Genomic DNA, 576716 nt, shown 5'->3' on the forward strand with positions numbered 1-576716 from the left:
GTAGACTATATCTCTCTTCAATTCTGTCACGTTTTGTTTCATAAATTTTGAGGGTCTATTATTAGGTGTGTAAATATTTATAATTATTATATCTTTTTGCTATATTGACTATTTTATTAATATATAATATAATGTTTCTGTTTGTCTTTGGAAACTTTTTTGATTTAAAGTCTATTTTTTCAGATATTAGTACAGCCGCTCCAGTTCTCTTTTGGTTACTATTTGCATAGAATATCTTTTTCTGTTCTTTCCCTTTTGATCTATTTGTGTCTGATCTAAAGTCAGTCTTTCATAGATAGCATATAGTTGGATTCTAGAGTTTGGGTTTTTTGTCAATCTGCCTTTTCTTTGGACAGTTTAGTCTATTTATATTTAAAGTATTACTGATAAAGAGGAATTTCTATTTTGCTATTTGTTTTCTATATGCTTTATAGTTTTTTGTACCTCATTTCCTCTATTACTGCCATCTTTTGCGTTTAGCTTATTTTTTGTAGTAAATGTTTTGATTCCCTGATCATTTCCATTTACATATATTTTACAGGTATTTTTGTGTTTACCATGAGAATTACATTTAACATCCTAACGTTATAACAATTTCATTTTAATTTATACCAATGTAACTTCAATAGCATACAAAAACTCTGCTCCTATATTGCTCCACCCCCACCCTTTCTATTGATGCCACAAATTACATCTTTATACATTGTGTGCCCAGTAATATACTAATCTTGTAAAAAGTTCTTTCTTAGCTGTCCTAAGAGGAACCAAGGGAGGAAGTGTTCACCCCTGGACCAGTGCTTTAAAGGATCAGCAGAATGTTCCTTACATCAGAGTAATGTGGCAGTGGGCAAACCCTAAAGAACATGAAGCAAACCCTAAAGAATGTGGATAATCAGAAGGATAAAATTTAGGCTATTTGCACAACCACATTGTCTCATTTGAAGATATTCCTTCCAGAACTGAATTCCTGATGTCTCTGGGCTTTGTTTTACTAAAGATAAGTCCCTCTTTCCCAGGGGATAGTCTCTGTTTTGGTCTGTCTTCAACTGTATGCAGACTGCAATTTGGGGCTAGCACACAGAAGGCAACATGCTCCTGATCCTTGGGAGTGTGTTCTTGCCGAGTGCACTCAAAGGAATACAAAGATGAATTATAGGCGATTCCAGTTCCAGAGGGACTGTAAGTTTGTGCAGCTGCTCACGACTAACTTACCTTAAAGTGGAATATATGGCTCTCTCTTATTGGTGACTGGGATATTCTGCCTTGTCCCTCCAGAGCAGCATTTTATGTGATTCCTTTCTGCTTCTCTAGTGCATCTGTGTCTAACACATGTTTGCTGAATTAATGCATTTGTTGGGACATCTGTAGGTTCCCTACAACAATTTACTGCTAGGAGGATTATTTGAACCTAACAAATACATATGCAAATATATATATTTACACTTTTGCAAACATGATATGTATAAGTAGTTCCTAGATCAGCGATTTTCAGACCTTGCTACTCATCAGAATCACCCGAGGAACGTTCCCAAAACCCTGATTCCTACGTTCCAACCACAAAGATTATTTCTACGTTCCAACCACAAAGATTATTTTAATGAGTCTGAGGTGGAAACCAGGAATCTACATTTTCAAAACCTACCCAGGTAATTCTGATATGCAGTCAGCATAGAGAACCACAGCCCTTTGACTACCTAAGAAAATTTAGTAGTCAAAAAAGGTATATGAACTGCCTTCTATTCTTGAGATTCTGTTAGTATAGCATACAGTCAAGAACACTACCAATGCAGTCACTTCCTAGCTGTTATCTTTAGACAAATTACCTAATCGTTCACAGCTTCAGTTTCTTGATGTGTAAAATAGAGGATATAGGTTTACCATGAGGATTTATGTAAAGCTTCAGCGCAGAAGCTGTACTATATAGCACACGGTAAATGTTGGCCAGATTTATTTGGCTGTACACATAAGCCACTGGATTTGTCTGGATGCAGAAGTCTACTGCGGTACACCTTCTTCAGCCAGCTCTTGGGAAAGCGGGGGAGGTTTCCTGGTACCCCAGGAAGTGGAGGATACTAAAGCCATGTCACAGGGAGGGGGGACTATTCTTGGTGCGCGCTTGCTCACCGGCGTCTAGTTGCTGCTCCGCACGCGTCCACCAGGGGCCGCTCGAGCTACCTAAGCTCCGTGGGCTACCCGGCGGCGCCCCCGCGCGTGCTCACTCGGAGCAGCGCGCGCCCCGCAATCGCCGCAGCCGTCTCCGCCTCCGGCCGCTGCTCCGAAGTGATTGCCCAAACCAAGCTTCTGTGGCTGGGTACGGAAGCGCTTTCGGGACAAAAAGTCTCCCTCAACTGTGGTCTGCATTCCTTCGGCCGGTGGGCTGATCTGGGGCGGGAAGTATTAGAGTCTCAGTTGCGCTGCAGCCGGGGAGGAAGGAGGAGGCCGAGCCCGGGGTGGAGTTCTGGCAGACGGGCTAGACCGGGCGAGACGCCGCCACTGCCCGGATGTTGCGATGGCTGATCGGGGGAGGCCGAGAACCGCAGGGACTGGCCGAGGTAAACCCCGGGCGGGCGTGCCCTGCGCCCTCCGAGCTTGCTGGAGGGGCGGCTTCGTTCCGGTTCGGCCTCCCGGGTTTCCGACCGCGGGGACCCGGGCGGAGGCGTGGCTGGGTGCTGAGTTAGTTCAGTTCGCAGTCCTCACGCCGGTGGGGGCGGAGGGCGCGCGAGCCGGGGCTCCTGGGACCGGACCTGGCGGGCCCCCAAACGCACCCTGGAGTTGCAGACCCCCGGCTCCGTTCCACGGCTAGCCGAATCGTGAGACCCTGGCTCAGGGTCTGCAGTCCTATTGGGACCTGTGACAACTTAGGGCTTCTGGCTACCGAAACTATCTTCATTTCCACTTAAAAAGTATCCAATTTAGCTAGAAACGAACGAGTTGTGACCGCAGCTTTCCACTTTTGGTTTGAATTGGTGCCTCTTCCTGGTGTCAGCTGATCCTAGCTCAGGGAATATAAAATTAATTTACTTATCCAAGAACCAAAAAAGGATATAATTATTTTTAAAAAGTAATAATTTGCTTCAAGGTCAAGAACATGATTTTCTAATTAACTGCTGTTTTTGGTTTCATAGTCACACACTCTTCATGGGCCCTTATTTGAACAGACCGTGTGTAATGAGATTTACATTTGAAATGTGAATACAATAATTTTTGCAGTCTTGAAAATTTTGAGGTCCGGAATTTATTTCCTATGCCACACAAGAACAGATTTGTGAATTCCATTTTATTTCTCATAGGAAGTATTTGTTTAGATTGTTAAAAGTAAGAAATTGGATTGTTGAGAGTAGGCAGTCAACTGTTTTAACTTCCTCATGCAGTTGACGGAATTGTCTGTTTTTAAAAATTTCTTGTTTCAGATTAATCCTAAATCCTTGAGATTGTGGAAGAATTGTGGATTACTAAATAGCCACATATTGTATATACGACATTTTGGATAATTCTGTTTTAACCTGGTTCTTTGGTGAATCGTGTAATTTGATTAACCAGATCTCCCATTCCTGGCAAGTTTTCATTGGAGGGGAAGCAGTTTATACAGTTTTCAAATTTCTCACCACAACCTCTGCTAGAAGGAAGACAGAATAAATACAAAATTAATGCTTTGTGGTGATTTTTTTTTTTTGGAAGACATTTATGCATGTTTTAAATTTATATATTTCTTCATATGAAGGTAAATTCAGTTGTATAACTGCTGTGAATTTGTACATTATCAGAACCTATGATTTTCCCTAATTTATGCAAGAACTTTGTATCCAGGCTTCTCGTTTAAGCAGTGGTTCTCAACTGGGGTGATTTTTGCCCCGCAGGAGACATTTGGCAATGTCTGGAGACATTTTTGATTGTCATGCCTTGCAGAGCGGCAGTTCTACTGCCATCTAATGTGTATAGACCAGGAATGTTGCTAAATATCCTACAATGCACAGGACAGCGCTCAACAACAAAGAATTATCTGGGCCGGGAGCGGTGGCTCACTCCTGTATTCCCAGCACTTTGGAAGGCCGAGGGGAGCGGATCACTTGAGGTCAGGAGTTCAAGACCAGCCTGGCCGACATGGCGAAACCCTGTCTCTACTAAAAATACAAAAATTAGCTGGGCGTGGTGGTGCGAAAAAAAAAAAATTATCTGGCCCAAAAATATCAGCATCAAGTTTGAGAAGTCCAGAGTCAATTTCATGCCTTCCTTTATTCATTTAGCAAACACGTATTGAGTGCTTGTAATGGATGAGGCACTGTTTCACTATTTTATGTCTTTGATGTGCAGTTTAGTTTCTGCCGCATTTTAACTGAGAAACACGCTTTCTGAAATGCTGAGTTGGATTGGCCCATTAATTTTTTTAAAGTGAGGTTTAATAGGATGCAATTTACATAAAATAAAATTCACCCTTTTGTAAATTTATTGTAATTTGAAAATACTGAAATTCATGATTCGAATTTGTGGTAGGAGAAGTGTTTTATGTGGAATTGGTAGTTATTTAGTTGATATAAGGAGAAATAATATTTATTATTAGAACATGATATCTTAAAGCTTTTAAAAATCTTGTGTTCTCAGATGTATACCATGCAGTTGTATTCCAATATGGTCTTACAGATCATTTTATCTCTTTTTTTGTCTTTTGTTTTTTGCTTTTTTTTTTTTTTTCAATACAAGAAATCTCCTTTACAGACAATAGGTGAAGAACAAACCCAGAATCCCTACACTGAACTGCTTGTACTAAAAGCTCATCATGATATTGTACGATTTCTGGTACAGTTAGATGACTACAGGTAAGAAACTATAGTGATCTAATTGACTATTGTGTGGGAAGAGGTTTTAGGAAATTTTATGTTAAACACCTTTAAAATTAATACATCTTTTCTAAAAATTTTAAAACTGATCATTAGTAACATTTAGTAGATATTAAAATTGGCCTCTGATGAAATACGTATCTGGAGTCTTTTTTTGCCCAAAGTCACGGTGTCATGTCTGGTGATTTGAGAGTTTGTTTGTTTGCATTCTCAGAAATATTCTTAATAGTTTAAAAGAAGTGTATGACTTTAAAATTTGGGTGGGAGTTATAACAGTATATCAAGGAGAACCTGTCTTTGAGAAACAAATATGATAAATGTTTAAGTATCAGGTACCTACTAGGAATGTTTTATTTTTAGTGGAAGGTAAGGATTTAATCCAAAGTTTTTGTTATTGGTGAAACCACTTGAAAATGTACATTATTCTGTACTTCCTTGCTAACATGTATAATAGTTGTGTTTAATATATTTGCAAATAAAGGTGAAGGTATATAGGTTTTAGGACTGTAGACTATTATTGATCTGTATATATGTATATTAAACCCATATTCAACTATATATTTATCCTTTATAGCATGTTTCACCATAACAATTACATAATTAGTGGTGTAACTCAGTATTTTCATCCTCTCTAAAATGTAAGCTTCATGAGAATGAGGCTGTTTTTCTTATTCACCATGTTTTCTTAGTACCTAGTACAGTGCCTTACATGTAGCAGATAATTCATAGATGGTGGCTGAGTGAATGAATAACTCTCTAGACTACTAAGCATCTACATTGTGTGCCATCCTAATCCCCCAACTTCATTTCTGTTGTCTCTACAAGTTTTTCTGCTTTCATCTCTAATTTTCTCTTTTGCCTTTGCTGTTTTTTTTCTTTCATTTTTCAGTCCGTGGATGAGTGTTACTGTGATTATTCCTAACTCTGACCACCACTTCTGCTATTAACCTTGTCTTTCCTCTTCTTTCTTTTTTTTTTAAATTTAATTTTTTAAAATAGAGACAGGGTCTCACTATGTTGCCCAGGCTGGTCTCGAACTCCTGGGCTCAAGCTGTCTTCCTACCTCGGCCTCCCAAAGTGTTGGGATTACAGGCGTGAGCCACCGTGCTCAGCCTTCTCTCCGCTTTTTAAATGTTACTGGTATTTAGTTGCTTTTACCATGTGCAGTGCAGTTCTGACATTACCTGGAGTTAGGTCAAATTCCACAGGTGAAGGGCATAGTCTATACAACACCCCTTACCGGAGACACTAGCTGCAAGGCATGTATGGGTTTGTAGGCCACCTGCATGTCCACCTGCTGGCTACAAGTTCCCACTGTTCCCTCAGGTCTGATAATTCACTAGAAGGACTCACAGAACTGAGAAAAGCACTATACACAGGATTACAGTTTTATTATAAAAGATACAAATCAGGACCTGCCAAATGAAAGGATGGATATAGGGCAAGGCCTAGGGGGTCCCACATGCAAAGCTTCCATGTCTCAAGACTCCTCGCCCTCTTGGCACATCAGTGTGTATCACCAATGAGTGAGCACACTTGAACTTTGGGTGTCCAGAGCTTTCATTCGTAGGCATGATTGTTTGAATCACTGGTCACATAACTGAACTCAATCTTCAGTCCCCACCCTCCCCACCATGGCTGGTAGCACAAAGCCCATACCTTTAAATCACGTGGTTCATTTTTCCAGCTTGGCCAGCCTCTTTCCTGATGTTATCTCAGGGCCCACTGTGAGTTGTTCCATTAGCATAAACGTAGGTGTGGTCCAAGGGACCCACCATGAATATGAAGACATTTTTACCACTTGGAAAATTCCAAGGGTTTAGAGACTCCCTTCTAGGAACCAGAGACAAAGTCCAGCAAAGTTATTAAACAGTACTGTGTTTCTTAACTTTTGCTTGAAAAGATTTGTCTCATGTATATTACTGGCCTGTCAGCACTGTTTTCCTATTGTGGTGCAAGTCAACCAAATCATGACATGTTAATCATCTGGAGCCTTTTTTTTTGGCAGTATTACTTGTTGCTGTGTCCTGAGAGACACTCCATTTATTTAAGTGGTCATTTTTGTGGGGAACTGATTATTTCTGGAAAGGTAAGATTTTGGACAGCTAAAGTTTTCTTGTGCTATATTTTACCCGAGTAAGTTGCTAGATTAAAGAAAATCTGGGGCCGGGCGCAGCGGCTCACGCCTGTAATCCCAGCACTTTGGGAGGCCGAGGTGGGCAGATCACGAGGGCAGGAGATTGAGACCATCCTGGCTAACACGGTGAAACCCCGTCTGTACTAAAAATGCAAAAAATTAGCCGGGCGTGGTGGCGGGCGCCTGTAGTCCCAGCTACTTGGGAGGCTGAAGCAGGCGAATGGCGGGAACCTGGGAGGCGGAGCTTGCAGTGAGCTGAGATTGTGCCACTGCACTCTAGCCTGGGCGACTGAGCAAGACTCTGTCTCAAAAAAAAAAAAAGAAAGAAAATCTGATAATTTCTTATAATCACAAATACTTGGATGTTAAGGAATCCTAAAGTTATTTTGTCCAGGAAAGTTAAATAATAAATACACAGAATGTGATCAGGTTGTGGACTTTAAATGTTTATATAAATTGTTAAGAGTCCATGTTCATTGTTGTCTTTCCTCTGTGAAATACCCTCTTGGCTATTCCTATCCCATAGTGAGAAGATGACTCTGTAGAAGAAGCCAGCCTATAGAATAATGGTTAGTGTACAAACGCTGACATGTATTTGGTTCTGTTTTCCCCACGGTGGTGCTCACATACACTTTAGCTGTTTAATGATAGAGTAAATATTCTGTAAAGAGTAAAAAGCCATATGTGAGTATGTTAGTTATCTATTGCTCTATCAGCTATCACGCCAAACTTGCTGGCTTAACACATCCCCATCTATTTAGCTCATTATTCTGCAGGATGGCAATTTGGGCTAGGCTCAGCTGGGTGAGTCTGTCTTTGCACCAGGAACAGCTGATCTGGGCTAGGTTCACTTATGCCTCTGTCAGCTGGTAGATTGGCGGGGGCTGGCTGGTTCATGTCAGCTGAAGGTCTTAGCTGAAATGACTGTGGTCTCCCTCCATGTGATTTCTCAGGTGCTTGTTCACATAATGATCATGGAGTTCTAATAGCAGCAGAAGGGCAAGCCCCAAAGTAAGACGCTTTTCAAGTCTCAGCTTGCATCATGTTTGCTGCTGTTTCATCAGCCAAAGCAAGTTAGGAGCTGGCACAAATTCAGTGAGTGGGTAAATAAACTTGACCTCTCACGGTAGAAGTAACTAAGTTCTATTGCTAATGGTGGTGGGAATATTGGGCAGGGGAATAATTTGTGGCCAGTTTCTGATCTACCACAGTGAATCTGAGATAGACGAAGAAGCCTGCTTTTTGGCTTTTGTAATGCAATGATGATACGACTTCATGATTCACATTTAATTCTTTGAAAAGTCATGATCAAATTTACATATCAAGTATGAAGTTTTTCAGTCATTTGCTGACCTGTAGAACTTTCAGTCTGTATGTTGTTTTTAAAAATTTAATTCTGTAGTGTACTAAAAAAAAAAAAAAAAAGAGTCATTCTTGGTAAGGACACAGGAAAATCTACGAAGTATAAACATATTATGAACAGAATTAAGAACTGAATGTTTTTACTCTTAATAGTTTAGAATTATCTTTACCACTGCATATGTACATTATGCATTGTCAAATTAGAGAAATACCTTTCCAGTTTTTAAGTTTTATATCGTTACACTTTTTTTGTTTCTTAGTTTTTGAAGACATTACACTTTGTTTTTTTTTGGTCAGCTGTTATAATCCAGGTTTCACGCTTCAAGTCTTTAGATAATATCATCTTATTGAAAATTTTGCAGAAGGATTTTCTTGTTTTCTCGGTGGCTCAGCTAAAATCAGTGAGTGGAAAATTTTCTCAGATTGGTTTTTGAAGATACCCAATAAATCCTGTATCACCTAACAGACAGCTGCCTTTTCTTTTTTTCTTTAGTATTTTTTGAACATGAAGTGAGGGTCATATTGATTGGGAGATCACTAAAGAAGGCTAAGCCTCAGCAACAGTCTTCCAAAAAATGGACTGTGCTAAAATTGCATGTAATACTCTAGCATTTGACACATTAAACTAAACTGAGTTCATAACACATTTTAAGAAGAGTTTTCTCTGTTGCTCATTTGACCATTGCTCTTTCAGGAAACAGACAAGGTTGTGTAGGATGGTGATCATGACTGGAAAAGAATCAGATGACCCATGAAGTGCCAGACTGGAGAACAAAATGTGCCTCTAGGATGGTTGGTGAAGCTGTACATTCACAAGAAAGTAAATAAACTCAGTATAGCTTGATCCACTAAAAGTGAACAATATGCTGATTTTTAAGGAAATATTCTCAAGCTAAACATACTCTTTCTTATACACTAACCTTCAGAGAGTAGAAATCAGTATAGTTCAGATCCTAGGATCTGGGTCCCCTGGGAAACAGTCAGTATAGTTTAGATCCTTCTAGTACCTGGGTTCCCTGGGAAGGAGACACTAAAACGGGGTTAAGCATGCAATAGGTTTATTAGAGAGAAAGCCAATGAAAGGAGAAGGGAGGAAGCAGAATTGGACAAGAGGAGCTGTCTCAGACTCTGATGCAGATGTGACAAAGTCTCTGCCAGCCCAATGGAGACCGCTGGAGGAAAGGTTGCTCTTTAGAGTTCTCTGCTGGATGTAAATAACTAGGGCTTTGTACTTCTGCCTTACTTGGTTATTTGCCGAGGGTCCTTCATGAAGAACATGCACGTGGCTTCTATCTTGCTTAAATCCCAGTGACTAGGAGCCAACTGAGCTAGTATAACTGGCTTGAAAGCAGAAATGGATCCTGAAGTCAACAGCTGGAGGCAGTCAGATAACTAGATTCCTCACAGCTGGGCAGTGAGTCCTCTCTTGAAAGGGGATCTGGGAGGCAGGTGTTGGTGTTTGCTACGCTTCCATAGTTGCAAGGTGGTCTATTTTATTTTTAACTTCCATGAACATACTCATTGGCTATGTCTTTGGGCAGCTTTTTCAGAAACCGTAATTATGCCATTGGTTAATATTTGATGGCTTGAAAAAGTTAATACTATTTTTAGAGCTATTCACGTACTTATGCCTGGAAAAAAGGGTATAAGCAGAATCCTTTTTATCACAAATTCTGACAGCTACAATATTAATAACAGACTCCATATCTGGCAGTTTTTTATAAAGCACTTACATCCAGTGTGACATTGACTTTAGACAACTTTATTATAGTAAATTTTACTGAAATCTGTTAACCAAATAACTTTTCTATTTCTAAAACCCCTAATCCGCCATGTGTGGTGAACGTGTTGACTGAATTTCTGTTGTTTTGGATCGTGCCCTGAATCAAGTTAGGGAATTATGGCAGTGTCATCACACAGATGCATGTGCCACCCTTGCTACTTTTCTCCTTGTTTCTAGTAATTTTGTCCTTTTGGCTTGTGTTTTGGAGCTGTAGCTGAATTTTGTTTAGTTGGATAAGATGTTGCAGGGTTTGGGAGGATGACAGGAGTGAGTGAAAAGGTAATTGCTGCTTCATGCAGTAGCATAGAATCAAATGTTGGGATAAGGACAGCAAGTGTCTAACAGTATTTCAGTTTCAAATTCGTCACCTTAGCAGTAAAACTCTATAATTTCTAGAAAAAATCAGTCTCTCTCAACTACAAAATACCCTTACTAGGCATTTGAAAATTATTTTCTTGATCTAAAGATCTACATCTTTAGAATGTAGCTTAAAAAATCCATCTGGCAACTTGAGCATGGATACGGGAAATAACTGCAATGAATTGCAACATATCACATATGTTTAAATCCATGTGTTCATAATGATACTTCACAAAGAGAACTCACCTTTGGAGAATGCTGGGGAACTAACTCATTATTTTGAAAACTGGTAGATAAAGGGGCAGAGTCAAGATCTATACTGCCTTTCTTATATAAACTGTGTCTTGGGATCAGTAATAATTGAGAAGAAATTTCTCTTTATAGAAGAATTCAGGCTAGGAAGAATGATAGAATATTGTAATTTTGCAACCTCTAATGTGTAGGGGAGGAAAACACTTTTCTTTTACCTATCTTAGATTCATTGACCAGGACTCTACAACATAGACATACAAAAGACAGGTTAATGAGAGAAAAAGAAGTATATCGATGCATACATTGTATACACACACACACAAACGCACGAGTACTCAAGTTTAATTCATAGGGGTGGTTAAAACTTGGGCTTAGGCTGGGCATGATGACTCAGCCCTGTAATCCCAACACTTTGAGAGGCCGAGGTGGAAGGATTCCTTGAGCTCAGGAGTTTGAGGCTGGCCTAGGCAACATGGCAAAACTGTATTTCTATTAAGAAATACAAAAATTAGCTGGGTGTGTTGGTGCACACCTGTGGTCCCAGCTACTTGGGAGGCGGAGGTAGGAGGATCACTTTAGCTCAGGAGGTTGAGGCTGCAGTGAGCTGTGATTGGGGCCACTGACTGTAGCCTGAATGACCGAGTAAGACCCTGTCTCAAAAAAGAAAAATAAAACTTTGGCTTATATAGTATCTTAGCAGAGCAAGAAATTTGTTGAGTGACAAGACAAAGGAAATGGACTTTGAGTTTCTTGGGGTGGCAAATTGTGAGAAGGCAAATATATGATGGAAACTGATGGTAGAGAAGGGCTCATTAATGAGGTTGGTTTGTATAAACTCTTGGTGTCATCTAATCTGTGATAAAGGTTTTTATCCCCCTCCTGGTATGGGAAGTGGGGTAGAGGTTTTAGGGGGGTACTTTCACAAGGGTGATTTGTGGTTTTTTTTCCCAGGTAGATGTGGGGAGGACAGAGCTCATTCTGTGCCTGCATTTTCTCAGTTGCCTTAAGCCAAAGATGATAATGTCAGAGTGGCATAGTTTGGGGTTACATGCTCTGAACCCCTTCAAATGAAGTAATCAATTTAGGCAATGATTATTGATGGCCTAAATCATAACATATACACATATACACACAAGACAGCCAGAAATTATATTTCCTGATGGAGTATACAATCTGCCTCTGGGGTAGTCTTACCAAAAGTCAGATTTGGATCTATTTAGTCTCTAGATTTAACTATCAATTAACAAAAAATACAGAGGACAGAGGTGCATGTTGGATAACAACACAGGAAAGGTAGCCAGCAAAATCCAGACTGTGAGAACTCCACAAGACAGGTGACCTTTTTTTCAACAAATAAATTGCAAGGAAAAATAGATGGAGAAAAAAATCATTAGAATAAAAGAGATATTAGAGATATATCAACCAAGTATACTATATAAGCCTTATTTGGATCCTGCTTCTAAGTGTTTAAAAAAATGTGATCAGGGCCGGGCGCGGTGGCTCACGCCTGTAATCCCAGCACTTTGGAAGGCCGAGGCGGGCGGATCACAAGGTCAGCAGATCGAGACCATGGTGAAACCCCGTCTCTACTAAAAATAGAAAAAAATTAGCCGGGCGCAGTGGCGGGCGCCTGTAGTCCCAGCTACTCGGGAAGCTGAGGCCGGAGAATGGCGTGAACCCGGGAGGCGGAGCTTTCAGTGAGCCGAGATTGCGCCACTGCACTCCAGCCTGGGCGACAGAGCAAGACTCCGTCTCAAAAAAAAAAAAAAAAAAAAAATGTGATCAGGTAAATTTGATCCTTGACTGGGTATTTGATGACGTTAAGGAAGTAAATGTCAAGTAAGGAAGTAAATGTTAACTTAGGTGTGATGTAAAAGAGTTCTTAGAGATGCATTCTGAAATACGAAATGAAATACAGTGACTAGGATTTGCTTCAAAATAATTTACAGAGGGATTGGATTGGGTACAGATAAGACATTATTGGCCATAAGTTGATAATTACTAGAGACAGGCAGTGAGTACATGTGGCTTTTTATTATGCTCTTCTCTCCACTTTTGTATATATTTAAATTCTCCATAATGAAAAGTTAAAGATCTATATTTGAAATAGAGGAAATAAAAATGTCAATTTAAAAGGTATTTATGCCTCTGTATGAAATAAAATGTTTTCTTAGATATTACTAGTGTTTTGAGTGTTCAATGGAGAACCACCCTTGTTTCTCTTTGAGAACAGAATTTATTGAGAATAGATGCAGGAATCATACAGATGAACATGAACATATCAGCTTCATAAAGTAATAACCGATACAAAGCTGGATTACAGGATATGGCTCTTTGTTGTTTTTTTTTTTTTTTGAGACGGAGTCTCGTCCTGTCGCCTAGGCTGGAGTGCAGTAGTGTGATCTCCGCTCACTGCAACCACTACTTCCCGGGTTCAAGCGATTCTTCTGCCTCAGCCTCCCTAGTAGCTGGGACTGCAGGTGTGTGCCACCACACTGAGCTAATTTTTGTATATTTAATAGAGACGGGGTTTCACCATATTGGCCAGGCTGGTCTCGAACTCCTGACCTCGTGGTTTGCCTGCCTTGGCCTCCCAAAGTGCTGGGATTACAGGTGTGAGCCACTGTGCCTGGCCAGGATGTAGCTTTAATATGCACCCACAGTGGGTTTCCTTACACTTCAACCTGAGTCACGTAGACTTTTTTAATGAATCCCTGGGGCAACTGAACAGTTGCTGGCCTCCCATTCAGATACGGGCTTACCTCAAAAATAAGAGCAGACTAGTATGTTCTCTGTGAACAGATGAATCTTCAGAAAACCCACAAGGGGCTGGGCGCGATGGCTCGTGCCTGAACTTTGGGGGGCCAAGGCGGGCGGATCATAAGGTAAGGAGTTTGAGACCAGCCTGCCCAACATTGTGAAACTCCATCTCTACTAAAAATACAAAAATTAGCCATGTGTGGTGGCAGGTGCCGGTAATCCCAGCTACTCGGGAGGCTGAGGCAGGAGAATCGTTAGAACCCGAGAGGTAGAAGTTGCAGTGAGCTGAGATCGTGCCATTGCACTCCAGCCTGGGCAACAGGTCAAGACTTCATCTCCAAAAAAAAGGGCAACAGGGCAAGACTTCGTCTCCAAAAAAAAAAAAAAAACAGAAAACCCACAAGGGTCTGAACTGAGCATGCCTAATTCATTGTCTCAAGCAAGTGGGGCAGAGAGAGACCAAGAATGTTTCTCTAATAATAGGAGTCCTCCATGGAAACTTGAGTGCAGGGGAATGGAGGTTCACCTAACAGAAGTCACAGAGATTTTTTTGGTATTCTAATACTGTAATCTTGATGTGCAGTTTAGCTTTCTATTTGTGATTTGGGGAGGGAAGAACTTACCAAATGTTTTACCTTTGCAAATAACCATGGGAACTATGAAATCTTTATTTGTGAGCTAAAAGACCTTAGACTTTTAGATGTTAGAGTTGTGTTAATATAATACATTCTTTTTTAAGGAAAAGAAATTAATGTTGAAGTAGATCTAATTAAGGAATTAGTTGTGTCAGCATCTATGGCTCCTGAAAATGCTTTGAAATTTCCTTCAGCTGCTTTACAAGTCTCTCTCTGGATGCTTCTCTAATTTTCTTCAAGTAGTTCTAGCATACAAACATATACTTTAAATGAAAATTGTGCTATTTTTTAGTTTTGTCTCATTTCTAGCATTGTAGCAGCATTTTTTCAGTGTTATTTTATTGTAAATAAATGTAATAATGACTTCAGGCAATGATTATTGATGGGTATTAACATCACACCCACAAAAATGACTGCCAGAAATTATGTTTCCTAATGGAGTATACAAACTTTATTTTTTACAAATCTTTATTAAGCTTTGCTGTCGTCTCAGCCACTGTTGGAAGGAACGAGAGAACACTTTCTCAGAGATGTTCAAAGAAAAGGTGTTTAGAGGGAATTATTTTTATACATTAAGATGGTTGTAAGTGAGAGTTCTCTAAGGATTCATGATCTAGACCCTATAGCATCACTTAGTAATGTTGGACTGTGAGTTCTTGAAGGGCAAGAACAATCTCTTGATCTTAATTCTCAGAGTTAAGCATCTATATAGTTAGTGCTTAGTAAGTATTTCTTGAATGACCGAGTAACTTATGGGCTATCATAATAAATTTAGTTCTCATAATTAGGGGATGAGAGGATGGAACATTCTAGAAGGTCTGCCATAGGTCTTTGTTAAACCATGTTTCACCTTGTTGAACTTGTTTTTCATGAATATAATTTTTGCTTAGTCATTTAATTTTGTAGTCTCAAGGAGTATTTTTAAAGACTTGGGTTTTTTTTTTTTTTTTTTTTTTTTTTTGAGATGGAGTCTTGCTCTGTTGCCCAGGCTGGAGTGCAGTGGCGTGATCTTGGACTTGGTTTTAAGTTAAAAAAAAAAAAAAAAAAAAATGAAGTATATGGATAAGAATTGGACAGGAATATGAAAAAATACAGAAATGTACTTTTGTGTGGCAGGTTTCTGGGTTTTAAATTTTTTAAATTTCTATTTTTCATGGTAGTATATTTACATTAATTATGATGAAAGGAAAATATGGGGTTACATTACTGTCATTAACGAATCTATTTCACAGAGCCCTTGAACACTTAAATGTTTGCTTATGCATTCATTTATTCATTCAACAAGCATTTCTTTAGCACTTAAAACCTGCCAGAGGTAATCAGAGATTCATTAGACTGGCAAGTGCCATGTTATAAAGATAAAGATCAATAAATATGGTAATTCTTATAGTTCATGATTCTAACAAGCATATTTTTTTCTATTTTAACATTTCTAAAATTTGGACACATCATATAATTGTGTCTTTCAATTGTAATTGGCAGTATGTTTTCCTTAATGATAAATAAGAGTGTCTTACAATTGATGTCTTAGATTTGATGAAATACGGTATATTTCTAAACATTCATTAAGTTTTAAGATCTCAAAGCAAGAATCACATGTCAGGTGTCTTGACATTTCCCTAACTCCTAGCACGGAATCACACTAAATACATTTTTTGCTGATCGGTAAAGAAACGTTTCTGTCAAAATCTTATTTTTAGGCTTAAGTTTTTGCCCTCTATTAGAGTGTTTTTAAAAATTAGTATGTAAAATGTTTTCTGGCAATATTATTATTCTTCCATTGGATAGAATAGCTTAAAACTTATTGACATTTTAATCCTTTTTTATTTTATAGTTCATTACTTCTTTTCAGCAGTTACAATTAGGAATTCTTGGGTTGTATTTCCATTTCTGATATGCAGATGGTTGAAGTGTATGCTTGACTGACTAGGATTTAGTTTAAGATAAACTGATATAGTATAGCTAGTTTTTCATTATCCATCATAGTAGGATGGATAATTGTAATTTGTGAATGATATCTCAACCCTTTATTCGTTTTTTTATGACAGGTACTAATATGTATCAAAGTTATACTGGTTTGTATTTTAAAGCTTAACGTTTCCTCTTTAGGGGAGGTAGTAATAAATATTGAAATGGCAAAAAAAAAAAAAAAATGGTAGCAATAGAATATATATAAGAATAGAAGGCCTGAATAATCTACCAACCAGGTAATTGACCTTGGAGCAATAAAAAAATTGGCTGTGATTTCATGCATTACTGTTGAGCCTTATTTAGATTTAACTTTTGTTCTCTACTGATTGAATTAAAGTTTGAGGTGAAATGCTCTGTATCCCATTTCTAAACTCTCAGCTGTTCTCAGTCATCTCTCATTGTGAACTCATGAAAGTCAAACATGATAAAACAATCATAAGAAGTTAAAAATTAGGGTTAGAAAAAAAGCATGTATTTTAAACTTGCAATCTTCTAAATGGCAGAAAAGCAATTATAAGAGTTTAAAGAATCAATAGAAATTGATGTTTTATACCAAAGAACACTTAAGACCTTGAGTCCTGCCCTCCCCACTGTCACTATATGAATAAAAAGAAATCAATAGGCCCAGAAACATAAGCTGCTAAAGATTTATTTCCAGCAACTATTTTTGATATTCAGGGTACTATTTACTAATCTGATTGAGAAAATGTAGATTATTAAGCATAGGAAATCTATTTTTATTTTTAAAATGATCATTTTCTTTTTAATCTCTAGATCTTTTATATCTCACATTTTAAAATAAGAATAAATGATAGGCGTGAATTTAAAAATAACTATGTGATTTTTAGCCAGTTACCTAAATTTAAAAGGTCCTTTCCATTAAAAAGATAGGTAGTTCTGTATTTAAAAATTATTAAAAGACTTTGTCAGACTGTATTTGATCAATTTCATATCTCCTGAATAATCTTAGTTCTACCAGTAATAGATGTACTCAAAGGGTTTTGAAATAAGAACTGAGTATGGGAATTGTCTGAGCCAGTGAAGGCACTGAACTTTGAAACTGAAGTTAAGAAATTTGAACATGAAACTCAGTTTGGAGTGTTAAGGAAAGTATTTCATGACTGAAGTAGTGGGATTTTGTTATAAAGGGATAAAATTCATTAGAACAGATGCTCACATAGCATCTGTTAATTATCGGGGGACAGTTATATGTCATTCATAGCTGGCTCTCTTTAATACCACTTCTTTCTCTTTTACTAAAAAAAAGAAAAAACCTCGATTTGAGTGAAAGCGATATTATGGGGATAGCTTTAAATTGATTCTGAATCATTAAAAATTATTTACAAACTTGTGTACAACATTAACAATAAATTATTTGACATGCTTACAATGTGATTATTGTATCCTGTTTTGTTGGGTTAGTATAATATGATGATGGTGAATTTTAGTATAATATGATGAATAATCCTGTATGACAGGTTATTCCTCTTGATAGTGTTTGTGTTAAGGGTATCTTCTACTCTACAGAATTTGGTTGTTGTCCCTGTGTATATGGTGAATGGGATGTAAAAAGGAGAGAGAAGCTATAGTAGAGTGTCACAGCTCATTTTTCATGCCATGAGACAAACTTTACCTGTGCATTTCAAGCATCTTCACTAAAAAACAACAAAAAACCCTAAAAAAGTCCTCAAACCTTCCAAACCAAGAACAAAGCATTTATGTGGAAAGACTAAGGAGTTGAACTGAGCAAAGGATAGATCTTGACTTTAAATACAATTATTTACAGACAGAATAATAAAGTAATGAATTTATCTAACGTTGTGATCAGTTCCACCCCTGGAATATCACTTCCTATCACTGAAGCCACTTCTCAGCTTGGTTTCATTTCACTTAAGTCAAGGGTTTCTTAAAATCATAGAATTTGAAAGCAAAGAAGGACTTTAAAGATTATTTTTACATTTCTAGCAGGTTATTCTGTGTAAACCTATAAATGTCTTATTTATCTTTTGATCTTTCATACCTGGCACAGTACCTGGAATGTGTTTCATAAATATTTTTAAAATTAGCTCAAAGAACTTGATGTTCGTTAATATTAGTAAGTTAAAGTACCACTAATAAGGTTTGATAGTTCTTAATCTTAGTAATTAAAAGTCAACAGTTATTTTTTTTTTCTTGACCCTTTTTCCCTAACCAGATTTGCATCTGCTGGTGATGATGGAATTGTAGTTGTGTGGAATGCTCAGGTGTGTATTGATTGTGTGTGCATTGTGTAATAAAGATATGATTATATAGTTGAGTATGTATTCATATAAATACTATCTGGGGATACATTTGCATATCATTATCATTAATTGACACATTAATATTTGAAAAGAGCTACTTAGGATAAATCCATATACAGTGGGGACCAGTATTTCATAATGAAGAGGGAGAGTTTTTTAAATTAAGATTTTTTTTCCAGCTGGGTGTAGTGGCTCGTGCCTGTAATCCCAGCACGTTGGGAGGCCAAGGCGAACAGGTAACTTGGGGCCAGGAGTTTGAGAACAGCTTGGCCAACATAGCAAGACCCTGTCTCTACCAAAAATACTAGAAATCAGCTGGGCATAGTGGCACACACCTGTAATCCCAGTTACTCAGGCGACTGAGGTTGCAGTGAGAGGAGATCATGCCACTGCATTCCAGCCTGGGTGACACAGCAAGACCATCTCGGGGAAAAAAAAAAAGTTTTTTCCTAAGAAATGCCAAAGTATGAAAATTCAAAAAATACAAAATTTTAATCTTATTTAACAAAATTTAGGTTATCAGTAGCTATGCCCAGACTTCCAAAATGAATAAATGAATTGTGTTGATTTTTGTGAGACACACAAGTTTTCTTTCAACATTGCTTAATAGCATAATGTGACATTTTTCTCATGTTTGACTTAATGTTAAAAAAGACTTTTTAAAAAATAAATACTTAAGGCTTCATCAGTTTCTTCAGAGCCTCCCTTCCTGATCATTTGTTACTCAAATTGTTCTTTTTTGAAGTGTTTATCTTCCTCTCACCTTTATTTTGGATTGTTACCTAGTCTGACTGTGTTAGATCTTTATTTTTCAATGGCTTTGCCTGTGATAAAAGCAGTTCTTTAACATTATTTTCACCACATTCATGAAGTCCTGCAATCTTGGAAAGATTTGCCATTTACATTGTATTTTTGCATGTATACTACTTGGTAAATTAGTGAGAGACTGATAGATGAAGACATTGGATGGATAGGAATAGATGTCAGTGTTAAATAGCGATGGAGTGGAGACTAACTTTCTAAGTGGTTAATAAATGAGTGGATATATATACTTACGTGTATGTAGATACATATACAGTTGTTATGCTGACTTTTATCTTCTATGACCTTATAACTGTGGAGACTTCAATAACAAATACTTGGACAATGGGGACTCCATATTTTTTTTCTGCAAACTAAGTTACTGATGTTTTTATGCTTAATTTACACAATTACATTTTTAAATTTATAGAAAAGAATACTCCTTAAAATTTTCTACAAAAATATACTAAAAATTAGCATTTTGTATTAGAAAATCATCAAAATTATTTATGGCTATACTTTCAGCAGTTGTTTAGATTCTGTGTGATTGCTTAAGTTAAATTCTAAGTAATTTTAAATGGAATGTATATGTATATTCTATATGGCAGTTCTACTTAATGTTGTCATTTGTGATTATCTAAATTGTGAAAGCTAGGCCTATTAACATTTTTATTGGTATTTCAGACAGGGGAAAAACTTTTAGAACTGAATGGACACACTCAAAAGATAACAGCTATTATTACATTTCCTTCCTTGGAATCTTGTGAAGAAAAAAATCAACTCATCTTGACAGCCTCTGCTGATAGAACAGTTATTGTATCCTTTAATCTGGAAGAAATGAACAAGCTATAGTGGCCCAACGAGCCACTACATACATTATTAGTCTTTAGCTGATAGGGTCTTGTATGTATATTCTTGTTACAGCAAAAATGATTTTTGTTCTATTATGAGATACCATTTATTAGGTATCTGATAAGTATTAGACTGGAAATAGGAGGTTAAGGCTTGTTATTGATGGAAACTCCACGACTCTTGCTGTTCTTTCCAGAGTTACTCTCTCACATTGTATAAAATTGATAAAATGGAAGAATGTGGACTTAAAAATAATTCATTTTATTATCTCAATTTACTTTTCAATTTAGGGAAACAACGATGAGTTGGACTGGAGAATAATTTACTTTTTTTTCCTCACTACAGAGCAGAAGAAACCAAATAGTCCCAACCCATAAAAATCTTTTGAGCATCTTGAGTCTGACAGAAAAGTGAATTACCATTTGTTGAGTGTTTAATATTTAATAATTAACAATTTTATAAAAGGAAAATTACTTTTTCTTTACCTACACTTTTAGGTAAAAAGTTAAGATGGAATAGCAGTAGTAAAGTGCTTATGTGTAACAGGCATTGTTCTAATTGTTTTACATATGTGAACTCATCTTTAAAATTAGCCCTTTGACATAGGTATTTTTAATTATTCCTTTTTTTTTTTGAGACAGAGTTTTGCTGTTATTGCCCAGGCTGGAGTGCAATGGCGCGATCTTCACTCACAGCAGCCTGTGCCTCCCGGGTTCAAGTGATTCTCCTGCTTCAGCCTACCGAGTAGCTGGGATTACAGGCCTGTGCCACCATGCCCAGCTAATTTTGTATTTTTAGTAGAGATGGGGTTTCACTATGTTGGTCAGGCTGGTCTCAAACTCCTGACCTCTGGTGATCCACTCACCTTGGCCTCCCAAAATGCTGGGATTATAGGCGTGAGCCACCACGCCTGGCCTTATTTTTAATTATCCTTATTTACAGATGAAAAAATAGAGTCACATAGAGGCTAAGTAACTTCCCCATAGCACACAGCCAGTGTAGGGCAGAACTGGCAAGTCTGACTGCAGAGTCAGAGCCCCAAACCACTGTACTTCATAAAATGTTTTCTGTAAACAAACTCAGCCCTTTAATATCTGTATGTGGAACTGGCTTTGTGAAGTCCAGAGTCAAGTGCTTATGGATTACTATTGTCTCTCATTACTTTTATTTTTTAAAAAAAAGGTGTCAGATTTTTTTTTTTTTTTTTTTTGAGATGGAATCTCTCTCTGTTGCCCAGGCTGGAGTGGAGTGGCACAGTCTCAGCTCACTGCAGCCTCTACTTCCTGGGTTCAAGTGATTCTTCTGCCTCAGCCTCCCAAGTAGCTGGGACTACAGGCGTGCGCCACCGCACTTGGCAAATTTTTTGTATTTTTAGTAGTAGAGATGGGGTTTCACCATATTGGCAAGGCTGGCCTCAAACTCCTGACTTTGTGATCTGCCCACCTTGGCATCCCAAAGTGCTGGGATTACAGGCATGAGCCACTGTACCCGGTCAGATTAATTTTTAAAAGTATATGCTTATCTGAAAGTTCTGTTTAAACAGTTTCAAGCATTGCTGAAGTTTTGGAGTAAGCCCAAAGGTATAGGTATTTCTTAGGCTCTTATAGAACCAAGATACAGACTTTAACGTGCTTTAAATGAATTCATCAGCTGAAGTGCTTTCTAGACAGATTGTTTATAGCTGAAAAAATGTCAAGAAAAGGTTTAAATGGGGGATAAACTCTCTACATACATACATATATACACGTATGTTTGTGATTACGATACAACATAAACAAGGGCATAAAATTCACTCAGATGGTTAGGTCAGAGTTGCTTTATTGCTACTCTGTAGAGGCAAATATTATGAAATAAAGCTCTCTTTTTTTGATATCAGTGTAATCTTTGCAGAAATAGAATTTAAAATACTTTGTTAGACCACTCCTAAGACACTATAACAATATTTTAAGGCAGTGATTAAAATTACGTACGGAAGTTAGTAGCTGGGACAGTGTCACTATGAATTTTACCTGTAAATGATAGTATGAACTCATTTCCTTTGCTGAATGATTTTTGTTGTTAGAAAAAAATTCTAGGCCACTTATTTGGCAATCTCTCTTACCCAGATGAATTCTAAATTTACTCTGCTTGCGTTTTTACTACAGGTTGAGCATCCCTAATCTGAAAATCCAAAATCTGAAATGCTCCAAAATCCAAAACTTTTTAAGCACTGACGTGATGCCACAAGTGGAAAATTTTATACCTGACATCATGTGACAGGTTGCAGTCAAAATTTTATTTAATGCACAAAATTGCCAAAAATATTGTATAAAACTACCTTAGGCTATATGTATAAGGTGTATATGAAAAATAAATGAATTTTGTGTTTAGACCTGGGTGCCATCCCCAAGATAGCTCATTAGATATATGCACATATTCCAAAATCCAAAAAAAATCAGAAACACTTCTGGTCTTCAGCATTTTGGATAAGGGATACTCAACCTGTAAAAACTAACTTCCTTAATTAAATACTGAAGGTAGATAATTTTTTAAAGCAATAGCCTTAAGAGCTCAAGTTACTGAATATTAAACGTTTTGCTTGCAAAAAGTGAAATAAGTGAAAAGGCTGTGAGACACTACTAGAATTGTGGTAAATACAAGGCCAGAAAACATTTCCTAATTACTGGGAGCACTTTTTGTATGCTAGCAGTTTGTTTCATGTGTTATATACATAAAACGTAATTCTCATGATAATCCAGCTCCATCTAAAACATGACACAGAATGTAGATGGCCCCAACCTAGGGTGGTCTGACTTAGAGTTTTTCAACTTTATGATGGTGTGAAAGGGAGGTGCATTAAGTAGAAGCTGTACTTTGAATTTTGAAGTTTGATATTTTCTCACACTAGTGATACATTGGACGATAGTCTTTGCCAGTGCTGGGCAGCAGCTGCCTGGAGCTGCAGCTCCTGGTCAGCTGTGAGATCACAAGGGTAAACAGCCTTACTCTACAGTGTACTGTGTTGCCAGATGCCTTTTTTTTTTTGCCCAACTATAAGTTTATGTATGTGTTCTAAGCACATATAAGTTAGGACAGGCTAAGCTATGATGTTTGATAGGTGTGTTAAATGCATTTCGACTTGGGATATTTTCCACTTAGAATGGGTTTATTGTGGGAGAAAACTGTACTTTAAGTCAAGGCACATCTGTATAATAAAAATATAACAAAAGGCATTGGCCATGATAAGGTTAACTAGTTGTGAAATTAGTTTCAATTTTTAATATGTGCATATACATTTGTATCCATAGTACATACATGTATGTAAATGTGTTTTCAGACATGGTGTGAAATGTATTTCTTACTATAGGAAATGGTATAAAAGTTTGAAAATCACTGTGCTTCTTAAGTCAAACTAAACTCAGATGTTTTGTGAGAGGCCCTCTGATTATGTTAAATGCATATACAGGTAATGGTAATACACTGTTAGTGTCTTCTCGAATCAAGATAACAGTAGTAAATCATGCTATCCACATTATAGGGAGCTTTCAGTAAATACTAATGGACATGATAGTTTTGGTATAAGTACTTTATGCTTATTAGATTATGGTAGACTATTCTGGAGAATAAACTTTAAACAGTTGCAATATTTAGTGCTTGTAAAGATTCAGTACTGCAGACCATTCATTATGTTGGCATTTTCAAATAATTTGATAGTAAAATTTACCTCAAACTTATTTTAGATCATAAGCCTGCTTTGCTAAGTTGATGACTCACTATATGAATTCATTTTTGTGGTGGTATAAACACTAAGTATTTTATGTTTTATTTAAAGAATTTCTAACTGCTTAACATTTGTGGTTTAATTGTTAATTAGAAAAGTTATAATTGAGATTTTAAAATTCTGTCTAGAAATTATTTCTTAACATAAATTTAGGTGTGGGATAGTGATACTGGCAGACAAGTTCAGAGAATATCATGCTTCCAGTCTACTGTAAAGGTAAAATCTTAAGTAAATATGAGTTTTTATGGCAATCTATTTTTGTCTGAGAAGACATGGTTTAAAAAGTTAGACGAAATTACTTTAGTGGGTCTTATGAATTATTTCTTTCCACACACTTGTAGTCATTTCATTCGTGTGACACCAGATTTTTGAGAGCATATGTATTAAGTGTTAGAATGTTTCCATTTGAAATTAGAGCAAGGGATAATCCCAATAGCAAGATAAGGAAAAAGGTAGTACCCAGTATGTTTTTTTGTAGGTAGTTCTAGGAAGAGATATTACTTGCAGAATGACCATAATAGTTGAAATTAGAGCAAGGGATAATCCCAATAGCAAGATAAGGAAAAAGGTAGTACCCAGTATGTTTTTTTGTAGGTAGTTCTAGGAAGAGATATTACTTGCAGAATGACCATAATAGTAGCTGGTCTGTTTTCTTTATACTTTGAATTTAAAATATAGAATTATTTGTCCCGTGACCCTGCCTTCACTAAGGTCACAAAGGCAAGACATGTCAGTTACTTAGTTTCAAAACTAAAAACTGACATGGCTAATTTGCTGCTACTGTTAGTTTTATTCATTTTACAAACAGTGATTGATTGGGGCTGATTATATGACAGAAGCTCTGCTACATTTTAGAGAAACAAACAGATAAGACTAGGTTGCTTGTAATACCTACAGAAATTAAGTGTTCAGAGAAAGTGCCACTGTTTTTTAGTAACGTAAGCAAGTTTTGGTAAAAGATAGTAGTAGTATTAGATGTTCTCTCATTTACTTTAAGGATAACTGATCTCCATATTGGAGCTCTTTTGTTTCTTTTTTTTCTTAATGTAAAAAGAATTGCTGTGTGCCACTAGTTAGGATAGTTCATTTTTTCCCAAAAAGGCAGGATCTCTGGTAGCCATCTCATGGCACTGTGCTGTTCAAAATATCAACTTAGTCAAGTTTCAGGGGAAGAAAGTGCCATGTACTATATATGCTTTTATCTAACTTAACAGTGGATTTTTAAAGAAGTCGTTAAAGTATTGATTTGATTAAAATCTCTATGTGGCCTGAAATGATGCCCCATTTACATTCCTTTAAAAATATTCTTGCTATCTGAAAAACTAAGGTCGTTAAGTTTCCAATGAAAATACATGGCTTGAAGGAACAAAGAAAGAAAAAAATTTAATGTATTTGGGGGAAATTCCTTTGGTAAACTGTGTTATGAACTGGTTATAGGAACTGGTCACTAAAAAAGTATCTTATTCCAATAAAGTGAAAGTAGTTTTAAAAGGGGTTTTACCGTGATGTAAATCAGCTAGATATTTGTGTTTGTTTTCTCCTGCTGTGATACTGTTTCACATAAAAATTGTTAAAAAATAGCATTGCACTCATTTAATTCAGTGGTCCAGTTGTTCTTGAATAGATAGCTTATCTAAGAAATTTATATCCCCAATATGAGAAATACTATCATTTATTTTTTGAACTAGCAACGTTTTTTATAAGGGTTGATGTTAGCAAGGAGATAGTGAAATTGGCATTTTATTGCATATTGAGACTATAAATTGATGTCTTCCTGGAAGGTAGTTTGGCATTATGAATGAATCTAAATAAATTATTATAGGTATTAATCCAGTGATCATTCTAGAAAACTCTTTAAAGGAAATAATCAGAAAATAGGGCAGAGATTTATGAACAGAAATGTGTACTACAAATACATTTTTATAAATGGATGTTTGGAAGTGCCCTAAATGTCTTATAAGAAAATAAATTATGGTAGATATATATACTAAAATTTATATTTCAGAAGAATATTAAAAGAGGAAAATGCTAGTGGTAAAATGTTAAGTAACAAAAGCGTATATTATCCTCAATAAAATATTATCAAACCAAATTCAGCAACATCTAAAAAGGATTATACACCATGACCAAGTGAGATTTATCCCTGGAATATGAGCTTAGTTTAACATCTGAAAATTAATCAATGAAATACACCCTAGTAAGAATAAAGGACCAAAACCACAGGATCATCTCAACAGAAAACAGAGAAGGCATTTGACAAACTCCAACACCTTTCATGATAAAAATACCCCACAGACTAGGAATAGATGAGAATTTCTTTAACTTAATAAAGGGCTTCTGTGAAAATCTCAAGGCTAATTTTGTATTAATGGTGAAAGGCTAGGCTGGTGTGGTGGCTCATGCCTGCAATCCTAGCACTTTGGGAGACCAAAGTGGGTGGATTACTTGAGCTCAGGAGTTCGAGACCAGCCTGAGCAACATGGTGAAACTTCTCTACCAAAAAAAAAAAAAAAAAAAAAAGAAAAATTAGCCAGCCTGGTGGCACATGTCTGTAATCCCAGTTATTACAGGAGGAAGTTATTACTGGAGGCTAAGGTGGAAGGATCGCTTGAGTCCAGGAGTTTGAGGCTGCAGCGAGTTGTAATTGTGCCACTGCACTGTAGCCTGGACGATAGAGCAAGATCCTGTCTCCCAAAAAAAAAAAAAAAAAAATTAAAAAAATGGTGAAAGACAAATAATTTCCCCCAGAGATCAGGCACAAGATAAGGATGTCTGCTCTCAGCACATCTGTTTAACATTGTACTGGAGGTTTTAGCCAGGGCAGTTGGGCAATTAAAAAAAGAAATAAATGACATCCATATTGGAAAGGAAGAGCTAAAACTATCTCTATTCCCAAATGACATGATCTTGTGTATATAGAAAATCCTAAGTCCACAACCAAACTATTGAGGCTAGTAAATGGATTTAGCAAGGTTTCAGGATATAATATCAACACACAGAAATCAATTGTATTTCTGTTCATTATCAATGAACATTCCAAAAATTAAGAAACAATTCCATTTACAGTAGCATCCAAAAGAATAAAATACTCAGAAATGGATGTAGGCTGGGCGGGGTGGCATATGCCTATAATCCTAGCACTTTGGGAGGCTGAGGTGGGAGGATTGCTTGAGACCAGGAGTTAAAGACTAACCTGGCCAACATAGCAATACCCCATCACTATTAAAAGAAATTTGAAGAAGTATGAGACTTACATACCAAAAACTATAAAACATTGTTGAAAGATATTAAAGATCTAAATAAATGGAAAGGCATCCTGAGTGCATGGGTCAAATTTTACTACTGTTATGATTACACCACCACCCACATTGATCTACAGATTGAACCCAATCTTTATCAGAATTGTAGCTGGCTTTTTTTTTTTTTGAGAAATTTACAAGCTGATCCTAAAATTCATATGGGAGTGCAAGGGACCTAGAATAGCCAAAACAGTCTTAAAATGGAAAAACAAAGTTCCAAGACACACTTCCCAATTTCAAAATTTAATATGAAGCTACAGTAGTCAAGACAGTGTGGTTTTGGCATAGTGATAGACATGCAGATCAATGGAATAGAATTAAAGGCCCAGAAGTAAAGCCTCACATAGCCAATTGATTTTTTGACAAGAGTGCCAAGAACCTTTAATGGAAGAAAGAATAGTCTCTTCAAAAAATGATGCTGTGTCAATTGGACATCCACATACAAAATAATGAAATTTTAATCCCTACTGCATGTCATATCCAAAAGTTAACTCAAATGGGTCAAAGACCCAAATGTAAGAGTTAAAACTACAAAAATCTTGGAAGAAATAAAGGAGTACGTCTTTGTGACCTTGGGCACATCTTAAATATGGGCATATCTTAAATATGACATCAAAAGCATATCAATAACAACAACCAAAAAAATAAATTGGACCTCATCAAAATGAAGAGTTTTTGTGCTTCAAAGTGGAAAGACAACACACAGAATTGGAGAAAATATTTTCAAATCGTATATCTGATAAGGCACTTGTGTATACAATCTATGAAGAATTCAGTAAAAAAGCAAATACTCCAATTAAAAATAGACAAGATTTGAAAGAAAGAAATTTCTCCAAAGAAGATAAACAAATGTCAAATAAGCACATGAAAAAGAGGGTTCAACATCATTAGTCACTAGAGAAATGCAAGTCAAAACCACAGTGAAATACTATTTCCTATATACTAAAGTGGCTAATATGTAAAAGACAAGTGTTGGTAAGAATGTGGAGCAATTATAACCTTCATACATTTCTGGTGGGATCTAGAATGATATAATACAGCCACCTTGGAAAACAGTTAAACAGAATTATCATTTGACCCAGCAGTCTCACTCCTTGCTATTATCCCCAAGAGATATGAAAATGTAAGTTCATATAAAAATGTATACATAATTGTTCATAGCAATATTATAATTGTCAAAATGGAAACAACCTATATGTCCATCAACTGATGAATAAACACAATGTATGTCCACACAGTGGAATACTATTTGGCAGTTAAAGAAATGAAACACTAGCATTAAAAATCCAGAGATTAGGCCGGGCGCGGTGGCTCAAGCCTGTAATCCCAGCACTTTGGGAGGCCGAGACGGGCGGATCATGAGGTCAGAAGATCGAGACCATCCTGGTTAACACGGTGAAACGTCGTCTCTACTAAAAAAATACAAAAAAACTAGCCGGGCGAGGTGGCGGGTGCCTGTAGTCCCAGCTACTTGGGAGGCTGAGGCAGGAGAATGGCATAAACCTGGGAGGCGGAGCTTGCAGTGAGCTGAGATCGCACCACTGCACTCCAGCCCGGGCAACAGAGCAAGACTCCGTCTCAAAAAAAAAAAAAAAAAAAAAATCCAGAGATTAGACAGAGTAGGAGCACTAGAAATATAAACTGCATTGGTTATTTTCAATTCTTTTTAATCCAACAGTTTTTTGTTTGTTTGTTTTTTGAGATGGAGTCTCGCTCTGTCGCCCAGGCTGGAGTGCAGTGGTGCGATCTTGGCTCACTACAAGCTCCGCCTCTCGGGTTTACGCCATTCTCCTGCCTCAGCCTCCCGAGTAGCTGGGACTACAGGTGCCCGCCAACTCACCCGGCTAGTTTTTTTTTTGGTATTTTTGTAGAGACGGGGTTTCACTGTGTTAGCCAGGCTGGTCTCGATCTCCTGACAGTTTTAAAAGCAGCCCTGCTCAGCCTAGGCAAGATTACCAGAACCTCTGCCTTTTATTTTCTGTTCTTCTCCCTTGCTCTTGGCCTTGTCTGACTCAGAGTCAGTGGACAAGGAGAGTACTATTAAAGGCTTATATGGTACTTGAAACACTCACTTTCCTGAGTCTACCAAATATATAGAATTGAGAAGACTTAGGCGTTATTTATTCTAAAGATACAGAGAAACTAAGGTCATAGTTTCAGTTTGATTTAAAAAGGAGTTCAGGCAGTTGTGTATTAGTAATTTATTACTGAGTAACAAATTACCTCAAAACGTAGTGTCTTAAAACAATAAACATTTGTCATCTCACAGTGTTTGTGATTAGGACTAGAGAGCATCTTCTCTGGGTGGTTCTGGCTCAGGGCCTCTCCTGAGGCTCCTGCTATCTGAAGGGCTGACTGTGGTGGAGGAGCTACCTCCCAGGAGGCTCACCTGTGTGGTTGGCAAGTTAGTGCTGGTTTTTGCCCAGAGGCCTCAGCTCTTTGCTACATGAACCTTTCTCCATGTGACCGCTTTAGTGTCTTCACCTTAGAGCATGTGATCCAAGAGAGAACAAGGAGGAGGCCACAGTGTATTTTATGACTTAGTCTTTTAAGTCACACATCATCCCTCTTGCCAGATTCTGTTTGGTAGAAGCTAGTCACTTAGTAGTGCCCACATGTTCTACTAAGGAGAAATAAGCTCCACCTATTGAAGGAAGGGGTTAAAGAACTTGGGGATATATTTTAAAACCACTGAACAATGACTGCTTGAGTTTCTAACCTGATACACATTTCAAATACATTTTGCAGTGTTTAACTGTTCTGCAGAGACTAGATGTTTGGCTTTCCGGTGGGAATGACCTGTGTGTGTGGAACCGAAAATTAGATCTCCTGTGTAAGACTAGCCACCTTTCTGATACAGGTAAAAAAACAAATCAAGGTAATTTTGAACTGTGATTGACAGACTCCAGAAGACACAGCAGATCTTCAGAGAGACTTCCCATAAGTAGAAAGGTCAATATAGGGGATTTTTCTTTTCAGTTCTGAAGATAACAGGTAGCCATATTCAATTCAGATCAGGGGTTGTGTAAAATACATTTTTATCCTGAATCAGAAGGAGAAGACTCCAATCCTTTTGACTTCCCCTTCCCTTCTAACAGAATTTCTCAAGAACAACCTTTTCCAATGCTCTTAGGCTGTTTTCTTGAACTGTGTTTGATGAGCACGCTGATACCTAGAAGCAGACCCTTACACCTTTATAGTAGCATTTGTGGGGTCATTAACTTTGAATAAATGCCTAAGGATGACCTCTTTTTACAATTGTCCTTACCAAAAAGTTCATACATGTGCAAGCTTACTGATAAAGTTTCATTTTCTCAGAATTCTGTGTGCATGTGCTTTTGGTTTCAACAGAAAAAAAATAAATCAGTTTTGACTTTTTGATACCAAGGATCTTAAAAAATAAAATCTATTTTTAGAGTAAAATATTTAAATATAAATGGGTAGATTTTAATAACAACCTTGAAGTCACAGTATTAACTATCGTTATTTCTAAAAATAATCAAATGAGCCTGGTTATCCTAAAAGGAACATTATCGTGCACGTTGTTGACATTTCAATGGTAGCAGGAGCCCTGTGAATTGAATTTGGTTACAAATAGGAGCTAGCTTAGTTCCACATAGATATTTTAAAGTATCAGAAAAATAATGACTTAGGAAAACTAAATCCATACATTGCTAGGGTTTACAATTTAACCACTCAGTTCAACATTTGATTACTAATAATCTTGCTCAAATCTAGAATATATTTCCCAGTGTACTATTACCATGAATTATACATCTTTATGTTCATTTTCCTCTCTCTTTCACTAGCCTGTGGTTTTCATGAATTTTATTTTGGTAAAGTTATATTGTAAAATGTTGAAATTGGAGCTGAAAAGAATCTTCTGTGTGTTCCTGGAAATAGCCACCTCTTATTGCAGTCTCCCTTTGTTTTGCAAGTTATCTTTAAGTACTATATATTAAGTAATCACAATACTGCCGTTCATCAGTGTCTCAAGAGTTAACAGAGGCTTTGAAGGTATCTGTGGGAAAGCCTTGAGAAGGCCGTGGGTTACCACTGGTGAGCTGTTCGTCATTTGGGTTTTCCGCATTACCGGAGGCCAGATTGTTAACAGTGTTATTAGACCCTTATGCCATGATGTCCTTTCATAAGCCCTGCTTGATTTATGGACTGGTGATGGAGCTTTTACAAGCAGTTATTCTGTGTTTGGATAAGCAAAGATAATCTTAGTCAATGTGATACAATGGAAGGAGCCCTGGACTAAAACACAGGGCATCCGTGTCCTTTCCAGCAATATGTTCTGTGATTCTGAGTATTAGGTTGCTACTTCTGGATTGTTGGGCTTCTAGAATTTTCACATACAAGTTAGTGAAATATTTTTAAACAAGCTGTTTTCTGCATTTAGTATTCTTCTCTTGCTACTCACCCTGCTGCTCTCCCATGTCCTCTGCCTTCTCTGTACCACTCCTTTGCCTTCCTTGCAGCACCATTTCCTCCTCCTTGTACATGGGAAAATACAAATCCTACTGTTAAAACACGCCTATGTGGAGAAAAATCTTGGCCAGAAATACTGTCCAAATCACAACAGTTAGTCCTTTGATGGATGGAAGGATAAGCAAATGAGTAGACCATTTTCCACACTTGCATATATATATCGTAAATTACATATATATCATAATGGAAAAATTAAACAGGTTTTTTTTTTCTTTTGCCAACATGTAGTGGTTCTAATATATCAACTTTTTTATTCATGCCCACAGAAGTAAAATTGTAACATGCCTTGTAGAAGTTATAGTTACCCTAAAATCATGATTTGGCTATGAAAAGATACTCAGACCTCTTTACTTAAATAAGTGAAGTGTGTTAGAATGTTGAATCTGATTCTTTCAATAATAGAAGAAAATTTGTACGTGTATTAATGGATCCACAGACATGCTATTTGAAGGCCGCTTTCTTAGCTGCTGACTGTTGGCTAGTTCGTTCAGCGCCAGGGAGCCTGCTCAATCTTCTTAAGTTTACAGGAAGGAAAACCCCAATTTTACATCACTTTTGAGCTAGCCATCTTGTAAATGGGTAATGGTGATTATCTTAAGGGATCCCTTGTAAATAAGTTTGAATGGCTGAATCTACCACTTTTATCACCACAGTAAAAAAAAAAAAAAAAAAAAAAAAAAAAAAAGTACAAAAAATAACAACTCCATATTCTGCTCTTAATAAATCAATAATGTCTTCCAAAAGTCTCAGAAACCTACATTTAACAAAATCATTTTCCATGAATAAGCAAGCGAGGAAGTGTGTGTGGAGCTAGTTCTGTGTGCTTTATCTTCTTTATGGAAAACGACTGACATAAAACTGAGAATGTTTTTGTTTTTGATCTAATCTGTGAGAAAAATAATTTGACCTTTGTTTTATATGTTTTTGGAGGTATTAGTGCTTTGGTTGAAATACCTAAGAACTGTGTTGTGGCAGCAGTTGGCAAAGAACTGAGTGAGTATGAATTTTTTTCTTTCTCTTTTTCTTCTTGTATATTTTCAATGAGAATTGTATACACATGCTGAAAGACTAATTTGTTTTTTATTTAAGGGACATCTCCCTGTGCCCCAGTCTTGGCTTCTTGGGATCGTTGAAGTGATACAGAGACTGAGACATTTTCAGGATGTTAGGCCAGGTTTCTTTTTCTTACCAGTCTTTTAATCAGTATGTTAGCTTGGTTAAACAGTATATTGCTTCTTATTCCAAAATTCCAGTCTCAAGATGACTTCATAATATTCCGACTAAAGTAGAATTTCCCATAAGTTCGATGTGTATCAGAAAGAGTTCTCTTTTCTGTTGACTGAAATCTTCTTTTGACAACCACAGTGGCTGTCAGGATTAAATAACCTTGTTAGAGATTTGTAGTTTGGTAAAATACTGTCGGAGACACAGAAAGAAGCATGGCATGACCTGTCTTCCAAGAGAAATGTGAGAAAGAAAAGATACTTTTCGTAATTTGAAAAGGACATGATCTCTGAGATTTGTCACTTCTCAGGTGGTAGTCATCCTAGTCTTTGAGCTTCCACAGCACTTGGTCCAGTGGCGTATTAAACACTCAGTATATTGACGGTAAGCCTGTTTATAAACAAGTCTCTCTCGCACTCTGGACTGAGCATTTGTGGCTGGCCCTCATTCACATTTGGTACCTAGAGTTCCCGGAACATAAATGTTTAGTAAATGCTGTTGATAGAATCATGTCAGTAGATTTTATTATGGGTTTTGTGCATTGATTAAAGTTAGGATTTATACTAGTTTAAATAAAACTGTATTTGTTAAAGTCGATAATGAGAAAAGCAACACATTGAACATTACTATAGTCAAAAGAACTGCATGACATATAAACATTATAAGACATACTCAGAGAATTTATAATTTAATGGTATATGCCTAGGAATCAAAAACTTTTTAAAAAAGAAGCTGCTTATGTCTTTACTGAGTTGAAGTTAAGCTTGGATTTGCAGCTTATTCTGTAGTAATGCTTATTGGCCTGGGGACATGAGTAGAGAAAGCTGATGGTGGAGGTGATTCAGGAATGTGGGCTAGTCACTGGCTAGGGAGTGAGTGAGTTGAGATAGCCAGACATCCATCGAAACCCTAGAGAGAATGGGAGCTTCAGTGTTTGGAAAAGTCAGTAAAGGAAGAGGGTTCTTCAGGACACATTCAGTATGGGTTTTAGTAGATCATCTCAAACATCTCAAGCATTTGAAAGAAATAGTTTAAAGTAGTATGAATATAGCTTTTTGTTTTTTGGAAATGGGTTTTTCAGTATGGTAGGTATTTTTCACTTAATGAAATGCTTTTTTTTAGAGAAGAAGTGGAATTTTATCCTCTGAACATTGTAATAAAATTTTATCTGTCTTTTTCATTTAGTAATTTTCAGGTTGGTAGCACCCACAGAAGGATCACTAGAATGGGATATTCTTGAAATTAAGCACCTTCTTGATCACCAGGATAATATTCTCTCATTGATTAATGTCAATGGTAAGCTCATTGTGTACATTTATTGTGTACAATTTTGTACCTGTTAACACAACCTGCTCTGAACCATGAGCCTTGCTTTGTTCTGGGATTCTAGCATAAGTCATTAAAATAATGCTTTAGATTAGTAGGGATTGTCATTTTCTTTTACTCTGAAGTTTTAGCCAGTGGAGCTGAGCAAGTTCCCTAGATTGCTAGGTCTAAGATTTAGGGACAAGGAAAATAGAGTAAGGCAGAGAAAAGAAAATAGAGGAGAACATAATCTCAGGCGCTGCTTGGTAGCTGTGGGATGACTGTCACAGGCTGTTTCAGCATTTTTGGCAGGTGGTTCTGGCTAGTTCCTCTTTTGTAAAGAGATTGGAAATATGCCCTTTTGTCTTGCCGTCCACACCATACAATATCACACAGCATATACACTTACACTAGAATGAGCAGGATTCAAGCCAGTTGTAATCCTGATTGAAGACTCTCAAACAATAACACCAAACTAAAGTAAAAGTCTGCAGAAAATGGGTCGTGTCTTCCCTTCCTTATGATGGGGGTTTTGTCTTGCTGTACATCCTATTTGGCTTCCTAAATGATTTTAATGAGTATCTCCTGTGAGCTAAATCTGACATCAGATGGCAAGATCACAAACCACTGATCTTGACATTCAGTTCACTTGCAAATAAGTGACAGCTTATATCATCAGAACTGTGCTGGGTGATCTGTGTATGAAGTCATGTGAGAGGACTCTTGGTGGCTTCAGTTTGATAGTCTGGTGGAGCCTGCAGGACGCTCCTGTAAGGATGCTGGGAATACGATGTAGTGGAAGGACTAGACAGCACCCCAGCAACATATCTCCCTGAGGCCTGGCTTGGCTTTGTTATTTTATTTTATTTTATTTTATTTTATTTTATTTTATTTTATTTTATTTTATTTTTGAGACGGAGGCTCCCTGTGTTACCCAGGCTGGAGTTCAGTGGCGCGGTCTTGACTCACTGCAACTTTTGCCTCCCAGGTTCAAGCAATTCTTCTGTCTTAGCCTCCCAAGTAGCTGGGACTACAGGCGCATGCCACCACGCCTGGCTAATTTTTGTACTTTTAGTGGAGACAGGGTTTCACCATATTGGCCAGGCTGGTCTCGAACTCCTGACCTCATGATCTGCCTGCCTCAGCCTCCCAAAGTGCTGGGATTACAAGCATGAGCCACCGAGCCTGGCCGGCTTTGTTTTTAAGCAGTATTTTGTGTAAGCGTGAGACAAAGGGGAGCAAGGGGCACAGAGAGTACCAAGCCTAGTCTCCATTTGTGTCCATTCAGTCATGTGTTCAGATATACCAGTAAGAATGTCCCTCCCAGCTCCAAAATCTTCCTCCCTAATAGCCATCTTACTGTAAAACCCAGCTGCAGGTCTTTCTAAGGACTAGATTGTCTGTGGTGATAGAACAGTGGTTGCTGGTGTCCCTTTAATGTTCTCTGGGGGCTCTTGTTCTCTAGCCGTGGATGGAGACATAGCACAAAAGGCAAGTTCTTACTTGGGAAGCCCTCTGAAGCCTCATTGGTGACACTGAGTCTTAAGTCTCAAGTTCCCAGGGCTGCTGAGAAAAGCCCAGCAGTATTTGGCCCATTACACTGGTCACGCGTAGTTACTTTGTTTTAGCAGCGAAGCACTGGTACTATTGAGCCAGCATGGTTACTGAAATGAAGACGATGGGATGGTACTAGATAGCCTGAACCTCATGGCACTTCTTTTACCATGTGAGACACAGAGGAACTTACAGCAGTTTCTGAAAACTTTCTTCAAGTATTCCTTTGCCAAATCCGTAAGGGGAAAAAAGGGAAAACTAAAGAAAAAATTGTTAATGAAAGTTACAGAAAGCATCATATACTTTTTACTGCCTTTTAAATGATCTTTTTAAAAAAATTCTTCTAAAAATAATGGGATACATGTGCAGAATGTGCAGGTTTGTTACATAGGTATACTTGTGCCATGGTGGTTTGCTGCCCCTATCAACCTGTCCTCTCAGTTTCCTCCCCTTCCCCCCAAGAGGTGCTGGTGTGTGTTGTTCCCCTCTCTGTGTCCATATGTTCTCATTGTTCAATTTCCACTTAGAGTGAGAACATGCGGCATTTGATTTTCTGTTCCTATGTTAGTTTGCTGAGGATGATGGCTTCTAGCTTCATGACCATGTGCCTGCAAAGGACATGATCTCATTCCTTTTTATGGCTGCATAGTATTCCATGGTGTGTATGTGCCACATTTTCTTTATCTAGTCTATCATTGATGGGCATTTGGGTTGGTTCCGTATCTTTGCTGTTGTAAATAGTGCTGCAGTAAACATACATGTGCATGTGCCTTTGTAGTAGAATGATTTATAGTCCTTTAGGTATATACCCAGTAATGGGATTGCTGGGTCAAGTGGTATTTCTGGTTCTAGATCCTTGAGGAATCGCCATACTGTCTTCCACAATGGTTGAACTAATGTACACTCCCACCAACAGTGTAAAAGTGTTCTTCCTATTCTCCACAGCCTCGTCAACATCTGTGGTTTCCTGACTTTTTAATTAATTGCCATTCTGACTGGTGTGAGATGGTATCTTGTGATTTTGATTTGCATTTCTCTAATGATCAGTGATGTTGAGCTTTTTTTTGTATGTTTGTTGGCCACATAAATGTCTTCAGAAGTGCCTGTTCATATCCTTTGCCCACTTTTTGATGGGGTTGTTTTTTTCTTGTAAATTAAAGTTCCTTATAAATTCTGGATATTAGCCCTTTGTTGGGTAGATTGCAAAAATTTTCTCCCATTTTGTAGATTGCCTTTTCACTCTGATGGTAGTTTCTTTTGCTATGCAGAAGCTCTTTTTAATTAGATCCCATTTGTCTGCTTTGGCTTTTGTTGCAGTTGCTTTTGGCATCTTTGTCATGAAGTCTTTGCCCATGCCTATGTCCTGAATGGTATTGCCTAGGTTTTCTTATAGGGTTTTTATGGTTTTAGGTCTTTCTTACGTTTAAGTCTTTAATTCATCTTGAGTTAATTTTTGTATAAAGTGTAAGGAAGGGGTCCAGTGTCTGTTTTCTGCATATGGCTAGCCAGTTTTCTTAGCACTATTTACTGAATAGGAGATCCTTTCCCCATTGCTTGTTTTTGTCAGGTTTATTGAAGATCAGATGGCTGTAGATGTGTGGTGTTATTTCTGAGGTCTCTGTTCTGCTCCATTGGTTTATATGTCTGTTTTGGTACCAGTTCCATGCTGTTTTGGTTACTGTAGCTTTGTAGTATAGTTTGAAGTCAGGTAACGTGATGTCTCCAGCTTTGTTCTTTTTGCTTAGGATTGTCTTGGCTATACGGGGTCTTCTTTGATTCTATATGAAATTTAAAATAGTTTTTTCTAATTTAATGTCAGTGGTAGTTTGATGGGAATAGCATTGAATCTATAAATTACTTTAGGCAGTCTGGCCATTTTCACGATATTGATTCTTCCTATCTATGAGGATGGAATGTTTTTCCATTTATTTGTGTCCTCTCTTATTTTCTTGACCAGTGGTTTATAGTTCTCTTTCACATCCCTTGTTAGCTGTATTCCTAGGTACTTTACTCTCTTTGTAGTGATTGTGAATGGGAGTTCATTCATGATTTGGCTCTCTGCTTGTCTATTGTTGGTATAAAGGAATTCTTGTGGTTTTTGCACATGGATTTTGTATCCTGAGACTTTGTTGAAGTTGGTTATCAGTTTAAGGAGTTTTTGGGCTGAGATAATGGGGTTTTCTAAATATACAATCATGTCATCTGCAAACAGAGACAATTTGACTTCCTCTCTTCCTATTTGAATACCCTTTATTTCTTTCTCCTTCCTGATTGCCCTGGCCAGAACTTCCAATACTATGTTGAATAGGAGTGGTGAGAGAGGGCATCCTTGTCCTGTACCAGGTTTTAAAGAGAATGCTTCCAGCTTTTGCCCATTCATACGATATTGGCTGTGGGTTTCTTATAAATAGCTCTTATTATTTTGAGATACCTTCCATCAATACCTAGTTTATTGAGAATTTTTAATATGAAGGGATGTTAAATGTTATCAAAGGCCTTTTCTGCATCTATTGAGATAATCATGTGGTTTTTGTCATTGGTTCTGTTTATGTGATGGATTATGTTTATTGATTTGCATATGTTGAACCATCCTTGCAACCCAGGGATGAAGCCTACTTGATTGTGGTGGGTAAGTTTTTTGATGTGCTGCTGGATTGTGTTTGCCAGTATTTTATTGAGAATTTTTGCATCGATGTTCATCAGCGATATTGGCCTGAAGTTTTCTTTTTTTGTTGTGTCTCTTCCCGGTTTTGGTATCAGGATGATGCTGGCCTCATAAAATGAATTAGGAAGTCCCTCCTTTTCAGTTGTTTGGAATAGTTTCGCAAGGAATGGTACCAGCTCCTCTTTGTACCTCTGGTAGAATTCAGCTGTGAATCCGTCTGGTCCTGGACTTTTTTTGGTTGGTAGACTATTAATTTCTGCCTCAATTTCAGAACTTGTTATTGGTCTATTCAGGGATTTGACTTCTTCTGGTTTAGTCTTGGGAGGGTGTATGTGTCCAGGAATTTATTCATTTCTTCTAGATTTTCTAGTTTATTTGTATAGAGGTGTTTATAGTATTAACTGACGGTAGTTTGTATTTCTGTGGGGTCAGTGGTGATATCCCCTTTATCATTTTTTATTGTGTCTATTTGATTCTTCTCTCTTTTCATCTTTATAAGTCTAGCTAGTGGTCAATTTTGTTAATTTTTTCAGAAAAAAAAATAGCTCCTGGATTCATTGATTTTTTTTTTGGAGAGTTTTTCATGTCTCTATCTCCTTCAATTCTTCTCTGATCTTAGTTATTTCTTGTCTTCTTCTAGCTTTTGGATTTTTTACTTTTAAAGTACTTTTTACTTTATAAACTCTATGACTATAAAATTATACTACAGATAATAAATAAGCCAAAAGTATATTTAGGAATCAAACATGACCAAGTAGTCTGTTAAAATTCGAAAATGATTTGCTGACAATCTCATCTTTCAGTACATAGGCATGTTAGCTGTGATGTGGGTGTCAGTGATCCTGAAATGTTTATGTTGTACGATACCCTGCTTCACTTGCAGCTCTGCTCCTTTCTCCTCACCCACTACCAATGAAAGATATGGCCAGTTGCTTGGGATTGTACATCACAGGGCAAGTCTTATTTTCAGAGGGGTGGCCCCAGGGCAACCTTAAACTTGTATGACAGAACACCAACAAGTGTGGATAATGAGTACCAGATTTGCTAAAAAGATTGGAATGCCCCAGGCAGAAGGTTTTCTAAGACAGACCAAAAATAACTGCTAATCTCTCTAGGCAGAAGGCTCTGGGTGCTCCTTTATTTTATTCCTTGTCTTGTATCATGTTGCCAGCATGCTTTGGTAATCATGAGGTGTTAGTACTTGTGAGGGATGGATAGACAGATAACAGGTGAGATTTTCATACTAAGTGGCTTTTGATACAGGATGAAAATCCATCTACTAATAATATATCATTGAGGTTGTTTGTCATGAAACATTTTGAATGACCTATTTGGGAATTAGTTTACCATGTGTAAACTGCTTAAAAATATGTGCCGATTGGCCAGGCACGGTGACTCACGCCTGTAATCCCAGCACTTTGGGAGCCTGAGGGGGTTGGATCACTTGAGGTCAGAAGTTCGAGATCAGCCTGGCCAACATGGCGAAACCTGTCTCTACTAAGAATACAATTAGCCAGGTTTGGTGTCACATGCCACATAGGAGGCTGAGACAGGAATCGCTTGAACTTGGGAGGTGGAGGTTACAGGGAGCCAAAATTGTGTTACTGCACTCCAGCCTGGGCGACAGAGGGGGGGGGGAATGCTGACTCAGCTGAATGCCAGTATTTTATTTTTAGGGAAAATTCCAACTGGTCGTTAATATTTTGTTTCTACTGCATGGAGGAATCACAGACAGTTGGAGGATTAAGTCAGAGCAGGCAGCTGCATGGTCTCAGTAGGTTAATTCTGTGTTATGAGTACAGATGCAGAGTGAGAGTCAAGGGGAATCTTCCCTCCTTAGCATCTCTGGTTCTTCTGTAGTTTGAATGAAATTGGAAAAAGGAGGGAAAGGAGTGGGAAAGAAGGTCCTGGGAAGATTAGGACTGCCTTAACTTTCCCACTACTAAAACTAGAAGCCCATTTTGCTCCACAGATGAGAAGTGATTTCTCCACAGAGTAAGTTCTATAGAGTCTGTTAATGAACTATAGAAATTAGATATTAATAATCTACCTATTATAGCCTTGGAGCCAAGACAAATAATGTTTACATGTAGGGTTGCTGGTAATTCTGTATCTCTTAAGAGATTGTTCGTGTGGTCATTAGAGATTTCTGTCTTGCTGGTTTATTTGATAAATGAAATAATTAAATCATAATTACTCATCTATGTATTCCTAAATTAACAAGTAATAGGATGTTTTAATACAGTTAATGTGGAATAATACCAGGGGCTCAAAATACTACCAGGGGCGCAAAGATAACATTTGATGTCTTTTTTAAATGGCTACCTGTTTATTATTCAATTTAATTTTTACAGTCATCTCATTTAATGCATGAGGAATCCAAGATAAAGGTTAAACTTCTTCCTAAAGACCACCTGGCTAGCAACAGGCAGAGCCAAAATCAGAACATGGATTTCTAGACTAAGTGCATTATACTCTTCTGTCTTACCCTAAATATGTAATAATTTAAATAAATTACATTTATTTGAAATAAGTCTAGCAGTTGTACATGTTCTATTAAATATGTTGTGTGTAAAGTATATAATATGTAAAATGGAAAAAATCCACTTTTAAAGGTTTTAAAAACTGGTACAACTTATACGTGATCATAGTAGAAAAATATGAAAATAGTGAAAAATATTAAAAATATAAGTTAAAATCTTTCCACTATCCAGTATTAAACACCAGTCCACATCTTTCTAGGTGATTTTCTGGGCATATGTATGTGTGTACATGTGTGTTCATATGGTTTACTGTTTTGTAACAATATGTCATAAGTATATTTCCATATCTAAGCTTATATTGATAAGCATACTTTTGTAACTTAATTTTTAATAACAGCATTGCTATTTCATTTTGTTGATGTCTTATTTATTCAATTCTCAATTCGATGTGTAGTTATCTTCAGATTTTTAAGAGTGTGTATTTGTACATATATGTATGTAACAACCTTGTACATTTATGTATTTCCTTCAGGATAAATTCCTAGAAGTGGAATTGTTGGATCAAGAGATTTACATTTTTTAGGTTTTGATACATATTAGCAAATTAATCTTTGAAAAAAAAAGCCAATGTATTAGGCAGTACATGAATGTGCTGATTTCTTATGCTTTTGCCAGTACTGTATTCGGTATTTTCCTGTTTTATAATATTTCCTGATTCATAAGTAAATAAATGATATCTCTCTTTTTTAAATTTCTTTGATTATTAAAGGAATTGAACATCTTTTCACATGTTTAATGACCATTTGTATTTGTTTTGCCTTTTCAGGTCCTTTTCCCATTTTTTTTTCTGCTGTATTTATCTTGTTCTTAATTTCCAAGAACTGCTTATGTATCAAGTATAATAAACCTGTTTTGTCATCCAAGTTGCAATTTTTTCCCAGCTTTTTGTCATTTAAGTGTATTTGTGTGTGTGTGTGGTTTTTTTTTTTTTTTTTAGACTGAGTCTCGCTCTGTTGCCCAGGCTGGAGTGCAATGGTGCGATCTCAGTTCACTGCAACCTCCGCCTCCCAGGTTTAAGCAGTTCTCCAGTCTCAGCCTCCCGAGTAGGTGGGACGAAGGCACACACCACCATGCCCAGCTGATTTTTGTATTTTTAGTAGAAATGGCGTTTCACCATATTGGCCAGGCTGGTCTCGAACTCCTGACCTCAGGTGATCCACCTGCCTCGTCCTCCCAGAGTGCTGGGATTACAGGCGTGAGCCACTGTGCCTGGTCTTTGTTTTTGTTTTGCCAAGCAGCTATTTACTAGGATCTCTTCCCCTGGCACCCCACTCTGCTTCCATGAGAGCCCTTTACCACTCCACACTCATAAAAGTATTCACTTTTATTTTCTTCCATCCTTTAAGTAACTTTCATGTTTTAATCTATTTGAAACTTATTTTGGTGGATGATCCAAGATGATGTTCTTTTACTTTTATTCCCCTTAAATGTAACCAGATATTCCAGCATGAGGTATTTCTTTACTGAAATGAAATGCAATCATTGTTACATACTAAATTACTAAGATAATTTGAGTCTATTTCTGGCCTTCTTATTCTTATATTAATCTTTCTGTTGGCTTGCCTAGGTACCTCACTGTTCTAATTACTGTGGTTTTATAGAGCATTACTACTAGACATTCCATTCAGTTTTACCTTTACCTAGATAAAATGATCAATAATGAGGCCTATGTGAACTTTTCCTAGATTTGAGTTTTGTCACCGGCTCCCACATCGGAGAGCTGATCATCTGGGATGCGCTGGACTGGACCATGCAGGCCTATGAACGCAACTTCTGGGACCCATCTCCACAACTGGACACCCAACAAGAAATAAAACTCTGTCAAAAATCAAATGACATTTCTATTCATCATTTCACGTGTGATGAAGAGGTAAAAAATCTATACACTATAAACTTGCCTTTTACATAAACCCAATCCTGATTTTAAAAATATAATCCCATGTTGGACATAAAAGGGTATCATCATGGTTTCAGGTTGTGCTTTAAAATGGTCTGATTTTTTTCTAAAATTGTATGATTTGTGTTAAAAAAGCATTTTAATCTTTGCTTCTAATCTCGAGGCAAGTAAATGATTAAATGGGCACAGATTTTAAAACTCTATTGAAATTTTGGGTTGGATTAAATAATCCCATTGGATTTGAGGTTAACGCTTAAAATTGTTTTAAGAAACAGTGAAAAAGAATTATTTTGAAGATCTGGTGCATTTAGTGAGGCAAAGGAAATTTAAAATTTTAGGAATGTTTCTCTCAGTCTGCTGGCATCTTGGGGCAAGATAAATTGAGTGAGAATTGTTGATTTCCATCCCATAGGGCTTGGGAGTGATGCCCTTGAAGCACTTGAGATCTGTTTTGCTGTAACAGATTAGTACCCGTGGACTACTGAATCTTATCTCTGATCTAAAAAACAAATCTCTTAGCATCAGGGGCTCAGAAAATGTGTTTAAAGGGCAATTAACTTTTCTAAATGTAATTACAAGAAATGTTTATGAGTTGTACCCTTCGAGGAGGAGGAGTTGGGGAGGCTTTTCTCTGTTTTGTGACTCTATACTGTTTAGATTTTCTAACAGCATGCCTGTTATTTTTATTAAAAATTTCAGTAGTATGTTCTGTGGCAGGGGGAGAATATGATCCATTTTTCTTTGCACCACTCTTTAAAAACAAAACGAGAGATTAGGATAGGAACAGGACTTAAAAATACTAATATATTCAAAGATTGTTTCTTTGTATCCCAACTTTATTTTGAAAAAAGTTAAATATACATGGTAAAAACAGTATGGTCTCAGAAAAGATGGAGACTAGATCACTTAGAGTTGTAGCCCTACAAATTATATATTTTAAGTGTTACATGTTTTTTTCTCACTTTTGTAAAAATTAATATTTAAAAGTTTTTTGTTTTGTATTTCTTTTAATCTTAAATTTTTTGATTGATGTTTATTTTCTACTATATATGCTGGATAAAGCATTGTATAGTTTTCCCTAATTTTTCTTTGTTGTGAGTTCTTTCCTTCTGTAAAGGACCATTAGTTATTGATAGCAGGGATAGTGTCTCCATTGAGTAAATGCTGCCTCCAAAACTCATGAATTCTCTAATTGTGTTTTTAATTTTTTTCCTGACCTTGGATAAATTACTTAAACTGTGCCCAGATTTCCTGGTCTGTAGAATAAGTTTCGTGGGATGTTGGCATTGAATACAATCCATAGGGCTTTCCATTTTAGCACATTGGCTAGCACTGTTCATTAATGCACCTGCATTGGGCATCAGCTGCATTGCTGATTGTGGAGTACTAATCCTGAGAGTCAAGGGGATCATTCCAGATTTAAGATTCCAGCAAGCTTTGGTTCAGTCACTATAGGTCTGAGTTGAGTTTGTAGTCTTGGAGGCTGTGTGAGAAAGGATGGAGGGCCCAGAATCTCTGGTCAAAACAAGCAGGCAATATGTAGGGATATTTGAAAGGTCTACCTCATGGGGATATCCATGGCTTAAGAATGAATGATTGTAGGACAAGTGCTTGCAAAAATTTCAAAGGCTACTACTGCATGTGAGTCTGTCATGCGAGGAACGAGCAAGGCACTGAGGGACTGGAGTAACACGACCTTGATTCTAATATTGACTCCATGTCTCATTTCTTGTGTGACTTTAATCTCTTTAATTTTAACTTCCTTATCTGGCAAATGGCAATGATGCTTGCCTTTCTTAACAAGATGTGAGGCTGAAGTGAGATAAGTATTGGTGGAAATGCTTTCAAAAGATTAAAGTTGTTTTAGTAAAAAGGTATTTTCTTCTAATAGTACATTTGGAAAAATGTTTTTGTGAAACCTTCAGAGGATTGCATGATGATAATGCCACTGTAGCCATGCTTTTTCATATCACTCGTAGGTCTCCTGATTGCTGAAGATGTGGAATGCAAGTAATTTTGCTTGCATTTTTCAGGCAGAAGAAGCTAGGTAATTTTCCCAAGGATATAGTGTTATTTAAATGAAAACTCAGATTATCCCTCAACAGCTTCCACTGCAGAGCCAGGCTGCCAGCTATAGCTTTTCTTTAGATCTATTTCAGTGAGGAAGAAAGTGGCGCAAAGGGATATACTATGCAGACCTTTCTCTCCATTAGTGGTTGTGTCCTACCTTCTAAATGCTTGGAGCTTTCCTTAGTGCTTTGACATTTTGGGGTTTCAGAGATTAGTACTGTAATTTGGGCTAAAGGCTAGGAATGGGGAAGGTAACAGTGGCTTTCTGATGTCACACGAGGGCTGGAAATCCATTACAGTAGGAAGGGTGAGTGCTAGTTTTACGCCCATTTCTGACTTCTCCCCTAGAATGTATTTGCTGCAGTTGGAAGGGGTTTATACGTGTATAACCTTCACATGAAGCGTGTGATTGCCTGCCAGAAAACTGCACATGACTCCAGCGTCCTGCACATTGCCAAACTTCCGAACAGGTACAAGTTCCCATCTGTTCTGCAGCAGATGAAAGCAAGTCACGGTTCCCAGGGCTTCCATTGTAATTTCTCAAGTGGCCAAGTTACCTGGCTTCATGGCTTGACCTGCTGTGTTCTTTTGGAAATGGAGAATGCCTGGGGGCTGTCTCAGGCATTTAAATTAAATTTAAATTCTGTAAATTACAGAATTTACAAGAAGAAAGGTTCAAATGAATTACGTCGAATTTCATTGTAAGAAGAGATGATTTAAAATTTGGTATTTCACAATGAAAATGACTTTGGGGCCACTTACAGTGTACCAATTTTTATGTTTCTCATAAACCTACCTTCTTTTTGTTTGTTTATGTCCAGAATCAAATGGCTGCTAGTCTCCTTGTTATATGAGGCTACTAAGAGAGTGGTTTCCTCTCAGGGTAGATTTGCTGCTGAGCTTCTAGGGACGAACATACGGACAGGGAATGTCGTTATTTTCTATGCAGGATATTTTTGGAGTGAGAGGCACCCAGAGAAGAGAGTAGCAAGAGGAGGGGAGGGGGCTGCTTAGGACATTGTGAAGTACAATTCACAGTTTTCCCAAGTGCATTTTTTTAAATGAAGAGAATAAATTTATAGCATTTGAGCTAATGTAATGTATAACATGTGGCTTTCCTAAAAGGTGCTTTTAGTTTGTGTTGTAACGTCATGTTAAATTGTGATTTTTGTCAGTTCCTGCTAAGAGCTGAATAAAAGCAGTTGAGGGCTCCACTGATTTCTTTCACTGCAAATTTAGCATTGGTCCTCAGTGGTGCGCTCTCTTTGTGTTACTGATTTTCTGTTCTGACAGGCAGTTAATCTCATGCTCAGAAGATGGCAGTGTACGCATTTGGGAGTTAAGAGAAAAACAGCAGCTTGCAGCTGAGCCTGTCCCAACAGGTGTGTCTTCTCTCAGAAAGGTAGTCTTTTTCTCTGTCCTTTCTTCTCACGTGAAAGGCAGGAGAAGGGCGATTATGTGAAACCACTAAAATAGTATAGAAATGCTCCAAATAGGCATCAGGTGTTTGTAGAAAGCATATGGTAATTGAGATCTAGGATTTACAGCTTAATGCTGCCCTAATGTAGAACTGCCACTTCATTTCAAGTAAGATAGAGACTTTATTGAGGGAAAATTTACTTTCTGGTCATCTGAATGACCAAATGGCCTAATGAAGTATTCATTTATATTGTCTTTAATTCTGACTGATACACAAAATTTGTACTGTCAGATGTCAAACTAAAGTGTTCTTTACCGTTGATGTTGAACTCAATTTATGGAAAAATACATTTTTCCTTGTGTGCTTACATCATAATTGCATGAGCTCTTGACTTCCAGGTGTTTAATTTGAAAAACAAAACTCTGAAGGGTTGAATAAATTAGTTACCAACCTTTGCACAAGAAATCAGATGCTGGTACCTAGTTGCTTCTGGTTCTTTTGAGTTCCTGAAGTCCTGGGGTGTTGCTTTTGCACATACACATACAGATTTTCCCCCGTGCCTTGTTTGTTGATCTGAGTTTTGCCCTTTTTTTCCCTTGACAGTTAGACACTGCCATTCAAGCTTTGTTTCTGTCCTGTTTTATTCCAAGTGTCTTTTTGTTAATATACCTTCACCAGTGGGTGACTAGGGGCAATAAAGAGATGAAGAACAGACCTGGTTAGCTAAGAAAGATGAGATAACATATTCCAAAAACTCAGTACTGTCCACTTAGCCCTTGACTAAAATAAGTCTGGAACCTCTTCACATTTAAATTTTCTGTTTTTCTGATCTCATGTTATTATTGTACGTATAGAGCACAGTCATTTTGGAAATGATTCTTTTTCTAGGTTTTTTTAACATGTGGGGATTTGGAAGAGTCAACAAACAAGCCAGCCAGCCTGTTAAAAAGCAGCAAGAAAACGCTACTTCATGTTCACTGGAGCTTATTGGAGATTTGATTGGACACTCGTCATCTGTGGAGGTATTGCTTTTCAGGCATAGAATGTCCAGGCAACTCCTGCTTTTCCTTTTCATTGCTCTTTTCATTCAGTCGGTCTCATAAAGGCATATACTTTTTCGTAGATCTGAATATAGAATGGGATAGGCTATAGTATGTGCAGTTAGGATTTCCCTTTCCGGAGATATGATTTGAGGAAACAAGGAATGCATTGCTTTTAAGAATGGGCTTAATCACCATTATTTATGAGCTGGAGATAGCTGACCATAAGGGCAGTGTGAATAATGCTGACTATAACACAACAGTCAACAGAGAATGCATGAAGGGTTGTGGTTATGTGTATACAGGTAAAGCCTTAACAGAATCAAATTCCAGGGGCCTTTATCAAATTTATGAACAGAGTCCTGTTTTCACCTGCCTTTGAAGGAAGAAACATTTCTTGCTGAATCTTGTAAATGGTTAGAGGATATGGGACTTGATACTTTAGTAGGATGAGTATATAGCCTTTTCACCATACGCTCCTTGATGTTGGGTACAGTGTCATAGTTATCTTTGCTTTCCTCTAACAAGTAGCTCAGTTTTTAACTTTGTTTCTGGTTGGGTGGCAAGCGGACTGTGGTAGACAGAAGGGCATAGATAGCATATATGTGGTGGCAAAGAGCACCTTGGCTAGGCTGGAGTGCTGAGTTCCTGTGAACAGACACCAGTAGGAGATAAAGCTTATGCCTGGGGATGTGGTTTGGGGTCAGATTATGAATGTCATTGAGGCTGAGGAGTTTGGACTTTATATTTTTAAATAGTAGGAACTCATAAAAAAGGTTTTTAGATGGTGGAGAAAACCCCATGTAAAACACATTCAAATGTATTTGAATGTGGCACATTTCTCATTATATAAGTGTCAGCTTCTTAGGAATTTTCCTGAGTGAAAGTGTTGAGACCTGAACATTTTTAAAAAGCATCTCTGGCTTTGCTGATAAAACCTAGGCTATCTCTGCAGTGTCACCTGAATTTCCTCATTTCTTTTTTTGAGACAGTATCTCTCTCTCTTGCCCAGGCTGGAGTGCAGTGGCACGATCTTGGCTCACTGCACCCGCCACCTTCCAGGTTTAAGCGATTCCCCTGCCTCAGGCTCCCGAGTAGCTGGGATTACAGGTGCCCGCCACCACACCCAGCTAATTTTTGTATTTTTAGTAGAGATGGGGTGTCGCCATGTTGGCCGGGCTGGTCCTCATTTCTTTTATATTTTCATCCTTGCTCTACTGGCTCAACCCCTCCACCTGTATATTGAATTTTGTGTTTTCCAGTTTCCCAAGGAATTCTGCTCCCATATTTCCTCCCTTCACTCCTGCATCCTCAGCTGAGTCTTCTCCTGTGGTCTTCAGAAATGTATAAGTCATTTTAGAGAAAACTCTTGTTCTCTTTTTTCCGAGAGGGAGTTTTGCTCTTGTTGCCCAGGCTGGAGTGCAATGGCGTGATCTCCGCTCACTGCAACCTTCGCCTCCTGGGTTCAAGCGATTCTCCTTCCTTGGCCTCCCGAGTAGCTGAGATTACAGATGGCCAGCTAATTTTTAGTATAGACAGGGTTTCACCATGTTTGGCCAGGCTGGTCTCGTGAACTCCTGACCTAGGCAGTCCACCCACCTTGGCCTCCCGAAGTGCTGAGATTACAGGCGTAAGCCACCACACCCAGCCCTGTTTCTCTTTTATTTCACCCTTTCCTTCGAGGACCTCATCCTTTTCATTGGTTCACTTCTCTCTGATACAACTCTTCACCCCATAGTATTCGTGTTGCCTTTTGTCAACACTGTTTTCCTATTCTTAGCTTCCAGCCTATTCCTTTACTGGACAAGCCCCTTCCCCTTACTTGGGGCATTTTCTCACTTTGAAGCTTTTTCTGAATTTCTGTGGCATGTCAGAGTCTGTACTGCATTATTTAGTGCCTGATTACATAATCTTTCATTGGTACCTTTATTGTTTCAATTATGATTTGCTTTTCAGAATCTTCTTGAGGGAGGAACCATAAACCTAGTTCTGACATTCAATACCTATGGATTGAGTATATCTACTTTTATAGAGAGAGCTGAAGCCAGTGATTATCTTGGGAAATTTAGAATTCAGGCATTTTATCCATAGCCATTATACATAAGTAATGGTTAAGTAAAACCAATACTTGAAAAATCAGATTATGAAAACATCTGGAAGAACTATGGGAATTCATGTACTTTACAAAAATAGCTATTCTGTAGTTGAACAGTATTAACAAAATTCTGATTAAAATATTAGATATTATTTGTATGTGACTGTTACCAATACTGAAAAATGAAGTTCTACACGCAGATCCAAAGGAGTCTTAAGGCATGTATCTCACACGCACATATGTTAATGTGGTATTAGCCACTTCTCTGCTTTTCAGGGTCACTATAATCAGTTTTAATTTTCTTTACAGATGTTTCTATACTTTGAAGATCACGGACTAGTGACATGCTCTGCTGATCATCTCATTATTTTGTGGAAAAATGGAGAGCGAGAATCTGGATTGCGCAGTTTAAGATTATTTCAAAAATTAGAGGAGAATGGTGACTTATACCTTGCTGTCTAGTTTAACGAATTAAAAATACACATGCATGAACCTTGAACATCAAATATCGGGTACTACTTTGAAAACTATTAATATATTGATCACTTAAATTGGTAATTTTTTTTGTCAGTCCATAAAATTCTACATATTTAAAGTTTTTGTGGACCTACCAACCAGGAACATGTTGCTTCTCAGGTCCTAGTATATTCTCCAAAGAATATACCACAAGTTTTCCATTTGACTTTCAGCTGCTGTTGAAGTGGTGAGTGCTGTGTTTTGAGCTTATTTTGAACCTAGACCCTTGTGAAAGGTACAAATAGAGGTAATAGTTAAGTTATGGCATTTATTATTTGGCTTCCTTTAGAATTATTGTGAAGTTTAAAAATAGCCTTTCTCCTGCAAATTTTCCTAGTCTTATAGTAACTGTTAGTGTTCTGTATAGCACAAACTTGAATCTCTCAGCCAAAAAAATGAACATATGTACTGCTAATGTATGGCAAGTTTTTGGGGTATCAATTTGTTTAGATAATTTAAAAATGTTTTTTAGTTCTAGCTACTAAAACCTATATGAACTCAAATGGATAGGAATCTTATGAGGGTGTATTTTTCCCAGTGCAAAGTGGCTTGAACAGCCATGGGCTAAATTGGTACTAGAACAACAACTGCCCCTCATGTACGCCAAAGATGAGCTCTAGATCATTTGAGAGGCACAGTGTTTCCAGAGTCAGACTGCAGCTGAGCGCAACTGCCCCATCTGACCACTGATTCAAACACGAATTGCTTGAGACAGACTTCATTTATGTAGTTCTTTGCAGTGCCCATTGAGACACTATAACCAGCCTTGTAACCATATGTTTTTTCCTTTTGGTGCTAAAAAATAAAAAAATGAGAAAGTAAAGTAGTCTACACATTAAAGACTGAAATTCTTAAACTACTGATTAAGAAAGGGCAATGTGACTGATGTTAGCAGACTGACCCTTCTTACGGAAAACTTTCTACAGATTTATGTGTTCATTATACAAATAACCCTAAAGGGAATCTTCAGAGTTCTTTTTACTAGTTTTAGCTTTGACAGTTGCTTCCACAACTACCTACTGTCAAAGACTGGAAGAGTTAAGGTCATCTAGGTAGATCAATGGCATAATGTTATAAATGAGGAAACTGAAGCCCAATGTGGTAAGGCCTTGCAATTAACTCTGTAGTGCCCAGTATCACTGAGCAGCTCTAAAAATAGGAATTGAAGACTGAATGAATGAGAGGCTTATATGACTACTTTAAATCCAAATAACATTGAGTCATGAAAATTTTTATGGAGAAATATTAAAACTTAAGCTACCTCCATTACAAAAGACTTTCTCCCATTACTCACATGCTTTTTCCTTTAGAAAATCTGTATTAGCCCATACATTTGTAAAGTTGTTTTCTTAAGTTGTATGACACACGGGAGTCATAGATTTTTAACTGTTTTACTTCCTAGCCTGTTCTAGGCTAGTGTTTTGTGATAGTAATCTATTCAAATGGAGTGGTAGAAATCACATGAATTTTGGAAGCAAATGGTACCATAAGTACCACAGCAAATTCCTTCCGTCATTATACAGGCATACCTCAGAGATATTACAGGTTAGATTTCAGACCACGTCAAAAAAGCAAGTATTGCAAATAGAGTGAGTCACATCGAGTTTTTGGTTTCCTGGTGCCTATAAAACTTTTGTTTATACTGCAGTCTTAAATTTCTAAAAAATGTACATACCTTAAGAATACTTTATTGCTAAAAAATGCTATCTGAGCCTTCAGTGAGTCATAATCTTTTTGCTGGTGGAGGGTCTTGACTAAGGTGCTTGCTGAAGGTTGGGGTGGCTGTGGCAGTTCCTTAAAATAAGACAGCAATGAAGTTTTCCAAATCAATTGACTTCCTTTCACAAAGGTACCTCTGTAACATGTAATACTTTCTAATAGCATTTTACCCACAATAGAACTTCTTTCAAAATTTAGAGTCTGTCATCTCCAACCCTGATGCTCCTTTATCAAGTAAGTTTATAGAATATTCTAAATCCTTTGTTGTCATTTCAACGGTGTTTAACAGCACCTTCACTGTGGAAATGACTGTCTCCAGAAACTACTTTCTATACACATTCTTAAGCAACTTCTCATCTATTACCTTCAGGCTCCACTTCTTCCAGACTCCTTTTAACGTTGAAATTTTAACCACCTCCCATGAATCAGAATGTTCTTAGCGGCATCTAGAATGATAAATGCTTCCCAGGTGGTTTTCAGTTGACTTTGGCCAGACCCATGAGAGGAATCACTAGTTAGGGCAGCTAAGGCTTTATGAAATGTATTTCTTAAATAAGACTTAAAAGTCAAAGTGAATCCTTGACCCATGGACTGCAGCATAGATGTTGTGGTAGCAGGCATGCAGACACCACCACGGACCTCCTTGTACATCTCCATCAGAATTCTTAGGTACCAGGTACATTGTCAATGAGCAGTAATATTTGGAAAGAAATTTGAGTTCTCAACCATAGGTTTAAATATTCAGTAAACCATGCTATAAACAGATGTGCTGTCATCCAGGCTTTGTTATTCCACTTCTAGAGCATGGGCAGAGTAGATTTAACATAATTCTTAAGGACCTTAAGATTTTTGGACTGGTAAATAAACTCTTGACTTCAGCTTAAAGGCATCAGCTACATTCGCAGGCATTGAACTTCTCCCTAGCTACGAAAGTCCTAGATGACATCTTCTAATAGAAGGCCATTTCATCTTCACAAACTCAGTTGTTCACTGTAGTCACCTTCAGTGATCTTAGCTAGATCATCTGGATAACGGCTTGCTGTTTCCCCTTGCACTTTGATGTTAATGGAGATAGCTTCATGAACCAACCTCTGCTTGCTTCCAACTTTTCTTCTGTAGCTTCCTCACCTCTCAGTCTTGAAAGAATTGAAGAATTAGGCTTTGGCTTAAGAGAATGTTGTGGCTGGTTTAGTCTTGTATATAGACCACTCAGACTTTCTCCATCTCAGTAATAAGGCTGTTTCACTTTCTTGTTTGCATGTTCACTGGAGTAACACTTTCAAGAACTCTTCCTTTGCATAACTTGGCTAACTGGTGTAAGAGGCATGGCTTTTTGACCTGCCTGGGCTTTCAGCATGCCTTCTTCAACTAAGCTTAATTATCTGTAGCTTTTGATTTACAGTGAGAGGCGTGACTCTTACTTGCACATTTAGAGGCTACTGTAAGTTATTAATTGACTTAATTTCAAAATTGTTGTATCTCAGGGAATAGGGAGGTCCAAGAAGAGGGAGAGATTGGAAACCGCTTGTTGGTGGAACAGTTAGAATATACACAAGATTTATCAATTAAGTTCACTGTCTTATATGGGCATGGTTTGCAGTACCCTAAAACAATTACAGTAGTAACAGAGATCACTGATCACCATGACAGATACAAGAATAAAAACATTTGAAATACTGTAAAAATTACCAAAATGTGACACTTACACAAAGTGAGCCCATGTTGTGAAAATGCCCCAATAGACTTACTCAATGCAGGGTGGCCACAAGCCCTTAATTTGTAGAAATGACAGTATCTTTGAAGCACAATGAAACAGAATGCAATAAAATGAGGTATACTTGTATTCTAATTTTCTGCCATGAAAAACTGTCTAGAGGGCAGTCTCCAGCCCTAGGGACTAGATTGCTTTTGTTTTCATGCATGCCCTAAAGTCAGAAAGATCGGGGATAACAGTATGATGGGAAATTCTCGTAGGGTCTCAAACCTGATGGTGTTCAGTAGTTGCAGGTAGACTGCTCCTAAAAGTTGGACTTTCGATTTAGAATAATGGATCAATGTATATTATGTACATTTTCTCCATTTCCTGCGTTTAGCTTTCAACACTTAATATACTTGCAATAGCAGAAGTAACACTACATAGTGTTACAATGTGTACAAATGCCTTGTCATTTTTATTTAAATATATTTATTACCTCAGTCTCTGGCTATATTCACAGAGCACAAGGGCACAGGATCATCCCTTCTGTTTCTCTCTCTATAGCTGAGTAGGTTCTGTGTGAACTGATAAGCTTGTTTTTTTGCCCCAGAATGCTAACCAGTCCTGACTTAGAGGGCAAGTAAATTTAAAAAACTTAAATTAGAAATAAAGAATGATCTTAGGAAATTATAGGGTCATTCTGGTCCAGCAATGTTTTATAACTAGCTTCCTCCTTCTCTTTAGTAGTCAACGGAAATTATTAAAGAGTGTTGCATTTTCCTAATACAGCCCCCTCAACACATGCCGTTTAAGTAAACAACTCCATGTAAGAGGCAGTTATAGTGGTTTTTATAATATAAACTATCTGATACAAACACCATCTGAAAGCCTGTATTTCTAACAAGTTGACTATATGGAAGAATAGACTAGTTCGCAGCTCAGAAGATTATAATGTAGATTACACTGGTAAAGAGCAGAAATTGTTAGTACTTAGCTGTCTTAAAGCATTTTTAAACATTTACACATTACTAATAAAAAGTTTGAAGTTAACATGAAATTTGACATAACACTGAGTAAGCTATAAATATTTCATGTAGAAGATGTCAGACACCTGATAAATGTTACTTACCAAATAGAACTGAAAGTGAGATGATCAGAAAAGGACTGTCCCTTGCCTCAAGCAAGCTTCTGAAGCCTAGGCAAGTTAGCTAGGTCCTTAATATGGGATTCTGGCATCTTGATTTTAATGTGCTCTGAAAACAAAGTGTGTGACTCATGAAATAAAGGACACTAAACCCCAAATTTGAAATTATGAAAAGTTTAGGCCAAAGAGGTAAAATAAAAACAGCTGTTGGGAATGAAAAATGGCTGTAGGAATTTAGTTACAAGTACTTCACAAAAACATTTTCATCACATTTACATCATACAGCATTACAATACAAAGCTGGCTGCTGTCCTGACCAAGCAAGTTCTCTTATCATCTAACAAAAATAATTTAGATACATTTCTTTGCATGGAATTGTCATATTTTTCCATTTTTGGTACAAAACATAGAAAAAAACATTGGCACATTATGTAGTGATAAGTCATTTTTTCCCCATGTACAAGTTCCAAGTATTCTGCATTCCAATTTGTATTGGAAAAAAGTAATTACTGATTCAATTAATTCAGTCTCTGTTTATACTTTTTAAAAATGCAGCATGAAGTACAGAGAAAGAAAAACGAAGTTTGTTTACGGGGTCTAATATAATACATAGGAAGGATCGGCTGGTAAAAGAGAAAAGAAAATCTCAAGTCTGACTTTATGTAGATCACAGAGTTGTGAAAAGAGCAGTATAAAAATATGCACTTGTGCTTTAGAAGCTTTTAGCATACAATTAATAGCTTAAAATAGTATTTACTGCCTCCCATATGCTTATTTTCTGATATATTTACACCGCACAATTTTAACATTGTTAAAGCTAATGGCATGATTTCAAATATAGATTGGTTAAAAATATCTGAACCTTGAAACTTCCCCTCCCTATCCCCTCCCAAAATATTACGTATATGTGGTGCATGGCACAATATACTCCATGGGCTTACACCCAGAAAATTTGGATTTTAATAAAAATTTTAAACATGTATATAAATTTTTTTTTTTTTAAGAAAAGCTTGTCCAAGGGCATTCAGATTTAATGGCTTTTATATAATACTTGTTATAGTGCCTCATGGCTGCCTCTGTGAGCCAGAAATAAGGGAAGCTCATGGATTCCCCAAAAATGAAATGCCACTTTTTCCCTCATCGTGGATGGCTGTTACCCCCTTTTACAGGAAAGGGGGTACAACACAGGCTGCTGATACCAGTCTAGAGAGGGCACCCACCAGCCAAGGCTGTGTTCTAACTTACGTGTCACACCATCGGCCAGAAGAACCATGTAGCCATAGAGGCTGTGAAGCTAACTAGTTTATCTGTAATTTGGTCCAAGTTATTTCACTTATTTTATGAATTTTTTTTTCCTTAGATATATCTGTTCAGATAAGCTTCTTATGAATCCTTCAGATCGATGCTCTTGAGGAAAATAGTCAAGCTAAACAGCAATGATGATTTTTATGGTAAAGGATGAGCTGAACACTAGCTAAGCCACTTAGTCACCATCCTGGGAGACTGAGCTCACAGGCACCAAGGCTTTGCTTCCTGTGGCCTGCTAGTTACAGTGAATCAGCTCCATGGATTGACAAGGGTACACCGTATGATAGCAGAGCAAAGGAGTTTGCCAAGTATTTGTTCTGTCATTAAGTATTCAAAAGGACATATATTTTTCTTCATGAAACATGACTTTCTAAAAATGAAATTTGGGGACTTGAATGATTCAAGGTCAAATATTAAACATTAGCTCCTTCACCAATACCTGTCATTATCATTAGAAAGGAAGGCCTCTTGTTTACGCTACTGCGATTCACAGTGTCCTTTGTAGGTCAAGAGGCCCCCTACTGTGGCTTGGCTTTAGCTGTCAGATGGAAGCCTCAGACTTTTGCACTTTAGGTCATCTAGTGTCTTCCAGTGTTTGTAGTTGTCAGCCAAATGTTGCATCAGGGCTGGCAGATGTGCAAAGGCTGCAAGGACAGAAAAGAATCAAAAGAAACCTGTGAAGTTAGACCCCAGGAGCGTTTATAAGCCTGGGGCTGTCTGGGACAAGTTTGGGATCAGAATTAGAGGAGGCATACCCTGGGTGAGGCCTGAGGCTGTTAAGTGAACACACTTAACATGAGGACAAGTCATTAAACACTAGTTGCTGAAATACAAACAGGTCCTTTTTGAAAAGCTGCTTATCAGAAGAACCTATGATTCAGAGTAAACTAAATACATTTTGCATTCTTCCTAGAGTTTCCTCCAATGATAGAATAAAACTGCAGTAGCTTCTGCAACATGTCCTTTGAAGAGGCAAAGACTCGTTTATCCAGTTAGCAAAAATCCATTGAGTCTTCTGCACACAAGCTTCTGTGCCAGCTGCTGGGGATGCAAAGAATGCACCCACCCAACTCGGCCACAAAAAGCTGACAGCCACATTTTAAAAAATATATTTTGTTTACCTTTAGGGTCACCCTATGTCACTAAAGATAATAAAGTATAACAAAATTTTCTTTGTGGGTGACAAAACAGTAACTGTCTTACCATCCCAAGCATCAAACATGTCTGTTATGAAGTAGTCAATGAAAGAGATCTGAGACTTGGGGATGCTGCAGGTATTCCGGTCAAACACTGGCATCACCACAGGTAGCCCCTGTCTCTTCTCTTCATCGGTCTGTAAGAAAAAAACACCATCACATAGGGCTGGAGGACATGCGAGACACTTTTACAGTAATATCCTGTTTCTCAGAACAACCCTGTGAAAATGGGTTATTATCCAGTTTTCTCAATGAAGACATAGGCTCAGCAAGGTCCTCAGACTTACGTAAGTCAGCTGAGCTACAGTGACTACACTCAGGCCTTCCCACTCTCAAGCCTCTTACTTTTCTTCTTTTGTTTTTGAGACAGAGTCTCATTCTGTCGCCCAAGCTGGAGTGCAGTGGTGCAGTCTCGGTTCACTGCAACCTCTGCCTCCCAGGTTCAAGCGATTCTTCTGCCTCAGCCTCCTGAGTAGCTGGGATTACAGGCACCTGTTACCATGCCCAGCTAATTTTTAGTAGAGATGGGGTTTCACCATGTTGGCCAGTTCACTGTCTTGAACTCCTGACCTCAGGTGATCTGCCTGCCTTGGCCTCCTAAAGTGCTGGGATTATAGGCACGAGCCCCAAGCCTCTTACTTTCTATGTGATACCATAGCATCTCCTGACATTTTGATCTCAGGGTACTTAGCCTCCTTGCTGTGATCTTTTATTATTGCAAAGTCAAAGCTATTTTCAATGTCATACAAACACAAATTCTCATACCAAAACTACTGACGTTTACACTGAGAAGAAGCAACAGTGGGTAAAACTGCTAACACCTTAGCATGACTCAATGAACTAGCACCAAACTGTATTAACAGCCATAGTCATTATATTATTCGCTGCCACATGTTTGCACTTTAAAAAGTTTCAGGCCGGGCCCACTGGCTCATGCCTGTAATCCCAGTAATATGAGAGGTCAAGGCAGGAGGATTGCTTGAGGTCTGGAGTTTTGAGGCTGCAGTGAGCCAGGACTGTGCCACTGCACTCTAGCATGGGTGACAGAGTGAGATCTTGTCTCAAATTAAAAAAACAAAACAGTTTCACTTAAGAATTACCTCTTTGAAGCAGTAAGAGTTATTGTATTGAATCTTGACCTTTGAAGTACATGTCTCTGTAATATTCTGTGTGATGAATGTGATGAAATGGGAGTACACGTGCACTTGCACTGCATACCAAAATCTGCTGGTCATCTTGTGGAAAAGCACTTATGCACTTGAATTGAGATGAACCAGCTGCTTTTATCCATGGAGCATTATTTTCACTCGAAAGAATGACTGTCAAACTATGATTGTTCAGATGTGGGTATTAGCCATGCAGCTTTTGAGGTGTGTGGAAATCTGAGTGTTATGCACATTAAAGTAAGGCCATCATTCATTGAGCTGAATATTAAGATCCATATTTCCTGGTGGTATATTGAGCCAGAGGCCAGCTCAAAGGCTTCATTTGTAACTTTCATTTTTAGGTCACCCTGGCTTATGAACATTAGTACATTCCTTTTTGGGAAAAGGACACCTAAATAGGAAGCTTATATCAAAAAACTTAAAAGCACATTTTTCTCATTCTCCATTCACACTGAGAATAACTAGGAGTAGTACTTCAGGTCCTCGCTCTGTGGGTCCAGGGAAGCCCACTGATGAGCAGCTTTTGGCTTGGCTTGCTCATTTCAGGTCAGTCGATCAAGCAGCCTTAAAATATCCACTGGTGTTCAAGGAGTCATTTGATCCCCACCCCCTTCCTGTTCTCTCTGGAAAGCTCAGAACTACCTGTCCTACTTTTCTTCAATTCAGGGGCTCTCTTCCCAGAAAGCTGCAGTTTACTTACTGGATTTCATGAACAGACACTTCTCTAAAGACGGACGACATACAAGCAGCCAACAGACGTTAAAAAAAAAAAGTCCAGGCTGGGCGCAGTGGCTCACGCCTGTAATCCTAGCACTTTGGGAGGCCGAGGCAGGCGGATTGCCTGAGCTCAGGAATTCGAGACCAGCCTGGGAAACACAGTGACACCATCTCTACTAAAATACAAAACATTAGCTGGGCGTGGCAGCGTGCATCTGTAATCCCAGCTACTTGGGAGGCTGAGGCAGGAGAATTGCTTGAACCTGGGAGGTGAGGGTTACAGTGAGCCGAGATCATGCCACTGCACTCCAGCCTGGGCAATGGAGCAAGACTGTCTCCAAAAAAAAAAAAAAAAATCCAGCATCACTAATCAGACATGCAAATCAAAATCACAATGAGATACCATCTCAAACTAGTCAGAATGGCTATTATTAAAAAGTCAGAAAATAACAGATGTTGGCAAGGTTGTGGAGAAAAGAATGCTTATACACTGTTGGTGAGAAATAAATTAGATCAGGTAGCCCCTGTGAAAAGCAGTTCGGAGATTTCTCAACTAGAAATAGAAATTGCTATTCAACCCAGCAGTCCCATTACTGGGTATATGCCCAAAGGAAAATAAATCTTTGTACTGAAGAAACACCTGTACTTGCATGTTTATGACAGCACAATTCATGGTAGCAACGACATGGAATCAACCCAGGTGCCCATCATTATTGGACTGGATGAAGAAAATGTGGTGCATATATACCATGGAATACTATGCAGCCATAAAAAAAGAATGAAATCATGTCATTTGCAGCAACATGGCTAGAGCTGGAGGCCATTATCCTAAAGTGAAGTGATATAGAAACAAAACCAGATACCACATGTTCTTTCTTAGAAGTGGGAACTAAACATTGGGTACACACAGTGGCAGAAACTGGAACAGTAAACACTGGAGACTTCAAAAGGAGGGAGGGAAGGGGGCAAGGGTTGAAAAACTCCTTATTGGGTACTATGTTTACTACTTGAGCCATGGATCATTAGAAGCTCAAACCTCAGCATCAGCAATATACCCTTTTAACAAACCTGCACATGTACCCCAAATCTTAAACATACTGGGTCCACTGCTGGCCACTCCCCTTCATGGTCTTCCTAGGTATCATCTATTCTTTATCTTGCCCTTATTTATACTGCCACCATAGTACATTTCAGCCATGCAGACCCCACAACATTCACTACTTGTGGCTACTTGTTTGTCACCCACACACCCATCGGTGCTTAGAGTCTTTTCTCTGGAAGTAGGGCTGTTTCACATGTTCATTTACAGTCCACTGCTTTCTAGATTTCTCTCCTTTAACGCCTCTTTACACTGTCACAGTAAAAGTGAACTACATATTGCTCCTCTTTATATAAAAATTGTTTTCCCTCCCCTTGTTAATTTTGCTCAGAATGCTTTGTTCTTCCAGAGTATTTTCCTATTCCCACATTTCTGTAGCCCCCCCCCCCCTTTTATCTAGGAAAAAAAGTCTGAACTCCTGTCGCACTTAACATAAACTTCCTTGAGATACACTTCATTTTTTACCAACATGTGGACCTATCTGCATCTCTTCCCCCACTGGACTGGGAACTTCCCGTGGCTGCGATGTCTTCACTAATGCTTGTGTTCCCATAACCCACCATGGAGACACCCAGGAATAACCTAATGAATGAATGGAAGATTTCTCAGTTTTTGTACAAGTTCTGGATCGAACAAATTGAAGATGAAAAGTTACTTCCAAAGGCTCAGTTTATCCTCCTCCTAGAGAGACTCTGGTTAGTGATCAGCCCATCGGTCAGTTTCTGAGGGAACCAGAAGTCTACCCCAGGAGGGGGTAAGCTGCTTTCTTCTAGGGAGGAGTGGTTAACTAATTGGTAAAAAGTTAACTGGAGAATCCCCCAGGATTTCCATGACCTGGGGCCCATTCCCAGAGGGGAAGTGGAGCTTCCCTGGAAAGATGGCGCACCTGTGCAAAATACTCCTCAGAGATCCTCCCAGCCCATTCAATGCACAGGTCCAAGGGGCGGCACGGGTTGGCCACGTCAGCACACTTAATCATCATGCGTTTGATCAGGATTTGGTTTTCAGGGAAGTTCTTCCCGGCAGGGTTGCATTCACAGTCGCTGCCCTCAATCTGGAAAACAGATGGTCGGATCAGGGTTGGTTCAAGATGATGGTGAAGCCCACGAGGGCTGACTCACCTGGCATTCGATGGTAATCACCGAGCACACAGGTGGGACTGGGACTCAGCGAAGGCAGCTTTTTTTAAAATTCCATATATAATATACCAATACATTCTTTAAAAAAAAAAAAAATGCTGATACAGTCTTAAAAGACACTCAACACCGAGTTTGAAAGCTGAAAGTCCCTATCACCATCTGTCTACCCCTCACATCCGTTTTCTTCCCTAGAGGTAACTGCTGTAGCAGTTTTGTTTTTATTTTGAGCAATTTGATACGTAATCTGAGAGGGAATTTCTCCCAGTTTATAAAAAAAAAAAAAAAAGTGTAAAAGCAGAGCTTTTAGCTACTTTAATCCATTTAAAGTAGGGCAATGGCACATGCATGTAACCTTCAATTATTTCTTGATTTCTACTACTTATGCCTACCAGCTCCCTCCCTCCTATGACCTGTCCCACCCCCAACTCACCCACTCCCTCACACTTTGGTTCTCCTAAGGCATGTGTCCACTCATGTTTTCTTGGCTGTTCTTCTGACTGGCTGGTAAGTGAGCAAGGTACGTGTGGGGTTCTTGGAGTAGAAAGTGGTCAGGAGCAGGTGTGTTCAGCCATGTTTAGAAAGACTGGTCCACACCTAGTGGTGATGTCAGTGTCCTCAGCCATGTGGCCAAGACACGAGTTGGTGCACACAGATGCAGTCACAGGCCATTTACATAGAACCTGAAAGATTGTTATTCTCCACTTTTAAAGACACCATCAAATTGATTGTGTGCAAACAGGTCTCCAGAGCTGTGCCAAGCCAAAAGGCTGCATGACATTTGGGGGATTTTAGACTGGACCTATTTATTAGACTATCAATGTGCAGAATATGTTCTGGAGGTTTTTGATTCCTTATCAAAGTAATACTGTTTACTATAAATACTGCAGTTAATAGTAAGTTTCAATGCAGAGTTGGGGGCTTACATGGGTGGATGACCTTCCCAGTTCTGAAGTTCTATGAATCTGTATACTTTTTCTTCTCTAAATCCCCAGATCCTTGCTCCCGTAAGTCCTCTGTGGAAGGAGAGGGCTCTGGTGTTGTGCTGTGGAATCCCTGGGGGAAGGGGCTTAATAGGTGAGGTGGACACTGTCCCTCCATCCAGACTGGTCATGGGATGGGTCCTACACAGATAGTCTCCTTACTGATCAAGTTACGATGATCATTCGCATCCATCCACTTTGCCAACCTCTGCTGCTCAACAGGAATGAGTGGAAAGCTTTTCTAGCTTTATGGAGTTATGAACAGCTTCATGGCTTCAGAGAACAGTGGATCTTATTAGGTGTGAACCTTCTGTTTCATGTTCCTAAAACCCAAATTGGTAAGGACCTTAAGGCAGGTCCTAGGTACATGAGTAGGTTTTAAAAAAGGAAAACAACAAATGCTTCTGCTTTCCAGTCACTCCCAGTTTTATGACAGTCTTCAGGTACTGGTATGCTTTTAATGTGAATCAGCAACATTCTTTGTTCTTGAAAACACCCTCCAACTTTGAGGTTTTCCAAGAGCTCAGTGAACAGAGAAGTAAAGGCTTTGGATTCTCTAAAATACCACCATTTATGCCAGTCTCTGCTCGTCTGCAGCTCCTTCCATATTCTTTGGGCCCAGCTTTTTCGGTCAGTACTGGCTTTTTCTCAGGGACTTTCTTTCAAGGAGCTCAGAGTTGCTGTGGACACAGTTTATTCTCATCCCCAAGGAAAGCAAGTGGCTAGTCCTTTCAGCCCTTTACCAACTCCAAGCAAATAACCACCTTGCATTTGAGTGGGAGAGAACATGCTTTGGGGCCAGAGCAGGCTCTCATGGGAACGTACTTGGATGTGCCTTACGGCATGGAAAGCAGCACTCACCTCAGCTGCCATTGGCTTGTTGATGCTGTTCACAAACTTATTCACATGTTCAAAATGTTTTGTCATCTCTGTTGCCAAAACCATGTCAATAATAGCCTGGCGCAGCGTTCGATAATGGTTCCTAAAATAACCAGAAGACAAAGGGGCTTGTTCACAGTGTGTCTCGAATTATAACTATTCTGCCACCATTTCACTACACTCCTCACAACCCAAGAGGAAGCTGCGGCACAGAGTTAAGAAATGTGTGCAGATCGCAAGAAGAGTTTACCTGCTCGTCCTCCCAATAACCAAGACCTGCAGATGCTACTCCATTTTCCCCAGTGATAGCTGACGCTTATGTGATTTACGAGTATTTTTAAAAAGACAGAAGGTACCTGTCACATGGTGGACATTTATCTGACAAGGTGATTCCCTTCTCCCTTCCCTTGAGAACATCAAAACAGTACGGTGGCAGGAAATGGTAGGCTGATACAGCAGCCACATAAGCTGGCGCACTGCACTCTGTGCAAACACAGTGATTGCCATTGCAGAATGGCCACGGCGTCCTTCAGTGATGGCAATGGAGGATTTTCCTGTTAATAAGTACTTCCCTAGATTGCAGCGGACAGAAGTTGTAATGAATGAAGCAACAACCGTGCCCTAAAGTAACCATCCAATTCTGTTGTCGTTTTCTAACTTCAAGAGCCAGAATGGCTCTTGAATAAAATTGGCTACTGGAAAGAATTTTCTGCAAAAGTTTAAAAACCCATCCTTGATACTCATGAAACTGAAGCCAAAGATGGAATAACTCACCTCCATGTTTTCCCAGTTTTCTGGAGACCAAACCAACAGGTTCACGTAGACCAGCGGTCCTGAGGCCTGAGGGCGCTCCATGTTCTCTGTACACTGCCCCCTCCCAGGCATCTGTGCACCAGCCTGGCTGGTGCTGTGTGGGAAATACCCACAGCCTGACCGCAAGGTGCTGGCAGGCAAGAGGACCTGCTCACATCTAACCCACTGTCATCAGCGGAGAATGCAGGGCTGGGGGAACCTGACTGACCCTTCATGCTCCTGCTCTGTGGGACCTACTCATAAGGGAGTATTTTAAGCAGCCGGAAATTGAGCTAGGGAAAGATGGGGGTGGATACATTTTCCTCAAGTTGCACAAAAGACAGGATGTCCTCGTAGGAGGGTAAAAATATCTGGTGTACTTAGTAATAATACAATCAATATTTATGTAGTGTTCTGCAGTGTATAAAACATTTTTATGAACTCACTGAAGACCAAATGTGATTTCAAAACATAAAGGCAGTCTGAAAAGTCAAATTGAGTTAAGGGCAAGGTTATTTTATCATCTGATACAGTGGGACAGCTATTATTTTCCCTTTCCCCTAAGAGGAAGCTAAGTATTTGGGAAAACTGAGTTTCCCACTTAAACTTCACAAACTTGAGCACAGGAGCCCAAGCATAACAAACCTGTCAATATTCTTGAAAATGTTGCATTTGGTGTCCTTGACGGTGAGCTGGAAGGCCAGGGCGGTGTGGTGACTCTCCAGAACAGCAGTGTCATTGTAGAGCACAGCAAGCTCACTGCCTGCATTGCAGAGGAAAGAGTTGGTCCTTCCCGGGTGATCCACATCATGGACCGTGGCGGCAATGAGGGCTGCCACCTCATCCAGCTGATCGAGGCTTCCCTGGGATACGGGGAGGCAAGGTTGAGCATTACCACTGGATCTTGGAGACCCACATCCATCCTTGTCTGTGCAGAGGGTCAGGTCAGGGGACGTGGGATTTTCAGAACGTTTTTAGCCGGTTGAGCCTTCTGACCTCCTAGATGCGGAGAGGCGGCCTCGGACATGCAGCATTGCTTTACTGTGCTGTCTGTTATCAGGAGGGAAACCTGAGCCACAGTTACAACAGACAGCTTAATTCTTTCTCCAGGGGCCATCAGTTGCTTCTGCAGGAAGAGGCCAAACAAGCCTTTTGAATTGCCCACTGTACGGTGTTTCTGCCACAGCAGAAAGTGGCCTATGTTCACAAATATTACCAATTTGCCTAGTTCTGAAAAGATTTTGAGTGTGCATGTAGCAAATGGCTCAGATACAACAAAACTATTCATACAATGGTGAAATGACTAGAGCTGTAAAAGAGTAAAAGAGTACCAAGTAAAAGAGGACCAAGCAGTAAAAGAGGACCAAGGGGAAGAAGAAGAACTTTGCCAGGAAAATTAAGGCTAAGGGGGTTCTTGCAACTAAGAACAAAATTCAGCTCTGGGCTAGCAGGCAGCAAAGGCAAAAAGGGAAACCCTATTTTGAAAGCTCTCATTATGTAATTAAAGAACACAAACCAGAGCATCCGGGGATACAAGTGTTTTCTGAGCCTGCAGCTTTAGGAGGGAGTTATCAGATGGGCTATGTTATATAAGAGATGCTGTACTAGGAATTTATTATTTATTGAGTGCCTACCACGTACCAATTATCGCTGCATAGTGCCAGAGCTGCAGCAATGATTTACACTGGCACAGCCTGCACAAGGAAGTTTGTAATGTAGAGGGAGAGAGACAAATACATTTAAAAACACAAACAGAAGTAACTTGCTGTGAGATGTGCTAAGAAAGAAAGTACAGATGCTTTGGGAGTATAACCATGGGGCCTGGTCTAGTTTAGGGCAGCACTGTCCAATGTACGTTTTGCGATGACAGAAATGTGTTGTATTTGTGCTATCCGATAGAGTAACTCCTAGTCACATGCAGCTACTGGACACTTGAAAGGTAGCCAGTGCAACCAAGGAACTGCATTTTAAATTTTATTTCATAGCCATGTGAGACTGATGGCTACATATCAGATAACATGAGTCTCGAGGGTGGTCACTTCCAAGGAAGTGATTTTTCTGCTGAGCCTGAAGGAGAGGTAGGAATTGTCCAGGCAACAAGCAACAAGAGGGGAATTCCAGGCAGAAAGAACAGCCTGCATGAAGCTCCTGAAGTCAAATGAAAAAAGGTCTGTTCAGGAAACGTAAGCAACATCATTGCGGCTGAAGGGACAGTGAGTGAGAAGGAAAGTGGTCCCCAGGATACGGGGGGTGGGGTGGGTCATCATTTTTGGTATTCCCAAAATTTGCTCTCCTAGGCCTGCAGGAGGATGAACGGCTGCTCAGGTGAGGAAGGTGAACCTGTAGCTCAGCCCTGTCCTGCAACGGCACCCTGATGGCCAAGGGGCTGCACATGTTTGTATTGGTTTAGCAGGCTTTCCCGAAAGCTCTGTCTCCACCAGAAGGGAGCCATTTCCATTCCTGACGCTGACCCCATGGAGCTGGTGAGCAACACTGGGGTGACCCCAATCAACACAACTAGGCTTCCTGAGTAGGGACAGCAGAAGTTACTCTTTTCAGCTCTTCTCAGAGATTGATTCTGCAGTGCCCAGGGCAAGCAAGCATGATTTGGCCATTTCACTGCTGGTGGAGAGAGGCCACGGTCACCTGCAGGCACGTTCAGCGATCTCCAAGCTCAGGACCCAGGACAGCCCCAACCTGGGCTCTGCCTTCACTGACTGTACCTGAGCAGTGAGAACCCACAGGGCCCAAACTCTGGGCCTCCAGCTAGTGCCCCTGTGGTATGTTCAATCCTGCTTGGAGTCTCAGGCCTGTTTATTTTTTAATTCTTCAATGAAAGAGATTCAAGTAACTGGGGTAGAAAACATAAACAGCACTAGATGAAACATGCCTTTTCTTCCAGCTAACACTGACTTAAACCATGCCCTCAGTGACTTTTACAAAGATACCAATAATGGGTCCTGCAGTTTAGGTGGGCACCAACAAGGCCTTGTCAGACCAGAAATGGCTGGGAGGTAGGGAAGGAAGACAGGCCAGCTCACTAGCAGACGACAGAAGCAAGGCTCTATGTCAGGGAGGGGCTATCCGTGGAAGAAAACCCCACCAAACCCGCAACTGGCGAAATTCCAGTCCCGTGCAGTTACCTCTGCATGGTTTTTTCCTTCCCTAACCAGTAGGAGTAGATTTGGATCACACTGAGGAAAATTGGCCAGAAGGGTTTCATTCTAGATCTGCTTTTCCAATAGTTGCTTAGTCAGGATAAATATTCATGTATGCCCAGACACTAATAAAGGAATGCTTGCTATCCTGGCCTCTCCACTTGCAATAGTTCCCTGGAATTGGGTAACGTGGGGAGAGGATGGGGTCTGTCACCAATTGAAGGGAGTGTTGGCTCTGGGCATGCTAGCTTTACAGCTGGGTTGGGCATGCTTTGTCATAGAATTAAGAATTTTAGCCTGGCCAGGAGCAGTGACTCACACCTGTAATCCCAGCAGTTTGGGAGGCTGAGGCTGGTGGATTATCTGAGGTCAGGAGTTCGAGATGAGGCTGACCAATATGGTGAAACCCTATCTCTACTAAACATACAAAAATTAGCCAGGCGTGGTGGTGCATGCCTGTACTCCCAGCTACTCGGGAAGCTGAGGCAGGAGAATCGCTTGAACCTGGGAGGTGGAGGTTGCAGTGAGCCAAGGTCGTGCCATTGCACTCCACCCTGGGTGACGACAGAGCGAGACTTCATCTCAATAAAAAAAAAAAAAAAAAAAAAATTTAGCTTATCACAAAGAAATTAGGGGTGACAGATGACACAAGAGAGGTGAGAAAATACTTCCTGACCCTCTTTGTCAGTGCCAGCAGATCTGGTAGAAGAGACCTCAAGAATAAATCTTTCTGGAAGCACCTCATGATGGACCCACCAGTGATCACAGGCAGGTAACCAAAGCTCTGAGCACAGAAGCCCCTTCCAGCTCAGTTCTCCAACGTTCCTAGCAGCTCTAAGTTTTCTGATTCTCTGGCAGGGGCTGCCAGCATGAGAAAATGTTTTCTGAATTGTAAACATATTCTGTCCAATCTTAAACTTGTTTCTATTGCTGTCATTTGAGAAATCTAATCAGGCTCCAAATATACTAGCAGAACTCACAATTTAAAGAAACATATTTTGGAAGAGGATAGTAAGATATGATCAAGCTACTAAGCATTCCCTAATTTATCAAAGATTTCATCAACGTTTTCCCAGAGTGGTTCTGCTTGAGTGAGGTTCACCTCTAACTCAAGACTGCAGAGGCTATTGATCACCTTGCTCTTGGCATTAATGAGTTGGGTGCTGTTTTCACCTGGTAGCATGTGGCTTCAGCTGTGAAATATCATGTGGTATAAAAGAGAGGAGCATGGGCCGGGCATGGTGGCTCATGCCTGTAATCCCAGCACTTTGGGAGGCCAAGGTGGGTGGATCACGAGGTCAGGAGATGGAGACCATCCTGGCCAACATGGTGAAACCCCACCTCTACTAAAAATACCAAAAAAAAAAAAAAAAAAAATGGGCGTGGTGGCACACGCCTGTAGTCCCAGCTATTCAGGAGGCTGAGGCAGGAGAACTGCTGGAACCCGGGAGGTGGAGTTCACAGTGAGCTGAGATCACGCCACTGCACTCCAGCCTGGGCAACAGTGCAAGACTTCGTCCCTCCGCCCCCCAAAAAAAGAGGAGCATGAACCTGTAATAGGAATCCAGGGTGTTTTCACTCCTCAAAGAAAGGTGTTATAGAAACATAGGTTGATATCACTATTAGTTTTTTAAAACCAAAATTCTTCAAAAGCATCATTCTTGGGCCACATTGTTTTCTTGTTGATGAAACTGAATAAATATCAGGATGCTGCTGGCAAAACTGAGAAGAAAACCTTACCCACACCCCTCTTCCTGTTTTCATGCCATTTCTGCTTCTACCTGTCTCACTATAGCTCCTAAATACCTAGGATATTAATCCTTCATCAACACCTGTTCTAAGAAAATGATCTAACGTCAGGCATTTACAGATTGACGTTAATTTCAATCCCTGTATGGCACTTCTCCCAGGGGTATCTAAACTTTAAGTTTTAGTTCTATTGTAGCAAAAGAATATATAAGCTTCGGTGTGCAAGTGGGGGTAGCTGGGGAGGAGGAGAGATGGGGATTACTTGCCGGCTTTAAATAGGGCTGCCCTTATGTAAAGGGCAGGGGTTCCTAGGACTGCCCTGCAAGTCAGCGGTGGTACATGACAGTACTGAACTCTAAGACCAGGGGATATGGAACTCGTTCAGAATTATGCAGAAGTCATTAATATACAAATAGGCACATTCGCACCTACACAAAACACAAACACAAATGTATGTAAATCAGTGTAGAATGCGGAATGGCTATTAATACCTGGATTGTAATCTACCAGTGGCCAAATCCTGATACTAAAATTTAACCTATAGATCTAGTAACCATTTGCTGTAATAATTAAGTTCTGTCCTGCAACCCAGTAACACAGCTCCTAGCTAACGTTTGGAAAATGGGTTCATTATCTGCCATGCATATAAAGGAGTCTCTGTGGTGATACAAATTATTATTTGGAGGAGGGGAGGGCTAGCAGAAAGGTCCGTGTCTTTACTACACCAAAGTGACTGGTCAATTTGGTAACAAAAAATTTTTTTTTAAAAAGCTGTCAACTTGGTTGCAAAATAGCGGTTTGCTTAATGTATTTACTAAGATTAAGTTCTTGGATCTCCAATCCAGGCAGGTAACTAGGTCATGGTATCAAAATCCTACCTTTACTCTTTCCTTTCCAAGGAAGAAAGCGGTGGCGTGCAGGACGTCGGCAGCATGGGTGGAGTTGTGGTAGGCATTGGAAGAGTGGTAGTTGGCTTCGATCACTTGGAACCAGGCCCGAAGAGTGGTTTCAGAACAGTTTAAAAATTCACATACTCCAAACCGAGAGAAGACCTTTAAGCCCAGGTAAACCAGTGGCCTGAAAAATAGGAAAACCCACCCGGGCTCATTGTATTCACTGGCCCAGAAACTGTTTTCTTTGATGATAGTGGGGGAAGGAAACATTTTTCTTCTGATGATAGCTTCACACACACAGGGGTTTAAAAGCATCTCCTCTAAAAATTAGGAGGTGGGATCTCTCCTCCTCACCAGCCACCTCTTTGGAACTAGATGCTTCATTGTAGTACATCCAAATTATTTCTGGATGATCTCTAAACCATAGGCCCCTCAGTGGCTCTGACAAGCAAGAAAGGAGCCTGGCAGTCCCTCTACACTTCCACTTCCACTTCCACATTAACCTTGCACTTTATTTCTGCTCCCTAAGGAAGTGACTAAGCCTAAGGGCGAAAGGAACAGCTTGGATGGTCCCAAGTCCTATCATTTAGAGTCCTGTTACTTATTTCCATTACAGGTGAGAATCATTCATATTCTACAGACCAATACCCCTGGGAAGAAACAGCCTTCTCCTAGTATAGAAAAAGAACTTTTAGTTATCTAATCTTTCCTCTGCCTACAGGATGGATCATGAAAAAAAAAAAAATCTATAGTGCTCTCAATTCCATTCTGTAGGGTAGAGCTTCAACAATTTTGAGACTGAGGATTCTTAGAACTCTTGGCTCACTAGCACAAAGGAGGGACCTGTGGATACTCAGGCGGATCCCACATCTTACTAATACTCTCCACAAAGGGGGTCACTCAAGGGTTCCAGTCTCTCTGCTCGTTCAACACTACTCTAACATGGCATGAGAGCCAGAACCCATGAGGCCTCTCATGGCAAAACATATCTCCCTCAAAGTTTCCAAATGTGAGAGTTTGAGCGTGGCCATCAATCCTGCTCTGCCTTCAGCCAGAGGAGTCACATACCTTTTATGCGTAACGGCTTCCAATTCAAAGATGTTGAAGTCCCAGCTCTCCTCATTATCAAGTAATTGAGAGATACAAGGGGGAACATCATTGATGGTTATTGGCATTGCAAGGTGACTGTGGCTCTGGTGCACATCTGAGCAAACAGATGGGATGGGGGAGGCTGGTTAATTGTGGAATCTTGAGCGCCTGGCTGTCTGTCATCATCTTCATGGTTACTACTAGAAAAGAAGTCTTATACCTGATTTTTCTGTTATTGAACTTCAAGACCCTCAAATAGAAAAATAATTCACTTTAACCCCGTTTTAAATGTATAGAGATTTGCAATTCTTACTCTAACTGTGCTCAGAGAAGTAATTTTAATGAGGAGACTAATTTTAAAGGTAGACCATATTGATGCTTAAACTCAAATGGGACTAGCTGGAAATAACACCTCCCAGAACAAGAATCACAACAGCGGGGACAGCACAGGCTGGAGACAGGTTACAGTAACAAGTAGATAGATGAAAACTTACTCTTAGTAAACACATACTCATTTCCTGACAGCCTTCTCAAGCCATCCTGGAATAAAGGAAGATCGTGTTAGAAGTATGCTTTATATCCATTATCATTTTCTCTTTTTTTTTTTTTTATTAGTGAAAGAGATTTGAATCCTGAATAACCCAACCAATCTGGAAGTCTAAGTTGAAGCAAAGCTCAAAATTAAATCAGAACAGTTATAAGACAGATGATACTCTCCCTTCTGTAACTATTAGCCCCAGAAAGTGGAGACCTGGGCTACAGTGGATGTGACTGCGTCAGGATGTGACTGTGACAGTCCTTGCTTCAGATCTTGACAGGATTGCCTCACCCTCAGAGGGACTGTGTTACTTGGGTTTTCAGACTTACATTTTGAGGAGCTGAAGCCATCAGCCATATTTAGGGGATTACCTTCGAATATAAAGTTTTAAAAAGATTGAGCTATTTTTTGACTAACATCCCAACTAATTTTTCCCCAACTGTATTTTATGTTTTAAAACATGAGCATTGCTGCTTGCCTTTTAAAGAAAAGTTTCTGGGTTTGAGGTCCTTGGAGTGCAGCATTAAGAGAGTGGATGAAATTCAAATGCTTGGCTATGTCCTGGCTCTAGAACTAGTCCCCAGGTGTTCCTGAATCTCAGTTTCCTTCCCTCCACCTTCGATCTCTGAGTACCTAAATTATCTAGATCTTTGCTTAAAAGTCATTTAGAAATGCTTGTCATTCCCAGATGATGTGTGCTAAGGTTTAAAGTAGTATTAATTAACGAAGGACTCCCCTGAAGTTACAACTTGGACCTTTAGGCCAAGAGCTGAGTAAATACGGAGGTAACAACAGCCACAACTGTCCTGCCTCTAAGGTGTGTATGGCAAGAGACTCTTGGTTTTCCTTGCTGTTCTCGCATTCCACTTCCCCAAAACCACATAAAATTGAGGTGGAATCATGCACTGGTTCCTCACAGCATCCTCTGGAGAGGAAATTCAGGATGGTAGGGCAGTGATGTAGGAGGAGGGACTTGGACATGGGGCCAAATTGAGGACTAGGTAAAACAGGTCCAGGGCAGAAGCACCTCCCCATAAGCTATGCCCACCAGCATGTCACTACAGCTTACAATGGCAACACCCAGACGTTTCCACCCCTTTCCGGGGCAACAACCCAGACGTTATCACCCTCATTCTAGAAATATCTGCCAAAACTGCCCCTTCATTTGCATGTAATTAAAAGTGCGTATAAAGATGAGTGCAGCACTGCCTCTGAGCTGCTACCAGGGGCGCACTGCCCATGGGGTAGCCCCACTGTGCACGGAGCAGTCCCTCTGCCGCTGCTGTACAACTGCTGCTTTAACAGAAGTTGCTGTTTAACACCACCGGCTTGCCCTTGATATATTTCCTCGGTGAAGCCAAGAACCCTCCCGGCTGGGCCCCAGTTTGAGGACTTGCCTTTCCTGCATCAGCAGCAGGGGAGGGAGGGAACATGGCTTGCTCCCAGAACTAGACCCTTCCCACTGCAGCTCTGTGGTGGCCACCTTCTTGCAGAGCCCTTGCCGGTGCTGCCTAGAAGCTGAGTTCTGCACTGCTTTAGATGGAGTTAACAGGCCAGCCCAGGGGCAAGAAAGAAACAAGGAGGCCCTCAAGTTCCAGGTGGAGAATGGAGGGGAAAGTCAGTCAACATTCAGCATTTGGTGGCAGGGATGGATAGAAACCTTCAGAGTCAAACTCATACATGACCTCTGGACTTTTTTTCTAAAGAATTCCAGCTTCTGATGGGGAACTCAAATAAATAATTTGAATTTTTTTCCTTGCTGATAGATGATTATGAAAGCCAAATAGATCACAGCAAAACACTAGAACAGGAGGAGTCCCTAGAAATCAGCTATTCTTTGTGGTGTAAATTGTGCTTTTTGGAATTTGGCAATGAGAGGTTCCTTCTTCCCTTCCCCTCCCTGAGCCAGAACAGCCCCATTCTGCTTTTACCTTATATATGGAACTTCTATACAAACTTTTATTTATATAAAGGATCCTATAGTTAAGATTAAATGCTATAGTCTAACTATAAACCCTTTCATTACATGAGGAGTCTGAGGTCCATGGAAATGAAATCCAGTACTACACCAGATCAAGGGAGAGCAGGAGTAATCAAGAGCCTGCAAAGCCCCATCTTGTACATTGAGCCCTCCACCAGTTGCCCACTGACTTGCTGCAGTCATAGGAATTCTGAAACACTGTCCCCATGGCTGTGGTAAGTCAGCCTCGTGGAAAGACAAATGCAACAGTCACTCAAATACCACTACACATGTAATACATAAATTCCGATGCCGTTGCTTCTGGTTATGCTAACGTTAGTCTATACAGCTGGTACTTCTGCAACCACAGGTAACGGTTTCCACATCGGCTGCACTCTAGGGGCCCCGGATACCTCTCTTGCTTTTCAGGTTTTGCCTCATCACTCACAGTCATCAGGCCTCCAACAAGATCACTGGTGTGGGGATCTTCATCTTTGGTACCCAGCTGAGGGGAGTACAGTTCTGTGGTCCGTAAAATCTCTAGAACTCTGTCCAAGGCTTCCGCTACTGTGACTGGACTGTTTTCTTGGGCTGCGTTGATTATATTTATAACCTAAGGGAGTGAAGAAAGAATACATCTGAGGACAACAGGTTCTATTTCCCAAAAGTCGTATGTATGCCCAGAATCCAAAAGAAATCAGTGGGTAACCATCTCTTATTCAAAATGACCAGTGCTTTGATAGCACCGCCCTTCTTCCTGAAGCCTGCTTTTTTCCCTGCAGGTTCCTGGTGAATATTCTCCCTACCTCAGTGGCTAGGCTTCCTCAGGCTCCCTTGCGGATTCGCCTCCCCGGCCTCCTCTACAGGTTGGAGTTGCTCAGAGATCTGTTCTGGGCCCCTCTCTCACTCTCTCACTTCCAGAAATGATATTTTGGTTCCATGACTTTGGACACCTATGATCCATAGCCAGGGACTTTTGATATACCTCCCAGCCCTCAACTTCCTTTGACCTCCAGGCTTGTATGTTCAATTCCCTGCCTGACATACCTACTGGAATATCTCACAGGTCTGACACTAAACTATGGTCTTGTTCCCCTCCCCCCACAGAAAGCACATACACACACACACAAAAAAAACCAAAGACAAAAGCTGTTCACCTTCTGTGGTTTCTACACTGCAATAGAAAGCACTTCTCTCTACCTCATGTTCACACCAAAAACCTGGGAGGCCGGGCCTGACATACTTTTCCTCATTCCTCTCCCACCCCTGGCAATATAATTCATCACCAAGTCCTACTGGTCTACCCCAAAATATGTATTGATCATTTCTCTCCACCTCCACTGCTATAATTCTAGCTCAGCTACTTCTAGAATAGCCCCCTAACTGACCTGTTCTCTTGCCACCTCCAATCCATTCTCTGCACAATAGCTGGGTGTTCTTTTCAACAGATAATCTGGTCACATCGCCCACCCCACACCTGAAACTCTTCAGTGGTTTCCAGTGCACATAAACTAAGATATAAACTCCTAACTATGTCCCTGTGGTCCAGAATGAGCTGAGCCCTGTACAACCTACATCTTCCTCCTCTCTCGCCTGCTTACCAAGCTCCGGCCACTCCACCTTTCTTTCACCTCCTTAAATGTTCCAATCCCTCTTTGCCCATCACAATGCTTTTTCCCTTGCTGTTCCTGCTACCTGGAGTCTTCTCTTCCTTCTTCTCCTGAGTAACATTGTATGCTTCAAGTCTTGCTTCAAACATGATTGAGAGTTTCCCTGACCACCCATCTCATCCAACCTACTTAAGGGCCCTACTCTAATTTTCTCTCACAGAATCCAGTTGTTTTCCTTCACTGCCCTGATTGTGACTTTTGTTACGTGTTTATTTGCCTGTTATTTGCTTTTTCCACTAGACTGAGCTCCATGATGTCAGTGCGATGTATTTTCAGAGCACAGCCCTGTGTGAGGGCCCCTGACTGCAGAGTGCGGGCAGCAGCCGCCACTCACCTTTGTGATGGGAGCCTCGATGGTCATGGAGTGGATCCTCGCCATGGATGGATAGCGACGATTCTGCAGGCTTGGTGCTGGAGAGAAGGCAAGAAAGCTGTGTCCAGTTCTGGTGGCTCAGTGTGGCTAAGTGCAGCAAAGGAGTCCCTTCATGGACCAGGGCCCACTTCTCACAGGACCACCCTCCCATCTAAAAAGCCATGAATTCACCCATCTCTTCTGCCAAGGCTGATAGCCCAACCTCTACTTGCCTGAGTCTGGAAAGGCGATCTGGTCTGGAACTTTGGAGGCAGGAGGGCTTGGTGAGCCCCAAGTCCAGAAGGGGAATTTCAGAGAAGGTTGATGGGGTCCAAAAAGGCTTCATCCCAACAGCCTAATGACCCCCACAGGGCTCACTTTCCCCCAGGCACCCAAACCCAACTTTTGCAGTTCCATGACTTTCAGTCCTAAGCCGCTGGCCGTGTAACCAGATGACTGTGCAGCCAGCTTGGGAGGGGACACAGTTCATGTTCAGGGTCAGTGTGGAGGATTGAGCCCATTCTCAGTCTGAATTAGGGCCAGTCACTCCCCTGCCCATGCCTTCAGGTTCTTAACTCCCAGAAACCCATGGAAGTTCTAGTTCAAATCTACAGAAACTTTAATTAAAAAAAAAAAACTTTTATTTTTCTGAATAGGTAATGTTTATACTTGGTTTAAGATGCCAAGGGTACAAGCTTGACTTGAAAAGCACTGTTCTCATCAGATCTTCCTACCACCCTCTCTGAGGCAGGCAGGAGGGGTAGAGTCCCATTTCATGGATGGGATCACTGAACCCAGCCCACATCAGAGCCTGCCTCCTGCTCAGCCACTCTGGGGTCCCCCCTGCTGCTGGTGCAGCAGCCATTGCAGACTTGCATGCTCTTCAGCCTCCACTGTGCCCACACTGGAGAGATGACAGTCCCCTTCAAGGTCTGCTCCAAAACCAGTGAGTCCAGTTCAAATTCCCTCAACCCCTATCGTCTCAGTCTAAAAGATTCTATCTATCCACTCAATCCATCGAAAATCTCTCGATTCATATTCTCTTTATATTATTGGTTTCCATCCCTCACATGCCCTGTGAATTATCACCTTGTCTCTAGCATCTTTGGTCCTTGCTATGTCAGCCACTTTTTTTTTTTTTTGGGACGGAGTTTCACTGTTGTTGCCCAGGCTGGAGGCAGGATCTAGCTCACCACAACCTCCGCCTCCCAGGTTCAACCGAATCCCATGCCTCAGCCTCCTGAGTAGCTAAGATTACAGACATGCGTCATCAAACCCAGCTAATTTTGTATTTTTAGTAGAGATGGGGTTTCACCATGTTGATCAGGCTGGCCTCGAACTCCCAATATCAGGTGATCGGCCTGCCTCAGCCTCACAAAGTGCTAGGATTACAGGCATGATCCACTGTATCTGGCCTATGTCAGCCACTTTAATACTCAGTCTTCCCACTGGGTACTGAAGGACTGGAAGGTCCCTCCCTTGTCCTTTCTGGTGACTCTCTTAAGTTACCAGCCTCATCTCTCTTCTATCACAGGCACTAACCATCCCCTCCTCACACCCAGAACCTGTCCTCCCATTTGCCAAATAAAAACCAAATGAGTGAGTGAAATGTACTAGTCTGTTGTCTGCTCTCGAGCTCTGATATCCATAGCATCTAACACTGCTGGCCACTTCCTTTCTCAGTCCTTTCTTGTTCTTGGTTCATGTGATACTGCACTCACATGGTCACCCCCAGCTCTTCTGTCCTCTTCACTGGCCCTATTTCCACTGCCCACCCCTTGGCTGAGACTGTGCCTTCATGCTCAGGCTTAGACCCTCTGTCCTTTCACTACATGCACATAAACACACACCCCTTAGAGACGTTCTTCTGCCCCTGGCTTCACCTGTCACCACTAGGACTGCCGAGTCCACATCTATAGCCCCGAGTACCAGGGTTGCAGGTCAGCTTCCTAGCCGTCTCCATTAAAATAAGATTCATCATCTTCTCCTTAACCCCCAACCTAGCAAAACCTGGAGACGTTCCCATTTCTGTAAATAAGACTTAAAATTTCCCAGACACTGAGCAATGAAATGTCAGAATCATCTTTGACTTTTCCATCTCCCTGCAAATCCAATAGTTTACTTAGGCCTGGCTGATGGAACTCAAAAAATGTTTTGCTAAATCCTGCTTTGCAGGACAGAAACATTTTTGCTAAATTCTGCCTCACAATTTCTCTGTGACATTTTATTACGAATTGAGTGCATATAGCTGGTACACTGAAAACTAGGTTTGTGTTGGCAGTTGGGAAGCCAGAAGAGTGACCGTGTTCAGCTACTAAAACTCTGAGTTGCCTGGGTGGTTATGGCTCAACATGCTTCAAGCCATCAAGGAACAAGCATGGAGTCCCTCCAAAGAGAGGACCAAGACTACAGCATAAGATTTTTAAAAATAATTAAAATAATTAAAAACCCTAAAACCTTTCAGCTTATTGAAAAAGAAGTCAGTGTTGTTGAACTCTTACTCTTTGGAGTTTATACACTGATGAATTTTTAAACATATTCTTCCATCATTTTCTACATTTTAAAAAGGTCAGAGGAATCTGAAAAATGTCTTACCATCACTGCCTCGAGATGATATCGATTTCACGTCAATGGACTCTTTCCTCCTGTTCTTATATCTGAATGAATGAGGCTCTAAGGATTTCAGATTAGAAAGGGAAGGTGATTAGTTTTCCGTGTATTCACAGAAGAGATTCAAATATGTTTTTTCTTTATTCTCTAAAGAAAACAAGGTTACTTTTTAAGCACTATAAAATAATTTTAAGAAATAATCAACCACTTTCTTTTCAAATCATGAAAGACACAAAAATTATAGTCATATTAGTTAAATGATGGTTTTTTTAAATGGTGCCATGTTACATCATAGTAATATAGCTTAGTATCAAGGGTTATTTAGTTCCATGAATGTAATTTTGAAAATAAACATTAGGCTGGGTGTGGTGGCTCACGCCTGTAATCCCAGCACTTTGGGAGGCCAAGGCGGGCGGGCAGATCACCTGAGGTTGAGACCAGCCTGACCAACATGGAGAAACCCTGTCTCTACTAAAAAAAAAAAAAAAAAAAAAAATACATAAAATTAGGCTGAGCACAGTGGCTCACGCCTATAATCCCAGCACTCTGGGAGGCTGAGGCGGGCAGATCACAAGGTCAGGAGTTCAGGAGACCAGCCTGACCAACATGGTGAAACCCCATCTCTACTAAAAATACAAAAATTAGCCAGGCATGGTTGAGCATGCCTGTAATCCCAGCTACTCATGGGGCTGAGGCAGCAGACTCGCTTGAACCCAGGAGGCGGAGGGGTTGCATGCAATGAGCCAAGATCATGCCACTGCACTCTAGCCTGGGCGACAGAGCGAGACTGTCTCAAAAAAACAAACAAAAATTAGCCAGGCGTGGTGGTGCATGCCTGTAATCCCAGTTACTTGGGAGGCTGAGGCAGGAGAAATGCTTGAACCTGGGAGGCGGAGGTTGCGGTGAGCCAAGATTGTGCCATTGCACTCCAGCCTGGGCAACAAGAGTGAAACTCTGTCTCAAAAAAAAAAAAAAAAAAAAAAACAATTTAAGAATATAAACATTAAAACTTAAGGGACATTCTCGAGGGAACTATTGAACTAGTAAAGGTGCAACTATTATAATCTGAACACCATAGCTATAGCGCCTTATCTTAAATAATCTAACTTAAAATATTTATTATACTATCTCCTTTCCTAATTTTTATCTTCCAAATTCCACCTTAGTAATTTTCCTATCATTGCATATAAGTTTCAATATATATTTTTAAAATTATAAATAATAGTACTTTAAATCTTTACTTGAAAGACAATATATTCAACTGGATAGGGAAGGCTGTTAAATGGGGATATTTGAGGAAATATAATACTAATGAAACCTATAAAGATTTAAATTAAGAAATTAATTCAGACCAATTTGGGCACCTCTGAAAAGTCTGACTTCTAGATGGTCTTCTAGATTCTCTTTAAGGATGGATTTCATCAAATGATGCATACTGCTGATCACAGGAAAGGAAGAAAACAGTTTCAGATTTCCCCAAAATTTCAACAACTCAAATCTCACCCTTGTCCCTATCTTCCAGGGCAGTGGGGGCGGGCCAACATTTAAATAATTTTGGCCTAAGTCTTTGCAGACTTGAATTTAACACTGAAAATGCACGGTCATGTTAATGTAAAAACTAACAAAAAGCATATGCCACCAGTGAGCGCCGAGATATAAAAAATGACAAGGCAGCAGTGTTGGCTTCAGAAACACACATTTTCAGCGCATTTGCTTCTTGTGAGAGTAACTCATAAGCGAGTAATTTAACCATAACACAGGATTACTCCTCGCTAGGCTAGGAGAGGAGGCAGACATGCAAATTTCAGCAGGAAGAATGCACTTCTCAGATGCCAATAAAATGATCCGATTCCAAGAAGAAAAAAAAGATGCAATAATTCTTCTTTAAGAATTGCCTAGTGTCACGAGGTGCAAGAAGCCTAGTAGTTAAGGAAACCAGCTCCAGAGCCAAATCGCCAAGATTCAGATTTCTACTGTGCCACTCAGTAGCTGTGTAATCTTGGGAATGTTACTTCTCTGGGTCTCATTATCCACGTCTATAAAGTGGGGGTAATGATAGCATCTCATTTATAGCTTGTTTTGAGAAATAAGTGAGTTAATATATGCCTAGCATTTAGAACAGTGTCTGCCACATAGTGAGCATGTAGTACTTGGGGGCTATTAATTACATCTGTTCATTTGCATATATGTCTTTAGACACGTGATCATGTTACATTGTTCCACTACTTACTGTTTTCACTTTATAATGTCTTAGACACTCTTCTAAGATCACCTTGTTAACCATTTATTTTGGTGTCCTAAAAACCTGATTCAACTAAAAAAATTATTAAATCAAAAATTAAAACTGAATTATTTTTATACAACATGAAGTGAAGGTGGAACTATTATAAAGTTAATCTGAACACCATAGCTATAACGCCTTACCTTAAATAATCTAACTTAAAATACCTATACTATCTCTTTTCCTAATTTTTATCTTCCAAATTCTACCTTAGTAATTTACCTATCCTTGCATATAAGTTTTAATATATATATTTTTACAATTATCTATAAACAATAGTACTTTAAATGATATTGTTGGGATCATGGCATTTCTGAAACCCTGAGAAACTAATACTGCTCACTTGTGAGACACTTGGTTTAGCCTATTCAGGGACTTCATAATTATGTACAGTCCTAGCATTTATGTGTTTACCAAGTAATAAATTAAGTCTAACTTAAAGATTTAAAATGAAATTCAAGATTCAAGAACCAAAAATTCCTCAAAATGTAGTTTCTAAACAAAACTAAAAGTAGAGAGGTTAGTTTCAAGGCTATGGCCCAGGCTGGTTGGTTGAATTCTAAGTCGTTCATTAGAAATTATTCAAAGATGGATGATGTTTATTCTTCCTGATTTTATCTCAGTTAAAATTAAGAGAGTCTAAGCAATAGAAGTGATTAAAAGTTTGGAGAAATTATTCTTCAATAAAGGTTAAAGTAAGGCCACATAATTAAAGAATTCATTGGTCATTCTTCCAACAGATATTTATATGAATTAGAAACTTAAGCCAGAGAAAGGATAAAGGACATTTAAATAGCTGTACTCTGTGGCAAAAAGGAATACTGTGCCACCAATTGAAAAACAAAAAACAAAAAACACCTCCACTTACTGAGTGCCTACTTTGTGCCAGGCATTGTGCTATGTACTTTAAATAATTATCTCATCCAATAATTACGACAATTCTCAAAACTACATAGGGCTATCCCCATTTTACTGATAACAAATTTAAGCATGGAGAGATTTTGTAGGTAGCCCAAGATCGAAGAGAGAATAAATGGTGGAAACTGTACTTCCAAGATTGAATGGTTTCAATTTACCAATGTTTGCTGGGTATTTGCAGAGGGTCTATTATGTACAAGGCAATGCTGGGTACTGAAAAGGACACGAAAATGCTTAGAACAGTTTCTGGCACCCAGAAGCTCCCAAGTTAGTTAAAATAATACCCCCGCTCAAGTGTTACAAGAAATTAACTAAAATGTATGTGTGTGAGTGAGGGAGAGAGAGAAAATGCACCGGTGTGTGAAGTGTCATTATGTTCTTCCAGACTGGTCATGTCTAGAAAGGTTTCAGAAAGGGGGAAGGAAGGTACCAGTTAAATGCCAGTTACTGCTAAGCATTATACATTTCCTTCTTTAATCCTCATTAACAATGAGATGGGCTTTTGTTAATTCATTTTACAATGACAAAAATTGAAACTTAGAACACGTGAAATCTTTCTAAGTATGCTAGATGTGATCCACCTCATCAAGAAGAGAGACTAAACACTTAGCCTAGGGTCTGGCGTTACGCATTAGTGGCTAGGAAAGCCATCAACAGGGCAAAGAATGTTGTAATTCTTGCAGGAACAAAAATCTTAAATTCTTGGTAGCAGACTGATTTTTTTTTTTTCCTCTAATGATCAGAGAATTCCAGATCTTTCCACTTGTAGAAGCCATCAGGTCCAGCTCCTCTTTTTAAGGAGGAAGCCAAGAACCAAGCAGAGTCTTGCCCAGCAAACGAAATGAGAGAGTAGGAAACTGAATAGGAACTTGGAGCTTCTGCCTCCCAGGCCAGGACCTAGTGACATTTTCCAACTATACAGTCACCAATTACTGCAAAGAAAAGGGAAACTGCACATGGTTGAGCAACCACCATATTGTCACCTGTGTCATATTCAACCAGTGTCTCCCCTAGACTTTTGGCCCACTCTCTTGGGTTTATGTGTCCTACATGGTATCTAGCCAAGAAAAGAAAAACAAGATGGGGAGGGCAATCAGTAGATAAGGTTGCCATAAAGGAAGATTCAAGGAAATTTTAAGGGATTTCTGCTTTTCTTCTGGCTTGCCAACCTTGTGATATGAGCACGTGGATTTTGGCACTCCACATTCTGGGGTGGCAGATGTCAACTTAGACTTCTTCAGAGAAATTTATACATTTGAACCCACAACTGCTTCCTAAGTATGTTAGAGTTCAATTGAAGTATTCTCACCTGTCTGAGAATTGTCTCCTGAATCACGATGAATCTTGTGAATCTAAAGTCGTTCAAAAGTTTGGTAAAACAAGAGAAAGATTTTAAATATGCCATTTGCTATATTTCTCATCAAACAATTTAGTTAAAAAGCTCTGAAGACTTGAAGAAAGCAAGAAGCTGCACATATAATATGAACAGATGAAAGACATACACCAAGTGGTACTACTCCAAAGGCTCTGTTACTGTCAGACACTTATAGAACGGTTGAGCCTGAGAGCAGGAAGGTACCCAAGGCATCTACTCTCTACACAGGACATCTACTTTTCCAGTCAGCTACTGTCTCATTTTGACAGCCTACAGAAATGCAGAAAGATAAAAGATATAATTAAATTTTGGTTTTTTATAAGGCTAACATATAACCTGTTTGTGTCAGATATGTTATAAAATTTTTCTGTGCTCCAGAAGTAATCTGAATTTAAGCCTAGGAGTGAATTTAAGCCAATTAGGAGTTAAAAAACTTTATTTCCTGCAAAGCTCCTCGGCTCACTGCAAGCTCCGCCTTCAAATGCTCAATTATAGACAGTCAATTTATAAAATGTTTTCTCAGGATGAGATCTGAACTTTAGATGCAGTTTTGCACCTAGTTCTTTCTCATTACCAATTTTTTTTGTTGTTAATGATTTTGTACTAATGCTCAATAAATGTCTGTCAAATGACAAAATGAAGTCATTAACACTAGAAATAATAAGTGTGCTTCCTTTGGGATCCTGCATTTCTTGTTTTATAACTGACCCCAACACTGTTAGTGGGGCACATTTAGTTCTATCAGACTTATAATCATGCTGCTTCACTGCTAAATCCACCTACTTTCAAGTGCTCAGACCATTACATCTTTGTAGCCACTCAATGAATGGGGTAGGTTAACTTGAAAAATAAGACAGATGAGCATGTAGGACATCTGCAGAGGCAGATTAATACGGCTTAGCAACATCAACTGTAATAGCCAGAAATCCTGTCTGTGGAGGCCAAAGCAACTCCATGTTGGATGCTAATCCGCCACGTTGACTTCTGATTAACCCCAGTTCCGGGATGGCCTCCAAGATTACTATTTTATCTACTGTTCCTTGTGTAAGAAGAGCATGTACTTACCGTAAATCCTGCCCTTACATCAGAACAACCTTGACCATAAATCCTGCCCTTAGGCAGATTCGCATAGCATTCTTGGCTTTCCCTACAAGTGTCCTACACACTCCTTTCCTCTGGTGTGTAAGTGCTGGCTCTATGGGTAATGGAACAGGGATCCATTATCTTGTCTTGCCACCACCCAATGCACAGACGTGGCTTCTGTTCATAAGTTCCTATTAGATGTTTCTTTCCGAGGAATAGGATTCATCAGCCTCTTTCTTTGGCCTCTCAGCTTCCTCGGACTTTGGGGTAGGTGTGCACAGGCCTGCCCACCCTGACATGTGTCGTAAGCCAGGCCAGGAGCTGAGAGACCAAGAAATGGAGGAAATCTTGTGGTGGGCATCCACTTTTATGTGGAATGCTGTGGCTCACATTTCAGATGATTGTGGACTACCCTGTGAGTGTGGGGATGACCCCAAATGCCAGTGGGTTTAACTGAGCGCCATCCATCACACTGTGGTCTGGAAGGGCGGCGGGCAGCCAATGTGGTAAGATGACTGCCTCTCAGCGGGAGCCAGCTGGCAGCAGACGCAAAAGTAAAACGGCCAGCCAGGCGCAGTGGCTCACTCCTGTAATCCCAGCACTTTGGGAGGCTGAGGCAGGTGGATCACTTCAGGTCAGGAGTTCGAGACCAGCCTAGCCAACATGGTGAAACCCCCTCTCTACTAAAAATACAGTATTAGCTGGGTGTGATGGCGGGCACCTGTAGTCCCAGCTACTCAGGAGGCTGAGGCAGGAGAATCGCTTGAACCTGGGAGGCAGAGGTTGCAGTGAGCGGAGATTGTGCCATCGCACTCCAGCCTGGGCAACAGAGCGAGACTCCGTGTCAAAAAAAAAAAAAGTAAAACAGCTTCAGTAGGAATTATAATTAGGAAAAAGTTTTTTTTTAAAGGGCCCTACAGTCAAAAGTAAACTTAGTTAAAACTGAAATTTGGGCTGCATATGTATACATATGTATTAAGGCCTGTGCACTCTGACAAACTTCTGAGTCTACCGAATTCTGTTTCTCTATTTACTTCTGTCTGTTCCTCCTTCCTCTTGCCACACAAGGGATCTAAAAAAAGGAATTTCCAACAGCCTGGGATCCCTTGGGGAAAACAGACGGCATCAAAGACGCCTCTTTTGGGGAAGAATCTCGTTTTCCTTATGAAACCCAAGAGTAGTAAGCAGACAGATTCTACTCAGGTCTAAAACTGCACTCTTTTGCATTGTGTTATCTGATCTCTGGTTAGTGTGTGGGGAGGTGGGGGGTGAGGTACAGAGATTACTTTGTACTGTGAGAGTTGCTGACCTTGTCTGTAATGGCTAGCAGTCACGGGCAACAGCTATATCGTTAGAGGTGGCTGACAGCAGTTGTTTACAGCAAGTGGTTATTACTCCAAGGGCTACTCGTTTCTTGGCATGTTTGGATAAAAAAAAGTGTGGTTTAGGCCCCAAAACTTCCATGCTTTCTTGGCCCTGTTCCTTAAAGCCAGTAATATAAGAATATACTGGCACCCTGAAGTCAGTAATATAAGAAACAAGCTAAGTTGAAGAGAAGACACTTTTCCTGGCAATGTTGTTTTCAGATAATGCTATTTAGGTCTAAGTTCTGTGCCTTTGAGATATAAATCTTCTCTACCTTGTTTCATCTGAGTCATGTCTTTGGGTGGGTTGTGTAAAGGTGGGAGAGAGCTATTTGAGAACTGGCAAATGAAGAATCTTGTAAATCTATAAGATCTGTTTCTGTTTGTGTGTATGTCTATATATATTTAGTGTGTTGTGTATGTGACAGATCATTACCAAAATATATGACAGAGCTCTAATTTGGCTTAAAGAAAAAGTAAGTTCTGGCTGAGCACAGTGGCTCACGCCTGTAATCCTAGCACTTTGGGAGGCCGAGGCAGGTGGATCACCTGAGGTCAGGAGTTTGAGATCAGCCTAACCAATATGGTGAAACCTCATCTCAACTAAAAATACAAAAATTAGCCAGGCAGGGTGGTGTGCGCCTGTAGTCCCAGCTACTCAGGAGGCTGAGACAGGAGAATTGCTTGAACACAGGAGGCGGAGGTTACAGTGAGCCGAGATCGTGCCACTGCACTCCAGCCTGGGTAACAGAGCAAGACTCTGTGTCAAAAAAAAAAAAGTTATTATCAGAAATATAGAAACTGACTCACATACCTTTTAGTTCACCTAACTTTAGTAATCTTTCAACTAAAACTAGTTTCAAAGTTCTTTTCAGTAATTTGAAATCTTAAAGTCTGTTATGTTAAATTAATCCTAGGTTTTTACATGGAAATTAGGGTTACTAAGAGTTAAAGCAGTAGTTAATATATGTAATTAAAACTACTAGATATAAGAGAAACAATTCTATATCAAAGTGAACAAAGAAAGATGTGTTTTGGTAGAGAAGTTTATTAAAAACATGAAGATGAGGTTTTTGCATAAAGGAAGAGTAACTACATAGTTTAGAGGCTACTTAAAGGTTGTTTTAAAATGAATGAAAACAGATAAAACTAGATGGATAGAAAGGGAAAGGATAAAAGGATAGAGAATGAGGAACTTTTGATTGATTCCTGGGTGGCCGCGTGGTCACCTATGGCATGGAGCTGTAGCTGTGCTGTGCTCAGTTACTAAAAGGTAAGAGTTACCAGTGGAACTCAGAGCCAACTCCTAAGGAGTTGGTTCACTGGATACATAAATAAATGCAAACCAATAAGGAAAAGTGAAATATTCAATCCCTTGGTTATTTTCTATAAAAGCTAAAATAAGAGTGCCAGATTGGGCCTTGAGGCTGGACCAAGCTCAAATGTGGGTCCATCTGAGCTCAGATCACTAGCCTCAAAGCTATCTACAAGGGGAAAATAATGACAGGGCAACAGAAAGTACCTCTGAGACCTGTGGTTGCCAAGAAGGTAGTCAATGTCGGGGAAGGGCAAAACCAAGTAACTGCTGAAATCAGAGGGTACTGTGTGAAGGAATTGTTCCCTTTTGTAGATAGGTATCATCAGCTCCCTGGGTAAACCTTTTGTTGAACTGTGAGAGTAACTAATTTGAGCAGTGTCTTTGGTTTTAAATGTGTTTGGGTTGATGCAGGATCCCCAGCTCACTACTGAACAATCACAGATGGCTATATGTGATCCAGACACATGGGAGATTATTCCTGAGGGAACAGCCAGCCTGGTGGACTGGATAAAAGCCTCTGTAAGATCTGTTTACCCTGAGAATGGGGTCAGCCTCAATGCTACGTGGAGTACCCCAGATGAAGCAGCTGATATGCTTTGTCTATAAGCCATGTGGGACTGGCTTTATGACAGGGATATTCACCCCATCAATGTGCCCACTACCCAGGTCATGGTAAATACTGTGGTTAAGCGTGTGTCTGGTGAGGGGGTGCGGGGGTGGAAGGGACTTTTGCATGCGCACTTCATTACTGATGCAAAATTAAAAGTTCAGGAAGCCTCAAATTTGCTGTCTCAACTTCCCCTCATGGTTCTTACAGATGCTAATAAAAACATTAGGCTAATTACAAGAGCATGGGGAATGGCAAACAGGAGAGTCAAAGGACTTATCCTAGGGAGGTGAAAATTTTAAAAGTTACTAAAAAAAGGTAAATTTAAAAAAAATTGATAGGGGTGAAACTAAGAGAAGAAAAGAAAGGGGGAGTCATGGAATTTGTCCCAGCAGGGTGGAAATCTTGGTTATTAAGAAATTGAATTGGCTGGGCATGGTGGCTCACACCTATAATCCCAGCACTTTGGGAGGCTGAGGCAGGTGGATCACAAGGTCAGGAGATGGAGACCATCCTGGCTAACACAATGAAACCCCGTCTCTACTAAAAATACAAAAATTAGCTGGGTGTGGTGGCGGGTGCCTGTAGTCCCAGCTACTTGGGAGGCTGAAGCAGGAGAATGGCATCGACCCAGGACGTGAAGCTTGCAGTGAGCCTAGATGGTGCCACTGCACTCTAGCCTGGGCAACAGGGTGAGACTCCATCTCTTAGGAAAAAAAAAAAAAAAGGAAATTGAATTAATTGAAATTGATAGGTTCAAACAAACTTCTTAATATAACACAACCAAAAGCTGGATGGACCATAATAAGCCCCTGCTTTTCTCCCAACATTACAGGAACCCAAACCAGTTTTCTGTATTTACCCTAGATTGGACAATACTTTTTTGAAAAATCAAAAGGTAAAGATTAAAATGAGAAAGGTGATCAACAATTGCCTGGGGCAATGTTGAGGTAATTAATCAAGACACACTGACCAAAGTGCCCAGGTCCCTTGGCTCAATCCCCTGCTGCAAACCCACAGCCTTTTTGACAAGACGGTAAAATGGTCTAGGGGTGAAAAAGAGAAGTTCCTGGAACCAGAACATAAAAATGTAAGGGTTGATAGAATTATGAAAGTTGAAATGTTTAAATAGGCTTTATGTAAAGTGGTTGTAATCTCCTTTCCCTAAATGTTTTATGAAAATGGATATTACATCTGACTGCTGAAACATTTCTCCCACCTAGTACTACAGAAGAGAAGGCATGCAAATCTGCCCTTTGAGCAATATTAATTGGACATGCTAAATGGGAATAAGACTGTGTGAGCCCATAGAATGTAGCCTGCCAGAGTGCTTGTAGGGATAAATTCTTCACTCGACAGCCCTTAGTGAATCATTTACTAGGGCGTATGGGGGTAATCCCAGAGAAACACTCTGATGGGGATTACAGTGCCCGAAAAGAGTCCCATGATAACATGGAAATGGTTTATATAGGATCTTGCTACCTGGAGAGTACAAGGAGGAGATACTCATGAGCAGAGAGCCTCTTTTTTCCCTAGGACTGACTCTGAAACTGTGTGAGGAGCGGCTGGATTCTACGGTGCCCGACAAACAGCGCCCTCATCTGACTAAGAGCTGGTTGGATTGTGGGTGACCGTTCCATGATGAACGGGCAACGTCCTGTTTGGAAGACTGCTACTCTGATTGTAAAGGATACTTTTGTGAGCAAAATTTACTTCTTCCCTCTACCTGAGTTCTCCAGAATTTGGAAACTTCATGAGTATTCGTATTTTATAGCAATGTAGTTATTTGCATAAATTTAGTAAGAATCTGTTTTGTTTTGTAACAGGACACAATTGGAAACACTGCTTATTTCACCAAGGCTTTGACTAGAATCACGTAGTTTCAGATATAACCAGACTGCTTTGAGGAATTGACACTGACTTTACAGAGCCGATAAAAAGTCCTTTGGAAAGACTAACTTGGTATGTTATCTAAATGGTTCCCTTACAAGGTTCCTGGCCTGTGGTAAGTAAATAATACCACTTTCTGACAGGCCCAGGAACCAAGATATTTTGGGAACTAAAGAAGAGAGGAATTTGTACAGGTATAGTACCTATGTATAGGTATTACAAGCATAGTCTAACGGGGAATCCTTAGTCTCAAGGCTTTTAAAATGTCAAATCCAAAATTCCTTATAAAGTTCCAGCAAAGCCAACTGAAAAGAAGCCTATATGACCAATAACTATTCTTGCTACACTTCAGGCAAATAATTAGGCCAAGTACAGTGAGACTAACATTTATTTTGCAAATAAAGCAAATAAATTGGTCCTAGAATTTTTTTATTTTTTATTTTTCATTATTCCTGAAATACCAAGGTACTATAATTTATCCTTGGTAGAAATGGGGAAACTGGAGAGAGAAAAACTTCGATTCTAGTCCTAACCACTATTTTTCTTTTCTTTTTCTTCTTCCTTTCTTTTTTTTTTTTTTTTTTTTTTTTTTTTTTTTTTGAGACCGTCTCATTCTGTTGTCCAGGCTGGAGTGCAGTGGTGCAAACTTGGCTCATTGCAGCTTCTGCCTCCCAGATCCAAACTATTCGCGGGTCTCAGCCTCCCAAGTAGCTGGGATTACAGGCATGCGCCACCACACCCAGCTAATTTTTGTATTTTTAGTAGAGACAGGGTTTTCCCATGTTGTTCAAGCTGGTCTCCAACTCCTGAGCTGAAGCAATCTGCTCTCCTCAGCCTCCAAAGTGCTGGGATTACAGGCATGAGCCACCGTACCTGGTCCTGAAATACTGTTCTTGAGTTTTTATTATTTGCCTACAATTTGGGCTAAACCTGAATTATTTCCTGGCTACAACAAGTCTCTAAAGAAGAACCAAGTTTTAATTTTCTTCATGATGCTTTTAGTTGGCTAACAGCCTTTTTTGTTGTTGTTGTTCTGGCACACGAATTCTCTTTCAATTGTCATTACATTTCTACTATTCAAATTATTAATGTTAAGTATCTCTCATTGTCTTACTACTTCTGAGAAAACTGAAGTCATGGTATTCCTAAGACTAGAGATGATCCAACAGACTGTGAACCTCCCCAATTGGTATTCCACTGGGACTGACCTGTTTTCCATTGCCAATGTACTGCTACTAAAGCTACAGCCACCCTCCCTACAGGCTAAGAGACCATCACAGAAGAGGAAGACTGCATGAGATTGTAAGAGCTGGCTTTGGGAGGCTGCAGTGTGGAGGCCAAAGCAACTCCGTCTTGGATGCTATTCTGCCATGTTGTCTTCTGATTAACCCCAGTTCTGAGAAGGCCTCCAGGATTCCCAAATTATCTATTGTTCCTTGGGTAAAAGCACATACATACTGTAAACACGACCATTAGGTCAAACAACCGTGATGTTATCATACTTCAATTGTCCTACACATCCCTCTGAATCACCCTTTCTGCATGGCATATAAGCCCTCGGTCGAGGGGTAATGGTGCAGGGATTCACCATCTTGTCTCACTGCTGCCAGAGACACAGACAGGGCTTCTGTTCTTAAGTTCGTATTAATGTTCCTTTGTAAGAAATTAGAGTTGTCAGTCTCTTTCTTTGGCCTCTCAGCTTCCTCAGACTTTGCGGGGTAGGTCTGCATAGGCCTGCCCACTGCAGAACACCATCTATGACAGATACGGGTAAAAGGTTTCAGCTTGACTGAACCACTGAAAAATCACATAAAACTGAAGTGTGAAAATAGGATTCTCTACCAACTCGTCTGCTCAGTCCATTCTACATAATTACAGAAACAATTACATGACCAACCTGTGTGATATCTTGGTCAAAATGTGACTAAGGGCTGTGACTCATTTATCCTATAATTATGGGACATTTTTATTTCTTCTGTGAAGAACTGTTTCATGCTTTCCTTCAGGGATAAAGACCATTTGCTCTACAGCCACTTACTGAGCTTGTGTGAAGTTTTTATATGATACCAAACGAATAAAACTTTTGCCTTGCAAATTGTTCTTTCAAATAGCTTTAACACAAAAACAAGTGATTTTGAAGTGCTTAGCTTTTCTTTCTGAATCAAGATGCATCTCTCCTTTAGAAGCTGTGTCCCATGGCTCCCTATGTTATTTAAAAACAAAACAAAAACAAACAAAACACAACAAAAAACCCTTTCTCACGTATCATCTGCCCCTTGGGCCAGCTGATTGGCTCGTGGCGCTCTTGCGATGTCAACATGGGTTTTGTGTTCTGTCTAGAGTGGAGCCAGATAAAGCACAAGGCCAGTAGGTGCGCATGCACATCCTGCTTTCAGGATGGAAATGTACCCCAGCCACTAGGTACAGGAAGAAGCAGGGATGACAGGTACCAATTCCATCTGCTGAGATGGCTCTGGTCCGTTCTTCTCCACATATAATGTGGCATTTGGCACTTTGAGCTGAACACCGCCCCCCCGCCCCGCCCAACACACACACACACAAACTAGCTCACCTGCCTCTGCTGGGCTCTCTGCATGCCTATGGCTAGCAACCCAGCATGGAGATAACTCCTTGCTCCATAAGCAGAGACTCTTCCTGGCTGCGGCAGCATCTGCCGTCAGGAACCCTATTTTGGGACCAACTTAATGATGCTCTGTGCCAAGAGCAGGGCCAGCAGACCTTTCCCTGTCACACCCCAGCAGTGTTGGGTTTTCACTGAAGCTGACTCCGATTATCCACGTACCTCTTCCAGATACCCGACTGTACAGCTAATGATTCACTTGGATGACAAAATTCTCCTAGAACCAGAATTTTATTGTGGACCCTACACTTACCAGTCATTTAAACTCAGTAGGAATTATTCTAATATTATTTCCTTCTTAACACTCAGTTGAGTTCATTGGGAGAATAGATATGGAATGAGTGGGTCTGTGGTTTGGCATTCTCTCTGGTAGGCAGCCAGGGGGATGAACTTTGTTCCACAACCATCTCTTATGTGTTTCCCACATGCTGGCAGCATGACATCTGCAGTCTAATGATGATGGCACTCTTGCACAAGGGGAGGTATCCTCATTGCTTGGAACAGGCAGGGAAGCTGAGGTTTAAGAGGTTAAGAAACTTGCCCAAGCCACACAGGTAGTACGCAGAGCCAATTTCAAACGCGTCCCTCTGGCTCTAAAACTATTTGCTGTGCCACACTGCTCTTTACAGTGAAGCCCCAGAAGGGACGTGCCAGGTCCGGGCTTGTTAAACTGGGGTCAAGGAAACACCCCTGCATTAGTGCAGGACATCTCTCTGAAACACAGTTTTCCTTGAAATTTGGGGGGGAAGTGAGTATCTCTTATCAAAAGATTTTGTCGTGTGCAGGCTAACTCAAAGCAAAGGGACAGGGATTCAATGGCATCAATGTCCCATGCCAGTCAGTTTCTCCGTAGTGTGGTGCATGTTTCTCCTCTTGTAAAAGCTTAAAATGTAGAATATTCTCATGTGCAGCAGTGACTGGGAAGTTTGATTTTGTGTGTTACTGGGGAAACTGAAGGCTTTAGTGCTCAGTTTGTGCAATGTGAATATTGCTGTCCTTGGCCTGTGAAACTCTTTGCCAGAGCTCAAAGCTGGGATTCCTCAGCAAGTCCTTGGAGGCTTACCGCTTGTTTCAGGGAGAAAAATAATTTCAAATCTTCAATTACTTAAAAATATTATAAGTTGCCACAAATTTTGCTGTCCTTGTGCTAAATACTTTGTTTACAAACATCTGATTTTGCTTCGTTCTAAAAAGCACTATGAATTCCGAGTTATGTATTTGTGTGTATGTGTGTATTTGTGCATGATTTCAGGGTCATTTGTCTCTTAAATAATCATTTAAAAATCCTATTTATCTACACACCCACCAGAATGTCTAAAATTAAAAAGAAGTTTTGTTAAGGCTATGGAACAACTGGAACTCTCATACATAGTTGGAGGGAGTATAAAATTGTACAACCACTTTGGAAAAAAGGCCTGCCAGTTTCTTTTAAAATTAGCCATCCACCTACTACACAGCCCAACAGTCCCACTCCTAAGTGTTTACTCAAGGCAAACAGAAGCATATAGTCACAAGAAAACTTGTCTAAGAATGTTCAAAGCAGCCAAAAGCTGGAAACAGCCCTGGAGTCCATCAGCAGAAGTAGATTCTCCACACTGTGATAGACTGATGCAAAGGAATATTCAGTAATAAAAAGGAAAAAAAAATGATACATATAGTGCAGATGAACCTCAAAAACATTATGAGTGAGAGAAGCCAACCACGACAGTATACACTCAAGCTCTAATCTATGGTTAAGTAATTCAGAAAAGTGGTCACCTCTAGGGGCGAGCAGGATGGGTGGGCAGAGATAGACTGTGAAGGGGCATGAGGGGACTTTTGGGATGGCGAGGTTTTGTATTGTGATGGGACTGAGGTTCCAGTATTATATGCTTTGTCAAAACTCAAGGAAGGGATTGCTGACAAGAGAGCTGAAGGGAACAGCTCTGGTCTGCAGCTTCCAGTGAGATCGATGCAGAAGGCAGGTGAATTCTGCATTTCCAACTGAGGTACCCGGTTCATCTCACTAGGACTGGCCAGGCCGTGGGTGCAGACCACAGAGGGCAAGCCGAAGCAGGGTGGGGCATCGCCTCACCTGGGAAACATAAGGGGTCAGGGAATTCCCCTCCCCTATCCAAGGGAAGCCATGAGGGACTGTGTCATGAGGAATGGTGCATTCTGGCCCAGATACTGCACTTTTCCCACAGTCTTTGCAACCCGCAGACCAGGAGATTCTCTCTGGTGCCTACGCTACCAGGGCCCTGGGTTTCAAGCACAAAACTGGGTGGCCGTTTGGATAGACACTGAGCTAGCTGCAGGAGTTTTTTTCACATCCCAGTGCTGTCTGTAACACCAGCGAGACAGAACCATTCACTCTCCTAGAAAGGAGACTGAAGCCAGGGAGCCAAGTGGTCTGGCTTGGTGGATCCCACCCCCACAGAGCCCAGCAAGCTTAGATCCACTGGCTTGAAATTCTTGCTGCCAGCACAGCAGTCTAAGGTCAACCTGCGATGCTTGAGCTTGGTGTGGGGAGGGGTATCTGCATTGCTGAAGCTTGAGGAGGTGCTTTTACCCTCATAGTGTAAACAAAGCCACCAGGAAGTTCGAACAGGGCAGAGCCCACCGCAGCTCAGCAAGGCCACTGTGGCCAGACTGCCTCTCTAGATTCCTCCTCTCTGGGCAAGGCATCTCTGAAAAAAAGGCAGCAGCCCCAGTCAGGGACTTATAGATAAAACCCCCATCTCCCTGGGACAGAGCACCTGGGGGAAGGAGTGGCTGTGGGCACAGTTTTGGCAGACTTAAACATCCCAGCCTGACAGCTCTGAGGAGAGCAGCAGATCTCCCAGCACAGCGTTCAAGCTCTGCTAAGGTCAGACTGCCTCCTCAAGTGTGTCCCTGACCCCATGTATCCTGACTGGGAGACACCTCCCAGTAGGGGCCAACAGACACCTCATACAGGAGAGCTCTGGCTGGCATCTGGCTGGTGCCCCTCTGGGCTAAAGCTTCCAGAGGAAGGATCAGGGAGCAATCTTTGCTGTTCTGCAGCCTCCACTGGTGATACCCAGGCAAACAGGGTCTGGAGTGGACCTCCAGCAAACTCCAGCAGACCTGCAGCAGAGGGGCCTGTTAGAAGGAAAACTAATAAACAGAAAGGAATAGCACCAACATCAACAAAAAGGATGTCTACTCAGAGACCCCATTCGAGGTCACCAACATGAAAGACAAACGTAGATAAATCCAGGAAGATGGGGAAAAACCAGGGCAAAAAGGCTGAAAATTCCAAAAACCAGAATGCCTCTTCTCCTCCAAAGGATCATAACTCCATGCCAGCAAGGGAACAAAACTGGACAGAGAATGAGTTTGACGAATTGACAGAAGCAAGCTTCAGAAGGTGGGTAATAACAAACTCTCTGAGCTAAAGGAGCATGTTCTAACCCAATTCAAAGAAACTAAGAACCTTGTAAAAAGGTTAGATGAATTGCTAACCAGTTTAGAGAAGAACATAAATGACTTGATGGAGCTGAAAAACACAGCAGGAACTTCGTGAAGCATACACAAGTATCAATAGCCGAATCGATCAAGCAGAAGAAAGGATATCAGAGATTGAAGATCAACGTAATGAAATAAAGCTAGAAGACAAGATTAGAGAAAAAAGAATGAAAAGGAACAAACAAGGCCTACAAGAAATATGGAATTATGTGAAAAGACGAAACCTACATTTGATTGGTGTACCTGAAAGTGACGGGGAGAATGGAACCAAGTTGGAAAACACTCTTTAGGATATTATCCAGGAGAACTTCCCCAACCTAGCAAGACAGGCCAACATTCAAAGTCAGGAAATAGACCACCACAAAGATACTCCTCAAGAAAAGCAACCCCAATACACCCCAAGACACTTAATCGTTGGATTCACCAAGGTTGAAATGAAGGAAAAAATGTTAAGGGCAGCCAGAGAGAAAGGTCAGGTTACCCACAAAGGGAAGCCCATTAGAGTAACTAACAGCTGATATCTCTGCAGAAACTCTATAAGCCAGAAGAGAGCAGGGGCCGATATTCAACATTCTTAAAGAAAAGAATTTTCAACCCAGAATTTCATATCCAGCTAAACTAAGCTTCTAAGTGAAGGAGAAATAAAATCCTTTACAGACAAGCAAATGCCAAGAGATTTTGTCACCACCAGGCCTGCCTTACAAGAGCTCCTGTAGGAAGCACTAAACATGGAAAGGAAAAACCGGTACTAGCCACTGCAAAAACATACCAAATTGCAAAGACCATCGACGCTATAAAGAAACTGCATCAACTAACGAGCAAAATAACCAGCTAGCATCATAATGACAGGACCAAATTCACACATAACAATACTAACCTTAAATGTAAATGGGCCAAATGCCCCAATTAAAAGACACAGACTGGCAAATTGGATGAAGAGTCAAGACCCATCAGTGTGCTGTATTCAGAAGACCCATCTCATGTGCAGAGACACACATAGGCTCAAAATAAAGGGATGGAGGAATATTGACCAAGCAAATGGAAAGCAAAAAAAAAAAAAAAAAAAAAAAAAAAAAAAAAAAAAAAAAAAAAAGTACGGTTGCAATCGTAGTCTCTGATATAACAATATAACAGACTCTTAACCAACAAAGATCAAAAGAGACCAAGATGGGCATTACATAATGGTAAAGGGATCAATGCAACAGGACGAGCTAACTATCCTAAATATATATGCACCCAACAATGGAGCACCCAGATTCATAAGGCAAGTTCTTAGAGACTTACAAAGAGACTTAGACTCCCACACAATAATAATGGGAGACTTCAACACCCCACTGTCAATATTACACAGATCAACAAGACAGAAAATTAACAAGGATATTCAGGACTTGAACTCAGCTCTGGCCCAAGTGAACCTAATAGACATCTACAGAACTCTCCACCCCAAATGAACAGAATATAAATTCTTAGCACCACATCCCACTTATTCTAAAATTGACCACATAATTGGAAGTAAAACATTCCTCAGCAAATGCAAAATAATGGAAATCAAAACAGTCTCTCAGGCCATAGTGCAATGAAATTAGAACTCAGGATTTAAAAACTCACTCAAGGCCGGGCTTGGTGGCTCACGCCTGTAATGCCAGTCCTTTGGGAGGCCAAGGCGGGGTGGATCACGAGGTCAGGAGTTTGAGACCAGCCTGGCCAACATAGTGAAACCCTGTCTCTACGAAAAACAAAAATTAACCAGGCATGTTGGTGCGCACCTGTAATCCCAGCTCCTCAGGAGGCTGAGGCAGGAGAATCACTTGAACCCGACAGGTGGAGGTTGCAGTGAGCTGAGATCGCACCATTGCACTGCGACAGTGCAAGATTCCATCTCAAAAAAAACAAAAAAAACAAAAAAAAACCTCACTCAAAACCACACAACCACATGAAAACTGAACAACCTGCTCCTGAATGACTACTGGGACTACTGGATAAATAACGAAATGAAGGCAGAAGTAAAGGTGTTCTTTGAAACCAATGAGAACAAAGATACAACGTAACAGAATCTCTGGGACACATTTAAAGCAGTGTTTAGAGGGAAATTTATAGCACTAAAAGCCCACAAGAAAAAGCTGGAAAGATCTAAAATTGACACCCTAACATCACAATTAAAAGAACTAGAGAAGCAAGAGCAAACAAATTCAAAAGAATTTGTCTAGCAGAAGACAAGGAATAATTAATATCAGAGCAGAACTGAAGGAGATAGAGACACAAAAAACCCTTAAAAAAAAAAAAAAAAAAAAGAAAAAAACAGGTCTGACATGGTGGCTCATGCCTGTAATCCCAGCACTTTGGGAGGCCGAGGCGGGCAGATCACGAGGTCAGGAGATCGAGACCATCCTGGCTAACACGGTGAAACCCTGTCTCTACTAAAAATACAAAAAATAAGCCAGGCGTGGTGGTAGGCACCTGTAGTCCCAGCTACTCGGGAGGCTGAGGCAGGAGAATGGCAGGAACCTGGGAGGCAGAGCTTGCAGTGAGCCGAGATCGCGCCACCACACTCCAGCCTAGGCCACAGAGCGAGACTGTCTCAAAAAAAAACAATGAATCCAGGAGCTGAATTTTTGAAAAGATCAAAATATACCACTAGCAAGACTAATAAAGAAGAAAAGAGGGAAGAATCAAATAGATGCAATAAAAACTGATAAAGGGGATATCATCACTGATCCCACAGAAATACAAACTACCATCAGAGAATACTATAAATACCTCTATGCAAATAAACCAGAAAATCTAGAAGAAATGGATAGATTCCTGGACACATATACCCTCCCAAGTCTAAACCAGGAAGAAGTTGAATCGCTGAATAGACCAATAACAAGTTTTGAAATTGAGGCAGTAATTACTAGCCTACCAACCAAAAAAAGTCCAGGATCAGATGGATTCAGTCAAATTTTACCAAAGGTACAAAGAGGAGCTGGTACCATTCCTTCCGAAACTATTCCAAACAATAGAAAAAGAGGCCTCATTTTATGAGGCCAGCATCAAGCTGATACCAAAACCTGGCAGAGACACAACAAAAAAATAATTTCAGGCCAATATTCCTGATGAACATTGATGTGAAAATCCTCAATAAAATACTGGCAAACCAAATCCAGCAGCACATCAAAAAGCTTAACCACCACGATCAGGTCAGCTTCATCCCTGTGATGCAAGGCTGGTTCAACATATGCGAATTAATAACTGTAACCCATCACATAAACAGAACCAATGACAAAAACCACATGATTACCTCAATAGATGCAGAAAAGGCCTTCAACAAAATTCAACATGCCTTCATGCTAAAATCTCTCAATAAATTAGGTATCAATTGAACGTATCTCAAAATAGTAAGAGCTATTTATGAAAAACCCACAGCCAATATCTTACTGAATGGGCAAAAACTGGAAACATTCCCTTTGAAAACCAGCACAAGACAAGGATACCCTCTCTACCACTCCTATTCAACATAGTATTGGAAGTTCTGGCAAGGGCAATCAGGCGAGAGAAAGAAATAAAGGGCATTCAAATAGGAAAAGAGGAAGTCAGATTGTCTCTGTTTGCAGATGACATGATTGTATATTTAGAAAACCCCATCGTCTCAGCCCCAAATCTCCTTAAGCTGATAAGCCACTTCAGCAAAGTCTCAGGATACAAAATCAAAGCGCAAAAATCACAAGCATTCCTATACACCAATAACAGACAGAGTCAAATCATGAGTGAACTCCCATTCACGATTGCTACAAAGAGAATAACATACCTAGAAATACAAGGGATGTGAAGGACCTCTTCAAGGAGAACTACAAACCACTGCCAAAGGAAATAAGAGAGGACACAAACAAATGGAAAAATATTCCATACTCATGGATAGGAAGAATCAATATCATGAAAACGGCCATACTGCCCACAGTAATTTAGAGATTCAGTGCTATCCCCATCAAGCTACCATTGACTTTCTTCACAGAATTGGGAAAAAAACTACTTTAAATTTCATATGGAACCAAAAAAGAGCCCACATAGCCAAGACAATCCTAAGCAAAAGTAACAAAGCTGGAGGCATCATGCTACCTGACTTCAAACTATACTACAAGGCTGCAGTAACCAAAACAGCATGATACTGACACCAAAACAGATATATAGACCAATAGAACAGAACAGAGGCCTCAGAAATAACACCACACATCTACAACCATCTGATATTTGACAAACCTGACAAAAACAAGCAATGGGGAGAAGATTTCCTATTTAATAAATGTTGTTGGGAAAACTGGCTAGCCATATGCAGAAAACTGAAACTGGGCTCCTTCCTTACACCTTATACAAAAATTAACTCAAGATGGATTAAAGACTTAAATGTAAGACCTAAAGCCATAAAAACCCTGGAAGAAAACCTAGGCAATACCATTCAGGACATAGGCATGGGCAAAGACTTCATGACTAAAACACTTGGTGTTTTAGTCAGACTAGTCAAAAGTGAAGTCATTTAGTCAAAAGCAATGGCAACAAAAACCAAAACTGACAAATGGGATCTAATTAAAGAGCTTCTGCACAGCAAAAGAAACTATCATCAGAATGAACAGGTAACCTACAGAATGGGAGAAAATTTTTGCAATCTATCCATCTGACAAAGGGCTAATATCCAGAATCTACAAAGAACGCAAACAAATTTACAAGAAAAAAAAACCTCATCAAAAAGTGGGCAAAGGATATGAACAGACACTTCTCAAAAGACATTTGTGCAGCCAACAAACATATGAAAGAACGCTCATCATCACTGGTCATTAGAGAAATGCAAATCAAAACCACAATGCGACACACCATATCATACCAGTTAGAGTGGCCATCATTAAAAAGTCAGGAAACAACAGATGCTGGAGAGGGTGTGGGGAAACAGCAATGCTTTTACACTGGCAGGTGGGAGTGTAAATTAGTTTAACCATTGTAGAAGACAGTATGGCAGCTCCTCAGGTATCTAGAACTAGAAATACCATTTGACCCAGCAATCCCATTACTGGGTATATACCCAAAGGATTATAAATCATTCTACTATAAAGACACATGCCTAAGTATGTTTATTGTGGCACTGCTCACAATAGCAAAGACTTGGAACCAACCCAAATACCCATCAATGATAGATAAAGAAAATGTGGCACATATACACCATGGAATACTATGCAGCCATAAACAAGGATGAGTTCATGTCCTTTGCAGGAACATGAAGCTGGAAAACATCAGTATCAGCAAACTAACACAAGAACAGAAAACCAAACACCACATGTTCTCACTCATAAGTGGGAGTTGAACAATGAGAACACATGGACACAGCGAGGGGAACATCACACATCACACACCAGGGCCTGATGGGGAATAGGGGAGGGATAGCATTAGGAGAAATACCTAATGTGGAGGGTTGATGGGTGCAGCAAACCACCATGGCACATGTATACTTACGTAACAAACCTGCACATTCTGCACATGTACCCCAGAACTTGAAGTATAATAAAAAAATTTTTTTAAACCTCAAGGAAGGCTATGCTTAAGATGTATACACTTCGCTGTATGTAACGTCTACCTTAGAATAGATGAAAACAAATATTAAACTCTAGTTAATAATGTGCATGCTGAAGTTACAAGAGGTGAAACATACTGATGTATGCAACTTTTTTTGATAGTTGGAAATCTATTAGAAATTAGATGGGCTGATGGATGTCTAGCGGGAGACACAGATAGTTATATGATCAAGCAACATGCTAATTACAGAATGTAGGTACTGGGTGCATGTGTATTCACTTACAGTCCTTCTAACTCTTCTATATGGTTAAAGATTTTCATAATAAAGTATTCAGAAAATTATATGTTCAACTGAGTATATGGATTAATGGCTGAAAATTGGAAGTCTGAATTGTAGTTTCAAAACCTATGAAAATAAACAAGACAAAGGAAATCGGGAACAGCCTGAAACAGAGTGAGGTTAATGTCATGTCACAGTCCCTGGGACACCCTACTATGAGCCTGGGCATGAGATGGTACACTGCTTCAAACGATAACTAGGGAATTGTGTATAACAGCTGCCAATCTACAAAGCGTAAGACCTACGTAGGTAACTATTTAAAACACTGATTTTTATTAAATTTATAGAATTATGATGGAGAGATTTTATGAACTAGCCTCCTTCTCCCATTCCCAAGTTCTCCCATGACCTTAAATGATAGATTTAAGTTGCAAATGAATTTAAATTCTATCTCTTGTAGGAGAAAACCCTAAAAACAGTATGAAAACATCCCTCTTAGTATGATGTGTTCATGTCAACCTTTTATTTAAAAACAAAAAAAAAATCATGAGACTTTTTAGCAACTAAAATGAGTCAAGGCCAGGATCAGTACAATAACAAACAAGTAAGCAAATAAATACTAGATGCCTCCTTCAACGCCCATTTCAGAATCACCGTGGGAAGGTAGATGGCATTTGGTAGAAATGTCTGAGTCATTACTAAAAGTCAAAGGCATCAGAACTCACAATTAAATCACCAGATATATCAGTATGCAAGCCAGGGGTCATCTTTGCCGCTTCCTTCTCTCTCCTCCCCAGAGCCAGTACATCATCCAATCCTGTAAAGTCACCTGCATCTCTCCACTACCAGAACACAGGTACCATCAGCTTTCATCTGAGCTTGGCAATACCTGCCCAACCCAGTCTATTCTCAACTCTTCAGCCAGCGTAACCTTGCAAACTATGTATTTAATCCTGTCATTCTCCTGCTTAAAACTCCCACTTCCCGTTGGTCTTAGGGTCATCTCCAGGCAGCAAGCTGGCTATGAGGCTCTGCTGCGTGGCCTGGTCCCTGCCACCTCTCCAGGTGCACCTCTGACCCCTACCACTCTACCCTGAGCACTCAACTTGCAGGCCATCCTGGCTTCCTTTTCATCCCTCTTGTTCTCCCATGCCCTTTCCCACCTCAGGGTCTGCATATGTGGCTCCTCTTCTTGGGAAGCTTCCCAGTCTGCCATCTTTCCTCTGTCTATTTGTCTTCCAGATCTTAGCTCAAACATGATTTCCAAGGGAACCCTTTCCGGATATTTCCTGCCTATCCTACTCCCTTATAACGTCAAGCCCTTCTGTTACATGCTATCAATAGACTTTCCCCTTACTGTATTTATAACAGTTCATAAATTAGTACTTATTTGAATAATGTCTACCTATAAGTTCTGTATAGGCAGGGGTTATGTTTCATTGGATTACCTTTGTATACCCAGTGCTAACACAGTACGTGGCATATAAAAGCTGATATAAAATGAATCCATAAGAGACTGCGATTGACCGGGCTGTTTTCCTTATAGCTCTGGTGAAAACACTGTTATTAATAATTTGGCCATTATATATTTTACTTAATACTTATGTCTCTAAAGACATTAATTTGCAGTGTTTCATGGTAAAATGCTGATAGAGAAATGTCCATTTAAAAATACATCCATGGGCTCTGATAGTGCCAAATCTGACAGGCAAAGAGTTGTTGTGATGGTGAGAAATGGAGGCCAAATATCTAAATGCACCCTTGTTCCTAACTTGGTTCCTTGAGCTTCTGACAGAGTCTGTTACTTTTCTTCTTGTATTCAATGGAATGGTAAAAATGGTAGATGTTATTTTAAAAACAAAAAGATTGTTCATAACCTTACACACAACTGCAATGAAACGGGAAGTGAGTTTTAAATATTTCTTGATTTTATATAGAAGAATGCAGATTTTGATGGAAGAAATTTTTGATCCACATTTTCAAACTCAGAATTATATGGTTTTGTTGTGTCATCCTCCACTTCCCTGAATGTTACGCAAAGGGGTAAAAACCTGGTTAAGATGAACAAAAGTACATTCACTTAAATAATCACTGTAGCTTTAAACGTTGACTTATTAAGCACTTTTAAGATTGAACATTCTTGATCCACAACTTCACGACAGAACTGAATGCTTTCATGTTTGTGACAAGACTGCTTTGATGAATTGGAGTCTGAATGCTGGATAAAGAGATGTGATCACAGGAACTGAGTCATTTGAGACCCTCCCTTCATTTACATGTAATGAAACGACAGTGTGAGTGGTATAGTGCAGAACGTCTTTGATCATCTTTACTCAAAATACTTTGATGAGTATGTTCTTGAAATTAAAAGAATCTGATGCATAGATCAAAGATCTTTTCTATTCTATTTTCAAAAACCACTTGAAGATTCACTTCTCAAAATTTCCACCCAAGCAGCTCCTAAACACCTGAACAAAACACCTCTTGCAACACTGAGCCCCTGTCCTCGGTGACTGCCTTTACATAGCTCTCAAAGCCACACACAAGCTGTTGCCATTTGTTTTCATGTATTCCAAGTTCTTCAAATACTGTGGCACCAAGACAGAAAAGAAATATGCACGGGTGCCGATTCTGATACTTGGTATCAGATCACTTCAGTACATTTTATGAGTCTAATACACTCAGTGCAACAGCATCTCTCCCCTTTTATCTTAATGGTAATTTAAAATGTTACTTATATCAAAGCAACATGTATTGGTTTGACATAGATGAAATTGCATATGAATTTCTAGGATTACACAAGATTAAAAAGAAAAATCCCAAGCTGTTTTTTTCCCCCCCAGATCATTTTCTGCATGCCAGACAAGCACAGATTTATCTTTTTCTGCTGTTAGATATATTTTCTTTGAAAAATTTTAAGCATCATTTTCTTGTGCAATGCCAGGTCTACATCTTCAGATATTATACTGTCCCTTGGTCATAACTTCTCTTAGCTCCTAGTACTTGTGGCCGCTGGCTCTACGTTCTACAAGCATTTGCAAGACCCTTTACAGAGAAGTACTCTCATTGTTTAGCCCAGTGATAATCATTTATGTGTCCTTATCTCATAGGAAAACACTTAATTCAAGCTACTATTCAGGCTTAAATGTTTGTTTTTTCTCTTGTCTAGTTTCTAATGTCTTTCAAATACCTACAGTGTAAGAACCACCACACTTCATAACCTGGCAAATACTGAGTTTTCTAATATGGAAAGATGATATATTCATAGTTTTCAAACTTATGCATGAATCAAAATCACCTGAAAGGTTAAAACCAGCTGCTGGGCCTCATCCCCAGAGTTGCTGACTCAGTAGGTCTGGGTGGGGCCAAGCATTTGGATCTAATAGTTCCCAGGTGAGGCTGAGACTTTAGGTCTGGGGCCCACTGCTTCACAGATTAAGCCTTCATATTCAAGGTGTGCTCAGTGTACCAGCAGCATTGGCAACACCTGAAGCTTGTTAGAACTACTCAAGCTCTCTGACTCACTGAATCAGAATCTACATTTTACCATTTAATCTCCAGGTGATTCAATTACACATTACAGTTTGAGAAACACTGATAAAGTGAAAAGACCACAGGTTTTGAGAAAAGATCTTTTGGTACCTACTTTTTATTTATTTTTATTTTATTTTATTTTATGTTTGAGATGGAGTCTTGCTCTGTCGCCAGGCTGGAGTGCAGTGGCCCGATCTCAGCTTACTACAACCTCTGCCTCCTGGGTTCAAGCGATTCTCCTGCCTCAGGCTCCCTAGTAGCTGGTACTACAGGTGTGCAGCATCACGCCCAGCTAATTTTTGTCGTTTTAGTAGAGACAGTGTTTCACCATGTTGGCCAGGATAGTCTTGATCTCTTGACCTCATGATCCACCCGCCTTGGCCTCCCAAAGTGCTGGGATTACAGGCGTGAGTTACTGTGCCCGGCCAGTACCTACATTTCTAGTTGTATAAACCTGGGGAACTTACAGAGCTTGACTAAGTCTCAGTTTTCTCATTGGTAAATGGTGACCAATACCTACTATATTAGCATTCTCTAGACAAAGAACCAATAGAGGATGTGTGTGTGTGTAGAGAGAGGGAGAGAGCAAGCAAGCGAGCTGAGTTTATTATATACATTGGCTCACGTGATTATGGTGGCTGAGTCGTCCCATGATACGCTGTCTGCAAGTCTGAGAACCAGGGAAGCCGGTGGCATAAGTCCCGAAGTCTGAAAGCCTGAGAGCCAGAAGCAGCGATGTCCAAGGGAAGAAGTTGAATGTCTCAGCTTAAGAAGCAAGGGCAGATTTGCACTTCTGCTGTCTTTTTATTCTATCCAAGCCCTTGGCTTATTGGCTGGTGCCTGCCCACAGTGGTGAGGGCAGATCTTCCTGTCTTCTGATTCAAATTCAGTCCACTGATTCCAATGCCAGTCTCTTTGGGAAACACCTTCCCATAAATAATGTTTTACTGTTTTAAAGGATCAGACGCATAGACCCTTTTTCTGGTTATCTTTTTTAAGACAGTCAACACCTAAAATTAAGCATCACACCTACTTTTTAGGATCTAAGAGGATCAAATGAGACAATCTTAGCCCATGGCTTTTAAGCCAGTCTTTTTATCAGAATCACCTGGAGGGCTTGTTAAGCCACATTGCTGGGCTCTGCAGCCATCACTTGTTTCAGCAGGTTTGGGTGGGAGACTGAGAATCTGCATGTCTAACAAGCTCCCAGGTGAGGCTGAAGCTGCAGGTCCAGCACCATCCTTTGAGAAGCACGGGCCTAGCCTACAGTGGGGCCCAGATCATGCTGGTTCCCTTTGCCTTCTCTTTCATAAGTGTATTCCATTTGTTGAGAATCTGGATTCAATGACATTTATTTCTATTGCTTGCTCTTTCACGATTGATTTTAGTTTCCTTTCCTCTGAAGCTCAATGTTGAGCATATGTGGGGTGCTCTGCTGAGCAGCTGACATACAAGCAGCACACTTGTCTCTTCACTTTTATGCTGTCAGTCCTCCAGTCTGTGTCCCCTCGCTGCTCAGTGACAGACACTTACATATAAACAGTTACAGAAAGAAATTTCATTTTGCTTAAAGTTTCTTGTTCTTAAAGAATTGTCAGTGACGGATGGCACTTTTCTGTGTAAACCCACATGCCTTCTAGATTATGGTCCAGAGAATGAGAGAAAGAGATCCAACATTTCCCCACCCCTGTTATACTAGCACTCAACAGAGAGTCATTAAACTACTTAATGACACCAGGCCTTCATTTGCACTTGATTAGCATAAGATAGAACTGATCCTCAGGCCCAGGGCTTAGTGAATCAGGTCCCTTGAGAGCTAGTGTGGCGGCGAGGGGACAGCACATGGAAAAATTAGTAATAACGAGAGGAATGTAAAACAGTTTTATCGCTGTGTGTCCTGAGGTTCTGAAAATGCTGTTCATTAGAATCTGTGTTTACATTTTGTAAACAACTACCCCCAGGAGAAAAAAGGGCATCTCTAATTAGAACCTCAACTTCTAATTCCACTCAAGAAATATGTATTGGGCTTGTGAGGCAAAGGTGGTTAGGTCCCAGTCCCTGCATTCATAGGATTTACTGTCTAATAAGGGACAAACACAGTGCTGTCATAATGAAATTATTCATTCAGCGGGTGTTTGTTGAGCATACACTATGTGCTAGGCAATGTTTTAGGCCTGGGAGGTGACCGAGAACAAGAGATAAAGCTCTGGCTCTCCGTGAACTAGTTCAGAAGTGCCCACAGACAGTATTTCCCAAAAGGTGGTGCCATGCGGTCGAGCAGTTGAAAGGTAAGTTTGGGGCATTCTCAAATTTGATACTAAATAACCTTGAATCACACATTCAAGCTACTTGCTACTTGAAACCTGCAGCCATCCCTAGTCCTAGGTAGCCCATCTGAGGACAGATGCCACCTGTGAAGAAATCCTAGGAAATCAGACCCTTCACCTAATTTGGTCTGGAAATGCTCCACTAGAAATGAAGGCACATGGAGAAACCCCGTCTCTACTAACAATACAAAATTAGCCAGGCGTGGTGGCGCATGCCTGCAATCCCAACTACGCAGGAGGCGGAGGCAGGAGAATCGCTTAACCTGGGAGGCGGAGGTTGCGGTGAGCCGAGATTGCACCATTGCACTCCAGCCTGGGCAACGAGGGCAAAACTCCATCTCAAAAAAAAAAAAAAAAAAAAAAAAAATCAAGGCACAAAGTGCGTATTAAACACACTCCTGTACCCTAAAGGGGTAACAAAATGGATGAACTAAGCAGCATTTATAATTTTTTTAAAGTATATGTATCTCATGTGACATGAACAGATTTTTTTCCTTCCAGACACAATAAAAATGCCACCCCAGCCCACGCTGAGAGCCACTTACTAGACTACCGCTGGAACTTTTCCTGAGTCCGTTAGTAATGGCTGTGAGTGGCATTTTGTGATGGCAGGCTAGCTGCAGGAGGTCATTAAGGAGGGATTTAACTTTCTGGGGTGACCTGGCTGATGGAGGGGAGATGGGCACAGATGGCAGCAAATGCAGCCATGGGACCCATTCTCACTTTAAACAAAGAGAAGTTTGATGTCCTCTCTTCTAGCTTTTCAATTTGGCAGATTCTGGTACTATTATGCTGAAAATGTGTCAGGAAAACATATCTGAAATTCATGTCTGAAAGCAGGAATTTAAATACTTTTTGCTAAAGTTTTGACTCTGTCCAGGTAACAGTTTATTTGGGATCACTTAGACTGGCCCAGCTGTCTAACCTGACCCTCCCTGCCTGGGGCGATTCATGTCGTGCCTCCATCAGCAGAGGTTCCCACAGTCTTGGGCCCTCAAGCTCCCTCAGGAGATAAAACTACTCCTTTTGATGCTGCAGGTGAGGCCTGTCTCAGAAGAGAAGGATGGGCAGGACGCACAAAAACTGCCACTAGAAGTCCTAGAAACACAGCTGAGAGCTTCATTAGTGTCCACATCAGGGGCGATGGCACAGTGACTACACCATCACATATACGGCAGCTATTGTAAAAGTTTCCTGGGAAAAACAGCTGTATCCTCTGGGAACGGTTTCAGTGTCTAAAATCCACATTAACAATGCAATTTCTCAAGAATTAGAGAACCTAGAGTTGAGGGGTGTGTGTGTGTGTGTGTGTGTGTGTGTGTGTGTGTGTGTGTGTGTGTGTGTGTATCTGGTTCTGTCTGTAGTCTATAGGCAACTAAGACACCTACTGACCTGCTACAGAGGAAGATGGCTGAGGCCAAGTCCTTAGGGGATTTGCCCAAAGGCACAGAACAAGCCAGAGACAGAGGGAAGGACAGAACAAGCATGTATGCTGCCTTCTCACCCATCTTCAGTGCTTCAGATTCAATGACAAATATTTGGGTAAATATTAGATTAAATTTTCTCTTAATTTCTTTAAAACACATGCATTTAAGGCAAAAGCAGTAACTGTCTTATGGGGTTTATAACGTAGGGGTGTATAACGTATAATGCATGAGAACTGCACCATAAAAGGTAAGAGGGAAGGTGGTAAATGGACTTCCAGTTTCAAAAGTTCCTGTGTTTCACATGAATTGGTACCACATTAGGCTAAATAGACTGTGTAATTAAAGATGTATATAGTAATCCCCAGGATGACCACTTAAAAATGCCAAGAGATTTAACTAAAAAGTCAATGGATAAATAAAATGGCTTTTAAAAATTGTTCAAATAATCTAAAATACCTGTATAAAAGAAGATAAGCAAAAATAAAACAAAAAACAAAAATCAGATGTTAAAATGGTAGACCTGAATCCAACCATATCAATAATTACATTAGCTGTCAGTGGACTAAACACTCCATACAAGAGGCAGATATTGTCAGAGTTGATTAAAAAATGAAAAGCCAGTTTTACAGTCTCCATAAAAAATACACCTTCAATAGACACAGATTGAAAAGTAAGTGGAAGGGAAAAGATACATCATGCAAACAAGCATAAGAAGGCTGGAATGGCTATATTACTATCAAATCAAATACATTATAAGATAGAGAGTATTGGCCGGGCACGGTGGGTCATGCCTATAATCCCAGCACTTTGGGAGGCCGAGGTGGACAGATCACCTGAAGTCAGGAGTTCAAGACCAGACGGACCAACATAGAGAAACCCCGTCTCTACTAAAAATACAAAATTAGCCAGGCGTGGTGGTGCATGCCTGTAATTCCAGCTACTCAGAAGGCTGAGGCAGGAGAATCGCTTGAACCTGGGAGGCGGAGGTCGTGATGAGCTGAGATCGCACCATTGCACTCCAGCCTGGGCAACAAAAGCAAAACTCTGTCTCAAAAAAAAAGAAAAAGAGTTTCACCAGCTAAAAGAAGAAAATTTTATAATGATAAAAAGGTCAACTTAGAAAGACATAACAATCTGAGATGTCTATTACTTAACAACAGAGCTTCAAAACAACATGGAAAAAAAACATATAGAATTAAAGGGAGAAATAGACAAGCCCACAATCATAGCTGAGGATCTTAACACTCTTCTTTCAGCATTTGATAAAATGAAAAAAAAAATTAAGGAAAACACACATGATATGAATAATATGATCAATATCCTTGACTTGATATTTATAGAACACTCCACCTAATGACAGAAGAATATACATTCTTTTCAAATGAACTTGAAACACTTAAGACAGATATTAATCTGGGACATAAAATAAGTCTCAATGCATTTAAATGAATTCAGATCACACAAAGTATGTTCTCTGACCCCAATGAAATTAAATTAGAAATTACTAACAGAAAAAATCTGTAAAATCCCCAAATATTTAGAAACTAAAAGAAATTAAAAGAAAAAGCAAAGCTTCTAAATAACCCAGGGACTGAATAAGAAGTCAATCAATCATCTGGTTCTAAATACATTATAATCTCGGGTATCTACCCAAGAAAAATAAAAGCACATGCGCATTTGAAGACTTCTACATGAATGTTCAAAGCGACTTTATTTGTAATAGCCAAACCTGAAAACAACTAAATGTCCATCACTAGATGAATGAATAAATAGACCGTGGGATAGCTAATGCACTGGAATAACATTGAGCAATAAAAGGAAGGGAACTACTAAAATCCACTGAATGGTACACTTTAAATGGATACATTGTATGGTATGTAAATTATATTTCAATAAAATTATTACAATAAAGAAATAAACTGATAAATGCAACAGCATGGGTGAATCTCAGAATTAGTATGCTTACTGAAAGATGCCACAAAAAGGAGTATATACTCTATAATTCTATTTACATAAAATTCGAGAAAATGGAAATTATTCTACAGTGATCAGTGATTGCTTGGAAATAAAGGAGGGCAAGGAGGGTCAGGAGGGAAAGAATACAAAGGGACCCAAGGAAACTCTTGGGGATATGTTGAGAGATATGTTCATTATCTTGATTGTGGTGATTGCTTCATGGGTGTGTACATATAACAAAGCTTATCAAACTGTATGCTTTAAATACGTGCAGTTTAATGTATGTCAGTTATTCCTCAATGAAATTGTCAGAAAATAATAATAATGACCTGAGGTTCTACCTAAGAAGCTAGAAAAAAAGGAGGAAACTAAACCAAGCTGAGTAAAAGAAATGCAGGAAATAATAAGGATAAGTACAGCAAGCAACAAAATAGAAAACAGATTAACAATAGAGAAAAGTAATAAAGCCTACAAGTTGGTTCTCCAAAAAGATCAACCAAGTTGATAAGTCTCACCTAGACAGAACAATAAAAAAGAGAGAGAGGACACAAACACAAATAAAGAAATGAAAGAGAGGTTACACTACAAATTCTTCTTCTTTTTTTTTTTTTTTTTTTTTTTTTTGAGATGAAGTCTCACTCTGTCACCCAGGCTGGAGTGCAATGATGCGATCTCAGCTCACTGCAACCTCTGCCTCCCAGGTTCAAGTGATTCTCCTGTCTCAGCCTCTTGAGTAGCTGGGATTACAGAGAAACACCATTACGCCCGGCTAATTTTTGTATTTTTAGTAGAGACGGTGTTTCACCATGTTGGTCAGGCTGATGTCAAACTCCCGACCCTCGTTATCTGCCCGCCTCGGCCTCCCAAAGTGCTAGGATTACAGGCATGAGCCACCACACTGGCCTTACACTACAAAGTCTACAGACATTACAAGAATGATGAGAGGATATTATGATCCACTTTTGCCAAAAAATTTGATAGCCTAGACGAAATGCACAAATTCTCTGAAAACTACAACTCACCTATATGGACATAAAAATAGAAAAGATTGAATTTTCCTGTATTTAGGGGAAAAAAGATCTTCTTATGAAAAATCTTTCCACATAAAAAATTCCAGGCCAAGATACCTTCACAGGTGAATTCTATCATACATTTAAGGAAGTGTAACACCAGTCTTATATAAACTTATTCAGAAAATAGAGGAGGAGGGAATATTTTCAAGATCATTTAATAGGCCAGCACAATCCTAATATGCAAACCCTGATGAAGACATTATTAAAAAAACAGGTAACTACAGACCAAGATTCCATCCTAAACAGATGTGAAAGACATGACGATTTGTGTATAACATCCTAAGCAATCTATAAAGCAGCTGCTAGAACTAATAAATCCATCAAGCAAGTTCACAGGTAGAAAGCTAATTTTAAAAATCAATTTTTTGTTGTTGCTTTTTTTTTTTTTTTTTTTTTGAGACAGACTCTCACTCTGTCACCCAGGTTGGAGTGCAGTGGCGCAATCTCAGCTCACTGTAACCTCTGCCTCCCAGGTTCAAGCAATTCTTGTGCCTCAGCCTCCTGAGTAGCTGGATTTACAGGTGTGTACCACTACACCCAGCTAATTTTTGTATTTTTAGTAGAGACGGGGTTTTGCCATGTTGGCCAGGCTGGTCTCAAACTCCTGACCTCAAGTGATATGCCAACCTCGGCCTCCCAAAGTGTTGGGATTACAGGTGTGAGCCACTGCACCTGGCCAAAAAATCAATTGTATTTTTATGTACTGGCAGCAAACATTTAGAAAATGAACTTAGAAATCAATTCCATTTGTCACAACATCAACAAACATAACGTACTTTGAAATAAATTTAACAAAGATATGCAAGACCTCTATACTGAAAACTACTTAACATTGTTGAGAGAAATTGAAGAAGATCTAAACAAACAGAAAACTACCCCATGTTCATGGACTGGAAGAATCAATATCCTGAAATATCAATGCTTTCCAATTGATCTACAGCATCAATGTAATCCTAATAAGAAACTCAGCAGGCTTTTGAGGGAAACATTATCAAGCTAATTCTAAAATGTATATAGAAATTGAAAGGACATAGCATACCAAACTATTCAATGTAAGTTGAAGAATTTACATTACCTGACTTTGAAACTTACTATAAAGTAATTAAGAAAGCATGCAATCTGTAGATTGACCAACAGGTCAATGCAAAGAGCAGAGTCCAGAAACAGATCTACACTACATACTCATTTGACTTTTGACAAAGATGTCAAAACAATCCAGTGAGGAAAAGAAAGTCTTTTCAACAAATGGTGCTTGAATAACAGATATCCAAATGGAAAAATATTAAGCTTGATCCCTTCTGACATCATATACAAAAACTAACTCTAGATGGATGATAGTCCTAAATGTAAAACCACTAAGTTTTTATAGGAAAATACAAAATATCTTTATGACTTGAGGGTAGGTAAAGTTGTCTTAGGTAGGTCACAGAAAACAATGAACATAAAATATTAACAAATTAAACGACCAAATTAAAAAACTTCGGTTCCTAAAATACACTGTTAAATGAATAGGAAACCCACAGAGTGAAAGTACATATTAGCAAAACATATACCTGGCAATAGACTGATGTATTCATCAGGATATATGCAGAACTAATACAACTCCATAATAAAACAACACAATTAAAATAGCAAAGGATTTGAGCAGACACTTTACAAAAGATAACATTTAAAAAAGAGCAACAGCACATGAAAAATTGTTCAACATTAGTCATCAGAGAAGTGCAATTTAAGACCTGCACCTAACAAAATGGCTACAATTGTAAAGACTGGCAAACCAACTGTTGGCGAGGATGTGCAGCAGCTGAATCCCTCAGACATTGTTCTTGGGAATGTAAATGCTAAAAACTATTGTAGGAGAACTGACAGTTTCTTATAAAAGTAAACATACATTTAATCCATGACTTAGCAAGTCTACTGCTAGGTATTTTCCCAAGAGAAATAAAAATATATATTCACAAAAAGACTTGTATAAGAATATTCACAGCAGCTTTATTCATAAGACTGGCACCAATGTAGGTGTCCATCAATGGGAGAATGGATAAACAAACTGTGGTATATCCATGCAATAGAATAGTGCTCAGCAATAAAAAGCAACCAAATCATATACTCAAAACCATAAACACATCTCAAAAACATTATATTGACTCAAAGAAGCCTTCCACGAATGAGTAAATACTGTATGACTCCATTTAGATGAAATTCTAGCACAGGCAAAACTAATCTATGGTAGATAAAATCAGATCAATGGTTTCTTCTGAGGATTGGGAAACAGATATTAATTGGGAATAGGAAGAAAGACCTTCTCTGGAGTGGCAGTGATGCTCTGCGTCTTCTTAAGGTTTAGGTTACAAAGGTGTATACATTTGTCAAAGGTCACGCAAAGGTACACTTACCATTTGTGCATTTCTTTGTATGTTAATTTTACATAAAAAGTAAGCAGATATAGAACTGTTGGTAATGATACATATGCTAAAGGCTTTAGGAGGAAAAGTACTAACAGATAAAAGTTATTTAAAAAACAAGATGGATTAAGAATGCACAGAGGGATGTATATTTAAAGAGATGTGATAATGCAAATATAGTAAAATGTTAATGGTGGAATCTAGGTGGTGGTTATTCAGGTGTTTACTGTAAAATTCTTTCAACTTTGCTGTATACCTGACAATTTTCACAAAAAATGCTTGAGAAAAATTGGCTGGAATGTGAACTGAGGGTGAGCTCTGGGTGTCTTTTTCACAATATTTGCTTCCCCCATGACTTACAAAAAGTGACTGAGTGTACTTCATGTTGTGAGTGGCCCATGCCAGTGAAAACATTTGTTCAAAGGCACCGCAGGGAAGGCCTGTGCAGTGGTCTTGAGGTATAATGCCAAGCTTGCACATTTGCTAGCTGTGTAACTGCGCTCTGAGTATCAGTTTATTCATCTGCTGAATAAGGACAATACTAACTTATGGGCTTGATAGGATGATTAATTGAGATGATGCCTTTAAAACAGTCCAGGGCCTGTCCCAAAATACTCAATAAATTATAAATATTACTGTATTACGCTTCGTTATTTTCAGATACAGCGTGCCATTTCAGATCTCCCTGGTTTCCTCTCTCTGCATATATAGCCAGCCGCTGGATCTTATGTCACCTTAGCCCAGCACACCCTCAACCTCCCTGCTTCTCTTGTCCAGCAGAAACCTCCATTCAGGGCTCTGTGATACTTTTTCCACCTTGGAATTCATGGAACAGTCAATGCCCTGCTACTCATATGGGGCCATTCTTTACTCCTCTTTCCATCACATCCTTCAACACCTCACTTCAAAAAAAAATCTGGTTACTGTTTTAATCAAAACATCTCTTATGTCCATCTCTTCTTTTTTTTTTCTTTTTTCTAAGACAGAGGACTCGCTCTCTCACCCAGGCTGGAGTGCAGCAGCATGATCTCAGCTCAGTGCAACCTCCGCCTCCTGGGGTCAAGTGATTCTCCTGCCTCAGTCTCTGGAGTAGCTGGGATTACAGGCCCGCACCACCATGCCCAGCTAATTTTTGTATTTTTAGTACAGACAGGGTTTTACCATGTTTGACCAGGCTGGTCTTGAACTCCTGACCTCTGGTGATCTACCTGCTTCAACCTCCCAAAGTGTTGGGATTACAGGCGTGAGCCACTGCGCCCAGCCTCTTCTTTTTCTTTTGTCTATAAGATGGGGTCTAACCACACCTCTTTGCTTTTCTTTCTGTTTCCATATATCTGACTATTGTCCACTTAACTTAATAAGACTAGAATAGAACAGGGGCTGTCTTATTCTTTCTGTGTATCTCATCAAATAAGTGCCTTTCTAGTGATTGGCTTGTAAGACACGATGCTGGTAACCTAATTATGAATATTTTCAGATAATCTAATTTAGTCTGAATGTATTAGTCACCTACCTAGCACTGTGTAAGGCCCTCGGGGGAAGGAGAGGTCAGGATGGAGAAGATTCTGAATGCTGCCTGGGATGACCTGTGTAGTGAGACAAAACCTGGCTGAGTGCTGGGCTCTGTGACGAAGCCAGCAAGTGCAGCAGGGCTCCGAAAAGACAGTAAGCTATTGTGAAGGGAACATGCCATGGGAGGGACCAGACTTCTAGATTGTGCTTTGAATATGCAGTATACCTGAGGATCGGGAGCCGGGAGTAACAGGGTGCAAGAAGCTGAGCCTTCTAGTGTGCAGGCTCCACAGGGGTCACGGGAAGGGTAAAGGACCAAGAGCTGGGACTTTAAGTCAGCAGGACAGATCTTATAAACAACAGGTAGCCAGTGTACGTTTTAAGAGAGAAATAAGAGATTCAAGTGTTATCTTGGGGAGATAAATCTGGAAGGGGGTGCCGGATGGATTGGGAGAGGAGGAATTGCTTTAATTCAGTGATGCTGGAGAAAGTGAAGATGATTCCGAAGGAATAAGAGAGATGGATTTGAAAGGCCAAACACAAAATTACACTTTATTCTCTAAATACTACCACTGAAAATGGGATGCCAAAGGTTAAGACTTCACCAGGGAATCAAAAGTTTTTCAATTTATCTCTTATTCTCACACGGGTACATATTAGTGACAAAGGGCACGCCAGCCTCATTGGCCCCAACAATGACATGCCAGAGGGATGGCCAGGGGAGCCAGTTCAGGACTGAGAACAAGTCGGGGGCTTTTGTGAAGAGCGCTGCAAGTGCAGATGACTCACCCAGGTCTGTGGCTCAGTATTGCTGGAAGCCTTAGAAAAAGGCAGAACTCTCCGGCCGGGCACGGTGCTCATGTGTATAATCCCAGCACTTTGGGAGGCCGAGGTGGGCAGATCACGAGGTCAGGAGATTGAGACCATCCTGGCCAACATGGTGAAACCCCATCTCCACTAAAAATACAAAAATTAGTTGGGCATGGTGGCGTGTGCCTATAATCCCAGCTACTTGGGAGGCTGAGGCAGGAGAATCGCTTGAACCTGGGAGGCGGAGGTTACAGTGAGCCGAGATTGCGCCACTCTGTCAAAAAAAAAAAAAAAGAACTCCCCAGGCTTCCAGTTGGTATTTCCAGATCAAAGGTCAAGGTCATTGCCAGGAAGACTAGCTGGAAAGTGTGCTTTGGGCCCCAGATTAGTTCAAACACAAGGGGAAGGGATAACTGCACCGGCCACTCCAAGAGGGACGATGCTCACTGGCTGCAGCATCTGCTTCTCCGCTCTGCACCACTGAACCAAGAGGAGCCAGAGCGCACCTGAGGAATTCATCAGAACACCGCTAACCTTCAGCAGCTGTGTAAGGAGGAACTGAATTCTGAAGACAGTGAGGCAAGTTTCTCTTCCCTTTCCTTTTTACGTGAAGACATTTGTGTGTGTGTGTGGTTTTTTTTTTTCTTTTTTTGAGAAAACAATGTTTTAGCATATCCTCCTCTTTGTAAGTTTACAAATAACAGTCCACATTGTCTAAAAAGAATTTTTGAAAGGTCCTTTTTCCCAACAGTTTTACCCTATTGGCCCCATAGAAGCTAATGAGTTGAGAGGCCCCAAGGGGCCTAGACCCCCTTGGTCATCATCAGCTTCTGCCTCTGGAGGGCCTACTTGGGCCTGACCTTGCACATTCTCTGCACAGATGCCCCAGGGGACATCTGCACCGAAGGGCCCTTGATGGCCACCGTGGGGCTGCTATCCAGGAGCAAGGCCTACAGCCCCAAGTCCCTAGAACCTTTGGTTGGATGTTTTAAAGATGTTGCAGTTTTTAATGTCACTTTAAATTCCTAATATAGAACATGTCTCTGGGGCCACTGTTCAGACAATTCCCTCTGAGGGACAACATTTATCAGAAGATGAAAGAACATACACAGGCCCCACTCTGGCCTCATGAAGCTGCTGCAGGCCAGGCAGACCCCTGCATACCCACGAGGCTGTTTCCACAGCAGTGAATTCCCCAAGCACAGGCACCGAGGTTCTTAGGCACAGAGGAAGAGCCCCTGACAGCGGTGGAGCAGTGGTGATCTGCCCTCTAATGCGAAAAGCTGCCCCTGCCTGAGCCTGGACCACTTGGCACAGCTGACCGACCCCAGGGCCTACTCAACAACTGCAGTCTCTGGACTCTCGCCCCACGGTGATACCCAGGCACGTGCTTTGGATCTCACCTCTCAACTGCTTACCCGGAATATTGTGCTTCTGTGGCTAAAGGGAGCAGCTGTTTGCTGCATCTGAGACTCCGGTAGTGACAGGCAGAGGAACAAGGCTTGGAGTTTTGGTGGTGCAGTGTCGCAGGGATGATGATCTATTGAAGATTTTTTTTTTTTTAAAAACCAAAGTTCTCATAGCCTAAAGGATGTTGGGTGAATTTTACTAATTTCAATTGAAGCAGGAAACTAAATAAATCCCATTCACACTATTACTTCCCCTATCAAATCTCAAACCATAAAGCATTAATGTGTAAGAGAAATGGAAAAAAAAAAAAACCCAAAAACCTGTCAGCTGAATCAGATAATGGGGTTTGGGATGCAGACTGTGGAATGAATTTTTGTTGCATTTGTCCCCAAATCTCACTGTGATCAGGAAGTAAACTGCCTTCAGGTCAGGCTCTGCAGATACAGGAGCTCCGCTGCCCGAAGCCAATTGCAGGAAGAGGGCTGACTGTCCGGCACATCATCCACCCCTTCAGAAGCACCTCCTGTGCGCCAGGCTTCGTGCTAAGTGCCAGAAACATGGCTGACAAGACAGTCAGAGCCACATCCTCACAGTGCTGAGTCCAGTCAGGAGAGCAGCTTTGCCCAGGTCAGCCTTCTGTTGGGCCAGTGCCTGCTCTGGAAGCCAAACTATGCTTCAAGCTCCCTGGCCCTGACAAAGCCTGAGGAAGGGTACACACAGGCCCGCCTCTCAGAAACCACTTCTGCTACCCAAACACTATGGCTTCTCTCTGCCTGGATGCAACATTTATTCAATAGATATTTCCTGTGTGCCAGGACCTAGGAGGCAGATAGATGATGATGATGATGATGATGATGATGATGATGAAGGCATGGTCCCTATCCCTGAAAGTTCCACAGTGGCCTGGTCTTCCCTGTGAGAATTATACAAAGGCCATCCTTCTATCAGCCTGCCCTAACATGAGTTTTTGGTCAAATCAGTCTTGTCCCCCTCCAAGACGTCCGGCAGGAAAGCTTCCTCAGCTAACATAACATGATCGCACCAGATCTAATTCACTCAGAAATTTGGTGGTTCTCAACCTCAGCAGTACATCGGATTCCCCTGGGGCGCTCTCAGAAATCCTCATGCCCAGACTGCACCCCAGACCCAATCTATCAGAGCCTGTTTTGTTTTTTCTTTGATAATTCTCCAGGTGATTCCAATGTGCAGCCAAGGTTGGGAGCCACTGTGTTAGCCCTTCCACACGCCTCCTCATTGAACACAGGTGCTGAAGGGGCTGCCGTTCCCTAGCACCAGTGGGTGAATGTGAAAGTTCCTCCTGTAGGGATTTCCGCCATCAGACAGGTCCCGTGTGCCCTATGGATTACAACTGGCTTCTTATGAATCTGCCTTTTGCTTCCTTTGTAACTTGTGGGCCAAAGCTCTGCGAATAGACAAACTCTTTTCAACAGTTCCAGTGATCTGAAACCTTCTCACAAACCTCTACTAGACCCAAAACAGCTTGAGAGCAGGCTTCCCCACGCTTTCTCTTTGTCGTGCCATAGTTGAGGGTTGTGTTTGCTATGAAAGTGCTCACTAGGCACTTGCAGAATGAATGGCACCCGCTGAGACCTGGCCCTTTTCTTCCTCCCCAGACCCTCAAGTACATACATTGCAGTTGTTCAGCCTCCCATCCTGCAGCCATCTTGTTTGACTAACAAATAATGAATGAGGAAAAGTACCATTAAAGCCACTTCTTTCATGGTGATTCTGGGTTTAGGGACAGCTGGTCAGGATGAGTAAATGCACACTTTCTTCAATTTCCTGGAGCTGGGCTCTGAAATCTCACCCAGGAAACCCAGTCTTCAGTAAACCAGGGTGAGAAGCGGACGGAAGAACACTCCAAATTCTTCCTCCTCCTCACTTCTTTTTCCAGCAATGGCACTGGAGGAAACCATACCTCTTGGAATTTTGTTCTTATAAATTATTTAAATGAGGCATCACATAAGCGAAGGTGCAGATGCTTGAGTCCGATCTTATGTGAGGAACACTGCTTTGACCATGGTAGAAATAAAGGGTCCTATAGACAAAGAAGCAGGTGGTACAATGGCTGGGTTTTAAGTGCAGTTGGCTGCATACCTCCGAAGTGTGGTGGCAAGCTGAACTGAAATGCTGCAGTCAGAGCTGACATTTACTACTCTATTTACATTACTGCATGCCCAACTATGCCCACTCCTGGATGAGGTGCTCTCATGGCCTTCAAGGAGCTATGCAGGTCTGGGCCTCCAGTTTTCCATAAAAGAGACCCAGGCTTCTCAGCAGTTAGCTATTGCACTCTCTCAGCTTTTCACTCATGCCTCCAAGCTGCCCACCTGCCACTCCCTTCCATGGCACATCACATAAACGGGCCCATCCACATGGCATGATCTACTTCACTCCAAACACCCGCCAGGGTGGCTGTGGACCCTGAAGCACCTGGAGGTAGGGTATGGACTGTGGATGAAGCCAGGCCAAGCCAGGTGGGCAGCTGAGCATCTGGGCACCAACTGTACCCTCAGCTCAAGCTCCCCTACTCTAAGCATCGAGGGGTCCAGTCACGCTTGATCATCTCCTCTCCTGCCTCTCGTTGCCTTTTCACTTTTGCAGAGGATTCCTCTCCCTACAATGACATATTCTTTTTTTTTTTTTTTTTCCGAGACAGAGTCTTGCTCTGTCACCCAGGCTGGAGTGTAATGGTGGGATCTCAGCTCACTGCAACCTCCGCCTCCTGGATTCAAGTGATTCTTCTGTCTCAGCCTCCTGAGTAGCTGGGATTACAGGAAACCGCCTCCACGCCTGGCTACTTTTTGTATTTTTTAGTAGAGATGGGGTTTCACCATGTTGGCCAGGCTGGTCTCAAACTCCTGACCTCGTGATCTGCCCACCTCGGCCTCCCAAAGTGCTGGGATTACAGGCATAAGCCACTGCACCTGGCCTACAATGACGTCTTCTATCCACTGCTGAAATCCATATCAGTCAACACCTCCTTCATGAAGTCATCCCCTCACTTCCCAAGCAAGGGAAACCTTTCTCTTAGGAATTCTCCAAAGATGCACTTGTGCTTCTTTTATTTACACATTGCTAACTACTTTAGGGTTAGAATCCTGGTTCTGCCACACGCATCCCATGTGAAGCCTGGACAGGTTTCTTGACCACTTCAAGCCTCAGTTTCCTCATCTGTAGACAGGGAAGCCTAGTATTTCCCTCCTGGAGTTGTGGTAAGGATTGCAGGAGTTAACGTATGAAATGCACTTGGAGAGTAATGGATACAAAATGTCAACACGGAAGACATCTCACTTGGATTATTAAAACATAGGCTTTTCCATAAGCTCCACTGATCGAATCTTTACTAAGTGCATTCAGCAGCATCAGTGGGAGATGGGGACATAGGGACCAAGACATGATGCTGCCCTGGATGGTCTGGTCAGGCTGAGCAGCGATAGTGTGGTCAGCGCCAAATCCACTCCACAGCGGGGAGAAGGAGAGAGGTGGCCGGGGGTAGTCACAGAGGGGACTCCTGACCTGGGTCAGGGGACCAAGAGTTGTTCAGGAGGACAGGAGGAAGGACGAGCATGCTAGACAAAGATGTGATACACAGAGGCATGGCCAAGCCTGGCATGTCCAGAGAACTACAAACAGCCTAGTGTGGCTTGGGAAGGTGGGGGGAAAGTGGGGCAGGAAGGCAGGAGTGTGCTCCTCAAAGATGCCTGATGATGGTTTAGTCAGTGATGAGGAACCACCACTCAGCCCTTCAGAATGAGGACTGGGGACCGGATAGGATAGCAGTCAACGGTGTGCTGCTAAGGGTTTAACCACCAGTTTGCTGAAAAAGCGAAGATAGCCGAACATAAGTTTATTATACATTTTACTGATATAAAGCAGAGGTCAGGAAATAACGGCCCAGGCCATAATTTAGCATATGGCCACATAGCACATTACTATAGCTTACTATCATGTATGCTCTTGACATTACTAACATGATAGTGAACTATAGTAATGTGCATGGGAAGGGATGGGCTGTTCTTATTACTTCTTAAATATAACATTTGCTTAATTGCATGTTTATGTAATTTAATTTTTAATAATGGCTGGTTTAACAACTAAATTACAAAATTCCAGAAAATTAAACAATCAATTTTCTCAAGTCAGTATGAACTGGCCACCTGTTTCTGTAAATACAATTTCATTAGAACATAGCTTTGCCCATCATTTATATATCATCTATGGCTGCTTTCCCACTACAATGGCAGAGTTGAGCTAACTAGTTCGACAGAGACCATATGGCCTAATGTTTACTATCTGGCCCTTTAAGAAAACAATTTCCCAATCCCTAATATAAAGAATGTATAGCACACAATTTCAAAACAATATTCAAATATAAGGCACTCTTGGTTGTAGAGTCTATATAGCCAATGGATTCCCACAAAATGCTTTTGCTGGGTTTTTTGACCTCTTGTATCAGCAGCCAATTTATGGTTACAGTTGATGAATGAGTGGAGTCTTGGCATAAATGTTAGTTGATATTTTCATTTACATCAAAAAGTAAGATGAAAGGCAAATAACAAAGACGTACATATGAATTTCACTCATTTGTCAGTGATGTGAAGAATTTTGTTGAATCAAATAATAGTTTGTAAATACTGGGGGAATCATTCTTGATATTTTTGTGTTATTCACAATGAAACTACTATAGACCTGATATATATTTAAGTTTATCTGGTATTATTAACATTTTCTTCATCATTTTTTTAAGTCTAGAAAAATCAATCAAAAAATAAGTCCTGATTTGTAGAGTTTGCCAGTTTTCTTGATCTAAAAATACTCCCTTCATGGCTGTTTAAAACTGCCAGAATGATGTCACTGAACGTGGAGTTGGGAAGACGTGTGCAGGGCACAGCTTTATCTGGCATTTCCGTAATACAGATAAAACAGATGTACAGAATGTCAAGAACACACATAATAGTAAAATATAGTTATGTGCTTGGGAAGGGATGGATTTTAAGTACTTATTACTTCTTACAAATAAAATTTGCTTAAATTCATGCTTATATAATTTAAGTTTTAATAATGGCTGGTTTAACACTAAATCACAAAATTCCAGAAAATTAAACAATCAGTTTTCATAAGTCGGTATGAACTGGCTCCAGCACATATTACAAGGAGGCAGAGGGAGCAGTCATGAGGCTCTGTAGGATGAGAGGTCATAATGGCTTGAAGGAAGTGGTGGTGGGGTGGGGAAGTGGGCATGGAGTCAAGAGTTGTTACGAAGACATCATCTTTGGAACTAAGTGGCTTCTAGGATGCAGGGGACTCAGGAAAGCAAGGATGCTAAAGGTGGTTCCCAGGTTAGGATAGGGGTGACTGGGTAAATGGGGGTCCCATTAGCCAAGCCAGGGATTCTGTTCTAGCAAGAGCAGATGCAAGGAGTGACTTCAGTCTCATCCATCCTGTATCTTCCACTGGGCCAAGCGCCAGCAGGCACTGCATGCTCACTGAATGGATGATTTAGGTTGAGCAAAATGCCAGAAACTGATTCCTTCATGTGAGGTGAAGAATTCCTTCTGAGAAGTCAGCCACCAACTGTTGCTTTGGAAAAAGAAAATTTTCCATAGAGTGCTAACACCCACAAGTGACCTAAAAATTGGTAAATAAGTAAAACTTTAACGGAAGTCAGGCCTAAGGTACCGTAAGTCTCTTGGGCTTAATTAGTACAAGCCTCCGGAGTGAGCAGCATCTTGTAATAGTCTGAATGACACAAGTCATGTAGAAGTGCAACCTTTGGAATTTTAGTTAAACTTATGGGGAAAAAATCCTCCTCCCAAAGGCCAACATAATACTCATCTTTAAATCCTAGTGGACTTCAATGCATTCGAGATAAATAGATAACATTCATTTTTCAGAAATAGCTCAGCTATGTCTGTTCATCATTCATTACCAAACCTAGCTTACTTTTCTTTTCTTTTTTTTTTTTTTGAGACGGAGTCTCGCTGCGTCACCCAGGCTGGAGTGTAGTGGCGTGATCTTGGCTCACTGCAACCTCCGCCTCCCGGGTTCAAGCAATTTTCCTGCCTCAGCCTCCTGAGTGGCTGGGATTACCAGTGCCCGCTACCATGCCCAGCTAATTTTTGTATTTTTCGTAGAGATGGGGTTTCACCATGTTGATCAGGCTGTTCTCGAATTCCTGACTTCATGATCTGCCCGCCTCAGCCTCCCAAAGTGGTGGGATTACAGGTGTGAGCCACGGCGCCTGGCAGTCTATCTCACTTTTCTTAAGTAAAATTATTTTTTCTCTATGTTTAGGCCTCTAGGAGGCTTAGCTAAGGGTGAGGTGAGGTGGGGTGTGGGTCGGGGGGTCCCTGCTGAAGCTGGTTATTACTGGTGAGCAGGCATTACTGGTCTCACACAGAGACACTTTATTTCCAGCTTCTTCCCTTCTGATTTTCCCATCCTCCACCTCCCACTTATGCCCACCATAGGGATACCTTATAAACAAACATCCATTGCCTTATAAACATCCTTGATGTAGCAGAGAGGACAGAATGAGAGAACAGATGGGTCAAACAAACCCTATCCATGCAGGGCAGACACCCCCCGGCCTGCTGTTCTGCAGGCCATGAGGGTAAGCTTCTCTGCCAGGGCAAAGGGCACCTGTGTCTACCTGAAACTAGGCAGCCTCCTCTCACATCATGCTCAGTGTAGGTGTACATGCCCAGAATGTTCTCGGCTTACCCTTTCCCTCACAAGCCAAGAGAGCCCCCTCTCAGCTTCAGATGCTCTGGAACTTCACAGAGCCTGGCATGGTCACCTTCAACAGCCACCATCACCACCAGGCATGAAGTTGTCTCTCTCTCCTCTAAGCCACGACTTCCCAAGCACACAATTCTACAGCTGGATTCTCAGTACCCCCGCCCCTGTCCCCTCCTCCCTGCTGCAAGCCCCTGCTTATCTTGTGCCCTCAGAGCCTCCCACAGTCCCTGATGTGTGACAGGTATTCCATTCATGTCTGCTCAGGGTTTGGCTGTTCCAAACGTGGTTTCTCAGGAAAAAAATCTGGTTTCGCAATATCGGAGGCCTTTCTTTAAATAGATTCTTGTAAATATGTACTAAAGCTAAGTGGAAATATTTGGATAATTTTGTTTATCTTGTGGCTTTACCAAATATGTCAATAAATATTTCAGGGCACACAAAGAAGGTACACGTGTACAAAGTCTGTATCATAGTAATATTCCAATTGCATAAAATACATTTCTAACTGTGACTAGCTGCTTTTAGAGAGAACTGCAGTCATGTTTTCAGTTGCGGTAGCCTTTTTCTCCAATTTTTTAAAAAAGAAGTCACACTTGGATGTGTGCCTTGGAAGAGTACAGAAACTATTCTTTGTAACACCATGTGAGACATATATTGGCTACATATAGATCAACTCTACATGGAATAAGAATTCGGGATAAGACAGAAGCTGCATCTTTAATTTCCTATGCCATCCAAAGGTTATTGTGTTAAGGAGTAAAAGCTAGTTTTCAAAATAATTTCCTGATGTCTATGGGATTCCTGATGTCTATGGGATATACACAGTAGGAAGGACGAAGAGGCATAATCCATAGTCCCCGCCCTAAGGCAAGAACTCACCCAAAGCAGCATAAGATTAATGATCCAGTTGGGTGGTGCAGACAAAAAGTGTCCCTGCTCCCTCTTTACAGGGTAGAGACATGGGCTGGAAGGTTTGGAAGATTTCTTGGAGGGAGGAGAAGCTGAGTTGAGTGCTAAAGGGCAGGGAAGCAACAAAAGGTCCACACCATTTAAAAGCATGTAAAAGAGCCAAATACTAGGAATTTAGGACAAATTTAAATTTTGTTTTTATCACTACTTAGCAATGAACAGAACCTAGTAAGTAAATCCATGTGCCTCTCTCTCCTCGTTCCTGCCCCCACCACCCTCTTCTCTCAGTTCTGCTGAGAATGTCATGAGATATTAGACTCTGTTAGTGCTAAGGATCATGGTTTGCCAGAAGCTGGAGGAGAAGGCCCCAAATCATGAACAGGCCCATCGGCCACACCACCCCTAGAAAGGTAAGGGGTGAGAGAAACAGAAATGGCCAAATGTGGGGACAGTAAAGGCATGGGGGCAGTGAAGGCCAAGGACACGCCCAAGAGAAGGCTGGCCTGGGGGTGGGAACGAGAATGGGCCACCAAGGGTCACAGGCAGCAGAAACCCATCGAGAGGATGGTCCAAGCAGGTGTAAGGACTGAATGGGAAAATCTGTGGACTGTCTGGAGGCCTACAGAAGGTGACTGAAGGTAGAGTGTGGATAAAAGAGCGAAGGCAAAAGAGGGAGGGAGAAAAGAAAGATGGCATGAGGCGGCCTCCTTCCTGGAGTACTGGGCACAGGCAACTACAGAGTCCTTGAGTCCTTGGGTCCTTGTGGGTTCAGGGGGCTGTGAGCACAGTCCTGCCAGGCAAGACATAAATCAACCAAGGGTGCTTAATGGAGCAGCCTGTCAGTCGCACTCAGACTGCACACATCTCAGACAAGGCCCATGTTCCAGGACCTGCTGGGCTTGGAGAGAAGGTCCTAGAGCCTGGTGAGAACTGTGGGGCAGTCTCTCTGTGACACGCTGGTGAGGCCAGGCTGTGCCAGGAAAAAACATCTTACTAGCTATCAACTGGTGGCCTTGCTCTGTTCCCACGAAAGGGCAGGAGGTCATTCTAATTAGGGGAGGATTACCATCTCCTTTAACCCACCATCTCAACCCATGGCTAAAGGGTTTCTAAGCATGTGTGGTCTCTTTGAGAATAAGCCTTCCCCACTTTGCTGCCCAGACAACTCAGGGATGATGACTGTGTCTAACTGTCCACTGGCCCTCACTGGCTCCCATGCATCCCACTTCTGCTCAGTTTTCTGAGGGCTGTGGTGTCCCCTTGCCTGAGTACACTCAGTAGGACATGGTACTCCCCACTGTCCACCAAAGAGCTCTAGGAAGTGAGGCCTAACTTTCTGCAGCAGTTTGAGAACGACTGAAAGGGGCCCTGCATCTCCCCGCAAAGACACTCTCTATAGGTTTGCTTAAGCACCCATCAGAATGTCCTCAGTGAGGGTAAAAGCCTCCTAGGGGCCTGGGAAACTGGTTACAGCATGGTTTCCTGGAGGCTCAGTGAGTCTGGAGCTGACTCATTGCTAGAAACGAGAGGATGTCTGTAGCTCATTAGCATCCCATCACCTGCACAAGGGCAAGTGAGGTGAATCTGTGATAGGATTTGGCATGGGAGGGAAAGTTCAGACCAGGTCTGTCCAATAAAAATATTGTGTGAGCCACACATGCAAACCACATATGTAATTTAAAACTTGTAGTAGCCACATTAAAATGTAAAAAGAATAAGAGCTGATGGCTGGGTGCAGTGGCTTATACCTGTAATCCCAGCACTTCGGGAGGCTGAGGCAGGTGGATCACTTGAGGTCAGGAGTTTAAGACCAGCCTGGCCAACATGGTGAAACCCTGTCTCCACAAAGTACAAAAATTAGCCGGGCACCGTGGTGCACACCTATAATCCCAGTTACTTGGGAGGCTGAGGCAGGAGAATCGCTTGAACCCAGGAGGCAGAGGTTGCAGTGAGCCGAGATCGTGCCACTGCACTCCAGCCTGGGCAACAGAGTGAGACTCTGTCCCAAACAAAACAAAACAAAACAAAACAAAACACAACACAAGAGCTGATATAATGTCAGGGCCCTAACTGCCTCCTTTTTTCCCTATGCAAGTATGACTCCTGGACCATGGTTGCAGATCCTTGAAATTCTGAAGTTTGAGCCACGAATTTGCATTTGGATTTTGTCCTTGTGAAAAGGAAAAAGCCTCAGGGGACCTAGGTTCTCGTGTCCACACCAGTATGGAGGGATTGAGATAGGTTTGAGACAGGACGCAGAGGCTGGCATGAAGGCAATAGGTGCCCCAAGAAGTGTATGAAGGGGAGAAGGGGTACTTCTGGGAGGTCAGGGCAGACTGTTGCTGGCCTAAGAAAATGGAACATCCAAGAAAGAAAATTATCTTCAAGAAATGAAGTCAGCAACCTTTTTCTGTGCAGGACCAGAGGGTAAATATTTAGGCTCTGCAGGTCACATGGCCTCAGCTCTGTAGCCATAGTATGAAAGCAGCCAGAGGCACAACACACAAGAGAGTGTGGCCGTGTTTCAATACAACTTTACTTACAGAGCAGGCCACATTTGGCCTGCAGGCTCTAGTTTGTTGGCCCATGTTTTAGACAATACCTAAAAATCCCAGACAGCCTCCTTAGGTCCTGGGTTTTGAGCTTCTCCAGTGCTTGGTTCACATTTCCTCTGTGCTGCATTGTATTTATTCTGTTTACCTGTCTGTGGCCTCCCTGACATTGGGGGCAGATGCATCGTGTCCCTGGTGCCAGCACAGAACAGGTGTTTAACACATATTTGGGGAGAAAGTATGTGTGCAGAGGAGAGGAAGACAACAGACAAACCTCACTGAGCATTTCCAGCCTCTTGGCAAAAAGCTAAAGGGCTCATGTAGGAAAAGAGATCTTTGCTGACAGCAAACCCTACCAGGAGGCAGCAGCCTGGCTTACCGCGTCACACCTTGTTAAAATGCAAACCCATGGGCCAATTTTGACATCAGGGCTAAACCCCAGAAAACTGCGCCACTGGAACTGCCGGCAGACAGGAGCCCTCCCCAGCACAGATCCCATTGCCATTCGCTGCAGCCTCCTTTGACGAGGAGGAAAAACACTGTAGCTAGCCAGAGGTATAAAAATGCTTTGTTATTAGAAAATCTAAATGTCTCTCTAGGCCTGTGCAGTACCATTAGGTGACGTCAATGGCTCAGGGTATCTAAGCTCTGCGTTTCCACTTTTCTAGGAGCAGCAGCTAATTCATGGTAGTAAAGGCGTTTCTATTTAGAGCGTCAGAAAAAAAGCAGGTGGCCCCCCACCCCTGCATGCTAGAGTCCTGTGCTAAGGACCTGCCTGCTCCCCCTGTGAGGCAGGAGGGCTTTACAGCTGGCAGGAGGCCAGGACTGAGACATTCAGTTTCATTAACGCTAGCCACCAGCTTGAGGGCCTACTACATGCCAGGCAGTGTGGGCACACAAGGACAGCACAGACCAGTGGCCCTGCTAGAGGGGAGAGGGCAGTTTAGCCCACAAATAGCTGTGAAGATGATGCTGGTGGTTGGGGGGTGACACAAAGAAAAGAGGGTACCTCAGGGGCCTTCAGGAAGAAGGTGGTACTTAATGTTTCTTACACTGGGCCATGAAGGACTGGTAGGACTTGAGCACATGGAGTTGCAGAGAGACTGGTGACAGGGAGAGTGGGGGTCCCCGTCATTAAGTGAGAAAGAGGGTGAGGAAGAGGAGCAAGGCTGAGTTGGTAGGGGAAAGGCATGAATTGTACTTGGTCAATTTCTGGCATGAGAATGAATGAGCCCCAGGGGACCTGTGTCCTCTACTATGGATCCACAGCCAAGAAATGCTGGTCTGCACTACTTGTGTTCAGAAGTTCGTCTTCAAAGAGACACCAGGTGTCCTGTCCCTCTCCTTCTGCCTGTGTCAGCTCTTAAGAAGAACTCATTCTTTCTCCTGGTATGTAGCAATAAGCCTGTTGGAACACTTTTTTTTCCTATGAAAGGCCATTATTTCCTTTACCAGAGGTCTCCAAGGACTTGGCTCTTGTATGACTTCACGGTATTACGTGAAAACGTCCTGATTTCAGATGAAATTCTCAGTACTGGAGGAAGGATTTTTATCTTGAACTATATCTTATAAAGGAGCACATGGACATGGACCCCTTTGATAGCCTGAGACAACCGACTGAAGACCCTCACGGGCTCACTGCGCTCTCCCCACTGTCTACTCACATCCTGCTGGTTCCAGTTGATCTCCAGGCCTGGCTGGGCTTCACCTTCTCATCCAGCACTTCACACATCTCTGCCATCCTCTACTAAAATGGATTATGCCACAGAAGCCCTTGAAATCCCTTAGAGATCCCTCTTTAAAATCTTCATAAAAATCAAAGACCACATGTTGTAAGTTTTCAAAAATAGATCACTGATAATTATGCTTGTTGTATAATTGTTAATCTATAAATTATAATGCATGAAGTGAAAATACACATAATCCAGTAGTAAAAGTACTAATAAAATAGAAAAAATACCTATACCAATGTTGCCCTCCATTACAAAATTACCCAGGCGCGGTGGCTCACGCCTGTAATCCCAGCACATTGGGAGGCCGAGGCAGGCGGATCACGAGGTCAGGAGATTGAGTCCATCCTGGCTAACACGGTGAAACCCTGTCTCTACTAAAAATACAAAAAAATTAGCCGGGCATGGTGGCGGGCACCTGTAGTCCCATCTACTTGGGAGGCTAGGCAGGAGAATGGTGTGAACCCGGGAGGTGGAGCCTGCAGTGAGCCGAGATTGTGCCACTGCACTGCAGCCTGGGTGACAGAGCGAGACTCTGTCTCAAAAAAAAAAAAAAAAAAAAAAAGGTTATTAAATACAGTGGCTTCTTAAAATTCTGTTATTGCAGATGATAACATTCAGATGTATTGCTCTGTATGATGTAAGGGTAAGAAAAAAATCGCAGTACTATTTTGGAATGATTCTTGTTTTTGATATGAATTTGTAGGGGTGAAATGCTCAAATCGATATAACTTTCCAACTGATTAAGAAATTAAGATAAAAAATAGGACTTTTTTTTATTTGGAGGAAGAATTTTGTGCCTTCATATATTAGTCTGGAGAGTTCCTCAGCCACAAGCTAAATCATAACCAATGTGCACTACAAATAAAGTGATATAGGCTTGCTGGGAAATAAAAAAAATTGTCAGAGGAACCTACTTTTTCCATAAATCTGCTTAATTGGCAGCTACAATTAGACATGGAGAAAGACAAGCAGAGAACAGTGGTGAGACAAGCAGAGAACAGAGGTGACGCACGGCCAAACGGACAGAGCAAACAAAGTGAGCTGATACCGTACCTGCTTATTATTGTCAGTGGTACAACACAGTTTCTTGAGGGAGACAAAATGCCTAATTTTCCTAATAACAAACAATCAGTTATTAGTGAGTCAGATACGAGATGATTCAACAAATTGCCAAATAAAAACGTCAACAGACATCTTAAAGCTAAACTCCAGGGTTCATCCTAGGGCAGCTTTAAAATTCAAGCAAGACTCAATCTACAGAAAACACAGTTTTCATACAGAGCCCACACATGCCTTTGGAAACTGGGCCTCCTTTATACATCACAGCGGGCTCAGAAACACTTCCCTAGTGGGTATCTCATTTTGTAACTGACTCCTAAAGTTAGGTTCCTAGATATCTTCAGTTGATAGGATAAAATGCTGCTACAAATTAGTTTTAATTCTGCTGACACTAACAATTGCATAGCTACAAAAGATTCATTTGGACAATGACCACATTTCATGGCTGCTGTTTCTACACTAAATATCCCATATTCTTTCACACTGTAATTGTCATAATAATGGCACTTTTCAGGCACATAAAAATCCTCTCATTTCAAGGTCATGGACTGGGTCCTGAAACTCAGTGGGTGGTCTCACTTTTTATCACTGTCACAAGGAAAACCGGGCAAAAGACTACAGGTGCCTCAGCCCCAGGCAAAAATCAGCTCACAGTCAATATTTTACTGAGAGTAAAGCCATGAAATCCAGAGAGTTACATTAGGCTTTCTGCCCCCAGAAGCCCGTGGGGTGCCCCACTTTCTTTCTCTTTTTACCTGATTCACTTTTCTCTGTAGGCCTCTGAAAAGAGGATAGAAAATACTGGTTACTCTGTAATAAACTTCACCCAACTAGGAAGAGGTAAAATTTCCCTACTTTTAGTAAGAATTGCCTCTGATAGCTCACTGCCTACAATTACAGGGAAAATAACACTGGAAATTGTGTCTGGACAAAAGAACTTCTTTTTCTTCTCTGTAAAATCAGAGAGATCAGAAAAATGTACTCTGATGGAAATTAACAGGCAATAGCACGTCTCCTCTGCTTTGGTTGCCTAATGATTCTGGTCACACACACAAAAAGGGATTCTTAGCTTTGATTTTCTGAGGAGATGGTATAAGGATGAGGATAAAAACAACACGACAGCCATGGGCATCATCTCCACCCCACGGCTCTCAGCACTGCCTGTGTGTGAGAATGGCTACGCTGAGGCCGGGCTGCTCAGGAGGAGGGCGGAGGGGCAGCCTCTCTCCAGCTCACAACCTCGGTCAGGGGCCTGTCAGTGCCCCCATCATCCAGAATGAAGCAAAAAGGGAGCTGCAAATTACAAAATGGCATGAAATACCAGGTGGTATTGACAGGAGGTAGCCTGCATTGATGGGAGAGCAATTTTGAAACTAACCAAAATTGGAGAGGAAACAAGCATTACAAATACCTGGCTACCTGGCTGATTTTACAAAACATCTTGTTTTCTATTCATGCAACAATTTGCAATGAACTCAGGTAGTCCTAAGAGTCACAGGTGGGGCTCCTGTTCCAGTTATTGGCAGGATGACTGTGGCCTCATCTTTTTCTGACATGTCACACAATGTTGTGCTCCTTATACACCCAAACTATGAACCTGGTGTTGACCTTCAGGCTGGCTTCCCAAGGCTTACCATGATGTATGGTTACGGGGTCTTGTTTGGCTTTGTAAATCTCACAAAATTTAACTGCAGGAAGGAAGAGGAACTGCATATTTTTCTTATCTCTCCACATAACAGAGAACCTTCTCTGGTAATCTGAGATTCAGTGGATTGAGATGCCCTCAGCTCCTGGTCAGACACACCTTTCTCTGCATAAACAGTGGGCCTCGGAGGAACAAGCCTAGAACTGGCCTGGAGGAACCAGCATGGGGTGAGGGTCTCAAGCAGGAGAAAAGGGTGGCTCCCTATGCACTGAGTGCAGAGGCCAGAGAGCACTGGCAGGAGATCATTGTTGTTATGGGGAAAGGGAAGCCCAGAAATCAAGCCCCTTTAGAGCACACTGGGAATGACAGAAGGCATAGGTGATCAGGTGGAGGTGGGAGGCTGGGGTGATGCTTCATAAAGACATGGAAAACCACGTATGGGGGTTGCTGCCAGCTGAGTGGAAGTGCCCTCGGTCGATACTACATTCAGCACAACCCTACTGCATTTGGGGATGTAAGGCTCATACTGGCATTGCAAGCCCAACGCCCATGAGGGCCTTGAGTCTTTATCTTCAGCTAAAAGAGTTGAACAATTTGCTCTCACCCTCCTTGGCCAATCACTGGGGTGATCTTCACGTGCTGTTGGATGCTGTCCCCGGATTTCCGTCTGGCATAGTAAACCCCCTGCCACTCCTACATGGACAAAGAGAGCTCTTAAAATCCTTCAGTCAAGGATGACAGCTGCTCCTGCAGAGGGTCTCAGCAGGCTGCGAAGGAACGTTCCCACATGCTTTCATTACATTTCACAATGCCTGCTGTATTGTTGTACTCAATTCAATGCTGATGTGGCCACATGTGTGAAGACAAGACCACAGATCCACATATCCACCAACAGGCTGTCTGTCCCAGCTTCCAGGACACTTGACCTGTGGCTGGAATTCTGCTCTCAGCCCTATGGCTGCTGTGGCACCAGGTCAAAGGATTCTTCAGAGGTCTCTCTCAAAATCTTCACAGCAATCTGTGAACTTGGCATTATCATACTAAATTTACAGATGGGTAAACTGAGGCTCAGAGAGTCTAGGTAACTTGCCCACATTAGGATGCAGAAAATCTGCTTATAAATTCATGTCTATTTAACATTCGCTGAAGCCCATCATCTTCCTAACATCCTATGGGCCCCCCAGCCAAGGCTTCTCAGGGGTTAGTCTGGCTCCTCATAGTTTCCATGAACGAGGCCAAAGGGAGAGTAAAGGTTCCTGTTCTCTGAACCTGGGAGGTTTGGCTAATCAGAAACTGAGATTCCCTGCAGCCATTTCTTGCCCCCTCTATCACATAAGGTGGCTAATTGGTATGCACCTTGGTATGTGTGGCTGTATTCTTTTGGCAACAATTTTTGGAATAGTTAACAACGTCTTGTTTCCTTTTTGGTCTCATTGCCCCAGTTAAAAAACATTTTTGATCATCATCTATAATCCAAATTTATCTTATCCCTCTAAAATGTTCCCTCTATTAAATGGATACAGTGCTTATCTAACTACTTCGCATCACAGAAAGGAAGATGAAATAAAGTGTATGTGAAGAAGCATTCTGAATGCTTAACAGAAAATGCACAGGCAGTTCCAGCGATGAGAGGCAGTGCTCCACAGGAGGAGAGGGCTTCAGGGAAAACTCCTCTCGGACTTCCATCATTACCTTCATCTACCCAGATGAAGGGGAAGCCACTGGAGGAACAGGTGCAGCTGGGAGGAGGAAGCTACAAATGTATGTTGAACAGTGATCAGAGAACAGAAAAGAAAAACTGGGGAAAAACCTGGTCTACCTATAAATACTGATATTAAATATGTCTAGTCCCCCAAACACTGGATAAACTGAAAAAACACAACAGCTCTCTGGGTGGAACTCTGCTCAGAGATACCCACAATATTCCAGCAATGGCAGATGGGATATACTCATGCACAGGATGAAATGTTTTTACACAAAATCCCCATATTCTGTAACATAATGATAAGCACCAGATTCACTTGAGTTCCAAAGTTAACTCAAAAATGAACTCATTTTGCAAAAATAAAAGATCTTTCACTTAATTATGACATTATTAAAGAAGCTAATCTTAAGGATGAAATTCTAAAACCCACAGAAAAAAAAGTGCATTGGGGAGAGGGTTTGTGGATTGGTTTTGCTGGTGTAACCCACCTTTCCCTTCTTGATGCATGTATTGATGGTGTCGAGAAGGTCTGCCCGGTTCTTATCGCTTTTGGGCAGATCAGCGAGTTCTTTTCCCAGGAGCTCACCTTTGTGGTAGCCCATCATCCTTTCGAAGGCTGGGTTGACATACTGTTAATGGGAGGTGGGTAGAGATCAGTGCGGGGACACAAGACAGAGTTCATGAAACGTCTGTGTGCCCCGTAGGAAGACTTGTTGGGACCCAGAGGAATATCAAGCAAGAAGTTCCCAGGGCAAACATCCTCTAATGCAGTTGGCTGGCCAGGTGCTGCGGCCCCGCTCCATCCCCAAACCCTTCCTGGAGGAGTTCCCTCCTTCCTGGCAGCAATGCATTCATTCAACTGCCATCCTGATCCTCTGTAGGAAATCAGAAGAAACTTCAGCAGGAAAAAAACAGGAAGCCCTCATCTAGCAGTACCAGCCTCTTGGAGAACTCATTCACCATCTACTACCCCATGAATAAGGAAAAACGCAGACAAAAAAAAAAAAAAAGAAAAAGGAAAGAAATAAAAATAAATTAGGACTGGGTCCATATGTCTGTAGTTAAAAAAAAACAAAAAACAGTTTCAGGCTGGGCACAGTGGCTCACGCCTGTAATTCAATTCCAGCCCTTTGGGAAGCTGAGGCAGGAGGATCAGCTGAGCCCAAGAGTTCAAGAACAGCCTGGAAAACACAAAATAAAAAATTAAAAAAAAACACCTCTACAAAAATAAAAAGAAATTAGCCAGTTGTTGTGGCACACACCTGTAGTCCCTACTATTCAGGAGGCTGAGGCAGAAGGATCACTGGAGCCTGGGAGTTTGAGGCTGCAGTGAGCTGTGATTGCACCGTTGCACTCCAGCCCAGGCAACACAGCAAGACCCTGCTTCTTATAAACAAACAAATGAACAAATAAGAACTCCGTTTAACAGTGGTGGCCTGTATTATACACATCTCTGCAACTGGATTTCTCATGTCTCCTTTCCAATTGCCACTACCTATCGATCAATATTTGCTACAGTTTGGGGCCACTACCAGTAGAATCAGAACAATAAATTCAGTTAAATGGCTTGGGCAGGAGGCAGCCCTTTCAGTGCTGGGCTCAGGCAGATGTGAAGCTCCCCTCGGCAGATTCTGGGGCCAGCAGACTCAGAGGTTTCTTTCCAAAATTCTGCCTGGGGTCCTGGAATTTAGAGCCATGACCTTAGCTAACTCCCAGGTCCTGTCCCACCCTCTGATTTCTTTTCAAAGATCACAGATGGGGGCTGAATGCAGAGAGACAAGCGGTAAAGAATGTGGGGAAAATGTAAACAGACTGCATCTGGGTCATGAATTTCTTTGGGCTTAAATTGCATCCATCTGCTACTTCGGAGATGTTCGAACCAACTGTAATCACTCTTGCCCTCAACTGCGATGGCAGCAGTCATGAACGGGGTGGCGTGGGGACAGTTAGGGAGCTGTTCCCTGGGAGACACAGCTTCCATTAACATGATCACCCCTGAGAGTTGAAGGGGTTTGGAAGATGCTCTGGTCATCAGGCCTTTGGTGGGTGACTGAAGAGGAGGCGGCCTGATATTGTCTTCACGGAACTCCAGACCCCCAACCCCTGGCCCCATCACTGACATGTAGTAGTCAGGGCTCTCCCTAGGCAGGGAAGGGCATCACTTACAGTGTGGCCCCTGCTCACAAAGCCAGTCTCACACCTCCCTGGGCCACCCCTGCAGGCTGCTGAGCTGTCTGCATGTCTCCCTCATCTCCCGGCCTTTCCCCCACGTGCTTTCTCTGCTTACAATTCCTTTCCCGGTCTCTTTCCCTCTCCAACTCCAATTTATCCCTCTTTTCTTCCAGGAAGCCTTCCCTGACTCCCCTAACCTAGTCCACTCCCAAGAGCTGCCACTGATGCCTGTGCAGACTTTCAGTGACTTATTACACCGAATTTAAATTTTTGTTTATCTCTCTTTCCCAGTGGACATTCAACTCCTCAAGAGCAAAGGCTATTTTGAATCGATCTTTGGATACTCAGGACTGTTTAGTAACTATTTGATGAATGAATAGAAAACATTAGAGAATATGTTATTTTCTTTATTTGTTAGCTATATTCTGACACCTTTTCATATGTGTTCCTTCTGCCTTCCCTATTAAGTTGTAAATTTGGGTAGAAGTCATGGCCCTTCTTTCACACCAGGGTTCCTGAAACCTCAGAATGCAGCAGGTACTCCCAGATATGGATTCTGGAGCCAAGACACCTAAGTTCAAATCCTGGCTCTGCCAATTACTAGCTACAAAACCATGGACAAATTACTTAACTTCCCTAGTTCTCAGTTTCCCCATCTGTAAAATGAGTACAATAGTGATATGTGATTCATAGGATTGCTTCAAGAAATAAATGAGTATATGTAAAATGCTTAGAACTGAGCCTCGTATATGGCAAGTACCATATTAAGTGTTTTAAAGAAAATATATAGTTTAGATAGATAGGGGCATGGAGGAAGAGAGGAAGGATAGGAGGGAGGGATGGATGGGTGGATAGATAATAGATGGATAGACACAGATAGATAGGTATTGCTTCTAAATTTTAAGTGCTGCTACTTGACCTCTGAAGATTTGTACTCAAAAAAGCATCTAACTATTTGATTGGAGTGCCCTGAAAAGGATGCTGATATCAAGTAAAATCATACATGAACTATCCCATCCAGTGATGACATCCTCAAAATTTATAGCACATAGGTAATTTCACCATACATATAACATCCTCTATCCAGCTCCTTCCTCCTTCTTCTCGTTTTAAGTTCCATACTACAGATTGCTGGTACATTTTCCTAAAGGAGGATGAAAAGGTTCCCAGAGAAAAAAGCTGTAAGGTCTTCTTTCAGAATCCAAGTTTCCCTTTAAAGGCAGTGACTCTCCTTCCACCTCTCCTTTACAGGCATCTGTTATACTGGCCTCATGCACCTGTTTCTTTCTGTTCATGGCAAAGGCTGGGAGATGATTAATATCATAATGTGACACCATCACAATAGTACCTCTCCCAGGGATACAGGTTTTCTAACCACCAATTGATAACTGGAGAATGAAAGACTGTTCCCTATTCTAGAAGTTGTTTGTTAGATTACAGGTGGAGGGGCAGGGAGCCCCTTCTCCTCATTTCTGAAATGAAATCCAGCTGCACACTGCAAAACAGGGAGGTGCCAAGAAAATGTGCTTCATGAATAGATTTGATTGTTCAAGTCTGGGTATAAGTAAGGGAGACGTGGGACTTTTGTGCTTGGTCTGTAACAGAAACATGTCGGACTCTCTCTGAGGTCCAAGAGGCAGACCTGTGGGCAGGTGGGCCACTAATAGCCAGCAACATGAAGAAGCCTTCAGATACACTTCAAGGGGGCAGCCAGAAAACATATTCTAACAATACAGCTAAACAGGAAACCAGGTAGGAAGGCTTTGGAGACATGACTACATATTTTAGTTCTGATGTTTAGTACTAAGGCTTTCCTTGGATAAGTTCCTTGACCTTGTTGGGACTCAGTTTCCTCATCTGCACTATAGGGCAATGATTTCTCTTTCCTACCCTTACTGAATAGAAACGAGACAACCTAATGAAAGTGCTGATGACAAGGCCTAGGCAGGGTGGGCTACTGATGTTATTGGTCTGGTATGAGAACAGGGTGTGTACGTGTGCACTGGGAGATGAGGGCAGACAAATGTGAGGCTTCTGCTGTGGGCTTCACTGTGTGTTGCCCACTGTCTTTGGTGCTCTACTGATGACAAGTGCTCCTCACACTCCATGCCACTCTGCAAACCAACTGCAGGCAAACAAGCACCAATTTGTGGAAAGTCTATATTTCAGAGTATTTTACAAATACAGATGTCTTACTTTCCAACAATTATAATAAGAATACCTCATTTCTTGAAAGGTTTCTCTGCTACACACATTTCCTTAGGAAGATGACATTCATGTAAGAATGCTTTATAATTAGAATACCCACTGCAGGTAAACAAATGAATGTCTTTGAAAATATTCTGTTCCATAGACATTTATAAGCATTTACTGTACCATTCTGACTTACTTCTATGTGAATAGTGTCTTCACAGATGGTCAAAAGAATTTACCCCGGTTCTAGCTGGGTGCAGTGACTCACGCCTATAATCCCAGCACTTTGGGAGGCCAAGGCAGGTGGATCACTTGAGGCCAGGAGTTTGAGACCAACCTGGCCAACATGGTAAAACCCCATCTCTACTAAAAATATAAAAATTAGCTGAGTGTATGCCTGTAATATGCCTGTAATCCTAGCTACTTAGAGGAACAAGAATCACTGGAACCTGAGAGGCAGAAATTATACTGAGCCAAGATGACCACTGCCTGGGCGACAGAATGAGAATCTGTCTCAAAAAATAAATTTTCTTAAACCCCATTTCTGTCAAAGAAATTGCAGGTTCTGATCTGAAGTAATCATTTTTTGTTCTTTATTGAATATCTAATTCTTAAGTCTATCAGTATTCTTTGCACAGCTTGATATTTATTTCTCCTAAGAAAATGTGCTGATATGTGAGGTTGATGGGAAAGTACTTGATAAAAAGTGTGGCTTAAACCTGAAAGGTTCATTTTGAATGTTAATGATAGAGATGGTTTCTTTCCATACCTGAATCACGTGGTCATCGCTTGTTATTTCTATGGCTTCATGACAGTGATCTAATGCTGTAAACACTGAATTACAGGCCCTGAAAGTTATAAAAGATTGAAGTTAGTTCTTCTATGAAAACCATTCACATTTCATCTGTTAATTTAACAAAGTAAACAGATACCAGGTTCATCAAATCTACGTACTTTTTGTTACTGCCATGGTCTGACTGCTGATGTCTCCCAAAAGTTCATATGTTGGAATCTAACATCCGATGTGATTGTATGAAGATGCAGAGCCTCTGGGAAGTGGCTAAGTCTGTGGGGCTTCGTCCTCATGAATGGGATTAGTGCCTTTATTAAAGAGGCTCCAGTGGGCTCCCTTGCACTTTCTGCCATGTGAGGGCATAGAGAGGGTCCTCTCTATGAGGAACGGGCCCTCACCAGACACAGAACCCGCTGGCACCTTGATCTTGGACTTCTCAACCTCCAGAACTGTGAGCAATACATTTCTGTTGCTTATTAATTACTCAGTTTAAGGTACAGCAATGCAACTCATAACGATGTTTCAACAATGGACTCAATATACAATGGTGGTCCTGTGAGATTATAATCCTAATTCCTATTGCCTAGTGGTGTTGTAGCAGACAGAACATCCTCACGTGTCTGTGATGATGTTGGTGTAAACAAGCTCACTGCACTATCAGCTGTATAAACATACAGCAATACAGTAATGATGTGCAGTACATAATGTTTGATAAGAGATGATTAGGATACTGGTTTATGTATTTACTATACTATTCATCATTGTTTTAGATAAAATACTCCTTCTACTACTAAGAAAAGTTAACTGTAAAGCAGCCTCAGGCAGGTCCTTCAGGAGGTATCACAGAAGATGGCATTGTTATCATAGAAGGTGTCACAGAAGATGGCATTGTTACCATAGAAGGTACCACAGAAGATGGCATTGTTACCATAGAAGGTATCACAGAAGAAGGCATTGTTATCATAGAAGGTGACAGCTCCATGTGTGTTATTGCCCCTGAAGACCTTCCAGTGAGACAAGATGTGGAGGGGAAGTCAGTGATACTGATGATCCTGACCCTGTGTAGGCACTGGCCAAAGTTGTCTTATTTTTAACAAAAAAGTTTAAAAAGTTAAAAAAAAAAAAAAGATTTAAAAATAGAAAAAAGCTGACAGAATAATGTCATAAAGAAACAAATTTTTTCTACAGCTGTGAAATGTGTTTGTGTTTTAAGCTAAATGTTCTTAAGAGTGAAAAAGTTTAAAAATATAAAGGTTTATAAAGTTAAAAAGTAGCAGTAAGCTAAGGCAAATTTACTATTGAAGAAAGGAAAATGTTTTAATGAATTTTGTGTAGCCTTAGAGTACAAAGCTGATAAAGTCTACAGTCATATATACATAATGCCCGGGGCCTTCGCCTTCCCTCTCCATTCACTCCCCAGCTCACCCAGAGCAACTCCCAATCCTGCAAGCTCCATTCATGCTAAGTGCCTTATACGAGTGCACCATTTTAAATCTTTCTGTGCTGCATTTTTACTGTGCCTTTCTATGTTTAAATTCACAAATACCATTGTGTTAAAACTGTCTACAGTATTCAGTACAGTAACATGCTCCACAGGTTTGTAACCTAGGAGCAACAGGCTAGACCATGTAGCCTAGATGTGTAGTAAGCTATACCATCTAGGTTTGTGTAAGTACACTCTACAATGTTTGCACAATGACAAAATCGTCCAACGACACATTTCTCAGAACATACCCCTATCATTAAATGATGCATGACTATATTTCATTATTGCAATCCTAACAGACTAAGAAGGTTAACAATATGCTTTTTTTTTTTTTTTTTTTTTTGAGGCGGAGTCTCGCTCTCTCGCCCAGGCTGGAGTGCAGTGGCGCGATCTCGGCTCACTGCAAGCTCCGCCTCCCGGGTTCCCGCCATTCTCCTGCCTCAGCCTCCCAAGTAGCTGGGACTACAGGCGCCACCACCACGCCCGGCTAATTTTTTTGTATTTTTAGTGGAGACGGGGTTTCATTGTGTTAGCCAGGATGGTCTCGATCTCCTGACCTCGTGATCCGCCCGCCTCGGCCTCCCAAAGTGCTGGGATTACAGGCTTGAGCCACCGCGCCCGGCCAACAATATGCTTTGAGGGGGAAAAAAGTCATCTTTCAAACTAAATGCATAAACAATATTTGGAATCAGACTCTCATTTTCTTTGTTACAGTTTTAACCAATTTCCTAATCTAGAGCAACTCCAAATACAGTAAGCTATTTACTGTCCAACACAGCAAGCATGTAGCTAGAGCTCTGTTATTTATACTGACTGTTTAAAGAATCCCAACAAAAAGCTTTCTTACACATTGCAAAAAGAAAAAAAAAAAACTGTTGATTTACTGGATTGATGTTTTTTCTTTAAAAGAAAAACTCTGAAAAATGTTATTTTTTCCACTCATAAAGGCATTCTAACTTTGTCATCCTATTTTGATCTGTTTAGAAGGAAGAAGGCAGAAAGAACTGGGTGAAATCTGGCTCTGTATTTTTCCAATTATGCGACCTGAGGCAACTTTTTGTCTTCAGTGGCCCTCAGTTTCCTCATCCATAAAATGAGGATAATAATATGTATTTCACTGGTTTTTGTAAAGATCAAAACAGATAGTTTATGTGAGGCATTTCTCGAAGTGCTTGGGACAATATGAGCATTCAACACACGATACCTGTTGTTACGTTTCAGATCACAGAGCAATACTTCTTTGTTCTTTAAGGCTTTCAAAAGGCTTTGGTTAAAAAAATGAATCATAGCCTATCTTTTCTCGTAAGTATACCTGAAATGTCAAACCAAGAACAGTATTCAATAATAGTGAGGTATGCGTACAGAGTGCAGTATTTTAGCCAACTGCAGGATGCCAATCCTATAGTTGCAGAAATGAAGATATCAGTGTGAGAGGGTAAGTAAAACAAGTAATCATGATACGGGTTAGCAGAGCAGAGGAGAATATCAACCTAACTCAACTGAAAAGGCTTACAGGTGCAGTAGTATATTTTCTTAGTTAAATTGCTCCAGTCTACCCAATTCGAACTGTATACTGTCTTAGTACCACCACTTGTAAATATGATAATTTAAAATAAGAGAAAAGAACAAAAGGGGGCTTTAAAACTGCTACCAAATTTGTCACTGCACTGCCTCATAAGAGACAAGCAAGAGCTAGTCTTATCAACAGTGTTTTCCAGGCACCTGGTCCAAAACTTGACAAAGCACCGTAGGGATTTCCTGGGCAACAGCTGTCTTTCAGAAGTCACTTGTGGAGAAACACACTCTATGTGGACTAATTTGTTAACTTTGAGAGCTGGATAATTAAGCTTTAATTAACACATTTTATCAAATGACAAATTCCTCTCTTGCTTAAGTATTTTCTCTAACTATGTACACAGGTTTCAACTAAATATATAAACAGGTACTTCAGACTATTATCATTTTCATCAATTCAAGAGGTTGCCTTTATACATGATCTTAGATCCAATCTCCAAAATTTATTAAACATTCATTTTATGATTATCCACAAAGCATGAAATTTTCAATAAGTATAAAGCCCCACAAGACAAAGTAAATGCTTATCAACAGTTGAAATGAAAGGATATTGGTAGAAAGAGCACACTATTTCCCACCCCCACCCCCCACGACAAACATGACCAGACTGCAATGTTTATTCAGGCTCTCAACCTCTTTGGTTGATGGTTCTATTTAAATAAACCTGCAGCAAAATGAGATAATCAATTTGAGTCATGTTTCTAGAGTTTTAGAACTTGATTGCTTGTATTAATTATTCATACTCTTCTGGCAGAAGAACCTTAGCTTTATTAATATCTGTTCTTGGGAACCATACAATTCTTTTGTCTCAGGTATCTTTATGTTTTACTCTTCAGGTTAAAAAGTTGGAAAACTAGAAAAAGGAAACACAAGGGAAAAGTAACCTAGGTGTGGAAACCCATGAAGTACAGGTGTCACCATTTTCCCCACACCTTCTTAAGAGCCCTTGAAGGTCCAGAGAGAAAAGGTAAATATTACAGAGGTCCAGGTATAAAGTCTATAAATAATGTAGTACTACGCTGAGTGGAAAGTGCACCAGACTGAAAAAGCAGGATGCCTGGATTCTACTCCACCACAGTCACCAACATGCTGAGTAGCTGTGAAGGTTCTCAGTGTTTTCCTCTGTCAGTCGGGGTGTTGGGTTACATTATCTCCTGTGTCTCTTCCAAAAGTGCTCTATCTAGACTCCACCAACACACACACACACACGTGCGCACACACACACACACACACTCTGAGGCTGCCTGGAACAAGGGTAGGACTGGGCAAGGTGGTGGCTTGTAGGGAAAAGATTCTGAACACAAGTCCACATCCCAGTAGGAGTCTGGGATGAGTTGGGAGCAGGGAGTGGAAGAGGTAAGAGGATCATGACTTAGCTACTTGTTAGCACTCATTACTGGGCAATAAAGCAATAGCGACTGGTTATTTTAAGCCTTCACAGCTCAGTTTCCACCCCTGTAACACAATAGCTATCACGCAGAGCTCATTTGAGAATAGAGTGCTCTATAAATGTCTGTTAATACTGAGAGATGTGGTGTTCCACAGAATACAGTTTTGTCCATCAAAAATTTTGATTCTTTCTAAAACTGAGGATTGCTACTGTCTTAAGATTTGGAGTGAAATAAACATAATGACTTGGATGTAACTTCTAGACTGACTAATGAATCAAACAATAGCTGGTACTGCATTAGTATGTATCGATCAGCCCAAACTCCTGCTAAGTATCTAAATAATTATCTTTATTTTAGATAAAATAGATCTTTTCATGATAAAGAGGTGTAAGAACATCAGAAGAGATAGTCATCATTTAATTTAGATTATCCTAGACACTCTCCATTTCATAAATTCTTCTATTCAACACAGTAATTAATCAAAGGCATACAGATACGTGATTTAGTTCTCATATCTTTAAAAGTTATTTTATAGAATAGAATCTTAAAATTAGACTACATTTTCTATTTGATCACATCAGGTGATCCTTTTTGTTTCCTGGTTAAGTAAATATGGTCACTAGACACGGGACCCGGACAGAGGTGTCTACCTTCAACATTCACCATCATCCTGCAGTACAGACTGTCCTTGCAGAATGACAGTAATGCTACATATTTAGCTGCAGCTGGGGGCGGAATTGTAGGGGAAAGTATTATATAATTAGACTATAATTATTCTAGCATTGTATAATAAAGAGCCTCATTTTCCCAGTCTGCAACAAATGATAGAGGTGCTTGCCTGCCTTGGAGTGCAGGTATATGTGCTAGACGTCCCTAAGTGCCCTAAGGAGCTGGGGAGGGGCCATGGCATGGGTCACTGCCTCCATCTGCTGGGCCTAGATATAGTATACCTGGGAATATGCACATAAAATCACGCACATGTTCACACACACACCCAAAAGGGCAATAACTTGAATAAGGTTGAGGCAGAACCCACCAAAAAGCAACAGCTGAAGCTTGTGCAGAAGGCAAGATAATCCATGTGCCAGGCAAACCTTCTTTCCTGGGGCCACTACCTTCCTGGGTCAGGTCCATTCACCAGTTTCACACTGATTTGTATTAAGAACTTGAGCCTTTTCATTATGACCTCAACAATGGGTCCAATGCCCCCAACCAGTTCCAGTAAGTGAGGGGTCAGAAGTATAGTACTTACATAATGGTAGGTACTTAGAAACCTGCAAAGTTCTGAATCTGATAAGATCTTAAAAAGTCTTTGGTGCCCTGGCTCTAAACAGATTTCATCAGTACAATAACCTGAAGGCTTTTCTTTATGCTCTTGTTGGCTGGGGATATTTACTTCAAATTTCCAGGCCTGCTTTTGCCCTGTTCATCATGGACAAGGTGCCCCTAACATTCCTGGGACAGCCCTCCAGTGCCCCATGTGCACTGCAGAATCTGTATTAGGGCATCTCCTGGCAACTCACATATGCCATCACATGTAATGTTGCCTAAAAAAACAGAAACTTATTTAAAATCAAATAATGGAATTGCGTATCAAAGCAATGAAGTGTTGCGCTGTTCATTTTTTATTGTGGGTAATACACAGCTGAAGAATTAAACCACAATAAAACCCCCCTCTTTCTAATTATATTTACTGTGTAAACATCTAAAATAAAAGTGCTGAGTCTTTTAACCTTCAATTAAAAACAGTAGAGATCACCAGGAATAATAACAATTAATCTACATTATTAAAAGGCATAAATTATGGAGTAGAGGCAACGTGGGTTTCTAGAAAAATTCTATGAAGTGCTCTGAAGCTAACATATACATAAAAATAAACCAAGGGATCTAGTTTACTTATACGTTCAAAAAGTCTTTGGCAATATTTCTTACCAAGGGCTGTTAAAAAATACCTGAATTCCCAAAATATCTGATTTCCCACTGGTTTGAGATTCTTTTTTTAATACTTTTCTATCTAAGGAAGTGACTGTTTATCCCACACTTTATTTCTTAGAGCACTCTACCCACCAAAAAGTGACTCCCCTGACCAGGGTGCACCCCAGGGGAAACTGCTTCTCTAGGTTTATGTCAATTCATTTTGCCTCCCCGGGACAGAGGATAATTAAGTTTGAAAAGGGTTTTGTCATCTTTGAATGACAATAAGTAATCAAGATAAGGCATATAATCACTATAATAGGATGCTCTCCTACTTATTTTGTATTGAGCCTCAAACTATCCATGACTTCTCAGTCAGCCAGAGAGAGAAGCCATGCTACAGACTTTTCTGGCATCCCACAGCCTGAATTTCCTGGGGACTGGGCCCCGCAGTGGCCCATGGGTGGAGAAGAGCCTCCTCCTTTCCCTGCTCCCTGACTGAGAAGGGAGGAAAACATCAGGGTCCAAAAACCCTGCCAGAGTGGAGCCAGAGCAAAACCAGGCAGGAGCTAGGACCCTGATATTCCTCAGAGGGTCCAGGAGCAGAACATCCCCCAGCCCAGCATTCTAGCCAGCAGCCAGACACCCAGAGAATCCCATCCCTGGAACTGAGCACCAGTGACAAGCCAGATCTTAAAACACTACATGCTTGTAAAGAGACTTAAAACTGGTTTCTTAAAGCTACTTCATGCATATTGACGCCACAAACAGACTTAATAAAATTGCTATTGTGGTTACTTAGCAATTATTATGGTTAGCATGATAAATATCGCCATTAGTTTACCCCTATGCGTAACAATCCAAGTAAAAATTTATAAATATTGAAAGTAGGATGTAGAAAATAATCCTCAAGGCTATTCCCAATCTCCATCTAATTGTGCAAAAATTAAACATTTTCCCAGGTTACAATTTTAAAATTCTGTAAATAGTGGAAAATACTGTCAAAAGAAGAAATGTTTCCAATTTATTTCTTTATATAACGGGCCTTCTGGCTAAGATACTGCTGTTGGCCAGCTGCCATTCATTGCCTGTTTAAAAGCTTCAAAATCCCTAGGATTCAGCTATGAACCCATGAACATCAGCCTGTTGACAGATAAGATTTTCTAAAGAATTGTTAACCTCATGTTACTGTCTCATTTTGCTACATACCGTAATTTGAACTGGGAGCGAACTTCCCCATGTTCTATTTGAATCAGTTCATTATAGCAAGCAATTATGCTGCTATTCTCCATAAATCTCTGAAAAGAAAGCAAAGACAATACATAAGACATATATAGTTACTTCTCTGAGAGCCAAACAGAGAAACTTAACAGTTGTTCCTACCCCCAGGTAACTCCGTTATATAAGACAATTAGTAAGTAAGATGAGATGAAACAGTTGTCAAGGTGTTCAAAGTGCTTGTTTAAATGTATGAGAAACAACAGAGCAAGTAATACTATACACTTCACTTCCTTCATAACAAAGGTAGAATAAACTATATTATGAACACTCTAGGGCACAGAATGCCTGCCCAGCCATGTAAATTACTGAAACATTTTGCTTCATATTGCACTAATAGAATCATCTAAAACCCAGCACTCAGCATGTTCAGTGTGCAGCACATTATCAATGATCTCTTTGGAAGGGAGAGCCTACTCTTTACTTCCTTCCTAATTTTCTGAGTGCCTAATGCAGGGGAAAAGTTAAACACAGAATTCTCATATGATCCAGCAATTCCACTTCCAGGTATATACTCAAAAGAACCGAAAACAAGTACTCAAATAAATACTTGCACATGTGTGTTCATAGCAGCATTATTCACCATAGCCAAAAGGCAGAAACTGCCCAAATGTTCAACATTTGAACAGATAAACAAATTGTGGTCTATACATAGAATGGATTATTACTTGACCATAAAATGGGAATAAAATACTGATACATGCAACAACATGTATGAACCTGAAAAAAGTATTAAGTGAAAGAATCCAGACAGAAAAATTCACATATGGTATGATTCCATGTATATGAAATATCGAGAATAGGTCAATTGATTGAGTCAGAATGCAGACTGGTGGTTGCCAGGGCTGTGGGGAGGAGGAATAGGAGTGACTGCTTAATGGGAACACATTTGGGGATGATGAAAATGGCTTTTTTTGTTTGTTTTGCAACAGGGTCTCTAGACAGAGGTGGTGATTGTACAATACTGTGTATGTGCTAAATGCCACTGAATTGTTCACTTTAAAATGGCTAATTTTAGTTTCATCTCAATGGAAAAAAAAGCTTTCATGTATTTATAAATAAACGTAGTGAATGAATGAACAGATAGATAAGCAAATAATAATGCAGAAGAAAATGCAGCACACATTGTCCTTCATCAAAGACCCACGAAGCACCCATTTATGCTAGGTATGAGCTGCTCAAATCCCACGTTGAAAGAGGAGTAGGCCCTTTTTCACTTAATCCCAAAGTAATTTGGTTTACATTTCTCATATATGCTACATGATTCAGTGTAGGGTATATAGGAAACTGAGCACTTCTCTGACATGATCACGTCAATACTTAATGAGAAATAATGAAATCAGAAAAAAAAAAGCAAGTAAAAAATAGTAAGGGAAGAGATTTAAGGACAATTCTACTTAGGAAAGGGGAAATGTTTTGCATTTTAATTGATTAAAAAAAAACACATCCTGCAAGCCTTTCCAAGCATATGGCTGGCAAACTAAGTAGAAAGATAAGCAGAATTCCAAAGTATTCCAAACTACCAGTCACATTCTTTTGCTTCTCAGGTAGCTATATAGGTGGAGAAGGAGAATACTAGATCCTGCTGAAAGATGTGTTTCTTAGATTTCCTTCACCCAAGTTGGCCAGAGAAAAAAATCAATCCCTCTCCTCACTCCTTCCTTTCTCTCTCTCTTCTCTCTCTCCCTCTCCCCCCGCCACCCCCGCTCTCCCTCTCTCTCTCACACACACCCCCACATATACACTGAAGTGGATGGCTCCACATATCTGGAGTGGTTGGCCTCTCTCTGGCTTTCCCTGGGCCTCTGGTCCTCCACTATTCTTACGTGGACACTGGGAAGGGCTAAGGAAAGAGAGGAAGCCATAAACATACACAGAAGGGAAACACTTTCTCTTTGATTTACAGAGCAAAGTTAAACATGGTTAGATTCCATTTGAGCTTTTAGATGGATAAAAGCTATATATCAGCCTATAACAGAACTCAGGGGGTTGTTAGCTGATGTTTTGTAAAAACATGAAAAAACCATGATAACACACGTTTGAAAATGCTGGCATAACATAGAAAGATATGTATGTATATCATGACACTGTTTTGTAAATAATACACAGTCATTTCTATTTCTGCCTAGGAATAAATCTGAAAGGCTAGTGGCATAAATAATTTTAATTTTTAGCTTATCTGTATTCTCTATAACAAACATGGATTCGTTTTTGCAAAAAATGGAAAGAAAATGTTGGGATACACAAAGTTAGCAGGTTTGTTTACTACAGGATATCTCAGAGCATTTAAAATGCTAATGTGCAATGTTGCAAAAGTGCTCTGTGAATTCTCAGGTGTGGGAGGAGGGGCAACTGAGTTTTCACTGATTCCCTAAACTTATTTGACCATAGAAGCCTTTTTTCACGGACCACCTATTAATAGCTTTTGGTACAGTAGTGTTCTGTGAAGCACTAGCTTGGGAAATCTAACTTTAGTGGACCCAATATAGAGTTTGGAGTTAAACAACATGCATTTGCTTCTGGACTTTGTCATGAGTGTGAGCTCTGGCAAGTTTAGTTGTTTTGAGCCTGTTTCCTCCTCTGCAAAAATGGAGAAAATATCAACTCCCTCATATGTACAGGAGGATTAAGTAAATCACTGGGAACTGGGCCTGACAATAAATCGTAGCTCCCCACTTCCTACTCCACAGAAGGCCTCTCCGCAGAGAACCGTGTCCCTACAGTTGTGCCCCCGGCATGCCTAGCACATTGCACAGAGGCAGAACTCCATAAACACTTGTTAAACTGAACAAACATTTTTGCAAATAGAAAAAGAGGCACATAAAGTTGATATAAAAACAGCTGCAACCGTCCTTTGCTAAGATGCTGGTTTCTAAAAGGCTCAGCGTGGACTGAGCATCTATATAGTTGACTGCTTACACACAGCTCCAGAGCCTTCAAGGGGAGTTGTTGTGGGATATGTGATGGCACAATTTGTTCCTAGATCCCCACTCAGGGACCGCAGACTGAAGCACCAGCCAATTAGCTAGCAACCCAGGGGTGAGTTAAAGCAGATGATCTAATACAATCAAAACAGCTTGGTGATGGGAAACAACCTCACAGAAGGCAAGGATAACCGGCATATTTGAAAAGGTGCTTGGGCAGAGAGTTGTGAAAGACAGGATTTTACCCAAAAAAGGAGAACCACCACCTGAAGATCAGTCTCAGCCAATGGTGTGCCACAGTAACGCCAGGAGAGCTGTTGGAGGTGCAGCGCGCTTCTCCTGGAATGAGCCCGAGCTACTGGGGGCACCCTGACCTAACCAGCAAATGGCCTCTATCAGGGTCAGCACTGAAGAACACCAGGTGGTCTCTGACAGCTACTGCCGTTAATGCCCCTTCGCCAAAGGCTTATTCACTGAGGCTGACTGCAAAACACAGTAACACGTCTGGATAGTGGGAAGTGAAGCCTTCCAGAGCACCATGGACAGGTTATAAAATGTGTAAGAAGGAAACAATGGAACTTTGGTTAAATGTTCTCAATAGCATTTGCACCCAAAGAGCGCCAGTTATTTCTCCAAACTGAGCAGATGTGCAACCTCAGCCTTCCAGACAAGATGCCATCGCTTCAAATGGCAGCAATTCTAAACCAGTTTGAGGGAGTATCACTGAACTAAAGGTAGAATTCCAAAAGGACACTCAACAGCATGTACATGGGTCCCTAATCGATAAAACTCACAGTGTGTCATCGCCATTCTCCAATCATCCCCCAGGTAATGAGGAAAATCTACGTCCTCACACTCCATGAGGTCCCAACTCAAACTTGAAAAGGACAACATTGGAATGGGGTGAAGTCAGGGGGTCAATATTTCACAGAAGTTCTATGAAGCCTGTGAATAATTTTAGAGCTATTTCTTAGAAAATGAGTAAAGAAAATCTGTCTCAACCACATGGCTTCTTTGCTGAGTTTTCTTTTGCAACTCTTCATTCCAAAACTCAGAAGCATTGTCTCATGCATTCTCATTAAGATATAGCACCTAAGAATAGCTTTCAGAACCAAACGCCAACCTTTGCGAGAAGAGATAACAGACAAGAGGAAAAAGTGTTAGGAGCGTGAAAAATATTGCTAGCTGGAAACATTCATTTCGATCACACATCGTGAGCCACTAGACTACCTTGAATCTTCTCTACAGCACTGTGACTTCCACACTGAAGCATACCAAAGCACAAAACAACTGCATCACAAAGGTAGTTTTTGCTTCTCTGTGGTCTACAACTAAGACAACTAAGAAGAATATATATATTTTTAAGCCCGGAGTAGCAAAGTACCATTACTTAAAGCACACAGAGGATTTTCATAATTCACAAGGCACAGGCAGTACCCTATTTTTTAAAGAATATATCACTCCATCTACTTGGGATTCAGATTACTTTTTTTTTTTTTTTTTTGAGACGGAGTTTCGCTGTTGTTGCCCAGGCTGGAGTGCAATGGCGCCATCTCGGCTCACTGCAACCTCCACCTCGCGGGTTCAAGCGATTCTCCTGCCTCAGCCTCCCGAATAGCTGGGATTATAGGCATGCGCCACCACGCCAGGCTAATTTTGTATTTTTAGTGGAGATGGGGTTTCTCCATGTTAGTCAGGCTGGTCTCGAACTCCCAACCTCAGGTGATCTGCCTGCCTTGGTCTCCCAAAGTGCTGGGATTACAGGCGTGAGCCACTGTGCCCGGCCGGGATTCAGATTACTCTTACCAAAAGATTTTGAGATATTGGGTATGCCTAATCACTTAGTTTGTTGGTAAGTCTCTTTGGAGTAACCAATCTCAATCTTCAAGTTGAATATCAGTGTTGTTCATGATGCTTATAGTTTAAGCCAGGAGGTCACAGGATGCTATAGGATTACTTGTGTTTAGATGATCAGCAAAAGCTGTATAAGTAAACCATGGTCTTCTATCCTATTATTCTCCTAAGGGAAACCTTTTATTCTTTACGTAGGAGTAATATATATATTTGTTATTTTAAAAAATTAAAATATGAAGTAAGGTCTTCTACAATTTCTCTATAAGGACTTGTTTTCTTTTAATATTAGGGAATATAGTTCTTTTAAACATTCATGTTTTGATGATCTTTTTCCTCTTCCCTTTCTTCCCTTTCTTCTAAGTCCATTCCATCAGTTCTTTTCCATTTGCATGCACACAGCCTTGCCTCCAATCTAATTTCTACCCTGAGATGCTGGGTGAGCTTGGTTATTTAGTTTGTTAGTGAGTTTCCTTGGAGAAATTCTTAATCTTCAAGTGGAATCTCAGTGTTATTTGTGTAGTTTGTCACTCAAAGAATTTTTCTTTGCTGATGCTAATGGTTTCAACCAGGAGTTTACAGGGTGCTACAGTCATCATGGGCTTGTCCCTAGGGTATAAACTCTGGCCAGCCCTGATGAACAGAGTCTTGGGTGCCAATTTGGTGGATGTATCTATATATAATCACACACATATTGAATCGAATTGACTGTACTGATTTAAATAAGATTACTTTGGGACGACAGAATTTTAATCTGATATAATAAGATGGGTTTTTATGTCATTGTATATCTATTGCTAAGATATATGGAGAAAATCCAGAGAGCAAAAAAGGCAAAGAGCTCGACTGGCAGCTGCTCGTTACTCTCCCATGAGAACACAGTCTCTTCCTTTCCCCAACAGTCCTGGGGCTTCATTTCCTTAACAGTTCTCCGTGGCGGCTTTGCCTTCCTGTTATGGGAGAGTCAGGGGTTAAGGTACCCGCACCTGAGAGAGATGCTGGACATCTTGTACATACCCTGTTGAAGCCTGCATGGAGAAGAGGAAGGACTGACGCCTCTTCATGGTCATCCGATCTGCAGCAAAGCAGAAAATGTGGTCACTCAGCAGATACAAACCAGGATTCCTCACACTGAAACATGGAGAGAGAGCAATGAGGCCACACAGCGTTAGCTCCAAAAGTGGCTTCCTGACGAGCACATGCCCACGGGGCACACCTGCCTTCAAGGATACAGACCCCACATCTACCTTCCAGATGCAAAAAGAACAAAAACAGTAGAGAAAGCTCCAGCAGCGTACCTGGAGGTATCACCCTCAGCATACATGAGTGGCCCTTTCCAATTCAGCTGCCCTTTGGGGTTGAGCCACATGTATGGGAGCAGTCCCATAAAGGGACGTTAGGTGCACTGTTCATTCTGAGACCATTGTCCCCAAACCATCTGGAAGTATGACTCCCACACCAAAACTGAGCTGGGTCCAACCCTCAACATGAGGAAGACAGTCAGCAGTCCAGGCTGTAGGACCCCCAAGCCAAATGGGAGAGAAGTATCAGCAGGAACACACAGTTAGAAGGGAAGGAGAGAAAACAAAAATGGATAATTGCCACTCATTTCACAAGAGGGTTTGCTATAGTGAGCCTACCGCTGAGTCTCAGGACTTCAGTTTGAGTACAAGGTGGGATATGGATTGCCTTGTCATGAAGACATGCCATCGCTGGGCTCCCTATCACCGAAATAGAGAAACAGGGTCTGAGACAGCCAGCAAGTAACATGGGGGACATACCCTAAGAACCAGGGAAGAAAAATGGAATAAAAGGGATTGGGTGGAAACGCAGATAGCAAACAGGAACAGAAGTCCCAGTGCTGACTTGTGGCATTACCCATAGTTGATTCCTGCCCTAAGGGAAAAGCTATTTTACCCACTTTGTTTTTCTTCTGGAACTCCAAGTTCTATCTTCTCTGACTGTTAAGAAGGCCACAAAATGGTTCCAAGGGTATTAATAATGTTTTATTTCTTAAGCTGGTGACATAGACACACACATTCATTTTATTACCACTCTCTCTATACGAAATATTTTACAATAAAACCAGGAAAAGTCGGTGACAATCATAACAAATAAGCCATAGTCAGTCAACCATTATTTTGTCAAGGACTAGCAAACCTTTTTGCCATACGAGTTGGAAAAACAAGAGTGTTTTGTTCTTGGACCCGCGTAATAAGCCAGGCTTGGGAAAAATGCTGTGTGGCCTTGAACATTTCTGGTATTGATGTCCAAGCCTCTATAACCTCATTCAGATCTCTGAGTGTCCAGAAGATAAATGTGAAAAGGAGGGTTGAAGGAGGCTCATCTTATGTCTCAGTTCCCCTCATTCATTCCCTGTGGAATCTTAATCTCCCACCAGGATGGAGAGGTGTAACAAACCAGTGAGGACAATGTCTTTACTTTCTCTGGACCACATCCCGTGGTGGGTATCAAACAAAGTGAGAAGACAGAGCTCCTAGGAAGACACTCAAGGAGTAGCAGGTAAGTAGGAGTCTTCAGTAAGGGTATGACTTTGAAGCCATGATTTCCTGCTGTATTCACATGGCTTTGGAATGAGGCATTTCAAGTCCCCTGGGCCAGACTTTCCTGGCCTTTGTCACAGAATTTGTGCCAAATGCCATAATGAGGCCAAGTCCAACAGGTCCTAGGCCCTAATGAAGTTCTTATTCTCTCCGAAGCTAAATACAGCCATTAAAAGACTACAACAGGCCGGGCGTGGTGGCTCACACCTGTAATCCCAGCACTTTGGGAGGCCAAGGCCAGCAGATCACGAGGTCAGGGGATCAAGACCGTCCTGGCTAACACGGTGAAACCCCATCTCTACTAAAAATACAAAAAAATTAGCCGGGCGTGGTGACGGGCACCTGTAGTCCCAGCTACTCGGGAGGCTGAGGCAGGAGAATGGCGTGAACCCGGGAGGCGGAGCTTGCAGTGAGCCGAGATCGCGCTGCTGCACTCCAGCCTGGGCGACAGAGTGAGACTCCGTCTCAAAAAAAAAAAAGACTACAACAAATTTTGTTACCTGCCAACATTCCCACCACTGTAGTTTGTACAGACAACTTTTCTTCCTGCTGGCTCTTTTACTTTGAGTGCTGGCCACATCAGACGATAAACCCAGCAGAGCAGTCGCTCATCCTACAGTTTCATTGTACCTACAGCACAATCCCTTTTCTTTGCCGCCCAGCATTGGATAAACTCTACTGTCCTGCCTCTAGCCACGTAACGGTCCCAGCATCAACTTTACAACCCTTGTCTTGTGGATTTAGTGCCCTTTTATTATCATGCTTGAACATGAAAAAAAAAAAAAAAAAAAAAAAAACGTGTTTCTTCTTAAATGAAAAACAAGCATATCCCCATCTCTTTTCTTCAAAGAAAAAAAGATAAACTGGAACAATGTTTTCTCCAGACCACCTCCTCCTCAAATTTTCCATTCATTTCTGGCATATAATGAGTAAACTTTCTCCCTGAGGTGTATGACTATGTGCTAAAGGCAATTACATAAGATACAGAGAAAAACCTAAATATTTCCAGGAACTTGTGAAACAAACAAAACCCCCAAAGCAAGATCAAGATCTAAGGCTGGTGTTCTAGGACCCAAGACGCGCCCATTGCTTAGACAGCTCAAAAACCAGATTACATCTGACAGACATTTCAGAACGAACAGTACTCCTTCCAGCTGGGAATGGGAGGTGCACTTACACTCGTGAAACCACTGCGAGGATCACCGTGTGCTCGGAGGGATTTGTGGCCCGGATCGACCTGCAATGAGAAGCCTCCAAGTCAAACAAGGTGATCTGGACTTTGTTACATTAAATGAATGCGGAACTTCTTCACATTGAAAATGACACAACATCAAATCTTTCTCTAAAGAAAACGTCTCAAAACACACAGAAGACAACAAAGAAAGATGCCCTTGTGGATTAGGACAATCTCTTCATTTCGTTAAAAAATTTTTTTTCTCTTAACTCCCAGGCAATTATCCAATAGGTCAGACCTGCCAATTTTCCACTTAAAAAAATTGGCAAATTCCACTTAAATTCCATTTTTTAAAATTGAAACTCCACTCTTCAAAATAAAAATAAATTGGCAGTCCTACAATCCTCTTCTTATCAGTATGTACCTGGGGGAGCCAATTGGGTTTAATCTTTTTTCTTTTAAAAGAGCAGATAGTTCAGAAAGTCGACCTTATGATAAAAATTAAAACACTCGCTGGCAGCGGGATGTACAAATGCCGGTTAAAGCCAATTAAAGATGGTACAAAGAGCCACCTCAATTTTTCAGTCCTACTGTAGTTTGTGCTTAAATACTTTAAACAACTTGATCATCAGCTGGAGCTGAGAAATGTTGCAATATGGTACCTGTCACTGTATAATGTTTGTTGTACTGGGACCACCTGGATATAGTTAGTTTATTCCCTAGGAGTTAAACAGGGCCAAAATAATCAGGACATAGAATTTTGAGGTCCATGAATCTTCTCTGCTGTGCCATGCTACAGCCCAGATTCTGCACTGTTCTGGTCAGGGGGTTGTAAATTGGACAAACTTTTAATAAAGGCCCACACACTTGAATCTCAGTGCGAACCAGCATGCTTCCTTTGACCTATTCTCCTGGTCTGGCCTCTGCTTATGCTGAGATATCTTGGAAGGGAACCATCATCTCCAAGAACAGAATTACTCCTGAGTAATTTGTGAAACAACATGCATTTGTTTTTCTCTCTGGCTGTGGGCATTTCTGCTCCCCTCTACTTTAATGTGTTTGAACTACCACTCCCCAAGGGACAGTCGGCTCGTATTGCTTCATCCTCTTCAACTCCAACATTTTCTGACCTTTCTCAAAAAATGCACCTTCTCCATGTCCTGTTCCTCGAGCCCTCACACTATGTGGGAGGAAGGCTACAGGAAATGATCGGCTGTCATATTCCCAGGAAGTGAAGTTTCCTCTGTGGATAAATGGTATTTTAAAGAGATCTTTTGAAGAAAATGCTATTAACTCACAATGGGGCAGGAGGCATAAGTCAATATCTCTCCAATGCCAGCACAGGCTACTTCCCACTCAGCCACCCTGTAGGGCAGGTCCTGCTAAGGTGAAGCTACACTTATTTTATACTCAAGAGCCTACTGGATGGATACTCAGTGGAAATACCAGTTAGCACCTAATGAAAAAATACATAGTGTTTTAGAGGCATGTTCCGATCTCTAGGGAAACTCTAAGTACTTCCCACCTTCATTCAGTCTTTCTCACCCCAGTAGGTGTCATGGGCACACTGCTGGGCTATATACTAAGGTGTGGGTTTTAGGCAAGAGGCTAAAACATGTAATAAGCATAACTGGGCTGGAGCACATACTCTCTTGGTTTCTTTTGGGACTGGCTTCCATCTTTTGGGTTGCTTCCTGCTGCTTGTCTCTTTTCTCTCGTCTCTCCAAAGGAACTGGTATGGTAAGAGAGACCTAGGCCTCTTCCTGGATGAGAGGACTAAGGGGAAGGTGGGGCTGAGGCTCAAGGACGCATGTTAGGCTAAGGTCCAATCCTAGCTCAAAGGTGAGGGATCTAGCGCCACAGATGACAACAAAGAATGCACATCTGCCAGGGGCATGTCACCTACCCATCCCCTTAGGGAATGTGTGTTGGGAGTCAAGCATTTGGAATCTGGCCACCCTCAACATGACCAATAATGGTCGGGAAACACACTGACAGATACGTCCATCTGACTTCTAAACTGTATAGACCTCTATTGGTTTTCTGAGCAGCTAACACAGAAATACATTTGGTAGGAAATAAAACTCTATTTCTTTATATTCAAAGAAAAATGTAAAGTTTATCTGCTAAACTGGGCCTTTGCCTGAATTAAAAGATTTCTTCCTGTTGATTTTTTCTTTATAAGTAAAGCTTCTCTTAAGTCATTGTATGTAGGAACAAAGAAGTGTGATATTTCTACCATAAAACTACCTAAGAAAAGTAAGTGAAGGCCAAGAAAAATCAGAAATACTTAGTTTTACAAGACCCAATTCTACTATAAAATCATCAAAAATATTTCCTAATACTAAAAATAGCATCCAGATATTTTATGATATACTCTATGTATATTTATATACACTATTAAATAGAAAAACATTTTTATGCAGAAAGATGAGATTATTTGAAGCCATTAAAACATTTCTAAAACAGATGCTTAAGAAAAATTCTTCTTTGGGAAACTGAAAATCATCAAAGAACAGCAAGATGATGTCTGTGATAAGAAACTTCTCTTAATCCACTAATTTCTTCTCAGGGTACCAAGGTTCTAAAAAGCCATTTTCCCACCTTTTATTTCACTTACTAACATTCAAGAAAATTCCAGCTCCCCATGCAATTGGACTCTGTCTTGGTCTAGCATTTAATTAGTGACCTCTTCCATCTAGCTTCAAAGCATTCCACTTCTGCTAAATGAATCAGTTCATCCAGAGCTAACTCTTATGACTGAGCATTTATTTATGAACAGGCCTGTGTTTCCTCCCCAGAGTGCAAGCATTTCTATAAACAAGCAGGGGGTTTGGGTCCCTGGAAGATTTTCTACTGCTGCAAAGTGGCTGCCTTCACTCCATGACTGGGAAGCCTGCTGTGGGATCTACCCATCTGTGTCAGGCAGGAAAAAATTTATATTTCACACATTTCCGATGTTCATTTTGGGAGAGAATAATGAAGATTAAAATAGCTAGTTTAAATCCAAACCGTATCTGTGTAATGAGAACTGTGTGAATTTTAATTTTTTTTATGAGCAATACACAGGGTGGGGGGAATACCCTGAAGTTATCAGGGTAGCCCAGCTCACACCTCTAAATTTAGTACCACTCAAATGTGGAAAAGTAGAAGAGGAGAGAGAAATCTACAGGAAGGAGCTATAGCTTTCACCACAGACATTTGTATACACTGCTTAAAAACATCAACACATATTTTAAAAATATTTGAAATAAATTAAAGATATCTGTAAATGAAATTAATTTTAAGCTGTTAAGCGAACATTTGCTCAGCATATTAAATTAGAGAAGGTACCTGCACACCGCTTCTGCATCGAAGTTCTGAGTTTGTCTATGATCAATTACAATAATTTCATGATGCTTATCAAGAAAGCATTCAAGGGCTGACTCTGGAGTCCGAGCAATATTGCATCTATAACCAGCTCTGTCACAGGCCCACCAGAAGCCGTCGCTCTGACTATCTTCCTTTGCAAAGATCAGCAAAACCTGAAAACAACAAAAAGAGCATCTTGAAATAAATCATCATCCATAGAGACTATTAAAAACAAGCCTATTGGCCAGGTGCAGTGGCTCATGCCTGTAATCCCAGCTCTTTGAGAGGCTGAGGCAGTGGACTACTTAAGCCCAGGTGTTTGAGACCAGTCAGGGCAACACGGCAAAACCCCGCCTCTACAAAAAATACAAAAAAAGTAGCCAGGCATAGTAGCACATTCCTGTGGTCTCCACTACTCAGGAGGCTGAGATGAAAAGATTGCTTGAGCCTGAGAGGTAGAGGCTGCAGTGAACCATGATTGCACCACTGCACTCCAGCCTGGGCAACAGAGTGAGACCCTGTCTAAAATAAAAGCAAAAACAATCCCCCCAAAACAACCAAAAGACCAGGCCTATGGTATACTGGTTTAAAATGGGGCCTCTGGAGGGAAGCTACCAGGGTTCAAATCCCAGCTCCTCCAGTTGGTTACAGTGGTCTTTGAACAAGGTATTTCACCTCTTTGGCCTATAGTTTCTTGGCTGTAAGAGTGAAAGAACAGTGCCACATAAGTTAGTTCTGAGAACTGAATAAGCACAGAGAAGGTGCCCATTCACTCTGGTGGTGATTGTGACTCACTGCAATTACAAGTATTTCTAATTTCCTAATTAGTTTGGTTTTAAATAAGAAGTAAAATTATTAATGAGATAGTTAACACAGGTTAGATTATGGTTTACATTTACAGTACATATATTTGATTCCAGTTGCAAGTGGTATTTGCCTTTAAGTCTCTGGAGGCCACCTCTTTGAACTTAGCACTAAAATACCTATCGACATAAGGAAGTAAGGGAACTCAAAACAACCTCAAAAATGAATTTTAACATCCAATCTTTGCCAAAATCTGGAAAGAATGATCATGAAATGTAAAGTTGATGGAGTTAAGTTGAGGGAAATGTGCTTCTATTGATGAACTGCCTCATTGAGAAGCAATTTTGCCCACAGGAAAGAAGGCAGCAACACTTTACACAGTTCCTCCCTCATCATCGCCTGGGTCCAGGAACACAGATTCCCTGCCAGCCAGAAAGACCCAGACTGCCCTACCACCACCTGAGCTCATTTATGTATTTATGGTCCATCTCTCTCACTAGAGAAGTAAGCTTCAGGAGAGTAAAGGCTCGGCCTGGCTTGTTCCCTGCTTGTACCCCCCATGCCCAGCACTAGCCTGGCACTTCCTAGCTGTTCAGTAAATATTTGAGAAATGAAAAAACAACTACTTGTGGGGTCTTCTGAGAAATGCGAGAGGGCTTTACTGTGAATAAGATGTAAGATCACCTCCCAGCAATAGATCTAATAAGAAAAACCTATAATAATCTCAAGATATTGTTAAGGCACTCAATACTCTTCTGCACCCACGTCTGGTTTAAACAATTAGAAACAGAAGGGTAGTTTCTCAACATGAAGAGCTTTTGAGTCAATAGTCAATATATTCATCATGGTGAAATATCAAACGTGTTTCATTTAAAATCAGAAACAAGCCAAATTGTCCAATCATTACATTTGAAAACTACTTTTTTTTTCTTTTTTTTGAGACAGAGTCTTGCTCTTGTCACCAAGGCTAGAGCGCAATGGCACGATCTCGGCTCACTGCAACCTCTGCCTTCCAGGGTCAAGTGATTCTCCTGCCTCAGCCTCCCGAGTAGCTGGGATTACAGGCGCCCACCACCACACCTGCCTAATTTTTGTATTTTTTTAGTAGAGACAGGGTTTCGCCATGTTGGCCAGACTGGTCTCGGACTCCTGACCTCATGATCTGCCCACCTCGACCTCCCAAAGTACTGGGATTACAGGCATGCACCACCGTGCCCAGCTGAAAAATACTTTTATTAATTGAAAATTGAAAGTATATAGAAAAGCAGAAACAATAATATAATGAAACTCATGTACTCCTTACCCGGCTTCAGCAATAACCAACTCCTAGCCAATGTGGGTTCATCTCTATCCCTACCCATTTTCCTAGCTCTTACAACAGATTGTGGCTAATCCAGCTATTTTATGTCATCCATATGCATTTGTGAAAGATAAAGATTTTTTAAAAAGAACAAAACCACAATATCATTTCATACCTAAACCTCCCCAATAATTTCTTAATATCAATAAGTATCTGGATATATTATATATGCCATTTTTTAAGAGCACTCTGGGCTGACCAGGGTCTGTCCTTCTGCAGCCCAGGAAGCTCCTAACATTTCCAGCCACAGAGTTCCTTCCAGGAAGAAACGGGAGGTGGCTCTCCCAAGAAAAATGAAGGACACAACCTTGTGGATTTTGATAACGAAAGCCTTCCTATCAAACTGTTAACAGGGGAACCTGAATGAGAAAAATCAGGTAGAATAAACTGGTTGGTGCAAAAAGTCAATAACCTTTTACTTGGTGTAGCTGTGGTATTAACACGAGAAACTCAATATGCCAAACCTAGAAGTCAAAAAAGGTGAAAAACTTCTTGTCTCTCACCTGTCTGGCCGAATTATGGATTTTTAAACAAGAATCTCAACAATCTATATTTCCTTGACACCATTATGCCTCAACCTTTGACTAATACAGTAAGAATAACAATTCTCTTGTTGGGCATTACAACAACTATCACTAATTTTCAGAAACACTGCTTTTAACTGCTTACGGTATGTTGATGAACAAAATAAAGACTCTGCATTACAGTGGTAGAGGCACACACAATAAATAGACCATTAAGTAAGTACATTATACAGAATGGTAATAAATGACAGGTGCTACGTGAAACCCAGCAGAGCAGAGTAGGGGGGGTCAGCAGTGGGTGCCGGCAGCAGAAGGAAGTAGGCAGTTAGGATAGGTCCCGCTGAGAAGGTGACGTGTGAGCACATGCCTGAAGGGAACAGAAAGGCAAGCCCAGTTTACGTTGGAAGGAAAAGCATTCCAGGCAGAGTTCTATAAGCCCCTGGTGTGTTCTAAGGACTGCAAGGGAGCCAGGGTGGTCGAAGGGAGGGTGTGAGGACAAAAGGGTGGGAGCAGGTCAAGTTCACAGCAGAGGGCTAGACCATGATAAGGCCTTCTAGGCCATTTGAAGGTCTTACAAAACTGGATTTCACATGGAAACTCACAAAACTGATTGAAGGTGGACAGCTGTATTAATTGTATATTTTTATTTTCTGTGTTTCCAATGCTTTGACTTCTGGCTCTTTGCTGACCCTGGAAGGACCGCCCTTCTCAGGGTTGCTAATCCCTAGAGATATCACACAATTCTCCTGTGAGCATGCCCTTCATATGCAAATCAACCAATCCAGAGCCCATCCCCAACCACCACCACCTCTGGTTCTTACCCTCCAGGCCACAATTCCCCAACCCTAATCACCCTAGGGCCAGGTACCAAACAACTAGAACCACCAATATGTCCCAGACCTTTTTGAAATTAATCAGACTAGCTTGGCCTAACCCTGCTCACCCTGCCTCACCCAAGCCTTCCCATGAAAACCACAGTGGAGGCTCTCGCGTGCGATCTCCTCCCACTCCCTCTGCCTCCTGACTGACTGTGGTGCTTCCCAGCGTGGCCCTGGGTGGCACACTGTGCCTCCTGCTCTGGGAACTGTAACTATTTTTTCAATGCCAATTGTTCCTAGATCTGTTGGCCTTACCATACCTGAATAATAAGATCTGTATCATGACACAGATCTTATTATTCAGGTATGGTAAGGCCAAAGGATCTTCTTATTTCGGTATGGTAAGGCACTCAGGAGAGAATTTCTTTGGCTAATATTTAAATATTTTCCTATTTATAAAAAAATTAGAAAGACTGCTTTTCAATTATTCAATTCCTAATCAAAGTGAAAATTTATGGGAATAAAGAATATATACCTTAGAGCAAAACACTATAGCAATCACCTTTCAAAAATATCTGCCTAGCTCTTGAAAATAATACCTTCTCCAGGAAAGTAGTAGATCCAAGTAGCCCAAATTGGACTCTTTGTCCCCATCTCCCAGGCTATAGCTGGGCTAATGATATTCTGATTCCAGGAATTTAGAATTTGAACAGAGAGACACAAAGGCTGGGAACCGGGACCTGTGGCCCATTAAGAATAGAGATATTGGCTGGGTGCGGTGGATCACGCCTGTAATCCCAGCACTTTGGGAGGCCGAGGTGGGCGGATCACCTGAGGTCAGGAGTTCCAGACTAGCCTGACCAAGATGGAGAAACCCTTTCTCTACTAAAAATACAAAATTGGCCAGGCATGGTGGTTCATGCCTGTAATTCCAGCTACTCAGGAGGCTGAAGCAGAATTGCTTGAATCTGGGAGGCGGAAGTTGCAGTGAGCTGAGATCGTGCCATTGCAGTCCAGCCTGGGCAATAACAGAGAAACTCCATTTCAAAAAAAAAAAAAAGATATTGATGGAAGAATGTTAAACTGCTGATGTCAAAGGGCTCAGAGATGGCCCATGGACACCCTTCCCAAGCTACCCACCCTTTTCAACTCTTTCTTGGAGTCTGAAAAAAAAATTGCACTATCCTTCTAATACATTTCTTATTTACTTATGTACTTTTTGGTATAAGGTATCCTTACAATCGAAAAATAAAAACCAAACAAAAACTTAAGTAATGTAATCCCTTTTCAGCTTTAATATTCTGTGTATCAGTATTTCTCATTTCTCTGACATGGCTGTTTGTTAAGATTTATTGACTATTAACTGAGGTCAATAAATGATTAACTCATATAAATGATTCTGCGAAACATATTTTTGAAAAATCATTACTAATGGTGTTATAACTGAACTTGATCTGTAAAGAGTAACAGTAAACTGACCTTGTGCTTGCTCAAAATAGTATGCTCAACATTCATTCAAAGAATATTTATTGATGACTTGTTATGCAAGATGTTAAGAACTGGGAATAAAAAGATGACAGAGATAGCCATAGGCCAGTCTCTTCCCATGGGCTCCAGTCAAGGAAGCAGATAATTATAATAAATGCACCAATGAGTGGTGACCACAGATAAACGAAGCATGGACAAGAATCCAAGCACAGGAGAACAAGCAGAAGGAAGTAGTTTTGTCACATCAATCTCACTGTACCCTTGTAAACACAGCAAAAGAGGAGAAGATGCAGAACTGATCTGGGCTGAAGCCTGGAACAATGAGGAAACCTCTTACTGGAGCAGAGCTCAGCCAACTTGTGTTCTGTCCATAGTCAGAACACAGCTATCGGCAATCCTCACTTGCATGGCAGAATCAGACTATAATAATGACCATGCACGAGGGTTGAAAACTTACGGAGTGTGTACATTTTTCACTTTTCAGGTGATGGGTACACTGAAAGCCAGTACACAATATATGCCTGCAAGAAATCTGCATTTTTATACTCTATAAAAACAAAAATGAAAAAAATGACCATGTAAAGCTATCTTAATAAATAATGGTAAAAATTATGATTGTTTTGTGACCTTTAAAGATTTGTGTCAACATACTGAAAATTTTCTTATTCTTGGTTATAAATATATAGGGAAATGAAAAAAATATAAAGCTAAAATTTATTTAATATATTGTAATTTAAAATATTAGAAACATTGAGAATTAAAATGTTTTATTTATTTAAAAAAATTATCAAGAGTAGTTTGGACAGTGCTTGCCACCTTCTTCTAGTTGTATAAGTTATGATATGAAGTGAGCATCTTTTCTATGCCTTGGCAAATTATCATACTCCTAACTTTGGATCAGCTGCTGACATTTTATCCTCTGTGCTTTCAGTATCATGCAATATCCCCAGAGCTCCTTTAATTACTGTGAAGCTTTTTGCTGGCCTCACTACCTCTATGACTTCTTCATCCTTTTTGTCACACCACTGTCCTCATTTATGTTGATGAACTTACATTCACTAACTTCTACCAGCTACAGTGTCGGCATTCCACAGTCAACTATTTCTCCTCTAAGTCCATTTACATTTGATTCAAATTTCACTCACAGCATTATCATTTTTCATCTCTTCATTGCACTTTCATCTTTGTTAGCTCATTCCCTCTTTCGACAATCTATTTTTGCATAATGTCATGTGGGTTTATCACGAAGAGATAGGAGGCAACACAACTACATGCTTTGCTGTCTGTACTTAGGCTGAATAACGGATAGGCAGAAACCAACCAGAGTCTTTGGCTAAAAAAAGTTATGGTTAAAAAAAGCGATAGGTTACTGATGATGCTGCACATTTGTTATTTACATAGTGATTTGTGGACTGAAGAACCAGCTGCAAAGTTTATGCTTTATGCATTTATTCACAGTTAAAACACTGATGTAACCGCAATCTGAAACATGTTGTTGGGAGTCTGGTGTTATTTAAGTAAACCATGAAATATGTGCACATTGGAACTGTACGAAGCAAGAGATACCTGCTTTTCAAAAGTAACTACAAATACCTCAAAGAAAGCTGAAACATATCTTTTGGAGGATAGCAATAATCTGTCTTTGACAGCTAAATTAGAATGAAACTACTTTATCCGGTGACGGCTAATTATAAAAAAAGATGAAAACAAAAACTAACTTTTCCTCATCTTGAATAAGGCAATATAGGTGTTATTACTAGTGTTATTTCTTAATGAGGGTATATCTATGTGTCTTCAATGGACTGTCAATGTCTACTATTAAACATCCAGTTTTTGGAATATTTAGTCTGGCTTTAAGCAAACACCTGGTAACAGGGAGCTTCTAAAGCAGACCACATATATAGATCACATAAGCTGTTTCTGCATAATACTAAACAAGTGGCCAATGTGATCAGGGGAGGGGTTAATTGAGTTTAAAAAAAATGGTCTGAGAACTTTCCTTAAATGTCCCTAGGAAAGTGATGCTGATTACAGCTATAGTTTGATGAGAATTTTCTAAGGGCCAGCCACTATACTGAATGTACTAGAAACATACTGTCTCACTCAATAACCAGTTACAGAAACTCTTTGGAGGTGGGAATTATTCCTATTTTATAGATATGGAAACCGAGGCTTAGATGGTTAAAAAACTTGTCCACAGCTGCACTGCCAGCAAGATGTGAACCGAGGCTGGCCTGACCCCAGGGCCTTTGCAATCACTATGTTAAGTAACTTACTGTCTCTCAGCTCCACAAATATTTTTTACCTATAATATTAGACGAAAATTCTTAGCAACTCTGTGGTTCTTTGAAACTGGCTGGATGAGGTAGAAAACGCAACCTGGTAGCAGCAGTAAGGACAGACAGCAAGAGAAATGCTGGCCACAGCAAGTTACTGAGTCTGAACGTCTCCATCCCTCAGTCATTTCACTTAATGTGTGAAGGTCACCTCCCTATGAGGCCATGTGATCTCCAGTATATAACATCCCCAAATATAATGGTTCCAGAAAACCTACGCCCTACAACATGGAAGAATAAGGTGGTTTTTGTTGTTGTTGTGTTTTTTTTTTTAGGGTTGGAGTCTCACTCTGTTGCCCAGGCTGGAGTGCAGTGGTGCTATCTTGGCTCACTGCAACCTCCACCTCCCAGGTTCAAGCAATTCTCTGCCTCAGCCTCCAAAGTAGCGGCGATTACAGGTGCGGCCACCACATCTGACTAATTTTTGTATTTTTAGTAAAGACGGGGTTTCACCATCTTGCCCAGGCTTTGAAAGGAGATGTGACCTTGCTAAGAAAAAGCTAGGTCACAGCTGTGGGGATCCATTTCCAAGTCCAGTTGGAAAGCCCAGCCTGAGGGGGAATGGGGACAGGACTCTCTAAGCAGAAACACACAAATTCTGCACACTGGGGAAGTAAATGTGTTCCAGGTATGGATGAAGAAAAGGCCACTTGATTTTTCAGACAGTCTCATGTTGATTTGGATCTCCTGCCTCATAATACTTCCTCTGCTTTTTATTTTCTAGCCAAGATTGGAAAATATGACTTTCACTGTGGGTCACACATCAACTCACCCAGGAGAGACGTGCTCCACAGCACCACTCTGCACTTCCAATCCATTCCACTCCTAACTGTGCTCCTGCCAGCTCTGTGTGGGGTGTGTGGAGCCCCATGGGAGTACATTTCCTGACATGGGAGTAAATTTCTCCTGATGAACTCAGAAATGCACCCTCAAAAGCAACTATATCCTGAAATATTCTTATCAAGCCAAACCCTAAGGGCTCTGGCTGATGTAGCTAATTAATATTTTTGGCACTGCAGTGAAGAAAAAAAAGGAGAAAAAAAAGTAAAATAAAAGCACTAGGACATAGCTTGATTTTTCTAAGTCAATTGCAATGTTAGTAGCAGAAGCAAAAAAACACTAGATATCAATGCACTGAAAGTTAGTGTGTTATGGACAATAAAACTGACCTTCCAGACCTCTCTCTGTGGTCAGGGAACATGGTGCCTTCTCTCTCTCCCCTGCAACACTTAGCATAGAGCCCCGAACATAGGAAGTACTCAGTAGATTCTTACTGCATAAATCATTGAGTCAAAACTCTATGTTTGAATGAGACCATCGTGAGGCCATCCTTGGTTCTAAGTTGAGTTTATTATCTTTTTTAAAAGAAACTCTTAATTATTGTGTCCCTCACTCAAAGAGAGACTCTTTACCACTTGCATTTGCTGTTATTTGGAGCCAAACTCATGTGAGGGAAATCAATGGGGTATACAGTAGCACTTGTAATGTTCCAGGTCTTGCACTGGGTGGCGGGCTTATGAGTTTATGGTATTCAATTTGTTATTATGTTTCATAGGTTATGAGCACATATCAAAAATATTTTTGTATGTTTTAATATGCCACATATAATAAATTCAAATTTATAGACAAGTGTTTTTCAGTTGTGGGAGGGTGGAGCTGTCAGGAGGTACTTAAATTCTGCAAAGGACTGTATCATGTTTGAGAGGACAGAAAGATAGTATGGCGAGATTTTGTTATAAAATTTGACTGCTAATCATGCATATTAAAAATAATTTCAGGCTGGGCACGGTGGCTCACCCTGTAATCCCAGCACTTTGGGAGGCCAAGGTGGGCGAATCACGAGGTCAAAAGTTCAAGATCAGCCTGGCCAATATGATGAAACGCTGTCTCTACTAAAAATACAAAAAGTTAGCTGGGCGTGGTGGCATGCACCTATAGTCCCAGCTACCTGGGAGGCTGAGGCAGAAGAATCGCTTGAACCTGGGAGGCGGAGGTTGCAGTGAGCCGAGATCGTGCCACTGCACTCCAGCCTGGGTGACAGAGCAAGACTTTGTCTCAAAAATAATAATAATAATAATTTCAGGGTAATCACTAAAAGAATAGCAGTATACCTATATTAGAGAAAAGAAAATGTAGCTTCAAAAACATACCCAACTTAATAAGCAGAAACAACAAACAAGAAAACAAAAGGAAAAGGTTAATAAATAGAAAACACAAAATAAAACAACTGTATCAGTATTCACACTCAATGTAAGCAGATTTAACTCACCTATTAAAAGACAAACATTATAGAAACAGATTTTAGCTCCCTTTTTTTTTTTTTTTTTTTTTTTTTTTTGAGGCGGAGTCTCACTCTGTCACCCAGGCTGGAGTGCAGTGGCGCAATCTCGGCTCACTGCAAGCTTCGCCTTCCGGGTTCACACCATTCTCCTGCCTCAGCCTCCCGAGTAGCTGGGACTACAGGCGCCCACCACTACGCCCGGCTAATTTTTTGTATTTTTAGTAGAGACGGGGTTTCACCATGTTAGCCAGGATGGTCTGGATCTCCTGACCTCGTGATCCGCTCGCCTCGGCCTCCCAAAGTGCTGGGATTACAGGTGTGAGCCACTGCGCCTGGCCAGCTCCCATACTTTTATTGAAAAAAACCCCGACATACTGCTTAAAAAAGGCTACTCAAAATAAAGTTATAAAGTATCTGCAGTCTTTTGTTTCTGAAAAAAAACCAACAAACAGAAAAAGATATACTAGGAAAATGTTAACCAAAGGTAGCAGGCCTGGCAATGTTATAAATAGATAAAACAGAATATAAGGGAAAAGGTTAAAGAAGGACACTACAAAATGATAAAAGGGACAGTCATCAAGAATATACAACAATCAAGAACTTGGATACACCTAACAACACAGACTCAAAATACCAGCAAATATTAACAGATATTGATGATTTTTCAACAAATCCACTGTAATTAGAAACTGACAGATCACACAGTCACAAAATTTAAGTCAAAAATTAATAGAGATGGTTTGAATAGCACGATTAATGAAGTTGAAGTAATTCATGTAAATAGGACCCTCTGTCCAACAAATAGAGAATACATCTTTTTATCACTTTTTGTGGAGTATTAATCTAAAAACTGACTACATACCTGGCCACCAAACAAGCTGCAACAAATATAAAAAAAATCAGTAGCAAAGGCATCAAAGCAATTCAATGGGGAAGAATAGTCTTTGTAATAAGTAGAGCTGGAAGCAACCAGACATCAATATGGTGGGGTGGGGGTATCAGCCTTGACACCCATATCACACTGTACACAAAAATTAACTTGAGATAGATTATAGATTTAAAATTAAAAGTTAAAACAATAGAGTCTCTAGAGGAAAACAGGAAATTATCTTCTTGACCTGGGAGTAAATAAAGAATTATACCACAGAAAGCAACAACCATTTTTTTAAAAAGTGATAGACTTTTTCAAAATGAAAAATTATTCAAAAGCCAGAGCTATGAAAACGAATAAAAGAGCCACAGATTGGGAGAAAATGTTCTCAAAATCTGACAAAGGAGTCGTAACAATAATATATAAAGAACTCATACAACTCAGTAAGTTTCCCAATTAAAAAATGAGGAGAAGACTTGACAAAACACTTCACAAAAGAAAATAGAGGAATGGCTAATAAACAAATAAAAAAGTGCTCATCATTAGTCATGGAGAAATGCAAATTTAAATCACGATAAGATAATACTACTCATTCACTAGAGTAGCGAAAATTTAAAAGACTCACAACATCAAATATTTTCAAGGATTTAGAGTAACCAGAAATCTCATATTGCTGGTATGAGTGTAAAATGGTACTTTGGGAAAAGGTCTAGAAGTATCTTAAAAAGCTAAACATACCATTGTTCTGGAGGTTTTAGCCAGGGCAATTAGGCAAGGGAAGAAAAAAAAAAAGCATCTAGATTGTGACATGATCTTGTACACAGAAAATCCTAAGGAATTTCTATGGGAATTCATTAGGCTTTCCTTAGGATTATAGGAATTTAAACCTATAATACATAATCCTGAGGATTATAGGAATTTCTATATTCACGAAAAACTAATACATGAGTTCAGCAAGGTTGCAAGATATAAGATCCTGTGAAATAGAAAGATATTTCATGGTCATAGACTGGAAAACAAAATTGTTAACATGGTAATACTCCTGAAATTGGTCTATAGATTCATTGCAATCCCTATCAAAATCCCAGCTGACTCTCCGAAGCCCCCACTGAAATTGACAAAATGGTCCTAAAATTCATACAAACATGCAAGAGACCCAGATAGCCAAAATAATCTTGAAAAATGAGACTAAAGTTGGAGGAGTCACACTTCACAACTTCAAAACTTACTACAAAGTTACAGTAATCAAGACAGTGTGGTACTAGATAAGGACAGACATATAAATCAATGGAATAGAACTGAGAGTCCAAAAGTAAATCCTCACATTTATGATTGATTTCTAACAAAGATGCCAAGACAAGTCAACAGGGGAAAGAAGAATATTTTTAAACAAATGCTGCTAGGACAACTAGATAAAAATAAAGCTGGACCCCCTACCTCACACCATAAACAAAAATTAACCCAAAATGGATCATAGAGCTAAATGTAAGATCTAAAACTATAAAACTCATAGAAGAAAACAAAGACGTAAATGTTTACAATCTTAGATTAGGCAATGAATTTTTAGATACGACACCAACTGATGAATGAAGAATGATGCTTACAGCACAACACCTTTCAAAGAGAGCTAAAAAGAATTCATAACAAGTGTACATATTATGAATGGATACACACATACAAAGAGTGAGTATACAAATATTTATCATAGTGGTTGCTTTCAGAGAGGAAAGAAAGGGGCAGCAAAGGGATAAATAAAGGGCTTAAACAGTATCTACAACCTTCTGTTTCTGAAACAAATAAGACATACCATTAATATATGACAGAAGTGGGTGTTGGTACACCCATGAACCTTTATAAATATTTGAAATATTTTAACATTTAACAACTTACATTTTTAAAGAATGAGACATCCTTATGAGCATTCATTGCCAGTGTAGCATAGGACAAAAATGAAGGTAAATGAAATTGATCTAAAACCATACTAATCCCAAACAGTATTCTGGAAATTGCTTTGGGAATAAGTCCTTGATATCAACTCCTTTATTTGTTATTGCCTTTATTCAAAATTGGAGTACAAAGGACATGGCTCAGAATGATTACTGAAATTTTCCATTTGTTTATATTCTATACAAATAGTTGTGGCTGGTGTTTATTTTTCTCTATCTCTCTGTTCCTAAATTTGTTTTCATCAAATTTTCCCAAGCTAAATCTCTTCCTTTTTTTTTTCTCCTTTCCCTAGATTTGCATTTCTTTTACCAAGCAACTATAAAACATTATTTTCTTTTTCCATTTGCTCATAAATCAAATAGCACATTTCCTTGCTTGGTTTTTCACTTTCATCTATATGTTGGTTGACTTGTTTATATCTTTTCTGCATCTTGACTTGTCCCAAGTATGGGACAAGATTCCAGGTGCTAATAAGCTACAGTTTTTACAAGGAGGAAGTTAACTTATTTAGGCCTAATGGGATGGCTTATATGCAGATAAGGATTTAGAAATTATTTAAAAGGGTACAAACTCCCTTTTCATACATGTTTCTCTCAAGGGGGCACAGGAACTTGGAAGGGCTGCAAGGAGGACACAGTTGCTGCCATGATTAGAGTGAAGTCAATCCTACAGGTGGCTGGGCGTTGTATCCTTGGATACCAGTTCCTGCTGTGTTACGGAGCCCAGTAGGCTGCTTGGCTTAAGTCACATGGAAGATATAGGGGAGCATTTTATCATCTTCTATTCCCACACAACAGCAACAGCTATCATTTATCAACCATCTTTTTCAATTAATGATAACTGCCAGATAAAGTTCTAGGCATCCTATGCTATCTCATTTAACTTATAATTCCCTGAGGCATAATCATCTCCATTTTGCAGACAGGACACTGGGTAAGAGGAGTGAAGCAATATACGCAAGGTCACACAGCTGATTAACGGCAGAGCTAAGATTCCCACCCAGTTGTGACTCATGACAAGGCCCAGCCCTTTACCATTTCATTGCTTCTTCCCTTTCTGGCTGCAGCAGGATGTGGAGCAGACTAGTTTTGGGGTAAAAGTTGTTCTTTCTCACAATCCACCATGCAATCTATCCATTATATTTATACTCAAAATGGGGAAACGTTTAGGTCTTCAAGAAAACAATTTGAGTCAGGCCGGGCACAGTGGTTCACACCTGCGTGGGAGGCCCAGGCAGGCAGGTCACCTGAGGTCAGGAGTTTGAGACCAGCCTGGCCAACATGGTGAAACCCCATCTCTATTAAAAATACAAACATTAGCCAGGTATGGTGGCGCACGCCTGTAATCCCAGCTACTTGGGTGGCTGAGGTAGGAGAATCGCTTGAACCCAGGAGCCAAAGGTTGCAGTGAGCTGAGATGGAGCCACTACACTCCAACCTGGGCAACAGAAGGAGGCTCTATGGCAAAAAACAAAAACAAAACAAAACAAAAAACAGAAAACAATCTGAGTTATGGGGCTGAGTAAAAGAGGCGTACCTGAATAGGGTCCTGCGTCAGTCTCATGGGCCCGATGCGCACCTCCGCAGAAGACACCTGCTAAATAAAGGACAGCACAAGAGAAGTGTCAAGTCTTAAACTACACAAATGGATACATCCTTCCTTACGCAATGCATTGCATCATGCCACTGTGTGCACTAAATTGAAGAATCCGGCTTACTGAACTGGAGATGGGTTACAAAGCATGATGTATATAGCACAGCCCTGTTTTTGTATAAAAAAATAAAGTATACATTTATATGCATTGAAAATGTCTTTGAGGATACATCCCCAAATGCTAAGTGGTTGGACTTTGAGTTATTTTTACTAGAAGTGCCTGTATTTTTATGATAAGCATGTACTATTTTATGGAAGGAAACAATTCAATAATTATTTACTGAGCACCTACTATGCGCTGGGCATCATGCTAAGACCATTATTATTCTGACATTTCAAAAGAGAATAAAAATTTCTCTCAAATCTCGAGGCTAAATCACATCTATGGTTTAAGAGCCTTTCCAACATTTAGATCCTTTTTTTCTTATCCTCATGTTTTACTATGAGGGGCAAACAGCTTAGTCTTACTCACATTTACCATGGATAAATTATTCATCTCAGTTGTATTTCCACAAATAAACTGAGCAATACCACACCATGATGACCACAAGAGGCTTGTCTCTGCCCCATGACTCCAGGAGTGAGCATAGGGCTCTTCGGTGTTCACTGGCCAACACCATCTGGCTGCCTTTGGCGAGCGGTTAGATGGAAGCAAGCATAAAGCAAATATTTGTCTTTATTTTTAATTACTTTACTGGGATTTCTAAAAATGACTGTTCTCTAGACTAATTTGGTTGACGGTCTTGACCTCACCTCCATGGATCCAATTTTGTTTTTCTCTAAGAGACTGCGGTCATTTGCCACTATTGGGAGCTTATCCTGCATGCCACCCTCTGTACTGGCCCCGTGTCAGTCTGAAGAAGTGCCTTCAGCTCGCAGCAGCATTTACACAACCAGAGACACCTGCAGTGACCCAAGGGCCATGGGAGGCTTTTCAATTACAAAAAACAAACAAGAAAAGCAAACTTTCTTTACATTATACTTCACAAGACTACAATAATTTCCCTTTCTCCTTTCTTCCTCTTTCCCCAAGTTTAACTCTTGGTGCTGGCGCTATGAACACTCTCCAAAGCACCAGTCAGTCTTCCTTTCCTCTGTAGGGCTGATTCTCTCACCCCACCCCAACACGGCAGTGTAAAGAACTGATGCAGGGCGCTTGGGCCTCTCACCAAACCAGCCAGCAGAAAACTCAAAGAGCCCTCTAATGACTGCTCATAGGCTCCTAGCCCTCCATGGAGGGTTCTCAGGAGGGCAAGGCTGCCTGTCCTGCTCCCCTTGGGGGAGACAGCCTCCTCAACCATGGGTCCACTCAGCAGGCCTGGCACAATGAAAACCAACTGGAGGCTTTGAGTCCCTGAGCCTGTGGACAAGTTCCTTCAGTGTTTCACTGCTGTGTTCAGGTCAAAGTGACAGGCTCATGTTGAGTGTCGACTTCTCTTACTCTTCTTTTGTCTAAGTCAGTCAGTATCCTGGAAGGTGTGGGTGCTGACACCAGTAGCCTACGTGCACAGCCCCAAGAGCAACTTCACTAGAAGAGGGCCAGCCCCAGGGCATCCTGCGTCGCTGGGCTGCCAGCCCTTCGCCCAGCTCCACTCCCAAGCCAGTTTTTGCTATTGAAATAAACACCCTCCTTCCAAAGCAGCACAACTGCCAGAACCCAGATTAAAAAACTAATGTAATCCCAGCACTTTGGGAGGCCAAGGCAGGCAGATCACCCTGAAGTCAGGAGTTCAATTCCAACCTAGCCAACATGGTGAAACCCAGTCTCTACTAAAAATACAGCAGGCGCCTGTAATCCCAGCTACTTGGGAGGCTGAGGCAGGAGAATCACTTGAACCTGGGAGGCAGAGGTTGTGGTGAGCCAAGATCACGGCATTGCACTCCAGCCTGGGCAATAAGAGCGAAACTCCATCTCCAAAAAAAAAAAAAAAAAAAAAAAAAGTTAATGATTAAAAAGGGAAACCAGCCGGGCGTGGTGGCTCATGCCCATGATCCCAGCACTTTGGGAGGCCGAGGCAGGTGGATCCCTTGAGGCCAGTTTGAGACCAGCCTGGCCAACATGGTGAAACCCCGTCTCTACTCAAAATACAAAAATTAGCCAGGCATGGCAGTGGGCACCTGTAATTCCAGCTACTCGGGAGGCTGAGGCAGGAGAATGGCTTGAACTCGGGAGGTGGAGGCTACAATGAGCCGAGATCACACCACTGTACTTCAGCCTGGGCAGCACAGCGAGACTCCAGAAAAAAAAAAAAAGTGAAACCAATTTAGTACGCTAAGATACATTTGATAAGCCAGGGTATCTTTTCATCTTTTCACTTGCCCTGTGATCTCTCTTGAGTTCACTGCCTCCACCACACACAGAAGGCCGTCCAACAAGCCCACCTGTGAATGATTTCGCCAGCAAAATTAGGCTCCTAAAGGAGTCATCCAGTGGCAGAAAAGAAAGTAATGAATGAAATCATAAATAAAAGTTTAAATGGAATAAAATAAAAAGTGACTCACATTGGAAGGCCAAGAGATAGGGAAGGACTCCTGCAAGAAGGGCACAGGCTGTACAAAAAATAATAATTCACCCCTAACCAATACATTGCCTGTCTCCCTCCCTCCCTCCCTCCCTCCCTCCTTGACTCCCTCCCTTCCTTCCTTTCTCTCTCTCTCTCTCTCTCTCCTTTCTTTCTTTCCTTTACTTTTTTTCTTTTGCTTTTTTTTTTTTTTTGGACAGAGTTTTACTCTGTCACCCAGGCTGGAGCGCAATGGCACCTTCTCGGCTCACTGCAACCTCCGCCTCCTGGGTTTAGGCGATTCTCCTGCCTCAGCCTCCCGAGTAGCTGGGATTACAGGTGCCCACCAACACTTCCAGCTAATTTTTGTATTTTTAGTAGAGATGGGGTTTCGCCATGTTGGCCAGGGTGGTTTCAAACTCCTGACCTCAGGTGATCTGCCCGCCTCGGCCTCCCGAAGTGCTGGGATTACAGGAGTGCACCATTGTGCCCTGCTGCCTATATATTTTTCTAAATAATCAATATGTGCATGAAGTGTTGGTACAGCTAACCTTATATAGTAGGCTGGCGGGGAGGGGCAGGCGATTTTCGACTCTGCCAGGAGAATATCTGATGACCGTGAACATTCCTGAAGTCCCTCTGACCCAGGCATTGTGCCAGGCACATTCACACCTGTAATCCTAGTGGCAGATAGGCAACGGCCACGGAGTCACAGCATGGAATTTTAAAAGCAACTCTCAAGCTAGAAGATGTATCATTTTTTTTTTTCCTAAAGGCAGGAAAGACCCTACAACTTTCTATCATAGCCACCACTGTTCTCTGCCTGCCATCCAGCATTCTAACTCCCATCTGACCCAGCCCAGCAGAAAGGTGAGCTGAGAGCTCGTGGGAGGACAGCAGAGTCGGGAAGAGGCGCTGTAAAGTTGCTGCTTAGGAACCTTCTCCAAACCCCTGCCTCTCGCATCTCTAACATTCCTTGCCTCTCTCCTCCCAGCCCCACTTCACTGTGCTCCCTCCCACGTGCTGTCACTCTACCTCCACTACCGGTGTGAGTGCCTCAGTTTACCAGCTCCTCTAGTCCTGACCCACACTTTGCTTTGTGTCTGTTTGCCTTTTCCTTCTTGGTCTGTGCTCCAAGTCATCTGGCCTTGGCTTCTGTGTCCCAAAGAGGTCAACTGTCCCAAAAGAACACTGGAACTTGTTCTTGCTGACTCTGAGGGCTGGCACTAGGTAGTGACCAGCAGAAAACACCCGTAGCAGGTATATTCACAGACGGCAGTTTGCAGAGTTCTGCTTCTGACACAGGCATCTAAGTGCCTGCATTTCACCAATTTATAAAACAGCAATTATGAACAGAAACAGGAGATCATTTACCGACATCTGTGTAGCCACGCCAAGATTCTCTACTTCAAAGAATGAACTTTGATCAACTGCAGATGCACAGAATCTTCAATTAGTGTATTAGCTCTGATTCCAGGAAGTGACCAAGTTTGCCAGCGTCAGAGAAACAAATGCAGGGGTGGGGGTATAGGTAACATAATTCCAACACCTGAGAAGAGGGTGGGACCAGAGTGTGAAGAGAAACACACTTCCTAGCCACATGGGTTTCCCCAGTAGCCTAATGAGGAAGGATTGCTGAACTACAGTGTAGTTTTAACTGTGCCGTACAACATTCGTAGTGTGTCAAATATTTGTGTGTACATGTGTGTGAATGGTAACATACACACCTATATACATGGAAGCAGGGTCACCAATCCACTTTCACATGGAAAAAATAAAAAATAAAAAACGAGTACTATTTTGTAGCATTTGCTGACTTCCATGGTATAAATACCATTGTTTATCTCAAGCTGGCAACACGGGTCCATGACTGCAAAATTAGGAATGCATCTTTTCATTCAGAGAAAGTCTACAAGTGGCAAAGTCATTCAGTCTTTGTTGCTCTGTAAACATCTATCACTCACTTTTGCTTGAAATTTGGCTGAATATAGAATTCTGGTTAAGAGACATTTTCTCTCCCACTCTGAAGTTGAGAAAGAGGAGATAATACTTCTGGTTTGGGGGGTGGGGAGATCAAGGAAGGCCTCATGAAGGCAGGCAGGTGGTGAGAAAAAGGGGGACGAAGAGGCTGGGTTGGGGAAAGAGATTCTAGGCATAGGGAACAGCACAGGCACCGGCATGGAGGCAGGAAAGCAAAGGTGCTGGGGGGGAGAAAACAAGTCTCCAGAGAGCTGGATTGCAGTATGTGAAAGGGTCGGCTGGGAAGGCTGGGGTCAGATCCTCAGAGGACACAGGAACGAGCTCTCTTTTTTAATCTCTAAGCACCAATCACATTGCAGGTGTTTGAGCAAAGGATCAACATAATCAGATCTGTGACTTGGGAAAATCAAACACTGGCTTGCCCACTTTCTGAACAACCAAGAACAGAGATTTCGCAAAAACTAAACAAAAACACTGCTATGAGTAGGAACTACAGCAACGAAAGCAAGTGGGAAAATACACTGCAATGATCAAGAAAAAAATTGCAGGAAAAAAACTCAGCTTGGCTTCACTTCAATAGAAAGGGAACTCCAAGATACAACCCAGCTGGTGCAGGGTAGGCAGATGGAAGGGACAAACTCGCGAGAGAAATCAAGGTAGTTCAGGTTGGTTAATTCACCTGTCATGCCACCACATTCTCTAGAGGCGACTGCTGCAGCTCTTAATAGTTTCAGCTTCAGGAATCTTGTTAAGTAACTTGGCATCGAGTTTTAGAGCCTTCCTCAGACAAGAGGGAAGCTAAGGATTCAGGAACGAAAGCAGTTGACCTGGAAAGCCCTTTTCTGTCTCAGCAGCTTACGCATACTTCAAGGGCCTGCTCCAATGCCCTTGCCCTCTGACAATGGTTCAAGTCTAGCTTCACCCAAAGAAGAACCAGTGATTTCTCTCCTCAGTACTCCTGTATTCATAGCACTAATTTTGTTAGTCATTTACATATCTCACTCCTTGGCAAGACTGTGAGTTTCTTGAGGACATAGTCTCTGCCTTTTTCACAATTCTATCCCCAGCATCTACAAGATGCTCAGCAAATGCTTTGTGGAATTGAATTAAACTGAAAAGATCAGACAGCTTTTAAGTAACAGAGTGAAGACTGAGACTTCATTCTTCCTAACCCCCAGTGCACTGCTCTTCCATTATGTTCCAAAATTGGAAGCATTAATTCTGCAGCACTCATATTTCTGGTGTGGCTTCTGGACTCCATTCAGACTCTGCAAAATAGATGATGCAGTGCCTGGCGATCCCTACTTGTGCCCTGGTAGTCTGTTAACAGGGCTGGCCCAGCACTAAGAAGGAAAAGGGTATGCATGCATATGCATGTGCGTGTGTGTCCAGGTGGGGATGGAGTGTCTGAGTTCCAAAACTCAGGGTCTGAATCTTCCCCACTTCAATGACTTCTCCTTTAGAATCCCTTCTTTCCCACCATCTACAGTACTGAGTGTTCACACACACACACACAAACACACACAGCTTAGGGCAAGCTTGACTCGCATTTTGTGACGGGTCCACGGTGAAGATCATTTTACACTGAAAAGACACCAGCTGTGGGCACAGAAATAGGCACTTTTAAATGCTCTTCATCAACTCTGTCTGCTGCCCTGTTGGCTCTGATTTAAAAATAGCATTTAATGATCTCAGTATGTGCCCTGTCCACCCTCCATTCTCAGGCAAAACTTAGTTCTTTATTCTTCTGAGCTCTGGGTAAACAAAGGTTGTGTCTGCCTTTTGTCTTTTGAACGGGTGCCTGTCTGTCCTCTGCCTTCCAGTCAGAAAGGGACGGGCCCTGCAGTCTCTAGGTGACCCCACGGTGAGGCTGGGCCTCCCTGCTCTATGCTGGGAAACTCTGGCCCATCCCAACCTCTCTTCCCTGCCAACCATGCTTAGCACACCCAGAACACTCTCTTCCTTCTGTCCCCTCTCAGTTGTAGGCCCTGCTGGCTGGTGCTGCCCTCACTCCAGCCTCCAACCTTACCTGGCTGTGGTCTGGCTGCCCTCCAGCACCACCTGGCAACTCTGACACCCTGGACCTTTCAGGGTCCAAGAGCTCACTGGGCAGCCCATGAGTTTCCCTTCTCCTTCCTGCTTCCAATCCTCCGGTCTAGAAGTTCTCAACCTGGGCTTCATATTAGAAGTACCTGAGGAACTTTAAAAATATATCAATGCCTGGGTCCTATTTGACACCAAGAGAATTGGAATCTCTAAAATCTCTAAGGATGGGGCCCAAGCATCTTCAATTTTTTATCTCCTTAGGTGCAGCCAGGGTTGACAACCACTAGTCTTGTTTTGAGCAGACTTGTCTGTTGCTGACTTCAATTCCTGCTTCTTTAATGGCTCCTCCTGCAGACTCTATTACATATTCATTTACTCAACAAACATCAATGGAACATTTACCTTGTGGAAGGTAACAACACCCACCCAAGACTCAGCTATCATGACTGAACCCAGACATTGACAGGTATCTGTGTTTATTTCCAGACACCTCCACTGGTTTTTTCCAGATAGCTCCACGAAAAACACAAGATTATAATCTTGGCATGAGGAAGATAAAGTCTTTTACATTTGGTGAATTATCCCCCCCAAACAATATCCCTACTTTACAATCAAAATCAATCAAAAATTTCTTTTATAGTTTTTTTTTGTTTTGTTTTGTTTTTTTTTTTTTTTTTTGAGGCGGAGTCTGGCACTCTTGCCCATACTGGAGTGCAGTGGCCCGATCTCGGCTCACTGCAAGCTCCGCCTCCTGGGTTCACGCCATTCTCCTGCCTCAGCCTCCCGAGTAGCTGGGACTACAGGTGCCCGCCACCTCGCCGCCCGCTAGTTTTTTTGTATTTTTTAGTAGAGACGGGGTTTCACCGTGTTAGCCAGGATGGTCTCGATCTCCTGACCTCGTGATCCGCCCGTCTCGGCCTCCCAAAGTGCTGGGATTACAGGCTTGAGCCACCGCGCCTGGCCTCTTTTATAGTTTTTTTGTTATATAATATAAATGGACGATTACTCATAGTTACAAGATACAGCCAGTGACATATTTCACTACTTTGTGTTTTATGCCCTATTATTTAGAATAGTACATTAATTTGGCAGCACGATGTTTTATCACATAAACATACAAATGTCTGCTCATCAAAATATACAACCATGAGATAAAAGATTAATCACTTTGACTTTAAAATTATAGCTTCTATTCACCAAAAACAAAAACAAAGGCAAAGAGCACTGTAATAAAAGAGAAAAAGGCCCAGAGCCTGAGAGATGAAATCTAAAACATTAAAAAAAAAAAGTTAGTAACCAGACATAAAACAAAAATTTTTTAAACATCAGTAAGAAGACAGCCAAAAACAAAGCTGGGGAAATGATTTGAAAAAGAAATTTACAGGAGAGGAAATATAAGTATGAATAGACGCTCATCGTCATTAGTAATCAGGAAGATAACAATTTTAAATTACAATGAGATGCTATCTTACATCCAACTATTTTTATCAACAGAATGGCAGAATTAAGTCAAACATTACCTAGAATAGGCAAGAAAGTGGCCCCTCAGAAACTCTTATACATTGTTGGTGGGCATGTAAATTGGTTTAGCAACTCTGAAAAACAGTTTTGGGATATCTAGTGAAGATGAAGAAGTATATATCCTACAATTCAGCCTCCTGTATGAGTGTACCTCTAGGGTATATAAGAGGCATTTACAAAAATATTCAGAGCAGTATTGTTTGTAACAAAAACTTAGAAAACTGAATCCATAGTCTATTAATACCTATCACTAGAAAAAACTGATATATAGCTCAAGGACTATCCATACAACAGAATATTATACAGCAATAAAAATGAATCAACTAGAGTCACTCATTTAAAATGTATGAATCTTACAAACATTGAGTTAAACAACAAAACAAAAAATTACAAGTTTTAGAATGATGCATACCTTAGGATATTACTTAAAGTTTAAAAATACTTAAAACAATACTGAATATACTTTAGGAATATATTATAACAGTACAAAGAAATGCTGACAAACTCCCAATTGAGGCAAGTGGTCCTGCTGGTGGAGGGGACAATGAATTTAGGGAGGGAGGTGCCAGGGCTTCAACTACATTGTGAATGACCTATTTTTTTTTTCTTTTTTGAGACAGAGTCTTGCTCTGTTGCCCAGCCTCGAGTGCAGTCTCCACCTCCCAGGTTCAAGTGATTCTCTTGTCTCAGCCTCTCAGGTAGCTGGGATTACAGGCACTCGTTGCCATGCCTGGCTAATTTTTTGTATTTTAGTAGAGACGGGGTTTCACCATGTTGCCCAGGCTGGTCTTGAATTCCTGAGCTCAGGCAATCCATCCACCTCGGCCTCCCAAAGTGCTGGGATTACAGGCGTGAGCCGCCACACTCAGCAAATGACCTATTTTTTTAAGCAGTGAGTAGTGAGCACATGGGTGTTTACTAAATTAACCTTTCTTATTGTATATGTAGATATATCAAAATAAATGTAAATTACGTTTAATTTTATTGGGAAAGTCTATTTCCTATCTTGGGGTTAACATTAATGGAGCATTAGCCACTACATAAATATTCTATATATATATATATATATTTTTTTTCTTTCCAGTAAAGTCTTTATTTGGTAGAATAAGGTGGTGTATTTAAAATTCCTCAGAATATAGACAGGGTTTCTCTGAAAGTTGGTAAAATAAAATTCTAGAAAATTGGGCTGGGACTCAGGGGACCTTGCTCAAGATGAGTAACTGCACTGTGCCTCAATAAGACAAAGGGACTGATGAATTCCCCATGTACATCATCTCACATAAAGGTCACGGCAATCCCGCAGGGCATCCTGGGCCCCTTTCTCCAGCTTAAGAAGTTATGCTGCAGAAAGGTTAAGCCACTTACCCCAGAGGATGAAGCTGAGATTGAAGCCCAGGTCTGCCTCACTGGGAAGGCCATGCTCTTATTATGTATTTACTTACATCTCAGACTGTTCCAGAAAGGCCTTAAGATGGTGTACACAGAGACTTTAAATGAGGTGAGGGTTTTTAAATGACTTATAAATAAGATGTGAAAGATCTGGCTGAGAAACAATGAGCATGGAAAGAAGCAGGTAGGGAGGTCAGTGTGCACAACATTTGGTACAAGGCACCTGCTCCTGCTGAGGTGGGCCACCCAGACAGTGAGGTCAGGCTGCAAAGAGGGAGGCGGTACCCTCAGTCTCCCACCGTGCACTAGACACAGTGATGCGCTTTCCAGCACAGCGTCTTACACTGCCCCCCACCCATGCCCTCTCTTTCCTTCCCCGCTGTCACTGTTCTTTCTTAAGAAGGGCTACTACTAGACTCAGCAAGCTTTGCTGTGGAGGGTGATGCTACATCCCACTGTGCCTGGAAAATATGGCAGTGAGAAAAGATAAAGAGGCCATCCTCTTGTAAACACTGAAATGGTAATGAAAAAAATAAACAGAGAAGTCATGCAGATGCCATCAGATCTAAACACAGAAAACTTGGCTGGCACAGTCTAATGGAGAAGCCACTTCCCCCTGACAAATATCAGATGAAACAGAAATTATTTATACAACCATAGTCATGTCATCTACAGTCATGAGAAAAAACACTCAGCCTGATATCGATTATGCATTAAAATGGAAAGAAAAAACATGGTCTAGAATATAATCCACAAAGTGACAAGTATCCAAAGGAGGCCAGCACAAGGACGCCTTAGAGAGATTTAACTACAGAGGAGGAAAACAAACAAACAAAAAACCCAAACTGCACTTCGATGCTACGATTATGTGAAAATTCTTTCTGTTGTACATGCAGTGCAAGAATCAAGGCATCAAGCTTTCATAATGTAATAATTCAGCCACAAATGACTAGGCGGAGTGTGTGTAAACACAGCTCCATTCCAAGATTCCAAAGATCATGCAGGGTCTGACTGGGAGAGCACAGGAATTTAAAGGCAATGGTCAAAACGTGACATCCCTCAACTGACTTCCTTCCTTTTATTACAGATACCACTGATAATAGACACTGCTGGATGACTTCAAGCATGTAAAATTACATTGTGTAATAGAGAACAAGCAAAGAACAGTCTAGCTCTGATTATTCAGGAGGCAATTATCCAGACTGTGGAAAAACCCAAGCACTCATTTCTGATCCACCTCCATCCTCCTGCATGCCTCTGATGCCTTCCCTTCTCCTGAACATTACATGAAGTTGGGAGAAAGTGGGGAGGGATGATATTCAAATCAGTAAATTTTGCTACATGGTCAGCAGTTCTGGTAAATAGATTTGATGGGCAAGGAAACAGGAACCACCTGCTAAAAATCAGTTTTAGAGATTTCCTGTGGATTTCAATTATACATGCTGCCTCTGTCCTCAATTTCATCATTGATTAAGCTAGAACTGCCTTAGAGGACCAAGAGCGAAATGTCTTCCCTGCTTGTCTCCATGTGAATCTCCCATTAGGGACATGTGACCCTGAAGCACCTGGATTTTTAGCCACAGCTGGTACCCCATCAAGAATCCAACCACACTCACTTTCCCAACTCTGGTGTGTCAGGACCACTCATGCTGGGATGAACCATGACCTTCAGTCACCAAGTCCAAAGACTAGATGGCCCCAGGGGTAATGAATCCTTGTCGGGCACTAATTCCCATTTAAAAACCAATCTCACTGAAATGAATTCCATTTAAAAGTAAGTAGCCCACGCAAAGTCAGCCACAAAATGCAAATGTCCACTTTTTTGAAAAGGAATTTTATTTATTTGGCAAGAACAATCATGATTTCCAAGCAGTTATTGATAAAAAGTACCATTAACATCCTAATGACATTCAACCTGAGTGAAACACTATACAATTAAAACCTCAACATTTTCAGAAGCTTAGCAAAGATGCCAGAAGCCTGAGACCGGAAAGGCTTCTCCTGGGAAGGTCCCCAAGGCCTCAGGCCCAGCCCTTGGCCCCTCCCCTTTGCTAACACATGTGGAAGACAAGCCCCACTGCACCTTGACCCTCTGGGGCCACTATGTCTTACATCAAAAGTCAATGATGCAACACCCAAGGAACCATACTTCTTTCTTGTATTATTTTTGAAGAATTAGAGAGGTAAGCACAGGAGCAGCACTGGAAGGAAGCAGCCTGTTTACAGGCAGGTGACTGAGCTGAAGATGGGCTCCCATGGTAATCCGCCTCACATCTCCCCAAACCCTAGAGAGTATGAAAGGGATACAGTTCTGTGTCCATTGGTGGAACAGAAAACAGAAAATGCCCAAAGCACAGCAAAGGATTAAGTAAGTTCCAAAAGACCATTTTGTGTTCAATCAAAGTATATTTCTTTTAAGTGGTTCAAACTCACAGGCTATCTTGGATCCACTGACATCTTCCTCTTCTCTTGGCTAGAGAAGAGGCTGAGTAACGTATACTCGTCTAAGAGAGGAATGAGAACAAGGGGCTCCCTTGTATTCTTGCTGTAAAACTCCAAAGCTCTGCCTACTTGCTCATTCTGATGAGCCTCAGGTTCTCACCTTCAGTGCTCAAGGCATTAAAATGCCTACACTGCAGAACACTGGGTACTTTATGCCCAGCACCAGGGTTCTCTGATCATGGTCTAGCATCACAGAACGTGGCTTCATGTCTCTTTGACCAGGCACTGGGAGCAATTCTGGCCTACTCCACTGCATACATGGGAGCCCCTGATCTTAGGAGATTGCCTCATAAGCTTTTCAGTTACAACTCTCATGTTCCCAATCTCGCTGTAATTCTGTAAGCAACAATGCAGATTCATGGGCTCCACTCTCCTGGAATTCTGTTTAAAATCACTACTATTTCTTATGGGCCTTGGGGCCTTTGTGTAAGAGAGGCAATGTGTTAGAAATAGCAATGGTGCAGAGATAGGGCCAGGAGACATACAAAGCTACTAGTGCATCCTAGTGGAGCATCCATTTTTATGCCAAGATGAAACAAGTTTAGCAATTTACAAAGTCCTTCAAAATAGTTTTATCTTAGTTGAGAAGATAGGACCAGAGTATAATGCAAAGTTCACATGAATTTTTAAGCTACAGAATGAAATTTCACAAAAATCTAGTGCTTGCAGCAGATCACTTTACCTGGCAGAGGTAGGCATCCACTTTCTCCACCCTCAGATTTGAAGAGGTTTGAGAAGCACCAATCTAAAGGAAGAAGACCAATTCACGGAGCTGAGGCCTTGGCATTTTAGTTCAAAGTCTCTAAAGCCCCATCATCACACGTAAGAATTCCCGGGGATCCCTGGATGGTCAGATGGCGAAAATAAAGCCCTGGGAACGGTGTCTGGTGAACCAAATGGCAGCTCTATGTGGACTTGGAGTTCTACTGGTGCAAGTCCAGCCTCTTTCTAAACAACCAGTGGACAACTCTATGCTCTCATTAGAAAGCTCTGCCTTCAGTTGCACTGAAATCTGCATCTTTGTAACAGAAAGACTTGCCCCGCCCCCTCCAGGGGTGCCCACATGCTAAAATTCATCAATGCTGTTTACTTGACCTTACTGGTCAAGGCTGCGCAGCCTGTCACATGGGTAACAACATCCTCTCCATCTCTTTCCACGCTGTCACAATTTCAAGAACAGGAAGAAACTTAGGGGAACAGAGGCCATGATGTTCTGTGGCTGAGTCCACAGCCCTCAATTTAAGTCTAACTACAGGAGGAAGATATATGATTGAGATGATGTCTAGAGGGTAACAAGTCCCAGTATCAGGAGGTCCAGGCCCTCTACTTTTCAGTAATGCCTAAAAGGCACTGTTTCCTTATGATGGGAGGCAGGTACTAGCATATGGGTGGCAGGGCCCCTGAGGGGAGATAGCTATACTCAAGAGTACCACCAATATTTAGTTTAGATCCACAAACTTTCATCAAGCATCTATTATGTGCCAGGCACTGCACAGAAAATGAGCCAAAAAAGATAAGCAAGACTGAGTGTTCATGCCTTCAAAGAGCCCACTGTCTGAAGACAGGAGTGGGGGGCAGGGTGGGAGTGAGATGACCATGAAGCAATCAACTCAATAACGGGTGGTGAGAGGTAAGCCAGAGAAACCTAAGGGCAACTCACCTCAATCTGGGGATGCCGGCAAATTTCCAGGAAACCACACTGGAGATCAAAGTTGAAGGATCAGTGAGAATGAGGCAAGTGAAGACCAATGGAAGGAGCATTTTTGGCAGATGGAATGGCACAAGGATAGCAAAGAACAGAGTTTATGTGAACAGTCCCAGGCAATGTGGAACAGACCATGTGGCTAGAGAGGGAGGAAGGAGCCAGGTCACAGAAGGTTGCTATGGTGAGAAGCCTGGGCTTTGCTAGGTGGACAAAGGTATAGCATAGTTGGATTGTAGCTGGCTGGATCACTATGGTTGAAATGTGCATAGACTAAGGGAGGAACAGAGATCAGAAAGGAGTTCCTGCAATGATCCCCGTGGTTCTCAAGGTGTGGTCCCTGAACCAGCAGCATCAGCATCACATGGAACTTATTAGAAGGGGAAACATTCAGGCCCCACCCGAGATCTACTGAATCAGAAACTCTAGGGGTGGGCCCAGTATGTATTGACTGACCTTCCAGATGATTGTGATGCTTGCTAAAGTTTGGGAACCACTGATGTTGACAAAAGATGATGAGTGTCTACATTAGGAGCAGTGGTGAGGGATGCTATGATTTGAATTTCCCCTCCAAAATTCATGTTGAAATTTAATTGCCATTTTGACTGTATTAAGAGGTGGGATCTTTAAGATGTGATTAGGTCATGGGGCTGTGCCCTCAGGAATGGATTAATGCTGTTACCTTGACAGTGGGTTAGTTATCACAGGAGAGTACTCTTGATAAAAGGATGAGTTCTGCCCGCTTTCTTTGTTCTGTCTCCCACATTCACTTGCCCTTTCTACTTTCTCCATGAGATGACACAGTACAAAGGCTCCTGCCTTTGTACTGAGTTTGAGATGTCTCTAGTCCCTTCAAAATGCAAAGTCAGGCTTTGGGATACATAAGTATGAAGCTCAGGGAAAGTGATACCAGCAGACAGGAAAGGCAGTTAAAACCTTGCCATCACTCACAGCAGAAGACCAAAAACAGAACTCTGGAGCACACCAGTATCAGAGGGTTGAGGAGAGACAGAGAAGTACACATAAGAGCTGGAAGAAGGAAAAAGAGAAGAAAAGGGGAAACAAGCAGATTCTCCCAGAACCTCAGTTACTCCTACAAAGCACAGCTAAGTAGGTTGCCTTCCCTAACTTAGAGTATCTATTTACATAACTCACCACAATCAACAAAAATCAATATATGATCATGTCAAGAAATGTCAAGATAGCATTTTGATAAAATTCAACACGTTTAAAATTTCTTTTTTTAGATAGCCTCCCCAACCATTCCTTCCTTTCTCCTTCCAGGCGTCACTGACTTCTGTTTGGAGATCTCTGTTTGGTTCTAAAGACACGTGGGCTGGGAGTGGTGGCTCACACTTACAATCCCAGCACTTTGGGGAGCCAAGAGTTCAAGACCAGCCTGGGCAACATGGTAAGACACTATTTCTACCAAAAATAAAAAAGATTAGCCAGGCATGATGGTGTGTACCTGTAGTCCCAGCTGTTAGGAGGCTGAAGTGGTAGAATTGCTTGAGCCCAGGAGATTGAAGCTGCAGTGAGCCGTGTTTATACCACAGCACTCCAGCCTGGGTGACAGAGTGAAACAAGAAGAAGAAGAAAGAAGAAAGAAGAAGAAGGAGAAGGAGAGAAAGAAGAAGAGGAAGAGGAGAAGGAGGAGGAGGAAAAGGAGGGGGAGAAAGAAGAAGAAAGGAGGAGAAGAAAAAAGAAGAAGATGAAGAAGAGGAGGAGGAGGAAGAGGAAGAGGAAGAAGAGGACAGGTGAATATAACTAAGCATTTCATTTTCCTAGCTATAGCAATTGGTTAGGAGTAGTCATGTAACTTGCACAGCTACAGCAATTGGTTACGGGTAGTCATGTGACTTGGGCTAGGCCAGGATTTTGCTAGCAATGCCGAGAAAAAGCTATTCTACTTTTAATAACTATTCTCACTGTTTATTAAAAATAAACATGTAGCGAGGTTGTTCCTCATAACACCTTGACACCACATGAGAACGAAAGCAACACCATGGAAAGCAGAGTGGAGAAATGGAAAGAAACAAGATTCTTTGTAATACTTCCAAATTACCAGATCAGGATTTCCCCAAAGCCATATCTAACTCTGGATTTTTCAGTTAGGTAAGCCAATAAATTGCCTTTTTTCTCCTTATTAAATAAGGTTGAATGAGCTTTCCTGTGTTTAAACAGAAAGAATCTCAATGGAAACAAACAACCTCCCCTTGTTGATATTAGAGAGATCTGATGATATGTATCCTTTGGGTAGGCAATAGGCCACACAAGCTATAGCTGCATTGGTGTGTGGCTTCTTAAAAGGAGGGATATGATATAATCACAAGCCAAATGACTGGAGTCAAAGCCAACACCTGAGCAGAGGAGAAATGGTATTCCAACCGAGGGATCATAGAACCGCTGTCTTTGGATCAAGAACACTTAAACTGAATTCTGGGAAAGCCAGGGGTCTCACCAGAAGCTAATGTACCCCAAAGTCTCACATGACAACCACCAGTCCTTATGCTAAAGCTTCTCCAGTCACAGTAATTGTCAGAAGGTTCCGCAAGAAGGGTTAATGGGAAATTCATTCCCCGAAGTCTGGCATGTTTGCATGGTTTGTCTGTGGTTCTTATATATGAGGGTCCAGTTTGGCTGAATGTAGAATAATTGGATCACTTTTTCTTTTTTTTTTTTTTTTTTTTTTTTTTTTTTTTTTTTGAGACAGAGTCTCGCTTAGTCGCCCAGGCTGGAGTGCAATGGCGTGATCTCGGCTCACTGCAAGTCCGCCTCCCGGGTTCACGCCATTCTCCTGCCTCAGCCTCCCGAGTAGCTGGGACTACAGGCGCCCGCCGCCTCGCCCGGCTAATTTTTTGCATTTTTAGTAGAGACGGGGTTTCACCGTGTTAGCCAGGATGGTCTCGATCTCCTGACCTCGTGTGGATCACTTTTTCTTTTCCAGATTATCTTTAACATATTTTCTCCAGTATCTCCTGGCTTAAAGCATTGCTCTCAGGGCCTGATGCCAATCTGATTTCTTTTCCTTATAAACAACTTTGTCTTTTTGCCTAGATGCCCCAAAAGACTTTTTTTCTTTATAGTGCAATTATGTTACTAGAATATGCATTGATGTTGTCCTTTTGGATTGATTTTCCCAGTACACAGTGGGATTTGGTTTTTGTTTTCAGAGGCTCCTATTATATAAAGGAGTTATATATGTATATGTATTATATATGTGGACCTATCTAGATCGATATAATATACATTATGTATGTCACATATATATTATATAATGAATCATCACATATTTGTGGTTCTCCTTTGCCTGTCTTGCATTCTATCACCTCTCAAATATTTTCTTATCTTCTTTGTTATTTCTGTGTTTTTCTTCTTCCTTTCCAATTTCTATACAGTGCTTTCTGCAGTGTTTATTCACTCTTATATTTCTTCCAGTTTGACCTTCCTTTCCTAGATTTTTTTGCTTTTATTTCTATTTCTTTTCTGAGTAACCAGTTCCCTTTCATATCTTTCTGTTGTCTAATTATGTAACCTGTGTTGTTTTTTTAATTTGCATTCGTCCTGTTCTTTCATAACTTTTAATCATTTTCTTAACTTCTTTTAGCTCATTTGAAATATTCGGTTGCAGTTTCTCCTCTGCTTTGTGGGCATATTTTTCTCGTTTGTCCTTACTGTTTTCCAGCTGGAGCCTGGGAAGCCCCCTCCACTTTAAGTGACTGTGCTACATCGACAGCAAGCCCTCCACTCCTGGGGGACTGTCCCCTTCTTGCGAAGAATATTGAGAGAAGTATCTGGGTCCCCACCCCTGGGATCCCCAGAAGCCTGTCTGTCTGCCAGCTGCTTCCTCCTGCAGACTTCCTTGTTACTGTCAGTGGTTTGGCCCTAACTGCTCATATTTTTGAGTTTATAGACATATACTCTAATCCTTAGTTTTATGAAAGATGCTGCTTATGGACTGTGTGCTCTGTCAATTTACATTATTGCTCTATCTGTTTTTATGAGGTGATATAAGAGGCTTAAAATTATACCACAGAGCAAGATCCATGAAAGAAAAAATATAGTAAATTGGATTTTATTAACATTAAAAACTTCTCCTTTCAAAATAAGCTGTAGGAAGAATAAAAACACAAACCACAGATGAGGAGAGAATATTTTCAAACATAAATGTGATAAGGGACTTACATCCAAAATATACAGAGAACACTGAAAATTCAACATTAAGGGAAAAAAAACACCCAATTAACGAATGGACAAAAGATCTGAACAGACACCTCACCAAAGAAGATGCTTGCCATCATCTGTCACTAGGGAATTACTAATTAAAACACACCTAGTAGAAGGGCTAAAATCTAAAAAACTGACAATGTTAATTGCTGGCAAGGATGCAGACTAAAACTCATTCACAACTGCAAAAACAAAAAACTTAGGAATACATTATTTCATTCAAACATTTCTTCAGCAAATGTTTACTGAGCAACACTATGTCCCACTCACTGGGGGGAAATCTTTCACTGCTTACAAGCTACTAAATGGTTAGACTTGGATTTGAACTGAGACTCTCTGACTCCAGAACCTGTGCCTTAACACATCGTATCAGAAAATATGATGGAAATAAATCAAATGAGATGCTGTTTTCCTGGGTGGAAAACCAGTACTAAAAAAATGCTAAGTCTCTCTTAAATTAACCTATATACTAATTGCTATCAATACATTGGCACAACTTTTTAAACCTGTGAAACAATTCTCAAATTCATATAGAGGAATAAATTCCAGCCACTAGCTAATAAAACTGTGAAGAGTTACAAGTATTTTGCTCTGCCAGTTGTGACAATAATACTTCAAAGATACAAGTATCAAAATAGTATGCTTTGAGCAGAGAGAGCAATGAAAAGATAAAATCTAAAACTGACCCAATTTTTACACATATTGATACATATATATAAAGTGATATATGTGATTTATTATATAATAAAATATCATTTTATATCAGTGAGGAAGAAATGGATAATTCAATAATGATATTGAGGTAACTGGTTAACTATATGGAGAAAAATTAAGTCAGGTCTATGCATCATGACATATACCCAAACTACTTCCAGTAGATTAAAATTTTAAATGAGAAAAAAAAATCCCATGAGAATATTGAAAAACAATTTAAGTGAACATTTCCAGCATTCAAGGGCCCAGAAGGCTTTTGTTAAAAATAACATCAAAGACATAAACCCAGAAAAGATTGTTAGGTTTTTACTAAGAAAAACATATTAAAAAGCATAATAAATATTTAAATACAAAACTAACTGAGAAAAAATATTAGTAACATATGACAGTAAAGGGATTGGCATCCTTATTAGAGTTTTTTGAACCTCTTAAGACAATAATAAAACAGACAAACATTCCGATTAAAAAGGGTCAAGAAAAGGACAAGCAATACTCAAAACAAATACACAAATGGGCTGTAAAACCAGGCAGCAATGCTCAGGCTCTCTGGCAATCCAAAAATGCAAATCAAAATAACCAGATTCCACTTTTGACTCATCAAATTCCAAAGATTTTACAGTGAATTTCACAGTGATGATGAGGGTCTGGGGCCATTAGTATTTTCATACCCTGCTAGAGGGAGAGGAACACTGACTCTGGATCCCTTAACACCCAACATACGCCTTCCTGAGCCTTGGTAACTGAAACAGTTAGAACCTTAACATGTGTTTGAGTCTTTCAATTGCTGTCCCCTTTCCTCTGTTTATACGTCTGCCATGATATTTACCACACAATAATTTTATCACCATAACCACAAACTGTTGGGGGCAGGAGGACCCTAGGAGACAGATGCCAACTCCATCCAACCACAGTCAGAGAACCAGTAAGTGATCAGCTGTGACAAGATGCATCCCAGCACCAAACACTCAAATCCATCTGCGCAACCAACACTCACAGATATTTGGTGAGTGGGTGTTTAATTTAATACATCATTAAAAAGCTGAAAAAGCTCTTGATAAATGGAAGATTACTTTGCTCCTTAGCACAAAATGCAGGCTGCTGGAGAACTAAAGCTGCCAATGTTGCTAAGTGGTAAATGGTTTTTAATATAAGACCAGATTGGAATTCATTTTCCACACGTGGAACTAGGGGTAATAATATTTACCCCTTGGAGAGGGCAGATGCCAAATCTGTATTACTCACGGATGTATCCTGGCACGGCAGGCAGTTGATAAGAGATAGATATTATGATGATAATCTCTCATTCATTCTTTTGGAAACTCCTTACTGAGCCCCACAGTGATAAGGAAATGAAATAGGTGCCTTACATTTGTTATATAACTTAATAAGCTGGGTCATCACAGCATAAGCTGTTTAGCTTGAAACAAAATGTAGTCCAGAACATTTGACTTGCTTACGTGAAAACACAAACGTCAACTTCTAGATTATCTAACGCTACCCACCCTCTTCCCACAAGATCACAGGAAATAAAAAATTGCTTTAAGTCCTCATTCGTATTACAAAATGCTGTTCCAGACACTGGCCTCATAGTAAAGGACAGTTTTCCAAAATTTTGAGAAATGAAAGGCTCCCAAGGAATATCTTGTCCAACCCTTTCATTTTACCTATTGCCAAATAAGGCCTAAATTGTATGTGATGTGTCCAGGGTCACACATAAGTGAGAGGTCACAATGGGATAAAATAGAGGTCTCCAGGCTGCCAGGCCAGTGACACTTTCATCCTGCCCCATTCTTTCCTCCTGGTAACCACCAAAATGCTTTCTCTTCAAAAACAGCAGCACGAAATATCACATTTTCAAGCCTTACAAAGATGAGATGTGGGAATTGATTTACTTCTGGTCAGCTTTATTCCCAGCATCTAACTCATGAGTCTGCCTAAAATTTAAGGTAAGAGCCTGTAAATATATACCATGTGCTTAAGAGAACAGCATATAAACCACAAAAGTTAAAAGCCTTTACTAGCAATTCTAGAAGATATTATTAATTACCTTCAAAGGAAGCAGCTAATCATGAGTTTAAAAATCTCAAATGCCTTATTTTATCATTTCCCTCTTCACCTTATGTTTCAAAACCTTTTGAAGAATCTGATATAATATACCCAGGCATAAAAGAGGACAAACTAATTATGCAGTCCTGAACCCACTCCACTAGAGCACACTTCTCTCAGTGTGGACGTGTCCATTAGCCACAAGCAAGATGTCAGTGGCAATATAAAAATCCAGAGATAAAAAGAGAAGTGAAGAAAGCGGGGGAAAAAGAAGATAAGAGGTGACACTCATATGTGGTTGTGGCTGCATAAATCAAGGACAATTTTCTACAAATGAGAAGAATCTTCTTGGACTGCTGAGAAGTCTTACTAAAGCTGGGATGTAGATCTGGGTACCTGAGTAACAAAAAAAAAAAAAAAAAAAAAGAGAGGGGCAGCAAGATTTAACAGGAAAAAAATCGAGCAGCATAGACGTAGATTTTGCCCTAACTCATATATTACCTCACTGTGTGGTCAGGGATAAATCACACCATCTCTATGGATATCAGTTTTGTAAAACAAGAGAGTTAAACACAGCGATTGTCAAACTTAATACCCAAACGACAAAGGATGGTGAAGGCTGGGTGTGCAGGCTGCTATAAGTCTCAGATTTCTCTGGTCTTGTGTCTCCTATCTAAATAGATTTCATAGAGATTCTACTTTCAGGGTCTGTGTGACCCCGGACAATTTATTTATTCTCTCTGAACCTTAGTTTTCTTGGGCCGACTCTCCTATAAGAATAACCAGAGAAATTGGAAAGAATTTTTAAAAATCTATTTGAAAGTGTCAGATAGATACCAGTGCAGTGAGACTTTGTCAGACCAAGATCTGTGAGAGAAAGGAAAAAATAAACAGAGACCTAGGGATCTGTGGGCAATATCAAAAGACCTAACATATTAGCAATTGAAGTCCCAGGTGGAGAAAAGTAAAAGAAGAGGAGATAAAAGTATTTGGGAAAAAATAGATGGGAAATGTCCAAATTTGCTGAATGGCATATATTTACAGATTTAAAAAGTCAACAAAGGACAGACAGGAAAAATACAAAGAAAACTATGTTTAGGCACATTGTAATTAATCTGCTGAAAGCCAAAGACAAAAGCGGCCCAAGAAAAACTACACAATACACACAGTGGGACAATGCTTCAGATGACTGCTAAATTTTCATGAGAAACTATGGAAACAGGAAACAGAGGAAAAACAGCTTTCAAGTTAAGACATTTCTGGACAAAGTAAAACTAAGGACAGTTCATTGCCCACAGATCTTCATTATAGGAAATGTGACAATAATTACTTCAGATTAAAGGAAATGATACCAGAAGGAAACATGACTGTTGAGGAGTGAATAAAGAGCATACTAGTAGTAAACATAAAAGGTTATTTTATCTGGGTTAACATAAAAGGATAACTGTAAAAACTAAAACAATAAGCCTTCTAAAAGATTATATAGGCAACTGTCTTCATGACTTTGGGGTAGGAAAAGATTTCTTGGACTAAGTGAAATTTCTATTCATCAAAAGACATAATTCATTTATTAGCCAAACTGAACACTTCTGAAAATGAAAGGGAGGAAAATTATTACTCTGGAAGTCTAGGCAGAAGCTGGGACAGTGGGGCACACAATGGAAATAGAGTGACACTCACTATCTATCTTAGGTAAGTACCCAATAGAAATGTGCCAGTGAGCACCAAAAGATATGTACAAGAATGTTTACAGTAGCATTATTCATGATAGCTCCAAATAGAAACATCTCAAATGTCCATTAACATTGGAAGACTATATGTCAATGAAAATGTATTAAATACTGCAACACCCAACAAGATAGATTATTTCTGAAATGTAACATTAAGCAAAAGAAGCCAGACATAAAATAGTATATGCTATATTACTTCATTTTACTTAAGGTTCAAAAACAGGCAACATTACCCTATGGTTTTACAAGTCGGAATAGAAAGGGAGGGAGTTATGATTGAGAAAGGGGACAAGAGAGGCTTCTGAGGTACCGGTTCTATTGCTTAACCTGTGTGATAGTTATGAATGTGTTGACTTTCTGATAATTCATCAACTTGTATACTTAGGACTTTTAAACTTTTGTTTGCATATTATTCTTCAATTAAAAAGTTTATGAAAAGGAAATCTAACCTAAATGTAATATGCAAAACTATAAAACTCCTAGAAGATAGCATAGGGGAAATCTAAATGATCTTGAGTTTGGCAATGACTTTTTAGGTAAGACACCAAAGGCATGACCATGAAAGAAATAATTGATAAGCTAGACTTAATTTAAAGTTAAAAATTTCTGCTCTGCAAAAGATACTGTCAAGAGAATGAGAAGACATCACAGACAGGAAGAAAATATTTGCAAAATGTATTTGGATAAATGACTGTTACCCAAAATGCACAAAGAACTCTTAAAACTCAATCATTAGGAAATGAACAACCTATTAATAAATGGGTAAAAGATATGAACAGACACCTCACCAAAGAAGATACATAGATGTCAAATAAGCATACGAAAAGATGCTCTGCATCATATTATTAGGGAAATGCAAATTAAAACAACAATGATATACCAGTACACACCTATTATAATGGAAAAATTGCAAGCACTGACACCACTAAATGCTGGCAAGGATGTGGAGCAACAGGAACTCTAATTCATTGTCAGTGAAAATGCAAAATGTAGTCACTTTGGAAGACTTGGTTTCCTACAAAACTAAACATGCTCTTGCCATATAATCCAGCAATTGCATTCCTTGATATTTACTCAGATGAGCTGAAAATTTATGTCCACACAAAACCTGCACACAGATGTTTACAGCAGCTTTATTCATAACTGCCCAAGCTTGGAGAAACTAAGTTGTCTCTCAGTAGGTGACTGGGATAACTCAACTGTGGTACATTCTAATGATGGAATATTATTCAGCACTAAAAAGAAATAGTTTGTCAACCCATGAAGAGACACAGAGGAACCTTAAATGCATATTATTAAGTGAAAGGTGTCAAGTCAATCTGAAAAGGCCACATACTATATGAGTCCAACCATATAACATTCAGGAAAAGGCAACACTGTGGAGATATTAAAAAGATCAGTGGTTGTCAGGAATTAGGGGGAAGGGAGGGATGAATAGGTGGAACACAGAGGATGTTTAGGGCAGTGAAACTTTACTGGATGATACTACAGTGGTGTATATTTGTCATTATACATTTGTCAAACTCCCCAGAATGTACATCAAGAGTGAACCCTTATGTAAACTATGGACTCTGGATGATTATGTTGTTGTCAGTGTTGGCTCATCAGTTGTAAGAAGTGTACCACTCTGGTGGGGGATGTTGATAGTGGAAGAGGCTGTGCATATGGCTGCGGGGGTTCAGGGGTGGGGCACGGTTGGGAATATATGGGAACTCTACTTTCTGCAAAATTATGCTGTGAATCTAAAACTGCTGTAAAAAACATTAAGTCTATTTTTTAAAAAAGAAATAACTTCAGTGCTTATTTACATCATGTAAAAGATGTAGAGCAATTTGTATCCTCATCAATAATATATCCATACTTTTATTATTAAAACACGTATATTACAGGGAATTTAATAAGATTGCTACTCTGGGAGAAAGTTCCTGGCTGCAGGCCCAGGTTAGACAGGTCTGGGCCAGGCACCTCCCAGCAAAGGTAGCCCCAGGGAGCGCTCCCTGAGGTTAGCGTAGGGCTTAGGTTCTAATTCTCATAACATCCTTCTGCTTGACATTTTATGCTTCCATGGATGGGGATCCAGAGCAGCTTATCCAGGACAACTTCTGAGGCAGCACAGCTCTACCAGCCATGTCTGACTATTGCCTCAGGCCACCACAGAGAGTTCTAGATTTCACACTTTCCTGAATCCGCCGGACACTGCTCCACCAGGGCTCACATTTGCTGTCGGAGGAAGGTGACTCACGGCCTAATAGTCTTTCCTCCACCTCCAGCTGCTGCAGGAGCCCAGCTGCTGCAGGCACTGCCTCCGAGCAGCAGATAGGAGGCTCTAGAGGGTACCAGGGCAGCCAGAAAAAAGGGAAGGCCTCCCCACAGCACAGGGGTGTGAGAACACCCTCCAGCGCTCTCACGTCTGACTTCCAGCCAGGAATGTTTAATGACATATTATGACAGGATCAGCAAACAAATCCAAACTCAGCCAGTGTCTGCTGACTGCCAACTCCCTGCCTGTCCAAGGGGCAGCACAGTGTGGTGGCTGAGAGCCAGATTGCCTGGAAACTCAGGGTTATTCACACAGTCTGCTGCTTGGGTTCCTGAGCTGTACGTGTCCTGCTGGGAGAGAGCTGAAGCAGCTCATCCTGGCTGTCCCCTCTTGGGAAGGTGCATCCTGCAGGCTATCTGGGAAAGAAAAGAAGCTGGGACCACAGGGTCAGGCTGGAGCACTAGGGCTGCCATGAGGCTGGTCCCTGTGGGGAAGAGACGTGCTTAAAGCCCAAATCACAGGGTCTGCCTCTGTCCATAGGGCAGTCAGCAGGTAAGGACTCTGGCTCTCAAGTCAGGCTGAACAGAATTGCATGTGGCTTCCCCAAGCCACAGTACTTGTTGGGTTGATGTGAGTTTTAAACAAGAGAGTATATAAAGTCCTTAGCAGATAATCTGAAACACACATTACTAAGTATTAGCTGCTACCAGCACCCCCAGACTCTGAAAACCTCAGATCGCCCCCACAAATGATCCCATATACCGGGTAGTCCAGTTGAAGTGGAATGGGGTTTGGAGTAATGCACAATAGAAGCAAAATTTACAGGGGGTGAAGTGATCATGATACAAATTCCCAACCATCATGTAGCAGGCTGAGTAATACCCTCCAAAGAGATCCAGGTCCTGATCCCTGGAACTTATGCATGCCACCTTGCAGGGCAAAAAGGACTTTGCAGGTGTGATTGTGTTAAGAACCTTAAGGTGGTAAGATCATTTTGGATTATTGGGGTGGGAGGCCTACCTGTAATCAAAAGTGTTCTCATGACAGGGAGGTGAATGGAGATTTGGCAACAGAAGAGGAAAAGGCAATGTGACAATGGAGGCAGAGACTGGGATAAGGTGGCCGTGGGCTGCAGAATGCTGGCAGCTACCAGAAGCTGGGAAGAGGCAAGAGTGAATTCTGCCCTAGAGCCTCCAGAAGGAGCCAGCTCTGCCAACACCTTGTTTTATCCCATAAGATTCATTTTGAATTTCTGGCCTCCGGAAGTACAAGAGAATAACGTTTTGTTGTTTTAAGTCATTAAATTTGTGGCAATTTGTTGCAGCAACAAGAGGAAACTAAAACATTGGATTAGAATCCTGGCCAACAGCTAGGCATCCAGACAACAGAATCTAGGCCTCGGGGAGGGACGCGGGAAGACCCTTTCAGTACCACAGCCACTAAACCAGTTAGTTTCAGGGATGAGCTCCAGCACCAGGCAAAACCAGAATGAAACTGGAGCTGAGGTAGAGGCCAAGTCACAAGGGTAGTGGTGTCATGAAGGGCAGCAGGGAACTGGCACTTCCACAGGCACTGTGGCCTGGGGCTTGTGCACACATTCCACAGAGCGAGTTTATGGCGGCAAGCACACCTCCAGCCCCTCGGCAGATGGACCTACATTCACACATGAAGTGCCCACCTCAGTCAGGGTGGGCTCTGGGCTGGCAGTCTGTGTGCTGGTGGTGGTCTGTGAACTGTTTTTTGTTTGTTTGTTTGTTTGTTTGTTCGTTCGTTTCTGAGACAGGAGTCTCTGTCACCCAGGCTGAAGTGCAGTGGTGTGATCTTGGCCCACTGCAACCTCCGCCTCCCTGGTTCAAGCGATTCTCCTGCCTCAGCCTCCTGAGTAGGTGGGATTACAGGCATGTGCCACCATGCCCAGCTAATTTTTTGTATTTTCAATAGAGATGGGGTTTCACCATGTTGGTCAGGCTGGTCTCAAACTCCTGACCTTGTGATCTGCCCGCCTTGGCCTCCCAAAGTGCTGGGATTACAGGCGTGAGCCACCACCCTTGGTCAGTCTGTGAACTGTTACCCAACAGTAAAGGGATTAGGGAAAAAATGGACAGTAAGTGCTTAGAAACTTCCAGCAATTTGGCACTGCCAGGGCATTTTTGCCATGTTATTTTCTTGCTGTTGAATCTTCTAATAAAATACGATGCTTACATTTTGAATACTGTTTTAAAAGCTATTTTCCAGAAATTTGTTTTCATTGTATTTTTTAAGGGCCTTGGTCCACAGTCAATTGGAAATTTAGAACGCACACACACTCTCCTGCAGGAGGACAGGGAGGAGACAGCAGCAGCGGCACAGGTGTGGTCTGACCGTCCTTCCAGGGGAGGGCTTGCACGTGACTGCCTGAAGACAGAAGGCTCTGGGAGCTCTTCAGTGTCCTGGTTGGCACCCGATCCCCTGCACTCTCACAGCCTTGGGAATGATCCTATCTGTCAGAAGATAAACAGCCCAGGCACGGCTCTCAAGTGCATGCATTTCCTCATGACTACTTTCCTGCTTCATGAGGCATATTCCACTTTATTTGCACTTTGTTGATGCACACCAACCCAGAGCTGGGGTGTATGCTGGGTGGCAGGAGAAAGCTGGCCCAGGTGAGAGACACTGCTCCCTATAATCCAGAAATAGGAAAAGGCATGCAATGAAAAGAAGATGACTATCCAGGCTGGACTACCTATATTGCTCAAGTGCAGCATAAGATAAGGATGCTGTGCCTCCTTCACCTCACTTATGTCCCTGGACAACCCCATGAGACTGAGATTGTCACTCTCACTTCACAGAAAACCCAAAGTTGGTTCAGAGAGGCACAAAGGTAGTACAGGTGGTACAGGAGGTAATTCAAGTGCAGGCTTTGGAAGTAAGACCTGTATTCAGATCCCACCTTTGTCACTAACCAGCTGGCTAACCTGGGAGTTATTCAATCTCTCTGGGCCTGAGTCTGCATATTTGTAAAATGTGGATACTAATACCTACATCATAGGCTTCTTGTGATAATTAAAAGAAGCAACATCTAGAAAACACGTGACATGCAGCATATAACCTTAAGTCCTCAATAAGTGTTGACTTTTAAAAAAAGAGGGTTGAGGGGGAGGAAAGTCACAGTTAAAGGGTGAAGGAACCAGTGCTTTCTGGCTCTAAGGACAGTGCTGTTTCCAATGCTTATGGCATCACCACATGGATGACAGTTGGAAGCTGGGAACTACAGAAGCATTACAGACTCTAGTGGGACTAAAAGGACATACCATCTAGAACATCAAGAAGGCAAGATACAGCATAAAATGAAAGTAATTGACTTAAGAATAGCAACTCTTGTTCAAGTCATGCCCACGTTTTGTAAATGTAATAAAAAACTATCCCGTTTACAATACAAATGATCAAAGAATTGGAAATTTGAAACTAAGCAAGTTTAATTTTTAGGTGGTAGCCCCACTAAATCTAAAATCCATTTTCTTAGTTTTATTATCTATACACACTCACTAGAACATCACATAATCACCAGTATTTTGTGAAATGTGATATAAAGATGTAATTATAGGAGAAACAAAACAGTTTAAGAAAATAACAAGTGATTTCATAAGGTGGTGTATATTCACTTTGTTTCAGTAGTGTATAGTAATTAAAGCACTAAATCAAGCACTCTAACAACAGGAAGTAACATGAGTCTCAAAGTTTCCCCGTTGTATATTTCATACCCTGAAGGAACTAGTTAGAAATAGCAACTTAAACTAGTATTTGTCAAGAAAAAGATAAAACGTGTAAAAATTGATTTTGTAGTATTTTCAGTGTTAGCATTAATATGCAAAACTAGCCACTCAAAAACTTGAAAAAAAAGTATCTCTCTTTGTGCTGGGCATGGTGGCTCATGCCTGTAATCCCAGCACTTTGGGAATCACGAGGTCAGGAGATCGAGACCATCCTGGCTAACACAGTGAAACCCCATCTCTACTAAAAAATACAAAAAACTAGCCGGCGCGGTGGCGGGCGCCTGTAGTCCCAGCTACTCAGGAGGCTGAGGCAGGAGAATGGCGTGAACCTGGGAGGCGGAGCTTGCAGTGAGCTGAGATCCGGCCACTGCACTTTGGCCTGGGCGACAGAGCAAGACTCCGTCTCAAAAAAAAAAAGTATCTCTCTTTAAAAAATAAAATGGAGTCTTGCTCTGAATCTCAAGTAGAATTCTTCAAAGACACTTGGCTCTACCATTTCCACCTCATGAGAACACGGTAGTTGAAAAACTAAAATGGATAGTCCTGAGCAAGGCTATCAGTAAGGCCGAAGGGATTTGTAATGACAACTTAGTATGACATCCCCTATTCCCTTTACTCAGAAGTCAGGTTCCTACCTACCAGAACCGAACAGGAGCATGGAATTGCAAGACAGCGGCTCTAGAGCACTGAACTTGGGAGACGTTTCTCTATAGAAGAGGTGGAGGTAAACTTGAACCTTAACTCAGCCAACTGTCATTACAATAAGGAAAAAATGAGAATTACAAAGACCCAGTGATGGTCCCAGGAAACGGCAGCTGAGAGTGGCAGGCAGAGGCAAAGACATAAGAGCATTTGGTGCCCAGGAAAACAGCTCTGATTAGCTCAACAACCTCCAAACCATCCCCTTCCAACCTTGGACAAAAGTGAAAGCTCACTAGGCTGGCTCTGACTCTGTGAAAGAGAGGCATACCTTCTATGTATATCTTATGCAAAGTTTATTTTGCAAATGAGGGAACTGTGAAATGTATTTCCAGAGTGGTTAAAATAATGTCTTTAAAGTTTTAGTGGTTGATGGAGTAAGTTTCACCTATGAAAAATTTGCTCACTGGGAAGTCTTTAGTGTCTTAACTGTGAATAAAAGAGACAGGAGAGGGCTGTGATGTGTGGGGAAACTACACTGATAAAATCTGAGCATCTCTGATCTCCCATTTCCTGTAAAATGAACAAAAGAGAAAGAAGAGAAATGGCAGGTAAAATGCAATATATAATAAGAACCAGATCAAAAACAGGACACAGATTTTAAAAATATAGCTACTTAAAAGTAAGCCTACATTTTTTATATGAAGCAGAGAATATATGTTTTTCATGTCAAGAGGAACAAATCCAGAAGTAAAATCCCCACCAAATAAGCCTATGATATTTTGCAGTTTGATGTTGCCACTGTCAGAAGATGCCTTCTGAAGACAGTTAAAAGGGAAACACCAAAATAATAAGCACAAACCCAGAACCCAGAAAAGAGCTTCCTATGTGGAAGATGATTTGAAGTTTTGCATTCTGACAACCCCCGTCATAGATAATAGGTGTTTCCTAAAATCCTTTGCTAAAGGCCATCTGAGCACTAACGTATTACATTAATATAAATTTCATCTTAGAAAGATCGCTTTATAAAAAGAATATACGCAGGTGATTTTATGACAAGATAAGAAACATCCATAGTATTTAACTCTGTGGATGCAATTTTCCAAAAATCTCTTTCTGTGTTCTACCATATCACCCCTTGGAGAATCAAGGTTATATGTGAACAACTTAAGACCTTCACACGCTGTGGGAAAACTGGAATGTCAAGGTTCATGGTGAGAACAACCACCATGAAAGCAACTGTCTTATCCTGCTTTTGAACCGAGATCAGTGACCAGCACCCCTGTGTCTAGAGGCAGGAAGGGGCCATTGTTGGAGCAACTAGTCAGAGTTAGGATAAAGGAAGTGGCATCCCTCTGGGCTCAGAGAAAAACCAAAATGTAAATTTAAAAAATTCACTGTAAGGACACTTCACGGTGAGGACCACACCATATCAATACTAGAGCTTCTATTTGAGATGTGCTGTAATGTATTCAAGGAATAGTCTCTCCAGTATTTTATAATTTACTTATTTATATCCAATTACTTTATCATCCTTTACTTATTTATATCCTTTACTTATTTATATCCAATATTTACTTTTAAGTAAATATCAGCATCTGAAGCGCTAAGCATTAATTACCTGAAAATTCCACTACAATCACTATTACTGAGTCCAGCACTGTGACTTAGACACATTAGACACTCAATGTGTGTCTGATGCTGAACAGATAAATGAAGGCATGAACGAATGAGGAAAAGAAGAACTAATAAAGCTCTTTATTCATCTACCAGGTATTTATTGAGGACTCCACTGTGTGCCAAGGCAGAGGCCTGACTCAAAAAGTAAGCAAACAAACATAAGAATGACAGATTATGACAAGTGGCATGAAGAAAATAAATCAGATAATAGGAAGTGATTGGAGGGAGAAGACACTCTAGATGAGGTGATCCTGGCAGGCTCTTGGAGGTAGAGGCCTTTGAGCTGAGCCAACCCTGAAAGATGAGGAGTGATTCTGCTTCTTCATACAGAGAAGAGCGTCAGCAACTGAGCGGAGGGAACAGCAGGTGCAAAGGCCCTGAGGCCAGAAAAGGCTTGGCTTATTTTAAGAAACAGGAAGGAGATCAGTGCAATGACATGTTTTAAATGCTGAGTACAATAATGCACACAGAAATGTTGTACCTTAGAGACACTTTCAGATAACCGTACTAAGTGCTTCTAAAGAACTCTACAAGCAAATGACGTAGAGGTTTGAGACAATCACTTGAGTAATTCAGGCAATTCGTCACACAGTAACTACACTCATATTTTGAACTTTATTTTTTACATAATTAATTCAGTATAAAGGATAACAAATATATACTACTTGCTTTAGTTCAGAGGATAATAGTATATATATTTATATCCCACTTTGTCATCTTTAAGTACCCTTTGGTGTGTCTGTAGGATAGGATAACAATTACTTTTAAGTTTTCCAACCTCATGTGGTTAGGTATCTTTTTCTTCATTTGAGATATTTAAATGAAATTCAACATTTAAAGAAATATCTTGGAAGCGCTTTGCACGTGGGACACAAAGAATTGTAATCCTCGTAACAATTTCTCACAACTTGTCAAATTCGACTTTTACTGTGGGTGGATTCTTACAAGTTCACAGAGTAACTAAGGAGAATTGTGCAGCAATTAAAGCAATTAAGAGCAAATCCATAACTTCTCGAGTCTTTGGTTGTATTTTAGTTGAGTCACAAGATAATTCCCTTCTCCCAGGCATCAGATCCACATTCATAGCCTTGCCCACACTTCGCTGATAATCCTACTGGTGTGTTGCACCCTCACGAGGAGCAATTTAAAACTGTTCTCTTAAAAGACAAAAATAAATTAATTAACGAGACCAAAAGGAAAATGGCAGAAAAATAAGAATTTTTAAATGGTCCTTTTTTTGGGAAGGAAAGAAAAGAAAGATCGTATGAGCAAACCTAAACAGATTTGTCACTATGAGTAACAAATTCAGACAGGATAAACTCCACATTGTTAACAGTGGTTACCTCTGGGGAAGGACTTTACATATACAGTATACATGTAAGTGTATACAGTATATGTATAAGTATATTTTTAAAAGATGGGGTCTCACTATTTTGTCCAGGCTGGTCACAAATCCTGAACTCAGGTGATCCTCCTGCTTCAGCCTCCCAAGTAGCTGGGACTACAGGTGGGCACCACTGTACTCAACTAGTGTCCCTGTCTCTCTCTCTCTCTCTCTCTGTGTGTGTGTGTGTGTGTGTGTGTGTGTGTGTGTGTGTGAGAGATACTCTGTGGTGTAAAGTGGTGATATTATGCTTGATTTTTACGTTATATTTTGCGTTTCTCAGTATCTTGAAATTTTTTTTTTTAGTGGGCCAGTAGATTAAATTTCTAACCACTTAATTTCATCTGGTTGTCAACAAAATCTCTTTCTCTTTCTCTCTCTGAAACATACACATGAACTTTTATCTAAAACTTTTATGACAATTTGCATGGCATGGGGGCAGTCTCCTCTTGGGCTCTCAGGTCTACAACTGCTAAAATTCCAAAGTACTGATGTTTTAATAAAATAGTTAAGTTGTAAATTTTCCAACTATGACATTGAAATATCCTGTATTTTCCCATCTGTTTTTCCTCAGTGAACACCGTGCCTTTATTAGTTATTTGATGAGGGTTATCCATAGGCTATTTGATGAGATCAATAAAGCATATTCATCTTCTAAATTTATACTTAATTGGAAATCTGTAGGTCTCAGAATACCAAGGTACTATTTGTGCCTCCATTTGTCCCCCACATGTAGCTAGGCTAGGTTGGCCATTACTGCATGTCCAGGACCTAGCACAGCACCTGGGACGTGTCAGATGCTCAATAAGTACTTGTGGAATGAATGAGTAAGTCAGTCTTATGAATGGGTCCACAGGAAGGCAGCAGGAAGCAGTGGAAAGCTTCGGAATCAGATAGATCTGTGTTGGATTTCCAGCCCTGACACAGATGACCTGTGTGGCCCTTGAGCAAAATGATTCACTTTCCTGAACTTCAGTTTATTTGCCTCTATAATACAAATAATAATACCTCCCTACCTCATAGGGGTTTTTTGAGGATTAACTGAGATAATATATACGTACCTAAACATTAGCATTCATTAAACAGCAGTTCCTCCTTCTTATGGATGCTTAAATGTTAGTCTAAAGATGGAACTAGCTCGGTGTGGTGGCTCACGCCTGTAATCCCATCACTTTGGGAGGCCGAGGCAGGTGGATCACCTGAGGTCAGGAGTTCGAGACCAGCCTGACCAACATGGAGAAACTCTGTCTCTACTAAAAATTCAAAATTAGCCAGGCACAGTGGCGCATGCCTGTAATCCCAGCTACTCAGGAGGCTGAGGCAAGAGAACTGCTTGAACCCAGGAGGTGGAGGTTGCGGTGAGCAGAGATTGCGCCATTGCGCTCCAGCCTGGGCAACAAGAGCGAACTCCATCTCAAAAGAAAAAAAAAAAAAGATGGAACTACCTGGCAGTTCTCTCTTTTCACCATTGTGTTAATAAAAATCAAACTTTATTTTTTATATACTATTTTGTCCACCTCAAATGGCTTTTGCCCTATTTCTTCCTGTCAAACCCAGACAAAATCTCAAGGTCAAGTTGAATCATCGCCTTTGCCTCAAAGCTTTTATCCTCTACTCCTCTTCCCAGCCCAAAAGCAAGTTATTCTTCCTCAGTAAGTGTACTACCCTGCCTCTCTTATAGCATCTCACATTGTTGTGGTTAAAGTCATCTCTACCTATGATATCTCCTGTCCTAGGCTGTCAGCTTCCTGAAGGACAAGGGTGATTGCTAGTTCATAACTGCATCTCTCAAAAGCATTTTCTATAGTGCTTTCTGGGTAATAGGTTTTTTGTAAATTTTAAAAAACTAAATTAATAAAGGATCATATTTTCCCATAGGAAAAATAATATAATAGGCTATTACCTGCCTCTTCAAGAAATTGATTTGAAATAAATTACAGATAGAATTAACAGGATAGAAGCAAAGTTTCAATAACTATAAAAAACTATAAATGTTAAAATTAGGCTTCAGATTCTATAGAAAGTACATAAGTGGGAGCTACGTACACTGCAGTGATGACAAGCGCTTCAGCGCAGCACAAAGACGCTCTAATAATCTAAAACACAAGTCTGGCCACATTATAAATTTGTCCTAACTCTTATAATCAGCTATAATGAATATAAGTCTTTCTTAAAAGAAGAATGATTCGGATAAGCAAGTTTCTTTAAATTCATGTCTTCTTTCTCCTCCATCTTGTAACTGACCTTGTAGCAATTAGAGCCATTCAAAATCATTCTGTGCACAGGTATATGAAAACATCACTTTCTCTCCTTAAATACATGCAATAAAAACACATTTAAAAAATAATGAACTTTCCACTGCCTCTCTCTTGCCTTCTCATCCACCCTTCCCAGCACAGAAACCTCCTAGTCGACCACTTCCATATGGCTCTTGCTAGGACCTTCAGTTATTTTTGCCCCCCTTATACTGTGCTACTCTCTGAACCGTATGTTCTACTCTCAACAATTTTTATTCCTACTTCTGGGCTAATAATAGAAGCTAGTGCTTATTGAGCACTTACTATGTACCAGGTACCATGCTAAGTTCTTTAAAGATCACGTACCAGCCACAGCCTTCCAGGGTGGCAAGTACTAGCTCAGAGAAGATAGCTCCAAACCAGACTGCAGCTGGAGGTGGTCAAGGAAGGCTTTCTGGAAGAGGCAGCTCTCAGACGGAGGTTTTAAAGGACAAGTAAGACAAAGAAGAAGGAAAAGGAACCATATGTACAAAGGGCACTGATTGTGAAATAACAGGACATGTTCAAGGCACCACAAGTCCTTTGATAACAGATCAGCCAGCTATGGTTTGACACTCCCAAGAGAATGGATAGCTAAGAATATTAGAACAACCAGAGCCAACCAAGGTTACTTGGCTGTTCTCTCTGCAAAGTACAATGATATCAACTTAAATGAAGTCATTACCAGGATAGCCATAACCTGTGAACTAATAGATATCATAACCTTCTAGAAGCTCTCTCTTAATACATTCCATCATATTCCTGTGATTTGCTGTTCCCTCCACCCTCAAGCCTCTGCCCTCAGCATGCTCCACTAACCTTACTCTAAGCAGGGAGCCAAGCCAACATCTAACACTTCAAGGAGAACAGGGGCAGAAGTTTAGACCAGGGTTTCCAGACCTCAACATATGTAAACGTCGCAGGTCTGTTTCAGTCGGTCTGAGGATTTGACTGAGAGTCAACATTTCTAATGGGATCCCAGGTGGTGCTGTTCTGAGGACCACACTTTGAGAAGTAAGACTCTGGTAGAGGAGACTCTGCAAGCTGCACTGACTACATTCACATCCCTCCCCAACATGTACCACCTGAAGAACCTGTTCTAAGCCTTGGTTTTCTCATCTGTAGAATGTGAAGTGGCTGCTGTGGAAATCAGATGAGAATGTATAAAGATTATCCAGCATCTAGTCAACTTTCAAGAAACAGTGGCTCCCATTGTTGAACAACTTTGGGGATGTCCAGCCAGAGCTTCCTCTGTGTCTTTCGTTTCACTTCCTTTCACCTGTTATTGATTCCACTTCTTCTGGCCTCCTCCTGGGCCATGACCTGTTGATTATTCCCTATTTTACTAATGTTTCCAATACTCCTTTGCCTTCAAAAAATGTTCTTCACATCAAAAACTAAATAAATAAACTTCCCCAGTGACCTTCAGTCACTACCTTCTTCATTCCACAGTCCAACCTGAAATTTGAAAGACATCAGCCTTGGCTGTCCCATCTACACCCCTATCCCCAACTCCTTAACCATTTGTCATCTAGATTCCACTCCCGCAAAGCTAGGGAACCACTTTTTCAAGATCACATACCAGCCACAGCCTTCCAGGGTGGCAAGTACTAGCTCAGAGAAGATAGCTCCAAACCAGACTGCAGCTGGAGGTGGTCAAGGAAAGCTTTCTGGAAGAGGCAGCTCTCAAATGGAGGTTTTAAAGGACAAGTAAGACAAAGAAGAAGGAAAAGGAACCATATGTACCATTGATCCTGGAATAGGGAGATCCTATGGTCTCTTATAAACTGCCATTCTTTTTTACTTCTTGATATTAGTGACTCGTCACCATAGTGACCTGGGAAGAGGCATGACAAGGGTGGGGCCTAGCCACTGAAATGCAGTTATAGCACATCCCCATGGGAGTTTAGCCAATGTCCACCACAATGTCATCATCGCATGGATTCCATAAATGGGGTTACCCCCAGAGCTGCCTTAATTCCTGAGTGAACAATGAAGGGTTAGCCTAGGATCTACACTGGAAAGGGTACTGTTTTCAGGAGATTTTTGGCTTTTTGTGTGACTCTGGAGTCTTCCTAACTCCCACCTGGCTGGTAAGATAAGCCTGATCAGGAGCTGCAGTAGCTTCCAGAGAAAGTCTGGGCTAGGATTCTCCCAGCCCTGCTGCTTCTTCCCAGAAGGAAGTGATATGTCTGGTTAGCTCTTCCTTCTGCCAAAGCAGTGTTCCATATTAAGAATGTGGGGCCAAGGTTTAATAATAAGAGCCCTGAAAAATCACTAACTTCTGTGCACATATATCCCCTTGGTATCTTGTTGAACAGAGTGGACAATTATAAGCAAGATCCAGAAGCAGAGGCAGAAGTGAACGGTAAGAGGGAACGTGGGGAAGTACTAGCTAGAGCAACCAGACAAGAGAAAGAAATAAAAGGCATCCAAATTGAAAAGGAAGTATCAAATTATTCTTGTTTGCAGATAATATGGTCTTATACTTGGAAAAACCTAAAGATTTCACCAAAAAACTATTAGAACGGATAAATATATTCAGTAAAGTTACAGGATACAAAATCAACATACAAAAATCAGTAGCATTTCTGCACGTAAACAGTGGACAGTGTAAAAATCAAAAAGTAATCCCATTTAAAATAGCTACAAATAAAATACATAGGAATTAACAAAATAAGTGAAAGATCTCTACAATTAAAACTGTAAAACACTGATGAAAGAAATTGAGGATACTAAGAATTGAAAAGATATTCCATGTCCATGGATTATAAGAATTAATACTATTAAGACGTCCATACTACCCAAAGCAATCTACAGATCCAATGCAACCCCTAGCAAAATACCAACGACATTCTTCACAGAAATAGAGATAAAATCCTAAAATTTAAGTGGAATTACAAAAGACCCAGAACAGCCAAAGTTATCCTGAACAAACAGAACAAAACTAGAGGAATCCCATTACCTGACTTCAAATCATACTACAGAGCTATAGTAACCAAAACAGCATGGTACTGGCATAAAAACAGACACATAGAGCAATGGAACAGGATAGAGAACCCAAAGATAAATCCATACATCTACAGTAAACTCATTTTCAACAAAGGTGCCAAGAATATATATTGAAGAAAGGACAGTCTCTTTAATGGGTGCTAGGAAAACTGGATATCCATATACAGAAGAATGGAACTAGAACCCTATCTCTCACCATATACAAAAATCAAATCAAAACGGATTAAAGGCTTATATCTAAGACCTCAAATGAAACCATTAAAAGAAAACACTGGGGAAACTCTCCAGAACATTGGACTGGGCAAAGATTTCTTGAGTAATACCCCACAAGCACAGGCAACAAAGCAAGAATGGATAAATGGGATCATATCAAGTTAAAAAGCTTCTGCACAGCAAAGGAAACAATCAACAAAGTGAAGAGACAACCCACGGAATGGGAGAAAATATTTGCAAACAAACTATCTGACAAGAGAGTAATAACCAAAATATATAAGGAGCTCAAACAACTCTATAGGAAAAATCTAATAATCCCATTTTAAATTGGGCAAAAGACCTAAATAGATAGTTCTCAAAAAAAGAAATACAAATGGCAAACAAGTATATGAAAAGGTGCTCAATATCATTGATCACCAGAGAAATGCAAATGAAAACTACAATGAGATATCATCTCACCCCAGTTAAAATGGCTTTAATCTAAAAGACAGGCAATAACAAATGCTGGCGAGGATGTGGAGCAAAGGGAACCCGCGTACACTGTTGGTAGGAATGTAAATTATTATAGTACAACCACTATGAAGAACAGTTAGGAGGTTTCTCAAAAAACTAAAAATAGAGTTACCATGTGATCCAGCAATCCCACTGCTGGGTATATACCCAAAAGAAAGGAAATCAGTATATTGAAGAGATAGCTGCACTGCCATGTTTATTGTAGCACTATTCACAAGAGCTAAGATTTGGAAACAACCTGTAACCATCCATCAACAGATGACTGGATCAAGGAAATGTGGTAACATTTTCAAGGTACCACATCAAGGAAATGTGGTAACATTTTCTTGATCCAGTCATCTGTTGATGGATAGTTAGGAATATTATTGAAGTACATAATGAAGTACATAATGAAGTACTATTCAGCTGTAAAAAAGAATGAGAGCCTGTCATTTGCAACAACATGGATGGAACTGGAAGTCATTATGTTAAGTGAAATAAGCCAAGCACTGAAAGACAAACATCACACATTCTCACTTATTTGTGGGAGCTAAAACTTAAATCAATTGAATTCATAGAGACAGAGAGTAGGACGATGGTTACCAGAAGCTTGGAAGGGTAGCTGGGGGGTGCAGGAACTGGGGATGGTTAATTAGCACAAAAATATAGTTAAATAGAATGAATAAGCTCTAGTATTTGATAGCACAACAGGGTGACTATAGTCAACAACAGTGTATTTACATTTAAAAATAACTAAAAGAACATAATTGGGTTGTTTGTGACATAAATAAAGGAGGTGATAGATACCCCATTTGCCCTGATGTGACTATTATGCATTGTATGCCTGTATCAAAATATCTCATGTACTCCATAATATACCTACCATATACCCACAAAAATTAAAAATTAAAAACAAAATAAAATAAAAAGGAGAAACATAGGAGGAAATGAGACACTGAAAATACAAAACAAATGAAGCTATTTTAGTGGTCAGTGGTGGTCACTATCCCTTCACCAAACCACCTCTTCCATTCCTGATGCCAAGTCACCCTTTCACCAGGTTTGGTATTCTTTTTTTTTTTTTAACCTGTTAATTAAAGATAATCACTAAGCTAATTTTCAACATGAAAAATACAAACTGTTCTGTAAGGAAATATCTTCAAGGAATCTGTTCATTGGTATGTGCTTCAAAAAACACCTTATTCTAATCTCAGACTAAACAATTTCCCAATCAACTTCTAGACAACTCATTGGCTCACTAAAGACACTGCCCTCACCTGAACTGTTTATTCTAACTGCTCTTGTAAGCAATCTCTTATAATCACTTCACATACCATAACCTTATGAAAGTTGACTTAACTACTACCCATTGTTTGGGGATTGGGTCAATATGATGACTGAATAGGCCTGTGAGAAACACGCACTGATTAGGATCAAGAGCAGGGAACAACCCGACAGAGCTGGTGAGAGCTGGGACAGAAGGCAGCAGCTTCAAAGCCAGACAGCACGCTGGAGCTTCAGCTCTGGAAGAGAAACTGGTTCCTGCTGACATCTGCAAGGGTGGGGCACTCACAATAGCCCCCTTCCAGCACAGGAAGGGAGCTACAAATCCCAAAAGAAGGCAGACCTCTCACTTGAACCCATTGTGCAACGTTCTCCTGCCTTTTTTTTTTTTTTTTTTTTTTTTTTTGAGACGGAGTCTCACTCTGTCACCCAGGCTGGAGTGCAGTGGCACCATCTTGGCTCATTGCAACTTCCACCTCCTGGGTTCAAGTGATTCTCCTGCCTCAACCTCTCGAGTAGCTGGGATTACAGGTGTGTGCCACCATGCCCAGCTAATTTCTTGTGTTTTTAGTAGAAATAGGATTTCCCTATGTTAGCCAGGATGGTCTTGATCTCCTGACCTCGTGATGCACCCACCTTGGCCTCCCAAAGTGCTGGGATTACAGGTGTGAGCCACCGTGCCTGGCCTCTTGCTATTTTTAAGAGTGGTACTAAACCTCCAGGAAGTAAGAAGTGGTGAATGAATCACTCAACTGAGCAACAAGTAAGTCTGAAGACAGGGAAATGCATCATGTGGGCTCAAAGGATACAGAATGAATCAAATTCTATTGTTAACATTCAAAAACTCACAATGAGTATATAAATTTGGATATTTGGAACAAAAATCTTGAAGATGAATCTGACTAAGTTTTCAAAAGCTCAGTTCAACACCTCATAATATTCATAATTTGTTGAATGAAATTATCCAGAAAAAAACCAGATTCAATAAATAATAAGCCCCATGCTGCATTCTCTGGGGCTGAAGGCAGGGGCCCACGAACATGAAGAATTATAAGGGCAGAAAAAGAGATACAATTGATTCTCTTTATTCAAGGTAGTTATGTTTTATCAAGTCACCCCAAACACTGAATTCATAAATATTGAATCATTGCTCTTAGGGGAAATCCAGGGTTAGATTCCTGTGAGCCTCTGGTCACAAGAGGTATTCTCTTCACCTGATCAATACATAACTGTGCTCTATGTTGGCTTCTGTTTAAAGATGCCACACTGAATATACATAGTGTTGATTAACCACCACAGGACTCCTGGCCAGCAGCATCATGACTCATGCCTGAATGAAGCTCATCTAACACATGTACTTTCTTCAAAAGGCACATCACAGCCTTCTTTCCCCTAGGAATAGACACTGCTTCAGCACTATGGTTGGGAGGCCATTTTAAGCAATGAAATCACCAATGAAAAGCACAAAAAATGGGAAAAACTTGGCACATTTTTGAGCCATGTGTGAGCAAAGAACACATTTATAGTATTAGAGCTGAAATGGGAAGGCAGAACATCCCCTTGTTCGATCTCAGCTGGGAACATTCACATAGGAGGATTCAAATTTTTTTACCACTCGCCCATGTCCACAAATGATCACAAAAGCCCTGCAAGTATTGATGTTGGGATTAGACATAAACGTTAGCAAGTAGGTAAATTCTCAAATACAGAATGTGCAAAAAGTGAGGATCAACTGTACCTCCCTTTCACCACAATACTGCTGAACAGCTGGGTGCCCCAAGGCGCTTGGCCTCTCAGAGGCCATCCCCACCATGCTAGGGTGAACACCCCTTACTTCCTGAGCTGCACCGTCAGGCAGCTCTCTGAAAGGTTTTAGGGTCAGGGCAGTTCTCTCTTCAGTTTCAGAGAAAGTACTCTCACCTGCTCACTAGAAAAGATGTGGAAATGAAGGAACTATTCTGCATCTACACATCTTGATCAAGGACAACTTGAAGAACTTGCAATTTAGACTTGAGTCCATTTTATATGAAGGATATTTAATATTGAAATAAATGTCTCTTTATCAAACATTTTGCCTTTTCTTATTTAATTCTGAAAGAATACCCAAAGAATATTCTTATGCTTCCCTAGCATGACAAACATAGGATAACCCCAGATGGTCAAGAGCCCAAAGAGGGAAGGTACTATGTAGTAGGGCCAATTACCTAAATCAAATCAAATCAAATTTCCAAGAGACTTGTTCTGGAGAGAAAAGACAGTTTACCTTTCATGTCTTTATAAATGGGAGTTTCAAAAAAATTATCTACACTCCAGCCTTTAAAAATAATTCAAAGGTGGCTAACAATGTTTTAAAAAACTTGTAAGATTAGGACAGTTAAGAAAAACAATTTAAAAACCATTGGAAAGAGCATAGAAATTGTTATATTAAAGACACTGATGAACGAGCGATTGTGGCTGAACAATAAAAAATCAGCTCTAAGCTTTCTGGCAGCAAATAAGAAAGGGAAACATTTTGATGTATAATTTCCATCGATAAATAAAAGCCAACACGTACCAGATCTAGAAAGGATACATTTTATGAGTATTAAAGTCCAGCAGATACTTATTGTGCAAACATCACCATTGATTATCTGTGATGCCTTGGTTTCTGGGTTAGCTGACATTTACGGTATAGCATCGCCCAACCATCCCATACCATGAGCTACTGCTAGCCAGTTGAGTTGCCTGCCACAGTGCTAGGGTGGAGGGCTAGAGACTCCCACTCAAGACATCTTATAAGAACACCATCAGTGGGTCAATAACAATGTAAAAAGACAGAATAAGGCGGCAAATATTTGTAAAACCTGAACATCTAGTAGTAGCCTGCACAAGCAGCTCAGGTGAGGCCTAGGAAAGAGATGCACTTAAATGTAAAAAGAATGTCCCTGGGAATAAATTAAGAGTACTTAAATTACCTGCTACAAATTTGCCTCTGGGAATCAATTTTAGATAAAATGGCTATGGTTCACCTGGGCAGTTATTTTACCCATTGAACAAAGCTGATCTACTATTGTATCTATTAAGAACAATAACATAATTGCCCCTATAAAAATGATTTTAAAAACTTGATTCCTTTCCAGATAAATATGTGCTTGATCCTTAGAAACAGTAATATCTACCCACAGGATATTACAATAAAATTGGATATGTCCTCTTTGTTGAATATATTCAACGAGCACTACTTTCTGGCACTTAGCTCCACTGCCCCCAAATCACCCCCTACTTTTTGCTACTGAGTAGGTCTCATTCCCAAGAGTTCTACTGGTTCATGCCATGCCTGGGATAATTAATAAGGGCTCACTTTCATTCTGAAAATTGTCCCCACTATTATAAAAAAGGCAGATAATAACAAGTGTTGACAAAAATGTGAAGCTACTGGAACTCTCATATATTGTTGATGGGAATATAAAATGGTACAACTGTTTTGGAAAACAGGCAGTTCCTCAAACAGCTAAACACAGAGTTACCATATGACCCAGCAATTTCACCCCTAGGTATATACCTGAAAGAAATGAAAACATATGTCCACATAAGTTGTACATGATTGTTCATATCAACATTATTCATAACAGTTGAAACTTGAAAATATCCCAAATGTGGATAAATAAAATGTGGTATATCCATTAAATGGAAAATAATTCAGAAATAAGAAGGATGAAGTACTGATACCTGCTACAACATGGATGAACCTTGGAAACACTATGCTAAATCTAAGAAGCCAGACACAAAAGACCCATATACTGCATGAGTTCATTTTATATGAAATGTCCAGAATTGGCAAATTATAGAGATAGAAACTAGGTTTGTGTTTTTCTGGGGCTGGGGCTGCTAGTGAGAGAAAATCGTAGAGACTGCTAATGTATATAGGCTTTCTCTTGAGAATGGTAAGAATGTTCTAAAATTGATTATGGTGATGGTTGCACAACTTCTAGGAGTATACTAAAAGTTAAATGCTTAAAGGGGTGAACTGTATGGTGATAAATTATTTCTCAATAAAGCTGCTATAAAAATAAACTGAATTAATAACAATAGCCTCCATTAGGAAATGAGCTATATAGTCACTCCACATAGTGCCAAATACCAGGTCCTCTGACATCAGGTGGCAAGGGGTCTTGGAAACCTTTAGCAATAACCTAATAAGATGTCTTTAACCTTCATAAACCAAATCCCATGAGATAATTACCATGTTTTCAAATCATCCTATTTTGATGGGTAGGGGAGGAAAACAGGAGGATGGGTTCCTGTAATTTAGTTTTTCAGTAGAGAAAAATCAACTTCATTCTCTATGAAAAAGTACTTACCAGATTATATAACAGCATATCAGAAACATGGTACTTAATATAAAGCTCTTAGTACTAAAGAATAAAAACATTTATTCACTTCGATGTGATCCAAGAAAAAAGGTTTTATTTACTTAACTGTTCTGAGAAAGTGCACTGCAACATCAGGATATGCTATTTAACCTGCTGCAAGATCAGCATTGGAATAAAAGTTCACATTGATCTTAATTCATTAAAGACAAAACATTTCCTATTCTCTTACAAAAATGTCTTCTGCCCTAAACTGTCATCCCCACTATTCTAGTTGCCCTGATCTCTCAAACACTCTCCTTGGTGGCCTCTGTATGATCCACTAATCTTTTCATTTTTTTTCCATCTTCCTTCTATTTTGGTGAAACCTTGTAACACTGTCTCCAAAGTATATGTAAGTCTTAGAGTCAATATTCAGTGTATTCCTATAAAGTGGCAACCATGCCCATTTCAGTCAGTTGCCAGGAAAGCATTTTAAAAATTACTATAATATCAGAAAAAAAGGAGGGAGCCCTCAGTTGAGGATATTATATCACAGGTCAAGCGAAGTGAAAATCTGATGCATACTTAGCCTTGTGAAATCAGTTGAGAGTGCATAAGTGGAAAGAGCAGGCTCCCAGTCCTAAACAAAGCAGATCCTCAGGTCATGTGATTCACAAAATAGACTTTAGGAGGGAAACCAAGTGTCTCCTTCAAGTCCAGCTGGCATCCTTGGTAGGACCTGTCATAATGGTTTCCAGACACTGGCATGTTACAAGTGCACTAAAGACAGAAGTAGAAAACCAGAGTCACAACCAATTCCAGCATGCAACAGGAAAGAGATTCAAGGTGCCAAGTCAAAGAGATTCAAGGTGTAATCAAAGAAGTTTATTTTGTGCACAAATGTCAAATGCAGACATGCAATATATGCACCTGATAATAAGGTACAACTATAAAGTATGGAAATCAATTTTTGTGAAAGCAGTATGTAATGAGGCCTGTCACTTTCTACACTGGCATTTTGCCTCCAGGAAATTAGTTCTTCAACATTTCAGTAGGGGTACAAAGCGAGAGGGACATTTGTTTTCCTCTCCTGGTTCTATTTTTGAAAAATAATACTGATTATGCTTGATAGCCACACAGGGAGATTGTGGATAAAGCTAACCCATGACCACTTTAGTACTAGAGGACATGTCAGAAGAAGCACAAGGGGGCTCTTCTGTCTTCCTTTTTCTGTGTGAGCTAATCATTCTGTCTGTCCCCTCTTTCTCTCCATTTTCTACCTTTTTGCCCTTTTTCTCTTACCAGGGATTCTCACTAGCGCTACCCCTGTTCCCATACACAGGATCTTTCCATTTTAACTGGTCACACTATATACATGAAGTATACTGTTACTAGTTATACTTTGTAAAGTGAATAAAGGCTTATGTTTCCTGCTACTATTTTTAAGTCTTAGTATTCTCATTTAAAAGAATTATGAACAAAAATGGAAGCCCAATTTATTTTACCCTGGACAAAGCTGCGGTGAGGAAAAATGGAAAACAGGAGGCTGTCGGTAACCTACAGAGGGATGGCCTCAAACGTTACATAAGAATAAAAACAGTTTCCCTGTGAATACAAGGCACTTCTCTGAATCCACACACAGAAATTCCCTTTGCTGCTGCAGGCACAGCTGGGGTAGCCTTCTAAAAGCCAGGAGTAAGACCCAGCAGCCATTGGGATTTAGAAGCACACCAGGACAATCCTTCTCCCACTGACAGCCTTAGAAGGGACATTACTGGAATCCTCTTAGGCACCTGCCAGTACTTCACAGGTCTAGTGTGGAGAGCAGGCCCTCTGGCCGGCAATCTAGGTAGCTGCCATGGGGCACAAAGTGTGTCTGGCAATAGCTGAATAGATAGATACTTTCTGATGTAGGGAGAAGACTGACAGTCTGGTTGATAGCTATCAATTACAGCATTTTGTTAAAATGCTAGTGATTAATTAGAAACAACACGGCATAACTGAGAGTCAAATGTAGAAAAGTTAAGTGTAGTTGCCATAGTCTTGCCAGTCTTCACTCTTCAACTGCTGTCAAGCAATGCTTAATTTCATCTTGGTTTACCTTGGTCTACATTAAAGAGAAATACTTAACCCTTTCACTTCCATCTCTCCAAAAGCCTGGGCTTCATGCAGATCCTAAGGGATAAGAGCTGCTCCTGGTGAGTGTCTTCTCCTGTCTCTGTGGAGGTGACATTCCTCACCATCACATCTGTATACATCATGTGGTGGGTTCCTTTAATAAAGAACTGCAGGCTGGGTCTACTACCTCCACTAGAGAATTCCGACAGAATGGCTTCTGGCATTTTTCTAAGCCACTGGCCTTTTTCTAAACTTTTTAAAGATACCAGACTATTTTTATTTCCAGACATTTAAAAGCAACAGAATGCAACCAGTTTTCAGGCAGACTTTATGTACAGTCTCACAGATCTGAAGCGTGGTCTTGATCAATAGTTCCCAATTTGTTCCTCCATCTTCAGCCAGTATTAGAACAGTCATAATTCTATATTTTCATCACTTTTCTGATAAAGAAACAGGGTACTTGGGGAAAATGGCCCAACAATTAAGAAGTGAGCCACAATGGCCGGGCGTGGTGATCCCAGCACTTTGGGTGGCTGAGACGGGTGGATCACTTGAGGCTAGGAGTTCAAGACCAGCCTGGTCAACACAGTGAAACTTCACCTCTACTACTAATAAAAATACAAAAATTAGCTGGGTGTGGTGCTATATGCCTGCAATCCCAGCTACTCAGGTGGCTGAGGCATGAGAAGTGATCGAACCCGGGAGGCAGAGGTTGCAGCGAGCTGAGATTGCACCACTGCACTCCAGCCTGGGCAACAGAGTGAGACTCTGTCTCAAAAAAAAAAAAAAAAAAAAAAAATGAGCCACAGTGAAAATTATCAATAAAATACCCAAGGATATACTCACTTTTTAATTATGATATTCAAGTCTATGAAACTGATGTCTATGGATATATGTACCATTTCCTAATTAGTCAAATCATTAAATCTGACATAAAAGTTTTCCAAAAGTATTTGCATACATGATAGCTAATTTTTAAATGTCCCTTTTAAAATGCTCCTTACAGGAAAAGGCCTCTTCCTTTCCCATCCAGATGGTAAACTGATGAACTGATTTCTGAAAAATATGTTTAATTGTGCGAAGTCTTAAATTTCTACTGCCATATTAGATATTTTCAAAAGAATCCTAAATGATCAAATTAGCTGGTCTTTTTCATTTCATCAGTACAATTAAGCATGATAGCTTTATTTCTTTTCTTTTCTTTTTTTTTTAAGATGGAGTTTTGCTCTTGTTGCCCAGGCTGGAGTACAATGGCATGATCTCAACTCACTGCAACCTCCGCCTCCTGAGTTCAAATGATTCTCCTGCCTTAGCTTCCCAAGTAGCTGGGATTACAGGCATGCACCACCACACCCAGCTAATTTTTTTTGTATTTTTAGTAGAGACGGGGGTTTCGCCATGTTGGCCAGGTTAGTCTCGAACTCCTGACCTCAGGTGATCCACCCGCCTGGGCCTCCCAAACTGCTGGGATTACAGGGGTGAGCCACCGCACCCAGTCGATAGCTTTATTTCTATACTCAAACTTTTTTCCACATGAAACAGGATATTAAATGGCTGAAAGCTGAAATAAAGATCCCACACTATAGAGACTCATCTAGAAAGACCTTGCCAGGATGTGGGAAACATACCCCCAGCACCTTGAGCTCACCTCCCATCTTCAGTGTCTTTAAGAGAAAGCTGGGGACTTGCTGGGTGAAGGGGATTTTTGAAAGAGTTGTTGGCTTAGTAGGAATTGCTGCGGAGTTCCCTCTCCTTCTCAGAGTAGAGAAGTGGGGAGGAATTCCCCCTCCAAGTGAGGGCAGCAGCAAGGGAACTTACTCAAGAGAGCAATGTGCTTGCTGGAGGAGAGGCTGGCAACTCCCTCCCAGGCAGAGCTTTTGCTGGGTTGTGGAAAGAAACTCCTAGACCTCCAAAAGCTGCCACCAGAGAAGCTGCAGAAGGGTTCTTAGGAGAGTCAGGGGCATATATCACAGAGATGGGAGATGCCTGGAGCTGCCCTTCAAGGGAGAGGGCAAGAAGATAGCGAGAGCAGCTTACATTCCAATGTCCCGTGGGGCAAAGATTTGTAACCTATTCTATGGGCCAAGTGGACAATGTCTTTAGAAGACAGGAGCAGACTTGAACTACCTGGAAGGGACCCTACCCAGGAGGGCTGCCTGCCACCGGAGTGAGCGGATTTTAGCAGGAAGAGGCTGGAGCTGTACCTGAAAAGCAGGAACCAGGAGAGGAGGGTATGCACATGGGTCAGCTGGAAAGCATAGTCCTCTGTCAAGGGACAGAAACATTTGTGTGTGTGCATGTGTGTGGTGTGTGTGTGTGTGTGTGTGTGTGTGTGTGGAGGCAGGGAATAGAAAAATAACCACCCAAGTATTCCATGAGAGAAGGTATTCAGTACCCAAAGAGTGAGAGTGTTAGAAGACCCCCAGAAAACCAATTTCTCCCTTTTTGCCTCTCACTGCCCCTGCCCAGACCCTGGGGAACCAAAAGCCCGTGCAGGAGGAGGAAAAGCCAGGGAGCTGAGACAAAGGCCACACAGCTAGCTCTTCCCTGCTGCAATTTCCAAGACAAGGGCAGTGCTGAGCTGAAGGAAACACAGGAGCACTGAACTGAATAATGGGAGATGGGAGTTTTGATTAAGACCAGACTGGGCTTTTTAATAACTGAAAATAAGACTCAAAAGCTGTGATAGATCCCTGAGATACAATTCAGAGACGCAGATCTGACAGAACAGGTTTGAAAGAAGGGATGGGAGGAATACATATCTGTTTCCTGATGGTATCCTATCAGGTCCAGCCTGTTTTTTAAAGTATGGGGTTCTTTGTCACCTACTGTTTTCAGTTTTAGGCTGTGGAGAAGTTCTAAGATACACCTAATGATTAAATATTAAATCAAAGTCACAGTATGAAGCAAACATGTTTAGTGCTTTTGCAAACTCCTTACAATGGTCCACAAGGTCTTATGCAATCTAGCCCCTGCCTATCTCCCTGGTCTACAATGGACCATGCTCCACCAGTTCACTCTGCTCTGGCTCTGGGTTCCTTTTTTTTTTGAGATGGAGTCTCACTCTTGTCACCCAAGCTGAACTGCAGTGGCATAATCTCGGCTCACTACAACCTCTGCCTCCCCAGTTCAAGCAATTCTCCTGCCTCAGTCTCCTGAGTAGCCGGGATTACAGGTGCCTGCCACACGCCCAGCTAATCTTTGTACTTTTAGTGGAGACGAGGTTTCACCATGTTGGCCAGGCTGGTCTCGAACTCCTGACCTCAGGTGATCTGTCTGCCTCGGCCTCCCAAAGTACTGGGAGTGATCTGTCCGCCTCGGCCTCCCAAACTGCACCCGGCTGCTCTGGGTTCCTCTAACACTCAAGCTCTTTCTGACCTCAGGATCCTTGCACTTTTCTTTTGCCCTGAATATTTTTCCCCAAATTATTATTAAGAAAAGGGTGTTGCATGTAGCTGAACAATGAGGGCACACAGACACAGGGAGGGGAACAATACACACTGGAGCCTGTCAGGGTCGGAGATTGGGGAGGGAGAGCATCAGGATAAATAGCTAATGCATGCCGGGCTTAATACCTAGGTGATGGGTTGATAGGTGCAGCAAACCACCATGGCACATGTTTACCTATGTAACAAACCTGCATATCCTGCACACGTATCCCAGAACTTTAAATCAAATTTTTTAAAAAAGAAAAGGGTGTTGAGAACTCTGGCTATAACTGTTGGTTTATTTATTTATTTCTCCTTCTAGTTCTATCAGTGTTTACATATTTTGAAGACCTATTACTAGATGCATAATATTTTAGTATTATTATATGCTCTTGACTCATGGCCTATTTTTAAATTATAAAATAATAATACTTATCACTGGTAACATTCTTAGTTGTAAAATTCATTTTGTTTAATATTGATGAAAATAGCCACTTCTGTTTTCTTTTGGTTAGCACGAGGTGGTATATCCTTTTCTATACTTTTAAGCTTTCTGTGTCTTTATATTAAAAGTGGATGTCTTGTTGACAGCATATAGTTGGGTCTTGCCTTTTCTTTTATTCTATCTGATAAGCTCTGCCTTTTAATTCAGACACTTAGACCACATACATTTAATACAACTATTGATGTGGTTGGGTTTAAATCTATCATCTTGCTTTTTGTTTCCTACTTGTCTTCTGTGTTCTTAGTTCCCCCCATTCCCCTTTTTCTGTCTTCTTTTGGATGTACTATTTCTGAAATATCTAATATATCTTATCTTCTATGTTAGTTTATTAGATATATCTACTTTTTTGTGATTGACATAATATTCTATCTATATTCACTACCATTCAATTCACTGCTATTACCCTAGCACCTGGAAAAATGCCTGGAAAAATGCCTGGAATTAAATAAATTGAATAACAGAGCTAAGCAAAATACCAGTTAAACAAAATAATCAAGAAAAAGAGCATTTGGTAAAGTAAATTTTTAGTCAATGAAGATTATTCAGAAAATCTATATGCTTCAACTCTTTTTTGGTTTCAGATTTTTTCCTAAAAGGTAATAGTTGGCTCTTGATGCCTTATAAGTTTAGTATATTATAAATAAGTTTGCAGTACCTCATTATCATTATTCTAAACACCAGTGATGCTGATGTCTGAATACAGAAAGAAGGTATAGAATAGAATAAACCAGTACAAAGCCCAGGACACACCATAGAAGTTATTTATTTAGTTTCTCTTCCTCATTTTTTTAGAGCCAAGGTCTCCCTCTGTCACCTAGGCTGTAGCACAGTGGCATGATCATAGCACTAAAAAACTGGAAACAACCTAAATGTTCATCATTACAAGATGCGCAAATGAATAATGGCAAATTTATGGATATAGAATATTATACTTTATTAAAAAGAATGAGTTGGATTCAGATGCATTGAAGTAGAGGGACTTTCAGGTTATCAAGATATAAGCATTTTTACCACACTCCCAAGTCCCCCACATGGCTTGTGTATATGTACATTTGCATATATAAATGTGTGTGAACATGTGTGTATGATATGATCATGAATAAAAGTGTGGCAAGACCTCATATATGTACCCAATGTAAACACCGGTCACTTTGAGAGGGAGGGGGGACAAGAACAAAATGTTGACTTTTTCTTTGTATATCTGTATATTGTTTGTTTTGCTGCAAAAAATATGAATTGATTTACAGTTTGAAAACATTTTGATAAAAGTAAATTAAAAGAAATAAGGAACTTCCAGTTCCCTGTGAGATAATGACAATTACCTAAATTCGAATGTCTCCAAAACCACAGAAATCAACCAGGAGAGCAAATAAAACCACCCAAAACTCACATCTACAGCCAGGGCACGCTACACAGTTGGCAGGGCTCATTTCGAAATGAAAATGAGGGCTCCAGCCCAGGGCAGAGAAATCAATTTCCCCTTCCCAGGGTCCACCCAAACCACAATGAACTGGCAGCCTCCAAGGAATCGAAACCTCTGTGCCAGGACACACCCTGTACCCGGATCTGTAGTAGACGAGAGGCCCCACTGAGTTGCTGGCTGAATGTACCATGACACTGTCAACCAGGAACCTCAACCTTCCCACACATGCCTCCAGGCCCCTGGTGGGTGTGGAAGGCTAAGACAGAGCACCGACCTCCACCTGCAATGCAGCCAGGTTGCTGCCTCAGTCAGAGGACCACAGTGGCTGCAAGGCAGACACGGAGGCAGGGGCTGAGAATTCAGCCAGGAGAGTTCAGGGCTGGGGAGGTGAGGAGTAAGGGTTGCTGGGGAAGGGGAGGCAGGCTCATGTGTGAGCCAAGGCTTCAAGGTCCTGGCACATGCTCCATTGTCCCATCAGATTTCACTTACAAAACACAAATTCAAATACTAAATTATTAAGGATTTTAAGACAGTGACTGCGGAGCATTAAACCCCAGGTGAGAGGCCCTTCTGAGAATGGGGCCCTGTGCAGCTGCATTGGTGGCATGCCTATGAAGCCAGCCCTGCCTGTAGCATAGCCAGGACATGAAGCATACTCTAAACTTCAATTAATGCACAGGGAAAAAAATGAACATCTGAAACCAGCAGAAATCTTTCCAGAAAAGAGAGTCAGGTGGCAGAGCCTGGTTGGGGAACAGATGAAAATCACCCCCAGAAAGAGTGTACCACCCTAAGTGTGGAAATACTGAGAACAAGTCTGATTCTTGTCTACAGAGGAAATGAAAGAAGGGGCTGAAAGGTTGCCAGGACCAAAGTCTTGGGAGGGTACCACTTTTGGGGGAGGGAGGCAACTTGGAGGGTTACATCCCCTGGACGCTTGATGGTGAAAGGAAGAAAAGAAAAAGCAAGCAACAGAAATTAAAGATTCTCTAGAAACGATAGAGACTCATAAAATCAGAAGACACATCCACCCTCCCTGTCTCCCCAAAAGGTACCATTTATTTAAAACAACTGTACTCCCCTAAGCCTACAGAGAGCATATACAAATGAAGAAATATAGTGAGCTCTCACCTCTACCCACACAGAAGCATCTGCTATTACTGGTCCATCCAGGAAAACACAAGACATTTCAAGAAGAACAGAAACAGTAGGCACAAAAGAAATCAGTTATTGCTGAAGAATTGATCAAATGATTAAAAAAATTAATTCCAATAATGATTCTTTTCATTTCAAGTTAATGTTCCAACCACTGTTCAACTGTATTTCACAAAATGGAAACTTGATAGAAAACAAAATGAAAAAAAGACAAAACAAACAAAGCCTGAAAGATCAGCCCCTTTGTGAGAAAGGCAGAAGGAAACTAAGTGCGTCACTACACATGTGGTTTTGGGAGTTCGGTAACAGCACAATGACTAGAGAAAAGAGGCAGCTAATAAACCCAGTAGAGATGGGAATCTTAGAAGACAGCACTAACCAATCACTCTTCAGTGCAATTGTTTCCATTTTTTTAATGACTGAATTTTCTAAATTGGAAAGCAGTTATTCAAATAGTTCTGAGATCATTTTTGTCTACTTTTGAGACAGTTTTTCACTGTAGTTCTTTTCCAAGCATAATGCATGTCTACTTTTAAAAGTAAGGGATTCACAATGTCTCAGACACCTCTCAATTTCTAAAGAGTTAACACTTAAGTTCTTTCAAGGAGTTCCATCATATATAATCTGGTTGCTTAGCAACCAGATTCTTTTTGTATCTGTGATCCACAATGGATAAGAAATAGATCTGAACAGAACATCATAAAATTTTTCAAGCAAGGATACAATCATAGAGATTATCTACTTATTAGTTCCACACAAAGTCTCAATGCATTACTTTTTAGTAATCTTTTAGGTCATATTAATGAAAAGAATGTGAAAGCATACTTCATATCAGTAATAACTATAAATACCCAATAAAATAGTTACATATTTATATATCATATATAAATACTAAATAAAATACAGAATACTCAAAATTCATTATAGTTCAGTCTACAACTATTTTGAATGAATCAACTTAGGAGCTAGATATATCAATTTGACTACGAGAAAACATTTTCTGTAATGCATTTGTGACCAATGATATCACCTAAGGTTGCCCTCTTTGTAAGGTTCAATGTCAAGTCTCACATCAAGATCCAGGGGTATACAACTACAAATTTCAGGTATCCCAAGCTTTTACCCAAAACTTTTGTCCCATTAACCTAAGCAATCTTTGGAGGATAACATCAAATGAAGACTTTTTGAAAGAGAATTATGTTCACTATAAGCTGACTCTATGCTGGTAAAATTTCAAATGAATAAAATAAATCCATAGGGGCAATCATCTTCAATTTCTTTTTCTCTCATATTTCAAAGGTTTCTTCTAAGAAGCAGAAAACAAATGTTAATATTTTGAGTGTTTTTTGTCAATCATTAGAAAACTTGATGCTTTGGAGACAGGAATTTGGAATCCAAAGACATGAAAGGGGAAAACTGCTAAGGAAAATACAACGGCAGCAAATAGCAACTCTCATAGTCAAATATTTTCCTCTCCAACCTCATTTATGTTAATCATTAGGTATCTCCAGGTGAGGAATTTTCAAGTGTGACTTGATTACTGCGATCCTTTATCCTTGAAAATTTATACTCATTTACAACAAGAAGGTAACACATATGGAACACTGTTTTCTTCATAATTACTTTGAACCAATATATTCATGTATTAAAGTACAAATTGCCCTCAGAGGAACACCTGATACTGCCCTAAAAACAGGTGTTTACCCAGCAAACCAGGAGATCAGTTCCTGCTCCTAGTATACCAATTAATTTTCTTGCTGCTTTTTCTTGAACTGTGTTTATTTTGGGGGAAAAAATCAGTTCTATCACTTAAATGATATTTGCCCTCTGAAAGTATGATGCTTTGCTCTACAACAAAACGTGATGTCATAATTGCAGAGATTAGACTTCATAAAAAGTGACCTCAATGGAAGGGTTGAAATAGAAAATTATCTACTTAAGCTCTGATGCTTTTAAGATGATAACAGAAAAATTAATGGAAAATATTGGTCATTAGTATTATTCTTTTCTATCAAACCACCAGTGTTCTACTTATCAAAAAAGTCTTACTCCTTAATGGCTACCTCTGCCAGGAGGAATGATAAGATGATTATATTTACCCCTTTCCAAATAAATGTAGTTCTTACATAGGAAAAAGGAGTATCAAAAAGGGAAATGGGCAGAAAAAGGTGGCACAAAAGTATCTTCCTCAAACAAACAGCAACAGACATAATAGGGCAACCAATCCTCCTGTATCAAAGTCAGAATGGGGAACTTCCACTTCTAGTAATGGCACACTAAGAAATTAAGACCGACGTGCCCAATAAGGACAACTAAAACTACTGAATAGTTTAAAACATCCTCTTAAAAGGCCTCAAAGAGTTATCAATGTAGTAAGCATTGGAAGGCCAAATTCTAGAAGATGAGAACCCACTTGGGTAAATTGAGTACCCATGAGTATTTGCTAATTTGGTAGAAAAAGTTGTAAAACTGAGCTTCTTATTTTAACAGCTTCAAGGGTAAAAGGAGGCTAAAGGAAAAGCCAGGGACACCAAAAGTGGAGAATGTAGTGAACCACCCAGATTCATCTGTGCCCCAAAGGCTGCAAGTCTGGGAAAGGGTGAACCCCAAGTGAACCAGCCCTGCGGTGGACTGGCAGCCTGCCTTGCAGCAACGAGTCATCTAGGACACCTCCAGCCTTGCGCTCAGAGTAAGTCAGTCACCAGACAACACCCCACACTCTGCAGAAGCCAAAGCTGTAATGGATAACCAGGTTTATGAGCACATGTGACCACACAGGCGAGAGCCAGCAGAAACAACAGAAATAGAGGCTGCCTTCGAATACTGAAATCACCAGCTACAGACTGTAAAACAACTATACGTATAGCACTCAAAGGCATTAAAAACAAAGGCTTAAATTTTAGAAAGGAATTGGAAACTATGAGAAGATGGTTTGGCAGATTTGAAAAAGAAACAAATTAAAATTCTAGAGCTGAAAAAAGTAATAATCGAAATTAATAAATCAGTGGAAGAAGTTAACAGCTGATAAGATACAACTGAACAGAGAAACCACAAAATATCAGAAACCCATCTGGAATATGACACAGAGACAAAAAAAGAAAGAGAGAGAGAGATGCGGTGGATACAGTGGGAAAGTCTAACATTTATTTACTTGGAGTTCAAGAAGGAGAAAGGGGAGAAAATGGGGAAGAAGCATCATGGGAAGAAGTCATAACTGAAAATAATTTACAGCCAATCAGAGACATCAATCCATGGACTCAGGAGAACCAACAATTCCCAAGCAATTGGGCAGGCAAAATGCAAAAGTCTTTCTCACGTGGGAAAGAGACCTTCTCTGCTTTAACTCAAGGAAAAATAAATCAATAAGGAAGAGGGGAGGATGCCCCAGAACTTCAAGAGGACTTGCTCTTTAAGTAGCAAAGATGGGCATTTTTACTCAGGAGCGTGGCACTTATATAAGAAGAAAGTCACACCTACACACATCACAGTGAAACTGCAGGGAACCAAAGACAAAGAAAATCCTAAAAACAGCCAGAGAAAAAAATACAGATGACCTTCAAATGGATCATCCTCAGAGTTGCCACTTCTCAGCAGCAATACTCCTGACAACATTGTAAGGTTGGTATTATCATTTTCATTTTACAGATAGAGACTGAAGCACATAAAGGTCCAACAACACTTGCCCAAGGTCACACAGCTAAGTGGCAGGGTTGAGATACAAAGCCAGACAGTCTGACTTCAAAGTCTATGCTCCTAGTTACTATTGTTAAACAGCCTCCCTAGCTATTGAAACTGTCTTTAAGAACCTATAATGTGGCTGAATTACACTACTACGGATGGTTATTTAGTTGAGTACCTATACTATGTGCTTTTATAACCTGACCTACAAAGAAAAATACATCTCATGATGTTCAGCCAAAATGCACTTGCAGAATCATGCTATGTCTCCTGGAGTAGCCTTCTGCATCTCCTCCCCACACCTGAGAAGAGGGACCTTGGTGGCCCAGAAAACACGTCTTGTTCTTCTGGACTTGTCAGCGAATCCCGAGGCCACCAATGACCCAGGCTGGAAAGTGAGTCCCAGACAATTACAGATCATCAAAGCTATAGAGAGACTGAGACTGCCCCCACACCTCACTCTGATTGTGGACCCTGCAAAGGGAGCTATCAGTGGGCAGGCAAAAATACAAATGTCATTGTGACATGAAAAAGAGATCTTCTCTGCTTTCACTGTGGGAGAAATAAGTTAATGAAGAAGAGGGGAAGGCACCCCAGAACCTCAAGAGGAACTTGCTCTTTAAATAGCAAAGATGGGCATTTTTACCTTGAAGCGTGGCACTTAGGAAAAGTGTCCCTGCCCCAGGTCCCTTGTCCTCATATATCCCAGGGGCAAGAGGGCCTCGCCCCTTCCTGAAATCATCATAGAGGGAGAATGGGAAGGGAGTAACTGGATTCCATTAGCAGCGAGGGCAAGGATTTCTGAATCATATGACCTTGTTTCAATCCCCAAGTTCCAAAGAGAAAAAGCTTGAAGAAGTTAACAACTCTATTTCTCAATTCGTAAAAATGGAAATGATACTCTCTACCTCACAGAGTTGCTGTGAAGATGAAAATGCAACATACCCATCCCAAGAGCCTAGCACAGAAACTGACATGGAGTAAGCATGCAATAAATGTTAATTTCTTATTCCTCTCCCAGTTTGATGAGAAAGAAGCATTGCAAGTTTTTCCTTTTAGATCTTGGTCTATTATGTTGTTTTTCTCTTTAAAATGGAAGCAATTAAGCAAAGCAGTAATTCAGTAATTGTATAACAGGGACGTGTGCATACAGCCTGACCAACTGAAGAAACTTCTGTATACATCTTCTTGTACGGGGCTTGCATCAACTTGTAATGGTTTTTGTTTTCACAAATCTCTGTTTCTTCCAAGAGATCAAATGCACACACTTCAGCCAAATGGTTTCTTTCATTCTGGAATGCTTGCCCAAAAAACTTAATTCCTCTAATTTTTATCAGTGGAAAATGAAGTGCTTCTTAAGTGGCATGCTTCAGGTAAACAAGAGCAAGTGGCCTTGACAGCTGATAAGGCAGAATGCTGCTAACACCTTCCCCAATTCTCCTTATTCTGCCTAGTAATTGCTGCAAATGTGGCATACTGCATCCCACACATTTCTGAGACATCCATTACTTCAGAAAATGCTGTCAGGTAAATTAAGGACAAAGACAAAATCTTCGTTCTAAATTTTCCTTGGGTTACAGTGCCTTATTTTGAGCTCTTTTTTGCCACTTGGTAGATATAGCTACGAAAGGTCAGAGAATCTAAACTATGTCCCTGAGTCTACACAGTCTAGTCCAAAAGTCAAACACTGAGGCTAGAATTCAGCTTTGCCACTTACAAGCTGTGTGGCTTCAGATAACTCATTCAGCCTCTCTCGAGCCTGAATTTTCTTGCCTCTCACAGTATCATAGCTCTACTCTGAGAATTAAAGTGGACAGTGCTTGTGGTGTGACTTTCGTAAACTAAAAATAGTTAAATGCTGCTTTTCCTATTGTAAAAATATGGATCATTATACCTGCTACTTACTTGGATAGAATCCATTAACTACTAGTGGCATCATTTGAAGAATTCTGCTTCTGTTGTCAAAAATTTAAAGGCCTTTCCAGCCAGATCTTGGTTATATAAATGGATTAATACTGGGAAACTATATTTACTAGTCCACTTGAGTGGCCATAACAAAATACCATAGACTGGGTGCCTTAAACAACAGAAATTTATCTTCTCAAACTTCCAAAGGCTAGGAAGTCCAAGGTCAAGGTCTGGCAGGATTGGTTCCTGGTGAGGGCTCTCTTGCTGGCTTGCAGATGGCTGCCTTCTTGCTGTGTCCTCACATGGCAGGGAGCGGGGAGTCGCTTTCTGGTGTCTCTTCTTATAAGGATACTAATCCTGTTGGATCAGTTCTCCAGCCTTGTGACCTCATCGAGCCTTAATCACCACCTTAAAGACCCAATCTCCAAAATACAGTCACATGAAGAGTTAGGGCTTCAACACATGAATTTGGAGGGACACAATTCAGTTCACAGCGCCACATATGATGTGTAAATTTCCAGAGGTTTTCTGGCATAAGTAGATTGTTCCTTTCCCCAGAAACAATCTGGATTCTGCAAGTGCATCTAATGTGTTGTTAGTGTGTCAGGTAACATCCTTGCTTCCTCACAGCAGGTGCACACGGACTTTTTCCCTGTAGTGATAAGGTATACTGGGGCAAGGAAGTTTCTGTCACCAATGCCAATGATCCGTGTTGTGGATACGGAGGAAACTGAAGCTCATTAGACAACAACAACAACAAAACTAATTTAATTGGGGGTTTCTTAATTCTTGAGGATAGAAGGTGTCCCTCTTAGTGCAGTTATACTCTCTCCTTTGCTTCCTGTCCAAATAGGAAGCTCCTGATTCAGCTGCACCTTGGCAACAATATTTGCTATGACTTCAACCCATATTAGTTGGGCACTTCCCATGAGCCAGGCAGCATTCTAGGCCCTTAGGTTCCAACAGTGAATAAAACAGGCAACCGCTCCTGCCCTCATCGAGCTTGCAGTCCAGTTAATACTCAGACCCCATTTGTCATTTCTACCCAGAACACTTTTCTGTTTCAGAGTCAGAGCTGGGTTTGTGACTGTAACTTTGCGATAATCACTTCACTTCTCTGCACCTACCTTTGTTTTCTCAACTGTCCTATGGGAGATGAGCAAGCCTGGCTTAGATGTGCTGTTATAATAGATCCAAACACCACCATGTGGGTGAAGTGCTGTGGGTTTTTCTGTTTACCTGCTTGTAACCTCAGACCTTCCTGCATGGGTCCCCTGGACAGCAAACATTTACAGAACACCTACTACACATGGTGCTTAGGAGAAACCAATGCAGCCTAAGGGTGAGAGGATGAGGCAGCCAAGGGTAAGAGGTAGAAAGGATTCACAGTTATCATACTAGGACATGATTTCCACCTCTCTTGTGGGAAACCAAATCTCTACAGAACACTGGCCCTCGGAGGGGGCGGGGAAGGAATACATTTAGCCCTAGATACAGGAGGGAGGCTTTGCCAACTGCTGTGGTGCCCTCTCCACTGTAAGACGGGTATGGCGCTGCTCTGCAGGGATCCCATGAGGATGAAGGGTGATGTGTGCAGAGCCCTAGAATGTGCTACCTGCTCCATAAAAGCGATATTGATGAACATGTAGAGCAGCCAGGCTCTCAGAAGTTCACACAGGGTCACCACAGGGCATGGCTTGACCCCTGCTCTGGACTAATGTTCATGGTTGTGGCCCCACAGGGCCATCAGGGATGCACTCATTGTGATATGACACGGAGGGAGGCTCGTTTGAGAATGACATGGCCCACGTTTGGGACCCCGAGGCACCCCGCGTGACAGCAGTGCCAGGACTGCATTGTGCCTCCTGCTGCAGAACAGAGGGCAGGAGCCTCTGAAAGGGCTGGCATTGGGAACTACTGGCCCGGAACAGTAAGGAGAAAAGTATACCTGTGAGACACCAGGGCCTGTGCTGGGGACAGAAGGGTCTCAGGAGGCCAACCAGAGGGTCTCATATTTCTAAGGGTGGGGTGCCATCCAGAGTGGCTGAGGTTTGGCGGCTACTAGGGCCCTGTTGTATGAAGCCTAGAGGAAATGCACATAGCACAACAATGAACCTTAATTAACTTATTTGTGTGCTACATTTATATTAAAGCACTGTTTACAAGATTAGCATATAAATATAATCCTTATAACAACCTATGAGGTAGGAACCATGATTATCACTACTTTATAAATATGAAATACGAGCATAGATAGGCAAAGTAACTTGCTGAAGGTCACACAGGTGGAGCCAAGGTCACACAGGTGGAGCCAAGATCAAAGCCAGAGTCTGAGGAACTCTTACCCAACAAAACAAGAACACCATGTTGCCTGCTGGCTCTTTTCCTTTGTAAAGCTTAATCACTTTCCAACGAGCTCACAGCTTCTCCAACCTGCTCCAATAGACCAGGGATTGGCAAACTTTTTCTGTAAAGGGCCCCAGACAGTAAATATTTTGGGGTTTGCAAGCCATTTGGTCTCTGTCACAACTATTCGACTCTGTCAGTGTGACAGCTATCATAGACAACAAGTAAATAAATGAGCACAGCTATGCTTCAATAAAACATTATTTATGTTCACCAACATTGGAATTTCAGATAATTTTCACCTGTCATAAAACGTTTTTTTTTCTTCTTTCTTTCAGCCATTTAAAAATGTAAAACCCTTTCTTAAGTCATGAGCCATATAAAAATAGGTAGTGAGCCAGACTGGTCCTCAGGTGGGAATTTCAGAACCCTGCAATAAATTGTACGTAAGTCAGGCTCTGCCCTTGTTTTCTCTTCCTGACCTCAGATGGCAGAGTCCCCACGAACCACCTAACTGTCCTGGGACCTCTCCTCTGAGGGAACCCCCTACGCCCACAAGCCAGGATAGCACAGTCATTTGTAGATCAATGGAGTCAACACAGCATGAATGCAATAAATCCATCAAATGACCTAAAATGCATTCTTTTTTAAAAAAAAATATTATGACCAATTGAGGAGGAAGATAAAAGACAATAGGGCAGGGCATGGTGGCTCATGCCCGTAATCCCAGCACTTTTGGAGGCTGAGACAGGAGGACAGCTTGAGCCCAAGAATTCAAGACCAGCCTGGGCAACATAATAAGTACCCATCTCTACAAAAAATTTAAAAAATTAACTGGGCGTGGTAGACCATACCTGTGGTCCCAGCTACTTAGAAGGCTGAGACAAGAGGATTGCTTGAGCTCAGGAGGTAAGGCTACAGTGAGCTGTGACTGTGCTACTGCACTCTAGCCTGGGCAACAGAACAAGCATCTATCTCAAAAATTGTGTGTGGGCGTGGTAGGGGGAGGAGGTTATAGGAGAGAGGAGGGGTACAAAATACATAGTAGTAAGAACACAGATTCTGATCAGAATGATCTCAGATAAGTTATCATATGTAAATACTAAACCTGAGTTTCCTTTTCTTTAAAATGAGGATAATAATATATCTATCTCACAGGGCTGCTGTGAAGATCAAAAAAGTGTACAGCCCTTAGTGAACATGCATACATGTGCACACACACAGGCTGCTCCATGAAATAAAGACCAAAGAGAAAGAGGAAATGAGACAGGCAGAGGAGGCCCAATAACAATCATCTCACTTCATTCTCTGAACTCTAAGTTCCTCAGGGTCTGGGCCTTGTCTTCTGTAGACACTGTCAGTGCTCAGTGATCAGAGACACTGTCAATGCTCAGAAAATAGTCATCGCTAATGATAATGATACTACCCATATGTCTCTTTTAAAAAAATCTAATTATCTTGCATATAAAGTCACTGAAAAGTTACAAAGCACTGATAATTTGGTTTCAATATATTCTTTTTATTTTAATGCTCCCCCTAAAAAACAAAAAGTTATTTTATTTTACTCAAGACACTCTTCATTTTTTAAACCGTTGTTAGCTTGTATAACATTTCGCTAATTTAGAGAGTAGGAGAGTATTTGATTCAAACCAATGGAAAGTAGCTAAAATCATGCAAAGCCTGTATGATAATGTTCTAGTTCATTACTTTTGGACCTATCTTAGATATAGCTCAAATATTAACTGCAGAGCTAGAGGGAGGAGATTTTTGGCTGTTTTTAAAAACACAGTGTAAGGAATATTTCACTTACGGTTTCCCTTAAGATACAGTATTTTCCCCTTGCCTACGATTACACATTCATTGGAATCTGTGGCCTATGTCTGTGTGATATTTTTGTATTAAACTTTCGACTAGGGTCTTGCCTCTCCTGTCTTGAGCTTCTCAGCACCCTTGCCCTGGATGATAAGTTTCTGAGTCCATTCAGGCAGAGGTGATAAGGATTACACCGAGGGGTGACTAGCTTAGTGATCAAGAGGATGGCCCCTGGAGCCAGCCAGTCTTGGTTGGAATCCTAGTTTACCCACTTACTAGCTGTGTGACCTTGGGCAGGTCACTCCATCTCTTGATGCTTAGTATCTTCGTTAATCAAATGAGATAACAGTATCTATCCTGTGGGGTTGCAGTGAGAATTAAATAAATTTAGATATATATATATAAAGCACTTAAAAAAGCACTTAGTATAAAGTGAGAACTACATACAGGTTGGTCATTATTATTATTATTATTATTTATTATTATTATATCAAAGTCTCTGCTTTCTATACAATATACCAAGGCCTGCTGGGCCACTCACAACAGATGTACTTCTGGTAAGAAGCTTGCCTCTATGGCAACTTCACTGCAAGTTGACCTAAGGCTGTCCCTGCAGCCTGTATGGTTTCCTAGACCCAGATCGTTTCTCTTTCCTTCCTGACCTGGTCCCATCTCTATACGTGACCCTGTGACTTTGGCTACACTGGGAGTATCCCAAGGCTGCAGCCCTGCCATGAACCCAAGGCAAGTGGCTGAAGGCCCTGTTGCTCTTTCTGTTTTCAGTCTTCCTCTCTGGAGCTGAGCCTACAGCTGGAGTCCTACTGTGCCATTTCAGATGTATGCTGCCACCGGTTTACCCCATCCCAAGCTAAGTCATTCTAAAACCCATCTGATTAGTTTGTAGGTCTGCTACAATCTTCAAGCCTGGGTTTCCTTCAGTCCTATCATCGCTTGGCTTGTGTTATCCAATCTGATTCCCCAGAGCCCTTCTTGTTGCAGTGGTGGTGGTGGTGGAGTGTCTTCTTCAACTCTCCCACATACCCTGCTTCCTGCTCTGAAGTTCAGACCAAACATTAACCATTTAATCAAGCAGAAAATGACGGTGGTGGTGGAAATGCAGCATGTTACAAGTACTTTGGAAAACATTTTGGCAATGACTTAAGGAGTCACTATACAACCCTGACTTCACTCTGATAGAGCTCCTCACGAGAAATAACAAAAACACAAATCCAAACAAAAACTTGTATGCAAATGTCCACAGCAGCATTACTTATAACAGCAAAAATGTAAAAATAACCAAAATGTCCATCAACTGATGAATGAACAAACAAAATGTGTCCTATCCATATAGTAGAACACCACTCAGCAATAAAATGGAACCAACTACTCACACAACTACTCACACATGCCACAACACAAATAACCTTGAAAGCATGTTAAGTGAAAGAACTCAGACAAAAAAGACTACATATTGTATGATTCCGTTTATATAAAATTTCCAGAAAAGTTAAAACCAACAGAAAGAGGATCTGTGGTTGTCTAGGTCTGGGAGTGGGAGCAGGCTCAACTGTAAACAGGTGCTAGGGATCTTTTAGGGGTAATGAAAATGTCCTAAAACTGGATTGTGGTGATGTTGCCATAACTATATACATTTATTAAAATTCATGAAACTATACACTTCAAATGGATGAAGTTTATGGTATATAAAGCATACTTCAATAAAGCTGGAGTGTTTTTTCAAAACAAAAAAAAATGCAATGCTAACTCCTAAATGGCTTACTTAAAATATAGATGATATTTTCTGGTAGTATAGTTGGCTCTGTCTAAAGGTATTACATTTTAATCTATGGACATACCATAGAAGACATCTTCTTAGACACTCCCCTTGTACTCCAAAAAAGTCAGGCTCAAGCTACTGAATTATATTTATAAAATTCACCATAAACTTCTCCCACCATAATCATTGCAAAGTCTTGATTAAAAGAGACCACTTTTTAAAAAAAAGAATAAACATGGTATAGTTGATATTAAAAAGTATAATTGATTGGTATTATAATTTTTATCTTTGGTATTTCTTAGAATGTTAAATCTAATAAGAAAAAGAAATTTGATATTTTGATATAAAACTTCTAACAGAAGGAATTGATGTCTTAAAGTCTCACTAATAAATTTTAACCACAATAAACTGGATCTCCAAATCATACTCATTATTTTACCAAATTAAAATATATCCAGCTTCTTTTAGTGGTTGACAAAGAGCCTAATTCCAGACAGCGCTGGATCTCCATTATTTTGCTTTTTTGTTCATTTGAGTCTAACATCCTGCACAACTATCGTCCTTTGAAACACACTTTAAAACATGCTGATGTAGATGAAATATGTTGAGCTAGTAACTGTTAACCTCTCTTTAAGCATGTTTGCTACTGATATTTGGCCACCTTCCTTTTCCTGAGCCTTGTGCCAGAACTAAGGACTCATGGAGGTCTCTTGGAGAGCACTGGATACAGGCTGAGGGATACCAGTGAGGGGAAAGTGGTAAACACCACCAGTTTGGCAGTTCTTCAATTTCTGGCTGCCCTCCCAATCTACCTGTTACTATTTACTTTTCAAGGTTCTTAAATAATAGCTCCATGCATTCGCGCCAGGTTTTATAATTGCATTCAGTTGGAGAGAGAGAATGGAGAGAGAATCTTACCCCAAATTAGAAGCTCTGGATGTTTTACAGGAGGCTTATTGGTATACACCTTGCATGAATTTGGTGTTGGGGCAAGTTAAGGAAGGATTTGCACCATGAGAAAGTGTTTTGTTGTTGTTTGTAGTGGTGGTGGGCACGGCAGTGGATTTTTGCTGCTATCTTTTCCAGAGGCATTATAGCAGCTACAGCAGCTGTTCTTAAAATGATAACTTTAAAACTTTAAAGCAAAATTTCAAATGCAAGTTAGCCAGACACTTGTGGTTTCTTTAGCAAATCAATGCAGCTTTAATATTTTCCCAGAGAAATAATCTAATGGCCAACATGAACTGTGCTTGAAGAACACATGATCTCATGAGAGAGGCAGGAATGGTGGCTGGGAACTGGCCTTGGCACTCAGACTTGGCCTCGTCACTTAGTAACAGTGTGACCTTGGTCAAGCTACTGAACCTCTCTAACCTCTAATCCTTCATGTGGGTAAAATGGAGATAAGGATCATAGTGCTTATAGGACAGGATTACTGCATGATTCGGTGAGGTAATGCACATCATGCTCTTCATGTGGTGCTCAATAAATATTAGTGATTATTCTTACTATGATTGTTTTTGTGTGGTAAATAAAATGATTATGCCTACTTACCTCCTCAAATTACTTTAAATCTGTTGAAATATATGGCATCTAATCATTCTTCTCTCAATATCTGAGTTCACATTAAACATCAATTAAGGTTCTTTCTTCAGACTCAAGAGCAGTACACTTTGAACTATGATATCTCCAGCAGTCAAAGCATTTGAATACATATTTGACTATAATGATGAGTTACTCCCAATACTTGCCAAAGAAAAGCAATGACATGCGCGTGCAGAACTCACGGTAAGTATATCAACCAGTTTTCTGGATGTTTTATTCAAGAGCCACTCTTCCAAAAATGCTATACTACTGAGTGCTCTAGAAAAAGAATTCTTTTCATTTGGCTGCTGTCTCCCCTGTTGATCGCAAATCCTGTTTGCAACTGTCTCATTTTTTCTCCTTTATCCTTCATTTTTGCACTAAAAAAATTTACTATGTGTTACTAAAATGAAGAGCAATCTGGTCACTTCCTAGGAAGTTTTGTAAACATGCTTATTTAGGAAAATGCTGCTTAGTTGCAACTACGTATTATTCAAAATGCTAATTCAACATTTTATCCCTCTGTATTTGGAAACCTGTATTTGAAAGACAAAATAATTTTATTTTATGGAAATGCAAATCAGAAAGCTTCCTGGAGGTAAGAGTTATGTATTTTTCTTTATTTCCTTTCACAACACCTATTGCATAAAATGGGTACTGAATAATTGTCAGCTTAGTTTTTTTTAATTTGAATGTGTTTGAATAATTTGTGTGGGTATAACACTTTATATAGAATATTTTACTGAAAAGATATTAATAGCTAGCCCCTAGGGATGGAGAAGATGCTGGCATAGTATTATCTGACTGGTGACAAGGCAGATATACACTAGGTTATGTTGTGGTTTATACTTTCTTTCTACATGAGTAGAATCCTGTCTATGAGACCTCCTGTGACCTCAGAGTTTTAATTAAAATTTAAATTGCCCTTTCAAAAAACTCTCAATTGAATGACTAAAACAAAATACAAAAAAATAGCTTCATTTTAACTTTTGTCTTGTGCTGTCACTGGAGAGCTTGTTGAAAAGGAAGGATCACAGAAAAAGTACTGATGAAGGAAGCAAAACACTTACACTTCGATGCACTTGGAGAGACTGACGTCGAAGGGTTAGGGTTGCTGCTGTGTTTCTCTGCTCAAGGACCCCCTATAAAACATTGTGTTCCCAGGGGATAATGGATCAGGAGCAGCTATAAACAAACATGCTTTAAAAGCCACCCAAGTAGAAGAGCATTCTGGAGAGACAAGCCTGGGTTATTACAAGAATGAGAGCTCTGAATAGGAACGCATTTAACCTCATCTAAGATCTTACAATACAGCTGAAGCTAGAGGAGCCCATGTTTGTTAGAAGGATGTGTGGAAAGTTTTAAAGTTACATAGGGATAAGAGATTGAATCATGTTCATCAAAAGTGTGGATTTCAATTTCAGAAAGGTCAGATGTTGTTTTCCACACTAAAATTACCCAGTAAAGGAGAGAAAAGATTGGTATTGTTTATTATATACAGAATTAGAGAAAAGAAAGGTGGCCAGATATCAGTAGCCCCAGGATACTTGAAAATACCAAGAGATTGCAAAGAAGGAAGAGCTTGGAAAATCGAAGTCACAGGCTGTTTATGTACTCTTAGAATCACCTCCAAGCTGCATATATATGGATCTCATACCAAAAAGCACGTCACAGAGAACTAAATTATGAGACAGATCACTTTTCAGGTCACAGACTGGCCACTGGGTGGCATACACATGGGACATATTCAAAGAACATTGAAAAGGCTTTAAAAATGTAACTGATATAACCACAAAAGAAGGCTGACTAGAAATTGTGGTCTGAACCCAACAGGGTTGATTCCCTACTAAAATGGAAATATCAAGATTCACCATAAGATTTAATCAAGATACAAAGTCTTATAATCAATCTAAAATTCCTGGACATGAGAACCAGGAAAACTACAACTTGCATGGGACAAGATAATTGACAGATGTTGTGATGATTAATTTTCTGTGTCAATTTTACTGGGCTAAGGGATGCCTAGATAGCGTGTAAAACATATCTGGGTGTATCTGTAAGGATGTTTCTGGAAAAGATTAGCATTCAAATTAGTAGACTGAATAAAGACATTCACCTTCACCAATGTGGGTGGACATCATTCAATCTGTTGAAGGCCTGAAAAGAACAAAAGGGCAGAAGAAGGGCAAATTCATTCTCTCTTCTCGAGCTGGCACATTCATCTCTCTTGCCCTTGGCCATCAGTGCTCCTGGTTCTCTGGCCTTTGGACTCATAGTAGAATTTACATATTGACTCTCCTGGTTCTCAGACCTTCAGATTTGAACTAGAACTGCACTTCCAGGTTTCTCAGGCCTCCAGGTTACAGATGTCAGATCATGAGAATTCTCTCCCTCCATAACTACATAAGCCAATTCCTTGTAATAAACTACATTCTGTATATCTATATATATCCTATTGGATATATATATTCTGTTTCTATGAAGAGCCCTGAGTAATATAGATGTCAACACAAAAATGACAAAGATGCAAGAATTATCTGACAAAGACTTTAAGCAATTATTATAAAAAATTCCACTAAGCAAGAGTGAACACTTGAACCAATTGGAAAGATTTAAAGTCTCAGGAAAGAATAGAAGATATAAAAAAGAATCAAATGAAAATCTGATGACTAAAGGATAGAATAACCAAAATAAAAAACCAACTGGATAGGCTCAATGTTAGAATGACTGAAGAAAAGAATCAGTGAACTTTGTACATGAATCAATACAAATTATCCAATCTGAACAAAAGAGAAAAGACTGAACTAAAAAAACAGAGTCTTAGAAACCTGAACAATAACAAAAGGTCTTAACATCACGTCGTGGAATTTCAGAAAGAGAAGATAAAGAAATACTTGAAGAAATAATGGTTGGAATTATTTCCAACTGTGGCAAAAGTCATAAACCTATATAATATTTAAGAAACTCAGCAAACTCCAAACAGGATAAACTCCAAGAAATCCATGTCCAGAAACATAATCAAACTACTGAAAGCTAAAGATAATGAAAAATTCTTGAAAGCACCCAAAGAAAATGGTACATTACTTATAAGGGGACAATAATTCAAATGACTAAAGATTTCTCACCAGAAACCATGGGAGACAGAAGGTAGTGAAATACAATCTTCAAAGTCCTGGGGTCGGGGGAACCTGTTCACTCAGGATTCTATATTTTATAAAAATATCCATAAGGAATTAAGGTGAAATAAAGACATTCTCAAATGCAGAAAAGACTTAAAAATCAGTTGTCAACAGACCTGCTCTAAAAGAATTCTAAAGAAAAGCTTTCAGACTAAAGGAAATTGATACTAGAAGAAAACTTGGAAGACCAGGAATGAAGGAAAAGCAATAGATTGTAAATATTTGGGTAACTATAGTAGACTATTCTTCTCCTCTTGAATTCTTTAAAGTATGTTTGACAGTGGAAAGGAAAATTTATGACATGGCCTAATGGAGTTTTCAATGTACATATAACTAGTGTATAAGACAATTATGAAGAGGATTGAATAAAAAAGACATACATGAAGATTTCTTCATATAATTTGAAGACACGGAATATTGTTTCTAAGTTCACTATGAAAAGTTAAGTGTGTGTGTGTATAATCCGTAGAGCAACCACTAAAAAAATGACACAAAGAGATATAGTAAAAAATATAATAGATAAATTAAAATTGAATACTAAAAACTGTTTGAATAAACCAGAAAAAGCAGAAAAAATGGAACAGAGGAATGGAAAACAGGGGAGGCAAACAGAAAACAAATAATAAAAGTATGGACATTAAATGTAAATGGTCTAAATAAATCAAAAGACAGAAATTGTTAGAATGAATTAAAAACACATGATCCAACTACATGCTATCTATGAGAAACTCACTTCGAACATAAATTATACAGGTAGAATCAAATGGAAAAGTATAAACCAGGTCAATACTAATCAAAAAAAGGGAATAACTGTCTAAGTAAACTTTGGATCAAAGAAAATTACTAAGGGTAAAAAGGGACACTATATAATCATAGAAAAGTCAATTCACCAAGCATATCTAAAAATACTAAATATATAATTAACAAACAACAGAGCTTCAAAATACATAAAGCAAAAACTGACAGAACTAAAGAAAAAATAGACAAATTCACAGTTACAGTTGGAAGTCTCTTTCAGTAATTAATAGAACTATTAGACAGAAAATATGCATGAATATAGAAAAACCGAACAATACCATCATCCAACTGAACTAAACTGACATTATAGAACACTTTCCCAGCCAACATCATTTCATTTTTTCCCTTTCCCTTGTGGAAAAACTCCTCAAAATAGTTATCTAAATTTACTCTCCCCCATTCTCTCTTTGAACCATTTGAGGCAAGATTTTGCCTCCATCACCGCACTGAAACTGTCCTGGTCAAGTTCACTGATGACCTCCATGTTGCTAAATCCAGTGGTCCAATATTGGTCCTCATCTTTTCTGAACTTTCAGCGGCATGTGACACAGTTAATCACTTCCTCCTCTTCAAAACACTTTTTCCACTTGGCTTTCAAGTGAAAGTCACTACACTTCTTCCTCCTATTCAGTGGCTACTCATTCTTAGAAACTGGATTTCTCTTCATCAACCCAGCCTCTGACTTCTGGGTGCCCCAGGTCTTAATCTAGTTCTCAGATCTCTTCTTCTACCCATACTCACTCCCTTGGTCATCCCATCCAGGTTCACAGCTGTAAGTGTCATCCATGCACTGATGACTCCCACATTTGCATCTATAGGTAGCTGGAACCTTGCCCTCTCACCTCTCTTCCCTCTCACTTATTCCATTCCAAAAACACTGGCCTGCTTGTGCTTCTTTCAAAATGCCAAATATATTCCTGACTTGGGACCTCCCACTATCTGGGATATTCCTCCTCCAGATAGTCACATGGCTCACTCCCTTGCTTCCTTCAAGTCTTATCTCAAAAGTTACCTTTCCAGAATATCCTCTCTGGCAACACAGCACAGCACAGCAGTTAAGAGTCCAGTCAGCCAGCCTAGGTTTCAATCCTGACTTTGCCACTTCCTGGTGGTGTGATCTTAAATAAATTTAATCTATCTAGGCTCCAGTTTCCTCATCTTTTAAATGGGGATAATTATAGTACCAACCAAATAAGGTTGTGAAATTTTTTTTCTTGGTCATCTCCCCCAATTAAAATGTAAGTTCTAAGAAAACAAGAACTTTTAGTTTGGAGGGTTTTTTTTTTCTGCTGTAACTCAGTGTCTCAAACATTGACTGACACAGATTAGGCTCCCACTTCAATCAATATTTGCCAAATAGACGAATGAAGGTGTAAGTGAAAAAAAGAGAAGGATATGAAGAAATATTCCTTATTGATCAAAAGATGAACACAGAATTTCAAGATTCATTGAATGAATGAATGGATGAATGAATGAAAATGGTGAATCAATTATAATGTAAGCACTGTGAGTGTAAGGACCTTGTTAGTATTCCCTGATTCAAGGTCACAGTAGGCACTCAACATTTACTTGTTGTATAGCTGAATGAATAAATGCCCTGTTTAGTCTCCTGGTCCTTGATCTGCAAGAATGAGACTCTAACAGGGAGAAACATGAGCATCGCCCAGAGAATCCTGTTCATATGCTGGTAGGCCCAGTGCTGAAATACCCACAGGAAATGGAGGTAAAATGCTGGACGTTTTACAGCAAAGGCCATTCTGAATATTTCAACAATTGAATAATACACTAAAAAGTTAGTAAATATGGTCAATTTTTAGTCTATGCTCCCATTTTCATGTTTCCCAACTTGGGGTTTCCTTAAGCATGGGCACACACACACAAGTCACAACCAATAGGTAAATACTAGAAGGAAGGTAGGGTAGGGCTATGGGATTATTCTGTGATACAAGAGGGGCCCAGGGCAGCTGTAGTACAAGGAGAAACAGAGTGTAGGCCTCTGTGGGGCTGCTCCGTGGGATGATGGCCATGATAACTGTACTTAGACCAGGAGGGAGCCCTAATGGGTTGGGGGTGAGAGACCACTGGAAGAGTGGTCTTTCCAATAATATGATGATGACAACGCATTTACGAAGTGTCAGGCATTACATTGAGCACTTTGCATGCATGCTCTCACTTAATCCTCACTGGTCCTAGATGAAATAGGAAATACTCTTACCCCATTAAATGAATGAGAAAACAGGCTAAATAATATTCATTTAGCGAGTGGTGGCAGCTGGAATTCTTAGCAAAAGTTCTCAACCACTTACTTCCAGAGATAACATTTACCCTGGGAGGGATTTAGAATCACCTGGTCTGGTCTAGGAATCTTGGGAAAGAATCTGGAGGAGAGAGGATAAAGGTCAAACTTCTATGGAAACGTACTACGTAGGGAAGGCCAGACTGGAGTCTGTGGTAGACTAGACAAGTATTGCCAGCACCCAAGGGCAAACCAGAGAGTCTAGTTTCAGAGTGCTTCCTCGGCCTGTTCTATTCTGTCATCTTTGAGGCTCAGTAAAGTCCTCTTGAACATGCCAGTCTTGACTCATCTCTGCTCTGGAACCAAATACAACCTCACGTGTATGAGTTGTCCAGGATATTAATGTGAGAAGAAGGGCCCCTTCTCTCACTCTGAAGCCCATGTGGGGTTGGGTGAGGGTGAGTAGGGAGATCAAAGCAGAGGACAAAATGCTGTAGATGGAGTCAAGAACTGCCCAGTCCTTCCAGGGCTAGGTTCTGGGGGCCATTTTATCAACAAAGGTGACATTCTCTACAGAAGGTCAATACTAGAAAATCATACAAAATGCTGGGTATGTGTACCACATTGTCATTAGGAGGTGTGGTCAAGATTCTGGAACTGGGAAAACAACCAAAGGCATAGGGCATAAACCACAGAAATGCAGGGACATCACCAACAAGATTCCAGTATGGCTGCCAGATGGAATCCTCCTGGTCTGAAACTGCTCTGGCCAGGTCACAAGCTCTGGCTGGCTTTTGCTCTCAGTCCCTTAAAGTTACCTCTAGGCTCCTTCTTTTATCCATAATAGGTGCATCAGAAGTACCCAGCACAAAGAAGGTACTCAGGAAATATATGCTGAATGAAAGTATGAAAACAGATTTGGGCTGTAAATGCCAGTCAGCGAAATACTGATTTAAATTGACTTGCTTCCATTATTTATCTTAGGATGCATGTCTAGAGTCAAACTTTTTAAAAAAAAAAAAAACACAAAAACCTCAAACATATCCTAAAGGTGGAAATATTAATAAAAGATATTTTGGAATGGTCTAAAACTGAAGAGCATATTTAATCTAATGCAACAAAAGTCTACTGCACATACATACATACACACACACACACACACACACACACACACACACGCACACACACAGCTTCAGGGGGTTAGGGGCTGTCAGACTGAAACGCCAGTAACTAAATCCTTATGGAGGCAGATAGACTACTAAATACAGAATCAAGTCTTCTTTCAGATCAGCTCTCCTATCCAGACAAAGTACTTTCATTGGAAAGCTTACCCTAGTAAGCTACTCATCAAGATATAAGCAGTATCCGTTGATATCTTACAATGCTCTAAGACTTTGTCGTCAATAAACAAAACAGGAGGTTTTCTCTCCTTGAGGGCCCTTTAACCACGAAAAGGAAGTCAAGGCAGATTCTGTGCTCCAGGGCCTGCTCCTGAGGAAGGGGGATGTAGGACTGCTTAGCCCAGAGAGCAAGCCTGTGGCACCATTTCCATATGACTGGCCTTCATCAATGGTAGGGCTTGCATTGTGTCACCCAGCCTTCTCTTAGGGAAGAGAGCAGAGCGGGAGGGCATAAAGGAGAAGTACAACTAAGCAACCACCCAAAAAACAAAACCCTGGCAAACTTGCTGAGCCTCACAGGGTGTGCTGCCTTCCACTTTACTTATAAGCTCAGGAGCCGAGGTCAGTAACAAAAGCCCACAGCACTAAGCCACAGGGTGAAATCATGGTTTCCCTACTCCAATGACAAGAAGGAAAACAAACTGATTAGCTCTCCACACAGCCAAGCCCTTACCAACACGAATCACCACACAATACTCCTGTGAAATCTTCCAATTCAAAGGATTTGCTACTTAACAGCAGTATTCCCTTTAACGTTATTGGTTTTTTATTGCATTTTTATTATTTATATCTGTTAACCCTGGATTACAATTTTTTATCATTAAAAGATAAATTAGTCAGACAAGGCAATGATGCACTTGGTTTCCATGACAACACTTCACAAAAAAAGTTCAACCTGCTGCATCACTACAGAGCACTTTGAAAATCATTTCCTAGCAACCCCACGGGTATCCAGAGACACAGACCTTCATCTCAGCCTTTTACTCCTAAGGGAATTACACACATGATGACAGAGAAAACAGGTCACTCGGTTAGCACAAACATTTCAAGTTGGTATATTTCACTAATGTGTGGAGCAAAATAATTCCCAGCTATGTCTGCAAGGAGATGATATATGCAGCTACATGAATGTCTCAAACACACGGCATCTTCCCCCTAAGCAATGAGCTATGAAAGACATTAAACTAAATTCCACTTTGATTAACTTGATTTAAAGGCAAGTGATCACCTTTGAATAATTCACAAATATCTAAGCACCTATTTAGAAAAGAGGAATTTTTAAAGCACCCTTTGCCAATCTGAAAGACAGTGCAGCCCTCTCTGCTTCAGGCTTATCACAGTACAGTGATATGCATCAATATATTGGGAAAATAAGAATGTACAAAGTTTAAGTGTACATAAAGTGAAGTGACTTCATAACAAAGTTTACAACCTAAAAGACAAGAAGCTTTTGCATAAGTAAATGTGAAATACTGAGGAATTTTTTTAAATATGAGAAATGGATGTTTTTCTATGCTTGCAAAATTTCTCAAAGTTCTCCAAAATAACACATTGTAAAATTAACAAAATATACAATGTGATCACTGTAAAACAGCTGATTACTGTGCAAGTTAGTCTCCAATTGCAAAAACCACTATGCCCATCCACATCCACTGTCTGCCCTGCTCTCTGTCTTGGGAGGCTGATCTGTGCAGCCTGCACAAGCCTCCCTTGTGGCTGGCTTCATGCTGTATGCGGCCAGTGGGAGGCACTGGCAGGGCACTGGAGGATGAGAGGAGAGAGAAGTCAGGTCACTTCCTCCCCACTCCTTCCCTGCTTCAGTGCCCTGTCCTGGCAATAGCATGTGCCTTCATGAGTACCGCTTATGCCAGGAGCCCCCCAGCCTACAGTCCTAGGGCCAGTAAGGGCTGAATACAGTTGCTAGTCTGGGCATCTCATTTTCCCTTGTCTTTCCTTATCTCTGCTCACACCTCTGTAAGTGGAACCTACACTGAAGTCTCTTCATCAGAACTGTCTGGGGTGAGCTGTTTCCCGTGGGACCGGGACTGATGCAACTTTGACAACTGCAATCAATTCTGAATTAACACGTAGCAAAACCTTTTGTCACACAGTTTCCTTTTGACATTGTTACCATTATCATCATTCCTACTTTCTCTGATTATCATACAAAAGAAGATAGAAATGAAGGTGATTTGGAATTCCCTCCCTTTAATCCTAAATCCAATTACTTCCACTGTAACCCGAGAAAAACGGCCTAAAGAGAAATAGAATTTTTCCTTAAGAACTTTAAGTCAATCTAAAAAGCAAGACTGTTTAATCCAAGCAAAAAGCAAGAAGAATTGAAAAGTAGAAAGGGGAAGTTCCCACAGACTTTCCCCTACTTCCTTTTAAGCTGGGTCTTTGTTTGTGTCCTTCCAATTTCCACACTTTCCGCTCTATCTGCCTTCATATGAGCAGGTAGAAAATGCATTCCAAAACAACTACGTGTGAATTTTGTTTCAGCCACCATTTGGAAATTATTTTAACCGCCATTTCTTCTAAATTACCAAAACAAATATCAAGTACCAACACACTGCGTGACTCCATGCACCCAAACCAGAAACCTGGCCCACATTTAATTCTAGTGCTTCCAATGATTTGGGGTTAATGCTAAACTTCTGAACCAAAGCTAAACCTTAGTTTCTGCACTTTACGGAAATGGTGAGCAACTCTCTCAGTTCTTATTAAGAGGTCTGAACAACATGTGTTCACTATCGCCTCCTGTGGTGGCAAAAAATGGTGCTGCCTGAAGATTCTTGAGACTAAGTCTCTTGCTTTTCCTCCAGGTACCATCAATTTCTTCTCCCAGACTGGAGTCAGGTAGTGATTCTTAACTCTTGACTTTGCATTGACAGTGAATGTGCAGCTTTTTAGAAATACACAGAATGGCCGGGTGTGTTGGCTCACGCCTGTAATCCCAGCACTTTGGGAAGCTGAGGTGAGCAAATCACTTGAGGTCAGAAGTTCGAGACCAGCCTGGCCAACATACAAAAAACACAAAAATCAGTGAGGTGTGGTGGTGGGCGCCTGTAATCCTAACTACTCGGGAGGCTGAGGCAGGAGAATTGTTTGAACCTTGGAGGCTGAGTTTGCAGTGAGCCAAAATTATGCCACTGCACTGTAGCCTAGGCAAGAGAGAGAGATTCCATCTCAAAATAAAATAGAATAAATTAAAAATGCACAGGCTGGGCAGACCCCATGAGATTGTGATTCCAGAGCTCTGGGATAGGGCTCCACAGGGGATTCTAGCATCCATCCCTGTAAAGCCAGTGTGGGAAGTAGTGCCTGTACTCTGGCTTCCTGAGCTAAAAAGTTGCAGTGTAAATTAAGTTGGCAAGGAACACTGATATAGTTTTTCTGAAGGCCCCTGGATCTAGCAGAGAACTGAAACCCAAGTCCATGTTGAGATTTCACCTATGGTATCTTATTTAATTCTTATAAACAATCTTGAATGAGCCATCAGGGAAATGCAAATGAAACCACGTGAGATACCACTTCACACCCACAAGAATGCAAGAATGGTTGTAATAAAAAAGACAGGCAATAACAAGTGTTGGTGAAAACATGGAGAAATAGAGACCCTCGTACATGCTGGCAGGAGGAGAAACTGGTACAGCCACTTTGGAGAACAGCTTAGTGGTTTCTCAGTTAAACACATAGTTACTATACAATGCAGCAGTTCTATTCCTAATATATATATACCCAAGAGAAATAAAACCATATGTCCACACCAAAACCTGTGCAAGAATGTTCATAGCAGCATTATTCCTAAGAGCCAAAAAGTCAAAACAACCCAAATATCCATCAATGGATGAAAGCATCAACAAAATGCAGTATATCCATATAATGACATATTATTTGACAGTCAAGAGGAATACAGTCTGATATATACTTCAACGAGAATGAACTGTGAAACATCATGCTAAATGAAAGAAGCTGGACACAAACACTACATATTGTATGAGTCCATCTATAGCAAATGTCCATAATAGGCAAATCTATAGTGCCTGAAAATACATTAATGGTTGCCAGGGGTTCCTGGGGCAGGAGTGCAGAGGGGTGGGGATTGGAACTGACTGCTAGTAAATTCAGGGTTTCTTTTGGGGGTGTTAGAAATTATTTAGAATTAGCAGTAATGGTTTTACAACATAGTGAATATACTGAAAGCACAGAACTGCGCACTTTAAAATGGTTAATTTTATGTTTTTCTAATTATATCTCAATTTTCAAGAAAAAGTCAGTTACATGACACTTTATAGCTTGTGAATGGTATTCTATAGCAGTATCTGCATGCCAGAGTACAATATTCCAAGCACTAGACATAACTGGTGGATGCGTGTCCCACCTTTGGTCTAGGTTTACTAAAATTCTGACACTAATTTTTCTTTTATCCAACTGTTTGCAAGAAAAATGAATTCCGTATTTGATTCTCTCTCCTACCAGTGGAACATATGGCTTAACTAGAAAGAAAATTTACACAGTTACATTGATTAAATTGAGAACATAAGCTCTGTAAAGAGTATTTTGAGTTGGGCTCTCCTATCGTCAGCCTCTTAATTTACAAACTTACATAAACTCTTACAGACCTCTCCCTTCCACCCTTTCCTTTCCCTCTATTAGCTTATCTTTCCCCTGCTTCCTAATAAGAATGTTCTGCCAAAACCTGGACATCATTCCAGACTGTTCTATCTCACACATCTGCCTTGCCCAAACATCAAATAACTTCCTAATTGTAAAATAAAAATGTATGCCCTCCTATTGCACTACTTTAATCCAGACCCTCTTCATCTACCACCCAAATCATTATAAATGCTGCTAAAACTGATCTCCCACACTAATGAAACCACAATTTGGACTGTGCCATTCCCCTGTTTAAAATCCTCCCTGTGATCACCTTGATAAAGTCTTTGTTCTTCAGCCTGACAAACCAGGAACTCCAAAATCTGACCCTCATCTTTCATTTTCTCCATTTCTGACACCTTCTATATGTCTTCCACACATGGTTTACACAGAACTACTTGGATGGTGGTCCTCAGGTATTCTACCCCCTCAATGATTGCTCATGTTGGTCCCTCTGCTTAGAATCTCTCCCTCCCTCCTCTCCCAGCTACACATCAAGTTAATCCCTATTTTTCTTTCAAGGTTACACTCAGACATCCAGACACTGCGTTATTGAAGAAGCGACGTCCATGCCAGGTGGGTTCCATGCTCTTCCTTCATGTTTCCATGGAACACCTCCTCTCTCAGGCATTACAGAACTGTAGCAGACACTTGTAGGGCAGGCAGCTTCCAACACAGCCCCCAATAATTCCCACCTCTTCGTACTCATGCCCTTGTGTAACGCTCTCCTCCACATCCATAATATGACTACCATCTTACTGATAAAAGAGACTGTCTCTCCTGCTGGCTTTGATAAAATATGCTGCTATATTGGGCAGGATGGCGTGGCTGTGGGCTGGTGGTCTCCAGCCAACAGCCAGGAAGGAGCTAAAGCTCTCAGCCTAACAGCCATCTAAAAAGTGAATCCTACTAACAACCATGTAGATAAGCTTAGAAGATTTTCTCCAGTCAAGCATTCAGATAAGACCCTGCCCTAGCCAACAACTTGATTGCAGCCTTGTAAGACACCCTGAAGTACACGTACGACCCAGATGGGCCATGCCTATACTCCTGACCCAGAGCAACTAATAATAAATGTGTGTGTCTCAAGACCCTAAGTCTGTGGTAATGTGTTATACAGAAGTAAACATCTGCTTTTGTGTTATCCCCTTCAATTACTCCAACTAAGTATAAAGTCACCTAGGGAAGCAACCATCCTGTTCAACTTTGTATTCCTAAGTCTCATGCATGTGCTTGATGCCCAGTTAGGCCCTCACTATATGTTTGTTGAACTGAACCAGTCTGCCCCAAAGTTTCTGCATATTTGACCCCAATCTTGCTTCCCCCTCCTAAACTGAGGCAGGTAACCAACTCTGTCTTCCATTCTGCGTGACTCATAGCATAGTTAAGATACTCCACTTCCAAGATTATCTCTTATGGACATGCACAGGCACACCTCCACTCTTTACATTACTTTCTCCATCTTTCAATTCCCATCTATACCTCCAAAATTTTGCTATGAATCTAATTCATATTTGCTCTGTCTCTCACTGGTGCCTTCGCTTCTGCCAGTCTTTCTTCTTCTGCCCCACCCAAACTTCATCACACTATCTCACTCATTCATGTACAACTTGTGAGCCAAGAAACCTCCTTGAGCACTGATAGTTGATAAAGTTGATACATTTATATAAGGAAAAAGAACAAGGTCAGTTTAAAAATTATATTGGACACAAGAAAGCACTACAGGAAAAGTATCATTATGGATCAGATATGCGATTCTATCACAAAGATAAAATCCAATTTCTGAAACATACAAAAGAATATACATCTATGCATCCCATTTCTAAAGTGGGAAAAAAAAACTTGATTTTAGGTCTTGGTGATTAATACCAAAATAAAGTACCATTATGCTCTAAGCTCTCATGAAGACTCAAGAAAGTTCTTTACAACAATCAGTGATACAGAGCCTTCTGTGGCATTCTGTGGGTGCTGACCGGGTTAATGCCAGTGTAAACGCATAGAACTTTAATGGAAGTGGAAAGGCAGAAGTGAAGTTGAAAATGCAGCCACTATTCTTCTCAAATCACTTTGCTGCCATAATAAGGGAGGAGAATTACAAGTCCAACAGATGCAAGACAAACCTCCTCTAGAAAATTTGTCTCAGAGATCTCACACCTCCATGAAAATGTAACTATAGCTGGGTTAAAAGCAGAAAAAGTACATTTTACTCAAAGAAAATTCTCTGAGATTAAGATCTAGAGATCTTAAGCTTAAGCTTGAGCTAAAACTGTATTACTATTTTGCAGTTACTAGACAACTAAAGAGTCCAAGGAAAGTCTTTGTATGATAGGCAGAAGTTAATGCTCTGGATAGATAAATATATTCTTTCTGGAAAACATTATGTCATTATTGTACTAAAAAATTAGACTGTATGATATGAAAATATATAGGCATAGGGCCATTCCCTATATCACCATTACAATAGCAAAAATCAGTGGAAATAATTCCCCCAAAAAACATCAATAGGGGACTGGCTGAATAAACCAAAGTACAGCCACGTAATGGTATACTATGCAGCTATGAGTAGGAATGATTTCTGTACTATGATGGAATGATCTCCAGGATATTTGCTAAGTGAAAAAAGGAAAATGCAGAAAAGTGACTTCTACAGAACATGTTAATGTGCATTTTAAACAATGGTATGAAATGCATAACATTTTAAAACATAATTACCAATAAGACAGAGGGCATAGAATGTAAGAGACAGAGATAAAATCTAAATGTCTCCGAATATACCGTATTTTATGTTGAAGCATATAAATAATTTACATTCCTATAACACTAAATTAAACACTAAAGAAGACCAAATCAAAAGTAAAATGAAATAAATAATCCTAACTGTATTGTGCTAATCACTAACTGGTCCATTGTTAGTAGAACAGTCACATAAAAAGGAACTGATTCAAACAAATTACAAACATAGTAATTTGCCTGCTCACCCCTAGTGGGATATACCCTAATATCAAAAATCACTGGAAAAAAATTAAACTGTTTTCAGTGTTCATATTGATCATGAAGTCGTGTTGATCACTGGTATTCTGAGACGTGTGGGGGGTGTGTGTGTGTGTGTGTGTGCGCGCACACGCATGTGGCATCTAACAAATGAGGAATTATCATAGTGATGTTAAGAACCAGGATTTGTGTCATGGGAAAGAGGAAATAGAAACGTAAGACTGATGAGGTTGAAGAAAAGCCTTGTAGTCCTAAATTTAAACTGGATGAATAAGTATACACTCACAGTACATTTTTATCTTTCAAAAGTATCTATTTCCTGGCTGTGTCCACTTAAAAAGCCCAGAAGCAATGACCAGTCCATTAGCAATGAACTCCCCAGATCATACCTCTAAATACCATTTTTCAATAAAAATAATTAGGTTCCTGGGAGAAAAGACTAATTCTAGATCAGAGACAGGGAATGGACGCAACAAACCTAGAACATCTTGTCAGTCCAACAGGCAGGAAATCTGTCAAACATTACTAGCAGACTATGAAAAGGACACAGGAGCCAACGTGGCTACTCCCAGTAGACAAAGTCAGGACAATTGAGCGTCAGTAAGGACAATCACTGCAATGGACTATGATACATCTAATATTTATAAACTGATAATTTTATAGGAATTCTGAAATCATCACTGGTTACCTTTGGAGGATGCTAGGAAATCAACTCGTTATTTTGAAAACTGGCAAATAGAAGAGTAGAATCAAGCATGTGCCCTGCCTTTCCCATATGAACTGACCAACTATTTGATGGAGGGAAGTTTCTCTTTATAGATGCATTCCAGAAGCATTGTAGAAAGAATGGTAGGCTTTTGCAACCCCTAAGGAATTAATTGATCTAGGCAACAATCATCAGTGGCTGCTAACGTCACCAAGAGACACAACCAGACATCATGTGCCTCCTGACGGAGGTCCATGACATTACCTATGAAGTAGTCTTCCCAAAAAGAAACAAGTGAATAAACCTGAATCCTATCAAGCCTCTAGATCTAACTACCAACATACAGGGAATACAAGGCCAGAAGAATGTGGTTAATGATACCACAGGAATGTAATCAGCAAAGTCCAGACTGTGGGAAACTCTGCTGGACAAATGACTCAGTTTCTTCAACAAACAAATTGTTAGAGAAAAAGAAAGAGAGGAACGGGAACCCACAGAGCAAAAGATTCTTAAGAAATGTATCAATTGATTGCAATAGGTGGATCTTATTTGAAAGATGATTCAAAAAAAATCTTTAAATGAAAATGTTTATGAGATAGGGAAACTTGAACACTGTCTTGGCACTTAATATTAAGAAATTATTTTAATTTAGAGATTTGCTAATAGTATTGTGGTTGTGTTTTCTAAACAATCCTTATCTTTCAGAGTTACATGCTGAAATAGTTACAGCTGAAATAAGAGGATGTTTCGGATTTGCTTTAAAAGAGTCCCAAAATATGGGGAAAAGTAGGAGGTATAAATAAAATAATAGTCTTAATTTGTTACTGTTGAAACTGGGGGATGTACTCATGAGGTTTCACTATCCTATTCTCTCTACTTTTGTGTACATTTGAACTTTACCATAACAAAAAATGTTCAATTATGAATTGGCTTGTATATTATTATCAATAATAAGCAATACTTACTGGGTGTTACATTCAAAGCTAGCAATGGTACACATATTGATTATATCATCCTCACAGCAACTCTATGAGGTCAGAACTTTCACTATCCTTATTTTTCTACCCTTAGACAGAAGAAATTGAAAATTAAAGAAGCTAAGCCATAGAACCAAGTAGATGGTACATATAAGACTACAGCATAGTTCTCTGACATCAGATCCCAAGTGTCCAATGAGAAAAGCAAGAACCATTTTATATACATTAAGATGAGATACCGCTGTAGAGAACTGTTTACAAAGGTGTTAGAAGGTATGGATGAACAAAGGAAAGATGGAGGTAGAGCTCGAGGAACTAAAAAGATAAAGCAGTAACATCCAGAGACAATAAACTGTTAATACCCTGGGCTGACACCCGCCAGCCCACACTCGTGCTGATCAGCGGGGGGTATTGGGGGGGGGGCTGGCACCATCACCACTCAGGTGGCACCACTGCCACTTAGCGGGGCCACTGCTATCACCTGTTCCTTTCTCTCACATTCCAATTTCCTGCCAGTATCTCCTACCTGTGGAATTTAAGAGGAAACCATCTGGCAAAGTAATCTGGAAGACGCAGCTTGCAGACTTCTAGCCTCATATAATACAAAGGAGAAAATGGGAAAGCAAAAATGGAGCTACAAACTAAGAGACAAAACCAACACCACTACTGTGCTATACATGTCAAGTTACAATGTCAAATTGTAATTGCTTGACTTAGAACCTTGATGTAAATTTCACTTTCTTCCTCCCTATTTCCATCATGGTAGCTACTTGTGTGGTCATTATGCACTTGAGATGTGGATAGTCCCTACTGAGACGCAGTGTAATCGCAAAATACATTCTAGACTTTAAGAACTTAGTTCTGAAAAAAGGAAAGAATGTAAACTATCTCATTAACAAATTTTATATTGAGTACATGTCAAAATAATATTTTTAATATATTGGTTAAATGAACACATATTAAAATTAATTTACCTGCTTATTTTGACGTTTAAAAATGTGATTCATAAAATATTTTAAAATTATATGTGCAGGTTATATCTGGGTCACATTTTATTTCTACTGGGTAATGCTGCTTTAGAGCTTCAACCCAAAGCAAGCCTTATCTGGCAGTCTCTGAACCATAACACCCAAGGGCATTCTCAGCCATCAACTCCACCAGACTTTAGAGTCCTTCTTAATCAGTTCTCTTGGATCCTATTTGTGTCTGGCAGCTTTGAGCTCCGGGCTTAGAAAGCCTGATCTTAATTCTATCTCTGGCCCCTGTCTGTGGCCGTACAATTGTCTGCTCCTTGGCTTTTCCTCAGAGTCTTCAGCTGATTACCCCTCAGGCTCACAGTTCTTCATGCTCTCCCAGTAGGAGTGTCTCACCTGGAAGAACCCAATTCCCAACCCCTAACTCCTGCCAGCCAGCCGGCACTCAGTCAATACACTGCCTTCCCACAGAAGACCACAATATAGGGCACAAACAATGGAAGCTCCTGAAAGGTGGAACTATGTCGTATTCTGTTTTTTGAGATGCAGTCTCACTCTGTCACCCAGGCTGGAGTGCAGTGGTGCAATCTCTGCTCACTGCAACCTCTGCCTGCCAGGTTCAAGCAATCCTCCTGCCTCTGCCTCCTGAGTAGCTGGGATTACAGGTACAAGCCACCATGCCCAGCCAATTTTTGTATTTTAGGAGAGATGGGGTTCATCATGTTGGTCAGGCTGGTCTCTAACTCCTGACCTCGTGATCCACCCACCTTGGCCTCCCAGAGTGCTGGGATTACAGATATGAGCCACCACGCCCGGCCGTCATATTCATTTTTCAATCACTCCAAACCTAGAGTAGTGCCTTAGTATAAGGCAGAAAATACACATACACACGTACTTGAGAACCTAGCAGGTTTACAGCCACTGTACCTCTGTCATAGTTGTACCAGTCCTTTTGGAGATGCATTATCCCTACAGAGCAAGGAGAAATCATGCAGCTTCTCCAAAGTCACAAAGTTTGTACAGGGCAGAGCTGACTCAAGCCGGAGTCAGTGAGTAACTTTCCTTCACACCAGGTTACCCTTTTGTAGCCACAAACATTATAGCAAAGGAGCTGCAAGGGGGCCTTGTGAAATGCCTCCTTTCAAAAGCTCCATGATGTCTGGGGCCTTGGCACGACTGGAGAGGGCTAGGTGGACACCAGGATGTGCCTCCACCCCCAGGGTGGTCAGTGGAGTCCTCATCTACAAACAATGAGTTTCGAATAAGGACACACTCAACTTAGCTGAAACGGCTTCTTCAAGGAAAGTGCCTCACCAGCTTGAATAAGTTCCCTTTAGTCCAAACTGGGCAGTCTGAGCACAAATAGGTTTAATAACTGCAATGCATCAACACATCCAATACACACAAACCCATAACGATTCATAATGATACTAAGCAAATTAACAGGCAAAGAACTCCTGTCGCCTTAGGAGAATGCTAGGGAATCAACTCTTGAAACAAGTTTCTTGAGGCATTCCAATGAATATATGAAGACAAAATGATAGCGTATCACCATTTTACAACCTCTAATGACTAATGGATATAAGCAATGATCATTAATGAGAGTTAGCATCACAGAAAAGAGACCACCAAACATCCTACAAAACTTAGCATACTCCGATTTTCTGTTAGCATCACAGAAAAGAGACAACCTCCACCCTACAAAACGTAGTATAATCCAATCAAACCTCTAAATCAAACTGCAGTTTCTAGCAAACACAGACGGCAGGGAAATATGTTAGATGCACCACGGGAATGCAATAAGTAAACTTTAGATTGGGGGAAAATCTACAGGACAAACAACCCAGGTTCCTCAACAAACAAATTGCAAGTATATAGAAAAGAGAGACGGGAAGGGGAAGCTACAGACTAAAAAAGACTTAAGAGGCATAGCAACCAACTGCAATGAGTGGAGTTACCGTTTGGATACCAATAAACAGTACAAGAATAAGCAGTAAGGCAATTAGAAAAGTGTGATTGATATTAAGTTGTCATATTTTTGGTGTATAATCGTTTTACGATTTATTTTTAAAAAACAGTTATAGTTAAAAGATACCAACTGAGCTATCTGTACATGAAACAGAAAAGAAGTGCCACAAAGAAGCTAGACACACCCCTTTTTACCTGCAGATAAAATAGGACAGTGAAAACAGGACGGTTGAGCAGATGTAGCTCTGGGTCCCTAGCTGTGTGATCTTGGTCAAGCCACTGGAGCCGCCTGGGCCTCCGCCTCCTCCCTAGCAATGTGAGGTTAATAACACCACCTGAGCCCCTCAGCGCCCCAGCACACCATGGATCACTAAAGATAACTACTCCCTAAAGGAACTTCACAAATTCTCCCTCATCTGCTTCATCAGCCTCTAATTAAACCCACTTCTCCCAAAGGACATCCATACAAAAGAAACGAGAGTTCTAACTCAATTTTATGTTTCTTTCACAGCAATATTGTTTCAACAGTGTAAATACATTCCAGCTACATAATGGACTAAAACTTTTTTGTGCTAACCTAGAAACCTAAATGCCACATATAACGTTGTTTCTACATGAAAGTCTTTCCCCAATAACAACTAGGTGCCTTACAAACTAATGTTCGTCATATAGTCTGCATATAAAAGTGAACACTGCCTTTCACATTCATCCAAATCACTTCCTGGTTGTGTTTTAGGATTCAAAGTTCTCACCTTTGATACAACAAGAGATTCCAATCTTTTGCCCCACCTCCTTGTCCGTTCTTGAAAATCTCAACTAAGTCTGCAAAACTCCCCTCTACCACTGCCCTTAGGGAGATCAGGCTAAGTGGATCACACTCCCCTGCCCTCACCTGTTCCTCCCAAGGGATGAAGGCTCCACAGTCAGTCAGCCAGTGCCAGGGCTTGACAGTCCTAATGGACCAGATCACTGCAGAGAACAGCCTGGGTGTCAGAGAGCTCACCCTGGGCTCCACATGTGACTGAGAAGAAGGGCAGGGCAGCAACCACAAGGACAGGAGGACCTGCAAGAGTCTACTAGGTGAGGAGGGTCCTGAAACTGGCTTTACAGACCCAGCATTATAGATGTGGGAGGGGGAGAGCAGGAAGTCTCCTGCAAACCTCCCCACCTAGGTATTCTGCCCCAGCAACACTTCCCAGAGCAGGTGTGTGTGCGTGCGTGCATGTGTGCGTCTGAGGCTGCACATGACAGATGGATCTGGGATGAAAGGTGGTATCCACCCAATGCTTGCACAGCCACAGACTACGCTGATCCTTGCTCCCTTCAGTCTTTATTTGGCCATCCTTCTTTTGAGTATCACACTCTCGATTGTGGGGGAAAGAGACTTCTAGTTCCAACTAAGGCTCAGCTCCAAACACTGTTGGTGGCTTTTGTTTCCTCGCAGAGACCCCATTTCGCTGCCAAGACTGTCGATCAGATTTTTAAGCTGAAAATGAGTATGTCCCACAAGGTCCCAGGACCACTAGTGGCTGAAGTGTGGATTGGTGGGTCATCACTGACCTTCATAAATGTATCTGTCTCTCCATTTGGTCACTGCTCTCATTTGAAGCTCCCTCAGCAGGAACTCTGGAGTGGACAAAAGCTCTGGCTATCCTGAACCCTTGTCATCACCTTCCAGTTCCGGAGCTTTAATGTTATTTGTGGTTCTGATGTCAGAACGGCACCTTTTTCTTCATATGGTACCCTGGGTGACAGATTGCTTTAAAATCTCTCATGCATCTTCCTATAAAAATTTCCAAAATTCAGGGTCTTGTCTCAGTTTTATGACTCACACAGACAACTGAGTCCCTGGAGTTAATCATTCCATCTTCCTATTTGAGAGAAAACAGGTTTTAGATGTACAGGGTATCATTTTCCCAACAATATAGTGTCTGACAGCACCCAAAACGCAGCAATACAAAAATCGACTGAGCTCATGCAAAATGCTTCAAAGAGCAATTAGAGACTGAGGCTTCAGGCTACACGTTTATACCAAAGAATTCCACAGGGAACCAACCACCTCAGGATAACACCAAGGCCTTGACCTTTAAATTCTGCTGAGTGTGGGCTCAACAGTCATGGAACCCAAACCCCACCTTGGGCCTTGGACTGGCAAGATTCTACTATGTCATCACCTCTGGAAATCCAACTGAAGCGGACAAAACCCACGTCTGTGGCAGCAGTTTCCAAGGCTTTGGGATAACATATCTCTCTATAAATTCAGTTAGTCATCTATCGGCCAAATCAACGTACTTGAAAGTGTGGGATACATTTTCCATAAAAAACAATTACATGTTTCAAAAATACCTAAATCTAAATAACCGAAATCTCATTTTAATTACCCAAAGAGTAATAATAGCAACCATAAAAATAAGAGCAGCTACTATTTGTACAGCACTTACAAAGTGTCAGGCACTGTGTTCAGTGAAAATAATGACAACATGTTGTGTCAGAGCTTCTCACATTTTGTGTGCATTTTTAAATTCTTCTCCAACTTCAAAACACTCTAGTTCAAGTTAATAGAAGGGGTGACAGTGGATATGTCAAAGGAAAAATCTCACTCATGAGGCTCCCTGCTCCCCTTCCCTCTGCCTGTTTATCATCCTTCTGCTCTAAATAACTGCAGTTCCAGGACCAGCCACACTTGGGGCTTCAGGCTGTGTGGCCACAGGCCTGAGTATGCAACACACTTAAGGGATGGGCTCACGGGGTGAGAGACCATTCGGACCCTCCTGCCTTCAAACTTCAGTCCTTGCCTTGGGAAATTTATCCCACCTCTTGCAGCCCCATTTTCCTCTTTTCTAAAGTGAAAATAATAAAGTGTAGCTCATAGCAGATCAGGCGAAACCATGCAGGTTTGGTGAAACAATGTATATAAAGTGCTCAGCAAATAGCAAGAACTTAAATAACAACTAATATTATTATAGCTATCCTGTTTACCTTGTTGCGAAGTGTACAAACTATGCTTGAAAACTTAAATTGCCTTGGAAAAAAGAGGCAACCATGAAATATTCTTATTTTCATTGATGGATTATCCAAAAGCAAAATGGTTCCTTGATTTTTATTACAGCAATCACAAGCTTCTTAAAGCAAATTTTCAGCAGAGTAGGATAATTCTACTTCAGGAACTACTTTTCTGTGCATTCTCCCTAAGGAGGTAGAAAGGAGGGGATGAAAGAAACCAATGGTAAAGAGTAAAGCAAAAAAATCCTAAATAAAAGCTGGCTATTATCTGCTGATGGGAGAAAAAAATAGACTGGGGAAGGAGTCATGAACAACTAATTCTAAACTAATATATACTACAACTTGTTGAGAAGTAGTGTTTTGGGCCAGGCATGGTGGCTCACGCCTGTAATCCCAGCACTTTGGGGGCCAAGGCAGGTGGATAGCTTGAGCTCAGGAGTTTGAGACCAGTCTGGGTAACATGGAGAAACACCGTCTCTACAGGAAAATACCAAAAAATTAACCAAGGGTGGTGGCACCACCTGTAGTCCCAGCTACTCAGGAGGCTGAGGTGGGATGATAGCTTGAGCCTGGGAGGCGGAGGTTGCAGTGAGCTGAGATCACACCATTGCACTCCAGCCTGGTGACACAGTGAGACCTTGTCTCAAAACAACAAAAAAAAGTGTTTTTTACTAAAATATAACTACCAAGAATTCCACTGTAGGGTAAAGGTAACACCTATCTTTAAAAATAAATTCCCGGACACATTTTAATATTTTTAAATATGTTCTAAATGTACACATTCTTTATTGAAAATATAACCTTATAAGCACATAGCAAAATTCACTTTTTTAAAACTTTTCGAGCCTGTGGAGAGAAGGTTATAGAAAGCGCAAAAGTAAAAACTGAGAAGAAAAATGGAATAAACTGATAAGGCTGGATCCTGAGTCTCTTATGAGGCTCAGGTCTTTCTCCCCCATTCCACCCTTGGGCTTTGAGTTCAGGATAGGGAGAAGGACAGCAGGCAGGGGCCAGAGGAAGTGATAAAACACATGTATCAGCAGTCACGGGACAGAATGAACTGAAGAGAAGGATATGTTTACAGCAATAACTTCGAGGTCTCCGACCAAGATAATTGGACATATTTTAATATCATTAGTCATCAAACAGGAACTGTAAACAGTGAATTAAGTGGCCATTTTAAAATGCCATTATTTTAGACAACCATCAAACTGCCCATCACAATTTGAGTTTATCTATACCAAGGTAGCTCCAGTGACACTGAACATCTCTTACTGCCTGTTACGAAGAGCCTTTGGGATATGCTCAGGATATTTTTCATTTGCCCCTCCAGACCCACTCTCCACCCTGCTCAGTACCCTGGAAAACCCCAATCAACAGATTCCCTTTCCCTCTGGTTTCCATATGTGGAAACCAGCAGGAGCTTGATGAAAGGGAGGACAATGTCATGAAGGGATTTACGGCTTTGGCTCCCTCCCTGCCCACTCCTCCTGAAGGCTACAGCTCCTGAGGGTTTCTCTGACCTACAGGTTTGGTTTCTCAGCTTCCCATAACCGCCCTGATATGGTTTGGCTGTGTCCCTACCCAAATCTCACCTTGAACTGTAGCCTCCATAATTCCCATGTGTTGTGGGAGGGACCCAGTGGAAGGTAATGGAATCATGGGGCAGTTTCCCCCTTACTGTTCTCATGATAGTGAACAAGTCTCACGAGGTCTGATGGTTTTATAAGGGGAACCTCTTTTGCTTGGTTCTCATTATCTCTTGTCTGCCACCATGTAAGACATGCCTTTTGCCTTCAGCCATGATTGTGAGGCTTCCCCAGCCACGTGGAAATGTAAGTCCATTAAATCTCTTTTTCTTTATAAATTACCCAGTCTCTGGTATGTCTTTATCAGCAGCGTGAAAACGAACGAATACACACCCCCTCCCCTTGACTCTTCTGGGGTAGTAACAGCTCCCTCTTTTTCCAGCCTAGGGTGCTTCAGCTTCATTTGTTGTCTTTCCTTCATTCTGCCAAAAAATTTGCAGTAATCCCTTCATTTGATTATTCTGAGTTACCCCTTTTGGATGTGCAGTCTGTTTCCTGCCCAGACTCTGTCTGATCAGGGTGCAAGGAAGGATTGCTTGGTTGGTCTTGTGTCATTTGGTACCGGGTTCACAAAGTTACCTACAGCCCTCTGATTGGTCACCACAGCCTCCTGAATAGAATAGAAAGTGAGAAGTTTCTATTCTGCCATCAGAAGTCTCAACCTGGTTCAACAGCTGTCACCCTTGCTGAACCACTAATTTCTAGATTTCCCTTGCCTGCCTGGCCCCAGCGTTCCCACCTGCTCCCTGCCCCTCTCCAACTTTGCTGGATGTCCAAACTCTGGACTCTTGTCTTCCCACCTGGTTCCACAGGGCTCACTCCCTTCTTCCTATTTTGATTACTGGTCTTAACTCATGACCAGTCTAGTGCCACACAATCTGCCCTGCCCTCACCAGCATGTCCTGTCCTGCTGGTGCCCAGGCCATACCTGGTGGTCAGCAAATCAGGATTTCAGTAGAAACTGTATCATCTCTGAACAGCTGGCAGCTTATACTATGTTACATCCTGGCTTGAGGACTTACTTTCCTTTAAAAGGAAAAATTACCTGATGGTCCTTAAAAATTCATGGAACTACTGAAGAAAGTCATGAAAATAAGGAAAATGTGCTCATTCATTCTAATTAATGTGTTGGGAAAAGGAGGAACTAAACTGTAATCATATATACAATGGCAGAAGGCAAACTTGAATCTTATGAAATCAGCTTGCAGGACTCACTTGAGCTTACTAAACTTTATATTCCATTTTAAAATGAAAAATGATGGTGAAAGGCATAGCAGGAATTCCAAGAGCTGAGAAGAGAATATGTGCCTGTATCATGTAACATCCAGTCTTGCTTTAGGCTTCTCTTGTGGTGGCAAAGCAAGACATTACGACCTGTACAAACCCAAAAGGATCCTGGGGAAAACTTACCTCAAGAAACCAGAGTTGGCTACAGGATCCAGCACTATCCTCACTTACAGACTTTTTAGCAAATCTCGGAGGCTCAGAGTTTGACTTCTTGTACAGCGATAGGTTTCCCATACAGAAGTGAACTAAGATGAAAGCAGTGCTATGACTAGTACCCCAGATAAAGACAGTGTGGTACTATGCACTCTGCTAGAGGTGGCCCCACCTCACTCACCTGGCCAACCAACAGATAATTTAATTCACTGAAAAGCAGTGGTTCTCAAAATGTGGTCCCCAGATCGGTAACACTAGCATCTTCTGGAAGCCTGCTAGAAATTCAAATTCTCAGGCCCCACCCAAGACCTACTAAATCAGAATCTCTGGGAGCGGAGTACAGCAATCTATATTTTAACAAGCTCTCTAGGCGATTCTGGCGTACACTAAAGTTTGACTCCAAAACACCTACTTAGAAAACAAAAATGACTTTTCTCCAATATAGCTCTACTCCTCCCCCAGATAAAATCGTATTATTATTTACCATAAGGTCAGTGGAATATCTATTTATTTTCCTTTTACATATAGTCAACTCAGGATTATCCTCACAAATTCTAGAATGCTATGGAACAGAAAACATAGAAGTCACTAATAACTGGTTTAGGCACACCATTTCACAGGAGATTTATCCTCCTCATTAGGCTTTGCTTACCAAATTTCATGGATATTTCCTGAATCGCTAGCACCTACAACACAGTCTGGCCACAAATACTGAATGAACAAATGAGCACATTCTGTATGAATGGAGGGAAAGCGGGGAGCTGGTGATGCTGCCATCTGGAAACTAACAACGTCCTGTGTCTAATCCACAAAAGAGTTAACCTACACCGCGGTCATAGCAAGTTGATGGTATTGTCAGTAAAGATTCCTTTCTACAACTGGTTGTCTAGTCCCAGATGCTCCCAAGTAGGAACAGCTGGTATGAGAAAACTTGTAAGAATCCCTGGTTCTTCCCAGAGAGAGGTTCAACCATCTCCTCTGAGGATTTCTGAACAAGAATTACAAAACTGGCACAATATCAAGAGTGAGCATCCTGCAGGATTCTCCTGTTGGAGTACTATTTTTGAAAAGGCAAGCAAAAAGGAAAGAAATTGCTAGGAAGTTGCATTTTTACAGCAATTGGGAGACAAATCTAACTTCTTACCAGAAATGGAAACCCATGTGATATCATTGTACTGCATATGAATTATTAATGCTTATAATCCTTTTTTTTTTTTTTTTTTGCAAATTAGGTATTCAGGAAGGTTCCTGTTGACATCATGTTTGACATCATAATGCCTCATCATTCTAAAAGCTTAATGAGATGAATTATTGCTAGAAAAGAGAGAGAGATCAAGCACACATTTTTGCACTCTGGGGAATACCAGAGGCCAAGCAGATAATGAGGATACACTTCATAATTGATGTAAAGTGGTGGGGGGAGGGGTGGAAACTATTACAACTTTCCACCATTGTAAACAGGACCAAATGGTAAAGATTTTACTTTATCCACCTGTGTGCTTCGGAAAGGCGTGGGGCACCACCACGTGCCTAGCAACTATCTCAAACTCTTAAGGCAAAAAAAGAATGCTTAGTCTACGAAACATGAAAGTAAAGTTTTTATAAAATTATCTCAGCAACAAAAGGGCACAGAACATGTGAACTTTAAGATTGAGAAAAGACAATACGACGCCCAGTCACAGGCCTAAAAGGATACTATTAAATATATTAGGGCAGTTCTGTGGTAACAATTCTGTAAGATTTGCATAAATAACTCTGGTCTCAAATTTCACTTCAAATATATACTTTCTGAGATCCACACAATGCAAAGCAGTGTTAAGTCACTGAACCAGCGGTTTCATTTCCAACATTCCTAGTAATGGGTTAGAGTGAATTAAGCTCTTATTTGGGAATCTTGTTGATAAAGCAAAATGAGTTCAATTCTAACCCAGGTCAAGCCTTTTAACACTTAAGCCAAGTAGCAATGAGATTTACACAAGTTTATACAAGCTACTAATAATTGGGACTCATTGTCCCTTCAGTTTTTACTTCATTTGGTCTCTAAGCAGCCTCTTGAGGGAAGTATTAAAAACGTACAGAATGGGTTCATTCAGTATTCTTTCTTCTACTGAACAAACATGGAGTAGCTAGAGTTGCCAAGCACTAAACTGAGATTCTTGATATTCTAGAAAACAAAAATTCACAATTTCTCTGGAGCAACCAAAAAAAGTATCACAAAGTTCATGAGCTGTCACCATTTTGAACTACTGCTTCAGGTCTTCAACCATCAGGCAATAGGATGGTCTTTACCGATAACAGCCCAACTTAATATTTTCACCAAATTTAACATTTTCATCCCTGAAAATTGCTACTAAAGCTAACTGTGTGTGAACAGAGAGGGGGAGAGAGAGAGAGCCTGACAAAAGCAAAGTATAGCTTTCAGCACATGCCTCTGTAACAAATGGACAACTGGTAGGTTTGTACTGTCATGAATCCTAGACTCTAGTCTTCAGATATGCTATGCTAAGATCACACTGTTAACATTCAATAGTTAAGAGAGAAAGCTTATTTCTGGCACATAGTAGGTGCTCAATAAATGGTGTTTTTATTATAATGGTGATTATGACTACTGCCAGAGAAACACTGCAACCACAAGCAAACATCAGTTAAGCTTCATGTTAAACAATCAGATGCTGTTAAAAAAAAAATAGGTTCATTAAAAAACTTCTGGACTTCCAGATTGAAGCCAAACTATGTTATCCTTCTCCTCACTGCTCCACTGTGGGCTGACTTCACCCTATGAAGACCAAGTTTTTAACTACTAAAAATACAAATGTGTCTTTGACAAAAATCCACGGAATGGTTCTTGGTAACCTGTTGGCCAGGTAAAGGCTGTGATTCTATCTGACATTAGGAGTCATAGAGATGTGTATTTCTTCTCTCTGTACAATGGGATATGCCATTGTCATCTTGTTTGCTGTAAGGAAAAAAGACCCAGTGCCCAGATTTACACAATGAAAAGCCTCTTACATTTAATAGTACTTTGAGAACATACAGGAGGACACTATTTAAATAATTATTTTTCTTCTGTCATGAAGAAATAAATATTTAGCGACTGCTTTAACCACCTAAACAATTTTTTCCACTTCCTCAAAATCCCACTTTCTGGAAAGACCATATGTATGTGCAGAATCATCCTCAGACAGCTGTACTGCACTGGAAACCATGTCCCCTCACGGTGGCTCTGCTGACACTCCGAACTCATGGCCCGATTCTCTCAATTCTGTCTAGGATGCAGCCAACCCAGAGAATCGCTACAGTGACAAACAACAGGTTCCACTCTGCTCCGTTCCCACATCTCTTCTCAAAACACGAACACTTATTCATTCACAAATCCCTGCGCTCGGTGCCTGTGGTGAGACTCCAGCCTGGCTGGTAATCCCAGGTAAAAATCGGAATATGGGGCACTATCTATCCTGGTGCTGCAACTGCACCAGTCACCTACAAGGCATGCAAATCCAGCTCGTGCTCAGATTTCATTCAACAGGACTGGCCACCGAATGCTCTCAATGGTCCCCACCCCTCTTCCTCCAAGCCACAGCCTTCCTGTCCTCAAGGAGGAACAGACCAGACCACCTGCTTCCCTCTGCGCTCCCTTCCCCGCCCCGTCCCCCAGGACCAGCTAAGGACGCTCCCAGGACCGCTCCAGGGGCCTTTTTCTGTCCACATTTCCTGGGCTCCCACCATCTCCACAAATGAAAAGTAAACTCCTCCTTAGTGACAACCTCTCCAAACCAACCGCGTCACGGTCACCCAACTCCGCCAGAGCCCCCAGCCCGTGCAAGCCCCGCCGACGGGGCGGGCGGCCCCCACACTGTGTGCCAGCGCGGGGCATTTACCTTCACGCTGGTGTAGCTGGTCTGAGTCTCGGCCTCGGCGCTGCTGCAGCAGTGGCGCCTCCGGCCCCTGCTGGTGGTCGCGGCGGGGGCTGCGGAACCCGCGCTGCTGCCGCTGCCCAGCTCTGTGCGGGCCCTGCGGACGCGGGCGGCGCTGGGGGGTCCCGACGCGCGGCTCGGGGGGATGGCGTCGGCGGCGTCGGTCTGGACGAAGAGGCCGGGCAGGGGTGCCGCGGGACCCTGCGACACGCTGGTGGTCTGGCGGGGCGAGTTGGACTCGTCCGAGTCCCGGCAGTAGATCACGCCGCTCTGCGAGACATGGATGCTGGGGGCGCAGCCCATCCCTCGGCCGGGCTCCCCCGCGCGCCCGCCCGCGCCCGCGGCCGCCGGGACCCAGCGCACCCGCTGCCACCTGCAGTGAGGGGGCGGTCGCGGCGGCGCCCGGACTGCGCGCCCCCCGGCCTGTGTGTCCGCCGCTCCGTCGGGCTGGCCGCGGTGCCCCCCGCCGAGCCTCCGGGTAACGCGCGCGTCACCCCAACTTTCCCTTTTGGGCCATCTTCCTCCCCGAGCTGGGGAGCGCGCACACACAGCGCCCCGCGCGCACCAGCGGCCGCCACCCTCGCCGCCGCGGCGCCCCAAACACGCTCCCCGCGCCTCCGCCTTCCCCTCCTCCCTCGGCGCGGCCCCCGCCGCCGCCCAGCTCGACCTCGCCGGGCTCCCGCACCCGCGGCCCTGGGCCAGGGCGCTCGCCCGCCTGCCCGCCTGCCTGCACCTTCTTTCCCCACTTTCGGTCTGCACCCGTCCCCTCCCTCCCTCGCTCCCACCCTCCTTCCTCCTCAGGTGCCCCGGCTCCGCGGCCGCAGCCGCCCGGGCCCCACTGCGCCCCTCCGCCCCTCCCGCCGCTCCCCGAGCTCTCCCGACTGGGCAGAGCGTGCCCGCGGCTCGGCTCCGCCGCGGGGCCCCTGTGCGCGGCAGCTGGCACCGCGTCTCGGCGCCCTCCCCTCCTCCTCCGCTGTCCAGAGGCCTCGTCTCTTCTGCACTCATCCCGACGCCGCCCCCAGCGCCCCAGCCCCTCTTCCCCTGAAGGGCTGTGTAAGCCTCTCGCTTTTCACCAACACATTTTCACACATCCCAGAGCTAAACACCAGGAGGCCCCTCCCGAAATGGCAGGGGCCCTACAGCCCAGGCCCATCCACTGCATTTGCTCGCCTGTCAACACACCCGGGGAGTGATGGAGAGACCTCATGGGTCCGTCCTCTTCCCGCAGCCCCACCGCCTACTCCGAAGGCTGAGTTGGATGGTGACCCAGTCTTTGGAAGAAGCCCATTCCATGTCTACTCATCATTTGGAAGTTCATGCCAAGGGATGGGAGGCCCTGCGGAGGAAGGCACCCTTGAACACATACGTTCCCCTAAGATCCAAGGAAAGAACAGAAAGAAGCTGTCTGATGGTTCTTGGCTTTCTCCCCCGTTTTCACCTCTTCCTTGGGTGCCACTAAATGTTCATGCTGATTTCTACCCCATCCAGCCGCCCATGTCAACTGCTCCTCCTCACATTCTGGGCTGGGCAGTCAACAAGGCCTTCCCTCATTCTCCTTGGTGAGGCATGCACAGACTGAGCTGTGCTGGAGGAGAGGAAGAATGCCTTTAGAAGGATGGCTGCTGTTCATCCTTCCCTTGTGAACTCCGAGTTAGAGCTGCAAGACGCCACTGCCCATTCAGTCACCGGTTCCCACAGTAATTCCTGCCCTATTGCCACAATGGTACGGGGAGATAATTAGATGGTCTAAGAAAGGATTTTATCTAGAGTTGCTTATACAGACAAGGGCAATAACACAGAGGCTTAATGCAAAGCACAAAGAAGTATTCAATTTTAAGGGTTTTTTTTTTTTTTTCATTCTTATTTTCCTTTTTCTTCCTGTACCACTCTTGGACGTGACTGGATGAAGACTTCAAAAGACAGTTTCTAAATTTCATAGAGAAGCAAGGTATCATTCCCAATCCCAAATTCAGATATACAGAGAAAGAGTCTAACCTTATTCTTCTACCTTTGCTTCTCTTCTCAGTTCAGCTCTCTCTTTTTTTGATACAAAAAACTCCATCTCCAGCTAACCTGGAAAAAGTCTATGCTATATTTTTTAATGGACAGGCAAATTGCTCATAAAATTTCTGCACAGGTTGGGTCCTCCTAGAAGCAGATTCTGAGATGGTGTTTAGCAGGCAGAGGGAGGCTTTTTAGGAAGTGCTCTGATAGTCATTTGTGGGAGGAAATAAAGGAAGGGATGGGAGGGAGGCAAGCTTGAGCAGGGGAGAAATTGACCAAGCCTCAGGCATCCCTGCAGGGAGGATTCTGAAGGTGGGATGATGCATCAGAGTTGTACTGAGTTGGGGCTGGGTTCTGAGCTGTTCTGATGGGCCTTTATACCCCAGCATGGACCAGTCTTTACATGCAGGCCACCTCAGTGACCTTGGGCAAGGTGGCTCTCTTCAGCTGAGGCACTGCCCCCAGGAGATGTCAGCCGAGCCAAGGGCTTTCTGCTGGCAGCACTCCCAGTAGCTGGAGGAGTAAGTCCTTTCCTGGCATCATAGCTTCCACCACAGTTCCCTTCCAGGCTGCTGAGGTCCATGCTTCCTTGTCCCATCCATGCCTATAAGAACACCACATTAAATGGCTGAGACTGAGATATGGGGACAGTCATTCATTTAAAACTAAGCCTCATAGCTACCATCTTCTCTGCGTCCAAAGGACAATTTAGGACCTGGGAAAACAACATCAGAGTTAAATTGCAAAAACACTACTCTCTACACTAGTCCCTGATGTAATGTTCAAGTCAGGGTTTAATCATTCCTAAAGCTTATCTGTGATAATGCATATAGCATTTCAGTCGTTACCTTTCATGGAGCTATCAATGACAGCCTTCACATATTGAAATTTAGAGCCATGCTAATTCTCATGACACATGTCTACTTTTTCAGAGTTTTCTCTAGGAATGCAATGAAACCACCCAGAAAAAAAGCACCAGTCACTCACTGAGGCTTTGAAAGGCAAGAAGATTGTGATAAAATAGAAATTACAACCAATCTTCTGGTGGAGAACATTAGGAGCTGAATCATGAAGCTACAAGTCACCCAGAAACAAATTTAGGTTGAACTTTCTACGTTAAAAAATAAGAATAATTAAGCCTTGAAAGAGTAGGTGACCTCAAGGTAGCTAGTGAAAAGGACTAGGCTGCTTTAGTGGGTTAACTGAACAGTTCATATTAGGACCAGTGCCTTTCATTGACTGCAAGTTCTTTGTTGGAATAGAAGATAGAAGGGGAAATGCACTAGATATACATTTTTCTTCCCATTCCCAAAGCAGCCAGTAGCTCAAACACATCTTCGACTGCCAATTCTGGCTTAGTGAAAGAAAAAAATAATGTGTCCCTATAATCTCCACCAAGTGTTCTCAGTGGGAATGTGCAACCTGCCCCCATTGCTGGAACAGATCTGGCTGCTGAAACCTGCAGAAGTGTGCAAGTGGAGGGGAAATGGTTTAACTGAAATTTCCACAGCTTAGTTGTGAGGCCTGAGTTCTGGCCCATAGAAGGGATTTCTGAATCAATTGCCACTGACCACTTTAATACATCCCAGATGACAGCAGAGACTACAGGCTCAGACATTGCTGATAAAATTTAGGCCCAAGTTACAGAATAAGGCCAGAAAGACCAACGTTATAAAAAAAAAATTAAGTGGAGAAAAATTTAGCAACAGAAAATATCCAAGAAGCAAATCAAAAGAAAGTAACCTAAATCAGAAACATACTGTAAAACAAAACCTCCAATATGTCCAGGGTCACCTGAATGGCTTGTGTGTTTTATAATAGGATTAAATAAGAGCTAACTTTAAAATTATGGCCCACAGGCACTGCAAGATGCTGAACAATTAAGGTCCCTTCCAATTCTAAGATGGCATGACTCTTCAGAATTCCTCTAGAGAAGCAGCAAATGTGATTAATACATTTTGAATGATTCTTAGCTGTAAAGGTTAAAACAATAGTAGCTATCTGATTGATTTTTAGATAATCAAACATTTAATCAACCAATCAACCTTATAGAGCTTCTGGATTCAAACTATGTTCCTAATGGTGGAGCTATTGGAAATCTAACCACCTGATAAGTGAAATGATACTGTTTATTAGGCAGCCCAGTACAGGGGAAGGCACATTGAATTCAGGGATAGACAAGTGAATCTGAAACCGAGGTCTGCCTCTTGTGGCTGTGTAAACTTGAGCAAGTCACTTAACCTCTGGGCTTCAATTTCCTAGATAATCTCCAGAGTCTGTAAATCACCAACATTTGAGAATGCTGTGAAATTTTTGCTTCCTTTTATTAAATTATTTTATATTTAGAATTGTGGGACTTTTGAACAGAAAGAGTAGTCCTGAATCCACATGCACAACAGAACCACCCTGAGGAATTTGCCAGAAATTCAACAGTTCCCTGGTTCTATCCCAGAGACTTGGTTCAGGGGTTAAGGACAGGTCCAGCATCTGTCCTTTCAAAGAAAGTGAATCCAGTATAACCTTTCCACAGCCTCCTTGAAGTTTAAGTCCTTATAAGTACCTCGAAGACCCTACCCGATGTGGGTCCTGGCGACCTTGCTGAGCCCCCCTTCACTGCTCCAGCCACACCAGCCTCCTTGCTCTCCAGGATATCCAACATTGTTAGCCAGTAGCTGTTCCCTCTGCCTGTTGTGCAGCTTCATCAGCACTTGCAAGGCTAACTTCCTCACTTCCTTCAAGTCTCTGCTCAAATGTCTCCTACTCAGTGATGCCTATTCCCAACCCTTGTTTGAAATTGCAACCCACATACCTCTATTGTTCCTCTACCACTCCTGATTCCCCTTAGCCTATTTTTCTTATTTCATAGCATATATCACCTTCCAACTTATTATATAATTAGCTCACTTACTATTATGTTTATTGTCTGCCTTCTCCCACTAGAATATTGGCTCTACAAAGGCAGGGGTTTGGGGCCTTCTTATTCACTGATGTATCCCATACTTTTGGAACAGTGCCTAGTATACAGAAGGTGCTCAAATATTTGTTGAATTTATGAATGAATAATTTTCTCCCATTTCTTTGTCTTCTGTCTTTCTCTTAACTGTTATAATCCAAAATGGAAGGGGTTGTTTTATTTGTTTGTTTAATAGAGTTTTATGCTCTGCGTTTTTAGTTTTTAAAGGCAGTGAATGCCTTTGATTAGATCATGGTAGTCTTTTGGTAATGTACATCAGAAAAAGCCAAAATAATAAAATATAATAATTTGTACAAAGTTGTTGGTAGCAATGTTTTCTATGATAATGAAACTGGAGATAATTCAACCATCAAACACTTAGGGAATGGCTCAACAAATCACATGTAAATATCACTATTTGTAGTAATATAAAACCTAACAAAGCAATGTTAGGTTAAAAATAGATATGTACATGGATTAATTACAAATATAGAAAATGTATGAACATGTGTTGAGGTTCATAAGTGAGTATAAAGTGGTGTAGACAAGAAACAGCAAATTCATTTTTCTGAAAACCAATTTCAGTGCGTAAAAAACCACGTAAATGAATAAGTATAATATTTCCTAATTCTGTCCACAGAAAGTATTTAGGTAACTCTATTTTCTTTTATGGATTTCCACTGATTTTTTTTTTTCTTTGGACAGAAGGTGAAAGATGGAAAATAAATTTAAAAGGGAGAGAATCAGAGATAGGTGGAGACAGAGAAACTAATGCATACACATTTACAAAGGAAACCTCACAGAACCAGACACACAGAGAGGAAAAAAGAAAATGAGAGACAAAGAAAGCCATGGGGAGCCACTTTCTTGGTGAAATATTCCTACCAAGTGAGTTTACAGAGACAGGTCTTTCAAGAGAGTAAAAATAAGTTGTATTTGTAACTATAGGTGCATCACTTATTGGACCTTTTGCCATAGGCCAAGTGAAACTAAGGAGAGGATTTGGCCCATAGGATGGTTTTCTCTTGCCAGTTGTAGCAAACAGAGAGTCAGCCAACATCTGACTTCCTTAAGTCAACATCATGAAACTTGGAGGCCACCAAATGCTGGGTCCTGAGTCTGCATAGTACAAAAGTGATCTGTCCTTCTTGTTAACAAGCACCCCACAGGGAGGGCTGGATTCGCCCTGCAAAGACTTCAGAATGCTACTCACCTCCAGAATTTTGGACCCCAATAGTCAGGCTAGGAGAGATGGAACATTCATTTCCTAAAGTCTTACAAATACATTTCACAAAAGCATCAGACACAAAAGGATATATGCATGAAACACAAGGTGCAGTCCTACTCCAAAGGAACTTACAGAGCAATCAGGCAGATGGGACTTACACATGAGAATGGAATAAAATCCATAAGTGTCAAGGGGCCAGAACGAAGATGTGTGGTATTGTCAATTCTTTTATAGTAGTTATGGTCATTGGGAAGGGAAGAAGGGGGCATGTCAGTTGGGCTTCAATAAGAACTTGTCAATCACAGGGAACAGCATGAACAAAGGCACAGAGGCAGAACTAACCTTGGTGGCGCCAGAAGGCAGTGAGCAGACAGGGTAACTAGACAATGTCTCCTAAGGCAGGGATGATAACATCGGAAGAAGAAAGAAATGAAGGGAGAAGACCCTGAAACAACTTCTCTATGTAATGGAAGTCACTGTAGGTTCTACCACCCTTAAGGAAACATCCTGTGTGAAAATCTAGATTTAGAAAACAAATCCATTGTCTTGCAAAAAATATTGTTGTTTGCCAAATAATTAACATGAATACTTTTCTTTCCTTCTTTCTTTCTTTTTTTTTTTTTTTTTTTTTTTTTTTGAGACAGAGTCTCATTCTGTCACCCAGGCTGGAGTACAGTGGTGTGACACCGGTTCACTGCAAGCTCTGCCTCCCGGGTTCAAGTGATTCTCTTGCCTCAGCCTCCCAAGTAGCTGGGACTACAGGTGCATGCCACCTCACCCAGCTAATTTTTTTATATTTTAGTAGAGATTGGTTTAACCATGTTGGCCAAGCTGTTCTCGAACTCCTGACCTCAGGTGATCTGCCTGCCTCAGCCTCCCAAAGTGCTAGGATTACAGGCGTGAGCCACTGCATCCAGCCTCCATGAATACTCTTACATAGTACTTTGAGGTTTTTAGGTATTCTAAGTCAGGGTACAAAAAAAAAAAAAAAAACTAAGGGTACAAATTATTAATTCATACCAATTTTTTAAACATTTACAATCTATAAAGCAAGGCACAAGGCACATCTGTTTCTAAATTAGTGTGAGATTTCCTAAATGTCTCATGGGCAATTTTTTAAAGTTCAGGTTTCTAAGCAGGTCCTCTCCTGCCCGCATGCACACCTTGCTAGGCATATCATCCATTCCAAAAGATTTCATTACACTAATGTGATGCTAAATTCATCCATCCATTCGTTCAGTGAGAAACAAGACAGAAACAGTCCCTATTTCTATGGAGTTTAGGATATTAGGGGGAGTTGGAAGGACAAACAAACAATAAAATTCTCTGATAGTGATGAAGGTTATATAGGGATTTAAAATATGTTGATGTGATAGCGTGAGACTGGGGTAGGATGATGAAATTTTTCTCAGAGGACATGACATTTAAGCTAAGATTCCCAGAAAACTTTATCAAAGGGAATATCATTCTTTTTCCATCCGTCCATCCATCCAGCCATCCATGATTCCATGAGAACATGGTTTGAGCACCACTACTGTGCCAGGTGCTGTGAGGGATACAAAGAAGTAAAAGACTTAGTATTTGCCCTCAGACAATTCAGTTAGGAACACAGACACACACACAAGAGAATTGTGTTAACATTTGCTTTGAAAAATTAATCCAAGCCCAGAGAGAAAGATCACTGTGGGTGGAAATTATCCGGGAGATGTCACTGAGGAGACAGAGTATAGCTCTTGGAAGAAAGGGCAGTATTTGAATAAGTGGAAAAGAGGACATTTCAGAGAGAATAATGTGCTTAAGGCCTAGAGGTGGGAACACTTGCTGAATGCTTGAAGAACAAAGAGGCAGATGAGTCAAAAGGTTTGTGGTACGGAAGAAGAGAATAACATTATTTTGGCTGACAGACCAGCGAGTCAAATGCCAGACTAAGCAGTCTGGCTAAATTCTAGTCATTAGAAATCAGTGATGTTTTCAAAAAGACTGTAACTTTAAAATACAGTTGACCCTTGAACAACACAGTGCTAGGGGCACCAACTGCCACACAGTCGAAAATCCACATATTACTTTTGACTCCTCAAAAACTTAACTACAGGCCAGGCACATTGGCTCTAACCTGTAATCCCAGCACTTTGGGAGGCCAAGGTGGGTGGATCACTTGAGGCCACTTTCACAAGGTGAAACCTCATCTCTACTAAAAATAAAAATTAGCCAGGGATGGTGGCATGCCGCTGTAGTCCCAGCTACATAGGAGCTGAGGCAGGAGAATCGCTTGAACCTGGGAGGCAGAGGTTACAGTGAGCCTAGATCACGCCACTGCACTCCAGCCTGGGCAAGAGAGCAAGACTCTGTCTCAAAAAAAAGAAAAAAAAAAAAAGGATTTACTAATAACCTACTATTGACCAGAAACCTTACAAATACCATAAACAGTCAGTTAACACATATTTTACATGTTATATGTAGTATATGCTATAGTCTTACAATAAGGTAAGCTAGAGAAAAGAAAATGTTATTAAGAAACTCAAGAGAAAGAGAAAATATATTTACTATTCATTAAGTGAAAGTGGATCATCATTAAGGTCTTCATTCTTTTCATCTTCATGTTAAGTAAGCTGAGGAGGAAGAGGAGGAGGGGTTCACCTTGCTGTTTCAAGATTGCAAAGGCAGAAGAAAATCCACATGAAAGTGAACCCACACAGTTCAAACTCTGGTGTTCAAGAGTCAACTGTGCTATTTTACTTATTGCATATTCCAGAAGGACTGGTGAAGGAAGTCAGGAATGAAGATCAGTAAGGACCTATAATAACCCAGGAATGGGATAATAGGGATTGTTATGGACTGAATTGTGACCTCCCAAAATTTATATTTTGAAGCCTAACCCCCAGTGTGGCTATATTTGGAGACAGGGCCTTTAAGGAGGTAATTAAGGTTACAAGGTCATAAGGGTGGGGCCCTAATCCAATAAGACTGGTGTCCCTATAAGAAAAAGAGGCAGCAGAGATTGCCCACGCTCTCCTGCATGCACACAGAGAAAAGACCACACAGAGAATGCACCACCTGCAAGCTGAGGAGGGAGGCCTCACTAGACACCTACCCTGCTGGCACCTTGACCTGAGACTTGTAGGCTCCAGAATCACGAGAAAATAAGTTTCTGTTGTTTAAGTCCCCCAGTCTGTGGTATTTTATTATGGTGGCCTAGCAAACAAATACAGAGATATTGAGTAGACGGAATTTGTAAAAACAGAAAAAAAGGGTGGAGAGGGGAATTCCATGGACCTTACTGAAAACGAATCCTTAGGATCCGGTGCCTGATTAGATAAGGAGCCAGGGAGCCAGTGATATCAAAACTGACTGCAAAATTTCCAGGTTAGATGTCTAGGACAAAGTGCAAGTGAGATTGGGGAGCACTCCCAGGAGAAATAAGCTTTGTCTATCAAGGGAATTCTTCACCTGGATTTGCACTTTCTGGGACCCAGAATCTTGAGTCTAGAAACCAGAAAGTGTCCACCCAAAGCCAGTGCTGACACTGAACTCTCCCTAGAACATGATTAGAATGTGAGGAACCTCTTTTGTGTTTGCTGCTGGAACTCTAGTACTTAGAACAAGAAATGGTACATGTTCAATATTTGCTGAACCAATCATGAGCCTTTATGAGGAGGACAGATAGATATGCCAGCCTCCAGGTCCTCTTTACTGACAAGAGCACCATTGCCCTTTTCCAGGGTTGCTAAGTAAACAGTTTCTGCCAAGACTTCCTTGGGCTTCCCCATAGTCAGACCTATGCAGTGATTTTAGTTTTTTGCTCCGTGTCTGGATCGCTAAAGTCAGCCTTTGATACTCTTGCTTCAAGAACTGTTTTTGAGCCCTGGGATCTTACTTCTTAACTAGCTTAAGGTGCCTCGAGGCTGCAACTCTGCCTGAAGGCCCTGCTTGCTTTAGTACCTTCTGCAGTTCTGGTGTCTTAATCCTCTTACACTGTGGCTGCTAGGGCAGTGAAAGGAGATGCTCTGGAAGCTTGCGGCAGAAAGTCTCTCCCTTCTTGGGGTTTGACATTTGCTCTGCAGCATGGCACTTCCCGTGTCACACCATTAAACATCTCCAAGGCAACAGTCACTGGGGGCATGACTGATTACTTCTTCATACCTCATATTTGAGGCTTATAATATCATAGACAGAAATAGATTCAGTCAGATGTGGGAGAGTTTTCTAGGGTACTCGACACTAGTGGCTATCAAACTTTAGCATGTACCAGAACTGCCTAAACACAGATTGTGAGGCCTGAGAATTTGCACTTCTAAGTAATTCTCAGGTGATGTTAATGCCACTTACTCAGGGATCACACTTTGAAAACTACTTCTGTACACGTAGTAAGATATTGCAAAGCGAAAACAATGATAAAGAACAAAAACAAAACAAAACAAAATTTTAAAAAAGCCCCTCACCTGTGATGTTTCATTTTCTGAAACAAAATGTAAGGTTGTAAATTTTAGGATGTCTGCAAGCCTCACAAAACCAAGGACTTCTAAGGACGGGTTTTCAATAGTCCCCTTTACCATTTCTGAGATGTGGGAGTGGGGGTAGAGGAAAGAGAGGCTTATCTGTGGAAGTAAACTTAATGTTTAAATACACACCAGCAGAATGATATAAATTTCCAGTACAGTACTTGATTTTTTCTTTCTTTTATTATTATTATTATCATTATTATTATTATTACTATATAGAGTTCAAACCAGAGAAGACAAAAGTCCATTATGTTTTAAGAACAATGAATAAAGTTCTAGGAAGCAGGGGTCTGGAGGACAGGGCAGGGGAAGATAGTGTAAATTCAATCCAGTGTAAGTACACAAAACAGATACAATTACTTTCAGAATACCGGCAGAATAATAATAACAATGGCTGCTACTTCGGAGGTAGCTTACTATGTAACAGTCTTATACTTTGTATGTTTTATCTCCATATATTTCTCTTGTGTTTCTACCCTTCAGATAAGAAATCTTTCAACATCTCCTTTCCGTTTACCATTAACTTGAACACCCACCTAGCTTGGCTAGGTAATTACTTGCTTTCTCCTGAACATGAAGTCATCAAACTTTTATAGGTTATAAATATCCTACATAAGCCTCTAAAAAAGAAATATAGCTAATGCTACATGTACTGCATTTCTCACTGAGATCTAAAAGACAAGGTTAAGATCCTTCATAACAGGGGATCTGATCTTTTTTAAAATCAACAACATAAACATCAATTTTAAAAGAAAAGAAATAAACCTCAACTCTTTAGACTTTTAAAGTGAAAGTGACATGTTAGGAGATACATGGTATGAGAATTGTTTTTTGCTGTTAAATTAAGAAATCAAGCTAGTATTTAAGATTTTCCTTCTCCTAAGGAGAGAGAAGTATATACATTTATAAGTCATTTTAAGTACTAAATTGCAGAAAATTCTGTAAGGAACTCAAATCCCTTACATACCCGTACAATTCAGATGGCATGAATTTTCACACTGATTACATTTTTAATAGCCTCTGTTTCCCACTGTATGTTCAAGTGAGTATAAAGCAACGATGTTAGAGATGCCACATCTACAAGTAATTCTCACTTTTAAGAAATGGTAGAAGCAAGCCTTGAGTGGCTGTTCTTAGAACTCCAGCTATAAGGGGCTTAGAAACTCCCCTGGAAAGGTCTGAGAGCCATTTCATAGCCTAAATACTGTATCAAAAGTCACATTAGCCCTATTTGAAGTGGGTGTGGGGAAAAACGAATAAGATGTAGGGATCTCTATGGGAAAACCAACAATTCTGCAACAAAAACCAGAAACAATGCAGTATAGTTCTCCCAAATTTATTTGGAATATCCATAGTTTTAAGTTGTAGAAGAAGAATGGAGAAAAAAAAACAAAAAATGTCCCAGAAGACATCTTCAAATAGAACGGCATTTTCAGATGGCAGCCTTTTGGATAGGATCATGAATAAAAATTTGCAACATGGACTTCTGATGAATAAGCAGGGACCAAATTTACCCTCCTTCCATTAACAACTAGAAAATCAGATAAAATGTGTGAAACAACTATTATCAGACATTGAAAAATCGGTGGCTCAGGACTAATTCATGAGAGAAGGGAAACAGATGGAATATACAATATGACTACCCCAGCTTTCACCGTGGAGGCAAATTCAATGTCTCACAGTGGGAAAGGAGTTCAAGGCAGAGCACAGTGGTTTTGTTGATGTGAGAAGACCAAAATCATGGTTCAGACAGACTTCTGTAGCTGGGATTTATGGGGCAGTATTTCAGAAAGAAGGAAATACTTATGAAAGAAACATAGAGAGGTACTTGAGAGTTTAGTAGGTACTAAGATATGCATGAGTAGGGTGAAATTCCTTAGACCAGAAAGACAGCAACTGAAAAGCTATAAGCAAACAGTTTACAGAGCTCACACAGAACTAGGAGCTATCCAAGTTCTACCAGCCAAAAAGGAGTGTCTTTGTCGATCACTCAGGGCATTCAGTAGAGAATCCAGTTGGGTCATACCTTAATACTAAGGTTAAAGAATCCCTAGAGAAAATACTGCAGACCTACCTTTAAAAGCTCAAAAACAAACCTTGAAAGAATTAAATGGAACCAAAATTAACTTGTGTACCAAACCAAAATCCAACACTCAATAAAGAAAGACAACAAAACTTAGACATTCACAATGTCTAGCATATAATCAAAACCATTAGATATCTCAAGAAGCAGGAAAATGTGACCAATAATCAAAAGAAAAATCAATAGAAACAGAAATGGCAGAAATTAGCAGACAAGAACATCAAAACAACTGTTATAATTATTGTCCAAGTATTGAGAAAACATAAGCATTGTGAGAAGAGAAATGGAAAATACAAAAAAAAGAGAATCAAATAGAACTTCCAGAAGTGAAAAATACAAGTTCTGAAATGAAATGGTCACTAGATAGAACTAAAAGTAGATTAGACACTACAGAAGAAAAGATCAGTGAACTCAAAGACATGCTAATTAATTAACCAGGAGCTGGTTTTTGAAAAGATTAACAAAATACATAGACCACTAGCCAGACTAATAAAGAAGAAAAGACAGAAGAATCAAAGAGACACAATAAAAAATGATAAAGGGGACAAAAGCTTATGTTAGAACAGAAAGTGGGTCCAAATCCCATAATCTAAGATTCTACCTTAAGAAACTAGGGAAAAAACAATTAAATCTAAACTAAAAAGACAGGAGGATATGATAAGTATAGAAACAGAAATTAATACATGGTAAACAGGTAAACAATACACAAATGCAATAAACAAAAATGCTGGGCAAGATGTGGTGACTCACACCTGTACTCCCAGCACTTTGGGAAGCCAAGGTGGGTTGATCACTTGAGGTCGGAAGTTCAGGACCAGCCTGTCCAACATGGTGAAACCCTGACTCTACTAAAAAAGAGTTTTAAAATTAGCCAGTCATGGTGGCAGATGCCTGTAATCCCAGCTACTTGGGAGGGTGAGGCAGGAGAATAACTTGAACCAAGAGATGAAAGTTGAAGTGAGCCAAGATCATGCCACTGCACTCCAGCTTGGGTGACAGAGTGAGACTCAGTCTCAAAAAAAAAAAAGATAAAAATAAAAAATGTTTTTTTAAAGTCAATACAATTGATAAACCTCTAGCAAGACTGGTCAAAATAAAAGATAAAAGACATCAATTACTAACATCAAGACCCTAAACTATTAATAGGAATAATAAGGGAATATTAGAAACAAATTTATGTCAACAGATTCACAATTTAAATAGACATTTCCCTAGAAATACTGAAAGAAATACTCAAGAAGAAATTTTGTAAAATCTAGATTCCCCTATATTTACAAAAGAAGTTGAATTTGTGTTTAATAGCCTGCTTACAAAGAAAACGCCAATCCCAGAAAATTCTCAGGTGAAGTCTATAAAATATATAAAGAAGAAATAATACTAACCCTACACAAACATGTCCATAAAATTGAGCAGTAGGAAGCCCTTCACAGCTCATGTTATAAGACCAGCATTATCCAAATACCAAAGCCAAGGAAAAAAAGATTTTACAAAAAAGGAAAAGTACAGATAAAAATACCCCTAAACATAGATGCAAAAATATTTAACACAATTGAGCAAACCAAACCTCCAGCAATAGAATAAAAAGGTAGTACACCATGACCAGGCAGTTTTTATCCCAATAACACAAAGTTAGTTTCATATTCAAAAATCAATCAATGCACAAAAGAATGAAGTTGTATTTTTACCTCATACCATGTACAAACTAACCATGAAACATGTTAAAACTAAAATTATAAAACTCTTAGAAGAAAACACAGGGACAAATTTTCATGACCTTGGATTTGACAATAGTTTCTTAAATATAATACCAAAAGCACAAACCACAAAAGAAAAACTAAATTGAGTCTTCATCAAAATTAAAAAGTTTTTGTACATCAAATGACAGTATCAAGAGAGTAATAAGACAATGCAAAGAATGGGAGAAAATATTTGCAAATTATATATTCGGTAAGGGTCAAGTATCTAGAATAAACTAAAAAGAAAACTCTTATAACTCAACTACAAAAAGATGAACAATCCAATTCAAAAAGAGACAAAGAACTTAAATAGACATTTGTACAAAGAAGATACACAAGTGGCCAAGGAGCACATGAAAAGATGCTCAACATCGTTTGTCACTAGAGAAATACAATTTAAAACTCCAATGAATTGAAAACTACAGTTGACCTTTGAACAACAGATTTGAACTTTGTGGGTCCACTTACGTGCAGATTTTCTTCTGCCTCTGCCACAGATAAGAAGATCACCTCTCTCCTCTTCCTTGTCCTCCTCAGTTTACTCAACATGAAGATGACAAGAATGAAGACCTTTATGATGATCCACTTTCACATAATGAATAGTAAATATATTTTCTCTCCCTTATGATTTTCTTAACAACATTTTCTTTTCTCTATGCTTTATCATAAGAATATAGTATATAATACATATAACATGCAAAATATGTGTTAATTGACTTTTTGTTATTGGGAAGGCTTCTGGTCAACAATAGGTGATTTGTCTCAAGTTTTTAGGAAGTTCAAAGTTATACATTGATTTCTTTTTTTACTGTGCAGGGGGTCAGAATCCCTAACCCCCACATTGTTCAAGGGTCAACTGTAAAATGAATGTAAATAAAGTCAAAACTACAGTGAAATGTCCCTTCCAATCTGCTAGGATGCCTATAATTGAAAAAAAAAAAAAAAAAAGTGTTGGCAATGATATGGGGAAACTGCAACCCTTAAACATGGCCGTTGGGAAAGTAAAATAGTAGAATGCTATGGCTTGAACTCATCCCCCCAAAATTCATGTGTTGGAAACTTGATGCTTAATGCAACTGTATTGGGGGGTGGGGCCTAATGGCAGGTATTTGCCCTCATGAATGGATTCATGCCATTATATAAAGGGCTTGAGGCTAAGTTCGATCTCTTTTGTCCTCTTGCCCTTCTGCCTTCTGCCATGTGAGGGCATGTGTTTCCTCTTCTCCAGAGTATGTAGTAAGAAGGCCCTCATTGGATGCAGGCACCTTGATCTTGGACTTCCCAGCCTCCTGAACTGAGAGAAAATAAATTTCTATTCTCTTAAGTTACTCAGCCTCAGGTGTTCTGTTACAGCAGCACAAACTAAAACATAACACCAGTGTGGAGAACAGTTTGGCAGTTCCTAAAAGGTAAAGAGAGTTACCATATGATTCAGCAATTCCATTCCCAGGCTTATACCCCAAAGAACTGACAACAGGTGTTCAAACAATAACTTGTACTTAAATGTTTAACAGCAGCACTATTTACAATAGTCAAAAGGTAGAAGTAGTTCAAATGTTCATCAATAGATGACTGAATAAACAAAATGTGGTATATCCATACAATGGAATATTATTCAGCCATTAAAAAAAAATGAAGCACAAAAATACATGCTATCACATGAATGAAACTTTTAAAAATGCTAAGTGAAAGAAGCCAGACACAAAGGTCACCATTATGATTCCATTTATATGAAATATCTAGAATAGGCCAATCCAGAGACAGAGCAGGTGCTTGCCAGGGGCTAGGGAATGTAAAGTGATTGTTGAATGGGCATGGGGTTTCTTTTTAGAGTGATTTTTTAAAAATTCTGGAACTTGATTGGGGTGATGGTTGCACAACATAGTGCACATACTTAATATACTTAATTGTACACTTTAAAATTGTTACAAATGTGAATCGTATGTTATGGGTATTTTACTACAATAAAAAGGTCAATGTGATTCACCACTGTAAAAGAACAAAGAAAAAAACAAACATCATTTTGACAGATGTAATAAAAGCTTTTGATAATTCACTACTTATTTACAATAAGAATTCTCAATAAGTAAGTCGAGAAAGGAAACTTTTTTTAACCTGATAAAAAGCATATGCAAAAACCCTACAGTAAGCATCATACTTAAAAGATTGAACGTCTTTCCCCTAAGCTCAGGAACAAGGCACAGATGTGCACTATCACCAAAGCTACACTGGGGGCTCTAGCCAATAAAATAAAGCAAGAAAAAGAAGTAAAAGATACACAAGTTGGGAAAGAAGAAGTAGAATTCTGTTTATTCACAGACAACATAATTGTACACATAGAAAATGCTAATGGCTACAAAAACAGCTGCTAGAACTAATATGTGAGTATAATAAAATCACAGGATACAAAGTCAATAAACAAAAGTCAGTTGTATTCTATATACTAGCAATGAGCAATTGGAAATTGAAATACAAAATACTGTTTACAATAATATTAAAAAGCATAAAATATTTCTGTAGACCTTCACACTGAAAGCTGTAAAACACTGATAGTGAAATTTAAAAGTCAATTAAATAGAGATATACAATGTTCTTGTATCAGAAACTCCATATTGCTGAGAGGTCAGTTTCCCCTAAATTGATCTATAGATTCAATACAATCCCAATCAAAACCCAGCAGGTTTATATCTGTAGAAATTGACAAAATGGTTATAAAAATTATGTAGAAATGCGATTGACCTAGAATAGTCAAACGAATTTTGAAAAAGAACAAAGAAGACAAACAGTGCTTGATTTTAAAATTTAATACAAAGCCACAGTAAACAATACAGAGTGGTATTGGCATAAGGACAAACAAATAGATCAACAGAATAAAATAGTGTCCAGATATCGACCCATGCATATAGGGTCAATTAATTTTCAATAAAAGTACCAAAGTAACTTAATTTGGAAAGTATAGCTTTACAACAAATGGTGGTGGAATGACTGAGTATCTAAATGCATAAACAAAACAAACAAAAAAACCTTCCACCCTTACTTCACACCATACATGAATATTAACTTGAAATGGATCACAGAATTTAAGAAGCAAGCTTCTAGAAGTAAACATAGGAAAAAATCTTTGTGAAATTGAGGTTGGCAAAGATTTCTTTAAAAGAATGTAAAAGGCATGAACTATAAAAGAAAAAAATGATAAATTGCAATTCATTGAAAATGTAAAAGTCTGCTCTTTTAAAGATACCTTCAAGAAAATAAAAAGGCAAGCCACAGACTGGGAGAAATACATATCCAACGACTTGTATGGGGAATATATTTTTAAAAGTCTTACAAGTCAATAATTAAAAGTCAAACAACCCAATTTTTAAAACTGGGCAAAATATTTAGAGCAGATACTTCATAATGCAAAAAATAAAAATGGTCAGTAATTATATAAAAAATGCTCATCATCAATTAGTCATCAGTGAATTGCAAATAAAACCACAATGAGATACCAGCATACAGCCACTAAAATGGCTAAAATGAAAAAGACTGACAATACCAAGGGTTAGCAAGATATGGAACAACTGGAATTCTCATACATTGCTGATGGGAATGTAAATTACTACAATATCTTTTAAGGACAGCAGTCTATAATATTTTCTTATTAAAAACATACACTTACCATGGAAAGGTGAAATTTCATTTCTAGGCACTTACCCAAGAGAAATAAGAACATAATGGAAAATGGCCAAAGGCTTATCTATGGACATTCATAGTAGCTTTTAAAATAATAGCCCCAAACTGGAAACAACCCAAATGTTCATTAGTAGGTGAATAAATACACAAATTGTGGTACACCCATAAAACAGACTACTCAAAGATGAAAAGTGACAAACTACTGATATACACAACAACACGTATAAATCAAAATCCTTATACTGGGTGAAACAAGACAGACACAAAAGGTTATGTGTATGATTTTATTGACATGAAACTCTAAAACAGACAACTCTAGTCTAGTGGAATGGAAGGAAGACACTGGTTACTTGGGGTCTCTGGTGGGGGTTGGGATTGGCTGGGAAGGAGCACATGACTCAGGCTGATGGAACTGGTCTATATCTAGACTGTGGTAGTGATTACATGGACACATTACACGATGACTTAGTTTGTCAAAATTCATCAAACTGTACACTTTAAAATAGGAGTCCCTGACCCCTGGGCCATGGACCCATACCAGTCCGTGGCCTGTTGGGAACTGGGCCATAGAGCAGGAGGTGAGCAGTAGGCCAAGCCAGCAAAGCTTCATCTCTATTTATAGCCACTGCCCCTCACTCACATTACCACTTGAACTCCGTCTCCTGTCAGATCAGTGGCAGCATTAGATTCTCATAGGAGTGCAAACCCTATTGTGAACTGCGTACGTGAAGGATCTAGGCTGCATGCTCCTTATGAGAATCTATGCCTGATGATCTGTCACTGTCTCCCATCACCCCCAGACAGGACCAAGTAATTGCAGAAAAACAAGCTCAGGGCTCCCACTGATTCTACATTATGGTGAGTTATATAATTATTTCATTATATATTACAATGTAATGATAATATAAATAAAGTGCACAGTAAATGTGATGTGCTTCAATCAACCCAAAACAATACCCACCTTGGATCTGTGGGAACACTGTCTTCCGTAAAATTGGTACCTGGTGCCAAAAAGGTTGGGGACCGCTGCTTTAAAAGGTATATGTTTTGGCCGGGCGCAGTGGCTCACACCTGTAATCGCAGCACTTTGGGAGGCCAAGGCAGGTGGATCACGAGGTCAGGAGATCGAGACCATCCTGGCTAACACAGTGAAACCCCATCTTTACTAAAAATACAGAAAAATTTAGCTGGGCGTGGTGGCAGGCACCTGTAGTCTCAGCTACTCGGGAGGCTGAGGCAGGACAATGGTGTGAACCTGGGAGGTGGAGCTTGCCGTGAGCCGAGATCGCGCCACTGCACTCCAGCCTGGGCAACAGAGCAAGACTCTGTCTCAAAAAAAAAAAAAAAAAAAAAAAAGCATATGCTTTATTGTACATAAATTATTATACTTCAATAAAATTCATTTTTTAAAAAGCTTACAACATTTACCTCATGTTATGGACTGAAGTCTGTCCCCCAAAATTCCTAAGTTGAAGTTCTAACTGTCAATATGACTATATTTGAAGACAGGGCCTTGAGAGAGGTAATTAAGGTTAAATGAGGATAAAGGTGGGGCCCTAATCCAATAGGACCGATATCCTTGTGGGAAGAGGAAGAGACACTATAGAACTCTCTCCATACACGCATGGAGGAAAAGCCATGTGAGGACACAGCAAGAAAGTGGCTGTGTGCCAGCTGGGAAGAGGGGCATCACCAGAAACCAACCCTGACAGCACCTTGATCTTGGACTTCCAACCTTCTGAACTGTGAGGAAATGAGTATCTGTTGTTTAAGCCACCCAGGGTGTGGTATTTTGTTATGGTAGCTGAAGCTGACTGATATACTGGGCCACCAAGCGTAAGATAATAAATTCACCATCCCTTATGAATCATATTATTCTTGGGCCTATTTTGTCTTCAGCCAATCAAAGCTTTCCTAGAGCATATACTGAGAGACCAGAGGTTGTTTCAGTTCTGCAAGGGAAGGTCTCGGCCAACAGTTCACACAACCAGTTGATGTGCTAGAGCCAAAGTGACGAGGAGAACACAACTTTTAGGTCTGTAAAAGCCATGATTGACACCAGTCAGACCTTACCAGGGCCAAGTGAAAGGTAGATGACAGGAGCACCTCCATCACACTCGCCTGTGTGTCAGATAAGATTTCAGTGAAGCAATTGCTTTCTCTTGGCTTCTCATTGAGCCTCACTTAGTACTGGCCCCTAAACTATAGACTGTAGACGTCTTTTTCTCTTCTATTATCTCATTTATCAAATAAATTCTGCAACAGATGACAGAATTGGTTCTCATCTTTCCACTAATTATGATTCACTTATTAACAGCAATATTTTTCAGCTAACAAATTAGACCCACCCCTCTCCTTTAAAGCCATCTTAGTGGCACTCCAAGTTTGGTAATGAAGAAAGGCTTCCAGAGGGAAAGCAGCCTTTATTTTGACATTGGCCTGTTAAGCTGTTGCAGTCAAGGACTGGCCTTAGAACTCCCTGGAAGGTTTACCCCTCCAGGGAAACCAAAGGGCATTTTGGCACTCAAAAACAAAGACCACAATCACCCTTGATAACAACAAGGTCAGTTGACTCAACTCATGGAGAAGACTTAATAAGAACATGGGCAAAGGACAGGGACCAGGTGTCAAGCCCAACGAACAGGTTGATGATAACTCACACCATGTTAGTGCTGGAAGGGGCCTTAGAGATATTCTAACGTCACCCTAGACTTTCTCTCACTCCATATTCCATCTGCCTGCAAATCCTGTTAGGTTCGCTTACAAAACTGATTCAGAATCTGACCATTTTTTGCCATCTTTACTGCTACCATTCTGGTCTAAGCTGCCAACACCTCTTGCCTGGATGACTGATGGCCTCCTAGTACGTCTCCTAGCTTCACCTGGCTCCCCTCAGGCTAGTCCCTGTAAGCAGCCAGGGTGAGCCTCCTACAACCTGTCAGATCCCCCACTTCCCATCTGACCTGGTCCTTATAGCAGACCACAGTTCCTGAGCAGCCTGGCTCTCCACAACCTCTCTGCCGTCAGCTCCTGCTGCGCCCCCTGCTCACTCCCTCCTGCCTCAGCAGCCTCCATGATGCACCATGAGCACACCGATACGCTCCTTCAGGGCCTTTGCACCCACTATTCCTCCCACTTGAAATATTCTTTCACAAATATCCACGTGGCTCACTCTCCACTTCCTTCAGGCTTTAGCTCAGATATTACCTTATCAGGGAGGCATTCTCTGACCACGCTATTTAATATGGCAATGTCCCCCACCCCATCCTGGACAGTTATATTGCTCTTTACTGCTTTATCTTTCTTTTTGGTGCTCAGCACATCTGATACTTGCATCCTTTCTACCCTCCCTCTTCTTCCCTTCCCTCTCCTTCTCCTTTTCCTCCTCTCCTTTCCTTCTTGACTTTATCCCCACACTTGAAGGTAAGCCTCAAGAGAAGAAGATCTTTGGCACATATTAGATGCTCACTAATTATGTGTTGCATGAATAATAGAAATATGTCCTTTAAGGATGACAAGTCAGAGGGGGGAAGCAAGGGTCCTAGGCCGCCTGTGTCCTCCCCTGCAGCTCACAGCTCTCATTGCCTTCCAGATTTCAAGCCTAGGGAAGAGGGGGTGTGAATGACAGCAGTGCTTGCTGTAGTGCAGAGAAAAACCCTGCAGACTGGGCAAATCCCTAGAAAGGCAGTGAGAAGGGCTTAGGGGAGAAAGAGAAGACTAACCACACCTGGGCCAAAGCAAGAGGCCATCTAGATGTTTGAGGCAGGCAGGAGCAGATAATGTGGTGGTCCCCAGACTCTTCTCCCTTCCCCCACTGAGGGCTATGCTTTACTCTCAGACTTCCTCATCAGGGTACCAGCTGAACTGGTACAGAAGCAAGATACTGATTCTCTAAGCCTTCAGGTCACCCATTCAGCATTTGGAGCAGACACAGAGCCTTGTCCACTGGCTCAAATGTCCTAGACAATATTACATTGTCCTCTGTGTGTTGTGATGCACAGGGTTGAAATACACTGCTTTATCCTTCCTCTAAGCAGCCTTCCTTCTACTCCCTTCACTATTTCCTCCCACTTCTACCTTCCTACTTATTTTCCTCTTGTGCAATCCTTGCAGCCGTGAGATATTTTCTGCAGTTGCAGAGATCAGTGGGTGAGCTGTGGTCTTTCCGACAGAAGTTATTCTCACGATATGAGTGACTGCACGTTGAGAAGCCCCAATGCACGCCATATTAAAATATCAAAAATGCCCTTCCTTAAAAAGAAAAACCTGCCCAAGAAAAGACAGGTTGTGAAAATATTTCAGTGGCCACTGTCCCCCTGAAAATGCTATTCTGGAATAAAACTGGGTGTTTCCTCTTCAAGATGTGAAAATGAGTATTGCAAAATGATGCACTTTAAACAGGAATGCTGTTCAATGGCTGTTTGACAAAGATGTTCATAGTAAGTCCTTTATCAATATTATTCATCTCAACCTTCCTAATATCATTCCATCTCAATCCAGGACAGGATCTAGAACTCCTCAACTTTCTAAAGTACTCTTAGGTTTCTAAGAGGGTCTTTTGTGCAGTTTTCAAACAAAGATTTAATTAAAAGCTCTCTGAGCAAGTCAATTTTCCTATTTCAATTGCATTCTATTCCAGCAAAGATGGTCTTGAATTTATTTTTTAACACTAACTGGAACTAGAAAACAGATGCTAAAACCCTAGAGAAGTCATGTTTTCCTGCTATTTAATCAACCATGGCCTCTTAAACGTGTACACAATGGTAAAGAACTTGTAATAAATACATTTATTAAGTCACTTACTTTCTTAGTGATGTCCTGACCTTAGTAACACCCTTCATAAGTTTCACTCAAAAGGAGTAATATTTACAATGGAGAATATTGGCTGGCCACGTGTGCTAGATGGTTGCTTTTTCATTTGTTTATGCTTCAGTGTAATTGTCTCAATCTTCTAGGGAAAAGTTTAAAAATTCTTTCGAGAAGAAAACCAGGGCTGGAGTCAGGCAACACCAGGGTCAGGGAATGCATACCTTGGTATGGGTAGGAGAAAGTAGACTGCTTGAGAGATAGAAGCTCTAGATTCTAGTCCCCTCTTTGCCATTTTTGCCATATTTCATCAAATCTAAAATACCACTAATTGTAGGGAATGCCATCACTTTATGTATCACTAAGAAAAGAATGCTGCCCATCAAACATCAACAGTCCTACAAGATATGAAAATTGCTCCCACTGGCCACTCACTGCTTTGATTTTTTTTCATCTATAGATTAGGCTATATCTCCTGGCTTCAGTTTAGTTACTTGACATATAAGAGGTAACCCCTTTGCACATCTCTCAATACCGAAACATAAACCTAGCTGTAGGTACTTGTGGGTATCTTTTCTTCCTTAAAAGCACTTGGCTGCTACCTTGCAAAACAAACAAGCAAAACAAAACTGAAATTGCATCATCCCTCCAATGCCAAATATTTGCCTCATCAATATCAAATTTATACCCATGCTCTATTTCCTTGACTGCCTGTATAAACAGTAACTTTTGTGTCAAGGTCAAATCATAGTGTAACCTTTGTGAAGTCATCTTAGCCAGCAATTAAACTCAACACATGTATTATCAACCATGCACCTACTTCAACAAATGTTGAAAACATAAAAAGCTGAAACTGTGTGCACCGTGTACACATTCATAGACAAATCCATTACAACCACTGCCTGGCTGACAGCAATTTATAAGAAGCTGTACCACCAGCAATAGTGGTCACAGATTCAGACTGGTAATCAATTCACAAGACACAATAGGTTTTAATCTATCACTGCCTTTATTTAGCTTTCTAGTAGGAAACAGAATGGGAAACACAGTTCGCATAATATCTGCTATCTCATAGGAAGGCCCAGCAACTACTCATAGTTGCAGAGTCTTGGCCTCCCCTATACACACTATGGTGCACATAGTTGCCAAAGATGAAGAGTGTGGTTCATCCTGCCCAGGAGAAACCACTGCTTTGGTTTCCTTCTGGATTCTTTCTTGCTCCAATCATGGAGGCCTAAGGCCACTGGGCAACTCATAGCTCTTCCAATCCTAATGCAGTCTCAGGAATCAATAGTTTTGCAATAATCAAGACAGATAATTCACCCCAGGTTCAGAGCAATCCAACTGCTGTGTTTCCAAGAAAAAGATGGCATGAGAAGGTGAGTCTGCAGTCATTTTCCCAGGCAGGTCAATGGGAAAAGGTTCCAAGCCTATCTCTCAGCTATTAACACATCCTGATTCTAGGGTCATTAAAACAGGAGAGGAAGAGGGTGCCTCTTAGAAAAACTGAAATGCTGCTTTTCCAAATCAATTTAACTGCCAACTCTCATTGTCTTAACTGTAACAAGGATAATAATTTTAAGGGGCTATTTAACGGGATAGTCTCTTGTGTTCCTTTTGGCTGTACAATCTAACTAGGAACCTATGACTTTAATATGTGTAGGCTGTTGGAGCTTTAAAGTGGTAATGAAGTTACTGCCATACTAACAAATACATGCTTCCTGGGCACACCAGGGAAGCCCTAGGAGCTTGTGTGGCAGAGCCTCTGGGTTGTCTGTGATGCTGGGACACAGGCTGGAATGCAGGACACTGGGTGTGAAGGGCTCCATGAGCTTCTGAAGATGCAAATAATAATAGTCACCATTTTTGATACCTAGTCTGTGCCAACCACTTTACATAGATTATCTCATTTAATCAGGACAACAACCCTGCAAGGGAAGTATTACTATTCCCATTTGACAGATGAGGAATACTACTGGCAAGCAATGGAGCTGGGATGAGCACCCAAACAGTCTGCTTCAGAGTTCGTGCTCCTAACCCCTAGGTTTCCCATCTCTGACCCACAGCCACCCTGCTTCACATTACAGCCAATGCCATCAATAAAAGTTTGCTCGAAGTAAGTAGTAACATTGGACCCCTTTAAATATTACCCAGGGAATTCAGAAAAATAACAGTTTTGGGTTAGGAAATAGCAGGGGGCGGGGGGGGGGGCGCGCAGGAGGAGATGGATGTGAGGTGATGTGGAAGATGACTCCATAACATGGCTCAGTAACCTACCAGCCCCTCCAATGACAACAACATGACTACACCTCAGGATGTGCTGTCCGACAGAGACAATGTGTTATGGGCTGAATTGTGTCCAACACAATTCTTAGGTTGAAGTCCTAACTCCCAGTACCTCAGAATGTAACTGTATTTGGAGATAGTCTTTAAAGATGAATTAATTTTAAATGAGGTCATTAACGTGGCTCCTAATCCAACATGACTGGTGTCTTTGTAAGAAGAGATTAGGACATGACACACAGAGGGAAGACCATATGAAGACAGAGGGCAAAGATGACTGTCTACAAGCCAAGAAGAGAGGTCCTCAGAATTAATCAATGCTGCTGATACCTTATAGTTTGGAGGCTTTTAGCCGCCAGAACTGTAAGGAAGTCAATCTCTGTTGTGTGAGCTATCAGTCTTTAGTACTTTATTATGGCAGCTCTAGCAAACTAATACAGAGTCCTATGTATCAACCTTTCCTCTTTCCAAAAAGCATTTCCTTGTCTCCATGCATCAGGTTGAGGTCTGTGTGACTAGTTCTTACCAAAAGACTGTAAATACAAGAAATATGCTTCATTTCTGAGCCAAGGCATTTACAAGCAGGTGTTGATTCTCCACTGTCTCTTGTTTCCTCCCCTGCCATAGGAACATCAAGACTGCATGTTCTAGACAGTGCAGTTACAAGACGGCAGAGCTCTGATAGCCTGGTGCCCTGAGTGCCTCTGTGGAGCAGGACACTCTGCTAACCTGCTTTGGACATAACATGTGAACGATAAATAAATCTTTATATTTTATTTTTTATTTTTATTTTATTTTATTATTTTATTTATTTATTTTTATTTTTATTTTTAAAAATTTAAAGAAGGGTCTCACTATGTTGCCTAAGCTGGTCTCAAACTTCTGGCCTCAAGCAATCCTCCTGCCTCAGCCCCCTAAAGTGCTGGGATTATAGGTGTGAGCCACCATGCCCAGCCTCTTTCTATTTTTTAAGCTACTGAGGTTTCAGGGTTGATTTGTGACTGCAACATAGCCTAGCCACTTCTCTCACACAAAGCTGCCTCAGAAAAGCCAGGGTACCAAAAACAGATATTTCAGGAATTCATGTGATATTAGATAAAATCATACTAAGTTGTTTTTGTAGGCAAAAAATGGTCAGATACGGACAGTTCATTTGTGTGACCTCTAACTGCACATATTTGCAGACTCTCACAGTTGGAACAGACTTTGGCAACCAAGAAGTCCTACCATCCATAGTTTATAGATAATACATCTTTCAGATTAAATGATTTATCAAAAGTCCAAAAACATGTTAGTGGAAGAATTGGACCCCAAATCAGAAATTACATTTCATTTGGGGAAGGCAAGTTAGTAGTATGTATTTAAAAGTATATATCTGGCCAGCACGGTGGCTCACACGTGTAATCCCAGCACTTTGGGAGGTTGAGGTAGAGGATTGCTTGAACTTAGGAGTTTGAGACCAGCTGGGGCAACACAATGAGACTCTCTCTCTACAATAATTAAAAAATTAGCTGGGCATGGTGGCGCATGCCTGTAGTCCCAGCTAATTGGGATGTTAAGGAGGGAGAACCGCTTGGTTGGGGAGGTCAAGCCTGCAGTGAGCCAACTCTCCTCCAGCCTGGGCAACAGAGGGAGATTCTGTTTTTTTTAAAAAAAAAAAAAAAAAAAGTATGTATTTAAATAGTAACCATGATCTTTCACATAATAATTCCACCCCTAGGAACAGATTCACCAGAAATATCTAAACAGGTATGCAGAAATATATAAACAAATGGATCCACTGTGTGATCTTTCACAAGTACTGTATGTGACTGTGAAAACTGAGAAATAATCCAAATGCCCATTCACAGGGATTGGCGAAATAAATTACGGTTTACCCATCTGCTCTCAAGCCCACATAGTTAAAAATAAAGGAGTCAATCTCTTTGCTGACATGAAAAGACACCCAGATCATATTGATAAAAGCAAGAAAGTCCAAGTAGAAAAAGAAAAGAAAATTACCACTCATAAAAGATTTTTTAATCTCCATGCACTGAGGTGTATAAAGTATCTGACACTTAGTAGGCACTTTTTGCCCTCCCCTTTTCTTATTTCTTGCATGTCACTTGGATCATTGTAAATACACCCAGCTGGCTGGTTCAGCTCCACCACCTACTAGCTGTGTCATCTCAGATGAGAAGCCTCAGTTCTCTCTTCTGTAAAACTGAAAGAAATAACAGTGCCCAGGCACGGTAGCTCATGCCTATAATCCCAGCACTTTGGGAGGCCTAGGCGGGCGGATCACGAGGTCAGGAGTTCGAGACCAGCCTGACCAACATGGTGAAACCCTGCCTCTACTAAAAATACAAAAATTAGCCAGGCATGGTGGTGCACACCTGTAGCCCCAACTACTCAGGAGGCTAAGGCAGGACAATCACTTGAACCTGGGAGGCAGAGGTTGCAGTGAGCCGAGATCATACCACTGCACTACAGCCTGGACAACGGAGCAAGATTCTGTCTCAAAATAATAATAATTATAATAATAATAATAATAGCACATCCCTCAGAAGGTGTTGATAGGATTACATGAGAGTGTTTACATAAAGTGCTTAGTCCAATGCCTAGTGCCTAAGTACTTAAAAAATATTCACCATTATGATGATATTCATCTCTGAAAACCTGAAGAAACAAGGTTCTTTGTGGCTTCTTAATCTCTTATAATTATCTAGTAAAAAAAAAATTGTCATCCTGCTTATTTCCCTTCCCAAAGCTAAATTAAAAAGCTAAAGAGCAGTGTTATTTAAAAAGCAAATACATAATATATTGAATTTAAAATGTGTTTATTAACTGATTCTCCATAAATAAAAATAAGATGTGCATATAAAGTAAAAAAGGCAGCGCTTATCTCAATAAGCTCTGGCAATATTAGGCATTCAATATCTAATACAGCTTTTAAAGACAATTTCACTATTTCATTACCAAGCTGATAAGCTGCTTTTCTGAGAAGTTGATATTAACTGAGTCTTTCCCAGGTAAGTCAATTGTTTATCAGATATAATGTAAGGGGCCTTGATGGGCTCTGCAAGACACTGGGCTGTCTTCTACTGAGGGGTCGGTCTAAGGCTTCCCCTCCACTCATGCCTGTAACAGGGAGATTGTGGCTGGAATCTTTCAAATGCACAGAAAGGATATCTTCCAGGATTATATAACCAAGTTCAAACGTTACCAGGACTTTCTATGTGAGATCCTTCCCAGTGCATTCTAAGCATTAACTAAACCAGTCAGGCTTACTTCCACTGATCTTTAAGCCTGAATGATTTGTGTAGCCCTATAAACAGATTGGAATTAAAATTCAATTCACCCACTGATCTAGTATCTCTTCTGTCCATAAATGCTCTTTGGAACCAAGTACAATCTGTAGCAAGACTGCAAAGAACTAGTGAGCATTCATAGGCTAAGTCTGGCAGATTACTGCCAGAATGGAATCAATCCAGAATTAAAGGCTCTGAGCCTTCCTGGCAGCTGAGGCCAGGACAGGTTGTACGGCTTGCCCAGAGTTTCACAACTGGTCAGTGGTACCGGTGGCGCTTGGAATCCAACTCCCTGGCCTCCCAATCCATGTTCTTGCCACTGCTGATGAATTGTCATTCTTCTGTTTTTGCTTCTTGGAAAACCGAACCTCTACAAAGTTAAAATAACTTATTCAAAGTCAAGAGGGCAGTCAAGTAGAACTGGTAATGCAAACTGCTGCGTTATAAAATCCAAGAGGGCGGGTCCTCTGGCCCTCGCCTCCCCCCGGGACCCTGTGTAAATGTTTTCCTTGATTGTCTCTCAACACACAGTTTAGAGGAAGTCTCTCTTCTAGGTTAGCACTGCACGTCCAACTTCAGGTTCAGACAGAAGCACCTGTAACTATCAGCCAGCACGCCTCCAGCTACCCTGACCTCCCGACCGTTCAGGGAAGGCAACCTGGGCAAATAACCACCGCTCAACTGCCGGGGTCTTACAGTCCTGGTAACTCACACCTCCCCGCCAGCAGTGTTTTTCTGGAGCTGGCAACCTGGGGACAGGTAAACTGGTGTCAGATTGAGCCAGAAGCAGAATGGATGGGCACAGTTAGTCTTGAGAGTATAGAGGAGTCTGTGGACGGTTCAAGGCTTCTAGCCAAGCCTTTGCAAAGGCAGCTGCAAGCCTCAACTCTACCAACAGTCCGCAGGAGCACAGTTACTTTGATCCTCGTAACTAGGTGCATTTCAGGGGACACTCTGAACGCCCAGCAGAACGCCCCCAAGTTCCGAGTGGCAGCGCCACCTGCGCACCTTCCCCCTTGCACTAAGCGCCCCTCCCTATCACAGACTGTTCTCCCGCGCCCTTTCCTGCGATCCCGCAGCGTGGGATCCTTCTTTGTACACACGTTCCATCTCTCCCTTTCCTTCTTTCCACCTCCAAACATCCCTTCCCACAGGGGATGAGGCGGGTGGTTTAGTCCACGCTCCGTCTATTCACCCAGCGAGCGTTGTCCCTAGAACTTAGTGCAAGGGGAGGGGTAGGGGTGGGCGTGGGGGTGGGGGTAGGGGTGGGTGCCCCATCGCAGAGTCCCGAGCGCTGGAGCTAGGCACTGAGGTGCGCGTGCAAACACACACACACACGTGTACACACACCCGAGGCTGGGGCTGCCGGCGACTCACTACTCGGAAGGGGAGGCAGCTTTGCAGCCACTAGAAGCATGAGGAGGAAAGTAGGGGCCCCACCGTCCACGCCGGGGAAGCGTGGAAAACACTAGGCGCAACAGGAGCCGGCGGAGCTGGCCCGACAGAGAAAACAGGTCCAGCTCCTGCTGAGAAGCACCAGGTAGACGCGAACAGCGGCTGTCTGTGGTCAATTATTATTAGGAATAATAAACCTGACGGTTACACTAGACGCTCGAGGTCCTTCCCGCCTGGAAAGGAAGGAGGTAGTTGGCACTAGGACACGGAGGGACTAAGGGCGAAAAGAAAAGGAAAAAAAAAAGCCAGTCTAACACCTGGATGTCTGAAAGGGGGCCCTGGAGCCAGCTCTGGGCTTGTGCCCAGTGGCCGGGTGCCCAGGTGCGAGGGGGCGGCCGAGGGCTGCGCGGTCCCCCGTGCCGGGGGGCTCACCTGGCGCGCGCTGGGTGGGCAGTGCAGCTGGTCCATACCGGAGGCTGGCGGCTGCTGGGCGCCCTGGTGGTGTCGGTGCCCGGCGCCTTAGCCCCGCACAGAGGGCACCGACCAGTGCACCCTGCACCCCACTCCCCGGGCCTCGTGCCCACGTGAAGGCTCTTGTTGCTCCGTGGGACTCTGGCCGCTAGCCTGAGCCTCTGCGCCGTGCCTTCACTTTCCAGACGCGTCCCCAGGCCGGCGGGTGCCTGGGTCCTAGCGCCCCTCCCGGGGTGTGGAGCCCAGACTTTGAGACCGCTGAGCTACTCCGCTCCGGGCAACACCTTCCCGGCCCCTCAAGAGAAGTCCAGCCTCGCTGGAGCTGCCAAACCTGGAGCCTTTCTGGGGACTCAGGATTCGGGTTCCCAATGCCCCCTCTACAGGTCTCCACTTTCCTCTCGTTGGGCCTTTACCCCCAAGAAAATGCTGAAAGATCAGATTTGCCTGCATCCCTCAACTCACAATCATATACACTATAATTTTAAAGAGACTTTCAAGTTAGAGATATTGGTGTGTGTGTGTGTGTGTGTATATGTGTGTGTGTATATATATATCTCACATCACATGTAAGAAAGACAGTTTTTCCTCCAAGTAAAAGAATGAATATGAAAATAACATCTCCTGGGTGCGGTGGCTCAGGCCTGTAATCCTCACACTTTGAAAGGCCAAGGCGGGAGGATCTCTTCAGGCCAGGAATTCAAGACCAGCCTGAGCAACATAAGGAGAAAAAACCTTGAAAAAAAATCTATTAGGGGCTGAAATTATCCCTCAGCCTTAATTGTAGGGACAATTTACAAACATGAGTCAAACACGGATCAAACCAAAGGTGCAGCTAAGCTTCTAGAGCTGCCCCCCACCCAGCTCCCCTCCAATCTGTGTAGGTAGCTGGTATCACTAAATGTCCAAGCAGATACTATGAAGCTTTCATACACTTTCAGGAAGTAATACATTGTACCTAATTAAATGCCTCAGCCTTAAATGGTCCTGGCATCTTGCTTGAGGCCATTATCACACCTGGCCCATACCTGGCTCCTCTGGGGTGGAGGGATTCCGAACAGAGGCCTCCAGAGCATTTGCAAGGCCTTTCCCTTGTCGGCTGCCCACAGTGCTGAATCAGCCCAGCCAAAACCAAGACCAACAACAATCTGTTCCTGCTGACTTTCTCATCCAGAGAGAAAGTCTCATTAGATGAGATTTCTAATGGCAGAAAAGAAAATCAAGTCATTTTTAGAAATAAAACAAGAGGAAAAATTATTATTTTTAACATTAGCCATAAAGGCCTACAAAAAGGCAGGAATTCAGTATGAACATGGCCTTCACCACCTTCTTCTAGGAACCCAAGCATTTTTTCACAAAAGCATTCCTCCATGTGTGGACAAACTTTAAGATGACTCCCAATGATCCCCATCACCTGGTGTCCATGCCCTTGTGTTGTCCCCCTCCCCTTGAGTATGGGTAGAACTTGTGACTTGACTTGCTGCCCACCTATGGAACAATGGCAAAGGGGACCAAATGTCACTTCATAGATTAGGTTATACAGTTTTGCTAGCAGAGGCTTTCTCTTGCTGGCTTTGATAAAGCATGCAGACATATTGGGGAGGCCCACCTGGCAGGGAACTGAGGGTGCCTTTGTTCAAGGGTCCTGGGTCCAACAAACTGAAAGGAGGTAAATTCTGCCAACAATCAGGAGAGCCTGAAAGTGAACCTTTCCCTAACTGAGCCTTGAGATGCAACTGCAGCTCCGGCTGAGATATTGATTGCCGCTTTCAGAGTAATCCTAAAACAGAGGATCTAGTAAAGACATGCCCAGGCTCTGACCCACAGAAACTGTGAAATAATAAATAAGTGTTGTTGTAAACCACTGAATTTGTACTTTGTTATGTAGCAATAGCAAACGAATATACTTTGTCCTTCCACAGAAAGAAAAGTGAGGCAAAGGGGGGTTAGGTAGAAGGGCCAAGGTGATTTAAATTAACGGCATGATCTATCATTCTTTCACATCATAGTATTTTTAGGCCTGGGTAGACAAGGAAAAGCAGAACAGCAAAGAAATCAGAAAGTAAAGCATCAAGTGCAGGTTGAGATTTGTGGAAGGTAAAGCAAGGCAAAAGAAAAACTTTAATAAAGTCTGATGCAAAAACAACCCAACAGGTTAAAGGACAGTTTGAAAAACTCAGGGTACACTGACCCAGGTTAAAAATAAATGTTTTCTGAAAGAAAAATAAGTAAGTTAAAAGGAAAACAAAAAAGACAAAAACAACAACAAAGAGATGATGAGGAAGGATAAAGGCACCAAATCCTCTGAATTCCTCTTCTCACTATGTATAAAAGAAAAAGGAAAGCCATACTATTCACTCCCAAGAGAGTGAGGATTTTCCAGAAGAGCCAGTTAAGAAGTACTAGGAGGATGTCTGCTTAGTACATGTCTGTGGCAACTGGGAGTTTGTCTATTTTTTCCCGAGATATTGCATAAAAATTGACAGTATCTTCAAACCACTAGCCTGAGTTCTGATGGTTTGCACATACAGTAGTCCCCACTTATCCACAGTTTAAGTTTCTGCAGTTCAGTGACCCACAGTCAACAGTGGTCCAAAAAGATTAAATAGAAAAATTCCAGAACAAACCATTGATAAGTTGTAAATTGCATGCCATTCTGATAACATCTAGAGGTGTCCTGCTTCCATCCTGCCCAGAATAGGAATCGTCCCTTTGTCCAGTGTCTCCATGCTATATCCCCTACCTCCACCACATCCCTGTGAGTCACTGAGTGGACACCTTGACTATCAGTTTTCCTGTTGTGGCATTCCAGTGCTGGTGTTCAAGGCACCCTTATTTTATTTAATAATGGCCCCAAAGTGCAAGAGCAGTGATGCTGGCCATTCTATATACCAAAGAGAAGCTGTAATGCACTTCCTTTAAGTGAAAAGGTAAAAGTTCTTGACTTAATAAGGCAATAAAAAAAAATTGTATGTTGAGGTTGCTAAGACCTACAGTACGCTAAGATATTTTGAGAGCTAGAGACCACATTCACGTAATTTTTATTACAGTCTATTGTTATAATTGTTTTATTTTGTTATTTGTTATATTGTCACTCTCTTACCGTGCCTAATTTACAAATTAAACTTTATCATAGGTATGTACGTATAGCAAAAAAACATAGTGTACACAGGGTTCAGTACTATCTGTGGTTCCAGGCAGCCACTGGGAGTCCTGGAACATATCCCTTGTGAATAAGGGGGAGATACCGTATTTGTTAGGTTTTAAGTGTCTTTGGATGCCTCATGTTTAAACATGGTTTTTTTTCCTCCACTCCTGCTATCATACAGCGAAACAGAGCCCAACACTTAACCCGCTGGATATTTATCACCTACCATGCACCTTGAAGAGACTATGGAGTGGTAGAAGATTTTAAAAGAGGAAACAAGAAGGGAGAGAGAAAGAGGAAGAAGAAAGAAAAAGAAGGGACAGGAGGAAGAAAGAGAAGGAAAGGGAACTGAAGCAAAGGGAAGGAAGAAAAGAAGGAAAAGAGAAAAGAAACCAAGGCACAGAATTCCAAGTCTAGCTGGGGGTGGGGCTGGGGTATCTAAAATTGCACACTGAAGCTCTGCTCTCACGATCCCCATGGCCTCCTGGATAACTCCAAGTATGAGTTCCATCAATATCACACAATGAAAGCTTCTGAACCATAAAGCATCATCTCCCTACCAAATCTGATTCCTAGTGGTTCATGCTACTAGCAACTCTCCAAATTCAAACCATGGCCATCTGTTCTTCTCCCTTGTTCTCCATATCAACCAGCCACCGCTTCCATTACTGCGTCACTGCTCTCTGTCCGTCCCTTTGCACCCCTACCACCAGGAGGGAAAGAGGCTCAGTGTGGGCCCCTGTCCTCTCCCTCTGGACCAACCCAGGCGAGTAGGTAGTAGCCAATATGACATCATCCAACTGAGATGTGCCAAAGAATCCACCCTCCTCCTGCTCATGCCCATGAATATCTCCTCCACCCACATTTGACAGGGCTTGAAATGTCCTTAAAATGTTTTTTTTTAATTGCTTCGGCATTGCTCTATCCTTAAGTTTAAAAACTGTAAATGTTTCTATTTTGCAGTAACTCTTTGTGCCTTTAAAACCTTCATAAGACTCTGTTGATCACTCTCTTCTTCCTACACTGCTTCCTTGGGAAGGGTAGACAGTGCTGGGGTGATGGAAAAGGGCAGCAAAAGCAACTTCACCCCATTCACAGCTTTGCCTATGGTGCTGCACGTCTAGTTGTTTGGAATACGAGTGGGAGTGAGGTGGCTTTCACGTGACTGGTGGCTAGTTGGTTTCTGGTCACCCTGGATGTGCAGTGGAATCTACCTGCTTCCAATGTATAACTCAACAAGCAAAGATATGGGAAAAGAAGAAAATAGTTTTCTAAGAGGAAACAAATAGAAGCCCAACCATTCAGGACTGCAAGAGCAGCAGTTATCTACTGATAACCCCATTCTGGTTTCACTGATGAGGTTAAAACAAATGGGATGCACCATTTAGGTTCTCTTGAACAGGTTTTCAGTTTTTCTTCTTCAAAGATTGAAGAGGTTGATGACGCTAACAAGCTAACATATATAGGTATGTGTGTATCTATATATATAGATACACACATTTATATACATGCATATATATAAATCAGTGGTGAGGTATTTTATCACAGAGGCAAATTTATGCAATTATATATTCATTCATTGACTCAACAAATATTTTTGAGCAACTACTATATGCCAAGAATTATTTTAGGTGCTGAGGATAGATCTGTAAGATAAATTTGTAAGATGAATCCACACTTGTCATGATGCTTACATTCTAGTGGAGGAAGAGAGACAATTAGCAAGAAAAGAAAATGATCATTGTATCATGATCTGAAGATAATAAAACAACTTACTGTAATAGAGAGAAGCTGAGGTAGAGTCCACTTTAGTTTGGAAAGCCAGAGAAGGCTTCCCTGGGAGGGGACATTTAAACTGGCACGTGAATTATCCCAAAGGAGCTGGAAATGCAAATATCTGGGGAGAATAGGATTCTAGGGAAGGGAATTGCAAATGCAAAATCCTTAAGGCAGGAAAAAGCTTGGTGAGTTCAAGGAAGCGACAAGAGTCCAGGCCAGGGAGGAGGCCTTGGGAGAATTTTAAGCAGAGAAGAAACACAACATAATTTGCTTTTTGAAAATTCCTCTGGTCCCTGTGTGGAGAATCAATTCTAGGGATGAAGGGTGGAAGCTGCTAGGGCAGGAAGATGTCAGAGCCATCCACATGAGAGATGGGGGTTACTAGGGAGAAGGCAGTGGAGATAGATAGAAAGGGTCAGGTTCAGGATGCATGAATTTTGAATGCAAGGTTGACAGGACCTGTGATGGGTTGGATGTGGGGAGTGGAGTACGGAGAAGGAAAAAACAAGATAACCTCTAGGTTTTTGACCTGAGCTAATGGGTGGGCAGTAGCACCATTCTCTGAGACATGGGACAGGATCAGAAAAAGAATGGGTGGGAAATCAAGAGTTCTGCCTTGGCCTTGTGAAATAAGAATCTCTATTAGAGTGAAGATGTCAAAGAGGCAGCTGGATCTATGTGTCTGAGCTCAGTAGACAGGTCAGGGCTAGAGCCATAAATTTGGGAATCATTAGTATATAGATGCTACTGTGAGCTGTGGGGCTGGATGGGGTCACCTAAGGTGGCGGGGAGGAGGGGTGCCATCAGAAAGGAGAAGAGGGTGGAGAACCATACTTTGGGCCTGCCAACTCTTCAAGGTCATGCAGCAGAGGAGATACCAGCAGAGCCCAGGGAGCTGAGGCCCATGCGATAGGAGGAAAACCTGCTCAGTGAGAATGAAGCTGTTTCAATGACTTGTTCACTGATATGAAGAGCTAGAAAACGGAGAGCTCCTGAAAGATTTGACACAAGGAATAGACATGGAGATGTGTGCAGTATAAATAAAAACCTGGTGGTTGAGGGAAGCATATAGTGAAGACCAGTGGAGGAGAGAGAGATAATAACAATAATAATCCAGAAAGAGCTGATGAGAGCAGTGGCTTTGAGGATGGAAAAAAAAGGAAAGAATAGGAAAGGTATTCAGGGGTACGGTAGGACTTGGTAAGGGATCACATACATGAATGTGAGTGGGTGACTCAGTGGCTGTGAGTGGGGATGCCGCTACCTCCCATAAAAACAGGGTGGGCAAGAACAAACACTGATGGGGAGAAGTTGTGAGTGTGTTGACACCCAGGAAGGATACCTAATAGGTAGGAAGAAACACAGGTCTACAAGTGAAGGGAAGTATTTGGGTGACAGTTAAAAATTCATGCAGCATCAATATATAGGTAAGAGAGGAAGCTCTGAGACGGAGACCTACAGACCAAGCTTCAAAACAGACTACTGACCTTCAAGGGCTAAACAGAGAGTAGGACAAAGGAGACTTAAGCAGATGGCCGGAAGGTAAGAGAATCAGCTCTCAGGCCAGTGGTTGGTCCCAGCATAACTTCTTCCAGGCCAAGGACAGAGTGTGCTAATAGTAAAGAAATTCATCAAAAGTCAAAATGCCTTAAAGACTGCAAAATGGAGAGTTATTCCCTAACAGAAGTAATGTTCTCATAGAAAATAAAATGCACGCCACCCACCCTACCCCCACAAACACATATACACTTAACTCTGCTACACTTTCTAGAGCTAGAAGCATTTTTCTTACCTTTGAAAAATGAGATGGGGGGAGAAAGGGAGTAAATTAAAAAGCACTTCAATTTCCCAAATGTAACTAACAGTTAAAATGTATTTTCAGCAAATTTTCACAACTCTAGTAGGCTTTACATTAAAAAAGAGGGCAATATAGATAAATTAGGAAATATTTGCCCTTCCATCTTGACTCACATGCTATTCTCTATCTTCCCCTCTGTTTCTTCTCCCCAAATTGCTTTTTCCCCCCATTACTAGTCATAATACTCAAGTTAAATACATGAATATCCTAATTAACAAAACCTCTGAGAATGAAGCAATTTTGTAACAAAATTGCCAATATTTAAAAATCAGCCAATAACCACCTTCATAAGTCAGATGAATCAGTGTTAATATAGACCATGCAGATCAGTAACTTTCTGAGATCTTGTACCCAACTGTTGCTAGAGGCCAAAAAAACCAAACAAGCACAAATAAACCTCCTCACGTACTTTCCATTTGTTTGCAAAGAGTTGAAGATAAATAGTACTAATCCTCCAAAATATTCTGCAGTCAGATTTGTCTACAGGATCTCCAGCCTCTATTCCTGTACCTGTTGTCTCCTCCTTCCAACCCAGACACCCACTTTTGCTTTCCTGACCTCTCGTTCTCTTTCTCTGCCGAAAACTCTGGAGGAAGGAGCATACCCTCCGTGTGTTCACTGATTGGCTGATGGGACCACCTCTACATGCATTCACTGATTAGCTGATGAGACTCTAACCTACATATGTGTTTATTGGCTGGGTTATGGCACTCTGGTGTAACATGCATCCAAATCAAAGAAATGTGCATTACAAACCATTTGCTTACATACTTTTTGGGTGATGATGGTGGAGGGGTGAATGGCTGGTGGAGGGATGGAAGCCAGAAACAAGTAAAGAAGTGGGAAAGTCCTTCCATGCTCAACTTACCTACTCCGACACCCACTGCCTGTCCCAGGTTTCCTGTTGCTCCCACAGCAGCCTGTGCTCCCCGCAGTCAGCACTGGTACTGGTATTTCCTAATGTCTTATCTTTAGTTCCGACCAGACTAAGCTCCTTGAGGGCTGAGCCTGTTTATGTCTTATTTCTGAATTTCCAAACACAAAATCAGCACTCAATAAATTTTCACTGGATAAATAAATGGATGAATTAATTGAGGTTGGGATGTGTTACAATGTTGCTCTTTTAAGTGACTAGTTATGATTGAGGGACAGACTATCCTTTATCTCTCCATCAACATCAAATGTTCTTTGTTTCCTGAGAAGTGCTTAGAAGCTTTGGTGTAAAAGTTACTAGAAGCAGAATAACAAACACCGTCACTGTATGCTTCTCCTAGGTCCAAGAACGTTAGCTCCTTACCCTAACTTTGCCTTCTCCTGTCCCAAGACTCCCAATTGCATATTTTATGTTGTTTGGTGCTCTTGATGTTTCATCAGTCAAGTTATTCAGACAAATGTTTATTATGGGTCTACTAAGGTTCAGGCTCAGTGCTGGCCAGTGAGGAGTCAACAATGAACAAACCCAGTCCAGTCCCTGGGTTCGCCAAGCTTGCAATCTAGTTGAGTTATTATCTTGTGAATTTTCTCAGTCAGAGGCTCCTTCACCATCCACGCATTCATCTATCCATCCAATCGATTCCCTTTCTTTTTTTAATAAATAAATTGCTGAGAACAAGTTGGGTGTTTAGGACACACTTGTCAAACGAAGGCTGACTGTAGTTCGGGTTGTTTTGGCATTATAGAAATATTAAAGCTAGAAAGGATTGTGCTGGAGAGGCTCTGTCTGCCCCTCCAGATCACCTCCATCCTTCCTCCCTCGTCCTGTGCCCTAGGAGTCTGACCTGTGGGGAATTCATCAGTGGGTCCCTGGCCCTCTGGCTTCCAGTCAGTCAGGTTCAGTCAATGAAAGGCACGAGCACAGGATGGCAAGCAGGGGCTGGAGCTGCATCCCTCCATGGCAACCCAGAAGTCTTTCCAAGTTCCAATGTCGTCTTCATCCCCTGCCCCATTACCACCTGCCTAGGGAGTGGAAACGGCTTCCTGGCTCTCACAAGTCCACAGACACTGCACCATTTTTTAACCCTGCCCACACCTGTGTAAATAAGCCCTCACCTGTTGTCTGAAGGGACTTGGACACAAAACCTATCTCTTGCAACCTCCAGATGTGGAATCATAAATTCCTGAAGAAAAGGGTCAACTTCCAATCTGTGGCTTTAGAGCCGCATCGTGATTTTACTACTCCCAGCATACACAGACTGATATTTTTTAAAATTTTCCTTGGCCCAGACAGAATTATGCCAGGATTAAGGTCAAGCCTGAGGTGCCAACTGAAACAAGTGTACAAGGAACCAAGTGACACATGCTTGGCATTTCAAATTCTGAGAAGCCACAGCCAGTGGAATGAAGTTCAAACTATGCTGTGAGACTGACATCCATCTATTTCAGTTCTTTCCCCAAGTCATACCCCTAAATAGGACAAAGTGCCATTTCCAAGTGACCTCAAGTTTCCCACCTGTTTTGTTCACAAACTTCCATCTGCCTGGAATACCTCCCCAACGCTTGTTTCTGTTAAGTCCAATCCCTTTCCACGCTACAAGGCCTATGCAAATGAATTCTCCTTCATAAATGACCAAGCTTTCTCCCATTATTTCAATCAGAAAATAGCTTGTTTTCCTCTAGATACTTGGAGCATTTTGTTTGTACTCACCCATATCATAGACTTCTGATTTGTGTTAGAATTATTTGTGTTCAGGTATTTTTCTCACTCCCAAGCTTTGAAGAGTCCTGAAGTCAAGACAATGTCTTACATCTTTTTGTTTACCCTGATGGACTATTACAGTGCTTCAAAAATTGAAATTCCTAACTAAATGTTTGTTGACTGACTAAATAAATGAATGAGTGAATTAGCAACCAAAGTTATTTTTTCTTGGGACAGTGATATAATTTCTTCTGAGTCTCAGAAGACCAAACCATATTTCACATATTTATCTAGAAATAGCAAATTCGTAAAAGCAAATGGCACTATATTTGAGGAGAAATATTTTCAGATTGTTTCCATATGTGTTTCTATATATATCAGCTTATGCAATATTTTAAATCAAATTTAACACCATGTGGCCATGTATCTCCTAGAAACTCATAACGATGATTTAGTTCAGAGCTTAAAACAATAACAAGAAAGTTCTTAAAGGAGATGTGTTCATTTATCCTCAGTCCTGCTTATTCTCTAGAAGTTTCCTTTCCAGGCTTGGCTCAGATGTCACTTTCTATCTGTGACCTTCTCTGACATCCCCAGGCAGAACGGCTCCCTCTCCCGAGTTTTTCTTGCCCTCTATGTAGATTTTTGTTGTGGCTTTTATCCCACTGCTCTGTGGTTAATTATGTGTCAAGCTCACAGTGAGACCATCAGCTCCTTAAGAGAAGGGACCCAGTCTTGTTCACTTTTGTCTTCCCAAACTTAACATTGTACCTGGCACAGAGTAAGCACTCAATAAATGCAGTCTGAAAGGAATTGATCTAATGCCAACTGTGCACTCTGGCTCCAAAAACCTAATCCATGCTTCCTTTGGTTTAAAAACCTGAGACATTTATCAGTTGGGTATGATGGAGGAAAACACATACATGTCCAAAACTGCTCTTAGGAAGTGGCATCCAGATTTCTTAGCTATAGCCATCTACTCAACAGGACCCCAGTTCAGGTCTCAGAGGTGACCTCCACATTAACCCTTTTTGCTTGCAGGTGCAGGATAGCACCTCAGCACCAATTCAGGAACATGTCTTCATATAGCTAAAACAGGGAACTTGAGATAGAGCCGTGTTTCAAGTCAGGGAGGAGAGAAAACTACAGTGCACTGAGCATTTACTCTGCGCTCAGCCCTTTGCCTACCTAATCCCTTTCAGCACTCACACTATCCACAGGGTCGGCACAGTTTGATTAGCCCATGCTGCAGTAGCACACCTCCGGGGCTCAGTGGAACTATTCTTCTTCGACACACTACAACTGGAGGTGGCTTCGTTGGAGTGATTTTCAGGATGGCGATGAGGGTCAGGTGTATCTCTCAGATTACCTCAAGCCACACGGCTGCCAATCCGCTGTCTTCCAGACACGCAGACCTTTCCATTCCCTGCGGCCACCAAACTCCTTCTCAGCTCGGGTATTTGCACATGCTTCTGCTGCTGCCTACTCTGACCTCCTCTCCCACTCTCTTTCCATGGCTACTTCCTATTTGCTCTTTAGGCCAGTAGTTCTCAAAGTGTGGTCTCCAAATAGCAGCCTCAGTGTCACCTGGAACTTGGAAACACAAATATTTGGGGTCCACCTCAGACGCTGGGAGTGAGCCCTTGAAACCTGTGTTTTAACAAACCTCCAGGTGATTGTGATGTACATTAAAATGTGAGAAGCACCATTCTAGGCTTTATGTGTACCTCCACAGAGGGGCTTCCTAGCCCCCACCTCTCGAAGCTGAACTATGCCATTATGCTGTCTCATCTTATCAATAAAACACAGGTCTGACTGTGTTGGTGCTATGGGAAACCCTTTGTTTACAAAAGCAAGCAAAAAAAACCCAAACACAACCACCAAGGTAAATGTAGTGAAAACTTACTGACACCCATGTCTAAATATCCTGGAAGATTTCAAGTGACAGGAGCTGGCACTGTGCCAACTCTCAGGGTGTGGCTGTCCTTGTGTTTCTGGGATTTTTTGAATCTCCAGACTGTCGGTTTTACTAACTTGGAAGGCCCGAGGCCTCTCTTATCAGACCTCTGCATCAGAATCCTGAACGACAAATGTCTTCTGAACTAAGTACAAGGAAGTCAAGATTTCTCTGGAGTTAGAGGCTGAAAAACATGATTGCAAACCTGGTGAAAAGAGGCCCTACTGAAATCATGGCAGGTCTGCAGGGGCCAGGTGGAGCTTCCATTTCAGAGTGGGAGGAGGGACCCACGTTAGAAAGGCTGTGTCTGGACCTGAAGCCATGGGGAGTAATGGAGGGAGGCTGTTGATGGAGCTGAGGCCACTAGTCTGCCAGCAAAGGAAGGAGCTGCGGTAAAGCCCACTCTGTCACTTGCTGAACACACACATCATTCTCTTCCCCATCACAGGCACATCCCTAAAGGCTGCTTCTGCAGAAGGGATATGACTTGCCTTCACCCCAACATCCCTGACTTGCCATTCCATCCAGATCCAGCTCTGTTCCTGAATCTGCCCTGCCTCAGAGGGGCAGGAGGAGTCGGGTCCCACCAGGGCACAAGTGGCAGAGCGGCCCCTGCACAGGCAGTTCTGGGTCAGGGAGCTGGAACCACGCTCCTGGTGCCAGAGCCCAGTTTCATCCCCAGACGGCAGCCGGGGCTCTGTGCCAGGGCTGCCGTGCAGGCTCGCTGCTCCCTGGCCTCCCTCCAGCCCCCGTGCCCGGAAGGAACAGCCTGACACAAGTGAAGAGCGGGTAACTGGATGCTTCCAGCTCTGACTTCTCAGGCTGCCACGCCCTGTCGGAGTGTTACTCCTTTGCTCTGTTCCACAGTTAATTTAGTAATTTGAGGGAAGAGGGGCAGAAGGAAGATAGATATAGACTCTTATATCATCCCTGTCTTCAAATTTAAAATACTGTTTTCCAGGCTCAGGCACAAAATTACTTGTCTTCACTTGGTTCCCAACAGAGGAAAAAATACAATGGAAAATTAGATCCTGTGTCACAGTGTCATGGGTATAAATAAAATGAAAGGCTAGCTTGACGTCAGCAGTGAGGATTCTCACATTCCACTTCACTTCCTCATCATCAAACATTTGGCTCATGTTACCCCCTTGTGTGGTGGAAGCCAACTAGTGTAAATGGGTGGGGGCTCTGTGCTGTGGGGACTGTGTTTCTCCCTCAAGACGCCCCGGGAGTCCTGGGCACACAGTCCCACAGGGTGGGCCTCACTCCCTGGGCTGGGTGTTTTCTGGGTTTGAGGTGACATTCCTAGCAAATGTCACAATCCATTCTACTCATCCCCTCGATTTCCCCAAGTCTCTATTTTTCCACTCAAATTTTCCTGCTCAGGAGCAGCCAGCTTGTCTCTTCCCCAGACTTCCTGAGCATACACTGAGGGGACATTTCTCTTCCTGGAGAGGAGAAAGGAGGATGCAGGAGGGAGGAGCCGCGTGCCCCCTTGCACAGGAAGGGGCAGGTGTGGAAAGACTCCACCGTGCCCTCAGCATCGACGTGCCCTGGAAAGTGCTGTGCACATTGGCCAGGGTGTGTTGATGCATATTCTATACACAATCGAAACTTGGAACTATTTAAACAAACCCTGTGGTAAATAATTTTGTAACGCAAACACTCCCCAACAGATTCTTTTTTTTTGTAAATCTAGCTATTCCTCTATTGGGTTTTTCTCAAAGTGTTAAGCACCCCTGTGCCCCAAAGCCAAAAATAGACATGGTCTGGTGTACAACCCAATGCATCTTTATCATTAAGAGGCATCTGACTTCAAAGAATGCTGAGGAGTGTTGACAAGCAGGGCCACACTTATGAATACACCAATAACTGTTAATGCAATACAGGAATTAGAGCCTGCCATGACCTGGTTTAATGTCTTGGCGCTTAGAGCCATGTCACTGGATCTAGGAGAGTTGTGGAGTCTCTTCCCAATTCATATGAAGCCAGGCAAACTTTCAGAGGTTAAATCTTTGTTTTGAAATCACTACATCCAACAAATATTTGTGGACCCTACTTTGTGCTAGGGACCAATGTGGTGCCGGGTATACAGGAATGGAGATGATCAACTTCTGTGGCCAACTCCAGTCCAGATAGGGAAGGATGTGATAGTAGTGTAGGGAAGACAGTAGTCTTTGGGGTCCAGTAGATAAGTTTAATACAGTTCTGTCTCTTCCTGGCTGTTTGACTTTGGGCTTGTTACTCAGCCTCTCTGTGTGACAAAGTTGCCTACCTGAGAGGTTTGCAAGCTTAGTGTGAGATAACCAACATGAGGTGCTTCGCAGGGTGCCCGGGCCCTGACAAGTCCTGGTAAGTGCTCAGCAGCGCAGGCTCTTTTCCTGCCCTCTTCTCCAGAGTTGCATCTGCTGCCTAGAAAAATATATAAAAATAGAAAAGAAAATGACTGTTGCATATACACACAAGGGAGTGTACATTCTCTCATCCTACCCTACACACACTTGCACACATGCACATGCTTTAGCCTGGCCTTAGATAGGCATGATTATTCCGGGCCAGAGATCACAATGTTATTTTTAGAACGAAATTTCTAACTCTGCTTCCACTCAAGGAGAAGTATATTGGGTTGAAAATGGATCGAAATGACATTTGGTCATTTTCCTCTGTGTGTGTACTCACTGGGGCAGGATTTAGTAATGCCTAGACCGCAGGCCCTTCTCATTTTGTATCTCATTATGGTACTGAAAATGACCCGGTGGCCTGAATTCTGGGAGACCTATTTTAGATGATGTGTTTGCATGACCACAGAAGGTTGTTTTGTTGTTGTTGTTGTTTAATCTTTATCAAAAGAATCTCATGAAGAAATGTTGTTCTTCAAGAATTGTGCCAGGACTGGCCCAGGGCACAATTGTGAAGTGCAGAGAGTTTCCATCATTTCTTCTGCTTCTCCTCTATCTAAGCACTGAGCATCCAAATGCCACAGCTGGCTTCCAGAACCTTCTATGATAATATCTTATCTATTCTGATATAATTCAAGCTCTTACTTTTTTTTTTTTTTTTTTTTTGAGACGGAGTCTTGCCCTGTTGCCCAGGCTAGAGTGCAGTGGCGTGATCTCGGCTCACTGCAAGCTCCACCTCCCAGGTTCACGCCATTCTCCTGCCTCAGCCTCCTGAGTACCTGGGATTACAGGCGCCCGCCACCATGCCCGGCTAATTTTTTGTATTGTTAGTAGAGATGGGGTTTCACCGTGTTAGCCAAGATGGTCTCGATCTCCTGACCTCATGAGCCGCCCACCTCGGCCTCCCAAAGTGCTGGGATTACAGGCATGAGCCACCGCACTCAGCCTCTTTTTTTTTGGAGGCAGTCTCACTCACGATCTCAGCTCACTGCAACCTCTGCCTCCTGGGTTTGTGATTCTCCTGCCTCGGCCTCCCAAGTAGATGGGATTACAGGCATGCACCACCACACCTGGCTAAGTTTTATATTTTTAGTAGAGATGGGGTTTTGCCATGTTGGCCAGGCTGGTCTTGAACTCCTGGCCTCAAGTGATCCAGCTGCCTTGGCCTCTCAAAGTGCTGGGATCACAGGCATGATCCACCATGCCTGGCTAAGTTCTTATCTTTCTTATACCTCAAAACTCGCCCTTCCTATAATCCTTCCAATATCTATCCGCAAGATGGATATAGTTTAGCCCATGAGTACAGTGGAATTTTTATGCCAGTAGGGAGAAGTTTTTTGTTTTTTTGTTTTTGTTTGGTTGTTGTTGTTGCAGTTGTTGGTTAGAGAAGCCCTATTTTCTGTCTTAGACCTATTTTAGGGCACTTATCGTGCTGGGGAGAGAATGAAATAGGCAGGAGACTTATAAATCCATAGAGGTTAGATGTTCCACCCACACACTCAGCACTTTCTTCTTTTCCTTTGGACCCAGTGCTATGCTCAAGCAGGCCTGTAGTGGTTCATGAGAGCTGAGTATGAAAATTTCAGGAATTTTTCAAAATGGTTGTTAGACACTGTCATTTTAAAAAATTAAATTATAGAGGCAAGTAATTAAATATATTATATTGAAAACAAAAGTAATCAATACTTAAACCCCATCACTGCCTAATTATTTTATTATACTTTCTCTTATCAGTGCACTTGAAGAGATTTGTCTCTGAGATTTGTATGGTGGGACTATTGTATATGGTGTGTGACTGCACATCTCTTTCCAACTCCATGTTCAGTGACATCACGCTGGTAGCTTGAACTCAGACATGGTGGGAGCATTTACACCAGAGAACTTGTCTAACACTGTAAATCAGGGCTTTATTTACTACCCTTTCTCCTACCAAGCCAGTTAAGCATGTATCAGTATACCACTATTTTCACCTGTTGTGGGCCCAGGAGCCTGGCTCGTAGTCAGTTACGAGTGCCAATATCGAACTTCATGAATGTGGAGAGAGAAATGCAGAACTTCCCCAAAGCTCTGCCTGTGTCTTCCCAGAGTCACTTTGCCTGGGTAATTTCTGACCCCCACAAGTCACTCCTGCTGCATCCCTTCCCCACCACAAAGATACAAGCTCCCCCTCCAACACACACGTACACAAACTCTTCGTAGACAACACCCTCTGTTCCAGGTGAATCCTGTTAACTCCAACGCAAGTCTGGGAAATCTGAGAGTCTTCCAGAGTCGGGGACGGGTTCTAAAGCAGGGCAAATGGGTTGTTTTGGATATGAAGCTAGTGTGCATACCTTCTCTTATCACCATTTGGTCCTATAAGGTGAGAGAAGAGTGGGTCTGTAGCTCTTGACAGACACATGCTGAACGAGTTGAGTAAAGGACTGAGCAAGTAGAAGTAAACCTCTAGCTTTGACCTCTGCTTTTGAAAACACTTGGCTTTTTTTTTCTTCTGCAGAGTGACTGGGTCAAAAGGTATAATCCTTAAAAGAATTCTTCGTGTTTTATATTTTTATAAAACCTCATCACATTTATTATCGCATACAATTTTTAGAATAACACCAAGAGATAGGTACAACACACACATTACTATCCCCATGATGAATGAAAGGAGCCCCCAATTCAGAAGCTACCTAATCTACCACTGCCCACTTGGCTAGTTTGTAAAAGAGCTGGGATAGGTTCCACAATGCCAACTGGTTTTTAAATATGCCATGCCTTACAAGGGCAGGAAGCATGCGATGCCAATTATTTTAACCTCTAGTCAACCAAGTCAACCCCTGTGCTATTCACTCCCTCTTCTTCCTCCAAGGACTCTCACATTAACTTGGCACTTGATTCCATAGCATTGAGCTATTTAGAATTTCATCCTGGTCATGTGCACCATTTATTTACCAGGAAGTAAGATTAGCGGTTGGCCTTCAATGTCCTTAACAGGGACAGCAGAGTACAAAGAAGAAGACAACAAGGCCATGGGGTCACAAGGCCACATTTAACTGATCAGTGGGGAAAGCTAGAAGTAGTGAAGAAACTCTGCTTGTAAGGAATATGGAGTTCTTAAACTGTGACTCTACATACCATCAACTCCTAAACATTTTTTATGAGACTTTACTTTGTTAATTTCCTACTAAAACACTGGATGACATGAAGCCTTACTAATTTGCTGGCCAATTGGGCAGAGACTATGAAAGGGGGAAGGAGAGTGGCCAGCTTTTGCAAAACAGCTGCCGACCCAGTCCTTGGGCCAGACCCAAAGAACTGGGGAAAAGAAACTCCTTATTATATCCCTGTAATGAGGGTTTTTGTTTTATAAGCTGTGATGGGAAAAATTTGTACCAAACTGTTCATAGTGGTTATTTGATGGGAAATGAAGATTTTTTTAAAGTCCTACTATCACCAAAGGATTTTCAGTAGATAATCACCTTTTTTCAGTCTTCATTATACCTTCAGAAGCACAATAATAACACCTTAAATTTATAAAGCATGTCAACCTTTGCAAAGTGTTCTTGTCTATTACTTCAACTGAGTCATGTGAACACCACATATAAGAATCCTACCCTTAAATAAATGAAAGCAAAATCTTCTGAAAGACAAAAGAAATGTGGAGGGAGACATTACTCGGAGAGGGCAGGGATTACCATGCAAGCCATTTCTCCAACTCCCTCTCATCCTGTATTGCTGTGTTCCCCAAAGGTTCTCATAATTTTATTTCTGACCCTCATTTCTATCACAAAATTGAGTTCAGAAGGTACTGTTTGTTCTTTCTTTTGGTGTTATATGCCTGCCTCATGGGTAAAATCAATGGCAAATGGCTACTTTGAGAAATAAGACACAAATCATTTTAATGTCACTTTCCCAAGAGTAAGATCAGTGCTCCCTTTTAACCTGTCTTCTATATTTGAAGTGAAGTATATTTAGTATTTAAGTCTGGTTAAAGCAAATATGGGAACCAATTGTTTGTTCAAATAAGTCAATTACTACTAAGAACTATTGTGAATAGTTAATAATTCTTTGGGGACCACCTACAGACTTGTACCCTGGGAAAGGCAATTTCCCAATTTACAAATTGGATCTCTGTGATTTGCAAAAGTGGTTCATTTTCTCTCTGCCCATTGGTAAATCAGGGCCACTGATTATTAGATTGTAATGGGCTAGCTTGCCATTAGCTTTAATACCACTATTTCTGCATTCTCTCACTAAGTTAACATGATTTCAATATTAAAATGAAGAATACTCTCATGAACACAAACATAACATCAAGATTATTTGGTCAAAAATCAACTGGTTGTGTATGTGCAGGTCTATTTTGTTCCATTTACCTATATGTCTATTTTTTCCCTAGTACTACATTTATTTAATTACTATAGCTTTATTCTAAGTCTTGAAATCAGTATGAGTGTTCCAACTCTGTTCTTCTTTTTCAATTTCTTTTTTCTAGCAATTCTAGGTGCTTTTTACTTCAATATAAATTTTAAAGTCAGCTTGTCAATTTCTATAAAATAGCCTGAAGGGGTTTCGATTGGGATTGGTCAAATCTACAGATGAACTTAGGGGAAATGGATATCTTATCAATATTAAATTCAATACATGGACATGATTTATTCTTCTATTGATGTATATATTTTAATTTCTCTCAGTAGCATTTTATACATTTTCAGTGTATAAGCCTTAGATATATTTTATTTAAATTTATCCCTAAGTAGCTTAGATTTTTAAAGATATAAATAATCATTTAACATTTTTTATTTTCCAATTTTTTTGTTGCTGATACATAGAAAAACAATTGATTCTCGTACATTGGCCTTGTATCCTCCAACCTTGCTAAATTTACTTATTAGTTCCAGGAGAGTTTATTTATTTATTTTTAGGGACTGTACTACATACATGATTGTATTTTCCAAAGATAAAAATATCTTGAAACTTAAAAAAAAAGAAAACAAAAAATTTTTAAACAAGATCAAAACATTTGAAAGGATACCTAACAAAAGAAGATCTAAAAATACCCAATAAGCACATAAAAAGATGTTTAACAACATTAGTCATCAGGGAAGACAAATTAAACTGACAAGAAAATACCAAAAAAAAAGGTCCACTAGAATGGCTAATATTAAACATACTATAGTACTAAATGTTGATAGAGCTTTGGAGCAACTGAAATGCTCATCAATGTTGGTGGGAGAACAAAATGATACCATTTGTTTTAAGAGTTCACCAGTGTCTTATAAAATTATATATATGCTTAGGTGTATATGTATACATACATATTTATGCATGACATAGCAATTCTGCTTCTAGATATTTACCCAAGAGAGATGAAAACATATGTCCACAAAAGGATTTGTACTCAGAAGTCCATATCAGCCTTACTCATGAGACCAAAACTGAAAAACCTCCTGTTCATCAATAGGGGAATCGATAATCAAATTGTGGGATAGTCATACAATGGAAAACTATACAAAAATAAAAAGGAACAAACTACTGATACAACAGCATGGATGAGCCTCAAAAATATGCTTTGTGGAAAAGCATGTATTATATTATTTCATTTATATGAAATCCAAGAATAGGAAAAAAGTAACCTAAAGTTATGGAAATTAGATTCATATAAAATGGCACAAGAGAACCTCTGGAGGTGACAGAAATATTCTATATCTTGCTTATGGTCATGGTAATGTTGTTATACATTTATCAAAACTCACTGAATTATATACTTTAAATGGATGCATTTTATTGTATGTAAATTATATAAATTACACTGCAATTACATTGAAAAAATTCATAATAAACATCCAAAGAAAATGACAAACTGAGATTTGCAACATATAAGGCAGATAAGTTTGTAATATGCAAAGAACTCTTAAAAAACAATAGAGCTAATATCCAGAATCTACAAAGAACTTAAACAAATTTACAAGAAAAAAACAACCCCATCAAAAAGTGGGCAAAGGATATGAACAGACACTTCTCAAAAGAAGACATTTATGCAGCCAACAGACACATGAAAAAATGCTTTGTATCCTCCAACCTTGCTAAATTTACTTATTAGTTCCAGGAGAGTTTATTTATTTATTTTTAGGGAAATACAAATCAAAACCACAATGAGATACCATCTCATACCAGTTAGAATGGCGATCACTAAAAAATCAGGAAACAACAGGTGCTGGAGAGGATGTGGAGAAATAGGAACACTTTTCCACTGTTGGTGGGACTGTAAACTGGTTCAATCATTGTGGGAGATAGTGTGGCGATTCCTCAAGGATCTAGAACTAGAAATACCATTTGACCCAGCCATCCCATTACTGGGTATATACCCAAAGGATTATAAATCATGCTGCTATAAAGACACATGCACACGTATGTTTATTGTGGCACTATTCACAATAGCAAAGACTTGGAACCAACCCAAGTGTCCATCAATGATAGACTGGATTAAGAAAATGTGGCACATATACACCATGGAATACTATGCAGCCATAAAAAAGGATGAGTTCATGTCCTTTGTAGGGACATGGATGAAGCTGGAAACCATCATTCTCAGCAAAGTATCACAGGGACAAAAAATCAAACACTGCATGTTCTCACTCATAAGTGGGAATTGAACAATGAGAACACTTGGATACAGGAAGGGGAATATCACACACTGGGGCCTGTCATGGGGTGGGGGAGGGGGAAGGGATAGCATTAGGAGATACACCTAATGTAAATGACGAGTTAATGGGTGCAACACACCAACATGGCACATGTATACATATGTAACAAACCTGCACGTTGTGCACACGTACCCTAGAACTTAAAGTATAATAAAAAAATAAAATAAATAAATAAAAATGAAAAACAATAAAAGGCCAGGCATGGTGGCTCATGCGTGTAATCCTAGCACTTTGGGTGGCTGAGGTGGTAGGATCACTTGAGACTAGAAGTTTGAGACCAGCCTGGGCAACATAGGGAGACCCCAGTCTCTATTTAAAAATAAGAAAAATATTCAGGCATGGTGGCCCACTTCTGTAGTCCCAGCTACTTGGGAGGCTGAGGTGGGCGGATCCCTTGAGCCCAGGAGGTTGAGGCTGCAGTGAGCTATAATCACACCACTGCACTCAGCCTGGGCAACAGAGCGAGATACTGTCTCAAAACTAAACTAAACTAAATCAAAAAGAAAAAGATGTACATACTAATAAATAATTGCAAAACACTGAAAGGAGTAATTCATAAAACAAGAAATATAAACAGACAATAAATATGAAAAAGACTCCAACTCTTTAGAAATCAAGGAAATGCAAATTAGTATACGACAATGTACAGTTGACCCTTGAACAGCATGGGTTTGGACTGTGCAGTTCCACTTATACGTGGATTTTCTTCAACCAAACACAGATTGAAAATACAGTATTCATGGGATGCAAAACCTAAGAGCCAACTTTTCCTGTCTGTGGGTTCTGCAGGGTCGACTGTGGGACTTGAGTACCTGCAGATTTTGGTACAGCAGGGATCCTGGAACCAATCCCCATGCATGCTGAGAGATTACTGTAATTTATTATTTATCAAATTGATTATTTTTTTAAACATAAACACCTGGGCTTGGTGTTTTGGGAAGGCGGAGAGTAAAAGGCGCTTTCAGCTCTTTAGTAGTAATGTAAATTGGTACAATATTCTTGGAAGAAAACTTGTCAGTATATATGCAAACTCCTTTTGCTTTAACAGGATGCCTAGATGTAGGGGCTAGGGGTGGGCATGCCTGCATTCCCTCTTCAAATCACCTCTGGTGCAAAGATCCATAGGTTTATGCCTCTGTTACGGGTTTGTGTTCCAGAAAGCAAAATATAACCTTAACTTTAAATGTAACCATTATGCGTTTCTGTCCTGGGAAGTAAAATTTAATCTTAATCAGGGTAAACCAGTCTAGCACTGAGAAGACCCCAAATCTCCAAAGCAACCAACTATCAACTGAGAGTCTCTGGATATGTACCCTTTAAAAGACCAGAGGAGATCAACCCTTCATATCTGAGGCAGGCTCCAGGCTAAATCCTGAACTACAGAGCATTAGCCAGTGTGGGCTCACATGGGGCCCTGCCATTGTTAAGTGGTGCTCTCCTGCAGCTCAAGACTAGCACGGCGGGAGAGCAGGGGCTACCTGTATTAGTCAAGGTTCTCTTAGAGGGGCAGAACTAATAGGATATATACAAATGCACCAATCCCCAACCCAAATACATATATGAAGGGGAGTTGATTACATATTAACTTACATGATTACAAGGTCCCATAATAAGCTGTCTGTAAGCTAATGAGCAAGGAGAGCCAGTCCGAGTCCCAAAACTGAAGAACTTGGAGTCCAGTGTTCAGACAGGAAGCACACAGCATGGGAGAAAGATGTAGGCCGGGAGGCTAGGCCTGTCTCTCGTTTTCACGTTTTTCTGCCTGCTTTATATCTGCTGGCAGCTGATTAGATTGTGCTCACCAGATTAAGGGTGGATCTGCCTTCCCCCAGCCCACTGACTCAAATTGTAATCTCTTTTGGCAACACCCTCATAGACACACCCAGATACCTGTATCCTTCAATCCAATGAAGTTGACACTCTAGTGTTAACCATCACACTATCTATCACCAGGCTTGGCTCAATCGCTATGGCCAGGAGAATGGAGTAGTCTGATTGGCCAGCTGGTTTATATCCTTGCCCCTGTGGTGGAGGGTGACATATTCAATCAAGTCCCATTTAGACCACATACAGTAGGGCAGGAGTCCCCACAAGGGAAGGAATGATGGATATGCTTAAAAGATACAGATGTTACCACAGGGGGCAAGTAGGCATTCTCTTACCTGCATGCTCAGGCTCCCTGACTCCCTCCTGGAGTCACCGGGCCATTTCCCTGTGTTACCTAAGGAGTATACCATCAAGCAAATACACCTGATGTTGAGTCTCATGTGTTGCTTGTCATTCTATTATCCCCAAGAACTGGAAGAGATGGTCCCTCTTTCTCAGGTGTAGTGGGATCTGTCTTCCCTGCTGTGGGATCACACGTGATGTGTGAAAAGAAAGACTGGGGACAGGTCACACCCAAAGGAAAACCTGGAGTCCTGGAAGGAGCCTATTTCAACCTAGGAATGTGCATGTGTGAAATGAGTCAGCTACAGGTGGTTGTGCAAAGTTGGTAGAAGGTATTCCACCCACAGGCAGTCCACCCAGGCTCCATCCACAGGCACTCAGAGCTCCAGAATCAACCAGATGTCCTTCTCCAGTTTATACAAATCTCTCCCTTCTTTAATTTCCTGCTGCAATTTGCATTGGCCTGCTAGTGACCTCCCAGCTGGTCTCGCATTGTTTTAGAAGAATTCAGCATGTCTCCTTAACTAGCAGGAAAGCCACAGGTTAAATCCTACCTACTTCCTTAAGCCTCCCTTGATTACCCCAGCCTAGGATGATCTCTCTTTCCTCTTAGCCCTACTGTTTATACTGGCAGTCATCATTCTGCTTTGTGGCAGCTTTTCGCTTGTTGAATTGAATCACTACATATTTTTAGCATCAAAGTTAATTCTTTGTGCATTCACACTTTCCCCACACGGAGTGGGGAGAGAAATGGAAGTTATCGTCCATTTCTTTATATCTCCAGCTACATACAGCACCCAGTACCAGGCAATCTAGCCTAGTGGCTCAGAACCTGGGCTTGAGAGTCATACACCTGGGTATGAGTTCCAGTTCTGCCACTTACTAGCTGCATAACCCAGGACAAGTTATCAGCCTCCATCTGTCTTCTTTGTCTATAAAATGAGGATGAAAGTAGCCCCTTCACTGGGCGGTTGCAAGGATGGAGATAAATGAGTGGGAAGTGTCCCACACGGTGCCAGCTATGAGTATATAAGTGTCTATAAATACCTGCTGATTGAATGGCTCTGATAGAGGAGGGGCAGTCAGTAACTAGAGAGAGGGATGCTCTAGAGCAGGGCTGGGAAGCCAGAGCACCCGTGTTGAGGACCCCATGCTGTCCTAAATGGGGAGGCAGAAACCTGGCGACCCTGGGCAACAGACTCCACGGGACAGGTCAGAGTTCTGGTTAATGGAAAGAAATGTGGGGAACTGAGGTTTCATAACACAAATTAAGTTATTAGAATGTTACTAATTCATTCAGCAAGCATTTATTGAGCACCTATTGTATGCCAGGAAAATAAGATATTTTCTCCTTGGATACAGTTAAGAGAATAATAGCAAGAGTGTGTCCCGTGTCCACATCTATCCATCACGCCTCTATGTGCACATATAATTTGAGCCTCATGACTTCTAGCCTGAATCGTTGTGATTGTCTCTTAAGTAGTCTTCACAGCCACTCTCATGTTTTCTTTGTTAATCTATACAGAGCAGAGCTGGCCAAATGAGTTTTCTAAAATACCTGAATAATATATTTCCTTTCTAATCTTTTAGTGGCTCTCCACTGCTGGGATGTCTGTCCCTTCTGGGTCCCCACGCTCCAGTGTTTCACACTTCCAAGTATATTGCAGACACAATCTTCCTGTGTCTCAACCTAGCAAATACCTTTTTATTCTTTAAAAACCAGTTCAAGTATGAGTTACCCTGGGAAGCCTTTCACATCCATCAGAGCCACCCACTGTATTTAAATAGAGTGAATTTAATGCAAGGGATTGATTTTCCAGAGGATGGAAACATGGAGTCACCAAACAGGAGACAGTTTTTTAGCACCAGTAAGAAACTGTTACCACCCACAGGCTGGAGGGGCAATTGAAGGAAGTCACCAGAGCTCAGAAGCCATGATCACTCTGCTGAAGCTGGACCCCAGTGGACCTGTCTAGTGGGAAATGGGCTCATGGGAGAGACCATATGCTTTTAAGATTTTGAAGATGCCACTCAAGGCAGAGGAAGGGGAGAGCTATCCTGACTTTCCCCTTTTCCCATCCTCCAGCCTGTCCCAGCACCTCCCACTGGCTGAAACAGCCAGAAGCCAGCTGACACTGAACCTGAAGGGGTTGCTACACCCCATCCCTTACCTCCCCACCCCATTCCTGCCTCCCCCAACTCCCCAGAAAGTGGGTGAACAGAGGAAGAGTGAGGGGCGGAGCTCCTTCCTTTCCTGCCTCTCCTATGGTGATAGCCACCCCCTCTTCTCTCTTCTCTGCTCTCACTGTGATCCTGTTTTCTAGATAGCACTGATTCCAATGGGCTGTGATCTCTCTGTTTATAAGCCTGTTCCTTACTAGATTGTGGAGTTCCACAGGGTAAGACAATGGCTTTATTCATCTTGGCATCCTCAGCTCCGGGCATAATTCACAGTACGAAATAGGCATTTAATCGTCCTTGGGTATCTATTGAAAGGAAATTCCTGGGGTCACCTCCAGCTAGCTCTCCTTCTCCATCTCCTTTTTCAATCTACCTACCTTGACAGTCTGAACCTTCCTCAGCACTGAAGAAGAAACAAGGAGCTTGGGGTTCATCCACCTCTCTGAGTCTGCAATCTAGGGCCTTATATTTAAATTCTCTCAACAACAAATCACAACAGTTAATTACACTCAGAGCACCATCAACCTATCAACCTTCTACCTTCCCAGAGCTACATGAAAATTATCCATGGAAATTCCCCTGAATCTCAAAATACCTTCCCTCTACCACCCAAGAAGTTTCTGGGCCACCTCTCTCTGCTGTTAATCAGTGTGTGCTCAGGGTAAACAAACTAATTTTAAAATCAGCTTAAGCAAAACATAATTAGGAAGATAAATTAGCTGCCCCCCAAATTGCATAATGAATGCCCAAGCAGAAATTATTTTTATTATCCACCATTTTTTATTATCTATGTAACATTTTCCCTTCCGTCATTACAGATGATACTTGGCTGACAGCAGAGAGAAATAACACAGGACTTAACTTCTGGCCTTGATAATCTATCTATACAATAATTACCAGAGGAAAAAAAACCTGGCTTTTGTTTTTCTTATCTTGAATTTATAACACCAGCCTAGTGGTATAGCAAGAAGGTACAGAGAAAAATACCCCTGTTACCAGAGTCAGACAGCCAGGGTTCAACTCTTGGTTCTGATTTATTGCTGTACCATCACCAGCAAGTTAGGTAACCTCTGAGAAATCAGTTTCTCCACATGTAAAATGAGGATGATGACAGTACCTACCTCAGTGATGATGAGAGTCAACATGCTTACTCCACGGTTCTAACTGCTTCGCACGAATTCATTCCTTTCATCTTTACCACAACCTCAGGAAATACACCCTATTATTCTTTGCACATAAGGAAACAGACAGAGAGAGATTAAGTAACTTGCTCAAAGGGATATTGTGAAAATTGGGTATAGTAACTGATCTTTATAGAAACGAGTCTTTTAACAAGCTCCCTGGTCAAGAGGCCTGGATCCTTCACTCCTACCTCTGCATTTACTGCTCTCTGTTTTAGTATCCCCCTATGTGAAATGCCAGACAACAGCAGCTGTCAATCAGTGGCCTATGGGGTGGACCTGCCTGCAGCTACATTGTGTTGCATTGCATAGTGTTTACATTTTAAAAAATAGTTGTAGCGTTAAAAATCAGATTTCCCTCTATTTCTCCCTTTCTCATTTTTCTCTCTCTCCACACATATTCGTGGGTGAACATGTGTGGGCACCGACAGAGAGAAGAGAGAAAAAGAGAGAGAAGGAGGAGGGAGAGAGGGGGAAGAGGGAGAGAGAGGGAGGAGGGAGAGAGAGGGAGATTTCAAGCTTTTCTTGAGAACAGGCCCATCTGGCCACATGGGCTCTTATTCCCATGGGCAACATTGAGCCAAGGCCACCTCCTTTTATGAGAGGCAAATATGCCCCAATTTGCCATAGTCCCCATTTCTCACACTTGTGCAGTCATTTAAGTCTGCGATATCCAGACTTAATGATCACTAAGGTCTCTCCCTGCCACCACTAACAGTCCATGATTCTTTGACAACTTAACAGAGTTTCCCAAAGGAAGAATCCACTGCAGGGCACCACAGATTTTTACTGAATGTTTCTGTCACATAGGGTGACCAGTTCATCCCAATTTAACTGGGACTTTCCCCTTTTCAGATGCAAAGTCCTGCGCCCCAGGAAATTCCTCAGTCGCAGGCAAACCGGGTTAGTTGACCTATGTGTCACGTCACAAGGTCACCTCTAAGGTGGCCCCTCCCATCTGGGAGATGATGATGCTATACTGCATCCTAGTTGTCCTGAGTCTCACTGGGCAACTCCTGTGGTACAAGGATGGCATGCCTACTATCCCCACCCCACAGTATATATGCAGGGGATGTGGGCAGGCCAAATGGAGAGGGCCTTAACCTGGTTCCCAGTTTCATGACCGATTCTCCTGATGGGGCTCTACATGATCTTAGGTAGGTCACTCAGGCTCTGGCCTCTCTGCCTTGCCATTCATTCATGCAACAAATATTTATTAAATGTCTTCCCTATACCAAGCGCCATTCTAGGCACTGAGGATACAGCAGTGAATGAGCAAGAACAAGGTATTTACCCTTAGAGAACTCACATCTAGAAAAGGAAAGACAGGAAAACAAGCTAATAATATCTGACAGCATTTCAGATAGTGATAATCCCATCAACCATATGAGAAATGCAGTCAATGTGGCTACAGGGCCATCAGCAATTTGGGTGAGAGGGAAGAAGTACCAGAAATGAGTCAGAATTTCACTTGGCCTCCTATTTTGAACAATAGGAAATTCTTCAGGTTTTGTAACTCAAGGGGTATATGTAACAATTCAATTTTTCAATTATGAAATGTTTCTTCCTCAGTGAAAAAAGCTTTATGGCTACAATCCATATCAATATCAAATGTGGTTCCTACACAGATGGGTTGGAAATTTATCAAGTCAAATCCACCCAAACAATAGCACAAGGATTGAGAAAAGAGAGAGGCCAAGCTTATTAGCAAATCGGACAACATTTTTTTAAAAGTACAGCTGGGCCGGGCACGGTGGCTCATGCCTGTAATCCCAATACTTTGGGAGGCTGAGGCGGGTGGATCACTTGAGGTCAGGAGTTCAAGACCAGCCTGGCCAACATGGTGAAACCCCGTCTCTACTAAAAACACAAAAATTAGCCAGGCATGGTAGCAGACACCTGTAATCCCAGCTACTGCAGAGGCTGAGGCAGGAGAATCAGTTGAATCTGGGAGGCGGAGGTTGTAGTAAGCTGAGATCGCGCCACTGCACTCCAGCCTGGGTGACAGAGTGAGACTCCGTCTCAAAAAAAAAAAAAAAAAGGTACAGCTGGGGTCAGGGGCCCATGTGCTAAAGCCACAAGCAGAAAAGTAAGTAAGTAAGTAAACTGTCCAATACCTACCCCCAGCCCTCCCCCTAGAGCCTGTGTACTGCTTCAGTGAAGGAAGTGACCATGTTATAACAAACTAAGTAAAAGACACTATTACAGTATGACATTCATTCATTGCACAGATAGGTATTGAGCACTTGCTGTGTGCCAAGACTGTTACCACAAATAATGAAAGAAGGGGATACTTGGGAAGTTCAGCATATTTGCCTATATTTAAAATCACCCTTTTTTATTATAAAACAATAAATTGCATTTTATAATTCTTAAGCTTAAAAGGTAACTAAAGCCCTCCTTTAAGCCAGGGTTTCTCCACCTTGGCACACTGACATCTGGGGTGAGTAATGCTTTGCCATGAGGGGATGTCCTGTGCTTTGTAGGATGCTCAGCAGCATCCCTGGCCTCCACTCACAAGATGCCCATAGCACCACCTCCCTTATTCCCCTGCCAAGTCATTGCCATGAAAAATCCCTCCAAGTGTTGCAAATATCCCTTAGGAGGGGAATCACCTCTGGTTGAGAACTGTAACTTTAATCAATTCATTTTCTCTCACAATTGGGAGTCAGACGTGTAGGCACTTGGAAAGGCTCCCTTCTTTCTCCATGCAAATAAGCAAGGGATTCTCTCCTGGAAGAGTCCTTACATTCCCCTTCCCATCCTCAATGCTAAGACTCAGCCATCTCAAGAAAAGCAGTGCTCTCCCAGGGCTGGCTGCGGAGGTGAGGGTGAGGGCAGTGTTGGGTGGGCAGGCTCAGCCTCTGTGAAGGGGATCAGTGAGCGTCTGGAGCTTACGTGGTATGTGCGTCACGCTGCCCATCCAGGCCATGCCCCAGACCTGCATTCCTCCAAATGAGCTTTGTTAACAATGCTGGAGAAAAAGCTGCTTCTGTGCGGGGCTTACACACCCACATGTAAGTCCTACAGTCTGTGGCTTCTCTAAGCCAAGTGGATTAAAACTGCTCCATCCTTCTTAAGCATTGTGGCAAGTGAGTCTCCAAAGCTGGGTGCAGGAGATGCCTGCCTGGCCACTCCCTGCCATAAGGACTTTACAAAGAGTCCATTGTGCACAGTGTAATCTAAGATAGAATCAATGCACCCTGCTGGGCTGCTTACCCCCAGCTTTGGCCGGTTGCATAGAAGTAAATATTTTCAGTTGATAAAAAAATGCCATTGTGAACTCAAGTCAGGCAGAGCATTTTTAGATACCTAGAACCTGGGTCCTGGCTGCTTGTAACAAAAAGAAAATTTGTGTTGTGAGTTATCATTAGTGACTCAGGTTCAGCTGTCCCCAGTCATAGAAAAGAGAGGTCAAGAGGATCCGAATTCCAACTGTATTCTTTCATTTGATAAATATCCATAGAGTCCTTATTGTATACCCAGCATTGGGCTCTACCCCTGGGGAGAACTTAGCTTTAGATGGACTCTTTCAGGGTTCACACATTCAGAAGCTTCCAGAGCCTCATAGTAACCTAAAAGGGGGGTTGGGGAGGGGAGCGGTGCTTATGCCCATCTGAAGGGGCCCTCTCCTCAGCTTCAGCGGCCCGTTACCATATGGTCTTCAAGCCCAGTTTTACCAGATCTTCTGAATTTTCAAGAGAAACTAGGGAACAGAATTTTTACGTGAAATCTTTTAAGCATAGGCTGAAATTTTAAAAAGAAAAACAAAACAAACTGCCCCACATGGATAACACCAAACCAGTCCCCAAACCAGTCCCCAAGCCTTCAAATGATAACTTTTGCTTTAGAGACAGCGGGCAGTGGTAGTGAAGTGAGTGTCTGGAAGGAGTGAGAAGGGTATCTTTGCTTCCCCTTGCTTCATGATCTTAGGCACGTTATCTAACCTCTCCGTGCCTTATGTTCCTCATGTATAAAATGAGTGTGATAAAGCACATTGTAGATTTAAATAAAAGAATATGTGCACATGCCTGATCCATAATAACTCAATAAATGTGAGCTGTGATTTTTGCTAGCCATCAGGTCCACTCTTCCAGGAACCTCTCTTTATAACATTCTTGACTGTTGAACATTCAACCACTGCTTGTGCACCTCCTGAGACAGGAAGCTCATGGCTTCTTAGGGAATGCCAGTTGTATAAAAATCCCCGAGTCTCAATAGCTTAATCTAAAATACATTTATTGATTGCCCATGCCCCAGTTCGCTGTGGTCAGTAGTGCTCCGTTCCACCCCATGCCTGGTGGATTCATACCCTCGCTCTGCTGGCTCTGCCATCCCCCAGGACCTTCCCAGAATCCTCTGCTGGGTTCTCTGCTTTCAGCTAGTTGAGAGGGGGAGAGAGAAAGAGACAGAATGAATGAATCAGGAGCATCACATATCACATCTGCACATTCCCATTTGCCAGAACCCTGTTACATGACCCCAATCTACTTATAAAGGAGGCTAGGACATGAAGTGTTCCTATGTGTCCAGAAACAGAACAGAGAAAACAGCATTGATGAACATCTAGACAATCTCTGCCACACACTGCATTCATATAAACACAATTCTATGGATTTAGAATGTCTGCCTGCTGGTCTCTGTTTTGCCCTTCAAAGCAACACACACAGCAGCAAGACACAGGTTAGGGGGCAGACAGGCTTGGATTTGAATCCTAGCTCCAATACTTGCTAGCTTTAGACCTTGGCAAATTCCTTAATCATCTGTGCCTCAGTTTTCTCATTTGAAAAATAACGGTAGTTCTAATTGCCTCCCTGGGTTGTTGTAAGGATGGAATAAACATACTGCATAGTAGCGAGTATGTAAACTGGAAGGTGCTCAGTTAATACCAGTGTCCCTCTGGACCTCTTATACCTGATTGTTTTGCAGGTATTTAAAGATGACTATTATTATTTCCATAAGTTTTCTCTTTTTCTAGTTTTCTCAGCTATTTTCACTGTTTTTGTATTACATCACTGCAGGTCCTCTCACTCTCCTAATGGCTGTTTCGGGGATGTACCCCAGTTTGTCCCTTCACAAACTGCCTTAGTTTGGGTTTCTCTATAAGACCTTGAGACAAGGACTTGAGTACAGATCATTTAGAGGGAAGTAGTCTTAGGAAACAGAAGTGAAGGAAAAGAGGAAGGGAGAAAAGTTAATAAATGAGTGGGTTACAATTGTATGCAGCTGGGATTCAATCCCATTGGGAACTCTGAGAAACCATGTTGCAAGCATCTTAGATTGTCACATATGCTATGTCCTGCAGGATGGGGGAACTGGGGCATTAATCCACGAAATCCTGTTCCCATCAACTGAGGGCTTCTATCAACTAAGGAGTATTAACTGCCTTGATAATATGGGTTGGGTCTACATATAGCTCAGCAGGCTTTCCTGACCTCCAAAAAGTAAAACAGAAAGACACTGTAATGTGAGCTTATATGGACACTGGTAAAGTGCAAGGCAAGGTTCACCACAGCTACCCTGGAATCTGGTGGCTGAAGGATGTGGCTCAGTGCATCATAAGCTCTGCTACACGGCCTCTAGCAAGAGTGTCTGGAAGAATTTACCCCACATGCTCATAAATATTGTGTCTGAATATAGGGATTATGGGAATAGTTACTTTATCTTTTTACTTTTTTTCATTTCCTCAAGGAAACTGTGATGGTCGGTAATAAATACTGTGATCCAGGTGAGGGTTTGACCAATGCAGAACAGAAGACATAATAGCTCATTAAAAGCAGACTGAGAGTAAAGGAAGAATTAAAACTGCTTCTATTTGCAGATGGCATAATCCTGTGTATAGAAAATACCAAGGAATCTATACACAAAATATCTAGAACTCATCGAACAGTTTAGCAAAGCTGCAGGATCTAAGATCAGTATTTTAAAAATCTATTGTATTTCTATATATTAGCAATGGCAAACCCAAAAAATAAAATTAAAAAAAAAATTCCATTCACAAAGCATCAAAAATAATAAACAGGAATAAATGTAATAAAAGTTTAAGACTTGTACACTAAAAATTGTGAAACATTACTAAGGAAAAGTAATGAAGATTCAAATAAATGGAGACATTCCCTATCCACGGAGTGGAAGACTCAAGCTTGTCAAGATGGCAATTCCCCCCTCAAATAGATCTATAGATCCAACATAATTCCTATCAAAATCCTAGCAAGCATTTTTGTAAAACTTCACACACAGATCCTAAAATTTATATCAAAATGCAAAGTATAGCCAAAACTATTCTGAAAAATAAGAACAAAATTGAAAGACCTCTATCACCCAGTTTCAAAATTTACTACAAAGCCCCATGAATCAATACACTGTGATACTGATGTAAGCATAGACATATCCTTAGAGATGAATGGAGAAGAACTGAGAGTTCAGATATAAACCCTTGCATTGATGGTCAATTGATTTTTGACAAAGGTGCCAAAAAAAAAAATCAATGGGGAAAGGATAGTCTTTTCTCAGCAAGTGATCCTGGGACTATTGCACATCCACATGTACGAATATGAACTTAGGCCCTTCTCTCACATCATAGACAAAAAATGAATTAAAAATGAATCACAGGCCTACATATGAGTTAAAACTACAAAACTTCTGGAAGAAAATACCTTGGTAACTTTGAGTTGGGTAAAGAGTTCTCAGATATGACACAAAAATCATGACAGTTAAAGGAGGAAATAATACATTAGACTTCATCAAAATGAAACTTTTGCACTTCAAAAGATCATTAAGAAAAAAATGTTTAAAGACAAGCTCTAGGCCGAGAAAATATTTAAAAATCATAGACCTGATAAAGAACTTTTGTACAGAATAAAGAAAAAAATCTTACAACTGACTAATAAGAAAAACAAGTCGATTTTTAAATGGGCAAAAGATTTGAATAGCCATTTCACTATAGAAGGTACATAAATGGCTAACAAGCATATGGAAAGATGCACAATATCATTAGTCATTAGGGAGACACAAATTAAATCCACAATAAGATATCACTACATCCCCACTAAAATAGTTATGATGTAAAAGAGAGACAACACCAAATGTTGGTGAGGATGTGGAAAAATAGAAACCCTCATATACTGTTGATAAGAATGTAAAATGGCCCGTTCATGTTAGAAAACGGTTTGACAGTTTCTTTAAAAGTTAAACATACATTTACCATACAATCTAGTGATTCCATTCATAGGAACCTACCCAAGAGAAGGAAAAGCATGTCCACACAAAACTGTACACAAATGTTTACAGCAACATTATTCATTACAGTCAAAATCAGGAAACAACCCAAATTTCCATTAACTGATGAATGAATAAGCACAATGTAGTATGAGCAGATAAGAGAATACTCCATACAGCAGCCAGGGTGAACTTTTGAGATTACAAACTTGACCTGTGATATTAAGATTAAAAGACAAATGAGACAATTGTAGCAAGTTTGTTAACAGTTTTAAAGTATTTGACTATATAAGTGTATATAATGTCTTGTCTTGGTACCTGTGTAAGTTATTTTGGAGCTGATACACATTGTTGCTGATCTGCTGACTTGCTTCTTTGGTATGAAGCAGCATCTGAGCTTGCAATTTCTCTACTTCCCTGAATTCTCCTTGAGTTTTTCTGACTCCTAAGCCAGGTGTGTGTGTTTAGCTCCATAATGAAGGACTCCAGCTTCTGTGGAGTCTGGCTCATATTCATGAGACAATAGCCTTTTTCTGGTCTTCATTTCCTGCCTGTGGACTTCAGAGATTTGGCTAGGGTCAGATCTGCTCCCAAGCTCATGTGGCTTTTACAGCATTCACTTTTCTTGCAGGTTGTCAGATTGAGGACCTCATTTTCTTGCTGTCAGTTGGAGGCTGCCTTCAGCTCCTATGCTATATGGCCCTCTTCACATGGCCACTTGCTTTTTCAAAGTCAGCAAGTGAGACAGAATCTTCTGGAAAGATGGATTAGAACATTTTTGTTTACTAATAAAAAAATTGTATTTATTTAGAAGCATTCAGAATTCAGAATGTCAACAAAACAGCTGCAATTTTTTTTTTTGCAATTACAGAGTGGTATTCACTTAAAAAAAAACAATTATTTCATATAAGCTGCATCAGAGACAAGTGAAAATAAAAAAATCTACCATCCTCATGTATACTAATTTGTGCTGTGCACCAAGAAGAACCTGCTTTAAATTTCCTTGCCAGTTTACAATCCCCATACTGTATCAGGCAAGGTTAGTGCCTATTGAAAATACACCAGGACAGTGCTATCTAAAGCCACATTCAGTAGTGTGTTAACTATACAAAAAAGACACTGCACAGTTTAAAAACAAATGTTACACAGCCTTACATCTCAATGTCTCTCTTTAAAAGGAGTTGTTAACAGGGGTTTAAATGTTTTCTAGACAAGAAAAAAAAAACTGTGCTAGAACCAACTTACTCATTATCATCATCATCATCATCACCTTCATCTTCCTCTTCTTCCTTTTCTTGCTTTTTTTCAGCCTTGACAACTCCCTTTTTTGCTGCATCAGGCTTTCCTTTAGCTCAGTATGCAGCAATATCCTTTTCATATTTTTCCTTCAGCTTCACAGCCTTCTTTTCATAAGGCTGCTTATTATCTGCGGCAGTGCCCTTCCACATCTCTCCCAATTTCTTTACAACTCACCAATGGATAGGCCAGGATGTTCTCCTTTGATTTTTGGGCAATACTCAGAACAGAACAAGAAAACGGCCAAAGAATGCCTCCTGGGTGCGTTGGGATCCTTGAACTACTTTTTTGTCCTAAAGGGGATCTTTAGCAGGGATATAGGTTTTCGTTTGTCTTTCGTAACGAGCCTTGTTCGCCTTTGCCATGTCTTCAAATTTCCCTTTCTCTTTAGCAGACATGGTCTTGCACCTCTCTGAGCACTTCCCAGAAAACTGAGAAGTTGACTGAACCATCTGGGTGCTTCTTCTTATGCGCCTCCTGACAAGTTTGCCAAATAATGCATATAATAACACTTTGCCTCTCAGGTTCCATGGATCTCTTTTGCCCTTGTTTAGTTATTTTTCCTCAGTGAGGCAGAGGGTTGTCCAGTGCCCACCTGGCTCTCACTTGCCCCCGTGCTCTCTCTATGCAGCTCAATGTACTCGGAATCTTATATAATATAATCATGTAAACATAATCACATATATCTCATCATTTTTGCCAAATTCTAATAGTTAGAAGCAAATTACAGGTTCCATCCACACTCATGGAGAGATCCCACAAGGGTGAAATCAGGAGGTGGGGATTGTGGGAGCTACCCTAGCATCTGTCCTCGGTTCACCCCTTTGGCCTCCAATGATTTGTGTCCCTCTCACATGCAAAATACATTTACTATTTCCCAAGGTCCCTGAGAACCTCATATCATGACAGCATCTGCTTGAAGTCCAGCATCTCACCATTTAAATCAGGTCCAGGTATGCATGAGGCTCCTTGAGCACAGTTCCTCTCAATCTATAAAACTAAAGACAAATCATCTTGCTCCTAATGCACAACGAAGGAATGAATATAGTAAAATAGTTATTGACATTTCTAGTTAAAAAGAGAAGGAGAGGTGGGCAATGGAAGATAAAAAGGAGTTACAGTCCAAAGTAGTTTTAAAATCCAACCTAGCAAACTTCAGTCAGAATTCTTTGATTAGATTTCAAGGGTTGGGAATAATTCACCATAGCTCTTAGTTCCACCCTCTGAGTCATCTTTCCTTTTTTCATGAAAAGTAGCACATGTTTGCAGCTGAGTAGTTTTATCATTCTGCTTCCTGCCAGTAGAATTTTGGAGATCTAACAGCCTCCTTTCATTTTGTACTCTTTCTGTCCCTTTCAGTTTAAGTTGGCAGTGTTTTTGCTGAAATACTTTTCTTAAATACTTTGTGGGTCTCCAGTAAATTTCCCTTTACACAAAGGCCACATCCAAGGTTCTTTTGGACTTAGGCCCTCCTCTACCTTGAGTTCCTGCTGAGAAGGTTGAAAGATAACTCAATTAAGCTTCCAAAAGGCCCTGTTATTTAAGAGGTTCCGTGAGATACACAGTTAATCTCTGGAGAGGGCCCTTTGTATGACTGCATGCTACTCTGATCCCTTAATCTTCCTGAGATTTTAACAAAAGCTTGTACAATCACTACTTAGCTTTTTCTCTAGGCCAGGACTTATCTCTATGCCACATGTTCAAAAGTAATTTCTTAATTTTAACATCTTTTGCCATCTGGAGAGACTGAGAATTTTCAGAATCATCAAGTCCTGATTCCTTTTTGTTTAAAAGTTCTTCCCTCAATTTATCACTCTCCTCTTGCATTTTACTATAAGCACCAAGAAGAAACCAGGTGGTACCTTCAACACTTTGCTTGGAAATCTTTTTAGCTATATTTCATCACTTTGTGTATGTATCACTTTGTATATGTATCATAGTGATTATTCATTTGTGTGGTTCTGCTTTTAAGGCATTTGTAGCATTTAAAATACTTAGATATAGGATATTTGTGATTTTAGAAGTATATATTATATACTATATATTACATATATTTAGGATAATTCATTTAGTTTATAAACTAATATTTAAACATTTGGAAAATGTCACATTTGTTAAATGCATAAGTTTTCATTTTTAGTCATTTAAGGAGTATTTGAATTTTAAGGAGAATACTGTTTATTATATAATTAATAAATAAAGATGTAAACAGACAACAAATAGCAGTGATTGTGCCTCTCTACACACAGAGGTCTCTCAGACATTAAAGAATTTAATCAGATGTAAACATTTCAGAAAGATTCATGGGGGTGATATTGAAATCAGGGGAACTTAGAACCGGAGAGCCAGGCCTGGGTATCAGTTGCTGCTTCGGTGAAGAGAATGGACGGCGGCCTTGCAACGCTGCTGCCCTGACTCCCTCTAGTGGTTCGGTCTGCAAAGACTGCCTTTCCCGATCACCAAGAGAAAAAATCTTTTGCTAGGTCATCTCTCTCCAAAAAGTTTCGTTTGCTTGGTGAGACAAAAAAAAAAAAGCTCAAAAATTCTTCCTCCAACATTTTTATATATATCTAGTCTTCATACCAACATTTTCTATATCACGAAGTACCACCATCTACTTTGAACATCTTTAATGATTATAAAATGCTTCCTTCTTTTCAGCGGACACCGTCCCTGTGACCTGTACTCATGGGTCCCGGGTTTACCGTTTGGAGCCACACAATTTTCACTGCTCTTCCACCTGACAGCACTTCAAATATTTGAAAACAGCTTCTCGTCCCCACTGCAACTTATCTTCCTCAGGCCAACACATGTGGTTCCTTCAACTGCTCCTTCTTTGACCCAGTTTCCAGATTCCTCTGTCCCCGTTGCTCCCCTCTGGAGGCACTCCAATTTCTCAACAGCCCCTGGAGACATCCTGACTGCCAAGACCTCGACCCAGTGCCTGAGATGTGGTCCAACTGCCCTCGGAGCAGTGGGGCTGGCACCACCCTCCTCCTGGACACTTCTCCTGTGAATCCATGCTCTTTTGAGCAGATTGACAAAATGATGGACCAAAGGCTGAGATTTCTCATGTCTGGATTCTCCTCGTATGAGGCAACTTCACGTTTTCTTTACCCTCCATGTAGCCATGAAACATTTTCTGTTCTTGGACAGAACTTAGTTTCGCAAACACTAATGTATGCAAACAACTTCAAGCAGACCAGGGCTGTGTGAACTTGGCCTGCCACTGATCAGAGCGCAAAAAAAAAAAAAAAAAAAAAAAAAAAAAAAAAAAAAAAATTCCTCAAGAAGGACCTACTCCCTTATGAGATTGAGGCTTGGGAGCTTGAGAATGCACCTCTCATCTTCAAGCTGGGGACACCTGACTAGCCTAAATCCCCTCTGCTGCAGTTTAAACTCATTTCCTCTCATATTGCCCTCTGTGGACAAGAAGAAAAAAAGACTTGATGTCAATAATGTAACATCCTTTTACAGTTTGAAGACTGATACTCACACCTCTCTCCTCGGAATAAATGTAGACATTTCCCTGAAGGGCTATTTTTCAAAACCTTTCATGAGTTACTTTGTCTCCCCTGGCTCCTTTCCAATGTCTTCACAACATCTTCCACCTATGGGCCCCAAGACTGAACAGTATGTTTTAATGACTGATATTGGCTATAGATTAAGAATTATATCTGTGAAAATATTTCCATTAGAACATAGTTCATTGTTACAAAGATTTACACATGTAAGAAATCCCTGGCGTATAACAGGTTATGTTTCAGAACTTTCTTTGTAGATCAATTATTTGGTATTTGGCACGTTTCTCCACAGAATCAATGTTATATCTTGTATTTGGACTCTAAGCCTAGCAAACAAGAGCCAGTTTAATCCACAGAGCAATAATGATATGAGGTGGAATTTCAAGAATAGGAGTTTTCTGATGTTGAGAATAGAAGATGCAAGAAGATGGGAATTTCTTCCTCCAGTTTCTCATCAGGGAGCCGCCCATAGGGAATATTAGGAAAGGGATGGCTATTAACTCTGGGTGTCTTCTCACATTCTTTTCTGGCCCTCCCTACCTCCTTGGGTCCTGCTTCCTGATATCCTATTGTCCCCCGAAGTCTCCTAGGGTGCTGCCTTCTCAGATCTTCCTACAGTCCCCAATTCTCCATGCCTCAATACATCTTAGCTCCTCTCGCTTATGATCCAAACACGCATTTCCTTAATGAAGCTAAGTTTGGGTGAGGGTTAGGATGACAAGCTTCTACTGGAACCAGCTGCCATGAGTAAATTCTGAGCAAAGCGTCTGTTTTTAAATGGGTAGCTTACTTATCCAAAAGACTCTCATCTGTGCAGTTTCAGACACTGTCACAAAATGGAAAAAAAAAAGATTACATGAAGGAAATAATTTGGGGAATGTGGAAGCCATTATAATAAGTGTGCTTATTCTTCCTGCTTGGCAATCTATCCCAAATGGTACCTACTTTCCACAGATCCCCTCCTTTCCCCCTTTCTGAAAGGGGGGAATATAATCACAGATTATATGCCCCAGATTGTTTTCAGCAGTTCTGAGATTTTTAAAATTGTTTTTATCTTGAGAAATTACTGAATTAAGGCAGATAGACATCCCCCCACAACCAGAAGAGTACCTACTATGGGATGCCATTTATATAAATGGGATTTATATAAATAGATGAGTTTATATAAAACTAATCTATAGTGATAGAAAACAAATCAGTGGTTGTCCAAGGAAAAAATGGATTACAAAAGGGCCTGAGAAAACTGTTGGAGGTAACGAATGTTCATTGTCTTGACTGTGGTAAAGGTTCCATGGGTATATACACTTGTCAAAACTTATCCCATGTGCACTTTAAATATGTGCAGTTTAGTGTACATCAATTATACTCAATAAAGTCATCAAAAAGAGAAATGCAACCAATATGCAAAAAGACTAATAGACATTTATTAACAGCTTCTCATTATTTGCCTCAAGGATTGTTTATAAAAAATGAACTAAATAAAACAGATAAAAGTGATGTCCCCAGCCACAGTTCCAGTTCTTTACTGCAACCTCCAGAAGCAAGTAGCATGAATTTAGTGTATATCCAAATCAGTCTACTGGTAATAATTTTACATACATATATGGTCTTAAACAATATAGTGTATTATTTCTGTGTTTTTAAAATTTATATAAATGACATGTATATTTTATTCCATGAATCTCTTTTCTTTACATGATGTTATGTGTTGGTATTGTATAGATACTTTATGCATGGATATATTATGTTATATATGGGAACAATCCATTGCTTCTAATGGCCATTATAACAATTCATATCCTAATAGAATATTACGGTAATTCATATCAAAATAGATGTGAATATGTTACATTTTATTTATAAATTCTCTCTTTGATAGGCATTTCAGTTGTTTCTAATGTTTCATAATTATAAGCAATATTGCAATAAGCTAAGGTTTTCAAAACAAATGTCATGGTATTGGTGGTAGGAGTTACTGGGTAGTAGCCACCTGGTAGGTATATATATAGGTCTTCTATGAGTCAGATATTGGTAAAGTAGAATGTCCTGTTTCAAGGATCCATGGACTGCACAAAAATAGCCAAAGTTGAATAAGACCCTGTCTTTAAATTCCAGAACAACAAAGTGGCTCTATTATGTATCCTGCAGAGTTGGAGATGATTCAGAGGACAATTCCAATGGCCCACAGAGTTTAAATCTGACTTGGATACAGTTGAGGTTCAAAGCAGATGACCTCCCACAAAGCAGGTGGGTTAGATGCCTTTAGCAATAGGCCAAAGCAACTCAACTCTATCTGTTGCTATTTAAAGCTTTCTTAAAAGTCGTTAATGTTAAGTGGGCATCAGAAAATGTATATTCATTGCTTCTAGGTTACTATGTTTGATACATATGTATTAAATCTACCTTGTTTATAGTATTAGATCCCTCTTTTGTGCTTAATTTTTACTTTCTTTATTTGGTACAGATTCAAGGTAGTATGTTAAAGCCTCCCATTGCTATTGGGATGCTTCTAACAATTTTTCTAAAAACAAACATATACCAATTCCCAAAATTTACAGCTTTGTTATAGTTTTATAATATTGAAAGGTAAAATTCGTATCTCAAAAGTATGGAGAAGAGAACTTCCAGCAATATAGTGGACTAAGATTATATAGAAGAATTCCCTCTTCAATTACTATTACAGAGAAACACAGAGAAAAGGTTTTTTATATATATATATACACACACACATGTATATAAGTACAAATATGTACACACATACATACATGTATGTGCATATATACGTACATGTATATGTATATATATGGTGGATGTACCTGACAGCAATAACTTAAGCATACTCTATACAGCAGCCTGAATGGCAAACACATCTGACAGCAATAACTCAGCCTAGGAAATGGGGGTTGCCACGTGGATGTTGCTGGAGAGAGGGTGCTAAGTGAAGGTGCTGTATGAACTACAGGCTGTTGGAAAGCAGTTGTGGTTCTCCTATCCAGCCCACTGCCACCAGTCCATCCCTGTACGTAAGTTCCCCCAAATCAAATCGTATGTCTCATTTTCTGGCTCCAGGTCTCTTCTTTGGCCTCTTGAACCTGGTGCATTCCTATTGGAGTCAATAGGGGTCCAGCACAATCATCTATAGACAGAGCGAAAGGGAAATCCCCAGATTCCAGAAACAAAGAGGGAGCTCAGAGGCTGGGCAGTAAGTAGGGGCTAATGTCACTGCAGCCTCTGCAGGGTTTGGACCAATGACAGGCCCTGGAGATCCAGGGATTTTAACACCCTTGGGAGTTTAACACCCTTGCAGGCCAATAAAATGTCATCTCTGGTGTGAGTAAGGAAGGCAACTGGAATTGAGCACTCTGCAAAATCTGAGTTCCTGAGGGCTGCAGTGTTGGCAAAAACAAATCAGGAAAAAAAGCTCCCATGTCCTCAGGCTATAGGTTTAAAATAATAATAATAATAATAAAGGTCATATAGAAAAAGCCCATGCCAAGCCCATGCCCTACATTGAAATAAGCTCTGAATTTTCACTGTGGGCAGAAATACCAAGAAACATTAGAGCTGGTTGAGAGTTGGTGATATCTGTAGGACTCCATCAGAAGCAAACTGGCGGGCACAGTGAAGTGACAATCACATAACCCAAGGCATACAGATCTTCACCAGAGGGGAGAAATCTCTGCTGAAAATAAGCTCATACTAAAAATGACAAACCACAGGAGGAACCCACCTTGAAGGTCAGATCATGAAATTAACAGAAAAAGTAATGCCCAAGAAGTATAGATCAAGCTATAGATGATTATAAAATAAGTACATTTTAAATGATTTACAAGGGCAAAGGAAAACACAAATTAAAAAACAGAAAAACATGTAAAATCAAAATGCAGATTTAGAAAATAACCAAATAGTTCTTTTATAAATGAAACTTACAGTCACTGAAACTCAAAACTAAATAGAAATATTTAATGGTTGAATAGAAAATAAGCAAACTGGAACTAAGGAAATGACTCAAAATGTAACACAGAAGTAAAAATGGAAAAAAAATGAATGAAAGTTTAAGATCACAAAAGACAGAACCAGAAATGACAGAAAAGACATCCACTAGGAGTTTTGGAATGAGTGACTAGAAAATGGGAAAAAAGTAATATTTGAAGTGATAATGACTGAGAATTTTCTCAGATTTGACAAGACAGGAATTCCTAGATCGACAAGTATACTGTATTGATTCCTACTGGTGTGTAACAAACCATCCCAGCATTTAGTGGATTAAAACAACCACCATTTATTTAACTGGCAGTTCAGCGGGTGAGCAACTTGGGCCTGGTTCAACTGAGAGGTTCTCTTGGTCTTGAGAATGGGTTTACTCACACATTTGTAGTCATCTGGCAGATGCAGTCAGCAGGCCACAGCCTGGCTCCTGCCAGCCTAGCAAGAAATAAAGGGGAAGAAAAGGAGCCTCAGCCCAGGAGGGCTCCCTACAGAGAAGGCTCTGTTTCACTTGGCAACTATCATGCCACAGACAAGTTACCCTGGCAGTGACCGAAGACCTCTGTGTTCTAACTTAATGTGCTGGGGTGTAGTGTGTTCTGCCCTTTTACACAGATTGTGACAGATGTTGACTAACTGGGAACGACTTGATTCCAGGAGGGGCAGTGGAAGTCATTTTAATTAATGGCTTGACATTTCTTTGCCATTGTTGCAAGCTTGAGGTAACTAATGGTTAGTTTTACCCATGACCACTTCGCCCTGCAAATTCAGCTCAAATAATCTAAATTAAAATAGAAATTGCTTTGGTCAGCGTTAAAATTTGTGTTGTTAGGACTATAGTCCTAAGACTTTTTTCTTTTTTGGATTATGGCTAATGTTTAAAAGAAGCAACAAGACTTATGTAAAGACACAATCTTTACATAGTGTTTTAGATCGTTGGATAGGCAAAGTAGAAAAGGCGAGTCTGGATTGTGGGAAATAAAAGCAAGTAGAAAAAATGGAAAATACAGATCAGTTAAGAGAAGAAAACAACAAGGTTTTCCCATCTGGGGCTTCCTAAAACATGAATTCCTCTCAGCCAAGTAGTGGAACCTAGAAAGTCATTTGTTTCTCCTAAATAAACTCCATGCTAGAGTCTTTCATAAACAAACTGATTTCACACGAGAAAACATATTAATATTCATACACCTCGCTCCAATTATTCTTCTATCTCTTAACCCCAACATCATTCTAGGGTTCACTTCCTGTAAATATAGTTTAATTAAAACATTAGATTGTGAATCTAACTATAGAAGCTTACCACTTCTTATTTACCGAGAAAACTCGCAAGGACTGCTAATCCACGTCTCCGTACTTAAAACTACGGTTTTCTCAACTTTTAAAGGATAACAGCTATCCATTGGCCTTAGGAGTCAAAAATATTGGTGCAACTCCAAATAAAAGTAATAATCATGTACACTCCCATCATAATAACAACCCTCATCTCCCTAACTCTTCCAATTTTTGCCACCCTTATCAACCCTAACAAAAAACGTCCATACCCAAACTACGTAAAAATAACCGTAATATATGCTTTTATTACCAGCCTTCCTTCAACAACTTTATACATCTTCTTAAACCAAGAAACAACCATTTGGAGTTGACATTGAATAATTACCCAAACATTAAACCTAACATTAAGCTTTAAACTAGATTACTTCTCCATAATATTTATTCCAATTGCACTATTCATTACCTGATCCATTATAGAATTCTCGCTATGGTACATAAGCTCAGACCCAAACATCAACCAATTCTTCAAATACCTCCTTATTTTCCTTACTGCCATACTAGTTCTAGTTACTGCTAACAACCTTTTCCAATTCTTTATCGGCTGAGAAGGCGTAGGGATTATATCCTTCCTCCTAATTAGCTGGTGACACGCTCGAACAGATGCCAATACAGCAGCCATCCAAGCAATCCTATATAACCGCATTGGCGACATTGGTCTTATCCTAGCTATAACATGATTTCTCCTACATTACAACTCATGAGACTTTCAACAAATATTAGCCCTAAATTCCAACTTAAGTCCCCTTCCACTAGTAGGCCTTCTCCTAGCAGCAGCAGGAAAATCAGCTCAATTTGGCCTTCACCCCTGATTACCCTCTGCTATAGAAGGCCCAACTCCAGTCTCAGCCCTACTTCACTCCAGCACCATAGTCGTTGCCGGGGTATTCTTGCTTATTCGCTTCCATCCTTTAATAGAAACCAATACATTAATTCAAAATCTTACATTATGCCTGGGGGCTATTACTACCCTATTTATAGCCATCTGTGCCCTCACACGAAACGACATTAAAAAAATTGTAGCCTTCTCCACCTCAAGCCAACTAGGTCTAATAATAGTCACCATTGGCATTAACCAACCATACTTAGCATTCCTACACATCTGCACCCATGCCTTCTTTAAAGCCATACTTTTTATATGCTCCGGATCCATTATCCACAACCTAAACAACGAACAAGACATTCGAAAAATAGGGGGCCTATTTAAAACAATACCCCTCACCTCAACTTCCCTAATCATTGGCAACCTAGCACTCACAGGAATGCCCTTCCTCACAGGCTTCTATTCCAAAGACCTTATTATCGAAGCCACAAATACGTCGTATACCAACGCCTGAGCCCTATTTATTACTCTCATCGCTACCTCCCTAACAAGCGCCTACAGTACTCGAACTATCCTCCTCACCCTAACGGGACAACCTCGCTTCCCGGCTCTAACAAACATTAACAAAAACAACCCCGCTCTACTAAACCCAATTAAACGCCTCGCAATAGGCAGCATAATCACAGGATTTCTTATCACCAATAGCATCCCCCCCACTTCACCCCCCCAGCCAACAATACCCCTCTATTTAAAACTCTCAGCCCTAGGCGCAACTGCCCTAGGTTTCCTAGCAGCCCTGGACCTCAACCTTATAACAAACAAACTAAAAATAAAAAACCCATCACAAATATTCAAATTTTCCAACATACTAGGGTATTTTCCCACCACAATTCACCGTACAATCCCCTATCAAAATCTACTTATAAGCCAAAACTTAGCCCTCCTCCTATTAGACTCAACATGACTAGAAAAATCCATACCTAAAATAATCTCACAAACACATATCACTGCTTCCATAACTGTAGCCACCCAAAAAGGCATAATCAAACTCTATTCCCTCTCTTTCCTTATCCCCCTTACCCTAGCCCTATTTCTAATGATATAATCTATTGCCCCGGACAATCTCAATCACAACGTACACACCAACAAATAGCGTTCAACCAGCAACTACCACTAATCAACGCCCATAATCATACAAGGCACCCGCACCAATAGAATCAACTCGAATTAATCCTGATCCCTCCCCCTCAAAAATCACCCAATCACCCGTATCACTAAGACTAACCACCACTACTACCACTTCATCCAAACTTAAAACCCATAAAACTAACACCACTTCCATCATCAACCCTACTAAAAGACCCCCTAGAACCTCAAATCCCGAACCTCATGTCTCAGGATACTCTTCAATAGCCATTGCTGTAGTATAACCAAAAACAACTATCATACCCCCTAGATAAACCAAAAACATTATTAAGCCCACATAAGCCCCTCCACAATTTAAAACGATCACACAACCAACCACACCACTAACAATTAACGCTAAACCCCCATAGATAGGAGAAGGCTTGGAAGAAAAACCCACAAATCCCATAACTAATAATACACTCAATGTACACAAAATATACGTCATTGCTTCCATATGGACTCTAACCATAACCAATGATATGAAAAACCATCGTTGTACTTCAACTATAAAAGCACTAATGATTCCAATACGCAAATCCAACCCAATCATAAAAATAATTAATCGTTCTCTCATTGATTTACCCACCCCATCTAACGTTTCCATATGATGAAACTTCGGCTCACTTCTTACAGCCTGCCTAATTCTACAAATCATCACAGGCCTATTCTTAGCAATACACTACTCACCAGACACCTCCTCTGCCTTCTCCTCAATCGCACATATTACCCGAGATGTAAACTACGGCTGAACCACTCGCTACCTCCACGCCAATGGCGCCTCTATACTCTTCATCTGCCTTTTCCTACACATGGGCCGAGGCCTCTACTATGGCTCATACCTCCTCCTAGAAACCTGAAATATTGGCATTATACTCCTTCTTATAACCATAACAACAGCTTTCATGGGCTATGTCCTCCCATGGGGCCAAATATCATTCTGGGGGGCAACGGTAATCACAAATTTACTATCGGCAATCCCATATATCGGAACCAATCTCGTTCAATGAATCTGAGGTGGATACGCCATTGATAGCCCCACTCTCACACGATTCTTCACCTTACACTTTATCCTACCTTTCATCATCGTCGCTCTCACAACCGTACACTTACTATTCCTACACGAAACAGGATCAAACAACCCCTGCAGAATCTCCTCCGACTCAGACAAAATCGCCTTTCACCCCTACTACACAGTTAAAGACATCCTAGGTCTAGTTCTCCTTCTCTTCATCCTAGCAATACTAACACTATTCTCACCTAACCTCCTAAACGACCCAGACAACTATATTCCAGCCGACCCACTAAACACCCCCCCACATATTAAGCCAGAGTGGTACTTCCTATTCGCATACGCAATCCTACGATCTGTCCCCAATAAACTGGGAGGCGTATTAGCACTCTTCCTATCAATTCTCATCCTAGCAGTTATCCCCATACTTCACAAATCCAAACAACAAAGCATAATATTCCGCCCACTCAGCGAGTTTCTATTCTGACTCCTAATCACGATCCTATTAACTCTCACCTGAATTGGAAGCGAACCAGTAACCCAACCCCTCATCATTATCGGCCAAGTAGCATCCGTAATATACTTTATCACAATTCTAATCCTAATACCACTGGTCTCCCTAATCGAAAACAACCTACTCAAATGAACTTGCCCTCGTAGTATAAATTAATACACTGGCCTTGTAAACCAGAAATGAAACATTCTTCCTAGGGCAATCAGAAAGAAAGTACCTAACTCCACCGCCAACACCCAAAGCTGGCATTCTAACTTAAACTACTTTCTGTATTCTTATGTTGCATGAGCTTCATAGTATAATTCTAGTACTAACTTACTTATAATACTACTATGTAATTCGTGCATTACTGCTAGCCAACATGTATAATATATAGTACTATATATGCTTAACTGTACATAACACATATCATTACATATCAACCCAACATCCTTGAAAAACATGCTTACAAGCAAGGACTCTGATAAGAACTTCAACAGTAACACATAGTATGACCCTTCCAAATCTAATCCACCTTCCCTACGGATATTAACTAGACCAGCCTATGTTAATCGTCCATAGTACATTAAGTCGTTCACTGGACATAGCACATACCTATTAAATAATCCTCCTCACCACGGATGCCCCCCCTCACTTAGGAGTCCCTTACTCACCATCCTCCGTGAAATCAATATCCCGCACAAGAGTGCTACTCTCCTCACTCCGGGCCCATAACTCGTGGGGGTAGCTATATCTGAACTGTATCCGGCATCTGGTTCTTACCTCAGGGCCATAGCAATCAAGATCGCCCACACGTTCCCCTTAAATAAGACATCTCGATGGATCACGGGTCTATCACCCTATTAACCAGTCACGGGAGCTCTCCATGCATTTGGTATCTTTTATCTCTGGTCCGCACGCAACCCCATCGCAGAATGCTGACTCCCACCACATCCCGTCCTGAATGCGCCTGTCTTTGATTCCTAGTACATGCAGTTGTTGATCGCACCTACGTTCAATATTTTAGCTCCACGCAAACTTCAGCAAGGTGTTATTTAATTCATGCTTGTAGGACATACCAATAACCAGTTCCGCGACACCACTCCCACCACACCACAAACCACAATAAAATTTCGCCAACCCCCCCCACCCCCATCTCCGACCTTCATCCAAAACCCACTCTTGCCAAACCCCAAAAACAAAAGTCTTAATATGTCCGATCAGAGCTTGTATTTTCATCTTTTAGGTGTGCACGACTCCAACTGCCATTCCCTCAATTAATAAGTATTTACTTCACTAAACACTCAACACCAACCCACGACAGGCTCTTCCCCCACAACCCGAAAGAAACTACCTCACAATTGTACTCACACCTCCGTTTATGTAGCTTAAACCCGCCCAAAGCAAGACACTGAAAATGCCTAGATGGGTTTGCACACCCCATAAACAAATAGGCTTGGTCCTGGCCTTTCTATTGGCTCTTAGCAAGATTACACATGCAAGCATCCTCGTCCCGGTGAAGACGCCCTATAAATCATCATGACCAAGAGGAGCAAGCATCAAGCACGCACACGCAGCTCAAAACGCTTTGCCTGGCCACACCCCCACGGGAGACAGCAGTGACAAATATTTAGCAATAAACGAAAGTTTAACTAAGCTATGCTATATTTAGGGTTGGTTAATTTCGTGCCAGCCACCGCGGTCACACGATTAACCCTAGCTAATAGAGATCGGCATAGAGGGTGTTTAAGATCTGACATAATAAAGCTAAACTCCATCTAAACTGTAAAACCCTAGCTGATGTAAAATAAACTACGAAAGTGGCTTTAAAGCTTCTGAACACACAATAGCCAGGACCCAAACTGGGATTAGACACCCCACTATGCTTGGCCCTAAACCTCAATAGTTAAATAACAAAACTACTCGCCAGAATACTACAAGCAACAGCTTGAAACTCAAAGGACTTGACGGTGCTTTACATCCCCCTAGAGGAGCCTGTTCCATAATCGATAAACCCCGATCCACCCCACCCTCTCTTGCTTAGCCTATATACCGCCATCTTCAGCAAACCCTGATGAAGGTTACAAAGTGAGCGCAAATGCCCCCCACCGCAAAAACGTTAGGTCAAGGTGTAGCCCATGAGACGGTAAAAAATGGGCTACATTTTCTATCTCAGAAAATTCCATGAAAACTCTTATGAAACCTAAGAGTCCAAGGAGGATTTAGCAGTAAATTAAGAATAGAGTGCTTAATTGAACCAGGCCATAAAGCGCGCACACACCGCCCGTCACTCCCCTCAAATATATTTAAGGAACATCTTAACTAAACGCCCTAATATTTACATAGAGGGGATAAGTCGTAACACGGTAAGTGTACTGGAAGGTGCACTTGGATAAATCAAGGCATAGCTTAATATAAAGCACCTGGCTTACACCCAGAAAATCTCAATACCACTTGATTGCCTTGAGCCAATACTAGCCCTAAGCATAGCCAACACTAATACCAAGCCAACACACACTAAACCATTCACCTACACAAAGTATAGGCGATAGAAATTTTAATCTGGCGCTATAGATATAGTACCGTAAGGGAAAGATAGAAAACCACCCAAGCACAAAACAGCAAGGACTAACTCCTGTACCTTTCACATAATGGATTAGCTAGAAACAATTTCACAAAGAGAACTACAAGCCAAATTCCCCGAAACCAGACGAGCTACCCAAAAACAGCTAAAAGAGCGCACCCATCTATGTGGCCCCAAAATAGTGGGAAGATTTCTGGGTAGAGGTGACAAGCCTACCGAGCCTGGTGATAGCTGGTTATCCAAGACAGAATCTTAGTTCGACCTTAAGCTTACCTGCAGAACTACCTAATCCCCCTGTAAGCTTAATTGCTAGTCTAAAGAGGGACAGCTCTTTAGACACTAGGAAAAAACCTTACGGAGAGAGTAAAACCCCCAATTACCATAGTTGGCCTAAAAGCAGCCATCAATTAAGAAAGCATTCAAGCTCAACATCAACCACCTCAAAAATACCAAACACATAACTGAACTCCTCACACCACATTGGATTAATCTATCACCCTATAGAAGCAATAATGCTAGTATAAGTAACATGAATATTTTCTCCACTGCATAAGCCTAAATCGGACCGAAAGCCTCACCGATACTTAACAGCCAGGCATAGCAAGCACAAACAAGCCCATGCTACCTTCACTGTTAATCCAACACAGGCATGCCTTAAGGAAAGGTTAAAAAAAGTAAAAGGAACTCGGCAAACTCAAACCCCGCCTGTTTACCAAAAACATCACCTCTAGCATTACTAGTATTAGAGGCACTACCTGCCCAGTGACACACATTTAACGGCCGTGGTACCCTGACCGTGCAAAGGTAGCATAATCACTTGTTCTTTAAATAGGGACTCGCATGAATGGCACCACGAGGGTTTAACTGTCTCTTACTTTTAACCAGTGAAATTGACCTGTCCGTGAAGAGACGGACATAAGATAATAAGACGAGAAGACCCTATGGAGCTTTAATTTATTAATGCAATCAAAAACCATACAAACCCACGGACCTTTAAACTACTACACCTGCATTAAAAATTTTGGTTGGGGTGACCTCGGAGCACAACGAAACCTCCGAACAACACATGCTAAGACCACACAAGTCAAAGCGAGCTAACATTCATAATTGATCCAATAATTTGATCAACGGAACAAGTTACCCTAGGGATAACAGCGCAATTCTATTCTAGAGTCCATATCGACAATAGAGCTTACGACCTCGATGTTGGATCAGGACATCCTAATGGTGCAGCAGCTATCAAGGGTTCGTTTGTTCAACGATTAAAGTCCTACGTGATCTGAGTTCAGACCGGAGCAATCCAGGTCGGTTTCTATCTATTGTACATTTCTCCCTGTACGAAAGGACAAGAGAAATAAGGCCCACTTCATAAAGCGCCTTCATTACATAAATGACCTAGTCTCAATTTAGCAAAGTATCACACATTCCACCCAAAAACAGGGTTTGTTAAGATGGCAGAGCCCGGTAATTGCATAAAACTTAAAACTTTATAACCAGAGGTTCAACTCCTCTTCTTAACATCATGACCATAGTAAACCTTCTACTTCTAGTTATACCTACATTAGCTGCCATAGCATTCCTCACACTCGTTGAACGAAAGTTACTAGGCTATATACAACTACGAAAGGGACCCAATGTTGTAGGTCCATATGGACTATTACAACCCTTTGCTGATGCAATAAAACTTTTCACTAAAGAACCTCTAAAACCCTCAACATCTACCACCACCCTCTATATTATCGCACCCGCTCTAGCCTTCTTCATTGCCCTTCTCCTATGAACTCCCCTCCCCATACCCAACGCTGTAATCAACTTCAATCTAGGACTCCTATTCATCCTAGCCATGTCTAGCCTAATCGTCTACTCCATCCTATGATCAGGATGAGCATCAAACTCAAACTATGCCCTAATCGGAGCCCTACGAGCCGTCGCTCAAACAATTTCATACGAAGTCACCCTCGCTATTATCCTACTATCAGTCCTACTAATAAGCGGCTCATTTAACCTTAATACACTCATTACAACGCAAGAACACCTATGACTTCTCCTACCATCATGACCCTTAGCCATAATATGATTTACTTCCACGCTAACAGAAACAAATCGAACCCCCTTTGATCTCATAGAGGGCGAATCAGAATTAGTATCAGGCTTTAACATTGAATACGCTGCAGGTCCATTCGCCCTGTTCTTCATAGCCGAATACATAAACATCATCATAATGAACGCCCTAACAACCACAATTTTCCTAGGCACATTCTACCCCATCCATTCACCAGAGCTATTCACAACATGCTTCACCACCAAAACACTCTTCCTAACTTCCCTATTCCTATGAATCCGAGCAGCATACCCCCGATTCCGTTACGACCAACTCATACACCTACTATGAAAAAGTTTCCTCCCACTCACACTGGCACTACTCATACGATGCACCTCAATACCCATCGCAATCTCCAGGATTCCCCCTCAAACCTAGAAATATGTCTGACAAAAGAGTTACTTTGATAGAGTAAATAATAGAGGCCTCAACCCTCTTATTTCTAGGATTGTAGGTATCGAACCTACCCCTGAGAATCCAAACTTCTCCGTGCTACCTCATACACTCTATCCTAAAGTAAGGTCAGCTAAACAAGCTATCGGGCCCATACCCCGAAAATGTTGGTCATATCCTTCCCGTACTAATTAACCCACTAGCTCAACTCATTATCTACACCACAATAATTACAGGTACACTTATCACAACACTATCAGGAACTATAGTGAACATCATATGTGTTCACTATAGTGAACACAACACTATAAGGAAATCCTGTTAAAAATCACAGTAGACTTTAGAATGAAAGAAGCCTGCTTACTTCTGTTCTGGAAATATTCAGCTCTGGAAAGCGCTTCCAGGCTGATCATCCTCACGTAATTGTTCTATTTGAAATATACAAGCCATGGGGGAAAACAAACGAAGACAACAGAAAAACCACCCTGAGGGACAAAAGGGAAAAGCATCACCTGTGCTGAAAATTTCATCCATTTAAGACCTAAAAGCAGGGCCAGAGGGAAGGTGTAGGGAAGGGTGGGGACAAGAAACCATCCATGTGGCTTCAGGATGAGAGGGGGTTGAAGAGAGGCCACCCCCAGGCTCCAGATTTCCAAGGACGATACCTATTTCAAATATTCAGTCATCTCCTTGTCCTCATAAATGCCCTCGGACTTGTATTACTAGATGTTCAGATAAATCGTTTTAAAAATTGTGTCACTATTACCATGGGAAGTCCAAGGGGAGTAGGGAAGTATTACTTTTCTTAAGTATTACTTTTAATAGCAAAAACCGCAATTACTTTTGTGCCAACCTAATAGAATGGGTCTTTCCAGCTACCTTGGCAACACGCTCATTTCCAATGCTTCTGTGTGGGCAGCATGCCTGTGCTTTTACTATGGTTAGTCTGTAGATTTGGTGTCCTCCTTGGCTTTCTCACACTTTGAAGTCTCCCCTTTGCTTGAATGAAAAAAGTCTCTCCTTGGCTTTAATGATGATCAATCTGTAGCCATTTTACCCCCACATAAACCACACCCTATTTTAATCCTTCAGGTGAAAAATGCTCAAGTTGGACAAGATCCACAAAATATGAGGGCAAAGTAGAGCTAGAGCAAAGGTGTGACTTTAACGTTTCCGTAGGGAGCCTTTTTCTGCAGGGTACACAGAGGGCCACTTGCTGACATTGGAATTCAACTGCTTGTGCTTCTTACTTTGCGTGAAGATACTGAGAACAGGTGGCATCAAGGCAGATCTGACATGGCCACTAGAATAGCTTGGACAGGAGTTCAAATAAGCTGCTTCCACCTTGACTCGGCCTCAGCCAGAGCATCTCACATCTGTTTCTTCCTCTATAGCTGACTGAGTGCACCTCAACCCAATTGCGGTTCCCATCCCATTTTTGAATAGGCCGTTTGGAAAAGAGCTCTTTCCCAGCTCAATCATGCTTTCTGCTCTTGTCTTTCAATCCAGCTGCATTTGTTCATCCCTGTGGGTTCTCCCAGCCCTGCTAGGCCAGGCTCTCCTGGCGTGTTCTGCACAAGCTAGCTATGAATTCGCATGCACTCCTTAAACATGAAAATCACCTGGAAGACTCTCAGCTTAAGGTGATGGAGAAAAGACCTTATCTCTCCTTTCCCCTGTCAGGAAAGAGATGAGAAATAGAAGCGCACATCACAATACATGATGACAGAAAGCAGCTAGAGGACTCTGGCCTTAGCAGAATAGAGAAAGGTGAAATGTAAAAACCTGCAGAGAATGTGAAATGTAAGAACCTGCAGAGAATGAAATCACCAAGAAGCAAACTGATTTTGCCCTGTATGAACTCTCAAACTAGTGCCCAGGCTTTGAGCACTAGTTGGGGTGAGGCAACTGATAAAAATAGAGAGATTCGTTTAAAATATATTTAATAAGCACTTAGTCCTCACCCATAGCCAAAAAAAAATGACAAAAACCCTTCTTTACAAATATTTTGGAGGAAAAACTGAACCAGAAGGTTTCTAATATATGATGGGGGTTAGAATCCAGAGTAAAAATATTGAATGATGCAAATGTTCTCCTCATCTCAGCTGCAAAAAAGCCAGCAGCCAGGCTTATACCCTTCAGGAGGGAGATTGTAAGATTCTTCTCTCCAGACATCAAGTCTCCAGAGAGAATTCTAACAGATATTGACATCTGATTTTCTCCCATTGACAAAGCCAGCTTACTGCCATATACAGTGCCGTGGAACCAAGGAGGGTGACAGATTTCAGGACAAGAGGAGACTGAGGAGAGGTCACCCCCAGACTCAAAATTTCCAAGGATGGTACCTATTTTAAATATTCAGTCTCCTTTTCTTCATAAATGTCCTGGGACCTGTATTACTAGATGTTTAGATAAGTGCTTTTAAAACCCTCCCAAGCCCACAGATTTGTCACTTAGCTGGCTAGTGCTTCACTCTTAAATAAGAACAGATAGTCAAGAATCAGTAGACATTTTTAAAAGTTTCCTTGCATGAAAGACAGACACAAAAGTCAAACCAAAAAAAACAAAAACAAAACAGAAAAGGCTACTTAGAGGCAGTAGAGACAAGGTAGGCAATAAATAAACACTTCAAAGACAAAACTAGAAATAACATCCTTAGATAAGAACAGAAAGTGCATTCATGAAAGGAAAACAGAATAATACAGAAAACAAGTAACTGTAAAATAAGAAAGAGCCCTTGGAAATTACGAGTAAGAAAGCTAAGTTTTAAAAGTTGAATGATAAAGTTGAGGAACTCTTTTAGGAAACAGAAATAAAAGACAAAGATATGGGCAACAGAGGAGAAAAAATAAGAAAATTAGAAGCTTGATCCTGGGGATCAACATTCAAAATAGGAGTTCCAGAGAGAGAAATTTGAGGCCAGGCACCTCAGATTTGCCAATGCTCATGCCTGTTATCCTAGCACTTTCAGAAGCTGAGGTGTGGGTGAGGGATCGCTGCAGGCCAGAAGTTCAAGACCAGCCTGTTCAACATAGCAAGATCCTGTCTCTATTTTTAAAAAAATCCAGCCAGGCGCGGTGGCTCATACCTGTAATCCCAACACTTTGGGAGGCCGAGACGGGGGGATCATGAGGTCAGGAGCTTGAGACCAGCCTGACCAACATCGTGAAAACCCATCTCTACTAAAAATACAAAAATTAGCTGGGCATGGTGGCGCATGCCTGTAATCCCAGCTACTCAGGACACTGAGCCAGGAGAATTGCTTGAACTCAGGAGGCGGAGGTTGCAATGAGCCGAGATCACACCACTGCACTCCAGCCTGGGTGACAGCGAGACTCAGTTTCAAAAAAAAAAAAAAAATTCCTCTGGCTGAAAGTCTTCAGTCCCTGAACTAAAAGGGTCTCCCAAGTGTCCAGCACAATGAATTCAAACCATGCTAAGTCACACTATTATTTCCAATAGAAATGCTTTTATGTCACGTTGGCAACGTGGCATTTATGTCACGTTGGATCCTCTGAGATGAGATTAGGTAGTCAAGAGATTTATTGGGAGAAACGCCTGTGAAGGTAAAGGAATGGAGAGCAGAAGAATATAATGCAGGTCTGCTACCTGGGAAAGAAGAGAGGAAAGAAAGTCCTGTCTAGGACTATGTAGCTGTCACTCAGCTATGCTTTCCATGGCCGACTATCTTAAAGGGACATCTAAGCAGTGTACCTTCAGCTACTGCCACAGTCCATTTCTTGTCCTCCACAGATCCAGTTTCCCATGGCTCCTGTGGGCCCTCTTCTTGAGGAAATACTTAGAAGAGAGAAGTTAATGGGAGGAATATAGTCCCTAGTGCCGCCATTTGTCTTGAGATGGCAACCCATAGTCATCTTCTCCTACCTGCACTATCCAATCTAAATTCCCCCTCTTTATTATCTTTATTATCTTTATTCCAGAAGGTCTTAGCTGTTGGCAATCACACCCTTGTCAGGAGGAATTTATTGCCCACGGCTAGTCAAGATAGGGCAAGACAACAGAAAAACGTGACCACAGGCATCACCTGGGATCCATATACATTCCTTCCTCCCTCTCCCATTGTATACAGGCAGCCTCATCTCTTCCTGCCGATGAAAGTCAATGATCTCTTCTTTTCACCTGCTGGTCTCTTCATAGAAAGAGTCCAAAATGCCCTGGTGGAAGCCATAGTATATAGTTCAATGGGACACTTGCTGTGTCTCCTGCCAAGCTACACTTCATTTGAGAACCAAGACCTCTAATCTCATAGAGCCCAGAGTTGTAGAGACAAGAAGCACAAAGTTCCCCAGGATGTCACTGGAAATGATAAGTGGGTCCACTCCTGCTTCCACTCCTTGGTTCTCAGACCTATGTATTCTTCCTGTTGAGGACACAGCACCATATGGCGAACCCCAGTTTAGTGTATACAGTGCATCCTGCAGGATGGTACCCTGTCCTTTCAGAGCATTGCCTCCAGCTGGAGCTTCAGCTATGCTTTTAGTAACCATTCCAATGCTTTATGAGGCTGGCTCCATCTAGATGATGTAGTATCTGATATGACCAGTGGATCCCATGGTCATTGTCCTATTCCCAAGCCTCCTTTGCTACGAAGTGATCCTCTGGTCAATATTATGCTGTGTGTGCTTCCAGGACTACACATCAGCCCCAGGTAGTGGGGCTTGCTGAAGCTCTGTGGCGAGGAAAGGCAAATCTAAAGCCAGGAGAGGTATCTAACCCTGTGAAGATGAACTGTGGAACCTTCCAGGACAGAAGGCCCGATGTAGCTGACTTGCCAACTACATTGGAGATGTAAAAGTTTATTTTCCAACTCAGCAAGTCCCAGAATTCTTGGGCTCTCTGTATTCCACCTACATGTTCCTTGAAACCTGGCTGGTTCTTTTCTGAACTCATCTGTAGTACCTATTATATGCAGCTAAATACAACTAGCTCACACTTTTATCATTGTGCCTGAAGACTTCTCAGCACAAATCCAAATATTTTTAGGTACATATGCTAACTTCCAAGTTACCAAAGGTGACAGTTTTAGAAAATGTCTCATCCCTGCAAAACACAGATTACCATTTTCTTTCCAGCCTCCTATAACAGTTTTCTCGTGCCCATCATTCAGTCTCCAAACCAATGCCACTTATTTTTTTGTGTTCTTGTGCCTATACCCCACTACAAATACCAATTTCTAATACCAATTAGATACTAATTTCTGAACCAAAAGCTATTGCCACAAAATGTTATATGACAAACATCCAAAAATTCAGTGGCTTAAAATAACAGTCGTTTATTGTCATTGATCTATGAATCAGCTGAGTGCTGGCAGATCCAAGCTGGGCTCCACTGTGCAGCTCTGCTGATTCAGGCTGAGCTTGGCTAGGAGAGTTTGGCTTTGCTCCATGTGTTACTCATCCTCCTCCTAGAACCAGTGGGCTAGTCATCAGCCTGTTCTGTGCTTCTGATGGCATAAGCCTAAGAAAACAAGCCCAACCACACAAGTGTTTTTCAAGCCCCTGCTTGCAACATACTTGCTAATATCCCACTAGCCAAAGTAAGTCGTGGGAGGGAGAAAAGTGAGTATTTTGAATAACAATCTAACCTACCACATGTTATTGTGGAATCATAGGTCACCTCTGAAGAGGAAAAGTCATCAGATACAAAGGATTGTGAATGAGAATGGCAGAACCTCTCTAGAGCAATATCAGAAGCTAGAAGACAATGAAATGCCTTCCAAATTTCGAGTGAAACTGTTTTAAACCTGGAATTCCATATCCATCTAAACTATCAGTCAATTATAAGGCTAAAATAAAGATATTTTGAGACATGCACGTGTAGAGTCTCAGTTAATGTACCTCCCAAAGACCTTTCCTTAGAAGCTACTGGAGAATAAGAGCCACCAAAAAGATGCAGCCAAAACAGAGGAAGATAGAAAACACAGGACGTCCAATTTAGGAGAGAGATGATGGAAATTTCCAGCATGATAGCACATGAAGTTCCATATTGTTGCACAGAAAACAGCAAGACTAGTCTGGAGCGGAGGGATGGAGGGCTCCATGGCTCTCTGCAGTGTGGGGAATTTGACTGGGTAGAAAGATATCTAAAATGCTATTGTAGACAGTGGAAAAACCCAAGTATAGGTACAATGGAAAACTAAGCAAATGAAAAATAACACAATTATTTAGAAGTATGTGGAAGGAAGTAAAATCCTAGTCCACTATTTTGTTCAGCCATAAACAATATTTCATATTGTAAGAAGAACTGTCCTATGACCATATTGAGAGAATGGGAAGAAGAAAGTGAATCATACCATAATAGAAAGTCACCAGACAATACTCAAGGTTGACAAATCAGGAAAAACAATACAGCACATAATAGTTAGCAATATGGAGGAAATGTATTGAGTCTGGAAAGTAGAATTAGAAAATATGAGGGTTGGGACATGGTTTTGTTATATTTGGTTGCAAATCTTTTACCAATATTGGACTGTTGTGTAAAAATATGTACATATGTTACTCTGATAAATTTTTTCAGGCCTAGGGAAATGTAATACAATTAGCTTGTATACTACTTTGGTGAGAGCAAATTTCATCTATTTTATCATTTATTGAATAAATATTTTTGCGTTGTTCTAGGTATAAATATTTTTGCTTAGTTGTAGGCATCAAAATAATTATGCACAGTGTTTGATGATTACAAAACATATTTGCATATATTTAATCTTGTGATTCAATTCTCACAACTCTGTGAGTTTGATACAGAAGCAAATTTACCTTGCTGTTAATGAATTCTAAGTTGCAGTACTGTTTGCTGAATGGACCCCTTTCTAACTCTGGAAAGGGGCCCTATCAATATGTTTAAATGGTCATATAATTTTGTAAATTATACCCAAAAAAAGCCTTTTGTTAAGATCACTTCAACTCCTAAAGCATCATCTTTCCCCTTATGTGAACATTTTCTAAATGTTCACATTTAGAAATGTTTCTAAATAAACATACACTTTTGTACCCAATTCATATCAAAAATGTTTATTCTTTTGCTTAAAGAAGGCTCCACCAAATAGTGAAAATGTCAGGCTCACCAAAACTTGAATTCATCCCGGGTAAGTATTATCTGTCCTATTTGACAAGTTGATGAATGAGGTTAAATGGCTTTGCCCAAGTTTGCACATCTGGACTTAAACTCAAGTATGTGAATGTCCAAACCCATTTTCTCAGGTGCCTTATAATCCATCTCTAGATGGTAGAAGAAAAGTTAAGAGTCGTTAGTCCTGCTCCTGGAAAAATCCATCCTGGAATGTGGGTAGAAGAAGGGCAAGCCTGAGCCACCGGGCTTGGGGTTCACGTGGTGGTGTTTTGAGGAACAGGTGGTGGTGAATGACACAAAAAGAAAGGTCATTGAAGACAAATTATGATGATACACAATGTTCTCTTTGTCTGCCTCTGCCTAGCCACTGGGGAACAGCAACACTAAAATGCCTCCTGTGAAACACAGTCCTGTTGGGATAGGAACAGGTCTCCTTTCTCCAGATGTCTCTCATTTATTCCAGTCTAGTGTCTGAGGACAGCTCTGAGTATCGCTCTGGAACCAGTGTGAGGCTGGCTGAAGTCAGAGATCAGGGAATCGAAGGCTCAAGGTTAGAGACGTTTCAGGTAACTAAGCCCAACCCCTCAAAGAGAGGAGGCAGAGCGCAGGGAGAGGCAGTCCACACAGTGCTTAAGAGCAGGGCTCAAACCCGGTTCCTGCCTGGGTGGAAGCCGTATGACTTCAAGCAAGCTACTCAATCTCTCTGCCTCAGTTTCTTCATGAGTAAACTGGGAATAGCAATATGCGTCCATAATCTCTTTTCTACAATTCAGAATGCAAAAATCTAAAATTATTTCAAAATTTTTTGGTGGGAAGAGATGATTTGAACTCATTTGGCAACAAAATGTAACCCAACTCATGTAAAAGTATTCCATTTAATGCAAAAATTCACATGCCTCACTGTATAAATATTAATGTATTTGATTATGGAGAACAGTCCCATGGGGGTATTTTCCATCATAAGGTGTATGTGCCATATACCTTTCTAAAATCCAGAAAATTAAGAATTTTGGTCCTAAGGTTTTCAGATAAAAGCTGTGGATCTGAAGTGTCTATTTCACAAGGTTGTCACGAGGGTTAAATAAATAATAAAGGAAAGGTGCTTAGAAGAGTACTTGGAAGAAACTAAGTGTTCTAGACATGTTTTCTATTATGGAGAACGCTCCCCCCACGAAGCATATTCCTGAGAGATGTTACCTGGCATTTATCTGACTCCTAGGAAGGAGAACTCACTTCTTTATGGGTCAGTCTAGTTTACCTATTGGATATTTCTGATCTAACCTTATAAAAAGCTGAAATTTGCTTTCTCTAACTTCCCCACACCGGTCATAGCTATATTTCAACACAACTTTTACAGAGAGCTACTCTGCCTCCCCTGGGTCTTCTTTTCTACATGGTTAATTGTTCATCAGATATTGCTCAGACCTATCTGTTAGTTCCCCTCCCTCACCCCCGCCCCACTCCAGTTTGCCATTATATCCTTTCAAATGCAGTGCCCAAAATAAAACTCAGAGGTCTATATAGGTTCTGATCAGCATAGAGTGCAGTCCACATTTTTTCTATGCTCCAGACTATGAAAAACAACTGCATCTCTGTGTGAAAACAGAAGCGAGATGAGAGGAGATCTGGAAACGCAATCAAGGCCATCTAGGAGTTTCATTAGAAAAACATACTTTAAAGATTCAATTTCAAACCAATTTTTTTCTGGTTTCCCAGAACTGAGATGGAAAACAGTGAGCAGCCTAGACTGATGGAAATGTGAGAGTCAAACAGTGTAGCGGTAGGGTGGGTGACGTTATACCAATTCATTTACTGCGAAACACTACAGACAGTAATGACAGAGCTAGTGTGAAGGTCATGGACCATATCCCACAGTCCAAGAAAAATGAATGATATTCCAACAGAAGGAGAAGAACAGAGCTAAATAAAACTCTGACAAGTAGCCGCGCCAATTCATAGCAAATTACTGTGAAACAGGAGGACACTGCTCCCTCCGGTGGGCACAGCTAGATCTTGCCTCATGTCTGGCCCCAGCCCTGATACCCTCTGGTTAAAGGGAACCTGAGCAAATAAACCCACCAGAGGGGAAGTAATCCGTTTCCAAGGTAGAAATGTGATCACTCATTCAAGACGTGATGGGAATGATGAGAAAAAAACGTTCTTCTCTTACAGTGACCATCCTGGCTACCTGCAAAGTATGCTTAGAATTCTAGATTCCTTTGGAGTCTTGGTAAAGATCTCCCAAGGGCTGGCTGATGGGTACATAGGGATTTATTATTTTATTCTTCCTACTTTGTGGATGTTTAAAATTTTTCATAATAAAATTTTTTGAAAAAATCCTCAGGTAACTATAACTTTTTAAAACAAGTAGAGACCCATGATGACAGTCTAATAATTGCATCTGTCCTCCTTTTCCCCACACTGAAGTTTTTTTTTTTTTTTTAAATTAGATGGTACTTTCATTACTAAACTGGTTGGGAAAATGTTGGTAATTTTTTATGTGGACACAGTAGATCATATAAAAGACGACAGACCTAATAACTGAACACACAAATAAACTATCCAGAAAGAATTTGGACACTGAAAACTATGTTCAAAGCTAGGTTGATGAATGAAATTGTCATCAGGCTAATGTCTGGGTAAAGGGAAGGATGTTAATAAGTTTGGGAATCTTAAGCCTGGTTTCTTGTTTAGTCTCCTGAGAAATGGACTGTGATCATGGTCCTCAGACTCAAACCAAACCCCGTACAACCACACAGACAAAAGGGTAGCCAGGACATTGATTAGGCTAATAGACTTTGACTTCGTTCAGGTCCAATGCATCTACGAATTGACTTCCAATTTATTTATTAATACTTGGGTTAAAGTGAATGCTCCAGAATGAGCTGATGATGTTTTGTGTGCTGACACTTGGCTCCAGGCAGGGCCTCCAGGGGACCAGAACTCTTGAGCACCATTTCCCATCCTTTTGGACCGGCCACCTACCCCAGTCACTAGTGTAGGCAAGCAGTTCCACATAGGCGTAACCTGACCTTGCCTCAGTCCAAACACTGGACCTGTAGCTTTTGCTCCAAGGCTTGTCTGACACCAAAGTCTGTGATGCCTGTGGAAAGCTGCTTGGCAGTAATGCATGTACAACCCACAAGGTGGGCAATTACTACTTTTGAGGCTCCCTTTGGATGGGATGTTGTAGGTGAAGAGGATTAAGAATCCCCATGTCCCCATCAGCCAGCCCTTGGGAGATCTTTACCAAGACTTCAAAGGAATCTAGAATTCTAACCATACTTTGCAAGTAGCCAGATGGTCACTGCAAGAGAAGAACGTTTTTCTCATCATTTCCGTCACAGCTTGAGTGGTAAGTGCAGATCCAGTGGCAACACAATTAAGGCTGTCACCTGTGGTGGATTGGGATGAGGTACAGGTGGAAGGGAGAGGCTCTGGGTCAAGTGGTAGCTATGGTACTTGAACAATATGGAGGCAATGATAATTGTAAAGGAATGTGGAGTTCATTGGCTTTTGTTAACTGCTTTGAAAGTCTCAAAATAAGAAAATGACAGGGTCATGTTAGCCAACTATCAACTCAAGCCCACAGTGAATAGAGCAATGGTTAAAAGAATTTGATCTCCTGCAGGCACAGGAAATACTGTCTTGAAGATTAAGATAACAGGTGACAGAGTCATAGAGGAGACAGAACGACAAGCCTTCACAGGTTTCCTATTTCAAAGTTAGAACCCTGATAGGAAAAGCTTAAGATCTTAAGAGCTGGGATAGGACAGACAAGTCTGAGAATACTGAGTCACTAGATTAATTTTCCTCCTCTAGGAGAGCAAAGTCGGCCTTCTCCTTGCTGGGGACATCGGCCTCATCACGCCAGGAGATCCTGAAAATACCTCATCTGAATCTTGCTGTGCAAAGTGATGTCTGTCTTCCTCAAGGTCTCCTTCCATCTCCAATTCACTGGGTCCATGATAACTGGAGTCGGTTTTGGCTCAAGCAGGTGGGGAAATGTATCCCTGCTGCAGTAGGAAATAGTTTACTAAAGAAACTGAAGGACCTGGTATATTACACTGTTCTCACACTGCTATAAAGAAATACCTAAGACTGGGTAATTTATAAAGGAAAAAGGTTTAACTCACAGTTCTGCATAGCTGGAGGGGCCTCAGGAAACTTACAATCGTGGTGGAAAGCAAAGAGGAAGCAAATCCTTCTTCACAGGGTGGCGGGAGCGAGAAGTGTAAGCAGGGGAAATGCTAGATGCTTATAAAATCATCAGATCTCATGAGAACCCACTCATCACAAGAACAACATGGGGGAAACCTCCCTCATGATCCAATCACCTCCCTCCCTCAACACGTGGGGATTACAGGCCCCACCCTCAGCACATGGGGATTATAATTCGAGATGAGATTTGGGTGGGGACACAGAGCCAAACCATTCACCTGGGTAATGTATACAGGCAGGAACCTGGATAAGCTTGTGAAAGTGGATCTTGAGGATGTTGGACTCGGGTGGGTGAGTGGAATAGAAAGCTGGATAACAGTGAATTTATTGACCTGGGAGCACCCTTCCTTGATTTAAACTCAGTGTCCTGGCAAGGATACCGGTAGCAATACACTGCAAGAGTGATTTCTTGAGGCTTGGACAAAATAGTGGCCTATAATAAATAAAGTCCAGAGGCTGGAACTTGCCTGGACTGGAGCTTGCCATAGCATTAAGGAAGGAGTCAGAAAGCTCAGGGATGTGAAAATATTAAAGATACTTACTTTTTCTTTTGATTATGTAGTTATGACAGATTTCAGAAAGTTTTCATCAGGAATTCACAGAGGCAAAATGTAATTAAATTTCTACAAGCATTTATGTTTTTAAAAGTTTGTAGGGCCAGGTGCTATGGCTCACGCCTGTAATCCCAACATTTTTGGAGGCCAAGGTGGGTAGGATTGCTCAAGCTCAGGAATTCAATACCACCTAGGTAACATGGAGAGTCCCTGTCAACAAATTTTAAAAGAGCCAGGCAGGGTGGCACACACCTGTAGTCCTCGCGACTCGGGAGGCTGAGGTGGGAGAATCACCTGAGCCCAGGAGATTAAGGTTGCAGTGAGCTGTGATTATGCCACTGCACTCCGGCCTGGGTGACAGAGCGAGACACTGTCTCAAAAAATATAAACTTGGTAGGAAACACACATAGATGCCACTTTACAAAACTGAATTCCATCAAGCTCTTCAATTTTTGTCATCCTCCTCAAATGACATAAATTGGCAAATAAGGCACAATTTATTCTTGAACAGTAGTAACTAAGGTTTTTTGTTTTTGTTTTTGTTTTTTTGAGGAGTCTCTCTCTGTCTCCCAAGCTCGAGTGTACTGGCACAATCTCAGTTCTCCGCCTCCCAGGTTCAAGCTATTCTCCTGCCTCAGCCTCCTGAGTAGCTGGGACTAAAGGCGTGTGCCACCATGCCCAGCTAATTTTTTGTAGTTTTAGTAGAGATGGGGTTTTACCGTGTTAGCTAGAATGGTCTCGATCTCCTTACCGCATGATCCGCCCACCTCGGCCTCCCAAAGTGCTAGGATTACAGGCATGAGCCACTGAGCCCGGCAGTAACTAACTTTTAAGAGATTTAATTTTATTGTGGTAAAATATACAGAACATACAACCTGCCATTTTAAGTGTACAGTTGAGTGGCACTAAGTGTACTCTCACTGTCATGTAACCATTCCCACCATCCATCTCCAGAACGTTTTTATCATCCTAAACTGAAACTCTGTTCGCATTAAACAATAACTTCCCAATCTACTATTCCCCCAGACCCTGGCAACCTCTATTTTACTTTCTGTTTCCATGAATTTGTGTGTTCTAAGTACTTCATATGAATGGAATCATACAATATTTTTCCTTTTGTGTTTAGTTAGCATAATGTTTTCAAAGTTCATCCTTGAAAGGATGATGTAGGAGACATCCAAATATCTTTCCTTTAAAAAGATGAATAATATTCTGTTGTATGTATATACATCCACTTGTCTGTTTTGACATTTGAATTGTTTATGCCTTTTGGCTTTTGCAAATTAACACTTCCATGGACATTGGTGTACAAGTATCTATTTGAGTCTCTGCTTTTAATTCTTTAATTCTTTGGGGCATATACTTAGGAGTGGAATTGCTAAATCATACGGTAATTCTCTGTTTAACTTTTTGAAGAACCACCAAACTGCTTTCCATTGCAGCTGCACAATTTTATATTCCCACCAGCAATGTACAGGAATTCCAATTTCTCTACATTCTTTCCAACAACTGATATTTTCCTTTTTAAAAAAACAGTGGTGCATGGTAGCTCACCCTTGTAATCCCAGCACTTTGGGAGGCCAAGGCGGAAGAATCATTTGAGGCCAGGAGTTGGAGACCAGCCTGGGCAACATAGAAAGAGTGTGTCTCTACAAAAACATTAAAATAAAAGAATTTAGCTGGCATGGTGGTACATGCCTGTAGTCCCAGCTACCCCAGAGACTGAGGCGGAAGAATCACTGAAGCCAGCCCAGGAGTTTGAGGCTGCAGTGAGCTATGCGTGCCACTGCATTCCAACCTGGGTGACAGAACAAGACCCCTGACAGAGCAAGACCTGGGTGACAGAGCAAGACCCTGTTTTAATCTTCAAGACAGTGAGCTGTAAGTGCCACTGCATTCCAGACTGGGTGACAGAGCAAGACCCTGTGTCTTTTTGCTCAAAAGCAAAACAAAACAACACAAAAATCCTAACAGGTGTGAAGAATTTAGAAATTTCTTTTTCTATTAATTCTTTAAACATTTTTATCCCTCCTCTTTTTCCTTTCCTTCTTTTACTTCAAATGCACATATGATATTGTTCCCCAGCTCACTGATGTGCCGTTTCTCCATCTTTTCTCTGTGCTTCACTTTGGGCAGTTTCTTTTCCTGTGTCATTATGTTCACTGTTCTTTTCTTCTACAATGTCTCACCTGCTATTATATCTATCCAGTGAATTTTCAATTTTGGGTGTCGTATATTTATCGCTAAAAGCTTCAGTTTAGTCCCTTATAAATCTTTTATTTCTTATAACTTTCACGTTCTTTCGTTTCTTTATACAAGAAACATATTTCTTTCTTTCTTTCTTTTTTTAAGACAGTGTCTCACTCTGTCGCCCAGGCTGGAGTGAGTGGCACAATCTCAGCTCACTACAGCCTCAACCTCCTGAGCTCAGGTGATCCTCCCATCTCAGCCTCCCAAGTAGCTGGGATACAGGTGTATACCACCACACCTGAATAATTTTTTGTATTTTGTGTAGTGATGGATTTTCACATTGCCCAGAATGGTCTCAAGCTCCTGGGCTCAAGCAATCCACCCACCTCAGCCTCCCAAAGCACTGGGATTACAGGTGTGAACCACCAGGCCTAGCCAACATATTTCCAATAGCTATATTAACCTTCTTGTCTGATAATCCCATAGTCTCTGCTGTTTCCGGGTCTGAGTCTTGTGACTAATTTTTCTCTTGACTATTCTTCATATTTTCTTTTTCTTCATATGTCTGTTAATTTCAGATTGGATTCTAGATATTGTGAAGTTTACATTGTTGGGTGCTGAAATTTTATATTTCTTAGAAGAGTGTTGAATCTTTTCTGTTGGGTTTTTACTTGAAGATTAGTTTGATCCTTTTGAGGTATGTTCTAGGATCCTTTAGTGTTTTCTAGAGTAGCATTTATTTGAGAAATAATTTAGCCCCACTTCAAACTGTTGCCTTTCCAGAATTTTTACTGAATGTCATGTGTATTCACCAAGGTCTCTTTACTCTCACTAGAGGGAACTCAAATGATTCCCAGCTCTGTGTGAACCCTGGTTATTGGTTATTTGTCTTACAGCTTACACAGAACTATTCTTTCCTTGAAAGTTGTTCTTGTCCAGCCCTATGGGATTTCATTCTATTCCTGACTAGTTTGGTGTTCAGGCAAAGAGTCAACCTCCCAAGTAGCTGGGACCACAGGTGTGCACCACCATACCCAGCTAATTTTTTGTATTTTTTGTAGAGACAGGATGTTGCCATGTTACTCAGGCTGGTCTCAAATTCCTGGGCTCAAGCAATCCATCCACCTCAGCCTCCCAAAGTGCTGGGATTACAGGTGTGAGCCACTGCACCCAGCCAGAGATTTCTTGAGAGCTCTCCTCTCAAGCAATGCTATGGTTTGAATGTTTGTCCCCTCTGAAACTCATGTTGAAACTTAATCCCCACTGTAACAATATTAAGAGCGTGGGAAATTCAACTATAGTATTTTGAGAAGCAGCATCTTTGGAGGTCATTCGAAAGAGATAAGGTCATGAGTGTGGGACGTGAGTGGCTTCATAGAGGAGAAAGAAACCTAAGCTAGCATGCTTAGCTCCCTCTCTATGCCCTATACCACCTTGGGACTCTGCAGAGAGCCCCTACCAATAGGAAGGCCCTCACCAAATGCACCCTCTCAACGTTGGACTTTTAGCCTTCAGAACTGTGAGAAATAGACTTCTCTTCATTATAAACTACGTAGTCTCAGGTACTTGGCTATAACAACAGAAAATGGACTTAGACAGGTTCTCTGCCTTATAAATCATAGCTACCTTGGTCTTCTTGAACTATAATCTCTGTTTAATTCAGTGGAAATGACCACACTCTGTACCATGTCATCTCCCTGAATCACAATCTTGGAGCTACCTACAGGAAGAAAGCCTACATGAGGGTGTATTTTGCCCCCTTTGTTTTCCTTTTCATGGGGATCATAATCTCATTGGACTCTTATCCAATGTCTTAAAATAATTTTTTCCTACATTTTGTTTAGTTTTCTAGTTGCTTACTTTCAAAATGTAACCACAGGCTGCCTTACTCCTTCGTGGTTGAAAGCAGAAGTTCTTGAAAAGGATTTTCAGTGCCACCTCAGGTTCAGGTAGAACGACCTGTCGGTAATTACACTGTCCTCCAGAATACTGTATATATGTGCTAAAACAATAGCTGATACATGGTGCTATGTACCCAATGTCTAGCAACATTGGTCCAGGAAACATGAGGTAGAAGTAGGATTGCCCCCCTCACCATCACTTCTCATGATCCACTTAAAAATGTTGTACAATTCCCATCAAATGAGCTTAGGTTCTGCTGAATTAATTGTCCCACTTTCAGGTAAGCAAATGTGTGCACTAAGAAATGATAGCATTTCCATTCACCTTAAAGTGTGATTATTGGTTTTGAATTTGGGGTTCCTCATGGCAGTAGACCAGCAAAAAAAAAGAAGTGTTCCTATGCTGAAAAGAGTAATCGACTCTGATTACCATGAGGAGCTAAGGCTGTTGTTACATTATGTGTGCAGGAAGGACTGTGTCTGGGACATAGAAGATTCACAGGGACATCTATTGATGATTCCATGACTGGTGATGGCGGATGGGCAATCGCAGTGATCATGACTTTACAAGGTCAACTAAAGGCTCAGATCTCTCAGAGATAAAGTTTTGAGTCAGACATCAGGAAAGCAACCTACATCAGCCAAAGAATTGGCTGAGGTTAAGGGAAATCTAGAGCAAATGGTGGAAAATGGAGATGACAAGTACTATTTATGGACTTGGAACCTATTGCATCAGCAGGGAATGTAAGTTGTTCTATTAACCTTCCTGTATTTAGTCTTTGTAGGATTTGGAGCTAGCCACAATCTAGAAGACTCTGGGCAGATTGGACTTAATGCAGAGCACAAAAGTCCTAAGAAGGGCAAAGGTGAAACGTAATGGAAATCTGTTGTGGTTTCAAAACATGTTCTTAACTTCTTTGATGTTCCTTCCTTCAAAAACTGAAGCCTAGGCTGGAAGCGGTAGCTCATGCCTGTAATCCCAGCATTTTGGGAGGCTGAGGTGGGTGGATCACGAGGTCAGTAGTTCAAGACCAGTCTGGCCAATACGGTGAAACCCCGTCTCTACTAAAAATACAAAAATTAGCCAGGTGTGGTGGCTCACGCCTGTAGTCCCAGCTACTCGGGAGGCTGAGGCAGAAGAATTGCTTGCACCCGGGAAGTGAAGGTTGCAGTGAGCCAAGATCACGTCACTGCACTCCAGCCTGGGCGACAGAGCGAGACTCTGTCTCAAAAAAAAAAAGCGAGTTGGGGGGAGGGGAATGCCTTATTCCCTTCTCCTGGAGTGTGGAATGTGCCCAGTGATTCACTTCTAAGTAATAAAAGGTGGTGGAAGTGACAGTGTGTGATTTCCAAGACTAGGTCATAAAAGACATTGTGACTTCCCCCTGCCAGTAATCACTCACTCTGGGGGATGCCATGTGCCATGTTATAAGGACATTCAGCACCCCTATTGTGAGGCCCATGTGGCAGGGACACTGGAGCCTCCTGCCAAGGGCCATGTAGTGCACCACTTTGAAAGTGGATCTTTCAGCCCCAATCAAGTTTTCAGATAAATGCAGCCCTGGCTTAAAATATTGAATATAATGTCATGGCAGACCCTGAGCTAGAATCAGCCAGCTAAGTGACTCCTGAATTTCTGACCCACAGGAATAGTGGAGAATAGCTGTTTGTTTGTTGTAAGACACTAAGTTTGGAGGGTAATCTGACTCTTGATTCTGCATAGGCTTTGACCAGCTATACACAGGTACAATCTGAAGCATCCCACGCCAATCCATGCATGCTGTGTACCTCTAGCTCCCTACCTTGGGAATTCTCTAAGATGCAGGGCACCTGCAAGAGGGCTTTAAGCACTGACACAAGGAGAAAGAAGCCAACAGATAAATATTTTCCCTTCCACCACTCAGGTGTTAGGTTCTGAAGTGGATTTCAGAAAACTCCTCAAAGGTCCTGATAGGCTTGTACAGCAGTTGCTCAGTTGCAGCCAATGTGATCCTGTGTTTTTCTTTTTACCTCACTTTTTATTATAAAAATGTTCAAGCATACAGAGAAGTTGAAAGAATTCTACAGTCAAAACTCATATATCCCTATCTAGATTGTACAACTAACATCTTATTCTATTTCTTTTGTCATATATATATCCATTTGTCTACTGTTCTATCCATCTACTAATCTATTTAATTTTTAATGCATTTCAAAGTACTTTTCAGGTAACGGTATAATTCACCTTTAACACTTCAGCATGCATCCCATTAACTAAACTTCGGTATTCATTTACGATGTTTTTCTTCTAAGGCAAAATTTATATTCAATAAAATGAACAACTGTAAGTGTACCATTCAGTAAGTTTTGAAAAGTACATTGACATGTGTAACCCAAACTCCTCTGAAGATGTATAAGAACATTCCCTCATGCCTGCTCTCTGTCAACTCCTACTTCTACGCCCACATCTGCGCAGATCACTGTTTTGATTTTTCTTCATTGCAGATTAGTTCTGCCTATTCTAGAACTTTAAATAGGAAAATACCATATTCTTTTGTGTAAGGCTTTTTTCACCCAGCATGCTTTAATATTTAGCCATATTATTATATCTATATTCCTTTTTATGGCTGGGCAATACTCCATTGCATGGACATACCATAGTTTGTTTATCCATTCTTCTGTCAATGGGCTGTTTCCAGTTTTTGTTTGTTTGTTTGTTTTTGGGTTTTGTTGTTGTTGTTTTTGAAACAAGGTCTTACTCTATCACCAGGCTGGGTGATCATGGCTCACTGCAGCCTTGAACTCCTGGACTCAAGTGAGCCTCCCACCTCAGCCTCCTGAGTAGCTAGGACTACAGATGTGTGCCACCATGCTGGCTAATGTTTGTTTTTTTGTTTGTTTGTTTGTTTGTTTAAGACAGGGTCTTGCTATATTCCCCAGGCTGGTCTCGAACTGGCCTCAAGCAATCCTCCTACCTGAGGTTCTCAAAGTGCTAGGATAACAGGCGTGAGCCACCATGCCTGGCCTGTTTCCAGTTTCTGACTGTAACACATAATGCTGCTGTGAACATTCTTAAACAAGTCTGTTTATATATACATATTTTCATTTCTCTGGGCAAATATCTAGGAATGAAATTGCTGGGTCATAGAAGGTGTGTGTTTAGTTTTTTAAGAAAGTGCCAGACCTTTCCAAAGCAGTTGTACCAATTTACACCCCTACCAACAATTTATGAGAGCTCTGATTGTTCCACACCCTCACCAACATTTGTTACTGCAGTATTATTAATGTAGCCATTCTAATAGGCATCTAGTAGGTATCTCGTGTGGTTTTCATTTGAATTCTGATGACTAGTAACACTGAGGCCTTTCACGTGCTTGTTGGTCACTCCTCTATTGACAGAGCATGCTTGCAATGGCTTTTCTGCCCCTGCTTTACTCTCTCATTCCTCACTCCTGATCCCCAGTATCATTTTGCAAATAAACTACCTGTCTATGACTCTTTGTCTTGGCTTAACTTTAGGCATATACAGGCTAAGAAATATAGAAGCAGCTGGGAGAGCAAAGAAGGTATAACCCCATCCCTAACCTCATCCCCACCCCTGTGAAAAGGGAAAAGAGGATGCTTCTTCATTCTGGTGAAATTTCACCCCTTATTGGTTAACAGGTGTGTTTCCACACAGTGTCTGTGGAAGGAATCCCGAAAACTGCACCTCTGGCTGGGAATATTCTACATTGACCACATGCAGATACATTTCTATATCCTTTACCACGAAAAAAGAATCTTATGTCATTTAACTCCCTATTGTCATTGCAGTAAGAATCACTAAGATGGTCATTCACACCAAGTTCAAACATAAAGGGCACTGATCTGAGAAATAAGCAGAGAAATGGCTTGGAAAGAAAAATTACTCCTTCGTACCTCACAGGTTTCATACAAGACCTAGGCTGGCCTCCATGTGGTGGGCACCATCTTTCCCTCCTCACCCAGAGTACTCTGAAGCACCTCATGACTCTCCAGCATCCAGGCCCAGGAGGATGCAGCTGAGAGAGAAGATCCCCTCCTTCTACTTTCTCCTTTGGTCTGTCCTGTCCTCATGTTCGGCACCAGGATCTATGTTTTCCTGCAACAACAACAACAATAAAACTTAAAATTTAGATGCTTCTAAACTTAGATACAGAACCAACACCTTAGGCCCAGGCACGGTGGCTCACGCATGTAGTACCAGCACTTTGGGAGGCCGAGGCAGGAGGATCAGTTGAGGTCAGGAGTTTGAGACCAGCCTGGCCAACATGGTGAAACCCTGTCTCTACTAAAAATAAAATAAAGTTTTAAAAAATTAGCCAGGTGTGGTAGTGCACACCTGTAATCCCAGCTACTCAGGAGGCTGAAGGAGAAGAATTGCTTGAACCTGGGAGGCGGAGTTTTCAGTGAGCCGAGACTGCACCACTGCACTCCAGTCAGGGCGACAGAGCAAAACTCCATCTCAAAAAGCAACCACCACCACCAAAAAAAAAAAAAAAAGAACTACCACCTTAAAAAGATGCATTGAATTCACATTCAATAATGTGAATACACAGGCATTCAATAACTGTTGGTTGAAAGAAAGTGAATGTATAAATGAATGGATGCACATTGCAATAGCAGCACAAGACAGTATGTGATTTATATGACTCCATTGCTCTTCCTGCCCCTCAGGTCACCTTTTCTTACGTCTGCCTCTGGTTCTGTCCACCCCTTTTGGCTGCTGGCTTCTGAATGAACATCTTCCAGATCATCATCAGCCTCACTGTCTGGTATATAGTAAACAAGGATCTCCGGAACTGGGGGACCCAGGTTTCCTGCCAGCACACAGAAGACTTCTAACCGCATTCCTCCCCCTAAACACCTCTCCACTCCTTACCCGTGTCCCCCAGCCTCCAGGAACCATATTATAAGGCAAGTGGTTGAGGTGACAGTGAGACCCGGTCCTCACAGTAAAGGTAAAGTGGTGTCCTTTCCAAGTACCAGGCGTTGTCAGTCTCAATCGGCGAGGTCACATAAAACCTAGGTTCCCTGTTTGTCTGCCTTCCTCATCCTGAACATGACTGAGTGCCAGGGGAAGTACACTTCCTCTTCTCTCGAATTGAAAAAAAAAAATGCATATATATAACAGAAACATCCACGAAAGCAAGCCCTTCTGTTTAACGTGGCTCTTGTTACCATTTCCAGAGACAGAGCGCTTGTCCTGAAAAACAGACTACCAGAACGTTTTGCCCCCTCTGCTCTCATTCCAACCTCTACCCGCCCCTTAACAAGGCCTAGAGGGTTCAAAGGCAAACAATCTAGATGAAAGGTGATTTCTATAATAGTTCAGAATCATGGAAGCACTAAAGGGAATGGGGTGGCTGCCCCAAGCAGGGAAAGCTGAACAAAAGGCCAGAGGCAGAAATGAGCCGGGCGGAAACCAGCCGTAGAAGTAAAGCTGCACTGGCTGAGAGCCTGGGGGGAGAGGGCACTTACTCTGGCAGTGGTGGTGGAAGGAGAAATGCTTTTCTCAGGATTGCAATGGGGGAATTGAAGGGGGTTGGAGTGTCAGATATGTTACTTAGAGAACGGTTCCATAAAGAAACACAAACAGTGCGACTTTGGGGGTTTTCTCATGTTTGCATGTGACCTTATTTACGTGGAAGATTAATACCGTGCTCTTTTTTTCACTAGTATTTGGTAAAATCCTATTACTTTCTTGGTTTCTGTTTTTGGAAAAATTGGGCTGTACAGGCTTACATTTGCTCTCAACTTGGAACTTTTAGGGAATATCAATTTTACTTTACTGTACAATATAGAGGCAGGTGAAATTTTCTAATAGTTTTAAGTTTGTTGTCTCTATTAAAACTGTGTCCTTAGAAATATAATTTGAGAAGCTGGGCATGGTGGCTCACATCTGTAATCCCAGCACTTTGGGAGGTCAAGGCGGGTGGATCACTTGAGGTCAGGAGTTCAAGGCCAGCCTGGACGACGTGGCGAAACTCTGTCTCTTTTGTATTTTTGTAAAAATACAAAAGTTAGCCGGGTGTGGTGGCACATGGTGGTAATCCCGGCTACTCGGGAGGCTGAGGCAGGAGAATCGTTTGAACCTGGGAGGCGGAGGTTGCGGTGAGCCGAGATTGTGCCACTGCACTCCAGCCTGGGTGAAAGAGTGAGACTCTGTCTCAAAAATATATATATATATATATACACATACATATAAAAATTGAAGAACTTGGTCTTCTCGGACTCTGAAGACTTTGGAAACTGCTGTCTTCCTGGAAACAGAACCTATGAAAATCTGTGGCTTTGATTGTCTTACTTGGTAGTTTGCCCAGGGAACAAGTTAGTCATTGATGTGTCTCTTTTTCTAAATAGCACAAGTTCTTGTGAGACTCTTCTATTGAATTAGAAGGGTATTATTGGCATATTTGTCTTCCTTTATATGCATGATAGTAAAATAAAAGCATGTCACTCTGCTAAATTTCTTATTTTTCATTCTACCCATAAACCTTCTTGAATGAAATTGTTCACGTTAATGAGAGATTATGGAATCATTAAGTTCTCAGATAGATACAATAGGCATTATCCCAAAGCTAAGAGAAGAGGATACAATACTGTACCTCCAGCGTCGAGAGGGTGGTTGCTGTTGTCTTGTTTTGCTTTAAAATGTTAACAATGGCAATGGCCAACTTGTGGCTGTCACTTTTTCCCATGTTCCTTCTGCTGTGCCACCACCCCTTCACTCTCTCCATTTCTAACTCCACAAAGTAGATCATCTTCAGGTCCTTCAGGTTCTTTCTTTTACCTATTTGTGTATTTATTAAGCAAATGTTCAGAGAGTACCCACCATAAGTGATGTACTTCTACTCCCTGACTTTCTCCTCTGAAAACTACTATTAATTCTTTTCCTCAAACTTCCTTCTTATCAGCTTCTTCAATTGTGTCAAGTCCTTCAAGGCCTGGACCATATGTCCCCTCTGCCTTATATTCCTTTCTATTCTCCATCAGGAAGATGACATGTTTCTTTATATTCCTAGTATACTTTGTAGGGACCTCTGTTCTAGAAAATAACACACATTTATTCATCCATTGCAGTGGATTCCACATGTATTTATTAAGGCATTCTCCTAGGTCCCAAGAAGATAAAAAGAATAAGAAGATAAAATCCATTCCTCTCACTCCAGCTAAAGAAATGAGGGTAAACTAATATTCAGACAAATAATTGACACAGAATGATAATTGTCAAATAAAACACAAAGATATGTTTTCACATATTTTTCACCCTCTTTCTCTTTATCACTACTTTCGAAGCTTTGTGAAAGCAGACATGGGGTATCTTTACAACCCTGCATCTGGCACATTTGGCCAGTAAGGTGTCAGCAGGTATTTAGTGAATGGCAGAATGAACAACTCTTTTTTTTTTCTTTATATAATTGTTAAATATACTAGAGACTTTAAGACAATTTTAATGTTATTTAAGAGACTATAAAAAACATTAATGAGTTAAGCGCCTCTTCATTATTGCAATTCAGGTTACCTGTAGGGACACTCAAACGCAAGTAGTTAGTTACCTGTGCTAAAATGGTACCATTGTTGGTCATCAACTTGCATTTTAAAGCAATAATTTAACAAAATTGCATTATGTTTATTGTTGTCATCAAAATATAACTGGCAACATTAATCTTCTAGAATTTAATTTCACTTGGATTTTTTTTCCTCTTGTCTACTATAGATTTTAAAATGTTTAAATCTTTTTATGTATATACTTTCATTTCTAGGTTACATAGGCACAACGTGTAGGTTTGATACATAGGTATACGTGTGCCATGTTGGTTTGCTGCACCCATTAACTCGTAATTTACATTAGGTATTTCTCCTAATGCTATCCCTCCCCCAGCCTCCCACCCCTTGACAGGCCCCTGTGTGTAATGTTCCCCACCCTGTGTCCATGTGTTCTCATTGTTCAATTCCCACCTATGAGTGAGAACATGCAGTGTTTGGTTTTCTGTCCTTGTGATAGTTTGCTTAGAATGATGGTTTCCAGCTTCATCCATGTCCCTGCAAAGGACATGAACTCATCCTTTTTTATAGCTGCATAGTATTCCATGGTGTATATGTGTCACATTTTCTTAATCCAATCTATCATTGATGGACATCTGGGTTGGTTTCAAGTCTTTGCTATTGTGAATAGTGCCACAATAAACATACGTGTGCATGTGTCTTCATAGTAGCATGATTTATAATCCTTTTGTTATGTACCCAGTAATGGGATCGCTGGGTCAAATGGTATTTCTAGTTCTAGATCCTTGAGGAATCGCCACACTATCTTCCACAATGGTTGAACTAATTTACACTCCCACCAACAGTGTAAAAGCATTCCTATTTCTCCACATCCTCTCCAGTATCTGTTGTTTCCTGACTTTTTAATGACCGCCATTCTAACTGGCATGAGATGGTATCGCATTGTGGTTTTAATTTGTATTTCTCTGATGAACAGTGATTATGATCATTTTTTCAAGTGTCTTTTGGCTGCATAAATGTCTTCTTTTGAGAAGTGTCTGTTCATATCATTTCCCCACTTTTTGGTGGGGTTCTTAGTTTTTCCCTTGTAAATGTGTTTAACTTCTTTGTAGATTCTGGATATTAGCCCTTTGGCAGATATGTAGATTGCAAAAATTTTCTCCCATTCTGTAGGTTGCTTGTTCACTCTGATGATAGTTTCTTTTGCTGTGCAGAAGCTCTTTAGTTTAATTAGATCCCATTTGTCTATTTTGGCTTTTGTTGCCATTGCTTTTGGTGTTGTAGTCATGAAGTCTTTGCCCATGCCTATGTCCTAAGTGGTATTGCCTAGGTTTTCTTCTAGGGTTTTTATGGTGTTAGGTCTTACATTAAGTCATTAATCCATCTTGAGTTAATTTTTGTATAAGGTGTAAGGAAGGGATCCAGTTTCAGCCTTCTACATATGGCTAGCCAGTTTTCCCAGCACCATTTATTAAATAGGGAATCCTTTCCCCATTTCTTGTTTTTGTCAGGTTTGTCAAAGGTCAGATGGTTGTAGATGTGTGGTGTTATTTCTGAGGCCTCTGTTCTGTTCCATTGGTCTAGATATCTGTTTTGGTACCAGTACCATGCTGTTTTGGTTACTGTAACCTTGTAGTATAGTCAGGTAGCACAATGCCTCCAGCTTTTTTTTTTTTTTTTTTTTTTGCTTAGGATTATCTTGGAAATGCGGGCTCTTTTTTGGTTCCATGTGAACTTTAAAGTAGTTTTTTCCAATTCTGTGAAGAAAGTCAGTGGTAGCTTGATGGGGATAGCATTGAATCTATAAATTACCTTGGGCGGTATGGCCATTTTCAAGATATTAATTCTTCCTATCCATGAGCATGGAATGTTCTTTCATTTGTGTCCTCTTTTATTTCATTGAACAGTTGTTTGTAGTTCTCCTTGAAGAGGCCCATCACATCCTTTTTAAGTTGGATTCCTAGGTATTTTATTCTCTTTGTAGCAATTGTGAATGGGATTTCACTCATGATTTGGCTCTCTGTTTGTCTATTATTGGTGTAGAGGAATGTTTGTGATTTTTGCATATTGATTTTGTATCCTGAGACTTTGCTGAAGTTGCTTATGAGCTTAAGGAGATTTTGGGCTGAGACGATGGGGTTTTCTAAATATACAATCATGCCATCTGCAAACAGAGACGATTTGACTTCCTCTTTTCCTAATTGAATACCTTTATTTATTTCTCTTGCCTGATTATCCTAGCCAGAACTTCCAACACTATGTTGGATAGGAGGGGTGAGAGAGGGCATCCTTGTCTTCCACTGGTTTTCAAAGGGAATGCTTCCAGTTTTTGCCCATTCAGTATGATATTGACTGTGGGTTTGTCATAAATAGCTTTTATTATTTTGAGATACATCAGAATGAACAACTGTTAAGTGGAGAAATAGAACAAAATAACTAGGTGCCCAGACAGACTTTCAATGAGGTAATGGAAAGAGAAAACCAGTCTGCAAAGTATTTGTAAAAATAATGTCAAAAAGATTTGCTTAGCCATTCTTCAATCACCGTAAAATGTCTCTTGGTAATCAGATAAGGTCCAAATGTTAAGATATTTTGTCTTTCACTTCCCCTTTTAACAGAGCATTATTTAATTTTGGATCAACTGTTATGCACCTCTTTTTGTACATTTTAAGGTGAGTATCACACTGAAGGTTAGAAGGGGTTAGACTGTAGACCTGTGCTGCCCAGTACAGAAGCCACTAGCCAGTAAGCACTGGAAATGAGACTACTTCCAATTATGATTCATTGTAAGTATAAAATACAGGCTGGGTTTCAAATATTTGGTACAGAAAAATGTGAAATATCATTTTTATATTGATAGCATGTTGAAATTATACTAGTTTAACATATTACATTAAATAACATATAATTTAAATTTTTTTAAAAAAGGAAGTAATCAGTAAGTAGGAATGGGTGCAAAAGATTTACAGGAGATGAACAATCAGAACAGAGTCTCAAAGGATGAGTAGGATTTAACTGGGTGGGAGAAAAGAGAAATAGCCTATTAGAGAGGACCCAGTCTGCAGACCTGAATTCCTTCCAATGACTCTCTTCTTAGCTGAAATTAACCTTTACTGTAGCACTGAAAAGATTAGGGACACTGCAATCAGGAGATTTACATTTAAAACCTTTCACCATTGAATAGTTTTGGACAAATCACTTAATAAATTGGGACTCCAATCCTCATCTAAAAACAGGTATCAGAAAAATTCTACCTCACATGGCTGTGGTAATACTTAAATCAGATAATATGTTAAAGAGCTTGTTGTAAAGCACCTTGAAATACATAATTCTCCCCTCTTCTCCAGTATTTCAGTATTGGCATGTCTCCCCAGTAATTTACTTCATAAGACCTGCTTTTTCCTTCAATTACTTTCTGCAGTCAGGGAGCCCTGTGTATGTAAACACAGTTTCATGTACTTGAAAATACCTCACCTCCATTCTGAATACAGATATCATCCACAGATATCAGACTCTTCTAATTGACTTTTAGGGGCCATGGTATAGAGAAAATCATCCTGATTTTTGTGCCCAATGAATGGCAGCACTATCCATCCAGCTGAGTAAGCTAATACCTAGCAGTTATATTTAGATCTCTCCCTCAATTTGTGAATAATCCCCAATCTGTGAATGAGCCCCATCTTCCTAAATACCTCTCATTTCTATTGCTGCCATGCAAGTCTAAGCTCTCATCTTCACCTGAACTATTGCCATAACTTCCTAGATGCAATTATATCATTGACTTTTACCCATCTCTCCACAAGCCATTCTTCATTCTGCAACCAAAGTGATTTTTCAACATTGGGGAAAAACATTGTCTTGTAGCATTAGGTACAATGTTACCTGTATATTTTTTGTAGATGTTCTTTCTCAAGTTGAGTCCTCTTCTATTCTAAGATTGATGATAACATTTTATCATGAAGGGGTGCTGAATTTTGCCAAATGCTTTCAATACAGTGAATTACAGGAACCCTGCCTGATATCTAACTACTAAAGGAAACTGGCTGAATAGGAGATGGGGTTGGAAGGAAAGGGGAAAATGGTATCGTCTGAAATAACTGGATGCATCAATGGCCTAGTGGAAGGGGATCAGCTAGAGGCCATCCAGTAGTCTCTCTGGTTCCATGATTCAAAGGCAATTGGGTGCATACCACATTACTTGAAACTGCTGACTTCGTGGCAGTCTGTGGTTGACAACTGGGACCTTTTCTCCAACTCTCAGAACAGCATCATGGAATGCCTCTGGAAAGCTGCAGCTTGTATCCATTTGCTCTGCCTTGCTGTCCCGTGATATACAGTAATTATGACATCTCCAACATGAAATTGGGGATGCAGATTACCCACTATTCGCTGGCAGTCCTTGCAATTAGCTATTAAGCTTCAGCTGCCAAACCCCCAGTGCACATCTATTCAGAGGATAATTAATTAAACTTGACTTTCTCATTAGAAACCCATAGTTTTCCTAACCTTTCATCCAGGCCATGGATTCCATGTGATGAATGTTACCTTATAATTTCATATCAGTCATATCTATCTCACAGCACTGGATGCAACTTAAAATGACATGTCCTGGTTTTGCAGAATGACAAGTTTGGAGAAAAAAAAGTGCTGGCCATTTAATAATTAAAGATATTGTGAGGCCACATGTGGTGGCTCACACCTGTAATCCCAGCAATTTGGGGAGGCAGATTACTTGAGGTCAGGAGTTCAAGACCAGCCTGGTGAACATGGTAAAACCCTATCTCTACTTAAAACAAAAACAAAACTTACTGGGGCATGGTGGTGCATGCTTATAATCCCAGCTATTTGGGAGGCTGAGGCAGGAGGATCACTTGAACCCGGGAGGCGGAAGTTGCAGTGAGTCGAGATCGCTCCACTCCACTCCAGCCTGGGTGACAGAGTGAGACTCCATCTCAAAAAAAATAAAAAATAAAAATAAATAAAACCAACAACAACAACAAAAACCCTGAAATAACAAAGGCCAGTAAAATATGTTTTAGTGATTCTTTTCTATTGTATCAGCTTTGAATCATTTTCAAATCCTCACTCTCTTGGCCATTCTTCTGTATGAATGGTGCTCAGACTTCAGAATGCATAATACTTATCATCATATAAAGATGCTTATGGCAGATTCCTGGGCCCTGCCTTTAGATTCAGTAGGTTTGGAAGCATTCCATGATTCTAATGCAAGTGATCCATGAACACAGAGCTCTCACCTCTGGTGTTGTACCTTGGCTTTGCCAGTAACAGGACAACATTGGGCATGGGTCTCCATCTCTGCTGTCTGAGCACACTGAAAATTCCCAGGTAGAGATGGGTTTGAGCTGAAGGGCAGATATATCATTGGTTAGCCACCACTGGAGTCTGCCCTCTGCAATTTAACTTAAGAAAGATCCCATAGCCTTGGGAATGAGGTATAAGATCACAGACAGTGATAGCCCAATTCAAATAGCTGAGGACAAGACTCGTGAATTTTCCTTTAGAACATTTTTAAATATTTAACTGTCTTGCTGTCCTTCTGCCCCATTGGTCAAAGTTTCCAGAGCCTCTTCTTTGTTCATTAATACAAACAACAAAAACAAGAGTAATAATAACCCTTTATATTCCATAGTGGGATAACAGACTCATTGAATTTCAGGACCAGAAGAAATCAAGATTGTCTCATTCAACTCCAAGGGGTAGAAAGCAGATAATGTCGTGACAGGGCAGAGTCCTGACTCTCAGTGCAGAGTTTTCTGATAGAACTTTGTCAAATTGTTTCATGGCTATGCATCATTAATCTATCTGTTTTATCTGTGCCACTGCCTCAGAACAAAACTCAAAATATTCCCTAGAAGACAAACAATCAGAGGCAACCAACCCAACTCCACTCTGTCTGACTTGTAGGATGGTCTGTGGCTGACAATCGCCTGGGGCTGGACCTGCACAGGCTCTGTCTTATGAATGGCAGAAGAAGCACACCCAACCCCTGGGGCGAATCTGTCTTCTCTACAGTAAAATTATTGTCACAAATAATCATGAACTGAAATGAATCATAACAATAACCACAAAAGCAATGCTGACGATAAAAGTTATCTTTTGTTTAATGTGGTGCAGATAAATATGTTTTACTTTACAGAATGTAAAAAATAAAAAAGATATTATAGCACAAATATGCAAAAATAACGACTGATATTTTTTCATTGCATTTACATATATGTATATTTTGAGACAGAGTCTCGCTTTGTCACCCAGGCTGAAGTGCAATGGCTCAATCTCAGCTCACTGCCACCTCCACCTCCAGGGTTTAAGTGATTCTCGTGCCTAAGCCTCCTAAGTAGCTGGGACTAGAGGTGCATGCCACCATGCCCAGATAATTTTTGTATTTTTAATAGAGATGGCGTTTCGCCATGTTGCCCAGGCTGGTCTCAAATCCTGGCCTTAAGTGATATGACTGCTTCGGCCTCCCAAAGAGCTGGGATTTAAGGGCATGAGCCACGTGCCTGGCCTGCATTAACATATTTTTAAAGGGAAAAAACCTTAGACCTATATAATGGCCTGTCAAAGAAATGAATAGTGTTACAATTAAATAATTAATAACAGGAATAGAATTTAAAATGAATGTCAATTTTAAGAATGTCACTCAAAATATTTCATATATGAATAAAAATTTGCCCTTACCAAACAAAAATATTATACCTCACAGTTTCACGGTTTTAAATTCTAAACACAAAACCAAAAACTCCAAGGAATCATACAGATGATAGAATTGAAGCAAGTGAGATTCTGTTTCTTCATCTTTGCAATCCCAGTGCTATGACTGTGTCTTTGGACTCCTCAGTGTCAATGCAGGAATATATGCATCCCAGGAGTAGAGGCACAAGCTAACCATGAAGGAAGCTGGAATGACTGCGATCTGTTACAAATTCTTCTCCAAAGAAAGCATGCTGCTGAGTCAGTGTGTGGGGTAGCGGTGGGAGGGGGAGGGGAATAAGAATTCCCTGTATAACTGGGAATTTTCTTAATTAACTTCCATAGAGAATACAATTACTAAACGATAATGGATACAAATATGTAAATTTGAAGGTTAGATATACATTAATCAAACTCAGAAGTAATTTCAGCAATTATTTGGAACTCAGACCAACAAAAGATATTTTAGGAGTGTTAAGTATTTTATCATTGGCTTTGTTCAGAATTGCCAGACCATGATAATAATTAAAAGCAGACTACATTTTAGGACATCTACAAAGAGCCTAGAGCTAACTCTCATACTTAATAGGGAAAGACTGAATACTTCTCCCTAAGATGGTGAACAGGCAAGGATACCCTCTCTCATAAGTTCTATTCGATATTGTACTAGAAGTTCTAACCATTGCAAAAAAGGCTTGAAAAAGAAAGAAAAGGTACACATATTGGACAAAAAAATAATAAAACTATCTTTTTCACACATAACATTTTTATGTTAGAAAATTCTAAGGAATCTACGGAGGAGAAAAAGCTACTAGAATGAAAAAGTTGAATTTAGCAAGGTCATAGGATACAAGGTGAATGTATAAACTCAATTATATTTCTGTATACCAGCAATGGACATTTGAAAAAAAAATAAAAAATACAATTTCATTTACAACACCATCAAAAAACATGACATAGTTTGAGGTAAATGTAACAAAATTTATGTAAGATCTGTACACTGAAAACTATAAAACATTGCTAAAAATGAAATAAGACCTAAATAAATGGAGGCACAAATCATGTTCATGGATCTGAAGATTCAGTATTGTTAAGATGGAGATTCTCCCCAAATTGGCTCATAGACTGAACACAATCCCTGCTAAAAATCCAGCAGATTTTTTTTTTAAAGCTTGGCAAGCTGATTCCAAACTCTATAAGGAAATTAAAATGATTTAGAAAACCAAAGCAATTTTAATACTTTCTATAAAACTATAGTAATCAAGATGTGATAATGGCAAAAAGATAGATATATGATCAGTGTGGCAGAGACAGTCCAGAAATAGACCCACACATGTATGGTCAAGTGAATTTTGTGCCAAGGCATTTCAATGGGGAAAAAGGGGTGCTTCAGCAAATGGTGCTAGGACATTCATGGCAAAATATGTAAGTATTGGCCCTTGCCTCACACCATACTCAACCATTAACTCAAATTGTATAATAGGCAACATGTAAAAGTGGAAACCACAAAACTCCTAGAAGAAAACCTAGGAGAAAATCTTGGCAACTTTAGTGTACGCAAATATTTCTTGAATAGAGCATTAAACCCACAAACTATTAAAAACATAATTTGTAAACTGAGCTTTTATAAAATTAATATTTTTGCTTATTGAAAAACACCACTAGGAAGATGAAAGAGAAACCACAGAATGGGAAAAAAAAATTTGGAAACACATATCTAACAAAGGACTTGTAGGTTGAATATAAAAAGACCTATTACAACTCAGCTATGAAGACAGACCAATTAAATATAAGCAAGATATTTGAAAAGACCCTTTGCTAAAGAAGATAAATGAATGACTAATAAGCACATGGAAAGACCTCAACTTCATTAGCCATTAGGCAAAGGAAAATTCCATAGGCATTAGGAAAATGCACATTAAAACTAAACCAAGATACTATTTCACACCCACTAGAACAACCAAAATTAAAGAGACAGGCAATACTAAGTGTCAGTGAGGATGTGGAGCGCCTGGAAGTCTCCTACAGTCCTGGTAGGAGTGTAAAATGTTACTATTACTTTGGAAAATACTTTGGCAGTTTCTCATAAATTTAAAGACATATTTACCATGTGATCTACCAATCCCACTCCAGGTATTTATCCAAAAGAAATGAGAACATGTATCTACAAAAAGACTTGTACGCAGATGTTCATAGCAGCTTCTTAATATACAGATGCTCCTTGGCTGACTTACAATGCAGTTATGTCCCAATAAAGCCATCATAAGTTGAAAACATCATAAATCAAAAGTGCATTTACTATACCTAACCTACCAGACATCATAGCTTAGCTTAGCCTACATTAAATGTGCTCAGAACACTTACGTTAGCTTAGGCTAGGCAAAATCATCTAACACAAGCCTACTTTAAAATAAAGTGTTGAATATCTCACATAATTTATTAAATAGTGTACTGAAAGTGAAAAATAGAATGGTTGAACGGGTACTTGAAGTATGAATTCTACTGAATGTGTATTGCTTTCACAATATCTGAAAGTTGAACCATCGTAAGTCAGGAACTGTCTGTTTATACAAAATACACCAAAACTAGAAACAATCCAAATGTCCATTAACAGAGAATTGATCAACAAATTGCAGTATATCTATATAATGGAATGAAGCTTAGCAAGGAAAAGGAAGAATCCACCGATACATGCAACAATATGGATGAATCTCAAAAGTATTATGATAAATGAAAGCCTGATCCATTCACTCTATACAAAATTCTAGAAAATGCAAACTTTTCTATAGTGATAGAAAGCAGATGAGGAATCACTTGGGGGTGGGGAGAAGGGGAGATTTATTGCAACAGGACACAAGGGAACTTTTGAGGGTTACAAAAACTTTCTGTGTCTTGATTAAAATGCTTACGTGGTTGTATACATTTTCTAAAGCCTACCCAAAAGCATATTTTAAATGGAAGCATTTTATTAGACATAAAATGTCTACAATGTGTTGCAAAAAGGTTCACTTAAACCAAAACCAAAAACCAAATAAACACCCAAATTCCCAAATCCTCAACTAGCTGCTTATCTCTCAGTCCATTCCTGCTGCTATAACAAAATACAACAGAGTGAGTACTTTGTAAACAATAGAAATTTATTTCTCAGAGTTCTGGACCCTGGGAAGTCCAAGATCAGGGAGCCAGCAGATTCAGTGTCTGGTGAGAGCAGGTCTCTACTTCCAAGACGGTGCCTTTTTGCTGCGTCCTGTGGAGTGGGTGATCATTGAGCTCTCATATGGCAGAAGCCAGAAGGGGAAAAAAAGATGAAGACTCCAAGAAGCCTCTTATATAAGGGCCTTAATCCCTTCACCAGGAAGGAGCCTTATGGCTTAATCAGCTTCTGAAGGTCCCACCTCTTAATACTATTATTGCATTGAGGATGTAGTTTCAGTATGAATTTTGGAGAGACACAAACATTCAAACCATAGCACTGCCCATTGTCACGCTGGGTGCAGGGTTATAAAGGGAACATCTACTATACTGAGCTCCCTCCCGGCAAATATGTACTTCAGCTCCCAAGCTTTTACATGGTTCCTTACTGTGTGGAGGAGCAATAGGCCCCACATAAACCTCTACAGGAAGCCTGGGATAGAGGTAGGCTTAAGGGGCCTGCTCTGTGCTCCCTTGACTCTTGGATCCCACTTAGCTTTCTGTGGGGAAGGAAGGATACCTCCTCCCAAGTAGACAACTTAGCTGGTCTCAGCCACCAGTCTTTCAAAGGGAAGGGGAAGAAGGGTGCAAGGAACAGAAGACACTTGTCCTGCTTTAGAACTCTCTGGAATGACAGGCTTTTTTTTGTTTGTTTGTTTGTTTGTTTGTTTAATTGATGACTCTCTCAACAAAAACACTAGCATGGAAGCTTTCCATGCATTACGTTATTCAAATCCTTATAATAACCCTAAATGTAACTCCTTCTGTTATGCCAGTTTACAGAGGAAAAAGCAAAAGGACCAAAAAGGCTAAGAAGCTGTCTCAAGCTTTCAGAGCTAGTACACAGCAGAACAGAATCCAAGATGCAGGATGTCCAAGCTATGTTCTTACCACCACATGACCTTTGATCCGGGTTGCTCATGCCCATCCTTCCCTCATCACCCTTCCCCAAGAGTACTCAGTTGGCAGTGGCAGGCTCATGTTCAGAACAGACAGTGCCTAGGCCTGGAACACAGAGTTCTGTTCCCCTCTCTGCTCCAGCTACATCAAGAGTGCCCAAAGTTCAGACTCCCATCAAGTCATTTTCTCTATAATTCAAATACAGAAGTACTTTTAAGAGACATACAGCATTCCTGCTATTCCCGTGTGCTATAAATATGTAATTTATGGGGAAAATGGGAACTCTGTGTCATATCCGAATTGAGAACTATTTGAAGAAAGGAAAAAAATATCCCGTCATATTGAGTCACGGAGAAAAATAACTACTGCATATCATACTAGTAAATAGGAATGTAAAAATAGCTTCTGGGAGGAAGTGTAAATTAAATGTTAATATGGCCTTGAATTTATTTCAAGTATTTTTCATCAAGCATTTGCATTTTTCATTTCCACAACCTGATCAATTTCTCCCTATTAAACCAAGGTCAAATAATTTTAGATGCGAACTTGGAAAGCTTTAAGATCAATGTGCTCGACTCCCTTTCAAAAGAAGAAACATAAGGCATCTTTTCTTTGCAAACAGATATCATGGCGCATAGGGCATTAGTCACTGAAGAGAGAGATGGTGGTGGGGCCATGGTTGCTTTTTCTCTGGCCTGCCCAGGGCATGCAGTTCAGTGTGGGGTGGATGCCTCATTTTTCTTTGCCCACCACTCCTCTTCACATGGAAAGCTGCCCGCCCTACTCTGACTACGTGGTCAAGTGAGTGCTGGCATCTTGGCCACGCAGGTGAGAAAGCCAGCCAAGCAGGTCTCTTCAAGTCCTTTCTCAAGATTTTTTTAATGTGAACTAGAGAAAGAAAGCACCGCAGGGAACACGGGAGCCCAGGCATGGCAGGCAGCTGGGTTTCTGACTGAGTGGGGAAAGTCGTACCGAAAAATCCCTGACGCTCCGGACCAGATTGTTTCCCCAGCCACCAACTTGGTGCCTCCCAAGGGTTTTGTTATGCATAGGATCACACATCATAGACAAGGCACTGTGTCAGGAGCACTGTGGGCTGCTTCTGTCCTTCTGGAACCCAAGCTGGAGTCACAGAATCCAAGAATTCTCAACTGTCGTTAAATAATGAACAACGCTTCCTAGCTCCTGCCCTGCCTCAGGCACTGTGGAAGGTATTTGATACAACTCACTTCATTTAATCCCCACAACAACCTGAGGAGGTAGGGACTATTGAAATCTTCATTTTACAGATGAAAAACAAAACCAAACTAAATTGGAGGCTGTGAGATGTCAAGAAATCTCACCATCACTAAGCTTTTCTCCATTACCACAGGGAAACTATAACCTTGCTTGCTCTAGATCTGGACTCTTTCCTCACCATCCTTGTGTAGACAGGAACTACAAAAACAAATCTAAACTAAAAGCCTGGTGCAAATGACCCCATTTTCAAAACAAAAATGGAGCTGCCAAGTGGGAAGCTGAGCCCAGTAGCTGGGGCCTGGCCAGCATGGCAATCCAACTGGACATTGCACTCACACATGATATGGATTCTGCACATGGGCACCAGGGAGGGCAGCTGAGGGTGGACTTAGGGGAGAGCCTCAAATTTCTACAGTATAGGTTTCTTAAAAAATTCAACCTTATTGTGGCAAAATATACATAAAATAAAATTTACCTTTTTAGGTGCACAATTTGGTGGCATTAAGTATGTTCATATTGTTGTGCAACCATCACCACCATGCATCTCCAGAACATTTTCATCTTCACAAGGAGAAAGTCTGTACCCCTTAAACCATGACTCCCCATGTCTCCTCCACCCCCCAGCCTCTGGCAGCTACCATTCTGCTTTCTATTTCTGTAAATGTGACTACTCTAAGCACCTCATGTAAGCACCTACACAGTATATGCTTTTAATGGCAAGTTTTCAATCACTCCAAGTATTCACCGAATACTTTGCCCAGCATTGCACTCGGCTTTATGGGGGAAATGTACGAGCTCTCATTCCTGCCACAGAGACCATTCTAGCTGAGCTGTGAAAGCAAGGCTAGCTTCTAAGAAACAACGTGTCAGATGCACAGTACTAGCCTGGAGGACAAGAGAAACTCGGGTGAGGGAGAGATCCTTCTAACATAGTGTAATCTAAGCGGTTTTCATAAGGGTGATGACTCAGTGAATGAGTAGGAGGTTTGGTTGGGCGGAGAGGAGGATTTCGGATTAACTGAATCATCCATCCAAGCAGGCAGGCTGGATCATCCTGAGTAGTGCCAGCCAACACCAAAAGCAACAGCATGCTGATAGTTTCTCTGAGGACAGAGCGATACACCCTACATCTGCTTGTGCCCCCAAGCCACACATACTCAGATAATGGTTTGCTTTTCTCCTATGGCAAAAGAAATGCAAAAGAAAAAAATTGAGCAGGTACAGTGGCTCACTCCTGTAATCCCATCACTTTGGGAGACTGAGGCAGGAGGATAGCTTGAGCCCAGGAGGATAAGGCTGCAATGAGCTACGATTATGCCATGGCACTCTGGCCTGGGCAACAGACTGAGACCCTGTCTCAAAAAAAAAAAAAGGAAAAAAATTTAAATGATTGAGAGTTGGGGCTTGCTATTATTTTTATAATTATCTCAGAAAACAGCTAAACCAGCTCTTCTGTGCAAGTTTATTTTTCCTTTGGCAAAAAGTTTGTAAACACTTCTGAAACTTGCGTGGATGTCTGAACACGAAGGTCAGGTCACATCAACCCTGACTACGGTTGCAGAGTGAGACCCCTGGAATCATGGTGGGATAAGCCTCCAGAGGTTCACTCTAACCAGTCATACCAGCCCTTTAAACAAGCAGGAGGGAGCCCGACCCCCAGCCTGCCAGTTCTTTGAACAAGTGTGCCAGTGGAGCAGTGCTCCGTGGAGACAAGGCTCTCTGTACGAGGGTTGCCTCCCAGGTCTTTTCCATATCCCCTCCCACCAGATCTGTCTTCTGCTTTTCCAAGTATAAGCCTCATTTAGGGACCCTGGTAGAGAGGTAAGAACAAAAAGGCCTGTACCACTGTTGGTCATATTGGTTTGCCTTTGCTTTCCTGTCTTTCTTTTTATTTCCTCTCCACCTTTCCTGTGTGATGTAGCAGTAAATAAAACTACTCCTGCCTTTACACAAAGCATTTCTCATTGTGTCTCACAGCAGATAGCTTCGATTCTGGCCGTCCATTCAACTGCATGCGTGTTAACAGAAATCGCCAATGTGGAGCTAAGTGAAGTAGACAGAAAGTACACTATGGGCCTTTATGAGGCATCCTAGAACCCTAGGAGAGGAAAAACGTGAGACGGCAGTGAGTGAGTCCTGCCTGGATCCCCTGCCAGCCTCCTCCATCCTTAGGCAGTAGTAGTAGTTTATGGTGAATAGATGTACATAAACCACAAAACAATACAGAGTGGTAGACTAATGAATCCTGAAAAGGAGTTGAAATTCTGGGATAAATCTCTGTACCAGTTCTTCCTAACAGTTCTGAGAAACAGAAATCAGTATCAAATGCCTTGCTGAGGATTTCCATAGGAAAAGAGCCATTTCTTTCTGCAACCAGTATTTTCCTCATTCCAGTGATGTAGAAAAGGTCACCCTGGGCCAGGTGTGTTGGTTCACGCCTGTAATCCCAGCACTTTGGGAGGCTGAGGCAGGTGGATCACCTGAGGTCAGGAGTTCAAGACCAGCCTGACCAATATGGTGAAACCCCGTCTCTACTAAAAATACAGAAATTAGCCAGGCATGGTAGCGGGCACCTATAGTCCCAGCTACGCAGGAGGCTGAGACAGGAATCGCTTGAACCCGGAAGGCAGAGGTTGCAGTGAGCTGAGATCGCACCACTGCACTCCAGCCTGGGTGACAGAGCGAGACTCCGTTTCAAAAAAAAAAGAAAAAGAAAATGTCACCCCAGGGAGCACTACTCCCTAGAGTCGCATGCCCCAGTGACGCTGGCCTCTGCACAGCAGCTCAGGCTCCTCAAATACACCGAGGCCAGTAACACACAGCAGTGAGACATGGGAACCGCAGACCACACTGGAGTTACTTCTTACCAACTCCATTTCCCATCTATTCTCTTGTTGATTACTTCCTGGTACATATTGAACAGGCTGAATCTTAAAAATATCTCAGTTCTGGCCTACAATATTCCAACAGTCCAACTGGTCTACTCAGCTCTAGTCTGTACTTTTTCCAAACACATCCCCCATACTTGCCTGAGGTGGTATATTTAAAACACAGCTCTCACCATGTAACTCTCTTGCCTAAAACTACCTCAGGATAAACTCCAAGCTTAGCGCACTATGTTTCAAGCAAAAAGAGACTTCACATATATAATTACAGTAAAAATTTCCAGTCTCAAAGATGTTTTAAAAATTTCCTAAGTATCCAAGCCAAAAGCCAACCAACAAAATAAACATAAAGTATACATTAACGTTTTTCTATTAATAAATGGCAGAAGATGATGGCTATGGTTTGAATGTGTCCCCAAACTTTATGTATTGGGAACTTAATTCCCCAATGCAACCGTGTTGACAGCTAAGAACTTTAAGAGGTGACTGCAGACTCTTCTTCAATGGATTAATTGTGGGAGTGGGTTTGCTCTAAAAGCAAGTTTAGTGCACTCTCCCTCGCTGTGTGTCTCTCTCTTTCCCTCTCTTTCTCCGCCCCCCACCACCCCATCTCCTTTTCCCTCTCCCTCTCCTTCTCCCTCTCCCTCTCCCTCTCTCTCTCTCTCATTCTTTCTTGCCCTTCCGCCTCTGCCATGGGATGATGCAAGAAGGCTCTCACTAGATGCAGCCCCTTGATCTCGGACTTCCAAGTTTCCAGAACTGTAGGCCAGATAAATTTCCTCTTTTCATTAATTACCCAGTCTCTGGTGTTCTGTTATAGCAGAACAAAACAGATTAAGACAATGTTAAGTTAAACAATGGGGTAGAAGTGACCCAGCACAGTGGTTCACACCTTTAATCCCAGCATTTTGGGAGGCTGAGGTAGAAGGATCACTTGACACCAGGAGTTTGAGACCAGCCTGGGAAACATAGTGAGACCCTGTCTCTACCTTCCAAAAAAAATAAATAAATAAATAAATAAATAAATTAGGTGGGCATAGTGGCATGTGCCTGTACCCCCAGCTGCTTGAGAGGCTGAGGTGGGAGAATCACTGGCATGCAGGAGTTTGAGGCTGAAGTGAGCCATGATTATGCCACTGCACCCCAGTCCGGGTGACAGAACAAGATCTTCTTTCTGGAAAAAAAAAAAAAAAAAAAGGAAGGTAGGTCTGAAAAAGTCTAAAGGTGAACATTAAAAATGGTTCACCATTTGGGAATGGGTTTTGTTATAATCATAATCAGTATAAAATGAGGACATTATTTGAAAGACACACAGTCATTTATAGTTAGAAAAGCAAAGCCTCTTTATTTTGACATGTTTCTTCCATTACTCTCCTTGCTCCCTTAGCCCTGCTTCCTGCAGTCAGCCCTCAGATTATCTGCATCCTAGTCCTTGTCTTAGTCGTTGCGTTTAGGGAAATCCAAACTAAGAAAGCATGTAGAGAGTGGCCCTAGAAAATAGAAGCTCCTTGTAGCTACTTGTAGGTCTGAACCTTCAAACCTCAGGATAGAATTCTGGTACTGGATCATTCACCCACCAAACAGTAACAAGGACCTCATTTCTAGTGGTAAGTGGGGTGATGGTAACCCTTGGTGTGCTATAGTATTAGGATTAAGACTCTTACCTGTGATGGGTTAAGATGAGAAACAGGTGGAAAGGGAAATGTTGGTTTATATAGTAGCTTTAGCTGGTCATATATGCATATAATCTCCACAAACAGCTAGTCTGATAGACAATTGGAATAGCCTATTAAAGTTTCAGCTAAAGTGCCATTTGGAGGATGATACCCTGTAAACATGAGATACTGTCCTCCAGAATAAATTGCATGCACGAAATCAATGATTTATGGGTCTGTGTCCACAACAGCTAGGATACGTTAGTCTTCAACACTGTATAAGCTTCCTATTACCACAAAACTTCAATCCATATTGTGTCTACTAACAGTCATATAAAAGTAGCTGGACCATACCTTTACTTTCCCAATTCCCAGTTCATCAAACTATCTTCCACTTTTTCCTAGATCAGCTAAGCTTCAAGAAGCTGCTAGCCACTGCATCCATCTCCTCAAAAAAAGTAATTCCGAGGTTCTGATGAAGCCCACAGCAAAAACATTTTCCCAGTCAGTCTTTCCCACCCTTGCTCTCCATTCCAGCCACTCTGTTCCCCTGGTCTCATGTCTAATTTTAGGGGGCAAGCTTTTCTTCCTCCTTCTCCTTCTCTCTTTTCCTCTCGCCTTCTCTTCCTCCTTCCCTTCATTTCTGTCTTCTTCCTTTCAAACCCAGCCAAAGATGTATATAATTAAGCAAAAACTAAGTAATCTAGGTAATTGGGACAAAAGGAAAATAGAGGGAGAAAAATAAAAGATGAAATAAGAAGGGTAATATTAGCATACAGAGAAGTTGACCACGTGGCACTTGTAGGTGCTTTGAGTTGAACTATGTCCCTGCAAAAGATGTGTTGAAGTCCTAACTCTGGGCATTTGTGAATGTGACCTTATCTGGAAATAAGGTGATTGCAGATGTAATCAATCATGTTAAGACACCCACTAGGGTGGGTCGTAATCCAATATAGCCAGCATCCTTATAAGAAGGGACAAATCTGGACACAGACACCCAGGGACAATGCCATGTGATGACAGAGGCAGCGATTGGAGGGATGCAACTGCAAGCCAAGGAACACAAGGTATTGCTACTGCTATGGTTTGAATGTTTCTGTCCCCTCCAAAACTCATGTTGAAACATAATCCCCAATGTGGTGGGGGGAAGAGCCCAGTGGGAAATGTTTCAGTCATGAGAGCCCTGCCCTCACAATAGATTAATGTAATTATAAAGGGCTTGATGAAGGGAGTTTCTTCTCCTACCTCTTGCCTTCTGCCATGTGATGATGAAACCAGAATGCTCTCACCCATTGCTGGCATCTTGATAGGGAACTTACCAGCCTCCAGAACTATGAGCTAATAAATGCCTGTTCATTATAAATTACCCAGTTTTAGGTGTTCTGTTATAGTAGGCATGAAATGGAGTAAGACAGCCAGCCACCACCAGAAGCTAGGGAAAGGTAAGGAAGTACAAAGGGTACTTCAATAAAGTTCATCAATAATGTGTATCATGCTCAGCGCGGTGGCTCATGCCTGTAATCCCAGCACTTTGGGAGGCCAAGGCAGGCAGATCACTTCAGGTCAGAAGTTCAAGACCAGCCTGGCCAACATAGCAAAACCCTAGCTCTAATAAAAATACAAAAATTAGCTGAGTGTGTTAGCATACACCTGTGGTCCCAGCTACTGGGGAGGCTGAGGTGGGAGAATTGCTTAAACCTGGAGGTTCAGGCTGCAGTGAGCAGAGATCACACCACCACACTCCAGCCTGGGCAACACAGTGAGACCCCATCTCAAAAAAAAAAAAAAGTGTATCATGAAAAAATTGTGCATGGATTTCAAAGTTTTTCCACACCAATAAACTGGTACTAACTTGTATAACATATCTGAATAGGGTCCTGTTTGAGGCATGAAGAAGGATATGACTTCAGTTTGAAGAGTCCACATCAGAGCAACATGAAGTCGGCTAATGCAAGAATCAACCTCAAATTTATGGTGAAGTGTGGGGACAAGAGTGGTAAAATCATCGATGCTTTACAGAAAGTTTATGGAGACAATGCCCCCAAAGAAATTAGATGCTTACAAATGGATAAGTTTACGAAGGGATGAGACAATGTTGAAGATGAAGCCCATCGCGGTAGACCATCTACATCGATTTGCAAGAAAAAAAATTCATCTTGTTTGAGCCCTAACTGAAGAGGACCAACGATGAAGAGCAGAAACAATGGCCAACACCACAGACATCTCACCTGGGTCAGCTCACACAATTCTCACTGAAAAATTTTAGTTGAGCAAAGTTTCTACTCAATGGGTGCCAAAACCACTGTGCTCAGATCAGCTGTGCAGAAGAGCAGAATAAACAATGGGATCATTTCTTTCAAGAATTGGAACAGAAGATGAAACATGGCTTCACCAGGATGATCCTGAAGACAAAGCACAATCAGAGCAATGGCTAACAAGAGAAGAGAAGAAAGTTACCGCGGCAAAGCAAAAGCAGACCAGTCAAGACCAAAGTTCTGGCAACAATTTCTGGGGATGTTCAAGGCATTTCACCTGTTGACTTTCTGAGGGGCCAAACAACAATACCATCTGCTTATTATGAGAGTGTCTTGAGAAAGTTAACCAAAGCTTTAGCAAAAAAACACCTGGGAAAGCTTCACCAGAGAGAGTATTTCTCTACCACAACAGTGCTCCTGCTTATTCCTCTCATCAGATAAGGGCAATTTTTTGAGAGTTCCCATAGAAAATCATTAGGCATCCACCTTACAGAGCTGACGTGGCTGTCTGACTTCTTTTTTTTCTAATTGATATAGTTTGAATATTTGTCCCCTCCAAGTCTCACGCTGAAGTTTGATTCCCAGTGTTGCAGGTGGGGCATAATAGGAGGTGTTTGAGTCATGGGGGCAGATTCCTCAAAAACAGATTAATGCCGTACCTGGGGGGTATGAGTTCTCACTCTTACTTCCCTCCAGATCTGGTTGTTAAAAAGAGTCTGGCGCCTCCCTCTACTCCCTCTTTCCTCTTCTCTTGCCATGATGTCTGCTCCCCTTCCCCTTTTGTCGTAAGTGGAAGTTTCCTGAGGTCCTCACCAGAAGCAGATGCTGACACCTTGCTACTTGTACAGCCTGCAGAACTGAGAGTCGAATGAGCCTCCTTTCAGGTATCCTTTTATAGCAATGCAAAATGGACTAACACACTAATATTAAAAAAAAAAAAAAAAAAAAATGGCAGGCATGGTGGCTCATGCTTATAATCCCAAGACTTTGAGAAGCCAAGATGAGAGGATCACTTGAGCCCAGGAGTTCAAGACCAGACTGGGCAACATGGTGAGACTCTGTCTCTACACAAAATGCAAACTTAACCAGGCATGGTGGTGTCTGCCTGTCTCTGCTACTTGGGAGACTGAGGTGGGAGGATTGCTTGAACCCAGGAGGTCGAGGTTGTAGTGAGCTATGATCACACAACTGCACCCCAGCCTGAGTGGCAGAGTGAGACTCAATCTCAAGAAAACAGATGTAAAGTGTACCCATTTTTCTTCAGTTAATGATGTAAGGAAGACTGCATTGACATGGCTAAATTCCCAGGATGCTGGGAATGGACTAGATGGCTGGTATCATTGCTTACAAAAGTCTCTTGAACTTAATGGAGTTTATGTTGAGAAATAAAATGTATATTTCTCATTTTTATCTTTTAATTCCATTTTTCCACAACCTTTTTGAAGTCCCCTCATATTCTTCCCTACAGGTTCCAAAGGTAACATAGCCCAGCGGACACCTTAATTTTGACTTCTAACCAAACCTCCAGGACTATGGAAGAATAAACACCTGTTGTTTTCAGCCAATCTGTTTGTGATACTTTGTTGTGGCAGCTCTAGGAAACTGATAGAGTAGATATTCAACATTGGACTCAGCCCTCCCAGCAGCCAAAGCAGGAGACATAATCCACAGTGGGATTAAAAGGTCTCATTTGTTCAGGGCATGCAGCGCTTTTCATGACACGGAGAGATCAGAGAAAGTTCTCCTCTAGATCCTGCAGAGAAAACACTGTGGGATGCAGTAGACAGCTGTAGCAGATGACATCATGACACTAAATCTGATAATGAAGTTTATGCATCTGTTTCCTACAAGGTGCCTCTCTGAAGGCAGATGGCATTATCCCAGGGACAGTTTAGTAAAAGCACATCCAGGAACCAGAAAGGAAAGAGGGGACATTACCATCAACCTTATAGAAATAAAAAAAAGTATAAAAAATACTATATTATGAAAAAGTATATACCAACACCTTAGATCATATTGATGAAATCAACAAATTCCTGGAAAAAATACAAACTACCAAAACTGACAAGAAGAAATAGATAATCTGAACAGACAGATAATAAATGAAGAGATTGAATTAGTAATCAACCACCTATGCATAAATCAAAGCTGGGGTCCAGATGTCTTCACTGTTAAATCTACCAAACATTTAAAGAAAAATTAATAGCAATTCTTCACAAACTCTTTCAAAAAATAGAAAAGAGCACTTGTTAACTCACTTTGTGAGGCTGGTATTACCCTTATACCAAAAACAAGATAAAAACAGCCCAAGAAAGAAACCTACAGACCAAAAGCACATCTGGGATGCACCACAACAGTGTGGTCCAAAGAACACAGCTCCATAATTACATGTCTTTGAGGCAATCTTGATAAATATTTTTCTCAAACTGGGTTTGGTTTTGAGACAGGATCTCACGCCATCACCCAGGCTGGGGTATAGTGGTGTGTGTGATCAGGGCTCACTACAGCCTTCACCTCCTGAGCTCAAACAACACTCCCACCTCAGCCTCCTGAGTAACTGGGACCACAGATGTATGCTACCATTCTGGGGGGTATTTTTGTATTTTCTTTTTTTTCTTTTTTAAGAGGTGATTTCGCCATGTTGTCCAAGCTGGTCTCAAACTCCTGGGCTCAACTAATTCGCCTGCTTTGGCCTCCCAAAGTGCCGGGATTACAGGCGTGAGTCACTGCACTGGGCCCAGCCTCAAACTGGGTTTCTGATAGCAGATTTCAAGGCTGTAATTTCTGAAGGGAATAGGGAGAGTAAATATTCTGTATTTCCAATGAAATGCAGGTCCTTACTTTTTGCCAACTTCCAGGGCAGGGGACAGAAATGAGATCCTCCTGTGAAAATTAAATGTTATTTATTTATGGTTAAATGTGTGATGAACGTTAGGGGAATTGCCACTACCAAGAAAGTAAGAACTGAAGGTTGTTTTTCTTGCTGAAACTTGAACAAAGTATGTAGGGCAAAGAAGAAAAGTTATTAGATATTGAGACATATTTTGTAGTTTGATTTTAAATGTAACACAAGAAGGAGATTTCTGATTACAAGAAAATTTAAGAATTTAGAAAAATATTAAATTTAAGCATTGACTCACAAAATTTAAGAAAATTTAAGCACTGACTCACAAATAAGATAAGCTCCTTTTATCTGACTTTAAAAATACATCTCGTTAAGATAATAAACATATAATGCCAGGAGTCCAATCCTACTCCTTTTCAAGCCATGATAAAATGCTGCCACTTTCAAAACTATGTAGCCGTTCTCAATTTATTATGGCACTTGAATATTTCCTCTTACATAATTTTTTACTTTCTTCTTGGAGTTGCATGTGTCTTACTGTCATACTGGAGTGTAATCCTCTTGAGGGCAGGAATAGTCTCCAGACTCCTGCTTAGGCTTAAGATAGTGCTTTGCCTATAACCAGCACTTACTAAAAACTCCTCTATGAACTAATGAAAAGATCATGTATCTCATTACATGGTCAGTTTAAAGTTAAATGGATTCTTTTAGACACTCAAAGTAATAAAGCTTCTTCTTAAAAGAACTGCCAAATACAGTAAACTGTAAAAATTTGTTCAAATATTTAAACATGAATTAGAGATGACTTTAACCTGATTCGTTTACACTAGTTACTTTTCTTTTTTATTTATTTTATTTTATTATTATTTTTTAGACAAGGTCTCACACTGTCACCCAGGCTGGAGTGCAGTTGCACGATCTTGGCTCGCTGCAACCTCCACCTCTGTGTTCAAGCAATTCTCCCACCTCAGGCTCCCAGGGAGCTGGGCTTACAGGGATCCACCACCACATCCGGCTAATTTTTGTATTTTTCTAGTAGAGATGGGGTTTCACCATGTTGGCCAGGCTGGTCTTGAACTCCTGACCTTAAGTGATCCACTCACCTGGGCCTCCCAAAGTGCTGGGATTACAGGCGTGAGCCACTGCACCTGGCCATTTATACTAGTTACTTTTCTTTTTCATGTTTTTATTGATACAAAATATTTGTACGTATTTATGGGGTACATGCGATATTTTGATGCATGCATACAATGTGTAATGATCGTCAGGGTTATCAGGATACCCATCACCTTGAACATTTATCATTTCTTTGTATTGGGAACATTTTAAATCTTCTCTTCTACTCGACATCACTAATTAGCAGAGAAATGCAAGTCAAAATGACATCACCTTACACCTGTTAGGATGGCTATTATCAAAAAGTCAAAAGACAGCAAGTGTTGGTGAGCATTCCAGAAAAGGGGACACTTTTACCCTGTTGGTGGAAACGTCAATTGGTGCAGCCATTATGAAAAATAGTATAGAGGTTCCTCAAAAAATTAAAAATAGAACTACCATATGATCCACTAATACTACTATTGGGTATATTTCCAAAAGAAATAAAAACCCTATCTCCAAGAAGTATCTGCAGTCCCATGTTAATTGCAGCATTATTTACAGAAGCCAAAAGATATGGTAACAATCTAAGTGTCCATCAACTGATGAATAAAAAAAGAAACTGTGGTGTATACACACACACACACACACACACACACGGATATTATTCAGCCTTAAAGAAAAAGGAACTCTTACCATTTGCAACAACATAGATGTCTTAGAGAAGAGTATGCTAAGTGAAATAAGGCAGACACAAAAAGACAAATACTGCATGATCTCAAGTATATGTGGAATCTTAGAAATTAAAGTCAAACTCATAGAAAAAAATCTTCTCTTCGGCCGGGTGCACTGGCTCACGCCTGTAATCCCAGCACTTTGGGAGGCAGAGGCGGGCGGATCATGAGGTCAGGAGATTGAGACCACCCTGGCTAACACGGTGAAACCCCATCTCTACTAAAAATACAAAAAAGTTAGCCGGGTGTGGTGGCAGGCGCCTGTAGTCCCAGCTACTTGGGAGGCTGAGGCAGGAGAATGGCGTGAACCCAGGAGGCGGAGCTTTCAGTGAGCCGAGATTGCACCACTGTACCCCAGCCTGGGCAACAGTGCAAGAGCCGTCTCAAAAAAAAAAAAAAAAAAGAAAGAAAAATATCTTCTCTTCTAGTTATTTGGAAATACAATGTATTGTTGCTAACTATAGTCACCCTTCTGTGTTATCAAAAACTAGAACTTATTCCATCTTATCCGTTTGCTTGTACCCATTCACCAACCTGTCTTCACTCCCCTACTCCTACACCCTTCTGCTCTCTACCTCCATGAGATCAACTTCTTTAGCTACCACATGAGTGTAAACATATGATTTTTGCCTTTCTGTGTCTGACTCATTTAACTTAACAAGATGGCCTTTAGTTCCCTGCATGTCGCTGCAAATGACAGGATTTCATTGCTTTTTATGGCTAAATAGTATTCCATTGTGTATATATATCACATTTTCTTTACTGATCTGTTTATAGACTTTGGTTGATTTCATATCTTGGCTATTGTGAATAGTGTGGCTATAAACGGGGGTACAAGGATCCCTTTGATACATTGATTTCCTTTCCTTTGGATAAATAACCAGTAGTGGGATTGACGGATCATATGACAGTTCTATCTTTAGTTTTCTGAGAAGCCTCCATACTGTTTTCCATAATGGGTGTCTGGATATACATTCCCACCAACAGTATACTCATTACTTTTCTTTTTATCAGATGTCCACAGCTATAAAGTGTCCTTTGGGCCTGAAGAACAGTAGTAACCTAATAGTTGGCCTTCACATTGCAAAATCATCCCTTTGAACAGCAATCCCCAACCTTTTTGGCAACAGGGACTGGTTTCATGGAAGACAATTTTTCCATGGACAGGGGTGGGGAATGGGTTTGGGATGATTCAAGCACATCACATTTATTGTGCACTTTATTTCTATTATTATTACACTGTAACATATAATGAAATAACTATACAACTCGCCATAATGTAGAATCAGTGGGAGCCCTGAGTTTGTTTTCCTGCAATTAGATGGGCCCATCTGGGCATGATAGGAGATAGTGACAGATCATCAGGCATTGGATTCTCATAAGGGGCACACAACCTAGATCCCTTGAATGCACATAGTTCACAATTGTGCTCCTATGAGAATCTAATGCCCCAGCTGATGTAACAGGAGGTGGAGCTCAGACGGCAATGCTAGTCATGGGGAGCGGCTGTAAATACAGATGAAGCTTCCCTCTTTTGCTTGCCCCTTACTCATCTCCTGCTGTGCCACCTGGTTCCTAACAGGGTACAAAGGGTACTGATACATGGCCCCGGGGTTGGGGACCCCTGCCTTTGAAGACACCCAACCAGTTTCTTCTTCCGAAACCATTATTGGAAAGGTGGATTGTATTATTCTACCCAGTTATTTCTCGCCCTCCTTTTAAGAGTATTATTCAGCTCACTTATTGTTGATAGGGACAGAAGACAGGGAACTACTGGGTAGAATAAGGCAGTTCCCTGGCAAAGGCCCCACCCTCAAGCCTGGAAACCCATGGCCCTAAATGAAGGGAGGCATTCCTGCCCTTGTGCCCAAAAGTTACCTTTTGGCCCTCCATGACCCCCTATCCTGTACGCAAATAAACTCCAGAAACCAGGCTCCAGCAGCAAAAGATGAGCAGATGAACAGAAGAGCAGAAGAGCGGCAGGTAAAGAGAAGGAATGTTAGGAGGAGTTCAGCTGGGGACAGTCAGAGAATCCACCACTGGACGGTCAAACTCCAGGGGAAGATCATCTTCCTACTCCATGCCCTTTCCAGTTCCCCATCCATCCCACTGACTGCCACCCCTACCACCTAATAACCCCCACCCCACTACTCTACTTCACCAGCATTCACTATCCTTCAAGTCCATGTGTGACCTGATTTTTCTGGGAGGGGGGACAAGAGCTCGAGATACAGAAAGCTGTCAGACTGACCCTCTGCGCTTGCAAAAATGCAGAGGGTCTATTGAGCTGGTTAACACTTAAGCCGTCCGCTGATGGTAAGGCTAAAAGAGCACACTGTAACACAAGCCCATTTGGGCTCCAGGAATCACAGGCTCCTGCCCCTGGACACTGCAATGGGGCTGGAAGCCTAGCGCCCCAGCTTTTGCACCCCAGCTCCTGCACCCGTCCGTCTGCATGCTCCACCTCCCATAAGGGGTTTCAGCAGGGCAGAGACCGAACACACCAGCCACAGCCCTGTTGCATGTCCTGCAAAGGGCGGGGAAAACGGGGAAATCAGGGAACTCTCCCGTTTCATTGTCACATGACTTGCAAGGCTTCCTTAAGAGAGGGGTATACTTCCCCACCCACTGACAGCAAGTTTTGACCAATAGAACCTGAGCAGAACTGAGGCATGCGGAATGTGAGTTTGAGGAGCAGCTTGTGCCAGTCACGTACAAGAGCTAATCGTTACATTTCCAGGAACTTGGCAAGCCACTTGTTAGACTGTTTGTAGCTTGAAATCGGCCATGGTGGGAGTATTAACATCACAGAAATAGCAAACACTACAAATCAGGACTTCCACCTTCTCCCTCAAAGTTGGTTTACCAGCCCAGCAGGGAGCACGACCCAGAAAAGTTGATCTTTCAGCCTGGAGCCGGGAGTGAAGAAAACTGGGGGAGTACTACGAAAGCTCCCTTCAGCCACAGTAATTCGCTTGAGAAACGGACCTTGAAGCTACTCAGTTGCAGGGGTTGTTCGTTACCTGAGTATAATCTAGCCAAAGCTGGTACACCATGCTGGTGTTTTGGTGAACACCAACAAGCGCCGCCTTCATCTGTCCAGACCTAGGTTGGAGAGATTTCTTCTAATAACTTGTGACATCATGTGCCTGCAGCCTGCAAGGATGCAAACCGCGCTCTGAGACTCAGGCCCGGGAATCCAGGTCTTGGAAGGTTAATGCAAAGTTATAAAACAATAGTTACATTTCAACCACACTCAGCTATTGCGTCATCTTTAAACCCTGGCCAACACAGTCTGTCGCTCGCGGACCTTGGTGGTTTCAGAGCGACTCCCCTACCACTTTCGGGTGAAGGCCACAAGTGACGGCCCCCCTTTCCCCGCAGACGTGTGAATGGAGCGCTGTGTCTTTAAGTGGGAAGCGCCGAGGTTTTCCGTCCGGGACAAAATGTCAGCGAGGCGCCTGGAGGGGGATCTACCATCCCCGACTCCCGACCAGCCGCCGGCTCCGGCAGCGTTTCGCGGGTAATGGGGTGAGTGTGGGCTTCGAGACTCGGTGGGCGAGGCGGGCCCGGCCGGGCAGCGGGGAGCGCAGGTGAGCAGCGACCGCGGACGCCCCCGCCGGCCTCCCTGGCACCCGCGCGGGGCGTGCCCTTCGCTGGGCTGCCCTTCTCCGGGCCGGCTGTCGCGATTGAGAAGGCAGGTGGGCCCGGGATTCTGCTGCAAGACCCCGCTCACCATCTTCCAGTACCTCATTCTTGCTCCTTCCCTACACTCCGCTTTCGACAGGCTTGTTCGGAATGTGGAAATTCGTTGCCACTCTCCTTCTCTCCCTTTATTAAAGTTGTCTGATTACAGTCTTTTTACTGGGCAAGCGGCTGGGCACCCTGCAGTGGGTTCTTTCTGTAATTGGGATTTACTTGGTGTCGCCCACTTTCGGAGGGAGAAAGTGAATGCAAGCCAAAAGCTTACACCAGAATCCCCACCCCTCCTCCACCCCTCGTGGCCCCCAAACAAAAGAATTTTCCGCTCCTTTCGGAGTCCGCTGGAGCAGTTTCTGTGATTTGTTGCACTAACCAAATGTCCGAGGTTTACCAAAGCAAAAATCCCCTTGAAGGAAAAAATAAATACTTACCACTAGTCGAATTTCTAATTAGCCAAGACTACAAAGATAAGGTGTTTAAGAGAAACTGCTGTAGAAACAACTTAATACATTAACCTAATTAGGGTAATTATTTTCTGCCGTTTTTATTCATATATTATGATGACAGCTTTTGGAGGCAAGAATAGCTTGAGGCAGCCAAGAATTTAAAAAAGTAGACAGCTATATATATTATAAAAAGACCAAAAGCCCAAGCCAGGTAGTTCTCAATCTAAAAATTAAATTAAAAAATCTTTGAGTCACAAAGGCCTTCAAAGTAGGGCGGCTTTAAATTCCTATAACTCAGATTAAATTATGCATTTTTACAAGATAAAATGGATCACCACCTTAATCTTTAGGACCATATCTATTAAGCAAAGTAATGCAGGCCTGAAATAAAGGTCCACTTTAAGGGCAGAACACGTCGCAATTTTCATTTTAAAAAGTGCATTAATAGAGTGCTTTTCTGCCTTTTAGCTAGTGGTAGAAATATCTAAGAGTTTGGCTTATGACATTTAAGAAACGTCTCTGATTCACCACATAATTACCTGTGAGTCCAGTGTGTTTTTTACAGTCCACATATAACCTTTTTCTAAACTTTTACACATTTTACCATTTATTCCCCAACTCAGGTTTTACAGTTTGGAGGCATTTTTACTTGTCTTTTAACTTCAGCTAAGCCTCCAGCCTGGTGATTCCAGACTAATTTTTCTAATTGTCTGGATCTGTTTATAAATAGATTAATATATGGCAGTAAATTAATATTTCAACAGAGATGGACGGATAACAGATGAACTGTGGTTTTCTTGACACTTCAGTTGTCAACTCTAATTACTTGTATTAATTATTTTGTTCTACTTTGATTAAAGTCACTGGTGGATGAAGTAAATGTTTTTAGTGTTTCCACATAAGTCTGTGTGAATTTCACATGAGTGTGAATTTCTCATCTAAGATCCAGGCTCAACCAACATATATTGGTTTAAATTCTGCCTGGTTAACCCAGCTACAGTGAGTAGCCTTGAGTATGAAAGGACAAATAGAAGTGTAATTAATTACTATGTCCTTTTGAGAACAGTGCCTGGTTCTTTGGCCTTTAGCCTGTCAAATATTTTTTTATGTGCACAAGCATAAGTATAAAATAATACAATTAACTTTTGTGGGTGCTTTATAGGATGACTGTCAATATTACAGTCATACCTTGTGTATATGCCCATATTTATACAGATTATTCATCCAGGTTTTGATTTCTTCCTTTATTCTTTATACTGGTATTCAGGGACATCATACCGAGGAATCTGGGATTGAATCTGATAGTTTATCAGGATAGAACCTCTTCAAAAATTGAGTCAAATGGAGAGATAATTAATGTGAATTTATTGTCTTCCACAGGCTTAGATTTAAGAACTCCTTCCAAATAATGGATACTCAAATGAAACTCAGCTACAGCAAGTGCAGAGGCATGGTACCAGCAACACTACTCTCTCTCCTTCCTTGAAATATCTAAAATCTGCATTTGTCTTTTCAGTTTTTTTCACCCTGAAATTGCACTCAGAGATTTCCACTGTTAATTTCATGTTAGTAGTGCTTTTATTTAGCTTCAAGAAACTTTCTTTTAAAATAGGAGCTTGGAAGCCTCATTATACAACTGAGGAACTGGAACTTTATTAGAGTCGAGTACTAAGGGTAATGTGTTTTGGTGGTGGATGACAATGCGGTTGTGCCCTGTGGGGCATGGGAGGGGAAGGGATGCTGAACTGCATGAACTTCTGTGTTAGGGTCCCTAAGACATCAGCTCCCAGGAGCTGCCCACGCCCACCCCTTCCCCAGTGGAGATGATGTAATGGAATTCACCCGAAGGAGCGAGCACTGATTTCACCTTTACCAGTCTGTTAGTAGTCTGTTTTCGCGCTGCTGATAAAGACATACCCAAGACTGGGCAATTTATAAAAGAAAGAGGTTTAATGGACTTAAAGTTCCACGTGGCTAGGGAGGCCTAACAGTCATGGCTGAAGGCGAAAGGCACTCCTTAGCTGACTGCGGCATGAGCTAGAATGAGGGTCAAGTGAAAAGGGCTTCTTGTTTATAAAACCATCCGATCTCATGAGATTTATTCACTAGCACGAGAACAGTATGGGAGAAACCGCGCCCATGTTTCAATTACCTCCCACCAGTTCCCTCCCACAACACGTGGAAATTACGGGAGTACAATTCAAGATGAGATTTGGGTGGGGACACAGCCAAACCGTATCACACAGGTATCAGAATTATTGTTGGAAGCATCTTTCCCAACCAGAGGATACGCTTCCTGAGGGCAGAGACTATGTGACATTCCTCTTGGAATGCTTGGCAGAAAGCACGCACCTGACCTTAGCAGGTGCACAATGAGCATTTGAATGAGAGTTGGATGGAGTGGATGGATGTAAGCAAAATACTCAAATTCATTGGCACCTTTGTGTTAGTTTAAAAAAAAATTTCAAGGAAAAATTAAGGGAGCTGTTACTTTTCATTTTCTTCTTGTTAGCTAACCACAGAATTAATGATATGCATTCTCATTGGGTATTTGATAAGGAAGAAATGCATATCACAGGGCTTTGGCTAATTAAACCTCCTCATTATCTTATTTTACCTTAGTGATAAGCAACCTATTTTGCATGAGGGTCAGTTTAGGAAGTGAAAATAAATTTAAGGGCTAAGGGTCTTGGATCTGTTACTCTTTTTTATTTGCTCTTTGTACTCAAACAACTCCCAAGGGGATTCCCCCAACTTAGACTACTTACTTTGTTCAATAACATAATGTCAGATGGAAAAATAACTGCCTTTTAACCACTAAAATCTTAACGTGGATGCGTCTGAGTAGTAAATATCGGTAGTTTCTTTTTTGTTCATGCCTTGAATTTATATAACACCAGAGAGTCCAACAGTGACATCATTTGCACTGTCTGATCTCAGCCACCTGTTTAGAGGCAAATAATCTTATTTCTCTTGACAGATGGGAAGATTGAGACTCGGGTGAGCTGGGGCTAAAGAAACAGAGTCAGGTTCATTTCATTTAATGCAGCATCCCCCAAGTGTCTACTCTGTGCCAGGGAGATGAATGGGATGAGCTCCTCTTCCATGACGTCCTGGGTGTGCATACAGAATCTCCTTCTGCAGAGCACAGCAAACCACGTGACAATGAGCTGCCCCACACGCTGGGTTTCCTCCTCCAGGCGGCACAGCAGTGGGCTTCCCCATGGGACTGTCCCACCAGCCTCCACAGTTAAGGCTGGGCTGGCCCTGCCTGAGCTCACACGCCTGAGGAGCCAAGGGTTGTTTTGTTTTTTTGGTTTTTGTTTTTCGTTTTTCTGAGATAGGGTTTCGCTCTTGTTGCCCAGGCTGGAGTGCAATGGTGCAATCTCAGCTCACTGCAACCTCCGCCTCCCAGGTTCAAGCGATTCTCCTGCCTCAGCCTCCAGAGTAGCTGGGATTACAGGCGCCCGCCACCACGCCCAGCTAATTTTTTCTATTTTTCATAGAGATGGGGTTTCACCATGTTGGCCAGGCTGGTCTTCTGAACTCCTGACCTCAAGTGATCCACCTGCCTCGGCCTCCCAAAGGGCTGGGATTACAGGTGTGAGCCACCGCACCCTGCTCCAGGGGTTGTTTTGTAAAATTATTTTTTATTTTTGTAGAGATCCTGTGATATACACACTTTCCCTAAATGTATACACGTGATCACATGCATGCTTTCTTAGCATCTTATTGCTTTTGCTTTTGTGTTTACCTCTTCCCCTTCTCCCTTCTTTCACATCAGTTACCATTGCCTCAACCCATAGTATCTCCTTTATTTTTCTTCATCTGTATCTGTATATTGCCTATACAGATATGTGTATTACTTAATAATAGTGGGATCATATTATACACTCTTCTGCATCTCTTTTCTCCCTGAGCAGTTCCTCCAGATATCCTTCTAAGACATTGAACAGAACTTCATGCTATTCCTCTTTAATTGCTATATAATATTCCCTGATATAAACATATGTTATATACTCAGCCATTTTCCTGGTGGCAGGCATTCCCTTGCTTCCAGTTTCTTGTCACCCTACATGATTCTGTAATGAACATCCTGACACAAGACTGTGTTTATTGGTGCTGTTAGTTCTATAGAAGAGATCTCCAGGAGTAGAATCTCAGGTTATATCTTTTTTTTTTTTTTTCCGAGACAGAGTTTCACTCTTGTCACCCAGACTGGAATGCAATGGTGCTATCTCGGCTCATTGCAACCTCCACCTCCCGGGTTCAAGCAATTCTCCTACCTTAGCCTCTCGAGTACCTGGGAATATAGGCACCCGCCACCACACCCAGCAAATTTTTGTATTTTTAGTAGAGAAAAGGTTTCACCATGTTGGCCAAGCTGCTCTTGAACTCCTGACCTCAGGTGATCCACCTGCTTGGGCCTTCCAAAGTGTTGGGATTATAGGCGTGAGCCACCGAGCCCAGCCTCTGTTTTTAATTAATATAGAAACTGCAGCCGGCCCTATCACACAGGTATCAGAATTATTGTTGGAAGCATCTCTTTCCCCACCAGATGGTACGCTTCCTGCGAGCAGAGACTTCGTGACATTCCTCTTGGAATGCTTGGCAGAAAGCACTCACCTGACCTTAGCAGGTGCACAATGAGCATTTGAATGAGAGTTGGATGGAGTGGATGGATGTAAGCAAAATACTCAAATTCATTGGCACCTTTGTGTTAGTTTAAAAAAAAAAATGTTCAAGGAAAAATTGAGGGAGCTCTTACTTTTCATTTTCTTCTTATTAGCTAACCACAGAATTAATGATACGTATTCTCATTGGATATGCTCATGACTGTAATCCCAGCACTTTGGGAGGCTGAGGCAGGTGGATCACTTGAGCCAGGAGTTCAAGAAAGACCAGCCTGGGTAACATAGACCCTGTCTCTACCAAAAAATACAAAAATTAGCCAAGCATGGTAGCATGCACCTGTAGTCCCAGCTACTTTGGATGCTGAGGTGGGAGGATCGCTTCTTGAGCCCGGGAAGCAGAGGTTTGCAGTGAGCCATGATTGTGCCACTGCACTCCAGCCTAGGTGACAGAGCAAGACCCTGGGAAGGAGGGAAGGAAGGAAGGAAGGGAGGGAGGGAGGGAAGAAATGGCCAGAATGCTTTCCTAAAATCCATCCCATCTTCACTAGTAATTGAGGAGTGTGTGCGTTTTCTCTACCTCCCTTGTAACTTTGGCTGTTAGACCTCTTAATGTTTCTTGGTGTGATGGATGTAAAATGATACCTTCCTACTACTTTAATAGCATTTCCATGAAAATAAGTGATGTTGTGCACCTTTTCACAAATTTCCTGGCTATTTGAGTTTGCTGTTAGGTCATTTGCCTACTCATATTTCTCGTCTGTTTTTCTATCGGGCTCTTTGTCTTTTTATTGTCAGTTTGAAGAGCCCTTTGTGTGTTATGGTTGTGGCTGAAGTGTCTGAAGAGCTTTCTCCCCCTCCACATTGCAGGGGCAGCTGAAATGCACTCGGGTTGTTTAGCAGAGCTAACCAGGCTGTTACGGTAGATACTGAGACTGAGGATTGTGTTGAGCTAGAATATAGCCGCATGGTGTGGAGGACTGAGAAGGTGAGGCAGTTCTGCCCCATGCTGCCTTCCACCGGTTACGACCTCCAAAATCGAAGGGCTGCCCAGGCAGAGGATGTCCCCCTGCCACCCTCGGAGGGGCAGCGCTGTGCTGGCCGACATTTGTGAGGCTTCTACTAGGTCAAAAGGATTAAGACGTCAAAGTCAGTGCTTCTCACCTTGTGCCCACTTTAACTCCTAACAGATGGCATTCACCTGTGCAACACTCCCTCTGGGCATTCCAGTTTTTAAAGAAACCCAGAGAGGTAAAAAGCATGACAATAATGGGTCACCTCTGGCTCTATTAGGGCCACATCAGTAAGGATGACTCTCAGACTTTGGCACAAGTAAGACAACCTGCGGGTTTATGTGCAGTTTCCAAGCTTTAGCTCAAGCATATCAGAATGCAAAGCAATACTCTTGATGTTATAAGAAATGTTTACATCCCTTTTAATACTCTGTCCACTTTTGTGTTTGTCCAGTAATAAAAAAGGACCTCGGGAAAGCTCAGATTCAATATAGAAGGAAATAGAAATTTTAAAAAAGAAAAAAGTATAGAAAAAATTCTAAGTCAAGTTAGATAATTAAAAAAATGTTTATAACCCTTACATCTTACTCTGTTTAGCAACCATAATGTTATATAACCATAATATTTACTGGCCACAAAAATACCATTCTTGAAGGTGGTCTGTAACTCCTCATCCTACTTTCCTCACTTTTGAGACTTTAGCAATGTAATAAATCTCTTGGGGGAAAATGTAGCCTTTAATTTCTAAAGATTTTTTATGCTAATTGGTCTTTATCGTGAGTGACCATATTTAAATCAATGCCTGTATATCAGAAGACATGTAAATAGCCATTTCCTTGTTAGAAGATGCATGGTACTTGTCTTTTTTGATGATTCTGGCAGATCTGTTATCTTTTTTAAAAAATGAGATATGTTAAATGTCATACCTGATCCGGAGTGGACTTGCTTGGTGGGAAAAATAATACTTAGGTTTAGAAAAGTACTGTGCATCTCTAACAAGACTATTAGCAACTGAATTCATAGTTGACACTAAATGCTTCTGTTACTATAGCAGCTTATTTTTCCTATTCTCATCTTTGTCTTCAGTTTTTTCCAGTTGTGTTTAACAAGAAGGATTCTGGAACTTTGTCATGTCCATGGCTGCTGGTTCAAAATCTGACAGCATGAGCAGCATTGATCTCACTGTGCCTGGGTCTCACCTTGCCCTTTTCTCCCTGAAATAAGTTCTCAGAAGAGCTCAAGAAGTCTGTCATGTGTTTTCTTCTCATTGTTTTTCAACTTTCAAAGCAAATTTATCTAGAATCACACATTTGGTCCTTTGTGAACTTATTTCCTAAGGAATAAACTTTGCCTTTTTTTGTATTCCCTTTTCTTTAATAGGTTATTGCAGTGGTGAATTATTTTCCTAATAAAAAAGACTGCGGTGACAGTCATTGCATTATGTTTGGATCCTTTTAACAGATTTTGTGTTGAACAAAGCAAGACATTACTTTTATTTCTTTTTCTTCCTTAATTAAAAGTATTGAGCAAACTTTGTATCTTGCAAATATGTAGAGGGGATCTTTTAGTTAGCACAAACAATAAAGAAAACTAATTTTATTTGTTTTATTCCTTGGGTATCTATGAAAGGGTTAGAAAAAGTGAACGAGGGCATGGCGCTGCTCATTATTTCTAGTATCTATCTTTAAGGTGGTTTGAATGCATTTCTTTCACTGGCCTGCCTGTCCTCTGAATTTACTCCTAGCACTGCTGATGGTTCTTCGGAACTCAGGAATCGTGTTGCATGCATTGTTTCTACCCGTGGAACCTGAGATGGTTGGAAACCCTGAGGCAATGACAGGGACCCCAGAGTCCTTGGGAAATGACCCACTGTCTAATTTAAAGGTAAAACTTTAGAGTGCTGCTTTGGACATTGCCATTTCCTAAATGTGCATATCTTAAAAGCATTGCTTTCAGTACTGCCGATTTTCTCATGGTAGATTGTTTTTATAATCACAAAAACATATTTTTATCTTGAAAAGCATACAGTCGTTGAAAGCTTTTTAAAAGGCTGTTCACCACTGGCTCTTCCACTCCTGAAGTTTAAGAAACAAAATTTTCATTCCCAAAGCTTTTTTTCTGGTCATTGCTGAAGTGTGCTGTGCAGCACCCAGAGAAGACTGCATAAGGAAGCCTCGCTGTTATTCTGAAGACAGTACCTTTTTTATTGTTGTTATTGTTAAGAAAGCAGAGACTAGTTAAAGCTAACACAGACACTGCACGGAGTTAGCTAGTTTTTTCCGTTCAAGCAGCTTAGCCTCCCGCTATTAGTAGAAATACTTGTTCACTAGGGATCCACTTGATTTCAAACAGGATTCCTAGTATAGGAAGGGCTAGACATTTTTAACAGTTTTTTTCCTGAGGAATCAACACTTAATACTGAAGATTAACTAGAAACCTAGACACCTACCCACACTATAGGATTTTTATCGGTAAGAAAATGGAGGGCGGCATGCTTTCTCAGACTAACTGTAGTCTAGGAGCTGTGTGCGTGATCCTAACACTCATTATTATTCTTCCCTTGCTCCCCAGCGTGCGGGCGCCACAGAATGAGGAGTGGCGAGCCGACCTGCACCATGGACGAGGCCAGCGGGCTAGACGACACGGCGGCACGGGGCGGTCAGTGTGCGGGACTGGGGCCAGCGCCGATGCCTCCCGGCCGCCTGGGGGCGCCGTACTCCGAGGCCTGGGGCTACTTCCACCTGGCCCCGGGGCGCCCCGGGCATCCGTCGGGCCACTGGGCCACCTGCCGTCTGTGCGGGGAGCAGGTGGGCCGCGGCCCGGGCTTCCACGCAGGGACCTCGGCGCTGTGGAGGCACCTGAAGAGCGCGCACCGGCGGGAGCTGGAGAGCAGCGGCACCCGGCGCTCACCACCTGCCGCGCCCTGCCCGCCGCCGCCCGTCCCCGCTGCGGTCCCCGAGGGCGACTGGGCGCGCCTGCTGGAACAGATGGGCGCACTGGCCGTGCGCGGCAGCCGGCGGGAGCGGGAGCTGGAACGGCGTGAGGCGGCCGTGGAGCAGGGTGAGCGCGCCCTGGAGCGGAGGAGGAGGGCGCTGCAGGAGGAGGAGCGCGCCGCGGCCCAGGCGCGCCGGGAGCTGCAGGCGGAGCGGGAGGCGCTGCAGGTGCGGCTGCGGGAAGTGAGCCGCCGTGAGGGCGCCTTGGGCTGGGCTCCCACTGCGCTGCCGCTCAAGGACGACCCCGAGGGGGACAGGGACAGCTGCGTCATCACAAAGGTCCTCCTGTAGAGGTGTGGCCACTTCCCCACCCCAGGCCAGCGCTTCTCCGACCAACGCCTTCAGCCCTCGCTGGCACCGAAGCCAGACCCGAAGCAGCCGCTACTCACTTGGAAGCTCCAGCTAACTGTAGGGCCTTCCGCGCCCGAAGGCTTCAGCTTGAGAAGCACTTCGAAGCCAGAGCAGAACCAAAACTCACTTCCATGGGGTCACCTGGGGTGCCTGGGCGGCCTTTCGTGGGCATGCATGCAAGGGATGGGGTGGCACACGGAACACCCGAGAGCTGCAGCAGCCCCGTGAACCCAGACCCCCTGGTGCCATGACCACTTAGGGCTGGGAACCCGAACCTGGTGACTTTGAAAGGATAGAGAGCTTCATTCCATACCAAAGACTTATCACACCATGTGCCTCCAACAGCCCAAGGTGGAGGGTGCTGGGAAATGAGAAAGCTTTTTACCCAAAAAAAGAGTTCCTAATGCATAATCTGCCCAACACCAAGTTCTGAAGGGTCGGAGGGATGTCCCCTCCAGTTTCCGTGACTGCTGTAGACCCGCATCATCTCTAGCCCTCATCGGGGCAGTCCCAAAGAGCCCCCTTTTTTACTCCCCGTATTATTCAACCAATACCAGGTGCACTCTGTCTTCCCTCGGCCATCTTTCCCTTGGTTCAGACCTAACGACAAGTGTGGCACATATGTCCACTTTCAGGCCTCACATCTGCCACCTTAGCAAGACATCACCTCATCCCCTTGTCACTAGGAAGAGGGTTTCTTCCCCACGTGTCGTCATAGTCCTCACCTCTGGGCTGAAGGGGAAAGCATCCCTTTGCATAAGGCCACATCTTCCTGTCATTTTCCATCCCATTCCTCTCCCATGTTTACTGGGTCTTTCCTCCTGTAGTATTCCCCCTTTCGCTGTCTCAGTCCCTCCCTTTCCCCCAGGATCTTCCTCATCAATACTCAGTCTCCCTTTCTTACTGAAAAGACAGACTTAACCCAGAAGGGCCAACAAGTCCTTGCTGCCTATACTTCCTCCCCAGTTTTTACTCCTTCACTCTGGTTCAGTTTTCTGTGCTACAGTGGACTATTTCCAAGCCGCCACAATCTCTCAGTGACCAAATATGATGATCTATTTGCAGCCTCCATTTTGCTTAATCTCTCCCTTCTTGAAATTGCTCTCTTGGTAGGTGGATCCTGTTTTTCCTCCAAAGAATTCCTTTTCCTGTTGTATACTGGTTCCCAGATTTTTCACAGGCCTCTTTTTTTTTCCTCTTTTTTTATATTGAAAAATTCCACACATCCAGAAAAAGTTGAAAGGCTAGCACAATGAATACTCAGATACGTACTCTCCACTTGGATTGAATAGTTAACATTTTGCCAGATTTACTGTTCTCCCCACCCCATGCATGTGTACATAAAATGACATTTCACCCCTGAGTATTTCCACATAGATTTCCTGAGAACAAAGACATTGTTCTACGTGATTACAATAAGATTATCATGCCTAAAAATATAAACAGTAACTTCTTTATAACCTCTAATATAGAGCCCTTAATCAGTATTCAACAATTGTCTCCAGAATGTTTGTCTTTAAAAAACAAAACAAAACAAACCCAGGTCCCATCAAGGTTCATACATTCTTTTGGTTTCAACTCTAGTCACTTTTAGTCTAGAACAATCCCGACATATTTTCCGATGACACTTTGTGAAGCAACCAGGCCAGCTGTCTTAGCAAATGTCCTTTATTCTGGAAGTGTCTGATTGCTTCCTTAGGCCTATACCTAATACTCCACTCGTGGCTCATCTCCCTGCAGAATTGTAATCTCTGGGCCAGGGACTCCTGAATATCTCCAGGCCAAGTGTTCTCCCCAGGCCTGATCCTTCATGCCCAATCCCTTGCTGCATGTCTCCACTCCTCCTTGCACATCCTGCCTCTGTGAGTGGAAGAGGCGAATCTATTCAACCCCACATCACACCCCTCACCTGATGACTAACATTTACTGGGCACTAACAATGTATCAGGCACATACGACACACTTAACATGCATTAATTATCTCACTTTACTCTCACACCAGCTCCATGGTAACACTGTGCTGAGCTAGAAGGGTTAAGTAGCCTGTAGAAGATCACAGCTGGCCAGCAGTAGAGGTGGGATCCCACTACAGACAGTCTCCCTCACAGATGCCATGCTCCCACCGAACCACCATGTACTGCTTCCTGAGATCTCTGCTTCCCTCAGTCGACCCAGCTGACACCTGTTTCCTTCCTAACTCCAACTAATTAATTCCAGTTAATGGAATTGACTGGAATTAGTGACATTAATATTTACTGAGCATTCACCATGTGTCGTCAGAGCTGTGCTAAATGCTTTACAAGAATAATTACCTGCCATGAAGCAACCCTATGACATAGGTGCTACTATGCCCATTTTGTAGATGAGACAGGTTCAGGGGAGTTACTAACAGCTTCAAGTCATACAGCAGCTAAGAGTCTGTATGGGGTTTGAACTGCGGTCTCACTGAATGCTGGGCGCCTGCTCTGCTAAGTCTATTTCTACAAAATATTGCACTGCCTTCCTGCCAAGCATAGGGCCCATTTATCATGCATCTTCCCATCCTTGTCTCCCCCAACCGTCCCTTACCTGAGTCACAATTTGGCCAAAGCCAAAGGGATTGTCCTAAGCCAGTATTGATTTATTATCCACTCTTCCTGCTCAAAAGTCCCCAAGATCACCTATCAATCACCTACTTATTAGAGTGCAAGCTTTGACTGTCACCTGACATTCAAGTCCCCTTCTGCCCCCGTGCCAGTCCTCTCCCTTCCCCTACATATGCCCTATGCTCCAGCCAAATTGGACTCTGTTCTTCCTGATAATACCTGGTATTGGCATCTTTATGCCACAGTTTGCCTTCCCTCCACTTTAAAAAGCCTCTTCAGTCTCTCGGTATAAAAAACATCCCACCCATTTTCTAGAACCATGCTTTCCTTGATTTCTCCTCACGTCGAGACATTTCTTTCTTCTCTGGTCTCCTAGCATCCTGTCTCACAACCCTCAGAACAGGCCAGCCAGTGTATGGCTATGGGTTTTTATCTCACCTCCCCTGCCAGACCCTGAGCCTTTGGGGGGAGTAGACTCACCCCACTCCCACAGTGCCTTGCATTCCATAGCTGCTCAGTACATTAACCCATTCAATGTCTTTAAGATTTTTACTAGTTTTCCTGTAATTACTAATATAATCATTTATCTTTAATTCTGAGTAAAATTCACAACAACAAATAAAGGAAATAGCAGTAATAATTTTTAAGCTGTTTAGTCAATAAAGATTTAATGCATCAGTTATTGGACTGTTTGGTTTGAAGCCAATCAACCAACTATTCTGGTATGTAAATCTTTTTTATTATACAAGTAACACAAAATGTATTGCCTCAATCGAGGAAGAACAGAAAAAGTAATACCTCAAAATCCTGTCACCTCTGTAAAACTGCTATTAACATTTTAATGTATTTTCTTTTGTCTTTTGCAATTTTTATATTACTCTAGTAATAGTATAAGTTATTTTCAAGTATTGGAACTTAACTTCTTCATATGGATTTATATGGGCTAGATGATCTGAATTTCCTTTTTAGAAGGAAAAAGACTTCCACAAATGTTACTCTTCCATCTCACCAACTGTAAGAACCATTAAAACATAGGAAAAGATTTAGAGTCTTAACTACTGCCTCAAAGATGGCTAGTGCGAGCCTGAATGTTCTGTTCAGGATATACAGAACAATAAACCTGAGTGCTGAGTTAAGGGAAGAGGTTTTTACTTTCTGTTTATACACTTCTGCAATGTTGTAATTTTTTACACAAAGTATGAATTACTTTTATGATAAAAAATTTTGTTTGTAGACAAAATTCCTCTCCTTCAGCATTCAGCTTCCTTAGTTAAAATACAATCTCCAACGAAAGCATGGATATGATCCCCGTTTCCAGAAAATCCTAGAAAGAAATGCAGCCCTTGTTCAGTCCAACTCCATCATTTGATAGATTAGGAAAATAGGTCCCAGAGAGTGACTTGTCCACTGTCAGGATATGGTGGCTGTGGCGCGTCACCTGACTCCAGCCTACTTAATGCATTTCAGCCTCTTCGGCCTTGAGGGCTCCTGCTGCTCACCTGAAACCATTCCCAAGGAACCCACAAAAGCAGGCTCCCCGGGAGGATTCCTGAGAACACCTACACACAAGCCTCAGAGATCTGCCAAGACATTCTCTTTCCGATAGAACTATTTAATATTTTTCTATCAAATAGTTGCCAAATGACCTGCGCCAGTCAAAACTCAATCTGACTTGTGACTAAAAGTAATCTGATGAATCCCAAAGGTATATACAAATCTATCTATCTAAGGCATTTTCTCTTCAAAGTAGAAGACCTGGAAGACTATACAGTTATTCCCAAAATGCTTCAACATTTCTGGAACTCCTCTTTTAGAGTGGCCATGAGTCCCCAGCACATTCTTTAAAACATCCTTGAGTTGGCAAATACCCCTCTTTCCAGGATACATTTGATTTTTTAAAAGAACTGCCAATTATTCAGAGTCTGGCGAATACGGTAGATTATTAACCAGGTTAATATTTCTGGTTAATAAGGTGAAATTATAATAAAACAATGATAATTATTTTAGTGTGGCTCATAAATTGGTCTTGATAGTGGTATATTAAGGTTAAGTAAAGGCAGCATGGTCACCGTAGAGATTAAAGCCCATTTTAGTTGGTTTATGATGTGAATGAATTCAGGTAGCACTGGGAGTCATTATATGTTTAAATAGTATTAAATGTTTCTTTTTATGAAAATCTTAATTATGACATTCTCTGAAATCTGGTTTCACAGTATTAAAATAAGGCTTTAAGGAAAAACATTAAATGGTAATGAAAGCTTTATTCTTTCAGTATATATTCTCGTGGGCTTTTGGTCAAGATAAGTAATGACCAGATGAATGAGCTGGCAACCTTCTGCCCTCTGAAGTCTACTAGTAATTGGAAGCTAAGTAAAACGTTGTCACATGTTTAAATACATTTGATAATATTCCACCAGCTTCTCCCTGTATTCTGCATGCTGGGCAATGAAATACCACAGCATTTTAACATAGATGAAGAGTGATTTTTTTTAAAGAAAGAATTTCCAAAAGTCATTCTTGGCTGGGCATGGTAGTTCATGCCTGTAATCCCAGCACACTGGGAGGGCCAAGGCGGGAGGATCGCTTGAGCCTAGGAGTTGAAGACCAGCCTAGGCAACACAGGGAGACCCCATATCCACAAAAAATTAAAATTTTTAGCCAGGTGTGCTAGTACACACTTGTCATCCTAGCTACTCAGGAAGCTGAGGTGGAAGGATTGCTTGAGCCTGGGAGGTGGAGACTGTAGTGAGCTATGACCATGCTACTGCATTCTGGCCTGGGCAATAGAGGAAGACTTTGTCTCAAAAAAAAAAAAAAAAAAAAAAAAAGACATTCTTACATAGCAGGCAGACATTGTTTGCCTCCATTCACATTAACTTTCCCATCTGTGTCTGCTCTTCACCCTCCAAAGACTTTTTGATTTACATGTTCTCCATCACTTCCAGTTCCAGTGACCTGATTCCTGTTGCATGTTTTTTTTTGTATAGTCATGAACTGCATAATGCAATTTCATTTTTGTTTTTTTGGTAGAGTCATACACCACCTAAAGTTTCAGTCTATGACATACCACACATACAGTGGTGGTCCTGTAAGATTACCACACTGTTATTTTTACTGTACCTTTTCTATGTTTAGATATGTTTTGATATATGAATACTTACTGTGTTAGACGACAGAATTCTGTACAGGTTTGTAGCCTAGAAGCAATCAGTATACCATATAGCCTAGGTGTACAGTAGGCTGTACCATCTAGGTTTGTGTGAGTACCTCTACCATGTTTGTACAGTGACGAAATCACCACCAAGGCATTTCTCAGAACATATCCCCGTCGTTAAGTGATACATAACTGTACTTAGTGCTCAGATTCAGAACCATAGAACCCAGATGTCTGAGCAAGCAGTTATTTTTCTCAAGTAGAGGAGATACATAATTGAACAAGGGGCTGCAGCCTCAATGAGGTCTGTTGTTGTCTACATACCCAGAACTCTCAAACACATGACTAAAAGATTTTGAAAGCACAGTTTGTAAGATTCCCCTAAATAGATCTGGTTTAGAAACAGTCTGAAAACATTAAGAAAAAAGCCCCAAATCCTTTCTGCATCAAACACTCCACCCAAATTTTTGCTTTAAAATTTTGGCTTTAACACTTTGGAATGAACAGAAACGATTTTGGATTAATACTTTCTGGAACTATCAAGGCCTGCATGTATTACTTGGCCCTTACATTCTGCCAAATCCTATGTAAAAATAAATGTAAGCTCCATGAAGGCAGGGAGCCTTGACTATTTTATTCACTGTTGTATCCCTAGTACCTAGAACAGTGCCTGGCCTGTGCTACGTGTTTCTTGGCTATTTGCTGAATTAATGTATGCTGTTGAAAGACTTTTACATATGGGGATCTGAAATCTTCTACTTCTTGGAATTCTCCCTGTAGCTCCCATGCTCCCATGGAGTACTGAGAGCCAGGGTTGTCTGGCTAGATCTCCCTATCATTCCTCCAGATGACTCCATTTCCAAAGTCATGTAGAATCCATTCCTCCTCCTTTGAGGATGATGAGAGTCACCTACAGTAACTTCTATCTTTTCTCACTATTGTCTACCAATCTCCTCCTCATTTTCCAATATTCACTTAGAAATCCACCTCCTGACTCAGTCTTCTTGTCCACACCTATCTCCTATTGCCTTGTGGAATGAGGATGACCCATCCACTACTTGCTAGCCTCATTCCTCATCCTACCTGACTTCAATAACCACCATCTCTACTCTGGGATTCTACTCCTACAACCATGTCCTTGGTATTGCTAGCATGGATAATAACAATGCTAATAATCACTGATATGTGGAGGTTTATTATGCATCAGACAGTGTGCTCAGTGCCACACAAACCTTATCTCCATTTAATCTTCACCAAAACTTGAAACCACCTTTGCAAAAATTATGACAGTGAAACAGATTTGACCTAACTGACTCCATCTTGCTTCGAACCTCCACACTGTACTTGTTCATTCTTGGGCAAAGACAAAACTAACTTTTAGAGGAACTTAGTTTATATTTCAACTTTGAAACAAAGATGATAATAACCCTTTCCTGAAACAAACTCCCTTCTTGCCTGGATTCCAGACTGCCTTTGTAGGACTAACAAAATAGCCACAAGATTAGAAATTACTGTTTAGGAGTTATGCAACCACAGGCCATAAGATTTGAACCTCTCCATTGCTCCTAGGGATAAAATCACTACTGTAAAACCTAAGATTGGTGGTTGAGATATCTTTCAGACCCTGCATTCTGATGCACCAGCTGGAGCCACCCAGACTGATAATCTAGCTCAACCAGTCCTGGCTCACCCAGGAACAGAAGACAGCAAGAACCCACTTTGACCCCCTATGATTTCAATTCCGACCAAACCCATTAGTACTCCCAACTATTCTAGCCACCTATCTGCCAAATTATCCTTAAAAAAAAAAACAAAAAACCAGTCTCCACATTTTCAGGGAGACCAATTTGAGTAATAAAACTTGTCTCCCACTTACCCAGCTCTGCATGAATTAAACTGTTTCTCTATTGCAATTCCCCTGTCTTGATAAATTGGCTTTATCTGGGCAGCAGGCAAGGTGATCCCAATGAGCGGTTACAAACTCCATAGAAGACACTTGGGTAGAGAGGTTCAAATAAATTTTTAAAGGTCACTCAGCTTGGAAGTGGTGGAATTTTAATTTAAACTCAGGTCAGTCAGACTCTTCAGCCTGTGCTCTTAATCATCCCTGTGGGATGGAAAGAATCAAGATAGAAACCTCAGCCCTGCCACTTCTGTCACACCGGCTTTTTGACTTTGAGCAAAATTAAAACCTCTTAAGCCTCAGTTTTCTAATTCATAAAATGGTGTCCAGAATAAAGAATGTATGTTAAGGGCCTAGCACAGTGCCAGACGCAACACAAATGTGCATTCCATCCATTCCACCAACAAATGCTTATTGAGGACCTCCCAAACATCCAATCCTATGAGCTGAAGATAGAGCAGTGATTAAGACAAAGAAGGTCCCTGCCTTCCAAGAGGTGCACAGCATTTGGTGGGTGCTCAATAAATATTTGAACAAACTCTCAAAGAGGTCAACCTACTCTCAAGATTTCCAGTCGCCACTCTGCCTCCTTTTAATCAACCAGTTATTCTGCTATAAAGCAATCTAATGAGGTTCCTTTCCTGCTTAAAATCCTTCAGTGGATTCCTCATTGTCTCAGAGATAAAATCCTTCATTTCTTAATTGTGTAAATTTCTTAACACAATATGCAGTTTTGGCTACAGGTAAGAGGCTCAGTTTTGTTCACCCCTTCTATGTTATGCAATCAAACCTATCTAGAAGCTTGAACTGCAAACCAGACCTATTGTAGTTAATGAGCCTGAGAACTGGAGTCACCAGTTTGGCATCTGAAACTCTCCCCACCTCATCACACAAACAGACTCACACAGCTGCACCTCCTAAAGCAACGCAGTGGGTTCTTTGAAAAGGTTTGAAAATCTAATTGTAGGACACAGCGCATTAGTGCGTTATGAAAGCAATTTAGTGGATGCAATCCATGATGTGGAAAACAAGAGTGTACTACATGAGCCTATGGCAAAGTACTGGTATACAAAATCTATGCTACATATGCTATGAACATGCTTGTGTACTGAATTGTAATACAAACTGTATTCATATTGTAGATCATCATCAAAATAGTTTGAAAGCCATTGTTGTAGATCCTCTATGTAGCCTCAGTTCCCATGTTTCTTCAGTCACAGCTTGATAAAACTCCATCAAGCCTCTTGCAGTTACCCATTGTTTGCTTCAGTGCCTATGGTTGTACAAACCAGATGTGGTGCTAGGCTCTAGGGATGCAACAGTAAGCATACCCAAGGTCCTGCTTACATGGCACTTAAGAATCTGGAGAAACAGACAAATATTACACTAACCACACTAATATATAACCGAGAACCAAGCTAAGTGGTCTAAATGAAAGAAATGGTTTTTCAAAACACGTATCAAAGGCAATTTATCTAGTCCAGGGCTTCAAAGGAGGCATTCCTGAAGATTCAATCAGCAGACCTAAAGACTATGTAAGAATTAACTCTGTAAAATGAGGGAGGAAGAGCATTCCACATATAATACAATGTTAAGAGCCTCTGTGATGACAGAAGGCAGCTGTGTTTGACAAACTTTTCAGGGCCAGCATGCTAGGACCCAACGAACAAGTAGGAAAGTGACACAAGATGAGACTAGGAAAGCTGGCAGTGGCCAGATCCTTTAGGGTCTTATGGGCCTGGAGTTTGTTTTATGGCCTCAAATTAATGGGAAGCCAAACAAGAGACGATGAGATGGAAGTTATCTGCAGTGTGGAAGATGGAGGAAAGAATGCCTGCAGGAAGACCAGTTAGGAAGCCCTCAGAATAATTTTGGTGAGTGGTGACGGTGAACTAATATACTGGAAACAGACAAAGGGGAGAAAAGCTGGTGGTTGTGAAACAGAGGCTGACTTAGGCTTCTGGCTCACGCAACTGGATGGATGGTGTTACCAGCTGGAGAGAGTAAACTAGAAGAGACTAGGTTTGGAGAAGATTATGGAGTTAGTCTTGGAGCTGCATTTAAAGTGACTCTGAGGTGGATATGTAAGTCATAAGCTCAGAATCAATATCCTAAGACAGAGAGAAGTCATGAGTTTATAGATGGTAAGTGAAACTGGGTATACATGTGAGAAAAATGCCTGGGTTTGAGCCATGAAGGCTTAACCACAAATTTACCCACTTCTGGGTAAATTCTTAGCACAAACGTGTATATACATACACATTAACCACACACCTGTTTACTTTTTTAAAGTTCAAATAAAGAAATAATAAAATGTGAAAGTTTGCTCACTCTGGGTAATCAACAACTCAATATGTACCTTTGTAATTTAAAAATAAACATGGGATTATGCCATATATACTTTGCTACAATCTGCTTTGTAAGATATTCTTCTATACTAGGGTATACACAGTTCTATCCTATTCATTTGAATGGCTAGAAAGTATTACATAGTAGGGATGCATCACAATTTAAGCAACCCCTAGTCCCCACTGATGGACAGGTACGTTATCTAGCACAGTTACCTACCTGCCCCATTCAACATCCACTGCCCCCTTCTGCTTGGTTCACTGAATGTATTTCATCCCAATGGCAACATTCTCAGCTGCAGGTGATGGTTCATGACTGGCTTAAGCCAAATGTGACCATCTTGTTGGCTACTTTTATAGCATCTCTTCTATGGGTAGCCATGCTATCCGGTTCTGGCTAATGACCCCAAGAAGTCAGCTTCTGAGTAAGCTATTGTTTTCCTAAAAAAAGAGAACTAACACTACACTCTGCTCTTTCCTCTTTCTTCTTGCTTTAGGTACAAATATGATGTCTAAAGTTTCAAAAGCCATTTTGCAACTACAAGGCTATAAGCCAACACTAAGATTAGTAAAACAGAAAAGCAGAAGAGACAGCCTGGGCCCTGAAACACACAGAAACATAAGTAACCACTGCCTCATTTTAAAGAATCAAAATGCATTTCCACTTTAAAGGCTGAAAAAGTAAAATGAAATGTTTGAATCAAAGATTCAGAGCAGAAATATAAGTTATACCCTACTAAAAGAAGCACACTTACAACAAGATGGTGGGGAAAACACTTTCAACTGTTCCTGAGACTGCCTTTGGGTTTGGGGTCCACAAGTGCTTTCTGGCCCCCTGCCAAGGACATCCCTCAGTCCTGCAACTTTACAGAATGGCCTTTGTATGCAATCTCCAATGTCTCTTGCTTTCCCTTGTTTGAGATTTCTATCTTCTTTGCCTGCTCTTTAAAAATATGTCAAATTAAGAAATAATCTTTTGGATAGGTATGGTGGCTCACACACGCCTGTAATCCCAGCACTTTGGGAGGCCGAGGCAGGGAGATCACCTGAGGTCAGGAGTTGGAGTCCAGCCTGGCCAACATGGTGAAACCCCATCTCTACTAAAAATACAAACATTAGCCAGGCATGTTGGCATGCACCTGTAATCCAGCTACCTGGGAGGCTGAGGCACGAAAATCGCTTGAACCCAGGAGGTTGAGGTTGCAGTGAACCAAGATAGAACCACTGCATTCTAGTCTGGGCAACAAAGCAAGACTCTGTCTCAAAAAAATAAATAAATAAAAATAAAAATCACAAAAAATAAAAAATAATCTTTCTATGAAAAGTCAGAAGGTTTTTGATTTGCGTAAACCATTACTTTCTATAAATTCAGGATAAAAATGAAACATCAGAAGTAATACTTGTTTCAAAAGCAGAAAAAAGTTTCTCTTTGACAATGAGAGTGCTTCCTCTATTTAATACTGGAAAAAATTTCTATTTTACTTTAATGTTGAAGGTTTCTTCTGTTTTCAACTTTGCCAGCTTCTCATGTTCTGGCAAAAATATTAGATGTTAGATTTCTCAACATTCAGGAACTTGCAGCTCCACTTAAAATACATACTTAAAAGCTACTCAGTTAGAAAATGTATTGTGTGATTAAACAAATATTTAAAATTAGACAAAAAATTTATGCATAATTCAAACTGTACATAATTCACATTTATGCTTCTAAACAAATAGAAGCTCACATCTGTACTACTTTTACAATTTACAAAGTGCTTTTATATACATTTTCTCATTTGCTATTCATGACAGACAAGTGAGACAAATATTCTTATTTTACAGATGGAAATAGACCCAGACATTATTCAATACTTTAACCACTAATAGTGGAACCGTGAGACTTTAGATCTGCAAAAGGGTTTAATAATGCAAATATCACATGTATTTCCATTTTCAACACCATATTTAAGTTTTCCATTTTCTTAATAGAAAATGATAAAAAATGTTTTCCCCAATATAATAATACAAATGGAAAACATTATAGACAGTCATATACTAACCCAATGACCAAGATTCACCAGAAGCAAAACCTATTTGGGGGTGTCCTATATTGTTATGTATAAACAGGGCACCAGCACCAGAACCACATTTAGACTAATACTTTTTATTTCTAATTAAAAGAAAACAATGCAGGGCACTCCTGCAGCCTGCAAGTCTAATTGTACATACATATGTGTCAGACTATGCACGTGGCCAAGAGGAATGCAAAGAGATATTTTATCCAAATTTGGAGTTTAGGGCCTGATTGTCCTAGCTTAAGCCCATAGGAACTTGACAACTCGTTCACACCTCTCATCTTTAGTCATAGTTTCTTTTTCTCCATCCCCCTTTCTCCCTAACTACCCTGTGCCATTTAGACTGGAAATTCTAACAGGTAGCTTTTTCTTTCTGAATTACCTTTACTACTGTATAATTTTTATTTTCAGAATATTCCTTATTTCTACATCTTGAAGACATTTCTTTATAGTAGATGGGGGAGCTAGAGCTTACATTCACTGCCAGAAAAGGGTCAGTTCCAGTGTTAACTTCCCAGCAAACACCCAAGAGAAAAACTGAACAGAACAGTGATAGGTGGCAGAGCAGTGACACCTGCACCCAGAAAGCCGCACTGCAATTGTCTAATATTTGAGGCTCCCCTTTGTTATAATTCTGCCAATTTAAACTAGAAAATTCTGGCAAAGCAGATCAATACATTTAAATCACTGGTTCAACAAACCACTCTTTTTCATGTTATAATGTTTTTATTGCAATTGAGGACGTTTTCAGTAAGTATCTTGAGCTTGAGGCCCTGGCTAAGTATTCCTTTTGTACTAGAAATCAGATTTCTCTGGCACAATTCCATTGCCTGCAATGGTCTTTATCAAAACTACAAATGCCAGCACACTATTTCAATATGTATTCAAATACCTCATTAGCTATGAAACAAACCAAATATAAATGCTGAATATATAGTACATAGCAACAGATTCTTCACAGAAGAAAACAATGAAAGGCTAATTTTCTACAACATGTTACCTGTTCATTAGTTCTTCAATAATATGACTTAGGCTATTTATTTCAAGGATAACAAAATGTATGCGCCACTACCCATGTCTTCTCAACATTTTTAATCTAGGTTCTAAAGGGCATAAATGAGGATGCATATAGTCAGATTTATTTTTATAAACTTTTGATGTTTCTTTTGTTGTGCATCTTACATGAATATATGGAGACAAGAACAGATAGATGTACATTTAAGTCAGTAGTTATATGAATTTTGCGTATATGGCTAGTTGCTTATATGGATGTTGTAAATGACAAGATAAAATAACGAAGTTGGATAAACTCATCCGTGCCCTGTGAACTTTAGTCTATTTACTGCATAAATTGGTTCAGTCACTATTTATTAGTTTTTAAAAAATGGTTTTTAAAAGCTGCAAACCATACACATTTCTGAATCAGGAAGAGGTAAACTGTGACACAGTTCCCCCGTGCTGCTGATTCTTTTGGGGAGAAAAAATAAGAGTTTCCAAATTCTATTTTTAAAAAAGCTAGAGTTTTCTTCTATGATTAACCTTCACTCTAAAGTCCCTTTTACCCAAGGCATGGTCCCTGGGTCATCTTTTTGAGGCTTAGTTTCTGGGAAGTTTTCAGTAAACCGCTCTCGTGCTTTGTCCCAGTTTTTTTTGTTCTTGTTTTGGAGAAGGTGAACATCTTCAATTGAGGATGGTTTGCCTGTCCCCAAGCCTGCATGTGTTCGCCGAAGCTGAAGCTGGATCTGTTACCAAAAGTTGAGCAGAGGACTTATTTTAGAGTCTAAACACATTGAAATCTGCTGTGTCCAACTTAGGACTCTATAATTTTTTGATTTATTACAGATTGATGCAAAAGAAAAACCTGTCAAATGCATCTAATACATGCAGGAATATATATACTTTTATACATGGAACTTACACTCATTTTTCTATGTTGTCTTGCCTGTCAATAAGTACAGCCTACTTTACAGAAAATAGAGTGCTCCTTAACTAGCAATCACCAAACTTCATTTAGATGCTGCAGAGTATGTCATTCCACCCTCAACAGAAATAAAGGCAATGGATATGTTTAAACCCACTGTCCTATCCTTACCTAAGTAAGTGGAACAAGCAGGTTAAACATTAATAACCATAAAAAGAATCTGATTGTTTATTTTCATAACAGGAGGGGAGCACTTCTCAATATTTTAAGAACATTCAAAGCTAACATTTACTGAGTGCCTAATGTAAGGTACAATGCTTAGGGGCTTTATCTTCAAGATAACCCTGAAAAAGAATTCTTATCCCCATTTTTTCATAAGAAAACTAAAGTCCAAACTTGCCCAAAGCCACATAGCTAGTAAATGACAGAGCACATATTCTAACCTAGGTCTGACTACAAAATCCTAGTTCTTTCCACTGTAACTCAAAAAAAATGAGAAAGCTGGAATATACTCACACTGATCCATCTATTATTTCTTTAGGTACTAAGTCATTATCCAGAAAGTTCTACAGTCAGGTTACTTCTTAAGGTTTGTGTGAAAGATAACCCAAACCTCCTATGAACAATGGGACCATTAATTAAACCACTATGTCGTTTTCCAGACATTATTCTCTATATTCCATGTTAACATGCTCTGATTCTTGAACCTAACAGACTTTTCAGCTCACACAGAATCCACCTGTTTGTAAACTAACACTGTGATTGTTCTTGAGTGCTCAGCACCAGGCACAGTATGACAGTTATTAAAAATGACTCTAAAACACAGAAGAACCTTTGGCTCAGGAAACAGCACTTTTTACCCTAGCTTTAATGTAGGAAAAAAAAAAACTCAAAAAGAGGCTTTCTAAAAATATAAAACACAAAACAAAGCACGTGTATATATCTGGTAATTGTGAATGCCACAAAGGCAGTAATCATGTCTGCTTTTGCTTTCTACTATATTCTTAACACTTAAGGCAATGTTTGGCACATTAATGTACACAGTAAATATCTGCTCTAGGAATAAATGAATACAAGAAAATGCAAGTCTTACCGGAGTTTTCATTCCTCCACCATCCTTCCCCAAGCCCTCTCCTTTCTTCCAACCCATCTTCTCCAACATCTTCCGACCTTTGTTGCTATCAGTAATTTCACTTTAAGGAATATTAAAATGATAGTTGATTGATAAAAGATCTTTTAGGTCACATTTATAACAAATTCATGAATTAAAAATAATTGGTACAACTACTTTAGAAAACCGCTTGGCATTACCTAACAAAGTTGAAGACACACAAATTCCACTGGTACATGTCCTACTTAGAAAAGCATGTGCACCAAAAGACACATACAACAATGTTCTTCCAGCAAATCTAATAGCAACAAATCAGAAACAATCCAGATGTCTGGCAATGATTAAAATGGATAAATTGTGGTATAGTCATACAGTAGAATATTATTCAGTAATAAAAATAAACCATACATAACAAAATAATGTGGAACAAAAAGAATATAGACACAAAATAAATATTGAATTGTTCCATTTCTTTAAAATTTTAAAATAAGTGAAATTAATCTATTGCTGTCAGGATGGTGATTACCTTTGAGGAGGAGAGCAGGACAGTGATTAGGCAAGGCACAGGGAGAATAAGCTTCTGGGGTTACTGATAATTTTCTATTTCTTGTCCAAGAAACGTGTATTCTGCAATACGTTAATTTTATGATGTATCACTGAGCTATATACTTATAATCTGTGTTCTTTTCTGTACATGTTATATATTAAGAAGTTCAAATGAAATAAAACTTCTTAATCACTGTTTGCATTTTGTCCTATGATTCTATACTCTGCTAATTCAAGGGTATTTTATGTTCTATTATATCTTTTCAGTTCCACAAAATATGCTGTTAGCCCTTCAATTAATAACCAAGCAATGTCAAACCAATGTGTTTTATTTTAAATTTATCTTAGTTAATTTGAATGCACTCTTTATATTCTCCAAGATTATATTTTAAATATTAAACTTAAAAAAAAAAGTGTCATGTTGCTTAGTGTACCTGTTTTGTAATCCTGTATTTCATTAAATAAAATGTTGGTAATGGATCAAACTCCATCAACTCTAAGGTACACCATTATTTTATGTACCATCAAGAGAAAATTGTTGCCATTTGTAACCATAAAACTCTTAGCGTCAATGCAATATGATACTGAATCAAAACTTTATAATTAGTTATTAGTTCTATATGAAAAATTTAAATTTTAACTAAACTCAAAATTTATATTCTGAGGAAAAAAATGTAGCTAATATTTGATTAAATGCAGAAATATGGTCATATTGTAGGCCTCAAAAATCACCTTTTTTCATTTTTATCCAAACTACTTTGCCAAGAGAAAACTGAATCAGAGAAAAATAAATAAGAAAAATTATATTTCACGGTCATTAAGAACAGAAGTATTTGAGTATTAAAATAATTATTAAAAAATACTAGTCCATACCAAGTTCTTACCAGTCTAGGCTTCTAGATATCTAGCATATAAAAGCATATACACTCAACTGTGTGGCTAGACTGTTAACATACATATACGTGTGTTTAAGTACAGGTACTCATATATATGCTCAGCAATTTTTTAGGGGATAATGGAATTCTAAGATTAGTGGAAAGTATAAATAGACTTAGTGTCTCCATTTTATTGTTAAAGCATTCATTTTAAGGCCACTTATCAGCCAGGCATGGTAGCTCACGCCTGTAATCTAAACACTTTGGGAGGCCAAGGCGGGTGGATCATGAGGTCAGGAGTTCAAGACCAGCCTGGCCAATAACATGGTGAAACCCTGCCTCTGCTAAAAACACAAAAATTAGCTGGGCGTGATGGCACGCAACTCTAATCCCAGCTACTCAGGAGGCTGAGGCAGGAGAACTGCTTGAACCCAGGAGACGGAGGTTGCAGTGAGCTGAGATCACACCACTGCACTCCAGCCTGGGCGACAGAGCAAGACTCCATCTCATAAATAAATAAATAGGCCACCTATCAGGATATATAGCCCTGAACATCAGACCACCCTATGAATGTGATTATGAACAAAGGATGTTTCGAGCCACTGTAATTCAAAACTTACGAATGAACAGATGCAGGAGCATCATCTCTTTGGAAAGTTCCTTCACTTCCAATCTGCTCCCTACGTTTTCCAGCTCTATCTTTATATTTTGGATTCTTCAATGTCTTTTCATCTTCGTATTCTGTATTCTTAATAAACACAAAATATTCATTGAGGAAGAGAAAGCTGATAAATAAGACAATTTCTGTACATGTGCCTTACTTAACGAATATGGTTCAATGTGGCCTCTATAAACAATAAAATAAAACAAGCTATGATATGAAGAAATTGCCGGGTATGGTGGCTCATGCCTATAATCCTAGCACTCTGGGAAGCTAAGGCAAGAGGAGAGCTAGAGGTCAGGAGTTTGAAACCAGTGTGAGCAATATAGCAAGACTCCCATCTCTACTTGATTTATATTAAAGTTATAAAAAAAAGATATGAATAAATTATCATATTAGATATGCTACTTTTATTCTATCCCCTTTAAAATGTTTATATTATTTCAAGTTATGCCACAACATACATATACATAAGAAGATGATACGGTGAAAATATAGTATATTCTGACTCAATGCTGCGTTCTCGTCATACGAACGACTAGTATTTGAAGAAAAATACAGAATCCCTGGGGTTTGGGAAAAAATCTATCTCCCCTTTTCTCTAAGAAACTGAAAGTTCCAAGGGACCTACAGTAGTTCGATACTGTTTCTTGGAAGGGAGAAATGTAGAGACTTTTAAAAAACCCATTTAACCTGGCAATAATAGTTTTTTACTTCAATAAAGCTCCATTTAAGTGACTAATTAGTCACTTAACAAACATTCACTGGATAAAGAGTATGTCAAGCTCCATGCTAGGTTATGAAATGCCAGAAGGAAGATGTGCATAACCTTTGGCCTATTACAGTATGAGTGGTTCGATAAAGGTATACACAAGGTGTGGTGGTGGCACAAAGAAGGGGTAGTCAATTCAGCATTCATAGAAGCCTTCCCTTTCCCTTTGTTATAACTTGCTGATCTTTATATAAAAAGTATGATACTCATCCAGAGAGATGCTAGGGACTGGAGAGCAACTCAACGAAGGTACAACAGAAGCTTTTAATTAATTTTGCTTTTAAAAAGAGAAGAAAAATATAGAACTACCTATCCTAGTAAGTTCTTCCCCCAGAAGACAATAAAGAAATTGAGCTAAAATTTTTGAGAAAACAATTTTATTCTCTCCTTAAATGTCTTCTACTTTCCCCCAAAATTGGCCTATCTTGTTTTTTTCTACGATTTCTCTACCTTAGTGAAACAGCAACAACAAAAAAAACACAATTTGACAGAAAAATATGTTATTTTGGCAGCAACTTCTTTTTCCATATCTTCATGAAGTGTAAAAATTCAGCACAAATATACTTAAGACCTAGATTCTACATCTAGCTCTACCATTTAATAGCTGGGCTACTAAGGTTTAGTTTCTCAAAAGTAAACTAGAAACATTAATTAATTGCCTCCCTGGTCTATTTACAGGATTAAGCGGTAACTTTTTTTAAAAAAACCTTTATTGAGGTATAATTAATATAAATAAATCATACATAGCTAGCGTACAATGAGATGCTTTTGAGATTTATGGACCTATGAAACTATCACCATAAGCAAGATAATAAACAAACCCATCTCTCCCAAAAGTGTCCTTGTCTCTCTTTGTAATCCAACTCTCCAGACCTTCCCTGTGTAGCATCAACCTTGTCTAAGCAATCACTCTTCTTCCTTCTGTCACAATACATTAGTTTGCTTTCCTAGAAGTTTATATAAATGGTGCAGAACAGTTCTTTCCACTTTCTTGTTGGTAGTTCTCAACACCAACCAGAATGTGCTGGGAATGCAACATCCTGAGGTAAGGAGGGATTGGCTGAAACAGTCCAGGCTGTTCCAGTCCCCACCTGGAAACAGGATATCCTTCAACATTGTAGCCCAGTGAGTCAAACGACCCTGAGGTACATAACCCAAGGTGGGCTGCTTTCCAGGGTCCCTCAACTGTTGTGCAAGTAGGACATACAAAGTTGAGGCTCCATTCACCCACAAGGCAGCTTTCTGACCTTTGGGGGGTGGTTTCACAATAAATCCCAGGCTTCTGTCGTCCCTTGCTGCCTATTTGTAAGTCATAAGTTTGCTTCATGTAACTTGTATGAGAGTGTGTTCTATCTCACTGACCTCAGACAAGCTGGAAATCAGTGAATAGTGAAACGGTTCTACAAGTGGCAGCACATATACGTGTTTTATTTGGCTTCACTCAACATAACTATTTTGAGATTCATCCAGGTAGGTTGTGGCCTATATTACTAGTTCCTGCTTTTTTATTGCTAAGTAGTATTTTCACCATATAGATACACCATAGTTTGCTTATCCATATATGATGGACATTTGAGTTTTTCTCAGTTTTTGGTTATTCAAAAAAAAAAAGCAATGAACATTTGCTTACTGGTCTTTTTATGCACATATGCTTGCATTTATCTTGGTTAAATGTCTTAGAGTAGAATAGCTGAATTGTAAAATAGGTGTATGTTAAATTTTTAGAAACTACCAAGCAACTGCACCATTTTACATTCCCACCAGCAGTGTATGAGATTTCTAGTTCCTCCACAACCCTTACAATACCTGTTACAGTCAGTTTTGAAAATTTTAGGCATTCTAACAGATTTGTAGTGGTATCTCATTGTGGTTTTAATTTTCATTTCCTTAAAGACTGATGACACTGAACATTTTTTCGGGTGTTTATTTGCCATCAGCATACCTTCTCTGGCGAAGTATCTATTCAAATCTTTGGCCCATTTTTTAACTGAGGTGTCTTCTTCTTATTAAGTTTTGAAAGTTTTTTGTATATTCTAGATATAGAAGTCTTTGACCAGATACATGATTTGCAAATATTTTCTCCAGTCTATGGCTTGTCTTTTCACTCTCTTAATAGTGTCTTTGGAAAAACATAAATTTTTAATTTTGAAGAAATACAGATTATCAAGTTGTTCTTAAGGATTGTGCTTTTGGTGTTAGAATCTTTGCCTTTAAAAAAAAAGTTTCTAGAAGTTTTAAAGTTTTTAGGTTTTATTTTTATATCTATGATCCATTTTTGGATCATTTTTATAGATTGTTCAAGGTATGGATCAATATTCTTTTTGTCTGCTGTTTTTTTTGGTAAGGCCATCCAATTATTCTACCACCATTTGTTGAAAAAGACCACTCTTGGCCGGGCACAGTGGTGCATGCCTTTAATCCCAGCACTTTGGGAGGCGAAGGTGCGCGGATCACCTGAGGTCAGGAGTTCGAGACCAGTCTGCCCAATGTGGTGAACCTCGTCTCTACTAAAAATACAAAAATTAGCCGGGCATGGTGGCAGGCACCTGCAATCACAGCTACTTGGGAGGCTGAGGCAGGAGAATTACTTGAATCCAGGAGACAGAGGTAGCAGTGAGCTGAGATTGTGCCACTGCACGCTTCCAGCCTGGGTGACAGAATAAGACTCTGTCTCAAAAAAAAAAAAAAAAAAAAAAAAAAGACCACTCTTTCTCCACCAAACTGCCTTCACGCCTTTATCAAAAATTAACTGTCCACACATATATACGGATCTACTCCTGGACTATTTTGTTCCATCCATCTATTTATCTTTATGCCAATATGATACTACCTTAATCACTGTAGTTTAATTATAATAAGTCTTTAAATCAGGTCGTATTAGTTCTCCAACTATGTTGTTCAATCAATGTCATCTTCTTTGCAGAGATAAGATCTTGCTATATTGCCCAGGCTGGAGTGCAAAGCCTATTCGTAAGTGCAATCACAGCTCACTGCAAGTGATCCTCTTGCCTCAGCCTCCCAAGTACCAGGGACTACAAACTACAGACACTACCATGTCTAGTTATGTCAAGGCATCTTAATGCAAGTTTTCTGAAAACCAGAAATGTATATTCAAATGTAGGCTATTATCATTTTTCTACTCCAACTTCAGTAGTTTTTAGATTATGAATACCAGAACACTAAACTAACAGAAATCACAAAATCATACTACACAACTATTTATATATAAAATGTACTCAGCATATTTAAAGACATTTTTACTGAAAACCAGATATACAGCTTAACAAATGAAACAATATTTAACATCCTCACCTGTAAACCATATTTTACTCGTATTTTCTTTAATTCTTTTCTTCTTTCCAACTCTTTTTCCTCCTTACTTAGTGTTGGACCAACTGAAAGAAAAAAAGTTTGGTTAAAAAAAGCCACTAAATCTGATTTTGTAGAAAATTAAAACTAATGTTATTTAATTAATAAAAAACTAATATAACCCGTTAGTAGCCATTCCGATTAACCAGAAGTTGAAATAAACATTAATATAAAGGATAAAAGGGTTGTGATGATGTCCTTTCAGCATTTTGGTAACTAAACCTACTTGAGACGTAAAGCAAAAACTACACATAATAGGAATCTTACAGTATAGATACCAAAATGAACAATGAACATTTTGATTTTTCAATATGATTATTGTAACACAATCTCAAATGCAGAAATACTAAGTAAATTTTGCAAAGGAACATAGCCATAAGCAAAATAAAAGTCAGAGAAACCAAAATTCATGTTACTGTGTAATGCAACATACTCATTTTCAAATTAGTATCAGAAAACAAAAAATAAACAATGAACACGCATACTTGGCATTTGGGGGAAAATTTATGTCAAAAAAGATGATCTCTTACTAGTTCAAAGCATCTATTTAAATTTTAAGAGCTTTAGATGGGTGGGATGAAAGCACAACAGTAATATCCTACAGTGCCATTATAAAAAATAATGGTACATAGACAATATACAGCATGAGCTATCAATAGGACAGAAAACATATCAATCAACAACCCTTAATGCCTTGGCCTATTATTTCCTATGTTAATATTACATGACAGAGTTCAACTGTGGATGACTTTTTTACATCAATACATACATGTCAAAAGGAAACCAATCTTTATTAAATTATTACTTTATTGTCATTACTTTTTAAATTATTTTAATTGATAAATTAAAAGTGTATATATGGTGTACAACATGATTTTTGATATATGTATACATTGTGAACTGGCTAAATCAACCTCATTAATATATCCATTACTACCTCGTGTACTTATCACTTTTTTGTGTATGATGAGAACACTTAAAATTTACTCTCTTACCAATTTTTCAATTACAACTGCTCCTAAGGACATTTGACTACCACTACAGTCTGACTCAAAAGCCTACTAAACTGGATTAGAAGAAACAGAGCTAATCAATCTCTTTCCTGGTCAGAAAGCAGACCAATGCTACATATCATGAAGCTAAATTATTACACAGAAAAATCAACTACAATTATAATCTATTAGCCTAGGTCTCAAATTCCAAATATATGTCATTTCTTAGTCTCATTTGGTAATATTTACTGAAATATCCCTCAATCTATTATTACATCAACTGGATACAAGACCAATAGCTTTGTATAAATATCTCTCAATGCAGTATCATATCAATTAGACACGTAGCCAGTAGCTGACTGGTATTTTTTAGAACACTTAGGTAATGAAAGAGAACGTTATCACAGCCACATTTAATCTGTTTCACATACCAAAAGATTCATCTTTCTTATCAAGGCGAAGGTGGGCTCTAACCTGCCCTGGTTCACAGCCATCACAGGTATCACTGCCAGGGTGAATGTGAAAGGATAAGACAGTTTCTCCAATTTTCACTTCATCTCCATGCTCAAGTACATAAGGGTCACATTTAGTTTTCGGCTAGAGGGGAAACATTTTACAAAACAGAAATCAAAACAATCACATATGGTTACCTTACATCTATTGTAAGTAATGTCTGATTACAATTTTAAAAATATATTTAAAATAGCTGTAAATGAAATAGACACAAACACACTTCCCCAACTTGATGACGCATAAAAAAAAGTTCTACTAGTGGAGATGAAGACAGCTGAACTGAGCAATTTGTCAAACCCACCAATCTCGCTATCCAATCAGAAATATCCAATTCTAGACTTCAATCTATTACCAAAACATATAATCATCATAGTAAAAAAAGATGAAGTGTTAAGAGAATGGGATAAATGCATCACATCTCCCTTTTCTTCTCTCTTGATAACTCAGTTTTATTTCCATTTTTACTCTTACAGACTAAGAATAAGGCCTCCCTCCTTCCCTATATTTTCTTTTTCTCTTTTTTGAGACAGAGTTTCACCTCATAGCCCAGGCTGGAGTGCAGTGGCATGATCTCGGCTCACTGCAACCTCCGCCTCCCTGGTGCAAACGATTCTCCTGCCTCAGCATCCCAAGTAGCTGGGATAACAGGCACACACCACCAAGCCCAGCTAATTTTTATATTTTTAGTAGAGATGGAGTTTCACCGTGTTGGCCAGGCTTGTCTTGAACTCCTAACCTCAGATGATCCACTGGCCTCAGGCTCCCAAAGTGCTGGGATTACAGGTATGAACCATCGCGTCCAGCCCCTATATTTTCTTATTATATGCCAAATAGTTTGTTACATGCTGAGGATGTAAGTGTTAACTGAATAGACATAGCTTTTGCCTTTAAGAAGTTTTCAATTTAGCAGCATTTCCATTAAGACAATAAAAAAAAAAGGAGGACCTTCAAAGTTGTTATTGAGACATTTACACACTTACTCTGAATAGCTTTACAATGGATTCATAACTGAAAATAAGGCACAGATACACAATTAGAAGTCAAAACTCAACAGCCAAGGAAGACCCACTGATTATATTCTTTTTTCAGCCTTTCTGGAAATTTCTTTCCGACTAACACATTTGGGCTTTACTCTGAACCAAATGATAAAGATTATGGCCTTCAGAAATAAAAAAAATTCAGTTTTAAAATAATGTGCAGGTAACTAATTAATACATATACACTCACCTGAAGAATCTGTTTTCCATTAACAACTGTGCCATTTTGACTGCCTTGATCCACAAGGACATAACTTTGTAAGTCATGGTCAAAATAAATTTCTGCATGAAACTTAGAAAATAAAATCAAGCAATTATTAATTACTACACTTTTCAAAACTATGGACAATTTCTGTATGATATGATGATGTTAACTTGAGTCTTTGATAATTTACATTTTATTATACTTAACACTTTTTTAGAAACACAAACTATTATATGCTTCTGGTAGAAACAGAGGCTATAGAAGAAAATGTCATCTATAATTCTACCTTTAACTACCATGAAAAATTTAGAATATGTCCTACTTTTTCTCTTTTTGTACTAGAGATAATTTGAAAAATTTTGACCTAATGTAAGTATTTGTCCATATCATTAAAAACTCCTTTTTTTTTTTTTTTTTTTGGAGACAGAGTCTCACTCTGTCACGCAGGCTACAGTGCAGTGGTGTGATCACGGCTTCCTGCAGCCCTGACCTCCTGGGCTTAGGCAATCCTCCCACCTCAGCTTCCTGAGTAGCTGGCACGACAGGTGTGTGCCACCATACCTGGTTATTTTTTGTATTTTTTGTAGAGACGGGGTTTCACCATGTTGCCCAGGTTGGTCTTGAACTCCTGAGTTCAAGTGATCCTCCTGCCTTGGCCTCCCAAAGTGCTGGGATTACAGGCATGAGCCACCACACCTGGCCAAAAATTTTTAATACAAAATGTGATTTGAAACACCCAAGGCCAACCTCTCAGAGAAGTTTCCAGGATCTTCAATAGTTAGGACTAATCTTTCCCTCCTTTTTCCATAGCACTTTATCTATTCCTCTTATTTTGCTTCTTTAACGTTAAGTCATGAGGTTCATCCAGTTGTTATACAGTTACAGAGCTGTCGTTCATTCATTTTGCTGAATGGTAATCCATTGTGTGGATATACCACAATCTATCCATCCATCCTTCTGAAAATGGACATTCAGGGGTTTTTTCCAAGGTTTTACTACTTTTTTTAAATATTACTATAAACCTTCTTGTACCTGCAATCTATTTGTGTGCAAAATGCAAGTGTTTCTCTGGAGTACGCACCTAGGAATGGAATTGCTAAATCATAATATAAGCAAATCTTAAACTTTACTAGATAACTGTTTTTCCAAAGTGGTTGTATCAATTCATACTCCCACCAGCAGTCTGTGAAAATCTTCGTTGCTCTATGTATACTAAACAAAAACTTGACATTGCCAAAATGTTTAATTTTTGCTAGCCTAAGAGGTGTGAAATTGCTTTATCATTGTGATTTTAACTTGCATTTCCCTGATTAGTACCAAAACTCTTTTCTGAGACGGAATCTCATTCTGTCACCCATGCTGGAGTGCAGTGGCGCCATCTTGACTCACTGCAAGCTCCACCTCCCAGGTTCACACCACTTTCCTGCCTCAGCCTCCTGAGTAGCTGGGACTACAGGCATCTGCCACCACACTTGGCTAACTTTTTGTATTTTTAGTAGAAATGGGGTTTCTCCATGTATGCCAGGATGGTCTCAATCTCCTGACCTCGTTATCTGCCCGCCTCAGCCTCCCAAAGTGCTGGGATTACAGGCGTAAGCCACCGTGCCCAACCCCCAAAACTCTTTTTAATATTTATTAGTCATTTGAGTTTCCTCTTCTGTAAATTTTCTTTTTAAGTCCTTTATACACTTTTTTCCAACTGGATTGTTTAGAATAAGTCTTTCCATACTGCAAAACCCTATTCCAAAAAGCTGTTCTAAATTACTTTTCCAATAGGAGTGATATTTAATAAATGATGAATGAAAATTGACACCTTGGCTTCATCTGTATTTCTCAGATTACTAGAAAGACTGAATGGCTTTTCATATATGAACCATGATATTTCCTTAACTGTGAATTGCCTGATGTATCTTTTGCTCACTTATCTACTGGTGTCACAGTGGGGTTTGAAAACAAAAATTCGCGTGAACTTTTCAAAAATAAATAATGTATATTGTGTCATATTTGTTGTGCCTGTCCGAGTCTGCCTTCTAAACTGGTTTCTTAACATACAAAGAGCAAAATTATTTTGTCCTTTGTAATTTTTACCATTTTCTAAACTCAGAAAGTCTTCTATCTAGTGGTCAAATACTTGTTTTTCCCCCTAACATTAAGTTTCTTTTTTAGAAGTTTCTATTTGGATACATGTTATATGTGCTATCAAACTGACTTCACCAACTAATTATCCACCCCACCAATGGATGTTAGTTTAAAAGAAAGAAAGAAAAAACAGAAATGCCACCAGAAGCCTGGTGTGGTGGTGTGTGCCTATAGTGCTAGCTACTCAGGAAACTGAGGCAGGAGGATCACTTAAGCCCAGGAGGTGTCAGGGGCTGTAGTGCGTGCCACTGCATCCCAGCCTGGGCAACACAGTTAAGAACCTGTCTCTATATCAAAAAAAAAAAAGAAAGCCACCATAGAACTATCTATAGTTTAGATGGAAAGTGGGGAAGGATCTCGGAACTCTTTGCTATTTAAGTTACAGATAAGGTGTTATTTTTTTGGAGGCAGGAGACCCAAGGTCATAGTAAAAAAGCAAATAAGCAAGATAATCTGGTTAGAATTAAAATTATGAGAACTTTTTCCTCTTGCTGAATGAGTCTCCAAAAAGTGAAAGTAAATGGTCTTTCAAATTAAAAATGAGAAATTATATTCCAAAAAGACAAAAATCACATAAAATCTATTTTAGGTCCACATTACGGTCCATTAAATAAAAGCAAAATGGGAACGATGGAAGGTTAAAAAAAGAGAAAAGCAAAAAAGGAAAAAAGATAACTATAAGAGAGGAGAGAAAACAGTACAGGAAAGAGAAATATAAAGAGCCTTGGCCAGACGTGGTGGCTCACGCCTGTAATCCCAACACTTTGGGAGGCCGAGGCAAGTGGATCACTTGAGCCCAGGGGTTCGAGACCAGCCTAGGGAACCTCCAGGCGAAACCGCATCTCTATGAAATACATAAAGATTAGCTGGGCATGGTGGAGTACACCTGTAGTCCCAGCTAGCCGTGGGGCTGAGGCGGGAGGATTGCTTGAACCTGGGAGGTCGAGGTTTCAGTGAGTCGTGATCACATCACTGTACTCCAGCCCGGGCGACAGTGAAATCCTATCTCAAAAAAAAAAAAAAAGTAAAAATATATAAAGAGCATCAGGAGCTAAACCTTTAGTTATTTTCTACTTATAACTTGAGTTGCAATTCTGTTCTATTTGTTTTGAAAACTCAATTGTTCTTTTTCCTGAAACCATTAGATGATCAATTGGGGGAAGTTTTAAACAAGATCCCTGAGCGGTATAGGATATATTCTTGGGTTGTAAAATCCTCTGGCTCAAAGTAACCACCTCCTAAAGTAGCCAGAAGCCAGGTAAGATTCAATTTTTAACTGTCATAAAATACAGCCTATTTATTTCACTCAATAAATATTCATTAAATGTGTACTACTTTAAGACGTAATATGTTTTCTACTCTTGTCCAGATTCTTAAAAATAAACATAATTTTGTTTATTCAAATTGTGATAAAAAATTTTATTTTCTCAAGCACTGAAATAAACAAATCTGCACTGCCTTCATTACCATTACTACACTGTATATTAACCTTCCTATTAAATGAGAAAAACCCCTAAGCTTTCTACTGTAATAATAATATAAAAATTTACATCTAGGGGACTATATTTGAGAAATCAAAGAGCTTACCTTACTGACACCAACTTCAGGGATTCGGAGAGTATGCTCCATATCCTTTTCTCTGCAGAATGAAGTAAAGTGTCTTTAATAATTTTTGAAGCATATTGTATAAATGCAGCACTTATAGAGTGACATGGAAAGGATTTTTAAGAATAGATAATGTTAAAATACATGTCTATCAACAGTAAATCTCCTGGTTATGGATTATCCAGTTTCCTTACTGCTACTCTAGACTTCCTGTGCTTTCACACAGTGATTATTTGCTCATGTCTTTTTCTCCCCCCAGACTGTGCTTCCTTTGGGTAGAGATTTGCATTAGTCCTCTTTATATCCACAGCACACAGAATAATGCTTAACTTATGGTGAGGCGTGGTGGCTTATGTGCCTGTAATCCTAGCACTTTGGGAGCCCAAGGTGGGTGGATCACTTGAGGCCAGGAGTTCGAGACCAGTCTGGCCAACATGGTGAAACCCCCGACTCCACTAAAAACACAAAAATCAGCTGGGCGTGGTGGTGCATGCCTGTAATCCCAGCTAATCAGGAGGCTGAGGCAGGAGAATTGATTGAACCCAGGATACGGAGGTTGCAATGAGCTGAGACCGTGCCACTGAACTCCAGCCTGGGCAAAAGAGCACAACTCTGTCTCAAAAACAAAAAACAAACAAACAAAAATACATGCTCTCAATAAAGCCTTTCTGAAATAATTGAAAGAATGATATAATAATATTAACTGTTTTACCTTCCAATTGTAGCAGGGTTTACAGCAGTAATGATAAAGAGTGATCCTGTCTGCAACACAGGTGATCTAATGACAATTACTCTAATACATGGGGGCCAAATTTTGTCTTCGTCTGCCAAGGAAAGAAGTGAGTAAATATTAATTTAACTACTATGAAAAAGAACTTCATAGGGATAACTAGGCGGCATCCATAAAATAAAAAAGTGTTGGTCAAAAATCTTAATTCTGACTAAAACAAACTTCTTAAATTCTGCTGTATAATACATAGCAATGGGTAAGGCTTAACACTGTTATTAAAGTGATCAACATAAAGGTTGCAGGATATGTACCATCTATCACAGTTATCAAATAATCAACTCTTTCTTTTTTAAGGTTTTGGAATCTGAAAAGATCCCAAATATTTTTATATTATTTTAAGTTACAAAAATTGAGTCCATTTAAAAAAAAAAAAAAGGCCGGGCGCGGTGGCTCAAGCCTGTAATCCCAGCACTTTGGGAGGCCGAGACGGGCGGATCATGAGGTCAGGAGATCGAGACCATCCTGGCTAATACGGTGAAACCCCGTCTCTACTAAAAAATACAAAAAACTAGCCGGGCGAAGTGGCGGGTGCCTGTAGTCCCAGCTACTCGGGAGGCTGAGGCAGGAGAATGGCATGAACCCGGGAGGAGGAGCTTGCAGTGAGCTGAGATCCGGCCACTGCACTCCAGCCTGGGTGACAGAGCAAGACTCCGTCTCAAAAAAAAAAAAAAAAAAAAAAAAGGCTAGGCACAGTGGCTCACACCTATAATCCCAGCACTTTGGGAGGCCGATGTGGGCGGATCACCTGAGGTCAGGAGTTGGAGATCAGCCTGGCCAACATGGTGAAACCCCGTCTCTGCTAAAAATACAAAAATTAGCTGGGCATGGTAGTGTGTGCCTGTAGTCCCAGCTACTCGGGAGGCTGAGGCAAGAGAATAACTTGAACCCAGGAGGCGGAGGTTACAGTGAGCCAAGATCGCACCACTGCACTCCAGCCTGGGCAACAGAGCAAGACTCTGTCTCAAAAAATAAAATAAAATAAAAAATAAATAAAATAAATTTAAAAATAAAAGCAAAAGAAATGACATTGAGAACCAAAGAACAAAATAAGCTCATACACTACACAGTTGGCCCTCAGTATCTGTGGGGGATTAGTTCCAAGATCCCTCCCCATATGCCAAAAAGCTATGGATGCTCAAGTCCTTATATAAATGGTATCATATTTGCATATAACCTATGTGCATCCTTCTGTATGATATAAATCATCTCTAGATTACTTATAGCTAATAGAACGTAAATGCTATATAGTTACACTGTATTTAGGGGATAATAACAAGAAAAAAAAGTTTGTACACGTTCAGTACAGATGCAGCTATCCATTTTTTTCCCTGAATATGTTTGATCTGAGGTTGCTTGAATCCACTAATCAGAACCCATGGATACAGAAGGCCAACTGTAACATGAAATCCTGTGTTTTAAAAGTATGTCTTTATATATTCAAGTAAAAAAAAATTAGATTTACCATAATATCCATGTAATTGAATTCATAATGTATACTTTTTAAAGACAACTTGTTTTTCTCTCTTAATTACAAAAGTAGACTACAAATATCTAACCCACTAAAACAGCCTTAATCTATATTTTAAGATTAGAATGCAGGTAACTTGGTTTTGTATTGTATTGACTACGCCATTCAATACAATGAAACTTTCTGAAGGTCCAAGTATTAGTCATGTATTCACATCCTACTCTCTAAAAACCAAGTAGCAACCCACATAATTTTCAATAACATCATTAAAATAATGTTTACTTTCCGGCAGGTATACGATGACTCACTAACATTTTTAACGGTTTTGCTCTTATATAGTTACCAGACTGGGGTATTTACTTAAATAATGATTATCTACTCACCTTCATCCTCACTATCTTCTGCAGTTACATTGCCTTCACTGGTAATGTCTTCATCATAACTATCCTCGGTCTGAGAGTCTGTAATTTCACCTTCCTCTGGTTCACTATCAGTCTCCATGATTTTCTCATCTTTAAATGATGTTGAATTAGAGATGTCTTCATGAAGAGGAGACTCTATAGTATTTCCACTAGCTGGAACAGTGAATTTGGGGAGACTATTTTTGTGATGAATGCCTATTTTCGCCTTCTTTTTCATATTCGCAATATTTTCTTCCTCATTGCAGCTTGTATGTTCAACACTGAAGGCTTTTTGATCCTCTGAGTTCAAATCCTGGAGAAGGGTGGGTAGATAGGTGGGAACAGGGGAGAACACTCTTAAACATCACTATCTGATAACATTACATCAAGTTTTAATGAATTCGTGAAGATATATGTCAGTAAAATAACAATGGTTACGATCTGTTCCCCCTCTCCTTCTCACATTTCCTTTCTTGGTTAATGATATTACCATCTTCTTATCATCCAAATTAAAAATCCTCTAGTTATGTCTGAGATCCCCTTAACCATATATAAAATTACCAAGTGCTACAGACTTTTCTCAAAATATATCCAAATCTGTCCCTCTATTCTCAATGTCTTAACATTCCTAGTTCAAGCCCTAATCACATATTGCCTGGACTATGGGATAGCATAGACCAATGGTGTCCAATAAAAATGTAACACAAGCTGTATTTGTACTTTTACATTTTCTAGCAGTCACATTTAAAAAGTAAAATTATTAATGAGATAGTTTACATGGTCTGCAAAATCCAGAGTGTATTTTACACTTAACAGCACATTTGAGTTTGGACTAGTAACAGTTTAAGTGCTCAACAGCCACATGGAGCTGGTGGCTACCTTACTGGACAGTGCAGGCCTAAAGAATACCTATTCTAAATTTTCTTTTTAAACTTGTAATCAATTAGCAAGTCAATACAAATAAAATACAGAATTAGCTTTACTTACAACATGAATTTAAAGATCCAAATGTACTCAATATGTAGCAAAATTGTAGTTTTGCTAAAATTGAGTACTTCAGATTTGGCTTGATAATACATAAAAGTTTAAAGTACAAATTAATGGTAACTATCTTATTCCAAAATCTTAACTTGCCTGGTATAAGTCTTTTATTATTTATTGTACATTTATAGCTGATATGCCTTATAATAAATGAACAAATCTATTTTTCAATTAACAAAAATTATGTATTTTTATCATGTACAATATGAAGTTCTGAAATATGTACACAATGTAGAGTGGTTAAATTGAGTTAATTAACATGTACATTGCCTCAAATACTTATTTTTCTGTGGTAAGAAACTTAAAATTTGCTCTCAGCAGTTTTCAATAATACAATACATTGTTATTAACAATAGTCACCATGTTATACAATGGTCAAATCTATTATTTTAGCCTTAGAAAAAGCAAATAATTATTTTCCGTTTTTTTCCCTTGGTTTCTGACACACTCTCACTTTTCTTTCTACCTTACAGCAACATGAGGCAAATTCATATGCTCTTCTGTTATTTTATTAAATATGAGAGCATCTCACACAGCTTTTTTTTTTTTTTTTTTTTTTTTGAGATGGAGTCTCATCCTGTCTCTCAGGCTGGAGTGCAGTGACACAATCTCGGCTCGCTCTAACCTCCACTTCCCAGGTTCAAGAGATTCTCCTGCCTCAATCTCCCGAGTACCTACAGGTGTGGCTACAGGCGTGAGCCACCACGTCCAGGTAATTTTTGTATTTTTAGTAGAGATGGGGTTTCATCATGTTGGCCAGGATGGTCTCGAGCTCTCGACCTCGTGATCCACCCACCTCACACACCTATCTTTAATAACAGCATAAATTCAGCTTGAAGACTGGCTAAACATTCACAGTGTGATAAATTATATACACTTTTAGCAATACAAATTCATCAAGAACAAGGGCAAGGAGCTGAAAAACCATGAGGAGCTTTTACATTATAAAATTATAGCAAAAAAGTTGCCTATCTGTATATACTCTTTTTTTTTTTTTTTTTTTTTTTTTTTGAGACGGAGTCTCGCTCTGTCGCCCAGGCTGGAGTGCAGTGGCCGGATCTCAGCTCACTGCAAGCTCCGCCTCCCGGGTTCACGCCATTCTCCTGCCTCAGCCTCCCGAGTAGCTGGGAGTACAGGCGCCCGCCACCTCGCCCGGCTAGTTTTTTTTTGTATTTTAGTAGAGACGGGGTTTCACTGTGTTAGCCAGGATGGTCTCGATCTCCTGACCTCATGATCCGCCCGTCTCGGCCTCCCAAAGTGCTAGGATTACAGGCTTGAGCCACCGCGCCCGGCCCAGAACGTTAGATAGTCATTAAGTGAAAAGAAAGGAGGGCTTATTTACGGGCACTGAGGCACATATGTGTATTTCAAATTATTTACTCCTATCTCCCCTACTGTCTTCCTTCCACATAACCTCCACCTACAAAAAGTGAGGCTCAAAAATATCTTTTAAAATAAAGAAAACAGATGAAGATACTCTCATGGCCTCACAGGTACCTTTTAGAATCCTCAGGAAATTCTCAAAATTCCAACAGAATTTTTCTTAAAGCTCGTCTTGAAATTCACATATTTTCAAAGAAGGATGGCTAAGATGAGTAGTTATGGGAGCGAAGCTGGACCACAATACCACAGAATGCTTTCCACCTCTATTCTCTAGTTTTTCAGGCAAGGCCATTTGAGGAGCCCTATATACTCTTCCTATTGTTAGTGAGAGGTGCTTTCACAAGCTAGCTTTTTTTTTTTTTTTTTTTTTTTTAAGATGGAGTCTGGCTCTGTTGCCCAGGCTGGAGTGCGGTGGCGCAATCTTGGCTCACTGCAACCCCCACCTCCCAGGTTCAAGTGATTCTCCTGTCTCAGCCTCCCAAGTAGCTCGGATTACAGGCATCTGCCACCACACTCAGCTAATTTTTGTATTTTTAGTAGAGACGGGGTTTCACCATGTTGGCCATGCTGGTCTTGAACTCCTGATCTCAGGTAATCTGCCTGCCTTGGCCTCCCAAACTGTTGGGATTACAGGCATGAGCCACTACACCCAGCCTACAACCTAGCCTTTCAAACAGTTAAACCACTAGTAACAAGCACTAGCCATTAAAACAGAGATCTTGAAAGCAAACAGAAAACTCATTTCTAGTATTTAAGTCACATACTCTTCTATTCCTAAGTATTGTCCACAAAAAAACAGAAGAACAAAAACAAATCAAATAGAGAACAGAAAAAAATCCAACAGAATCCTAATTCCTTATGTGAACTTTAGAATTTAGTATCAAGTAATTTTTCTTTTGTTAAGAAAAACTGGCTGGCACAGTGGCTCACGTCTACAATTCCAGCACTTGGGGAGGCCAAGGTAGGCAGATCACTTGAGCTCAGGAGGTCGGGGATGCAGTGAGCCATGATGGCACCACTGCACTCAACCTGGGTGACAGAGCAAGACCCTGTTAGGACAGGACAGAAGGATAGGATAGGACAGGACAGGACAGGGATAGGAAGGGATAGGAGAGGAAAGGACAGGACAGGAAACCATGAGATAAAATTTCAAGAGTAAGATACCAAATAGTTGCCACAGTTGATAAAATGTCAATAAAACAAACAAGCCTCCTTTCTTACCTATAAACCACCAAACTTATCTGTTTAGAGAGTAGAAATAAAGAACACTGATACCTTTTTATATTTTCCTTCTTTCAATTTAACATTGTATCATTGTAAGCATTTTTGGGGTTCCCCTTAGTCTTTACAAGTACCATCTGAAAGCCTACATAATACTTTTTTCAGTTAAATGTAATTATCACTTTCTTAACCATTGTCTTGCAGGCCATTTAAACTCTCACTCCATAGTTGTCAACAATGGATTTTTTTTTTTTTTTGTAATGTTTTCCTGGCTGGGTGCAGTGGCTCACGCCTCTAATCCCAGCACTTTCGGAGGCAGAGGTGGGTGGATCACCTGAGGTCAGGAGTTCAAGACCAGCCTGACCACATGGAGAAGCCCTGTGTCTACTAAAATTACAAAACAAAATTAGCTGAGCACGTTGGTGCATGCCTGTAATCCCAGCTACTTGGGAGACTAAGGCAGGAGAATCGCTCAAACCTGGGAGGTGGAGGTTGCGGTAAGCCAAGATCATGCCATTGTACTCCAGCCTGGGCAACAAGAAAGAAACTTCATCTCAAAAAAAAAAAAAAAGTTGAACCTGTATCTATGTCTACCTGTAAACTGTGTTTATCTTTTATTATGAATTGTGCATTGACATCAACTTATCAACTGAAGATTTGAATTCTTCTTCCAAACTATACAACACAAGATATTTTATCTGCCCTAAATCTGTCTCCTTCAAATTTTAAGAAATGCTTTCTATTTCTAGTGACAGAGTTTATGACAAAGTCCATGTTTGCTCCATCTAAACTTTCCTTAGATGTTATCTTAATGGGCATGTTTGAAATACAGAGTTATTGAATGATTTTCAGTTTCATAAAAAATTTTGTCTTAATTATCATGTTATCACCATTATGTAAAGTTTTAAAATTATAAAGACATTACCTTTTCCTCATTTGTTGCAGAAGAATCTGGATCTTTTCTTTTCTTCTTCAATTTTTTATCTTTACTTTGTTTTGTGCTAGAAGTCTGATAAGGTTGCAAATCTACTCGAGAATGAAACTGGTAACGACCACTTTCCACATCACAATAGTAATAAATTCCAGTGGAAGGATCATAATACAGTTGATTTTCCTTTGAAAGTCAAGGAAAAAAAAATTCTAAATTCATCTAAGATAAAATAAACTTAACGAAAATGCCAAATATATTCAAATATAGTAAATATTTCTTTGAACAACTATAGTATTTTCAGAAGACAATGAATTAAAGATAACAGAATAAAAAATGCTTTAATCTTCCAAAATACTTTACCATTCAAGAGCTGATCTAATTTTCCTAGTGTGAGAAACAAGTAAATCTAAATATTAAATTGAATCATATAAAACTGTCAATACTTGATCATTTTTATCTGAGAAACAGAAATTTTGTATGGTTCCACTTAATACATTAACAAAAATTGACAATACTTTTGAAGGCATGAAAACTAAAGCATGCATAAGAAAAAGCTGACCATATGAGAGCAGTTCTAGACTCTTTATTCTTAATGACTGCACAATAATGGTGTGGCAGTATAAACCCCTAAACCCTCCTCTTAATGTCATAAAACAAAGATTTGTCTTTTGATGTTCATTACTTAAAATCAGTGAAAAAAATTTTGAAAATAAAGTTCATGCATACCAAAAAATAACATTCTGTATAATGCAATCAATAAACAACTGTCTCCACCAATTAATTAATTCTATAGTAAATAGGACAAGCAACCATGCAAAAATGAATTTGGCAAATTACAGATTTAAAAGCCAGAAAGTTAAAATTAGGTAATCACCTGCATTTATGATATACTGGCCAGTACTCTAAAACCAGTATTTAATTGAACAGTCTATATTTTATTTACATCCTAAATCCATGCAGACCAGACCTGGAAACATCTTTGATGTACTGAGATTGAGCAACTAAAACTCCCTGAAAAAGAATAATTTATTTTTCTAACTATTGACACTTGCAATTTATTGTCTTTAATCCCTCCATTTTGCAGATCTCTTACAAAAATATTTAGATTTCTCACCATCTTTCTCTTAACTAAGAAACTGAATGGAGGCTTTCCAATCTTTATTTCTAGTAATAATGGAACTTTTATAATTCAAACCTTTTTAATCTGTTTGTCAGTCCCAAATATAGACATTTTCAAAATATTTAAAAAAAAATTTTACTAAAATAATAAAAATGGCAACACAATGAAGTTCCTAATTTACTCAGAAATATAACCTGCAGAATGTAACTAACCATTTACAGAACAACAGATATCAAGAGAAAAGATACAGAAATGAAGGCAGAAGATTGACAAAGACTAATGTCTACCTGAAACTGTTGTTTTCCTAGAAACTAAACAATAACTACTCCCTTTGGATAAGTGTTTAAACATTAATTTTCTGGTTATTTATTAGCATTGTCAATTAGCATCCTCCTTATGAAAGAAAACCCTCTCTGTATAAGGACTTACAGTTTACCATATGCAGATTGACAAACTAACGAAACCTCTTATGTTAATTGAGATATTTCGTATGACACTAGGTTCTCTAGATAAGTTAACAATAGTTGCAGTAACAGGAATGATGAACATCAACTCCACTTTTGTGCACCACATTCTATAATTCCTCAGAGAACCAGATTACATTACTAGATTCTTGAGTTTGAGGTATGTGACTGAGTTCTATCATTGTCATCAAATCTGGAATGAAATACAATTAAGTATTAGACTTCAACAGCTATAACACTGTATTGTAAATCAAGAACTTTATTTTCTGGTTCTATCCTAGTCAGTGGTCCATTATATTTTAGATCCCATATTAATTCCCTAGTTCTCACTGTTAACATATTGATTTTTGTTTGTTTTTGAGACAGGGTCTCACTCTGTCACCTAGGCTGGAGGGCAGTGGTACAATCATGGCTCACGGCAGCCTCCATCTTCCCAGCTCAAGCGATGCTCCCACATCAGCCTCCTGAGTAGCTGGGACTACAAGGTGAGCCACTACAGCCGGCTGACTTTAAAAATTTTTTATAGAAAGAGTCTCACTGTGTTGCCCAGGCTGGTCTTGCACTCTTGACTCAAGCAATTCTCCTGCCTCAGCCTCCTGAAGTGCTAGGATTACAAGGAGTGAGCCACCATGCCTAGCCAACAGATTGACTTTTTTAAAGTGAAACAGTTAAAAGACACAGAATATAAAACACTGGCTAATAATAAACACACTACTAAGAATTCAAGAAAGAAGTCTCCTTATGTGGCCTAAAATGAATTCATAAAGTATTTGAAATAATTTTTAAAATTCTTACCTCAAACCTAAAATTAACCTTACTTCTCTATTAATTCTATGAAAAAAAAAATTAGTTTAGGTTCTAAAATATTTACAATGTAGTTAACTATCTGCTTTTATTAACAAAAGCTCTAATACCTTAGATGTTATTTTTATACAAAAAGACTTCTCCAAAACATTATCTATAATAATCACAATAAACAACCTTATTTTAAAAACTTAGAAGTGTAGCACCATAAGCTATTTTAGAATTCTTCTGTCAAATAGTTTTGAGTCAAATATAATTTTTAAATGCAGCTTTTGGCTTTCTTACTTCGGCTTAGGGTTTAATATTTGATATCAGGCACTAAGTATGTATCATACAGTATTAAAGGTCTGAAATGGAATTTGAGACCAGCCTGGCCAACATGGTGAAACCCTGACTCTACTAAAAATACAAAAAATTAGCTGTGTGTGGTGGTGCACGCCTGTAATCCCAGCTACTTGGGATGCTGATGCATAAGAATCACTTGAACCTGGGAAGTGAAAGTTGCAGTGAGCTGAGATCGCACCACTGCACTCCAGCCAGGGTGACAGAGGAAGACTCTGCCTCAAAAAAAAAAAAAAAAAAAGGATCTGAGATACTTACAGAATCATAATAGAAACCAGTGCTGTGGTCAAAATACAGTCCAGTATTTTCATCATAACTAAATCCAGTCTGTGACACAGCCGCTTCTGCTGCAGCTCTCAAACTTTCAGCTAATGATGAACCTTCTAAGGATGTATCTTCTGTTGCTAATGCAGATGCTGGTTCCTATAAAAGATACAGTCACGCCAAATAAGACAAAAGCTTCTGTATATCAATTAAAAAGCTGGCTGAACTCAAGACTTGAGACTATGTTTAAGTAATGACTTCAATTACTACAATGGAAAAGGATGTCTATCAATTATGATTTGAACCACTTTTTAGAACATTTACTAGTGTGTCAGTAACTTCAACTTTGACCCAGTTTTGAAGGCAGTAAAAATGAGTGACAATTATTCGAGAATAAATGTATGATGCCACAGAGAAGCCATCCACAAAACACAGACTCTGAAATATTGACTAAGACAAAGATCTAGGTTCTTCAATAATTATATGTTCAATTGGAAAAAAAACTTCAAAAAGACAAATGAAGGAGAAAACCATAGATTAAATGAGGTATGTCAAACACAATAGGGATCCTGATTCAAACAAACTATAAAAACAAATTTACAGATTCAGGGAAATTTGAACAGTGGCAGGGTATCTGACATAAAGGAACATTAAAATTTTTTTAGGTGTAAATGTGGTATTGTTGTCCACAGTTCTTTCATTGAGTCAAAATATTTGGACAAATTTTGTTTTAGATTACGTATATCATACAATTTTGGAACACAATGTAGCAGGAAAACCACTACACATATGAACAAGTTCTACTTTTGGTTTTTGAAAAACTATAATATTCTTTGCACATAATATTCTTTACACATAAGAATGTTTACAATGCTTGTATATGCTGTGACGGACCAAAGAAGTCTATCTTTCCACATAACAACAAAGAAGGACAGGTTCTTGGGCACGAACAGTTTCATGTTTAGCATTTTATTACCTGTGAATTTGAGGCAAAATGGTCCACTTGTCTACATTTAACATTTTCTGTTTTATCAGTACCAGGGTAAGCATCATTTTCTATTTGTAAATGGTCTTTAGAATTCAAAGTAGAAGTTTCGATATCTTGATCTTGTTGATCTGACAGTTCAGTCACTTTACCTGGAAGACTAACATCATTGTAGTATGTCTGATAATAATAATCTGTAGCAAAAAAATTTAAGTAAAATCATATCATATTAGAATAATGTATATAAAAAGGACTTAATTACAAAATAATGGCATTTAAACACAAAAAGCAAATACTTCAAATAAATCATGATTTTTACAACTGTACAAATTTTAAAAGATTAAAACAGATGGTACAAATAAATCTGCAGAAGTGTGTATCTCTGACTCTAATGTCTCCTTCAGGACCCTAGCTGTCAGTTAAAAAGAAAAAAAAGGTAAGTTGGTTACATTTTCCACAGCAAGAGTAAAATAAAAATAGGTGGATAGGTTGTATTCTATTTAAAAAACTTAACTCTTAACTTCTAACCGGATACCTTAATATTGTTGCTTATCAATTTAACTTCTAACCAAATACCTTAATATTGTTGCTTATCAATTGATAAAGAAATAAAGGCAAGGAATTAGGGTTTTTTTCTTTTTTTTTTTTTTTTTTTTTTTTTTTTTTTGTCAAATTTATCTCCCCATGCAGACTTTTTAAAACATATCATACAGATAAGTAAGGTTAGCACTATTGCTGTGTTTAGCAATTTAGCCAAATTATGTCCTCAATGAAGTAAGGCAAAACTTAATAGGAAAGATGATTTCTTCTTGTGACGCACACATATTAAAACTCAGTATCTCAACTATTTTGCCTCATAACACTCATGAGGCCATGGTGGTAGGCCCACCATTCCCACAAGGGTGAGAGAACTGACACTATACACAATTCTAATTAGAACACATCAACAAGAAAACAAATGCCCCTGGTCACAAGGAAGGCAGATACGGAAGTAGATGGCTAACTGCGTGCCAAAAATTACTCAGTGAATGTGTCACTGAAAACATTAGCAACATTATAGAAATCACAGGAATGACAATACATTTCTACTTTTTCCTCCAGAAGAACAAACTGATTACCTGAAAATACCAGATCATATGGAGAGACGTCAAAAGCATTAACAATTCTCATTTACCTTGATCTTAGTTTATTTTAAATTTAAAGAAAACTAAACATTAGCATGATTTGAATGTAACAGCATTAGCATATCCTCACTATAAGCGAAATACCTGAGATTGACCAAGGAGCATGGTTCTCTGTTTGTACTTCTACATCAGACTTTTTATTATCTTCATTTCTCCCACGTTGGAGTATTTTACTGAGTTCTTCCACCTGAGAGAAAACAAGGCTTTAGGAAAAAGAAATCATGTAATGATCTAATAATATATACACCAATCTCCCGCTGTTACAAATAATTGTTTTTCTTGATAAAAGTTTTAGAGAAATGTCAAGAGCAGCAAGTTTACCTTTCAGAAAAGCTAAAATTACTATTTTACTTTTTACATTTAAAAGATGTTTTCATTCCTAATCTCTCTTATTAAATGTCCAAATATCTCCTCCAAAAATCAAATAATGACACTTTGTGAACAGGGTCCTTTATTTCTAACAAATAAGATTGTTTTTATGTTAATATTTTAAAGTCAGCAGTTCTTTCTAAATAATTCAAAAATCTAAAAATTACAAATTCTCATCCCTACTGAATTATCTAATATTCATTTGGTATTCTCCATTTGGAATTAACTATCCACTTGAATACGTTAATGCCACTTACAAGCTTTAATACACATTTTTTCATTAAACAGTAGTCCTATAATTAACTGTAGCACAAGACAACAGGGAAGATGACTGCCTGAGAGCGGCATCTGTCCTCCATGTATTTCACACACTAAAATACCCTTAAAAGGATGCTACTACATAGGACAGAGAAAGTGTGTGGAAGTGCCCAAAAGCAGGTAACATGCTGCCTCAGTCAATGTACCTCAGCCTGAGAGGACCTCAATGTGAGACAATGTCTACTACATACATGAAACCAAGTAAAAAACAAGCTTTTAAATACTTATTTAATGATACAAAGAGCTTAAACAGAGAAAGGCAATAAAACTGATTATATACAGATTATCCGTGCACTTCATGAGTTATCCAATCTGTTGCTAATGCTAGGGCAGGAACTACAGTGAGGGAAGCAAGACACTGATCATGAAAAATTTGACGCCCTCCTGTCATTCATGCAAGTACAGGCTCCATAGCTGGGAATTAGTGCCCCATTAAATTCCTTGCCCTAGGAGCCTGATTGCCTTGCCCTAAATCCTGGCTCTGGCTACTGTCTGTTACTATGAATTAGATTACTTAGTATCTACTACCTGCTGGGCACTATACTTGATGCTTTGGATAACATCTCATTAATTCACAAAACCACCTGAAATATTCGTTGCCCTAACCCCAATTTTACACATAAAATATCAGACGAGACAAAGTAATTTGCACAAGGCTATTCTGGGGTCTTGTACAAACCTTATATGTACTATGGTTCTCCAGTTATCATTAATTCTCAAGCAAAACTTTTTAACTGCTCCAGATAAGACATATTCAGTAATTTGGAACGACAGTTAATCAAATCCACCCTCTCTCCAACCAAGGGAGGCTGACCAGGAGAGTAAGGAGTTATCACTATCCAAAGTAGAGTCAAGACTTTGCACGAGATTAAATTTTTAATACTGAACTAAAATGGAGGCATGTGGAAGACAGATGCTCCTCTTAGGCAATTACCTGCAGAAGTTCGCTTCTGCTGCAGTTTAGTCAGAGAACTACTATTTTTTTAAGTGTATTAAAGCTTATAAGAGGCATTAACATATTTAATAATTAAATCCACGTGGAGAACACTGAATGATATTAGATAATATGAATGGGAATTAACAGTTTTTAAATTTTCTAATTCTTTAGGGAGAATTGCTGACCTCCCGAAATATTAGCATAAAAACATTATTTTCTGTAAGAAATAAAGGATCTGTTCACAAAGTCCCATTATTTAGTCTGATTTATCAAATTAACAGTTAACACCAAAATGCTGGCTCTTTGAAGATTAGCAAAAAATGTTTTAGAATCTCTAACACAAGCAGTACTTCAACAACTTAGAATTATAAAGCCCTTTTCAAAAGGCTGTCATTTTAAAAAGGCTGTCATATTTTGCTCCCCTCTCCTTTTTTTTTTTTTTTTTTTTTTGAGACGGAGTCTCGCTTTGTCGCCCAGGCTGGAATGCAGTGGCACGATCTCAGCTCACTGCAAGCTCCGCCTCCCGGGTTCACGCCATTCTCCTGCCTCAGCCTCCCGAGTAGCTGGGACTACAGGCGCCCGCCACCACGCCCAGCTAATTTTTTTTCTTGTAGTTTTAGTAGAGACGGGGTTTCACTGTGTTAGCCAGGATGGTCTCTATCTTCTGACCTCGTGATCCCCCGCCTCAGCCTCCCAAAGTGCTGGGATTACAAGCGTGAGCCACCGCGCCCTACCTTCTCCCCATATTTTTTTTTACCGTACTTGTATGCTCCTACACAGTTACACACCGTAGGTGTTCAAATTGACTAAACAAAAACTTTCCAATGTCATGATGTCAAAAACTCTATGTAACGGTCATACAAAGTCATTGCAACTCAGCAGTTATTTTCATAGTCCGTTTGGTAAAACATAAAGAAGTTTGATGACGTTTTAGTGTTCGGCCTATATACTGGTTTTAGGAAACGTACCAATAAATTATGAAGAACTAGACAACCGTCAAATTGAAACTAGTTACTATGTGGAAATAATGTGTTGGCAGAGAATGCCTGCCAACAAAGTGGAAAAAAAAATATTATGCTCTTGGTTTTTGAGATAGAGTCGCACTCTGTCGCCCTGGCTGGAGTGCAGTGGCACGATCTCGGCTCACTGCAAGCTCCACCTCCCAGGTTCAAGCAATTCTCCTGCCTCAGCCTCCCGAGTAGCTGGGATTCCAGGAGCCCGCCGCCAGGCCTGGCTAATTTTTGTACTTTAGTGGAGACGGGGTTTCACCACGTTGGCCAGACTGGTCTCAAACTCCTGACCTGGTGATCTGCCCGCCTCGGCCTCCCAGGGTGCTGGGATTACAGACGTGAACTACCGCGCCCAAACAAGGTTTTTTGTTTTTAATGCGACAGTTTAAGTATTAACATTTGTCCCTACTATCTTGAAAACGAAATAAGCTGCTTAACGTCTCCAACAAAAGCAGTTATACATCTTCCCTACTTCCACAAGAAAGCCCAAGTAAACGCCCCGAAGAGCAACCTTACACAGGTATAGCGTTCAAAAGTTTGTAAAATTGTTTACTCGTGTTTTACTCCACCTTCACAACTGTGAGCTATCATTCCCATTTAATGGGGAACTGAGGCTCGGTATAAGTTTACACATCCAGTGAATGGCAACGATGGGATTCTGACCCAAGTTCAACGTTTTAATAAACTCAAATGTGCTCTACAGTAAATGCGCCTACTGACAATGGGAAATGGGATGCTGGGGCAAGCGGGAATGAAGACTATGTAGCCACAGTACTTAAGTTCAATTCACGCCAGTCGCGAGACATAGATTTAAAAAGTAACCTGAACTCAGCTTTGCTCCTGATGTACTTGGAATTGTAACTGCGCTGAACTTTTACTTATTTATATTTCAAGTACTCTACAGTTCTGAGCCCCTGCCAAGGACCCCTTTCGAGGCCATCAGGGGCTTCGAAAGCCTCGCCTCGGGCTGGATGGGGCGCGGGGCTAAGGCGGACCGCGCACCTGCGTGCGGAGCTCCTGGTTGTTGCTTTCTGCGTTCTGGTACAGCCGTTCTGTGTGATGCAGCAGCTTCTCGATCTCCCGCACCTGCCGCTTGCAGCTCCGCAGTTCACGTTCCAACTTCTCCACCTTCCGCCTTAGCTGGGCCAGCTCAGGCTCAGGGGAGGTGGGCGGCGGCGGGGACGGCGCCTCCGAGGCCATGAGGTCCGGCGCGAGACTGCTCGTTGCCGCGGAGGGGCTGCGTTCAGGCCGAAACGGACGCCGGCGGACCCAGAGGCCACGGGAGCGCGCGGGCAGCGAAAGGTAGCCTCACACCCGGCCGGCCGCGGTGGCCCCTGGCCATGACGCCCTGAAACTCACTTGTAGCCGAACGGGGCTGCGGGCGACGAGCAAGGGACTGAGGATGGCCCCTGCCCGATGTGCGCGGCCTGGAAACCGGAAAACTTTCCTGGAAACTACCTTCTCCAGCTACAGAAACAGAGGGAGGAGCGTGGGATAAGGAACCCGGAAACCAGCGTCCAGAAAACCAGGGGCCAGAAGCGCTCCGGCAGCTCCCCAGTTGAGCCGGAAACTACGGCGCCAGCGGTAGGCGGGGCCAAGACGGAACAGGAAGCGACGGAAAGCAGTAAGGACCGATAGTGTTCGTGCGGACGTCTAGCCTGCGGTACCTGAGGGCGTGGAGAGCTGTTGGCAATGTGGCTACCGAAGCCTTAGAGTGATAGGGAGGCTTGCAGCCTCTGGTCTCAGACATTTGCACTTGCTGATGTTCTTTGAACAAACTTTTAGTATAGTATGCATTTCCTATCTCCTTGTTTTACAAATAAGAACAGAGTACCCCAGTAATGTTTTGTGGGGACTATAATGCTCTACTTACCTATGTCAACTGAAGAATGAGGAGGCTGATAAATTTAGAAAAGGGCTTTATTTCTCATGAAGGGTTACAGCCTGCAGGGTGGCCATCCTGACAGGTTTCGAGGCATAGCCTCTGGTCAGAAGCTGAGAACAAGACACTTGGAAGGAAGGGCAAAGGGAACAGAAATTTATGCTGAGCAGGGTGGCCAAATATATTCAATGAGCTGTAGGAGGATTCATGAATATTTATGAAAGGAGAAACATGCACATGCACAATTAAGCTTAAGCTTCCTGCCTCTCTGTGGGACCCATATTCAAAGAATGATGGTGTTAGCATGATCCCAGTGTGACGTTTTCATCCTCTGATGTCAAATGGCAAAGCAGAGGAGATGAAAACCCTCACTGTGAGTCCCTTGTAGATTGGCCAGAATTGCTCTGTGGTTGGTGGTCTCTTATCAGGAAGGAATGCTGGTTGGTGTGAAATCAGCCCAACTGTCCTATAGAACTGATGTTTATGGTTTCTTTTGAATAAACCTGGAAACTTACCCTCCCAGTCTTAAAACTTCAGAAAGTTACATTTGTCTTATCTGAGTTCCTTTCTTGGGAAACCAACCATGAGGCCTCCCAGATAGTATCAAGGAACTGAAACTTACCAGATCACTGCATCTGGACAATGAGGCACCATATCCCTCACCCATTATGATTCCCTAACCAGCCACATGCTGCCTGTTGAACAAGTCCTCATCCTTACTGCTTACTACTTCCTATTTTCCCACATGTAGTCACATTTCTCCCTTGCCATATAAACCCCTAATTTTAGTTGGTTGAGTAGATGAATTTGAGACTGATTTCCTATTCTCCTTGGCTGCAGCACCCAAATAGAGCCTTCTTCCCTGGCAATACTCCTTGTCTCAATGACTGGCTTTCTTTTTTTTTTTTTTAATGTAAAAGTTAAACTTTATTATTATTATTATTATTATTATTATTATACTTTAAGTTATAGGGTACATGGGCATAACGTGCAGGTTTGTTACCTATGTATACTTGTGCCATGTTGCTGTGCTGCACTCATCAACTCGTCAGCACCCATCAACTCGAATGACTGGCTTTCTATGTAGTGTGCAATGGATCTGTTCAGTCAGTTGAGGGGCTCAGAATTTTACTTTTATTTCTAATTTAGTCATTCTGCTGGTTCCTAAGTTTAGACCCCCTGGGAAAATAGAGCGAGTCCATTAGGTCTGAGCCGCAAAAAGGAGCATCCCTGGTGGGAAAATAAGAGAGAGACAATATTCTGTGGAACAGGGGAGAAAAATGCCCTGGTTTGGTGCATTTATTTGGTCTTTTGTCTGCATGACCCTGGCATTGGTTCGCCAATATTTAAACTGATGAGAGCTTCTTTGGAACACACTTCCTTCCTTTGCCAACGTCATTTAGAATTAGATCATGAGCTCAGAGTCCTGGGCCTGAGATTCATGGAGGTCAGCAGCTGTGTCATGCAGATGCTCCTCTCTCAGGGCTCAGCACAGTGCCTGTCACAGAGCAGTATCCATAAGTGCTGAACACAGCTGAACAAGATAATCCTGTTTGGTGTCTTAGATCAGTGGCCACTTCCATTAACTGTATTTTCTTATTTTTTGTATTATTGATGCTCTGGCATCTGGGGTCTCCATGACCAGGGAGATACCCCCTCCAAGGGTTAGCTAATTTCTAGACATAGCAAACAACTCACCCAGCATGCCACCCACTGATCATCTACCTTCTTTATCAGACTGTTACACTCCATGCCAATATTCCCCTGCCCTCATCACTCCAGGGCCAAGTACCAGACAACTAGGAAGAACTCCTACATCTCAGATCCCGCTGAAATTATGCAAACTAAACCTGCTTACCCTGACTTGTCCATTCCTTCCTGCAAAAATCACATAATGTTTTTTGCCATATTTCCTCCCACTCCTTCTGCCTCCTTTTGGACCTTGGTGCTTCTCCACATTGCCTTGTGTGGCTTGGTGTGCATCCTCCTCTTGGGCTGGGTGAATAATAAACTATCTTTTTAATAGCAGATCATCTCCTGATCTGTTGGCCTCACTATAACTAAATAATAATAAAATCTAAATTTTAAAACATGGCTCTGTATGTATTTTTGTCTTGTGCTCTGCCACTAGATCATTCGTAAACAGTGAGCTTTCCAGCAGAGACCTGCCCTCTGTAGGTCCTGTACACATTCCTCCTTAGGCCTGAAGAGCTCTTTACAAGGCATTGTATCTGGAAACATAGAGATTCTACCTTATTGTCATGTCAAGAGTAACCCTCAAGCCATCAAAGGAAATTTAGTGAGAAGACATGGTATGTCCCCTGTGATGTAGAAAAAAGATGTATTGAAAAAATTCTGACTTCCCTTTATGCATTATGACTCCACCAATGAACATATTGACATCTTTTTTAAAAGATGCTATTTTCTACTTTCTCCACCTTTGGGGGATAAGAAAATCCATAAATACCATTTGAAAGGTATCTTTAAGATGGTATTTCAGTTTTTAGTAATTAACTGGAGAATAAGTAAGCTTATTAACCGCTACTTCAAGCAGTGATCCTCTTATTTGTCTTAATCTATTCAAGGCTAAGTTATCTTTACCTTGTAATACCAGTCTGTACCTTACCTCTGACCATTAGAAAAGAATGACTTTTTTTTTTAGAAAAAGTCTTGAATATCAGGAATTGCATTAAGATACTAGTATCAGAGGTGGTCTATAGTGGCTTATTAAACAAATTAGGGTGTTATCCTGTTACAGAGCCTAAAGAGGGGCAGTCCACGGCCAGTGACTCCACAGTTCTTCAGGGACCCAGGCTCGGTATGTCTTTCTGCTCTGCTATTTTCGGAGCATGTTTCCAGAGCCTCCAGGTTGATCCATGGTGCAAGATGGCAGGGGGTGAAAGGAATTTCCCAAAGCCCCACCCAGTGGTTCCTGTCTATGTATCAATGGTCACCCCTTGCTGCAAGTGGGGCTGGAAATTATGTGTATATGTGTGTTTTTCTAAGCTAGACATGTTATTCTCCTAATAATATAGGGATTCTACAAGTGAGGAAGAAGGGCAAAATTCATGTTGAGTAGGTAAATAGCAGTATTTGCCACACCTAGTTTTCAGATCTAAGAGGTACTTAGTATAGTGGGCAGAGGCGCTGCCCTAAAGAAGCATTCAACTTGACACCCTTCACGATGTGATTTTGTTTTGTAATGTTTTTTTCCCACATCCTTTCCAATAAATTATATGAACCATTTTTGTACTTTTTGCCATTATGAATATAATGAGGTATTTCCTTGCTGTTTTAATTGATGCTCCTCTGATTACTAGAGAATCTCATGCATTTGTTGAAATATATGTATGTTGAAATGGCTATATGTCCTTTCCTTTCTGTGAATTGCCTATCCATATCTTTTTTCCCATTTCTTTCTTGTTATTTTGCAGTTCTTTATATAAGCAAGGTATTGCTTCTTTATGAGTTTTAGATATTACAGATATCTTCTCCCAGTTTGTCATATATCTGTTAGCTTTGTCCAGTGTTCTTTGTTAACCAGGAATTCTTAATTTGTATGTAGTGAAATCAGTCTTTATTTTATTTTACTTTTTAAAATTTTATTTGGCTTTACAGTTTAGGGTTTCATGAAGATTTTCCTTACCCCAAGTCATATTTTCTTCTATTGATCTTATAATTTAAACTTTCGCATTTGTTCTCTATTCCAACGGGGGAGTATTCAGACATGACCTAGTTTTCTCAAGACCATCCCCTTTGCATTGCTTTGTAGTACCACCATCATCTTCCATCAGGTTCCCATCTTTATATGTGGGTCTAGTTCTGAGCTTGCCATTCTTTTCCGTTTGTCTATTAGTCTGCTCCCATGCTGGAGCCATTCTGTTTTTATCACTTAGGTTCTTTAGTATGCCGTAACTGGTAGGGCAAGGCCCTATTTTGTTTTTCTTTTACAAAATCAGCTTATTCATAAACCTCTATTTTTCCATAACATTTTAGAATGAGTTCCTTGAGTTCCAATGGGATTTTTATTAAGATTACACTGAATGTATAGATTTATTTAGGGGAATTAACATAAAACTTTATTTAGATAGTCAATTCACATACTTTTTTTGCTTAATATTTTTCTTGGACTTTAGTACAATTTTAACACTTGTTTTGGGAAAGGTCTTGGGCGTTGTTTCTTAAGTTATTTCCTAGACACTCTGTAGTTTTATTGTGAATAAAATTTTATACTGTAGTATATTAAAGAGGGAAAGAAAAATCGAAGTGATGAATAGGTTTCTAGGTTGGACAAGGAAGGTAGGGACTATTGGAGAAGAGTATGTTGCATGAGGAGGAAGGGATGCTTTAGTTTTGATTTTGTTGATTATATTGAATTTGAGGTGTTCAGTAAATAGTGAGCACTGCAGAAGCCTATCTGAAGCTTGAGAAACAGATCTGGCTGTAGAACTAGTACTGTGTAAAGCAAACTCAAATGGCTCGAAGGGCTAGGGAGATAAAGCAAATGAATGGACAAGGCAGCTACTACTCAGCTCCTGAGAACTGTGGAGACATGTGGGAATGTGGACCCTGTGTTGCAAAGCTTCTGATTTTTCAAAAAAAAAAAAAATTCAATCAGGATTTTTATGTGAAATCTTTCTGTTTTAAAAAACTGGTTCAAATTAGAAAAGTAATTTCTGTAACTTCAGTGTCATATGATTTATTTTATTTTGTTTTGTTTTTTGAGATGGAGTCTTGCTCTGTCTTCCAGACTGGAGTGCAGTGGTGCGATCTCAGCTCACCGCAACCTCGGCCTCCCGGGTTCAAGCAATTCTCCCACCTCAGGCTCCCGAGTAGCTGGGACTACAGGCACCCATCACCACAACCAATTAATTTTGTATTTTTAGTAGAAACAGGATTTCACCATGTTGGTCAGGCTGGTCTCCAACTTCTGACCTCAGGTGATCCACCTGCCTTGGCCTCTCAAAGTGCTGGGATTACAGGCACAAGCCACCGTGCCCAGCTGTCATATGATTTATTATAAGGAATTGACTCATGTGGTTATAGAGGCTGAGAAGTGCCACAATCTGTTGTCTGCAAGCTGGATACCCAGGAAAGCCTATGGTGTCATTTGAAGGCATGAGAGCCAGGGAGCCAACGGTATAGATTCCAGTCCAAGTCTGAAGGTCTGAGAACCAGGAGTGCCAAGGGCAGGAGAAGATCAATGTTCCAGCTCAAGCAGTCAGGCAGAGCAAGAATTCAACTTTACTCTGTCTTTTTCTTCTATTCATACCTTCAGTGGGTTGGAGAATTCCCATCCACATTGGGGAGGGCCATCTGCTTTACCTAGTTTGCCAATTCAGATGCTAATCTCTTCTGGAAATAACCTCACACACACCCCAGAAATAATATTGAAGGAGATAAATGAGCATCTTGTGGCCCAATCAAGCTGACACATAAAATTAACCATCACACTTTGGAAATTGCATGAATGGCCCCAGTTCTTTATCTGTCTTGCTTCCTCATCCTTTGACATGTGATTTTGTGGTTTTCCTCACTAAAAGGGAAGAATCTCCCCTTCACCTTTGAGCTGGTTTGGCCATGTGATTTGCTTTGGCCAGTAGAATGAGGTGATGTGCCAGCAGAGTGGCACATCTAAGCCTAAGTCCCAAGGCCTTAGTGATTCTGTTTGCCCTCTGGAATTCCTGCCATTGCCACGAGAAGAACATACCCAGGCACGTGTGTTGGTCTCAGGAGAAAGGTGAATACAGGGAGCAGACCTCTCCTAACTTAGATGCTCCAGCTAAGACCAGCTTACAGCAGAGACTTCAGGAAACCCTCCGATAAATTAGCAATCCTGGTGGTAGTGATCGACCAGCCCACACATCACCCCTCGGCTTGTAAGAAATAACGAAGGATGGTTGTTTAAAGTCACTGAGGTTTGGGTGTTTAGTATGCAGCAATAGCTAACTCATACTCAATCTGATCTAGAGCCATTCCAGGAGCCTACGAATTTAATCAGGCTGGAGTTCAAATGCCTGAGATATTATAATATTCCACAACAGAGGAATATTGTCAATTCAATAAAAGCTGATTTATATCCAATTTCTTTTAGAGTGTCATCAATTTATATTTAATTAATATCCACCTGTCATAATTTATATTGGATACGGTGGGTAGCCAACATTTTCTTACCTGATTCAACTTTTTGATGCCACAGGAGAATATCTGGGGAGCCATAGCATTTTGATAGTTATGATTTATTGCCCCATATTACTTTTGGTCAATTGACCATTATCTGTTTCCTCCCCTGGAGGCCCAAGAAAAGAATGGGTGGGTATAACATTAAAACACTGGAGTGACGGTAAAGGAAGCCAGAGGAAGCTAGGTAAGACACTCTTCTCCACCCCCAGCTGAAATTCTTACATTTTGTACCTTCCTTTTATGATAGTATAATGAGTAAAAACATTACTGTGTTATGAATCTTCCCACATCCTCCTCCCTTCTACTCTCCCTTAATAATAAGAATTCAAACTCTCAAAGGACAGTCTGTCCCACTGGACCAATTCGAGGTCTTTAGAATGCAAAATCAATGGTTCATACTAGAGTAGTATTTAAGTTCTTTGTGGTGAGAATGTTTTTAAAAATTCTAGTTCATTATGGATTAACACTTTTGTAAGACACAACAAAATGCACGAGTGAATGGGAGAGGAGAGAATAAGGGATGCAAGAAAAGTTACTGGGCAGTGTGAAATGGTGCCCTTTTAATAGTTCTCAAGAAATGCCAAATCAGTTTGGATTTTTAATTTTAAAAAGATTTTTTGGCTATTTGAACTGTGCTTTTTTGAATGCAACTGGCCCATTCCAACAGGAATTTTTTAGTGTTAAAATTGGATACAAAATACAAAAATCAGCAACCATTGTTAAATTCTTCTGAGGATGTTCATTGCTTGCTAGTGCCTTTCAGGTATCCTACAGCATAAGCAGGAAGGTGCCTACCTAGTTCTTTACAAATCACTCAAGCTAGCTCTTGCTCAACTATGTCTAATTGCCTGCTGCATAGGTCATATCTTTTTCCTCAGCCTAAACCTGAACATAAGCCTGAGCCTGTAAATAATTTTTATTCAAAATATTAGATTCATTCATTTTCTCACTGTCTCCAAGGTCCCTGGGAGTTAAGCCCTTTCTGGCTGCAACTTTAAAAAGTGTTTTTGTGGCAGGCACTGCTAGTTGTCAACCCAATAGCCATATTTTCCCCTTTCTGACAAGAGAACCTGAATTTTCTTCTGGGTAGCAATGCATCTAGCTAAAGTGTACATTTCTCACTCTTGTTTGCAGCTAGGTGACCATGTGTCAAAGTTTTGGCCAATGAGGTATAAGTAGCAGACTACAGGCAAGGTTTCTGGAAAAGCTATAGTTTCCTGTTGTATTAGTCTGTTTTCACACTGCTGATAAGACATACCAGAGACTGGGCAATTTACAATAGAGGTTTAATTGGACTTATAGTTCCATGTGGCTGGGGAAGCCTCACAATCATGGCAGAAGGCAAGTAGTAACAAGTCACATCTTAACATGGATGGCAGCAGGCACAAGAGAGAAACTGTGCAGGAAAACTCCCATTTTTAAAACCATCAGATTCAATAATCTCCCACTGGGTCCCTCCCACAACACATGGGAATTACGGGAGCTACAAGATAAGATTTGGGTGGGGACGCAGAGTCAAACCATATCACCAGTTTAAAAAAGATCGCTTTGGTCTTTTGTTTTTGCCTTTCTCTTTCTTCTTCTCCCCCCTACCTGAAAGATGGACCTTATGCTCAAGGTGGAGAAGCCACAACATGACTGTGCGATGAACACCACACCCTAAGGAAAGCAAACCAGAAGGATGGGAGGATCCCAGGATGTTAATGTCACTGGAACCACCTGTCTCTGAACTTCCTCTTGATTAAGTTACCATAGTGGGGTTTTTATTTCATTCAGCCTAATGTAATGCCTAAATGACATAGTCTTTTTAAATGTGGTTTATCTACTTTGTTAAACATCTTAGTAATTTTTACTAACCTAACTTTTAGGCGAAGTATTTACTGTCCCGTTCTCTAGGAACACTTTAAGAGAATTCCAGCTCAAGGAATAATTGCTGGCAGTATGATAAGAGTAAGTTTAAGAACCTCTGGCCTTTGGGAGGCCGAGATGGGCGGATCATGAGGTCAGGAGATTGAGACCATCCTGGCTAATATATGGTGAAACCCGTCTCTACTAAAAAATACAAAAAACTAGCCGGGCGAGGTGGCGGGCACCTGTAGTCCCAGCTACTTGGGAGGCTGAGGCAGGAGAATGGTGTGAACCCGGGAGGCGGAGCTTGCAGTGAGCCGAGATCCGGCCACTGTGCCACAGCCTGGGCAACAGAGCAAGACTCCGTCTCAAAAAAAAAAAAAAAAAAAAAAAGAACCTCTGGCTTCCTGGTGCTTCCATTAGCAATGGAAGATTTGAGACTATGCAGGGTTCTTCTCTACCATCTTTTGTTCTTCCTCTGTGTGAATAACCTAGGAAAGCTTTCAGTTAAGAAATATATCAGTTGGCTCAGAAAGTTTTATGTCCTCCAACCTTTTCCCCAAAAGTCAAGTGCAGTCATACACCAAATAACATTGTAGCTGATGATGGACCATATATATGAGAGTGGTGCCCTAAGACTATAACGGAGCTGAAAAACTCCTATCATCTAGTGATGTTGTAGCCTCTATAACGTCATAGCACAAGACATTAACTTTTCTATGTTTATTATGTTTACACAGTATTCAGTACAGTCATAATGTACAGGCTTATAGCTTAGGAGCAACAGACGATACCATGTAGCCTAGGTGTGTAGTACTAGGCTACACCATCTAGATTTGTATAAGTCTTTGTGTAAGTACACGCTATAACGTTCACACAATGACAAAATCGCCTAAAATTGATGAATGTCTCAGTATCCCTATTATAAAGCCACACAAGACAGTTGTATTAATTGACAAGTCTCCAGCAATTAATACTTTAAAACTTTCCAGAAATTTGGTAAAGTAATGTTTGTGAGGCTGCACGCAGTGGCTCACGCCTGTAATCCCAGCACTTTGGGAGGCCGAGGAGCGTGGATCACGAGGTCAGGAGATCGAGACCATCCTGGCTAACACGGTGAAACCCCATCTCTACTAAAAATACAAAAAATTAGCTGGGCGTGGTGGCGAGAGCCTGTGGTCCCAGCTGCTCCGGAGACTGAGGTAGAAGAGTGGTGTGGGCCTGGGAGGTGGAGCTTGCAGTGAGCCGAGATCGCACCACTGCACTCCAGCCTGGGCGACAGAGCGAGACTCCATCTAAAAAAAAAACAAAATAGTGTGCAAAGCTCTAAATTTAGAACCTAGCACATAAGATGTTTGCAATGAATATTAATTATTGGTGTTCTGTTTTATGAATAGTGTTTGCTACATGCCAGGAGCTAGTCTAATTACTTTTCAAAAAATAATTATTTACGTGCTAGGCACTGTTTTAAGCACTGTATAGATATTAACACATTTAATTCTCATAACAGTCTTGTGGGATAGGTATCATCATCATCATCACCACCTCTATTTCACAGAGAACAAAAATGGAGTCCAGAGATTAGGTAACTTGCTTAATATAACACAGCCAGTAAGAGTCAGAGCTAGGATTCAAATTCAGACAATCTGCTTCCAGAGGCAGTGCTCTTAAATTCACGTTAGTGTCATCATCATCATCATCATGAACCATAAATTCAGGTTTATGCATCAGCATGAGACATTAATGTATACATGTTATTAATTGATTATTAAAGTTTTGTCTACACAATCTATGGATTAATATGATGTGTACATTATTCTTGTAAACTAAATTACATTTTAAGGGCAAAAGTGGGCTTGCTAATGAAAAAGTAGATATAGAACCATTATAGAAAGCTTAAAAAGATTAACAGGAACACAAATCTGCAAGGAAAGTTAGAGTTCATTGACAATTCCCTGTCTTTTTATAGGATGGCTGAAAGATCATTCTATTAATATATCCTACTTGTCTCTCAAGTTGGTATAATGACCAAATGTGAAAGCACTTTGTAAACTGTTTTTTTAAAAACAAAGCCCTATAGAAATGTAAGCTATAATTACCTTTTATACCCTACAAGATTCAGAACAGTATTCATTTATGTGACATATACATGCATTCACATCCTTGGGAAATTTCTCAAGGGATATATAACATTCTGTCCATGTTGGCTACCACTGGAGAAGTGGGATTTCTGCTCTGACAGGGACTTAATTTCTCTCAAATCCTTTTTACTGAGACCAAATGATGACTTCAAGAAGTAACACAAAACACAATTTGACCAGAAGGTGGCAATAAAGCATTGACATTTTCAAAAGGTTTCAGGCAAAAGTTTGACTAACACGGTATTGTCTATCTAAAGAGTCAAAATGTTGCCTGGAGCTTCTAATGGTCCAGATTCTGGGCCTGATGTCCTTCAGATGATTATGGAATTAGAGGCCTATGTTCAACTGTAAGGAGCAACTCCCCACCTTCCCACCGTCACCCCAGGTGTCCCTACCCTGGAGAGGCCAAGACAAGAGGTGACTGGAATGTGGTGAGATAAATGCCAGTACAAATGTGCAGGGAGCTCCAGGAATGCTCAGGGTGCACCAGGAACAGGGCTATTTATCTGAAGAGTATGTCCCCATCTTGGGGCATTATGGGAGGAAATTAACATGAAACTAAGAATCCCCACTTGAGTTAACTTTATTGTGTCAGTGGAATGATTTGTGGGATAGTGTAGTTATGTTATTTTTAATCCTTTGGTGAAGTTTTTCTATGTACCCATTTTACTGCATCTAGCAATGTGATGTCTTCTCTTTGTTCTTCATCTAAGGAAAGGGAAAGAATGTCGGGAGAAACTGATGTATGTACTCTTTGATTTGGTACCCCACACCTTCTACCTCAGGTAACCAAAGAAAAGGATCCTAAGAAGACTCCCTTACTTCTAGGAGGTGCACATTAGTGCTGGATAGAGTAGGCTGGGCCCAGGTTTGTTAAAGAAGAAATCATTCTGACCCTCGTTAACATGGTAAGAAGGATCCTAATCGGAACTATGGCAATAGGTAAAAGTGTCAAGACCATTGCAATAGAGTAGAGAGATTGGGTTCATCACTGAATATGGCAAGAACAAGTGGAGATTTACAGCGAAGGAGCAGGTTGGGAGTAATGATGGGTGGAAATTTTCTAAGAAGGGAAATCAAAGATTGGGGATTCTTGCTAAAGTAGCCAAAAAGGGCTCTTGCTGAGGGCAGGAAAGGCTGTTGATTAACAATCAACAGCGATCAAATATCAAGGGTGTGGGATTCTCTCTAAACTGACTTTGAGGGATGCTTGTGAAAACTGGGCACATTGAGGCCTAGTTGAGAAGAGGGCTCAGGAGAGACTGACTAAAGTTTGGTCAAGGAGAGAGTCTTTGTCGGGTTCAAATGTACAGAGAACATCAACACCTTAATTTATTTTATTATTATTATTTTTTGAGACAGGATCTTGCTCTGTCACCTACACTGGAGTGCAGTGGTGTGAATTTGGTTCACTGCAGCCTCGACCTCCCAGGCTCAAGCAATCCTTCCTCCTCAGCGTCCTGAGTAGCTGGGATCATAGGGAAGCACCACCACACCTGGCTAATTTTTGTATTTTTAGTAGAGATGGGTGTTTGCCCTGTTGCCCAGGACAGTACCTTAATTTAATGCAGAATCTGCCTCATAAACTGGCAGAGTTTTGATCTTCTGCCAAATGGCTAGACAGCCAGAGATTCAGTTGGAATACGAATGTTTGTATATTTTGCCATATATATTTTATTCCAATATAAAATTGTTAGAGAATGTATTTGCATAAACTTATAAGAACATGTGTTTGGGTACTTCTCTTTAACAGCACAATTCTTACTTCAATTAATCTGTATACGTTGATAAGCAATGTACCTCACCTGTGTTATGGCTGTGTTGCTTTTGCTGGGAACTTGAAGAACCAAGTGTGTTTACGGGAGACGTGTAGGCTGGCTTACACTCTGACTTTCAGAAACCAGGTTAAGCCTTAGCTCTTTAGCAGTCCTAACTAGGATGATACAATAGCTGGAAGATTAAAATATAATTAAATAGTAATCCATAGCCTTCTGAAGACCCTTATTTAAAAAAAAAAAAAACACACACAGAACAAAGACGTGCTAAGTATCTTCAAGTTTTTATGTGTTTAAGTAGGCACATGCTTATCAAACTCCTTCTGTATCATTAACTTTGCAGGTGCCATTCTCTTTTTTCTTTTTTTTTTTTTAGAGATGGGGTCTTACTTTGTTGCCCAGACTAGAGTGCAGTGGTGCGATCATGGCTTACTGCAGCCTCAACCTTCTGGGCTCAAGCAATCTTCCCACCTCAGCCTACCTAGTAGTTGGGACCACAAGTGCATGCCACCATGCCTGGCTAACTTTATTTTTTTATTTTTTATTTTATTAGAAATGGGGCCTTGCTATGTTGCCCAATCTGGCCTCAGACTCCTGGGCTCAAGCAATCCTCCCACCACAGCCTCCAAAAGTGCTGGGATTACAGGTGTGAGCCATCATGCCCAGCCTTGTAGGTGGCATTTTCAGTTGATGACTGATGTGAATGTAATATTGGATAATTCAGGAACAAACGCATATGGATGTAGAGAAAAGTGGTATGTGAAGCAGTGTCTGTGTCTTGTGCTCACTTGTCAAATTGAATCATGTTAGCTACAGCATTATATCCAGACAAAAAGACAATAATTACAAAACACTAGATGAAGCAGCTTTAAGTAATCACAGCAGATAATACCAGTGAACCAATTCATCTGAAAACAAGTAGCTTGTATAATTTATCCTCCCTTCCTATATGAACCATGCCATTGGCTCACCAAATGATAGATGAAGGGAAATTTCTCTTTATAGAAAGATTTTAGGTGATAAGTAAAGAAGGAATGATGGAATTAGAATATCAGCATTTCATAGCCCCTAATATATTAATGGACCTAAATATCAATCATCAATATCTGCAAACCAGATATTATGTATCTCTTGATAGAGGCCCATAACAATACCTGTGAATTTGTCCTGCCCCAGAATTCTAAACTGAATCTGCACACAAGCCTCTACCAATTTATAGGAAGTCAAATATTCTCACTTGAATGGGCATATCTCAGGTTTGATCATATAATTTGAGGACCCGGGGGTAGCCAAAGGGCCAAAGGCCAAGAAAATGAAGCTCCACCTTAGATGCTTACAGGAATCACTTGAGAATCTTTTAAAATGACCAATGTTTAGTTTCACCTTAGACCTATTGAAGCAGGACTTTGGGGATAGGGCCCAGTACATTTCAAAAGCTGCCCAGGCAATTCCAATGGGCAACCAGTGTAAAGAACATATTTGGAGACACACAAAAAAGCAGGATAAAATGATCATTCTACATATTTGCATAGTAAGTCGAATTTTCTAAAGCTCAACAACCTTTCCCATTGCTTCACTGACCCCCTGAAACCCATCTATGAACCCAGAATAGGAATGGTTAAGAGCTTAGAAAGCAAAGCTGAAATGGAGAGGTCATTCAGAAGGGAGATAAGGTAGGACAGGTCCAAGCTCTGAGATGGAATCACTCAAGAGCAGGAGTGAGATCTGGCAACACCATGTAGTGAAGTCTCAAACTGGTTAACAGACAGTGGAAGTCTAATAGGAGGATGAGAATGAGGCTCAGGAAGGTGCAGGCTGCAAGCTGAGTCAGACTGCAGGGTGCCCCGTAGCAGAGGCCAGGAACCTTGAGTCTGTTGCATCAGAGGACTGCCACGGGAAGAGGTCCAGTATGAGTTTCCTGTAAAACAGGTTGACTGTGAAGTCTTCTTTGCAGAAGCAAAGGCATCAGTGGGCCATGCATGAAGCTCTTTTGTTTCATGAGGGACACTTGCTGAAAAGAATTAGATTCTCTTTTACTCATGTAGACATTGGTGCTGTGGAATTTTGCTTTCTGAGTTAAGGTCAAAGAGGGAGAAGGTAAGTCAGGAACTGAGCATTTCCTGGGTACTTACCATGTGCCAAATTCTTTCACCTATTTCTTTGGTGAATTTTTTGCTCTAAACTGGCACCTCTCAGTCTGAGGGAAGGCACACATCCATGTTAGACAGATTTGGCTCACTTTGAATATTCTAGTTTATATCCTTCCAAAATAGAGAGTTAATTAGGGCTCGAAGGATATTTTTGAATGTACCGAGGATTTTGCTTTGGTTTAGTTAGGATGAGGCAAATAGATCAGAAGACTATTGCCATTGAAAATACAGCTTGTGGTGGGGTGCAGTGGCTCACACCTGTAATCCCAGCTCCTTGGGAGGCTGAGATGGGATGATTACTTGAGCCTAGGAGTTTGAGACCAGTCTGGGCAACTAGTGAGACACTATCTCTACATAAAATAATAATAATAATAATAATAATTTAGCTGGACATAGTGGTGCCTGCAGTTCCAGGTACTAGAAAGGCTGAGGCAGGAGGATCACTTGAGCCCAAGAATTCAAGACTACAGTGAAATATTATCGTGCCACTGCACTCCATCCTGAATCACAGAGGGAGACCCTGTCTTTTAAAAAAAATGAATAAATAAATAAAATTCACAGCTCCCAAGAATAGGGGGCGAGACACACAGGGAAGCACCAGAGTTGATCAGGAGACAGAAGGAAGGAGGGAAAAACTAGTGTTGTGTTTCCATGGAAGGAATGGGTGAGGCAGGGTGAGCAGCTGAACAGGCTGGGCATGCACTGGATACATTGAAGAATCTCAGCAGGCTCTAAACTACAGGGTGATCTCTGGTTGGCCAGTACCTGGGTCTGGGGTGGCTGAGGAGAAGGACATAGTGTCCCAGGCTGCAGAAGCCTGATATAAAGAGGTAGGTGGGGTATGGGCTAGGATTGGTTGGTTTGCATATCAAAGGTATGCTCTCACAGGCAAGTTGCTTGCCCTCTACAGGAATCAGCTGCCTCCTGTGAGGGGCAGTTCCTCCTCAGGTCGGCAAGGACCCAAGATATCAAAGCTTCATAAAATAAAATAATTAAAACATGATTAATACAAAAAAACCTTATTTCTAACTTCTAAAGTACTGTCTATGTCAACCAACAAAGTAACTCATATAATTGGGAAGCATTGAATAAGCAAGATCATCTGATTTAATCTAATTAATACTAGTAGGTAACATTTCACTAGTTTCTTCTATGTGCAACCTACTGTGCTAAGTACTTCAAATGCTTAATTGTATTTAAGACACATATTTGTATCTTGATTGTAACAGTAGTTACACGAATCTATACATGGGATAAAATGCCATAGAATTATGCAAAGCCTTACCCTTGCTCTCCCAAAGAAGACTGTGTGCAAAAACTGGTGAAATTTGAGTAAGAACTGAGTCTAGTTAATTGCATTGTGCCAATCAATTTCCTGGTTTTGACAGTGACCTGTAGTTATGGAAGATGTCACCATTGGGGTAAGTTGGGTGGTGGATACCTGGTACCTTACTATACTGTTCTTGCAACTTCTTATGAATCTACAATTATTTCCGAATAAAAAGTTAAAAGAAAACCCTTTGAGACCAATACTATTTTGCCCATGAGGAAACTGAGGCTTGGAGAGAGGTTAAGTAACCTGCCTAAGGTCACTCAGCTGGTAAGTGACAGTGTGATTCTAACCCAGAGCCTACCTCCCGTCAACACAAATTATATTATTCACTATAATCTTTAAATAAAATAGTGACTCCTATTAGTCATGGGATATGTCCAGGTTCCAATATGATCTGAAAAGTATGTAAATAAATTCAATTATACCATAGTGCTTGAAAGGTAAACTGCAGCATACTTAAAAGTTAGTATAGAAATTGTGACTCGTCTGTATCAAGGAACGATGAGATGATGGCAGTCCATTTTATAGGTTTCTTTCAGCAATGAATTGTAAAATGTCAACACTTTTTCCTTTTTATTGTTGAAAATACCAGAGATCAGATTAATGGTTATATAAAGAGTTTATTCATTTACCAAGAAAAATTTTAGATCTGAGTCATAAATAACAGACAATGCACTTATTTTGTACAATTTAATCCTCTCTAATGGCAAAAAAATTGGCAACATATTTCCAGAATTCTAATTCCATTGTAAGTAGATGAATCATAGCACTTTCTATGACATACTTGTTAAAAAGCGTTTTCACTTCATTTAGTCTTAATTACAGTCGCAATATGCAGTGATGAATCGATTGAGTACTCATATCTGATCTCAAGGTCTATAAAATGTCAGAAACACATAGTAGTCAGAGATCTAGTACTTTTTTTTTAACATATTATATGCCTATAAAATTAAATTCATAAATACAATCTGTACAGTTTTGTTATCCACTTCGTATCATTTTCCAAATGTTCTCAGTTACTTTCACCCTTGGTTATTTCTTTTATTTGGTTTAGTGTGACATGGTCTTATAGGACTTTTGATAATTTGGTATCATAGGCATAAATAATCCAGGAGGCCTGGAATACATTTTAGTGCGACTGTGGTCTGACTGGATTAATGGACAGGAAGATACTGAGGTGTCCTCAGCATGTGGTTGCCATATTTCTCATTTCCTACTCTTAACTGTCTTTACAGAGCAGGTTTTTCTGTAACAGGTAGGAAGATGGTGGCCCAGTGTGGGTAAGGGCACACTGATTGTAACTGACGGTAGCCCAATGTGGATAAGGGCACATTGCAGCTTCACCTTGGCCTGCAGTGATGAAACCCAGCAGAGTTTGGTTTCATCAACCAACAACCACAGGTATAGCTTCTAGAATTGGTTTTTAGTTTATCTATATAAAATGCTACACAGGTTAACTGATTATCATTTTCAAAGAGAAAAAAAGGAAAGAAAGGCTAGTCTGAACTCATTAATACTTTTGAGCATTCTAATGAACGAACTTCTGTGTTACAAGTTTACCTTCATTTTTGGTCTGATTCACTGTGATGATGGCAGGTTCATAAGTGTTTGTTTACAATGGACCTGGAGTTTGAAGGTACCAAGGAACTTCTATAGACGATGGATTCTACTCAAATACTAGGTGTCTTAGAATGTGCTTGGTCATTTAAAAGTTTCTAATATATTCTCAGTATATATTACTTATTAAGAGAATTAGGTAGATTTGATGAATAAGTAGAGTTTTAAAAATTATATTCCATATAATTTTATTAAGGATACAGTAGCCAGGCGCGGTGGCTCACGCCTGTAATCCCAGCACTTTGGAAGGCTGAGGCGGGCGGATCACAAGGTCAGGAGATCGAGACCATCCTGGCTAACACGGTTAAACCCCGTCTCTACTAAAAATACAAAAACTCAGCCCAGCATGGTGGCAGGCACCTGTAGTCCCAGCTACTCGGGAGGCTGAGGCAGGAGAATGGCGTGAACGGAGCTTGCAGTGAGCCGAGATCGCGCCACTGTACTCCAGCCTGGGTGACAGAGCGAGACTCTGTCTCAAAAAAAAAAAAAAAAAAGATACAGTACAGATTCTATGTCACCAGGTACCAGGTAACTCTTCCACATCATGATGAAATTAGGGGTTGCTATAACCACTTAGGATAGTGTACGTTCCTTTGATGAGTGGCCTCAAGCTAACAAGATAGTAGAAACCAAGAAACAAGACCTCAATTGGCTTTGTAAAGACAGATGTTGGGAAGTCATGCATGTGTGTATTAGTCTGCTTTCACACTGCTAATAAAGATATCCCGAGACCGGGAAGAAAAAGAGATTTAATGGACTTATGGTTCCGCATAGCTGGGGAGGCCTCACAATCATGGTGGAAGGCAAGGAGAAGCAAGTCACATCTTTTTTTTTTTTTGAGATGGAGTCGTGCTTTGTTGTCAGGCTGGAGTGCAATGGCATGATCTCGGCTTACTGCAACCTCCGCCTCCCAGGTTCAAGCGATTCTCCTGCCTCAGCCTCCCAAGTAGCTGAGATTACAGGCATGCACCACCAAGCCCAGCTAATTTTTGTATTTTTAGTACAGACGGGGTTTCACCATGTTGGCCAGGATGGTCTCGATCTCTTGACCTCGTGATCTGCCTGCCTCAGCCTCCCAAAGTGCTGGGATTACAGGCAAGTCACATCTTATGTGGATGGCAGCAAGCAAAGAGAGAGAGCTTTTGCAGGGGAACTCCTCTTTTTAAAACCATCAGATCTCATGAGATTTATTCAGTATCGCTAGAACAGCATGAGAAAGGTCTGCCCATGATTCAATTACCTGCCCCATGATTCAGTCACCTATCATTGGGTTCCTCCCACGACACATGGGAATTGTGGAAGTTACACTTCAAGATGAGATTCGGGCGGGGACACAGCCAAACCATATGAATGTAAAAAAAGAAGATCCCATGAGTTGCCACTATAGGAACCTGAAAGTTAACAATTCAGTTGCTGTTATTCACTCAAAAAATACTCAGCAAATATTTATTTTCTGTTTAATAGGTGCACAGATCTTTGCTGTGTCCTGAGGGAGATTCAAATATGAGCAACAAATTCTCTACTGTCAAGGAGCTTAATTTTTGTTGTCATAGAGGCACATGTCTAAACAATCAAAATTAACCCAAAGGCAAAATGACACAGGAAAAGCACAAACAAGGTGCTATGGGAAGAAGGAGGAAGAAGTCAGTGACTCCTGACAAGATGTTGACAATCACAAAACAGAGGACCAGAATGAGAAGGTGACCCAGTCACCAGTTAGGAGGCACTTGGAGGTGGCCTTCAGTGCCACACCCAAACCAAGCCAAGGGTCTCTGATGCCAGAGCTAAGTCCCATCTTCTACTTGTATCAATTACCAACTACATGCTGAGACTCTTGAACAGTCTTCAGTGTAAACAAGTTGAAACAAGCAAGAGTTCGTGCTGATGTCTGGTATTGTGTGTTCTTCAGGCAGTATATGTACATGTTGTCATTTGATGGATGAAATACATTTCTCTTCATTGGAACAAATATACCCAGGAGAATTCCCAGTGTACTGCAAGCAGCCAGGCAAGGCCAGCAGACAAGCTGAAAAGATGTGTGGAAGACAATTTAGGAGAAATAGAGCCTGGGCACCCATTTTGGGAAAGCAGAAAATGAAACTTTTTCTTTGTGTGGACTCCATATGGGCTGAGCTGTTTAGGTGTCCAATAGACATAGAGGCAGTGACAGTGAAAGACAGTGGCTATTACTGTGGACAAGGCATGGATCTCATCACCAAATTACACTGCAGACATCCAGCAGTGGACCAGTTGTTACTTAGCAGCACACTCTGCATTCTCTCCCCTGCTTATCGGTTTCATATAGAGATTAAACCTTTTCTGCTCAATTTCAGACCCTGTTGCAAATTTTCCTCTGTCCTGGAGCACAATCACATAGTTAAAAAGAGGATGCAAATGGATCAATAATTACCAAAATCATTAAAGTCCAAAGGATCTTGATAATGAATGTTCTCTTACAAATAAGCAGCTACAGGGATTAGCAGATGAATGTATCAGAATCTTAAGAATATTATAAGAACATCAAATAATCTCATCCTTGTCTCACCCCATGCTTACATTATTGTTTATCTTACTTTCCTTGATTAAGAGGCTCAAGAATGCTTTTTATCATTTTTCCAGTGCTAAATATATACCTATTTTGCAGCAAAACATAAGAACTGAAATCATTTTCTGATGTGTAATACTGAGTAGGTTGTCAGTTGTAGCAACTTATCAAAGGTTGAATTTTCCAGTTCCAAGGAATAAAATTAAATGTAATGAAGGTGTGAACAAAGGAGTAGATAAGCATTGTGAGTGCAGCACCTCTCAGGGTTTATCCCACTTTTCAAGCCCTCACAATAAACCTATCCATTCTGCTTAGCAAGCAGGCTGATCTCTTTCCCGAGCTGGTAAGAAAGTGTTATATTGCTATTCGTCTGTAGTCAAGTATGACTCTTTTGCAACTGGAGATAGCTCCTTCATTTCTATTACAGCTTACCTTCCCGCTAAAATATGCACAGAAATGACTTTATGCAGTGGTGTTTTCTTGGGGAAGGTTATTTGACAGTAGGATTATTTCCTCACTGAGTTTCATTATAATTTCATCAATGAGTTCAATGCTTTTTTCTAATGGCAATAATTTGATTTTTACATTTTTAACTTTTAAAATGTTCTAGCATTAAACTACTTATTTAGGGTGGATCATATGTGTGTATGCAATTTTCTGGTTATTAAGAAGTACACAAAAAAATGTAAAATGTGGTCTCTGTTCCTCCAATAGCCTGAAATCTAATAATGGAAGAAAGACATACAGACTTTAAACAATTGACAAAGTAGGAAAATAATGATTGAGTGCAGACAATACCCTGAAAGGAAGGGATGGGAGTAATCTGGAAGAAATAGGTTTTCAGCTGGACTTGACTGACAGAGAATATTTAAGTAAGTGAAAGGGAGTGAGGAGGGCATTTCAGGTGGTAGGCCAGCCTGGGAACATATCTGGAACCACTATTGGACCTGGCTTAGAGGTGGGAGGATTGTTTGGCAAATAGAAACACTGTGTATGTACACATGTAGTGATTTACATGTATGTTAGTTTTCTATTGTTGCTGTAACTAATTACCACAAATTTAATGGCTTAAAACAACACAAAGGTGTTCTCTTACAGTTGTGTAGGTTAGAAGTCTAACATGGGTCTCACTGGATTAAAGTCAAGGTGTTGATAGGGCTGTGTTCCTTTCTGAAGACTCTAGGGCACAATTTATTTCCTTGCCTTTTCCATTTATTTGCTTGTGGCCTCTTCCTTCATCTTCAAAGCTAGCAACGTTGCATCTCTCTGACCTTTCCTTCAAAGTCCCATCTCCTCTCTCCACAACCCAGAGACCTTCTCTGTTTTTAAGGACTCGTGTGATTACATGAGGCTTACCAGGATAATTCCAGAGACTCTCCCCATCCCAAGGTTCTTAACTTTAATTACATCTGAAACATTCTTTTTGCCATGTAAGGTATCATATTTAAGATTGCAGGGATTAGCATGTGGACTTTTTTTTGGAGGGAGAACATTATTCTGCCTACTACCCCATTTGCAAAATGTTTTTATAAGTGATATCATAGAGAGAATTAGGAAGTTGGTAAGAAAGGCGGATGATAAAAGGCTTTGAATGCTATGATGGGATTAAATTCCATCCACACTGACTGGACAGCATTTGAGTGTGAACAAGAAAGAGATATAATGATATCAGTGCTTTAAGATGATCTGTATGAAATTAATGCATGGGTTAGATTGAAGTGAAAGAGACAAGCTACTCCAAAGAGAGAAATTAGAAGGTTATTGCTATAATTCTAAGTTTGGGTGTAAGAACTCAGACTAAAGACATAATAGGAATTAGAGAAAAATCTGGGAAGAAGATTCAAGAAACTTGGAAACTAATTAACTTACAGGAGATGAAGAAAAGGAATGGACATTATATTAATTCTTTCTCTCCTCCTCTGTCAGGTAGACAGTGATCAGCAAACTGGTACTTTAGACTAGTAGAAAAGCCATTGCTTTAAAGGATCTTGCAGTGAAAATTTTTGCAAAGACAAAAAGCTTTTAAAAATCTCACATACTAGCATACTATGATATGAATAATATGCCAGTATATAAGTCAATTTCATGCACAAAACACACATACTTGAGAATAAGTAGCACATTAAAATAATACTTTTACTGTGTAGCCAGTGCAACTCTAAAAACAACCTTTTGTAAAAGTCAGTTGAGAAAGTTTGGGTTTCCATGAAAGAAAGGTTTAAAAAAGTTTCATTTTCCAGAAAGTTAAACCCTATCATAAGCTTCCTTGGAAAGTGTTTCCAGTGAAAAAGGGAGAGAAAGGAGAGGTTAATAACTTTGGGAAATGAGACTCCCTAATTGTCCACTTTCAGTTAACTCGCAGAGCAGTCTTCCTTTGCTGGGGCACATGGTTCAGGAAATATCTGTGTGACCTCAAATACAGGGGTCTGCCCAAGACCCAGGCAGCCCTGTTCATCAGGAGCCCCTACTGGAGCCAATCATCCTATCAAATTTGGCCCTACTGACTCAGGATTCAGGTTACTTCCATTTCATCTTCACCAACAGAAAAGCTAGAATTCAACCTAAGGATATAGAAGCCAAAAAGATGTGAACAGAGCAGAAAAGGGCCAGACAGGATGCAGATGCGTGTGTGTGTGTGTGTGTGTGTGATGCATATACACATATATGTATATGTGTGTGTAGTTGCATGTGATATTTATATGTATATATGTATGTGTGTATATTTACATGTATGTGTGCTTGTATCTTTGCACCATGTTTCTATTATAAAACACTGAATGATACTTGATTTTAACAACCCAATAGTTTAAATTGCTGCTTTCCTTAAAAGTCTACGACTACATTAGCATAAATTCAAAAAATTGGGGGATTTTTTTACATTATCTGCATTTTTGAAGTAGTTATCCATTCAGTAACTACGAATCACAGGCTTTATCAATTTGCTGTGGAACAACATAGGGAACATCATTTATTATCAGTTTATTTCTGGCAGGTAATATTAATGCCTCAGAAGACTTTCACAGACATTTAAGTCATCAACAAAATAGATTGAGGCCAGGTGCAGTGGCTTATGCTTGTAATCCCAGCACTTTGGGAGGCCAAGGAGGGAGGATGACTTGAGCCTAGGAGTTCCAAGCCAGCCTGGGCAATGTAGTGAGACTCTGTCTCTACAAAAAATACAAAATATCTATGTATATACAGAGAGAGAGAGTGAAAAAAGCAAGTTGTAAAATATGTAGAGTATGATTGTGTTTTTGTAAAATAAAAAAGCTATATAAATGAATGTGTGTGCATTGATCTCTGGAGAGTGAGAACTGACTCAGGCAGGGAGAGTATGGACGCTCCACTTTTTCTTTATTATGGTTTGTACCATTGAACTTACCTTCAGAGAGAGTGTGTGTATATGTGTGTTATTTTTCTAAATGATTTTTTAGTTTAAAAAGAGTTGTATTGTAAAAATTATTTTGCAATTGTTCAAAATAAACTTTTCTAGATATGTGTGATTAAGTAGTCAAGACAAACAGAGTGATGCTGTCTGTGTTATTGTTCAGTCAGGCTGACCACAAGAGTCAAGGCTTCATATCTGCCTCCTCATATCTAGTGTTCTATAAATAGTAGGCAACCCACAAAACTTCAAAACACTGCTTTATCAGAATATGCTCTCCACAAGTATCAGAGTACGCTCCTCAGGCGGTATGGCTCAATAATCACATGAATCTCACCCCACAAATCTGATCTTTGAATTAACTGTAAGTACTTCATATTAACTCAGCCCAAGAAATATGTTAAAACTAATTGTTCACCAGGAATATAAATGCTTAAAGTGTGTGTAATTTCCAAGAAGTCATACTAACCAAATCCAATAAATATGACTTGATCTGAAATTTAGCAAAATTCCTAAGTGAAGGTATACAAAGCTATGACTGATGATAGCATCTTTCTCCCAGTACCCAAACCTGTATCTTTGGACTGATTCAGTTCAGTTTAATGCAATAGGAATAAAGGCTCAGTTCTTTTTCTCTGAGAATCTTTGAATCTGGCCCATCCTTTGTTCTTCTTGACCCTAGTCTCCAACAGATCACTGAATTCTGCTGAAGGCAGGTCCTTTTCTCCCGTAAGCGTTTATCCCACCATGCCTGGGTGACTCAACTGCCTCCTCTCTTATTACCTCGCCTCCAGTGTCTTCCCCAATCCCCTCCACTTTGTGATCAACTAAATCTTTTCTTTTGTTTTGTTTTTGTGACGGAAACTTGCTCTGTCGTCCAGGCTGGAGAGCAATGGTGTGATCTCGGCTCACTGTAACCTCTGCCTCCCTACAACCTCTGCTGCCAGGGTTCAAGCGATTCTACTGCCTTAGCCTCCTGAGTAGCTAGGAATACATGCGTCCACCACCACACCTGGCTAATTTTTGTATTTTTAGCAGAGACAGGGTTTCACCATGTTGACCAGGCTGGTCTAAATCTTGTGAAAATACCATTGCATTTCTTATTATTAAAAATTTATTATAAAGATAGAGGAATTTTAAAAGTTTGGCACTTAAGCAGAAATAGCCCAGAAATAAATTCATGTTAAAGATGTCATTTTAAGTCCATGGGAGTAAAATATTGTTTACACAATAGATGGTATTGTGTTAATCGGCTGGTCATTTAGAAAAAAACAAGCTGGGCTGGATGTGGTGGCTGACGCCTGTAATTCTAACACTTTGGGGGGCTGAGGTGGGCAGATCACTCAAGCTCTGGAGTTCAGGACCTGCCTGAGCAACATGATGAAACCCGTCTCTATAAAAACTACAAAAATTAGTGGGGTGCAGTAGTACGTACCTGTAGTTCCAGCTTCTTGAGAGGCTGAGGTGAGAGGATTGCTTGAGCCCCAGATATCAAGGCTGCAATGAGCTGTGTTCGTGCCACTGCACTTCAGCCTGGATGACAAAATGAGACCCTGTCTCAAAAAAAGAAAAAAGAAAAAAAAGACAAAAAGAAGTCATATCTCACTCCTTATAGGAAAATCAATTCTGGATGAATGAAACATTTAAATATAAAAATGAAAACATAAAGTACTAGAAGAAAACATGAGTAAAACTTTTTAAAATGAAATATTGTATTGGAGAGGAACTTTCTCACATTAATATAAAATCTAAGTCATAAAAGAAAAATGTTTAATAAATGTTGCTACTTAAAACTATAAAATGTTGACATGGCATAAATACCTAAATAAAGTTAAAAGACAAATTACAAATTGAGAAAAATATTTGTCACATACATGACACAAAAGGGCTAATTATCTTACCAAAGAGTTCTTGTTAATGAGAAAAATATCAACGACCTAATAGCAAAATGGACAAAGAAATATAACCAGTTACAGAATTACAGTCAATTACTACCTGAAAAGCTCCTCGACCTCCTTCATAGTCAGGGTTCCACATTAAACAACAATGATATAGCACCGTTACTCGTCAAATTGGCAAATGCCCCTGAATATAACAGGAGTTTTTAAGTATTTAAAATTTTCAAATGTATTCATTGTTGTGATTGCAAAGGAGATTATGCCACAGTGGTTTTAGTAAGTCAGGATTATCTCATTAAAAGCTAACTCTTTTATTAAAACATCTTTTCTTGAATTGCAAATAAGATGCTTGAGAACATGGCCAAGGAGAAACGATACTAATATGATATTTGTAACAGGCAGACAGACAGACCCCCCATGGAGGTCAGTGGGAAGGAGGAAATACACAAGTAGCAAATCCTCAGACCACTATGGCTAGACACCTGCTTCTGCCCAACTCCAGGAAGCTACCTGCCACGTTTTACTTGGTTCATAGTCTTCAGGGGAAGAAGCTGTGGGAAGAGGGCTGTGAAGTCTGGAAATTGCTGCTGAGTGCATCTTCAGAATATAGCAGATTCTTGAACCTCCCTACCACAAACAGTCCCTCAGGCCAAAGGGAGCAGTAAAAGTGCTTCCAGTGCAAAGGATCCACAAGGGAAATCGGGCTGTTTAAACCAGTGCTTCTTAAAATGGGGTCCCTGGTCCAGCAGCATCAACATCACCTGGCAACTTGTTAGAAATGCAAATTTTCAGGTCTCCCTGAGGTCTACCGAAACAGAAACTCTGGGGGTGTGTTTTTAAAACAAGTTCTCCAAGTGATTCTGATGCAGGATATAGTTTGGGAACCACTAGTTTGTTTGTTTGTTTGTTTGTTTATTATTCATTCATTTTTTTCTGAGATGGAGTCTCACTCTGTCGCCCAGGCTTGAATGCAGTGGCACGATCTAGGCTCACTGCAATCTCCGCCTCCCAGGTTCAAGAGATTTTCCTGCATTGGCCTCTCCAGTAGCTGGGATTACAGATGCCCGCCACCATACCCAGCTAATTTTTGTACTTTTAGTAGAGATTGGGTTTCGCCATGTTGGCCAGGGTGGTCTCGAACTCCTGACCACAAGTGATCCACCTCCCAAAGTGCTGAGATTACAGGCATGAGCCACCCGGCCCGGCCTAGAAAGCCACTAGTTTAAATCAACATTTTGTCCATTTCCCTGATGATGACAATCACTTAGATGGGGTCAGGGAGACAGGAAGCCTGTGAAAAATGCATACTCCCAGGTCCCACCTCAGACCTACTCAGTCAGAATCTAAGGAGCAGCCTGGGAATCCAGAACAATAACGACTAACTCAGGTGAATCTATAACTAGGGATGTTTGGAAAACTGCTTAAGCAATTCCTATTACCAGATGCACAATGTTAGAAAAACACACTTGCCTTACGCTCCAAACACACCAACGTTTATTTTTCTTGTAAACAAACATCCAGGCTTGCATTACAGCTCAAATAAGATTCTTTCATATGACCTATTAAACAGCAGCCTTGGCCGGGCGTGGTGGCTCACTCCTGTAATCCCAGCTCTTTGGGAGGCAGAGGTGGGTGGATCACCTGAGGTCAGGAGCTCAAGACCAGCCTGGCCAACATGGTGAAACCCCATCTCTACTAAAAATACAAAAATTAGCCAGGTGTGGTGGTGGGTGCCTGTAATCCCAGCCACCCGGGAGGCTAAGGCAGAAGAATGGCTTGAACCCGGGAGGCGGGGGTTGCAGCGAGCCAAGATCGTGCCACTGCGCTCCAGTGACAGAGTGAGACTCCCTCTCAAAAAAAAGAAAACAAAGAAAACAGATAAATAAACAGCAGCCTCTTCAGGATGTGTTTGGCACCTCTAACCCACAACTTTCTTACGTGGTGATCTATATCTCAGAGATCCTAATTCGACAGTATTCACAATAGGAAACTGTAGATCATTTGGATGTTTGAAACCTGGTGGAATTTGGGAACATGGTGCTGCTTATTACCCTGAGTAACAGCAGGCAGCTCTAAGGGCCTGGGGTGAGAAGCATCTGGAGGGAAGAGTTACAATTGCCTCCATTGAGTCATACCCTGTAGACAATTGAGTGGTTGCTTTACTCCTTACTTGCTAAGAAGAGAACTTCCCCAGGCCCAACCTCCATTCCAAACTCCTTTGTCCCCTGCCTTAGGCTGTGGGGACAGGAAAATGGAAGTATGCTGGGTGAATATATTCTAGATCTTAGCACTGGGTAAGCACCACATTTTGAAAGCACTCTGAGGAGCTCCTGCCCTGGCAAAGCCCAAATGGCTCCCAACTTCTCTAGGAAAGCAGCCATAAGCTAATGAAGACTGAAAGGCAGCCCAGTCCAGAAGCTCAGAAGACAGTATATTCAGGAAAATAGAGGACAAAACTAATTTAACTTAAAGAATATCTTTACATCTGCTATTCATTATATATACTATAAAATAAGCAAAGTCTCCAGCAGTTTTCTTTCAGTTCAGCTGTGCTTCCAAGTTCAGATGGCTGGTCTGTAGTGTAGTATGTGACCAGAAAGATCACAGGTTCCAAAGGCAACATTGTTGTCTTAAAAAACATGAGCAGCTAAGAGCATCGCTGTTGTAGGAGAAGAGGCCACAAAAGTTAGAATCAACCAGTGTTTCTAAATAGCTTTGCCCCATGGATCACCCCAGGGAAGTCTGGGAGCCTATTTATTCTCTGCATAGTCTAGTGCCATCAGCTCTCTTCAACAGCAGAAAAAAACGTCATAATGGGAAGACAGGACAGGGCAGGGATGCAATGATTCTGGGAAATTCCTGGGGGTGGGGAGATAGAGGAGACAGCTGTTATACAGTTGCTTTAGAAGAAGAAACACCAAGAGGAACCTCTGCCTCCATTGCTGAGTGAGTTGGTGTTTTGCTTTTCATTCTAGGCCTATAAATATCTTAGATCTTTTTTTTATAGTTTCAACTTTTATTTTAGTTTCAGGGGGTGCATGTGCAGGTTTGTTACCTGGGTATATTGTATGATGCTGAGGTCTAGGGTATGAGTGATTCCATCACCCAGGTATTGAGCATGGTACACAATAATTAGATTTCCAACCCTTCCCCTCTCCTTCCCTCCCTCCTCTCATAGTCCTAGTGTCTATCGTTGCTATCTTCATGTCCATGAGTACCCATTGTTTAACTCCCACTTATGAGTGAGAACATGCGATATTTGGTTTTCTGTTCCTGCGTTAATTGACTTAGGATAATGGCCTCTAACTGCATCCATGTTTGCTGCAAAAAGCAGGATTTTATTCTATTTTATGGCTGTGTAGTATTCCATGGCGTAGATGTACCACATTTTCTTTATCTAATCCACCCCTGATGGGCACCTAGGTTGATTCTGTGTCTTTACCATTGTGAATAGTGCTGTGATGAACATACAGGTACATGTGTCTTTTTGGTAGAATGACTTTTCTTTTGGCTATATACCCAGTAATGGTATTGGTGGGTTAGACCACTTTTCAAAAGCCACTTTTCCAGGCCAATTTGTTCTAGGAGAAAAAAACTCAAGTTAAACATGGAGCTGTACCATTGCACAAATTCACATGGGGGATGCCTCAGAGCTGCACCTCAAACTCTCATCCCTTCCTGGGTTTCTCCAGTGCCATTCAATGGTCAGGAAATTTGAGATGTTTTTGGTGTAATATCTTTATTCCTGCCTAATTTTATGCAACTTGCTACATTTTACCCACTAAGATGACTAAAAATATAAAGAGGCATCTGAAATTAAAAGGACAAAGTGTGCCTCCATCCAAAATGAATATAAACTCCATGACGACAAGGATGTCAGTTTCATTACACAATCCCCAGTGCTTGCCACACAGCAGGTGCTCTATAGGCATTTACTATGTAAAAAAGATGACACCCTGGTCCAGAGTAGAAGCCAGCACTCCTCAAGGTCATTGAAAAACGACAATGGATTCTGCCCTCCATGTCGACACCTGTTTCATTTGCTATACTGAGGAGAATCAACACATGCCTACATTTGTTTGGGTTTCATGAAATTCCTTTGCATTATTTTTCATCAACTGAATATTGCTTTGTCACTACATATACTCGTTTCACTTTATTGGCACTTTTGTCCTTCACTTTCTCTTCAAGTGTCTCCCAGAATATCACGGAACCCTGGGTGTCAGGTGTCCACCCACATCCCTGGGAAATAGTGAAGCTGAGATCAGTAACACAGGCATGGAAGGAACCTTAGCCATCACGCAGTTCAAAATCCTTGGCATAAAGACACAGATATTGAGTTCCAGAAAGAAACCATCTGCCTGGGCATCCACAGACCATCTCACTTATTCAGATGCATCTTGGCCCACTAATATCATACTAATATCATAGTTACATTAGCATCACCCCTTTGGCTTTCCAGCCAAACACAATATGTTATTCAGGAAAGCTGACTGGCACTGGAATCTCTTAAAGCCTTTGCTTCCCATGCTGCTTTTAGAGTGGGATTTTTGATGATGGGTTTAGGAATAAGTTTAGAGTGGGATTTTAAATACGAATTTGGATTATGAATAGGTTTATCCAGTGAGGTTTATGAATGGAATGCAGAACAAATTAGTTCTAAGTAGGAATGGAAAGAGATAGAAAAAGTTTTAATTCACTTACAAGAAAAAGAAAAGTTTAACTATCACTTTGGAGAGGCAGCATAGCATAGACAGCAATGACGTGGGAGCCAGAGCCTGAGTTGAAAGCCTAGCTCTGCCACTCACTAGCTGTGTTACTCACTTGCTGTATGTCTCAGTTTCCTCATCTGTCCTTACCTGTAAATGGGAAACAATAACAGTGGGGCTTGTTATTTGCAAAGAACTCAGTACAGTAGCTGTTGGTCTGAGGATTCTAATGTGCAACCAAAGATGCAAACCCCTGCTGTATATAATCGATCCTATTGATCAAAGTCTAACAAGTTCTCTTTTCTTTTTCTTTCTTTTTTTTTTTTTTTTTGAAACTGAGTCTTGCTCTTGTCACCCAGGCTGGAGTTCAATGGTGTGATCCCAGCTCACTGCAACCTCTGCCTCCCAGGTTCAAGTTCTGCTGCCTCAGTCTCCCGAGTAGCTGGGATTACAGGCACCACCACCAACCCCGTCTAATTTTTGTATTTTTAGTAGAGACAGGGTTTCACCATGTTGGCCAGGCTGGTCGTGAGCTCCTGATCTCATGATCTGCCCACCTTGGCCTCCCAAAGTGCTGGGATTCCAGGCATGAGCCACCGCGCTCAGCCACAAGTTCTCAATATATGGAAGCATCTCACAAGTTCTCAATATACGGAAGCTATTTTTTTATTCTCTTCAGGTCCTTCAGGTAAAACCTTGCTTACATTGGTCACTCATTTCTAGAATAAAACATGTTCAGATCTTTGGTGCATAACCTACTAGTCTTTTCCAATTTTATTGTCCTTCTACTTTGACCCAGAGTGGATGCCATGTGTGGTGTTCCTGCTAAGGGCAGGCTTTGTAGAAGTTAAATTTACATTTTGAAAACAGTCATTTTAATCTGTTTTAGGATAGTTTTAGAATTCAGTTTAGTGTTTATTGTTATTACTTTAGAGTTTTGGGGGGGATTCATCCAGGGAATGTAAATATGGAGTCTCACAATGCAGCTGAGTAATTTAACTAAACAAATATTTGAACTGATATTGAATGCAAGACAGTGTCACATACAAAGGTCTGAGGGATATGATGATGACTAAGAAACAGTCCTCACTCTTGGGTTTAAACAAGAAAGTCTACTGAACAGATAGCTGAATCCGTCTAATGACATTCCTACATAAAAATAGGTGAGGAAAGAATAATTTATAAAAGGGTATTGGACTGGCATGAATTCCTTCCAAATGTCTCTTATCTATTTTGCTTCTAACGTCATAACATTATCCTAAACATCCATCTTTGAGGTTCACTGCCACAAATATCCTCTGGTGAATTGAGAAGAAAATTACATGATCAGAGATTATTCTGAGTGTCATCTAAAAGAAATGAAGGTTTATTTTCTGATTCAAAAAATAAAGCGACAGTTCCATAAAATAAAATGTGTTCTTTTCTCCAGCTCACAGGGATATAAAGTTCTAAAAGGAAGAGCATTTTCATGTTAGCTGTCTGAGGAATATCCAGTAAGATTTTATTTTAAAATTGATTTTTAAAAAATCTTTACATACCTGTAGTGCCAATGTTCATTTGGGAGTTTTATTATAGGCATTATTTGCTTACTCAGAGCAGGCACAGTATCTCATGCCTGAAACCTCAGCCACTGTGGAGGTTGAGGAGGCAGGCTAGCTTGAGGCCAGGGGTTCAAAACCATACTGGGCAACATAGCAATCTCCCCATCTCTATAAATAAATAAATAAATAAATAAATAAATAAATAAATAAATAAATTTAGTTACACAGAACTAGGGAAAAAACTATATATAAAACTAGAAAAATGTATCTTTAAATGAAAGCATTTTATTACCCATTATTATGCCTTTTTCATGTACATTCTATGGTAGTTTGAACTAGTTTATATATACCCTGCTAGTTTATATATGCAATATACAATGTGGAGTTCCAAATGCAAGCCTTCAGTGGTAAGTAACTAGAGAGTAGTCTAGCAACCCAGGCATTTTGAGTGCAAATTCTAGTGCGGCATTAACTCGCTATGAATCTTTCCACAAATCTCTTTTTTTTTTGAGACAGAGTTTCATTCTGTCACCAGGCTGGAATGCAGTGGCATGATCTCAGCTCACTATAACCTCTGCCTCCTGGGTTCAAGCGATTCTCCTGTCTCAGCCTCCCAAGTAGCTGGGATTACAGGCATGTACCACTACACTCGGCTAATTTTTGTATTTTTAGTAGAGAAGGGGTTTCACCATGTTGGCCAGGCTAGTCTCGAACTCCTGACTTTGTGATCCACCCACCTCGGCCTCCCAAAGTGCTGGGATTACAGGTGTGAGTCACCATGTCCAGCCCTCCACAAATCTCTTAATCCTGTGTTTTCCTGTGTAATTAGGCGAAGATACCCATATTCACCTGGTTCACAGACTTAAGTCTATGCACACTGTAGAGAGTACATAAAGTAAGATGCATGAACGTCCTTTATAAAGTGTTAATGCAAATAGAAGTAATTACTCGCTATACCTATTAGAGCACAGCATGTGTGCCAGGCAACCTAAATCATACTAATACAGTAGATACAAATATTATGCTATGTTGAGCAAATTATATACAGGATCTGATTCTGCCTATCATAGTGGCATCCAAAGAAAGCCTTGTTGACCCGTATTACATGACTCAATAAAACATTTAATTTTCTTTACTAATCAAATCCATTCATTCATTCAACCTATATTACTGCAAATCTTTCCTGTGACAGCACAACCGTGAATAAGATAGACAGGGTCCCTGCCTGCTATAGCTTACCTTCCGGAGGACAACTTCCTATAAACTTGTCTTTCTTTAGCTTTAGTGTGCATATGAATCATCTGAAAATTTTACTTAAATGTGGATTCTGACTCAGTCTAGAGTTGGGCCTGAGGGTCTGCTTTTCCTGAACTCCATTTTGAGCAGTAAAAAATGAGGTAAACGTTGTGTTAACCTTCCAGGTAACATGATGTCTTAACTAAATGAAAATATCCTGCTTCAGAAGAAAAGAGCCCTTAAGGACAGACAATAATATTGGAAATATCAGTAGGTGGCAGTGGAAGAGGAAGTGGAGACACATGGGCAAATGGACTTTCTGTGACCTCTCAATAAAAAGGCTGGCTCAGGCCAGGTGTGGTGGCTCACGCCTGTAATCCCAGCACTTTGGGAGGCCAAGACGGGTGGATCATGAGGTCAAGAGATTGAGATCATCATCCTGGCCAACATGGCAAAACCTCGCCTCTATTAAAAATACAAAAATTGGCTGGGCATGGTGGCACGCGGCTGTAGTCCCAGCTATTTGGGAGGCTGAGGCAGGAGAATCACTTAAACCCAGGAGGTGGAGATTGCCGTGAGCCGAGATCATGCCACTACACTCCAGCCTGGAGACAGAGTGAGACTCCGTCTCAAAAAAAAAAAAAAAAAGGCTGGCTTAGAGCCCAGGAAGTACAAGGCTCACAGGCAATGCTCTGCTCCAAGTTCTCCAGAAAGAAATCTTTGCCCATAGGAAGCCTGCTTTTTTTTGTTTTTGTTTTTGTTTTGAGACAGGGTTTCACTCTGTCACTCAGGCTGGAATGCAGTGGTGCTCTCAGCTCACTGCAACCTCTGCCTCCCAAGTTCAGGTGATCCTCCCACCTCAGCCTCCTGAGTAGCTGAGACTACAGGCATGTGCCACCACATTTGGCTAATTTTTGTATTTTTTTGTAGAGACAAGGTCTCACTATATTACCCAGGCTGGTCTCGAACTCCTAAGCTCAAGTGATCTGCCCACCTCGGCCTCCCAAAGTGCTGAGATTATGAGCATGAGCCACCACGCCCAGCCAGGAAGTCTACTTTGATCAATAGGATCAATTACATACAGCAGAGGTTTGCATCCCTGGTTGCACATTAGAATCCCATACCAAGCTTCGGTGAGGGCAGGTGCCGGGCGTCAGTACTTTGCAAGTTCTCTAAGTGATGTTCTCATGTTTTTTTTTTTTTTTTTTTTTTTTTTTTTTTTTTTTTTTTTTGCAGCTAGGTTGCCCACTGAGAAACACTATCTCGTAAGTATGGATGTTCAAGAATTATTTTTTGTATTTTTAGTAGAGACGGGGTTTCAGGATTTTTTCCTGAATCCCAAAGTGCTGGGATTATTTAAGGTTTTTAAATTTTTTTAAAGGTAAATTATAACTAAGTACAATTTGTTTTTATGAGTTTTTGTAAATCTTTTTATCTACATCAAGCTTGTCCAACCAGTGGCCCACAGGTCTTGTGGCCCAGGACTGGCCTGAATGAAATCCAGCACAAATTCATAAATTTTCTTAAAACATGAGTTTTTTGCAATTTTTTTTTTTTTTTTTTTAGCTCATCAGCTATCGTTAGTTTAGTGTATTTTATGTGTGGTCCAAGACAATTCTTCTTCTTCCAGTGTGGCCCAGGGAAACCAAAACATTGGACACCCCTGATCTACATACATTGGTAAACCAGATAAACATCCTTTTACACAGCATTTATCATAATTTTTAGTTTGGAAAATATGACAACTATATGGGAAAATAATATCTGTAATATATATGGCAAACATTTAGTATCATTAACATATAAAGAGTTCTTTGAAACCTTCAAGGAATAGACAAACACAATAGAAAAATGGGCAAAAGAAATGAACTGGTAGTTCAAAAAGGAAAAAATGCGTGTGACTAATAATCAGCTTTTAAAGGTTTAACTTTATTACTAATGAAATAGATGCAAACTAAAAGGATGAGACTCATAAAAGAGAGCGTAAACAAAAAATATTGGAAGAAAGAAACTATGGAAGGAGATGAAAACAAAAAAGGGAAAAAAAGGCATCAATATCCTTAGAGAAGGAAGAGAATATCACATTCTCGAAACAAAAAAACTCTCAGTCATTAAAGGTGCTGTCTTATTCACTAGGATTCACACTGTGAAAGTCTTAGGCCACCATATAAAGGGCCTCACTGCCCTGAGGCCACCAGGCTCTGAGGCAGCCCACGCAGAAAAAACACATGGAGAGGCCTTGGGACTATATGTAAAGAGAAGGATGCCTGGGCCAGGTGTGGTGGCTCATGCCTGTAATCGCGGCACTTTGGGAGGCTGAGGCTGGTGGATCTCTTGAGGCCAGGAGTTTGAGACCAGCCTGGCCAACATAGCGAAACCCTATCTCTACTGAAAATATAAAAATTAGCCGGGTGTGGTGGCAGGTGCCTGTAGTCCCAGCTACTCGGGAGGCTGAGGTACGAGAATCGCTTGAACCTGAGAGGCAAAGGTTGCATTGAGCCAAGATTGCACCACTGCTCTCCAGCCTGGGTAACAGAGCAAGACTCTGTCTCAAAAAAAAAAGAGAGAGAGAGAGATTGAGAGAAAGAGATGCCTGGCCAGCCTCAGCTGCTCCATACTCCTGCCATCCCAGCCCCAGCCACCTTCAGACTACAAACACGGGAAGACACCGAGCCAGAACCTGCCAGTTGAATCCTTTCCAAATCCCTCATACACAGAAACTCTGAGAGATAATAAAATAACTATTGTTGCTTTAGGGTGGTTTTTAGGCTGGTAATTGATTACCAGAAGAGAATTTGGTGCCTTAAGTGAGGTGCTGCCATAAGAGAAGCCTAAAGCAAATGGCATTGGCTTTAGGACCAGGTGGCAGAGGACACTAGAAGGGACCTGAGGCAACCGTTAGTGGAATCACCCCAGAGTCCTTCTCGAATACCCAACCCATAGTAACCATGAGAGTTAATAAAATGATGACTGCTGTTTTAAGCCAGTATATGTTGAGATGTTTTATTACATAGTAATAGATAACCAGAATACCCCACTTATGGCACCAAATTCTAGATTGGTTACACTGTTCAAAAGAAGAAGCAGAACCACGGTGAGTAAGTGACACATAGGGATAGATATGCAGATGTGGGAGGTTGTCAAGCCATCTATGTAAGAAGGCAGCTTCTGCTTCTGGTGTTGGGCTTGAAATCATCAGACCCAGCACTTGGGAAAGAAGGATGAATATGAAGCAAGGACAAACTGAAACCTGAGACAAGAATGTGGAACTCAGGATGTAACTAGTTCTATGGGTTCTAGAACATATTGCCAACCTTAATGATGTCAATAACCTGCAAGATAAGCTCGTGCCCTTCCCTGCAGAGCTGTACATATCTACAGAGGGAACTAGCAGATTAGCGACAACGTGCATGAGCTGCAACAGCAGCTAGCCCTGCATCACACTCTACTATCAACAAAATGGCTGCAGCTGCACTTCTACCTTCCATCAATTTCCACTCATCTATTTCTCCAACTGTAACCAAGAGCCACCCAGGGAAGGAAGTTCTAGGGAATACAGTTCCAGCCAAGTTGACACAGTAAAAATGCACCACAGGATTGACTAAATAAATATAGAGGCACATTTGTCAACAAGGCAAAGATACTCACAAAATATAGTTTAGGGAGATAAGCAGATCATAAAACAAAAAATATAATATAATTCCATCTTAAAAATAACATATTAATGATATTTATAAGTATAGAAAAATCCAGCCGGGTGTGGTGGTTCACGCCTGTAATCCCAGCACCTTGGGAGGCTGAGGGGGGCAGATCATGAGGTCAGGAGTTCAAGACCAGCCTGACCAACATAGTAAAACCCCGTCTCTACTAAATATACAAAAATTAGCCAGGCATGGTCGTGGGCTCCTGTAATCCCAGCTACTCAGGAGGCTGAGGCAGGAGAATCTCTTGAACCTGGGATGCAGAGGTTGCAGTGAGCAGAGATCGCACCATTGCACTCCAGCCTGGGTGACAGAGCGAGACTCCATCTCAAAAAAGAAAAGAAAAGAAAAATCCTGGAAGAGTGTTAGTAGTATTAGTAAAAATATGAGTTATTTTTCCATTGATGTTGCTATAAGCTTTTATTTTCTTTATTTTGCTTACCTATTATGATGGTTAATTTTATGTGTTAACTTGACTAGGCCATGAGGTGTCCAGATATTTCTGGGTGCATCTGTGAGGGTGTTTCCAAATGAGATTAGTATTTGAATCAGTGGGCTCAATAAGACTGATGGTCCTGGACCCCAATGTTGAGGTATGATCCAATCCATTGAGGACTTGAATAGAACAACAACAACAAAAAGGTGGAATTAGCCAGGCGTGGTGGTGCATGCCTGTAGTACCAGCTACTCAAGAGGCTGAGGCAGGAGAATCACTTGAAAATGGGAGGCCGAGGTTGCAGTGAGCCGAGATCGTACCACTGCACTCCAGCCTGGGCAACAGAGAGAGATTCCGTCTCAAAAACAAAAGCAAAAGAAGGTGGAAGAAGGAGGAATTTGCCCTTTTTCCTGCTTCACTGCTTGAGCTAGGACATCTCATCTTCTTCTGATATGGAGATATAAATTTATAAATAAGTATTATATCTCCTATGTCCTATTGGGTCTGTTTTTCTGGACAACCTTGATCAACAGAGCTGTCTGTAGTCAACCTGCAGTATTTATGCTAATTAAAAAAAGGTTTTTAAGTATTTAAGAGTAGCACAGCAAAAAGACACAAATTTAGGAATTTCTTTTTCAGAGCCACTTTAATCAACTGAAAACTTTGAAAGTGTATTTGAATGAATTTTGAGCTCAACCAACACAAAACACTCCTGATTATAAACGAGGAGAGGCAATCCACCTTAACACCAATGGCCAGGTTTCTCCCCAAGCCTGTCTTGTGGCAGAAGTCGTATCATTTTTTGTAAAGCAAGGACACTTATCTAAGGTGTTAGAAGTCCAAAGAAAAAGTGAGCAACTAGACTGTCTTTACTGTTTAGATGCAATCTCTGTGGCCCAGTTATAAGATGTCCACTTTTTCTTTCCATTCCTTTCTGTTCCATTCAAATATTTTTTTTTCCTTTCTTGCTTTATGATTTGCCAAAATTGGTGCTGGCTTTATTCTTCATGCCAGAACTCTTGTTTTTAATTGCTAGAAGATGAAAATATGATTTGAAGAAACAGAGAGTGGCCAAAAGGATTTTTTTGTCCCTTTTTTCAATGCCACAAAATATCCAAAGAGGATCATGTTTTTGTCCTCTTGTTTGAAGGTGAAAATCCTGTATTATCGACATCTGCATAGTAATAGTAAGTAAGAGTTACATTATATGATGTCCTAAGTCCATTACAAGTCCATTAAGTGCACAGGGTGCCTTTGCTAATTATTCCTCCACTGGATTGTGTTGTATCTGAGAGTGGATGTTTGTTCTAGAGAGATGTAGAGCTGTGTATGTGTGTGTGTGTGTGCGCGTGTGTGTGTGTGTGTGTGCACGCATGCACACTGGACCTTCAAAAGAATGACAGGGCGGATCTACAACTACAGGGTAGGAGACCCGGAATAAACCTAAGTTGCCATTGCTTGTTCTGGACATCCTGCTTGAGGTTCTTCCCTTGTGCTGTGATTCTAAACTGGATATTCAGAATTAGAGAAAAACACAGCTGGGGACTATTATCACAAATTGTAGGGGAAGGGAAATTAGCCCTAGGGTGAAACCAATCCCTAATGGTAGTGAGCGAGATTTCCCAAGAGTCCTAAATGAATAAAATCCCCTACTGGATGGAGATTTGAACTGTGGAGGTTTGAAAAAGATGCTCCTATAGAAAGCTCTGACTTGAGCCTTGAGTAAGGTGAGCAAATGAAGAGGACCTATTCATTCTTAGGGATTTCTTTTTCCTTAGACGGAAGGGGGAAAGTCATGATTTTCACATAGTTTTAAATTCTTTCCTGCACAACTTTTAATTCCTTTACTTTCCCTTACTCATTGTGTTAGTTTTCCAGGGCTGCTGCAACAAAGTACCACAAACTGGGTGGCTTCAAGCAACAGAAATTTATTTTCTCGGCCAGGCGCGGTGGCTCACGCCTGTAATCCCAGCACTTTGGGAGGCCGAGACGGGCGGATCACGAGGTCAGGAGATCGAGACCATCCTGGCTAACACGGTGAAACCCCGTCTCTACTAAAAAATACAAAAAACTAGCCGGGCGAGGTGGCGGGCGCCTATAGTCCCAGCTACTCGGGAGGCTGAGGCAGGAGAATGGCGTGAACCCGGGAGGCGGAGCTTGCAGTGAGCTGAGATCCGGCCACCGCACTCCAGCCTGGGTGACAGAGCGAGACTCCGTCTCAAAAAAAAAAAAAAAAAAAGAAATTTATTTTCTCACAGTTCTAGAGGACAGAAGTCCAGAACCAAGGTGTCGGCAGGGCCACACTCCCTCCAAAGACTCCAGGGGAGAGTCCCTCTGTGTTTTTCCCTAGCTTCTGCTAGCTGGCCATCCCTGGCATTCCTTGGCTTGTAGCTGCACCACTCTAGTCTCTGTACCCATCATTACTTGGGCTTCTCTGTGTATCTCCTCTGTCTCTTTGTGTCCTTTGCTCTTACAAGGATACCAGTGATTGGATTTCAGGTTCATCCTAGCTCAGTATGATCTCATCTTAACTAACCACATTTGCAAAGATTCTATTTCCAGATTAAGGTCACAATCTGAGGTTCTGGGTGGACATGAATATTGGGAGGACACTAAATACCCACTGCACTAATCAATAACATCTTCAACTCGATGTGGTGGTGCCATGGAGGGAAGTGAAAGAGAGAGCCATGAGGGGAACTGAGGGCTGCACTGCCCTCCCAAATGATATCTCACTGGGTGTCAGAAGGGACTGCTGTCCATGAGACCTCCAGGCCACACCCAAAAGTGAAGGGTCTTCCAGGGGTGGGGAGTGACAGGAAGCCACAGGCTTGAAACAACCTTCTTCCCTTCCCCAAGTTGAGGCCTTAGCCTCAAGCATAAAACATGTTGCTGAGAGGAACTTGTGTGCCCTTCTCAATTCTTCATCTAAAGGTAAAAGTCACCGAAGCATAATAAATAGTGAGGAGTTTCAAACCATTCACGATAGCTAAATGTAGACGTTTTTGTGTGTGATGTGGGTCAGGGCTTCTGCTGAGTAGAGATAGCTGAGAAGGTGATTTTCCTTCTCAGGAAAAGTACATCAAATGTTTGGCTATAAATGGTCAGGAAGCATACTCAACAAGACAGGGGTATCAATCAGAAAGTAATTGTTTGCTGGAAACAGGCTGTCTTTTCATTGGGTAATTAAGATGGTGTCACTTGATAAGGACTCCAGGGGAATCACTCTTTCAGCTCAGTGTGATTAGCCCAGCATCATGGCAACAGGCCAGCTTGAGTTCTCTCTCTGGAGCTTTCTTTCATTAATGTGTCTCCCGTTCACAAGTTACAGCTTGCTCCTTCCATTGTGTTGCTCCAAACACAAGTGACAAGGTGGAAAGAAAGTGAGGAACGTTTTATTATTTAGCACAAGCCTTCAAGATAAGCAAAAACAAATAAACCAACCGTGGCTAGCTCCATTGAAAGGCAATATTATTCCTCCATACAGATCCGTATATCCTTGTGGTTGAGAGACGAGTAGTGTCAGCATCACCCAGGAGCTTGTCAGAAATGCAGACTCTCCTCACAAACATAGGCACCTACTATGTACCCACGAAAATTTTAGAAATGTGAAAAAGACTCTAGCACACTAACATGGATTGACAGCTTCAGAATTTCAACAACAGTTTAATTAATGTATATCTAATGCTTTGCAGATGAATTGGCACAGGAAAATAAAAAGAAAAGAAAAGAAATACTGAATCTTAGACCCTACCCAGAATCAGAGTCTGACCTTTCACAGGATCCCCAGGTGATTCATAGTCACACTGAGGTTTAAGAAATATTGCCAAATATGGCTGGGCATGGTGGCTAACGCTTGTAATTCCAGCACTTTGGGAGGCTGAGGCGGGTGGATCACTTGAGTCCAGGAGTTTGAAACCAGCCTGGGCAACATAGCGAAACTCCGTTTCTACTAAAACTACAAAAATTAGCTGGGCATGGCGGCACATGCCTGTAGTCCCAGCTACTTGGGAGGCTGAGGTGGGAGAATCACTTGAGCCCAGGAGGCGGATTTTGCAGTAAGCTGAAGTTTGCAGTGAGCCGAGATTGCACCACTGCACCCCAGCCTGGGTGACAGAGCAAGACTCTGTTTCCAAAAAAAAGAAAAGCATTGTCAAGTATATACTTCCCTCTAAATGACACACCACCTGTAGGTGCCTACAAGTTTCTCTTCTGAAGCTTTTTTCATCAGCCTTGGTGGCCTGTTAAGATTTTACAAAAATTTGAAAAGAGTCACTGTTTATCCAGTAAGGGGAAGCCTTGACAATTTAGCTCCCCAGTCACCCCAGAGACACCCATCTGTGAATCAACAGCTATATTCCAGCAGCACCAAACAGAGGAGGATATTGTCCTAAAAATACCACCTAGAAACTTTGCCAAAAAGTAGCAAGCTTTGCTGCTCTAGCCAGGATGTAGGAGGATGCTGTTGCCTCTATACATCACAGCAATGAATCTCTCATCTAAACCTTGACCTGACGATCCTCATGAAGTGTCTTGAGGTCGGGTGCCGTGGCTTACGCCTGTAATTCCAGCACTTTGGGAGGCCGAGGAGGATGGATCACCTGAGGTCAGGAATTCAAGTCCAGCCTGGCAATTATGGTGAAACCCCATCTCCACTAAAAATACAAAATTAGCTGGGCGTGGTGGCACACCCCTATAATCCCAGCTACCCCGGGGGTGCTGAGGCATGAGAATCACTTGAACCCAGGAGGCAGAGGTTGCAGTGAGCCGAGATTGCAGAACTGCACTCCAGCCTGGGCAAAAAGAGTGAAACTCCATCTCAAAAAAAAAAAAAAAAAAAAGTATCTTGATATCCTAGAACACCAAATCTGAAGGATTTTCCTCAAGACCTAGTAAACATATGAAATACCATTAGCCAGGTCTTTATAATCATAATGAAATGAAAAATGAGAGAAATTATCCAGATACTTCTACTAAAAAGAAAATAATACTTTGGGAGGCTGAGGCAGGCGGATCACGAGGTCGGGAGATTGAGACCATCCTGGCTAACACAGTGAAACCCCGTCTCTACTAAAAAAAATACAAAAAATTAGCCGGGCGTGGTGGCTGGCACCTGTAGTCCCAGCTACTTGGGAGGCTGAGGCAAGAGAATGGCGTGAATCCTGGAGGCGGAGTTTGCAGTGAGACAAGATCGCGACAGTGCACTCCAGCCTGGGCGACAGAGTGAGACTCTGTCGAAAGAAAGAAAGAAAGAAAGAAAGAAAGAAAGAAAGAAAGAAAGAAAGAAAGAAAGAAAGAAAGAAAGAAAGAAAGAAAGAAAGAAAGAAAGAAAGAAAGAAAGAAAGAAAGAAAGAAAGAAAGAAAGAAAGAAAGAAAGAAAGAAAGAAAGAAAGAAAGAAAGAAAGAAAGAAAGAAAGAAAGAAAGAAAGAAAGAAAGAAAGAAAGAAAGAAAGAAAGAAAGAAAGAAAGAAAGAAAGAAAGAAAGAAAGAAAGAAAGAAAGAAAGAAAGAAAGAAAGAAAAAAGAAAGAAAGAAAGAAAGAAAGAAAGAAAGAGAAGAAAATAATAAAAGCAAAAACATTGAATCTTCTAGATATTTTTTCCCAGACTGTGAACATTTCTTATTTGGAGAAGGGAGGGTGGAATCAGATTAGTTGTAATGGAAGAGGAGAGGAAGGAGTGTAAAACGGGTTGTATAAAAGAGTGACTTATAATTAGGTATGAGATGAGTCACTCCTGCAATGAATAACCTTGACAAACACATGTAAATTGTTTTCCTTTATGAATGAGTAGCTGTATGACCTTGGGCAAGTATCTTAACCTATTTGGTTCTCCATTCCTTCCATGTAAAATGAAGAAAATAACACTACCTTCCACTTTTGCATGTTGTAAGATTAAATGAGATAATAAATGTAAACTGTTTTATAATGCTTAGTATAATAACAAACACTGAATACATGTTAGCTCATATAATTTTTTTTGAGACAGGGTCTCGCTCCGTCACCCAGGCTGGAGTGCAGTGGCACAATCACAGCCCACTAGAACCTTAACCTCCTGGGCTCAAGCAATCCTCCTACCTCAGCCTCCAGAGTAACTGGGACCACAGGTACACACCACCATGCTGGCTAATTTTTAAATTTTTGTAGAGATGGGGTCTCCCATCTCCCAGCCCAGGCTGGTCTCAAACTCCTGGGCTCAAGTGATTTTCGTGCGTTGGCCTCCCAAAGCACTGGGATTATAGGTGTGAGCCACTGCACCCAGCTAGATCATATTGTTTATTATATAGAAAGGCAGTCAGTACGTGAAGAAGTGAAATGAGGAATTGAGGTGCTTTACAAAATTATTTAAGAATAAGAAATAAAACAAAATGATTGCAAGGGAAATTAGCAGATAGATTATGCCTATAAGGGGTTACCTGGAATTAATAATTTTGTTTACCTGCATTCATCCAATTAATAAAAGTGACCAATTCTTCAGAGTATCTTTATCAATGTCACTTTTTAAGGTAGTAATTTTCAAGAGAACTATTATTTTCTTTTTTTTTTTTTTTTTTTTTTTTTTTTTTTTTTTTTTTTTTTTTTGAGACAGAGTCTCACTCTGTCGCCCAGGCTGGAGTGCAGTGGCGTGATCTTGGCTTATTGCAAGCTCTGCCTCCCAGGTTCACACCATTCTCCTGCCTCAGCCTCCCGAGTAGCTGGGACTATAGGCGCCCACCACCATGCCCAGCTAATTTTTTGTATTTTTAGTAGAGATGGGGTTTCACTTTGTTAGCCAGGATGGTCTCAATCTCCTGACCTGGTGATCCACTCGGCCTCCCAAAGTGCTGGGATTACAGGTGTGAGCCACCGCGCCCGGCCGCAAGAGAATTATTTTTAAAACCTGCAAAGTGTCCAAGAATACCTATCTTTATAGTGAGGAGAAACAAAATGCCTAATATCATAAACCACTGGCCCACTCAGATGTCTGCTGGTGCATCTCATTCTATCCTCCATATCTTCCAACTTTTCTTCCAGAACTCATTTTCTCATTAGCTATGTCCAATCTACTCTTGAGATTTATTAGGCTTTATATTTTAAGACTCTTTTATTCATTTCTTAAATTTATTTAATTTTTTGAAAAATTAGCCTTCTGTGTTTTCTTCCCCCATAATGTTCTGCTCTTGTTACATAGTAGCTAACATTCCAGATTTTTCTGCAGTCCAGAACAGAGCACCACCACCGTAGCGTTCTAAGCTCATTCTAAGCTCATCTTATCAATGACATGAGGAAACACATTATTCATTCATGTATGAGGGAGTGCTTTCCAATTGAAGACACTGCTTTGAAAGAGACTGCCAAATTGGTTTCATTGAGAAGGAATGAAAGAAGCTAAAAGGTTTTCACTTGAGATTTGACAATAGCCAGAAAACCTCTGTCAATAATGAATGTTAAGTGATAACATTTAATTAGCATGGGTTATAAATAGAAAGACTATTGCTTGGAATTAACGTAGGCACAATCTTAAATTTCTGTGTAGCTGTTGGCTGTTTCTTTTGCAGTTTCTCCTAAAAATGGGACAATTACATCTCACAACCATTTTTTCCTCTTTTCAGAGATATTTTATTTGGTTGAGAACTGGGTTTTATTTTGGCTCTTGCCATCTTCAACAGCTGTTTCTCAGTTAAGTGGACTGAGGTGATGTTGAGGAGGTGCTAATGAGTCTACTGGCATCCATTCCTGTGCCTTTTGGTGCTTCTGTATATGAAAGTCAGTTTGATTGTGAACAAGGGGTTATGCAGGACTGTGCAGAGAAAGAAAAAAAAAGGACATGATAATACCTCAGACCATTCATTGTAAACAAAGATTTTGCAACAGCTTTGCTTACAACACATTATAGCTGAATACAAGGGAAAGTTTTTCAGAGCCCTCCCCCCCCAAAATTAATAGTATTGGCACATTAGGAAGGTTCTCCAGAGAAGCAGAACCAATCAGATGTTCTCTTTTCCTTGGGGAACCTCTGTCTTTTTCCATATAAGGCCTTCAACTGATTGGTTGAGGCCCACGCACCTTATGGAAGTAATTTGCTTTACTCAAAATCTACTGATTTAAATGTTAATCTCATCTGAAAATTGTCTTCACAGCAACATCCAGATAAGTTTGACTAAATATCTTGGTTCTATGGCATCACCAAGGTGACCAAATATTCAATGAGCTATCCCACAGGGCCATTCTGAGAGCTGGAAATGGAATTGATTTGTTACAAAATCTTCAGACAAATACTCTAAAATAACTTTGAATGGTGTGTTTTGACAAAGAAATAAGGACCAAAATGCTTTCAGTGTCACTGCCATGCTGGTGGAAACCCTCCCTGAGAGTGAGCTTCATACTCTATTCCAGCCACAAGTCTCTAGCAGAGCAGTGCAGTAATAAAGCCAGCAAGCTTTGATGTCACATCACTGAAGTCTGAATCCTGGCCCCACTGCTTTCTAACTGTGTGATTTACTTCTCCATGCTTCAGCTTCCCTATCTGCAAAGTGAAGATAGGTTTCAATGCTTTCACGCATAGGAAGTTTGTAGAACATGGCAAAGAATATGCAGGCGTACTTTGAAGATATTACACTTTTGGTTCCAGACCATCTTAAAAAGGTGAATATTGCAATAAGGTGAGTCATACCAATTTTTTGATTTCCTAGTATATATAAAAGTTATGTTTACGTATAATGTAGTATACTAAGTGTGCAATAGCATTGTGTCTAAAACAATGTACATACCTTAATTTAAAATACTTTATTGGCCGGGTGCAGTGACTCACGCCTGTAATCCTAGCACTTTGGGAGGCTGAGACAGGCGGATCATGACATCAGGAGATCAAGACATCCTGGCCAACATGGTGAAACACCGTCTCTACTAAAAATACAAAAATTAGCTGGGTGCGGTGGCGCATGCCTATAATCCCAGCTACTCAGGAGGCTGAGGCAGGAGAATCACTTGAACCCAGGAGGTGGAGGTTGCAGAGAGCCAAGATCATACCACTGCGCTTCAGCCTGGAGAAAAAGTGAAACTCTGCCCCCCCCAAAAAAAAAAAAAAGGTGTTATTATTGGCTGGGCACAGTGGCTCATACCTATAAATGTAGCATTTTGGGAGGCTGAGACAGGCAGATTGCTTGAGGTGGCAGGACCACCTAAGCCTGGGGAGGTCAAGGCTGCAGTGAGCTGTGATTGCACACTGCACTCCAGCCTGGGCAACAGAGCAAGACCCCATCTCAAAAAAAAAAAAAAGAAAGAAAGAAAAGAAAAATACTTTATTGCGAAAAAATTGCCAAAGATCATCCAATCCTTCGGCAAGTCATAATCTTTTTGCTGGTGGTGGGTCTTGCCTTGATGTTGATGGGCTGCTGACTGATAAGGGCAGTGGCTACTGAAAGCTGGGACAGCTGTGGCAATTTCCTAAAATAAGACACCAGTGAGGTTTGCCACATTAATTGAGTCTTCTTTTTACAAAGGATTTCTCTATAGCATGTAAGGCTGTTTGATAGCATTCTACCTATAGTAGAACTTCCTTCAAAATTAGACTTAATCCTCTCAAACTCTGCTGCTGCATTATCAGCTAAGTTTATGAACCATTCTAAATTTGTTGTTATTTCAACAACGTTCACAGCGTCTTCACTAGGAGTAGATGCCATCTCAAGAAACCGCTTTCTTTGCTCGTTCAAAAGAAGTAACTCCTTATCCCTTAAAGTTTTATTGTGAGATTGTCCATGGGCTGCAGAATGGATGTTATGTTAGCAGGCATGAAAACATTAATCTTTTTGTATATTTCCCTCAGAGCTCTTGGATGACCAGATGCATTGTCAATGAGCAGTAATATTTTGAAAGAAATTATTTTTCTCAGCAGTAAGTCTCAACAGTAGGCTTCAAATATCCAGTAAACCATGTTGTAAACAGAGGTGCTATCATCCAGGCTTTGCTGTTCCTTTAGAGCCCAGACAGGGTAGACTCAGCATACTTCTTATGGGCCCTGGGATTTTCAGAATGGTACGTGAGCTTGGCTTCTTCTTAAAGTTACCAGCTGCATTAGCCCCTAACGAGTCATTCTGTCCTTTGAAGCTTTGAAACCAGGTATTGACTTCCCTTTAGTGAGAAAAGTCCTAGATGGCACCTCCTTCCAATAGAAGGCTTTTTTGTCTACATTGAAAATCAGTTGTTTGGAGTAGCCACCTTCATCAATGATCTTGCTGCAGCTTCTACATCAGCACTTGCTGCTTCACTTGCACCTTTTTGTTATGGAGATGGCTTCTTTCCTTAAACCTCATGAAGCAACCTGTGCTAGCTTCCAGCTTTTCTTCAGCAGATTCCCTCACCTCACTCAGCCTTCAAAGAATAAGAGAAAATTAGGGCCTTGCTCTGGATTAGGTTTTGGCTTAAGGGAATGCTGTGGCCGGTTTGATGTACCCAGAACACTCAAACTTTCTCCACATCAGCAATAAGGCTGTTTTGTTTTCTTATCATTTGTGTATTCACTGGAGTAGCACTTTTAATTTCCTTCGGTAACTTTTCCTTGGCATTCATAACTTGGCTGTTTGGAATAAGAAGCTTAGCTTTTAGCCTCTCTTGGCTTTCAACATGCCTTCTTCACTAAGCTTAATCATTTCTAGCATTTGACTTAAAGTGAGAAACCTGGGATTCTTCCTTTCACTGAACACTTAGAGGTCACTGTAGAATTATTAATTGGCCTAATTTTAATATTTTTGTGTCTTAGAGAATAAGGAGGCCCGAGGCAAGAGAAAGAGAGATAGAGGAACAGCCAGTAGGCGGAGAAGTCAGCACACACATTTATCCATAAGTTTGCTGTCTTGTATGGGCACAGTTTGTGGCACCCCAAAACAATTACAATAGTAACATCAAAGATCTCCGACCACAGATCACCATAACAGGTATGATCATAATGAAAAAGCTTGAAATATTATGAGAATTACCAACATGTGACACAGACACATGAAGTGAACACATGTTGTTGGAAAAATGGCACCAATAGACCTGCCCAGCCCAGTTGCCACAAACCTTCTACTTGTAAAAAACACAACGTCTGCAAAGTCCAATAAAGTGAAGTGCAATAAAACAAGGTATGCCTGTACTTCGTATTCAATAAATATTAGCTTTTACTATGATTCAAGAATAAAGCCAAACATTTTCTTATTGTTCATCAATCTTAGAGGTTTTTGAGTTTGTTTTGTTTTGTTTTTAAGCCTGCAGACTTACAGAAAATTACACCAGCCTCACCCTTCCTACCTTTACCTGACAGTTGGCGTGTCAGTGTCCCTTAAGGGGCACTCAATGTCAGCACTGGTTGTTTTTCACTGGAAATGCCAGGATACGGAGGGATCATAGAGGCCTCTGCTAATAAGCCCAGATGTGATAGGTGAAGGGATTGGCTTTTGCTGAGCAGATGGCAGAGTTGATCTACCATTTTCTTAGCTTTGCCAATGGACCACCAACATACATATATATAACACACATATATATTGTGTGTGTGTGTGTGTGTTCTCTGCCTCCCGAGTTCAAGCGATTCTTCTGCCTCAGCCTCCAGAGTAGCTGGGATTACAGGCATGCACCACCACACCCAGCTAATTTTTTGTATTTTTAGTAGAGATCAGGTTTCACTATGTTGGACAGGCTGGTCTCGAACTCCCGGCCTTAAGTAATCCGCCCACCTCAGCCTCCCAAAGTATTGGGATTATAGGTATGAGCCACTGTGCCCAGCCAGCACCTAATACTCTTAATTGCACTTGTCCGGAGCTGCACGCCCCGGCCATAGCGAATAATAACTGACGATTAAAAACGCCTGAGCTCTATTCATTTCCACCTTCTACCTCCTCCCTAGATTTACCTTTTTCCCTGTATTAATACCTCATAAAAGATGGCGCTCTTCCTGCTGCTTCTTCACCCATTTTTCCCGCGCCCGCGAAAATTACTACCTGACAGCGCAGGTGCAACATGACGTTCGACCAGAGAAACCAATACCTATCTGGCCACGCCTCCACTATGAGATCATTTTCGCCTTGGCCCAACCCCTTCCCCTCCAAGTGTATATAAGGCACTGCATTACCGCCATTAAACGAGACTTGATCAGAGCACTGTCTTGTCTCCATTTCTCGTATCTCTTGTTCCCCAAATTCCCACCCCCTCCTCCAGGGCCTGCTTCGACTATCCCACGGGCCGGGATAGCACTCACTACTCTCCCCTGTATTCGAGACTTTCCTGCCAATTCTTTTTGTGTCATAATGGTTAGCAAAAATATAGGGTCAAATTAATGACTGATTTATAAGTTAGTTCATTAACTAGTTACCACTATCTGGTTTGAATCTTTAAAGTAATAAGTTACTAATGAATTACTTGCTTAATTAAATATACATTTTGATAACAGAAGAAAAAGGGTTGTAAGGGTGGGCATTTCAATAAAAGGCAATATTTTCAGTTAAGTACTATCCCTGAAATCACACCTGCTTTGCTGGTGCCTTTGGCTGGCTTGATTCCATCTGAACCGTTAATAACACAAGACATGTTTTCTTATACTTTAAAAACCTGGAAAGGAGAGTCAATAGGGGGATTGCATTTTCGTACTAGGAACCCCCAATATCTGATAATTCTTCTGGTTACAAAGATCATGGTTATTTCTAGCTCATCCAACTTTATGCCTTAGTTTTGACATGAAATCTTTCCCCTAAAGCAAAAACACTTCCTGTTTTCAGTTTTTCAGCTGCAAAGGGATTGAGTACACGGTTGTTATCAAGACCAAAGCCCAGAATCCAATTTAGAGACCTCTATTTCATTATGTTTTCAAATCCTCTAATCAAGCCTCTTTCTCTCATCCCTATTTCCTCTCCCATATCTGTTTCTTTTCTCTTTGTGTAGTTTGTCTTAACAAATGAAGAAGAAAACTTTAAAATGCAAAGAGAAAAATGGATGATAATCATTACAAATGACCCATCAGAACTGAAGCCATTCAACCTACTTATTTGAAGATACAAAGGTGTTTCTCTTTTCTGAAATACTTCACTGCACAGATAAGAGTATATTCAGATATAATTTCATATGATTACTGTACAATAGGCGTTTCTTTCCACAACTCTCTTTTAGGTGCTTTTGAGCACATAAACAAACTGCCTACAAGTAAATCCTGTCCATCAAACCTTTGTTTTCCTTTCATGAAGATTCTACTTTGCAGACAAACTCTGGCAATGTTGCCTCCCAATTAAAATAGCAAGCAGCCGGGTGCAGTGGCCCATGCCTGTAATCCCAGCACTTTGGGAGGCTGAGGCCAGTGGATCACCTGAGATCAGGAGTTCGAGACCAGCCTGGCCAACAGAGTGAAACCCCCTCTCTACTAAAAATACAAAACTTGGCCGGGCACAGTGGCTCACGCCTGTAATCCCAGCACTTTGGGAAGCTAAGGCGGGTGGATCATTTGAAGTCAGGAGTTCAAGACCAGCCTGACTAACGTGGTGAAACCCCGTCTCTACTAAAAATACAAAAATTAGCCAGGCATAGTGACACATGCCTGTAATCCCAGCTACTTGGGAGGCTGAGGCAGGAGAATTGCTTTGAGCCTGGGAGGCAGAGGTTGCAGCAAGCCGAGATCGTGGCACTGCACTCCAGTCCGGTTGACCAAGTGAGACCCTGTCTAAAAATAAATAAATGAATAATAATGATTTAAAAAATTAGCCAGGTGTGGTGGCACATGCCTGTAATCCCAGCTACTCGAGAGGCTGAGGCAGGAGAATCGCTTGAACCCAGGAGGCGGAGATTGCAGTGAGCTGAGATCGCACCCTACACTCCAGGCTGGGTGACAGAGCAAGGTTCCGTCTCAAACAAAATAAAATAGCAAGCAAGAAAAGTTTGAAATTGGAAGAAATCTGGAAAAATCTGTGTCACAAAAATTTGTCCTGAGTCAAACATGTTTTCTCCCTAAAGAAAAACTACATAGCAGATGAAGAAAAACTCATCTGGTAAAAGGCAAAATTAACTAAATATAGAAGCAGAAAGACTAAGTTGTTATTATGGACTTATTTTGCAGCCAAATTCACTCACAAATATTTTTAACTAATATTGAAGAGAGGGCAATTCAGTGTAAGAAGACTGGTATAAAACTAACTTTTATCCATCACTGAATCCAATAGCAGGAGTTATCCTGAAATCCTTAGATGCTCTTTAGGAGTTTGTGAACTCTCAGGTATTTGCGTGGTATTTTTGTACCTATAGGAATTTTTTACTGGAAAACAATTTCCAGTTCCTGTCAGATTTTCAAAGAGGTCTAAGGATCACCGTTCTAAGATTATCTAAAGAGGCTGGGTGCGGTGGCTCGCGCCTGTAATCCCAGCACTTTGGGTGGATCACAAGGTCAGGAGATTGAGACCATCCTGGCTAACACAGTGAAACCCCGTCTCACTAAAAATACAAAAAATTAGCTGGCCATGGTGCCGGGCGCCTGTAGTCCGAGCTACCCAGGAGGCTGAGGCATGAGAATGGCGTGAACCTGGGAGGTGGAGCTTGCAGTGAGACAAGGTCGCACCACTGCACTCCAGCCTGGGCGACAGAACGAGACTCCATCTCAAAAAAAAAAAAAAAAAAGATTATTTAAAGAATGTGGAAAGATTGCATATGGTTATATCAGTTAAAGCTTAGCGTTCATAAGATCAAAGATGTGCATTTGAGGTATTTTTCTTCGGAAGAGTCAAGTCAGGCCTGTCTGGATAGTTGCAACAAAAACAGACAGAATAGCTAAGAATTGGATTTAGACAGGCCCGTTGTATGAAGTATGATAATACTCAGTGCTATATATATTTATCTCAGTGGCTCAACAAAATAAAAATCTATTTCTCATTCACACAAAGCCCAATGTGGATATGCATAGTCAATAGGAAGCCGTCCCTGTGATCATTCAGGGATCCAGGCTTCTTGCATCCTATGGCTCTGTTTTCCTGTATGGCCTTGGAGTCCTCTGTTAAAGCCTCTGTGTCTAACAGACAGTAGATATGGGAAGAGAGAGAAGGTATGGAGGATCACATGAAGGGGTGGATATCACATCTACCCACATTCTTTCTGTGATAATTCAGTCACGTGACCAAGCTTAACTGTAAGAGAGGTTGTAAAGTGAGTTCTGATGAACATACAGCATTTCTGCCCTACCCACTTAAATGAAGCAACAGTACCAGGGAGTAGTTGAAGGTAAAGAAGACACGCTGCTTTAGATATGAGAAGAAAGTCGCGTGTCATAGGCGGGTCAAGATATTCCATAGATGACAGGCTGGAAGACAGTGGCAGAAGAGGCAGGATTAGAGGAGGTAGAAAAGGATCCAGAAGACTGGGTGCAGTGGCTTATGCCTATAATCCTAACACTTTGGGAAGCAGAGGTGGGTGGATCGCTTGAGCCCAGAAGTTTGAGACCAACTTGGGCAACATTGTGAGACCCTGTCTCTACAATTTTTTTTTTTTTTTTTTTTTGAGATGGAGTCTCTCTCTATTGCCCAGGCTGGAGTGCAACGGCATGATCTCCGCTCACTGCAATCTCCGCCTCCAGGGTTCAGGTGATTCTCCTGCCTCAGCTTCCCAAGCAGCTGGGATTACAGGTGCCTGCCACTACGCCCGGCAAATTTTTGTATTTTTAGTAGAGACAGGTTTTCACCATGCTGACTAGGCTGGTCTCCAACTTCCAACCTCAGGTGATCCGCCCGCCTCGGCCTCCCAAAGTTCTGGGATTACAGGTGTGAGCCACTGCTCCCGGCCTATACACTTTAAAAAAAAAAAAATTAGCCACAGGTGGCATGCACCTGTGGCCCCAAATACTTGGGAGGCTGAGGTGGGAGATCGCTTGACCCCAGGAAGTCGAAGCTGCAGTTAGCTGTCACTGCACTTTAGCCTGCACAATAGAACAAGACCCTGTCTCAAAAGAAGAAAAAAGAGAAGCATCTAGAAAATTAGATGGTGACAGTGACATAAAATCTGTGAGCAAAAATGCTCGGAATTTTAGGCATGGAGGCAGGAGGAATTTGGGAAATCAGTTACTGGTTGTAGAAAGCAGAGCCCTAGACACCTAATTGGTATTTAGAAAGACCTATAGGTAGGAGTAAGAGATAAAAGTAGGGCCAGACAAAAACTAACTACAATGAAATAACCAAGATTGAGAAGATTACAGAGATGGATAATGGGGCAGAAGGGCAGATTGTCCAGACAATTTATGAGATGATTTCTTCACAATCAGAATGTCAGACAAGAGCTATTCAAATTCCTCTTACCCAAGGTCAGGATTGGTCCTGGAGCAATGCAGCACCTGCAGACAGGGGTGAGCTGTGAGAAGAGATGTGTGTGAATTAGATAAATCCTGACATGATCTATCCTCAAACATTAGGATTAGGGTGAGGATTAGGGCTGGGGTTACTACGCTTCTCAGTGACAGACAACAACCTTAACTAACCCTAGCTTCCTCACACATGTCCTGGAATGAAACAATATAATTGAATTAGTGCAAATCCTTCAGCGTACAAAGCAAAGATCTCAATAAGAGTACAGAGGACCCAGAATGGCATATTTGCTTAGAAGAGACAACAATAAAAATAACAGTCAATACATGTGAGACACAAGTCTTAAGCTTTAAATATATCTAACCATTTAATGTGGACAATAACCTTTTGAAGATGGCACCTTTATCCTTCTGTAAAGGTACTGTAAATTATCCAAATTTTACAGATTAAAAACTAAGGAATGGAGACTTACAAGTGACTTGCTCAAGTGAGTGGTAGAGCTGGGATTCCAAGAGGATTGGCTGCAGACTCAATGGCCTTAGCCACTACACTATACTTCCTTTCTTAGAAAGTCAAATAGTTTCATAGAAACTTTTACTCGCTTGACGGATATGCCAGTGAAGACACAACCTATAAATCTCCCCCAGAGATTTCATTTACCATTTTGTTTCCAGAAAGCTGCCCCATCCTTTTGGAACGTAGGCTAAGTAGTGGACAGTCCAAGAATAAGATGGGGACAGTTCACCAGGATGGCCATCCTCTCAAAGAATGTAAGCTTTTGTTCACCAACAAGCTTTGAAGTAAAGCATGTCACAAATGACCACAGAATGTCAGGGCTTAAGGACCACAGGAGCACCTGTCTTACTGCAGAGAGGCTAATGAGCTTGCAAAATATCCCTTAGGAACAAAAGCAAGTTTTCCTAACTTTCATGGTGAGGTGTAACGAAAAGTGCATTTTACTCAGCATGAGGGAGTCATGAAGGTTAAGAGCCAGAAACTTCTGATGGTGATAAAAGTAACTTCCTTAATTCTTGGGTTGCTAGAGGGACTGTCTTTTTTAAGAAAAGGGTTCAATCTCATACTTCATAGAATTTAGTTTCTATGAAATGAAGAATCCAATATTTTATATAACTAATCAAGAATTATAGTCATCCATCCATCCATCTATCCATCCATCCATCCATTCAAGCATTTATTCATTCATTTGCTAAAGTAGTCACTCATTCCAAAATACCTCCTGAGCCAAAACTTATGCAAAATCCTAGGTATTTGAAACACTTCCAATCAGTTGGGGTTTTTTTTTTGTTGTTTTTTTTTCTGCCTGGTTTTCAGATGTTGTGAACAAACCCAATGTATAGGGTCCCAGTATATTTCAATGAATTCCATATTAAATACGTTTCAGGAACCATAATAAGGCTATTAATTATGGCATAGTTTGAAGCTTTCATCTACTAATCCAAAGTAAAGAGTTCACTTAAAAGAATTTTCTAGCCAGGCACAATGGCTCATGCCTGTAATCCCAGCACTTTGGGAGACCAAGGCTGGTAGATCACTTGAGGTCAGGAGTTTGAGACCAGCTTGGCCAACATGGTGAAACCCTGCCTCTATCAAAAATACAAAAATTAGCCAGGCATGGTGGCATGTAACCACAGCTACTTGGGAGGCTAAGGCAGGAGAATTGCTTAAACCCGGGAGGCGGAGGTTGCAGTGAGGTGAGATTACACTACTGTACTCCAGCCTAGGTGACAAAGCAAGACTCTGTCTCAAAAAAAGAAAAAAAAAAAATTCTTTGTAGCTCTGAACCTTGCTTTTTGCTCCAAGATGTCTTTTATATACTACACGCTCAGTTTTAAGCCAAACAGGGAACAAGGCTCAGTCAACAGTAAACTGCCTTCAGTATCAAAGAAGTACTCAGATTTCTGCAAATTGTGTCTATGAGAGTTGTAAGGTCCTTGCTGTCTTTGTAGAAATGTATATCGTGACAAAAACATGTATTATGAGGAGAGTGGAAAATGAATCTCTGTACCCTGCTTCCCTGCCAGGGCCAGTTAGTGTTGCTTGTGCAAACGCTGCAATTCTACCTCTACTTTAAATCATTCTATTTCAATGGCCCAGAGTTCTTCTAGCTCTAAGAAGTCCAAAATGATTTAGTTCAGCATTTGGCTCTGCACCACATGATAACATTATTTTCTGATGGTAACAAGAAACAGGACTACTCAGGAAAGCAAATAAAGCCCAACATCAAGGTGCCAACATTCTGAATACATTTATTCATGTTTGTATTTGTGGATGGAAAATTTTTTCCATGCTACAAAGTTTTGTTAAAAACAAGTTGCTACAAATCAATAAATAACTGCTATAGCTATTGTAACAGAATAATAAATAGAAAATAAACAGATGCAACTACTTTGCTATATACAAGACTTTTTCCTGTTATAAAACTAATAAAAGTGCTGCCGCTTTTCTTTCTTTGAGTATTTTCCCTTGAGATACAATATTTTTATTGCACGTTGCTTTGTGCTTGTCTTACCAGTTTCAGGTTCGTAGCACATCAAAGAATTACAAACATTTCCATTTAGAACAATGATCCTACTAATCAGGTGCTTATTTTCTGCCATGTGTTCATTTACAGATTACAAACATAAAAGAAGCAAAGTACAAAAATTAATGCATATGTGTGTGTGTGCACGCGCACGCGCTCAAGGCTGGGAATACAGACTGGTATGAAAGGCTTTTAACTAGTTGTGCATCAAAATCATACACAATGGCCATTAAAAACTCACTTAGCTATCAGCATGTAAATCATTGGGTTGGTTATTCAAAGATCAGACAAACAGAATTCCCCGATACTGTTTCCATTTGGGTTTTCCAACTCGTATGGTTCCAGCTGACGATACTCAAAAGTCACACGATTTATGTGTTTTCCACTGGAGACCATGCGCACCACAGTGTTGTCACAGCCAACTTTCATTTGGGCTATAATGGATGGAAAAGATAAAAGTTTCCCAGCAGGTTAGAAACCACACAGTCATCATTTAAACGATGGGATCACTTAAACACAATGAAAGCAAGGAGACGTATCTTCCTCTCAGGTACTCAAACTACGCATCTACTATCAGTTGAAATGTTTTTGTTTCATTTTTATTATAACTTATAATTAGTTACAGAATAGTGTAATTGAATTCAGTCTTTCTACTCATGTGCAAGAACACTATTAGAAAAATAAAACTAGCTGGAAAGAGGAAAGATGTTTCCTCGGCCTTTTTTGCCTGCAAAGCCTGAGTGGTAAAGGCAGGCAAAGAAAATCAGTCTGGCGTGTGCACAGTTGCTTGGGTTCCGGGTTCGCGGTGGAAACAGTACTGCCCTCTAAGCACAGGTCGGAAATTTGCCGTGGCAATTTTTGGTTGTCACCAGATCTAGGGTTGCAAGGGGCATTTAGTGGGGGCTAGAGGATAGAATGTACTGCGGGACATTTATGTAGACCAAAAAAAAAAAAAATGACCTGTTTATCATTTTCTGAATTTAAACAAAAACTCTGTTTTATACATAAACAAAAAGATCATTTGCATGGTATAGATATACACTGCACATACTAGTTTTTGTTCTATTATCCACTTACAACTTTTCTCTGATTTTTTCTGTACCACTTATATGAAATGGCTTCTGATATCCTTGCTTCTCTTAACTCCAATCTTATTCGGCCGGGCGCGGTGGCTCATGCCTGTAATCCCAGCACTTTGGGAGGCCGAGGTGGGGAGATCAGGAGGTCAGGAGTTTGAGACCAGGCTGGCCAACATAGTGAAACCCCGTCTCTACCAAAAATACAAAAATTAGCCAGGCATGGTGGTGTGCGCCTGTAGTCCCAGCTACTCGGGAGGCTGAGGCAGGAGAATGGCTTGAACCTGGGAGGTGGAGGTCATGGTGGGCTGAGATCACACCACTGTACCCCAGCCTGGGGAACAGAGTGAGACTCCATCTCAAACAAACAAAAATCCAGTCTTATTCATTATTTGTATAAGATCTGACAACTTTTATATCTCTTCTGTATGGGTTATATACTGAAACTCATATTATTTTCATTAAGAATTCCTTTCCTGGCCGGGCGCGGTAGCTCAAGCCTGTAATCCCAGCACTTTAGGAGGCCGAGACGGGAGGATCACGAGGTCAGGAGTTCGAGACCATCCTGGCTAACATGGTGAAACCCCGTCTCTACTAAAAAATACAAAAAACTAGCCGGGCGAGGTGGCGGGCGCCTGTAGTCCCGGCTACTCGGGAGGCTGAGGCAGGAGAATGGCGTAAAAACCCGGGAGGCGGAGCTTGCAGTGAGATGAGATCCGGCCACTGCACTCCAGCCTGGGCGACACAGCGAGACTCCGTCTCAAAAAAAAAAAAAAAAAAAAAAAAAAAATTCCTTTCCTTTTATTTATGCAGCCTCAAGCTGGTTCCTGAGGCAAGATTTATCTGCCAGCAACAATTGTTTCTGCTGTTTTAGTTTTCTCAATCTTCCTTTTCCTCACTTTGTCTCTATAAGGTGTTTTCAAATTTTAAGAAATGCTATCATTGTCCTTGTGTAATGGGTACCACTCAAACACATACCTGGATTTAAATAAAGTAAACAGTTCAACAGAGTTATTGAGATAAAAGACAATTTGATGACATAATAAATAAAAGCCCTATAATTATTTTAATATAAGTACCAGGGAGTCTAGTTAAGCTTCTACCAGGAGGTCCAAATTTATTTCTCTTTTCCTTTCTTTTCTTTTTCAATTTCTTTTTTTTTTTTTTTTTTTTTTTTGTGGCAGGGTCTTGCTCTGTCATCCAGGCTGGAGTGCAGTGGTGCCATCTTGGCTCACTGCAACCTCTGCCTCCCAGGTTCAAGCGATTATTCTGCCTCAGCCTCCCCAGTAGCCAGGATTACAGTTGTGTGCCACCACACCGGACTAATTTTTGAATTTGAGTAGAGACGAGGTTTCACCATGTTAGCCAGGCTGGTCTCGAACTCCTGACCTCGAGTGATCTGCCTGCTTCAGCCTCCCAAAGTGTTAGGATTACAGGTATGAGCCACCACACCCAGCCAAATTTATTTTTCATTAAACAATTTGGAGGCCATTCTTTTTCTGATCTTACTCTGGACTTTAATCTTTATAACATGTCCTATTTTCTTTACTTGAGTATTATTTATTATTTTGAACTAATTCCTAACAAAATCCAATGTAAAGGGCAGGGTCCCTAATAGTTCAACACTGAACAGCTCGGGAGGGGCTCATGGAAACACGATAAAGAAAGAAAAGAATTAAGGCAGCAGAACAGGGTCTGGAAGCAGGAAACTTGAGGTAATTCGTGCTGAATCAAGGAAAACCACCAAGGCCTGGTGGCAGGGAAACTGAGACCAATTCGTGCTGACTCCCCAAAGCTGGAGCAAAAGGAAAACACCTGGGTCTGGGGGCCGAGAACCTAAGGCCAATTAGTGCAAACTTCCTAAACCTGAACCAAAAGGAAAAACTGCGTCTCCCCCAAGCCTGAGTAGTGAAGGATCAAAGGCTAGTCTCCCTACAACTCTCCCCTTCCACCACATCTCGCAAGGAAAGGGAGAGTACCTTGGACTGGCTGTGGGCCAAGCATGGGCTATCTCTTCATCTGCATAGGGTGCCAATTCACCTCAGCCTTTAGCCACAAACCAAATCCTTCATCCAGAAAAGGGGTAATTGATAAGAACCTCAAAAGGCCAGGCGCAGTAGCTGATGCCTGTAATCCCAGCACTTTGGGAGGCTGAGGTGGGCAGATCACCTGAGGTCAGGAGTTCGAGACCAGCCTGACCAACGTGGAGAAACCCCATCTCTACTAAAAATACAAAATTAGCCAGGCGTAGTGGCACATGCCTGTAATCCCAGCTACTTGGGAGGCCAAGGCAGGAGAATCGCTTGAACCCAAGAAACAGAGGTTGCAGTGAGCCGAGATCGCACCATTGCACTCCAGCCTGGGCAACAAGAGCGAAACTCCGTCTCAAAACAAAAGAAAGGAGTACTTGAAACCCAGAAAACTTTTGTAACTGGGCCCTTGAGCCACTTGCTAGGGTCCACTCCCACCCTGTGGAGTGCTTTGTCCCTTTAATAAATCCCTGCTTTGGCTACTTCATTCCTGTGTTTCATTCCTTTGTTACTTGGTGCGTTCTGTCCAATTCTTTGTTCAAAACACCAAGAACCTGGACAACTTACAATCAAGGCCCTCCTTCCAGTAATGGAATAAAGTCTGAAATGAACCAAACAGTGATATGATTAAAGCCTTAAAATATCTTAAAAGTGGTTTCAGTTACCTAGGTAATATAGGCAAAAGTGGTTTTCCAGCTTTAGAATCACCTTTTTTGCCAATTCAAGTTATATCACTCAAGCAGAAAAATTACTTTGGCTTCAATTATCTAAATTTAAAGGCCTGATTGTTTTTTAATCCTTGTCTTACCGTTTAACCCAGCTGAGGTATATCTCCTCAAAGGTGCTCTCCAATCATGAGCAGGGAAGTAATTCAGTACCTCAGATCGTTCACCCAAAAGGCTGGAGAGGCCGAATGCACTGACAGTTTAAACCAGGGCTCAAGTGTCAATTAGCATTAGAGAATCCTCTAGTTTTCAGCAAAGTGGGATTTGAGAAATCTTTTGCCTTTACCTTGCTTGGAAAGCTTGCTTTGAGCCCACTCCTGCCTTAAATCTCATCTGAAACTTTTAGAATACAGTATATCTGGGGGAGGGTAGACTGCATATCAGGCTTTAGTGCTGACTTTTGTATAATCCACCCTCTGGTATCCTCGGGAGATTGGTTCCAAGATGTTCCCCATCCCACAGATACCAAAATCCACAGATGTTCAAGTCCCTTATGTAAATGGCTACCTTTTACCTTTACCTATTTCCATGCAAACTACACACATCCTCCCATATACTTTAAATCATCTGTAGATTACCTATAATACCTAATACAATGTAAAAGCAATGTAAATAGTTGTTATACTCTATTTTTTTTGTGTTTTTTTTTTCCTGATTATTTCCTTTTTTATTTTATGGAGGTATGGTCTGTTGACCAGGCTGGTCTCAAACTGTTGGGTTCAAGCAATCCTCCTGCCTCAAACTCCCAAAGTTCAGGAATTACACTGAAAATTTTTTTTTTTTTTTTTTAAGACAGAATCTCTCTCTGTTACCCAGGCTGGAGTGCAGTGGCACAATCTCAGCTCACTGTAAGCACCACTGCCCTGGTTCAAGCAATTCTGCTGCTTCAGCCTCCTAAGTAACTGAGACTACAGGTGTGCACCACCATGCCTGGCTAATTTTTTTGTATTTTTAGTAGAGATAGGGTTTCACCATATTGGCCACGCTGGTCTCGAACTCCTGACCTCAGGTAATCCGCCCGCTTTGGCCTCCCAAAGTGCTGTGATTACAGGCGTGAGACACTGCACCCTGCCTACATTGAGTATTTTCTATTTGCAATTGGTTGAATCCATGTATGGGGAACCCACAGTTAAGGAGAGCTGACTCGATGTTAATTCTATTTTAGAAATGTTTTGTCCATCATCAACTCAGAGACAGAAAATACTGGTGGTGTGGCCTGGTTTTAATTATTACAGGTAACAGCTGATCAAGAGGACTGTCTGCTTTGCAGCATCATTGCCTAGCTGGTTAATGATCTGCTGTGACAGGAGAGGGAGGAGGCTACAGTCAGAATTAACCGAGATTAGAGACTGCTGTTCTTCTGTTTTGTCGCTTTAATGATAATCTAGGGCTCCTGTGTCGAAGTAAAGCTGTGGGAGTGACCTTTACAGTAATGTTTGATGACTCCTCTCCCCGCCTCCCCCAGACTTCATTGAGCTGTTTGGTCATGAGGTCATGAAGTCCCATCCATCCTCACCTGACATGAGCATAATAAAGTGAAAATCCTCACTTGTCTCTGACATAGATCTGGTTCTATCTGGCATATGCTGTGCCAAATAAACCAGTCTTCTATTACTGGTGACCGCTTTTAGATTTCAGAATTTACCTCTGTGTTACACTGGCCTTTGAGAGGCTAGTTTAGCTGTTAAGAAGTTATAGACTTTTAGCAGTTCTAAGAATTTCTAATAAAGCTTATCACTTTGTTGTTTATTTACTGTGAGTAACACACACACATACATACACATATATAAAAAACAGTTACTTCATTATTATCCTATCACTAACTGATGATACATCTACTATTTGAACCATAAGTGTTTCAGTTAGTAGATAAAATCTTTAGTCTCTAGAAAATGAAAGCAGGGACCCCCAAGAAAATGGAAAGAAAGCAGATTTTAAAAGCTTTGTCTTTTTCATAGTTTTACTTAAGGCCAACCTTTATTGCTTCATAGGTTTCTCTCCCGATGTCAGATATTTTGGTAAAGATACTGATGTTATACATAACCTCAAATCCTCATACTGGCTCAGTGTGAAAAGTTGAAGATTTTTTTGGTGAAACTCACCTTCCAATGTAGAAAATATTGGGGGATAGATTTTTTTTTTAATCTTAATAAGCACATACATAATAATCAAAGAAATACCTCACCCGGGCCATGAAAGGGGTAGCAGAGATCAGCTAAAGGTATCATCTTGGAAGGGTCCAATCCAGTTCCTCCCAGCAGCTCCACAAAGTCTCCTATTCCCTCACAACCTGCTGAGGATTTCTAAGGGAATAAAGCAGCAGAGAAAGACACATTTAAACCAATTACAGAAGTCAAACCATTTGACCAACAGCGGGTCCATGAATTCACTCAATCAGCCCTCAACATCCTGGCAATAACGTTTAATTTAACATCTGGGACTCCGGAAATTAAAAGACGTTTAAAAGAGAAAAAAATCATAAAAATTGCTTTTCTAAATCAGTTGAGTAATCATTTTTTTTAGAAATGTGTGTACATGTTTTTTTCATTTTTTTTTAAGCTCAAGGACTGGAATGATAAAATGGAAATCTGTAAACGCCATATAAGATGTACGGAAATTGAACCAAAAAAATACTTTACTTTTCAAATCATTTGGACATACATACTGAATCATTCGAATTTCTTAATGCACGCAGTCACAGTTAAGTGAAGTCAAATACCTACATTTTATAAATAGGGCTTTCACATCCGTTTTTCCTTCACCTCATCTCTTCTTCTTTGTAAAGGAACTTTGTGTGCTATTGGAACACATCATTTCTACCAATAAAAATTTTGATTAATTATAAGTATGTTAAAGAAATAATAAAACCCTGATTTGGGGCTCAAGTTAGCTACAGTTACCATGATCTTTCTCCTTTCAACTAAAACAAATTTATTTCAAGCTACTCAAAAGAATTCATTCTAAAGCTCTGTGTGGTCCACCATGATCACCTTCTCCTGCTTCCCTTCATTTTTTTTTTTTTTAATTTTGTAGAGATGGGTCCTTGATATGTTGCCCAGGCCAGTCTTGAACTCCTAACCTCAAGGGATCCTCCTGCCTCGGACTCCCAAAATACTGGGATTACAGGCACGAGCCACCTCACTCAGTCTTTTCAGCTTTTCCATACTGTCTTGTCCACAGCAATCCCCCTGCCTTACTTTCCAACACAAACAAAGCAACCACTCTCAGTCCCAAAAGTACTTTGAGCCCCCATCTCCCATGATCAGGGCAGTCTCACAAGTATGCCACCTGTGCAACCACATAAATTCAGTGCCTAGAAGGGCTCTATGCTTGGTTTAATGCTCTGCTGCATTTTAATAAAACTGTAATAAGGGCTCTCACATTTTCATTTGTACTGGTCCCCACAATTTTGCCTGTAATCCTCTTCTTCATTGAAGTGTGCTCATTAAGAGATCTAGTGGTATGTGACAAGGTGCTCAGTTCTTAACTAGATAGACCTTAACACATAGGAACCAAAATCTAAAATAGAGAACTTAAAACACACACACACACACATAAGCACACACACATTCAGGCATTTAGAAGGGCACTGACAGGCATGGTGGCTCATGCCTGTAATTCCAGCACTTTGGGAGGCCAAGGCAGGTGGATCATTTGAGGTCAGGAGTTCGAGACCAGCCTGGCCAACATGGTGAAACCCCATCTCCACTAAAAATACAAAAATTAGCCAAGTGCGGTGGCACACCTGTAGTCCCAGCTACTCGAGAAGCTGAGGTAGGAGAATCAGTTGAACCTGGGAGGCAGAGGTTGCAGCGAGCCAAGATCATGTGCCACTGCACTCCAGCCTGGGCGACAGAGTGAGACTCTGTCTCAGAAAAAAAAAAAAAAAAAGAAGGGCATTGAAATACAACTGGAACTAAACAGCAAATTGGAAAATAACATAATGGCAACTGCTTCACTAATGAGCAGGGGTAGGTGGGGATATCTATTTTTAAAGGGCCTACCTACTATGTGCTGGGTTTGATGCTTAGAGGCTTTATATATAATTGCATCAAATGATGAAATAGAGGTTTAATTAGCCCCACTGTATACAGGGCTTCATGTTCTTGTACTGAGAGTGGAATAAGCAATTTATCAGTAAAGGAAAAAAACCTTAATTGCCTTTCCCTTGAGTAGAGGACGTCCAGGAGGAACATCTCTTAAGACTAAATTTTCCACTTAGTTTTATAGGTTCCAAAATTCAGCAGGTGCTATTACAGGGAAAAGGGCAGACTCAGGGGAGAGAAGTGGGAAATAAAGAAGCTAGAAAGAAATAGAAACTAAAGTGAGGGGGACAAAACAAAGAAACAAGAAAGTTAGGTGCACTTATTCCTTGCTATTCAACGATTTTTCTCCCTTCTTTGCAAACCTCTCAGCTTTTCTTACAATGTTAGAAACTGAGTTATGTGGGGACCTCTGAAGTTCAGTTCCTCAACAGTGATTCCCTAAATTTCTTTGTTGAGGTTCTAGGCTACTGCTATCTTTTGCCTAGCCCACAATAATGTACCAAAAAAGTACTTGGCCAGGAGCAGTGGCTCATGCCTGTAATCCCATCACTTTGGGAGGCCGAGGCGGGCAGATCACAAGGTCAGGAGTTCGAGACCAGCCTGGCCGATATGGTGAAACTCTGTCTCTACTAAAAATACAAAACAAAACAAAACTAGCCAGTTGTGGTGGCTCATGCTTATAATCCCAGCTACTCGGGAGGCTGAGGCAGAAGAATTGCTTGAACCTGGGAGGTGGAGGTTGCAGTAAGTTGAGATTGCACCTCTGCACTCCAGCCTGGGTAACAGAGCAAGACTCCATCTCAAAAAAAAAAATAAAAAAAAGAAGTACTTATATTCCTTGTACCAAATGTAAGACCCTCACACCAACTCAATGTGCAAAATTGAAGGTGTTTGGTTTTGGTTTTGTTTATTTTGGTGGAACTCATCTTCCAATACATAGAAATCTGGGAGGTTTAAGAAAATAATCTTGATAGATACATTAATAATAACTAAAGAAACATCTCACCAGGGCCATGGAAAGGGTGGCATGGCCCGACAGCCCATTCATTGCATGGAAGGCACAGTGACATTTTAGACAGCGTACATCAGATCATGTTGCTTTCCTCCCTGAACCTCTTCAGTGGTTTACCACTGCACTTAAAATAAACTTAAACTCCCTAATGTGGCCTGCAGGGCTCACCACACTCTGGCCCTGCCCATCTCCCTGAAGCTGTCTTATGCCAATCCTCCTCTTCCTTCCATTTCTGGAATCCAGCAAGCCCATTCCTGCCTCTGAGCCTCTGCACTGTTCCCTCTGCTCCCTGTTCTCACAGCTGCTGGCTCCTTCTGATCACTCAGGTCTCACTTCTCAAAAGGTTTCTTTCCTGACCACTTTATCACAAGTAGCCCCCTGCCTCTCCATCCACCCCCATGCTCCCAGTTACTGTCTACCACACTATTCTGCTGCATTTTCTGTATAGCACTTACCACCATTTGAAATACATGGCAGTTTTGCCTGTCTCATCCCACTTGAATGCACAGTCCCTGTGAGCAGGACCTGTCTTGTTTATTGCTCATTTCCAGCATCTACAATAGTGCCTGGCACATGCTAAGCACTCAAAAAATATTTTGTGAAGAAGCAGATGCCTAAAACACTATAGGCTCTAAATTGTTTGGGAGGAAACACCAAGATTACCCCGATAGCCCCAATAACTAAAATTCAGATCTCCCAGTCTGTGCTCACACCTTTCATCTTCTATATTTTACATCAAAAATGACATACAAATATCGAGCCAGTAAGACTATACCAAAGATACCCAAAAGTGTCCTTATCAAAGGACTATTCTTCCACCAAGAAAAAAGCAGGCACTAATCCATGAATTTAGGGCTTAAAGGAAATTGGATATACTCCTTTTTTCAGTCCTAGTTCTATTTATTTGGTTGTCACTAAAATCTGTCTGATTAGGAATTATGACTGCCTTTGATAGCAGCAAATACATGAGTTATCTTAACCTAGTCATGTGAGAAAGTAAAAGGAAATGAGGATGACTCAGAGGGAAAATGCTGCCAGTGCAAGAAAATGCGGTCAAACTCAGCATGAATTTTAAGGTCCATACCAGAAGTTTATTCGAAAATAAGTTGATAGGGATTATCCGCTAATATTTTTTAGGCAAAATGTATTGAGTTAAATGTCATGCCAAATACTTTTCAAAGCTTTACCGTATTTTGCAATCTAAAAATCCAATTTTGTATTTTATGCTACAGTTAGCACTCCTTCACAACACAGTTCTGTCAATGAGATACTTCCTTATGTCAAAAGAAAATTCCAATAATCAGAAAAACAGCTGTGTAGATGACTCACACTACGTTCTGCTAGGAGAGAATTTTTGTAAAAGAGGCAAGCACAAGAGAGTTCAATTGTAATTATATACCACAACTTTACCAGTTGAAAACATTTCTTACATCACAAGGAAAGTATTCAAGTAGTCAGAAGGGGCACCTGAGTATGCAACTTGCCGCACAACTGAAATAGAAGAGGGGCTTAGTCAAAGCAGCTAGGGCAAACACGTGTGAAATTTAAGAGCTCATCAGAGCGACGTACTACGCCAATTTGCTAGTGTCCAGGTTTGCGCTGTATGATTGCTTCTGCTCTGATTAAAGCTCTGGCCTTATCAAATGGTTAGGAAACAAGTAAACAACTCACCTTTAACTGAAGACCATTTACGTGTCCCAGGGTGAGATCAGATATTTTGATCACCACAGGATAAATTATGGAGAAGCTGCAGTTTCGATGCTGGTGTGGAACGACCAGGGTAAACTTTCCATTTGGAGTCTGAGAAATGACATTGCAGGCTTTGTAGAAAGGAAAAAAAAAAAAACAACGAAAATTCATGTTTCCATTTCCATTACTTGGTTTGCTGGGTTTTTATAGACATTTATTGTATCTTATTCTAGGACTCCTGTTCATGATCTAGGGCCTTCTGCCCAGGAAGAGAGCATATATACCACAAAAACAATTTGGAGACAGAAAGGATTTGGGGAACAAAAACCATCAGTGACACATGGATATTGTCAGGAGGCCCTGGGCTGTGAGGGGGCTTCTAATGTTAATCTTAGGGGGTTACCTTGTTTATAACAATCAGAAGACATAATTCAGCACCCAAACAAATACTAGCTAGCATTAGTTCTAGGAGCACTTGAGTTAACTAGAGTTCAGCTTAAAGCTAGGAATGTGGAAAAATCAAGGCTTAATGGTGAGTCCAAAATTCAAACTCTATTTTCAAATAATAAAGTAAATAATTAATTTTAAGTATTTTCTTTTTCATTCTTATTTCTTTTCCTTTTTAAAAAAATTTTTAATTTTTAATTAAAATTTTTATCTTTATTTTAAGACTTGGGGCCTAGGATGCAGCTGAGCAGCTTCACCATGGCCCCGGGCTTATTTTAAGTATTTTTCTTTTCTTTTCTTTTTTTTTCTAAGGCGGAATCTTGCTCTGTCACCCTGGCTAGAATGCAGGGGTGTGATCTCAGCTCACTGCAACCTCCGCCTCCCGGGTTCAAGTGATTCTCCTGCTTCGGCCTCCTGAGTAGCTGGGATTACAGACATGTGCCACAACATCCGGGTAATTTTTGTATTTTTAGTAGAGACAGGGTTTCACCATGTTGGCCAGGCTGGTCTCGAACTCCTGACCTCAAGTGATCCACCTGCCTTGGCCTCCCAAAGTGTGGGATTACAGGAGTGAGCCCCCACACCAGGCCTATTTTAAGTATTTTTCTAATAGTGAGAAAATAGGCTGAGAAAAAAAATGAAAGACAGTAGTCTTAAGGCTGATAAATATTTGCTGCATGTTAAGTGATAAGTTAACTAAAAGGTGCATTTTTAATGTTTATTTTACTCCCAAGAACTTCTACAATTTTTTGTTTTATATCTCAAATCTAAATTTACAATACATTGGCCGGGAGTGGTGGCTCATGCCTGTAATCCCAGCACTTTGGGAGGCTGAGGCGGGTGGATCACGAAGTCAGGAGTTCATGACCAGCCTGGCCAAGATGGTGAAACCCCGTCTCTACTAAAAACACAAAAATTAGCCGGGCGTGGTGATGGGCGCCTGTAATCCCAGCTACTCGGGAGGCTGAGGCAGAGAATTACTTGAACCCGGGAGGCAGAGGTTGCAGTGAGTCGAGATCGCACCACTGCACTCCAGCTTGGGTGACAGAGCAAGACTCCGCCTCAAATAAGTAAATAAATAAATCTACAATACATTAATTAGTCTAGATATGAAACTAGAAGCATCAGAATTTGTACTTTTTTTTCTGATTACCGGATGAATCAACATTGATCAGAACAGATCAGAAACACCTCTTGCCTCCTTTTCATATTTTTAATTATACTTACTTTCAAATAGAACTGAAATTCCTTGATGGTTCTAGGAAGTTTCTTTTTTTAATATACTTTTTAAAAAGTTTTAATACAGACAGCGTCTCACTTTGTGGGCTAGCCTGATCTTGAACTCCTGGGCTCAAGTGATCCTCCTGCCTTGGCCTGTAATCCTGCTAGGATTACAGGCATGAGCCACTACTGGCCCAGGAGGTTTCTGATTTCTAACTAAACAAAATATAGGGGAAACTCTTTATTTTGTCTTCTAGAATTATTCTATTGCAGTCCTCAGGAAGAGTCTTTTTGGGGGGCTGTTTCAAAAATTCTTTTGTTTTTTCAGAACTAGAAATCAAAAGATCAGTAGTACATTATTCTTTGGCAGATTAGGCCCCATCTTTCAGCCACACGAAATGTTAATATTAATTCTATTGTATGCAAAAATGAGCGATATGTGTTCCTTTTCTAATTTTTTAAACAGATTTTTCTCTTAATGGGGAAAAAAACAATTAGCAGATGAGTAAACTCATTTTTTTTTTTTTTTTTTTTGAGACGGAGTCTCACTTTGTCGCCCAGGCTGGAATGTAGTGGCATGATATCAGCTCATTGCAAGCTCTGCCTCCCGGGTTCACACCATTCTCCTGCCTGAGCTTCCTGAGTAGCTGGGACTACAGGCGCCCATCAGCACACCCGGCTAATTTTTTGTATTTTTAGTAGAGACGGGGTTTCACTGTGTTAGCCAGGATGGTCTCGATCTCCTGACCTCATGATCCACCTGCCTCGGCCTCCCATAGTGCTGGGATTACAGGCGTGAGCCACCGCCTAAGTCAACTCATTTTTATAAAGATAATATGCTTTAGGCCGGGGCTGTTCAGTTGTGTAGCATAAGCTACATGTGTGTCCATCAGAAACGAACTAAATTAGAGTGGTGGGCTCAGAATCAGAAGGTAACATTGAGATGCTGTAATCCAACCCTCTGGTCAGGGCATGATATCTGTCTACCACATTCAGGCACAGGCTGAAAGACATGGAGACTTTCAAGCCTGTGCCTGAATATCTCTAAGCCTGCAACTTTATATCCGATCCCTCAAGCTTATCCTGGATTAGTGAAATGCCTTGGAAGATTAAAGCTTATCACTAAATGCATCGTAGAACCTGAGGAGCTCAGAGCAAGACTTTGGAGAAAAGATTGAATTGTACTCACCATAAATTAGTATACTACCTAACCTGGGAAATAAATTTAAAACTGTGGTTTGATATTCATAATAAAGAATAGAAACTATCCTTTAGGTCATTTCTAATTACAAAAAAATTTCCATTCAAATCATTCCTCAGTTCAAATTTCTTTAAGTCTGTGCAATGATACTACTTTCAAAAAGCAGTCTGACTCCCAAGTTCTGCCTTTTGACTGAGAACACTTACGAAAGAGGTTGGGGTCTGTCTTTATGGTTAATGTGAATCCATTTCCTGGTTCACGGACTCGGAAGAAGATCATGGCCACATTCTGGGAAGATCTGATGCTCCTCCTGCTAAGACCAGTCTCACAGAAATCTATGTACCGCTCAGCTGTGGGGAGAGGATGATCCTGGGAACTGGGGAACTTCTCCCCCTTGAGAATCCAACCATCAAATACCTTTGAAAAAAAATACAGACATAGATGCTATCATTTCCATCAGCTCCTGAAGTCTGAAGAGAGTTGAAAAGGGGGAAAAAGTCATCCACCAATGGGCCTTTAGTCATAAGTGAGAATTGACAGTCCACACTCTGCCTGCTTGCTTTTCATTTGTATATATTGGACTGTGAGGGTTGTTTGCAAGTAATAGTATTAATTAATTTTTATAAGCCTTAAAGCTTCCAAAGTAAGTAAACTTCCTTATACTTTATCATTTCAACCACTTTGGTAAATAAAACCACAGCCAATGTACATTTTTACCTTGGTCATATTTTCTACCTCTCACCTTCAGAAGAATCCCACAAAAGCATAATTTGGGTTTCGTGCAGCTTCTCTCTTTCCTCTAGTCATGAAATGTGAACAAAATATCTTGAAAATAGATAGCAAAATAAAAAACTGGAGCAGCAACTTTACCTGCTAATGGCTATATACACCCATTTTTCTCATTTTTTTTTATATCATCACATATTATTTTAAAATGTCAAGAACTGCTTCAACAGCCAGGCAATGATGGCTGGTATACTACCTGGGACATTTTTCCTTCACTTGTTAAAGTTTACAGTTGAACAAAGGGTCAGAGTCTATTGACTTGACCCTCAAAATCACCACAGGTCTCCAGTTTAATGAGTCCAATCTAGTCCACATTAGCAAAATTACCAACAACCCAGCTACAAATTATTTCTAACGCATGTGACAGGTTCCAAAATAATCCTACTTTGGAGATGTTAATCATGATCATTTTAATTGGACAGTAGAGCTCCATCAGCCATCCCACTCTGCCCTGTTATACTTATGGAGTCTGACGACTGGAATCATGGAGGCAGTGAGCTTGGGGGTCTTGTCCTCCCCTCCCACCTATCTCCATCTAGATGCCCCCTCGGCAGCCAGTCCCCTCCTGCTCCAAAATCGGGTCACCGGCGCACTGAAGACAGCCTCTGTGCGCCGAGCGTGGACCAGCAGGAGCGAGGCGGGATCAGATGTGAGACGTGTGGGGCGGGCCTTCTAACCAAGACGGCCCGCTTGGTGGACCGCAGCGCTCGAGCTTGTTGGTTTTTAATCATATTTCATCGGCCCCGGATTGCGTCGCAGCGTTCTGCGCTGCGAGTTCAAGTCTAGAAGTTCCCCGGGCCTCGAAAGCGCCTAGAAGGGAATGTAAACCATGGCAGCGTCCAGAGGCACCGACCGGAGCCCTACTGGATGTGTGTGGCACGAGGTCTTCGGGTAAGGGCGAGATTCTCGCCGTGTGGGGGTCCTCGAGCGCGCCTCTCCCACTCGGGCACCAGCGAAGTGTCTAAGAATTGCCACCGGCTACCCACGCTCGGCAGCCCCACGCTGGTTGCAATGCCCCAGCCCTTTCCAACCCTCCCGTGCCGCCTCCCAACCCCCTCCCCCGGCTAGGCTGGTGGGCCGTGGGCGCCTCACCTTCAGGAAGTCGCCGCCCTGACAGTCGATGGAGACCTGGTCGTAGTGGATGGTGATGAACTCCTCGGGCTCGCCGATGAAGAAGGCGGCGCAGTGCAGCTGCGGCCGGTCGGCGGTGAAGGTGAACTGGCCCTGGAGGCTCAGCATGTCCAGGCACCCTGGGGGAGGAGGGCACGGGGCAATAAGTCCCGGGCTGCAGCCGCCTCGGCGCCAGCCTCGGGCGGCCCCTCTCCGCGCGCCCCATTCCCGGGCTCTGTAGCGCCCGGCGCTCCGACTTCCAGCCTCGGCTGCGCTGGGTTCCCGCGCCCGCGGCGCGCCACCTCCTTCCCCTCTTGGAGCGCCTCCGCGGACCGATCCTTAGCGAGGGGGCCGCGCCCCTGGCGGTTCCGGCCAGCCCCTTACCCAAGATGCCCGCGAGCCCCCTGCCCTCCGCACAGAGTCCCAGCTTCCCCGCGTCCCGGGCGCCCGCGAGCCGGGCAGCCTCGACTCACGCAGAGCGCGGCGGTACGGCTGCTCCCCAGCCAGCTCCCGCTTCAGGTTGGCGCTGAAGAGCAGGAAAGGATCATAGTCCGCCGCTTCCCGCAGCTGGCAAGGAACATGGGTCAGTCCGGAAAAGTTCAAGGGCTGGGGATAAAAAAGGGGGCCAGGAGCGGGGCACCCTCCCTGCCACTCAGCATAGCAAATAAAGAGAGAGGGGTAATATTTTCCCGTGTCGGGAGAAGATGGGAAGGTCTTAGACCCTCTCCATCAGGCCGGGGCATCCCCAGCGGCCAGAGGCAGGCAGGCAGTCTGGGATGCTCAGAGGCAAGGATGGAGAACAGGATAGGGGAAACCAGGGGCAAGAGAGCATCCAGCAGAGAGGGAAGAAACAGCGAACCCCAAAAGGCTGCTAGCAGAGGCAGCCTGCCTGCCGCCTAGGGCTAACACGCAAGGAAGGTGAGATGGGTCAGTCCAGGGTCGGCTCACCTCTAGGTACCGGCTTTCCCCTCTTAGAGCCGTCAGGAAGATGAGAATGAAGTGACACTGAAGTTTGAAGTTGGGCGACATGCTGGCCTTGCCTCTGCAGCTGCTGTGCTCTGCTCCGGAGGTCCTGGGCTTTCCTTCCCACACCCTCGCGCAGACTGAGAGCTAGAAGCTGGTAGGGTCCCTTAGCTGGGTCTCTTTTATAGAGCAGTGGGGAGCGGAGGCTCTCTGCCCCTTAGCTGATCAGAGCTCAGTAACCATGGGTTACCCTGTCTCATTGACAAAGTACGTGGCGATGACGAGGGTCCAGCTCTCAGCCACAAATTTTCAGCGTGGCCCAGCATTATTCACCAAGAATGATTTCAGTCACTACAACTTAGTGCACTAAAGTGTTGGAGAATGAGGCGGAGACAAAGAATAAGGGAGGGCATTTTGTTGACCTGCCAAATGCTACATTATACTTTTCTGTGGGCATTCAGGGAATTTTCCATTTTGCAAATCAAAGTGACAAAGTTACATACATGCATAAAATACCCAAACACATACAGCCTATATTTTGCAGCCTCATCACATAACCTTGGATGAAACCATGCTAGAAATTGTCAAAGAATTTAGTATTCATGCAATTACTCATGCCTCTCAGTAAGAAACTTGAGGCATTTCCAGCTTTAAAGAGAGGTGGAACAGAAGCAAAAGTCTGATTTTGCAGAATATTGCAGTAATGCAATTATAAGCTTTCTTCCTGCCCCTTAACTCTTTGCTTTATCCTGGTCCAGTTTCTTACAGGCATTTCTTTCATGGAAAACTAACTCTGGTGTCAGTGGACTTCTGGATTTTAGCTGAGCTCTGTCACTTGACCTGAATGTTTACATGATGTACACACTCCTAGACCAGGTAGCTGTAGCCATGACCTTTGCATCCATCTGAACCACTGGGAGATGAGATTAAGTCATTCCATTTCATGCATTCAAATACCTGGATTACTTTAACACTCTGGTAGAAAGAACTGCCAGGAAGCTTTATTGTAACTGCTCACCAGCAAATTTACAGGGCTAAAAAGATGACTTAGGGATCCAGAGATAAGTATAAGCTTATCTCTGCTTATCAGGAGAGAAGAGAATTTCTTCTTTGTGTCCAAAATTGTGGGAAACATGAGGACGCTCCACTATTGGCTTTCTTACCCCTTTCCAGTCTCTGCACCAAGCATTGTTATTACAATTATTACAAATAGACCATAATACAGAGTTATAAAGGAAGGAATGGCTGTGTTTTCCATTTTAAAATACTCAAACAGTGATTATCCTGGCAGTGTCAGAACTTGAATATTTTCACGTCAGGACAATTCTGAGGTCTGGAGAGGTGTTCTTTTTGTTGGTTTAATCAGGAGGCCTTTCTGCCACAGCCCAACTGTGTAAGCAGTTCTCAGACCATAGACAGTGAGAGGGAAAAGAGTACCTAAAGCTCATGGACACTGACCATCATGTCCTTCTCATCCCAAGGGCTGTTTAGATGCCTGAATTTTAAAAAGGTTATAAAGAAACCTGAGAAGAATCAAAGAGGAGGAAAACAAACAAGTTAACCCAAACTTGCTGGCCTCAAACATGCCAGGCCATCTTCAGGTCCATCTCCCACCCTTTTTGTGCCTAGAGGGAGCCTCAGACCCATTCACCAGGCATGCCACAGGCCCTCTTCTCTTTCCCATTGATGTAGCCACAGTCCTTGGCCTATTCCCAGAATTCAGTCCAGCACCCACCTTGGAGACCTCTGCCTCTTCGGGGGTCTGGCACCTGATGTCACTCCAGCTCAATGTTGCTTTGTTAGCATCACCAAGGAGACATTCTTCTTCAACCAGCCCCTTTACAAGCATATGCTCATGTGCACATGTGCACACACACATGCACGGACAACACTGATGTTCCCACCCGGCTCTCATGATGCCCCCTCCTCAGGAACCACACACAGCAAGAGCTGGGATGAGTGAGCGCTAACATAGTGACTGATTTTACAAACATCATAACATAGCATCTGATTTTACTTAATCCACAAATTATAGTACAAGATGAACCTCATTCCCACCAAATTCTAGGTGGATAAATTAATGTGTAGTTTTCTCCAGTTTGGTAAATATCTACTAAGCCAGTGGAAACTACCTTTTCTTTAAAAAAAAAAAAAAAAATTATGGTAATTTAAAGATGGAAACTACAACCGATGGAGGAAAACTAAGAAGATTAAATTGGAAGACAAGGAGAAGCCAGGTAGCCATTCTCTCTGAGAGGAAGTATTAAAAATAGGTGAGAGAAATGGAAGAGTAATTAGGATTAGGCAGAAGAAAAAGTTTCTGGGCAATAAGTAGGTCTATGTGTGAAGACTAAGGATAAATTATTTTCATGGACTGCTTTGGTCATTCAAACAATTAGCTTAATATTTGAAAGTTGTTTGTTCAAGCAAACTGGATTTTTTAAAAAATATGTTCTGGGTAAACTCAGAGTCCCCAAGTATGCTGATTGGAAATTATCTGTATGTTAACCTCCATTCTTTTCAAATATTTCAGTTTTTCTCTGTATTTTTCCAGATAGCTTCTCCAATGTTGATGTTATACAGTCCCTGATAGGTGTTTTTTGGGTCTTCAACTATTGTTAGGCAGGGCTAGTACTTTCTTTTTGTTAGGTAGGATTAAGACATTTTTTCTTTCACAAAGCCCCAGAGCAAATTGTCACCTATGTTAATCCTGAAGGCCAAGGTGGCCACACAATAGCAGATCCATATTCAATGCATGGACACGGGGGCAGGTGCAGAATTTAAAATTGTGCCTAGACTGATGAGACGCACACAGAGAACTTCTGACACTTCATGGCACAGCCTCCACAGGCTGCACTTGACTTTCACAGTCACATTATAGGCCATGTTTTCAGGGTGACCACAAAATCCCTCTGCATTCAAGTTAGAAGTTGTAATATGACCTGTAATAATAAATTTTTTCTTTTATTTATCACATCAACATAGAACATCACTAATCCATGCTTTAGATGAACTTCCTTTTTCCTTTCCTGACTAATGAATTAGCTGGAATGTTAGAAAATGGAACATATTATTGCGTTCTTTAAGAAGTAAAGACTACTGAATAAAACTCATTGTAGTTAATCAACAACAACCACCACCAAATAGTTTTCAGTTGCTTTCAAGATGATTTGTTTGAATGAATTTAGCTATTATTTTTATTTTATTGTGGTAAGAATAATTAAAACACAAGATCTACTCTCTTAAAAGATATTTAAGTACACAACACAATATTATCAACTATAGGCACAACGTTGTACAACAGATCTCTGGAACTTATTCATCTTGCATAACTGAAACTTTATACCCATTATTAGTGATTCCCCATTTTACCCTCCTCCCAATCCCTGCAACTATCATTCTACTGTCTGCTTCTACAAGTCTCACTATTTTAGATACCTCATATAAGTGTAATCGTGCAGTATTTGCCGTTTTGTGGCTGGCATCTTTCACTTAGCATAATGTCCTCAAGGTTCATCCATGCTGTAGTATATAACAAGGATTTCCTCTTTTCTCTGACTGAGTAATATTCCTTTGTATGTATATACCACATTTTCTTTATTCATTCATCAACGTTTACGTTGTTTCCACATCTTAGCTATTGTGAATAGTGGTGCAACGAACATGGGAGTGCAGGTATGTCTTCAACATACTGATTTCAATTCTTTTGGAAAAATATGCAGAAGTGGGCTTGCTGAAACTTTTATTTTTTCTTTTCTTTTCTTTTTTTTTTTTTTTTTGAGATGGAGTCTCGCTCTGTTGCCCAGGCTGGAGTGCAGTGGCAGGATCTTGGCTCACTGCAAGCTACACCTCCCGGGTCCACACCATTCTCCTGCCTCAGCCTCCCAAGTAGCTGGGACTACAGGTGCCCAGGCTAATTTTTTTGCATTTTTAGTAGAGACGGGGTTTCACCGTGTTAGCCAGGGTGGTCTCGATCTCCTGACCTTGTAATCCGCCCACCTCAGCCTCCCAAAGTGTTGGGATTACAGGCATGAGCCACGGCGCCCAGCCTAAAAACTTTTATTTTAACTTCAGGAGTACATGTACAGGTTTGTCACATAGGTAAATGTGTGTCTGTCATGGAAGTTTGTTGTACAGATTGTTTCGTCACCCAGGTATTAAGCCTAGTACCCATTAGTTATTTTTCCTGATCCTCTCCTTCCTCCCACCCTCCACCTTCCAACAGGCCCTAGTATGTGTTATTTCCCTCTGTGTGTCCATGTGTTTGTTCTCATCATTTAGTTCCCACTTACGAGGACACACAGTATTTGATTTTCTGTTCCTCTTGTCAAGGGGAATGATAACCTTCTTTCCTTTCATACAATACTCTATTTTAATTTTTTGAGGAAGGTCCATACTGTTTTCCATAATGGCTGTGCTAATTGCGATTCCCTCTAATGGTGGCCAGGGTTTCCTTTTCTCCCTGCCAGCACTTGTCATCTTGTAGCTTTTTTTTTTTTTTGAGACGGAGTCTCGCTCTGTCACCCAGGCTGGAGCGCAGTGGCCGGATCTCAGCTCACTGCAAGCTCCGCCTCCCGGGTTTACGCCATTCTCCTGCCTCAGCCTCCCCAGTAGCTGGGACTACAGGCGTCCGCCACCTCGCCCGGCTAGTTTTTTGTATTTTTTAGTAGAGACGGGGTTTCACCGGGTTAGCCAGGATGGTCTCGATCTCCTGACCTTGTGATCCGCCCGTCTCGGCCTCCCAAAGTGCTGGGATTACAGGCTTGAGCCACCGCGCCCGGCCCATCTTGTAGCTTTTTGATGATAGCCATCCGAAAAGTTTCGAGGTGATATCTCGTCATGGATTTGATTTGCATTTTCTTGATCATTGGTGACATTGAGCATCTTTTTATATATCGATTGGCCATTTGTATGTCTTCTTTGGAGAAATGTCTATTCAAGTCCTTAGCCCATTTTTAAAATGACTTATTAGGTTTTTTGCTGTGTTGTAGGAGTTTCTTATATATTTTGGATATTAACCACTTATCAGATATATGGTTTGTAAGTATTTTCTCCCATTATGTAGGTTACCTTTGCACCCTGTTGATCATTTCCTTTGCTGTGCAGAAGCCATTTATTTATTTATTTAGAGACAGAGTCTCACTCTGTTTCCCAGGCTGAAGTGCCGTGGCAGAATCTCAGCTCACTACAACCTCTGCCTCCCAGATTCAAGCAATTCTCCTGCCTCAGCCTCCCCAGTAGCTGGGATTACAGTTGTGCACCACCACACCGAGCTAATTTTTGTATTTTTAGTAGAGACAGGGTTTCACCTTGTTGGCCATGATGGTTTTGAACTTCTGACCTCAAATGATCCACCTGCCTTGGCCTCCCAAAGTGCTGGGTTTACAGACGTGAGCCACAGATCCCCGCCTGCAGAAGCTTTTTGGTTTGGTGTAGTCCCACTTGCCTATTTTTGCTTTTGTTGCCTGTGCTTATGGTGTCATATCCATTAAATCATTGCCAAGACCAATGTCATGATGCTTTTTCCTGTTTTCTTCTAGGAGTTTTATAGTTTCAGGTCTTACACTTAAGTCTTTAATCCATTTTGACTTGATTTTTGTGTAAGATGTAAGGTAAAGGTTCCATTTTATTTATTTGCATGTGGATATCCAGTTTTCCCAACACCATTTGTTGAACTGATTATCCTTTCCCCATTGTATATTCTTGGCACCCTTGCTGAAGATGAGTTGACCATATATGTGTGGATTTATTTCTGGCTCTATGTTCTGCTCAATTGGTCTGTATGTCTGTCTTTATGCCTGCACCATATTGTTTTAACTACTGTAGATTTGTGATATATTTTGAAATCAGGAAGTGTGGTGCCTGCTGCTTTGTTTCTTTCTCAAGATTGTTTTGGCTGCTTGAGGTCTTTTTGGTTTCATATGAATTTTATAATTGTTTTTCTATTTCAGTAAAAAAAGGATTTAGCTATTTTTAATGCAACTGTTTTTAATAGATAAGATTTATTTTTCATGTGTGTTTGAGATCAGGAAGGAAGAAATGAAGCACATACCCTTTGGGGAACTAGTATAAATCAGCCTTGGAATGAAATTCTAATATGCCAGCTATTTTCAACCCAAATGATGATCAACAGTTGGTAAAAGTTCAGACTTTTCAGGGTTGCAATTGACTGATAACAAACTTGAGCGTAAGCCAAAGGGGAAATTTTTCATCAGGACACGAAGATTTCTTCCAGAATACATGGGGAGGCCAGGACGTGGGTGATTAAAGGCAGGAGCTTGAATGCTACTCCCCAGTCTCTCTGTCTGCTAGCTGACCTTACTGACATCTGCAGTCCCTGTGCTGGTAAACAGGCCACCAACAATTCTAAGTTTTACATGTTACTGTTAGACAAATAAAAATAACATAAACTAATGTGCTTCACAAAATTGTAGGATGAGGCCCCCAGAGGCTGGAGGGTAGGATCTTGTCATAACATGACTGTTCTAGGGCATCCATAGGAATAGAGAAGGGAGAAGCAGTTTTCAGAAGAAGGGATGCTAAATCCACAAAATAATAGGTTTCCACAAAAGAGTAAAACAAAACAAAACAAAACAAAGCCCCACCTCGATTCAATGTCTTTGATTGTAAATTTTCTCACATGTGAAATGGTAATGTGTACTAAGAATTATTGTAGGGATCAAATATTATAATATATAAAACACAAAGAGGATGTATTTAAATGGTAGCTGTTATTGAATTATATCAACCATATTATATGTCTTTATCACTAGGGTTTTACTCCTAGTAATAGTAGTTTTATACGAGCGCATGCATAGGATATGTTTTTCATATTATTATTAAATTAGAATGAATGACTTCATATTAGAATATTAACAGACTTTAAAAGCCACCATTAGAAAAAGAGGGAACTAAGTTAAAATATAATTGCAGAACTGCATTTCAAAAGATTAGCTAGGAATGGGTCCCATTAAAGATTATGTACCATAATATAGTAGTTTAGCTGCATCAGAGAGAAGAGCTGAAATGTAGAGTGTAGTGAAATTGAGAAGATTGAAGAAAGGGGGAACTGGAAGTTATAAAGCAGAAACAGAAAATAAAATAATTAGGAACTGCCCAAAAGAAGTAGTATTTGGTCCCATATCAAGGATTGTTGAATGACGTCATCCGTTAAGGCCTAGGAACACTGAGAATTAGAAAGTAGTGATTTGGCGAGAAGGCTTTTGAAGAGTAATGATGGGAGGAAAAGGTGAGAGATTAAGTGATCTATCTGCCCATATTATCGCAGTGAGTCAGAAACAAAGTCCAGACTAAAGAGGTCCCTGTGTCCAGCCAAGTAGTCCATCCTTCACAGACAACAAACAGCCTTGGAAATTAACCAAATGACTAGACTAGCAGCAAAAAAAATGAGATGGTGCAGCCTAAAGTAAGATGCCTGCAGATGGATAACTGTGAAGGAGATTGGGGATTGTTCGTGTTTGCACAGTGGCCTTTTGAGTATCTCAACTCCTGAAGGGGTGACCAGCCCCTCCACACCTGTGGGTATTTCTCGTCGGGTGGGATGAGAGACTGAGAAAAGAAATAAGACACAGAGACAAAGTATAGAGAAAGGACAGTGGGCTCAGGAGACCGGTGCTCAGCATACGGAGGACCTGCACTGGCACCGGTCTCTGAATTCCCTCAGTGTTTGTTGATTACTATTTTCACTATCTCAGCGAGAGGAATGTGGTAGGAGAGCAGGGTGATAGTGGGGAGAAGGTCGGCAAGAAAACACGTGAGCAAAGGAATCTGTGTCACAAATAAGTTCAAGATTTATGCTTCTCTCCACCCAAACATCTCAGTGGAGTAAAGAATAACAGAGCAGCATTCCTGCCAACATGTCTCGCCTCCCGCCACAGGGCGGTTTTTCTCCTATCTCAGAATAGAACAAATGTACAATCGGGTTTTATACTGAGACATTCCGTTCCCAGGGGCATGCAGGAGACAGAGGCCTTCCTCTTATCTCAACCGCAAGAGGCCTTCCTCTTTTACTAATCCTCCTCAGCACAGACCCTTCACGGGTGTCGGGCTGGGGGACTGTCAGGGCTTTCCCATCCCATGAGGCCATATCTCAGGTTATCACATGGGGAGAAGCCTTGGACAATACCCAGCTTTCCCGGGCAGAGGTCCCTGAGACTTTCCGCAGTGTATTGTGCCCCCGTTTTATAGAGACTGGAGAATGGCGGTGACTTTTACCAAGCATACTGCCTGTAAACATTTTGTTAACAAGGCACATCCTGCACAGCCCTAGATCCCTTAAACCTTGATTCCATACAACACATGTTTTTGTGAGCTCAAGATTGGGGCAAAGTTACAGATTAACAGCATCTCAGGGCAAAGCAATTGTTCAAGGTACAGGTCAAAACGGAGTTTCTTATGTCTTCCTTTTCTACATAGACACAATAACAGTCTGATCTCTCTTTCTTTTCCCTACAACTCCCTTCAGGCTTACTCTAAAATATACCATGACTAACATCTAGCCAGTAGATCATAATGAAATGCCATTTAACATCCCTCACTGCCTGCATCAAAGGGAAAAGTACTGCCAGGTCCAGAACCGCTGGTGTGTCTGTCGTTAAGCAGTGGTGACGCATGGGCACGTGACATCAGCCTCTTCCCTGACGGCAGAGTAATGAAGTGTAAAGAGCCTCATTCCTTAGTGCCTTAGAATAGATCTAAAAGAGAAAAGTCTGCCAGTTACGTGCAGTGACAGAAGAGGATCTAAATAAGGACAGCAGAAGAGAAAACTGCAAGCTAGCTGGTGTTTAGTTATCTGTGGTGCCTCCTAACCTCACCTTGGTGGGACCTGCCAGCCTGCTCCTCCTCTCTGCCAGCCTACCCCCTCCTATCCACCCTCCTTCCTTCTTTTAACAAACTCTGAACAACAGATTTAGCTGTGTACTCAGTATTTTTTATATAGCTTGACGAGCCTTTGTCATATTTTATTCTAACTTTTAATATGTCTGTTTTCCACCCTAAATGCAAATGCCTCCAGGTTCCACCATGCACCTCACCCATCTTCCTCCAGAGCGCCAGGCACACATACACCTGGCACTCCTGGGAGGTGCCCAAAAGAAAATTGAATAAAGGAGCTTCTATTTCCACCTAGTTACAAATTAGGGATTCGTCACCACTAAAATGCTGCTGACAGCATCCGAAGATGTGGCACACACCAGGCAATGAAATTTGAACGGTAAAACCTCAGGAAAAGGAGGAGGTGCTGAAAGGATTCCTGGGTCGCCTCTAAAAGCCCATAGCCAGCTCAGCAGTGCCAGTAGCAGCTCAAGGTGGGGAGCAAGCCGGAGGGATGGGGCCGGGATAGGGTGAGGCAAGTAGGGGACTCCCAGGGACACAAAAGTTAAGGGGGTGCCAAAAAAAAAAACTCAGTCATGATAAATAATATAATGCAATCTGTTATAAAATAAAAATTTATGCATAAATCCGTACTGAAAAAAAAAAGTCAAAGTTTTAAATAAATATTCTGTGTCCGTGACTTTTCCTTTTGCCTCAGGCCCCATTCTGGTTTCTGTGTGTATTGGCTAATAGAATGGAAACAAAAGGGCCCTGGATTGGGTGCCCCAAGTACTGGACCCCTGGCTGGAAGCATGGGGTCATTCTCCTCATCTCTAAGATGAAGGACGTGGGAGTAACTATCAGAATCACTGCAGGAGACAGACGGTGTCTCAAATTGGATAATTAGAGGAGTTGAATAAAAGGACTGTTTACAAAGTTGTGGGCAGTATGCAGGAAAAATGCAAGAAGCATGCGGTGTCCCAGGACCAAGAGCAGAGAGGAGCTGTCACTCAGCCTCCTGGGCACAGAACAGGTAGGAGGGCACGGACAGGAACAGGAGGGGCAAAGGAAGACATCCAGCCCTGGGAGCTATCAGGTCTTTAAGGTCCTGCCATGGTTTTAAAACTTGTCTGCAAATTCTTTGACACTCTTCTCACAAAAAGGTAGATACTAATTCTCTTTCCATGTGACCTCTTAGGCTAAGTTAGTAAAAAAGCAAAATGCCTTCAGCCAGGAGTTTTCCCTCTCTCGTGCAATATGTGCCTTTGGTACCCTGAGCCACCATGAAAGAAGTCCAGCTACCAGGAAGCCACTATGCTGGAGAGGTCACACGGAGAGACCACATACAGGGAGATGCCCCGGAGCCCTAGCTGTTTCAGTCCTCAAATGTTTAATCATCACAGTCTGGGTACCAGATGAGTAAAGAAGCCCTAGAGGTGACCTGGTTCCAGCCACCATCTGACTGCACCATCAAGAGAGAACTCAAGACAGAACCACCCCACTGAGTACTTCCCAATATCTAACCCACAGGAACCGCGACAAATAATAAATGGCTGTTGTTTTAAGCCAGTAAGTTTTGGAGTGATGCATTATTCAGGAATGTATAACTAATACAGGCCCTTTTCATTTCTAATTTTCTGCGTTCTCTGGGGCTCTGAACTGGGGAGTCCCCAAGTGCTCCAGCTGTATGACAACCTTTGTCTATGAAACCCTTGAGCTGAATCACCATCTGTGAGGCATAGCCTTGGGCCCAGATGGCTATTTCTACACCAAATCAACATGTGTAAAAACAAGCTGATGGTGCCAGGCTCAACTTGTGGGGGCATAAGAAGTGGCTGAAGAGCTGATACTAAACACCCCAATGTCTCAGCCCTGAGCCCAGCACACTCTCACCAGCTGGTGAAAGATCAATAAACCCTGCTCCCTTTTCAATGCTGACATTTTAACATTTCTAGTCATTACTATTGTGCAAACAAACAAGGTTCCTCTAAGTCATTTAGGGGAAGACAGTCATTTAATATTAAAGAAATTAGAGTTTTTTGCTTTTTTTTTTTTTTTTTTTTTTTGGCCAATATAATAGCTATACTGGGCTGGGTATGGTGGCTCATGCCTATAATCCCAGCACTTTGGGAGGCCGAGGCAGGTGGATCACATGAGTTCAGGAGTTCGAGACCAGACTGGCCAACATGGTGAAACCCCGTCTCTACTAAAAACACAAAAATTAGCCAGGCATGGTGACGGGTGCCTATAGTTCCAGCAACTCGGGAGGCTGAGGCAGGAGAATTGCTTGAACCCGGGAGGCAGAGGTTGCAGTGAGCAAAGATCGTACCACTGCACTCCAGCCCAGGCAACAAAACAAGATTCTGTCTAAAAAATAATAATAATAAAATAATAATAGTTATATGGTAGGTCCCATTCATGTTTTTAAATATCATGCTATAAAACTCACCAGAACACTGAATACCTTTAGAGTTAAAAAGTAAACATCCAGAACCAACTGCAGGTGCTCTCAATGGTCAAAATTGTAACAATTTAAGCAACAAAATAAAGTAATATTGGATTATAAAACAGTGAATAAAATAAATTTCTACAAATCCACACTAATATAAATAAATGATTGAAAAATTAATAAATGGAGAGAAGAGACAAGTCTCCTGCCCAGAAGAATCCCAAATAATTTATCTTGATTCTCTGCCATCAACGTGGGGGGCATAACTCTGCGCTCCTTAAAAGTGCACTTCACCTAGTGACTTCCCTCCAGAGAGGATAGCATGAGAAGCGGGAAGGGAGGGGTGGAGTGGATGGGGAGTAAGTCTGTAGTGGAGAAGCCTGACAGATGCTTTTTCCATCTCAGTCAACATCAACAGTGATGAATCACATTGGTAGTATCTACCCTTGTGTACTAGTCTGTTCTCATGCTGCTAGTAAGTACATACCCAAGACTGGGTCATTTATAAAGAAAAAGAGGTTTAATGGACTCATAGTTTTACATGGCTGGGGAGGCCTCACAATCATGGCAGAAGGTGAAGTGGGGAGCAAAGGCACCTCTTACGTGGCGGCAGGAAAGAGAGCATGTGTAGGGGAACCGCCCTTTATAAAACCATCAAATCTCATGAGACTTACTCACTATCGCAAGAACAGCATGGGAAAAAACTCACCCCATGATTCAATGACCTCCCACCGGGTCCCTCCCAGGGCATGTGGGGATTATGGGAGCGACAATTCAAGATGAGATTTGGGTGGGGACACAGCCAAACCATATCACCTTGACATTGTAAAAGGAAAACAAAATCTTGGGACCCCAATTCACTATGCCAAAAGGAGAAAAATTAAGCTGAAAGTTGAGTCATGCAAGAAACTGTCTTTCCTTTTGTTCTTGCATGTACAGCCTGCAGAACCATGAGCCAATTTAACCTCTTTGCTTTACAAATTACCCACTCTCAGATATTTCTTTATGGCAATGCAAGAACTGTATTAGTCAGGGTTCTCCAGAGAACCCTGGAGAATGGACTAATACACACCAATAACCCAATCTAATCATGAGTAAAACAGACAAATTCCAGCAGTGGGGCATCCTGACCAGTACTTCTCAAAATTGTCAAGATCATCAAAAACAAGAAAAGTCTGAACAACCATCCCAGTCAAGGGGAACCTAAGAAGACATGACCAGCAAATGTAATGGAGTATCTTAGGTGGGATCCTGGACCAAAAAAAGAACATTTGGTAAAAACTAAAGAAATCTGAATAAACTATGACTTTAGTTAATACTATTACATAGAGATTGGTTCATGAGGCCGGGCATGGTGGCTCATGCCTATGATCCCAGCACGTTGGGAGGCTGAGGTGGGTGGATCACTTGAGGTCAGGAGTTCAAGACCAGCCTGGCCAAAATGGTGAAATCCTTTCTCTACTAAAAATACAAAAATTAGCCAGGCGTGGTGGCAGGCACCTGTAATCCCAGCTACTCAGGGGGCTGAGGCAGGAGAATCACTTGAACCCAGAAGGTGGAGGTTGCAATCAGTTGAGATCATGCCACTGCACTCCAGCCTGGGTGACAGAACAAGGCTCCATCTAAAAAAAATTTTAAAAAGTAAAAATATTGCCACTTAATTCCATTCATCTATAGTTATTCCCTGCATTTTCCTCAATCTCCTTTGCTCCAGCTCCCACCACCTCCACCAGACTGCAAAAACTTCTCTCAGTTAGGTTACTCCTAATTTTTACATCCACTGATCACTCTCTTTGTTCCTTGACTTCTCTGCATTTTTTGACAGTTTCTCTTTTTCCTCTTTTTGGAATTTATTCCTTTGGTTTTAGGTAAACTTGATTTTTTTTTTTTTTTAAGATGGAGTCTTGCTTTGTTGCCAGGCTAGAGTATGGTGGTGTGATCTCGGCTCACTGCAACCTCCACCTTTTGGGCTCAAGTGATTCACCTGCCTCAGCCTCCCGAGTAGCTGGGACTACAGACGTATGCCACCACACCCAGCTAATTTTTGTATTTTTAGTAGAGACAGGGTTTCACCATGTTGGTCAGGATGGTCTCAATCTCGTGATCTTGTGATCCGCCCACCTCAGCCTCCCAAAGTGCTGGCATTACAGGCGTAAGCCACTGCGCCTGGCCTCGTAAACCTGATTTTTTAAAGGAGTCAGACATGTGCCAATTTTAAAAACATTGAAAAAATGAATTAGGCCAGGCGTGGTGGCTCGCGCCTGTAATCCCAGCACTTTGGGAGGTCAAGGCAAGTGGATCACCTAAGGTCAGGACGCTACTAAAAATACAAAAATTAGCCGGGTGTGGTGGTACATGCCTGTAATCCCAGCTACTCAGGAGGCTGAGGCAGGAGAATCGCTTGAACTCAGGAGGCAGAGGTTGCAGTGAGCCAAGACTGCGCCATTGCACTCCAACTTGGGCAACAGGAGCAAAACTCTATCTAAAAAAAAAAAAAAAAAGGAGTTAAACACCAATTTTGTTCCATATTATTTCACACTTTATGTGATATATAAAAATTTGCAGCCCCAAGCTGGGTGTGGTGGCTCACACCTGTAATCCCAACACTTTGGGAGGCTGAGGCGGGCGGATCACAAGGTCAGGAGATTGAGATCATCCTGGCTAACAGGGTGAAACCCTGTCTCTACTAAAAATACAAAAAATTAGCCAGGCATGGTGGCGGACGCCTGTAGTCCCAGCTACTCGGGAGGCTGAGACAGGAGAATGGCGTGAACCCTGAAGGTGGGGCTTGCAGTGACCCGAGATGGCGCTACTGCACTCCACCCTGGGCGACAAAGTGAGATTCTGTCTCAAAAAAAAAAAAAAAAAAAAAAAAATTTGCAGCCCCAAACTTAATAGTTGATTTTATTTACATCTTAGACATTGGAAAAGCAGAGCAGTCAAAGAATAATAGTGCCAAGGTTTTTTTTCCTTTCAAAATCTATTTTTTCTCTAATCTGAAATATATGATCCTAAAGAAATAAATCATCTGTAATTGTCTGGGGTGGGGAGCGGTCATAATAGATGGTCCTTAAAGTTACTGGTCATGTTATAGGGAGGCAGTGAGATATGAAGACAGGGATGCACATTTCAAATTTTCAGGTTTAGGTTTAGAATATTTTTTTGCATGATGAGCAAATAAAGGGATAGGGGCACATTCTATTAGTTTACAAACATGGGGCCCCGGAACAACTTGATATCGATATGGGAAGAAAACATGATCTCTACTTCACACCATACATAAAAATTAATTTGAGATGGGTCATACACATAGACATGAAAACTAAAACTATAAAATATATAGAAGGAAACAGGGGAATACCTTTGCAATGTTGGGACAGGTAAAGATTTCCTAGGTGACAGAAAACACTAACCATTAAAAAACTAATAAATTAAACTTCATTAACATTAAACATTTCTGTTCATCAGAAGACACTATGGGGACTCAGAAAGTGATGCCCCCAAGTGAAGTCTTCAGAAGCAGCCTCAAAAGCAACGTTTCTCCGACTCTCTCCTGCCCTCTTGTCTCTCACCTCTCATTCGTCCTCAAGACAAGCCACAGAAACTAGAATTTCTCTTCTGCAAAGTGGTTCATAAAAACCAGAACCCCAAAAATCCCCAAAGCCAGCCATAAAACGTAAAATACTACTCTAACCTTCCCCTGCCTTTCTGAGTAAGAACCGGCCGTAAAGGAATTCTCTTACCTATTTTGTTTGATTGTAGGTCATGGAACTACCTTTCCAGAAAGGGCCCCGGCCCATACCCAGGAGGAGAGTGAGGCCAAGAAGAATCTGAATAGACAGGCGTTGATGGGTTCCTCTTTCTGTCTATTCCCACTAGGTCATACCCTTTTTGACCAATCACATTTCTTTTTTTGGTTTTTTGTTTGTTTGTGTTTGTTTTTTTTGAGACGGAGTCTCACACTGTTGCCCAGGCTGGATTGCAGTGGCGTGATCTCGGCTCACTGCAACCTCCGCCTCCTGGGTTCAAGCTCTTGCCTCAGCTTCTTGAGTAGCTGGAATTACAGGCATGCACCACCACGCCCAACTAATTTTTGTATTTTTAGTAGAGACAGGGTTTTACCATGTTGGCTCGACTGGTCTCAAACTCCTGACCTATAAAGTTCTAGAAAAGAAAAAGAGAATGAAAGAACAGCAGAAACATAACAGGGATGAAAAGAAGAAAGGGAGAAAATCACGCAGAAAGGAAGACGTCATAGGTTGCCTGCTGTTTTTTGTTTTTTTGTGTGTGACAGGATCTTGCTTTGTTGCCCAGGCTGGAGTGCAGTGGCACGATTATGGCTCACTGCAGCGTCGACCTCCTGGGCTCAAGCAACCCTCCTGCCTCAGCCTCCTGAGTAGCTGGGACCACAGGTGTGTGCCACCACATCCAGCTATTTCTTTTATGGTAGAGATGAGGTCTCGCTATGTTGCCCAGGCTGATCTCAAACTCCTGGACTGAAGCGATCTGCTCACCTCGACCTGCCAAAGTGCTGGGATTATAGGCATGTGCCACTGCACCTGGCCTACCAACATTTTGTGAATTGTAAAATATATAATATGTAGGGAAGAATATATAAAATGCATATCTAAAATTTAAATAAGAATAATAAAATGTATTATTATACTATCTATATTCCTATCACTCTAGTTCTTTAAAAAAAAAAAAATCAAACATTACCAGGGTCTTACCCCAGTTGTAACCCCTTCCTCCTCGTTACACAGGGCAAGAGTACTCATTCCCCTGCTTTTTTTTTCTTTTGGTTATATCACCTACATGTGTCCCTAAGTGATATGTTCCTTAATTTTGCAATCTTGAGGGGCAAGCATAAATTTAGCCTTTGTGAAGAAGCCATTTCCAGTCTCTTATCTGGAAGGGTCAGAGTCTGGCTGTTGGTGTCCTGAACCTGAGTGAAAAGGCCAGGGAGGGCTCTGCAGCCGGGATTTGCTGAGCATAAGATCACTTACTCTTCTGTTTGGGGTATGACGATCAGACTTCCAACTGTGTCTGGTGTCCATAGTACAGAGAATAAGCTTTCATACTCCTGTTGGGTGAAGGATGAGGGGCTCAAGGGCTGAGGAATGATGAAGGAGAGATGTCTCTTGAGATCTCGCAGCTTCCCAGTGCTCCTTCTTTCGGTGCCCTTGCCTCTTCCCTCTTCCCTCTTCCCTCTTCCCGTCTCCGTCCCCAGTGGCAATCCCAGGCAGGATTCTGCAACCTAAAGCAGCTTGGTTCATTTATCCACTGCGGCCTTGAGGTTAGGCTTTTGCGAGCCTATCAAATCAGTTTTCAAAATGTTTCCGGTTTCCAAAACATTCTTGCTGTTGTTTCCTTCATGGTTGTGTGTGTGTGTGTGTGTGTGTGTGTGTGTGTGTGTGTGTGTGTGTGTAGGAACTTTAATGGAGTTTTGGGAGAGAGTAAAATTGGATGCTGATTCAATCTGCCATCCTCACTTCACAAATATTTTTTGATTGACTTTTTTCTCTATTACACCAAAAAATTATAATGTTCATGGTTTTAAAAAAAATGTTTAAAATATAGATAAATAAAAAAGAAAAAACATAAATCAGCCTTAATCCTACCATGTAGATATAACCATGGTTAACGTTTTGGTATTTATCTTTTCAGATATGTACATAATTTTTCTTATAAAAATAAGATTATAGTGCACATACTAATTTGCAATATGATTTCTCATTTTTAATGTTATTTTTCACAGATGCAATATGATTTCTTCATGTCACATATCACAAACATGTTTTTATGTCATTAAATATAGTTTTTCCACATCATTTAAATGGGCATATAGCATTTTACTGACATATGATATTATTTTATCAATCCCCTATTGATGAACATTTCTATTGTTTCTAATAGGGTAATTTATATTGTAATCAGACTGATATATAATTTAAAAATCATTATTTTGGCTGGGCACAGTGGCTCATGCCTGTAATCCCGGTACTTTGGGATGCTGAGGCGGGCAGATCACCTGAGATCAGGAGTTCAAGACCATCCTGGCCAACATGGTGAAACCCCGTCTCTACTAAAAATACAAAAATTAGCCGGGTGTGGTGGTGTGCACCTGTAATACCAGCTACTTGGGAGGCTGAGACAGGAAAATCTCTTGAACCTGGGAGGCAGAGGTTGCAGTGAGCCGAGATCATGCCATTGCACTCCAGCATGGGTGACAACTGGTGACAAGAGTGAAACTCCACCTCAAAAAAAAAAAAAAAAGTCATTATTTTGAGTCTTTAGACTTAATGCTAAAGGCTTAAGCCAATGAATTCTCAAAGGTGATCTCCTTTGAGTCTAGATTCAAGGATAAATCAACAGACCAGGGAGAAGGCAGTACCACATCTAGTATCAGAGGCACATTAGATCAATTACTTTTCGTAACATTTTAGACACTGTGAATCAGATATGTTCCCCAATATTCACTCATTGCCTTCCTGTCCATTTAGAGGAGAGATAGAAAGAAAAGGAATAGAAGCATGAGGCCAGACTGAGCAAAGTGGTTGCTTAATTTATGATGCTAAGATGGTGGATTCTAGATTGCATTTCATAGCACACTATTCCTGTCTGTGAAGACCTCTGGGTATTCTGAGATCGAGAAAGGTCAAATTAATCTCAATGATGTGTCAAATTAGTAATCATATTAATTCCATATTGTCACCTGCTCTTTGGCAGGTTTGATAAACCACGTGTTAAATCGATTATGCAAATAATTTTAGCTAAATTAAAACATCTGTTCCACACATCACCAGATTTCAAGGTGAAAGTCTTCCTGAAGGTGAGTTTTTAGTCCCACAATACATATGACATGTCTTTTGGCTACATTGTGCATTGGTTTGCCAGCATCGCAATTCACCATTTGCGTCTTACTTACTTTTCTTATGCCAGACATTGAGATGCTACATTTTGGCAGCATTTGACGAAAAGCTAGTTTGTTTTTCATACATAATACATATTGACATGAACTGTAAAACTGGGAGTGAAAAATATGGCATGACTATAAGAGATGTATCTTTTCACTTCATGAAAGGATAAGTCATGGGGCCACAAAGGACAAATAGGGTGGACATGCTGGAAATCACTCCAGAAGACCCCAACAAAATACATAGGCATTTGACAACTCCTAGAGTCTTACTGTCTTAGTCTGTGTTGCTATAACAAAATACCACACACTGGGTAATTTATAAACAATAGAAATTTATTTCTCACTGTTCCGAAGTCTGGGAACTCCAAGATCAAGGCACCAGCAGATTCAGTGTTGGGTGAGGGCTGCTCTCTGCTTCCATGATGGTTCCTATTGCTGCATCCTCTGAAGGGGAGGAACACTGTGTCCTCACATGGTGGGAGAGACAAAAGAGCAAGAGAATGCTCCCTTCCACCTTCTGCCCTTTCATAAGGGTGTTAACCCCATTTATGAGGGTGGAGCCCACATGATTTAGTCACCTCCCAAAGGCCAAACCTCTTTATACTGTTGCCTTGGGGATTAGGCTTCAACATGAATTTTGGAGGGGACACTATTATTCAAACCATAGCATTTGCCTACTCATTTCTCCTTTTCCGTGAGATCACTTGGTCTTGAGTTTGTAACTGTCTTCATTTTCTCTGCCGCCATCTTTCCTTAGTTGCATTTTCAATAGAGAAGAATGAAGTAATTCACAAACTTTAGTTTTGCATAAGAATCAACTGGGGAATGTGTTAAAAGTGCAAGAATTGTCATTTAGTAGGATTCTTTTAGTAGGATGGAGCCCAGAAATCTGTATTTTTTAAGCACTCATGGTCATTCTGATTTAGTGGTCTGTGGTCTGCATTGGCAGAAACACTTAGTAGAGGATGATTAAGAGCAAGGACTTTGAAGTGTGACATCCCTGGATTTGAATTCTTCCTCTGTCACTAATTCTTCTGTGGTCCTGGGCAAGTTATTTAATTTAAGTCTCAGTTTCCTTGCCTATACAATGGGATACTACAACACAGATGAAACTTGAAAACACTATGCTAAATGAAATAAGCCAGACATATGATTCCACTTATATGCAGTACCTGGAACAGGCAAATTCTTAGAGACAGAAAGTAGACTAGTGGCTACCAGGTGGTTGGGGGAAGAAGGAATAGGAAGTTTTTGTTTAATGGGTACAAAGTTTTTGTTTAATGGGTACAAAGTTTTTGTTTGGGATGGTGAAAAGTTCTGGAAATGGGTAGTGGTGATTGTCCCACAGCATTGTGAATATACATAATACTGAATTGTACACTTAAAATTTTGGTAAAATTTTGTTATGTGTATATACCACAATCAAATGAAAGATGTGGCCATTAAGAAATGAGAATAAATTTTCAAGTTGTATTCTTAAAAATACGAACAATAATTCCTGTTCCCTAAGGTTGTTGTGAATATTGAGTGCGATAATATATGAAAAGTGTGTATTTAGTACAGGGCCTGCCATGTAGCAAATGCTCAGGGGATGGTAGGTAGCTACCACCCAGTAACAGGCGACAGCTCCTTCTGGTATTCAGCAGCACGTCCCGGGCGGTTCTGAGCAGGTGGGTGGTTACCAGCCCAGACTTAGCACGTGAGGCTGAGACTCGACTGGGTCAGAGACTGCTCAGCTCTCTAAGGTACATTCACATTGTTTGAGGTGATTCCTGAACCCGCCGGGTCCCAATTCTAGAACTCCTCTTGAAGAGGCCGTCTCACTCCACAGGATTCTCCCCTATTCCACTGTACTGACAGAGGAGACATCACGGGAACAACGTTTTTCTTTCCATGCTGCCCCTTGAGGGAGGCGAGAACTCCATCCAGCAACACAGTCTAGAGAATAGGAGACGGGAAGCCTCATCCGGGCACTCCGCCTGCCTTCTCTGAAGCTCTGAATCCCCCACCACCTGACACCCTTTCTCTTTCTCTCTCCTTTGAATCATCTCAATTTTATACCAAACTTGGAATGCTGTGTACTCTAAAACTTTATCCTTAAACATCCTTTTGAAAATAACTCCCACAGCTGCAAATAGCGAGAATTGAGATTATGACAGTAAGTTAAATTTAATTACAAAAGTACCTCTTTGTTTTCCCTTGGATTTATTTTAGCATTGATGAAGTGAATATAATTTTGATTTTAATTAGTTTCAGCTCCCACTGGTACTAAGCCGCTTTGTTTAGGTGTTAAATGTTACAGAGTCATTAAAGGCTTTTCTTACAGTTTTTTAATCTTTCTTCCCAAATCCCATCAGAAAAAAAAAATGTCTAGCTTTATTTTGTTTTTATTTTTAAAGCATTGATGAATAAATAAATGAATTTTCTTTGTAGAAGGTAATGAAGTCATTCATCTGTGGATGGGAAGGGGTCAGCCACTCAGTGGGAGCCATCTTCCTAACTGGAGTTTCAAAAACGGTCTTCACAGCCAGGCATGCATGGTGGATCACACCTGTAATCCCAGCACTTTGGGAGGCCGAGGCGGGCAGATCACTTGAGGCCAAGAGTTCGAGACCAGCCTGGCCAACATGATGAAACCCCGTCTCTACTAGAAACACAAAAATAAGTTGGGCATGGTGACGGGTGCCTGTAATCCCCGCTACTTGGGAGGCTGAGGCAGGAGAATTGCTTGAACCTGGGAGGCTGAGATTCAGTGAGCCGAGATCACACCACTGCACTCCACCTGGGCTACAGAGTGAGAAACCCTGTCTCAAAAAGAAAAAAATCTTCCCTTCAGTCTCGTCTTGAGAAGGGCATAAAAATCTTGTGCTGTTGAAAGCCTAGGAGAAAGTTCTGAAAAATTCTTATTTTCCAGCTTAACCAAATTATATTACTTAGGTTGTGCCTATAAGACTTCAAAACAACTTGTCAGTCCTGCGCAAAAACCAGACAAACAACAGCAACAAATCTCCTATCTTTTCACTGGGGAGAAAAACAAGAATTTAAATGCTTGAGTTTACAACCTATGATTGTGAAAGATGCAGACACAAGTGACCTTTGAAAATAACTGACATCTTGTGAAAAGATATATTGGAAAGTTTTTGTTATAAATTACATATATAAATAATAATCCATGTTAGAAAAATCAGCACTAGTGGTCAATGAAAAAAAGATAAAATAACATAATTTTACCATTCAGAGATAACTACCATTATGGATGTTACTCCTACTATGTTCCTCTGTCTCTCCTCATAAGTGTGTGTGAATGTGTGTATGTGCACATCCTGGTGTCAAATTTTACATACTGAGACTTATGTGTGCACAAAAAAAGGAAGAATAAAAAAAATCCAAATGTTCTTTCTTTCTTGTAAGTGATCTCATCTTATTCTTAAGATTGCACTTTACTTCTGGATATTAGACTCCCGCGGTCCGTGACCTCCTAATGCAACCTTAATGTTCTCAGATTCACTATCCATCTGGTCTTTTCCATAGCACTTCTCCATCCCCGCCAAGGTTCAAGGACGCTATGGGGCTGAAGGTAAGGACACCTCCTATTATGGACTGAATGTCTGTGCCCCTCCCCACTAATTCACAGGCTGGAGCCCTAATCCTCCATGTGATAGTGTTTGGAGATGGGACCTTTGGAAGGTAAGTAGGTTTAAATGAGGTCATGAGTGTGGGGACCTCATGATGAGATTAGTGTCCTCAAATAAGAAGAGAAAGAGGAGCCAGGCATGGTGGCTCATGACTGTAATCCCAACACTTTGGGAGGCTGAGGTGGATTGATCGCTTGAGCTCAGGAGTTCAAGACCAGCCTGGGCAACATAGAGAAACCCCGTCTCTACAAAAAAAGTGTTTTAAAAAATTAGCCGGGTGTGATGGCACACCACTGTAGTCCCAGCTACTCTGGAGGCTGAGGCAGAAGGGTCACCTGAGCCCAGAGAAGTGGAGGTAGCAGTGAGCCCTCGGCGACCGAGTGAGACCCTGTCTCAAAAAAGAAAAAAAAGAAAGAAAGAAAAGGAAAAAGGAAGAGAGACCAGAGCTCATTCTCTCTGCTCACCCGCCTACAAGCCAGGAAGAATACCTGTTCCAAACCCCACTGCCCCCATTCCTTCAGGCAAAAAAGCTGTTAACTTTGCTGACCCCATTCTAGCTCTCATAGGCTGCTCTCAAATTGATTCAGGTGTCCATTTCCACAAAACCTCTGCCAAGCTGTAGTTTTAAAATATCTCCTCCAATGGACTCCTACACAATTCCCAGATGGGTAATATTCCAGGAAATCGTAGGACCTCAAACACCCTTCTTCTCCTTGGATACCCACTTTCAGACATAATGGTCTGAAATACCCACTTTCAGACATAATACCCTACACTTCAGACATAATGGTCAATTCCTCAAAAATATCAGTGCTGAGTCAAGCCCTGTGATCAATAGAACAGAGCTCAGTGGTATTAAATAGAATTATGACCTAAAGGTAAAATTAAAGCAGCCCCAGCTGACAAGCTAACAGGGAATTATCAGAGTCAGGTGATTGCATCTTTTCTAAGGTATCAAGCTGCAGAACTTCTTGCTGAGGATTGAACAGAAGGGGTTGGTCCAATCACCTACTGCCCTAAGCAACCAAACCTTAGGCTTTGTGGTCCTGAAACCCGCGCTGTGAGATGTGTGCCTCCTTACCATGGAAAGTAAATAAGATTGGATTTTTATGTACTTGAGACCTAAGTTCAGTCCCGGTTCTACTGTGTTCCTAGGGAGTGTCATTTCTGTGCACCTGTTTTTCTTTTTGGTACAATTTGGATGTGCAATCATCATGTTACCAGACCTGCCCAAGCCTGAGCATAAGCAGGGAGTTTGCCCAGTAGGGCGATCCCAGCAATTTCTCTGGAGATGCTGTCAGAGTCTGAGAATCTGTATCTAACAAGCATCACAGACAATTCTGTAGCACAGAAGAATTTAGGAAACACTGAGTTTGGAAATCCCTGGCTGTTTTCTAGCCTTCAGTTTTCTTTGTTTTAAAGATTTAAAAATGAAAAACTACCCTTGGTGGGAATAGAAGATATCTTCACTGCAAACACCTCACCATGTTGTAGGAAAATCAGACCAGCAGCTGCAACAGTAGAATTTTAGGATGCTGATGCACCAGATGTTTTTATTAACATTCTCCTCTTCACATGAAGGTCTACAAATCTCTCGTGCACGTGCCTGTCTCCTTTCCTTTTACCTGATTCTGGTAGCTCCTATTAATTGAGCCTTTTTCTTTTTGTGGAAGTGGGTTGGCATCTCAGATCAATTGAACAATGTGTCCCTGCAGGTTGGGTTTTTGGTATGGTAAATAACACCCATCAACCAGCTATTGGTTATTTGGGTACTGTTGGTGACGATTCCATCCAAACGTTGCACCTATTTTGCAATGCATAGTTTAGCCTGATTCTATCATTCACTCTGATTCACGGGCTGCGTATAATAACATTCAGCCTCTGCTTGGTTTTTGACACACTCAGGTTAACCATAATGATCCCAGCTTCCATTTCATGTCACCTCTTGGTGTACAGACCCAAAATACTGATTCTATTGGAACAACTGTAAAGCAAAGTGCAAGGCCATAAGAGGTTATTGTCATGGACTTATATTTGGCCAAATTTGTCCAGCACAATCAATCTGGAAACAACGCTTTTAATTCCCTTTTACTGTATGTATCAAGACAATTCTCTGTTAACTAATAGGATGCTTCATTTTACTGCATATATCTGAGAGACAAATTGTTCAATTGGTCCAGCAACTCCTTCCCTGAATTAGTAATGGAGTTTCCAGATGAAGTGGACACATACAAGTCAAAGCCTCATTTGTACACTTTTTTCGGGGGGAAAAAAAAAGTACAATATGCATCTATCTTCACCCTTCTCTCTGCCATGTAAAAATCCAGGCTGATTATGTAACTCAAAGACCAAACCTCTTCCTGTGTTTTTCCATGCGTTGGGTGCTTTGTCCAGCGAGGAGCTGTAATTTTCTCTCTGCCACATCCATCATTATGGTTGACTATTAGGTTTCTCCTACTGTGGCTCAGAGTCTGATAGTGAAGGTAACTCAAGAGATAGCCAGGCACGGAGGCTCACACCTATAATCCCAGCACTTTGGAAGGCCTAGGGCGGAGGATCACTTGAGAGCCCAGGAGTTCCAGACCAGCCTAGGCAACATAGTGACACCTTGTCTCTACAAAAAATGTTTTAAAATTAGCTGGATGTGGTGGCACCCCTCTGCAGTCCCAGCTGCTCCGGAGGCTGAGGTGGGGGAATTGCTTGAGCCCAGGAGTCTGAGGCTGTAATGTGCCATGATTGTGCACTGCACTCCAGCCTGGGTGACAGAGTGAGACCCGATCTCTAAAACGAAAATGAAAAGAGACAGCTAGTCAACTTCTACCCCAGTAAGTGACACTGGGAATTTTCAGAGGATTAAAGAGTCCCATCTGGATATGAAAAGACCTTTTGTTTTTTACTGAGCCTGAGCTGCTTCTGTCTTTAACTAATCTTCTATCATTTTAAGGGGAGATGGAATCTGTGTGTGGCTTTGATATTTTGCTGCTTTCTGTACCATAATGCAGAAAGAAAGCAGCAGCTTTAAGTAGCTTCACCTTCCCGGCTTACCCCTGCTCCATACAAGCTTTTTTATTATATAAAATGTGCCAGGAAGGACAAGGCTTCTCACTCCCACCCTAAAGATGCATTATCTAATTTTCAAGATGGCTGTGAAGCCACAAGCACAATGGCACTTACATTTGATTCTACCAAGTAAAAGATTATTCGGGAAGCAATCAAATTATAACATTTCAGGCATCTTTTTGCAGCTTATATGTTCAGGTCCTCTGCATTGGGGAGATAATTGATGGCCCTGTTTTGGTCCTTGTTTCCTCTGCAAGTGGAGGAACAAAAAGCTATAATTTATAAAGGTCTCCATTGTGTGTAAAAATGACAGTGAACTAGACCCTTTGTTTCAAAACAAAGGAGGCAGTTCTGACTTGGGTGCTCCTAAAGGATACGTGAAATCCATGTGGATGGTGAGGGCATGGGAGGTATTCTTGCCCATGTGTCTTTCAATACCTATGTAATGCCAGCACATGCCCCATCCGAACCCCCACATCCTCAGACCAGAGAGTCTAGGGCTGTGGATGGGGAATAGCACACACACAGATGGGCTTAGAGTCAGCCGGGCCTCAGCTTGAACCTGGCTTTTCCACGTATTTACTGCAGGATCCTGGGAAATTTGCTCAACCATTTTGAGACTTGGTTTCCTTATCCACGAAATGAGGATACTAACCTTTCCCCATAGGCTTTTTGAGAAGTTTCCGTGTCATAACATGGGTAAAACATGCGAATGAGGCTGGACCTAAATGAATGTTAGTCTTCACCCTCCTAACTCTCCTCTTTCTACAACTGTTGTTCATAAGCTGAAATTTAGTTCCTTATCTTATTTCTTCCTTCATCACAATGCCCTTTGAGTTTTCTTTTAAAATTTCCTGACAGCTTTCCTCAGAGGTCTAAGCCACCTTTGGAAGGGTCTTCAACTTCTCCTGGCCATTGAGGTGAATGATTTTTGCAACCCAGACTGGTTGGGGCTGAGTGGTGGTGGAAGCCTAACCAGTTACCAGGAAGGGATTTAAATACCAAGAAAATGGGTCAGCTTGACATTTTGAGACTTGGAACTTGTTGCCATTCACTATGCATTCAGTAGATCATTTCTGAGTATTTACCATGTTCCAGGCATCATTCTAGATGGTGGAGAAACAGTGGTAAGTAAAGGTGGCTCGGGTCCGCTCTCCCGGAGCTCATGATCTGGTGGGGACAGACCCTAAATGATCAAACACATAAACCAGATAATTTCTGGCTCTAGAAATTTGATTAAGATAAAACAAGGACATAGGACCAAAGAAAAGAGTGGTTGCTATGTGGGGAGGGGGCGTGGGGGGATCCTTTAGATAAAGGGTCAGATTGTCCTCTCAAGGAGGTAACATCTGCATGGAGATGAGAAAGATGAAGGGTCAGCTATGTGAGGATCTGGGGCAGAGGGAGAGCACGACTTGGCATCTTCCACTGACACCTGGAACCTCAGAAAGGGGCCAGTGGACTGGAGCTTGGGGGAACATGGTATGAGTTGAGGGTGGAGAGGTAGGGCCGGATGCTGAGGGCATCAAAGCATAGGTCAGTGTGAGGCACTTGAGCTCTAGAATCCCTCTCCCCCAGAGCACAGGAAGGACCTGAGGCATTCAAACCCGACTTGTTTTAGGGCCTCCCTGAACAACAGTTATTTCCATACTTCCCTTCTTGTGGGTCAGCATCTTCGCTTTGGGTCTTGATGTCTCACCGTTACTACTATTAGCGTAAGAAGGAAGTGGCAGGAACATCTTACAATCATGCACAGGTGAAATAATCACAGACTGAATTGGGAATTGCCCCAACCATTGAATGTTAAAGACATTGTCTTAAGAGAGAAGAGTTCATAACAAAACACCCAGATTAAAAAGAAGGAAATTAAAGACAGGAAGCCGGGGGAGACAATACCTAATCCTTGTGTTTATACAGATGTTTCTAAGGAAATAAAGCATGAATCAGATGGTTTGCAGCTCTTCAGGGGAAATCTTTTCCTTTCTATTTTGCAAAGCTGATTCTACCGCCCCAAGCTGGAAACTGTCAATTCCTGAGAAGAGAATTTTAAAATGGGTTTCATGAGCCTATTCTTTCTCCAGATCCCCTCTTTGCTTTCTCATCTTTCTGTTGTTCTAAAACCTGCTTGGTTCTTTTCCTGTCGGGCATTTGGCCTCTCCCTCAGGTCTGGGCCTTAAGCTTTATGCTTCATTTTCTCTGGAGCTCCCTCCCCTGCTCCACAGCTCCTAACCAGGCTCTATAGGGCTTTCTTGCAGCTAGTGCAGGGAGGGCTCTATTTTGGCCCCACCCACTTCCACAGCCCTCCCAGCTCCCGCACTGAACTGCCACTTTCCTATTTTTTTTTCCTCAAAGCCCATTACCTGAATGTTGGGGAAAACTGAACTTGTTTTTGTATTTCCTTATTGTTGAAACAAACTTAAAAGTACATCTTCCTGGAGTATTATCAGCTCCATTTGGCAGGTAGGACTACAGCATCACACTGCCCCAACCCTCACAGCTACTAATCACCAACTCTAAGTTCATCACTCACCAGATTGGACAATTCTATTGCCTTAATATCTGCAATTAGGCCAGAGTATCCCCCTGGGTGAGTTCTAATCATCGTTCCTCAGGAAAAAAAAAAAAAACCAAGCTTCTCCACTATCCTGTATCTAAACCATCCCCTGCTCTCCCCTGTAATTTTACCTCCCAGCTGTCCCTTGTAGCCCAGATGCCACAATGACACACTGAATGACTTGTTTACCAACCTCTAAAACTATGTGCCCTTATATTTTTATGTACCTTTGTTTTGGTTTGTTTTGCTTTGTTTCTTAAGATGGAGTCTCACGCTGTCACCCAGGCTGGAAGGCAGTGACACAATCTTGGCTCACTGCCACCTCCACCTCCCGGGTTCAGGCAATTCTCCTGCCTCAGCTTCCTGAGTAGCTGGGACTACAGGCACATGCCACCACACCCTGCTAAAGTTTGCATTTTTAGTAGAGATGGGGTTTCACCGTGTTAGCCAGGATAGTCCTGAACTCCCGACCTCAAGTGATCCGCCCCCCTCGGCCTCTCAAAGTGTTGGGATTACAGGCATGAGCCACCACGCCTGGCTTTATGTACCTTTATATTAAGTGATTTCTTACTGTCAGTCACTAAGTTCTTCCTATGGCAAGCAGCATAGATTATCTAAAGAAGTTACTCAAGAGAAAATCTGTAACTTAAAAAAAAAAAAAGTACTTGTGAGAGCGTTAGAGCAAATCACACAATTGCAACAGAAATGAGAGTCCATAGACTCAGGTGGACAGAAAGATAAGAGCCAGCCAGGTGGGCCGGGCGCGGTGGCTCAAGCCTGTAATCCCAGCACTTTGGGAGGCCGAGACGGGCGGATCACGAGGTCAGGAGATCGAGACCATCCTGACTAACACCGTGAAACCCCGTCTCTACTAAAAATACAAAAAACTAGCCGGGCGAGGTGGCGGGCGCCTGTAGTCCCAGCTACTCCGGAGGCTGAGGCAGGAGAATGGCCTAAACCCGGGAGGCGGAGCTTGCAGTGAGCTGAGATCCGGCCACTGCAGTCCAGCCCGGGCTACAGAGCAAGACTCCGTCTCAAAAAAAAAAAAAAAAAAAAAAAAAAAAAAAAAAAAGAGCCAGCCAGGTGAACTCTGTTTCTCCTGGAGTAGAGGACTGACTGTGAGACCTACTCTGTTTCCAGGAGGAAGTTTCCCATCTTTTTCACAAGGTGAAGGCCTGGTTATGGTTACTGCGGTAGAGAGCCTATGAAACGGTCCCCAAGCATCCCTGTCTCTTGGCATTCACACCCCCGCATACTCCCCTCCCACAGAGTGCTAGGTTAGTGTGTACAACCAATAGAACGTGTTAGAAGTGATGGCATGTCACTTCTGAGATTAGGCTATTAAAAAAACACTGTGACTTCTCTCTCCCTTCCTCTCTCTCTCTCTCTGTCTAGCCACTCATCTTTGGGGACCCTCATATCATAAGCACTCCTAGGGATCGGCCCTTGTGGCAAGAAACTGAAGCATTCTGCCAACAACATGAGGAAGCTTGGAAGTGGTTCCTCTGGCCAATAGCTTGACAACCCAACACCAACCTCATAAGAGTCCCATGAGCCAGAAATCACCAGCCAAGACACTCCTGCTTTCTAACTCTCTGAAAATATGTGAGATCAAAAATGTATCTTTTTTTTTTTTGGAGACAGAGTCTCACTCTGTTGCCCAGGCTGGGGTGCAGTGGCACCATCTTGGCTCACTGCAATCTCCACCTCCCAGGTTCAAGCGATTCTCCTACCTCAGCCTCCAGAGTAGCTGAGATTACAGGCACATGCCACCATGCCAAGCTAATTTTTGTATTTTTAGTAGAGATGGGGTTTCACCATGTTGGCCAGGCTGGTCTCAAACTCCTGGCTCAAGTGATCTGCCTGCCCTGGCCTCCGAATGTGCTGGGATTACAGGCTTGAGCCACCACACCTGGCCCATCAATGTATCTTTATTAAGCTACTAAGTTTTAGGATCATTTGTTATACAGAAGCAGATAACTAATACTACTGCCCTTATTCCTCTAATCCAGACCTAACTCCTCTGGGGTCCTGAGGACCAGTGGTGCTCAAATTTTAAAGGGCATACTAATCACAGGAAGAATCTTGTTAGAATGTGTAGGGGCCAAGGGAAAGCTCTTCTTCCCCCTCTGAAGGTTTGCTGAAAATGAACACAGAATAAATAGGAAGATTAATAGGAGAAAATGCACACACATTTATTTACCACACATAAGCACAAGGGAATACCAGGAGGATGATTACCTAAAAACCCAGTGAGGTCTAGATGCTTATATACTTTTCTTTACAGGGTAGGAAAGAGCAGGGAAATGTGGCAATTTATATAGCAAATAATTTTTAGGGGTAATGAATGGGCCCAATATTCAGTTAATGGCTAGCAAATAATTCTCTCTGGGAATTGAACGGGACCAGAGAACAGTGTCTGGGCTCCAAGTGTGGTATTTAATTTTCATCTCTTCCTCTGAGATATGAGTTTTAATCTTTTCTGCTTAGTGATATTTTAGGGGAGAGGATCAAAGGCAATTGTATTCCTCTGTGGCGGATCCAGTTTCTAGGTCGATCAGGGAACTTCAGAGAACAGCCTCATCCTGAGCTTTGGGAGACACAGAGAATTGGGGGTGGGGAAGGAGGGCAGAGAGGCCTTGTGGCTGCTTCTCTAGTTCAGCGTGTCAAAGTGCCATATTTTGGAGTGTCATTTCTTTGAGCCCCAACAAATCCAACTTTTAATTTGGTAATTATAGGGTAAGAGTTTCTGCATTTCCAACAAGCTTTCAGGTGCAGGTGATGCTAATGCTGCCGATCCACAGACATTAATTTGCAAGTCTATAAAAACAGTTTGCCCATGATGGAGCTATGGTGGTGGTGTGGGTTGGGCTGGATGAGGAAACCTCTCCCATCTGAAAGCAAAATCTGATTCTACACCCGTGAAGGTGTAGTTGGAGGTGGAAGAGGAACCATCGTGGGTGGGAGGGTATTTTGCATTTGTCTTGATATTGCCCTCCCACCCCTCTAGCCTGCCCTCCCCCATTGGGATGGCATAGCACTGGGCCCACTATACTCTAAAAGTGGGCAACTAGGCATTAGGTAGCTCCTAATGCAACACTGACTGCACAGCACTACCTGTGAAATACTCTTAACAGGAGTCCAACTTGACTCTAATCCAGGCTCTAGAGCTACCTTCATTGATGGAAATATAGGTGATAGAGGAAACAATTAAATAACATGGTAACAAATGGACAAATTCAGAATATGAAGCTTTCCACTGGGCTACCTGGTTTCTACAACATAGGCCTGGGGGGAAATGAGAAAAGACTGCTGAGGATTAATATAGATTTAAGAGCCTTAACAACCAAATGTAATCTGTGGGCCTTGTTTTGTTCCTGATTCAAACAAACCCAATGTAAAAAGAGATATTTTGAGATAGTCATGGAAATTTCATGTTGAACTGCATATTAGATGATGTCACAGAATTATTAAATTATTAGGTGTAATATGGTATTTTTTTTTTTAAAGCCTGTTTTTTTTTTTTTTACATAGGCATTGTAGGGGCAGAGGGAAAACTTCCCCTTTGTCTTCTGAAGGCTTGCTAAAACTCAACTGACAAAAGGCAGATTATTAGGGGAAAAAAGCATACAAATTTTATTAACATGCATACATGTGCATGGGATTCATACAAAATGTGAATTCTAAGAGGGGCTAGATGGTTGCTTAAATACTCTCTTTAGCCAGGCACAGTGACTCACGCCAGTAATCCCAGCACTTTGGGAGGCTGAGGCAGGTGGATCACGAGGTCAGAAGATCGAGACAATCCTGGCTAACACAGTGAAACCCTGTCTCTACTAAAAATACAAAAAATTAGGTGGTGGGTGCCTCTAGTCCCAGCTACTCAGGAGACTGAGGCTAGAGAATGGCATGAACCCAGGAGGCAGAGCTTGCAGTGAGCTGAGATCGTGCCACTGCACTCCAGCCTGGGTGACAGAGCAAAACTCCATCTCAAAACAAACAAACAAACAAACAAACTCTCGTTATGGGAAGAGATGTATGAATCTGGGAGGTGGGAGGGAGACATTATGGGAAGGTGAGGGGCAGAACTGCACAGGAACAAAGGTCATCTTATTATGCAGATTAAGTTTCCCAGGTAATCTCTTGAAGCTTCCTTCAGAAGAATGAATGAAACGTCTGTCTGGCCAAGGTGATGACTTCCAACATCTTCTCTTCTCTGGTGATTGATCTTTCCTGGTTATTTGGTGAGACCCCTAGGGAGGGGATCCTAAGAAAAATTGCATTTCTTTCGGAAAAAAGCTTTCTTGGTTAGATGAGGGAATTCCAGAGAGAGTCTCTCCCTATGCTTGGGAGGGAGTGGAGATGAGAAAGGTTAGGGGAACCTTGATTCTGAGGCAGCTTCAAGGCCACTCAGCACATCAAAGCACAATCTTTGGGGTATCACTTTTGAGCCCTAACAGCATACCTGAACATGTAGGGATAAAATGAAATGATACCTAGGATTCGCTTTCTTTTTTTTTTTTTTTTTTTTTTTTTTTTTTGAGACAATCTCTCACTCTGATGCCCAGACTGGAGTGCAGTGGCACGATCTTGGCTCACTGCAACCTCCACCTCCCGAGTTCAAGCAATTCTCCTGCCTCAGCCTCCCAAGTAGCTGGGATTACAGGCGTGCACCACCATGCCCAGCTAATTTTTTGTATTTTTAGAGATGGGGTTTCACCATGACGGCCAAGCTGGTTTTGAACTTCCAACCTCAAGTGATCTGCCCATCTCAGTCTCCCAAAGTGCTAGGATTACAGGCATTAGCCACTGAGCCCAGCCTAGGATTCGCTTTCAAAGGAAAGAGATAGATGAAGCAAATATGACAGAAACTTGATAATTGTTGACTCTGGGTATTTATTGTAATCATTTCCTTTTAAAATCTTCAAGTAAAAGGATATTGTGGTTTTTGAATATCCAGTGCCATATTCCCGTGTCCTACTTTTATTATCAGAAAATTATGAATACTTTTAAATAATCATTAACTCTCAAAAAGAAAGGAAGAAAAGAAAAATAGAAAATAGTGCCTAGTTCTATCTCTGTTACCTTCTGGAACTTTATTTCTTCATTTGTAAAATTAAGAGTCTGAATACCCATCCAAAGAGAAAGAACAAGAATTTTATTCAGGATTCAGATATATTGACTTAAAAGCTCTCTTAGTATTATTAACAGAAAAATTAGAAATAATCTAAATGCAATAGGGAATTGGAGTAAATATATTGTGATATATCAATGAAAATACTATTCAGACAAATATAATAATACAGTGTTATATTTATGAACTGGAAATATATAGATAACAAAAGATATTTTTTGGTGTAATCTCTTCTTTATGAACCATAGATATATAGATACATGGACCTAGGTAAAATTCAAATGAAGATGTTAACAGTGATTATATCTGGGCAATGAGATTACACTTGATTATTTCCCCCTACAATAAACTTATATTACTTTTTTAATGAGAAATGGTAAAAGATTTTTCTTTTTTGTGCAAGTTGTGGATTTCAAGATAAAATCAGAGAATCTACTTCATACAGCTGTGGAGGCATATCACATTGGCTGAGGTTGCTGTAGACACTTCCTCACTGCTCCTTACCTAATTTATGAGCATGAGAAAGTCTCAAGCAGCTTTCTCCAAAACCCCCAAGCCTAAGGCACTACTAAACACATTCAGTGCTATTCCAGGCAGACCCTGTCCCGAGAGTGATGATTTTCAAGGATGCTGCTTTCCACTTTATTTAGCCCTTGATGAGCATTCACAAACTTCCTAAAATCAAAGACCCACACAGTCACTTGAAATCCAGCCAATGGCTGTGTAGTATGTTTCCTGCTGATGATGGTAACATTTAAATTGGACACATTTACTATAAGTTTATGTACCACTCTGCTGTGACTATTTCTGCTCTGCATTGAGGAGAGTGAGGAGCACTCCATTACAGTCAGATGTACAGCCTCTTGTGGAAGGTGGGCAGGCATGTTCCTTCTAAGTTAGGTAAATTCCAATGAGGCATTGTGTATATCATTATATTATTCATGAAAGCCCAAGTGGGAAGACGTCTTAGCAGTGGATTCAGCTAATGCCAATTGCAAGAAAATGTGCACTTCACAAAAAGAACATAAATGGCCAGTAAACATATAAAAAGTCATTCTAACACATTCATGAATTTTAAAATGCAAATCACACTTGGTAAAGGACTTAACCAAAATATACAAATAACTCTTAAGCTCAACAATAAGAAAACAAACCACCCAATTTAAAAAATGAAGTCTGAGCCAGGTGGGGTGGCTCACGCCTGTAATCCTAGCACTTTGGGAGGGTGAGGGAGCAGATAACCTGAGATCAAGAGTTCAAGACCAGTCTGGCCAACATGGTGAAACCCCATCTCTACTAAAAATACAAAAATTAGCCAGGCGTCGTGGCGGGCACCTGTAATCCCAGCTACTTGGGAGGCTGAGGCAGAGGTTGCAGTGAGCCAAGATGGCACCACTGCACTCCAGCCTTGTCTCAAAAAAAAAAAAAAAAAAATGAAGGCTGGGCATGGTGGTTCACACCTGTAATCCCAGCACTGTTGGAAGCTGAGGTAGAAGGATCACTTGAGCCCAGGAGTTTAAGACCAGCCTGGGAAGGATGATGAGATCTCATCTCTACAAAAAAAGAATTAGCCAGTATGGTGGCATGCACCTGCTACCCAGGAGACTGAGATGGAAGAATTGCTTCAACCCAGGAATTTGAGGTGGCAGTGAACTATGATCATTGCCCTACAGTCTAGGTGACAAAATGAGACCCGCATCTCTTAAAAAAAAAAGGAAAAGAAAAAGAAAGAAAGAGAGGGAGAGAGAAAAAGAGAGGAAGGAAGGAAGGAAGGAAGGAAGGAAGGAAGGAAGGAACGGAGGGAGGGAGGGAGGGAGGGAGGGAGGGAGGGAGGGAGGGAGGGAGGGGGGGGGGGGAGGGGAGGGGAGGGAGGGAAAAGAGAAGACCTGAACAGGCACCTCACCAAAGAAGATACAAAGATGGCAAATAAGCATATAAAAAGATCCTCCACATCATATGTCATTAGGAAATTGCAAAGTAAAACAATAGTGAGATACAGCTACATACTTATTAGAATGGCCAAAATCCAAAATATTGAAAACACCAAATGCTGCCATGGATGTGGAGCAACAGGGGCTCTCATTCATTGCTGGTGGCAATGCAAAGTGGCACCGCCATTTTGGAAGACAATTTGGCGGTTTCTCATGAAACTGAACATGCTCTTACTATCCAATCCAGTAGTTGTGTTCCTTAGTATTTACACAAATGAGTTAAAAACTTTTATATCCACATAAGAACCTGCACATGACTGTTTATAGCAACTTTATTCATAATTGGCAAACCTTGGAAGCAAGCAATATGTTCTTCAGTGGGTAATTAGATAAATGAACTGTGGAATATCCAGACAGTGGAATATTTGTCAGCTTTCAAAAGAAATAAGCTATCAAGCTATGAAAAGACATGAAGAAAACTTAAATGTGTATTAGTAAGTGAGAGAAGGCAATCTGAAAGGGCTAGGTACCATATAACTCTAATTATATGACATTATGAAAAAGACAAAACAATGGAAAAAGTAAAGGGATTGGTGATTGCCAGGGACAAGTGGGAAGGGAATGATGAATAGGTAGAGTACAGGGGATTTTTAGGGCAGTGAAGGTGTTGCATATGATACTCCAACAGTGGATATGTGTCATTATGCATTTGTCAAAACCCATAGAACATACAACACTAAGAATGAAACCTAGTGTAAACTATAGACATTGGGTAATAATGATGTCAATGTAGGTTCTTTTGTAACAAATATACAACTCTGGTGGGAGATGTTGATAATGGGGAAGTCTGTGCACATCTGGAGGCAGGTATAACATGGGAGCACTCTGTGTACCCACTAAACTTTACTGTGAACCTAAAACAACTCTAAATAATAAAGTCTATTTATTCAAAAGCAAATTAAAAACCTTATTCTACTGGCACAGTGGCTCACTCCTGTAATCCCAGCACTTTGGGAGGCCGAGGTGGGTGGAACCAAGTGGGTGGAGTCAGGAGTTCAAGACCAGCCTGACCAACATAGAGAAACCCCATCTCTACTAAAACTACAAAACTAGCTAGGCATGGTGGTGCATGCCTGTAATCCCAGCTACTCGGGAAGCTGAGCTAGAAGAATCGCTAAAACCCAGGAGGTGGAGGTTGCAGTGAGCCGAGATCACACCATTGCATGCCAGCCTGGGCAACAAGAGCTAAACTCCATCTCAAAAAAAAAAAAAAAAAAAAAATTGAAAAAAAAAGGAACATACCTAAACATAATTAAAGCCATATATGACAGACCCACAGTTAGAATCATACTGAATGGGGAAAAACTTAGTCTCTCGTCTAAGATCTAGAATATAACATGGATGCCCAATGTCACCACTGTTATGCAACATAGTACTGAAAGTCCTAGCTAGAGCAATCTGACAAGAGAAGGATATAAAGGGCATTCAAAGTGGAAAGAAAGAAGTTAAATTATCCTTGTTTGCTGATGATATGATCTCATATTTGGAAAAACCTAAAGACTCCACATATTAGAACTGATAAACAAATTCAGTAAAGTTGCAAGATACAAAATCAACATACAAAAATCAGTAGCATTTGTATATGCCAACAGCGAACAATACAAAAAAAGAAATTTAAAAAGTGATCCCATTTAAAATAGCTACACATAAAGTTAAATATATAGGAATAAAGACAACCAAAGAAGTGAAAGATCTCTATAATGAAAACTATGAAACACTGATGAAGAAAATTGAAGAGGACACCAAAAAAATAGAAAAACATTTCATGTTCATGGATTGGAATAATTAATATTAAAATGTCTATACTACTCAAAGCAATCTATGGATTCAATGCAATCCCTATCAAGATAACAATGGCTTTCTTCACAGAAATAGAAAAAACAATCCTAAAATTTAAATGAAACCATAAAAGACCCAGAATAGCCAAAGCTATCCTAAGCAAAAAGAACAAAACTGGAGAAATCACATTACCTGACTTCAAATTATACAACAGAGCTATAGTAACTAAACAGCGTGGCACTGGCATAAAAGCAGACACATAGATCAATGCAACAGAATAGAGAACCCAGAAACAAATCCCCACACCTACAGTGAAAACTCCCCATCTGACAAGGGATTAATACTCAGAATATTTAAGGATCTCAAATAACTCTATAGGAAAAAAAATTAATAATCCAATCAAAAGGTGGGCAAAAGATTTAAATAGACATTTCTCAAAAGAAGACATACAAATGACAAACAGGTATATGAAAAGGTGCTCAACATCACTGATCAGAGGAATACATATCAAAACTACAATGAGATATTATCCTACCCTGGGTTAAAATGACTTACATCTGAAAGGCAGGTAAAACGAATGCTGGCAAGGATGTAGAGAAAAGGGAATCCCTGTACGCATTGTTGGGGATGTAAACTAGTACAACTACCATAGAGAATAGTTTAGAGGTTTCTCAAAAAACTAAAAATTGAGCTAGCATATTATCCAGCTACCGGAATCCCACTGCTGAGTATATAACCAAAAGAAAAGAAATCAGTATATCAAACAGAAACCTGCACTCCTATGTTTGTTGCAGCACTGTTTACAACAGCTAAGATTTGGAAGCAATCTAAATGTCCATCAACAGATGAATGTATTAAAAAAAATGTGGTATATATACACAACAGAGTACAATTCAGCCATGAAAAAGAATGAGATTCAGTCATTTGCAACAACATAGATGTAACTGAAGATCATTATGTTAAATGAAATAAGCCATGCACAGAAAGACAAACATTACAAGTCCTCACTTATTTATGGGATCTGAAAATCAAAACAAATGAACTCATGGACATAGAGAGTGGAATGATGGTTACCAGAGGCTAGGAAGAGTAGCAGGGGGTTGGGGAGGATGGTGGGGATGGTTAAAGGGTACAAAAAAAATAGTTAAAAGGAGTGAATAAGACCTGCTATTTGATAGCACAATAGGGTAACTATAGTCAATAATAATATAACTGTATAATGGTTGGGTCTGGCGGCTCACACCTGTAACCTGGCACCTTAATAGGCCGAGGCAGGTGGATCACTTGAGGTCAGAAGTTCGATAGCAGCCTGGCCAACATGGTGAAACCTCATCTCTACTAAAAATACAAAAATTAGCCAGGCATGGTGGTGGGTGCCTGTAATCCCAGCTACTCAGGAGGCTGAGGCAGGAGAGTCGCTTAAACCCAGGAGGCAGAGGTTGCAGTGAGCCAAGATCATGCTGCTGCCCTCCAGTCTGGACAACAGAGAAAAATTCTGTCTCAAAAAAAAAAAAAAAAAAGAAAGAAAAGAAACAAAAAGAAAACAAACAAACCAACCCTCTATATTTTAAAATAATAAAATGTAATTGGATTGCTTTTAACTCAAAGAATAAATATTTGAGGAAATGGATACCCTATTCTTCATAATGTGCTTATTTCACGATGCATGCCTGTATTAAAACCTTTCATATACCCTATAAATATATACAACTACTATGTACCCACAAAAAAGTTTTAATTTAAAAATTAAAAAATTAAATTAAAATGCCTTAGTCGGACATCAGGGTTTTTTTTTTTAACTGTCATTGGGCATTAATTTTCCATTGTTTCTTTGATGGCACTAGATAATATTTGCTGACCAAATTTCTGTCATTTAGGAATTGTTGACAGGGATGTTTGGGAATAACTCCTTTAGATAATTTCCTTATTCCTGAGGAACTCCAGGGACTAGCATATTATAAGTTGCTTTCTTTCTACGAAAGGGCAGATGGCCGTTATTTGGTTGGTGTTATACTTGTACAGTAAATAAGTTTTAAAATGGTGATGATATTAACAAAGAAAATCCTGGGCATTCTCAAGACAGGTTCATTTCAGAAAACATGTGCTTGGTTTCTCTGATTTGTTGGTGGTATGCTACGGGCTAGGGGCATTTTAAAGAAATGACTGACAATGCAGAGGGGGAGTGGTCACACATGGCTAAAGAAGTGGTCTCAGAGAAAAAAACACTATAGTTTGTAAGAATAGGGTAAGGGAGGAAGAGAGGCATTTAAAACTAGACTTCAGGGAATTCTCTAATAAAAATAAATAACACAGCACTTTTTTCTGATTATTGTTCATTGTTGAAACATCAAAATTTAAAACATAAGGAAAAACTTTAAATCACCGACAATGTCACCATCTGTGGTAAACACTTTGGTGGGTTTCCAGTCTTCCTTCTAGTCTTTCTTCCAGGCATCCGTATATGGATGTTAAAATTTTGGCTGATGTCTGTCAATGAAAAAAGTTGAACTCTGTAACATGTTTTGAAGAGATTTATTCTGGACAAAATATGAGTGACCATGGTCCATGACACAGCCCTCAGGAAGTCCCGAGAACATGTGCCCAAGGTGGTGCAGCTTAGTTTTATACATTTTAGGGAGGTGTGAGACATCAATCAAATACATTTAAGAAACACATTGGTTTGGTCCAGAAAAGCCGTAAATTTAAACATTTTCTGGTTGACAATTGGTTGAGTTTCTCTGAAGACCTGGGATCAATAGAGAAGAATGTCTAGGTTGCAATAAGAGGTGGTAGAGACCAAAGTTTTACTATACAGATGAAGCTTTTAGCTAGCAGGCTTCAGAGAGAATAGGTTGTAAAATGTTTCTTATCAGTCTTTAAGTCTGTGTTGACATTAATGCCAAAAAGGTATAATGAGGCATGTCAAACCCCCACTTCCCTTCATGACCTGAACCAGTCTTTCAGGTTAAATTTTAAGAGCCCTGGCTGAGGAGGACGTCGATTTAGATAATTGGGGGGCCTAGAACTTTATTTTTTGTTTATATGCCTCAAGATAATGGATGCTGTATTCCAAAGGAAAATCAGAGAACAAAATCCAAGATTTGCAAAAGGAGCCGGTAGGAACCCAGAGTGCACCTCTTGTTGATAAAGGAGGAGCTGAGAAAAGGTTAGCTATTAGAAGAGGATTCTCCAGGAAGGTCATATGCCCATATGCCCCTGGGGACACACACACCTCTTTCCCCCAGTGCTCAGGGGAATCTCTTTTTAATCTCTAAGAAAATATTTCACTCAGGGCAAGGGAAGTATTTTCTTCAAGAGCAATTCCCACAGTTTCCCTGGAGGCATCGAACATAATTGTCTCAATGGTTTAGACTTCTGAAAACAAAAGCTAGAAAATAAAGTGGTTTTCTGGCAATTTTTTCCTTCTCTCTTTTGTTTTTTTTTGTTTTGTTTTGTTTTTTTGAGATAAGGTCTTGTTCTGTCACCCAGAGTGGAGTGCAGTGATGCAATCATGGCTCACTGCAAGCTTGACTTCCTGGGTTCAATCAATCCTACCACCTCAGCCTCCCAAGTAATGGGGACTACAGACACATGCCACCACACCAGCTAATTTTTGTATTTTTTGTAAAGTGGAGGTTTCGCCATGTTGGCCAGGCTGAACTTTTGCTTTCTACCCCATCACAGACCTTCACTTTGCAAAGGAGCCTGTTCTCTTCTTGATGGGGGTGAAGAAAATAAAAACTGCAAGTAGAAACAAAGCAATACCTTAAAAATTCATGCTGCAGCACTTTTTAAACCAAATTTGGGCCTATAACATTCTGCTGTTTAAAGTTAATATTAAATAGTAGACACTTTCCATTGTGAAAGGAAAAAGAAATCTTGAAACCCCAAACTCACTGTGCCAAAGGGAAAAGTTAAGATTGGGAACTGAATTGCACAAAACTGCCTCCCATTTTGTTCCTAAATAGAGAGCTATAAACATAGGTCCTCTGGAGGGCCTGGAAATTCCTTGTGGACCCCAAGATCTTTACCATAAAACAGAGCTTTGTTGAATTTTACCCTGACTACGTAAATCAATGACCTCTCTTCATAAGGGACAAAGACAGGAGGAGGAGGAGTCATCCCTCCACCCACCTGAGACAAATGCATACTTGATTGCTTCTTCTACTCCAAGTTTACTTTATCTTCTGTAAAAATGCAGATTCACAGACCTATAGAAGAATGCACAGTTGACTGTTCCTCTACCCCCTCTTTTAACATGTAAAATGTGAATTCAATAAATGCTGATCAAAGCCTCAAAAGAATGCAACTGCTTGCCTCTTTTATCTATCCTCCTGCCCCTGTCTTTTTTTATTTCTCTTTTCCCTTACTGCCCACTCCTTCCTCCTTAAAAATGCAAGTCCCCAAACCCTCTTTGGAAAAAAGCGGAGATCACAGATGTTCTTGTGATTTTCTCTTCCTTTTTGTTATGCGTGCCCTCAACCTTGGCAAAATAAACCTCTAAAGTAGTTGAGACTCACCTCATTTTCTTCAGTTCTACACCATGATGTAGCAGGACGAGCCACAGACAAAACTCCTCAGACACCGAGTTAAAGAAGGAAGAGGGCCAGGCGTGGCGGCTCACACCTATAATTGCAGCACTTTGGGAGGCCAAGGCGGGCGGATCACAAGGTCAGGAGATCGAGACCATCCTGGCTAACATGGTGAAACACTGTCTCTACTAAAAATACAAAAAAAAAATTAGTCAGGCATGGTGGCGGGAACCTGTAGTCCCAGCTGCTGGGTAGGCTGAGGCAGCAGAATGGTGTGAACCCGGGAGGCGGAGCTTGCAGTGAGCTGAGATTGTGCCACTATACTCCAGCCTGGGCAACAGAGCGAGACTCTGTCTCAAAAAAAAAAGGAAGGAAGAAGTTTATTCGGTCGGGAGCATCAGCAAGACTCCTGTCTCAAGAGCCAAGCTCCCCTAGTGAGCAATTCCTGTCCCTTTTAAGGGCTTACAACTCTAAGGGAGTCCGCATGAGAGGGTCATGATTGATTGAGCAAGCAGGGGGAATGTGACTGGGGGCTGCTTGCACCGGTAATCAGAACAAAATAGAACAGGACAGGGATTTTTACAATGCCTTTCCATACAATGTCTGGAATCTATAGATAACATAACCAGTTAGGTCAGGTGTCGATCTTTAACTACCAGGCTTAGGTCAGACAGGCCCAGGCCTGGTTTTGGGTCAGGTTCCTAAGCTCTGGGCTACCTGCCTTTAGTTATGCTTCTCTTTCTTTTTCTGAGTATGAAACAATATGAGAGGGTCTGTCTCTCTTCTCTCATTTCCCCACTTTAAGACTCTCACTTTTTATTAGTGGGAGCTCTCACTAATTTTCACTACTTATGTCTTCCTGTGCAATAGATTGATAATGATTCATATAGTACACTTGTGCTGATACATAACATGAAGTGACATTGAGAGACTGGGCTGTATGCTTGGCTAATTGCAAAAACAAATTTCTTGTTTTTCCTGGAATTTCTGGTACTGGCACATTCAGTTCATCATAGAAGGTTTGAAATACTGGCTCAGGAGAGTGTTTATAAACTTTTCCTCAAACCATGATATTGACTTGAAGATCCAGTCTAGTTCTATCAATTTCTAGGGTTACACGTTCCCCCTTTTTCTAGCAAGGATTAAGGGAGTTGGTTATTACTAGTTCTAAGGGGTTACACAGACCACTGGTACAGGAAGGGCCACTTTTCCCTTGCTGAAGGTGGACAGGATTTTTTCATGTTTTTATCCAAGTAGCCTAAATGACATAAGACCAGTATCCACATTTATTTTTATACAGTTTTAATTTATGATAAATGTACTTATTTTCTGCCATATAGTCTCTTTCTTAAGAGAACCACATTTTATTTCTAACTTATTATGATTAATGACAGCACAGGCATCAAATTTCAAGGTGACTTGTTTGGGCACCTTTTTTTTTTTTCTGTTTTGGCTAACATTTTACTCGTATCATTTATGAGCTCCCACCAGTCTTCAGTTCTTAATCTTATTTTAAGAACTGTGGTCATGGGAGGCTCAGATGGGTCATAACACACATCAGGTTGGTCATTTCCTGGGCTACATACCTTGTATAGGGTAACATTATACAAACAAGTTCTTTTTAGAGTTCCAGTACACTTATAATAACTGTAAAATAATAGGACCGTAGCGACTTTTTGTCCTATCTCAGTGACTTGATGTATACACTGGGAACAGCCCTCAGTCTGAGGAAGGTCAGTTGAAGTCCTTACTGTATAAGTCCAAATTTTAAGGAAAATGAGTCCCGTGATGAGTTTCCTCATGCTTCTGTTATGCCCAGACCGTTTATTCCCCGAAGAAGACCACCAGAGTCCAGAGTCAAAGCTAAGCAGCAAGGATCTTTATTACAGGTTCGAACCTGGAACTCTCCCTCACTCGTGAAACGAGACGGGCAGGAGAGCTCCCCCACTGAGCTCCGAACAATGTTATATAGTCTAAGGAAAGTAGGCATAGAATCATTATACAAATTAGAGGTATGATTGGCTGGAGTTTGAACAAAGCGGTTTGGCAAACTATGATTGGTTCCCGCCATTTCTGATATTTCAGTACAACCCTTGAGGCGGAAGAGCAGTTTTACACAAAGGCAGTTAATTATATTGCGTCAGGTTGCACAACCAGTTTATGGCTATCTTGCTTAAACACACCTTGTGACCTGGCTATCTTACTTAAACATTCCTTGTGACCTGGCCTCAGAAAGAAAAACATGTACTTACAGAACTTATGAAACCTCTGGTACGTGCAGAGATTAGAAAGCAGAACAAAGAGTTTAGCAACATTGGGGGGGGAAGGGAGGGTACGCATTTTTGTATCTTTGTGTCCTTTCACTTCGGCTATGCGTAGACTGGGTGTGACTGGAGCAGGCTTGTTGTCTTTATTTTTTTATTTATTTTTTGACACATAGAGTGTAAAGGGTTTTGTGAGGTTAGGTAGCCCCAGGGCTGGGGCCGACATGAGTTTTTCTTTTAACTAATGAAAAGCTTGTTGCTGTTGGTTGTAACAGATGTAGTTTATCTAATCTACATTTTTATTAACTGTCACCCACTAAAATATTGACTTAAATCCTGTAGCTATTTGATTTCAAGCTTTAAATTGATCTGGTATTCCTTGCGGGCCTCCAATTGCATCTAAATAGATGTGAGAGTTGAAAGACCCATAAAGGGCTTCTCTCACTTTACGATGTCTTATTTTTTCTCCCTCTGGTTGATGAAATGCCAGGGTGAAAGGGATACCCAATTGGACTAAAGCACAAGTGCCACTCTAGTTATTCAGCAGAGTGCTCAGTAAAGGTCTACCACAATACCATCACACATCCGCTCAGGGATGAACAAGGGCTGACTGATTGATAAGCTCTTGAAAATACTTAAGCTTATTGCATGCCTTCAGGTCTCCAAGGAATGCTAAGTTTCCTCCCTATCGTGAGAGACATAAAGTGAACTTAAGTGTTGGGAGACGGAAGCTGGATGGCCCATGGGGGCTGGCCCATGGGGGCTGACCCGCAGGGTACCGGACTTAAGGATATAGCAGAGAGAGCTTTGCATGACTTACTACTCCAGGTTGTAGAATCCTGTAAAAGAGCTACCGTGCAGCCTACACCTGGTCGACTGGAGGACCACCTTAGCGGAAGGGGGACAATCTGGGCCTCTGGCCTGCCATGTGCACAAGCATAACAATTGCTTTGTTTAACATGCAGATGGAATATTTGATCCGTTTTAACCAGGCATTTGCATCTTGGTATCCTGTCTTAATTGCTAAAGTTTGTTTTAAGTCTTTAACTTCTATGATCCTCTAGTAAAATGAATGTATGATTTTAGGAAATTACAAAAACCAGTTGAGGCAGTCCATCCTTGCTCTTTAGTGGTCCACAGAATGTTGGACCAACTACGGCATAAAAGCTCTACATTGTGGGGCAAGACTCCTGGTTGGCCCTGGGGTCTTTATCGAAATCACCCCAGATTAAACGGTCCTAGTTTACTAATGCCCAGTCTGAGGAGAGTCAGGAGGGACAGAAGTACTTTTCTGAAGTAGAAAGCTGTCTTTGGCTTGGCAAGTCTCCACAGGGTATAACAAGGCAAGCATTAAATGCAATAGTTTGAGGCAAAATTAACTTTGTTATGTTAATAACTAGATGGTCAGCAATAGAAGGAGGAAAGAAGAAAGAGGAACAGAATAGATGAAAAGAGTTAATGGGCTGGGAGTGGTGGCTCAAGCCTGTAATCCCAGCACTTTGGGAGACCGAGGTGGGAGGATCACGAGGTCAGGAGATTGAAATCACCCTGGCTAACATGGTGAAACCCTGTCTCTACTAAAAATACAAAAAAATTAGCTGGGCATGGTGGCAGGCACCTGTAGTCCCAGTTACTCAGGAGGCTGAGGCAGGAGAATGGCGTGAACCTGGAAGGTGGAGATTGCAGTGAACCATGATCATGCCACTGCACTCCAGCCTGGATGACAGAGCAAGACTCCATCTCAAAAAAAAAAAAGAGTTAATATTTTTTTAGCTTTACTTTGGTAGGGTTTTCCCTGGGACTATGGCCCACAACTCTGGAAGGGGTGGTGCTTTCTTGACTCGGGTGTGATGAGTCCATCCTTTTTTTTGCTATACAAACAGCAGTCTTGGTGGTTAGCAACACAAGGTAGGGTCCTTCCCAGGCTGCCTCGAGTTTTTCCTCTTTTCACCCTTTGATGAGAACTGATCTTCAGGCTGGTGCTGGTTTACCAGAAATTCTAGGGGTGGTACATGTACTAAAAGACTTTTAGTTTTTGAGGGAAAGGAAAGTGGAAGATAAACCAAGTATATAATTTTTAAGAAATTGACCTTTTGTTTAAATGTGAGGACCTTGGCAGTGGACTTTATAGTCCTTAGTGCCTTTTTACTGAGAAATTTCCTTTAGCACCTATTTTTATTAGTTTTTAAACCAAAGAAAGCCAAATACCATTTTACATTTAACAATGCTTCTTGTATGATTTTTATACAAGTTAAATTTTACCTTTATATTAGTGTGTTATTAATGTTAAACTTAATTTTAATAAAACTTTGTAGATATATTTATCCAATTTTTAATATTTGACTAGAAGGTAAGATTTTATAGACTCTTTTTAACCTTTTATAATTTTTGCTAAAGAGCAGGTTGGTGCTTTAAGAAAAACCTGCCAGGCTTTTATTTTGACATCCAGTTTACAGAAAAACTGTATGATACCTCTTTAACTTTAGCCAATGTTTACACACAGAATTTTGTCTCCCATTAACATTTTAAAACTTGATTAAACCTTTAAAACAAAATATACATATGTTAAACCTTTTAACGTAGATAAAAATTTACATTCTTATGCCTCCTGATAATCCTTTTACCAAAGGTATATTTTACTTTTTTTATACACCTTGCACATAAACTGTTTTTTTCAATAGTTTTACATTCATGAATCCTAGTTACTTTTAAATTATACAACATTTTTGGCATAAATTTTTTTAACATTTTTCTCTTTCATGACTTTCACAATTCTTCAACATGCTTCAATTTTCTGACTTATTACAAATATTTCTTTCTTTAAACAACCAGTTAATTTATTTCAGTACAAGAATTTACCACATAATATTCTTTTTACATAAATTCCGCCTCCCCTTTTTTCCTTAGGATACTTCTGAACTGGTGAGGTGTGCTCACAATGAAGTTTCCTCTAAAAGTTATTTTTTATACATTTTTCTGTTAGCAAAGCAGTTGCTGCTACAGATTGAATGCATTTGGGCCATCCATGGGTTACCGGGTTAAGGATTTTTGATAGGAAGGCCTCAGTGCTTTCAGGATATGCCCTTGTTTACACTGACAACAGAGAAGGTATTGGAGTGTTATAGGGTTATGGAGAATACCTTCAATTATCAATTATAGGTTTTAAATTTACCTTGGCTTTTAAAGGAATAGGGTACACTGTTTTGTTTTGTTTTGTTTTCTTAATTACTTGTATATATCTTTCTTTGATTTTGTCTCTCTTTGACTTTCCTTTTGCCTCTGTCTCTTCCTCTCTTTCTCTGCCTCTCTCTTTCTCCTCTCTGCTTCTCTCTCTCTCCTCTCTGTCTCTCTCTCTTTCCTCTCTGCCTCTCTCTCCGCCTCACTTATGCTGCAGTTCTCTCAACCACTGTGGAGAAATCTAAAACCAGCTGTAACCAAGCGTCTATGTATGGGAACTGGTCTGGATGCCCTGGCTTTACAGGTTACCTTGTGCCATACCTTTGAAACAAGGGACCTGTCCAGGCTTCTTTCTGTTGGCCAACCCACCTCTAATGCTGGCCAGTCTATTTTACACAAAGTTTTAAGTTTTCCTGGTGTCATAGTACCCCATAATCTCCCTTAAATCTTTTTGTTTGTTTGTTTGTTTTTCAACATAGTTCCTAGTAATGTGGGCTTATTTGTGCCTGACCCATGCTTCTTCGAGACAAAACACCATGCTCACACCACAAACATACCACAAAACAAAGAATGGGTAAAAAGGGCACACACACACTTTTGCAGTTTACACCAAACCAAAATCAAAACCAAAATCAGAGTCTCCAGAAATCCAAGCCAGGTCAAAACCAAAACCAAAGTATCAAACAATCCAAGTCAAGTCAAAAACCAAAACCAAAGTGCTAATAAAGGCACGCCATGGGTCATCAGGCCATGCTTCCACTCAAACGGAGTGGGCAAGTTCCCAATACCGGTTTTGTCAAGCAATTCAAACCAAGTCAAAAACAAAACCAAAACTAAAATGCCAATAAAGGCATGCCGTGGGTGATCAGGACACGCTTCCACTCAAATGGAGTGGGCAAGTTCCAAAGACTTGTCTTACCAAGTTTCAGAAGTCCAGACTCCAAGTACAGTTCCTTCCCAGTGTTCAGCCACTGCATTGATTCTCCCTGGGGGCCTGCCACACACTGCTCTGGTGAGGCGTCCCACCAGGGCAATTGCCTACCCAGGGGCACTCTTTGGACTGCGTCGCTCAGGCTGGCTGGAGTCCCCTGCAGGGATGCTCCCCAGAGCAGCCCTAAGCTGCCTAAGGGGCTGCCTCGGCTATACATCAGTCACCTTGCTTCCTGGTCAGGGAACCAAGAAATGTAGCAGGACGAGCCGCAGACAAAACTCCTCAGAAACCAAGTTAAAGAAGGAAGAGGTTTATTCGGTCGGGAGCATCAGCAAGACTCCATCTCAAGAGCCGAGCTCCCTGAGTGAGCAATTCCTGTCCCTTTTAAGGGCTCACAACTCTAAGGGGGTCCACATGAGAGGGTCGTGATTGATTGAGCAAGCAGGGGGTATGTGACTGGGGGCTGCATGCACCGGTAATCAGAATGAAACAGAACAGGACAGGGATTTTTACAATGCCTTTCCATACAATGTCTGGAATCTGTAGATAACACAACGGGGTAGATCAGGGGTTGATCTTTAACTACCAGGCTTAGGTCAGGCAGGCCCAGGCCTGGTTTCGGCTCTGGTTCCTAGATGCCGGGCTACCTGCCTTTAGTTCCACTTCTCTTTCTTTTTCTGAGTATAAAGCAATATAAAACAATATGAGAAGGTCTGTGTCTCTTCTCTCAATCATAATAAATGTTCTTTGAAAACACATTGTTTAATGAGTTCCTCTTGTAAAGGAACCTTTTGAGAAAGCTGGAGAAGTCAAGAGAAATATAGTCAAGTGGAAGTGCCCCCACTTTTCCTGTAGCAAGCAGCTGGCAGACATCTTTGGTAGGGACCGATGTGAAAGAGTAGGATGGTCTACGGCCATACCATCCTACCGATCTTGTCTGAAAGAGTAGGATGCATAAAACCCATGTTCTTCCAAGTCTGGGCTGGACCAGAGATGATTACCCTATCACCATTACCATCATCATCACCATGGTTACTACTTATTGAGCACTTCATGTGTTCTGGGTGCTTGCTATCTTATTTTAACCATCAAAGTTCCAGTTCTCCACCTTGAAAGTGCATAACAATCACCTGGTGTGCTTGCTGTAGGTGCAGATTCTTACCCTTCCTCCTCCTTCGTTTTGAATCATTTGGACTAGGTTGGAAAACCTGTGAATCCTAATGTTTGATAAGTACCCTTAGTTGGTTCTGATGCAGGTGAGCCACTGTATTTGAGACATGCTGGAAAATGAGGCTTAAAGAAATTAAATAACTCGCCCAAGACTTTTACTCTGAGATGGTCTGGTGACATCCTTTCCCTCCCCCTCCTCCTCTCCCAGGCCCCTAAGGCATGTTCTTCCTTGGTGTCTCCTGCCTCTCTCCTCTTCCCCTGCACCCTCTGTCTATCTAATGTTCTTGTGTTGTCTGATTTCTTCCAAAGAAAGTATGCCCCAGCAAGAATTACTCTACAGGTGCCAGTGTTTCCAAACGACTCCTCCATACTTCCATTCAAACCCATTCCTCTTCATCCTAGAGTCTAGACCATCTCTATTGGCACCATCAGCAACACCTGGGAGTTTGTTAGGAATGCAGAAATCTCAGACTCCACCCCGACTTACTGAAGCTGAGTCACATTTCCAGGTGATTCACATGCACATCAAAGTTGAAGCAGTTGCTGTCCTAGACAGTTCTCAGTCAGATGTTGATCTGATTATTTGGTTGAAGCAATTCACCATAAAAGCAATAATTTTCAACCCTGGTTGAATTTAGAATTCCCTGATGCTCTTTTAAAAATGCTGATGCCTGGGCCCCATCCCCAGACTAATTGAATCGGAATCTGAATGAGGTGGGGTTTATTCATCTATATTTTTAAAAATACCACAGATGAGTGTAATGTAAAGTAAGAGTTCAAACCCACTGTTTTGAAGATATAAAATTTTTAGGAGGATATTTAGAAATATAAACAAAACTGCTTTAAGTTAAAAAAGAAATTGGGGGCTGGGCCTGGTGGCTCACACCTGTAATCCCAGCACTTTGGGAACCTGAGGCAGGCAGATCACCTGAGGTCAGGAGTTTGAGACCAGCCTGGCCAACATGGTGAAACCCCATCTCTACTAAAAATACAAAAATTAGCCAGGCCTGCTGGCACGTGCCTGTAATCCCAACTACTCGAGAGGCTGAGGCAGGACAGTTGCTTGAACCCGGAGGCGAAAGTTGCAGTGAGCCAAGACTGTGCCACTACACTCCAGCCTGGGCAACAGAGCGAGACTCTGTCTCAAAAAAGTAAATAAATAAAAGAAGAAACTGTAAAATCCAATAATGGCTTTCCATAATATGGAGGATAAATTTCAAATTTCTCACATTAGCACCCAAGGCCTTTTCTGATTCTGAATCCTGTTCACCTCTCTAGCCCCATCTCCTGCCCTCGGACACCCCACATGATAGGGATGCCACAAACAGAACTTCCATTCTCCCAAACAAATCCTGTTTTTGTTTGTTTGTTTGTTTGTTTGTTTGTTTGTTTTTGAGATGGGGTTCTTACTCTGTCACCCAGGCTAGTGTGGTGGCACAATCATAGCTTACTGCAGCCTCAAATCCCTGGGCTCATGCAGTCCTCCAGCCTCAGAATCCCAGGCAGCTGGAACTTCAGGTACACACCACCACATCAGCAGATCCTGTTGTTTCATACCTGTGTGATTTGGGTCATATTCTCTCTCTTTTTAAATAATCATCCTGCATTTCATTGCCCTATCAAAGACTTGACTCAAGCCTCTGTCTCTGGGAAGCCTTCCTTGTTCCCCCTATCTTTGGGGGGAAAAAGAAATATGTTTTCAAAATTAAATTGCAGGCCGAGCACAGTGGCTCACACCTGTAATCCCAGCATTTTGGGAGGCCAAGGTGGGTGGATCACCTGAGGTCAGGAGTTCAAGACCAGCCTGGCCCACATGGTGAAATCCCATCTCTACTAAAAATATAAAAATTAGCTGGGCATGGTGGTACGCACCTGTAGTCCCAGCTGCTCAGGAGGCTGAGGCAGAAGAATAGCCTGAACCTGGGAGGCAGAGGTTGCAGTGAGCTGAGATTGTGCCACTGCACTCCAGCCTGGGTGACAGAGCAAGACTCCATCTAGAAAAACAAAACAAAACAAAATTAAATTTTAAGGTTTTGTTTTGTTTAAGCTTTCTCGCTACTGGCATTGTTAGTCACATCTCAACACCAGGGTCTCAAGCAGGCCTGGGCTTTTGTCTTCATAAGCTGCTCTATCTAATAACCACAATGAGAAAATGTTAAACGTTAGATGCTCATTCAGAGATGCTCCTTGAATTTTAAACTTCAAGTTTATTTAAACTCCAGAAAATGCAAAGGACAGTGCCCCTGGGCATAAGAAACAATCAGTTTTGCCCTCTACAAGACTGTGTGTTCCTAATATGAGGAAAAGAAAGCCTCTCCTTTACTGGAAAAGAGCTTTTGGTACATTATGTAATTCTTACTCATT

The 576716-nt window shown here is 40.9% G+C and overlaps 5 protein-coding genes, 1 non-coding gene and 2 pseudogenes across 16 annotated transcripts; 4 read left to right on the forward strand and 4 right to left on the reverse strand.

The window, feature by feature from the left end:
- Positions 1-2133: 2133 nt before the first annotated feature.
- Positions 2134-50735, forward strand: WDR41 (WD repeat domain 41). Its single transcript, XM_050795685.1, has 13 exons — positions 2134-2552; positions 4699-4814; positions 18290-18338; positions 19863-19994; positions 23944-24006; positions 29838-29949; positions 32514-32576; positions 33993-34103; positions 42560-42744; positions 45190-45311; positions 46135-46223; positions 47150-47283; positions 49706-50735. Exons 1-13 carry the CDS (start codon positions 2502-2504, stop codon positions 49856-49858), a joined length of 1380 nt encoding a protein of 459 aa, XP_050651642.1. The 5' UTR covers positions 2134-2501; the 3' UTR covers positions 49859-50735.
- A 3894-nt stretch (positions 50736-54629) lies between these two features.
- On the reverse strand, positions 54630-399565 carry PDE8B (phosphodiesterase 8B). Of its 10 annotated transcripts, none has more exons than XM_050795661.1 (23): positions 399486-399565; positions 311202-311338; positions 171983-172042; positions 158000-158190; positions 154670-154729; positions 151946-152003; positions 146085-146173; positions 138486-138564; positions 133840-133980; positions 132251-132339; positions 129996-130056; positions 82275-82317; positions 77752-77829; positions 75139-75215; positions 73583-73747; positions 71131-71176; positions 70616-70751; positions 69533-69731; positions 64393-64610; positions 62938-63058; positions 60844-61011; positions 56983-57112; positions 54630-56423 (listed from the first exon to the last, which is right to left on the reverse strand). In XM_050795661.1, exons 3-23 carry the CDS (start codon positions 172007-172009, stop codon positions 56314-56316), a joined length of 2286 nt encoding a protein of 761 aa, XP_050651618.1. In that variant the 5' UTR covers positions 172010-172042; positions 311202-311338; positions 399486-399565; the 3' UTR covers positions 54630-56313. The 10 variants fall into 10 exon arrangements, with proteins under 10 accessions (XP_050651618.1, XP_050651614.1, XP_050651613.1 ...); XM_050795657.1 differs by lacking the exon at positions 399486-399565 and adding an exon at positions 369343-369419; XM_050795656.1 differs by lacking the exons at positions 311202-311338; positions 399486-399565 and adding an exon at positions 297514-297747.
- On the forward strand, positions 343487-344866 carry LOC126957615 (uncharacterized; annotated as a pseudogene).
- AGGF1 (angiogenic factor with G-patch and FHA domains 1) lies at positions 369400-454014 on the reverse strand. Of its 2 annotated transcripts, none has more exons than XM_050795669.1 (14): positions 453426-454014; positions 449874-449976; positions 448597-448799; positions 447615-447779; positions 444621-444809; positions 440033-440363; positions 438104-438215; positions 437374-437425; positions 433633-433734; positions 432324-432489; positions 430844-430926; positions 426719-426846; positions 424660-424759; positions 369400-369544 (listed from the first exon to the last, which is right to left on the reverse strand). In XM_050795669.1, exons 1-14 carry the CDS (start codon positions 453621-453623, stop codon positions 369488-369490), a joined length of 1989 nt encoding a protein of 662 aa, XP_050651626.1. In that variant the 5' UTR covers positions 453624-454014; the 3' UTR covers positions 369400-369487. The 2 variants fall into 2 exon arrangements, with proteins under 2 accessions (XP_050651626.1, XP_050651625.1); XM_050795668.1 differs by lacking the exon at positions 369400-369544 and adding an exon at positions 421254-423387.
- On the forward strand, positions 399543-413029 carry ZBED3 (zinc finger BED-type containing 3). Its single transcript, XM_050795728.1, has 3 exons — positions 399543-399993; positions 407999-408138; positions 408826-413029. The coding sequence occupies exon 3, from the start codon at positions 408843-408845 to the stop codon at positions 409536-409538; it is 696 nt and encodes a 231-aa protein (XP_050651685.1). The 5' UTR covers positions 399543-399993; positions 407999-408138; positions 408826-408842; the 3' UTR covers positions 409539-413029.
- LOC126957822 (small nucleolar RNA SNORA47) lies at positions 406215-406352 on the forward strand. The gene has a single exon (XR_007726978.1). It is a non-coding gene; the product is annotated as a small nucleolar RNA SNORA47 (small nucleolar RNA).
- Positions 454015-509318: 55304 nt separating the features above from the next.
- On the reverse strand, positions 509319-526556 carry CRHBP (corticotropin releasing hormone binding protein). Its single transcript, XM_050795708.1, has 7 exons — positions 525911-526556; positions 525436-525529; positions 524945-525102; positions 523273-523483; positions 520180-520328; positions 515636-515753; positions 509319-510053 (listed from the first exon to the last, which is right to left on the reverse strand). The coding sequence occupies exons 1-7, from the start codon at positions 525989-525991 to the stop codon at positions 509896-509898; spliced, it is 969 nt and encodes a 322-aa protein (XP_050651665.1). The 5' UTR covers positions 525992-526556; the 3' UTR covers positions 509319-509895.
- A 3667-nt stretch (positions 526557-530223) lies between these two features.
- On the reverse strand, positions 530224-530291 carry LOC126957795 (uncharacterized; annotated as a pseudogene).
- Between the last annotated feature and the right edge of the window lie 46425 nt (positions 530292-576716).

Source organism: Macaca thibetana, chromosome 6 (assembly GCF_024542745.1).
Source record: "Macaca thibetana thibetana isolate TM-01 chromosome 6, ASM2454274v1, whole genome shotgun sequence".
NCBI lineage: Eukaryota > Metazoa > Chordata > Mammalia > Primates > Cercopithecidae > Macaca > Macaca thibetana.

Coding starts and splice junctions, on each gene's coding strand:
- WDR41 (XM_050795685.1), top strand. CDS start 2,502: ATGTTGCGATGGCTGATCGGGGGAGGCCGAGAACCGCAGGGACTGGCC. Junction 2,553..4,698: donor AACCGCAGGGACTGGCCGAG/GTAAACCCCGGG, acceptor TTTCAATACAAG/AAATCTCCTTTACAGACAAT. Junction 4,815..18,289: donor GTACAGTTAGATGACTACAG/GTAAGAAACTAT, acceptor TTCCCTAACCAG/ATTTGCATCTGCTGGTGATG.
- PDE8B (XM_050795651.1), bottom strand. CDS start 267,432: ATGGGCTGCGCCCCCAGCATCCATGTCTCGCAGAGCGGCGTGATCTAC. Junction 133,981..138,485: donor GCGATGACCACGTGATTCAG/GTATGGAAAGAA, acceptor TCCCATTAACAG/TATGTCAACCCAGCCTTCGA. Junction 132,340..133,839: donor CATGCATCAAGAAGGGAAAG/GTGGGTTACACC, acceptor TTGTCCATGTAG/GAGTGGCAGGGGGTTTACTA.
- ZBED3 (XM_050795728.1), top strand. CDS start 408,843: ATGAGGAGTGGCGAGCCGACCTGCACCATGGACGAGGCCAGCGGGCTA.
- AGGF1 (XM_050795668.1), bottom strand. CDS start 453,623: ATGGCCTCGGAGGCGCCGTCCCCGCCGCCGCCCACCTCCCCTGAGCCT. Junction 449,977..453,425: donor ACCAGGAGCTCCGCACGCAG/GTGCGCGGTCCG, acceptor GTTTTCTCTCAG/GTGGAAGAACTCAGTAAAAT. Junction 430,927..432,323: donor TAAGAAAGATGAATCTTTTG/GTATGTGAAACA, acceptor TTTTTCTTTCAG/TTGGTCCAACACTAAGTAAG.
- CRHBP (XM_050795708.1), bottom strand. CDS start 525,991: ATGTCGCCCAACTTCAAACTTCAGTGTCACTTCATTCTCATCTTCCTG. Junction 525,530..525,910: donor GGGAAAGCCGGTACCTAGAG/GTGAGCCGACCC, acceptor GTTCCTTGCCAG/CTGCGGGAAGCGGCGGACTA. Junction 515,754..520,179: donor TAAATGGTCTTCAGTTAAAG/GTGAGTTGTTTA, acceptor TTATTCCCTTAG/AAATCCTCAGCAGGTTGTGA.